The sequence below is a fragment of the Microcebus murinus genome, chromosome 10 (assembly GCF_040939455.1).
Source record: "Microcebus murinus isolate Inina chromosome 10, M.murinus_Inina_mat1.0, whole genome shotgun sequence".
In the NCBI taxonomy this organism is placed as follows: Eukaryota; Metazoa; Chordata; class Mammalia; order Primates; family Cheirogaleidae; genus Microcebus; species Microcebus murinus.
In genome coordinates this window covers 23,344,887-23,809,174 of record NC_134113.1, presented here as the reverse complement: position 1 = coordinate 23,809,174, position 464,288 = coordinate 23,344,887, and the positions used below count along the sequence as shown (strand labels likewise).

Here is a 464,288-nt window from a genome sequence, read left to right as displayed (position 1 = left end):
GCCACCATGCCCGGCTAATTTTTTCTATATATTTTTAGTGTCCAGCTGGGACTGGTCTCAAACTCCCGACCTTGAGCGATCCTCCTGGTTCAGCCTCCCAGAGTACTAGGATTACATGCATGAGCCACCACGCCCGTCCCTCCCTTCACATCTTTAGATTCGAATTACTCCATGAGAAATAAAAAGATTAAACTGACTCATCCAAAGCACTCTCTCCTCTTCTTAACTATAATTTAGATTTCATAATTAGAACATAGATGATTATTTTATTGATCTATTTGTTCTTTCAATAAAAAAAATTACTGCATATTCCTCACACTGTGCTAGATGTTGAAGATATAGAAGTGGACAGACTAGGTGTTGCCTTTGTAGAAATGTATTCTAGTAGTAGAAACAGTCAATTAACATGGACATCACTTAAGGAATTCTAAGATAATTTATAATCATGAGAGTGTTATGAAGAAAACAAAACAGTAATGGAAAAGAAATTGGGGAGGGCTGGCAGGGGCATTTTAGGCGGTAAGGTCAAGAAAGGCTTGATGATCAACAAAGGCTAGAATCTGTGGGTTCTTTCTTCATAGCACTCAGTAAATTATTTGATCAAGAAAAGGTCACATGATAATCAAAACAATGGATGAATGCCCTTATTTAATTACTTTTCTAAGTTGATTTAAAATCCACACATAATGTTTAGAGCATATTAGTTTGTCTTTTTTCTAGGTTGTAATAGTTCCTAGATTGTAAATTTTTTTTGCCTTGTAAACTAATTATAAAACTATTTTCCATCAAATTTCCGATTAAAAAATTACAAAATTATTTACTTAGAGTATTTCCCAAACTGTGCTTAACAGATATTCCCTAGTGCTTGGTTGTGGAGAGGGATCAAGGAAGAATTCCAAGATCAAATCCGCTTGAGAAATGTCACATATTTTGTCTCCCTTTTGGAAATTCACAATGTACATTTACATATTTCAAGCTCTGAAAAGTTCTCAGATTAGAAATAATTTCCTTTCCAGTGAAACCAGTGTATCCCAAAATGCTTTAACTATAGAATAGCTGTGTCACAGGACATATATGAATACATTGAGGGGAGAATTTGAAGGTCATTGAACTTTGGACAGAGAGAGCAAAAAGGGGTAAAGCCAGAAAATCTTTGCTATGATTCATATCCTGAGAATGACATCATCTGGGAAACAAATGTGAAACATATTCACCACATAAGATATGGAAAAGAAATGAGCTAGTTTTCAATTGCTCTGTATCACTGGTTCTCGAACTGAGGTACCTGAACTAGCAACAGCAGTGCTACCTGGAAATTTCTTAGAAATGCAAATTCTCAAGCCCTACTCCAGTCCAACTAAAATCAGAAACTCTGGGGTAGGGCCTAGCAAACTGTGTTTTCCCAAATCCTCTAAGATTCTGCTGTACAATAAAGTTTGAGAACCACTGCTCTATATGCCATCAATATACAACTTTATTTACAAAATAATTTTCCACATGTCTGAGTTTCTGGACCATATCCAATTATTAATTAATGTCTGTTAAAAAAAATTCTCAAAGAAATTAGATAATTGACTAAATTGGGAAAACACTTTTCCATTCCCTGTTTTGCTAGGCTGAACCATTCAGGAAGTCTATTCTTTTGCAACAAGAGTGAAGCAAATCAAGCTAAAGGCAGCAATCAACTGTCTTCCCCCCCTAACACTTGAGCAAAACAATTTTATATTTGGTAAAAATGAAACTGTAGGTGAGAAGAGTATATTCAAAGGCTTTTTGAACCTGCTTCAAAAACAAAACATCTAGACTCACCCTAACATTTATTTTTTTATAAATATTTTGCACAATCTCAACACCTGCAAAATAGTTCTATATCATTACATAATGATACAGTCGTAGACTGTCACTTAAAGGTTACCTGTAGGGATTTTATAGAGCCAGATCTACTTAAAATCATCATCAGAATATCTGTAGACCTACAAGTTACAAATTGGGAGGGGGAAATTTCTTCCTTGTTTACATGTGAAATTTCAAATCTGGAGTACTAGATTTAACTCTAGAGGATTAATAACATCTGAGACATTTGGTCCAGTCCAGGGAACATTATAAAAAGCTTTCAGGAGAGTGATGTCATGTGTCCTTACAAGGATCCAGGAACCAAACTCAGTCTTGGCAGTTAAGGTGGGCATAATTTTCAAATATTTTGTCTTAAAATGAAAATTTTCTCTAGTTAGTGATAAAATGTTTGGGGAGTGTTATCTCCAGGCTTCCAGTAAGGCTGCATACAAAGCTCTATTAAGACACCAAAAAGGCATTAAACAGTTTTTTTCTTTTTAGAAAGTAATATTAACTGCTCTTAACTAGATCAATGTTCTGTCTCTGAGAAAAAGCAGAGGTGGCCTCTTAATCAATCAAATACATTTAAAGCTGATTTGAGATTTCTGAAAAATAAAGCACAACATGAAGCTATCTTTAAACTTTAACAACATCCTTCCTTTTTTAAAAAACAAAAGAAGAAAACATTGTTGGAAAGTGGGAGCTGGGGCAATATGGGTTTTTCTGTATTAAGTAGGTTAAGAAGGAGGACGTGGCAATTGGGTATTTTCCCTGTGGGCTGTGGGAATGATCATTATCTTTTTCCTAAGAGAAGAGAGGGAATAGCGGTGGCCTTAGGGTTTATCATCTTTGAAATCTGGCCCAGTGATTGACCTTCAGGAAAATTGACAGGATTGATTTGTAGTCTTCTGGTCTTCAGCTAGTTCAGAAGTGCAAGTTTTCAGCCAGCTAACTTTGCCTTCCCCAACTCAACATTGACCCCTTCTCCACCAGGACTATTTTAGAATTGATATGACCTGTGAAGATAGAGCATATAGAACAAATAGTTTGCATTTAACTAGAGCAAATAGTTTGCATTTAACATTGGAAAAATGGAAAAATAAAATTGAGGAAGAAGGGAAAGAGGACAAGAAAGATAAGAAGCAGGGGAAAAGGCAGAGGAGAAGAATTAAGGCTTATAAATATCATTTTATTTCAGCAATAAGAAAGCTGCAAATGTTAGTTGTGTTACACTGCATGTAATAGAAAGAAAGAACAGAAAACCATAAAGCTAAGCAGGTCAGGGTTCCAGCCCTGAAGCAATATTGCACAGTAACTGAGCTTTGCTATCAGTTGAATTGGATGGGAGCCCTAGCTTTGCCACTGTGAGATTTTGGTAGGTTACTTCACTAAAACTTTCCCCATATGCCAAATTGGGATAATAATATAACTGCCAGGTTGTAAGGATTAAATGGTTAATTAATGTAATGCACTGTATCACAAATTTTTCTGTTGTGACATGAACAACAACTCAAATAAATCATACAAAAAAGGGATTTTGTTGTTTATGTAACTGAAAAGACTAGGGATAGTGAAAGCTTTAAGGACATCTAAGCCAATATCTCACAGATGTCATTAGGACCCAGTTTCTCTCCCTTTGGTTCTGTCTTTGGTGGCTGTGGCTCATCTGCCCATTAGGTCAAAAGTTGGCTGCAATATTTATTTGTAGCTCTATATGTCCAGGTTCAAGTCCCACAGAAAAAAAGGGAGTAACATCCTCAGTAGCACAGACATTAGCTCTAATTAGCTCAGCTTGAATCACTGACTGTCACTGTGGCCAAGGCAGTTGAGCGATTGGCTAGGGCATGGACAAATGTCACCCTTAAAGCCAGGGTGGAGTCTGCTTTACCCAAATCACAGGTGCTGAAAGTATGGAAAGAGAGGTCCTCCCGAAACAAGAAAAAGGTACTCTTACCATAAGTAGGGTCGTAGATGCAGGACACCCACTCAACTAAAATGCAGAAAGCCAGGGAGGGGTAGGCTTTACTGTCAGCTAGATCCAGGGAGATCGTCTCAGAACCTGATTGCTCCATCTCTCACCTGAGCTTCAGTCTATGTGCCAATCTCATTCTTTACAAGTTCACTGACAGGGCTCTGGGATCATGCCCTCACAGCTCCTAAGGCAAGGGGAAGGAGGTTCATTCAGATAATTCCAAGGAAAGACTTTGCTAGGCCCAGCCTGGGTCATCTGTGTCCACGCTCTAATCAGAAGGATGCCACCCAACCACATGGAATGGGGACCATGCAGTTGTCCAACAGATAGGAGGGTGCTGTTAGCAGAGGAGGGAAGTCCAAAACCACAGATGTCCACTATGCCTGCGTAAATGCCAAGGGTAAAATCAGAACTCACAAATCAGAGAAGGTAATTTTGATAAAGAGAGCAGGGGTAGTGAACAGAAAAGAGGGACAAGTGAAGGGATGAATGCAAAAAACAAATAGTATGGGGTACTAAGCAATAAAGAGGAACAAATTATTGATACATGCGGCAACCTGAATGAATTCCCAAATAATTATGTTGTGTGAAATAAGTCAGACCGAAAAAGACTACACACTTTACAGTTACATTTTTATAAAATTATAAAAAATTCAAACTGTAGTGACAAAAAGCAGAACAGTGGTTGCCTGGGTGTGGAGGAAGGAAGGATTACAAAGGAGCATGAGGACAGTTGTGGGGATGATAAATGTGGTTTTTTTTTATTGTTGTATTGATCACTTTTCTAGGTGTACATTTATCAAATTGGACACTTTAAATATGTACAGTTTATTGTATGTTAATCATACCTAAATAATACTGTTAAAAAAGAGAGAGAATGTGATCCAAAACACAGTGCCATTTAATGGCATTTGAAACTACTGTATTATCTGACCTGTCTGTAAAAGCCTGAATTTTCCAACAGTGTTAAAAATGCATTGTAATAAAAGCTACAAATAAGATTATGTTTTTCTCGACAGATTTTTCTGTCAAGTGTGTAGCAGTGGGTAATAGTGAGTGAGCCATGTCTGAAAGCCACTTGACCCTATATAAAATACTGACCTGATAAATCCAGGACATCCTGTTATAGCAGGTTATAGTATCCAATAAATGTCAGCTCCCTTCTCCCTCTACTTCCTCAACATGGGAATAATCTGAAAAGTTTCAAATATTGTTCATCTCGTGAGTTTATTTAATATAAAATTTTGTTCTATATATACTCCTGATCTGTAATGTAGATCATCTGTGCAGTTAAAGGTTCTTTCCCTCTAGGAATGGAGAAGATCACTGTTGGGTAGATCATCCTGCTTCTTTGGGCACCCTGATACCTAAAGCCCTTGGGTACATCACAATTAAAATTATGCACTAGAGCTCATAACACTTACTTAGCCTTCAATTCTGGTTTGATTGGAAAGCACCAAATTGCTAAATATTTCAGTATTAACCTCTCATATACCTAGAAATGCAAAGACATTTTACAGAGACTGCTTTTGTTGTTTAAAAGATAATTTTCTTTTAGTGATAAAAAATTTTAGTAATGCAGTCTATTAAAAAGATATTTTACATGTTTGGATAGTTCACATCATTTTAAGCAAACCGATTGTTAGGGTAGGGGTGCCTCTCTGCTCGTCACACTTCATTCCTCTCTGCTCGTCACACTTCATTGCTAGGCATGATGGAGTAAAATATTCCTTTTTTAATTTTGCATAAATATTCTAAAATATTTTAGCATGGTGCAGGAGAAAGACTGTAGGATTCAAAGTGAAATGAACCTGGGCTTGAATCTTGGCTTTATTATTTGTTATAAGACATTGAGAAAGAGAGTTAATTTTCCTGAGCTTCAGTTTTTTCATATGTAAAATGATCGTATCTCATAGAGCCTTTCATGAGGATTCAACAAGACACCAAATATAAAAGTGCTTAACACAATATTTGGCGCATAACAGGCAATGAATAAATGTTAGTGTTCTTCCTTCCACTCCTGCACACCATGACTATAAAAGTCATGGAAAAATACTTTGATGAAAATGCATCTAGGAAGGCAGAGATCTAAGTTTATAATGCTCGAGAGACATGATCTATCTTCAATGGAGAGGCACTACAATATTTAGAAAAAAGGAATAGAGAAAAATAAACATTTTTTTTTTTTTTGCTAGAAGACTAGCAGCCTCATTTAGACAAAAAAAACAGATGTTTATATCTTAGTGTATTTTTCATCGTAAGTATTCCCCATTATCTGGAATGCAAAGGGACGGTAATAGCCATTAGGGATAAAACATGTGGTTTGTGATCTGTAAAGATTTTCCTATAAAGGGAACAAAGCACGTGAACACTGATTCTTATTTATCTGCCTTCTATACTGTGTATTTACAAGTACAGCTATAAATCTCAATTTATTTTATCAAAGATAAGCAATTTTAGGGTTGGGAACTAGATGAAGTCATCCAATTCTCATATTTCCTTTTCAACTATTTCCTTCAAGTACCCCTTCAATCAATTTGTATTTAGTGTCTGCAATGTGCCAGGCACTGTAAAGAATGGGAACATCACACAGGCAGTGTCTCTGTCCTCAAAGGGTTTAGGGCCCATCGGGAAGAAGAAGGCCTGGCCATAACTCAGAAAGAGCTAAGAGCATAAGACAAAAATTCAACTATGCTTGCTGCTCCGGGGAAGAGGAAGAGTTCTAGCTGGGAGAAGTGGGAGGAGTAGGAAATCAAGGCAGGTTGTTACACTGCCTACATAAGACACATAAGACAAGTCAACACATACTTATTGGTGACTAATTAGGAATCTAGCATTGAGTGCCACAGAGAATGCAGAAGTACTGTAAGTGGTAATTCCTGGCCTCATGGAATGCATAACATGTAGTTTAACCAAATATCCTAGCACTAGGCAAAATTTGCAAGGCAGGCAACCTATTTCCTTCTATAGCTTTTAATGTATTTCTTTCAAATGTTTATTAGTAGTAATTCAGTTATTAATGGCAATGCAGTTTTAGAAAACAGTGAATCTACTATATGTAGAGACAAAAGGCAGGTGCCTCTCTTTTTATAAGTGGTTTGATAAACAGATAAAGCAAACAAAATTAGGACATCTTGCAATAGCCTCTAGTCCTTTGCCAACTTGTATGTAGGGCATGCCATTCTTCAAGATTCTTGGCTGCATGGCAATATTTTGAAAGCTAAAATTTTAAATTAGTTATTTGGTTACTTCCTAGGCTTTTGTTTATGCATAACAAGATTAAGACAAGCATTAAACTTGTATTAGAGAGGTTAAGTATTTTATTTCACAATAGAGACATCCTGTAAATCCTTAACAACTTTATTTTAAAATAATCTTCAGAAGTCAGTTTAGTTTTATTTATATTATAAACCCATTAATATGAAGTATTCTATTTCTCTCCCTAGCATCGAGTTTCCAATTTCTAGCTAAAACAGCCAAGTTTGGCATACAAGTTTTTTGATTTGTTCACCTGAGAATCTACCTTTCCTTTTGTATCTGATACACGCCTTATGCTGTTTTACAAACTGGGAATCAGCGTTTTTCTGCAAGTCACATACTTCCAACTCAGATTTAGACAAGTCTGTATGGCTCACACAGGTGACATCAAGCCAGCAAAATACAACAGCCTTAAACTATATCATAATTGAGTCTGCAGGGGAGTGATCAGTTTTATTCAAAACAGGGAATGAGAAGCAAACAGGGAATTTCAAGCAACTTGAAAGTCGACTTTGAAAAGATGGCAAAGGAAAATGGAAGAAAAAAATTATTAGATTTGTAAGAACTTTTTATTTTCCTTACAGAATATAAAATGTTGGTTAATTTATCTCTTCTCCCTCAACCTTTGACTATTGACTTCCTAGAGAGGACTTTTTTAGTTTATCCTCCCAAATCACTTGCCTTGATTTCACCCACTGCTGCTCCAACCTAACAGATCCTGCTTGCAGGGAGGGGAAATTAAGGTAGAGTTGGGGTAGGGAAACTTTTCATGTTGGAAGGTCAAATTAATATAGCTGTAAACAAATAAGGCCACATTCGAGAAACTTCAATTAGATATACTTACTTAAAAATGTACCTTATTCTGAAAAAATCTATCTACTATGTACTTAATAATTTCCAAAAATGAAAACTATTTGCTAATTTTAAAGTTAACTAACCTTTTAATAATTTTGTTGTGTCTGCTTTTTGTTGGAAAACATTTGAATATTTGGCTGTAGCATGGAGGTACCCAGTTTCAGTTGATCCTCTACTTGGGTATCAGTCATTTGTGACCTTAAGAGCATCTTGATTTGGGTCAGGTAGAAGAATATAGGTTTGTAGCAGTAAGTGGTTGAAAAGCAAGAAAGCATTTTTGGGGGGCATGTTGTTGAAGGTGTGGATATTCTACTGCATTTTCCCATATTTCTATTGGATCTTTCTTAGCATCAAACAATGACTTTGAAATGTCATCTACTGAGAGCTCAATCAATTCCATCTGTAGTTCTTTAAGTGACTTGGTGATATTAGCTAGGTTAGGCTGAATTGCTAATTTGAGTGTGATGTCGTGATTCTCAAAGTCAATGAACCTTTCATTATATTCTCCAATTAATAGGTCTGTAACAAAAACAGCTGTGCATTCTTCAGATGATTCACATATATCATCCTGCTCATCAATGACCTTTGCTAACTGAGGAAAATGTTCATTGGGAATTTCCTTTTGAAGAAGTGCTTTGAAAAAAAATAGCTTTTTTCAAAATGCTTGGATTCTTTGTCACATGTCATATATAGACTTAGTTTTATCTTGTAAAGAAATTTCAAGTCGTTTTGATTTGATATATCACACAGAAATGCTGCATTCTTATAGAAATTGCCTTTCAATAAAACATTGCTGATGCTGTTCTTCATAAAATGTATCTGTTCTCGCAGAGATAAAATTTTGGCTAACACCTGTCCCTGCCATAGCCAATGTACTTTAGAATGATATGGCAAATCTGCACTGAATACCTCATCATTCAACCTTAGCATGTTATGAAACTGATGATGCCATGTTGCATTTGCATGAATATAGTTAACAATACTTACAACTTGTTGCAAAGTGTCACTTAAAATAGTAGCTTTAGCATGGAGATTTTGTTGAATTTTTTCATACAGTGAAAAGAAATGAGAGCATCTGGATCTGTTAATATGTTTTTTATGCATGCAATGAAACTTTCATGTTTTTATGTCATGGAAGGTGCACTATTTGTACATACACTCACTAAATTTATCAAATTCAGTCCAACTTCAGGACATTTATCTTGAAAGTTGTTGAAGGTATCTATTCCCTGTGTTCTCTTTGCAAGAGTGCCCAAAGTAATTTTGTAGCAAAGAAAATCTTCTGCTGTGACCCAAATGATGTGTAAAACCTGCTCTAAGTCAGTAGTATCAATTGATTCATTCAAAGAGATTAAATAATTTATATTTTCCTTTTGAAGTAGTGCATTAAGTTGTTCTGTTAAGTTGAAGGCTAATTCATGCTGCCAATCAGTTATGGTTTTCCTTGAAAGAGGCAGTTGTTTGTACTTTGAAATGTTATCGAGGTCTAAGCATCCTACAATTTCAACAATGCATTCTTTCACAATTTCTACATCACTGAGTGGCTTCCCTTTTTTCCTGAGTATATAAACTACTTTGTAAGTTGCTTCAGTGGCATTAATTCCAGGTCTTATTGCTGCTGGAAAGAATTGTATTTGTTTTTGCTTTTCACCTTTTAATTTCTGCATTACAACCTTTCATGCCTCTCCCTCTAATTTAAAATATTTATAGCCCTTATGAGTGTTATAATGCTCATGAATATTGAATTTCTTTAACGTTAATATTGCAGTATCACAAAGCAAGTAAATCATCTTATCTTTAGCAGAAACAAGATAATATTGCAATTCCCAATCCTCATTAAAAAAATCTGTTTTATTCCTTAAGCATTTACTTGGTCTTCTTTGACACAATGAGCTGTTAAGCAGACAGAATTTCAAAATTCTGTCGAGCTGTGCAACTATACACAGATTCCACTTTAAACAGAAACACAGTGCACCATTGTCAAAAGCTGATGACTGGCGAACTTGATCCCCATAAACTCTCACCAACCAGCCTAGAGCAGTAGTAGCACCAGTCATGAGTATAGCAGACATCAATTTAGCCCTCATGGCTTACTAATGTACTCATTGTGTCAGTCAATCAGGGAGGATTATTTTGTTGAAATATATTTTAGTCTTTGGTATTTTAAACAAATTCATTGTAAAAATATAAAAGATGAACAAAAATATATTAATAAAAATGAAAGGATTTGTTCTGTACAATTTGAATTCAGTCAAAAAAGGCTGCACTTAAGGACCTTTGTGAAGGCCACATGTGGTCTTAAAGCCACAGGTTTCCCAATCCTGGGCTAGGTGCTAACAAAGGCCTTCTGGATTCCCAGAAGTAGGTACTTGGGTTTCCTAAACTACCTCTAAATTACCTTACACTTATTCATGATAAGAAAGGTTTTGTCCATTTGCTGGGCTTCCTATGGGTTTTTAAAAAATATTTACTCCTGCGTTCCATATCTGGTTGTGTCATATATAACAGTGTATGCTTAGCACGTCACTTAACTTCTTTGACCTCAATTTTCTTATCCACAAATTGGGATAACACTTTCTACTTCCCAGAGTGGTTATAAGGACCAGAAGCATGCTTATGCAACTCCCAGCACCCCAGCACCACAGTGATGTTGATATTGCTAGCTGATGTTGTTGGTATTTGTTCTTCACATACTAACAGCAGATTTAATTCAAATGGCCTACCCCATCTTCAAAATGACAGACAGAAACTACTAAGAGACAAAAATCTCAACTGTTTTGCTGTTTTGATCAGCAATTTAAGAAAAAGTCTGGAACTAAAAAAACCAAAAAATTTAGGTTATAAAAAAGATACTTTATTGAATTAAATTTAAAAAATATATGACTTTTACATACATGAGAATAAAAAAAGCTTTAATTAGCTTGCTCATTTTTTTTCTTTTTAAAGCAAAGGGTTTATTTTAGCATATGGCCACAATAACTTTTAAACTCTGGTACCATACACAGAGTTCAGACAATAGCAAAATGACACAGCAGGAAAAGCAGACGTTTGGGTTTAGAGACACACCCAGGTTAAGGCTAGTGTTGGTTACTTAAGTTGCTTAAATCTGCTAGTGGATTTTAAACTGGGGACATCTGTCATTAAAGAAGAAAAACAAGCAGGAACAAGGTGGGGTAGGTGGCAGGTGGATTTTCCAAGCAGCTGGCAATCATCAGCACAGGTCTAGACAGGTAGGAAGTCAAAGTTAAAATCTGGTATGTCACACATTTAGAACAAAAGAACATAAGCAAGTTCTTTGGAACCAAACCAAAACAAAACAAAATGAAATAAAAAAAGCAACAAATCAACCAAAAAAAATCCGTGAAAATAATTGGGATATCCCATTGAAGAAATGGAATGGCTACATGTATAGTGGTCTAAGATGCAAGAGAACTTGGTTCAAACTCCAGTTCTTACACTGTGTGACCTTAGGCAAATATTTCATGTTCCAGGGGTTCCACTTATTTACTATAAAATAAAGTGGTTGTTTAAGATGAGTTGTCCTTAACCCTTTTTATTCAGTGAGGAGTCATTCACCTCTTTTGATATAATGGAAGATAAAGATAATTTTCTCACAAAAATACACATAAACATCCCCCCAAATTTTGACACACACTTTATTTTAATGCATTAGACATTGATTTTGTTCACATAAAAAAACTTAGAAAAATTTTCTTCTTTCATTCTTGTTTATTCACATAAATGAAATAATTCGAAATAAATCCAAAGTGTGTAAATACAAAAGAAAAAAACAGGCCGGGCGCGGTGGCTCACGCCTGTAATCCTAGCTCTTGGGAGGCCGAGGCGGGCGGATTGCTCAAGGTCAGGAGTTCAAAACCAGCCTGAGCAAGAGCGAGACCCTGTCTCTACTATAAATAGAAAGAAATTAATTGGCCAACTGATATATATATAAAAAATTAGCCGGGCATGGTGGCGCATGCCTGTAGTCCCAGCTACTCGGGAGGCTGAGGCAGGAGGATTGCTCGAGCCCAGGAGTTTGAGGTTGCTGTGAGCTAGGCTGACGCCACGGCACTCACTCTAGCCTGGACAACAAAGCGAGACTCTGCCTCAAAAAAAAAAAAAAAAAAAGAAAAGAAAAAAACAAAATTAAGATTCTTCTCCTGAAGCAAATTTCAATATGAAGGCTGCCATTGTTTGAGTTGAAGAGAAGATATCATGGCATAGTCTCACATGATAATATGTTTGTCATTTGTGATAGTCTATCAATTTTGATAGCAACAAGTGAAAGAAATCCCCAAATAACAAAATTATGTTGTCACAGATAGGCTTATGTCCAGACATACTACCTTTTTCTAGGTCTCTTCAAGCTGATACAGTTGCATCATTTCCTCTGTTCTCACATTTACAAATTTTGTCAGCTTTTCAAAGTCTACAGCATCATCAATGCTGTATATGTCAGTGAGAAAATGGTTAAAATCCACATCCAAGTTCACATTCATCACTCTTGAATAGAACCAGGAGAATCTATTTCAGTGTGAGAAAGGTTGTTCATATTTGCGTGTTCCCATCTTCTTCTCCCACAGTGGCAACTTAGCCAAAGGCAAAAAGGCTTATGGCTTTTTTTTTTTTTTGGTCAGTTTCCAACCTCAATCGCAACCTTAAGATCTCATACTGAACAAAAGACTTGCCCTATTCATGTGATCAAATAAATGAAACCACAAATGAATTTTTCCCTATGTAATTATTTTAGGAGTGAATTCCTATGAATATCTTTATATTCTGCTTTTATTTCTTGACAAAAATATCTCTTTAAAGCCAATAAGTTAAAGCCCAATGTCTGAAGAAATTGATGGCTTCTGTAGCTATAGGCAAAACTTCTTTCAGGACTATTGGCAGGGACTTTAATATCTACGCAAGGTGATGTAGAAAGCCATGACTCATAGTGACATGTTGAGCTGCTTTCTTCATCAAAGCAGAAAAACCAGATGCATTGCCAAACATTGCATGAGCACCATAGTCTCAGTTTTGTTTGCAATTACAGTTTTTACTTGAAGAAGTAATTCTTTACCATTTTAAGTAGTTAAGAGCCTTATGAGGTTCCCCAAAGGGGATCATGAAATAAAATTCTTTTAAAAATTTTCAACTCTTATATGACAGATACACATAAAAAAATGACTGAACTGAGACATGACACTTTCTTGCCAAAGAAAAATGGCATAATTGCAAATTACTCCATGTTATAATTCAAAATAATAGATGAAATGTCAGTAGATTCAGAGTAGAGTATTACATTTGGCAAAAGCACTAATTCCTTATTATTCCTTTATTCCAAGCCAAAATCCAACTTGACCATTTAAAAAGCACAAGGCTTATATGTGGCTTCTTTTGCCTAGCAATGTAATTCAAAGCCTTGTAAGATCCTTCAGACAGGAAATGTTGGGGCAAATGCAAGCTTTTGGAAAATTCCAGCCTTTCCAAATTGAGTCTTCACAGAGCAATAAACAAACAACAACAAAAACAAAACCGCCACACTGCCTTGCAAATTTTCATGATAACATGACCTAAAGGTGTTTTTTTCAGCTCTTTATCTGCTAGCTGCCATGAACTAGAATTATGGTGCCCAGCAAGTCAACTGGCTTTCACAACTATTATCTTCCAGCAATGTATATCAAACTGAAGGATTCCTAGGCTTAGAAGCACAATTTTTTTTCTTTCAATTTTAGTTAGAGGCAATATAAGTAGACATCTGTAAACAAAATGTCACAAATAATCTTAGTTCTTACCAACAAAGCACTATTTGAGCAATTATAATATATAGTTATTTATTGTGTATAGCAGCAATCCATACCATCCTTCATTTGTAAATATATCTTATTAAATTAACTTGTTGCATAAAAATATTTTCTTTACATAAGCAATTTTCAAAGGTATAGGAAGGCAATGTATTGATTCATTCAGGCAAATATTTATTAAACACTTACCATGTGCTATCTAGGCACCCTAGCAGTGAAGGAACATGGAAACATGCTGATGACATGAAGTTAAAGATATAAACATATATACAACCATGTAAAAAAGAATTGTTTGTAACAAAAATTTAGAAAGAAATATACCAAGATGCTTTTAATGGTTTGTTAGGATGGCAAAATTAAGAGTTATTGTTTCTTTCTAATTTCCAAATTTTCTATAATGCTGTTATATTATTTTTAGAATAAAAATTAATTATATATTAGAATAAAACAGTATTAGAAAAAAATGAGACAAGCAGAAGTCAAAAAGATTGTATGCCACTTAAATATGAGAGCAGATACTATTAGGATGTAATGGTTACATTAGCTATAACTAGTTGGGCTAGCTATTTTGCATGTATTATCTCATTTAATCTTCATAACAACTCTGTCAGATAGTTACTATTATTGCTTTCATTTTACAGATGAGGAATTTGAAGCTCAGAAAGGATGAGTAACTTACCCAATGTCACATAGCTAGTGGCTGAGTCAAAATTTGAACTCAGGTCTCCTTAACTGCAAAGCATATGCTCTAATTTCTATACTAGTGTGAAGGAATCAGAGATGTAGGTGAGAAATAAGCATCAGCTGAGAAAGCAGAATTCTTAGCTGAAGGGTAAATATGTGATATTGAGGGTGGGGGAATTAAAGATAAATGAATAAAAAGATCATTGGAGAAGGTATTGTGTTTCAAACAAATCTAGCTCCATTTGCTCTAAATCTGTATTCCAAGAGTCATGTGATCTTGTGCCTTAAGCTCCATCTAGGGTGTTATCAGGAATGCAGTCCCAATTCACATTCCAAGTCCTTAACATTTTCCATTATAAACTAATGAATCTTTTTCATGTCAAACAGTCTCTTGGGGGTTTGAACAGTATGAGACAATTTTTCTGAGACCCGATTACATCACTCCCTTTTCTAAATTTCTTGTTTTATCCACCTCTCTATCTCCCCAACCTGGCACAGTGTCTGGCAGTGAGTGGCACCCAGGAAAAGTCAATTGAATGATAAAATAATCAATGAGGTCCTGAAAGAATAAACACCCAGCAACTTGTGGAAATTGGCCTGCAGAAGTATTTAGACAAATACTATCTGTTACTCCCCCCCCACCCCCCCCCCCCCCCGTTCCCATCAACAGCATGGCATTCAACAATGCGTGGAACCATCTTGCAATTCACGCGTGGCAAACTTTTGTTTAGACAAGCAGATGCCTGAATTGTGCAGTCCTCAATGGTGCTGACTCATGCACATCTTTCAGTCCCCTATGCCTCTTTGGTCTTTCTGCAACCATCTTATGCCATCATTTTCTTATCTTTAGAAAGTATTTTCCCCCCACTGCTATTGACTATACTAAATTTTGTTCACTTGATTTCTGACCACTTTGATAATATACTGCAGTCAAATTATGCCTTTTCTATTAATCCCTTCCAAAATGAAAGAGAGAAGAGCTACATTTTCTTATCAGTTGTAAACAATTCCTCTCCCCCAGCCCCGAGTCCCCAATAATATTATCAGGTAATCTTAGGGACAGATAAGCAAAACACACTATGCTGTATTCTACCTTCCTTCAGAATTGTGCTTCAGTAATTCAGCTTTTGCCAGTTTTCCAATTGTGTGTTGGCTCTGTGAGGTGACTCTGCAGGGTTTTTTTCTGGGGGAACACCTGTTCTTCCTGCAAATCAAAAGCTATTGCTCTCACTAAATGAGTCTGAATACCCTGGGAGGATTTCCTTCTGTGGCTTTGTTTGTTCCTGAAACAGGATGTCTTACTGAGCTTTCTCACCTCTGTAGCTTTGGTGAAGGAAAATAAATATTGCTGGAAATTTTTTTGGTTCTCAATATATCAATGGCTCTATTTTCTAACAAGTGCTGTTGTAATCTCTTGCCATAAGTGAAAAAAGTTAGCCTTGAATACCACCCTAAAAGATAGAATTTGCCTTGGGAATAAACTCGAATAACTCCCTTCTCTCTGCAAATTGTCTCTATAAAAATATAAAACCAATCTTGGCTGAGAGGGAATGCAGAGTTATTTATGTGTTAAAAAGTATAAAAAACTGCCGATGAGCTCAACTCGAGTGTCTGAAAGAGCCAGGAACCCATGATCCAATTCCCAGTTGGGAGCCAATCTTATATTAAAACATGGCAAATATTATCTAAGGAATTTTACTGCAATGCAGCTGGGAACTCTCTCTTTGAAATTTACTGCAGTGTGCTGGGCCCAATTTGAACTTGAGAATTTGAGAGACTCTTTATCCACTTACATTCTGATGAAAATGTAACATAGAATTGCTTACCTCTTAGATTTAATTGTGTATTAAAACTGCATTTGAAATTACTCCATCAATTAGGTCCTACTTGTTTATATCAAATAATCAAAGTTTTAGTAGACTAGGTATATTTCATAATGACCACCAAATATTAACAGTATAGGAGATAGGCCATCATCACCTATGGTATCTTGTTTTTAATTCAATCCAAATAATTTTATGTAAATGTACATATGTACATATAAACATACAGATATATATTTGCATATATACACAAATTTGCATATATATACAAATCCTCTTATTTCCTGAAATTATTTTGAGACAATACCACATATGTTGAGATATTAAGATATAGTATAATAGGGAAGTCAGACTGCCTGGGTTCAATCTAGGAAGGCTCTAGTACTTAATATCTGTTTGATATTTCTCTAAGCCTCAGTTTTTTTTTTCATCAGTAAAACTCAGATTATCGTGAAGATTACATGAGATAACTCATGTAAAACACTTGGCACAGAGCCTGGCAAACTGTGATATTAATCATTATAAGGAGAAAAGTCAGAATCTGGGAGAAAGATATAGCCATATGGATAAACATGTGGCTTTAATTGTTCAAATTAAATAGTTGAATTGATGTTGAGCCTTGTTACTCCATAACAGTGAGATAAAGCACAGCCCACTATATAAATCTTGGGTTCAGAAGGGAAGAAGCAAACCAGTTCAGAAGTACAATTTTTGCTGGTGCTGAATTGCAAAAGGCACTTGTAATAGTAGGTATTCAATATATATTTGTCAAATAAACCAATGAACAAACAAAAGTTGACATTTGGTTGGTAGAATCAGGACAGGTTTCATGAGATGAAGGACTCCTTCAAAACTAGATAGGTTGTTGGTAAGGGTAGGGAGAAGGGAGATGTTCCAAATGGAAAGAAAAGCAACTTCTGAGAGCAACAAACACTGCATATCTTTCAACTTAAGATGCACACTTCACCTTCTTGCTGCCCACTTCCATTTTAACATTTCCAAGTTGCTATAATTGGTACGTGTCTTATAATCACTATCCAAATGTACTATGGTTGTTCCTTTTTCTCCCTGAAATGTTCTTTAATTGATGCTGTGTCTTATAATCATCAGTTACATTTTAGAAATAATAAAATAAAGTAATTCAGTCTTACTGGAACATAGAATACATGTAGGGGAGCTGAGGAAACTAGTGCTGGAAAGTTCTGTTGTAAAAGGTATACTGTAGACACATAACAAGGCCAAAGTGGTAATTTTATACTAAATTTATCTGCAATGAGGAGTTCCTACTGAAACTGTAAGGCTATATTGTCTCCCAAAATAGTTGTAAATCTTTCTGTAGAGAGATATTTTTTCCTTTGCCATTTGCATTTTTAAATTTAAACTGAAGACAAAAACTCTGTATAAAGCACAGAAAATAAATTCTTCCCCACTGGACTATGGGCTTTTTGAAGGCAGGAACTGTAGTTCCAGCAACTGTCACAATGACCTGGTCTATAGTAGAGGCTCTATTAATGTTTATGGAATGTTACTTTTTTTTTTGAGACAGAGTCTTGCTCTGTTGCCCTGGCTAGAGTACAGTGGCCTCATCATAACTCACTGTAACCTCAAACTCCTGGCCTCAAGTGATCCTCCTCAAGTGATCCTCAAGTGATCCTCAGGTTCCCGTGTAGCTGGGACTACAGGCACACGCCCCCACACCCAGCTAATATTTTCCATTTTTTGTAGACATGGGGTCTTGCTCTTGCTTAGGCTGGTCTTGAATTGCCGACCTCAAGTGATCCTCCTGTCTTGGCCTCCCGGAGTGCTAGGATTTATAGGCATGAGCCACCACACCCTGCCAGAATGTTACATTTTTAAAGTAATGGTTGAATGAATGATAAATGACATTTTACTGTTTTTAACATGAAAAAATTATTAGTGAATAATAGAGATGAAGATAATGGTAAGAATTTTTTAGGACAAATTGAGTTCATCTAGATTCATTTGGAGGAGGGAAGTGTTTAGAGACTGCTTGGAAGCAGGGGAGAGATACAGGTTGGCAGAGAGGAGGGATGAGTACCCTACCTGGGGAAATAGGACATTTAAGTCCTGTTAAGCTTTATGTAGAAAATGGTGAAGTATGTATGGGAGCCAGAGAGTACTCCAGGGAGAATGAAATGCACCAAATGAGGGCAGGGACAGGAGGAAGAGGTTAGCCATGGAACCAAAGATGGCCCGAATCTGTCATGACTCACTTTTACTGAAGTCAGTTAAATATGAATGGATCTTTACATGTGAATATTGGAGTCACCAAGAATGTAGACAGGATCCCTCTCATACTTTTCACCAGCAGTCTCTAAACACTAAACACAAGGGACATTTTCAATCCTCTCTATACCTGATCTTTCAGCAGCCTCTGACTCTGTTGACCTCTCTTTACTGTTTTAAAAACGTTGTGGTAAAATACATATAACATAAAACATCTCTACCACTTTTAAGAGTATAGTTCAGTAACATTAAGTGCGTTCACATTGCTGCGCTACTATTGCTGTGCTATCGTCACCACCTTTTCATCATCCACAGAACTCTTTCCATCTTGCAAAATGAAAACTCTTTACCCATTAAACAATAACTCCCCATTCCCCCTTATTCCCAGCCCCTGGCGACCACCATTCTACTTTCTATCTCTGTGAGTTTGACTAAATGCTTTATATAAGTGGAATGATACAATATTTGTCCTGACTTATTTCACTTAGCATAACATCTTCAAGGTTCATTCATGTTGTAGCATGTGACAGAATTCCCTTCCTTTTTAAGGCCCAATAATATTCCATTGTATTACATGCCACGTTTTGTTTATGTCTCTTTACTTGAGACCCTCTCTTCTCTCAGCTTCCACAACACCACATTTTTCTGGTTTTCCTCCTAACTCCCTGACATCTACTTCTCTGCTTCCTTTCAGGCATACCCTTCACGACTTGGCCATTCAATGTCAGAGTTTCCTAATACTTAGTCCCTGGCCCACCCCTCCTCTTAGACTCTAATCTTTCCTTCGACAGTTTTGCCCAAGACCACGGCTTCCCTTCCTGTTTGTTTACCAGCAATTCCATGTGTGCAGCTTCGTGGGGGATGGGGTGCACACGGAGCGTGAGGAAGGAAGGGGACATCTGCCTTCCCAGTTGGATCAGTAAAGTCAGCACTGACGAACAAAGGGGTGGCAGATGTCTCAGCCAGATTGCTCTCACATCTGGATCAGGAGCTTAAGTGTGATTTGAAAGGCGTGAGGCCAAAATAATGCTGAAGGAAGCTGACTCGTGCTGTGATTCCACGGAAAAGAATGGAATGAGAATATGCTCTTGGGAGGCAGGCTTGTGATCCCGGTCTGGTATCCAGGCTGTCTTTGTTGATAGGAATGACTGTGAAGGAAAAATATGTTTATAAAAAAATGGATGCAAATTGGTGGCTGAAAATATGGGGATAAAAGAAGCAATGAACAGGGAAGTTAAGGCTTTCTCTAAGGTTTTTGGCTATAGATGCAACATGGAATGTTCTTTTTGACCAGGCTTGAGGTCAAAAGAACACCCCTTCTGAAGATTAAACCAAAAGACCCATTTAGACCATTGAGATGCTTTCCTATCAATTCTCCCTATCTCTTTTTACTTGGTTCTCTGGGATAAAAATCTGTGCCAAACTGAGAGATGAATGGAGAAGACAGACTGACAGCCATGTCCTCAATTATCTTTGCTTTCTTTCACTGTTTTGCTTTTATATATATATGTATAATATATTAGATATATTTTTATATTATATATTTATATTCTATATTTGTAAATATAATCTATTACATAATATATTTATATTAAATATTATATATTATATTTGTATCTATTTATATAGTATATAATATATATATTAGATTTATTAAATATAAAAAATAACTGTTATTAATTATTAAACATAAATTATATATAATATCAAACATATGTTAATATATAATAAATATAAATATATTACTATATGTATTTATAAATAAAAATGTATATATTATATATTTTATATGTATTATATATATATTTTGTTTAGGTTGGCCACCATACCTTTACTCTGTTCCTCCCATCTTCCAGAAACAGTCTTGTTACATCTTTTCGTAATTATCATTGACAGACTTCCTGAGCTTAAAAAGTACCCAAGAGAGGAACATATGTTTTCTTTTGGATTAACCTTTGAAAATACAAATGATCCATGTTACAAATAAACTTGTATAAGAAAAACCAACTAACACACCTGAGTATTGACAATACTTGAATTAGAATGTTAGGCAATGTAGTAGATAAGACATGATCCTTGTCCTATAAATATAACAAATGTAGTGTAACCAATGTAGGTAGGTTGTTTCTCACTTTACTCCTTCTTCTGGTGACAGTAATTCAAGTTTGCTTTGAGGCACCATTGGAAACATTCTGGCTGCACCACTAACCAAGGTACTTTGTTAGCCAAATAAGATGTGCAAACATGACCAACCCAGGCCAATCAGATGTTTGCTCCTAAGAATTTGAATCTTGAGCAGAAATACAAAAGACTGAAAAATATTACTTCCTTCTTGCTATTTGGATTCCCAAGGAAGCCCTGGTCCTTGTGTTTTCTGAGCCTGGTTATTGAGCGAGGCTTTCTATTTTATGAGCTACTAACACAGAAAATGGAAAGCTCCCTTTCTGCCTACCTTAGCTAGTTTCTTTTACTTCCAACCAATATTTTTTTCTTGAATGCTTATAAGTGCCAAGCATTTTTCTAAAGTCTTTGAGTAGATGATGTCATTTAATCTTCACAATTTTTCGATTATTATTCCCATTTGACAGATGAAAATGAGCCGTAAAAAAATTAAGTGACTTGTCAAAGTTTACACAGCTAGCAAGACATGGAGCTGAGATTCAGACTCAGGCGGTATGAGTCCTGGTCTTTAGCATCTAATAATCTCTGGGAAAGAATTATTCTTGAGAACTCATTGAGTATTTCGGTAATGAAGTGGTGGGGAGGGGACCCTAGAGGCTAGATGAGAGAAGTTGAGATAAAAGGGAATAATTCTTCACAGTAAATTGATAGAATTTTGGGAGTTGTTCTCTGACATTTAGAGAAAGTAGATTTAGAAAGTCTGAGACTCAAGGAAGGCTAGAGATATTGGGAGAGTGAGTCTGAGTCCTTCCAACGGCAGCAGGTTAAAGTCTTAGGAGAGAGAAACCAAAGTGTCCATTAGGATATTTTTTGTTGTAAATACTAGAAAACTGAGCTCAAAATGAGCATAAATAATAATATTATTATTCCTCGAAGTCCAGAGGTAGGAATGTTGAAGATTAAATATACTAGTGGGCCAACAGTAAGATCAGGTTTTTTCCAACTTTCCTTTTTTTTTTTTTTGAGACAGTCTCACTCTGTTACCAGGGCTAGAGTGCTGTGGCATCAGCATAGCTCACAGCAACCTCACACTACTGGGCTCAAGCAATCCTTCTACCTCAGCCTCACAAATAGCTGGGACTACAGGCGCACACCACAACACCTGGCTAATTTTTATATTTTTGTAGAGACAGGGTCATACTCTTACTCCGGCTGGTCTTGAACTCCTGAGCTCAAGCAATCCTCCCACCTCAGCCTCCCAGAGTGCTAGGACTATAGGCATGAGCCACCATGCCTGCCCCCCGCCCCAACTTTCCTTTTTGCTCTCTTTCTTGTATTGTCTTTGTTCTTAAGGAAACCTCCTTATAGTTTTAAGAAGGCTACAGCAATTCTGTGTATCACCTTTGGACAGGACAACATTTGGAGGAAGAGACTATCTTTTTCCATTTATCTATCTTGGGAGGAGGGAACCTTTCTTAGAAGCAGTCCAGAAGATTTCCTTTCACACCGTGTTGGCCAGAATGCATCATATGTCCATGCCTAAAGCAATCACTGCCAAATGTAATTGCTAAGAACAATCAGAGTGCAGCTCTCAGGAATGGGGCTAGAAGAGGTTGGATTTCTAAACAAATCAAAGTTCTATAAGAAGAAAAGAGAAATAGAGTGAACATTAAATAGACAACCAAGTTTGTTGCATATATGCAGTAAGAGACTCAAAGGCCATGAACTTCAGGAACTGTATTGATTAGTGTGGACTATAGGGCAAGAAAGACTTGAATCATGGCCCCTAATTTACCAGCTGTGTGATAGTGGGTGTAAGGATACTATGAATATTAAGTGAAATAATGCATGTAAAATGCTTGCTAACCTAAAATATATATATATATATATATATATATATATATATATATATATATATATAGAGAGAGAGAGAGAGAGAGAGAGAGAGAGAGAGAGAGAGAGAGAATGTTTGGCACAGTATCTGGCAACATATTAAGTACTCAATAATAGGCAATTATTTTGATTATAATACAGAAATTTTAATCATTTTCTGTTTTAAGTTCAATTATCCTCTGTCATTCTCAAATGTTTAAAAAAAAATGTCTGTTACATGAAACAGCCTTGTGTTAAAGGTGCTGTGAGGAAGGGAGGAGAAGAGGTTGTGTCCCTTCTTGGGAAAAGCAGTGTTAAGAGCAGTTAGCAAATGCCATAGGTAAGATGGTGAAAGATCATCAAGAATTGAGCTGGGAGTAGAGGTTTGAAGCAAGAGGTGACAGTGTCAGTAAATTTAAGAGCAAAGGTATGTACAATAGAAGCTTCCTTTATTGCATTAAATACTAAAGGAAAAGGTGGATGTCTTGAAAACATTTGGGTTGCATATACATCTAAAATGAAGACTGTGAAGGGCATGATGAGTGGTACAGATCATACGTGCAATGGGAACTCAAAAGAAAGGGAAACCACAGTGGATTACAGGGGTCAGGAAAGTCCTCCCGTGACTTATGAGACTTACACTGAGCCTTGAAGAATGTTTAAGAATTAGTTAAGGGAAGACAAGAGCTCATACTAAATAGAGAGTGACAAGAACAAAGTTGTGGAATCAAGAACATGCAAGAGATACAAGGATGCTATCTGTGACTAATACAATTTTCAAGGCGTAAAATGATAATGCTATAAACCAGGAATGTTGGTTCTGTTTCTGCGATTTAAAAAAAAATCTGGTTGTGAAATTATAAAAGTAAAGCGAGTTATAAATTATTGTTTAAATAATTATAGCAGAGATTTAAATCCAAAATATCATAGCACCCAAATTTGTTAATTTACAAATCTATAGCACAAATGATCATTTCTATTATGACCCTTTTTAATTGTCAATTTTGTAACCATTAATATCACCACAAAGTCATAAGATTACACAAACAATAGTTGACTAGCATGAAAAATTGGTAACCTAGACATAATTTATAAGAATAATGGCTGTTTATTGCATGTTCAAAATGATCCATTTATATAACCAATAGATATTGTCATATCATCTCATCAATAGGCAATACTGTGTCTTCTAAAATATATAAGATACAAGGTAAAGGGCAAGGTAAAAATATCAATATGTCTACAGATAAAGGGTTATTGAAAATTATTGCATATAAGATATTCTAAGAACTAGGTGAGATAATAAGTTATGACACGAAACTGTCCTTAAGGAACTACAATCTAGTTAGAGAGGTCTGTGCATGGCAAGAAGGTAAATCGCTTTAAATATAAGTCTAGGGAAGGTGGACTTTTAAAATAGGGAGCCATGGAAGGTTTCAGAGTATGGAAGTGGTGTGACTGGTGATTAATCTGGCTACCATGCCCAGGGTGAATTAGAGAGTGGAGAGACCAAAGATAGGAGGCCAGTCAGGAAACGTGCAGGATTCCAAGCATGAGGCAGCGAGGATTTGGGCTAAAGTGTGCTATATGAGAAAAGAAAGGAAGGGGTGAGTTTTGGAGATGTCTAGTCCTACACTGACTCTTTAAACTGTCAGTACCACCCTTGTCTCACACGGCCAGAAGCACATGGAGGGAGGGCTCCAGGAACTCAGCAGACACACTCCCAGACATAATTTTTTTATGATTTTTCCAGCCTGTTTCCCACACTCTTATTGCTCTATTCCTCCTTTGGACTCCATCCTTCCACCCCATCCCTGCTTGGCAGTTTGGTTTTTATCAAGTATAGGATGTTTTTTCAGCTATATGAAACAAAAACCCAACAAATAGTGGCCAAAGATCATAATAATATTTGTTGTTTATTTAACAAGAAGACTGTCTTGAGGCTGGGTTGGTAATTCAACCATGTTATCCAGAAGGCAGATGCCACCCTGCCTGATCGGTGAGTGAGCAACATCTTCTCTGTGAATGCTTGTCTTGAGAGCCCCTCCTACAAAGGCATTCAAGCTGGACTCAAGGGAAGGGAGGCAAAAAGGGTTTTTCCTCCCTTGTCTTTCTTTTATCAGGGAGTGAAATCTTTCCTGCAAACCCTTGATCACGGTCTCCTGACAATGCACTGATCAGGTCTGGGCCATGTGCCTGCTCCTCTCCCAACCATGGGCAAAGGAGAATGAATCCACCACGATTGGCTTAGCCTTAGAGCAGTCATTACTCATCCCATGTACTGGGCATTTTTTCCTGAATAAAATTGAAGCTTGGTTAGCAGGCAAGAAGGTGAATGGCAGTTGAGTAGGCAACTCCAGTGTCTGCCATGGACTCATCCTGCCCTGTGTAATCACTTCTCAACTAGCCCTTGGAACCTCAACCTCCATACATCAATCCCCCACCTTCCCTGCTACTCCGTTGGGAAGTTCTTGGCCTGATTTGTCCCGAGTCCTTAAGCGAGCAAGATGTAGACAGCAGTCATTACACAGGAAGAATTGACTAGACGTGACTCTTGCGTGGATCCACAGGGCAAGACTGGCCAGTGCTGTAAGATATCAGTGAGATCTTTTCAACCTCTATTACTGGTTTAACCTTTTATGTAAAGATTTGTGAATTTAGCTCTTGTTTTTAATCCTGGAGTCTGTCAAGTGTTAGATTTTAAGTGGGTGGATAATATAAACATCAAAGATTAGGGAGAACAGTTTGAGGAGGAGCTGAAAGAAAAATAGAGAATGCCAATGTGTCTGCAGATGACAGGGCCTTTGTAAACCTCTCTCATTATCATCTTTTCTGTGGTTCATTTCACATTAAAATTTCCTTCAGCATTCTGGCATGGATAAACCTTGGCAATGTCGTGTTGAAAAAATAATTATCATGTATTTTTTTTCTTGTTAAAGCCAAGCAGATTTTTAAAAATGGTTATAGTTCTGGAGTATTCATTAGTAAAAATCTACTGGGCGTTTAGGAAGTGGGTATCATTAGTGTTTTGTAATGTAGCTAATTTCACTCATTGACCTCTCTTTGTGTCTATCCTTTTATTGTTCTTTATTCTAATAGTTTTAATTACCATAAATATAAAAGGGGTATACATGTCCTTATTTTTTTTTAGATATTTTTGCTTTATTCCACCACTGGTGCTGTGCTGCTCTGTCCTTGCAAACACAACCATTAGCCCCCATGCCCTGGGATTATTTTTGATTTCAGAGGAACAAGAGGGCTCGTGACTAATGAGGAGCCAACTGTCTCTGACCTGGTGGGCTTTCCCCTCGATTTTCCCTAAAAAAAACCTTGTTTATATATCATCCCAAGTTATGTTTATCCCAGGGCTTTTCATATATGCCAAATCAAATTTATAAGAAAATTTGAGTTCAGTTGAGAACCCCTAAAGAAGGAAAGCATTTAATCAAAGGACAACCTCATCTCTCACTCTGCCCATCTTTCATACCCCTTGTCTGTGTACACACACACACACACACACACACACACACATACACACACACACACATACATGACTTCCCTGTTCTCTGGCCACCCTGGATCAGTCATCATTCAGAGAAAAAATATCTCAGACCTCCATACCTCTGCTTATTATATTCCCTTTGCATTTAAAGGCTATCTCTGTTTCTCTGCCTGTTGTTCCATGTTATTCTTCAAAGCTCTATTCAAAAGTCATCTCAGTGTGAGACCTTTCTAGATCTCACTTCCATCCTGTCTCCTAGGGATATTTAAACCCTTCCTATTCTCTGTATTTGTATAATGGTATGTAAATAGCTTTATCCTAAAGCTTGTAATGTGTTGCTCCTTGCCTGGTCTTGGCCCTGCCTACTGCTGGCTGGAGTTGGCCCTCACCCTAGAGAGTTCTTCTTAGAACCAGGGCACTGCCTTTCATCTCTCTGTTAGCCCTGATACTGCTTAGAGATGCCAGCTGCAGTGCACCTGGCCTCAGATTGAGACTTTGGGTACCAGCATCAGCCCTCATCATCCAAGTGTGTCATGCGTCTTTGGGCATTATAATTGGGACAGTTGGCTCCTCTTTAGCCTGATTTGCTCCCTCTCCCCACTGTCTTTATTGCCAGACTGCGAACTCACTGAGTGTGGGAACTAGACTTTGCAACTTGGAAAGGGTATAAATTGCAGAATCTCAAGCAGTGATAGTGAGAGTTGTGTTAAAGTCCTCAATTTAATTTTCCTTGAGTCACGGTGTACAGGGTTTTAAAAATAGAGGCTCCTGGCCGGGTGTGGTGGCTCATGCCTATAATCCTAGCACTGTGGGAGGCCGAGGTGGGTGGATTGCTCAAGGTCAGGAGTTCGAAACCAGCATGAGCAAGAGCCATCTCTACTAAAAATAGAAATAAATTAATTGGCCAACTAAAAATATATAGAAAAAATTAGCTGGGCATGGTGGTACATGCATGTAGTCCCAGCTACTCGGGAGGCTGAGGCAGAAGGATCTCTTGAGCCCAGGAGTTTGAGGTTGCTGTGAGCTAGGCTGATGCCACGACACTCTAGCCCAGGCAACAAAGTGAGACTATGTCTCAAAAAAAAAAAAAAAAAAAAAAAAATAGAGGCTCCAATGATTGTACCCTTGGTGAAGATTTCTTCAAAAACAAGTTCATAGAGAAGGAAAAAAAAATGACTCCTTAACATTTAAAGTTAAATTACATTTAACTTCACTCATAATAAGAGAAGTCCAATTTAAGTATATGCTGAGATACCAATTTTTCACCAACCAAATAGGCAATAAGCAAAAACTTTATTCACACACTGTGTTGTGGAGGATATGTAATAACAGACACTCTTCTGCAGATCTATACTCTTTCACCCAGCAATATAATTTCTAAGAATTTGTCCTATGCAGGCATTTGTGAAAATCAATGTAACATATGATATTATTCATTTCTGAATTATTTATAATAGAATCAGAGTAAAACAACCTAAAGTTTCATCAAGAATGGAATGAGCAAATAAATTATGGCACATTCACATGTTGGAATACCATGCAGCCAAAAATATTGTTGAGGGTTTCGATATACTGATATGAAACATTTTCCAATATATATTACTTGGAAGGGAACAAGATGCAGGAGGCATGTGTATTAGTGGTACATGTGTGAGAGGAAGTTTTCCACTGTTTACCTATTTGTGACTTTACTTTTTTGACCTTTTGAATACGTTACCTATTGAAGAAAACAAAATATTTGTACCTACAGAACATTATGTTTTTTTCCCCAACACTAAGCACAGGGTTTGGCATTTGATAGATGTTCAGATTTTCTAGAAAATAGAGCCTAAAGTTACATATGCATCATTTTAGAGAGGGGTGCAATGCCTGGGAACTAAGAATGAAGAGAAAAAGTGAGTGAGTCAGGGAGGGAAGGAGAGCAAATACAAGGTAGTGTATTATTTTGCTGGCCACAAATTCACAACAAAACAGTTGACTGGTGTCCAGAGAGGTTATAAGAAACCAGAATGTCTCGGAATACTCCATGATGAGACGAAGGACAATTTATCTGTTGCGTCTTCCCTGTTTCCCATCTCTCACTGGTTAAAGTCCTACTCCTTTGCCCTGTGATTCATAGCCACTCCAGGCAATTACTGGTGAAGGCAGAGCCTCCAGGGGTCTATCCCAGACAATGTGCATATACAGTCTCTCCTTGTTGGGCAATGCTATACACAGGAACTTCTCTTTCTATCATAACAATGGTGAAACATGTCAAGTGGCTAATGTGTGCGAGTGGAGACCAGATATTGCTGAGTACTCTGCTGTGGTACATAAATGGGTTCATTACAGTAGGTACTCAGAAGGTTTTAATAGACTTTGTTTTTCAGAGCAGTTTTAAGTTCACAGCAATATTGAGCAGAAGGTACAGAGATTTCTCATATATCCCCTACCCCTATACAGGTCCAGCTTCCTCCACCAACAACATACTGCGCTAGAGGAGTATTTTTGTCACATACCATGAACCTACATCATTGTCAGCCAAACTCAGAAGAGTTTTTTGTTTGCTTTTGTTTGTTTGATAGGTTGGTTGATTGGCTGGTTAAAATAGTCAAGGTACTTTCTATAAAATTATAAATCTAAGAGTCTGTAATAACCTAACCTATTTAAATCCTCCTAGCTAATGATTATTTTATTGTAGTGCTAGATTATTGTATTCCACTTAAGTTTATACATGGTTGTGTTTGTTCCTGTTTCATACCATGCATTTAAAATAAATTAATCTATTAATAAATTAATAATTGATAAAATAATAAATATGTATTTAATTGAAGGTGTATTCTAGATGGTGTGAGGCATATAAAGGGGAAGACTATATAACCTTCCTCCTGAAATTATTACAAAAACATACAAACTTAAATGGGAAAGCAAGAATTAAGAATTAGTACCATATAACAAAAAGCACAAGGTGCTCTCATCAGTAAAGTGATTTACAGCTAACTGAGGGGGAATACAGTGGAGGCAAGATGGCTGACCAAAGACATCAGCTGCCAGAGCATCTCTGTAAGGAGAAGTTTTAGATGAAAGAGAAAAAATGAACAAACAAACATAGACCTGGTATGGGTCTGAGGGAAGGGTGCCAGAACCTTCAGGAGACTCCATGGGAAGTTTCAGAGCAGAACAGGAAGGAGCAAGGTATTAACAAAGTTCAACCCCTGAGAGCCTTGGAGTCTAGTGAGCAGGGTAGGTGGAGCAGTTTGTTTCTCCCTTTCTCGCATCTCTGATAGTCAGCAGGTTCCTGAGCTGCTGGAGGGATATTCTGCCCACATGAACTCAGAGACTGCTGCTGCCAGTGATCTGGGGGCTTCTTGTGGACAGGGCACCAGGCTCCCAGTTCCCTAGGGCACCTCCTGTCTCCACAGACCTGAGTTGGGGCGATAGGAGCCATATTGCTTCTCTACCCACCATTCGTTTTTGTCCTCCCCAGGAGGCTTCAACTCCTCAGGTTTCGTCTTGCTTGTTCCCACACAGACATTTCCCAACTCCGACACAGACTGCAGGAGCCACAGTGGTCCAGTGGGACCTGGGTGATCTGCATGACTCCAGTGCCTGGACATGCTGAGTGGGCGGCCTCCTGGAGAGAGGGACAGACACAATCAGAGTGCTAGCTTTGCTCCATTCAGACTGTTTTTCTCTCCTTCCCCTCCTTCACCCATAGCTGCTGAGAGACAATTTGGCCACCACACCGAAGCTTCCACAGAGAGTGTAGATTAGCGCTTTACTATTGGGGTCATTGCAGCAGACTGAAGGGTGCTGGGACTGTGAGCTCCCTGTAGCACTGGCCCTCCCTGGTGCTGTTTTCCCAGCAACTCCATCAGAGTGGAGCATGCCCTAAGGCAGAAGGACATTGAACCTCGTTGAGCACTGCATGGGCAACTCAGGACCAGGAGTGCTTTTCCCTGGCGTGGTCAGGGGTTGATCTTCTGGGATCCAGGTATGGGCCCCACAGGCCAGATCTCATACCTCCAGGTCTCAATCGTGTTGCTCAGGGACATGGAGGGGAGATCTGTGAATTAGTCTTGGGAGGTGAGGGAACCCACATGGGCAGATCAGGGGGGAGAGTGCAGTGTGGGTCCTAGCTGCAGCATCCTCATGGGCCACCCCTTCCCTTACAGGAGGGTTGTGCTCTCAGCTCAGGTTGGGATTCTTGGCAAGGAAACCTCTGGTCTGCATGGCAGTTGCTGGGGAGCTTGGCTGGCGTGAGCTCCTGCCTGCCAGCAGATGTGGAAGAAAACCATGAAGTAGTGGAGAGTGGAGAGGAGTAAGGCCCACCCAGATTGACAGATTGTGAACCTCATATGGCCCCTCCCCCACAAGCAGACTTTCTGGATATATGGGGCCACTTCAGCCCCTCCCTGGCAGCTTTACCCAGAAGCTGGGAGCAGACCTTTGACCCCTGCTGAAACAGATACCTTGCTAGCTTCTGTGGAGCCTGAGGGCAGGCTCACCCAACCCATCCCTGGCCAGCCCTACTCTTCCACCTACCTCTACTGTGGCAGAGATTAAAGACCTGGAAGTCCTAGGGCCCCACCAACCACCTGGGGCATTTGGGTGCTTCTCCTGAGGAGCTAGAGCCAGTCACAGGATCCAAAAATAATAGTGCAGCTTGTTCCTTTTAGCAAGTGCCACCTACAGACAGAGAGGTCAATTTGCATGCCCTTTACAGCATTTACTGACTCAATCATACAGGGTGTGGTTAATTCTCACCCACAAGCACCACCTACTGTCTCAGAGATTAAACTGGACATGCCATTATCTAAACAAAAGAAAATCCAACAATGAAAACCAATAGCTGCTCCAGATGAGAAGGAATTCAGCAGAAGAACTCCAAAAGTATGAAGAATCTGAGTGAAAGGACACCCCCAAAAGGGAACACCAGCTCTCTAGCATGAATACCAACCAAAATCAGAATATTGAAATGACAGACAAAGAATTCCAAGTATGAATTATAAGTAAGCTCATGAAATACAAGAGAAAATGGAAAACCAACAAAGAAACCACAAAAAAATTCAGGAAAGGAATAAAAACTCCTCTAAAGAAATCAAATTATTAAAAAAAATCAAATAGAACTTCTGGAAATGAAAAACTCATTCAAGGAAATACAAAACACAGTGGAAAGTCTTAAGAATAGACTAGAAAGAACCTCAGAGATTGAAGACAACACCTTTGAATTAAATAAGTCAGTCAAAAATAAAGAACAGAGAATTAAGAGGAATGAACAAAGCCTTCAAGAAATATGGGATCATGTAAAGAGGCCAAACATAATAATTATATGTATCCCTGAGGGCAAAGAAGAGAAAACACAAGGGTTGGAAAACCTATTTGAGGGCATAACTGAGGAAAACTTCCCTAGTCTTGCTAGAAATTTAGATATCCAGATTCAAGAAGCTCAATGAACATCTGGGAGATTCATGGCAAAGAAGCAATCACCATGACACATAGTCAACAGACTAGACAAAGTTAACATGAAGAAGGAACTCCTGCGAGATAGGTGAAAACATCAGGTAACTTACAAAGGAAAACTACTGGACTAACTGCAGGTTTCTCAATGGAGACTTTACAAGCCAGAAGGGACTGGGGCCCCATCTTCAGTCTTCTTAAACAGAATACTGGCTAGCCTAGAATTTTGTATCCTGCAAAACTAAGTTTCTTTTATGAAAGAGAAATAAAGACTTTTTCAGATAAGCAAACACTGAGGGAATTTTTCAAGACCAGACATTCTCACTAAGTACTGGAACAAGACAAGGATGCCCACTGTCACCACTTTTATTCAACATAGTGATGGAAGTCCTAGCCAGAGCAATCAGGCAAGAGAAGGAAATTAAGGGTATCCAAATATGGAAAGAGGAGGTCAAACTATTGCTCTTTGCTGATAACATGATCTTATATCTAGAAAATCCCAAAGATTCCACCAAGAGACTCCTGGAATTGATAAATTCAGCAAAGTGTCAGGTTACAAAATCAATGTGCACAAATCAGTAGCATTCCTATATACCAGCAACCATCAAGCTGAGAACCAAATCAAAGACTCAATACCTTTCATAATAGCTTCAAAGAAAATAAAATACCTAAGAATATATTTAACCAAGAAGGTGAAAGATCTCTAGAAAGTGAACTACAAATCACTGAGGAAGGAAATTGCAGAGGATGTAAACAAATGAAAAAAACACATCAACTCATGGATTGGCAGAATCAACATTGTTAAAATATCCATACTACCCAAAGTGATTTACAGATTCAATTCAGTCCCCATCAAAGTACCAACATCATTTTATTCAAATCTAGAAAAAGTAATTTTATGCTTTGTTTGGAACCAGAAAAGAATAGCCAAAGCAACCTTAAGCAAAATGAACAAACCTGGAGGCATCACTTTACCATACTTTAAACTATACTGCAAAGGTATAGTAACCAAAACAGCATGATACTGGGGAAAAAAATAGAGACATAGATCAATGGAATAGAACAGAGAACCCAGATCTAAAGCCATCCACATATTGCCATCTGATCTTTGACAAAGTAGACAGCATATACACTGGGGAAAAGAATCCCTATTCAATAAATTGTGCTGGGGAAATTGGATAGTCACATGTAGAAGATTGAAACAGGATCCTTATCTCACTACTCACTAAAATTAATTCAAGATGGATAATGGATTTAAATTTAAAACTTGAAACCATAAGAATTCTAGAAGAAAATGTTGGTAAAACTCTTCTAGATATTGGCTTAGGCAAAGAATTTATGAAGAAGACCCCAAGGCAATCACAGCAACAAAAAAATAAATAAATGGGATTTGATTAAATTAAAAAGCTTCTGACAGCCTAGGAAACAATCAACAGAGCAAATAGACAACCTATAGAATGGGTGAAAATATTTCCATGCTATACATCAAATAAAGGGCTAATAACCAGAATCTATAAATATACAAACAAATCAGCAAAAAATAAAATAAAAATCAAATAACTCCATTAAAAAGTGGACAAAAGACATAAACAAAAGCTTTTTGAAAGAGGACAGACTAATGGCCAATAAACATATAAAAAAATACTCAACATCACTAATCATCAGGGAAATGCAAATCAAAACCACAATGAGTTATCATCCAACACGAGTGAAAAGGTCTTTTATCAAAAAGCCCCAAAACAACAAATGCTGGTGTGGATACAGAGAGAAAGGAGCACTTATACACTGTTGGTGGGACTACAAATTAGTGTAGCCTCTATGAAAAACAGTATGGAAATTCCTCAAAGAACTAAAAGTAGACCTACTGTTTGATCCAGCAATCCCACTACTGGATATTTACCCAAAGGAAAAAAAAGTCATTTTATCAAAAAGACACTTGTACTAGAATATTTTTTGCAGCACAATTCATAATTGTAAACATGTAGAATCAACCCAAGTACTCATCAATATATGAGTAGATTAATAAAATGTGCTATATGTATACCATGGAGTACTTACTACTCAGCCATAAAAATGAATTAATACATTTTGAAACAAAATGGATGGAACTGGAGACCATTCTCCTTAGTGAAGTGTTGCAAGAATGGAGAAACATGTACTCACTCTTAAATTGGAACCAATCAATCAGCACCCATGTGTATGAATGGAAGTAAAACTCAATGGAAATCAAGTAGGTGGGAGGGGGGAAAAGGGATGGGTAAAGTCAAACCTGACGGTACATTGGACACTATCTGGGTGATGGGCACACTTATAAACTTTGACTCAAGCAGTACAAAAGCAATCCATGTAGCCAAAACATTCATACTCCCATAATAATCTGAAATAAAAAAGAAAACATCCTCTGGGTTGGCTCTCTGGGCTTGCTTTGGAAAAAAAAAAAAAAGCGCCAAATGAGAAGTAGAGACATAAATACTTCAAGGTTTGTACAATTTCTTTGTACCTGGAATACTCAGGGAGGACATGATAGAGAAGCAGGAACTTGAACTAGAATTATGGACAAGACTTGGATAGAAAAATAGGAATACTGAGAACATTTAGAATGATAGCTTGGCTAAGCCCAAGCTCTGAAAGCTTAAGACACCATGTGTAGACTCTCTTTTTTTTCAAAAGAATAATTATAGTGGGGTGGTTTGAGACAGATTTGGAATGGTATTAATAGTTAGGGACTATATTGTGCAAGTCTCTCCAGTTCATCGTAAGAAAACCAGAATTTTATACTGTAATCAAGGGGAAGTCATTATATTTTTTGAGCAGAGCTGTCACAAGCCCTATTAGGAATATTTGGGAAAAAGATTCTAACAAAATGTCTCCAACACACCCCTACCCCCTAACTAAATCAGAAGACATTCCCCCCCATGGAAATGTTGGTGGTGTGCTGATCAAAGTCTAACGGAGCTCATTTCCCTGGAAACAGATCTTGTGTATTTCTGTGGGCTGTTTATAAAGAATATATTTTAACTCTTGGCTCTCTATGTCAGCATAAGCATTTTAAAGGTCTGAGTAGTTAAGGGATTCTTAAACAGCATCCTCTGAAGTCTGAACCTCGATTAGGTCAGTAGAAAACTGTGAATCACTAGCAGCTGAATGGAAGGTGGAGGCCTTTATCAGCAGCATCTCAGAATCAAGTCCCAGCACCATAACATCACATCCTCTTTTTTCTGCTATCAGTCAGATGTGACAGGAAACTGACGAAGGTGCTAGGCGTTTCCTTTCTGCTCCAACCTGCCTAGTTTCCTCTGCAGCTTGCTCCCGGCTTATTGTAAAGGAAAATAATGAAATGCCAGTCAATTTCCTCCAGTTGGATCAAGCCTAGGACAAGGAAGGAAAAACAAATTTCTAAGATTAGTCAATTTCCCTTTGCAGCTATAAAGTTGGTTCAGGGCCTCCTGCTGACCCTTCTCTCAATGTTTCTCTCTTACAAATCAGCTTTACATCAGCAGCAGGATAAGGACTTGAAAAGTAAGCAACACATATTATGTAATTCTTATAGGAAATCTTGGGTTCATTCATGGGAAAACTGCCCATATAGAATAGCTTATTTGATACGCATTTAATTCTCCTTTGACTTGCATCAAACTCATTAGTTGAAGGGAATGTAAAAAAAAAAAACCTACTGATAATTCTAATTGATATACCCAGCAGCCAAGTTATTTTGCTCCTTTCTCAGTATGACTAACAAGGAGCTGTTGCCATGGAGAGCATTTATGCAAAATTAATCGAGTCAGTTTAGTGAAAGAGACAGGGTTAGACTACTTCAAAGAGCAAGAAGATAGGTCTGGTGTCCTAGCTGGTAACCTGAATTTTGCTGGGTAAGAGAGAGAGATGCTATGGCCTGCTGCAAAGTCTGAGAGTTTGGCATCTGAGGAATATGACTGGCTTACTTTGTAAAAACAATTCGACTTGAAAATAGGAGCCGCCAGTTAAAATATCTTCCCAGTGAACTTAACAATGTGGAGTAACAATACAGCATTGGAATCTGCATTGAATGAGAGTATATTAATTTAGCAGGTGAACAATTCTTCCTCATCACATTCTATTTCCTGTTATTTTAACTTACCTGCTTTTAATTTCCCTTTGAAAGTTTCCCTAATTTCTGTACTTCATGCTTATTATTAAAATAATATTCCCATCAATTTTCCTTTATACATTTGTATGATTTCCAATATTTATACTGTAGAAACTCTGTTAGCTAAGTCATAAATTGTGATTACTGAAACTGATAATGTAATAAAAACAAGAACACAAGTCTATGAAGCATTAGAATATGAACAGTTGATAAATAGACTGTAAAATAAATAAGGTAAGAATTCAAGGTTTCATTTTAATAGCATTTGGAGCAGCCACTTTAATAGGCATCTGACAAGTAACAGATTTGCGGGGGCTGTGACATTCTCCTTTTTTTCCGCTAGGGACTAATTATCTATTACTTTACAGACATGCTAATATACTGTGGAGCTCTAAAACAACTTGGTTGATCAACCAGCAGCATCATTATTAAACTAACAAACAAACAGACAGAACTTGCACGCAAATAAGGGACCTAATAATCTTTATTAGGGTATCTGTAGATGTTTTCATAACACTTGTAAGAACAGTGTACCTTTTCAAACAGTGTACCTTTCAAAACAGTGTACCTATTTTCAAAGATAAATCATATCTCTGAGGTTAATATACCTTCAATTTTTAAAACATTTAATTAGCCTGAATCAGTAAAATAGTTTCCATTATCATCATCATAAATACCATTATGCCCCATTTTAATAATGGGTTCTGGGTAACTTTGCTTTGATGAAATTTGAGACAAAAATGGAAAATATGATTAATGGAGGCAAAATTTCATCTGATCTTATTTATATATCCAGTCAATTGAAAATATTTTACATTTCAGAGTAGCATATTAATATCTTATGACATATACTTCAATAGGCCTATAAAAATTGTGGCAATGTCTTGGCTCTGCTTTGACCCCTCCCCTGCCCAGGATGTTGACACCGAGGGTGCTCCTTAATAAACATCCTGTTGCTATAAACTCCGTCTCAGTGCCTGTTTTCCAATTAACTCAATCTGCTGCAGTAACTCTGCTTAAAACTGGCATTGACCAAATGGGATGTGAGCCAGAGGAAAAGGTGAAAGGATGGAGAGTCATGTCATACGAGGAGCAGCTGAAGGGCAAGTGAGAAATAGGGAAGAAAAGTTGGTGTAACACAGTGATTGAGTGAATAGACTCAATTCCTAGCTTAAATATCCACTTACTGTGAGAGCAGGGCAAGTTTATTAACCTCTCTATGCCTCAATTTTCTCATCTGTAAAATGGGACTAATGATAATAGTATTATCTTTAGCGTTGTTGCGAGAGTTAAATGAATTCACATAAGTAAAGCAATTTAAATAGCATCTGGCTCTTGGTCAGGACTATATGTAAGTGTTTGCTGTTATTATTACACTCATCAGGTAAGTGAAAGATTATTCTTTAGAAGAGAGAGTGACCTGTTTGGAGTGGCTCCAGGAGGCTCTGAGGTTGAGAACCACAGCATGCCTGCTTTTGGCTCAAAGATGGAATTTTTCCAAGGAGGTGGTGGATTCCTTGTCACTAGACCTTTGGATTTTTTTTTTTTTTTTGAGACAGAGTCTTACTCTGTTGCCTGGGCTACAGTGCCATGGTGTCTGCCTAGCTCACAGCAACCTCAAACTCCTGGGCTCAAGAGATCCTACTGCCTCAGCCTCCCAAGTAGCTGGGACTATAGGCATGTGCCACCATGCCTGGCTAATTTTTTCTATATATTTTTAGTTGGCCAATTAATTTCTTTCTATTTTTAGTAGAGATGGGGTCTCGCTCTTGCTCAGGCTGATTTTGAACTCCTGACCTTGAGCAATCCTCCCACCTTGGCCTTCCAGAGTGCTAGGATTACAGGCTTGAGCCACTGTGCCCGGCTGTCCTTTGGATTTTTCTTTGTCAGGATTTTAGGGAGTGAGGGGTAGAGTAGGCTGGAAATTAGATAAGATAAATCCTCTGGGTCTATTTGGCAGCTTCTCCTCCCATTATCAAAGCTGCCCCTTTCCTCCTCAGATCAGCTGTGGGCTCCAATGAAGGAGGAAGCCGAAATCAGACTCTAGCTCTCTCAGTGATTTGCACAGACTTCTTCCAGAGCAGAGGCAGAATGCTCCCGGCACCCCGCCCACCCAGCCATCTCCATACTTCCCCTGTCTTTCCCTTCCTGCCATCCAAAACCAGATAAAGACAGTTGGGGGATGTGTGGGCTTGGGTTGATTAAAATTATAAATTGAGCCACATTTTTCTTTCTTGCTGTTATCATTATCTTCTCCTTTTTGGCATTTTTTCCCTCCCTAACTTTTAACAGAGAAGTGACCTTGGATCTGAAAGGCTTATGATTTAGTCTTAGAACAGTTAAAATCTCCTTATGTGACTGAGGACAAATGGAGGATTCTCTCTGAGGCTAAGCTTCCTTTTTCGTAAAGGGTGTACTTGGTGGGTGTGATGATGAGGGGGATTGGGATTTGTATCTTCAAAGCTTCCTCATATTTGAACATTCCATTTTAGGTTGAGCTGACCAAATCCACTGGGCACGCAGCCCTGTTATGGTATCACTGCACTGTCCAGATTTCCTGTTACAGCTTTTCCTCTTAAGAGGGCTTGACTCTCAAAAGACTTGTACGTTTCCTCCTGAAGTATATGTGACCAGTATCTCATTATTTTGGGAAACTAGTTTTAATACCTTGTTATTAAATTGTGATTTAATTGGTTAAAGTAGTCTACAAATTAATGTATTATATCTCATAGGGGACAAAGTTTACTGATATTATGGAGAAAATGACTTAACTCAAAAAGTGATATACATGTTAACGGTATTACAGAATGTGGGGAAGATGTTTGGGAACAGGTAAACCCTTCAATGGCCTTTAACTGAACAATGTAATCAACCATTTAGTTTACTTGTACGTGGGACTAGCCCGTGAAGGTCGACATTGTTAAAAGTGGTAATTGGTCTAGTACAATATTGAAGAATATAGACTTTGGATTCAGATAGCTCTTTAAATAGAATCCTGGTTCTACCCCTTTATACCTATGTGGCCACTAGCTAATCCTCAGTTTTAAAATTTATAGCATAGGGTTGTTGTGAAAATTATTTTACATAAGTGAATATAAGTAACATGTCCAGCACCTTAGGTAAAAGTTCAACAAATGAGGATTGTTATTTTCACCACAATTAGAAACTTGAAACCTGCTAACTGGCTGAGTTGTGCCTCTTTCATCTCAAGCTCAGATTTCCTCCACATACAAAAAATAATGTAGCCAGCTCTTGTTTCACTGACTTTAATTTACAGCATTAATACTCCTAACCTCAACTCAGAACATACTAAGGAAAGAGTTGGTGAATGGAGGACTATGAATAAATTGGGGTTAATCCACAGCGGCCACTTAACCAAGGCTACTTCTTCTGCTTTCTCCTCCTATTGAAGCTTGTCAAGATATTCTCCTTAGCTTAATTTTCACAAAGTCATGTCCCAGAAACAGCTTATCTCACCTCTTGTTATTCAGAAGTGACTCAGATACTGCAGAACAGGGATTTATTTCAGTGGCAGTGCTTTATACGGGGGATTGGAGGGGTAGGCAGATCAGCTTTGAAAGCTCTTGACATTGACAGACAAACTGAGTGGCTCTTCATTGGTTTAGCTTTGACCATCCCGGCTGATAAGATAATCAGTAATGTAGATGGTTAATCATTATAGAATCAGAAAAGGTCCTGCTCTAAAGATACCATTATCTTGAAGTTATAATGTTCATATGTTTTTATATTTTTATGTAAATGTGTATACATCCATAAACAATAGATAATTTTGCATTTTAAATTTCAAATAAATGGTATAGGCCAGGTGCAGTGTCTCATGCCTGTAAACCCAGTGCTCTGGGAAATAGAGGCAGGAGGATTGCTTGAGGCTTGGAATTTGAGACCAGCCTGGGTAACATGGCAAGACCCCATCTCTACAAAGAATAAAAAAATTAGCCATTGTGGCATGCACCTGTAGTCCTAACTACTTGGGAGCCTGAGGCGAGAGGATTGCTTGAACCCAGGAGTCTGAGGTTGCAGTGAGTTGTGATCACACCATAGCACTCCAGCCTGGGTAACAGAGTGAGATCGTATCTCTTAAAAAATATAAAAATAATAAATAAATGGTATAATTTTGTACATGTTATTCTACAATATTATGTTTCTGAGATTTAACCATGTTGAAAGGTCTCCTGTGTTTGTTTTTTGTTCTGGAGTCCTCTTTGTGAAAACATTGTTTTGAGCGTTAAGATTGAGTTTGGCTAAAGGTGACCAACAAAAACCAAAATAACAGGGTCATAAAAAAGAGAAGTAAATTTTCTCTCTCTCTTGTGTATATGTCCAAAGATAGTTTTCTAGGGATGATATGGAGTGTCCCAGCTTCAGTGACCTAGGCCCCCTCCATCTTGTTACTCCACTACGCATGGACCTTTATGTACAAAGACATCTCACAATTCAAGGTGGCTACTCCACCTCTAGTGAACACGTCTGCATTACTACAGTGCAAGAGAAAAAGGAAAGAAGTTTCATTTCCTCACTTTGCTTACATCCATGGGCTAAAACTTAATCACATGATCATAGCTATAAAGGAGAGTGGGAAAAGGAATTCTAAGTGACCATGTGCCTAAAATTTGGTTGTTCTATTACTGATGAAGAAGGAAAAGGTGAATTTTCAGGAATAAGAACTAGTCTCTACCACAGTGAATTTATAGGTGATGTCCAGATTTCTGCTATTATAATCAATGCTGTCATAAACATTCACAGATATGTCTTCTTATACTTGTGTGGGACAGTTTCTTAACAGAATATGTTGTTGGAAATTCATATTTTCAACTTTACCTGATTTCACTAATTGCTCTCCAAAGTGGTTGTGCCAATTTTGACTTTAGTTGTATAAAGGTTCCTGTTTTTCCACATGTTCCAGTACTTGGTATTAGATTTAAATTTTTTTTTAACAATATAATGTGACTGTGGGGCAGTGACCTTGGCAAAGGCAGTTTTGGTAGAGTGTTGGGAACAGAAGCCAGAATGCCTGGGTTGAGAGAGAGTTTGAAATGGTGAAATTAAGCTGATGGCCAAGCTTAGCTATAGAGAGAAGTAAGAGGTAAATCAATAGATAGAATTGGTGAAGCACTTCTGTTTCTATTGAAGAATCCTGAACTGTTGGGAATAAGGTAGCAGAAAATGCACCAGAGAAAGGGAGAAAAAGGAGATAACAACTGGAGCAAAATGTCTATGGGGTTTAAAATTTTAGGGTGGGGACATTTCCAGGTGATGATGATGTGGGCAAGGTATGAGAGTTGATAGCTGATGTGGAAGAGCTTGATATTCCAGAGCCCAGGAGGCTCTGAAACTTCAAGGGGGCCAAATAAAATTATTCATCCAACAAATATTTTCAAGCACCTCTTAGGTGTCAGGCATTGTCCTAGAAACTGGAGTCGCATGTTGAGTAGAACAGATTAAACACAATCTTCTCTAATGAGAGCTGACAGACAGCAAATGTGTAAACAAATGAGGTGACTTTTTAAAGCAAAAAGAGCTATTAAGAAAATAATACAGGCCAGGAGCAGTGGCTCACCTCTGTTACCCTAGCACTCTGGAAGGCAGAGGCGGGAGGATCGTTCAAGGTCAGGAGTTCAAGACCAGCCTGCACAAGAGCAAGACCATCTCTACTAAAAATAGAAAGAAATTAGCCAGACAACTAAAAATCTATATAGAAAAAAAAATTAAGGCCGGGCACAGTGGCTCACGCCTATAATCCCAGCACTCTGGGAGGCTGAGGCAGGTGGATTGCTCGAGGTCAGGGGTTTGAAATCAGCCTAAGCAAGAGTGAGACCCCATCTCTACTATAAATAGAGAGAAATTAATTGGCCAACTAAAATATATATAGAAAAAATTAGCCGGGCATGGTGGTGCACGCCTGTAGTCCCAGCTACTTGGGAGACTGAGGCAGCAGGATTGCTTGAGCCCAGGAGTTGGAGGTTGCTGTGAGCTAGGCTGATGCCATGGCACTCACTCTAGCCTGGGCAACAAAGCGAGACTCTGTCTCAAAAGAAAAAAAAGAAAAAAAATTAGCTAGGCATGGTAGCACATGCCTGTAGTCCCAGTTACTTGGGAGGCTGAGGCAGAAGGATCGCTTGAGCCCAGGAGTTTGAAGTTGCTGTGAGCTGGGCTGACGCCATGGCACTTTAGCCTGGGTAACGGAGCAAGACTCTGTAAGAAAGAAAGAGAGAAAGAGAGAAAGAGAGGAAGAGAGGAAGAGAGAGAGAGAGAGAGAGAGAGAGAGAGAGAGAGAGAGAGAGAGAGAGAGAGAGAGAGAGAGAGAGAAAGGAAGGAAAGGAAAGGAAAGGAAAGGAAAGGAAAGGAAAGGAAAGGAAAGGAAAGGAAAGGAAAGGAAAGGAAAGGAAAGGAAAGGAAAGGAAAGGAAAGGAAAGGAAAGGAAAGGAAAGGAAAGAATACAGGGAAAAGGTGTTTTAGCTAAAATTAACAGGAGTATTGGTTGGATGATACCCGGTGCCCTTGAAGAGGAAGAACTAGAGACTTCACTAGCAAGAGGCAAATGGTTGGCCAGCTGATTAAGAATGCTGTGTTATGGGGGCTTTCCACTTCCATTCCAAGGAAGGGCATCTGCTGAGAGAACCAGGGGAGACCTGGTGTCCTGGAGGCCTGTTAGAGCTGGAGATAGTAGTAGTGGATTTTCTAGCTCTGATAATTTCTTAGCTGGTGACAGTTAAAGAGAGGTATAGGTATTAATCAAAAAGAATTATTGCTTTTATCTTGAACTTAGAGCTCTGAGCAACAAACTTTTTTAGAATTTAATTTCTAATGAGCTTCTAAATAGAAAGCATTTTGCATCAATAGCTATCTCTTCCTTATAACAAGTGATTAAAACTTATTAGCTTATTTAAATGTTTTTCCTTCTTTGTTCACATCTCCTTTTGGTCTTGGACAAGAAGGCCATTTTTCTTTCTTTAGAATGTGAAATATTCATCTCTCGACAAATTGTGAAATATCTCTTATTTCTCCCTCTTTCTCTTTACTTCAACACCACAATTTTTTAAACCTTTTGAATACTGCAACTTTTAGAACGTATTCATGACACGGAAAGCAAATTGCTGTCATGAAAAGCCAGAAAAAGGAAAAAAAATGCATTCACTTTTCAAAGTTCATTAGCTTTGCAGTAGAATAATATTCTTTGTTTTATCCAGCAGAGGGGTGATGAGGATTACCCAAGGCAGTGGCCTAAAAACCTGTTGCTCTTGGCAAGTGAGTCAGCTAAGATGAAAATGTTAATACCTTTGAACAGATAAGAGTTAATGCTAGGTGGGGTGAAAAGTGTGGTTTGCTGTACCGCATGTATATCACAGAAAATTCTGAGAAATAATGTAGAAAGCCATGACAGATAAGGTAATCAATTTTTAAAGGTTTCCTTTAAATTTTAGGTAGCAATTTTTAAAGAAAGTATGGGTTCAGAATATTTAGCTCAAACCTACATAAAACAATCCTTTTTAGATATACAATAACATGATTTTTGTGATTTACCTTTTCAGTTTGGTTCCCAAAGCAACCAAGTAGAGAGGCAGTGAGATAGAAAGAATTGAACACTGGGTTAGTTAGAACACTAGGTGGTAATTCTGGCCTTGTCACTAATTACACTAATTAGCTGTGAGATAATGAGTAAGTCATTTGATATCTTTGGAACTTCTTTTCTTATTTTCAAGATGATGGGATTGTCCTCCGTTGTTACTGCCCCTTTCTGATTTAAAATAATATGATTTTGGGTTACATACTATAAAGGGATGCTCTATTATGACTCTGAAGTGGTTCATAATGTACCTACAGTGGAGTATACAGGGGTCTCTAGAGGTTTCCATGGCACACTTCCTGCTTTCATGACAGATCTTCTTACAGCTTTCTAGATTTATAAAGCAGTGGGAATTAGTGTGTGAATGTTTGTGCATATGAGCAAGGGTTGGCTAATAGGTCAATACTGACTGCATAATAACAAATAATCATTTAGAGCAGAACCCTTTTTCAATTCAATATGGTAAAACACTCAACTTTGGAAAGAAATGCTTGATAAGCTTCTGATTCATGATCATTAACTGAGCTTATGTGTTAACCTCTCCTTCCTCCCCCAAATCCCACAGAAAGGACAATAATTAGAAATGCTAAACCCCAAGCAGCTCTAGAAAGCCAAGAAGAGTGTTGTTTGCCATGGGGGATTTAGGTGGTAGTTAACTATATGGACCCAGTTGCAGGGTTCTTGGTAAATTCCTTACTCTCTTTGGCTATTCTAGCCCTTGGATAAGTTACCTACTCTCTCTATGCCTCCATTTCCATATCTGGAAAATGGGGATAATAGTAATTACCTCATAGTGTTGCTGTGAGGGTTAACACAAGAGCTTTGAATGGTGCCTGACATATAATGTTTTTCACATCTCTCCTATAATTATTGTTATTATGGGTAATATAGGTTATAGATTAAATATATAGATTATAGATTCAATATGGAATATTAAAGCCTATGGGGCTAGACATGGATAACAATACTGTACCAGGGATAAAAAAAAAATCTACAGTCCTATTTAGGTGAAAGATAATAGTTCTGATGATCCCTGATAGAGAAACCTAAGATCATAAGTAACAGGGGCAGAGGCAGGCGGCCAGTAAGATAATGAATTACAGAGCTGTATCAGTCTTTTATTCTCCAGGTGCCTGCTGTAACATTTGCCTGCAGGTTAAAGCTATGAGTTCTGCTCTCTAAATTAACTGGGCTATTTGCAACCAGACAGTCCCAAAATGGGTGCTAGGTCCAGAGAGAGAAATAGGACAATATCCCAGCTAACTTCCATCTGTTGTACAAAAGCTGAAAATGTAAGCTATTGCCTAAACTGGGACACTTTTGAGTGAAAGAAAGCACTATTAATAATTATGCCAGAACAAGATGTGTAAGCTGTGACTGTCGCTGGAAAACCAGGATATTATTTCCCTTGGCAGCGATCCCCAACCTTTATGACACCAGGGACTTGTTTCATGGAAGACAAGTTTTCCACAGACAGGGGTGGGGGTACACAAGGGGTGGAGGCAGAGCTCAGACAGTGATACATGGTGGCCAAGTTCCTAACAGGCCATGGACTGGTACTAGACTGCTGCCTGGAGTTTGGGGATCACAGGAAGGGATGGAGAGCATCTGTATCCAGAAAGCAAGCTACCTATACCCTCTAATGAAAAGCCCACTCAATCTCTCTCCCCTACTTAGGAGTTGCAGCAACTGCCAAGAAAAGAAGGAATCCCACAAGCTGAAACACTCCAGCCACCTAAATAGGTCAATCTAAGCATGACATAGTAAGTGTAAATAGATAACCAAGAAGTCACAAACATTTGAGGAAAACCAACACATGAAAGCATGATATCACATCATAGAAACAAAAGAAACTTCCTGTGAGGAAACGAAATTAGTACAGGAAACAGAGAGATCCATATGGATTTATTAGATTCATAAAACATAAAGAGGCTGCTATTTTTATCTAAGTTCTGGGAAATTAAGAAAATAACTGCCCCTCTCTTTGGGTTGCCAGATTGAGCAAATAAAAATAAAGGGCACCCAGTTAAATTTTAATGATTTCTAATTGCCTATGCATTTGTACATTGAGCTAAAAAAATATTGAATAGGACATATTTATGCTACAACTTATTTGTTTATCTGAAATATATAATAAGTATCCAAATTACATACCTCTTCCTTAATTATGTTTCCCTCTGCTCTCCTTAATAATTCTTTGTTTTGCAGAATTTGCTTATGAAATTTCTTGCAGTAATAGTCTATGTTCCACTTACAGAACAGAGCTTTTATAGTGGTCACATCCAACTTATTTCATTCTTTTCTCCATTGAACATTCATAAATGAAAAAATATACTCAGCATTAGTATTATGAGCCAGTATACTGATCATGTACTGGCATCAAGTTGAGAAGTTTGAGACTTGGTCTTTAAATTTGATTTGTTGAAGCACACAGTACCAGTATTTCACAGCAAAACTTACTTTTCCAGTTTTCAAGATTATGCTGTGATCAACATCTTTATAAAACATCCACTGACAAAAAAGGGCATTTCATCCATTTTTATTATTCCCCTCTTCAACACTACACAGGATGATTCCACTTGTTGTCATGTTGGAAGAATATTTAGTCACATCCATGTCAAAGAATAGAATTCTTCAAGGGTTGAAATTCATTTTGAAAGATACTCATGGCAAGTGCCATAATAATTAACTGTTTCAAATTGAAATTTATTTTCTTGTCCATAAGTAATGTTGCTCCTTTTATGAATAGCTGTGACATTATTGTTATTATTATTTTCAAACAAATTCAATAAGTTCTTTTACTCATGGGGTACTTCAACTAGAATATTTGAACCGAAAGACTGATGCTAATACATGGTATGGAAGGTCATTACAACTTCTGCTTCAATTATTTTATTTATTTGAATTTATCTTAGCCAAAATTGTTATTTTATCGCTTTCTTTGGTACTAGTTGAGGAAATGATACATCATCTACTGGTTTATATTTGACTTTCCACCACTTTTGACATTGAGTGAACAATTGCATACTGAGAACATCAAAATGCCTCTTTCCTTGCTTAATAAAATCCACTGTTCAGACAATTCATCGCAAAATTTACATTTGGGTTTGGCATTTGGAGTTCAAATGTATTCAATTAAAAAGTAGGTAATAGCAACCACTGCAAGGTTTGAAAAGATTGAATTTGATTATCTCACGGCAGCGTCACTGTGTCTGTCACTCCAAGTTTAACTCATACAAACAGGAGTTGAACTGCTTAATGTGTTGAGAATTCATGAACTAATAATAAACTGAACTAGATATATAATGGAAAAAAGTGAACTTCCGGTTTGCCTGCATGGAAGAACTGTGCTCATAAGGCACAGTCTCCCCAACTAGAGCCAAAACTGGTCTTATGATTTTGGGAAGACTGGCACTCAAATATTTGTGGGCTTTTAGTGTCTACCTTGGACTAATTCACTGGCAAGTGTTAGGGTTACATTTTAACATGCTGTACCCAATGCAAAAAGTATCCACAAAACAGAAAAAAATTAGGCTGATAAAAATAACATTCATTAAAAAGATATTATCATCAAGGAACAATATCATTTCAACAATATAGCATTAGCCTCTATAAAACAAAAACGGTCAGAAAGATAAAGAGAATTAGAAGAAACTATTATCAGCCTGGAAAATTTTAAAACACACTTTTCCAAGAAACTGGCAGATAAAACAGACCAAAAATAAGTAAGCACTTGGAAGATTAGAATAAAACAATCCACAAAGTTGAACATACAGAATGCCCACTTAGGCATACAGGATAAACTTATGCAGATGGGTAAACATTACTAATGTGTCTGATATGTTTTTCTTCAACCTGCAGACATCTTTTTGGGTAAAGCAACTCTAAATACAAAGCAATGTGTCAAAAATTTAACTTGAAAGAAAAAATAAATATATGATTTCACCCGTATTTCCACACTTTTTTTGACTTTTGGAATAAATCTGATTTTTTTTGAAATGACCAGCTGAAGTAAACAAACCTTTGTTTATCCAATTAGCAAAAGAGAGAAAAGATTTGGATAAGCAATATTAAAAATATGAAAGACCACAAAGGTACAGATGTGGAAGGAATTTTTAAAAATTGAAGAAGAATATTAAGTACAAGCTTAAAAAGAAAGCTTTGGTAAAATAAATGAGATTCATACTTTTCTAGGAGATTAAAAAATGATTTTAAAAGTTCAAAAAGAGTTAGAAACTTGAATAATTCAGTAACTATGGAAGAACTATGGAAGTGGAAAATAAGATCTTTCTCCACCAAGACACTTTTTTACTTGATTGTACAAGTGAGTTTTTCAAATATTCATGGAAGAAGTATCATATTTAACTTTATAGAGCATAGAAAAACATGGAATTTTTGAACTTTGTTATACAGGCTGGAATATTTCTGCTAAGAATATTAGACAAATGTGTACACATGCATGCATGTACACACCTATTAACCAATCTCTGATATGAAAATAGGCACAGAGATAGTAAATATAAAATAACTGCATAATGTTATACATTAAGGATATATATCATGACCAAGAAGAGGTTACATAAAATGCAAATGTGTTTTAATATTTAGAAAATATATTAATATGATATACTATATTAAAGAAAGAAAATCATAAATTATCTAAACAGAGAAAGGCATTTTGATAAAATTCAAGCTCTACCTTGATTTAACAACAACAACAACAAAAATACATCTTCTATAAAAGTAGTAATAGAATGAGATTTCCCTAACTCAATAAAAGGCATTTATTAGAAATCATTGTGAAATATTATATGTAATGATAACTACTTAAGAGATTTTATTTAAAAGGAAGAACAGGAAAAGGACGCTATTGCTGATATTTTTCAATATTATTTTCAAGATCCTAGCAAATGATAGAAAAGAAAAGAACTAAGAGTTATCAACATAGGGAAGGAAGATGTAAAACTGTCATTATTTGCTGTAAAAAAAGAAACCAATGAGCCAATGGCACTAACAAGATCCTGTAAGATGATAGAAGACAAACTTACAAAAACAAATATTCAAGCAATCATAATAAATATACAAACAATAATCAAATAGAAAATGTAACCGAAAAAAGCTCACAGCCACAATGGAACAAGAGCATAAAACATATAGAAATAAACTTAAGAAATGTTTAGAATCTCTATAAAGAAAATAGCAAAACTTTATTTTCCAGAATAAACGGGAAGATGTGATTTTTCTCAGATGTGAAAACTCAATATTGGTTAAGATCAGTTCTCCTTAACCTAATCTATACATACAATCTGATCCCAATTAAAATCCTAACTGCATTTTTTTTAAAATGTCATTTGACAATACAACCTCTTGCTTATTAACTAAGGTAATAGATAAGTCCCCAAACCTTATGACTATCCTTCATAATAGAGGGTTCATTTCTCACTAACCTTACATGTCAGTGCAAGACTTCCTGGTCAGGCTGACTTCCATAAGATCATTCTGAAAGCCAGGCATCTTCCATTCTGAGGCTCTGGCATCTTCTTAGGTCTTTAGATAGGGACAATGACTATGAAGAAGACAAACCTGCTTTTGCATCACTTTGACCCAAAAGTGACATATATTGTGTTTGCTCACATACCGTTGGCAAGAACTAGTCAGGTGGCTCTAGCTGGATGTAAGCGGCACTGAGAAATATAGTCCCCAGCTAGGCAGCTGCTTTCTGGCGACAATACTACATCTGATAAGAGAAGCATTAATTTTGGGTGGTCAGCTGACTATTTCTGCCAGAATCTGCGACAGGCATAAATTTTTAATTGAACACAAAGTTAACAGATATTCAAATATAGTACAGTGGAATAATTAAAGCATGTTGTATCATCAGAGAAAAATGAGTGTATCAATAGAAAAAAATAGTAGACTAAGCTATTTATATTTGGTAATCTAATAACAATGACATTTCAAATAAGTTGGGAATGAATACATTGCTCAGTAAATGGCAATGAAACAATTGGCTACACATCTGGACAAAAATAAAGTTAGATTTATGCTTTATTTCATACCCCAAAATTTGTTATTAAACACCCAAACATGAAACACAAAATAGTACCATAATATAGTAGAATATTTTCATAAGCATTTTCAACCTGCCCAACACACACACACAGGCACACAAATACACACACACACACACACACACACACAAAACACTAGGGATAGGTCACTGATATATATTATGATGGGACTATAAATTGGTACATTTTAGAAGGAAAATTCAGAAGTATCTGAAATGTACTTTAAAATATTTATCCCTTTTGATTCAGCCATTTTTTTTTCCTGGGCATTTACTCTTCAGAAATATGTAAGTTAAGGCACAAAGATTGGATTTTTTTTCTATTTGGATATATTCATGAGCGATGCAATTCAGTGCAAATTCACTACAATGGTATATTGCATTGTGGTGAAGTCAGGGCCTTCAGTGCATCTATCACTGGAACAATGCACGTTGTACCCATCAAGCAACTTCCTACCATCCAACCCCCCTCTAACTCCCCTCCCCTCTGAGTCTCCATTGCCTATCATTCCACACTCTGCTTCCATGTGTGCACATTATTTAGCTCCCACTTATAAGTGATAACTTGCTGTATTTGTCTTTCTTTGAGTTGTTTGACTTAAGATAATGGCCTCTAGTTTCATCAGTGTTGCTGCAAAAGTCATGATTTCATTCTTTTTGTGGTTGAATAGTATTCCACTGTGTATATATACCACATTGCTTTATCCAATCCTCCACTGATGGACACTTAGGTTTATTTCATATCTTTGCTATTGTGAGTAGTACTGCAATAAACATATGAGTGCAGGTATCTTTGTAATATTAATATATTGATTTCTTTTCCTTTGGATAGATACCTAGTAGTGGGATTGCTGGATTGTACAGTAGTTGTATTTTTAGTTCTTTGGAAAATTTCCATATTGTTTTCCATATAGGTTGCACTAATTTACATTCCCACCGACAGTAAGAGTTCCTTTTTCTTCACATCCTTGCTAACATCTGTTATTTTTTTGTTCTTTTAGTGATATAATAGCCATTCTGATTGATATAAGATGATAGCTCATTGTGGTTTTAATTTGCATTTCTCTGATGATCAGTGATGTTGAACATTTGTTCATATACTTATTGGCCATTTGTTTGCCTTCTTTTGAAAAATGTCTATTTACGTCCTTAGACCACTTTTTAATGGGGTTATTTGCATCTTTTTGTTGGGTGGTTTGAGTTCCTTGTAAATTTTGGGTATTAGTCCCCTGTCAGATGTATAGTTTGCAAATACTTTCTTCCATTCTGTAGGATATCTGTTTACTCTGTTGATTATTTCTTTTGCTGTGCAGAAGCTTTGCACTTTAATTATATCCCATTTTTCTATTTTTGGTTGTGCTGCCTGTGCTTTTGAGTTCTTTGTCTAGACAAATATCCAGAAGAGTTTTTGTTAGGTTTTCTTCTAGTATTTTTATAGTTTTATGTCTTACATTCAATTCTTTAATTCCTCTTGAGTTGATTTTTGTACATGATGACAGATAGATGTCCCGTTTCATTCTTCTGCATATGGCATTCCAATTTTCCCAGCATCATTTATTGAAAAGAGTATCCTTTCCTCAGTGCAAGTTCTCATTGACTTTGTGAAATATCAGTTGGCTGTAAGTATGTGGTTTTATTTCTGGGTTCTTTATTCTGTTCCATTGATCTCCATGTCTATTTTCATGCCAGTACCATGCTGTTTTGGTTACTATAGCCTCATAGTATAATTCTAAGTCAGGCAATGTGATGCCTCCACCTTTGTTCTTTTGCTCAAGATTGCTTTGGATATTTGGCCTCTTTTTTAGTTCCATATGAACTTTGGACTTATTTTATCTAATTGTGTGAAAAATGACATTGGTATTTTGATAGGGGTTATGCTGAACCTGTAGATTGCTTTGGGCAGAATGGTCATTTTTGCAATATTCATTCTTCTGATCCATGAGTATGGGATGTTTTTCCATTTGTTTGTGTCATCTACAACATCTTTCATCAGCATTTTGTAGTTTTCCTTGCAGAGATCTTCCATCTCCTTGGTTAACTATATTCCTAGGTATTTAATTTTTCAGGTAGCTATTGTAAATGAGATTGTCTTCTTGATGTGGGTCTTAGCTAGATCATCATTGATGTATAGAAATGCTACTGATTTCCATACACTGTTTTTTTAATCCTGAAACTTTATTGAATTTATTTATCATATCTAAGAGGTTTTTATGCAGTTTTTACAGTTTTCTATATGTACGATCATATCATCAGTGAACAGAGATAATTTGACTTCCTCTTTTCCAGTTTGGATGCTTTTGTTCCTTGCCTGATTACCCTGGCAAGTACTTCCAGTACTGTATCAAATATGAGTGATAACAGTGGGCGTTTTTGTTTGTTCTTCTTCTTAGGAGGAATGCTTTCAAATTTTCCCTGTTAAGTATGATGTTGGCTGTGTGTTTGTCATATATGGCCTTTATTATTTTGAGGTATATTACTACTATGCCTAATTTGTTGAGGATTTTTATCATGAAGGGATGCTGAGTTTTATCAAATGTTTTTTCTGCATCTATTGAGATGATCATATGGTTTTTTCCTTAATTCTATTGTGTGATGAATCACATTTATTGATTTGCATGTGTCAAAATATCCTTGCATCCCTGGTATAAAACCTATTTGATCATGGTATATTATCTTTTTGGTGTGCTGTGCTGATTTGCTAGTATTTTGTTGAGAATTTTGGGGTCTATGTTTATTAGGTAAGTTGGTCTGTAGTTTTATTTTTTGTGTTGTGCCCCTGTCTTATTTTGGTATAGGGTGATACTGGCCTTATAGAATGAGTTAGGGACAATTTCCTCCTTCTGATTTTTTTGGAATAGTTTTAGGAGAATTGGTATTCATTCTTCTTTGTATATTTGGTAGATATGGTTGTGAATCCATCTGGCCCTGGGGTTTTTCTTTGGTTGAGATTTTTTTTTATTCCTGATTCAATCTTGCTACTTATTATTGATCTGTTCAGGAGTTCTATTTCTTCCTGGTTCAATCTTGGGGAGGTTGTATGTTTCTGGGAATTTATCCATTTTCTCTAGGTTTTCTATTTTGTTAGTGTATAGTTGCTCATAATAGTCTCTGATGAGCTTTTGTATTTCTGTGGTATCAGTTATAATGTCTTTTTCTTTTCTGATTTTGTTTATTTGTATCTTCTGTCTTATTTTCTTGCTTAGTCTGGCTAGTGGTTTATCAATTTGGTTTGTCTTTTTGAAGAAGCAACTTTTTGTCTTGTTGATCTATTGTATGGGGGGGTCTCTATTTTATTTAGTTCTGCTCTGATCTTTGTTTTCTTTTATTGTGCTAATTTTGGGTTTCATTTGTTCTTATATTTCTAGTTCCTTGAGGTGCAATGTTAGGTGGCTAAGTTGTGATCTTTCTACTTTTTTGATGTAGGCATTTAATGCTATAAAATTTCCTGTTAACAGTGCTTTTTCTGTATTACACAGGACTTGGTATGTTGTGTTTTCATTTTCATCCATTTCAAAATTTTTTAATTTACTTCTTAATTTCTATGATGATCCAGTGATCATTCAGGAGCATGTTGTTTGATTTCCATGTATTTGAATAGTTTCCAAAGTTCCTCTTCTTATTGACTTCTAGCTTTATTCCTCTATAGTCTGAGAAGGTACTTGATAAGATTTTAATTTTTAAAATTTTGTTAAGTCTTGTTTTGTGGCCTAAAATGTGGTCTATCTTATAGAACATTCCATGTGCTGATGAAAAGAATGTATATTCTGTAGTTGTTGGGTAAAAGATTCTGAAAATGTCTCCTGAGTTCATTTGGTCTAAAGCTTAATTTGTTTCTTTGTTGATTTTCTGCCTCAATGATCTGTCCAGTGCTGTGAGGGGTGTTAAAGTCCCCCATTATTATTGTATTGCTGTCTATCTCTTTTTTTAGGTCTAGTAATATTTGTGAATCTAGGTCAGGGGTCCTCAAACTTTTTTAACAGTGGGCCAGTTCACTGTCCCTCAGACCATTGGAGAGTGCACACTGTGGGCCCAGGATGAGTCGGCTGCTAAGCAGGACAGGCAGCGATGGCAAAAACACCTGGAGGGCTGGATAAATGTACTAGGCAGCCTGCACGTGGCCTGCGGGCCATAGTTTGAGGACGCCTGATCTAGGTGCTCCAAAGTTGGGTGCATATATATTTAGGATTGTTGTAGTCTCTTGCTAAGTTGATCCATTTCTTATTATATAATGACCTCCTTTGTCTATTTTTTACTGGTTTGATTTAAAGTCTGTTTTTTTTTTTTTTTTTTCAGAGTCTCACTTTATTACCCAGGCTAGAGTGAGTGCCATGATGTCAGCCTAGCTCACAGCAACCTCAAACTCCTGGGCTCAAGCAATCCTCCTGCCTAAGCCTCCCGAGTAGCTGAGACTACAGGCATGCACCACTATGCCCGGCTAATTTTTTCTATATATATTAGTTGGTCAATTAATTTCTTTCTATTTATAGTAGAGGCGTAGTCTCACTCTTGTTCAGGCTGGTTTTGAACTCCTGACCTTGAGCAATCCGCCCACCTCAGCCTCCCAGAGTGCTAGGGTTACAGGCGTGAGCCACCATGCCTGGCCTAAAGTCTGGTTTATTTGAGATAAGTACAGCTAATCCTGCTTGTTTTCCTTTATGTTTGTGTGGAATATCTTTTTTCACTCCTTTACTTTTAGTCTATGTGTGTCCTTAAGAGTAAAGCGAGTTTCTTGTAAGCAGCATATTTGATAATTGGATCATTTTAAAAAAATCCATTTGCTGATCTGTATCTTTTGAGTGGTACATTTAACTCACTTGTGTTCAAGGTTAATATTGATATGTGAAGTTTGTTTTTGTCATATTGTTGTTTTTGAGTTGTTTTAGGAATTCTTTATTTCTTCCTTTTCCTCTTTTTGGTTTGATGAAATTTTGTCATGATGCTATTTGATTCCACTCTCTTCCTCCTTTGTATGATTGTTTTATAAGACATATGAATTCTGCATTTTCATGTGTTTTCATGATGGTGACTTTTTGTTTCCACATTTAAGTCCCTTTGGAGCATTTACTGTAGGACTGGTCTAGTGGTGATGAATTCCCTCAGTGTTTGCTTGCCTGATAAATACTTTATTTCCCCTTCATTTATGAAGCTTATTCTGGAAGGATATAAAAGTCTTGGCTGACAGTTTTTTTCTTTCAGCACCTTGAAAATGTCATCCCATTCTCTTCTGGCCTGTAAGGTTTCCGCTGAGAAGTTAGCTGTTAGTATAATGGTGTTTCCTTTATAGGCGACTAGAAGCCTTTCTCTTACTAATTTTAAAATTCTTTCTTTCACTTTCACTTTAGACATTCTGAATACAATATGCATGGTGAAGTACTTTTTGCAATATATTTGCCTGGGGATTGCTGGGCCTCCAGTATCTTGATGTCTCTTACTAGACTTGGGAAATTTTCATCAATAATTCCTCTCTTACTAGACTTGGGAAATTTTCATCAATAATTCCTTTAATAGATTTTCTAAACATTTTGATCTCCCTTTCCCCTTGGGAATACTGATAGTTTATAAGTTCAGTCACTTTATATAGTCCCAGATGCCTCTTCATTCTTTTTATTCTTTTTTTTTCTTTCTTATTTTAGTCTGACTAGATTATTTCAAAAGACATGTGTTTGAGTTTAGAGATTCTTCTGCTTGGTCTAGTCTATTCTAGAAGCTTTCAAATGTATTTTGTATTTCCTTCAGTGAATTTTTCAATTCCAGAATTTCTGCTTTTTTTTTTTTTTTTTTTTTTTAAATATCAATCTCCTGGTAAATTTCTCATTCATATCCTGAATTAATTTTCTGATTTCTTTGTATTGGTTTTCAGATTTCTCTTGCATTTCATTGAGATTCTTTAAAATCAATATTTTGAATTCTTTATCTGGCATTTCAAGGATTTCTTTTTGATTGGGATCTCTTGCTGGGTAATTGTTGTGGTCCTTTGGTGGTGCCACATTTCCTTGCTTTTTCATGTTTCCTATGTCCTTCTGTTCATGTCTGCATAGCTGGTGTAGCAGTAACATTTTCCAATTTTTTGAAATTGCTTCCATTGGGAGAATTTTTTCCTGAAGATGTATATATGTTGTTGATTGAATAGGACATTTTTGCTTTGATTTTGGGTGCCTGTGGTAGTGTGATGTTTTTATTATTTCTTTGGAAGTACACAGAGTCAGTGGTATTTGTGATTTCCTCAGTGGCTTAGGTCACAGTTATTACTTGAGGCTGTGGCAAAATTTTGCTGGGGACTTGTATGCCAACTGAGCCAGTCTTCAAGCCCTGGTGGTGGCATAAGTGGGGTAAATGTGAGGTTTTTTTTTTTTATGTACAAAAGAAGTTTATTTGGTTCACAACTATGGTGCAAAGTTCAAGACTGGGCAGCTGTATCTGGGGAGGGTCTCATACTGCTTCAATTTATGGCAGAAAGTGGAAGGGGAGTATGCAGGGATGGTGAGAGAGGAAGTGAAAGAGAGAAACCAAGGAAGCCAGACTCTTCAACCCAATTTTGGGGGAACTCACTCTTTCCACAGGGCATTAATCTATTAATGAGGGACCCACCCACATTACCCAAACTCCTCCTACTAGGCACTGCCTCCCAACACTGCACATTGGGGATCAAATTTCAACATGAGTTTTGGCAAAAATAAACCACATCCTAACCATGGCATGGAGTTAAGGGTGGGACAGGCTGACAGAGAGCTGTACTATAGCATCTCTGGTTGAAGCACCAGTAGTGCTGGTCACTAACCCATCCCTGCAGGCCTGGGCTGCTGCCTACACAGCACCCACGGTCTCTTGGTCCCTTCCAGATTCTGGGGATCTAGCTCTGGGCATGGGCCCTGCTGTAAATATGGATGATATAGAATACACACACAAGCTGCTGGCTCTCCAGAGCTTGTTGGCCTAGGTAAGTGACGTGGCAAAGGCCCCCATAAAGAGTCTGCACCCTTGGCTAGCTCCAGCTATGCTGCCCACCCATATGTGTCACCTGGGCAAACCAGCTGCACAGTACCCAAAACAGAGAAAAACTTGCTTCTTGCTCCTCCAAGACCCTAGGTGCAGCAGAGCCCAGGGCCTTCCTGACTACTTTCAGCTATGGTGCAGGTGCCAGCCTGCCAAAGAGTGAGAAACAATTTTTGGAAGAGTCAGCAGTAAGTGGTTGCTGAATAGCATGAAGCATCCCAAAGACGTGGTGGGTATGTGGTTACTTCCTTTTCTAGAACTACAACTAGTACCCTGGCCCCCAATTAAGGGGCTGGGGCCTGGTGGAATCAAAATAACACAGTGTCACACCACCTGAACAGTTCCTACTAATACAGGCCCTGTCTGGCCTCTCAGAGGGAGGAGCTGCAGCTGTTACAGGAACCTGGAGCTTCCAAACCAGATTAAGTTTCTCTTGCAGCAATAGGGACTTTTCGTACCTGACTGCAGAAATACAGCTTCGTTCTAACCATTCTTCATATCCTGAGGTCTAGTAAAGTGGCTAGAAGAGGCAAAAGTCCTAATACGTAGTGAACAGCCCTTCACAAGAAGGGCTGGCTTCCCCTTCTTTGCTGTCTGACCCTCTGTACAGTCTCTAGTCTTAGGGAAGCAGGCTTGAAGGGGCAGGCCTCTGGCTAGCCACCCTCCGTTCTGCGAATGGAGGACAGATTCTTGAAGCAAAGGTGAATCTTGGAGCAAGTCCTGAAATCACTGTCCTCACCTCCCTGTGGCAATGAGAGGCCATGAGCTGTGACTGTGAGTCCAGGAGGTCACTGCCCCAGCCGCCAGGACCACATGTCCGGCCATCTGGGGACAGAATAGTTAGCAGGATGCTCCAGTCTTACCCCTTGTCCTGCTTAAGATAAAAGCATTGGATCTGAAATTGCCTCGGGACAAAACTCTGGAAGGCCCAAACCCGGGGAAACCGCTCCCTCAGGTCTCCTCCAAACACAACCACAGGAACGGCGGGCACCGTATCTGTCCTTGACGGCTCGCAATTTGCTTCCCAAGCCAATTTCTCGTTAGTTTCTCCCCACAAACCGCAGCCACGAGCTCCACAGCCCGAGGCACCTACAGGTGCTGGGAGAAGACCCGCATTCTGGGAGGCGAGGCGCATTCTGGGAAGGCGAGGTGCATTCTGGGAACGAGGCGCATTCTGGGAACGAGGCGCATTCTGGGAAGGTGAGACGCATTCTTGGAGCGGTGCTGCATGTTGGGACCTGTAGTCTGCGGTGCGACCTAGGCTGAGGCACTCTGCCACATTCTGGTAGCTCCAAGAACCTGCAAGTTCAAGTGAGCCAGACTCCCCGGCCTGAGCCAAACTATCCTGAGAACAAAATGCCTTCTGGCCCTCCAGGTAGGAGCGGTGGCTGGTCCTGCTGGCTCCGGATGGAGAAAAAACTCTGAATGTGACTATTTTTAGGCTCCAGAGCAGCTTATGTTTGCATCAGTGTTAGTGGGTCCTAGAGTACCAATTCTTGGGCCTCCAGGTGGCTTGCTCAGAAGCAAGTGATGGAAGCCATGGGTTGGGCATGTGGGCAGGTTCTCAGGCCCCTGGGCAGCTAGTGTAATGTGGATAATGGCAGTAGTGGTGGTGGAGCAACCCACTGAGTCCCAAACGGTCCATTTTGGTGTTGCTGGTAGCTGCCATGGGTGGGGCGGACTAGTCTCCGGTCCCATAGCTGCCCGTAGTAGGGTAGTGGGAATGGTCCTAAGTGTACTTAGGAGAGCTTGGATTGCTCTGTCCCACCCCGACTGTGTGGTGCCTACAGCCATGTTGCCTTGAGCCCTTCAGCCCAAGGGCAGGGCATTGCCCAGCATTAAACTCTCAGAATGGCTGTGGGCCCAGCCCAGGTATGCACGGGCAAGAAGCCTTGGGGAGTGTAGTCCACTCATGTCTCAGTTTCACTGCAGCCCCTGGCACGGTAGTGGATATTGTCCTAGCTATGCATGAGGGAGCCTGGTTTCCCAGTCTCTCCTTGTACAGGTGGTGGCTGTGGCCACATTAGCCTGAATTCAGCACGATCGTGGGGTATAGCCCAACATTAAACTCTCAAAATGTCCTCGGCTGGGCAAGTTGCCCTGAACCCTCTCCTTACTTACTTTTGGTTCAGTTCTCTGGTGAACCCTAGCATTCTCTCCTATATACTCTGTTCAAAACATTACTTACTTACTATTCTGGTTTCTCTCCACGGAGGAGGCACATACGACCTGCGTCTAGTTTACCATCTTAATCCTAGATGTTTTTCAAGATTGGAATTTTGTGGCACTGAAATGTACAGTAACTTGCAGAAGGTAACATAGCTAGTAGTGGCAGAGCTGGGATATGAATCAAGGTGGTATTGCTTAAAGCTCATGCTCTCAAGCTTTGTGCTATACTTACTTTGTGTATAATATGATAAGATTTTTGGTTTTTAAAAATGTATTTGTGTAAATTTGTAATGCTTATTTTAAGAAGTGTGAAAAGATACCCTAAAATATAGTGGTGACCCCACCTAGTGGTAGTAGGTAGTAGTAGTCTTTCACTTTTTGTTTCTGTATGATTTGAACTTTTTCAAAAAACATATATGGCTTGCAATATAATAAAATATTAAAGTATAACAAAATTTATAAATTTGATGACATATGTTAAAGTGTTCCAATGCTACAGTACAACCATTAAGATTTAGTACACGGCAAAGCATCTTATTTATGGCAAATATTTGATAAAAACTTATATTAATGAATGGCTGATCTCTTCAAATCTCTTCAGACTCTGGTCTATGGATTGCAATCTATGTCTAATTGGTCCCCAGGCTGTTTTAGTGCTCTCATTTAACAAATATTAGTTAAATTTATGTGTATGTATACCCATTAAAACTAAACATTCTTGTTATTTCTTGCCATAGTGTTTCCTCCTTTCTTTTTGTCATAATCCTAAACTTTTGCCTGAAAATTTCTTTATGGCATTGCCTTAGAAAACTCAAAGTCTCTTAAAATCCATCTCATCAATAGAAGTTATCAGTTCATGTTAGGAATAAATATTTTTAGTGGCATATTATGATTTTCATTCTAATGAAGTGAACCTAATAATACAAAACTAATCTACATATCATCTTTGAGATCCAAGTTGTAAGATATTATTACTGAATTTTAGAGCTTATATGTTTTCCCTTGCTTTGGGAAATTGGTTTCAACTGGTTGAAATCCAATGGATACTGTTTCTTTGTGTTTGGAGAAAATCGTATTTGAAAGACAAGAACTTTGCTTCCCAAGTTCATCTTTCCCATTTGAGAGAAATCTGGAGCCTCTGGAACATACTGTGACAATCCAGTGCACTTAGCAACTGAAGGAGCGTGGGTTGTGAGTGTGCGGAGACTGGTGACATCAAGAAATCAATTTGCAAAGAGGTGGTTTGAAATTTGCAGGCTTTCTTTTCAAGGTGTTATGAAGAGGTGTTGAAGCCATGAAGTGATGAGAAAATGACATGCATTTCACTGCTCGTATAATATTCTGTAATTCAAATTTCCTTGCTCTCTGCATATGGCTTCTGTTCTATTTTTTCTTATATTTCAAGAGTAACATCATGCTGATAGACATTAGTACAAGAGAGAAACCCTCTGTCTACAGTGTTTGTGATAATCATAACCCTTTTGAAAGCTCTTCCTTCTTTCAGGACTATTCACTATAAAGGGATGGACATCATAAGATTCTCAGAGATTTGAAAGAAAGATACTTTCTCTTCAGAGGTTAAGGTAGAAAAAATACACCTATGTTGTAATATTAGATGTCTCCAGAGGATAGAAGAAAAAAATCTGGAAATTTATTCTAGACCATAATGAAGAGTGTACAAATGAGATACCAATATTTCTGAAGAAGGAAAGGAAATAAGAGTTAACATGTCCAAAAATGAATCAGCTGGGCACAGTGGCTCCCACCTGTAATCCCAGTGCCTTGGGTGGTTAAGGAGGGAGGATCTCTTGAGGCCAGGAGTTCAAGACCAACCTGAGCAACATAGTGAGAACTCATCTCCAAAAAGAAATGAAAAAATAAAAAAGAGAAAAAGTATTAATAGTACATGTCAGACATTGTTTTAAGCATTTGGGATACAGCAGTTAACACACATTCACACACACACACACATACACGTACACAATCCCTGGCCTCACTATCAAGTTCTATCAGTTCCTCACTGTTTCCGACTTCACATCCAGAGAGTTGAAAGAAATTTATATGTGGTGAGGAACTAGAATAAAAGAATCAGGTACTTATGTTGACAGGGAACCTGGTGATTTTAGCATGGCACTCATGATTCTGTGAAGAGGATTTGTTATTGAGATGAGAATTAAAAATGTGCTAAAGTGGATAAATAGAAATGGAAGATTTCTCTGTGAGTTTACAAAGTCCCCCAAACAAATCTTTTGAAAGAGTGAAATTGTCACCTTAACAATTGATTTTTTATATTTTTATTTTTTAAAAAAACAATAACTTTCACTGTGTAACAATAACAATCACTGCTGTGATTGTTCTTACTCAAATATTTTGTAAACAAATAATAAAAACTAACATGTATTGAACATGTACTTTGGGTTAGGCACTGTTGTAAGCATTTTGCATATATCATTCACTTAATTCTCACAACAAATATATGTACTATGTTTAAATTTATGTCCATGTACCAGTCAGGTCTTATTTACACTTCATTGATTCCTGCTCTTGTATTTATTATTTCTTTGCTTCTGCTTGCTTTGGGTCTATTTTGCTCTTCTTTTTCTAGTTTTTTGAGATGGTAATTTGTATTATTGATTTGAGACTGTTCTTCTTTTCTATTAGAAGCACTTAATGCTATAAATTTAAGTATCAACACTACTTGCCTGGGTCCCACAGTTTTGATATGTTGTATTTTTACTTCCAATGCATATTTCATTTCATTTGCCACCAAATATTTTATTTCATTTGCTATTTCAGCTTTGACTGAGGCATTATTTAGCAGTGTGTTGTGTGGTTTCTAAGTGTGTGGAGATTTTTCTGTTATTTTTCTGCTATTTATTTCTAGTCCATTTTGGTCAGAGGACACACTCAGAATGAATTTAATTTTTCAAAATTTGTTGATATTTGTCTTATGGCTCAATATAAAATATATTTTGGTATATGTGTGTGACTACTTGAAAAGAATGCTGTATTTTATAAATATAAATTAGAATTTTTTGCTTCATGGTGTTGAGTTCTATAACTTGATGACTTTTCTCTCCAGTTGGTTTACCAGTTGTTGAGAGAGGGGTGTTGAAGTGTCCAGCTATAATTGTGGATTTGTCTATTTTTCTTTCTAGTTCTATCAGTTTTTCCATCATATCTTTTACAGTTCTGTTGTTTTGTGCCAATACCTTTAGAATTATTATTTTTTCCTGGTGGATTTTATCATTATGTAATGTCCTTCTCTTCCCTCTCTGTCCCTGCTAATTTTCTTTGCTCTGATGTCTATCTTACATTAATATAGCCACTTGTGCTTTCTTTTGATTAAATATTGCATGACATGGTTTTCATCCTTTTATTTTCAATCTGCCAATATCATTATATTTGAAGTGAATTTCTTATAGATAACATGAAATTAGGTCCTGGTTTTGGTTTTTTGTTTTAAGCCACTCTGCAAGTCTTAAGTCTATTATTTTTATTTTTTGCTTTTGGCTTGTTTTCTTTGTTATTTTATATCTGTTTCCCTACCTGCTTTTCTGTGGGTTATGTGAACATTTTTTAGAATTCCACTTTGATTTAACTAGAATGTTTTAGTGTATCTCATTGTATAGATTTTTTAGTGGTTGCTCTAGGTATTATATATGCATAACTTATCATAGTCTACTTGTGTCAATGTTTTACAAGTTCAAGTAAAATGTAGAAACCTTACCTTTATTTGTCTTTACCTTTTCCATTTATAATATAATTGCCTTAAATATTTCCTCTCTCTATATAAAGACCTCATCAGACAGTGTTACCATTTTTGCTTCACCTATCAAACATAATTTAGAAAACTCAAGAGAAGGAACATATATTGTATGTACCAATATTTTTGATCTTTTTATTACTTTTTCTTCCTTATAGTCTAAGATTTCTTCTTTTATCATTATCTTTCTGCTTAGAGAACTTCTTTTAGCCATTATTTTAGCACATGTTTCCTGTTGACCAATTCTTAGTTTTTCTTCATCTGAGAATGTCTTAATTTCTTCTTTATTCCTGAAGGATATTTTCACTGGATATAGAATTTCAGGTTGGCAGTTATTTTTCTTTTCCAGAGCTTGGAAAATGTGCTACTTCCTTATGGCATTCACACTCTTCAAATTGTTTTTCTCATATTGATAAGGTGTTATTTCACTCTGGCTACTTTCAAGATTTTTTTCCTTTGTTTTCAGTTTTTAGAAGTTTGATTACGATGTGTCTTGGTGTAGATTTCTTTGGTTTTATCCTGTTTGGATAAACCAGATTCATCAGCTTTCTGAATACGTAGGTTTGTATCTTTTGCCAAATTTGGAAAATTTTCAGCCAATATTGCCTCAAGTACTTTTTAGCACTCTCTCTTTCTCATCTCCTTTTGGTACTTGGAGGACACAAATGGTAGATCTTCTGTTATAGTTCTGCATGTTTCAAAGACTTTGTTGATTTGTTTTTTCAGTCTACTTTCTCTCTGATGTTCCAATTGGGTAATTTCTTTTGTTTTGTCTTCAAGTTCATTAGTTCTTTCCTCTTTCTTCTCCATTTTACTGTTAAAACCATCCAATGAGTTTTTAAATTTCATTTATTGCATTTTTCAGTTCTAAAATTTCTATCTTCTTTATATCTTCTATTTCTTTGATGAGACTTCCTATATTTTGATTTAAGTGTGAATATAATTGCTCTTTCCTCTCTCCTCTTTTCTCCCCATTTTACTGTTAAACCCATCCAGTAAATTTTAAAATTTCACTTAATTGCATTTTTTAGTTCTAAAATTTCCATTCTTCTTTATATCTTCTATTTCTTTGATGAGACTTCCTATCTTTTGATTTGTTTTAAGTGTGAATATAATTGCTCATTGAACCATTTTTACGATGGCTGATGTAAAATTCTTCTCTGAGAACTTTAACATTTTTGTCATATTGGTGTCCATTAATTTTTTAAAAATTCAGGTTGAGATATTTTTGGTTCTTAGTATGATAAATGATTTTTTGATAAAACTTGGACATTTGGGCAAATATGCTGTGGGACTCTGGATATTATTTAAATCTCCTGTTCTAGCAGCTTCTTCTGCTCTGGAAGGAAAAGTGGGTGCTGCCTCATTGCTGCCAGGTAGGGGTGAAAGTCGGGTTCCCCAATTAGCCTCTATTGACACCCAGTAGGGGGAAGGGCTCTTCCTTACTGCTGGTTGGTCATGGGAGGTCAAGGTCCCCACCGGGCCTCTGTGGATACCACCATAACTGAGAGGAGCAGGAGTATAACTCATTACTGCTCCCACACACTGAGACCTGGGAGGGTGGCTTTGTTATTACCAGGTGGCGAGGAAAGTCCTGACCCTCTGCTAGGCCTCTGCTGATACCACCCTAGCCAGGAGGGGGAAGGTGCCTTATTACTCTCAAATGAGAATGAATGTCCTGATTTATAACTAGGCCTCTCTGCAGATGGGTGAGGAATCTTGTTACATCCTGGTGGGGGTGCAAAGTCTAGACTCCCCACTTAAACTTTACTGAAGCGGTTGAGAGTGGGGGTTCCAGTGTCTTCTGTGGTGTTTGGCTACAGTAGAATGATTCCTGCCTACAAGCTTATTGTTTTGCCAGGCTGCCCCTTTCCTGGTCCTTTGTCTAGAGAGAGAAGGCTTTCCTTGATTTATTTTTTTTCTTCTTCCTGCTCCCGTTGGAGTTTCTGGGTTGCCAGCTTCTCCAGCATCCCATCTGAAATATACAAGGCAAAACGAAAACTCACTGCCGTGTTGTTTTTTGGGTCCCACACTTACTTCCACCTTTCAGAGTCTTCTTGTGTTTGCTTAATAGATAATGTCCTAGATATTTAGCTGTTCTTAGTGGGAACAGCAGGGAAAAGTATGTCTACTCTAGCTTTCTGGGAGCAAAATCCTGCAATAAGTTATTTTAAATAGCAAAATAGGAATTTAATGCAGGTAATTTAGTTAAATGGGAGGGCTGTAAAGCCAAATAGGGGGAAAGTGAGGCAACTTAGACATTACTAACAGCAGGGAATCATGCTAGAGTGAAAAAGGGAACCTAAGAGCTGCTTATCCAAAGCTGGGGGGGGGGAAATATATATATATATATATATATATATATTTTTGGGGGGTGGGTAGAGACAGGGTCTTACTCAGGCTGGTCTTAAAGTCCTGGCCTCAAGTGATCCTCCCACCTCAGCCTCCCAAAATGCTAGGATTATAGGCATGAGCCACTGCGGGGCCTCCCCAGCTAGATGTAGTGGGACGGGAGCTGTAGAGCAGACCAGGCTGTTGGAGCTGCTACCTGAGGTGCTCTGGGGCAAGAGACAAGCACCCTAGATTCTCTCTTCCTTTCACTATCAAATTTCTTACTAGTGTATCTTATTGATCAAATAAAATTAGAAGCCAATTGGGAAGGAAAATATGAAATGAAGTTCCCTGGGACACAGAGCAGAGAAGGGGTAGGGAGGGAATAGATTTGAAAGCAAACGGACAAATGTCTAGCACTTCCTATTTCACTGATGAGTAAACTGAAGCACAGAGAGTTCAGCAACTCAGAGTCCCCAGGGCACAAGTGATGGTGATAGATTTGAACTCAGTCCATTCGTTCAGGGCCCATAAACCACATGCCTGCATTTCAGGCCACAGTGAGTCCCTGAGGAGATAAAAGTATTAGAACTTCTGGGTTTGGAGAATTTAGTGTCAATATTTATTTACCCTTTAAAAATGCAAGACACATGAATTAGGGATTAAAAACCAGAAGTTTGATATGATAGCTTGAAAATATTCAGGATAAAGAGGGAAAGTCTGAAGTCATGATGGTTGCATCAAACATGATATTGTCTCTGACACTTTTTGCTTTATTATTTGTTTGGTGCATATTCTGCTGCAGAATATGCACCAAAACAACCATTTCAGGTACTTCAATAGTCTTATTAATTTAATTCTTACAACACCCTGTGAGACAATTACGATTCTTATTATCTCCACTTTACAAATGAATAAACTGATGCACAAAGCAGTTAAGTGGATTTTCTGAGGTCACACAACTAATAAACAGGTGACTCAGTCAGGAACTGTGGCTTTAGAGGCCACATCCCTAACCACTCTTCTCTTCACCCTATGACTGTTTCCACAGTGACCTTGACAGTCAATTTGGTGACAGCATATGACAACAACGATGAGGGAATCAATGAACAGTAGCTGTCAGTCTTAACAGCACAAGATATGCATATATGTTTACTTATTATATCAGTTTAATGATTAAATTTAGGTGTCTCTTGTTTAAAAAAAGCCTGAGTAATCACTACTTGAAACTACTCCATAACACTTTAAAATAATCAGGCAAATTTAGGACAAAAAACAACTTTTTTGACGACTGAAAGGAGTGAAGTCTTGGCAAAGGGTACTACAATGATAATGAAAGCTGAACAGATAAAAGTTACTTGCATCTTTCTTCAAGGTCATTTCGCAAAGTGCAATGAAAGTCAAAGCTCACATAATAGAGAAAATTCGAAGAAGTCCTTGCACAGTAAAACTGAAAAGTAACTTTTTTTTTGATAATGCCATCAAATAAGCAGGAACTAGAGGAAATGACTAGCTGGGGGAAGAGAGTGGGAGAGAATGTTCTGAGGCTACTAAGGCTGAGATCACCTGAAAAAACTAACCCTTGAATACAGCTGTAGCTTGGAAGGCGTTAGTGTTGTGGGAGTGGTGGTGCTGGTGGTGGTAGGCAAAGTTGTCATGGGATATGAGCTAGATAGTGGCCTTCAAACTTTCTTGTTTACTTTGCCCCTAAAAAATTTCCAAAAATTCTGTATTTTATTGCATATTTCAAAATTAATATATACTAATAGCATGTTATGAATAGTGCGTTGACGATACATCTTACAATGGATAGGAAGGCTGCAATGTGACTTGATTAAAGAAATTATTCAATTGTTCCATCAGTGCCTCCTGGTAAGATTCAAGGTGCCTTTGTTTTGTTAAGAGTTAAGAGCAATGGTGAAAAGGAAGGAGAGAAGAGCACTTTGACTTCAGGGACCTTCGAAGTTAGATAACTACGTGGAAACTATAAAAACAGAGGCTCTGGAAATTGACTCTCTTAAAACCAGACATGCCCATACTTTTAGAAAGCCTTGGTGTATTTCCAGGGCTAGGAGGACCCCAAGTTGAAAACCAGGGGTCTAGGTCATTAGGGAGGGCTTTATATGTGGAACTATAGAATTTTAAAGGCAGTGGAGACCTATGGAACGTATCAAGTTGGCTGAGTTAACACGATTTGATTTGCATTTTAAAAGATCATTCTGGTCACTTTGAAGAATAGGTAGAAAAAGGCCAAACTGGAGGCAGAAAGAGTAGTTATAAGGCTTTTGCAGAATCCTTATTGAAAGACGAAGGCTCGAGTTAAGAGTGGGAGGATAGAGATGAAGAGGAAAACACAGCTTAGGGAAGTGTTGTCTAATAGAAATGTAATGCAAGGCAAAAATGTAAGCCACATGTGTAATTTTAAATCGTCTAGTAGCCACCTAAAAAAGGTAAAAAGAAATGAGTGAAATTCATTTTAATAATATATTTATTTAATCCAATATACCCCAAATATTGTCATTTCAAAATGTCATCGTTGTAAAAATATTTATTACAGACATATTTTGTATTTCTATAAAATCTGTTCTGCATTTTACACTTATAGCACATCTAAATTTGTACTAGCCACATTTTAAATTCTTAATATCCACATGTAGCTGTAGCTATATCAGGCGATGAAGGTCTAAAGACTATGAATGGAATTGGGAGAAGAGGACTCAAAGATATCACTGTTTCTTGTGTGGGTAACTGCAATGGTGATATTGAGTGGAAGGGGCAAGAGGGTGAGTTGAGGGCACTTTAGCCACTTCATAATTTCAGTCAGCTCCATCAAGCCAATTTAAATGACCATACAATTTAAATAAAAACTGTGTGCTTGCTTAGAAGGTGCAGCTTCAAATCTAGTATCTTAGCTCTCTTCCTTCTACCCTACTGCCACACCAGTCCTCTTCTAGTATGAAAATTCTGGAGCTTCCACTAATGTTATTTACTGAGAGAGAGAAAATGGAGAGGTGGAGAGAAAGACATGTGTTTAGTTTATATTTCGTCAAATTTGAGGTACTCTGGTAGATCGTACTGTTGTTCAAAATACTACCTGCTCCTCCCTGATGGGGAATTATACTTCCCATCCCTACTGAGAACAACTTTGGAAAATGAAACAGGAGTGCAAGGGAGGGGTGCCACTTTGGAGCTGAAGCTTTAAGATCCATAGTATTGGCCTGGCGCGGTGGCTCACGCCTGTAATCCTAGCACTCTGAGAGGCCGAGGCGGGAAGATTGCTCAAGGTCAGGAGTTCGAAACCAGCCTGAGCAAGAGCTAGACCCCGTCTCTACTAAAAATAGAAAGAAATTAATCGGACAACTAAAAATATATAGAAAAAAAAGTTAGTTGGGCAGGGTAGCGCATGCCTGGTGGGCGTGGGCGCAGGGTGGCGCAGTCCCAGCTACTTGGGAGGTTGAGGTAGAAGGATCGCTTGAGCCCAGGAGTTTGAGGTTGCTATGAGCTAGGCTGACGCCATGGCACTCTAGCCCAGGCAACAGAGTGAGACTCTGACGACAAAAAAAAAATCTATCGTATGGTTCCTTCACCATTTTCCCTTCTCTGCTTGAGACTGGCGATGTCCTAGATATGGTTGCTCCTTTGTCTTGGGCCCCAACATGAAGATAATGCATGGAGTAATCTCACTAATTCACGAATGTGAGAAAGGGATAAAACTTTGTTCTTTGTTAACCACTGCTAACAATTTATTGAGTATTCTTTTAGAACTTCTTAACACATTGATTCCCACTCTCATTTTTGATCTCTCTCTCTTCTTCCCTCTCATAAGATACACAAATATGTGTATAAATACAAATATTATAGTGTCATTTTGTGGTATTTTCTTTTAGATAAATGTTAGCATACTGTTTATATCATTTTGTAATTTTTTAATTAAAATGTCTTTAAAAATCTTTTCATGTCAAAACATAAAGATCTACTAAATTCTTTTAGGAGGAAGACTAGTATTGAATATTATAGATATAACCATAGTTTATACATTATTCTATTGACACATTTAGATCATTTTTAATGCTTTACAATTATAAGTATTTAATGTTAGCAATGAACATCTGCTCTATGTTCTGTATACATCTGTATATGTATATTTATGTATATGTGTGATTTCTAATACTGATTTCAAGAAATAAAATTCTGAGTCATAAGGTATATTAGAATATAGGTTTGGCTACTCCTACAAAGACTTCCAATATCAGTACTTTAAACAAGATGCAAGTTATTTTTCTCTCACATAATAATTTGGGTGTGAGTGGTCTGGGACTAGTATTGTGGCTTCATGGTATAAGGAATTCAGGCTCCTTCTATCTTGCTGCTCTGCCTGCCTTAGCATGTTGCCATCATTAGCATTCAAGAGGACTTTTGTATTGGACACACTTCATGCAATGCCTTAAGTTTCCTGTCTTCACTATCTGCTGGGCCCTCAACCACTCGTCACATTCCAGCAGCACTGTGGTGACTGCTTGCATGCTGGCCCGCTTGGTTACACCACCTGAGGCTACCGTCTACAGTTTCTGGCTCTTTTTACCACTTTCGAACTAGCATAAAATACTATATCGCAAGATTTGGCATCCCCAATAGCTGCCTAAGGGGCCGGGTGATCCAACCTGGAAGTACAGAGGTGAATCTTGATCAGGAGGAAGACAGCAGGTACATTTTCTCTCTACCCCTCCCTCTCATGGACAACTCTAAGATATGGTATATAGAAATCTGTATACCCTGTTGGGAGACATCTCATATGATGGAGCAACTGGCTGTGTTTCTTCTTGATGCATTGTATTCCCTTTCCATTTGTCCCTGTCCCACTTCCCTTTCCCATCATTCTCGCTTCATGGAAATTACACTACCAAATAAAGAATTAGTCTCTGCCTCAGACTCTATTTTATTAGGAAACCAGGTTAACATAATGAAAGTGAGGTATAAAAAGTGGACCCTCAGGATGGGATTTTAGAGTTGAACTGGCCATCTATCGGAAGGCAATAGGGACCCAATTGTCTTAGGGTAGTTAATTGACAATTTAGGGCATGCTCTGAGAGAGTGCCTCTGTTACAGCTCAGGACAACTGCAGGGTAGACTTTGCTGAAAACCAGGCCCCAGGATCTGATTATCCCAGCAATTCCAAGAGAAGACTAGAGGTGGGGGGATGCAGAGACCTGAAATGGAGACATTTAGGTAGACAATCTTAAGAACTTTGAGCTCCTAGATTTCTCAAGCCCTGCAGGCTGGCAGAAATAGCCCCAAACCACTTGCTAAAGGAAAATAGTTTCTACTTGCCTGGGGGAACAGGCAAAGACCTAATCTGAAGCAGGTGCCTTTCAAGATGTGGCTTGTTTTCCTCAAGATATGCCCCTAACACACTTCATTGCCTTCTGGCTGAAAAGCAAAGTCAGGTTTCAGCACAGCCTGAGCAGGAAATTAGAAGCTCTACTCTGAGAAGAAATAGCCCACATGCCAAGGGAATTGTAGGATCTGGCTAATAGGTAGTAGCTGAAACTAAGGGAACATGTGTAGGAGTGTATCTTGAATATGTTAGATTAGGGGGACAGAATACAAAGGTGGATAGAGTAGAATTCATTAATTTAGGAATACTCATCCATGGTTCAGGACTCCTAATAACTTAACAAGATGATTTCTTGAAGCATGGATCTGATAATGTTCTATATCAAATGAAGTGGAGATGGGAGAACTTCCTTGGTGTCATATTAATACCTTCTGAAGGATTTGCAAATATCTGTGCAAGCATCACAGACGTGAAAGATGCAGGGATGTTACCAGCCACAACTATGCACCACTAGTGAGGATTTTAGGTTTTAGAAACTTATATGTCCTGAATAGTGTTGCTGACCTCTTTCTTGTGTATGAAGACTACACTGACTTCCACTGGTATCCTGTAATATGTAAACCTGTTTAATTTGCCCAAGCAGTATTTTTATCTGGTCATTCCATCTATCTGAGCTGGCAATTGATATTTATCAATACAGAGCTTACATAGTCTGTTATGCATTACAAATATCTTTTCCCAGTATGTGGGTTGTTTTTCCATTTTTGTTTTGGTGTCTTTCATTCTATAAAAGTTTATCTTAATATATTCAAGTTGATCAGTATTTCCCTTTTTATCTTTTACTTTTTCAGCCATTAGAAAAGCCTTCACTTCAAGACCATAAAAACATTCTGTTAGAATTTCTTCTATAAATTTTGCATATTATATATAATCATACATATTTTATTATTTTATAATTATATATGACATGATTATTATATAAATTACTCTCTGACACTCCTTTAGTTTTATTGGTTAGAATTTGGCTTCCTACTGATTCTGCTTCAGTGTCTATCTGTAGTTTTAGTTTGGCTACTTCTGTCTTGTTGACTGTATATAATCATTATGATGATCTGTGCAGCTGAGATCAGATATAACCTTATTCACTCTAATCCTTCTTTCATTCTGCCATAATACATTCCTTTCTAAAATACATAAAATACAGACTATACTGTGTCCTTTTCTGCCTAGGAACTTTTGATGGTTCCCAACTGAATAATTATATTATCAAACATTTGTGTAGCACTTACTATGTGCCAATAACTGTTTTAGGAGGTTTTACATATATTAAATCATTTAATTACAAGCAAAACAAAACTATGAGGTAGACAGTATTATTATTTCACTCCCATTTTATAGATGAAGAAAGAAAGGCACAATGAGGTTAAACAACTTGGAAGAACTGGGAATTTAAAACATGCACGTTGGCCTCAGAATTTGGACTTTTGATGTCTATGTTACACTGTTTTTCTAACCCAGGCTTTCTACTGAATATAGAACCAAGTCACAAATTCTTAGCACACCTTCCACCTACACACTATGTTTGATCACACTTTCCTTTCTGCCTCTGGATCTACTGCAGCCTGTGGCTCACCACACTAAACAGCTTGTTTATTTGAACTTCCTATGTGTGTTTATGGCTTTGTACCTTACTCAGGCTTTTTTCTCCATCAGGGATATCTTTCTAAATGTTCATCTTTTTTTTTTTTTTTTTTACATTTATTCATTCTAACAAAGATTTAGTGAGTCGTACTGTGTGCCAGGCACCAGGCTTGGGTGCTAGGTTACCAGAGTAAGAAGGCAAATCCCTGTTGCAAGGGTCTTTTTACGACTGAGGGGCAGTCACAGTCCTGGGCTAACCACATTGTTTGTAGAATCCTCTGTTCTCTCTACAGTGCCAAAATTCATCTTGAAACTCCCATAACATTTCTGAAACCTTTATCCCAGTGCGTTCCACAGTATGTCTTTTTTTTTTTTTTTTTTATCATGATTAGTTGTGTGTATGTCCTCTGCTTCTTGTAGGAAATGTGTGGATTTATCTGTGCACTGTGTGGACTCTACAGAAATGGTTGCCTGTATCAGAATGAATAGATGAAGAAGTTAAAAAGATGACTAAGTGTTAGGTGGTGAGATGGGAAGGGTAGATTTTGTGCTTTTTAATTTTATTTTTAAAGACTATATATATGTATCTACTTGAGACAGTTCAAGAGGTTAACTACTAAATTAGGAATAGAAAGAGCAGTAACCTTATTCTTTTTCTAACAGTACTTTAGATAAAAAAGAAGACTTTTGAATGGGCAAAAAGGATCCCTGTAGCCTGCAAAGATGTTAATTATAAGGAAACAGCAATTTACATTATTTATAAGGAAGCTATTTACATTACTTAGCCCTGTCAGACACAATAGTTGCACAGCTCTGTTCTTTTCATAACAGTGAAAAGAATAAAGCGAAGTGACAAGGACATAGAAAAGATATTATAATGGTTGCATCTCATTACAAGGAAGATAACACCTCTAAAATGTTAAAAATGCCTCGAATTTAATTTCAACTGAACAAAATGGAAACTTCCATTTTACCACAATGATGATTCAGAATATAACACCCATTTAAATATTCAGACAAGCTTCCAAAAACTACTGCAAGTTAAGCATTGTTAGCTTTAGTGTGTGCGAGGAGGAAAATGACTAAGATGCAATGTTTCATAATTCAAGTATTTGAATTTAATTAGTCATATTTTCTTTTACCAGCGACTTTGAAATGTAAGTGTCTGCACTATGAGAAAGCTCATTTGTGAGAGCAACCAGATTAGAAGAAACAACATCACTTTTATTTTTATTTTCTTTCCTCCTTCCTGACCACTTTAATTTAATTTTACCCTGCTGTTTCACTTTCATCAATATAATAGATAGCACTCAGTGGCAAATGACACCAGCTTTTGATCTGAAGTGGACAAGTGAGAACAAGGAAAAGATCAGAAGAGACAAAATTGACCAAGCTAATTTTTTAAAAAAGCCTATTAATATATGTTTTTAAAAAATGTCCAACGATGAATTATTTCTCTAGGCCTACATTCTTTAAAGTCTTAAAATTTTTACTGCTCACTTGGAGTCAAGATAAAAATCTTTGTCAATCAGAGGCTGATATCTATATCCTGATTAGAGTATTGGATTCCTAGAATGAGACGTCATTGCATCTCCCTGTTTGCCAGAAAGGTTCTCTGGCCATAATTACCTGCTTCAATGAGTAAAATTATCTTCTTTCAAAAAATATTAGGGTATAGTACACATGACATATTAGGCCAGCCTCACAAATTAGCACAGGCCCAAAGAGCCTGCAAGAAATTAGGTCAGACCTGAAAGAAATCAGGCTGTGGTCCTATAAGCCTCTTAATCTTAAATGGTAAATCGGGTTCACAGGGTGTTATGGTCACTACCTTTATTTATTTTTAAGTGTGACAGAACTGGTAACAACTTTGAGTGTTAAAAACCTATTTTTCTAAGCTATCAAATATTTCTGGTCCTTCTCTTAGATAATTTTTGGCACTGCATAATTTATAAGGAAAGCAGGTTCTCTATTATTCAGAAACTTGTACTTTAAATTAATAAATTCAACTCTTACTTTTGCCCATAATATTCAGGGAAAGAAGAATTTCCTTTGCTTCTAAGTATTTCCCTGGAGGCCTATAGTTTCCCCATCAGAAGTAAAGTCTCCTAAAACCCCTGTTTAAAATGCAAAAGTATTTTGAGAGTTGACACTTCAAACCATTAGTATGTATTAATGTCTAATAGTTAAGATTGAGTAAAACACACATTTAGAATATAGCAATAATTAGAATAAGGCTGTAATGCTAATAAATAAATATAATCATAATTGTTAGAGGCACAGACACAATCTCCACAGTTACAAACCTCAAGATACAAATAGAGGAAAGACACTGGATCAGTTGCATGTACAGTCCTCCCCATTTCATGGAAATTGGTTCCAGGATTCCTGGAGGATACCAAGATTTGTGTATGCTCAAGTCCCATATATAAAATGGTGTAGTATTTGCATATAACCGACACATCCCCCAGTATACTTTAAATCATCTCTAGATTACTAATAACACCTAATATAATGTAAATGCTATGTAAACAGTTGTATTGTTTTAAAATTTTTATTATTTTTTTGTTGTATTATTTTTTTCCCCCGGAAAATTTTTGATTTGCGATTGCTTGAAAGCTTCAGTTTCTTAAACTGCGAAATGGATATACTAATAGTATACTAAGCTGTAAAGTTGTTATGGTGATTAAATGAGATAAATAACATTATATGTTTCAAATGCTTAGAACAGTGCCTGACACACGTTAATGCCCATCCTCATCATCATTGTTATTAAGTGGCCAAAGTGGGAAAAGAGTATCGTCTGAATTTGTGATCGTATATTTTCGGCTCTAATATTCGCTGTCTTTCTGTTCAGAACCCTCTCTCTATTCGTGTCTCATACAGCGGTGTCAGGGGGCCACAGGGCAAAAAACCTTAAGACCATCGCTCCTTTACGGGCTCGCGCTTTTCTTCCTCTGCCCTGCAGGGGCCGCTGTGTTTCCCGGAAAGCGCGCCGGATGCTTGGTTGCCCCGAGACCGTCGCTAGGCAACCCCGTGTAAACACGCTCCAGGCCGACCCAGGTCGTGCCAACATGGCGGCGCAGTGCGCCACCTCGAGTTCTCTGTCAGAGGAGTCTCCGGCATCTGAGTCGCAGACAGAACTGCCGCCCACCCCACCCCCGACCGCGACCGCCGTTTCGAAGTCGCCCCTGGAGTGGCAGGATAGCTCCCTGAGCTTCCAGCGTTTCTGGACCTGCCCCGAGGACTCGTTGCCCCTAGCCGTGTTTTATGGGCCTCTGGACGCTAAAAACCCACTCCTGGCCTCTTTCGAGAAAGAGATTCGCGAGTTGTTAGGTTTTATGAAGAAAAAGAAGGCTTTAGAGACATCGGAGGAAGAGCAGTATGAATTCCACCGGCGTTGGTAAGCGGAGGCAGGGCGCTGGGGAGGGCGCCGGCGGAGGAGGGGCCAGAGGAGATGCCCTTCAGGATGCAGGTGGTGGTCCCACAGCTGGGTTGGCGCCGCGGACCCGCCTGGCTGAAGGGCTCCGGACACATAAACAAAGTTTAACAAGTGGAGGTTCGTCTCTGTCACACTCCTTCACTCCTGGGGAATGTTATATCTTGGCTTCCAGCTCAGGTCAAAATAAAAACCAATACAGAAATGTCTTATAGCACGCCATTTGTTCTGTTTCTGAGTGTCTCTTACTTGCTACTCTACACTAATACATTTTTGACTCACTCAGGGTTTTCATAACTTTTCATGTTGTGTGTATGCAATGTTGTATACGGAGAAAAAGGAATAGCTTTGGGGTAGCTTAGATTCTTCAAAAAGTTCTTGATACAGTGAAATATGTCATCCTGTGAACATGTGCACTTTAATTCCCTTTTATATTGTTATTAGGATTACAGTGACTTTTTCTTAATTTTGTGACTCATTCTGCACATCTGTTTTCCTTTTTTGGGGTTCTGTCACCATGTTATTACCACAAACTGCAAACCACTGTTTACTGTTTATGTTAGCATCTTTCTTTTCTGTTCAAATACATTGCAAACTAAACAATTACAAATGCAGACAAGTGGCAAAGAATACCAGAATAGTGAATAGTTTTAACTTACATTTTTTTTTTTTTTTTTGAGACAGAGTTTCACTTTGTCGCCCAGGCTAGAGTCAGTGCCATGGCATCAGCTTTGCTCACAGCAACCCCAAGCTCCTGGCCTCAAGCAATCCTACTGCCTCAGCCTCCCAAGTAGCTGGGACTACAGGCATGCGCCACCATGCCCGGCTAATTTTTTCTATATAATTAGTTGGCCAATTAATTTCTTTCTATTTATAGTAGAGATGGGGTCTCACTCTTGCTCAGGCTGGTTTCGAACTCCTGACCTCGAGCAATCCGCCCACCTCGGCCACCCAGAGTGCTAGGATTACAGGCGTGAGCCACCGCACCTGGCCTTTAACTTACATTTTTGTTCATGAATTTAACATGAAGAAATGGGTTTGACTTGTATTTGTTATTTATTCAGTCAACAACTATTTGTTGAGCACCTACTGTATATCAGGTATAATCCTAGGAACTGGGAAAATGTCAAGTTAAAAAAAGATGTAAAAATCCCTATCCTCATGGAGTATATATTTTTTGAGTACAGACAGCCACTAAACAAATATGTAACAAGTAATTTTACAAAGATGAATGTTAGGTAGAAAAATAGAACAGGGAATGGGGATGGAGGATATGGGATGAGTGCTGGAATTTTAAACAGGCAGAGGGGAACATGGTCAAGGAAGATCAGGAAAAATGGCTTTGAGAAAGATGAGAAAGGGATATGGGAGTAATTGATGAGGATTTCTGTGGAAAGTATAGGTCACACAGGGAGAAAGACAAATGGGAAGGATATGGGACGAGCAGGAGGGAGGGAGATTGAGTTCGATTTTGGATAGATTGAGATGTAATTCAACACCTAGGCAGAGCTATTATGTAGGTAGTTGGACATTTGAATCTGGAAGTTGGAGGAGATAGACATTTGGGATTTATCATCTATTAATGATATTTAAATCATGACACTTGATGGAATAGCTAAGGAAGTGAATTAGATGCAAAAAAAGAGAGTCCAAGGACTGAACCCTAGGATGCTCCAATATTGACAAGTAGGGATAATATGAAGATATCAACAGAGGATAAGAAGGAGTGGCCAAGGAGGTGGAAGGAAAACCAGTAAATGCCTAGTGTACTGGAATCAGGTAGAGAAAGTGTTTTAAGGAGGAAGGAGTGATCAATTATGACAAATCCTCTTGACCAAGTATGATGAGAACCAAGAATTGCTTAAGGAGAGCACATTTCATACCTAACCTGTATGTATTTATGTTTAAACAATTTATAGTGTTGTGTTTTATCTTCCCATCTCTACTACCAGCATTCCTATCCAAACCACTACCATTTCATATTTTCCTTGCAGGTACTCTGTCTCAAATTTATCCTTTACATAGCATTCAGGGTGATCTTTATAAGTAAATTACCTACTCCTATCTAAAGCCTTTCTATTGCTTACCACTGTTTTTGGAATAAAATTAAGACTCCTTTTGGTACCCTCCATGGTCTAAAGATCTGGCCTTGCCTTCTCTCTCTTGACAGCTTATCCCTCACTTCTTCCTCAAGACTTTCCAAAATAACAGGTCCAACTGTTTCTTACCCCAGACCTTTGTATTTGCCGTCTCCTTATGTGACTGTTCTTCTCCTAGCTTTTAAAAAATATGGCTCCCTCTCTTCTTTCAGGCTGAAGCTGAGTGGTCACCTCCTAAAGTGGCCTTTCCTATCTCATGTGGGTTCAGCCATCAATTCGTATTTTAACTATTTGTTTTCTTGTATATTATCTGGCTCTCCATTAGAATATAAGTGCCCTGGTGACTTCAGATTACGTGTCTCTTTTTCATTGCTCTATTTTGGGCACTTAGCCCAGGAGTTGGGACATAGTAAACATTCAGTAAATATTTAGTAATGAAACGATTCAAGGATTGTGATCCTTGTGTTCTCAGTAATTGTGAACATTATATTAACATATAGCAAGGTAGACTTGGGCCAATTTCTAAGTACAGTATCTGTCCCGTCTTTAAATAGACTATAACAATCACAAACATTAAGGATTGACATGGACCTTAAAAATCAAACCTCTCACACAATTTAGGTCTTTATTTATGTAGCAATTTTTGCTGCATGTCTGCTCTGTGTGAGGCACTGTGCTGGTGGTCACTGGTAACAGTGGTGAATAAAATAAATATGGCAGTCTATGCTCATGGTGCTTAGTAGTCCAGAGAGGGAGCTAGACCTTCAGCGAGTCATTAAGTCAACATGCAAATGCTATGAAAGAAGTGGCTGTCAAACATTTATATGTGCCAGGCATTGTACTAGGCACCAGGGATATAGCAGTGAATCAGACAAAAATTTCTGCATTCTTAGAGTTTATATTCTAGAAGGGGAACTAGACAATAAACATATCAAATAAGTACATTTTATGGTAACCTAGAACGTGACAAATACTAGGGAGAAAAAGAGAAGAAGAAGTTATGCAGCGAGAATTGGGAAGCTTCAATTTTCAATAAGATGGTCAGAACAGAGGACACGAACAGAGCCTTGAAAAGAATATAGTGGGACCTGCTTTCAAGTAGGAATGACAAGCTGAGATTAGAAGGACAATGTGAGATTGACCAGGCAAATGGAGAAAATAAACAGAAAAAACAAGTATGAAGGAAGATCCTGGGCAGAACAGAGCTAAGTATTTTGGAGGAATAGACAGAATCTCATTTAGCAGAAGCATAGTGAATGTGGGTACAATGGTGTGAGATGAGATTTATAGGAATAGGTAGGGCTTTGGAAGGTTTTAGAGGCCATTTTAAAGAGTTTCCATTTATTCCTAATGGAATGAGAAACTGTTGGGTAGTTTTTGGTACCTTATGTGATTCTTGTTTTGAAATATGATTTTGGTAATCATATCCAAAGGGAGCAAGAAGGGCAGTGGGGAGACCAGTTAGGGGTCCAGGAGGTAAGAGTTGCTTTTATATCATATTTGACAGATGGTTATTTTTTAAAATCAAAGTTTGTTTCTTATAGGAACTTTCATAAGCATAAAATTCATAGTATATGAATATGAAAATATAAATTTTCATCATACCAGTAGTATCATTAAATGAGTGATACATTTTTTAAAAATATGCTTTTGCTGTATGTAAGATTTAGATATCCTGCTTATACAGTTATGATTTTCTATGTTAGAACATTCTAAATATCTAGCAGCAACTATAATCAAACAGCAATCCTGAGTACATTAACATGTCTTCTTAAGTGATGTATGTCTCTTCTTATTGTGTATTATATATTTTTGTTTGTTATGTAAGCTATTTTCAATGAGCAGTTTGTTAACCTGAACTTAGGGTTCACTAAAAAAAAGAAAAGAAATTTTCTCTTTCTTATTATGTAACCTTGATTGATTTAACAAAGCTGGTATTTTTCTTTTATGAGTAATAAACCTAGTCTTCATTATCTCATCTGTAAAGTTTAGAAGAATTAAGTATTTCATCCATATAATTGAAGAATTCTAGCAAGATTGGTGAATTTCTTGAATTCATTATATTTATTCTAATACTACTAATAATATTCTAATACATTTCACGAAGCAGCAAATGAAAGTGGAAAAGGTAAAAACCAAACAAACAAAACACCTCTCCCTTTTAAACTTCAGTGGTTTGTATTTGCCACATTTATTTGGTGTTGTTTTTATTACTTGATACATGTATATGTTTTCCTACCCCCAAATATTATTAATCAGTCTATGAAGGCAGGAATGCTTTGTCCCCCTGACTCAATCAATGGTCCAGTTAATATCATATAATTACCCTAATGAATTAATTGACATGTTTCTTTTGAGGTTGTTTCATTATTATTCTAACATGTACCTCATAAGTATTAGACCCATCTTCAGTCCTTAAGTTTAGATCCTGTATTCGTCTCAGGCTGCCATAACAAAATATCATAGACTGGGTGGCTTAAACAACAGAAATTTATTTTCTCACAGTACTGGAAGCTGGAATTCTCAGATTAAGGTCCAACAGGGTTGGTTTCTGCAAAGGACTTTTCTTCCTGGCTTGTAGAAGCCTGGTTTTTCTTCATATAGCCTTTCCTGTTAGTGAGCATGGACAGAGAGAGCAAGCTCTCTGGTGTCTCTTCTCATAAGGGCTCTAATCCCAGCAGACCAGGGAGCTACCTCATTTAACATCATGGCTTCCTTAGAGGCCCTGCCTCCTAATATAACCACACTGGGGATTGGAGCTTCAACATATGAATTTGGGGGTGGGGGGCAAGCACTCAGTCCATATACTGCCATTATTTAGAAATTTATGAGATGGGATTGGACAACTCTCAGGGAAAACTGGGGTTTTTCCTAGAGGCATTTATAATTTCCAAAAGAGAGGAAAGGAGTAAATGTTAACTAAACGAATGAATAAAATAAACAACGATCTGCTACCCTTTGAAACTCTGATTAGAGACCATTTTGAAAATATTGTATGCTTTGTTTTTGTTTTACTTGGTGGAAGGAAGCATAACTTTAAATGGATTGACTAGATATTTGAGCCCTTCATAGAAAAGTATAAAATATAGGCTGGGCGTGGTGACTCATGCCTGTAATCCTAGCACTCTGGGAGGCCAAGGCAGGAGGATCTCTTGAAGTCAGGAGTCCCAGACCAGCCTGAGCAAGAATGAGGCCCCGCCTCTATTAAAAATAGAAAAGATTAGTTGGCTGTGATGGCTCCTGCCTGTAGTCCCAGCTCAGGAGGCTGAGGCAGGACAATTGCTTGAGCCCAGGAGTTTGAAGTTGCTGTGTGCTAGGCTGACACCATGGGACTCACCAGGGTAACAGAGTGAGACTGTCTGAAAAGAAAAGAGAAGAGAAGAGGAGAGGAGAGGAGAGGAGAGGAGAGGAGAGGAGAGGAGAGGAGAAGAGAAGAGAAGAGAAGAGAAGAGAAGAGAAGAGAAGAGAAGAGAAGAGAAACATAAAATAAAAACAAGGAATGATTTTTTTCCTAGTCATTCATTCAGTTTTTAAACAAATATTTATTGAGTACCTACATGTACTAGATACTCACTACTCTTGGGGCTGGGCAATGGATAATATAATTGAATTTGAATGTCTTTGCCCTCAGGGAGCTGGAAAGCACAGTGGTACAGTAGTTAAGCACATAGATGCACTGAGCCTCAGACTCATTAACTGTATATTTGGAATATTGATATCACGCATCTTGAGGGTGTGAAAATGAAATGAAAAAAAAATGCATGTATGTAAAGAGACCCAGAATAGCCAACGCAATATTGAAGAACAACAAAATTGAAGGACTGATACTACCCAATTTCAAGACTTATTATTATTAAAAGAAAAACCTTAGACAAATTAAATTTTACAAAGTTTGATCAAAGAACAATTCATGAATTGGGCAGCCCTTGAACCAGAATAGGTTCAGACTCTGGCGCTACCATATGGTTGAAGAAAATTTATAGACAGAGAAAGGAAAGTGACGTACAGAAAATGGAAGTGAGGACAGAAACAGCAAGATTGGTTACAGCTCATCATTTGCCTTACTTGAACACATTTTGAATATCTGGCCACTTTTACTTGGCCAAAACTTGGTGATTGGCATAAGAGCAGGTTGCTGCAGCCTGTTTACACATCCATTTATGTTTCAGGTCACTATGTACAGAGAAACCTTTAGGCCAAACTTAAAATATGTAAGAAGGCAGCTTTTAGGCTAAGCTTAATTAAACACTATAAAGTTACAATATTCAAGATAGTGTCATATTGTTGAAAGAATAGACAACTAGATCAATGGAACAGTATGCATAACATAGTCTAGAAGTAGACTCATAAATATAGTCAACTGGTCTTTGACTAAGGAGCAAAAGCAATAAAATGGAAAAAAACTTTTGCAATAAATGGTCCTGAAACAACCAAATATCTCCATGTAAAAAAAGAAATGAATCTAGACACATACCTTATGACTTTCACAAAAATTAACTCAAAATGGATCACATACAAATGTAAAATGCAATACTATAAAACTCCTAGAAGATAACACAGAAACAAATCCAGAAGACCTTGGGGTTGGCAGTGATTATTTTATATGCAACATTAAAGGCATGATCCATGAAAGAAAGTATTGATAAGTTGGACTTTATTACAGTTAAAAATTTTTGCAGTGTGAAAGACACTATCAAAAGAATGGAAAGATAAGCTATAAACTGGGAGAACATATTTGCAAAAACCATATCTGATGAAGGACTGTTATCCAAAGTAGCCAAAGAGCTTTTGAAATTTGGCAATAAGAAAACAACCTGATTTTAGAAAAAGCGGGCCAAAGACCTTAACAGATGCCTCACCAAAGAATATAAACAGATGGCAAATAAACATATGAAAAGATGTCCCATAGCATATGTCATCAGGGAAATGCAAATTAAAACAACAATGAGATACCCTACATACTTATTAGAAAGACTAAAATGCAGAATACTGACAGCACCAAATGCTGGCAAGGATGTGGAGCATCAGGAACTCTCATTCATTAGTGGTGGGAATGCAAAATAGTATAGTCACTTTGCTTTGGAAGACATATTCTTACTAAAGACATGGAGGAAACTTAGATATTAAGTGAAAGAAGCCAATCTAAAAAGGCTACCTACTATGTGATTCCAACTATTTATATGACATTCTGGAAAAGGCAAAACTATGGAGACAATACAAAGATCACTGGTTGCCAGGGAGTAAGGGATGAATAGGTGGCGCACACAGGATTTTTTAGGGTTATGAAACTATTCTATATTTTAATGGTGTATACACGTCATACATTTGTCCACATCCATAGAATGTTCAACACCAAGAGTGAACCCTAATGTAAAGTGTGGGCTTTGGGTGATAATGATGTGTCAATGTAGGTTCATCGTTTGTAACACATGTGCCACTCAGGTGGAGCATGGTGATAATGGGGGAGGCCAATGCATGTGTGGCGGTAGGGGGTTGAGGTGGGGAATTTCTGTACCTTCTGCTCCATTTTGCCATGAACTTAAAACTTCTCTAAAAAATAAAGTATATCTAAGTAAATCATGTAAAGTGCTTGGCACATAGGAAGCAATGATTTTAACTATAATTACATTTATTATTAACAATTAGACATTAACGATAAGGCACATGGGAAAGGCTTAGCACAAGGTAAGTTTTAAAAGGTTGCTTGCTAATTAATTGAGGTTTCCTGCCAACTTTAAAGATGCCATTTTATTTTATGATTTTTTACAGTGCCACGTCTCTGTTTAATATCTGGTCTAAATACGCCCCCAGGCTGCCAGCTGACTATTACAACGAAAAGCTCTTGAAGGTTGGAGATAGCCTTTGTCAAATGAAAGTAAGTGCCCCTCCAACAAAGAGAGTCAAAATGAAACTCATTTGGCTAATTATTATTATTATTCTTACAGTATTTATTTTGATACCATTCCTATTTTACATGTTTTGATTTTTTTTCTTAGAAAAAAATTAATGAATACGTAACAATTTTAATGAGGTACTGTAACCAAAAAAGGGTTTGCTTTTTAATTTTGTAGTTGAGGTTCTCCAGCAGTGAGAGATTCCTGAAAGGACAGGACGCTGACTGGGGATGAGCAGGAGCACAGGCTGGGTTAACAGAGGGTGTGGTAGGCGCACAACAGGAAATGCTGAGTCATCATGTTCCTACCTTATACAAAGGAGCCCAGACACCACTTCCTGTTGTTTTTCACATGGCTGGCCTTGCCCAGCCAATAACCCTCATGGCTTCTGGCCTTGGAGCTCTGTTACCTGGTTCCCAGTGCCCTGTTTTAATGACTTTCAACTCCTTAATGGTTTGCAATATGTAATTATAGCAGTCATTCCCTACATACGCTGTTTCTTGCTCAGTATTGCATGTCAAGCTGAGTTTGTGTCCTATCTTTAGTTCCATGTGAATATCTAGGTCTTAAAACGCTGCAACTCATGGACTTGGCTTGATAAGACCACACCACGACTGGGTTTTCAGTTAATGATTATGTAAATTTTCCCCTTAAGCTCTGGCAGAGATCCAAATTATTATAGGTCCAAGTTATATGAATGTTGGGCAAAATGATTATGGGCCAGACATGGGCAGTATTCAGTATTTTCTCAATCCTCAGTTTCTCAGCTTTATTTTTTATTTCCATTTCTATTTTCTGGACTTTAATCCTTTTGTTCTGGTAGGCAAATTTGCCAAGTAAGATGGTAAGATATGGAAGAAATTTCATAGTGAACAACTAAGACCTATTTTCCTCTGCTGAAATTAGAGAATTAGCTTAGCCACGACGTAAACGGACCATCATTCTTAGAAACTTGAAAATATAGGTTTGGAAAACTACAACAAAAAGTTAGGTGAGATCTACCTTATAAGCTTCATTTATGAGAAGTGGAATAACAGTTTTGACAGGAATTAGAAGAGAGTCTTCCTCCATCCTTAAAATTCTCAGCATAAGAAGCTGGAAATACAAAACACAGTTTGGGGTTGCTTGAAGAGTAGCCATATGGGTGGAGTAGGTATTGGTGGAGGGAGGAGGAAGGTGCATGTTAGAAGCTGATAAAGCAAGTTGATGGTGGATAAGGATTCAGAATGTTCCCGAGAGAAAGGCCTAGATAGGATATTTTAAAACTTTAAGGACCAAAGAAAAAATTGTATCTACTTTTCACTGATGGTGAAGTTGGCCACTGAAGGTATTTATAATCCTGAAAATGAACTTAAGTTGTTACTTTGGTTCCTAGACTCTATTTTTATTTCAGTTATAGTAAAGATCATCTTGTGAAATACTCTTGTTTTGAACCTGGATTTGAATATATTATATAAATCAAGTTAGAATGGGAAAGACCAAGGTTTAATTAGTGAGCAAATAACAAAAGTCAATAGAAATGTAAACAAAACAGTGTTTGACTGTGAATGCCACCCCAGGGCTGGGTAACTGGACAGGCAGTTCATACCCAGCTGCTTTTCTAGGAGACACAGTAGCAGGAGAGGAAGCTGAGGAAAGGTTGCAACTGACTTCTATTCAGAGCACTGCTCACATGCCCTACTGCCAAAATGCTCCAGATCAACTGTCTTCTGTGGGTTACAGAAATGTGGCTTCTGACTCTGTAATGGAAACCAAAGCATGAATTTGAATTAATAAGAAACCCAACGCTCAGATTTTCAAAATTTGTCCTGTTGCAGCTTCAGAGACTGTTGACAGATGAAAGATTACTCATGGCATTCTGCATTTTTCCCTCCTCTCTTGTTCTCTCTCTCTTGTTCTCTCTCTCTCTCTCTCTCTCTCTCTCTCTCTCTCTCTCTCTCTTTGAGCCTAGGCCATAGCAGAGAAGCAAGACTACTCATCTGCATCTCAGACTGAGCATGTTGGTTATCATGATCTGATGATGGTGAATTTTTGGGCTTGAATTTTAAGTACATGTCAGTATTACCACACACAGTGTCATAGTGAATATTCTCTTCTTTGTGATCATGATTGCCCCATCTCACAATAGGCTTGTGAGGAGAATTGAATGAAATAATGCACAAAAATTGTGTAACTCAGTGTCTGTCACACACTAAGTGCTTAGAAAATGGTGGGGGTAGTAACAGTAGTAATTGTAACAATCAACATTAATACTATTAAGAATAATATGAATATGAATATTACTCAGGCTTAATAATCAGCAAAATTAAATTTTGAAACTTTAATCAAGTCTTTAATCAAATCCTTTTATTTCAGGAATACAAACTGGCCCTTTTACAGTGCTATGGACGATACCTTCAGCAGTTCAGTACCAATTTTGATGAGCATAAAGCAGATGTGAATACATTCAAAACTGTCTTTTTCCCAAAAGGCTTCAAAGATAAGACTGCTGAACTTACAGTAAGATGAAAGATTTATGATTAGCTATGCAATATATCCTTTATGTGACTGCTTCTAAACGTCTTTTATTTACACATAGCATCTAGCCATGTGCTATAAGTTGCTTACTAAATACTTTAGTGCTAGATAAGAAAGTGAACTTACTAAGCTTTGTAAAGCTGCTTTGGAGATTGGGCACTATAATCATTCATTCATCTGGTGGACAGTTATTGTTAGTATAGTAACTAATATGTATAGAATGCTTTTAGTTTGCAAAGTGCTTTGGAAGACATATTTGATCCTTACAATAACTTTATGAGTTAGAGACTATTATTATCCCTATTTTACAGAAGAGAAATATAAAGCTGATCACACAGTGTAAAAAAATGGCTCGTGAGATTAAACATGGATGTGTTGATATAAAAATTTTATACTTTATTTCAACTTTACCAGTATTATTATGTCAATTGCTCCCAGTGATTTCACTGGTTGAGTAGTTACTGTGTGCTCAGTACTCTTAAATGCATTATATGAATTATCATCTTGTGGCCTCATTCAAGTCCTAAGAGGTGCCTCTTTTACTGATTAGAAAATTGGAACTTATTACAGTTTAAAAAACCAGCCCATTTAAAGCAATGGGCAGGGGTGATGTTTGAACCCTGGTAAGACTAACTCCAAATCTATGTTATTCCAAACTTGATGAATATTCAAGGCCTTGGAAACAGTATGTGGTTAATAAGCAGGCATGTTTGGGGGACCACTAGATAGTTCAATTTGACTGTACCATAATGAGTGCATGGATGAGAATACTGGGCAATGTAGGCTAGCACCCTATTGAAGAAAAAGTCTCTCCTAGCCTCCCTGTGTGTAGCTTTTGACCTCCACACTCTGCTTTTTATTTTCCACACTTTGCCAGAATTAATTTCTAAAGTGTAAATCAATCATTTTATTCTACTGCCCTTTGACTTTGCCTTTTGGCTAAAGTCCCAATTCCTTGGAATAACATGTAACGCTCTCCATGTTCTGCCCCTTGGCCACCCAATAGCCTAATTCTTTTATCTTAAACCTTCTTATCTAAACTTACAAAAGACATTTAATTTAGTCACCACAAAATCTACTTTAAAGCATTGCGAATGCTGCATATGCCTGGAACTCTTTTCCTTCCACAAAGACCAGGGGCCATTTCTTCCTCATCCAAGAGTCCCTCCTGCCCAGTAGACCATGGCAAATAGAGGGGCTCAATAAACATTTGCTGAATGAATTGTGTACATGGCAATAATTACATCTTAATTAATAAACAGGTTAAAATGCCACTAGGTGAGCTTACAAAAATAGATTCAGTTTTGTGTTTTTGGTAATAGGATTTTTGTACTATTTTGCTTTTGAATTTCTTTTGACTAAGGAAAGCCTATATTAACTAAATGGATGTTTCAAAGAAACCTGTCTTATCATTTTTTTTTCTATACTAATCTATTAAATTAAGCATAATTGTTTCTATTTTAGTTTTTTACATTTTGAGAAATGCTTTCCTAAATTGCACAAACCTTATTTATATTCCTATTTATATTTTCCCATGTGTTTCAGTTTCATGCTTTAAGTGTTGAAAGTATGTGCAACTACCAGCTGGTCTGTGATAGTGATGAAAACTTGCATAATAAAGAATCTGTGATCCAGTGTCTGCATATCTTGTCCTCCTTAAGGCTCATCATGCAGGTGGCTCTGCCACAGGAGCACCTTTGCTGGATTATCTTCAATGGTATACACCAATGTATTTTATATTCCATTGTGTCTTTCAGGAAGTTATTTAAATGCCAAGTTTGATGATAACTTGATTACCTTGTGATTTAAAACATATGCATTTCATAATAGGATGATTATGGGTTTTTTTTACATTTGTGTTACATTTTAGTTTTTCCCCATAAATAGGGACTTATAAAACATGTCTTTGAGTTTTCACTGAAGGAAAGGTCAGAGTCTGTGGGAATAATCACTTTTGGGCATATGCAATGCAGGGGCCACAGGTAATGAGTAAATAAAAGTGAAGAAGGATCAAAAGACCACTGCAGGTTACCTTGGTTCTAAGCATCACCCATTTACTGGTCCTCTCCTCAAACAACTTGGCCAGTGGCTTTGGCTTTCTACATGGTGACCTTCCCCTTGTTTTTGAGTGAGTAGCTCTGAGGAACACACATACACATATGTATATGTATACACACATAAATGTATATTACATATATGTCTAAAGAAATGAATCTTAGCCATAAAAATATAATATTTGCTTTTCTCTATTTTAAAGTTACAATAAGTCATTTACTGTATTATTCTTTGGATAATATAGTCTTAAAAGGAAAATAATAATGACAGTGTGTTTGTTTTGATCTGCATAAGACCAGGGCCAAATAACTTCAAAAGGTATGTTTTCTAGCCTTTCCCTTTTTCACCTACCTGAAATCATGTGTTGCTATTTTGATTGAAATTAGAGTTTATATTTGCTGCCAGAGATGAGGCCAACTTTGATGAGTTTTTCAGTCCAGTGATTGGTAAGCTTTTGTGCCTGATCGTCCTCAAGAGACTCTGCAGTTCCAAGCCACTACTGCCATCTCTCCACCCAAATTGCTTCACCACCTTTGCAGGGACAGACAGAGAAGGTGAAGTGGTTCTGTGCTCAAGAGGCAGTGACAGGCCCAAGGGCTGGGCCCTGTGGTCAGGCCTTGCTTGAGAGGTGGAAATGATGCAGCGTGATTCCTTGCCTTTAGTCCTTTTAAGATCACAAAATTGTCCCCCTAATAGTTTGTGGTTTTTTTTTTTTTTTAAGAGATGGGATCCTACATTGTTGCCCAAGCTGGAGTGCGGTGCTGTGATCACAGTTCACTGAAACCTCAAATTCCTGGGCTAAAGCAATCCTCCAGCCTCAGCCTACTGAGTAGCTGGGACTATAGGTGTGTACCACCATACCTGGCTAATTTTTAATTTTTTGTAAAGATGGGGCCTTTCTGTGATGCCCAGGCTGGTCTTGAACTTTTGGCTTTGAGCAAGTGATCCTCCTGCCTCAACCTCCCAAAGTGCTGGGATTATAGGTGTGAGCCACTTGATGCCTGGCCCCATAATATTCTTAAAAAAATTATACTATTTTTGTATTCTTTATATCCTTTTCTTGCTGTGTGCTTTTTATAAAAAGATTCACATGGCATTGTGCTCTAGATTTTATTGTTTCCTAATTTTTTTCCCCCACCAAATACTGTGGTTTTAGAATCTAGCCAAGTTCCTTTATATAAATGTAATTTGTTGACTCTGCCTGCTGAATTGTATTCCAGAAGATATCCACCTGGTTTGCCCTACCTCATTAATTGCACAAATAATTACGCAATGAATATCCTTGCACATGTCCTTTTATAGATAGACCTGTGGGAGAGTTTTCTGGGATCTATGCCCAAGAGTAGAATTGCTGGGTTGTGGGAGGTACATATACTTAGTTTCACTAACTACTCTCCCTGTTTTAATTTATTTGTCTGAAACTTACTGAATGCCTACCATGTGCCAGGCATTATTCTAGGTGCCAGGGACACAGAAGTGGACAACAGATAAAAACCCGTTACCATGCTTACTTCTACAGCAGGGAGATGATAAACAAATAGTGTCAGATGCTGATGAGTGCTATGGAGAAAAATAAAGGCAAAAAGTGGGTAGGGAGAACAGGGGCTAGGTAGGGGGTGGGCTGCAATTTTAAATAGATAGAATGGTCAGGAAAAGCCTAGCTGAGATGACACTTAACAAAAACCTGAAGGAATTTGGTGAGTGAACCATCTGGATATTTGGGGGAAGGGCATTTTAACTGGGGGATTAGCAAGTGCAAAGACCCTGAAGTTTTGACAATTTGGAATTTAAGTAGTCCAAAATATATTTGACTGAAAAGGTCAAATGTATTTTGACAACTTATCAAAATACATTTGACCTATTCAGTTAGACAACTTACTGTATTTACTTTCAGTTGACTGTTATACATATATACCCTGGGTTTCTTAAGATATTTACCCAATCTTGGTTCTTTTATAAAAGCTAAGTGGGTGTATGGATATGGATAATAACTTACTTCTCAACTAACTGGAGCCCAACTAATTTAATTTAGACTCTCAAATAGATTATTTTGATAGTGTCATCTTTGATGAAAAGGGGTCACATGACCAGGCAATAAATTCATATTAGGGATTTGGTTAAAAATAAAACAAAACAAACTTCTAGAAATATCCTGAGATCATAAGGATTCAGTCTATGCTCCATCTTTTACCATTTACTCTCTTGTTCTGGCTTCTGCAGTGGGAATTTGAGAGCCTTGCCAAGATCCTGCACTATCAAAGAAGGATTCAGTTATAGTCAGAACATATTAGGATTGGAAAGGTTAAAGGCACATTTTTGAAATACAGAGGGCCCTTGTCATTCTTGAGGGCAGTCTCCTAAGGCCTTCTTAAGTTCTCCAGTTCCCTGTTACTGATGTGTTTGTACAGGCTCCTGGCTTACACCTGCACCACATGTTTTGTGGAGAAGCATGTGTTTCCTGTGCATATCCTGACTCAGTGACTATTTTTTTTTCCTACAAAGAAGCAGTTATACATTTTTTATTTTTATAGATTAATAGTAGAGGTCAACAAAACCAACTTGAGATAAGTATGCTGGGCTTGAGCTGCTACTAGTTGAATAGTTTCTTCTCCCATGGATCTTAAGTGAAATAAGTATGTATCAGGCAAGCAGTCAGACAAAGAATGTTAAGTCTTTGAATGTTAAGAACCAATTGCATTCTCTATGAAGTTTATGGTGCCATATGTATTTAAGTTTAAATTTTATTCAATTTTTTTTGTCACTGATTTGTGCAATTAATGTTTATTAGGTGTGTTTTAATCAAGTGATAGGTGTTTTGGTGCAGATTCTGCTTTCTCAGAAGCTTTTAAAGTTTAAATGTGAACATAAGATTAATAATTGTTGAATTCTGATGGTAATGAATATTAGATACTTTGTAGAAAATATTTCCCTACTTGTCATTACAATTACATGCCTTTTTAAAGCATGTTACCATCTTTTGGGTATGTTTATAGCTTGATCAAGTCCTTTGTATACAAAGAGATGTTTGGTGATATTGTTCCCTACTCTTCCTCCAACCCTGCATTTTATCTTCATTTAATTAATGGTTTGACATGAAAGCATATCTGAATGATCTTGCTTAAGTGTTGGAAATGCTGTTTTCTCATTAGAGTATTATATGACATACATGAGTCTGTGAATGAATATGATACAAACTGTTATGCATTATGATTTTTAAATTATGAGTTTCCTTATTGAGTATTGTACCATACTGATTTAATATGCATTCTAATCTTATTTGGAAATAAATCTTTAGCTTTTCCAACTGTAGGGAAACCATGGGACTCAATACCATTTTATATGAATTAATAAAACCACAGGGTACATAAATTATTCCACTAAAAATATTCTTTTGTTCAATATATTTCAAAACTTAAATTGGCTTTAAAATGAGACTAAAAGATTTAAAATATGGCTATATTAGTTATTTTAATGATTTTGTCTATAAGTTATAAGAAAAATTATGGTGATTATAACTATTATTATCAGACTTTCTCATGAGATCACTTGTTTTGGGAACTATAGACTTAAACCACAGAAACTGGAATATAAAATTTCCATCATTAGACCGTGCAACATGTTAACAATCTTTTTCTCCATCTAGGTACCATTTACATTTACACCATTTGCAGAAAACTGATGGCCATAGGTCAGTCTTCCAAGGTATGAAATATACTGACAAAATATTTTTGCCTATATTTCCTGATTTTCTTAAGGCTTTCATTACATAGTACATTGAATGTTAAAGAATATTTAATGAATTTTACAATATAAAATTTAGTGAATATATATTATATAGTTTTTCTGTTCTTAGTTTTACTTCAGTAGTGATCACATGTAAAAATGTGGACAATAAAGTGTTAACGAAAAGAAAGGGAATTCCTAAAATTGATAGATATTCTCCAGTGTCTCTCTGTCTCTCAGGTCACAACTTGTCACCCATGATACTAGACATCCATGTGGTTATTATAGCTCTAGGTAGGGTGACCATCCCTCCCGGCTTGCCCAGGGTAGTCCCACTTTATGTCTGTTGTCCTGGAATCATTATTAATAGTGCCCTCTTTCAACTCTTAAAAGTGTTCTGGTTTGGATAATAAACTATGATGACTCTATTTATGTCATGCTGTAGAGCTTGGATTTCATCCTGCTTGAAGTGCTTGTACTTTACTTAATGCCTACATGCTAATAGGGTGAATGAACACTTAAACTCTGACCTAGTCACAAGACAAGGGCAAGGAGATTTTATTTTATAATAAGATTCTCACTTCCCAGTACTCAATGCTCAGTTTTGGCTTGAGAAAGTTGCTGACACTTCTACTGACTTCCCTACAATGTTGTTAGCACTTTTGCTCTAGGAGACATATTTATTCCCTATATTCACTTTCCAGTTATTGGAATGCAGTCCAAGGAGGGTAAACATACTCCAGGTGAGACCCTGCTTGAGTTGTTGCTGGCATCTGCAACACGACTACTTTATTTTTCTTTATTCCATGCAAAACCTTACCCTGAATATTCAGGAGAGATACTTTTTTTCTTATTTCTTCAAAGCATAGCCAATTATCTTAAAAGTTGACAATATTTAAAAAATAAAAATGGAAGTAAAGATATTTGCATGCTCAATGCATAACATTGTGTGTTCTCTTTCTGTTTTGTTCCTCAAATTAAAAACATTCTGTTACTATCAATGACTTGAGCTAGCTAGTTTTTGAGTGTGAATTAAATTGAGGGGACACTGTCTCATGTATAATGTAAATTTGGCCTACAGACTATTCTAATGACTCTACATTCAGTTCCAAATGATTTCCTAAAAAGAATTTGCATACTCCTGTTGCACTTGGTGTAACAACAAATACAGCTTCACAGGACCATCATAGTTTGGTCTGCTACAGTGTTTGCCTGCCAAAGCTTTGAAGGGCAGAGATGTCTGTGCCAACATTTCACTGTTAGTGTTTGTTCTTGTTAATGCTGAGAGAATTTTAATTTAAAGTGATAAGTCATCTTAAAATAATTTCTTATTTATAACCTATGCAAGACATCTCCTCATATAACTTGAGTTTGTCTCTGACAAAATAAGGGGTGAGGGAGGATAGTTCTATGGTTGCAGTCTCTTGGGATGGGAGTGAGGGGAGTGAGGGATGCAAGGACAGTGGGGTGGTATGTGGTTGTACAGTGGCCACCTGAAGATCAGGATGAAATTCTTTCAGTTTCTTTAATATAACAAATTTCAAGGAAATTAATAATTTTCACCCAGAAATTCCCTCCTTACTAGCTGGTAAGTTGATTCCTGAGCTGAGGCTAAAAAGGGAGTTGGAGGGTCTATTTAATGGAGACAAGCCCTTGGAGGTCCCACTATGTCTGAGTTCTCCTGGGTCTGAGGGACCTGGATACTATAGTGACTTTAGAGTTGAAGTCTGTTATAACATAGACAGGAGTAGAAATAGACCTAGGATCCTCAGGCTGTTCTTGGTGTCACTCTAGAGCAATCTAAACTCCCATTTTTGTAGGATCTAGGCATTATGGCTTCCCTTTGTTATTATTATTGAATCAGTACTATGTGCTAGGTACCATGCAAAAGGCAGTACCATCACCATCATCATTAACATTTGTTGATTGGATGCCTACCATCCATCAGCTATGCTTCTAAAAACTTTCGTGTATTATTTCATTTAATCCTTACACCAACACTTTGAGAAAGATGCTATTATTACCTTCATTTTATAGATAAGGAAGCTGAGGCTGGGAAAAGTTAATTTGCTCATCTAGTCACAGGTATACTGAGGCCAGAGCCAATCTAACCCTATAGTGTCTCTTCATATCCTTGTAATACCGCATGTCTATTGACTAAATCAAATCCTGTTATGACCCATCCTATTTTGGTTTGCCTACTCAAATGGAGGAGCTGTATGGAAGAGGTTGATATTTTTTGATATGACTCTGTATTCCTAAAGAGATCCTCAAGATCAAGACTAACCAGGGGCTCTTCCCTAGATGGGAAACACTAAATTTAGTGCTGAGGCAAGTCACCAGCATAAATTTAGTGATTAGAGGGAGATCAGATATCTGAAATCTCTTTCATTAAAGACATATGACAATTTTTCTTTTGTTTGTGGAATAATCTGTAGTTTCTTCTGTGGCATTTAAAACTGTGTAGTATTGATGCTGGGTGTGGTAGCTCACACCTGTAATCCTAGAACTCTGGGAGGCTGAGATGGCAGGATCACTTGAGGTCAGGAGTTCAAGACCAGCCTGAGCAAGAGAGAGATCTGTCTGTACAAAAAATAGAAAAATTAACCTGGCATGGTGACAGGTGGCTGTAGCCCCAGCTACTTGAGAGGATGAGGCAGGAAGATTGCTTGAGCCCAGAAGTAGAAGGCTGCAGTGAGCTTTGATGACACCACTGCACTCTAGCCCTGGGGAATAGAATGATACCTGTCTCAAAAACAAAAACAACCTCCTCCCCTAAACAACAACTGTATAGTATTTAGCAAACATTAAAAAATACAATAGAATCCAGTCTAAGAAACTATTGGTTTCTGTGTCATTTTACTATAAAACTGAAATAGTTTGGTAAAGCATGTGGCTTGAATAGCTACTGTCAAATTATTTCACACACCATTACATAAGCTTTGAATCTCAACTTTGAAATTGCTTCTGTCATTGTCTGTAAATGACATAGCTGATATCAGTGAAGCTGCAGTGCCATCCAGTGGCTGAGCTGATTGTATATGTTTTTCCTACTCATGCCTGAAACATGCTCTTGCTGGGCCCATATTTTAAATATGAAAATCATTTGATTTTTTGAAGTTTTTTTTTTTTTTTGCTATGAAGAGAACAGTCCTGCTGTATCCCATCAATTTTTTAATAGAAATAATTATATCTAGCTTTTACAGGTAAGAAAAAAAATGCTACAAATTGAGTCATTTTTAGAATATAGCATTTCATGTTTACACTTGAAAGACCGTTTTTCAGAACCCTAAGCAGTTTATGGTGAGCTTCTCCCTTTTGTCAAGGCTGCTCTGTGAAGTGGAATGATCTCCATATTTGGGAGGTGAGAGACTTGAATCACTGCCCCAGCTCTATGGCTTAGAGTCAGTTAAGCCTCTTGGAGTCAAATTAGGCTACATTTAAGGTCCTTTCTGGGACAAAAATGTGTGATTTACTTTAATTCTAATTCTAAATCCAAACCCAAATATAATATAACTGAAGCTATTTTTATTTGGAAATGTGGGATTTCTAATGCCAGAAGTCCTGAGAGATCTTGGAAAGAGGTGAATTTAAAGGTAAATTTAAATGACTCAATCACTTACCACGCAAACAACAGTCCAAATGCAAAAATCCAAAATAGAGGTTGTTAGGGAGCGGTGGATATGAGAAAAGTGCAAGAATTTTTGGTGATTGTTAATTTCATATCAGTTCACAGTGTGGCAAGGCAAGGTTAGCAGACAACAAGGACAGCAACAACAAAACAGCAATAAAGCAATCTCAGGCTGACTTAGTAGAGGTATAGTGTCCAGAGCCAGGGACTGAGAGTGTTCACTGTACTGAGGTCTAGTCATACACACTAAAGCGACATCAGCAACGGGGGGTGGGAGGGGTGGGGGGGTGAAGCCACAGAAGACTAAGCCTGGTGAAGAAGGGCAGTGCAGTTCTGTGAGGCATGAAAGTGCTTGGGGATATTTATCTTGGAGAGAGGCCTAAAGGGGAAGCAGGCTGCATTAGATGGTTTCAGATTCTTGGAAGGATATAATTTAAAAGTGAGTTTTGGATTGTTTTGTGTTGTTCCAAAAGGCCTGACTAGGACCAATGTACTAGAGGTTTATCAGGATGGATTGTATTTTAGATTATGGAGTATTTTTCATGTTTAAAATAGCCTTCTGTTGCCATGTGGTGTGTTCCTTTTTACTGGCTGTAGGAACTCTTGGAGAGAGAAGTTGTGGGGTGTCTGGTGGTAGTGGTTGTGATGGATATGGTGGTGGAGATGGAATTTAGATTCAGCCTTTTAAATCTATGATTCTTTGAAATATTTTCATATTTAGCATCATGAACTAAAACTTTTATATGAAGGTCAGTCAGCACATATTAATTGCATGTCTTACTACACGCCAGATAAAGTTCTAGGTGCTTGGGATACAGTTATGAACAAGACAAAGTCTCTTTCCTAAGTGAACTACATTCTAGTGAGATGAGCTTACACTCCAGTGGATAGCAAAGAATATTACAATTCTGTGTCAAACCCTGATATACTTTCAATAGTTTCTTTCCTCTGGAATCAAAACTGACTAGATAGTAGAAAATTTGGCCTTTTAGTCTTGTCTTTCTCTTAGATTTCCACTGAGCTGCTTGCACACATCTTATATATACTGTCTTTGAGGGCTCCAAAGATGGTAATAGGATCTGAATGTTATCACTGTTTTTCCTATTAAATATTGTGTCAGTCTGGTGGGTTTGCTTTACTTATACGAATCTCCTGGACCTTTTTGATTTGCCTTTTCAAGGTGGGGTCTGACTATTGTTTTGCCTTAATGATTTCCTCAATTTTTGAAGGCCTTATTCATTATTGAAACAGGGACTTTATTCTGCTGTCTAAATTTATTATCATTATTTGAGAATCTAAAATAATACTTGTTAGCTTTCCTGTGGCTTGTTCTGCTGACTTTGGCTTCTCTACTGAATTCATTTAATAATGTTTCTGAATATCTGTTACGTACCTGATACTATTCTAGGTACTGGTGATGCAAGAATGAATAAGGCTCTGTTCCTATTTTCAAAGAGATAACAGTCTAATTTTGGAATCACACATGTGAGCATATTAATGCAATTGGATGTGACATATGATATATATTTTGTATATAAAATATATGTGGATAATGTATATGCAAACATAACACAGTAGAGATTGAAATTGAGGCATGGTCATTTCTCTCTAGGGACAACTAGTTCTCTTCCTTCTCCTCCTCCTGCTTCTCTTTCATCCTTCTTTTTCTTCATTGTCTTTACCAAAGCTGACACTATGTGTCAGTCACTGTTGTAAGCATTTAACATGTATTAACTCATTTAATCCTGAAATATTCCTATAAGATATTTACTGTTACCCCTATTTTGCAAATGAAGAACCTGAGACACACAGAGTTTAAGTAAATTGTCCAAGGTAACACTGCCAGTAGTGGAGGTAGTATTTCAGCATAGTCTTATGGCACAGGTAGAAAAAAACATTCAGGGTAGAGATAGCAGAGTGAGCAAAGACACACATGTTTGGACTAGTGAGATGTGTGGAATGGAAAGCGTCTTGGAATAGCTTTAAGTGTGTGGTGGAAGGGTAAGAGTAATGGTTGTCATATAGGCAATAAGAAGCCATGGGAATATTTTAAGGACAAAAGTGACACCACCTACTTTACATTTTAGGAGAGAACTCTGGTAGAGGTGAGGAGGCTATATAAGGAGGTGTATAAGAAGAAGGGAGGTGGTGAGACAGTAAAACAAGTGAGGAAGTACCCTAATGGTCCAGGGAGACATGTGGAGCCCTACTTGGTTAAGACTGGTGTTTGCATGGATAGAATTTAGAATTTGAGATTCTGAGATATTTTGCTCACAGATTCTTATTTTCACCCTGGTAATATTTCTTATATTAATATGTGTTGAATAGACCAAATTTCCTCTTTGTTATATTAAATCAAGTAAAAGGCAATATAATCCAATTATACTTTGAGCTTTTAGAATATTTTTGAAGCAAGACTAAAGATTGAAACAGTTAACTGTAGAGTATATATAGTCAAATAGTGTTTCCCAGTATAGGGTTTGTGGGAAGAATATGCCAAAAAAGAATTATCCATGGATTTGTATGGAAAAGGCATTCCGCTAGAATGGCACAAGAGGTTGTTACGGATGTTCCTATAGGCAGGCCAGTAACAATGGTGATCCTTTTATGCCATTTTGTTTCAAATTGTACCTTGGGAATAATTATACTGGTAATAGGCACCATTTATGAAATGCTTCTAATGTGCCAAATACCATCCTAGCTCGTAATGAACGTTGTCTCTTTCTTCACAAAGCACCCACTGTGATGTGATAAAATACCCATTTTACATATAAGGAAATTGAGGTCTATAGTGATAAAATAATATAGCCACTAGGTGGTAAAATTGGGACTGAAACTCAGGTTTATTTGATTCTGATTTTGAACTTTTTCTATTAAACATCACCAGTTCCAGGCTGTGAACTTTTTCATTTCCCCTACCTCCTATACCAGCTAATTTTCAGAATAATACACTGGTTCCAGGCCAACTAATAACAATTGTATTGTTGGAGTTAGCTCCTAGATTACCACTGACATTGATAAATATTAATAAAAATGAGCTGAGACGCTTAAGGGGCCAAGAAGGAAGACATTGTAAAATGGCTAATTTGAGATTTTGAGTTCTCTAAATTATTCTTTTACTTTTTAGATGGTTGTTTTTTCTTGACTCATTGTTTATGGTATTTTTGGTTAAAGTAGTCAGCAACTTGTGCTTATAACTTATAATTTGATTATATTAAATAAAGTTATCATTATTATCTTAAAATGAAAATAGATCCAGTCGTACCCTTTGTTTGGCAGGCCTTGGAATATCTCCTGTGGGCCAGTATATGTATGGAGTCTTCGGTCCCGCTCCTGGCGCTCAGGTACCTGACATGGAGAGCCACCCTCTACGTGGCTGTCTGCCAGTGCTACTACGACTGCCAAGCCGGTGTTCATGGAGAGGTATGCTACTTTTTGATTCAGAGCATTCCAATATTTAAAAATACAGCTTATCCAGCATTTTCTACTTCAGATGCCCTCAAGAACAAAAAAACCCAAAGAATTGAAATGAAGCAAAGGCAAAAAGTTCAAGGGTATATTTGTAGAAATTTGCTTGGTTTTTCCATTCTGTTGATCTCTTGCTTTCCTTTTTGCTCTCTATTAACTTCCACCTTCTTTGCTCCATTTCTGAATAGGATTTCTGATATTTTTTTAATTAAAATGTTTATTTTTAATTGGCAGATAATTGTATATACTTATGGGGTACAAAGTGATATTTTAACAAATATATACATTGTGGAATGATTGTATCAAGCTAATTAACATATCTATTGCTGCACATATTTATCACTTTTTTATAGTGAGAACACATAAAATCTATTCTTTAGCAATTTTGAAATATATAGTACTTTGTTATTAACTGTGTCACCTTGTCAAAAACTTCTACCTCCTTTCTTTCCATCCTCATTTTGCTCTTGTATACAAGCCACCTTCCTTCCCTGTTTAGTTTTGTATTCCCTGTCACTGACTATATTCTTGTCTTACTTTTCTCTGCTAACCACCATTTAATGCACTCTGTTTCTTTTCTTTCTTCTTTTCCTGTGTATCTTTTAGATTGCATACTTGAAATATAACTTAATCGGTCAGGGCTTCTATTGGTCTGTACAGGACGTCTGTGTAAATTAAAAAAAGGTGCCCTCTCTATAGTACGTGGCACCTAGCTTGGTCAGTGGGTAGGACCTTGGTGAGAATTAGAATTAGACACTCTTCCTTTAGGCCAACACATCCCTGTACCAGGGCACACATCTTGGTAAGTGGAGTGCAGGCTGGATTTCAGCTTTTACTCAACCCACTTGGCTGGAAGTCTTGTGTAGGGCAGCCTTCACAGCTGTGCAAATGCCTTTTCATATCCTGTTCACAACCATAAATAAATCATCTGGTCAGTTAATGTTCCTTTAAGCTTAGTTTTTCCTGCCTAAACTAATTCTGAAGAGTTGGATGGTAGTGGCCCATAGGCAGAGAAATAGTCTAATTCAACCCTTGTAGCAGACTTTTGTTGCCCAGGATACATCATATATGTATGAAACTACTAGAAACTACTCACCACATATGAATAGTTAACTTTAGAGTATTAGCATAGTATTGGCATATTTTGTCCTATAGCTATTAAAACTAACAGGGAATGGAAAATTTGTGTAGATTTTTAAATATCAAAATATTAAGGGAGTACAAATGTTTTTGTTATGTGCATAGCTTTTGTAATGCTTGAGTCAGGGCTATAAGTAAGTGAGCCCATTACCCAAATAGTGGTCATTGTACCGGTTAGGGAGGTTTTTGCCCCTCCTTTTCTGCCCCTTCCCCCCCTGCTTGATTTCCAATGAGTTTTACTTCCCTCTGTGTACATGTGTGCTCATTGGTTGGTTCCAGTTTATTAGAGAGTACATGTGGTGTTTGTTTTTCCATTTTTTAGATATTTCACTTAGGAGAATGGGCTCCAGTTCCATTCAAATTGTTGCAAAAGGCATAAACTCATCCTTTTTATGGCTGAGTAGTACTCCATGGTATACATGTACCACATTTTATTAATCCACTCATGAATTGATGGACACTTGGGTTGATTCCACATCTTTGCAATTATGAATTTTTTTTTTTTTTTTTTTGAGACAGAGTCTCGCTTTGTTGTCCAGGCCAGAGTGAGTGCCGTGGCGTCAGGCTAGCTCACAGCAACCTCAAACTCCTGGGCTCGAGCGATCCTTCTGCCTCAGCCTCCCGAGTAGCTGGGACTACAGGCATGCGCCACCATGCCCGGCTAATTTTTTATATACATATCAGTTGGCCAATTAATTTCTTTCTATTTATAGTAGAGACGGGGTCTCGCTCTTGCTCAGGCTGGTTTTGAACTCCTGACCTTGAGCAATCCGCCCGCCTCGGCCTCCCAGAGAGCTAGGATTACAGGTGTGAGCCACCACGCCCGGCCTGCAATTATGAATTTTGCTTCAGTAAACATTCAAGTGCAGGTGTCTTTTTGATAAAAGACTTCTTTTCCATTGGGTAGATATCCAATAGTGGGACTGTTGGATAAAATGGTAGGTCTATTTTTAGTTCCTTAAGGAATCTCCATACTCTTTTCCATAGAGGTTGTACTAATGTGCAGTTCCACCAACAGTGTATAAGCATTCTTTTCTCTCTGCATCCATGCCAGCATCTCTTGTTTTTGTACTTTTTAATAAAAGCCATTCTAACTGGGGTAAGGTGATATATCATTATGGTTTTAATTTGCATTTCCCTGTTGATTAGTGATATTAAGCATTTTTTCATGTGTTTACTGGCCATTTGTCTATATTTTTGAAAATATTCTGTTCATGTCTTTTTCTACATTTATAGTTTGGACCATTTGATTCCTATTGGAATTCTTCCTTATTGGAAATTTTATTTTATTTTTTGTAGAGACAGGGTTTAGCTATGTTGACCAAGCTGATCTTGAACTCGTGGCCTCAAGCAATCCTCCCACCTTGGCCTGCCACAGTGCTGGGATTACAGGCAGGAGCTACTGTGCCCAGCCCCATTATTGGAAATTTTAATGTTTCATTTATGTTAATATTGTGATTGGTCTAGAAGCATCTTCAATAAAAATTATATATTATGAATGAAATATTTCAAAGAAATGGTGAAATAAATGACATGAACTCTTGTTATTGAATTCTTAATAACTCTCTTAAACTCTTTTGTTACCTCTAGAGAATTATAATAATGGTGATATGATTAAATAATTAAGCTTGCCTTTTCCCTTCCTCCCTTTCCCCAGATATTTACTAAATACTTTCTGTACGCTGGGTATCAGGGATACAAAAATGAGTAAGATCCTTTAAGGAACTCAAAACATAGTGGATGACATGAACAGCTAAATAGATAACACAGCATGTTATGGTAGGAAGGTTAGATTTGAGAAGTGCACCTAAGGCTGGTTGTATGTGTGTGTGTGTGTGTGTGTTTGTGTGTGTGTGTGTGCATGCACATGCCAGAGAAGTAATAATCTGTATGGAGCTACTGTTTAACCCGTATTTTGGCTTTCCTTACTTGTTTTGAATTTCATAATTCATAAAATTAGTGTATCTGACAGTTTATTAACTCTAGATTTATAGATTTTAGTGATGCTTGTAGCAAATGACTGACTGGATAAATATTTATTAATAGCTACCATGTCATAAGAAGACACCATCAGCCAGAGCTTAATTCACAGATTAAATCAAATGTCTAGGAGAATAAAACACATTGTCTTTATCTATTTTTAATCACTATATTCTAACTCATTATTAATTAAATTTATTTTAATTACATATAGGCATTTGCTCGTCGTGCTTTAGCTAAAATTGATGAGTTAAGGCAACTGGAATCAATGAGTTCCTCACAGGAAGAATCCATAAGATTGTATAGAGAGGCCACACTGAAGGTATAAAACTTTCATGAAATCAAAGAAATTTACTGCATTCTATAGTTAAGTACTTAATATTAGTAGTTGAGAGGTGCATCCCATTGTTACTTCACATGTAATTCTTCTTTTTGAGACAGATGGCAGTGATGATCTTCAAAAGAGGAGTCTTTGAATCTAGAAGAAAAAACAAATCTTTCTTTAGACCAAAATTAAGAGTTAACCTAAGGGAAGCACAAAATGTAAGTCTAAAAACATCTTCTCAATTTAAGACTCTTTTTGCATATTTGTGTTATAACTCAGTGTCTTTTAAACCTAGCCACTCATTATTAGGTTTTGCTCCTAATTCTCTGCACCAACGGGCAAATAGTGAGAAGAACGATCTCCCAATTTGGACATGGCCTCACTTCATCTCTGTCTCAAAGCTTTTGTGCCTTAGCACAATCTCAGTTTTGCAATTTTAAAGGACAAGAGGCTGAAGAGGGGCCTGTAAAAGGTTTGATTGAACGGGGCTCTGAGTAGTTCTGTTCACACCTTTGACTAATTTGTGTTAGCTTAGCAGGCTCAGAGGTTGCACAGAAGGCGGAGGCACATTTTCTCATCAGCCTTAGGCTTCTTCACCTTTGGGAGTGTTCAGGAACTAGGTTATCCTGTAGCAACAAACAACCCCCATACCTCAGGTGACTTAAAACAACAATTTATTTCCCACTGGAGTCATATGTTATTATAGTTATCGGAGGCTCTGCTTTTATGAAAGCCGCTCAGGGCCAAGCTGAGGAGCAGCCCTCATTTTGAAAATTGCTGGTAGTTCTGCCGGAGGGGATAAAAGAGAGCTCTGGAAGATCTTGCGCAGGCAATGGTACTCAGTATGAAAGTGACATGAGCCTCTTCTCACATGTCGTTAACTAGTCACACAGCTCCTCCCAACTGCAGGCATATTTGGCAAACAGCACTAAGGACCATCCCAGCGAAGGAAGTGGGACAAAGTTCTGCTTGTGGGGTCCTCTGCCCCTTTCTCCTTCTTGCCTTTTTTTCTTCTTCCACAGTCTTCCCCTCTGCCTTTCTCAGTCTCAATATCCCTCAGGGGCCATTTTTATATCCTTGAAGCTTTCCCCAACTGTTCTATTAATAGATGGCCATACACTCTCTGTTAGCTCCTATGTAGGGACTAAAAATGAAAGTGAGGGAGAAGAGGACCAGCAGCTTCTGTAGAAGAGTTGTAGAATCTCAGAACCTGAAAGGGGTTATGGAAACCATCTGGTTCAGCCCTTTTCCATATGGTTGGGGAAAATAAAGCTCAGAGTATTTTAATGATGGCTCGGAGTCACAAAGGTAGCTGTGGTGGAACTTATATCTCTAAGTCCACTGCTTTTTCACTACTCCAATGACTGCTGCTCTCTGCCCTCATTTCTTCTTACAACATTTAGGAGTAATTTTTTTCCTTTTAAATAAATCATGATATTTAAATACAAATATTATTTGGACATGGTACCTTATCATTGTCAGTGTGATAATATCAACTACTGAGCCCAGAAGTATATTTTATATACTGTGTTTCCCCAAAAATAAGACAGGGTCTTATATTTATTTTTCCTTAAGAAGATACCCTAGGGCTTATTTTCAGGGGATGTGTTATTTTTTTTTAACTATGGTACAACAATCTACATTTATTCAAATATAGTTAAGTCATCTTCTTCTGGAACATCATCATAACTCTCCAAACTCCAAATTCCATCCTGAATTTCTTGCGACTCTATTTCCTTTAGAACCATTGGCACCAATCTCTCATGTCAAGCAGTAGAGCTCTCATGGGGCAGATGAGAAGGGCTGTTCGTCTTCTTTACCACTCGGCAATGAAGTGCATGGGTTGTGCAGATACGCTGCGTAGCCATGCCCATCACTAGGTCTTATTTTCCAGGTAGGGCTTATATTGTACAAATGCTTAGAAATCCTGCTAGGGCTTATTTTATGGGTAGGTCTTATTTTTGGGGAAACATGGTATATCCCTTTTAAGTCAGATCCCTTACAGACCTGAAACTATAAAAATTCTAGAAGGAAATCTAGGAAAAACTCTGTTGGACATTGGCTTCAGCAAAGAATTTGTGACTAAGATCCCAAAATCAAATGCAATAAAAACAAAGATAAATAAATGGGACCTAATTAAACTAAAAAGCTTCTGCACAGCAAAAGAAATAATCAGCACAGTAAATAGGCAAACTGCAGAATGGAAGAAAAGTATTCGCAAACTATGTATCCAACAAAGGACTAATAACCAGACTCTACAAGGAACTCAAACAACTGAATGAGAAAAAACCAAATAACCCCATCATGGGCAAAGGACATGAACAGACATTTTTCAAAAGAAGACATACAGATGGCCAAGAAACATATGAAAAAATGCTCAATATCACTAATCATCAGAGAAATGCAAATTAAAACCACAATGAGATGTCATTTTACTATAGTTAGAATTGCCATTATTAAAAACTCAAAAAATTATAGATGTTGGTGAGGCTGCAAAGAAAAGGGAACTCTTATACACTCTTGGTGGGAATGTAAATTAGTACAACCTTTATGGAAAACAGTATAGACATTCCTCAAAGAACTAAAAATAGATCTACCATTTGATCCAGCAATCCCACTACCCCCCTAAAAGAGAAATTATTATATAAAAAATATACCTATACTTACCTGCCAGGGGAGATACCATGATCATGAAGGTGGTTTTCCCAGGGCAAGGCTTATCCATTGCACTCCAGATGTGCTCTCCTCCCCCAGTCAAGTGGGAAACTTGACTGCATAATTTGTGGTAGTGAGGGACTGCGTTCATGCTCTCTCCAGATACTTGGTAAGAAAAAAAAAATGAAATAAAAAGAAAAAAAAGAATCCTGCACTCAAATGTTTATCACAGCGCTATTCACAATAGCAAAGATATGGAACCAACCTAAGTGTTTATTAGTTGATGATTGGATAAAGAAAATGCAACACATACACACACACACACACATACACACCATGGAATACTACTCAGCCACAAAAAAGGATGAAATTGTGGCTTTTGCAAAAACATGGATGGAACTGGAGGCCATTATCTTAAGTGAAATAACTCAGAAACAGAAAGTCAAACACCACATGTTCTCACTTGTAAGTGGGAGCTAAATAATGAGTAAACCTGGACACAGAGAGTGAAATAATAGACATTGGACTCTCATGAGAGTGGGAGAGTAGGAGAGATATGTGGGATAAGCAATTACCTAATGGGTACTATGTTTACTAACTGGGTGAGGGTTACACAAAAACCCCAGACTTCATTACTATGCAATGTCTCCATGTAACAAATCTGCACGTGTACCCCATAAATCAATTTAAAAAAATAAAATAAATCAGATCCCTTACTGACCAATGGTATATATTGGTGGGTGGGGTAACTTGCCAAGTTATAGGTAATTTCTTGGATGAGTTGTTGAACTACTCACATCTAGTATTGTTAAATAGTAATGCTAGAGTCTTTGTAAAAGAGCAGAGGACACTATTTTTCACTATCAGCATTTTTTTCTCTGAGCAAAATTTAAATATCCAAAGCTGCAAGATTGACATTGCTGAGTTTATTATTAGGACTTACAGTCATCCTAGCAAAATTAAATATATTTTCCAAGAAAATTTTTAAAATTCCAGATAAAAGTACATTAAAAACCTCATTTATTTCAGTTTTCCTTTAAGATAATTGTTGTATGAAAAATTCCAGTGGTATGTTTTTTAGAAAAGAATTATAACTGTTTAGTGGGTAGTTTTTACAGACTTCTAATAATCAACAATTTAGTGATTCATTCAACAAATATTTTTTAAGGATGTGCTATATGAACAATATAGTTTAAGATTAAATTCTAGTGAAGAAATTACATTATAAATAAACAAAATAATTATAGCTTGTGATAAATATTAAGAAGGAAATAATGGTGGTGGTGTGGTGGGGATTAAATGAGTTACATATAAAGCCCTTAGAATGTTCCTGGCATATGGTAGGTTCTCAGTAAATATTAGCTATTATTAGTGTTTATTTACTATTCATTCATTCAACAACTATATATTGAATGCCTACTGTGGTTTCAAGTGTAGTGAAATATAGAAATACTAAGTCACAGTCTTTGCTTTTTAAATGGCCTTGAAATAATGAACAGGATTTGGCTAGATAGGGAAGAGAGAGGAAAACATTCTAAGTGAAGGATTAGCAGAGCATGATCATAGCTTAGAAGACAGAATAGGCAAAATTTGTTGGGGGACCGTGAGAAATAGAGCTTGATTAGGGTAGGTGAATAATGCTGAGGAATTAACATAGAACAATACATCTCACAGAGTAGATATCATGGAGACCATAGTATTTAAAGGTGGAACGAACTGTATGGGTTGTGTAATCTAGATTCTTATCCATCCTGACATTTTAAACAATGGTATTATATATCCTATGTAATACGTATACCATGCTGTACCATAATTTGTCTAATATTTTTATTACTGTTAATTTGGTTTCCAAATTTTTTGCTATTACAGATATTGATGTCATCCACATCTTCAGGAATAATATGCTTTTCTTTCTTTATTTCCTGTGGATAAAATTCAAGGTGTAGGATTTCTGAATCAAAGGATACAAACACTTTTATTTCTGTTAATATATATTGCTAAATTGATTTCTAAAATGTATACTCCTATTTTCAAGGTGACAACCTGCATGTACCAATTTTATCACAAGTTATTATTATTTTGATATTATTTGTTTAAATATTTTTTGCAAATTCAGTTTTCATAAAATGGCTTGTCATTTTAACTTTATTTCTTTGATCCAACTTTTCCTTATATTAGTATTTGTGTTTACTCTTTATATTTACTCTTTATATTTACTTTATATTATCTTTCATAGTCTTTAACCATTTATTTACTAGATATTTTAACTTTTAAAATATATTTGAATGAGCTCATTGTTTTTATAAGACACTAATATGTTGCTTGTCATACTTGACAAACCACTTTTTTATTGCTTTAGCTTTCTTTTTTATAGATATTCTAAATATCTTATAAATACTTAAAAATCTTTTACTTAGTATTCGTCCACAGCTCTAATAAATATTCTTTTTTCTAGGTTTTCTATGATATTTTAATAAGCGATTTCACTCTTTTTTACATCTGGGTTTTACTATTCTGTTTGGAATACTTCTAATTATTAGAAGAAAGTTCATTTTGCTGTTTAAATATATATTTTTAAAGCTCTGTTTTAATCTACAATAAAAATTTTAGAAGAAACTCTTACATCTGTAAGGAAAGAGAAGGCACTGAATGAAGTTCAAGTTTTATAGAGGTTTTTAAACATATCAGTTGACCTATAGATTGAAAAGGCACAGAAGCTAATGAGTAGGGAAGGTGGTATTTGGGGAAAAAGAGTCTAAAGCAGCTTTATCTCTGCTTTGTTTTTGTCTTTCTGACTTTGTCCTAAGAAGAAAAAGAAAAGCAGGAGAATTGTGGGGAATATGGTGGGTATCAGATGCTAGAAAAGCCAACTAGAATACAGTTCTTATTTACTGGCAATCTAAATTCAGAGAACAGGTTATTTATCAGAGAGAAGAATAAAGTATGGAGGCAAGCCATTTGCAGAAGATGCAGTCACTCTGGGCTAGGACAAAGCAGAGTGATTTGGAAATCACACTGGGTTGTAACCATCACTAGCTTATTAGTGTACAGATGATCAGCTCTTCCTTAGAGTTCACAACCACAAGCCTAGTTATTTGTACTATGAAATATTGTTTCAAATTTGAGTTTGAAGACCTTCAAGCACTAGAATTTCCTGCAGTACTTATTCAGAATGTCTTACCCAGATGCGTGGACTCTTTGGAGATTTGGTCTTGAATGGAAAAAGCGGCCTTGAGTGATTCTTAGGCAACCAAAGTTTGAGTATCAGTTCCTTTAGGCTGTAATTAAGTACTATAAAGCATGTGGAGATTGATGCTGGCTTAATAAAAAGACCATAACAAACAGTCTTTTGATACCACCTTATATAAAGAAATAGCAAAGTCTTTGATGCAATGGAATGACAACTTTAATGGAGTCTGGAAGTGACATCTCAAAAAATGAAAACTATCTCATTATTAGACCAAGAACTCTATTATTTTTATTAATTGCATTAATTAGTTTTACTATTAGTTTTACTATTTACTAATAGTTTTACTATTTACTATTTTACTATTCACTAATAGTTTTACTATTAGTTTTACTATTTACTAATAGTTTTACTATTAGTTTTATTAATTGCATTAATTAAGCATGCCTTACTTTGCTTTGCCCTATACCAATCGATATCTTTAAAACATCGACTGCGTACTTTTTTATTCCAGTCGTCATGGCCACGGACTGTCACAGAACGGCTGTTGGACGAGATGTTTGATAGCACTGCAGCCCGGTTTCTGGCTATCGTGGAAGCTCTTTCCGATTCAAATAGGCGAGTACTGCAAACTGGATCTCTTCTTACAGAAGAAGTGGAGCTTCGCGATGTTGTCTCAGAACTGTTTATGGCAGGAAAAGAACTTTTAATAAGTAAGTAAGATGTTAAGGTAATATTTTATGATAGACATAAATAACAAAAAATTTTATGATGACAGTCCATATGTAAGAAACTGATACAATTTATATTGATCTTGAATTCAGCAACTTTGCTAAAGTTAATTGATATTTCAAATAATTATTAGTAGATTTTTTTGGGGATTTTTTTGTGCATACTATCATTTGTGCATAATGACAAGTCTATTTTATTTTCAATTCTTAATCTTTTAATTTATTTTTTCTTGAATTTCTTGACTTATTGTACTGGCTAGGATCTCTAATGACACATGGAAATAATTGGTGATGATAGCAGACATCCTTGTCTCATTTTTGATCTCCAATGAAAAGCTTTTAACATTTTTCCATTTACTTAAGATATTTACGGAAGGATCTTTACAGATACCCTTTTTCAGATTAAGGAAATTTCTTTTAATCTTGGTTTGCTAAGAGTTTTTTATTTGTTTTTTTGTTCTTTATCCTGAATAACTGTTGAGTTTTATCAAAACCTTTTGTGGATTTATTGAGTTGATCAAATGATCCTCCTGCCTCAGCCTCCCAAGTAGCTGGGACTACAGGTGTGTGTGCTACCATGACTGGCTAATTTAAAAAATTTTTTTGTAGAGACAGGGTATTGTTATGTTGCCCAGGCTGGTCTTGAACTCCTGGCCTCAAGTGATCCTCCTGCCTTGATCTCTCAAAGTGCTGACATTACAGGAGTGTGTCACCACACCTAGCTCAGTGATATACTTTATAATTTGTATCCTCTTGCTTCTTTTCCACAGCACTTGTTCTTGCCTCATGTTTCTAATATCCACTCTTACTTCTGTGAGAGAACACTTGCGCACACAGTTCTTGTTCACTCTGTCCAATTTTCCTATTTTCTGTGTTGCTTCATTTGTGGTTTTTCTTTGGAGGTGCTTGAGCTTTTGATATTCTTTCCTCATGAGTTTTCATTCTGTTGCTGTGGAATGCCTGACTTGGTTACAATGTCTACTTGGGAGATGGGGCAAAAGCCTAGACATTTGCTTGTGTACCTCTCTCTAGGTGAGTTTAGTGAGTGTGTGTGTGTGTATGCATGTGTGCCCATCAGAAGGCAGGGAACCTGTGGAGCCACAGTTTGGGCTCATCTCTTCACAAGAAAAATAACAAGTTCCCAGATGAGAATTTCCTTGACTTTCTTCACCCAAACCCCAAAACTTACCCTCATCTGCATCCGTCCTTTTCCACTGTGTCTCATTAAAATGGATTACTCCTCTACCTCCTCTTTATCTCATTAAGACTAATTCCTCCAAGTAGTCCCTTTATCCTATGTCTTCTTGGTATAGACAGATTTATTGAAGGAATTGCCTATTTTCACTGTTTCCAATTCTTCCTATGTATTCAGCAGGCAGCCTTCTGTCCTGAGCACTCTACTGAGAATGTCATAGACAGCCTTATTGCTTAATCCAAGGATCACTTTTTTCAGTCTTTTTCTTCCTTCTTTTTTGTCTTAGAGATGAAGTCTTGCTATGTTGCCTAGGTGGGACTTGAACTCCTGAGCTCAAGTGATCCTCCTGCCTCAGCCTCTCAAGCTGGGACTATAGGCCTGCAGCACTGTGCCCAGCTAGTCCTTTTCTTCCTTTACTTTTGTGGTATTTGTTATTGTTGACTAGTTCTTTCTCTCTAAACACTTTACTTTCCAGTCTTTTCTGTCTGCCCTTCTTTTAAATGTTGGTGTTCCTTATTATACTATCCTAGGCAGCTATACCTTGCCCATGGCTGAACCTATTATATGGATATATAATGATAACTCTAAAAGGTATAGCCCTGTTTTAGATTGCTTTCCTTAGTTTCCAATCTATACCCAGCTGCCTATTTGGCTGAACTCTCACTAATTCTCTATGTTTGAGATTTCCTGCTACTCTTTTGGGTAGCCTTCCCTGACTGCCCTCCTGCCCCATACCTGTGTTGGATGTTCTGCCTGTTTGTCCCTACAGCACCCTGTATTTGCCCACTCAGGTTTCTTCTTTCCCCTGCTAGTGTAAATTCTATGAAGGTAGAGATTGTGCCTGTTTTTTTTTTTTTTCATTTTCCCCTAGTGTTTGGCAGTGTCTGATAGCTAATATTTAGTAAATATACATTTCTTTGCATAAATGATATTCAAACTCTCTCTTTCATTTTCTAGGTTCAAGTACTGGTGCAGATGGAATACTTGCTTTTCCAAAAACATCTCTTCTGGAACTTATGGTAGAAAGGAAAAATATTATTTCTCTGGATATTGCTGTGAAATTTATAAAATTAGCTTTTACTTATGAGGAATGGAGTTTATTTGAATCTTCAGCAGGGCGTCTTATTTGTTTTCTTCAGGTAATATGTGCAAAACCATTCAGTTGTTTCTGTTTTGTTGAAATGATATTTAATTAACTTGTACGATGTACTTCTCTAAGGGTCAGGATGATCCAGAGTCAAAGAAAGCAGAGAAGGATTTAACTCTTCTGTTCGCAGTTGGACCACTAATCAATGTAAAGAAAAACAAGGGTTCGGTCTTTCCTTTGGAAAACTATAAAGAAGGACAGCCAGCTCACATTTATTTTAAAAAAAATATTTTTCCTCGTGAGTATTTATTTGCTTTTTAGAAAAATTAAGATAGTGTTATCTGATAAAAAACATGCTCTTTATAGGTGAGGTAAGAGGAAGAACATTCAAGTCTGAGGGAGCAGGAGATGCCAAAGCCCTGATGCAAGAGTGTGTTTGGTTATTGAAAGAATGACATGGGCTGCAGTGCACTGGTGATAGTGGTGAAGTTTTGGAGTGTGGTAGGTGACAAGCTCAAGAAATAGCTGGACCCCAGATAATGTGGTTACTAGGCTTTGTAGGGATGCTGGATTTTATTCTGAGGGACAGTTTTGAGTAGAGGAATGAGGCTCTATTTAGCTGCTAGCTTATTGGTATGAATGAGAGGGCAGCAGGGCAGGGAATCAAAGGGCACTGTTACAAGGTCACTTTAGGAAGGGAAGAGTTGCCGTGTTTTCTGTCTTTCCAGTATGCCATGTTTTCCATTCTGGGACTTTTCAAGTCTTGAAAGTTACTGTGTATGTAATTGAAAGTCTGCAGCCTCTACTACCTAGACCATTGAGAAGTATTTAATTCCATGCTTTTTATGTTCTGCTATGTTTTTAAGACATTGCATGGCCTCTCTGTTGCAGTAACTAATTTGTGCCAAGTAATGATATAACTTATTTTTCTAGTGATTTCTGAATAGATACTTTGTTTATTTTTCTTTCAACCATTGTATTTTATGTGTATTTTAATATTATAAACCTCTTCAATGTCTTTTTGGACATAGTTGGCATATATATTGTGCATTAATGATAATAATAGTCTATTTTAGTTGGCTTAGGGCCACTTACCTTAATTTTCATATAAAAGCATTTAGTTTATCTTATTGACATGATATTTGCCCACATATCATTTGTGTCATTTTTGTAGAGTTTCTGTTTGAAATTTTGTAATTGACTTTTTTGTTTCATTTTCCTCTACTTTATGAATTTAGATGCTGCTTTGAAGACTTTTGGATTTTCAGATGATATTTTCCATTTGGCAGCGACCTTGCATTTCTGTGTCTGCACCTATTTTAAGGTGAGATGCTATTCTGTATAATTTTTAATAGTGTAGAAGGAGGTTATTAGGAGGTTATTATGCTTAATTTAAGGCTAGATTTAAAATATCACAGGAATTGCTCCTTGCTATAATTCTATATTATTTAATTATTAGAATATAGGATTCAGTTAGATTTTGATTATAATTTAAAGTTTCTTTCTTTTATTATTGTTATTTTGGGTGTCTGTTCATTTTTGGGAAATTCCCAGTCTAGCTATATTTCTAATAATGAAAAAAATGAGGCAGTGGTTTAAATGAAGGGTTAATATGTTTAGTGAGATACTGCTTTTTGGATAGGTACAGTGGCTCATGCCTGTAATCCTAGCACTTTGGGAGCCTGAGGGAAGAGGATCACTTGAGGCCAGGAGTTTAAGATCAGGTTGGGCAATATAGCAAGACCCCATCTCTACAAAAAGTAAAAAGTTAGCCCGGCATGGTGGTAGGTGCCTGTAGTCCTAGCTACTCTGGAGGCAGGAAGATCACTTGAGCCTAGGCGTTTGAGGGTTTGGTGAGCTATAACTGCACCATTGCATGCCAGCTTGGGTGACAGAGTGAGACCTGTCTCAAAAAGAAAAAAAAATTATTGCTTTTCAGTCCATGAGAACAAAGCCTGGTTATTATTGGAATTCGCTTAACACATAATGGCCAGTATTTAGAAATGGCCTAGATGTGGTTATGAATGTTTAGGTAAAACTAGTACAGCAATAGTTATCAAACACAATTCCCAGGGATTCCCGGAGGTTCTTTGGAAGCCCAACTTTAAGTAGTAGCACCTTAACCTGTTTTTATTAGTTTTTTATATGATCTTGGGATTCTGATGGAATTTCATTTGAGAATTTGGTTTTATTGTTACAAAGAAAGTTTGTGAACCACAGTTATAGAGCATGATGTTAGCTTTTGCTCAGGTAAGTGAAACACAATAAAAGACTTGAGAGGTTCCACCATTCTAACATTTTTCATTGCTTCTGGGTTTATTGGAATATGTTATAACCTGTGACAGGTATTTAATTTTCAAGAGAAAAGTGATTAGCAGCAAATGGAATTATTCTAGTGGGAGAGTTAAACCAAAAAATAATAATCAAGGCTTAAAAGGGTAAGGAGCCTTCATTTATTTATCTGTTTTTTTTTAAAAGTCATATATGTCTTAGTTCAATTCAATCAAGTACTAACCTCTATGATGTTCCCAGCCATTGTCCTAAGGTGTTATATATGCAAATTAAGTCATAGAGCTGCCACAAAAGAGCTTAAAGTTTGGCATATTTAATCATAAACTTATTATATTTCTAGTTCAGTTATAATGAGTAACTTTTGTTTTCCTTTGAAAAGAGCCAAGTAACTTTGATGTGAGAGAACACATACTCATTTTGGTCATTCATCGATATTGACACCCAATGTGAAGTTCTGTTTAGTTTCTCTCCTTGTCTCTACCCTTTCCCAGCTCCCTGTTCCCTCTCTAGTTACTAGTCTGTCTCCCTCCTGCCCTAATTCTTTATTATTTTGATGCAAGAATTTTAGAAAGAGAAAAGTATATATAAATTTCAAAGTTGAGTGGAAGTAACTGTGTTATATACATGCCTAAAATGTGCTTGGGACTTCTATTTTTAGAGGCCGAAGAGCATAGAGCATTCCTAAGAGTTGAGGACTCTGGAGCTAGACTACTTGGGTTTGAATCCCTCTAATCTGCTACTTTCTAGTCATTTCATCTTGGGAAAAATCACTTGTTCTTTAGTCTGCTCATCTGTAAAATGGGGATGATTGTAGTAGTACTTACCTCTTAGGGTCCATTATAAGGATTAAATGAGTTAGTATATATACAGCTCTTAGAGTGTCGCCTGGCATACAGTAAATGTTATATACACATATCTGATTATTCTTATTTACTTTTCACTTTTGTTTTCAGGATGTCCAGCCTGACAAAGAAATTGTCGTGGACATAATCATGTTCCTATGGCAGAAGTGCAAGTCAGGAATTCAGCGGATCAGTATGTCTAGAAATGACTTTGCAAAATTCATCCAGAAAATCAGTACTAACAAAGTATTCCTTTTTTGTTTCCTTTCACATGTTTTTTTTTTTGTAATTGCTAATTCAAGTTGCCATAAATGTTTCAAATCCAAATTTTTCCAGTTTATTCACGTACACGACAACCATCATTTATTTATGTATGTGTTAAGAAGATACTCTTTGTAGTCAAATGAGCCTTTCTTTTAATGTGTGTTTCCTACATCCCTGTCCTAATTTTGGTTTGGGGAATGGAGAGGTGTTTCAGGCTTTTAAGGGAAGGAATAAATATAGTATGACTCCCATCCAAGTACTAACCAGGCGCGACCCTGCTTAGCTTCCGAGATCAGATGAGATTGGGTGCGAAATGACAAAGGAGACACAAGTTATCAAAACCTGTGGGACACAGCTAAAGCAGTCCTGAGAGGAAAGTTTATTTCCATAAATGCCTATATCCAAAAGTCTAAAAGATGACAAATAAACAACCTAATGAATCATCTCAAAGAGCTAGAAAAAGTAGAACAGACCAACCCCAAACCCAGCAGAAGAAGTGAAATCATTAAGATCAAATCAGATCTAAATGAAATTGACAACAGGGAATCCATACAGAAGATTAACAAAAAAAAAGTTGGTTCTTTGAAAAACTAAACAAAATTGACACACCTTTGGCTAGGCTAACGAAAAGCAGAAAAGAAAAATCTCTAATTCGCTCCATCAGGAACAATAAAGGATAAATTACAACTGATGCCACAGAGATATACAAGATATAATTCATGAATACTATAAAAACCTCTATGCACACAAACTGGAAAATGTGGAGGAAATGGACAATTTCTTAGAAACACACAGCCTCAAGCAGGAAGAAATAGAATTTCTGAACACACAGGCTCAAACAGGAAGAAATAGAATTCCTGAACAGACCAATATCAAGTACTGAAGTTGAAACAGCAATAAAAACCTTTCCTAAAAAGAAAAGTCCTGGACTTACACCTGAATTTTACCACACCTACAAGGAAGAACTGGTGCTTATCCTGCAGAAATTATTCCACAACATCAAGAAGGATGGAATTCTCCCCAACACATTTTATGAAGCAAACATAACCTTGATACCAAAACCAGGAAAGGATGCAACAAAAAAAGAAAACTATAGACCAATATCCCTTATGAATATAGTTGCAATTCTCAACAAAATCCTAGCCAATCGAATCCAGATGCTTGTCAAGAAAATAATCCATCACAACCAAGTGGGCTTCATCCTAGGGATGGTTCAACATACGCAAATCTATAAATGTAATTCATCATATAAACAGAAGCAAAAACAAAGACCATATGATCCTCTCAACAGACGCAGAAAAAGCATTCAACAAAATTCAACATTTTTTTATGATAAGAATGCTTAACAAAATAGGCATAGTTGAGGCTTACCTAAAAATGATACAAGCCATATATGACAAACCCACAGCTAATATCATACTGAATGGGGAAAAATTGAAAACATTCCTACTTAGAACTGGAACAAGACAAGGTTGCCCACTATCTCCACTTCTATTCAACATAGTGCTGGAAGTCCTTGTTACAGCAGTCAGACAAGAGAGCGGAATTAAGGGTGTCCAAATGGGACCAGAAGAGATCAAACTCTTACTCTTTGCTGATGACATGATATTATACCTAGAAAACCCCAAAGATTTAACCAAGAGACTCCTTGAATTGATAAATGAATTTGGTAAAGTCTCAGGATACAAAATCAATACACAGAAATCAGAGGCATTCATATATGCCAACAACAGTACAAGAGAGAACCAAATCAAAGTCTCAATGCCCTTCAAAATAGCAACAAAGAAAATAAAGTACCTTGGAATATATTTAGCTAAGGAGGTAAAAGACCTCTACAGGGAGAACTATGAAACACTGAAGAAGGAAATAGCAGAGGACGTAAACAGATGGAAGAATATACCATGCTCATGGGTTGGCAGAATCAACATTGTTAAAATGTCTATACTACCCAAAGTGACCTACAGAGTCAATGCAATCCCTATCAAAATACCATCATCATTTTTCACAGATATAGAAAAAATAATTTTACGCTTCGTATGGAACCAGAGAAGACCCTGTATATCAAAATCAATCCTAGGCAATAAAAACAAAATAGGAGGTATCAATCTACCAGACTTCAAACTATACTACAAAGCTATAGTCATTAAAACAGCTTGGGACTGGCACAAGAAGAGGGACATTGACCAGTGGAACAGAACCGAGAACCCAGATATAAAACCATGTTCATATAACCAACTAATCTTCGACAAAGCAGGCAAAAACATACACTGGGGAAAAGAATCCTTATTCAATAAATGGTGCTGGGAAAACTGGATAGCCACATGTAGAAGACTGAAACAAGACCTACACCTTTCACCTCTCACAGAAATCAACTCATGCTGGGTAACAGACTTGAACCTTAGGTGTGAAACTATTAGAATACTAGAGGAAAATGTTGGAAATACTCTTCTAGACATCGGCCTAGGCAAAGAATTTATGAAGAAGACCCCAAAGGCAATCACAGCAGCAACAAAAAAAAACAAATGAGACCTGATAAAATTAAAAAGCTTCTGCACAGCCAAAGAAACTGGCAAGAGAGCAAACAGAAAACCCACAGAATGGGAGAAAATTTGCAAGCTACACATCCAATAAAGGGCTGATAACTAGAATCTATTTAGAACTCAGGAAAATCATCCAGAAAAAATCAAACAACCCCATCAAAAAATGGGCAAAGGACATGAACAGAAACTTTTGAAAAGAAGACAGAATAATGGCCAACAAGCATATGAAAAAATGCTCAACATCTCTAATCATCAGAGAAATGCAAATCAAAACCACAATGAGGTATCACTTAACTCCAGTGAGAATGGCCTTTATCACTAAGTCCCCAAACAATAAATGCTGGTGTGGATGCAGAGAGGTAGGAACACTCCTACACTGCTGGTGGGACTGCAAACTAGTTCAACCTCTGTGGAAAGCAATATGGAGATACCTTAAAGTGATACAAGTAGATCTACCATTGATCCAGCAATCCCACTACTGGGCATCTACCCAAAAGATCAAAAGTCACTTTATAAAAAAGACACCTGCACTTGAATGTTTATAGCAGCACAATTTACAATTGCAAAGCTGTGGAAACAACCAAAGTGCCCATCAATACATGAGTGGATTAATAAAATGTATATGTATACCATGGAGTACTATTCAGCTTTAAGAAACAATGGTGATATAGCACCTCTTTATTATCCTGGATAGAGCTGGAACCCATTCTACTAAGTGAAGTATCCCAAGAATAGAAAAACAAGCACCACATGTACTCACCAGCAAATTGGTATTAACTGATCAACACCTCAGTGGACATATAGGAATAACATTTATCGGGTGTTAGGCAGGTGGGAAGGGGGAGGTGGGGATGGGTATATACAAACACAACGAGTAAGATGTGCAACGTTTGGGGGATGGACATGCTTGAAGCTCTGACTCGAGGGGGGATGGGGGCCATGGGCAATATAGGTAACCTTAACACTTGTACCCCCATAATATACTAAAATAAAATAAAAAAATACTTCAGTTGAGGCACACAAAAATTCAAGTGAAAAAAATAAATATAATATGTCTAAAGTCACATGAGCTTGGATAAATTCAGTAAGAGAAATAATAAGAGAGAATACCAATAGATAAGTAGTTCCATTTTTCCCCCTGCAATAGTATATTTAGACTATTTAAAAGAGCTATTTCATGAGCAGGAGAAAGTTGAGCATTTGAATGTTATAACATGGAAACTTAGGAGCAAATATTTTAGTAAAAACAAATATTTCATCTCTGGTGATTCTGAAGCCTCCTAAGATTAGCTACACTGGGATGCATAGGTGTGATTTTTATCATGTACTCGGTTAAGTGAAAATGTGCATAAATATTGTTTATCATCTTAAGTTTCAAAGTGTTATGGTTGGTTTTATCTTCTAAGCTTTGGGGATATACACATAAAAGATAATTTCTAAGGTACCTAATGTGGAGTCTGAAAACCTGCTTTCCCCTCTCTAATTTGGAGGATGTTGATAGTGATAATAAAAGCTACTTTGAAGAGAGAGTGAGAACTTTGAGGATACAGATAATATTTACTGATGCATAAAAGTAACATGATAAATTTGTCATTATGACTATGAATATGCAGACTATAAACGTAAGTGAATTTACTTCATGAATTTATATAAACAGATTATTTATATCATCTTTTTAAGGACTGCTGAGTTTTATATTATTTGCAATTAAAGCATTAATAAGGAGCGGGTACCTGTATAACATTTCTGTATGATTAGAAGATGATGATTTCAAGGAAGTACAAAGTTTTGAAAAATGTGACTCTTTCTACAATGTAATATGCTTTTAATTGATTTTGTTATGTATTTTCTCTTTTTAGTGGTTTTATCTTCTGTGGCAGATAAATGAAGTAATTCACTGCTGTAAAATGGAAGACATTGACATTGCGGTGGTGGCAGAGGTCACATTACGATTAAGTGAAATATTGGAGTGTTTGGGAAGCCCAGGAAGAAAATTTAAAAAATCTATAGGTAAAATGTTAGATGAAAAAGTATGAGATTATTAATATACATATATACCAATATAAATATATAAGTATAATTTAGAATACAGGATAACTTTGTTAATGGAAACTAGGCATTTCAGGATTATGCTTCATTGATGTCTTATAATCAGAGATAGATAATATAGGTTTCATCAAGTGAATGTTAAGAAAAGAAGGTTATATGCTCTGTGACTCAGTGGCAGACAAGATTCCTTTTGCCTTCTCCTCACTCATATATTCCCCATCTTCATTCCTAATTACCACCTATTCCTCTCTTTCTCCCCTCTCTCATTTCTCTTTATTTCCTTTTTTTTCTCTTCTTTTGTTTTTCCTCCTCTTCCACTTTCCACAAGAGTGAATGCTGCTGGGCGCGGTGGCTCACGCCTGTAATCCTAGCTCTCTGGGAGGCCGAGGCGGGCGGATTGCTCGAGGTCGGGAGTTCGAAACCAGCCTGAGCAAGAGTGAGACCCCGTCTCTACTATAAATAGAAAGAAACTAATTGGCCAACTAATATATATAGAAAAAATTAGCCGGGCATTGTGGCACATGCCTGTAGTCCCAGCTACTTGGGAGGCTGAGACAGAAGGATCGCTTGAGCCCAGGAGTTTGAGGTTGCTGTGAGCTAGCCTGACGCCACGGCACTCACTCTAGCCTAGGCAACAAAGCAAGACTCTGTCTCAAAAAAAAAAAAAAAAAAAAAAAAAAAAAAAGAGTGAATGCTTGAAGGAAGAGAGCTTATGTGGTCACCCTTATATCCTTTTCACCCACCTTATTGCCCAACACAGAGTAGCAGCTCAAATAAATATTTGTTGAATGGATCAATGTCCTTCTACCTTTTATCTGCTTTTTCATCCTCTTCTCTCTTCTAATATCCTCCTCTGAAAGTTCGTCTTTATTTGTTCTGTTTCTCCTCTTCTTTTCCCTTTTTTCTTATCCTCTTCCTCTTTTTGCCCTCTTTCCCCACACGTTCCCCCTCTCTTCCTGTCCCGGCCCCTCTCTAGTCTCTATCTTTCTCTTCTCATTCCACAAGATGTCTTCTCTCAAAGGATGGCCTTATGCTCTGACCTCCTTGTTTGTTGTTCTTCCTGTGATTGAAGCCCTGACCTATCTGTTTCACTGGGTAACCCATATGTAGAGTGTCCATGGTGGATGTCCATGGTGTCCATGGTGGATATTTACTTGGGTGTTTCACCCCACTTATAGAGTATATCTGAAAAGTGAGGGCTTGTAATAAAGTAATTGTTTTCCCAGAGATTCACTAATCTGGCTCTACCTGTCCTTGGTTGTTGAGTGTGGCTTTGCAGATAGAGTTTCAGAGCCATGGTTCTGAAACTTTGGTCAGTATTAGTATGACCTGGGAACTTGTTAAAAAAGCAAGGCCCAGCCTCTGTCCTACTTTAGCAAGCCTGGACCTTTTTAGTCTTTTTTAGCTTCCCCAGAGAATTTGATACATCAAAGTTTGAGCACCATAGGTTAGAGGTCTCTGGCCATCTAACACATCTAGTGGCCTGAAGTCATATTTTAAAAATATCCTGTCTTAAAATACTTTTTTCCTTTTAAAATTTTATTAGGCAGAATTTCAAATATATAGAGATGAAATAAGTCACCTTGTATACATAATCCAGCACTAATAATTATTGACATCTTACTCATCCTATTTCATCTCTTCTTGTAATATACATTTCCCTCACCCCTGCCCTGGAGTGTTTTTAAGTGAACATCATGTCATTTTACCAGTACATATCCCCAGCCACCCACCTGTGTGTGTGTGTGTGTGTATTTATCTATCTAACAGGTAAGGATTTTTTTTAATGGAAAACCACAATGCCATTATTATAATACCTTATAAAATGAGTAATAATTCCCATGTCCACAGTTATATTAAAAAATGTCTTTTAAAGTTGGTTTGTTCCAATCAGAATTCAAACAAGGCTCATGTATTGTATTTTCATAACATGTCTCTTAAACCCCCTAATCTGTAAAAGTTCCTTTCTTTCTAACTTCCTTTTCAAGCTATTTATTTCAAGCATGTACACACACACACACACACACACACACACACACACACACTTGATCTTTGAACAATGTGGGGGTTAGGAGTACTGACACTAAATCCACAAGTAACTTTTGACTCCCTAAAAACTTTACTAACAACCTACTATTGACCAGAAGCCTTACTGATAACAGAAACAGTTGACTAACACATATTTTGTATGTCATATGTATTATGTACTGTATTCTTATGATAAAGTATGCTAGAGAAAATAAAATATTATTAAGAAAATCATAAAGAAGAGAAAATATAATATACTTATTATTTATTAAGTGGCAGTGGATCATCATAAAGGTCTATATCCTCATTGTCTTCATATTGAGAAGGCTGAGGAGGAGGAGGAAGAAGAGGGAGATTGGTCTTGCTGTCTCAAGGGTGACATAGGGGGAAGAAAATGTTCATATAAGTAGAACCACGCAGTTCAAATTCCATGTTGTTTGTATATAAATACACAGTTCTTGCCTTATAACTCCCATAGTCCTTGCCATTTCCTAGGTGACTAAAACAACAAGCATATCCTTTGTTAAAGTATTTGGCCTTTTGTCCTTGGTTTCTGAAAAAGCTTCAGAACAGCTTCAGAATAATAAAGGTGAAAGACAGTTTTGTTATGATGTTGGGGTGCTTTAAGCCTCAGAAGAAGCAGACCTTAGAAAACAGAATCTTCTTTCTTTGAATTTCTTCTTTGTTTCATTTCACCTGTTCCTTTTTCTCTCCATCGCTGGCCATAGAAACTAAAAATATACTGTAATCTTCCCCTTCCTTTCTGTTTTGGAGCTGGCCATAGAGAAATTCTCTGATCTACCTTGTCTGATTGTAGGTCTTGAGACCAACCCCATTTCAGAAAGGGTCCTGCCCTGTATCTGGAAGGAAGAATGCTGCACACACAGAGAGGCCAAAAAGACAGACAGGCCTTGCTGAGTGTCTTAGTCTGTTTTCTGTTGTTTATAACAGTATACCTGAAACTGGTTAGTTTATTTAGAAAAGGAGTTTAGTTCTTATAGTTGTGGAAGCTGAGAAGTTTAATGTTGAGGGGCTGAATCTTATGAGGGCCTTCTTGCTGGTGGGGACTTTCTGCAGAGTCCTGAGGCTGTGCAGGGCATCATGTGGCAAGGGGACTGAGCCACCAGTCCCACTCCGATTATAACCCATTAATTCATAAATCTACCACGATTAATGGATTAGTACATTCATGAGGACAGACCTTTATGAGCCAATCACCTCTTAAAGGCCCCATCTCTCAGTATTGCCATGTTGGGGATTAAATTTCAACATAAGTTTTGGAGGGGAAAAATATTCAAACTACAGCAACGGATTTCTCTACTCAGTCTATTAATTAGTATTAGATCATACATTTTTTTGCATATGTCTATCTGGTGAAGTCTCCATGAAAGCCCCAAGAGGACAGGGTACAGAGAACTTCCAGATACATCAACAAGGGGAGGTTCCTGGAGGGTAGCATGCCCAGGGAGGACATGGAAGCTCTGTACCCCTTCCTCCATACCTTGCCCTATGTATCTCTTTATCTGTATCCTTTGTAATATGCTTTATGATAAAATGTGTTTCTGAGTTCTGTGAGCTGCTCTAACAAATAAATTCAACCCAAGGAGGGGGTCAGGGGAACCTCAATTTATAGCCAGTGGTCAGAAGCACAGGTAAAACAATCTGGGGCTGCAGTTGGCATTGGAAATGGGAGGCAGTCTTGGGAACTGAGTCTTCAACTTGTGAGATCTGATACTATCTCTCCAGGTAGATAGTGTTGGAATTGAGCAGGTATCCAGTTCTGCAGAATTGATTGCTTGCATGCAGAAAATGGAACCTCCCTGCTACACGTTTGGTCACAGAAATCTGTGTTGATTGTTGTGGTGAGGGAGCAGAAGAAAAACAGTTTGTGTTTATTCCGCACATATCCCCTTCCCAAGATCCTGGCACTGTATTTATTTTTTCACTATCTTCTTAGCTTGTAAATGTAAAGAATGTATTTTCCAGCTTTTCTGCAGCCAGGAGAACTTTTCCAGATTATCCATCACTGGAAGCAAAAGGCCCAATGATTAGTTTATTAAAATGTTTATTTCCGGCCGGGCGTGGTGGCTCACGCCTGTAATCCTAGCTCTCTGGGAGGCCGAGGCGGGTGGATCGTTGGAGCTCAGAAGTTCAAGACCAGCCCGAGCAAGAGCGAGACCCCGTCTCTACTAAAAATTAAAAAAAAAAAAAAAAAAAAAAAAAGTTAGGCCGGGCGCAGTGGCTCAAGCCTGTAATCCTAGCACTCTGGGAGGCCGAGGTGGGCGGATTGCTCAAGGTTGGGAGTTCGAAACCAGCCTGAGCGAGACCCCATCTCTACTAAAAATAGAAAGAAATTAATTGACCAACTAAAAATATATATACAAAAAATTAGCCGGGCATGGTGGTGCATGCCTGTAGTCCCAGCTACTTGGGAGGCTGAGGCAGGAGGATCGCTTGAGCCCAGGAGATTGAGGTTGCTGTGAGCTAGGCTGACGCCACGGCACTCACTCTAGCCTGGGCAACAAAGTGAGACCTTGTCTCAAAAAAAGAAAAAAAAAAAAAAAAGTTGATTGGCCAACTGAAAATGGAAAAAAAGAATAAAGGAATTAAAAAAAAATAAAATGTTTATTTCTTATTCAATTTTATTGTTTTATTTACTAGTTACTATTGGGAAACTACTGTTTTATACTATTTGATTATAAATGGAATAAATATAATTTGAGGTATTGATTCTTTATTAAAATGTTTTATTTCTAAAGAACCAATCAATTTTGGAGCTTACTCCATTTATAAACTTGAAAACTTCTATATTTATGTAATGAGGTGTTGTTCCTATTTAGATATAGGAATTCTTATAACTAAGAATGTCATTCCCATCACCTTATTGGCACATAAAACATAAAGTAAAAGTCATTCTTCTATATTATTAATAGTTACAACAATCTATCTCAAGATATTTATTGACTGTTAGGTAATACATTAGTTTGGATTATTAAACAGATTTTAAAATAGGAAACTAGCATTGCCATATAAATATTTATAATTTATATTCCTCTAATTCAAACTAGTCTCTGATATTGGTTCAAATTCATAAAGCTTCTATGCTGTTAGTTTTTGAATGCTTTTAAATGGAATTTACAGAATATATAGGAAGAACAATCTCTTCACCATGATATTACCTTGTTGATCAATAAGATTATTGTTATATTGAAATATGTTTTTAAATTGCCTTATATAAAGAAAAACTCTAATTAAATGGAAGAAACAATTTGGTATTTAGTCAAATTCTAAAATGTTGAATCATTTCTAAGATCATGGGTAATTAAAAAGATAACAAACTTGGCATAATGTTTTTTATGATTATGACTCACTGCTATATTTCCATTTTTTTCTTTCCTCCTTTCTTTCTTATGGTCCTTCCTTTTTTTCCCTTGGTTTCTTCCTCTTTATTGCTCTCTCCTCTTCCTTTTCCTTCTGTTTCTTTTTTCTCTTCCTCCTCTTCCTTCTCCTTCTTCCCTTTCTCCTCCTTTCAATTCTTTCTTTTTCAGACATATCTTTAAGAAAAGGGACTGATTCATTGCTTGAAAAAGGGATCCCGGAAATTCTTCCAATATTAAAGGTATTACAACATGTTTTCAAAAATACACTTAAAACTTGAATTTTTGCTTTCCAATAACATCAAATTTGTAAATGTATAATTGTTCATTGTAGAAATAATTTTGAATATTTAAAATTTGAGAATTTATGGTTTCTGCATAGATTGAAAACTACAGGGACATTTTCTACCTTTTATAGAGAGTATTATAATGAAGCCCATAATAATTTACCATTTTCTTGTCTGCTAGCTTAAGAAACACAATATTACATCAGATGAAATTTACAGTTTAATGAAGTATTTGTAATATTGTGGAAACCAGTACCTGGCACATGGTAGCCATTCAGTTGTTTTCTCTTATGTTTTATGTAGAGTACTGAATCTTAACTTAAGGTTTTTAGATTGCCTTAGAGGGGAAGGAAGTGGGAAAAAAGAGTAAGAGATTATTTTAAGGAGAGTCCAAAATTCATATGTTCACCTAGCAGAGTCTGTAGGTAGGATAAATTATATATCTTGTATGTATACATGCTGTTTAAAAAATATATGAGGTGCTATTGTGATTACATGAAAGAAAACTTATTTTAAAGTTTTACTGATTATATAGCATTTATTTCTTCAACAAATAGATCATTAAATTATGATAACTAGTATGTATCTACTTTATAGGACTCTGGCAATTAAAAGCATTTAGCCCAGTACCTGGAACATGTTTAATTAAATGTTAGCTGTGATAATGAAGATTATAAAGATGATGATGGTGGTAGTAGTGATGATGATGATGATGATGATGATGATGATGATGATTATAGAATGTAAATGTGTGAGGGGTCTTTGAAATTTTTGGATGATAAAAAGGTCTTCATAGAGACTTCTGTTTCTGGAAAAATGACAAACTTGATGAGCTGAAAAGATGGGGGTTGGAACTGAGACTTCCACACAAAGTTAGAACCTACAAAAGACTACAAAAGTGGATTAGAAAAATATCTGCCTATTTACATAGGGAGCTATCTCCACTTGGGTACTAAGAAGGGGAGTGGATGGGAGAAACACTCCCCTAATGATTTATAACCTTGGGCCTTCCCTCAAGTAGTTTTGTTATTTGAATTTATGCTACTTGGGTTGTTTGGGATCCTCCCTGAACATTGATTCTTGAATGGAGGGTTTTATGCTATTGAGATATATATATATATATATATATATATATATATATATATATATATATATATAGTGTATATTATACAGCATATATATTATATAATGTAGTGTATATTCCAGGAATGCAGGGATGCCTTAACATTAGAAATCTATAATGCAATATATCATATTAGCAGATGAAAAGAAAAAAAACATAGACAAAAAGATGCCACAAAAGCATTTGACAAAATTCAACAACCATCATCCTTTTGAAAACAATCACTCTTTTAAAAAATAACTTTTAGTAGTTAGGAATGGGATAGAACTTCCAATAAAGAGTATCATCTGAAGACCTTCAATGAATGTTATACCTATGGTAAAAGATTAAAAGCAGTCCCTTTATATGGATATGACTACATAAAAATATCTATCATTCTTTTGTTCATCTGTTCATGTGTCTAAGACCCCTTGACTTAGAAGAACCTGGAGGCCTTAGACAGATGAATAAAAAAAGGAAGCAGAAATAAGATATAATGACTGTAAAGGAAGTATCAACGTTGTGTTTATTCACAGACAAGTACAATATGTTGCAGCATATTTAGTAATAGTAATTAAATATCCATCAGCAGAAGAATGGACAAATAAATTGTGACATATTCCTCAGAGTAACACCATTTATCGTAGCTGTGAGGACCAGTGAACTAGAGCAGGTGTGCACTAGAATCAGCGTGGCATAATTGAGATCCCCTTCAGTAGTCACCTATTGAAGTCAACCATTTAAATGTAGTTCCAGCATCTCTTTTCCATATTTCCATATAGTTTTAGGTTAGTCTTCCACTGAGGGTAATTTGCATAAATCTATAATGTGTAAGAGAAGAAAGAGTTCTTACTCTGCAGTGGCAGATGGAAGATGTATATTTATCAGCCATGCTGAGCAAGCTCTTGTAGTTCACCTGCTTCAGTGTAGTAGGTGCTTGAGGTTGTTGTCAGCTGCCTCCTAGATTCTTAGATTCACAGAGGCTTCTGAGCAAACTCTTGAGAATAGTTTGAAGAAAAACTGTCACTTGCAGCTTGATCTTTGTTTTCCCATGCTTTCCAATAGTGATGGACACCTCTAATTCTGTGTATTAAATCCCTTTCTGCTTGGTATATGTAGAGTAGTTCTGTGCTCATAACCAAACCTTCATTGACTCATTGAGTTACATACACCAGCACTAAGTTTCAACAACATATGGTTGAGTGAAAGAAGCAGTCTGCAGAATTTTACAAGAGAGATTTAAAACATATGCAAAGCAATATTGCACATGGTTGGCCAGGTGCAGTGGTTCATGCCTATAATCTTAGCATTTTGGGAGGCTGAGGTGGGAGGATCACTTGAGCCCAGGAATTTGAGGTTGCAGTGAGCTATAATAACACCACTGCACTTCAGCCTGGGTGACAGAGACCTTGTCTCAAAAAAAAATTGCATATGGTTAAGAACACATACACATGTAGTTAAAGTTTAAAAACATGCAAAAGATTGGTAAAGCCAAATTCAAGGACAGTTGCTACCTCTCGGGACAGAGAATAGGAATGGCACTGTGGAGAGTTATATAGGGGATTTCAAGTATATGTATGTGTGTGTATGCTTTGCTTCCTAAAAAAAATTCTGGAAAAAATATGGAAATTTGAAAGTTTGAACAAAGCTTGTTGCTCTTTATATTATTTTCTATATTTGTCTCTCTGTGAGAATAATTACATTAAAAAATGTTTAGATTTTGAAAATCATGATGTAAACCACTGGGTTTGATGGGCTCTAAGTTTAAATTTCCAGCTCTGAGATTCTAAACATTTTTTAAAAAAGATTAACTTTTCAAATTAAGTTTGTAAAAATGGCAAATGTTATGAACTCTATCTGTACATTTGGTATAGTCAGAATTTTTACAGAACATTTGAAAGTTATATAAATGTTTGAAAAGTTTAATTTATATTTGTAAAAATGGTGAAACTGATTTATTATTTTCACCCTTATTGATAGTATTCCACATGTAGTCAAAGAGAAATACATTTAGTGAGAAAACAACATTATTGATGTTGGAGAGACTATTTAAATTTCTGTTATTTGGATTTGAATTATTGTTAAAAAGGGTTTGGAAATGTTGTTCCCCTTAAATTTTCTTTTTCTTTTTTGTTTATAAAACTATTTTAGAAAAAATCTGAGGAACAATTGTTTCTTGCTTATGAACTTCTTGACAAAACAATTGGTAGAATGAATTTAAATTGCATGTTAACTACTTTGCCAAATGGATTATCAGTAATTGACCACTGCTTTGTCAAGGTAAGAATGGGGAAAGTCTTGCATTAGATTGAAATTTTACTTAACTAGGAATAGGGCTGGCCTTGAAGGTAGGGAAGTAAAGTATGATTTGTGATGGCTTTTCCCTTGTAGGCCAGAAATATATTTCTCTCTTCCCATAAGGAATCAAGGAAAATGAGGAGTCTTTGAATTTGTCAAAGAAGAGGACACTGATGAATTATCTATTAGCATGTAACCAATTAAAAAGGGCTAAGTGAGCAGAATTTAATGGTTACCAATAAAATGATGATAACTTGAGCGATAATAGGATGCAGCTATTTTTAGTGTGTTTTGATAACTGTATTTCTTTTTACTTTTACTTCAATTCTATTGGAACAAAGCGCACCAATGATGAAGATGGAGGCACTTACAAACAACTCACAGCAAGTAGTCTAATGATGGACTGGCATCTTGAACTAATTCAGGCTCAGCACCGAATAGCTGTTACGCTTCTTGGCAAATTGCAAGGTAGTGGTCATCAAAGCAGATGTCTGTTCTGAATCAATTTTAAGCCAAGTTCTAGTATAGAGTCAATTTATTAATAATTTGTAAATTGATTTCTTATAGACTGTTTTTCAGATAAATTTCATTATTTTATTTTTTTTACTTCCCTGATTAATATCAGTATAGATAACTTTTATTATTGCTTTACATCTTGCATATCAAATCAGTTAGCAAACTTCTAAAAGAAGTTTAATTAATTGTTTGAGTTATAGCAAATTAATGATATTTTGTTAAGGCAATTCAGCACACATTTATTGAGTGCCTACCAAGATCCAGGCACTATATTAGGCTTGGTACAAATAAGACAGCTTCTACTTTTGAGCTTCTAGATAAGTAAGCCAGCTGTAACAGTTGAGGTTAATAAGTGTTGTAATAGAGGTAGGCTTGGAGTGTCATGGGCACTAAGAAATATCTGTATCAGACAAGAAAGTCAGGGATGACTTCCTGGGAGAGATGACAGTTGACCAGAAAGCTAGTAAGAATTATTTTTATGAAGAAGGGAGAAAAAGAGGCAGTCATTTCAGATAGAGAAAATAGCATTTAGCAAGGTGGAAGGAGGCAACTACGGTGCAGCTTAGGAACTCCTGGAATTATCTTATGGCTGGAACAAAGAGTACATGTGGAGAAATGATAGTGGGTGAGCCCAGAGAGGTAGATCACAGTGACTGAAGGGCTAAGGGGTTTATACGTAATACTGGAAGCTATTGAAAAATTGAGAAAGGTGTCTCTGACAGCAGCGTCACAGGACAAATGAATTGGATCTAAGTTATAGGTTGTGATTGCCTCATTATGAGGTAAAGAGGTCAAAACATTTTTAAAAAGATGCCAATAATAACACTAGTGTGCATACAAATAACACACCTGAGTTTCAAAATAAGATTTAACATTATTATGTCTATTTGAGGTTAAATTTTGACAAAGCCAAGTTACTCCTGGCAGTTTGAAAATTGGCTGTATAATACTGCATTTTCTGACCTGTATGTGGGAGCAAAAAATGTTGATCTCATGGAGGTAGAGACTACAGTGATGGTTACCAGGATTGGAGAAGAAGAAACAAAACTGTTTCTTCCAGACGATATGATTTGCCACCTTGAAAATGCAAAGGAATCTACAAAGTATATACACATATAATAGTGTATAATACATGCATATACAGACACATGCATATATACTGAGAAGTTGCAGGCATGATGATATTTCATCCCTAAAAACTTTTAGCATTTATTGCCTTATAACAGGGATGTTCTCTAATATAACCATTATCACTCTCAAGAAATGTAACCTTGATACAATAATATTGCTGATTATATAGCCAATATTTTAAGCATCCAATTTATCATTTATTCACTTTTCCATATTGTGCTTTTGGTGTCATTCCTAAGAACTCCTTGCCTAAGCCCAGATCATGAAGATTTTCTCCTATGTTTTCTTCTAAATGTTTTATAGTTTTATATTTTTTATTGATATATAATAGTTGTATATATTTATGGGATACATGGGATATTTGAACACATATTATAATGTATAATAATTAAGCCAGGATAATTAGGATATCCATCACCTCAAACATTTATCATTTCTTTGTGTTGGGAAAATTTCAAATCTTCTCTTGTAGCTATTTTAAAATATACAATAAATTATTATTAACTATAGTCACCCTACTGTGCTGTCAAACAATAAAACTTATTTCTTCTATCTAACTATATGTTTGTACTGATTAATCAGCCTCCCTTTTCCCACCCCACCATGCCCTTCCCAGCCTCTGGTAACCACCAGTGTACTCTCTACCTCCATGAGATCAATTGTTTTAGGTCCCACATATGAGTGAGAACATATGATATTATACAGTCCATTTAAAAATTGCTATAATTGTTCCCAAATATCCTTTTTGGGGAAAATAGATTCTATTTTAAATGACCAAGGATCTAACCAAGGATCATTTATTGCATTTGGTTGCCATGTTCTTCTTTAATCTAGAATAATTCCTCCAACTTTTTTTTTCATGACATTGATACTTTTGAAGACATGTTCCATAATCTTAATTTTCCTGGTAGTTTTTTCATGATTATGTCGGTGATTCTGTAGATACCATTGTATCACATTAGACGGTACATACTGTCGATTTGTTCTATCATTGATGAAGCAAAATGCTATTATTTTGCTAAGCTGATATCTGCCAGATCTCTCCTTGTAAAGGTCCTTCACCCCTTTTGCAGTGAAAAAATAACTGGTGTTGTTGGTTGCTGTTGTTGGAATGAATATCCTGTTCCCCAACAGATTTTCGCCCAGTAGTTTTGGCCTGCACTGGTGATTCTTCCTGGATCAATTATTACAATGGTTGTACATGATGACTTTCTTTTTTTAATTTTCTTTTTCTTTTTTATTTTTTTATTTCAGCATATTATGGGGGTACAAATGTTAAGGTTATGTATATTGCCCATGCCTCCCTTCCCTCACTGAGTCAGAGCTTCAAGCGTGACCATCCCCTAGATGGTGCACATCTCACGCATTATTAACACCATTCCCTCCTCCCCCTCCCACCTGCCCGACACCTGATAAATGTTATTCCTGTATGTCCACTGAGGTGTTGATCAGTTAATACCAATTTGCTGGTGAGTGCATGTGGTGCTTGTTTTTCCATTCTTAGGATACTTCACTTAGTAGAATGGTCTCCAACTCTATCCATGAAAATACAAGAGGTGCTATATCACCATTGTTTCTTAAAGCTGAATAGTACTCTATGGTATACATATACCACTTTTATTAATCTACTCATGTATTGATGGGCACTTGGGTTGTTCCCACAACTTTGTGATTGTGAATTGTGCTGCTAAAAACATTCGAATGCAGGTGTCTTTATTATAGAGTGTCATTTGATTTTTTTGGGTAGATGCCCAGTAGTGGGATTGCTGGATCAATGGTAGATCTACTTGTATCGCTTTAAGGTATCTCCATATTGCTTTCCACGAAGGTTGAACTAGTTTGCAGTCCCACCAGCAGTGTAGGCGTACCATGATGATTTTCTAATTGAGTTATTCCTGCTACATTTATTAGCTAATATTATTTTGTGAAGAAGAGCTGCCTCTTTGTCCCTTTTAATTTTTTGAGTAATGCTATGGATCAGATCACTTTTTAAATAAATCTTTTAAAACCAGTTACCATAATTGTTCTTTCTAATGTTCAAAGTCATAAATTTTGCTAGTGGGAAGAAGGCATTTTGAACAAGATCCTATGTTCTTTTGGTGTGTTTGTTGGCCATTTTTTGTGTGTTTGTTGGCCTATTATAATTTCAGAAATTTCTTGCTTTCTGCACAGCAAAATGTTCTAGACTTATCTTAGACTTTCTGTACCCCAGACCTGGAATCAGCTATTTTCCCAAAGATTCCTGGTTCCTTTTAGTAGGGAATGGTATTTAGAAACCAAGATCTGTGAGCTAGGAATGCTTCTTGCTATTAGGAAGTCAACTAGTTCCTTTTAGTATATAGAGCTAAAACACACACACACACACACACACACACACACACACACACGTGCATTTAAATCACAAGTTCATTTTGATATCTCCAAGTCCAACACTAAAGGATTCTTCCTCATCTTCTTCATTTCATTTTTGTAGTGTCCTTCTCCCATATTGAGAATTCTGGTTCCCAACAATATCAATATAATTACTCATTTGTTTTGTCCTAGCATGTTAACAAAGTATTTTCAGAATTATTAAACCAATACTACTCTTAGTAGCAAGCGTACTAAGTAAATTAAGGATTTCTTTGTAATTCATTTAGTCTTTAGAAAATACCACACATCAGAGAACTGAGTCCAAATTTACTTGAATTAATTCTATTTTCTTATGGTTATGTTTTCAATTTGATATATATTTAGGACCACTTATTTGTATTTGCATCCTGTTTATGTAAAATTTCATTTTTTATCCTTTTATCCTTTTACAATTTTTATCCTTTTACATTTTATTTTAAACATTTACATAGTTTCAAAAATTGTTTCTCTTATAATCTGCTGGGTATGAAGGGAAGCATATAATAAATAAAATATTTCTATGTCATCATGTTATAAGTTGAAATCTTGGTAAAGTTTTATAACATATAAATGAGGTTGCTTAGAACAATAACCTCGACTATTCTTTGGGCTGAAAAGATTGGCTTAGATTGGCTCATGTAATTCAAAATATCAATAGATAAGTGCCAATTTAATGGTGAGTACATGTGGTGTTTGTTTTTCCATTCTTGTGGTACTTTACTTAGAAGAATGGGCTCCAACTCCATCCAGGATGATACAATAGGTAGTTCACCATTTTTTGGTGAACTATACCACATTTTATTAATCCACTCATGTATTGATGGACACTTGGGTTGTTTCCACAGCTTTACAATTATGAATGGTGCTGCTATAAACATTTGAGTGCAGATGTCTTTTTAATAGAATATCTGTTTTTCCTATGGGTAGATACCCAGTAGTGGGATTGCTGGATCAAATGGTAGTTCTACTTTTAGTTCTTTGAGGTATCTCCATGTTCCTTTCCATAGTTTGCAGTCTCACAAGCATGGTATGAATGTTCCTCTCTCTCTGCATCCACACCAACGTTTGTTGTTTTGGGACTTTTTGATAAAGCTGTTCTCACTGGCATTAAGTGATATCTCATTGTGGTTTTGGTTTGATGATTAGAAATATTGAGCATTTTTTTGTGTGTTTGTTGGCCACAAGTCTATCTTCTTTTGAAAAGTTTCTGTTCATGTCCTTTGCCCACTTTTTAATGGAGTTGTTTGATTTTTTCTTGCTGATTTTTCTAAGTAATATATAGATTCTAGTTATCAGCTCTCTATTGAATGTATAGCATGCAAATATTTTCTCTCATTCTGTAGGTTGTCTGTTCACTGTAATGATAGTTTTCTTGGCTGTGTAAAAGCTTTTTAATTTGATCAGGTCCCATTTCTGTATTTCTGTTTTTGCTGTGGTTGCTTTTGGTGTCTTCTTCATGAATTCTTTGCCTAGGCTGATGTCTATAAGAGTTTTTCCAACATTTTATTTTAGAATCTTATGTTTTTTTTTACCTTAGGTTTAAGTCTGTTATCTATCGTGAGTGGATTTTTGTTGAGGGGTGAGAAGTGCGTATCTGTTTCAGTCTTCTACATGTGGCTATCCAATTTTCCCAGTACCATTTATTGAATAGGGATTCTTTTCCCAAGTGTATGTTTGTGCCTGCTTTATCAACACTAATGTGCACATATAGGAAGTAACATTCATAGGGTGTTGGGCAGGTGGAGGAACAGCAGGAGGGGGTAGGTACATTCACCCTTAACATATGCATTGTATGCTGTCTGGGGGATGGACACACTTGTAGCTCAGACTCAGGCAGTGCAAAGCCAATTTATGTAACCAAAGCATTTGTACCTTCATAATACTCTGAAATAAAAAAAAATTTAAATATCTGGTGAATTTTGCTATGACATATAATTCTAAATCCTGCTTTGGGTTACACTGATTTATGTGATATATGAACAAAATAGAAAACAAAATAACATTGATGTTCATATTATCAGTAAAGACAAGTATGTATAATGAGCAAAAAAATAAAAACATAATAATTACTTTTACGATAATAAATTTAAACATGTAAAGATTTGAAAAAATATAGAAATAGAATTTTGGGGTCAGGTTTTCTTTAAGAAGCTAGCCCATTATTCTCACTTGGTAGCTGTATTATCTTCTTTAATAGAGGAGTAGGGTCTTATTTACTCATGGAGTTACTAAATAGCTCATTCTCTATTGCCATCCATGAATCTTTGAAGATCAAATGAGTTTTGATTATAGAGCACTTAAAGATATTGATGTTAGACTTGAGTTCAGATTTAAATGGAATTAGTTATTCTTATTTTGCAGTGTCCCTGGATCTCCTTGAATTTTTTCCCTCTGCTTTATTAAACTGCCACCCTAAAGCAGATTATCACTTTGTTCCCCCCATTTTTCTTTACTATTGTATGTTGCTGCTAGACTATTGTTCTCTACAAACTGCTTTTGGCATTCTTATTCAAGAACCCTTGTAAGACTGCTTGTTGATGATCAAGACATCAACTATGACTCATCTGTATCTGGCATTCAGAGATTTCTTGCAGTCTCATCCTTCTTATCTCCAATGATTAGAATCAGGAGAGTTTAAGTAGCATTTACAAAGTGCTAGGTACTGAACAAATGATGCATTATTTTCTGCTTTGCCTTGCTATCTCCATGCAGATAAGTTTCCTTACCCTTTGCCATTAAAGTACCCTCACATCTTTTAATGATGTCTGCTGGCATCTTTTTCTCAATTGCCATCCTATGGTGACTCACATGCATTAGCATAAATAATTAAAACTTGGTAAAAGGGATATATTGTAATGTTTCTATAGTCACCTTCACATACCCCCAAGGACAGAAACAAAATATTACCAGGCCTCTTTGTTACCAAAATCATTACTTGTCCCCGTGGCCAGCCAAACAAATGAAGACAAGCAGTTTGAAGAAAAGGAAAGAGAAGTTTATTAATTTTCCGCAAATGAGGAGGATAGTAGACTCTCATTTTAAACAATCATCATCCTTCATTTTAGCAGAAATACAGAGCTTTTAAAAGGGGGTTTCGGCTTCAGCCTGTTGCTGTTCGACTATAGCATCTCCAGTGAAGATGATCTCTGTGACCTCTGTTCCCTTGAGCCATCTCCTATGGTTTAAGATGCTAGAAACAAAGAACAAAGAACATTCCTCTGCCCTTATGATTACTGACCTCGGATAGGGCTGAAGGTTTTAATTCCCAAGAAGAGTGGAGGGGAGCGGGTTTAAAGAGACATTTTGTAAAACATTTTACTCTTTTTCAGGCCTTTACCTCTGTTACATCTTGAGGACCACACCTGAAAATCAAGAATCAGTACTACAGTTTTCATCTCCCTATGCTATCATAGCTTTACTTTTTGTCCTTTATCCTGGTTTCTCTCTTTAGTGGACCACCATGATGATCAGTCCCAACTGTATACCAGTCCCAACTGTATACCAGTATCAACAACTGGAATAGTTCATGTTTTAGTTGAAAATCTTGAGATTTCATTTCACTGGCCACACATAGGGGAGAGTGGTAGCCATGTGGTAGCCAGAGCTCTTGCAAAGACTATGGATGAAATAGCTTCTCTAGAAAGGGCTGAGGGCAGAGTCTTGACAGCTTATTGGTATTAGGACTTGCCATCTATATTATATCAGCTAAAGTGAAAAAAAGTAGGTTGGACCCTATTTATCAATCTTCAAGATGATTTTATTTAAGATGAAATAGAAAAGCAAATATTTTATAATTTGGAAATTCTTATATCCTAAGATATACTATAACAAACAAAAGAGGATTTGATAATAAAACTGCATCATAGTAGATTTATGTTTGAAATTTTATTTATTAATGAAAAAGATATATGATAGAGTATCGAAACTTTTACAAATAGTTGCTCTTTAATGTTTAAAAAATACTTCCTGTGTCAGACACAAACCTAATTGTGATGATTGTCTTCTTCTTTTTCAGTTTTGCAGACTCCAGCTGTTAGTAAAAACATTCCAACCAAAGGTCAAGAAAAATTAAAACGATCTGGAAGCATTAATTGTTTTACAGGTAATTAAAATTGAGATAACCAGTATTTCCAAAAAATTTGAAAGATAGTTTTTATCTTGCCCTTGTGGTAAAATATTTATTTGCTTTTGCAGAATTGAGTGTAATGAATAAAATAAAGAAGAATAAATTATCCAAAGCTATTTACTTAATGGAGAAAGCTCTTTTAATATTTGAAAAGGATGCACAGTCTACATCTTCATGGAAGTTTTTGATGGTAACAATATTTTATTTCTTCTTTTAGTGCCAAAATACAACTTCTGTTAAAATGGATGATTTATTTCCCTTTGTTAAAAATGTTTTGCTCTAAACATCAATTATGAACTTGTGTAGTCCGGCCTGAGCAGGGGAATTAATCTGTACCTCTAGTCCTGAATGCTCCTGAAATGAAATAGTATCTGTGGGGACCCCATGCAACCTACCTTGGAAACTAAATAAAATCAGAAAGACTCAAAATAAGGAAAATTATAGAATTGGAGTGGCACTGTCCCATCCTAATGCATTCCTTAATATGGAATTAAAATGCTTAAAGCCCAATTGGCTAAGGTACCTGCTCCTTCAGATGGATACTGCTAATTTATGGACCAATCCTCTTGTTGATATCAGGTCTTACCCAGGCCTGGTAATTGTTTTGTTTTCTTGCTGGTTCATTTTATGTTGATTTTAGAGTTAACTATCCAACAACAATCATGTTTCAAATTATGGGATCTTTCTTTTTGCCCGTACATATGACCTACAAAAGTTGATTGCATTGGCTAAGTGAATAGCATATGAAGATGTAGAGAATAATGCTACAAGTGGCTTGGCTAATCAAAGAAGGAAAAAAGTAGGTCAAAGCTAGGTGGTATACAAAGTTAAGAGGTGTTTAAGAGAGAAAATTTAGCAGATTAGTATGCTAAAAATGAAGAGTCAGAACAAAGAGAGAAATTGCAAATCTTACGTAAGAGGGAGAGGCTAATACATAATGCCAGGTCCTATAGAAGAGGGAAGAGGATGAGACTAAAAGGATTCATCTTCAATAGAATGTGGAAGCACATCTCATGCTTTAATATAGAAATGAGGGAGGACAGATGTAGATATAAAAAGTTTGTTGGTGTGGAGGCAGAGAGTTGAGTTGATGCCTTCTTATTTCAATAATCTGATAAAATAGGAGACAAAAATATCTGCTATCAATAGAGGGTGAGGGTGGATGGTTGGACTGGGGAGAAGCCCCAATAAAGGGCTAATATCCAGAATCTACAAAGAACTCAAGCAAATCAGCAAGAAAAAAAAACAAAAACAAATGACCTCATTAAAAAGTAGGCACAACACACGAACAGAAGTTTTTTAAGAGAACATAAGACAAATGGCCAATAAACATGAAAATGCTGAGTGTCACTAATCATCAGGGAAATACAAATTAAAACCACAATGAGATATCACCTTACTCCAATTAGAATGGCTTTTATTAATAAGTCCACAAACAATAGATGCTGGCATGAATGCAGAGAGAAAGGAATGCTTATACACTGTTGGTGGGACTGCACATTATTACAATGTTTATGGAAAACAGTATGGAGAGTCCTCAAGGAACTAAAAGTAGAACTACCATTTGATCCAGCAATCTCACTACTGGGTAATTACTCAAAGGAAAAGAAGTCATTTTTATCAAAAAGATACCTGCACTAGAATGTTTATTGCAGCACAATTCACAACTGCAAAGCTGTGGTATTAACCCAAATGTCCATCAATTTACAAGTGGATTAACAAAGTGTGTATATGTATACCATAGACTGCTACTCAGCTTGAAGAAGGATAAATTAATGCCTTTTGCAATAATTTGGATGGAACTAGAGATCATTATCGTAAGTGAAGTATCTAAAAAATAGAAAAACAAGCACCACATGTACTCACTATTAAATTGGAACTAACCGATGAGCACACATGTGCACAGAGGGAAGTAAAAGTCAGTGGAAATCAAGTAGGAGGGAAGGGGGAGGAGGGGAGGGGCAGAAACCTCCCTAACCGGTACAATGAACACTATTTGGGTGATGGCCACACCTATAGCGATGACTCAAGCATTATAAAAGTGATCCATGTAACCAAAAATATTTGTACTCCCTTAATATTTTGGAATAAAAAAGTATATGAATCACCAGACATAAAAAAGATATTGCTCTCAGGACTAATCTCGGGTCCTCTCAAAGCCCGAAGAGAGTAAAACCCCTGAAGTTTTCTCATTGTTTTATTATGACTGAATCTTGTCTTTATTCTACCATAGCATGTCCATCCGCTTGTATGTCTCTACCTCTCTACCACCGAGACTGGGGGCATTCTGGAGACGTGGGAAGTCTCGTGTTTCCATTGCATATCTTTTTCTTCTATTTTTTAAAAAGTGAAACTATTTTGACTTCAAAAAAATTATGAGTATAATGTCCTGTTAGGGTAGACTCATGAGATACATTTAGAAGTTCTACTTTTTATGGGTATCCTCTACTAGGATTTTCACCAGCTAGGACTATGTTGAATATTTATTTTCCTGAAATCTTCTGTAGCCACCTCTGCTCCTCAGTGGTTGTTTGTATCCAAGTGTTAAGGCTTAATGATCAGTCCTCAGGGTACTCTCCTAAACAGTGATATTATAGCTCAAATAATTGCCAAACTTTCTTTCTTTAAAGAAGACAAATAAATTTCTTTCCCTTGGCAGTCATTTTCAACTGGGGTGTATTACAGAATGTTTTACAATATCATGATCTGGTAATAAAATTATCCCCAAATCAGTAATTGATGTGTCACCTGATATCATAAAAAGGTTTGAAAAGCCTGGATCTTTTCAGAACTCTTAAGTAATTCATACTCTGTTCAAGTTTTTAAAAATTTCCCGACTCTGTGGATTCAAATAATCTAATCAAATGTCTATTTATTTCTAATAAACTAAAATGAACCAACTTGCTGCTATGAATGAGGAACAAACCTTTGATAATAGCTTGCTAGCTTTCCAAACGAGGTGACTGGCTTTTTTTTTTTTGATTATGCTGTTTAGTTTTTCCATTTTCCTGTCTTGATTATTTGACCTCTGGAAGTCCATTTAGACTCTTTACACATTATACCATAGGTTTGCTTTAAATGGATTGCACCTAGAACCAATACTAGATGGCTTTGATCTTCTGAAGATCAAAGTCGTCATAGTAGTCATCATAACGTTGCTCTTAGTCCACTTATGAGTCCATGGGCTGAATATTCAGCAACTTTGCAGATGAAGTTTCTTATTGGAAAGAGGCAGAAATGCTCCTCAATACAAGTACCTAGAGTTTCAAGAGCAGCATTGATTACTGTTGTTTATGTACAACATCCATTTTCCCTTCCAAGCGACACCTTTTGAGGAATTTTTCCTTCCCCATTAAATATAATCAGGTGATACTAGTCCTCAGGAGGAAGACTAGTGATGCCCACTAGGCCGGTTGTCTGTTCCCTCCTTGGAATCTGTATCTTCAGTAGAGGGATAAACAGACTATGACAGTTTTATACATCCCAGTGTAGAAAATGACTGACAAGGAAAAGAAATTTGTTTGTCTTCTTTAGGGAAAGAAAATTTGGTAATTCATTCATTCAATGCACGTGTCCTGATCAGATGCAGACTCTTCTACCTCTCTGGGGTTACTTTGGTTCAAGCCTGATGTTCTAGTTGTTTCTGTTGCAAAGAAACCTAATGGTTGCACCTAGGTTTGTTGGAACCTAAGGAAATCTGTAGTTGAGATGATTTTAGCATTTCCAAATTCCACTAACAGTGCCTCAAGTCTAAGCAAAGGAGCATTAGAGTTTAGCAGATTATTTTTTTGTAATCGATGCAGAATCTAATTGTATGGTCCCATTTTGGAACCAGTACTAATAAAGAAGCCCAGGGCTACTAGAAGTTCTAATAACTTCTGGCTTTAATATTTCCTGAATTTACATCTTGATGTCCCCTAAACCAGTCTATTAACTACGTCAGCAATAATTAGATTTAATTATTTTTCCTGGTTTGTAGCATTTCAGTCAAATTAATTCTATTTGCTTTTTTTGTGGAGGGGGAAGAATATATATGAACTATTTTTTTTTTTTTTTGCAGAGATCTTCTCAGCTCTTTTTAATTGTTCTGTGCTTAATTTTTCCATATAAAAGAGCAAACTCTTTCTAATTCTGATCCCTTCCTGTGAGGTCATGTTTTCATCCCCAGGCTTCAAACTGCAGGCAGAAGATTTTAGCATGTTTACATTTCAGTTGGTAAAGGCAGGAATATATATATATATAATTTCAATATATTTAGGCAGTACAAGTGAAGTTTTGTTACATAGATATATATATATTTTTACCTTTTACATATTTTAAGGGTATTACATAGGAAATTTCATCCAGGTTGCCTTTTCATGCTTCTTTTAACTTAGCTTTGTATTGAGACAAAATAGCACAGTGGTTAGGACTATAAGGGTCTTGGATTAAGGTTCTGTGTCTGCCACTGATTAGCTGTATGACCTAAGTCATTTATGTTCTCTTAAATTTTAATTTCTTCATCTTTAAAATGGGGGTTCTTAGGAAGAGTTAATGCAATGATGTGTATAAAATGCTTAGTATTTGGAACAGAGTAAGCAGTCAATAAATGTTAGCCATTATTATTATTATTCTTTCACTTTTAGCACTCTGGAACATTCTGTTGTGTCATACCCAAACTACTCTTTCACTTTTAGTGCTCTGGAACATTCTATTTCAACTTTTTTGGTGCTTTATATATATATTTTCTCTATCAGACTCTGCATTTCTTTCTGTTTTCTCTTAAATTTGTCCTATATTGTATATTTGTTTAAAATATATTTTGAAAACAAAATTGTATATTTTGTTTTCAACAATATTCCTTCCCAGTATTCTTAGATATGAGTTAATCTACTTTTTATCTTCTTCTGCTATGTATATTATAATGTTGAGAACCCAGAATGTATACCTCAGGGAGGTCTATTAGATAAGTAGTAAGTACGGCACTTTATCATTCCAGTCTTGTGATAGTTGTTTATGTATGCCTTAATCATGCCTCAAGATTACATTAATCTTTCCATTAGTCTTTCACTGCATTGTGGGTGTCAAGCCTGTGTCAAATGTATTTAACATCAATCTGTCCTCATAAGCATTGTGTAACTTCTGAAGAAAGGCAGATCTTATTTTCTCTAATGGAAACTATAGGCAGAGAAATTTACATTCAGACAAAAATACTTTGGATTTCAGTACTGTTGTTAGTGGCACATTGCAGCACAAATCACCATTAAAAGAATATTCAGAACTTATTTCTATTGTGAATTGGGATAGAATTCCCTTTCCATTGAGTTTTCTTGATCTTTTCCTGAGATAGGTAAAGGCTTATTCTTCTTTCAACTTCAATTCTTATTCTATTTTGCCAGGCACTGTGCTAGACAGTGGAGGGTGTGAGTATATATTTTCCATTATCTGATACGTCATGTAAAACCTGCTTCTTCTTGATCTTCTATTAGATAATGGTTGTCTGGATTTTGCAATTGTAATAATACCTTGGTATTCTAGAGCATTGCTGTTAATAGACAACACTCAAGTGCATATTGATAACACTTTTCACAATTGAGTTGAGTTGGTTTAATGAGAATTCTTCCTTTCTGATTTTTGGGGGCTTCTTTTTGATATTATTTCCTCCTTTCTAGTTGAGGAACCCTCTTAAAAAATGGAATCTCATTAGCAGCTCAATGACTTGGCTCACTAAGTTAGGATTCTAATTAGCCTTAGGATTTGCCTTGAGTTCTGTTATAGAATTTATCTGATTTACTTAAACCAAGGACTTTGTTATAGACTTTTCTTTTGTTACCTTTCACTGAAAACTTTAATACTTCTGTCAGCCTATTTTAAATTGGACCATGGGATCTGAATTAGGGGTCTAAAGTTAAAATTGATCAATACCTAATAACATTTTAAACATGTTCTCTTAAAATGCATTAAAGATCACTGCTGTCATAATTTTATTTCTTTCATTGAAAACACATTGGTTGAACCTAAAGAGATAAATAAAGCACTGTTCTTGCCACCAAAACACTCATTGTTTAGAGGATGTGGAAAGTCATGTACATAGGTAATGCATCATATAAATTATATGTATATAAATTAGCTTTTGGGATAAATACCTAAGGTCTTTGGAATGCAGGCTCTAGAAACGTGGTTGCTACATAAGATATCCCTTCCCACATTGCAGATGGCTAAGATTCTCAACCTGCATATGCAGAAACATTTCCCAAAGTCTAGCACAGAACAACTGGAATTAAAAAAAAAACATTTATCACCACAGATAAATGATTTTAGAACTTAATGTCAACCATTTCCAATAATAAATAAAAATGAGATATTCTCAATTTAGGCCAAGCTTCATTATTTTAGGGAAAAATGTATTACACTATAGTTTTATAATCTCCACTCCCCCAGAGAGTGTGTGCAGGTGTGTATTCACTCAGCTTTAAACATCGCTTTCATGCATACCCAGATTCTATCTCCATCCACTCTTACCTTCCCTTTTGAGCTCAAGGTCCAGATTTCCAAATGGAAACTTCAGACTCTCAACATGTCTCCTGTAGGGGATACAGCCCAGATTTTTGTATCAGAGTGAAATGTGTTTAAATTTGGAAGACAGACATGTTGTCTTATTTCCAGAATTTCTTCTCTTATATTTTTAAATTGACTAGAACTTCCAGAATAAAATGGAATAGAGGCATTCTGTCTCTTTCAGGATTTTATTGATAATTCTATTAGTGCTTCACTATTAGCACTGAGTGACATTTCTGTTCTATTAGTAACATTGTGGCTATTCACTAAAATTAATATTTTTTAATGCTGAAAAAGTGCTTTGCTAGTTTATTGAGTTTTTAAAAAAAATCAGTAATGAATGTTAAAAAATGTTCAAATATCTTTTTGGCCGTTGAACACTGTGATCATATTTTTTCTCACTTGATTTATGGATATATTAAATTATACTCATATACTTCCTAATATTAAATTATCCTTGCATTCCTGGGAGAAAGACAATATGATCACAGCCCATTATTTCTTCAATATATCTTTAGAGTCAATGTATTATTAGTATTTTATTTAGGATGTTTGCATTTATATTAGTAAGATGATTGCTCTATGTCAATTTTTAGATTTTATTAAAGTTATAATAGTTTTATAAAATTATTTGAGAAGACATAATTTCTTTCTGTAGTTGGAAATGTTTAAATGGCATAGGAGTTATCAGTGCTTTGAGATTTAAAACATTTTGTTTATGAAATCATTTCAGCCTAACATTTTTGTGTGAAATAATTTTTGGATACTTTTTCCAGTTTCTTCCATCATTATTCCTGTGTTCAAATGTCTTGCTTCTTGATGGCCACACTTATTAACATGACTCAAGCATTACAAAAGTGATCTGTGTAACCAAAAAAATTTGTGCCCATGTAACATTTTGAAATGGAAAAATGGTTTTTATCTATATTTACAATAATAATAAACTTACAAAAAAACCCCTAAAAAAACCCTCACCTGTCTGTCCTTAAAGTTCATAGAATGTGTTTTTAATCTATTTATTTGTTCTTGCTGATAGTAAGAAATTCTCAATTATATTCATTTCATAAAACACATATACCAAGTCTCATTAGTTGAGAGTCACACCTCAAGCTGAATTAAGGGTAGGTATATAGTTCATCAGTATAAAAGCAGTTGATTATGTTAGGAACTTTTTAAGAACAATGAAATATGATGGTAGATATTCAGAGGGTTTGATTTAAAAATGAAATGCCCCATATTAATATATGGTATTAATAATAATGATAAACATATTAGACATATAAATGTGATGCCATTGGTGATCATGCTTAGCTTTATTTAGTAGCCATCTTTTACTTCTGCAAAATCATTCAATAACTGGTACACACAAACACGCACACACACACACCTCTGAGCCTCAAGAAACTGCATATAGTAAGAATGTTGCTTAACACCATCAGATGTCTGCAAATATAAACAAGTTCAAGCTCTTGAAATGTATTTTTCTATTTTCACATCTCATTACAGGAAGCACATTCTTTAATTGAGAAGAGCGAAGCAGAACAAAATGCCCTGTATTCATATCAGAAATATTTGGAAAGTTCAAAAAGAAAGAAAAGCAGAATACCTCCTCCACCCATCCTGCTATCCCGAACTCATTGTTCTGTGACACTCAAACCTGCTCCATTTATTTCGGATGTCATGGTACAGTCTCCATTATGATTTTAGCCTCATGCAAAGCAACATAAGTACTTTTATGACTATAGTGATTGATAATTTTATTGCTTTTAGGATGTGAATAGTATTATTTATAAGCGCCGAACACTGGATTAGTATTCTATTGTCTGACCTATACTTAGTTTCTTCATGACATTTTGCCCTTTATGCTATTTATGGTATGCTGTGTATAGCATTGCTATACCCAAATATATAGTCAGGAGGAACAATAGAGAAGTATTTCCCTCTAAGTATCTGTCACCATGACACAGTCATATGCTAAAGTCCTAGTGTGCTCGAGATGGCCTCCCTTGAAGTGGATCGGACATTTGAAGAGGATAGAAGTTATTCTCAGGGCCACAACAAAGATGAGGCAGCAGAGTGTGGAAATTTGGAGGTGATGAATCTAGAGGTTCCACCCAAAATTCTTCCATGTAGCTATGGATTCTTTTCATTCAAACAAAGGGCAATTCCAACCATATTATAAATCATAAATCTTTGTGTATTTATTAAAGGATAAGGTTTTCTCCCATTCCTGATGCCTTAGAACTTGGCTTCAATGTGACTATAACTTGAGATTTCATTTCCTCACAATAATTTGGTTCCATCTAAGTTATATTTTAAATATTACATTTTCTTCTTTTAGGTTATCAACACCATGCCCTTTGATGTTATATAAAAATGAAGTTTCATCTTTGATTCTCTTTAGGATCTTATGCTTGAATTTACATGAACTTAGTATAGTGGAAGGAACACAGGCTTTGAAGTCAGACAGATTGAGGCCTAAAATTCTAGCTCGACCTTTTACTAGCAGTATGACCTTAGGGAGGCTAAATACATTTTCTGAGAGATTTTTTTTCCCTTTTCATTTGTAAACTCTGTTTACTATGAAAATTAAATGAGATGATGTGTATAATATTTTTGGCATATGAACTGATGTCTCTCCACTCCTTGTATGAAACATATGTAGTAAAGTTTATTCAACACAGGTAATCAAGTTATATACTGTGAATATGTTATAAAGGTAAAACGTGGTTCCATTCTTTGAGGGGCTTCAGAAAATTGGAAGATGAGCATCAGTGAGAAATAATACCATCTTCATGATGCTTTATCATTGGGAAAATAGAAGTGACATTCATCTTACCTCTGTGTTATAATAAATGTGTTATTACTATTGCTGGCAATTTTAGAGTACAACTTTGAATTTTTTGAATTCGTTTAAGAAAAGAGCTTCACTTATTTTGGAAAATTAGTACAAAACTAAGATCGAATGATTTACTAAGAGTTTTTGTTTGTTTTTATTCAAACATTTTGGTTTATTTAACCAAAATCTTATTTATGTATTTCAATTTATGTATTTCAATTTGGTGACTATTTTATTTCATAATTATTGGAAATTGGAATATGTAAGTGTTCTATATTTGACCTGTAGTTTTAGGACTTATTAAGTAGCACATTATATTAAGTTTTATTATGCATTAATTAGTTATGTTATACATTAGGAGAGTGCCAGATCATCATCTTCTGTTACCTATTTATCAGCACTAGATGGTGCTATGGGATTGAAGAAGTTTTCTTGTTTAACGCTTCAGCCATCTTTTGTCTTATCAAAAGCTCTTATTAAGACATTCCTTTCATTAAAATCTGTTTTTATAGTTTGAAAGTGCTGATGTTATTTACATTTTATATAAACTCTTCTAAAGTTAATAGTGATTTGTTCATGGTATTTCTACTCTTATATGCAGATTCTAATTACACATTGCTTCTTAGAGTCATCCAAACTGAGACATTTTCATCTATAGAACAAAATCAGAATTTAAAGTCTGCTTACAAAAATGCTTTTAGAGATAATTTTACCTTTACAATTCTGGGTTTATATATTAGAACTTGGAGCAATAATGATCTGAGTCATAGAACACGTTCTATTTGCCTTTTTTTCACCCTATGAAAAATTTTTGCCTTTTGTCCTTTTTGCCTTTGACTAGTGTTCTTTGGTCAGTTGTGTATATCACAATCACCTGTGACATTTTCTTTGGCACTACAAAGGTTCAGATACTTGGACCAGAAATTCTAATTCACCGAAGCTAGGCAGGCTTGGGATCTGTAACTTAAGAAAATGGTTGATTCTGTACAAACCGTATTTTAATAAAGAAGTAATTCTGGAGCAAAGGCAGGGTTGAGAGCCACTCATGTAAGTTAGACACCCTTAGGATTTTTCTGTTGACCTGGAGGGACATGGAGGGAAGAGGAGTAGGCAGAAGCTGTAAGAGGCATTTGCTTTTTAGAGACAATTATATTTTCCCTTCTTTCCAGCTTCCCTTGTAGTTTAGGGGTTGCCTCTGGGAAAAAGGAAATGCCACAGTGATGACCACCCACAACCCCAACAGTGTGGCTGGTTGATAAAGCTGCTTCCTTGGGGATCAACTCTCTCCCTTTTCCCTTATAGTGAGAACAGATCATTCTCATGAATCTCCATTATTTTGACATCTTGGTGGAAGGACCATTGTCTAACTATTTAATCAACTTTAAGTTTGGTTGTTTCTATGGGATTTGCATTTTATGTTTGGTTTATATTTAAAAATTGTCAAAGTATTATGTTTCAGAAAATTTATAAACTGGAGAAAAAAATTACATATCATCTACTCATCATCATTTTACTATCTGAACCCCACCAGTATTCTTATTTAGGGGCATTTTCTTCCAGGCTTTTTCATATATATTTTTACATTTTATTTAAAATACTACAAGTTAGTATCTTGCTTCTTTTCCCACATGCTATTTGGCATATTACAAAAATATGAAACTCATTTCAGTGTTGATCTTTTTCCATCAAGATTGAGTCAACTCCTGCCACTATCTGTCTGATCTTGGGTAAAGTTCTTTACTATCTCTGCATCTCCATTTCCTGTGAAGCAAAATGTCAACAGTAATCCTATCTCATAGGGATGTTGTGAATACTAGAAAGTATCTGTAAATATTCTAATAATACTTAGCACACAGGAACTGCTTAGTTAATAGTAGTTACAATAATTAATAATAAATAATATTTTAGTATGAAATAAATAATATTTTAGATTAAACTACAGTATTTTTGTATACTTGGATTTCATGATTTAAACTTGAATTTTTACAGTTATATTTAGAAAAGTATTCTTTTTTTTAAATTAAAAAAGGGTCTTGGGGTCTTACAATGTGGCCCAAGGTCTCAAACTCCTGGGCTCAAACAATTGTCCCATCTCAGCTTCCCAAAGTACTGGGATTACAGGTGTGAGTCATTGTGCCTAGCCTAGAAAAGTATTCCTTTTGCTACATTGAGGTAAAAAGAATAGAATGCCTTTTAAACAGACTATAGGTGATGGGCTTATCTCTCTCCTTGGCAGGTCTCCTGGTACTGTATTTTGGGTTGTAAAGCAGAACGTAGTTATGGAAAAGTACGACTAAACGATAATCATCTCCCAAATTCAGGAGAAGCGGTATGTTGCCTTAAATGTCAGGAAATTTTAGCAAAGCCTCGGTAATGACAATTAAATGTTTTTTTTTTTTTTCTCATAGGAAGTCATTATTTTAGTTAATTTCTCTAATTCAACTTGAGTCACAATAGTGAAAAAAAAGATTTTACATATAAAGTTTGCTTAATTATATTTAAGTCACATTGTTTTAAGTTTCCAAGTCTAACTTGAAATATATTTTGTTAATAGATACCAGCTGATGGTAAAAGCATTTTTGAAGTGAAAGGTTTAGAAACCAATGAAAAATACATATTTGCAGTTGCTGCTTATTCTTCTAATGGAAAACTTGTTGGTGGTGCTATTGGGGAAACAACTAAACCAATTCTGATTTACCCACCTCTTTCTGCTGTTACTGCTCGGATGTTCCTGACACAGGTAGAAGAGATTTCTGCTAATTTTTTCCACTGTGTTGTTTTCTGTTAAGCAGTTACTAGGTAATTTCTGATGGTGAAAAAAATCACAGCAGACATTCTAAAGCTCCTGTAATACATATTTTCTGTTATTACAATTTAGTCTCAAAATATGAATCATTCATTCTCTTATTAGTGAAGTTTTTTACAATGATATTTTTCCTGGGTTACAAATGTAACACATTAATTTTAGAAATTTTGGAAAATATTGAAATGCATAATGAAGAAAATAAACGTTATCTGTTTTTCTATCATCCACCATAGTAGTTTTTACCCTGGGAAATTTTGTCAATAGCTGGAGAAATTTTTTGTTGTCATAACCTAATAGGGTTAGTGAGTAGAGGCCAGGGATGCTAATGCACACCCTACAATGTACCAGCTAACCCCCCATAACAAAGATTTATCCAGCATAAAATGTCAATAGTGCCAAGGTTGAGAAACCCTGATCTAAATGTATCCTTTTACTTTTGATGTGTCTATCTGCTTATCCAGCTGTCTAGATATATACACTTATGTGCATGTATATATACTTATATATACATGCACATATATGTATATGAATTTATGTATAATATATAACTTTAAACATAGTATACATATTATTTTACAGCCTAATATTTTTATTTAATATATAATTGACATTTTTCCATTCCATTAAGTATTCTTCCAAAATATAATATTTAATGGCATTGACTCTTATGGATATATCATAGTTTATTTCTCCATAATTCTCCATTGTTAGACATTTAGATGCTTTCTAGTCTTTGCTAATATAAACAAAGCCACTGTGCACACCTTAATATTTAAATCTTTTCCTGACCCATGATTACTTTCTGAGGATAAATTCATAGAAGGGAAATTTCTGGGTAAATAGGGACAGACAAACCTAAGTTCAAATGCTAGCTCCTCACACTAGCCATGTGATATTGGACAAGTAATTTTCATCCATGAAGTGGGAATAATAATAGTAACTACCTCCCAAAAGTTTCATGAGTATTAAATGGAATTAGGCATGTCAGATATTTCACTGTAGCACTTATCACACAGTAGGCACTGAATAAATAGTATTATTATTTTTAGTTACGCATATATGCATGAATTAACATTTTTGCTGAAATAGCTGTTGCCTGACTTTGAAAAATGTCACCTGTGAAGCAGACATTAGAAAGAGTGACTCATGGACCTAGGTCTTAAGCATCTAGTTTTAAGCCTATTGTTGGCTGTAGAGCTGATGGCTAGTCTCCATTTTTATCATATTTCTATTATGCTAATTTTCTCTTAATAGTTGATTAGTATTATAAGCTAGAATCTTAGTGGCATTTTATATTATCATATTTTTCAAAGAAAATTAAATTGAGAGAATTGCTAGGATTTGTCTACCATTGGTTTAGCATGTCATATTGGCTCATGGTTTCCTGATATTTTGATGTCTTTGGAATCTAATATATTCCCTAATTTGCAGTGATAGAGTTATTGTGAGAAACTGAATATTTCATTCAGACCTAATTTTTCTCCAGGGAGTGGTTTGACTCTTGGGCTCCATTTGGCAGAACTTTCATTGAAAGTTAATAAAACTAAGTCCAAGCTATACTGCTGGGATAATGAGAAGTGTCATGAAGTAATGACCCGTGTTTCTTTATTGATACTATATTTGCAGTTCTGTAGTTCATTTATAAGCTTTCTCTCACATAATGTTAAGTGGCTAAAACAAAACTTCCTCACTTATTTAAACTTCCTTAATTTACAACTTAAGTTTAAGCTTTTAAGTTTTAGCAAGTTAATATACCTTTATTTTGTAACTGCAATCTAATTTTCATGAGAATGGTTAGTTTTCAGTTTCAGGACAATTCTGTTCTTTGAAACATATTATTATAAATATGTTATAGTAAAGTATGGAGATATTTCCCTAAGTACCTATGATTAACTTGGCTTTGGAATTTTAGGTTATACTCAGCATTATCCTATGAACATTTATAAAATCAAGTGTGTCTTTACTATGTTTCCCTAAATGTAGGATATTAATTTGGTCTATCTGGAAATTTTTTTGAGCAACTTTTCTGAATTATATATCTTCTATAGCTATTTTTATTTTCTTTTTTGGTCTCATTTATTTTTCTTCTTCCTTTTAAGTAGAAAATGGCTAGGTAATATGAAGTGAATGTAGAAAACTAGAACTCTGTGAACAGGATTCTAATCTTGACCTTAGAGGTTATGATTTCAGTCAAATTGATTGGTCTCAATTTCCCTAGCTGTAAAATGGATATAAGACCAAATGCCATATTCTATTTTATTATTGAACCACCAAATCAAATAGTTAGTGGGTACAATGGCTTGTTGAGATAAGGAAATGGGGAATATCATTTATTAAAAAACCCACCATGTACCAGGCATTTAAAATTCATTATTCCATTTATTACAATAATTCTATGAGGTGGTATGATTACTTTCATTTTATAGTTGAAGAAACTGAAATTAATTTAATCCTTCCTCTGCCAATCCCATCATATCCCAGCAAGGCTATCTCAGGGAGAGTAAGTAATGCACCCAAGGTTACTTGGATAGCAGATGGTAAGCCTGACACTTGGACCAGCCCATGCCTTTCTACTGCTCTGTGCAGGTTCCAGGAAGTCATATGGTGTACACTTAACATGTGCCAATCCTTTTAGAGCCTTCATCTCTCTTATTTATTTTTAACCGGCGCTTTGCTCCCTGTCTTTTCTTTAGCTCTTTTCTCTTCCCCTTAACTGTTTTCATCTCTCTCTATCATTTTTTTTTTTTTTAATTCTCTCCTGGGTTGGTGTTGATCAGCCAGTCTTTGTGAGTATTGGCAAGTCAGCAATCACAGTGGTGGCGGACGAAAGGGAAGTGAAGTTCATACATTTTTCCCATTTCATATATGAAGTCAATAAATCTCTTTGATTAATAAAGGTTTACCTTTTGTCTATGATAATTCACATTATAAAATATTAATAATTATAGGTAAAAGATAATCATTCCCTTTTCTTAAGCTCTTTCTTCTTCTCCCTCTTGTCTTCTAACTGAATATTATCACTCTCTCCACTCATCTAGTTATAGATGAATAATTTACTCAATGTCTATTTTGTGCCAGATTGTATGCTAGATGTGATCTCTTCTAACTTTGAAATGTCTTTTTTATCAATCTTATTACCACAACAGTAAACTAGTTTAGATAATTTTGACTTATGGTTTTGGTTAAGACCCTGATTGCAAGTAGCGGGACCAGTGTGGCTTGGAGTAATGCAGCTAGGCCCTGGGAGGGCTGCAGAGTCCAGGCAGCTTGAGGTCTCATACCCTTGGTTCTCTCTGTATGTTTGCTTTGTTGCATTCTCTCTAACAATAGGTTTTCTTTACTTCTCCATTTTTGGAGAAAAAATGGCAGTTCCTAAATTTTTATATATCTTTCAATTTTAGCTATAAACACACTGTGGTGATTTCTACTCTTGGACCTCTTTCAGATTCTGTTTAAACTTGTGCAGACCTTACTCTTAGAGCTCAACTTAAGCCCTGCCTTTTCCTTAAAGTTTTCATTTCTCCTTTCCCAAAGCCTCCACAATTATGATATTATTATTTGCAGTTTTTCTGGGATTTTATGTGTTTTATGCTTTAACTCGATTCCAGTTTCATGGAGTATGAGACCACCTGTAAGCTTGGAAGAATCTTTCCCTACCGTGCTTAGCACAGAGGAGAAACTTCATAAAGCTTACTGGTTGGTTGATCTTAAGTACCCATTTTGCAGATTTGAAAAGTTTTGGCCCCGTAAGTTATTCCCTTGAGGAAAAACTATTCTAGTAATGTGTCATTTACATGCTTAATTCAATGAATTTGTTTATAATTTATACCCTATCTGCTTCCATAAAGAATTTGAAGCAGCACATAACTCATTTGGTGAGATTTTGTATTGTCATATACATAGTTAAATAGAATGAATTTTAGGAACCTCTTTAAAGAAATGTACTCTACCAAAAGAAATAGGTAAACTGATGGTTTTTTTCTCCTGAGCTTTACTAGTGAAATCATTTATTTTGCATTATGTTAAAATTTGTTAAACTTAAAATGTATCATGGCTTCTTGGAAAGCTTCTCTGTTTTATTCTTTACTCTTTCCAGCTGTGAACTTTTTATTGCACAAAAGCTCTGAAAGTGTCAGTCAGAACCAGAAAAGAATAAGGTATATTTCATATGTTGGGTTTGGGAAATCTGATTGTTTCTCTTGGAACAGATTGTTCATTATAACAGTATCTATAATAAATGGAGTGCACTGCTGAGATAGATGGAAATGAAATTAATTTGGCTTAGATGTGATCTTTGTTTTGCTTATGAGGATTTGAAACATCCTTACAGAGTTTCAAATTTCCATGCAATTTAGAAATAAAAGAGATTTTAAAAATGTGTCTGTCTCCCTTGCCAGTGGCCAGTGTTGCATTACTATGGAACCGTGGAACAGAAAAGCAAATGTGAACAACTGTATGTGAAATTAGTGTGTGATAGGAACTTATAAGAATTCGTGCTTAAAATATGCATTGCATAAACAAAAATATTGCTTAACATGCTTTTTTTTTGTAGGTTGCCTATCAGCTTGGTAACTATGAATTGGCTAAGAAAGTTTTCTCACCAGTTTGGGATTATTTTGTTGCTTCACCAATTCAGGATGAACAATCTGTTATTAGTTTAAGCAATACAATGACTATTACACAGAGAAGGTAATTAGAAATATTCTTTTAAAATATTAATTTGCTTACTGAAAATATAGATGCTGGGTGTGAAGCTTAGAATTAATTCATTTTCAATTTCATGTTAAGATAGTTCATATAAAACTGTTTCTAACAAGAATTATAATAAGAACATACATTCTAAGTTCTCATGTCCTAGTTAGAAACTTTCTTGCTAGAGTCAGAAGAAAATATCAGAGGCATAAGGATGAAAGTTTAAAATAAAAATACCAAATACTAACCAAAGTAATATCAGTTATACCAGAAAACACGAATATGCACTGGGGATTTTTGTACCTGTTGGGGTTAAGGTTTGAGTCTGAGAGAGGGACTGTGAGGGGAAGAAGGCTTTCCTTTGCTTGAAGAGGCTTCCGGGGTTAGATCACTGGCAACTGCAAGTAGGCCAGTAGAAGCCATATAAAACTACAGGCCATCCCATCTTTACTGCCATTTTCTTTAAAAGAACAAAGTTTAAGAGCAGCCTCAGAAATGAGCATTAGGGTGATTTCAAGCTGCCTTAACAAGTTAAAAAGCAACAAGAATCTCCCTCACCTGCTTGTTAACGCTTGAAAGATTTTACATACAAAGACAAAACCAGCCAGGCACAGTGGCTCACACCTATAAATCCCAGCAACTTGGGAGGCTCAGGTAGGAGGATCACTTGAGCCCAGGAGTTCCAGGCTGCAGTGAGCTATGCTCACACCACTGCACTGCAGCCAGGGCAACAGAGCAAGACTCCCTTCATTCCTCAATCAGAGATAATGAGCTCAAAAATGCAAATATTGGTTGAGGCAAAGCACTGATAATGTTTATTTACATTAAAAGTATAATTCCATTCAATTAAACAAATATAGACTTAGCATTTACTATGTACAAGGATGCTAGGTACAAGCTAGTTTGAGAGACATTTTGGAGGAGGAAGAGATAGGTCTTGGATTTTATGTGACTTGTGGGGATAAGAGAGAGAAAGGAGTGAAAAGTGACTGGGATTTCTAATGTTAACTGACTTGGAAGCCTATGACATTTACTAAGGATACAGGAGAGGTGGAACAAGTTTTTGGAGAAAGGAAATCAGTTTTATTGGGGATATCTTGAGTTGGTTTTCCAGCAGGATGCCTTTGTGGATATCAGCTGGCAGTAGGTTTATTTATTTAGTGCTGACTCTCAAGAAAGAGTCAAGGGTAAACATAGGGATTTAGAAATTGTTCATTGAGGTCATCATTAAAATATTGAAAATGAGTGATATTTCCCATGGAACGAGTGTTTAGTAGAAAAGATAGAAGGCTGAAAATGAACTCTGGATTTTGTTTACACGTAAGGGGCAGAAACGAGATAGAACCAAGGAAAGGGATTGAAAGGGAGCTATCCAGGAACTGAGAGTCCAGGGAAGTGCATTGCCAAGGGAAGCAAAGGTATCACCAAAGAGGGACTGGTCAGTGATATTAAATGCTAGTGCACAGCCAGGAAGAGCAGTTGCTCAAAAATGCTACAGGGAGGTTGAGTAGAGTGAAAACGAAGTAGAGATTTTAGAGTTGGCGATTAGGAGGCCATTGGTGAATTCAAGAGAACCACTTTTGTGGCATGATAGCCCAGGAACCATTTTGTAATTGGCTAAAGAAAAAATGAAAATGAAAAATCCTAAGAAGCAAAGACCACTCTTGAAGTTTGGTGGTAAAGAGAAATGGAAAGCAGGGATAAACTTGAAGGAAAGACTTAAGGAAAAAATTTTGGAGGGTGGAAGGAATGGAGCCAATAGGGAGGGAGAGACTGAAAATAAGAGAAAATGCAGGTGATGATGACACTATGGTGGCAGAGCCAGGAGGTTATAAGAGTGCATGGGGTGGAGAGTGGAGGATTTATAACATTTGCGGTGGGCAGTGTGAACAAGAAGATGTTAGTGATAAATGAAAGTGTTGCTGAAAGCAGTAATGACTCAGTTGATGTCATCTAACATGTATTCATAGTAAAGCCCAGCTCCTTGCGGCTGAGGCTGCATTTGATTCATCTTTATATCCTAGGGTCTAGAACAGTGTCTGTCTTATACGTAGTAGACATTCAGCAAATGCTGGTTTGAATGAACGAAAGAATGAATGAGTAAAATAAATAAGAGATTGGTCATTCTGGCAGGGATAGAGAAAGGTTGGACAGTGACATTTACGCAAGGTCAGACAAATTGATTATTGCTTAAAATAAAGAGATGATATTAACGGATCAACACCTAAGTGGACATATAGGAGTAACATTTATTGGGTGTCGGGAGGGTGGGAGGGGGGAGGAGGGGATGAGTATATACAACCAAATGAATAAGATGTGCAATGTTTGGGGGATGGACACGCTTGAAGCTCTTACTCGAGGGGGGAGGGAGGCATGGGCAATATATGTCAATTTAACACTTGTACCCCCATAATACGCTAAAAAAAATAAAAAAAAACCACAATGACAAACAGAATGGCATCTTAAAAAACCTTCAGTTTAGACTGGGTATGGTGGCTCATGCCTGTAATCCCAGCACTTCAGGAGTCCAAGGCAAGAGACTCACTTGAGGCCAAGAGTTCAATCAAGCTCAGCCTAGGCAACATAGCAGGACCCCATCTCTACAAAAAAATTAAAGAATTACCCAGGTGTGGCGGCATGCACCTTCCAACTACTTGGGAGGCTGAGTTGGGAGGATCATTTGAGCCCAGAACTTCAAGGTTACAGTGAGCCATGATCATGCCACTGCACTCCAACCTGGATGACATGTCAAGACCCTGTCTTGAAAAAAAACAAAACAAAAAATCCCTTCAGTTTAGTTTTTATTATATCTGATTTATAATAAATATGTTTATTTAATGATAAAAAAATAAAGAGATGACAGAACCTAATGTGCTAGAAGGGTCACCGTTGAAAAGACTGACCACAGTCTGAGGTAGGTGGGGAAGGAAATGGAGCCAGGAGGTGACAGCCTGGGCTAGTTGCATTTGTCAAGGTGCTGAAGATCATCATGATTTACAAAGAGAAAGTTTGGTATGAGTTGCAGGAGTGGGAGAATAAAATTGTCTTGGTAAAGATAACCTCAAAGTTGAACATGGTGGTGAAAAGGATTGTCTTCAAGTGTGAATTACTTTCCTATTTTATAGGGATGGAGGTTATGGAGAATAGATGGACCTGAAACTTAAAAGGGAGGGAGGGTTTGTCATCTAGTAAGGCAAAGGGCGAAGGAGTGCCGTACACAAAGAAGGACGACTACAGATTCCACAGCTTTGCCAATGGTTGGCACTGTTGACTGCAATTTAGAAAAAACAATTAGAAACAATACAAGAGTTAAGACTCTCTTTCTCTATTTTTAAACGTGGCTGAGTTTGCTATAAATGACCCACATTTCCAGAAAGTTCATTAATTGAAATATTAGGCCTATTTTTCAAACTTCTGAAAATGTATGATTTCCTTATATTGATAGAAAAGGACTGTATATATTAGAACCAGAAAACTTTGCCACTAGTTAATTTTATGTATCTGTGACATAATATTTTATCACTTTGATTTTATTAGTTGTGAACTTGTTAAGGATAGTCTTTAATTTTATCATAAACAGCTAGGCAAGAATAGCTATTCTACACATTTTTGTTGCTTTCTTGGGATCGTTGTGTAGATATTGAGAGCAAATCACTCTAAAAAGGTGAGTTCACATGCTAAATCATTTTATATTTATACCTGTAATATCATTTACTTCCTTTTTCAGATTACATTCAGATGTTCTGGCAGAGACTTCTCCAATCCTTTTATACCTTTTTCTTAGGAATATTTTTGTAACAAGTGACATTAAAATTAAAGAAGAAAATCTTTTCTGTGATAATATTAAAGGCAATGAGATTTTCCCCTCTCAACAAGTAAGTGAATTAAAGTGACTAAAAACATGTCAGATTCATCATATTTGTTTCTTGATGTTTCAAGGTCATGTTCTTTTGGGATTGCGTATTGTCTTGTGAATGGACTGAGAGGCCATTGTATAAATGTGCTTCTTTATTGGATATTGCATATAGATTTCACATGCCTGAGTTCATGTTTGTTTTTTCTCTTCTTTTCAATTTATCTGTTTTCCCCTGTGTACAAAAGTAGTATGTATTCCAGACTTTCAAAAATGTATCATGTATGAAGTGAAACCCATTGTCATCCTGTTACCTCTAAGAATACCACATATTGTTTTCATATGATTTCTCTAATTTTAAAAAATATGCATAGACTAAGTTGTTGTTATTTATAAAAATGGGATCACAATCTTGTGTTTCTGCAACTTGCCTTTTTAACATTTTTATTATATCTTGGACATATTTTTATGGTGGTATATATCAATCTGCCACCTCCTTTTTTATTATAATATTGTATTCATGTATAGAGATAGGTTTTCAACCTATCTTTTATCGATAGAGTCTCAGATTGCTTATAAACATCTGCAACCCTATCATGCTCTTGCTTTGGGTAATAATTCTACATTATTTTTTTATTCTTGTTTGAGGTTCACTTTTCTTTCTGTCTTTCTTTCTTTACTTGTCTCAAATATGGAGAATTTAGTCTTCTGTTTTCTTTTTTCTTTAAGATGCTTTTTCATCCCCATCCATTTATTTATTAATTAGTTAACCAGTAAGTTGTTACATGAGACTGTGCCAGTTTCAGGGGATATGAAAATGAAAATAACATTACTCTGTCCAAGACAAGTTTACTGTTCTCTACAGCTCAAGCACTTACAACCTTCAGCCTGTTCCTATTACATTGCATTCAGTTTCTTCTTTCAGCATAGTTTATGTGAAAATAAAGATAATTTTAAGGTACTTCAGTGAATTCCAGAATGCTAGACTGCCATTCTAGTAAAAACTGGCTGAAATTTCTTGGGGTTGCTGCTCAGTTTTCTTTGTATATAATCTTGAATATATATATATATATATATATATACATATATATATATATATATATATATATATATATATATATAACAAAATCTTTCCCCAGGAATGGGGAAGAAGGAGTAAGAATGTTTTCTTATTCTTTCAAAGTGGCATTTAATCTTAAAACCCTAACTTTATATTTTACTATCATTTTTATTTAAATAGCAAAAGTATAAGTATAGTAGAAGATTAGTTTCCTTTACTTAAAACTTACCATTTTCTCATAAATCAAAAGGGAAATGGGAATCTGTTAATCAAGTGAGGGCAATATTATAATATTAATATTATAATGTGATATATAATATTAATATTTATTAAAAATAAAATGTTATATTTTAATTATTAATAATTGTTCAAATTTATTTTTGGTTAAAATATAGCAAATATTTTATCTTAAAAATAAAAAGGTACTTTTTTATTTGTGGTACTTGCATTGTTTTACTAAAAAATTCTGAAGTTTAATTCTAAGATTATGCTATCTGTATTTAATAATATCTGTATGTATTGGGGAGTTAGAGTTGTTTCTGAATTTAGATTTTCTTCTAACAAACATTCACATTTTTGTTAAGTCAAAAGGATCATACTTTCTATCTTTTATTCTTCTTAGAGACACTTAAGCACCTGTTGTTCAATTTGAGTAATAATGCCTGTTTCTTTACAGATTGCTAGACTGGTTGAATGTGAGAGAGTATTAGTGGCATTGGAACTTAGCAACTTTCTAAATGATTCCAGTTATGCCCTTCAAGCTGTGACTCAATGTTATGGTCTCCTTGCTCCTATAATCTATCACAATATTGTTTTGGTACCTGTTGTACAGGTAAGGATATTTCTCCTACCCCCCAAAATAAGGGTATTTTCATAAAGGCAACTCAACAATTCATTTTACAAAAGCATTTATATCTCTTATAAAGTACAGATAGGTCAAGAACAAGTGGTGTGAAGTTTCATGAGTTAACTGAAAGATATTTTAATAATTTATACATCTGGGAAAACATAAATAAGGGCAATAAAATGTGTTTCTTTGAAAACATTCAGCCCCATGCTGTCTATATTTAAATATTGGCAATTTGCTTTTTAATTTTTTAAAGTTATTTCAATTTTTATGTTCTTGTACCATTCAAAACAGCATTTATTTAAAGCATATTTATTTATGCTTTATTTATTTAAAGTATACTGTTAAATCCATCATCTGGTGAAATGACCATACGGCCCAAGAAAAAAAAATACTTGGTGTCTTAGTAATATAGGAATTAGGATTTATGGAAAAAGAGTAGGTGAGACCTAGCTGAAGGAATTGTATCAGTTATCCATGCTTCTTAACAAATCACCATAAACTTTGTGGCTTAAAAGGACACCCATTTATTATCTCATATCTCTTTACAGGTCAGGAGGATATGGGTTAGCTGGGTATTCTGTTTAGGGTCTTATCAGGTTGAAATCAAGGTGTTGGCCAGGCCTGTGATTTCATGTGGGTCTCAAGGTCTTTTTCCAAGTTCACCTGTAGTTGAGAGAATTCATTTCCTTGAGGCTATCCAGTAGGAGGTCATTAGCTCCTAAAGGCCAACTCCCAGTTCTCTGACACATGGCCTTTCCTACAACATGGCAGATTACTTCTTCAAGACCAGCAGGACAGTCTCCTGCAATATACTGTGAGGAATCTAACCATGAACTCATCGCATTCACAGACCACACCCATACTCAAGGGGAAGGGATTATACAGGGCTTGTACACCAGGGGAGGAACCTTGGGAACTATCTTAGAATTCCACCTGCCACAAGGAAGTAGTAAGAGAAAGAAGATTTTGCTGCTGAGACTTGCAGAAAGTTATCATCATTACAATTATTATTATTATTATTTTTATTTCAGGGTATTATAAAGGTACAAACTTTTTGGTTACATTTTATGTCTTTGCCTCACCCAAGCAAGGGTTAGAGACATGCCCTTCCCCTCTACGATGCTCATCGTGTCCTTTAGTTATCACCATCATTATTGTCATTGTCATCATCATCACCATGGGCACAGTTGTTGAGAACCAAGAAGATGTGAGTGAACTTGTGAAAAGTCTAAAGATTTTCATTTCACTATTAATAAAACTAACCAGACAGCTTAAGTAACTTAACAAGCATTCACCTTGAAGGGGCTCTACTGGAGCATAGATGCTTTTCCTTCTCCCACAATCCCCACATCTAGTAGTTCATCTCCCTCCAGAGTCCAAAATCTAGACTCATAGTTGACAGCCTTCCTTGTTGATTGTAAATAGATTGGAGCAGTATTCCCAAGTGTGGCATATGCTTCCTCCAGAACCCAAAGGCATCTACCTGGCATGGTCTTTTCTTCTTAGAGGTGAGAGAGGCCAGATGTCAGACTTATTTTGGAGGGGGTATCCCAGCATCCCCCAGATATTTCATTAATGTGACAGGCCCCTTAATCTTCATAGTGTTTATTTCTATCCTTTGGAGGGCATGTATCTTACCAAGGTCTTCAATGTGCTTGCCATTTCTTGCTCCTTAGGTCTGCTTAACATGGTATCATTGCCATGGTGGGCTACTGTTTTGTTTTGAGACATGTCTGGAAAGTTCATGTTCTTTCACAGAATATTACATCAGAGGGTATGAAAGTTATTGCCTTGGAGCAGTATTCAAAATATACACTCTTATTTGTCCAGTGTTAATGGGAACTTTTTTGACACTTCTTTCTGATAGGGTAAAGAAGAAAAGGTATCCATATAAATGCATATCTTTTAATGTGCTTTAGCAAGGATACCACAGTGGGAACAGCAGGTCCAATTGGTGTGCAGTTAGTTGAGTTTATAGTAATCCACTGTCACTCTCTAAGATCCCAGTGATTCAGGATGCCTTGGGCTACAGCTCAGAGAATGGATTATAGCTATGAGAAAAAGCCTTAAGAAAGAAGTCTCTAATTAAAATTGTATTGTTTGGAATAAGAAAAGATCAGTGGAAAATGGGAGATTCCAGAAATAGGTCTCAATATGTATGAGAATGTATGTATGACAGAGTTGGCACTCCCATTCAGTGGAAAGAGAATGAACATTTTTAATAAATGGTGGTAGAACACCTGGATATTCATCTGAAAGAAAATAGAATTTTATCCCTATATGTACTATATACAAAAAGTTCACATGTATTAAAGACTTAAATATAAAATAAAGCAAAAAACTTTAGGAAAAAATATCTCAGGAGATGATATATGCAGTTTGGGGGAAACCTTTCAAACCAAGATTGAACTCTTAGAAACAAGATATCTATGTGTAACAAAAGAGATCATAACAAAGATAGTAAAAAATGTACAGATTTGGAAACAAATATCTCCAAATGTTAAGAAGGGTAAATAAATATACCAAAGAGTTGCAAATTGACAATAACCTGATAGAAAAATGGACAGACGATATGAATAAACAGTTCACAAGAAAGCAAATCCAAATGTCTGAGAAACATATGCAAAGATGCTTGAATTCTGAATATTCATAGAAATGCATATTAAATTAACAATGTAATATCACTGGCACAATCGAAAAGATCTATAACTCCTATTGCTGGTGAAGACAGGGGACAAAGGCATTCTCATTCATTGATTTGGGAAATGTGAATTGTTACAAGCATTTGTATTTTTGTAAAGCAATTTTAATTTAAATTAAATTAAATCTAATTTTATACAATATTAAAAACAAATATACCTGATATGCACAAGAACAGAGACATAGACCAGTGGAATAGAACTGAGAACCCAGATATAAAACCATCCTCATATAGCCATGTAATCTTTGACACAGTAGACAAAAACATACAATGGGGAAAAGAATCCTTATTCATAAATGGTGCTGGGAAAATTGGGATAGCCACATGTAGAAGACTGAATGAAACAGACTGAATGAAACTATCATGGGAGCAAACAGACAACCTACAGAATGGGAGAAAATATTTGCATAGTACATATCCAATAAAGGGCTGATAACTAGAATCTATATAGAACTCAGGAAAATTAGCAAGAAAAAAATCAAACAACCCCATTAAAAAGTGGACAAAGGACATGAGTAGAAACTTTTCAAAAGAAGACAAGTGGTCAAGAAACATATGAAAAAATGCTCAACATCTCTAATCAGGGAAATGCAAATCAAAATCACAATGAGATATCACTTAACTCCAGTGAGAATGTGTTTTTTTTTTTTTTTTATTTTGGCATATTATGGGGGTACAGATTTTAAGATTTCAATAAATGCCCATTTTCCCCCATTGTTTTTTTTTTATCAAAAAATCCCCAAACAACAAATATTGGCGTGGATTAGGAGAGATAGGAACACTACTACACTGCTGGTGGACTGCAAACTAGTGCAACTTCTGTGGAAAGTAATATGGAGATACCACAAAGAGCTAGAAGTAGAACTACAATTTGACCCAGCAATCCCATTACTGGGCATCTGCCCAAAGGAAAAAAAGACATTCTGTAAAAAAGGCATCTGCACTCAAATGTTTATAGCAGCACAATTCACAATTGCAAAGATGTGGAAACAACCCAAGTGCCCACCAATACATGAGTGGATTAATAAAATGTGGTATATGTATACCACATGGAGTTCTACTCAGCCACAAGAAACAGTGGTGATCTAGTACCTCTTGTATTATCCTGGATAGAGCTGGAGCCCATTCTACTAAGTGAAGTATCCATACCAAATAATATTATCCAGCCATTAGAAATAATGAATTAGAACTATATTTGTAGACTTGGGGGATTTCTCACAAGGCATGGTTGAAGGAGAAATGTATAGTTCAGAAAAGTGTATATAAATCCCACTTTGTAAGATGACAACAGCCTTTCTTCTATGTACATTTGTGTATTTATACATATACATATGTATGATTATATGACCCTCAAGAAAACTACAAAATTACTAGGGTGTTAACATGATTGGGGTTATGATGTGGGAGGGTGGGAGAGGGTGATCATAGAGGGAAAGGAGTTAAAAAAGTATTAAAAATAAGTGTCCAGTAATGATACTAACAGTGTTGTTAGAATGGGAGCTTGAAGCACTTAATGTGCCCCCCAAAAACCAACATTTGGATGTTAATTTGCCCTTGTGGATACTCTCAATGATGAATAGATTGCTGAAATCTCAGTACTTTTCCGACAGTGATGTTGCCCAGAACTGTGCAACAGTATCGAAAGCTGAACTTAGCCATCTAGCTCTTGATCAAATTCAGAATAATAAAATATGAAACAAGGAGAATATGAAGTGAACACCAATACTAATTGATTTCCTGAGATGTGAATATTTGGTCTTAATTTTAAAGGGAGGTATTTTTTCAAGTACCTGGAATCACTATATGATATTTAATATACCACATAATTCTCCATATGGTTTTTCAAGGTCCTCTTATGTCTGGATATGATCTTTAGTTTTTTGTATACATGTAACATAATGCCTGTATCTTTTATGATCCTTGTCAAAGTATGTTTTTTTAATAGTTATTTGTGTATTTTATTCTTTTCACTAGTTTTCAAGTTACTTTAGATGAAGGGCTTGTCTCAGGATTGAACATATCAATTTTATCTCAGTGTACATTCCTTTCTACCTAATAAACAATTTATCAATAATTATTTTTAACAGTAAAATTTTATGTCTTAAAACTCACATGGTTTGAAAAGAGCATTTTGTAATTAGTAAGGATGATATTTTAAAACTAAAATCATTTTCTAATTTTTAGATCTTGATAAAGTGTGTAGTGGTTTTGCAAGGACTACCAAGTATCGTCTACTCAAAGAAAAATACTGCGAATTTTGAAAGTATACAGCACATGATAGCTTGTTGTGTTTTCTACTTAACAAAGGTATTTATCTTATTCTTTATCTGGTGTCATAAAATTTAGGAGCAGTAATGCTTTAGAAAATCAAACTACTTTGAATCTCAGTAAGTAGAAAAGCATTTTTAGATCAAAAGCAAATGTAAAGTCTAAACATTACAGAATAGTTCAATGTGGTGTTGAACTTTTTCGATGAAACTAATGGGTCTTCATAAACTAAAACTTGATGTTCTTGAAATAGCATTTATTTTATAGGCATTCTATATGGTCACAAAGAATAGCTTTGTTTCACAACCCTAAAACATTAATTATGTATTCCTTATATCGCAGTAAACCTGCGTATCATCTTGTCCGATCATGATCTCAGTGGCACCTGCAGGTAGAGCTGAAGTATCTTAACCCAGGAGTTGAGTGTGGGTAGTGGGGCTTCGAAGATGTCCAGAGCTCAAGCAGCAGGGTTATGATCGAAGGGCAGTAAGTAAAGGAAGAATGTGATAATCTCATGAAATTGGAATGTAAAAATTGATGTTAGACTTGAAGGAAAGGACACAGTAGGTAGGATCTAAGGATGATTCTGAGATTGGTGTTCAGGACCCTGAACTAAACAGAGGACTAACCATAAAGATGAACTCAGACTGTACCAAGCAAGAGTGATATATCTGGAGATCTAAGCCAGGGAGTAGACATAGGCAAAAAGTGTGGTCAGAATATAAACAGGTTTTTCATTTTTGTTTCACTCCTCCATTTAACAAATATTGACTGATTACCTGTCTGTGACAGATGCTGTTTTAGGCACTTGACATATGCACAGAGAATTAGAGAGAACCTCATAGTAGCTGCAGGACGAAGAATAACTCATGGATGACATGAGCAGTTATTTACAACAGAAAGAGAATCAATTAGCTTCAAACTTTTTATCAGCAACACTAGAAGTTAAAACACTGGAACAACATTTGTAGAACCCTTAGGGAAAAAAGACTGAAGTCCAAAAATTAATAACCAGGAAAGATATCATTTATTTGTCAGGGCAAAACAAACATTTTCAGAAGTGCGGGCATTTGAAAAGTATTCTGCCCATGTACTTATCTGAGAAAAACACTTGAGGAAATACTCTATCAAATGACAATTGATTCAGAACAGAAATCCCAAGCTAGGGAAAGACAAAAAGGAGAAGAATAATGGGAGCAATGAATCTTGCAACATATGAGTTATTAAAATTAAGTAGATAATAATGACGTGACTAGGACTTTGCAATATAAATGCTAAGTAGGGATTCTTGAAAGAGAAGAGTCATCTTTGAAAAAGAAACTTACTAGTAACCTAGAACTAAAACTTCCATCCTGTTTGGGTTGGGGGAAGATGTGAGCAGGTAAAGATTCTTAGTGCATGGTTGGTGTTTTATGTATGTACACACACACACATATAAAATACATGTAGTATAAAATTATTATGTTCTTTGAAAGAATGCATATATTTCAAGATGATTCAGAGGAATATGTAATCATGACCAGAACTTTAAAGTATAGTAAGCCTTCTAAATTGACAGGGAGAAAAAATGAATAGGGGGGAAATGAGAGAGAGGAAATAGGAACAGGAAAAAAGGAGGAAAAATGGCTAATTCAGCAAAAATAAGAAGGAAAAAGGTATTCTTTAAAATGGAAGGAATAAAAAATTAAGTATATTAAGTATAAATAAAATTAAGTATATTAATCACTTTACTAAATGTGAAGGAATTCAGAAGACAGAGACTGCCAGATAGGATAAAAAGTCAGATTCAAATATATACTATTTCAAGAAATACTCCTAAAACAAGGTGATAAAACAATGGTTGAAAAATGATTGGATAGACTCATGTACTGGAAAAATACAAATAAAAATAAAGGAATGGCAATTTTCATATCAGAAAAAGCAGAGTACAGGGTCCAAAGCATTAATCAGGACAGAGATTCTGTTCTGACATATCACCCTTCTCTGCTCCTGGATGGCAACTGGTCATTCTCCAGTCTTGGGACAGGCTCATTGTCAAGTATTAAAGATCAAGTCTGAATTAAAACAAAACCTGAATTTCTTTTACAACAGCAAATTAAAGGAAAAACCAGTAAAATTATATAAAAAATGCTTTGAAGGCATTTGAGCACTTTTCTCACTCAGCAACCTTTCCTAATAAAATTTCTAGTAAGTTAGGAATGGAAGGAAGGTATTGAATAATGCTAAAGACATTTGCCAAAATTTTACAGCAAAAATACTAAATGGCAAATTTCTGAAGCTCTTTCCTTAAAAATCGGGAACAGGAAAAAGCTGCTGACTCTTAACAGCAAGATTCAGTCTTTTTAGAGGTTCTTTCTTATGCAATAGATAAGTATGTGAAACAATTTAATATTATCAGAAAGGAATGTGCAGGCAGTCCCTGGGTTATAGACCACCTGTCTTATGGCATTCTGTACTTCTAAATGGGCTCCCAAGGCTCCCCATAAGGATAATTTATAATTAAAAAATTAATATGAATCATTTTGGAACTAGTTTCTTCTGCTCATGTAAACAAACCCACATGGCATAACAGGTTCGTTGATGTATCTTCACACTAGTGGTGGGTCTCATTGTTCATGTGGTTGCTTACACACTTTCATCTTAACTTTTTTATTTCATTTTGTGAGTCTGTGTCTCCCTCTATGACCATGCCTCCAAAGCAAAAGTCCACTGCAAGTCCAGGTGAGCCTGCAGCGAAGAGAAAGGTGATTACGGTGGAAACAAAAGTAGAAATAATTAAGCTTTGAGAGAAAGACCAGACACCATCATTCACCGGGAAAGCATTAGGCTTCAGTTGCTTGACTATCGGAGCAATTATAATATAGAGGATAAAGTGAGAATGTTGGAACATAGGAAAGGTAGTGCTCCAGTGAAAGCATCAATTATTGCTAAGCAGTGTAGTGGATTAATGACTGAAATGGAAAGGTTATTATTGATTTAGTTAGAAGATCAAAAGAAGTGTAACATTCTATTAGCCTAGTGTTGATGCAACATTGAGTATTAATGTTTAATATTATTTTTAAAAATTTCTCCTATATAAAGTTTTTGTATGAGTTTGTTTTTATGTTGTGTTTGTTTGAACTAAAAGAAAGAGCACAATAGTATCTGTAACTTATTATTTAAATATTACACAATAATACATAGTATTCTTACTCTTATTACAGTATTATACAGTATTATTATTATCACATGAGCCATTATAGTATTGTTATTATTACTATATATATGCTGTTCATCAGGGATCTGAGTTACGTACAAATCCTACCTAAAGATATTCTCAGGAACATACACCTCTTCTGTAACCTGGCGACTGCCTGGATAATTTATCTGTAATTGTAGAGGTCTCAAAAACCCATGAGAATCTAGGAAAAAATTACTAGAATTATAAAGAGAATATATAAAGTGACTGTGTATTTGATACCTATAAACTGATCGTTATTTTTATTATACTTGTAGTAGTCAGTTAGATATGGAGAGGTTAAAATATACCACTTATAAAATAAAATATTTTAAACTTAACAAAATGTTAAAGAAGCGAAATAAAAGAACTGCGAAATCTTACTGAGGGACAGAAAATAAGATCTGAACATGTGGCAGGCCACACTAAGTCCTGAATAGGGAGACTTACTGTCATAGGAATGTAAATCCTTCCCAAAGTAATATTTAAATTTAATGCAGTTCTAATCAGAATTTCAATAGTGTATCTCTGGAACTGATTAGAATAACTTAAGAGTTTTCAATAGATATTAAAATTTGCCATAAGACCACTTCAATAAAAAATGATGTTAACAGATTAAGGGGGACATAGTTCAGTGGAGTGGAATGAGGGTCTAGGTATAGCCCCAAGTCTGCAGAAGAAATCACTGTATGACAAAGATAGTTATTTGATTCATTGAGAAAATTATAGTGTATTATAATAGTTTATTTAATGAAAGTTACTGGTATAACTAACTATATTCATCTGGAAGTGAACAAAGCCAGAGCCCTATCTCATACCTTAAACAGAATGAAGTCCAGATGGTTTTAAGGATATTTGTATGGCCTTGGAATTAGGGGACACCTTCCTCAGTAAGGCACAAAATTCAAAGATAGATAATTAGATTATATAATAAAACATTTTTATGGCAAGGCACTATAAACAAAGCTTAAAGGCAAATACTAGTTTGGGAAAAATATATGACAGATACTGGATAATTAACATTGATTACTTCAGGGAGTAATCAATGAGAAAATATGAAATAATTTTACAGTTTTGGGAAAGAAGAATCAAATTTATCTTTAATTACAGAGGATATAATTAAATATTCAGTTACCTTAAAAAGTGGAGCAATGAACAGGTACCCTATGACACATGGCCATCTTCTAAGGTTAGAGAAGAACTATTGAAGGCTTTCAAACGTAGAAATGACATAATGAGATTTGTAGTTTAGGGCAAAAATTATTCTGGTTGCACAACAGCTAAAAATTAGAGGGGGATAAGACCTGAGGCAGGGGATGTGTTAGAAGGTGATGGATGATAAACTAAACTAGTGTGGAAAAAGTGGGAGGTAGAGAGAATTGAAAGAATTGAAGAGTAATTTATGAGATAAAATTAAGAACCTGGCAATCTTCTGCATAAAGGGGATAAAAGAGGAATAGGGAAGAATCAACAGTAATATCCAGCTATCGGGCCTGGGCAGTTGGATGAGTATATCACTGTTCTTTGAACCCTGGATGAGGAGTAATTTTGTGTGGTAAAAGGGGAGAAGATAAGTTTTGAACAGATTGAACATTGGGATCTATGCAAAGAAATGGCCATTATGTAATTGGACCTCTAGGCCTGGAGCTCAGAAGAGGCTACATATGTATAAAGACAAAGGAGTCATTAGCATATGAACTACAACTGAAGCAAAATAGGTGATATCATCCGGGAACAGTGTGTTGAGTGAGAAGGGTAGATTTGTCTTAGTATTATCTAAGAATCTAAAGGGTGTACTTAGTCCAAGGGGCTGATCTTGCTTCTGAACGCTAGCAAGAGGAAGAGCTAAAGAGTCAGATTAATCCAAAAATCCTCTGTCATTTCTAACCCCTCCCCAACCTCTAGAATCTTCCTGTGACTATTAGTTCTGTCACCATCACTGAAAGCAGGGGTCCCACACAGTACAAAGCACCCCTTCCCTTTTCCAGTGCTACAGTCACACACACATTAATTAGTGTCATGCTGAGCCAAAAGTGCACCTTCCAAGGATACTTTTCTTTAGAATATATTTGTCTGGTTGGCCTTTCCTCCCCAAACTCTTCCATCAATGTGTATTTCCAGGGGAAGGGTGTCCTTTTCAAATAAAGGAAGACCAAGTACACTTTCCTTCCAGGGCACTGAACACAACTACTTAGTTTACATTTAAATAACTAAGAGGGACTATTGCAGCATTCCTTCCAGAACTAAGAAAGAAAGTCTATCCCAAGGCAGCTTGTTGTTGGCAACTGGCCAATAGCAACTTCTGCTAAAAACAAACCAACCAATAAAAAAACCCCAAACCTGCTTAGTCGGGAGAGGGGAAGAAGGGCGATTTGGGAGGGGAGAGGTGAGGAGCAGAGCAAGGTCCCTGGAGGCAGAAGGCAGTGGGATCCCAGCACTTGTGGGAGGGGTGAGTCTGGATGGGAGATTCACTTCTCCCCTCTCAAGGAGGGCAGGGCGGTTGTAGTTACAGGTGTGTGGTGATAGGTTCATGAATGGGAGATAAGCTAGTTCCCCTGCATTTCTTCTGTGGAAAGGAAGCAAGGTCCTTTGCTGACAGTGAGGGGGTGAAGGATAAGGGGTGGGTTTCAAATATTTGAGAAGAATGGGAGGGTTTGGGCCAGTCAATGTAGAAGGTGGGAGGGGATGCTGACCTAGAATAAACAGAGTGTCCAGCCAGCCTTTGGGGCCCAGTGGAGGTTGAAGTCCTTGAATTGACATGCTGCCTCTCTCAGCTGTGGATGAATGAATGTTTTACCTTAGTACACAGCGGCTTTGGCTCTGGCTCTGTGCATTTCCTGGCTTGCCAGCCATGACCCCACTCCCCTTTCCCTCCCTGCAGGAATCATTGAAATCCCAGTGATGGTACTGTAGAAGTGGCCTAAATGTGTTCTGAACTTTTTTAAAAAAACTAATTTTTGATATTTGGATTTGATTTGATATTTGGATGTTGGGATTTGATATTTGGGTTGGTTTTATCCAAAATTCATTGTTGAGAATTGCCATTCTAGAAGTCTCCTCCAGCCTGGCCTATAGTCTCAGAATCCTGGACTAACCCTGAATCCCAGATTTCAGGTGTTCATTTGATATAAACAATATTGAATTTTCTCTTAGGACATGTAAAGCCCAATTAGTCAAATGGCTCTGTTTCTTTGTTCTGTTTAAAAAAACTGGTGATCTTTTCAGGTGGTTGAATCTTCCTTCTTTAAGCAGCAGTATTTTTTTTTTTCTTCTAAAGTGCCACTTCTGAGATCCCTCATCTTAAATCTGTCATTACTTTTGCATAGTTTTAAAATCATTATGCTAAACATCTGGCATACTCTTTTTATTTCTGTTCATCATTTGGTATGTTAAATAGAATTGGTCCTCTATTTTTCTTTTGATTGGAAAAAATTCTTTATCATTTATTATTTTGTATTAACATATTAAAATGAGGGGAAATGATTGCACAGTTCTCTGTAAGTTCTCTAAATATGCCAGAAAGCAAAATTAAGTATAGTGGAGAGCAATCATTAGCTCATTTCTGTTTTGTAATAAAATTTTCCCCTCTCATATAAATTTTATAATGAGATTGGACTGTTTTGCTGGGCATTCAAAGCCCTGCATGACCTAACTGTATCTACTAACTCAAAATTTATTTCACCATTTTCTTTCCCACGCTCTGTTCCATAGTCGGCATTAGTTTAGCACCATTTCTCTTGTCCCTTAGAAACATTTCTTGTTCTTAGCATTAGGTAAAGCTTATCAGGTCTAAGTAACCACTCTATTTTCAGCCACTTTATGTATCACTTCCCTGCATAAGAAGTAACAGTCGTTATTTACCTTAAATACTAACCTACTCAACAGAATATATCTACATATAACAAATTCATACAAACTTATTTATACTCTTAGTTGCCCTAAGGGGCTAACAGTGAATGTGTCCCATTACTTTGACCCTTGCCTTCAGTAGGGTGTAAGTGAATCAGATTGCTGGCTTTCCTGGAGTTGATGCTAGAGCCAAGGTTGTAACCACATGGTGAAGCTGTGTAAATAAGGTGGAGAGAGCTGTTCTGGGAAATGGCTCAGCTGTAGGAAGACATGAAGTCCTGAAACACAATGGTTTAGATGGAAAAATCCAAACTATAAAATAATTTAAAGAGGTTTATTCTAAGCCAAATATGTGTGACCTAGGCCTAGGAGACAAGTTCTCAAGAGGTGTTGAGAAAATGTACCCGATGTGACCAGATTACAGTTTGGTTTTATATTAATACATTCATGGGAACAGGAATTACAGGTTAAAATCGTAAATCAATACGTTGGTTTGGCCCAAAAAGGCAGGACATCTCAAAGTGGGAGCTTATAAGTCATAGGTGGGTTTTAGGGATTCTTTAGTTGATAATTGGTTGAAAGAATTAAGCTTTATCTAAAGACCTAGAATCAGTGGAAGGGATGCTTGAGTTAAGATAGGGGCCCACTTGGATGACTGAGTTAAAATAAGGGGGTCTTCTGTCTCTCAGGTGATGCTATACCAGAACCAGGTTGGAAGGTAAACCATATTATATTGGGTTAATAAAACCCGCTTTGTGAGATTTTACTGTTTGTAGGTGTGACTCACCAGTCCTCTTAGAAAGGAATTTGGATAAAAGAAAAAGGTCAGAGTTCAGTCCTTAATGGTGATTGTCAGATTTTACACTTGGCTCAATATTTTATGAGATTAAAGTGTAAGGAGATGAGTGGTGGAAGATTACTCTAGAAAGGTAGGTAAGGGCCAGTCTAAAGAAGGCCAGAGAATTGGTGATAGGAAATATAAAAGAGGGAGCCCCTTCCCTCCTTTTGACTACAGTGTATGCCTACTCCAGGGCTCATGGAGAATCTACCAAAAACACCTTATTCCTATGAGAATGTCTTGTATATCATTTACTGATATAAATGCCCCTCTAAGACATCATGAGGTTAATAATCGTGCCATTTCTCATAGAAAGTAACTCAAGATAAGAGGTAATGTTTATGTGGTCTTCCTTCAAGAATTACTTTGTTTTAATGTAGATTTTTAAAATAGAAACATTTTCTTAATAGTCAACTTACTATACCAAGTTATCCAGCTGTATGGCCTGGAGATGTGAAGAAGTCATTATTGGTGTTAAAGTAAGTTTAGCCTAAAGCTGCCTCCTTACATATTTTAAGTCTGGCCTAAAGGTTTCTCTGTACAGAGTGAACTGTAACCTAACTGGAGGTATTATATATATATATATATATTATATATATATATTTTATATATATATTATAATTATATAAACAGATTGTAACCTACTCTTGTACCAAATCACTAAGTTTCAGCCAATCAAAGGCAGTCAACTGGTCAAACCATATTCAAATAAGACACATGTCGACCTATAACCAATCTGGCTATTTCTCTACCTCACTTCTGTTTTCTGTATGTCACTTCCCTTTTTGTTCATAAATCCTCCAACAGAGTCTCTCTGAATCTATTCTGGTTTGGGGTAGGGGACGCTGCCTGATTTGTGAATCATTTTTTGTTCAATTAAACTCTGTTACATTAAATTTGTCTAAAGTTTTTCTTTTAACATTGGTGAGATCCTGTTACTAGTTGTTACCTAGTAGAATCGTGCATTTTTAATGACATTAAATGCATTAAATATGATCTGGAGGTAAATTTCCAGCTTTCTTAACAAAAACGGGAGTTCTTAGACCCAAAACATTATGAAGCTTTGAAATTTATTAAAAATGATACATTATACTTGAAAAATAGACAAAAGTGTGCAATAGAGTTAATTAATAAATTTTTAAAATTAGATTCTGCGTTCATGGAAAGAGTATGACCTGGCAGTAATGATTATAAATTATGGGAAAAAAATGTTGGATGTCACACCAGCGTGCAAATCTCTATTTAGTAGTAATGAACAAGACGAAATGCCAGAGGAGGTAATTGCTTTTTGTTTCTCAATTTTAAACATAGAAAAATATATGTTAGATCTTTTAGGAATCATACAGTGTTATTAAACATATATGAAAATTAATCAGTTTTCAATTTGTCATAGAAGTAAAGTATAATATAGTGAATTTTTCTTTTTTGAGTTTTGGTCAAGAAAATGAAAAGGAATCTGTCTCAGTTAGAGTAGCTCCATTTCTATCTCTATTACAGGTTGAATTTCCAAGTAAGCACTTGTTTGCCAGACAAAACAAAACAAAACACTTCCAAAAAACATCACCCCTGTCTTATCAGATGATTTTTTTTTGCCATAATCCTTTCTTGGGTGGGGGTGGACGTTGTCTGTCTAGAGCAGGGGTCCTCAAACTTTTTAAACAGGGGGCCAGTTCACTGTCCCTCAGACCGCTGAAGGGCTGTTAGAGAGTGTGGTGCACATTACACATGAGCACTGTGGGCCCGGGCAAGTTGGCTCCTAAGCAGGACAGGCAGCTGCGGCAAAACCACCAGGCAGGTTGGATAAATGTCCTCGGTGGGCCGCATGTGGCCTGTGGGCCGTAGTTTGAGAGTTTTGATTAAGCTGGAGGCAATTTGAGGGTTTTTCCCACCAAGTGTTTACTCTCAGGTCTACCAGCCAGCCCCTTCATGTTACCCAGGCCCTGGCCTGGGACCCTGTCTCTACACATTGTCGTAGGATAGTGCCTCACGCCTTTCTCCTTGAAGCTGCTAGTTCAGCAGAAGGCTGTGATACTTAATTCTGACTAATATTGTAGCCATTGTTTATTTATAGGAGTCAGAAGTCATTAGAGCCACTCAAGGTCCTTTAAAGCCTAAATGGGCGTGGAAGGTTTTTTTGTGGGGGTGGGTAGAACAAGAGACATTGATGGGCTGCTTCTCAGGCTCAGACAGAGAAAACACCCTGGGAAGCCTGAGTGCAGACAGGCCAATTCCTAATCCACTAATTACTGACCCTGTTATGTTTCAATGAAAGGCAAAGTAGCAAAGGCAATTAGCTCAGTTGTAAAGAAGCTCCTTCTGGGAAAAGAAAGGAAAAATAGAATAAAGGCATACATTTCTGAGGGCAGGCTGGGAATTTTCTTCTGAAGATTTTTAGAGCCATCTCCTCAGCTGCTTTAAGAATACAGCTGTTGGTCGGAGGGGGCTGGTTAGAGGGCGGAAATTACTGGGAGAAAGGGAGAGGGAAAAGCAGCAGTATTTTGGTCAATCTCCATGAAATACTTAATAATGTGTCTGGCATTTTGTTAGAAGACAATAACTGTTACTATTAGTTATTAATTAGTATTGTTTAGCCATGTAGATCATAGTTTTATCTACAAGTATGAAAGTATGAAAACATAATTTAAAGAATGTTGTTTGAAAATGACAGTTGTTGCAATGTGTTGAAGTACATTCTGACATTTAACCAATGTTTTTAGGGTTCTTTTAAGAAGTCTTCAAAGACTAAGAAGCCACAGCAGATACTGTTGCCTGAAAAAATAAATGAACAGCTGGCCTTGTTGGAAACACACCTACTCAAACTGACAAAGCAATGTGATCATTTTTTTCCCTGTATACTTTTTTCTGTTTAGCATTATGTTTTTAAAATTGAGAAGATATTTTGTTCAAAGGATTAAGATAAGATTAGCATTTGGTAAACCCTTTAGGTTTGCACAGTGCTTTTACATTGTGTCATTAATCCTAACAATAGCCTGTTAATAAGGGATTGCTAACTGCTTTTTACAGATGTGGCTCATAAAGATTAAGTGATTTACTCAGGATTACATAGCTGCCTTGGACTTGAGCCTGCATCTTCTGACTCTGAAGCAGGTTTTCTCAGCCTCCACACTACTGTCATTTTGAGCCAGATAGTTTTTTGTTGTGGGGACTGTCCTTAGCATTGTAGGATGTTAAGCAGCATCCCTAGCTTCTATCCATAGAAGCATAGCATGCCACCTTCCCAGTTGTGGCAATCAACTGGGAGGCAAATGTTATCAAATAGATCTTTGGTGGGGTTTAGGGGTAGCACAAAATTGAGAATCACTGCTCTAAAGGCAGTAACTGAGAAATAAAGGGGTAGTGTAAAGGGTGTTAATGTGTAAGTTGTTGGCCTTCTAGAGTAGAAAGTACAGTGAAAGATTAGGTTTAGGTCATTGTACTGTAGCAGTTTCATAATGGAACAATGTGTTAATACAATGATTGGTATTTTGGAGTTTGCAGCTTGGCAAGCTCCTTGGGAAATTGATTTAGTTTCTGATGATGATTAGTATTGTCACATTTTTTAAAAAGCAGATACTTCAGATCTTCTTGAAGAACGAGAGAATACCTAAATTTGAGCCACAAACCATGTCTGAAACTCTGCTTTTGGCCCCCTGGTCTTTTGGAACCAGACTACACTTATAGAATTCCTGTCCCCACTTTACCTCTTTTACTGTATGCCTCAGTTGTCTTGGTGGTCAAACTGTTTGAGGATTTCCTGACTTGGATCTCTTCTCTTTTTCAATGCATTCCATGTCTGTTTCAAGCTGAATTTATGAATGGAACCCAATATTCTATTATTCCCATAATCAGTAAACTTAGTTTTGGGAAAGTAGTAATTGTCTTTTTACATATAAAAATATAATTCCTTAAAACATAAAGTATTCTAGAAATATGAATTACTTATTTTTATAGTATCAGTAAAAACATTACTAAGAAGCATAATGCAATATTACTGGCTAAATAGTAAATTCAGCAACAACAATAATAAAAATAGTTTTGTACAGTGTTTTCTGTATGCCAGGCACTATTTTAAGTGTTTTATACACATTAAAACTCATACAACATATTTATAACAACCGTATGAGGAAGGTATTGTTATTATCCCCATTTTAAAGATAAGGAAATTGAGGCAAGGAGAAGCTAAGTAACTTGCCAAAGTCTCATAACTAAAACATGCCAAAGTTAGAATTTGAACATAGAAAGTCTGGCTCTGGTGACTGTGCTATACTTTATTGCCTTTTAAAGATTATTTTATTAAAATGGAGTTAATATAATTGGTAGGTTTCTGAGTCTTGGGTGTGCTGATATATGACAGCTTTTGAATGAGAGAGAATCATGCCTTGGAAACTCTTCACCTATTTGGTGATAAATCCCTTAGCTTTTAGGGGGAAAAATAAAAGGAAATAATTTAAATGATTGGATTATTTTTATCTGCAAAATATAATTTTATAATTGATATTTAAGGTACACAATTTAGAATGAGTACTTTGAGTACTTTACTATTTTTTATCCTTTCCAAGAATTTTTATTGCTGGTTATTCATGTTAAACAGAACATTAACTTCTTAATTTTTTAAAATTTAGATGTTACATCTGAACTCTTAGGAACAGAAGACCCTATATTTCTTTACCCTGTGGTTTTAAATTGGACAGTAAAAAATGCCATGAAAGAAGGTAGGTGACATGAATGTGTACATGATTCTGTGGATTTTGTTTCTGTTGTCTACTTGAAGATTTTACCTATTCTAGGCAGAATATTTTGGGTTCTTATCCATTCAAAATAAAGCAGAATCTTGATTGCCAAGTAACGAAAGAGAACTACACCTGTACCTGGTTTAAAGTCTGGAAAGACAGAACCTTGATGGTGGCTTGCTTTGGTAGTGAATGATGTTACTATGAAGCTTACAAAAAATAGAGAAAAAAGCAGTAGTGACTTTCAAGTGTAGCTGTGAAGAAACAGCAACATTATTGCCTAACTCAGAGTGAAATATAATAAAAATTAAGATTGCTAGTTATAATTATCAGAACTTTTCCCCAATTAATCATACATTAGAAGCAACTTTAATGAAATGTTTCATAACACTGAGATATTTAGAAAATAAATGAAATATAGACTACAAAGGATTAGTTGATCTTAGAAAAACAATAGTTCATACCACATTTACTTCTATATATTTTTTAAAAGCAAGATATCTAAAAAGAAGATTAATAGACTTGCCTATTAGAACAAAATGACTATTAATACTAGTAATCTTTCAATGCCAATAACTAAGTATATTGGTAACTACACATGAACTTGTTTTTACAGTTATGAAATTTAAGAACAGACCTAGATTCCTGGAATTCTTTACACAAGTTATGCTAAAATGCATGAATGATGAAAAATTTCACCTTGTTGTGGAGATAACAATTCCTGTCTATGAATTCTTGAAAAGGTACTTGTAATATAAGTTTTATATTTGTTAACAACTTTAAAAGATGAGTGGCATTGTCACTTTAAGAAATGTAAGGTAGACAAAAAAGAGGGTGGGATATATGCAGTTAAAAGAACTACCAGGAGATAGTGAAGATTTATGTCTCTGTGTGCAAATAAATAACTACATGTAAAAATGTTTATACAAATGAATTAAGAAATGAGAATAAAGCATGTTCAGATTTCCAGCAGAAAATACATTAGGAGGTCTTTTGCTATTGGGTCAGGATAGATAATAAATATCTCTAAGCCATTAGCTCTCTCTCACATGGGGTTTTGGATCCAGTTTTGGTCATTTACTATGTGTTTCTGATTCTTTTATAGTAAGGAACAGAGCCATTTCTTGGGGTTTCTATTTGTATATGTGAAGGGGGAATTCCTCAGATAGAAGTAGTAAAACTTAGAGCTGTCTCTCTCATTCTTGAAGCCCAAATCATTCTCTTGGCTCCCAAAGAAAATGATAGTGTCCCATGCCAGTTATGAGAGATGTCAAATGAATCCATCTTTTTCCCTAACAACTGACAAGTGGGCTTTCCTTTACTGGGAATATATTTATCCTTTCCATTTTAATAAAAGTAAATATCAGTAACATAAGATCTATTTTAAAAATGGCAACAAAAGAGCAGCATCCCCTTAAAAACATACAGGATATATTCTTCCTAAAATAGGCACTTCATTTATTAGAACAAAAAAAGCTTGGAATATATGTGCTTCATTTTTTCAAAGGATAAAAGAGAAAATTCTTTCCATTAAATGGAACAGGCCATGGTAATAAGAGAATTGGTCAGAATTAGAGCATTCCATTACATTAAACAAATGAATAAATGACAAACTACAGCCAAAATTGGATGTTTAGAAGCTTTAATAATATTCTTGATAACAAAGAAAAGCAGAAGACACTTTCAGTGTGCAGGAAGGACTGACTGTGGAAGTCCATTCTAAGAATAGGTATTTTGGAAAAGAAAGAAGGAGTAGCTTAGAAGCATTGAGCAGTGGTCTGATAAAAGACTTGAAGTTGAGGATTAAACAGTATAACTGAGTTCAAAAGAAAGGTGATAATTTTAATTTCAAGGCTGAGCAGATGTTTTGGGTGCTCTTTACCAAGTCAGGAAATATAGGAAAAGGTATAGATATAATATCTTGATTTTTACTTTGATAGTAATATCTATTTTATATTTATGTTTATATGCCTAGTATGTTTTTACAATTTTTTTCTCATATTGCAGGAGACAAATATATATCTATATTTTTTTCCAATTTCATGATTTACATTTAATGTTTTAATCCATATAGAATTTATTCTCATATGGGGACTTGAATTAAACTTTAGTTTTCCCCCAGTTTATCAATTGTCCTGGTATATTTAAAGAATAATCTCATTTATCACTTATTTTTAATGGCATCTCTTCATATTCAAAATGGTTAAGTCCATCAATAATGCTTATAAATCACAATGAAGATATTTCATAAACTTTTCATGTTCTACTTAACAAAGAGTGAAAATATATGGAAATGGCTGCTGAAAAGAATGCTAATTTGACAGAAACATAATAATATTGATAGAGTTGAATATGCCACTTCAAAAAAGACCAAATTTTTTCATACCTTAGGTTTAAGAAAAACAAAACAAAACAAAACAAAAAAAACAAAAAAGACCAAATTAAAAGGACATAGATATATAACATATACTTAATAAGATTAGTTTAATATATATATATAATAGAGACTAAATACTCTTTAAAGTACTCATGAATTAAAAAATTAAGCATATTTGAGTTGTAAAATAAAGTTCAATAGTTTACCCAGACTGAAATTTGTAAAGACCACCTTCTCTTACAGTGCAATAAAACTGAAATTTTATAACAAAATAAATTACTTGTATGGATCAGGAGATAAACCTAACTGAAAGTGTAGACCCTTTTGAAAATAATGAAAATGAGAAACCCTACACATCATATGCATCCAAAGCAGCAGTTAAGGACAAATTCTTAGCTTTAGGAGCTTCTTTACTAACAAGGAAAAATAAAATTAAATGAGCTTTCATCAAACTCAAAAAATTAGAAAAATAACGAAACAAATATAAGAAAGCAGGGAAAAAATAATTAAAATTAATATGTTTTAAAATAGTCCAATTGGTAATGGCTAGAGCTGGTTCTTTGAAAATATAAATAAATTAGGAAATTTCTCAACAGTGTGATAAGAAAAAGAAATACAAGTAATCCAAAGAGATAATAATCATAATTTTGGAAGTGATTAAACAAACACTAGACAATAGCATGTAGAATATAATATTAACAAGTTAAAAAATATAATTGAAAGGGATTATTATTTGGGTTAATTTAAATTATAAGAATTGATCAAAGCAGTAAAAATATTTGAATATTTCAGATTTTTTTCGTATAGTTCTTTCATATTTTAAAGAAACAAATTTTTGTTTTATATAAAGCTATTTCAGAACATGAGTATAATGTTTTCTAATAAATGTAGGACAGCAGTTTCTGATAACAAAGTCATATAAAAAGAGAATAAAAAAGTGAAAATTATGGATCATTTTACTTAGCAGTATACAGTAGCAAAAATCTAAAATAAAATAGCATGTAAATTCAGCAGTGAAAATGTAGATTTTTATTCTCAATGCAAATATAGTAGGAAATCTGTAAATATCAAACTCTCAAAAATGCTTGAGTGGATTCCACAATTAAGTACTCTGAAAATGGAGATAAAATAATTGATATTTGCAAATAATTATTTTTTAACATAATAAGCTAAAGATAATTAACTGATAACATTAGAACTAATAATAGAATTCAATAGGATGGTTAGATGCAAAATCAATATCTTTCCTATACCAAAAAGAAAGTATAATGGAAAAATGAGCTCATTTCTATGGAGTGCTGTGTTCAATTTATCAGGAATTGTGAGGGGATTTAGGCTAATATGAAGAAGACCAAACATCTTTACTAAGAGATATTTTTTAAAAGCCTTGAATAAATGAAGAGACTTTGTACATTACTTGGTGGGCAGATAGAATATTGTAAAGATCTCTATTATCTTCAGATTGTTTGGTTTAATGCAATTCCAATAAAAATTCCAATCAGATTTGTTTATGTAGAGTGGACTAAAATAATGAAAATGATTTGAAAAGTGAAAAAGAGAAAGAAAGAGGGATTTGTACTGTCAGATAAAGTATAACAGTTGTGCTTGTAAAATGATTGGTAGATAGCTACTGGGACTCAATTGCACGAGAAACAGGCACTAATGCAGTCATACACCCTGTGATGACATTTCAGTTAATGATGGACTGTATATGGTGGTAGGGTCTTATATATATATTATAATCTTATGTTCTTGTTAGATTATAATACCATATTTTTACTGTACCTTTTCTATGTTTGGGCATGTTTAGATACACAAATACTTATCATTGTGTTACAGTTGCCTAGAGTATTCAGTACAGTAACCTGCTGTACAGGTTTGTAGCCTAGGAGGAATAGGCTATATACCATATAGCCTAGGTGGGTAGTAGGCTGTACCATCTCAGTTTGCGTAAGTATACTTTGTGATGTTCGTACAATGACAAAATCACCTAACACTGCATTTCTCAGAGCGTAACCCTATTGTTAAGTGACACATGGCTATGTAAATAACCAAAACAATGAATAAGCCATGTAATAAAAGCTAAATAACATTGACTATATAAACATTTAAAAGTACTGTTTATTAATACATACCATAAACAAAATGAAAAGCTATAAAGAAGTCAAAGAGAGGAGGAGTTTAAGCTAGTCTACTCAATGGATAAAGGTCCTACAGCACATGGAAGAAAATGTTGAAATAGTTGGAAAGACTGTAGCCAAAGTGTGTATCCATAAATTCCTCTCCTTCTCATCTCTTTCTGGGAAAACACAGCAACCAGGTCAAGCATTCTGGTGGAGGGAGAGGGTGGACATAAAAAAGAGAACTAGCTGCTTGGAAAATGTAAGGCAATCAATCTCAGGATCCAAGTTGTAGAGGATGGATCTCCAAGTACCCAGTGGTGGTCATGGGTCAAAGCCTTCTAGTTTGGGGAACAAAACATTTGCCAAAATGGATGTCAGTTAATGGGTAGATTCTTGGAATTGCTGCAGCTAAGTCAGGGTCGCAACCAACCACAAGATCCAAGATCATCATCAAAATTGAAGTGAGAGGCCAACAACCACTGGGAACCAAGATGGATTGGATCATGTACGCCCACCCCTGAGACTAGCTAACCAGACTCACCCAGTCATACCAGTCATTTTAGTAGCCTTGTGTTGATGTGACCCTACATTTTATTCAATTAAATTTTTCAGATCCCATTTACTATGTGATAGCAGGGTTTTACTATAACTGGCAGGTACTTACCAAAAGAAATATATATTCTAGAAGATATATAAATTTCAGAAAAAGCAGGTGGTTAAGTATCAATAGAGGGATAATGAGAGACTTAGTATTTGGAAAAGAGGCCAGATTATCACAATAGTCCATTGAAGTCAGAGATTAAGAAAATAGGGTTAGGAACCCCTGCAGATGATTGGGGGATGGGGAAGAATTTAGCAGGAATCTTAAGTGCTCAGCTCCTGTTGGTATCTGGAAGGCAGTAGTGGCTGGGAGCTTGCACAGGATGGAACCAAAGAGACTGAAATATCTTAGAAGCAAGGCAACTTGTCTAGAATCACTCTTATGTAGTTTTTTTCTGAATTGTAAAGAGAAGTGTTCATGTTACTTTATTTTCAGTACAGTTCTGTTCCACCTACATCATGCCTTCAGCTCCTCTCTTTGCTCATCATATTTTATGGTGTGATTTCACATTTTGCTTTTTTGAGAAGCCAGCTATTTCTTGATGACCAGAGATATCACAGTCTAATTTATGTGTGTGACACAGGCAGGTTTGAATATTGTTGCATAATTTCAGTGACAACATTCATTAAAGATTCATTACCGTGGGCATAGTTTTGCAAAATTTTGCAGATCCTTTATCTGTTTATATTAGGAGGAATGAATCTCTATTTGGACTAAAAAAACCAAAATATAAAGACAATGCTTCAGGTAAAAAGGCAAACAAACCTTCGAAGAAGTTCAAAGTTGCAGTAATGGAGTTTGGAAAAGTAAGTTTTCTGAATTTTGAATTTTCGGTAATGAAATTACATGGGATTCATATATCCAGAGATGATTTACTATATTTTAATTCATTATAATATGAAACAGAAGGAAATATCAATAAATATAGTTTTATAATTATACAATACAATGTAATTCTTAAATTATCATAGATATTTTCATAATCAGATATTTTTTGTCTATGGGATACTTCTGTTGCTTTTGATAGTAATTTTAATTGAAAATTATAAAGAAACCATTGTATTTCCATGTCAAAAGGTAAATATTAGAATATAAGTAAATTATACTATTATGACCAAAGTTTAAGTCTAATTTGTAATGTTTTTATCTCCTCTATTAAGGGTATAGATATGTCACAAAAAAGAAGAAGTAAAAAAAAGGAAACGCTAAGAGACTTTTTTGCCAAAAATCAATCTGTTTATGAAATGCCAGAACAAGAAAGGTATCAGCTAATTAATTAATTCAATGGAAGTTTACTTGAGGATTACTATGTGTTGGGCATTATTTTGTATACTAGGGTACATTGGTGGACCAGACATGTAAAATCACTACTTTCAAGCAGTGAAAGGAGCATGGTCAACAAGTAAACACACAAATAAACAAGATAGTTTAAAATTTCGGTAAATTTTGTTAAGTAAATGAAAAGAATGATATGCTATAGTGTAACTGGCAGTGGTGGCGACAGCAATTTAGATAGGATGGTCAGGAGAACAAATGGGTAAATTACTTTTAATTATCAGTGGACCTAATTTTCTTGATCATAAAGCTTATCATGGTAAAATGTTTAGCTTCTGTTTTTATAAGTACACATTTTTAATTCTTATACCTTCTTCATATATCTTACCTTTATCACATATGTCTTTCTTTACCTATTTAGTGAGTAGTAAAGGTATTCTCTTTCTGAATTTAAGTTTTTGATTTTCACATTTAGGAATTTTATTACATTTTACTTTTAGGAATTTCAGTAATTTATTTTTGGGAATGGTGAGAGGAAGAGTCCCTCTCCCCATCTTTTTTATTTTCATTATAGGTACCCAATTGGATGGTACCATTTAGTGAGTAGTCTATATTCTATTGTGACTATTACCATTGTCATTTAGCAAGTTCTCATATATGTAGTTTGGAACTTTTTTTCTGTTTCATAGGTCTATTTTTCTATTCCTGAGTCAATATCACACCATCATAATTACTCTGGGTTTAAATTAAGTCCTGGTATCTGATAGAACAATTCCTCGAGTATGTTTTTTTCCTTCATGCAAGTCTTGGGTATTTTTCCACAAAATAGTTTGGAATGACTATGTTGAGTAATACAAAAAACTCTATTGTGATTTTGATAGAGGTAGAATTGAATATATATATTCTCTATATGTAGGTTCAGGAGGGTTTTTTGGTTTCTGTTTTGAAATACTGAGTTTTTTCTATTTGTAGACAGACCACATTCTTAGGTCTTTTAATAAATTTCTGTGATTTTCTTCATAAAGGGATTATACATCTTTTGTTAGATATATCAAGGAACTGTTCTTTGGCACTAGTGTAAATGGCATTTTAAAATTACTTTTTTGAATTCTTCTATTCTTTGTATAAGAATATAATTTATATTTTTTGTACACTGATCTTTACAACTTGATAATTTATTTGCAGATACAGGTTTTTTTTGTGTTGACAGCCATACCATGAAGAGATAATGAAAGTTTTGCTTATTATTTTTTAGTGCTCAAACCGCTTATTTACTTTTCTTGTTGATAGCCTAAGGTTGAATAGAGTTTATGATTGTGGACATCCTTGTAACATACATATTAAAAAACTTTTTACTTTCAGGTAATTATTCATATGTAGTTATAAGAAATAATACAGAGAGACTCCATACACCCTTTATCCAGTTTCTAATGCTAATTATGTAACTATAGTTCAATGTCACAACCAGGAAATTGATGTTGATACAAGTCACTGACCTTATTCAGATTACAGCAATTTTACACGCATGCGCACCTGTGTGTGTGTGCGTGTGTATGTGTGTGTATTCTATGCAGTCTGTAGAACTCATATGACCATCAACACAGTCAAGATACAGAACAGTTCTGTTATAGGATCTGCCCCCTCCCTCTCACCTCCCATGCTACCTTTTTATAGCCATAACCACCTCCTTTCCTCTCTCCCTCTTAACCTCTGGCAACGACAAATCTGTTTTCCATCTCTAAGTTTTATCATTTCAAGAATGTTACGTAAATGGAATCATGTAGTATGTAACCTCTTGAGGTTGGCTTTTTTCCCCCCACTTAGCATAACTCCCTTGAGATTCACCCAAATTGTGTATATCATTAGTTTGCTATTTGTTATTGTTTAGTAGTATTCTGTGGCATGAATGTACCATAGTTTGTTTTAACCATGCACCTATTTAAGAATACTTGAGTTGTTTCCTTGTTTGATTATTAGGAATAATGCTGCTATGAACATTTATGTACAAGTTTTTATATGAATATAAATCTTAATTTCTCTGGAATAAATGCCCAAGAGTGCAATTGCTAGGTTGCATGGTGTGTTTAATTTTGTAAGAAAACCTCTACTCTTTTTTTTTTAGAGTAATTAAAAAAATTTTTATTATTATTATTTTTTTATTTTAGTGTATTATGGGGGTACAAGTATTAAGGTTACCTATATTGCCCATGCCCCCTCCCCCCTCGAGTAAGAGCTTCAAGCATGTCCATCCCCCAAACGTTGCACATCTTACTCGTTGTGGTTGTATACACCCATCCCCTTCTCCCCCCTCCCACCGTCCCGACACTCGATAAATGTTACTCCTATATGTCCACTTAGGTGTTGATCCATTAATACCAATTTGCTGGTGAGTACATGTGGTGCAGATTTTTCCATTCTTGAGATACTTCACTTAGTAGAATGGGTTCCAGCTGTATCCAGGAATATACAAGAGGTGCTATATCACTGTTGTTTCTTAAAGCTGAGTAGTATTCCATGGTATACATATACCACATTTTATTAATCCACTCATGAATTGATGGGCACTTGGGTTGTTTCCATAGCTTTGCAATTGTGAATTGTGCTGCTATAAACATTGGAGTGCCGGTGTCTTTTTCATAAAGTGACTTTTGATCTTTTGGGTAGGTGCCCAGTAGTGGAATTGCTAGATCAAATGGGAGATCTACTCACTCTTTTTTAGAGCTGCTGTACATTTTTACATTCCCACCTGCGGTATATGAGTGATACAGTTTCTCCTCATGCTTGCCAGCATTTAATGTTTTTATTTTGACTATTCAAATAAGTATGTAGTGATATCTCATGGTTCTAATTTGCATTTCTCTAATGGCTATTCTTATTGAACATGTTTTTATGTGCTTACTTGGCATCCTTATATTCTCTTTAGTGAAATATCTGTTTTTATCTTTTGCTTATTTTCCAATTGGTTGTTTTAATTCTTCTGGTGAATTTTGCATTCTTCTAACAAATTTTATTCTAGATCCAAGGGCTTTGCTGAATATGGGGCTTGCAAATGCTTTTTCCCAGTATGTAGCTTGTCTTCTCATCCTCTTCACAGGGTCTTTTGCAGAACAAAAGTCTTTAATTTTGATGAGGTCTAACATAATCAATTTTTTCTTTAATGGTTTGTGCTTTTGGTGGCAAGTCTAAAACCTTTTTGCCTAACCCTGGGTCTTGTGCTTCTCTCTGACCATGTTTTATAGTTTTACATGTTCCATTTAAGTTATGATCCATTTTGAGTTAACTTTTGATTTTTATGTAAAGTATGAGGTTTGGATTAAGGTTTATGGCTTTACCTATGGGTGCCCAATTGCTCCAGTATCATTTTTTGAAAAGACTATCCTTTCTCCATTGAATTGCCTTTGCACCTTTGTCAAAAATCAATTGGAGGCCGGGCGCTGTGGCTCACGCCTGTAATCCTAGCTCTTGGGAGGCCGAGGCGGGCGGATTGCTCAAGGTCAGGAGTTCAAAACCAGCCTGAGCAAGAGCGAGACCCCGTCTCTACTATAAATAGAAAGAAATTAATTGGCCAACTGATATATATAGAAAAAATTAGCCGGGCATGGTGGCGCATGCCTGTAGTCCCAGCTACCCGGGAGGCTGAGGCAGAAGGATCACTCGAGCCCAGGAGTTTGAGGTTGCTGTGAGCTAGGCTGACGCCACGGCACTCACTCTAGCCTGGGCAACAAAGTGAGACTCTGTCTCAAAAAAAAAAAAAAAAAAAAAAAAAAAAATCAATTGGACATATTAGTGTGGGTCTATTTCTGGGTTCTCTGTTCTGTTCCATTGATCTATGTATCTATCCCTTTGCCAATCTCATACTTTCTTTCTTGAGTACTGCAGTTGTAGAGTAATCCTTAACATCAGGTAGAGAAATTCTTTCCACTTTATTCTCTTATAAAATTGTTTTAGGTACTCTACATCCTGTGCCATTGCATATAAATTTTGTTTGCTTGTCTGCAATATGAATTTAAGAAATATATTTATTATTTCCCTTCTAAGCATCATATTTGTTATGGGATTTGGGAAGAAACCCTTTATCAAATTTAGAAATTGTCTTCCACTCCTCATTTTCTAAGAGTTTTGTTATGAATTATATTCAATTATGTTGAATATTTCTTTTACATTGATTGAGATTTTTCTCTTTTAATCTGATTATGCAGTGAATTACATTAACACATAAGTATTAAATCATGTGCAGTATCTTTTTGCTGACACCAATTTTGACATTAACTGTTCGGTGTTTTCCAGCACCAACCCATTCTCCATTTCTCCAATTCTCTGACACCAACCGAGAGACCCCATATACACTTCAGTTTCTCCCAGTGGCAACATCTTACATAACTATAGTACAAAAATGAAATTAATTCTGACACTGTTTACCTAGAATTAGCATCAGATCCCACAAGTTAAAGGGCCCAGTCCCACATACTGCCTCCACTTCCGATGCCAGCCACAAATGGAATGCCTAGGGTACTCACACTTCAGCCTAGCTGAGAACAAATTCGAGGATTCCTTCCTCAGGTTCAAAAATTTGTTTAAAAAGCTCACAGAAGTCAGGAATACACTTTGCATGTTTATTGGTTTAATATAAAAGATACAAATGAACAGCCAGATCAAGAGGTACATAGGGCAAAGTCCAGAAGGGTCCCCCATGTAGGAACTTCTGTTTCTGTAGAGTTGAGATACATGACCCTCTTGGCTTGTAGTTGGATTCACCTGCTGGAAGACCCCTGAACCTCGTTTGTTCAAGAGTTTTCATGACCCAATTTGCAGCCACATCTCCATCAGGAGGTTGGAGGGATGGGGCTGAGAGCTCCCAGCCTCTAATTATGTGTTTGATCTTTCTGGTGACCAGCCCCCATCCTGAGGCTACCTACTCACCCCAAGTCACCACATTAGTATAGACTCAGGTATCTTCCAAAATGACTTATTATGAGTAACAAAAAAATTTCTACCACTCAGAAAATTCCAAGGGTTTTAGGACCTCTGTGCCAGAAACCAGGGAGAAAGATCAAATATGTATTTTTATTTCATTACATACACCATGCTTGTATACACACATAGAAATTTTACCTATTGATTCAATTTCTTTAAGATTAATAGGCCTTTTTGGGGCTGTGATCTTTTTTTTGAATCCCTTTCAATTAATTATATTTTTTCTAAGAAATCGTCCATTTAATCTAAGTTTTCAGATTTATTCATACAAAGTTATATTATCTTTTGATCTCTGCTGTAACTATAGGCTTATGTTGTGCTTTTCATCCCAAAATTTATTAATTTTTGTCTTCTCTCATGTTTTTGTGATTTGTCTTTCCAGAGGTTAGTCTATTTTTTTAATCTTTTCACGGGACCAAATTTTGGCCTTTTCATTCTGTGGATATAGCACATTTTATATATTCATTAGTCACTTGGTAGACATTTGGATTGCTTCCACTTTTTGGTTATTATGAATAATAGTGCTTATGAAGATCCATGTCCAAGTTTTGGTTTAAACATGTTTCCATTTCTCTTGGATATCTACCTTGTTTCTTTTGGTTCATTGAGTTGTTCTTTTTCTAACTTATGAAGTAGCATGCTTACCTCATAATTTTGGGATTTTCTTTTAGTGGAAATTGACAAGCTGATTATCAACTTATGAGAAAAAAGTGCCACAAATAGCTAACAACAGGAGAATGCCTATTGTTTGTAAGCGTACATAAAATATTTATACCATTGGCTGTGAAGTGAGCCCTCTGCGGGCTGGCTGTGAACTCCCTTCCAAGCTACTTGGAGCCTGTCACATTACCTTGCTAAGATACCTGGAGGAAGCCTAGCCTCTTGCTGATCTCCCTAACTATCTCACTGTCAGTGGCAGGGAAGGTGCAGCTGATCCTGTCGACTCTTCTTGGCCTTTTGAGGAGAATTGATCTCCTCACACAAGGACAAGGCTGATTTTTATTTTGAAAGTTATATTTTGAACTCTTAAGATACAGTCTTTATAAAGATTCACATTTGTTGGGAAACCAAATGATATATCACTAAAAACAACCAAACAACAACAAGAAGCCCCAAAAAACCTCAGATTAAAAGGAAATCAATACCATATAAAATATTTGGAAGTGAATGATGAACACTACATGTGAAGAGGAAGCTTCCTTCCTTCTTTCCTCAAATGTCTGCTCTTCTCTTGTAACAACATCTGTCTGTCTGTCTTCCCTATTTCCTTTCATTCTTTTTTCTTTTGTGTGTGTGTTGATTCAGATTCAGATTGATAGTTTTATATAAGTGAACAGTATAAATCAGGTAAAATGGTATTGACCAGTGGGGCAGCAACATTGCCAATAGTATTGAAGAAATTGATAAAGTGTTTTAAAGACATGAAGTCATGCTCTATAAATAACCTTGTAACTCTAAAACTAGTTGGACTGCTTTGAGTTTTGATAGGAATGATTTTTTAAAAATTGAATATGTTATACTTGAAATTTGAGCTATTAGCTAAAATTTGCATATTTTTTCTGGAGCACATTGAATATGCATTTATGAAGTTATATCATCTATCTTTGACTGATGTTTTATTTCCTCTAGAGTCCAACTAATGTTAGAGAAAATTTTGCTGAATTGTTTTTTTCCTTAAGGACCAATACAGAGAAATGCTTTACTTGTTTAATATTGAAGTTTGTTGATGAATGTGAACATTGTATCATAATTTAATTGTCTAATCTCAGTGGCCTTTTGGTTATGGAAAGGAAAAGCTCTGTTTGATTTGATTTGATTTGGGACACAGACATAAGAGAGAGTTGAAGGCAACATGTGTCTCTGTCCCTGGTGCTTATCCTTGTGCCCTCTTTACTGCTCTATTTCACATTTTTAGCACCGAGGAAATGATAAATAAGCCAGAAACATTTGCACAAGGGCAGTCAAGTGACTTCTTGATGTATTTTGTACAAATTGGAATGATTCGTCTTTATTAAATATCTGAACGTTTTTGTGTAATTTCAAAACTTCTTTCTTCCTTGGCAGAAATAAGAGACCTGATGTTAGAAAAATAGCATATCGATCGCTGATAGAGTTCTTGAGTCCTTTAGTATCAAATTATGCTAAAAAAAGGAGGTTCCATCAGATATTTCTTGAAGAGATGCCCTGGAGAGCGCAAATGAACCTGTATCTGGCAAGCGCACACTTTAACCTGCTTTTACAAAAGCTAGGGGAGCGCATGAAAATGAAATTTGGCACTTCCCACATGATGGTCAGGTATAGTATATTATCAATCAATGATATTATTTTAGCCACATGAACCGGATTGTATTTGATTATTCAGCGCTATAATGCTAATAACAACTTAAAGAGGCTTACAGAGTACCTCTATCTTTATATTGGCCACTGGTGTATTTCTTAATTTTCTATCTCAGAATTTTCCCTAACAAGTTCTGAATATAAGTGCTCATGAAGTGCTAATTTGCATAAATCGTGAATATATTTATCAATCTAGCTTTAAGTACAAGAATAAAGTGTAACTCCAAAAAAATTTAAGGTGAATTATTTAGTAACTATAGATATTAGTATTAGTCAAATCTCTATTTCATTTAGAAGTATAGTGTGTCTATAAACAGATCATATTTTCTCATACAATATAAGCTTTTTATCATTAATTCAATGGAAATTTTTAAGCTCCTACTGAGTTTCTTTAGCTAAGTACTGCGGGTGATTAAAATAGGATATATATATATATATATATGTATATATATATATAATATGGAATACTATGTAACCATTAAAAAGATGCTGTAGAGTCATTCATTAAAAAAATACTTGTTGAGTACCTATTAGATACAAAGCACTAGGCTAAGTGCTAGGGATATACAAAGATGAACAGGATATACAAGTTAGAGTCTGGAAGGATGAGTCACAAATACTTATGAATAACTCTAGTTAATGATAGAAGGTGAAAAGCACATTAGGTCTTCTTTGTTCCTGGAAGGAGGCTTTCTTTTGGCTGGGGCTCACAGGAAAGGTTTCATGGGGAGATGACACTAGGCCTGGGTCTTGATAGGTAGACAAGGTTTAGAAATGTGCAGATAGGGAAATAGGTATTCTACTTAGTTGAAAGAATATGTGCCAAGCCCAGGTAGTAAACACAGGATGAAAACCACAAATAGTCTGGCCAGAATCTAGGGTATATGAAAGGGAGTGGTGTGAAATAATTTGAAAAGTTGGTTGGTACTGGATCATAATGTTTTAAATGTCTGTTAAATCTGAGCTTTATTTTATATATAGTGAAAGATTATTGAGGGTTTTTGAGCAGGGCCATGATAAAAAATGTCTCTGGCAGCGACATATCAAGTGGATTAGAAAGAGGAAAGACTGTAGAAAGAGGAAAGACTGAAGACAGGAAGTAAGAAGATATTTTACTTCTTACTAAAGTAAATATATGAAGTAAGAAGATATGAAGTAAGAAGATATTTATTTCAATAATGCAGTGAAGAAAAAAATGCAGGTTGAAATCCACAATAAACTTGGTCCCAATTTCTCTTTCTCCAGAATTCAGTTCTGCCAGACAAAACCTTTGCAAAGACTTTCACAGATATTTAATAGCCCCCTTTTCTTTGTGGGCTAAACAAGGAAGCATTTGGCTTGCCTTAGCAACAGGGAAGGCCTTTGGCAAAGTGACCTATTCATGGAGCCATGACAGGGAAAACAGTTCAGGCTGGAGGGGCTTCCTCTCTGTTCCCTGAAGACCGCAGAGTCTCTAAACTTCCAATCATAAATGACGATTGATGCACAGTCACTTGGCAGTACCATAAGACAATGACCAAATTCGTGTCAGGCTAACTTGGTGCTAACTTTGATTTTATTAAAACTGTTAATATATGCTCAGTAGTTGTTAATTTTTGGTGGAAGATTATTTACTGCTCATGTCTTATTTTAAAAAAGAAATAGCACTGCCTGTAGACACATTGCTCTATATAGTAGCATCTTCATTGAGCTATGTTTAAATCAGGTGGTTTTAAATTGACATAAATTATTGTTTCAGAGCTCATGGAGTGAGTAACAGATTTTTAATTCCCATTTTCAAGGGCCATTTCAGGGAAATGGATATTGATGTTAAAATTCCTAAGAGCAAAGTTACATTGTATAATTTTAAAAGTTAAAAGGGAAAATGTTATGCTTTGATTAAGTGCCAAAATACTTTATGATCCAAAATTTGGAAGTACTCACTCACAAATGTTTTAAAAAATAAAAATAGATGGTATTTGACCGATTAATTTTATTTTGCTTTTATTGTTTTTTAATGTGATTTTTCTCTCTTGCAGTTTCCGATCATTTGATCCTAATACATTCTCACTATATAATTCAGGAACAGTATTACCAACAGCAAAATTGACTGTAGAAAATTATAAATCAATGCTTGATTTCCTTACAACTAAAAGACGAAAGACCAACTTACCAGCAGGTAAAATAAATATGTTAATTTACTATCAAATTTTCTCTAGATTTTTATTCATTAACACAACACACATACATACACACACATCATAGACACAAAGAGGTACACAAACCATTTTCCAAAGTCCCAGTAATTTCGTTGAGTTTTGATAATTTTTTTTATTACAGAATATTGTGGGGGTGTAAACATTTTGGTTAATACTGCCTTGGCCTCACCCAAGCCAGGGTTACATGCATGCCCTTCCCCCACGCAGTGTGTGCTCCACCTGTGTTAGATGTGAGTTTACTCCTTCCTCCCACTCCCGCCATCTGACTAGCACCCAGTGAGTATTACTACCATATGAGCACCTTAGTGTTGATCAGTTAGTACCAATTTGATGGCGAGTACATGTGGTGCTTGCTTTTCCATTCTTGTGATACTTCACTTTGAAGGATGGGCTCAAGCTCTATCCAGGATAATATAAGAGGTGCCAGTTCACTATTGCTTTTTGTAGTTGAGTAGTACTCCATGGTATACATATGCATTTTATTAATCCACTCATGTATTGATGGGCACTTGGGTTGTTTCCACATCTTTGCAATTGTGAATTGTGCTGCCATAAAAATTTGAGTGCAGATGTTTTTGTAGAAGATTCTTGTTTGCTCTATTTTTAAAAAATTTTCTACATTTTTATGGTATCATCATATATATTTGGAAGTATCTATTTTATTGTTCCAACCTAAACCAATTTGGCTGTTCAACAAATATAATGCTCTTTTGTTAAATATTAGTAGCCTCCAGTGGTTCAAGATAGGTGAAGATTTGCTTCCAGGTGTTATATTTTAGTGGAAGTAAGTTTCAAAATAAATTCAATCAAACATACTGATACAAGTGGATATGAAAACCATCACAATAGCTGATTTTATATTTAGGGCAATCCACTCCTGCCTTAGGATTGCCAACTAGCACATTCCATGAAAGCTCATTCCAAGATGAATGCAATAATAATTTGATGGCAGGATCAAGACCTGTTGTTATCTGGTCAGGTGATGGGGGCTCCAGAAGGTGGAGACATGCAGGTGAACAGTGTTCTTAATCTCAGTGCTGCACTGATGACTGTAGTCAGCTAGCCTTGACTAATTTTTATACCCTTTTCCTGCAAAGGTGATGAAGCCTGGATACTGTTCCTAACCAATAATCAATCTTAAACACCACTCACTTCACAAACAAAAACTTATTTCTAATATCTTTATGCTATTACAAACCCACTTATATAGATTTTTAATAGTGGCATTTTAAATGCTATGTACCTTACTGTTGATCAGGGTTCTTGGTATGCTAGTTAACTTCTCCAAGAGTGTTGATTCATGTTTGAGGTACTTGGCATGCTTCCTGATTTCTTCTAGAAATTAGATTAGTTTTAACTGGTACCTTCACATCATACTATGTATTATAGAAGCATTTAGAAGTAAATTCCATAGACATAGAAAGAGTCTGGTTTTTGTATATAGATTATAATATATGGGTTCCTGAGTGTTTTTTTTTGTTTTTTTAGAAATTGGCATTAGAATATTCTGTTATTGAGACTTATTATCTAATGTAGAGTTCTAAGAGAAAGTTTGTGGCAAGAGCAATCAGCCTGCTTTTATATGCCACCCCAACAGGGGGTATGAGTGGCCAAAGTTGCTGCACTGCATAACTACAGGGGCTTCTACTCACTTTCTAATGTATGTGTCCCAGGAATGGCTTGTTTGGGAGGAAATTAAGGAACAATGCGATCTTGTCATTGTTCCCTTAAAATAATGTACATTTCTACTTCTATGTTGTTCCCTTTGCCATTACCTTTGTCTCAAATAGTCCCTGTATTTTCTCATACAGCTAAATAATGCCCATCCTTTTAGACCTAAGGCTACCTTTTCTATAAACTTTTATTAGTTCATTGTGTCTGTGATAATCTTATCCTTTCTCCAGATTTACGTAGCATTTGTTATCTGAATTACTCATTTTATGCTTATCACATACTATGTTTTCTGGAACTTAATTCTGTGTTTTTAATCATGTTATACCTTATTTTTGTACTATAGATGCTGATGAATTTTCTGCATTTATTAGTTCCAAAATGAGTGATGAAACTATGTTCAAGACACGAACTGTTTACAAGTCAGACTCTCAATTAGGTCTTGGTACTAAAGAAAAGGATCGAGGAAATTTTGGTGTATTGGATCATTTTATGAAAATCTTTTCATGTTGCAGGAGAGCAATGGTAAATGCAATCCTTATTTGCTAATGTAGTAAACATAAATCTCAGCTCATAAACTTGGGCATGTATGATATATTGTATTTATTTACTTACTATACATAGTTTTAGTTTTGACTTTGAGACCTCATCTTGCTGGATTTAGCCTCTGTCACTTTTGATGTGTGCCTGCTGTGATACTGAGGCATGCACTGTCAAGTTGTCAGGGAGAGAGGATGAACTCCTTCAGTCATCTGCCATCCATCCTCCACCCACCAAAAGCCTAGGGAATCTTTGTCCCTGTCTACGCAATTCCTGTGAATATGCATACACTTTTCTGCAGGGATGTGGGTTTTCTTTGGATGCCAGACTTTCCTCTCTGGGGTCTTGATCTCTCTTGGGGGTACCACAGAGCTCTTGCTTCCCTCTAGCACAGGGAAAGATCTTTTCAGGCTACAGGAAAGCCTGGCTCCCAGCCCCACCCTCCTGCTTCTTCCTGTCACTTGTGTCTTCTCTTAAATGCTTTTCTCTCTCTTTCTTTTAAAATATTATGTGACAGATTATTAAAACCAGAATTGGAATCATTAGCTACAAATAAATCAATTTCGTTTTCTCTCATGGGAGGAAGAGCATATACACTGAATCTCTCAAGAGATAAGGGGAAACCGATCCTTTCTAGATAAGAAAGGAACACTGAAGTCCCCATTTTCTCCATGTAGTGGACAGAATGATTTCACAAAATATAAAGTAAACCCAAATCATTCCCTCTGATCATGAGCATCCAGTTCTATCCTCCTTGCCACCAGCTTCAGGGCCTGAGAAAAGCTGGTCCTACATGCCTTGCAGAACTCAGCTCCTCCAACTCTTGCCCTTGTTCAGCCCACTCCCTGCTCTGCGGTCCTAAAAGCACTAAGTTTGTTCTCTCCTAGGCCCTCAGTTTTTCCCTCCCTTCTGAGTGTTCCCCGAGGCTCAAATGCTCTTCTCCACCCAACACCCTGACGGCCACCTTCACATGACTTGTTCAGTTCACCAGGTCTCTGCTCACATGTCACATCCTCTTCTTTCCTGACCACTCTGCCTGAAATAACATGTCCTCTCAGGGCATGCCCCTCAGATTCCAACCCATTTCTGCTTTATTTTTCTTTATAAAACTTATTATTTTCTGAAATTATATTTTTATTTTATTTTTTATTTTTATTTTTTGAGACAGAGTCTCACTCTGTTGCCCGGGCTAGAGTGCCATGGCATCAGCCTAGCTCACTGCAACCTCAAATTCCTGGGCTGAAGCTATCAAACTCCTGGGGTCAGGGATAGCTCAAGCTATCCTTCTGCCTCAGCCTCCTGAGTAGCTGGGACTGCAGGCATGTACCACCATGCCTGGCTAATTTTTTCTATATATTTTTAGTTGTCCATCTAATTTTTTCTATTTTTAGTAGAGATGGAGTCATGCCCTTGCTCAGGCTGGTCTTGAACTCCTGAGCTCAAATGATCCTCTGCTTTGGCCTTCTGGAGTGTTAGGATTACAGGTGTGAGCCACTGTGCCCAGCCCAGAAATTATTATTTTTTTTTTTGGTTTACTTTTTTAGCATTGGTCTTCTCAAATAAACTTAAGTAGCGCGAGGACAGACTCAGTTTCCTTTGCTCACTGCTGTCTTCTCAGCACTTAGAACAATGGGATTTTTGGAGTCAGACCACTGGTATGCAAATTTGAGCTCATGACTTAGTAGATTCATGACCTTGGGCAAGTTAGCTCCATGCCTGCATTTCCTCCTCTACCAATTGGGTAGAATACTAGCACATACTTACTTTATAGGAGTTATTGTTAGAATTAAATGAGATAATGCATATAAATGTCTTAACAAAGTGTGTAGCACATGTAAGTGGCACAGAACAAATAGTGTTAGTTATTTTTAATTATTGACTTATAATATTTGCATAAAGATGAAGTTCTTCAGATATCTGTAACTTTTGGAACTTAATGGTTTTTCGAATGTGTTTTAGGTTCTTGCTCATCGTGGTGGTTATTGGACTCTGCTTCAGAACTGCTGTCGGGCCTTTTGGAACTATACTCAGGAGCTACAGATACTTCTTAAACAGGCAATGGATCTTTATAAAACATTTCCTATTAGCCAGGATGTTTTTTTCTGTACCTCTGTTATACCATTTTATATGGGAGCAGAATTACTTATTGACATGCTAATACAGCTACAAGATACCAATTCTATTAAGGTAAGAACATTTTGGTAATTATTTTTATTATATTCAATTAAAAATATCTTTGTACTGTGCAGCTTGGGATAAGTAGAAATTGATATTTTTCTTGAGTTCTCATTTATTTTGTCTATATTTCATTTGCTTCTCATTATTATTTTCTTTATAATATATAACTTGCATTGGTGTTAATTAAAAATGTCTTACCCTGAAAATTTAGTTTGTTAAAGGGAAGGAAAATTAACATTTACAGAGCTTCAGCTTCTACATAAATTAACATTAATGCATTTAATCCTCATAACAATCTTTTTTGCAGATAAAGAAATAGATCCCAAGAGAGATCACATACATAGCTTGTCAGTTGATCTTTATTTTGCTGCTTTATCTGTCCCTGTTCTATTACTTCATGTCTGCTAAAATTTATAAACATTTCTGGAGGAAAATATTTAATAACAGTACAAAAAAGAGGGTAAATAAAATTAAACTATTATAAGTTTTTTATACTTTATATAAAGTAGTACAATATTAACTCTAAGTGGAATGTGGTAAGTTAAGGATGCATTTACTAATCTCTAGAGTAGTTACCAAAAGAGAGATTTAGCTTAAAAACCAATGAAATAAAATAAATAGTCAATTAACTCAAGTAAAGGCAGGAAAGAAAGAACAGAGGAGCAAAAAACATATGGGGCAAATAGAAAACAAATAGTAAATATTAAATCTGACTTAATCATATAAATAACCATATTAAATATAAGTGGGCTAAACACCCCAATTAAAAGGCAGAGATTGACTGGATAAAAAAGACAAGTATACCTATCTACAAGTGAAACACTCTGAATGTAAAGAAATCGATAGATTGAAAATAAAAATATGAGAAGAGATATGTCATGAAAACAGTAAACATAATAAAGGTGGTGAGCCTATATTAATATTAGATAAAATAATCTTCAAATTAAGGAGCATTATGAGAAGTAAAGAAGGACATTTCATACTAAGAGGAGGCTCAATTCATCAGGAAGACATATAAATCATAAATGTGTATGCATCTAATAACATAAATTTAAAATATACTATGGACACCCAAAGCTTGAAGAGCTTCCTTGTTGATGACCACACAGATGTGTCAAGAGTGTAACGTGCCCTGATTCCACTGGGAGAAGGTCTGGAAGTTCTTTGCCTAGCACCCTCTCAGACCATGCCCCATGTGCCTCTTTATTTGGCTGTTCCTCTGTTATTTCCTTTATAATAAAACTGTATTTATAAGTATAGTGAGTTCTGTGAGTAATTCTAGTAAATTATCAAAGCTGATGATGTTATGGGAAACCATAAGTTTATAGCTAATCAGTCAGAAGAGTGGGTGACCTTGACATTTGTGTCTGGCAATCTAAAGTGAGAGCAGTTTTTTGCAGGATGCACCCTTTAACCTGTGGTGTCTGAGCTAACTCTGGGTAATTAATGTCCGAATTGAAGTGCAGTAAACCCAGGTGGATGGAAAGGGAGCGTAAGTGCAAATGGTGTGTGTTCACCAAGATGGATCATATGCAGAGTCAAAAAATATAATAAGTCTTAATAGAATTTATAAGACTAAGATTTTAAAAAGTATGTGCTTTGACTACTACATAATTAAATTTTAAACAGATTACCACAATATAGGAAGAAAAATCTCCAAATATCTGGAAATTAAACAACACAATTCTAAATGACCCATGGGTCAAAGAAAAAAACAAGAGAAATTAGAAAGTATTTAAAGCTAATGATAACGTATCAAAATTTGTGGGATACAAATAAAACAGTGCATAGAGGGAAATTTATAGCTTTTAATGCTTAGTAGAAAAGAAAAAGATATAGCATCAGTTATCTAAGCGTCTACTTATAGGAGCTAGGAAGAGAAAATTAAATCCACAATAAGTAAAAAGAAGGAAGGAAAGAAGAAAAAGAAATAAAGGAAGTGATAAAAGCAGAAAAGCAGAAATCAGTTAATATAACATAAAAACAAAATCAATAAAGTAAATTAATATTTTGAAAAGATTATTAAAACTGGTATACTCCTAAGAATACTGATGCACAAGTACAACAGCAAGAGAAGCACAAATGACTGACATATTAGTAATGAAAGAGGGATGTAATTACAGATCCTATCACTATCAAAAGATAACTAAGGAAATACTGTGATCAATTTTTACAACTTAGGTGAAATGGTCACATTTATTGGAAAGCGCACCTTAGCAAATCTGACACAAGAAGAAATAGAAAATATGAATTACCCTAAATATATTAACAAAACTGAATTCATAATCAGAAACCTTTACATAAATAAAACTCCAGACCCAGAATACTTACTTGGGAAATTACAGCAAACATACATGGAATGAATAATAAATCTTACACTTTTTTTTTTAGAAATGAGGCCAGCTTAATTCTGACTGAGATATCAACCAAGAAAGTGTGAACCAATATTCCTCATGAACATAGACACAAAACTGCTTAATAAAATGCCAGCAAATCAATCCCAGAGATGTATAAAATATGTAAATGATGATATAATATATAAAATGTACAAATATGCAAATGACAGTCAAGTAGGGTTTATCCCAGAAATGTAAGGTTAACATTTAAAAATCAATCAATGGAATTCACCATATTAACAGGTTAAAAAAGAGAAATTATATGGCCATTGAGATGGGTGCAGCAAAAATATTTATAAAATTTAGTGTCCATTGATGTTAACAACTCCCAGCAAGCTAGGAATAGAAAACAACCACAGATAACATCATGCTTAATGGTGAAGATTGGGAACATAGCAAGGTCAGACATCCTGGACAGTACAATAAGGCAAGATAAAGAAATAAAAGGCACATGGATTAGAAAGGAATACTACTGTTTTTATTTGTGAACAAAATGATTTCTTACAGAGAATCTTGACTCTATAGGACTCTACAAAGCAACCACTAGAACTAATAAACAAAGTAGCAGGATTTAAGATCAATATACTAAAATAAATTTTATTTATATATACTAGCAGTAAATAGTTAGAAAATGAAAACTTAAAAACAATATCATTTAAAATATCATCCAAAATATCAAATATCTAGGAATATATATAATGAAACTTGCACAAGATTTCTACACGGAAAACTATAAAACATTACAGAAAAAATAAAAGAAGGCCTAAATAAATGAAGAAATATATCATGTTCATGAACTGAAGACTTAATATTAAGAAATGAGTTATTCATAACTTGATCTATTGGTACAATGACATCTCAATGAAAGTCCCAATACGTATTATTTTTGGTATAAATGAACAGTTCATTTAAAAATTTCTTAGCAAATGCAAAAAAAAAGTGAATGACTAAAATTTTTTTTAAAAAAGAACAAATTTGGAGGACTCACTACCTGATATCATGACGTACTAAAGCTACTCTTAATGGTATTATTGAGATAGGAGGGGCTGGACTTGAGTTACTCAACTGTTTGGGGCTGTAGATTGGCCATTAAGTGAATCGACAGGGCTTTTCTTTGCCTTAAGAATTTCTAGAGGTATACACAAATGTATTAGGGACTCATGGGAAATGAACACAATAATTCCATAGTAACTCATTAATTTAGGCAAAAAGAGGATCATCTATAAGATTTTCTCATCTATAGTCTTGACCTTTGCATCAAGGAATTTGGCATATTGTTCCATAAGTTAACAAATGTAACCAGTGTAATAGGGAACTTCGTTATTTGTTTATACTAAATTTTATTTTTCCTAAAAACTTTATTGTTTTAATATCCTTAAAGGGATTGTGATTGTACATCAAGAACTATAGATCTTAGTTAGTGCTTTCCAATATAGTAGACATTAGCTATGCATGGCTATTTAAATTTAAGTTTGAATTAATTAAAATTAAATAAAATTAAAAATTATGATGCTGGCTGCGGGTTTGTCATATATAGCTTGTATAATTTTGAGATATGTTCCTTCTATGCCTAGTTTGTTGAGGGTTTTTTTTTTTATCATGAAAAGGTGCTGAATTTTGTCAAATGCTTTTTCTGCAGCTATTGAGATGATCATATGATCTTTATTTTTGCTTCTATTTATGTGGTGAATGATATTTGTTGATTTACCCATGTTGAACCATCCTTGTATCCCTGGGATGAAGCCCACTTGGTCGTGGTGGATTATTTTTTTGATATGCTGTTGAATTTGGTTTGCTAGTATTTTATTGAGGATTTTTGCATCTGTATTCATAAGAAGTACTGGTCTGTAGTTTTCTTTTTTTATTGTGTCTTTTCCTGGCTTTTGTATCAATGTGATACTGGCTTTGTAGAATGAGTTGGGAAGGATTCCCTCCCTTTCGATGTTATGGAATAATTTCTGCAGTATGGTATCAACTCTTCTTTGTAGGTCTGGTAAAATTTGGCTGTGAATCCATCTAGTCTGGGGCTTGTTTTTTATTGGAAGATTTTTTATTGCTGCTTCAATCTTGCTGCTCCTTATTGGTCTGTTCAGGAGTCCTGTTTCCTACTGAGTCTTGAGAGGTTACCTGTTTCCAGAAATTTGTTCATTTCTTCTATGTTTTTGAGTTTATGTGCATAGAGATTTTTATAGTATTCACAGATGATGGTTTGCATTTCTGTGGTATCAGTTGTAATATCTCCTTTTTCATTTATGATTAAGCTTATTTGAGTTTTTCTCTTCTATTCCTGGTTAATCTAGCAAAATGTTTATCAATCTTGTTTATCTTTTCAAAGAACCAACTTTTTGTTTCATTGATTTTTTGTATAATTTTCTTGTTTTTGATTTTACTTAGTTCTTCTCTGACATTAGTTATTTATTCTGCTAGCTTTGGGTTTGGTTTGGTCTTCCTTTTCTTTCTTTTTTCCCTTTAAAAAGTTATTTTTTTTATTTTCATTTTTGAATATATTTCAAAGATGAAGAGTGACATATTCCACATGGTCAGACTGTATCCTAACATCAAGGTTTAAATAAAATATAGAATGGATTTTTACGAAATTGAAAAATATATATGCTATATTTTAAAACTCTAGCTGTGATGAGCAACTCTTTGAAAATATGTTTAAAAATTCAGAGTCTTGTCTGAAGACTAACCTGTAAGAGAGGATCAACTAACTTACTCAGTCCTGGACATTGCTAAGTGCCCTGAAAGTGGTGGTTAATAATTTCCTTTTGAAGTGAAAAATAGTAAGCATGTTTCTGAGCTCTGCTATCAATCTTTAATAATTTCAGATTAAGGCATTGTCTTTTGATACAAATGAATATCATCTTTAAAATGTGGCCTTAAATAAAATTTTTTTTAAATTTTTTTATTTTTTCATATTATGGGGGTACAAATATTGTTAGGGTTACATATATTGCCCCTGCCATTCCTCCCCATGCCCAGGTCTTCCTTTTCTAGTTCCTTAAGATGTGTCATTAGAGTGTTAATTTGTGGGCTTTCTGCCTTTTTGATGAAACAATGTTCAATGTCACTAATCATCAGAGAAATGCAAATCAAAACCACAGTGAGATATCACCTTATCCTAGTCAGAATGGTCTTGATTTAAAAAGTCCAAAAACAACAGATGCTAGTATGGATACAGAGAAAAACGAATGTTTATACACTATTGATGGGACTGCAAATCAGTACAACCTCTATGGAAAACAGTATGGAGATTCCTCAAGGAACTAAAAGTAGACATACCATTTGATCCAGCAATCCCACTACTGGGTAATTACTCAAAGAAAAAGAAGTCATTTTATCAAAAAGATACCTGCACTCAAATGTTTATTGCAGCACAATTTACAACTACAAAGCTGTGGTATTAACCCAAATGCCCATCAATTCTCAAGTGTATTAACAGAGTGTGTATATGTATATCACAGACTGCTACTCAGCTCAAATAAGGATAAATTAATGCCTTTTGCAATAATTTGGATGGAACTAGAGACCATTATCCTAAGTGAAGTATCTAAAAAATGGAAAAAAACAAGCACCACATGTATTCACTATTAAATTTGGAACTAACTGATGAGCACACATGTGCATAGAGGGAAGTAAAACTCAGTGGAAATCAAGCAGTGGGTAAGGAGGAAAAGGGGATGGGCAAAAACTTGCCTAATGGGTACAGTGAACACTATCTGAGTGATGGGCACACTTATAACCCTGACTCAAGCATTATAGCAGTGATCCATGTAATCAAAACTATTTGTACCCCCATAATACTTTGAAGTAAAAAAGGGAAGCCATGTTTTCCTGAAATCTTTGATTGATAAGCACCTTAACATTTAAAAAAATTCAGTGGCACTAATCACATTTCAAAAGCTCAGTAGCTACAGGGGTTGAGTGACTATATTGAACTATATTGAGCAGCACAAATGTAGTACATTTCCATCATCTCAGAAATTTGTATTGGATAGTACTGCCTCAAATTATCAATCTTTGATTTGCATAATCAAAACATATTTTAATTTTTTTTGGTTCAGTTCTTTTCCATGTTGCATTTTTATCACATTCAGTTTTCAGAAAAAATATGTAGTAAAATCTGAAATTACATAATTCTTTTTCAATGTGCTACTTGCAGTCTGTTGAAGACAAAGGAGAGTTCAGTGTTCCAAGCTGTTACGGGAATATTAAAAATGATAATGGTGGTTCTAGCCTTACTTTTGAGCATCCTTTGGATGATGTAAATTTGGTTGATTTGAAATGGATCCATGACTTTGTGTTAAAATCTCTAGAAGTTTTATATCAAGTGGAAAAATGGGAAACACTAGTATCGCTTGCCATTCAGTTCAATTCAATTTCACAGTAAGTACTGCTATAAGGGCAATTGAAAGTAACAGACTTAATTGGGAAAAAAAGTCTTTTGACTAATGTTTACTTTTTAATGTATTCTTTACTTCTGTCTAGTGAGAGATATACAGAACAAGTGACACCACTCTTGGTATATGCACAGCGCCAGCTTCTTCTGAGAATACAGCAGTTCCAGGGCCCAGATATTACCCAACAACCTTGTGCAATGTACGAGGCCGAATATGGAGAGAAGGTAAGTTCAATTCTATTATTCATGCAGTTGTGATTCCTTATGAGTGCACATATAATATACAAAGACTTAGAAATCAGATGAATATTATTATTTTCACTTAGGCATTTATCATTCAAATCAACAAACATTATTGAGAGCCTACTGTGTGCCAGTAAATACACAGAGTAAACAGAAATTAAGTACTTGTGCACAAGAAGCTTCTATTCACGTCAGGGCTGACTTATCCATTAGGTACAGTGGAGACAGTGTCTAGAGCCCACAGTACTTTCAACGGCCTACTAAGTGTTTTAATTTCTTTTAAAATAAGAAAAAAATAACTTTTAGGTCAAATAAAATGTTTTTATTTTTATTATTCATATTTTTGTATTTCTACCAATACAATCGTAAAGTATAGTTTTTAATTTATTTTTAATGGAAAAATGGCCCATGAAGGCAAAAGTGCCTAGGGCCCATGGAAGTCATGGTATAGCTTGAAACAGGTGGAGAGAAGAGTTAAGTAAATTCTCTCATTTACTAATTTAACAAATATGTATTGACTCCCTAATTAGAGCCATTGCATACGGTTGTATAGTCGGCTTCCCAAAGGCCCCTGGCATATGCAGGGGCTTAAATCCAGCCCCTTCTCTCCACACCAGCCTGTGTGCTGTGGTGTTGCACTCACTCAGCAAGGACTGCATTTTCTCTTCTCATGTAGGTTCCTTATGGTGATAGCCTTGCCTCTTACATATTCTATTTTGGTGATGATACAGTTTGAATTCCTGCTTCATGGAGTTTAATAGGACCATATAATAAACATGCAAACAGATAAATAGATTTATGAACATAAGTTCTCTGAAGAAAATAAAATAGATCAGTGAATAGAGATAGGCTGAGTGGGGGGTAGAAATGTTAGTAGGGGTGATCAAGAGGACCTCTGGGAGATGGTGATATTTGATGAGAAGCGGCCAGCCATACAATGACCTGGAGAAAGAGCATTGTAGCCTAAGGGAAGAACAGGGGCAAAGGCCCTGAGATGGGGCAGAAAGAAAGCCTACGTGGCTGAAATGTGGCAGATACACTTCTGAGTCTTCTTTGTCGCTTGTTCTTCTTCCTCTTCTCTCTGAAGTCTTCATGTTAATGTGCCCCAAGACTCTGTTCTTGAACCTCCTGTCCTCTCTATCCACATCCTGTCCTTTAGTGAGTTAATTCAGTCTGTGGCTTTAGGTACCATCTCTATGATGATGACTATTGACAATACATCCCCATTGTAGACCTTTCTCCTGAATTTTGTGTTGCTATATCTAACTGCCTGTATTGGTCAGGGTTCAACCAGAGCAGCAGAACTAGTAAGATAGATCTATCTTATCTATTGAGTGGAAAAAACAAAGTCTGTTTCTCCCCTTGCGCTCTTACAACATGATTCTGACACCAGATGTGTGGGAATTTCTCCCCACCAGCAAGCAAGAAATCAGTTCTGTAGTGGATACCACCATCTGTATATCCTCCAATTTAATTCTGATACAATCTACTTGGAGATAGCAACAGATCCCACAGTTTGAGGGCTCAGTTCCACAAGACTGGGGTTCAAGGAGGGCTCTATTTTAAGTGATAAGTTAGTTCAAAGGGTAGGGGCAGAGAAATGGAGAAAAGAGGGTCCTTAGACTCTTTAAAAATTTTTCTTCTGTCTAAAAATATTCTGTTTTCAGATGTTTTATAATTTTGAGACTCAGATTTCTGCTAGAAAATAAATTGTCAAAATACTACAGAGGAAGTTAGTTCTGCAACACTTCACAAGGGAAGTTAAAATTGAATTAATTATGAATAGGGTGGAAAATTTGTCGTTAGAAAAGCAACCAATATTTTAAATACATTTCAACTCACATAATGGAAGATATATTTGTACTAGAGAATATATAGAATAATAGGAAATCATATTCTAATTGCTTTATGTAATTTGCCTTAAGCTCTTCCAGCTGTGCTATACAAAAGAAATATGAAAAATTATGTAGCTGCTTTTTTTCCCTCATGATTAAATGCTATTCTAGCCAGCTTTTATTTGTAGCATTGTTTTGTATCTCTTTATTTTGATAAATAAAAAATGAGAGAAACATTTCAAGTAAGCCAACTTTTTAACTGTAAATACATAAGTAATATTTGTTTTCATCTTTCCAAGATAACCTGCCGAAATTTCATTGGGAAGCAGCTTAGCATTAATGTTTCAACTGTTGAAGAAATAGATATAGGAAACTACACGGATTTACTAAAAATGCTTACCTATTCAGGTCAGAACCAATTTTATTAATAACTTAAAACTTAATTTTGTTTAAAACAAAGTTTGCCATTGTGTTCTACATGTCAAATCTTCCATAATTAAAATGTTTGTAAAATCTCTTTTGTAAGTTTCTTTGCCTGAAAATAGTACATTTGATATTTACCACTTTATGTTGCTATAAATATCACTTAAGGGGGATTAAGACACTTTTTTTTAGTTTAATCTGTAAGTTAAAAAGGGTAATAACAAAAAAGGAAAAGGGAAATTGATGGGAAAAATAAAGATGAAAAAAGGTTGTTTTGTACATTTTTCCCTGTTTTTATCTTACTTGGGAATCTTTTGCTATTTGACCTTTTGCTATTTTCTTTGTTCTCTTGGGCTTACGTAATAACTTCCTTTTCCATATTCAATATGGATTATTATATTGTCTTTACCATGCTTAAGTTATAGGTCTTTTAACTATTAATAGAACACAGGAGAAGATTTGTGAACGTTGTGACTTCTTTGCTTTTAGCTGATAAGCCCTTTTGGAATGTTCTTGGCAGTGCACCTTGTAGGAATGAGGCAATAGAATAAGATGAAAATGGAAATAATCTACTCTAGACTTCACTTTCCGTTTGTCTGTTTCTGCTATAGGAAAGAAATGTAAGTCTTCTCTTTGAAGTGTTAGGATCCATTCACTTATTTATCTCTCGGTTTTAAGTATGTATGTGTGTATAAATGTAATCATTCATTCATTCATTTATTGAGTCAGTCAGCCAGCCATTCAGTTATTCAGAAAACATTTGCTGAGTATCTGCTATGTGTTAAGTGCTGCATTAGGTACTGAGAATACAAAAATGAAGCAAACTAAAGGCTTATTTATCTGGGAGTTTGCAGTCCATTGAAGAAGATCCATAAATAAACCAGAGATTATGGTATAGAGGGATAAGATATGTAACATTATTACTACTGCTGCTGTTATAAACACTAATAGTTAACAGCATCTGCTTTTGAGAGACTGCAGTCTCTCAAATGGGGCCAATGTAAAAGGAAAAGGCAAAAGCTCAGGTTAGAAAGATTGACAGGAATTAGATAATAAAGTGTCTTAGAGGGCAGGATAACGAGATCCAGTTTTATCTGGATAGCTGAGGGAAGCTAGTTAAAAGGATTTAAAGAAGGAAAGTGAAATGATCATATTTGCATCTTGAAAGAACCTTTGGCAGCAGCATGGGAGATCGATTGCAAGGAGACCAAATGGAATCAGAGAGTGGCGACTCCTGACTTGTATTAATATTAAAGTTTCACGTGATGAAAGCCTGGACTTGGGCAGTGAGAATAGGGAAGAGGACAGATGTGAAAGAAAGGCAGAGCAAGCCCACAGGACTGAGTTCTGTGCTGGTTAGATGTGGGGGATGGATGAGGGAGGGTGAAGTTCAAGTTGCCTTGATTTTTGGCTTGGGTGGCCAGATGCATGACAGCGCCTTCACCTAGACAGGAAAACTAAAAGGAGGAGCAAGGTAGAGCAAAAGGTTACTTTGGAATTACTTGCTTGGATGTGATTCATCTAAACTTGGATAATAACTGAATAGAGCTATCCAGTATGTGGTTGGATGTATTAATGAGGCATTCAGGAGAGAGATGTGTGGAGATATGTATTTTGGTCATCAATATATTGGTAGTGGCTGAAGTTAGGGGTTTGGATGAGGTTATCCAGGGAGAGTTATGTGGGGTGTAGGCCTGAGGATGTCCTCCTGGGTAGCACCAACAACTCCCAAGTCTCACTGCCTTAAGACAAGGGGGAGAACAAAGTCTATTTTCTACACACGCTACTCTGTTCAGTGAGGTGGAGATCTGGGCTGCTGCTACTCGTAATGGAATCTCCATCCTGACACACGCTCCCATGATTCTTTCCAAGTCAGAAAACAGGATTCTAATGTTCCCCGCTAGGAGAGCTGTTCGTAGTGAAACCATGTAGGGGCATGGGTTATGAGCACATCCTTTGCTAGACCACATGTGCGTATACTAAGTGCTTTATGCTAAGGGCTTTCCATGGATTATCATATTTAATTATTATAACAACCCCAATAAAAAAGTTATAATTATGCATTTCACATCAGGCACTCTTACAAATGCTTTATGAATATTAGCTTACAGTCACCTAATGAGATAGGTTGGTTGTTATCTCCATTTTTCAGGCAGAACAAAGAGGATGTGGTAAATCACATGCTGGCTTTTAAAGCTGCTACTTGAAAGTGACACGTGTCATATCTGTGACAAGTCACATGGCCACACCTAACTTCAAAAAGGGGAAGAGAAGTGTGATCTTACTTTGTACTCAGGATAAAGGGGCACAGAACATGCGAAGAGTCCTAACTAGTATCATGAAGCAAATAGAGGAGGAGCAGTATCTGAAAGAGATTGGGACCTGGCCTAAAAGTTGGGAAGTGAAACAGATGACAGTGGTATAGACAAAGCCAAGGAAAGAGTGAGTTTTAAGGATGAGGAAGCAGTCAACAGTCAGAGAGAGAGGTCACATAGGTGAGGACAGATTGTCTGTTGTATTTGGCAGTAGAAGTGGTCATTGTCACTGGCCTCATTGTCATGACACCCCCAATTTAAGGCCTTGCTTTAGTTGTTTCTCCTTCCTGAAATGCTCTTTCCATATGGATGTCTGACCAATAAGCCTCTCACCTCCCTTAAGTTGTTGTGTACATTTTATCTTTTCAATGGGGCTTACCCTGACCATTCAATTTAAAGCTGCACCCTGCCTGCTTCCTCCAAACTTCCTTTACTCTGTTATATGCTCTCTTTTTCCTAAAGCATTTCTCGCCATCTGTCATATTGTATAATTTAGGTTTTTGTTGAGTTTATTGATTACTAGTCTGTTTCCCCTGGTGAAATGTAAGCTCAATGAGAGCAGGGTTTATTGTTTTGTTCACTGATATAATCCAAATCTCTTCATCTATGTCTGATGCACAGTAGAAACTCAGTATCTATTTGCTGAGTGAATGACTTTGTAACCTTGGAAAAGATCGGGAGGGGAGTGGGAGTGTTTTGAGTGATGGGAATAATAGCGGTGAGCTATACCTGCAGAGAGTCACTGAATAGAGAATTGCTTTTCAGGAAGTTTAGCAGTGATAAGCTAGAAAGTGCCACAGAAGCTGGAAGGAAATAGAGAGCTCGGGGAGGGAGGTCAGAAGAGCTTTGTTTTATTTGCGTGTCTTTTTAATAAGAGAAAAGGAGCATATTTATATAGTAAATGGGAAGAGCCAATAGAAGGAGAGGGAGCTTAGAGATAGGAGAGAAAGATATTGGATAGAGCAAGGACGTTGAGGAGACACAAGGCAGAATGGGATACAAGGGGATTAGCCTTAGACAAGAGGGTGAGACACTGCTTCTGCTAGGGCAGAAAGGAAGGAGGAGAGAATAGGCCCAAATGCAGGAGAGTTTGCAGGTGGTAAGCATAGAGGTAAGCGTAGGAGGACCACTTTCTTGTGGTCAATCTTGTGTGACTAGTTTCAGTCAAAAAGGTGTGAATCTTCCTGGGCATGATGTCCTTTTCTTTATCTTGTCTGTGAAAGCTTGGAGTTGCCCTCTTTTGGAAATCCATAACTCAAAAAAGAAAATGTGTCAAAAATGGTTATCAAAATGATGGCTAGCATCAAGGGGATAAGGAAAACATACCTAACCAAATTCTAGACCTGTGTAACAATAGGTGTTCATTGATGATGGATGCAATGTCAGAAAAGCACTTTACTTGCCTCCTGTTAAAGTTATCTTTGGAAAGGTGAGGCGGTGGTGGTGAGGCAGAGGGAACGTAGGTGCAGTTGAGCCACAGTGATCCTTTGGATTGATTCTCAATCATGGTAGAAGCACAGCAGTTTGAACAATGAATAGAGAAGAAATATTAAAATAGATTAAATTTAAAAATTTTTGTTATGGCAGTAATAATTTATTGAGCCAGAACTATCTTTAGCTTTTTAAATTTTTACAGTCTTAGGAGGTAGATATTATTATGTTCATATTACAGATGAAAAAAAAACAGATGAGAAAATGAAATGTTACTAGTAAGTAGTGGGATTGTGATTCAAACCCTGGTCAGTCGAATTGCTCAATTCCTCAGGGCTTCATTGAGCTACCAGGCCTATTCTCCATTGCTCCCGTTTAGGTTAGAATCTCCTCTAAACTCACAGCACTCAAGAAAAAAATTGCTATATTTTATATATATATATATCATATATATGATTATGGGAGACAGACACTTTATTCTGACTTACTGTGGTAGTATGGTAATTTTTAGATGATCCTATACACTAATTATAGGTTTTACATCGAATATATTTTATATTGAATTATTATCATTAAAAACTTTGCATCAAAACTATGGCTCTTTATAAGATTCTAGAATTCTAGAGTCTTTATAAGATTCAAGGTGTGACTAGGAACACCTTGTGGCCTATGCTTTTGGGTTAATTTGGCAAATTTTTAGTATGCTAAATTTTTTCAGTGCATTAGATTCAGATCATTAACATGTTTATAAGCATGTTGGGTCTTATGTATGTCACCATGACATGTTTACAATTCTTTTATAAGACCAAGTATACTCATGATGGTTTCCACTCCATATCGCTGCTTTAGAACATCATAGATTTTCTTTTGGCACAATAGCATTTTGTGGTAATGCTTGATACATTTAATTCTTTAGAACAGATATTGCAATGCTCCAGTGCCTAGGAACATTTGGTGTACTCATTATTTAACAGCATCCTATTCTCCCTTCAACTATTTAATAATGTATATGTAATTTTGTGTAGTCTCTGTAGGATTTGGAGAAGTGAGAATACCTCACTTTATAGATTATTCTGGTATGGATGAGTAACTTGCCTGCTTGTTAAGCTCCATAGGGGAGATGACTCTATGGATATGCCTTTTTTATTGTAGTTGTTTTTGCATTCTGTCTGGAATCTCTTTCTAGAGTTTTGACCTTATTGGTGTTTAAGTTCTCTGATAGGGTCATTCAGTCCTCAGGTGTGTTGGAATTTGCAACCCTTTGGCAGGTGTGTTTTATTAGTGCCTCTGGGCATTTGAATGGATGTGACCAAATGTGTAGAAAGGAGCCCAGATTTCAAATCACTGCCTAGGATCCTTCCTTGGTGAACCCATCTCTCAGGACTCATTGGCATCTCAGCTTTCATTTCTACCTTGGTACAATGAAAGACATCATCTTGTTTTTAATTTTTTGTTCCTCCTTCTCCTTTTTCTTACCTATTTCAAACTGTTGAAGCTATTAGTGCCTTTGCAATAGCTTCTTAAATTATCCATGGAAGGTTTTGGAGAGAAACCCCCTTGAGTCAGAGCTGTGAGGATAACGCTTCCAAAGCAAATGATATTTCCTCATTGCTTTGTGTTATTTTGCTCATGTAGACAGCCACACCACCCCACAGAACACTAGTTACACAACAAGTGAAAAGGCATGCTAGGGCTTTAAAAAAAAGAAATAAAGTAAAATTTAGGAAAAACACAAAGAGGAATTATTTATAAGCAGATATTTGATAAAAAGTAGCAGGATGGTTTTATTCAGACTTTATTTTTATTCTAAACAAGATTTTTCAGATGTTATTTTAAAATGTAAGCTTTGTGGGGGCAGGGACTGATGTCTGTTTTGTTCACTTGTATTTCCTCAGTGCCCGGCATGGTGCCTAGTACTTGTGAGTGCTCAATAGATATTTTAAAGTATATTACTAGCAGTCATAATGTGACCCTTCATCTACTGAATGCTTACTCCATGGCAGGCACTATGCTAGACACTTCCACACACAGGTTAAAACAATAACCCTCTGAGTCATCCCAGTTTGGGGTACAGGGATGCTCTGAGATTAGGATGGGAATGAGCCTGAGAAATGTTGAGGGAAAAAAAACCTGGAGTCCTTGTGAACCCAGGGAGCAGGGAGGTCCCAATTATCATCCCAGTTTTAAAAGATATTTAAAACTAAGGTCTAGAGAAAGTGTCTCATATTATTAATATGCGGGGGCTTCCCACTTTCCACTTTTTCTTTTGTTTGCTGTTATAGGCTGAATATTTGTGGCCCCCAAAATACATATGTTGAAATCCTAACCCCCAGTGTGATAGTATTAGGAGGTGGGGGATTTAGGAGATAATGTAGGTTATGAAAGTGGACCTCATGAATGGGATTAGTGTCTTTATAAAAGAGACTCCAGGGAGTTCTCTAGCTCTCTTTCTGCTATGGGAGGGAGGCCCCAATGAGAAGGAAACCATCTGCAAGCCAGGAGGAGAGCCCTCACCAGAACTCTACCATGCTGGTCCCTGATGTGAGACTTCCAGCCCCCACAGGTGTGAGAAATAAACTTCTGTTGCTTACAAACCACTCAGCCTGTGGTAGCTTGTTATAGCAGCCCAAACGGATGAAGACACTTGCCCTGGCTGTCCCTGATCTCACTCTCTAAGGAGAAAAAGATAAAAGCCAAATTTATGAGTTATTGCAAGAAAAATAGAAAAACTGAGCAGAAATCAGGGTGTTGTGCATAAGGGTGCAGGAGTGAGGAGGGGGGGCATGCCTTGTCTGGGGTCATGCATGATTGGGTATGGCTTAGAGGAGAGGGACATTGTGGGGGCAAGATGGTGGGGATAGGATGGAGTAGACAGGAGAGTGAAATTGGTAAGGTAGAGGAGTGAGAGCTCCCATGGAGTTATTAGGAGCTACTTTGGTCTACGTGTTTGATTCTCTTAAATGTGTGGTAGGTTATTGTGTCAGGACTGAACTTTCAGGAGAACAAGTATTTCTGTCAATGCAGCCATGTTCCTGGTTCAGCTAGAGTTTGGTTTGACATTGGGGTATATTGAGAGATGTCGTCTCTGTGGCCACAGCATGTAACCCCTGTCTTACTCCATCAGGGCCTTCTTGCTCCCTAAGCTCACAAGGGAAACCTCATTAACTTTTCTCAGACTTATTCCTGTCCTATTCACAAAACATCTCTGTGCCCAAATCAGGAGACCTTAGATCTGAGTCATTGCCTGTTACCTGAGATTTGTTGCCCTTGGTGAGTCATCTAGAAAAGGCACTGGCCTTGAACATTCTCCCTCTTATCTATTCTGAGGGCTGAAAACAAGTAATATTCATCAACTTAACTTTTCCTCCTTTGTGAAGTGTGAGTGATATCTACTACCCCTTACAGTTTTTAAGGTGCTGTGAGGATCAATTGAAATTATTATTAATAAAGTTTATCCCAGCCATTTAGCTCTGAAAACTTATAGCCAATCATTTATTTAACAAATACTTATTAAGCACATACCATGTAACAGGTACCGTTAATGGTGCTGGGTATATAACAGTGGACAAAATGGACAAAAGTCCCTGCCCTCATGGCATCTGCATTCTAGTGGAGGGAGACACCTGTAAACAAGTCAGCCACACAGTATAGCAGAAGGTGCTGAGTGCTTTAGAGAAACCAGAGCCCAAAAGGAGGATGGGGTGCTATCATATTGAGTAGGGTGATCAAGGAAGAAGGAAGGCCTCACTGAGAAGTTAATAGTTCAGCAATAACCTCAGAAGCTAATGAAGCAAGGCCTGGAGATATCTGAGGGAAGACTGCCCTGGGCCCAAAGTGAACCACTGGCACCAAGACCCTGAGGTGAAGCCTGCAGGGTGTGGGAGGAGAGATCAGGAAGGGGAGCAGCAGAGCAGGCAGGAGGAGCCAGCTCATGTGGGGCCCAGTCGTCTACTCTGAGAGCTTTGATGTCTGCTCTAGGTGATGAGGGAGCTGTTGGGGGCTTTGGATAGAGGAGTGATAGGGGATGACTTACATTTTAAAAGGAGCCCTTTGGCTGCTGTGCTGAGAGCACATAGTGGGAGTGGCCTGGGTGGAAACAGGGAGGCCATTTAGGAGGGCAATTGCCATACCTCAGAAGGCGATGAAGAGATCTTGCAACATCATGCGAGTGGCAGTGGAGAGTAAGGCTGGTGAGAGGGGGTGAGGTCCTGACCATCTTCTGAAGGGAGGACCAACAGGATTTGATATGCTGGTTCGATTTGGGGTATGAGAGAAGAAGAGGAGTTGAAGGTGATTCTAGCTTCTGGCCAGAGCAGCTGGAAAAATGGAGCCATCCTTTAATAAGATGGAAAAAGACTATGAGAGAAGCAGGTTTAGGGTAAGATTTGGAAATCAGTTTGGGATATGTTAGGTTTGGAGCTGTCTGTTGGACACACAGCAGAGTAGGTCGTTGGATAGATGGGTCTGAATTTCAAGAGATTTGGGGCCAGAGATATAAATTTGGGAGCCACCAGGACATGGATAACATTTAAAAGCATGAGGGTAAGATGGTTAATGCAGTGAGTGTAAATTAAGAAGAAAAGAGAGTCAGCCTAAGGACTGATCCCTGGGGCTCCAATGCTAAGAGTTTGAGTCCATGGGGTGAATTATTAAAGGGGAGGAAGGAGTGATTATTAAAGGGTTGGAGAAGGACACCTTTAAGGAAGAGAGGGACAAAGCCTGATTTACATGAGTTCCAGAGAGAATAGGAAAAAATGCATATAGACAACTTTTTGAGGCATTTTCATGCAAAGTGGAGCAGAGAAATAGGGTGGTAGCTTGGGGAGAGAGTAGGGTTAAGAGAGAGGTTTTGTTTGTATGTTTTTTTGTATGTTAGTTTTTTAAGGATAGGAGAGATAACAGCAAATTGTGTTGCTGGGAATGATTCAGCAGAGGGGACAATTGGTGATTTGGAGATGGAAGAGAATTGCTAGAGTGAGAGCCTGGAGGTGTAGTCGGGCACAGGTGCTGGAGGTATGGGGTTGGGGGTCTTGAGGGAATCTTCTTGGATTGCTTCTTTTTTTTTTTTTCAGTGAGATGGGAAGCGAATCATTGGCCCTGAAAAGACAGGAGAAGAGGTGATTCTCCCCCTTGTCTTTTTTACCACATAGCCAATTAACCATTCCTGTTGCTTCTAACATGGGAATGTTCCCTGTGGTCCCTCCTCGTTTCCATGGCTACCAACATTAGTCTCATTGAATCGCAGAGTATCTGTGTTGTTGTGGTCCAACAGTCCCAGCCACCAGCTTCTTTCCATAGCAGTCTGTTATGAAGACAACTGTTGGCTAACTCTTTCTAAAATATCTTTCTGTCAGAGCCCTGCCTCTTTTTGAAGGAGTCTTTCTGTCAAAACCCTTCCTGGGCTTCCCGTTAAAGAGGATGAAGCCCAGTTACTCGGTGAGGCTCAGCACTCTGGCAAACTCTCTTTGTTCTCCAGGACTGGCCACCTCATCTCCCTGTGCCTTGAACTCACCACCTTCACTACTGCTTCTGTACCTCTGCTTGCACAAACTAGTTCTGGATCCTAAGGGAAGCCTTATTTTCCTCATCTGTGAAATGAGGAACAGGATAATAATGGTGCATACCTCTTATGGTTGTTTTTAGGTTTCAATGAAAAATCACAGTGAGCTATTTAGAATAGTTCCTCACATAGTGAAACTCATAAATAATTTTTAGTTACTCCTATTCTTATTCTACTTATCTAAAGCCCCTTGCCTCTTCTTCCTAATCAATTTTCCCTATCCTCTAAGACATAGCTGGTTTATCTTCTCTGTCACAAAGTCTTTCTTATTCACATTTTCCTGCCTATGCTGATCTCTGTCTTCCATTTTCCCCTCATTTCAGCTTGTAACCAGGCACTCCCTGCAAAAGTGACTCCAGTATTCCAGTGTTGGAGTATCCCATTTCTTAAGCAGGATTGTGAACTTTTTGAGGACAAGGGTCATGCCTCTTAACCTCTTACAGCTTCATTACCTTGTAAATTACTATATTCAGGAGGCCTTAGATTTTAAAGAGGACATTCCACTGGTTCAACTTGTTGAAGAAATCAATTCTTTTGTTTTTCAATCCTGCAAGCTTTGATTCTTCTCTTTCTTGGGCCCATTTTTCATAGGGTATGCAGCAAATCTGCAGCCTTCTTCCTGGGACCACCACTCACTCTCCAGAGACCTCACAGCAACTCTCTCCCACCATCTCCCCTTTCTAGGAACTTTTCAGGACAGCCGGTCAGTTCCATACCCACTCCTAGGCCCCCCCTTCCTTTCCTCTTTGCCCTCCAATGTTTGGAACCTGTCTTTTCCTTCCCTGCAGAGAGCAGTTGCCTATCTTCAATTTTCTTTGTTTCCTCCTTTCTTCTCTTTCCCAAGATACCTTTGCTTTGAAGAGGCTGCAGAAAAGGAGTAGATTATTTCATTTTTTATGATCAGCAAAAGAAAAAGTAGGAGGCTTCATAAGGAAAATTGGCAAGATCTAAAGTTATTTGCATTTCATAAGAATCAAAAGTTTTCTAAGGTTTTTTTTTTGAAAGGAACTTTCAAATATACCAAAAGTTAAAAAAAAAAAAAAAATTGATCCGAATGTTGAAACACCAGCTGCAGATCTAGGGGCTTTGAATTTAGCAGCTTTAGATTGGGACCAAGAAATTCTCTGAATTAGAAACTCGCCTGCTACTAGCTTGGCTCGATGCAGCATTTCATCCCCAACGTTCCTTCTCCCTTTCCTTTCAGAGTGCATTCGAGCCAAACAGCTCGTCTGTGTGCCCGTGGATGTGTCAGACACCTTGAGATGTTTTAGGGAAACCCTGGAAAAATCCAAATATCATAACAGATCGGCGCGGCACAGCAGAAAGTTGCTTTTGTTATTTCTCGCACAGACACAAGGTAAAATGCTGGTTCTGTACCCGAGTCTTTATTCATGTGGGGTTTTCACCTCGCATGACGGTCCACATTCTGCCCTCACGATCTTCCCTCTTCTCTCTTACACTTTACTCCAACCAAGGCACTGTCTCACTCACCTACTTTTATGCTTTCTGTAAAACTAGCAAAATCTCTTAAGTGCAATAGATATGAAAACAAAATCCCTTGAGTACAGTAGATATGAAAATAATATTCATTAATTTTTTGATTCTGTACATTCATAGTCATACAGTTTTCTTTGCAGATATGGTACTTTTTTTTTTTTTTTTTTTTTTACTTTCATAAATAGGTGGATTGAATCATACTGGATTAACTAGAACCTTTTACCAAAATACTCCTTTATCAGTGTCAAAGAAATGGAAACATTTACAAATAAGAACCAACAAGATGTGTTATTAATACCATAGATTTTGATCTTAGAGATCTCGTTGCATTACATTTATTTGTTTTCTCCCTTCTCCACATTATCAGTTTGTGAACTCAACCAAAGCAGGGCTTTGAATGGTTCACAGAAAGAGGGTACATTCAAATTTAGGCTAGAAAAAATCCTGAAATATCTGTACTTAGGTTATTTAAAATTTTTTTAAATCCTAATTTGTATTTATGATCCTTGCTGGTCAAATTTATCAGAATAATAAGAATTACCTTAGATAATAGACTTAAATAAACTTAAAATAATTATATTCTAAAGTTATTAAAATAGATTTCAACTTATACCTAATTAAGATACTAATTTCCACTGAACTGATCTTTTAGAAATTTGACCATTTTTAAAAAAATAACCACTGGCAGAGTTTTATTCATTTATTTATTTATTTGTTATTGTTGTTGCCATCTCTTACCCTCTCCCCCCCAAAAAAACACTTTCTCTGATATGTATCCATACTTTTGGGTTGTATTGTCTGTAGACTCACATTATATAAAATTATCTCTCCACATCATGTTCACCTTTTTCAGTTACTCCATACATTAACAATGGATAAGGGCATGAATAAAAAAAAAAAAATCAAATACAGTTCCTAAGAATGGTTTGCAACAACTCACTCTGAATCTCAGCTGGTACCAAAATATTTTCAGTATTCTCAATATCCCTAGTCCTCTGGCCATAGACTTCAAAATCCATATTAGTTCTCTCTCTGCTTCTTTTGACTATGTACTTCCTCTAAGATATTTTTTCTTTTGTTCCCTGTGTGTTCTCTGATCTTATAAAGAGACAGGCTCTTTCCCATTTTTTTCTGTCTCAGGCCAGAACTACCTCTGTATTGTTTCTATCCCAGAGGTTTCTGCCCCAGAGGCAAACTAGCATCCTACTCTTGGAAGCTATTTTAAAAAGACAAACTCACCAGTCCCAGAGAAGCAAAGCATAATCTCAGCGTTCGCTTTCTGGCTGACTGCCCCTCCATAGTGTTCTATGAAATAGCGTGGATATCTACACCACCTGGGATCTTCAGAAACAATCCCAGATGTTAAGTTTAAGGAAATCGTGTCCCTCAAACTACAAATAAGTTGCAGCTATATACAGACTCTTTCCATTTCCTTTTCTTTTTCCACTTCCATTTCCTTTCTTTTACAGTTCCCTTTCCATTTCCTGTACCTTTTTCCTCCCACCAAATTCCCATCTTTCTTCATTTTACATTTCTTTTTTATTATTTTTTCCATGAATTTAGGAGAGAAAGGAGTAACCAATTCCAAATTCACTTCTGGAAAGGTGGAATTTTGCCTGGGGACGGAAGAGATGCATATGTCCATACCCCCTGACCTTTCTCAGGAGCACTTCAGAGTTTTTAGCTCAGTGGAGAAGACCAAACTTCCCTATTCACAACTTGGACTCGTGATTTCTTCTTTTTATCAAACTATTGGTAAGATTTGTCCATTATGTTTTCAATATGACCTTCCTCATTAATGCTGAGATTGCATCTGGTCCTGAAATGTTACCTTTAAAGGTAGGATACAAGAGCTTGAACCACAGTCTATTCATCACACACTTGTAGGCAGTGACAGAATAGTTGGAAACAGAAGATGCTACCAGCCCCTTTGATACCCTCTCTCCTATCCTGGCTGTCACCATTGTGAGAGTCTAGGTCACCCTTTGTCTATCCCTCTTTAACTGGAACTGTGAACCCCTGTGGGGGTGGGGATGATGCCTGTTTGCTCTGGTCCCAGCTGATTCCATTCTCTTTGTCTTTTTTTTGAGTTGGCTTTTCTACAAATTCTGCAGTGTATTTTCAACCCATCTTATAGATCCAAGGTCCTATTTTATAATTTCCTCTTTACTTCCTGAAATAAAATTTATACTTCATATATTCTTCTTATACATGTTATTTTGAAAAAAGTCATTATGAAGCCAAAATATAAAATGGAGGAAAAATGAAACAAAATCACTTTATAATAAAAGAATCTGTGTGTTAGTGTGTAAAGGCTCAAGCATTAGAAGGTATAAAGAAGTAGTCAGATGCTTATATTTAGGATGTAGAATCACCATGAATGTGACAGCTACAAATACAGACCGCTATGGGTGTGTTGTATTGGTGCCCCAAGTGCTATCAGCATTGTTAAGTTTCATGACATGATTTTTTAAAATGGCAAATAATTCTTGGTAAAATTCTGAACAAAACAAAGTACTGCATTGGTTGCATTTCTGGAAAATTCAGGGTATTTAGAAATCATGCAAAAATGCCCTTTTTATGTGCAAAATGAAGTTAGATGTTAGACTCAGTTAGTTATAAACAGGTTTCTCAGCTTTTCTTTCACTGTAGAGGAAGTTTCTGTGCCTTGCAGGTCATCTAGTATCTTTGGTCTTGTCTTATGAATTACCAAGAGATGCCCCACTTGACAACTAATGAAACCCTTCCTCAGATTTCTAAAATACCCTCTAGGAGACAGTACTGCCCTCATTAGAAACCACTGCTATGTCAATTGGATTTTTTTGCTGTACATTCCTGAACCCATGCATTTATTAGAAAAACAACAAAAAAAAATTCATGTGATATTAAAGGTATGTTTTCTGCATTCAGGTAAATTCAGGTATATTCTGTGATCTTGTCACATCTCTGCTAAAAAACAAATCCGTTGAGCCTCCCTATCTGCTATGGGATAATGCCCAAGTTTCTTCATGCGGCATTCAGAGGACTCCAGCATCTGACCGCTTCCTCCCTCTTCATACTCCTGATTCACCCTCTCCAGAAAAGCATGCTGCAGTCATACTGAGCATTCATGTATACCCATCCTTTTTCTCCCCTCACATGCCTTTTCTGAGCTTCTCTTCTCCACTATCTCTCCTTGCCTGACTTTTATCCCACTTTCTCCATGAAGCCTCCTTGTTACCACTTGTTAGATCCAATCTCTCACAGCTCTGTGTTCAAACAGAGCACCGTTTGCTTTCTCTCTGCGTGTATACATTGCATGACATTTGAAGGCACTATTAGCTTGAATTTGGCTTATTACAATCTACACAGTTAAGGAGTTATGCAGTTTAAAATATTCTTGCAAATATAAGGAAAATATTTTTCCAGGAACTGACATTTGTTCTTTTACTTGACTACAAATATAGATGTTCTTCAAGCCAGCAATCAAAGAAGTCTTAAAGTTCAGGCACTGCATACTCTTGGAAGTCTTCTTGTCTTCGCAGAAAAGAAAAGGTAGATTTTTAAGAGTCAATAGAACAAGGGCAAACTTGTTTGTTTGTTTGAAAAAATTTTTAATTATTGTGAAACAAAGTTGTGCTTCATAAATTTTAGTTCTTCAGTAATACTACATTGCTCCATTTTATTCATCAGATACTACCTGAGAGAAACCGTATGAACAATGAATGGATAGATTTATTCTCTGATATGTCAGTCGACATGTTTCTGCAGTGTATTTGCTTCCCCTTCTGGAAAATAGATTTACTAAAAGGACTCAGAAAACACACTGCCTGGTGCTCTGTTTCTGTTTTAGGGCTGCTTTTAAGTGTTGGTGTCAAGCTCTTGATGACATATTCAGAAAACCAGATGTGCTACAGACATGGAAAGAGTTTGGCACGTCACTCACCAATGCCACCAACAGCTCTTCACCTCCAGGTGTCAAAGACTACAGTGAGGAGTTTCTGTCCAAAGTTGGCATTTGGGGGTGTTTGCAAGGAGCGGTCATATCAGCAAAGATAGCACAGTGAGTATGAGGACAGAATGATCTGCATCAAAGCTAATAGCTTCCTTTGTGGGTGCTCACCTGTGCCCTGGAGAGTGTCATGCCTCTCACACACTGGATTCTTGTGCAGTCATGTTCATATCATACAGGGTTATTTGTGATGTTTATTGTTTATTACCATCTTCACGTAACACCTCCCACCCACCAAAATAGGAGCACCACATGGGCACAGGTGTTTGCTTTATTCTCTGATGGGAGACAAGTGCCTGACCTGGAATTGGAGTTCAATAACTACTTGTTGAATGAACAAATGAGTGAAGGAACAGTTAGTATGGGAGCAAGAATAATAGTGTGGAGGTAGCTGACTTGGGCCTAGTTCAAGAGCATCCTAGTAACCCATGCCTCCCAGCAAGGTCTGCGTTATCTCTGAGCCTCAGTGTCCTCATCTGTAAGCCAGAGTGGTAAGAATTATATGACATATTGTATCAGTTTGCTGGTGCGGCTATAACAACGTACCACAGACTGGCTGGCCTAAACAATAGAAATTTGTTATCTCATGATTCTGGAGGCCAGAAGTCCAAGATCAAGGGGTTTGATTGATTTTTTCTGAGGCCTCTCACCTTGACCTGTTGATGGCTGTCTTCTCACTGTTCCCTCACTTGGTCTTCCCTTTGAGCATGTCCATGTCCTTATCTCCTCTTCTCATAAGAACATCAATCATATAGGATTAGGGTCCACCCCACGACCTCATTTTAACTTAATTACCTCTTGAAAGAACTTATCTCCAAGTACAGTCACATTCTGAGGTTACTGGGGGTTAAGAATTCAACATATGAATTTTGAGGGGATACATTTGGTCTGCAACACATACTGTATTTGTGTCCTATTGCTACTGTAAAAAATCACCACAAATTTGGTGGCTTAAACAGCATAAATTTATTATCTCAGAAAGCCTAAAATCAGTGCCAGCATGGCTGTGTTTCCTCTGGAGGCCCTAGGGAAGAATCTATTTCCTTGTCTTTTCCAGCTTCCAGAGGCCTCCTGCAGGCCTTGGCTCTCATAGCCCCATCTTTTTTTAAGTTTTATTTCAGCATATTATGGGGGTACAAATGTCTAGGTTACATGTGTTACCTTCCCCCTGGAGTCTGAGCTTCAAGCATGTCCATCCCCCAGATGGCATGCATCACATTCATTATGTATATGCCCATCCCCTCCTCCCCCCTCCCATCTGCTTGATGCTCGATAAATGTTATTCCTATATGTCCTATTAGGTGTTGATCAGTGAAACCAATTTTTGTAGCCCCATCTTCTAGGCTTCTAGGCTTCAAGACCAACAGCCTAGTGTGTTTCTTTCTCACTCTCATTCTCCCCTATGCTTCCATCCTCACATCTCCTTCTCTGACTCTCACCCTCCTGCCTTTCTCTTATAAGGACCATTTTCATAATCCAGGATAATCTTCCCCATCTCAAGTTCTTTAATTTAATCACACCTGCAAAGTCCTTTTTGCCTTGTAAGGTCATATATACATAGGTGCTGGGGATTAGAACATGAATATCTTTGGGGGCATTATTGAGCCTATCACACATAACTTATATGAACGTCTATAACAGTGGCTTATACACAGCTAGCACTCACAAATACCTTAAATATTTAATTAACATGAGAAATTATAAGGTATGGCAGGTATAGAGGCACAGGTTTCCTTCACCTCTCCAGTTATTTCTTTAACTTATCTATAGGGAGTGGTGGGGGAAAACCTGGGTAGCATTTTGAGCTGTAGAGCAAAGTAAAAAAAAAGAGTTAATTCTTCCTGGCTAGTAATCACCTTGTTTTTAGAATATTAGCATCTTTGGTCAGGGGAATTAAGAAAGTACCAGTTTGAAAGGATTAAACATCACATATTTAAACCTCTGTCAAGTTTGATAGTTTGCACTCCTGAGATGGAACTCATCCTTAGATGCACACACTCTCCCTAAACAAGTCTGGGCTTATGACTTAGTAGAGGTTGGTGGCCAAGGAAGGTTCACAGCTGGGAAAGGAACAACTATCACATTCCTGCTAAAGGGCACCTCAGCTTTTCCGAGCCTCTGGAATTATTACCTATCAATTTTCAATGAACAGAAAAATCATTTCCTGGTTATCCAGCTGGAAGTCTGACTTCAACAGGAGATGTGATTCTACAAGGGCTTTGGCTGTTTTCCTGGACTCCATGAGTAGAGGAAACTTCTCCCCACTGAAATATACCACACTTGAATATCTACCCAGAGAGGCTGAACTCAGATAGGCATTGCTATTAATACAGTGAAGCCGACTGGCTTTATCTAAGTAAGACTTAGGGGGAGGTAATGTGGCTTATAGTTGCAAATGTGAATTTTAAGACCCATATAAAGAAAACTCAAACTCTTCTAAGGGACATAAAATGAGACAGTAGTAAATGGAGAGACATTAATCTTTGGTGGAGATACTTAATGTTGTGAATAGCTCCATAATATACAGCTGTAGAGAACATACATTGCTTCAGTCTTTTGGGGAAATTATTTAACCACATTCATCAAATGCTTTAATTTTACACTTACTTTTACCAAAAAATTACGCTTTTAGGGACTTATCCAGCTGATAAAAGTGCTCAAAAATGTAGGTATAACAATGTTTACCTCAGCATTGGAAAAAACTAAAATGGAGATTAATATTTTTATATTATGATACATTCATATGATGAAATACTAAAGTTCTTTAAAATTATGATATAGTTCATTATGTCCATGAATGACAAATTTGTTTATAAAATAGTATGTATTGTATAATCATAGTTTTAATATGTATGTATATATGTGTTTCTATGTGTGTATAACTACACATAGAAAAAATATAGAAGGAATTGTTGCTATATTAGTAATCATGTTTAGGTAGAAGGATTATAGATAGATTTTTTTATCTTATATATTTTTTCTTATATTTTAAAAATTCTAGACATGTGTCTAAAGATACATTTATATCAAAATATTTTTGGAAAATTGTCTGCTAATCAGTTTGTTTTTCTTATACTTATTTAGATTTATTCAGACATCGAATGTTAAAAAAAGAACCAACTGTTGCATTTTGTCTGCATTGCTCTTTCAGGTAACTTTATACATCTTTTTCTAGAGTAGACATTCAATCAGTAAAAAAAAAAGTACAGTAGTTTGTCATATTAATAAAACTCACATGTAAGAAAATAGCATGAACCTTGATTAAATATCACAAACCCATCTTTCTTGGCTGCCTGAACCCCTCTGTGGCACCTTTACCTTTAATATTCAGCAGAGTTAGTTTTCTCCTGTAGACTACAGAAGAGGGAGTTTTACAGATAGAGAAACTGAGTCTCCTGTCTTTAGTAAGATCATGGTACTAGTAACCAATGTGAAGGCAGTCTGTTTGACTCCAAATGGTTGCCTTAGGTTACCTTGGCTCTAAATTAAATTTTTCTTGGTTACATCATATAAAATATATCTTATAATGAAGGTGAAAATACATTGAAGACTACAGAAAAGGCATGTTTACAGTTTTCAGAATTTTGGTTTGACTTCACTGAAGAAGAAAAGAGCTTTTTATCTGAGATATAAGACATTTTGAGATTCTGAGATATAGCCAGGGGCCTTTGCAGTCTGCTTAAAGTTTTACTTACTTTGAAGGATGGACACCCTTGTTCTGTATATCAGAGGAGTCTGATAGCTTATGAAATATAAATAGTTAAGTTCTTTGGGAAAGAATTCTTTTCATTTAAGGCTAGACTTTTCAATTTACTTATGTTCTATATACCTCTTGCCTGTGCTTTAAAGGGAAGAGGTGGAAGAGACAACTGAACTCTGCCTCCTTACATTGCATTCTTTACTTTCTGATTCTCCTTGTTCTTTAAAATAATGCTGTTGATGTTTTATAAAAGATGTGATTTTAAACAATATTTAGAGGGGAGAGAGGCAAGATGGCTGACCAGAGACACCAGCTACCACAGTCTCTCAGTAAGAAGAAGTTTTAGATGAAAGAGAAAAAACAAGCAAACAAACATAGATCTGGTATGGGTCTGAGGGAAGGGTGCCAGAACCTTCAGGAGACTCCAGGGAAAGAAGTTGCAGAGCAGAACACGAAGGAATAAGGTATTGGCAGAGATCAATCCCCAAGAGGCTTGGAGTCCAGTGAGAAGAGTAGGTGGAGCCGTTAGTTTCTCCCTACCTCATGTCTCTAATAGTCAGCAGGTTCTGAAGCTGCTGGAGACACTTTCTGCCCACATGAGCTCAAAGGCTCTTGCCACCAGTGAGCTGGGGGCTTCTTGTGGACAGGGCACCAGGATCCCAGTCCCCCTGGGGTGCCTCCCATCTCCACAGACCTGAGCTGGGATGGCTAGAGCCATATTGCTTCTCTACCCATTATGTGCCTTTGTCCTCCCCAGGGGGCTTAAGCTCCTCGGGTTTTGTCTTGCCCATTCCCACACATACACTTCCCAACTCCAGCCCAGACCGCAGGAGGCACGGGTCCAGTGGGTCCTTTGTGATCTGCATGACTCCAGTGTATGGACATTCTGGGAGGCTTGGTGGGCAGCCTCCTGGAGAAAGGGATGAACATGACCAAAGTGCTAACTTTCCTCCATCCAGGCTCTTTTACCCTCCTTTCCCTCCCCCACCCACAGCTGCCAAGAGACAATTGAGCCACCACACCAAGGCTTCCACTCAGACCTTTCCTCTTGGGGTCCTACAATGGACTGAGGGGTGCTCAAGACTGTGAGCTCCCTGCCCACTGGCCCTCTGTGCTGCTGCTTGTGGGGTGACTCCATCAGAATGGGGCATGCCTCTGAGGCAGAAGGACATTGAATCTGCTTGGGCACCCTGTGGGCAACTTGAGATAGCAAATAGCACACTTCTCCCTGACATAGTCAGGGATTGATCTTCCAAAACCCAGGGACAGGCCCACTGGGCATATCCTGTAAACCCAGGTCTTGATCATGTTGCTTGGGGGTGCAGAGGGGAGATTTGTGTTTACTCAGGGGACATGGGAAGATTGAAGAGGAGAGTGCAGTGTGGATCCTAGCTGCAGTGTTCTCATGGGTCACCCCTCACCCCAACAGGATGGCTGCACTTTCAGTTCAGGCTGAGATGTGGGGCAGGACCTCCTGGCCTGCATCACAGTTGTAGGGGAGTTTGGCTGCCTTGAGCTCCTGTCTGCTGGGAGATGCTGGGGGAAGCTATGGAGTAGGGGAGGATGGAGAGGAGCAAGCCACACTCCACAATGGCAGATTGTGAATCTCTAGATGGACCCACATCGACAAGTAGACCTTTGGTTGGGTGTGGCCACTACTTTGCCCAGAAGCTGGGAGCAGACCTTTGACCCCTATTGAAACAGATACCTTGCCAGCTGTTGTGGAGTCTGAGGGTGTGCTCACCCAACCCAGCCCCACCCTGCTGCACTTCCATATTTGCCTCTGCTGTGGCAGAGAATAGTACTCACCTGAATTTCCAGGGCTCCCCCTACTACCTGGGGCATTCGGGTGCTTCTCCTGAGGGGACTAGAGCCAGTCATAGGCCCCCAAAACAATATTGCTGCTTGTTCCTTCTGGCAAGCAGCACCTACTGACAGGGAGGTCAATTTACATACCCTTTACAGCATTTACAGACTCAATCATACAGGATGTGGTTGACTCTTACCCACAAGCACCACCTACAATCTTAGAGATTAAACTGGATGTGCCATTATCTAAGCAAAAGAAAATCCAAAAATAAGAAGCAATAGCTGCTCCAGATAGAAGGCATCAGTGAAAGAACTTTGGAAGTATGAAGAATAAGAGCAAAGGGACACCCCTAAAAGGGAACACCACTCTCTAGCAATGGATACCAACCAAAATCAGAATATCGAAATTATAGATAAAGAATTCCAAATATGGATTGTAAGTAAGCTCAATGAAATACAAAAGAAAATGGAAAACCAACACACACACACACACACACACACACACACACACACACACACACTCACAATGAAAAATTCACTAAAGAAATCTAATTATTAAAAAAAATCAAATAGAACTGCTGGAAATGAAAAATTCATTCAAGGAAATACAAAACATGATGGAAAGTATTAAGAATAGACTAGACCAGGCAGAAGAAAGAATCTCAGAGCTTGAAGACAACACCTTTGGATTAAACAAGTCAATCAAAGAGAACACAGAATTAAGAGGAATGAACAAAGCCTACAAGAAACGTGAGATTAGGTAAAGAGCCCAAACATAAGAATTATAGACATTCCTGAGGGTGAAGAAAAAAACACACAAGGGTTGGAAAACCTAGTTGAGGGAATAATTGAGAAAAACTTCCCTAGTCTTCCTAGAAATTTAGATATCCAGGTACAAGAAGCTCAACAAACATCTGGGAGATTCATTGCAAAGAGGCTATCACCATGACATATAGTCATCAGACTTGCCAAAGTTAATGTGAAGGAGGAACTCCTTTGAGCCATTAGGTGAAAACATCAGGTAATGTACCAGGGAAAACCATCAGGCTAACTGCAGTTACCATCAGGCTAACTGCAGACTTCTCAGCTGAGACCTTACAAGTCAGAAGGGATTGGGATCTTCAGTGGTATATGTATACCATGGAGTACTATTCAGCTATAAAATAATGAATTTTTATACTTTGTAACAATCTGGATGGAATTGGAGACTATTCTTCTTAATTAATTATTGCAAGAATGGAAAAACAGACACCACATATACTCACTATTGAATTGGAATTAACTGATCAGCACTTATGTGTACAGATGGAAGTAAAACTCAATGGAAATCAAGCAGGTGGGAGTGGGCAGGAGAGGATGAGTGAAATCATCCTTAACGGGTACAATGTACACTATCAGGGTGATGGGAACACTTATAACTTTGACTCAAGTGGTACAAAATCAATCCATGTAACCAAAACATTTGTACCCCCATGATATTCTGAAATGCAAAATAAAAAAAATAATAAAAATTAAAATTATTTAACTTTTTGTATAATGTGGACAGAATTTCTTTGTCATACCATACCTAAAATCGAAGTTAGCTGGTGGAATTTATTTTAATAGCCTATTAATTCTTTCTATGATTTTAAAGCAAATCTGTGAAATTAAAAATTTCAATAACTACATAGTATTTTAGAGTAGGATGCTTCATAATCTCAATAAGAAATCTGATTAAAATTCTTTCCTGATATATACATTAGAATAACTTTATAATATATTTGTCATCAGAAAATGTTAATTACTAAGAGAACAAAAGAAGCACTCCTGAATGTAAAATTTGGTTTTGTCTATTCGTCTTGTTTCCCCATTATCTAGTACACATTGGTCATATAAATTACCCAAGAAATATTAGTCAACTTATACAAGTCATGTTTTCATTTAATGCAGTTGTAAATTTAGAATTACCTCTGTCTGATTTAGACTTATAAGTTATCATTTCCTCTACTTATGGCTTAGTATAGTGGAAAGAACATAGATTTTTGAGTTAAATAGATGTGTCTTTGAATCTTCTTTCTGCCATTGTTAGCTGTTGTGACTGTTGTGACTGCAGATAAGTTAGTTGTTTAAGCCTCAATTGTATCAATTGTGAGATAATAATCCTTCCTTGTAATGGTGGGTTAAATGAACATTAAATGAGATAATGTTTATAAAGTATTTACTAGCAGTGCTCAACATAAAATTGACTCTCAACAAGTGATAATTTAATATAATGATAATTCCTTTGAAAATAGTAAGTATCTAACTACCATGGAATTTAAAAAGCCCATCTTGAGTGATAAAAGCACTTGGAACCTATAATGATCATAATATAAATCAGGGGTCCTCAAACTTTTTAAACAGGGGGCCAATTCACTGTCCCTCAGACCGTTGGAGGGCTGTTGGAGAGTGCAGCGCACATTCCACACATGCACACTGTGGGTCCGGGACAAGTCGGCTGCTAAGCAGGACAGGCAGCTGCGGCAAAAACACCAAGCGGGCTGGATAAATGTCCTCGGTGGGCCCCATGTGGCCTGTGGGCCGTAGTTTGAGGATGCCTGATATAAATGATAAGTACCATTTATTACAGAGTGCATGTGCTAGGTATGCACTAAACACTTTAGAAAGTAATACATGTACTTTTTTTTGTTTCATTGTTGAAAATGAAATTCATAGCTCTTTATTTCACCTTTTTCTCATTTTCAGGGTTTGCTTAGAACTACGCTTCCGCATCCCAAAGCTGAACGATCCTATGCTCAGTATGAAATCACTCAGCTTCTCCCAGGCATCCACCTTTTCTCGGATAGACACAGGGCTGACATCTGCTCTGTAGTTGCAAGTCTGTATTACGTTATACGTGAACTACATTTTGTTAAGCAAAATCTATTAGTAAGTAATTTATAAAATCAGCAAGTCTTAATTACTGTGGTATTTTTACCACACTAAACTCATACTTTTCAAATATTGTTAATGTTCTTTTGGTCAGTTCTTGTTTAACTTTTAAACTCTCTCTATTTAAGATTCTTATCTAGGCTTCAAAATAAAATGTATTGATTAATATTCTTTCTTTGCATTTGGATACAAAAGCAATGTCTATTTGATTTGTTCTCTTTCTACTCTATTATTTATATACATATATATGTATATATATATGTATTTGAGATATGTGGTGAAATTGATCAGTGTGTCACTGATATCAAATGTGGGAATCTAGTGCACTTGTAACTCACTGCCTTAAGTTGTTCCATTTCATGTCAATACCAAAACTATGAGAGCATTTCTTTATTGCAATAGATTTATCTTTGTGTCTCTTGTCTTTTTCTCTATCATGGGTGTATCTCAGAGAACAACAGATTCTAACTGTTGAGACAAAAAGACAGACATTTCTTACTGTTCTAGGAAATCCAAAAATCCAAATATAGCTTTCCTTTCCTTTGAGGAAAGAAATCACAGTATATATCATAAATTTGAAGTTGGTTGCATTTTAAAAATAAATTAGTTTATTCTAACTTTTGGTGGGTTTTGTGTCTTCTTCTTTTACTTTATTTTGTCTATTTTCTTCATTTATGCTCTTTTCCCTATCTTTTGGCTTGGCATCTCTCTCTCTCTCTCTCTCTCTCTCTCTCTCTCTCTCTCTCTCTCTCTCTCTCTCTCTCTCTTTTTTTTGCTGTTTTTGCTTCTGAATATTTATTCTTTCTCCTTTTCTGCTTCTTTCCCCTTCCTCCATAATTTTAATACTACTTTCTTTTATTTTCCATATTTTTAAATTCTCTTGGCATGTTTGTTCTTATAAATTCAACTTTCTATTCATACTGGAAATATTTATTGCCCCCTGATGTGATTGGTTAAATTATAAAACCATATGTTAAAGTGAATAAGTTGATAAATGTTTTTAATACTTGGCAGATTTTGCAAGAAATTGTTTATTAATAAAATAGCAAAATGGTGCTTTTCTTACTGTTAAAGGGATTCATTTCTGGATTGAGAAAATGGGTCTATCCTCTGGGTAACCTTTAGCTGCCTAGTCATATTCATATATAATACATATCACTGCATTGGAAAAGAAGTAAAACTTTTTTTCTCTAAAGCTTAAAAAACTGAGATTGTTTTTCTGAATAATTGAGTAATTGGCAGCAATAAAATGATATGTTTCCATTTCTCACTAAAGAAACAATCGCAAAGGTAATTGCCAACTCTTAATTTTGTGCTGCATTAATTGTAGAAAAATGTATTGTGTTATGTTTGCAGGGAATAATTGTATAAAAATGTATGGCATTATGTTTGACATCATTTAAGACCAGTTCTAATCCTTTTAAAAAGCAGTTGCTATTAGCAGCTGCCAGTGACTGACAACTAGAGATTCCCCAGCTGAATTTGCAAGAAGTAAACAGTTTCCACTTTGTATTACATTAACCTTCTCTAGAAGAAGCCCAATGGCTAAGGAGATTTGGGTAAAATGTAAAATTTGCTATGGGACCCAAAGCTATGGAACTGTGGGAAATAGATTGCTAAATAATCTATTGGGGATCCCAATACTCCATCTCCCTTTGGCAGGGTAGGATACAGTTGCAGGAACTGAGTTTCAGATTTGAGTTGAGATCAGGAGCTGTTCCAATGTCTGGGAAAACTGTGCCCTCAACATTTTTTGGGGATGGATAGTGGCTAGGTCAATTGAAATATATCAATATTCTCTAAGCCTTCACATATATTCATAAGACTTCAAGAACAATTGAGTTTTGGGTTATTAATAATTCTAGAAAAGTAAAAATATTATGTAGAGACTAAGCTTGGATTTTAATCAGTAGAATATGTGCTATGAAAAGACAAGAACTTAGATTTTGTTCTCATTCATCAGTGCCTAACACACAATAGGCATGTTACAATTATTTTTTTGCTGGCAGTAAAATCCTAATTGAAGACACATAGCAGCAGACATCGAAATTAATAAGTAGGAGCTAGTTAGGGAACATGGATTGAGTTACTTTGCTTTAAATTTTACATTAATTTGATTGCTCATTTGCTATAATTTTTCCATAGGCCACAGTGATTCATGTGTTTACGTTGAGTTAATTTTTTTAAAGGAAGATAATCAATTGGGTTTTAACTTTTTCATGCTTAAAGGGATGTGAAACCTAGATTTGGGGTACCAAATGGCATCTGCTTGGAACTATAAGTATCTGATAGCATCTTAAAATTCTGATAAAATTATAAAGCATATGCTAGGCAGATCATTTCACTTATACCAAACAGTATAGTCTCCTAGTCTGGAAAATCAATCAATATTTTATATAATATTTCCTAGATTTAATGTCTGGCTAAATTTGATTATTAAGTTATTAACTTCATAAAATATATTTTAAAACAAAGTGTTTTTCTCCTGGTAGGTTCTGCCACTCCTTGCATTATACCAATATTTTGTTTCTGTAATTTGCCAAGACCTAGTGAGAAATATAGAAGCAAGAATCCTCAAGGTATGTTGCTTTTAAGACATTTGATATTCTTGAACTATTAAGGATATTGTCACACATTAATTTGATTCCAATACTCATAATAAGATGATAATAATGTGGTGTTATACTGGTATAAAAATAACTTACTCATCAGTATAATAAAGAGAAAGAACCAGTTAGAAAGGTTTAGATCAGGCGTCTTCAAAGTACGACCCACGGGTCACATGCAGGTGTTTTTGCCCATTTGTTTTTTTACTTCAAAATAAAATATGTGCAGTGTACATAGGAATTTGTTCATAGTTTTTTTTAAACTATAGTCCAGCCCTCCAATGGTTTGAGGGGCAGTGAACTGGCCCCCTGTTTAAAAAGTTTGAGGACCCCTGATTTAGATCATTTTGTGCTTCGGCCACAGGAAAGTAGGGAACAGCTGCACATGGAAACAAGGTTTACCCAACACCAGGCACCATGGAAATCACCACTTCTGAGAGATTGGCTTCCTGGTGGAGCCCAAATGAGCCAGTTTTCTGAAGTTATATGAATTTATTCCTAAGGACCTTTATGGATATCATGATACAGAAGTATTTTTTTAATGTGTAGGCAATTGAATTAATAAGACCAGATAGACACTAAATTACAGTAAATTCTGTAACCTAGAAGTCAGTTAAGTTTCTTTCATTCATGTGAAATGGGCTTGAACACCATGTGGTGTGGGAACCTCAAGTACCTCATTCTCTCTGCCCACTTTCCTGGTCACCCATGTTGTATGTTCCCACTTTTGTTGAACTTGTTTTGTACATGATTCACCTCAACATTCAGAAAATTTGCTCGCTGTTCTGCATCTCCTAAACTTTAATATAAAATTCAACCCTATTCTGTATTTTACAAACACACGGGTACCCACACATTTACTCACACGTAAACACACACAGCATGTGTTTGCCCGAGGCCTTTCTTTCTATAGTGGACCTTACTAAAGATTGGGAAGATAGGGACATTTAGGTTGAGGGAAAACAAACAGTTTAAAATAGAATATTAGGCATTCTGGAACTTAAAATATTTCTTGGCCTCCCCTCTAATGATGTAGTGAGCTATGTGATAGTAAATGTTTCACAATTGCCTCTAACCCCCTCCCCCCCAAAAAAAACTTGGATTTGTAGCATTTGCAATTTCCATCCATGGTGTAAATACTCCCACAATGGTTGACTTCGAGCTACCAACTAGGTGTCACTGAAGATGGAATTGGGACAAGATGTGCATAGTCAGCTCTTGCCGTTGGGAGTGAGTGGGCTCCAGCACACCACTGGCTTAATCCTTTCTTCCCTTTTTTGGAAATACCCTCTATCTTTCTTCCCCAGATCCCTCCCATTTTATAATGAGGGAAAATTAGACTTCTCTTTGAATTGTTCTTCCCATCTAGACCCTGTCCTTGGGCCCATGTTTTCAGACCCAAATAGTCCATTAAATTCTATTTCTGAATGAAGAAATTCCTAAGAGGAATTCTGGTGATGACTATTAATATATTTTAAACTGAGAATAAATAATTTGTTATTGATCATGAAAATTTCTGGATCACCCTCTCTGAGTTACTGAACTCTCCTTATGAGTTCTCTTGATTTTGAATTCCAAATAACACTTGGAAAAAAACCCTGCATATAACATCTCTCTCTCGCTCTCTCTGTCTCACTCTTGCACTCTCTCTCTGTGTTTAAACTATGCTCTCTTCAATATTGAAAAATTCTTGAGGGTAGGACCTGTATCTTATTCATCTTTTAATTCCCTATAGTGTCTGGAGGATAAGTTCACATCCTTGATACTCAGCACTTCATAATTGAATTGAATTTTAAATCTACAGACATTTACCAAGAGCCTGTTGTCCATACTCTCTTTAGTGTTTAGTGGAAACTTACCTAAAAAATACTTGGTAGATATTTATTGATTTAACTCTAAAACAATATTTATTGAGTACCTCCTATTTAAAAGCACCATGTTAGTAACTCAAATAAAAGATATGTAACCCATGGTCCTTGCTTATAATGAAGTGAAAACTGGGAAGAGAGACAGGACCTACACCCAAGACAATGTGCATGCACCTGCTGTTTGATTATTTCCACATGAGTGTGATGACTACTAAGACTCTAGGAGTTTGAAAGAGGGAAAAATGGCTTTACGTCTTTAGGTTTCACCAAGTAGGTAAGATTTAGATTTCAAAAGAGTGTAACTAACTGAGCAAGAGAGAGGAGGAAGGGGACATTCCTGGGAGACAGAAGTGTGAAAGATACAGAGGTGAGGAAGTAGTGACTTGTTTAGGTGCAGGGTTGGTCCAGTTATGCTGGAGTGGAAGTTTTGAGTGGGATATTGTAGAAGGTAGCAGGAGAATGCCAGAGAGCCATGACATGGGGAATACCAGGGACTCAGTCTTAAATTCCAAATGTGGAGGTTGAGCCATGGGAGAAAGGAGGAGATTGAGGAGTCAGAACTGGGAAACAGGTGCATTCTGGGCTGTCATTAAGAGGCAAGGAGCATGAGAGGGTCACAATGACCATTAACAACTTGTCAGAAGGAGACCCAGAGGGACACCAAAAGGCATAATCTGGAACAAAATTTTTGTTTAGATGACTATTTTCTATTGTATTGTTAGCAGTTGGTAACTGTTTTTGTCCTAGAGTAGTGCAAAAGCCAGTGAAGAACTATGGACTCTTTCTGGAGCCTTAGGTTGGTGAGTGGATTTGTTATAGAATTTTTTTTTTGAGTCAGAGTCTCGCTCTATCGTCCATGCTGACGTGCAGTGGCATCATCATATCTCATTGCAACCTCAAATTTCTGGGCTCAAGCAATCTTCCCGCCTCGGCCTCCCAGAGTGCTAGGATTACAGGCGTGAGCCACCTCTCCTGGCCTAGTTATACCATGTTTCCCTAAAAATAAGACCTACCCATAAAATAAGCCCTAGCAGAATTTCTAAGCATTTGCAGAATATAGGCCCTACCCAGAAAATAAGACCTAGTGATGGACATGACTACGCAGCGTATCTGCACAACCCATGCGTTTCATCACGGAGCGGTAAAGAAGATGAGCAGCCCTTCTCATCTGCTCCATGAGAGCTCTATTGCTCGCCATGAGAGATTGGGGCCAATGGTTCTAAAGGAAATAGAGTTGCAAGAAATTCAGGATGGTATTCGGGATTTGGAGAGTTATGATGATGTTCCAGAAGAAGATGACTTAACTATATTTGAATAAATGTAGATTGTTGTACCGTACTTAAAAAAATAACACATCTTCTGAAAATAAGCCCTAGGGGGTCTTCTTGGGGATAAATAAATATAAGACCCTGTCTTATTTTTGGGGAAACACGGTAGAATTTTGATCAAGAGAGTGACATGATCACATTTGTTATATAGTAACAGTGTCGGGAGCAGAGTGAGATAGCAGTGGGATCTTACTGGCATAGCAGGATTGAAAAACCAGACTAGCGTTCTGACAGAAGCAATGAAAAAGGGCAACAGATGGATTGTACAGAGGAAGGAATGGCAGCCTGTGTGAGCTGAGTTTGCCTGACCCTTCTGAAATAAACAGGGACCAGTGTGTGGGAAGACAGAAGAGTCAGTCAGGAAACAGCAGACAGTGATGTTTTTTGACAAACAGCAAGAGATTACACTGTTAAGTTTCTAAAGTGCCCCAGTGATTTCCTTTTTTATGTTATATAGCTATATCTTAATCCAGTTTTATATTTTATTCCCTGCTTCCACATTTACCCTTCTCTATTCTCAACAAAGTCACTAGATGCTTTCAAAACATAAGTCAGGTTAGGGCCCTGTTTTGTTCGAAACCCTCCAAGAATTTCTTACCACACAGAGAATAAAATGTAAAATCCTTACTCTGGTCTTCAGGCTCCACTTGACAGCCTCCCTGGCCACCATTTATACTCACCTCCTTACCTTCCTCCCCTCCTCTCTGAGCTCCTGAGCTCCTGCCCCATGACCTTTGTATGCAGGTTCCCTCAGCAGAATGTTCATGTCCCTTAATGTCATTCCCAAATCATCTCTGTAAGGTCTCCTCCACTGAGAATTCCTTCCCAACCAAAATCTTGAAAATAGCTTTTGTTAGCATCCTCTAAGCCTTTTCATGCCATTTATGTCTTTATGTGTCACTTACATTTAGCTAAATATACATCCCAATGGAATGTACCCTCCAAGAGAGTTTGGTGCATAGGACATGCTCAGTAAACATGTAGAATGAATGAATGAATTGAAATGGGAACTTTTCTTTTCTTCCTATAATTTCCTGATTGATACTCCTACTGAATTGTATTAAAAATAAACCACATGAAATGTATAGTGATCAATCAAATATTGTTAAATGTATGTCTTTAAAATTGACAGTGTCTAATAGTTATGGATAAGAAAATTGATAGTTGTCTCTATGTTGATACATTGTGAAATTGTCTCTTGGTTTGACTTTTCTCAGAGTGTTGGAAAACATCTGGAGTGTTTTTGTTTTTCTTGTAAGCCATAATTCATAATGGGAACAAAATAATAATTTTTTAAAACTTTTCAACTGCTATATTTTTATCTGTTTGACTCTGATGAAGTAAGCAACATCTGATAAATGTCCATGGTTTTGAGCAGCCGCCTGCTGCTGTTTGTTAGCTCCGTGGTCCATTGCACATGTAAATGAGCATACGCACAAACTCATGCATCTCCATCCACTCGTATCTAGTAAACATTAATTCGTAATGCATTACCAACATTTAGCAGAAATTCTGGATCTCAGGAATTTGATGATTTTCTCTAAAAGTTTTTATTTTATAAGTGAAACAAATGGTTTAATTAAAAATCTCATATTTTCCTTTATAGATAGAAGTCCTTGTAGATTTGGGATTATTTGCTGAAGCCTTTAATGAGATAATCCATATTTTTTATGGAAAAAATATGCCTTGCTCAGTACCTGCTGGCTATAAAGCTACCACAAAAATGAAGGTAACCTGCAATTTGATTAAAGTCATTTTTTTATCTTTGAAGGTTACATTCCTAAAGTGTAGGAATATACTCCCACGGAATTATATTTACAAGTCTCCGGTATTCCAGACCTCTTTGGTAAGCCTGGTTACAACTAACATCAGGTTTTTACTAGGCTACGTTTAACTGGGAGGGAAGTATGTCCTAGGGGAAGAGATGTGGCTTTGGAGTAGATCTTTGCAGTTGAATTTTGGCTCAGAGATGCTGCCATAGTTACCATGGACAGTCTCATTAGACACATTTTGTCAGCCACTACCTCTTAGACTTTGGGATCTGATCTTATCATTTCTGGTTAATGTTCTTAATCAAAATTGTCTTTCCTCATATCTTATTTGGGTCTTTTTGATAAGAGTTAAGAATGTGCTGTTCAAATTTCTTCTGATTTCTGTGAGGAAAGAACATCCCTCTATTTCGTCTCATTGTTTTTGATTTTAGGAGATAGTTTTAGCTGGCTTGCTTAATTTTTATTTGTAAACTGGATAATTGAAGAATCCTTGAAAATGAATACCGGAGTTGACATTTAATGCGTAAATTAAATCAGAATGAGCTGTTATTTTCCTCTGCTTTGGTTTTCACGGTGATCTGGGAATCACTGGGTGATCTTGCTTCAGGCAGATGCTCGGACCCTCCTAGGCCAACTAAAAGGGAACAAGGAGGCAGTGAGTCAGTTTGCCTGGGGAGATGGTGTGTGAGGAGTGAGGCTGACAGATGTAACCCATGCTGGTTGGGTTCAAATTTGGAGGACTTGAAAGAAACTGGGGAATGAGCTATTTGTCTTGAAAATCACTTGCATAAGTTGGCATTATATTTACATATAATATATGTTCATTATTTCACCGTGACTATTACAGCATTATAATTTATTGTAATAGGGTAAGTGTGAGGCTATCCACAAAACATCCTAAGAGGAACGTTCCTTAGGCAATAGGATACATGTGTATGTATATACATCCCTGTGTATGTGTATATGTGGGGGAGTATACACACACACACACACACACACACACACGCACGCACACAGAAGAGGCTATTTGTTTTAGTTTCTGTGGCATGAACTAATTCATCTTCTTACCTGGGTTAAATTAGCAGTATTTTCTTACTTCTGAGTCAACAGCTTTTCTCTATTCTAAATGGTTTGCATTTTGTTATTAAAATTATACTTTAATTTGTTGAAAACTATTTTTAAAGTGCTTACTGAATACAGGTGCCTCTTCAGGCATGAGGATAGAATGGTAAAAAGACAAATAGAGTTATTGCTTTCCTGGAGCTTACAGTTCAGTGAGAGAGTTCAGGAGGATGAGAAGGAAGGAGAAACCAGTTGGGTGGAGTGAGAAACAACAAAGTTTTCAATGGCCACTGTTTTCACCAAATCAAAAAGACAAAAGGTCTGAAACTATTTTTTTCATGTAAATTCCAAACTTCATTTTTATTGACTAGTTTTCATAAGATAAATGTGTAGGTGAATTATCTCCCAGTGGGTTCTGATTTCAGATTTTATATTCTCGAAGTTAATTTGCAACTTTCCAGCTTCAATTGGGAATTTAAAAAGTGTAATTAAAAGAGGAAATGCATTCAGGGTTTATAATTAAAATAGGTGCCAATGTTATTAGGCTGCAGGCTAGTTATTTAAAGAAGGGATTAATGAATTAAGTTTCACTTCCAAAAGAAGTAACTGAAAAAGTCTTAACAGATTACTATTGGACTTTTCATATGCCTTTAACTCTATACTCATATTGGGATTCTGCTGTTATCACCAACTCTAGAGTCCCATTATCAACTCTCTTTAATTTATACCATTAAAGATGTCCTCCTAGATTTAGTTACTCACTTTTCAATGTATTATGGGCAATAAAGAATATATTCAAAGAAGAAAAAATATTTAAATGCTTACTTAAAAAATTTAAATACTTTTTTTTTGAATAAAATCTATATGTGATATATTGGTTTAGGAGTCAAAAGCAGATCCTGAAACTAGGATCTGAGAACAAATAGTACATTTGCAAAGTGATTCCAGGAATTATGGGGAGCAAGTGGGAAAGTTGGGGAAGGGAGGAAAACCAATCCAGAGATCATTAATGAAAAGGTCACTGCTGTGGGCAACTGTGGCCCTCAGAGAGACTGGATAGACCATTTCTCTTGTCCTTCATTGGTAAGGTTTGTTACCTGCACTTGTAGTCTCTTCTGAACATTCTGATGGCCACAGAATGCCCTCAGGCACAGGGTTACAGGTGCTTGAGGTGGGATATCATCCCAGTGTGAGCAACCTGTCCAAGAAAGCTGTTGGGGACTTCCTGGTGATGGAGGGCATAGAGGAGGAGTCAGTATTGGCTTCTACGAACAGGCATCTTTTTAAAACGGCCTTCTGTACCAAGAGGGATGCATCCTACTTGATGATATAACAACTTCCTGTGACAAATGAACTAAATGTTTCCTAATGCAGCATTACATTTAGAGCCAAACATATTAACAGAAAATGTGGAAAAGAACCACAAAAGTAGTCATTACAAATAGTAATACAATTTTACCTCAAACTGGCAAAGATTAAAGTGATAATACTGAGTGTTGTTAAAAGTGCAATAATCCTGGCATTTTCAAACACTGTGGGTGGGAGTGTAAATTGAGCCAGCCCCTTCCAGTTTTCTCAATATATTTTTATCTTGTGACCCAGAAATTCTGCTTCTAGGAATCCATCCAAAGGCAATAATCAGAAATGCAGACAAAAATAGTCATCAGTGTTATTTAAACCAGGGCTGAATGGTGAAGTGGTAGTGGGAGGTGGCCCCCTTAGATGCCTAACAACAGTCAGAAAGAAGTTATTATGCTACATTCATAGGGTAGAATATTACCTGCCTATTAGATTAATGATATGGGGAGAAAATTATGATGTAATTTTTAGTGAAAATGGAATACAAATCTCTACACAATTTTTAAAAATACATCAAAAAGAAATTGGTAGGAAACACATAGAAATAATAGCATTGATCACCTGGAGGAAATTGACTGATGTATGATTTTTACTTTCTTCTTTATTCTATACTAATCTTTTCTGACTATAACAAATGTTGCTTTTACAATAAATTGGTACTTAATTTTAGAAGAATACATTAACAGTTTCATTTAAAAGAATACTCAAATAATATTGTTCCTACTGTTAATATTTTATATTTTGACAGCCATTTCAGCCATTTGACCCAGGAAAAGCTCTTAGCACTAGAGAAAATATACAGGTAAGGAAAACAATATTTTGTAAACATTGGATATTTAGTGTGGATAATTTTTGAGTCATTTCAATCTATTTGGTAGATATAATCTTTGATTTTGAAAATCTGCTATGCAATATGCTTTTCTATTTCTAATAATAGGGTTTTGTCTCAAAATTCTTAGAAAAGAGGTAAGGTTGGATCAAACTGACCTGGTTTTCTGGTTGAGCAAATAGCAGTTACTGCTTCTATTTCTCAATTACAGATGTGTATTCAGTTTGCTCATATAGCCATGTCAAGTATCTCTAATCTTAATATTTATCTTGATTACCTAGAAGGTAATGGCTGACTGTGATTGTAAGAAAAGGATTTTGTACATTTTATAATAGCCCACACAGGGGCGGAGAACCTGTGGCCTCAAGGCCACGTGTGGGCCTCCCAATCCCCAAGTGTGGCCCCTTGACTGAATCAGAACTTCACAGAACAAATCCCTTTATCAAAAGACTGCACTCAAGGCTCAACAAGGTCTCATCTAAGCCATGTCAAGTATCTCTAATCTTAATATTTATCTTAATTACCTAGAAGGTAATGGCTGACTTTGATTGTAAGAAAAGGATTTTGTGCATTTTGCAATAGCCCACATGTTCAATACTGCTTTTGCTTATATTATTTCTTCCCAATTCTCAGATTGTCAGTCATCTCTGCTCACTTCCTCAATAGTTTTCACAAAAAGAGGATTAGACTGCCCGTCTAAATGTATTTGTTACTGTCACTGAATGATTGGGATTTAAGGCTTTGATGACCTAGTAGCATTTAAATATCTTTATCTTTAAATAATCATTTCGAACAATCTTAGGAGTATGGGTACTCTGTCACCGAGAAGTGTTAGAGCAGAAGAGTTGTAGCACAACCATTATTAAAGGCAGTTATTTTTGGGGAAGGAGTTTGTAGAACGAGGTGACAGTTAATGCAGAGAGATACAGCATAATTTTTATTTTTTGAAATGATAGGAAACAGCATTCTGTCTTTTTTTTTTTTTTTTTTTTGAGACAGAGTCTCACTTTGTTGCCCAGGCTAGAGTGAGTGCCGTGGCGTCAGCCTAGCTCACAGCAACCTCAAACTCCTGGGCTCAAGCAATCCTGCTGCCTCAGCCTCCCAAGTAGCTGGGACTACAGGCATGCACCACCATGCCAGGCTAATTTTTTGTGTATATATATATTAGTTGGCCAATTAATTTCTTTCTATTTATAGTAGAGACAGGGGTCTCGTTCTTGCTCAGGCTGGTTTCGAACTCCTGACCTCAAGCAATCCGCCCACCTCGGCCTCCCAGAGTGCCAGGATTACAGGTGTGAGTCACCGCGCCTGGCCAGCATTCTGTTTTACTAAGTATTTTTAATGAAATAATTTTGAGAGAAATTTCCTCAAAATTGCTTTATTTTTGTCTTCCATAATTTTGATAGGAATATAGCCACCTTTTATTAAATGTAATCTTATTATGTTTCTATTATTGTGCATTTTATTCCACAAAGTTCACTTTTAATTATTCTTGAGATGATTCATTGTTTTTTCCTAAAAATTTGTTTTAATTTATAAACAAATTGCCTGAAATGAAAGAACTGGAAAATTAGGGAGATAACAATACATATTCATATTTCATTTTAGTGTTACAAGACCTTGGGGTGTTTTAGAATATTTATTTCTTTCCAGTAATAAATGCCAGGGCATCCTAAAAACACTTCCTTAAAGAGTGATTTTCAATATAAAAAGAATGTCTGTCTGATCATTTTTTTTATGCAAAAAGAGACTAACAGTATCATGGAAAGCTGATTTCTATTAGCCAATTAATTAAAACAGTACTGTTGGTCTGCATAAGACTCTTCAGATTACACTCTATAGTTTTTTTTTTGCATAAAGGGAGAGAAAGAAGTGTTAAATAGCATTACTAATTAATCTTCTTTTGATCCTTAAGTGTTTGTATGTAATTGTCAAGGCTCATTAAATCACTGTTTGCTGTGGAGAGAAAAGAAAAGAGAAATCTTCTCCTCTCCTCTGAGCCCCCAACCAATCTGAAGTTTCTTCTCTAGATAGGCAGGGACAGCCATTTTCCTAGTGCAACAGTTTGGTGGCTCAGGGGCCACTCCGTGTCTGGCTCTTCTGCACGTTCCGAATCCCACCTCCTAGAAGCTGCTAGCAAAAAAAGAATGAACAACAGCAACACTCCCCACTGTTACATTGCTTCAAGATCTTCCCAATATTGGAATTTTTTTTTGTTTATATGAGGCAAATAGTTTCCCTCTTTTCTAGAATAGATAGCCCCAACATCTGCCTTTTATATTAATTCAACAAATATTTAATAAGAGCCTATTCTGGACAAGGTGCTATTCTGATACTGTCAGTCAAATACATCAGTCAATCAACAATACAAACTCCAAGTCCTCATGGAACTTATATTTTAATGGGCAAGACTAGTAATAAACATGATATACAAGAAAACATATCATACATACATAAATTATATAGTATGTTAGAAGGAGAACCATGCTATGGGAGAAAATAAATGCAGCAGTGCATAAAGGGGATTAGGGGCACAGGGCTAGATTAAATGGGATGATCAGATTAGTTGTCACTGAAGTGACTTTATGAACATACCTGAAACAGGTAAAGGTGCAAGCTGTATGAAATCTGGAGAAAGAACCATCTGGCAAGAGGGAGCAGCAAGTGCAAAGGCCCTGAGACAGAATTGCTTAGCTCGGTGAGGGATGTCTTAGCTAGTGTGATTAGAGCTGTGTGAATTACAGGGTAGCAGCAGGAGATAAGGTCAGAGAAGTCAAATTGAAAATGTTTCTGCAGGGCCATTGTAATTTAGGCTCTCATCTGAGCAAAATGAGGAACAACTGGAATTTTGAATGGGAGTGAGGCCTGATCTACTTGTTTTAAAGGGATCACTTTATCTCTGTGAGCCCCAACCCCATTGGGCCATGGCCCAGTACAGGTCTGTGGCCTGTTAGGAAACGGGGTACGTTTCACCACATGAACACAGCACCACCTCTCCCACACCCCCACCCTCGGTCCGTGGAAGATTGTCTTCCATGAAACCAGTCCCTGGTGCCAAAAAGTTTGGGGACTGCTGCTTTAGCTAGTCTGTTGAGCCCACTGTGTGCTTGGTACTGTGGCAGAGCTGGTGCTGTCCATTAAATACTTCACAGTCAACCAATAGTACAGACAAATTCCCAGCCCTCACAGAGCTTACATTTGTGTGTGTGTGCACACGTGTGTGCATGAGTGTGTGTGTATGTGTGTGTGTGTGTGTGTGTGTGGTGGTGATGGAGGGTGCTAGGGGCAAGGAATACGGCTTTGTTGAGTTTGAGATGTCTGTTAGACATCCAAGTAGAGGAGTTGAGTCAGAAGTTGATTCTGTGAGTCTTGAGTTCAGAAGAGAGGTTGGGACTAAGGAGAAAAACTTGTGATTTCATCAGTCTTTAAATGAAATTAAAACCCCGAGCCTGATTAAGATCACGTAAGGGGAGGGAATGGAGAAGGAAGAGGAGTGAGTCCCAGGACACTCCAGTACCACGAGGTGCAGGAGAAGAAGAGGACTCAGCAAAGAAGACTGAAAAGGAGTGACCAGTAGGATGGGAAGGAAACCGAGGGAATATGGTGGCCTGAAAGCCAAGAGAAGAAAGCATTTTTAGAAGGAGTCAGTAATCAATAGGATCACATGTTGCTGATGAATCAAGTACCACAATTCACTGAGTCTTAAACATGAACTTTGTTCACATTTAACATCTCTAAAATCAGAAGGCATTTTATAGTTGGTGGCATGTGACCGTTTAATCCACGTATGAGATATTGGTGTCTTAGATTAGAAGTAATATGGTATATGGGGACTGAGACTTGATCATTGGATTTAGCCAAGTAGAGGCTATTGGCGACCGCCACCAAAGGGTTTGGGTATAAAGGAGTGGGTTTAAAAGCAAATGAAAGGAGAGAGATTGGAATATTGTCAACTCTGGAGTGTTGCTGTAAAGGAGAGCAGAGAATTGGGGTGGAGAGGGAACTTGGGGTATGGAGACATTTTGATTTTTTAAGATGGAGGAGGTGACAGCATGGCTGTGTGCTGATAGAAGTATTTCTGTAGAGAGGGAAACATTTATGATGTTACAGAGAATGGCTGAGTAGGCCATCGGGGGCAAAGTTGATGTCCTAAGTGTTGGTGCCAGCTTTAGGTAGCAAGAAGGAAGGCAGAGCTGTGGGGGTGGATATTCAGGTGTGTGACATGGATGACCAGTGCACTGTACCCTGACTGCTTCACTTTTCTCAGTAAAGTGGAAGAAGTAGGGTTGTTAGCTGGGGGTGCAGGGGGTAGGATAGGGAAGGAAAGTTAGAATTTTGAGGAGGGAAGAGCGTGAAATGGTTGTCTAGGAGAGAGGGAAAGTGACTGTACTGGCAAAATGTAGGAATATTGCCAGGCAGTGCTGAGGTTTGGTCAGGTACTTAAAGTGGGGCCACTCGCATGGTTGTATGACTTTCTCCAGCCCACCCCAACTGCAGGGGTGCAGGCCCTAAGAAGGTTCAGAGTTGGGTTTCAGAGTAGGGGCTATGATTTTGCCAAGGAAGTGGGTGTATGCACAGGAGAGGAGCCAGGGAGTTGAGAGTGTATACAAGTAGGGGTTCTAATAACTGACCATAGACTCTAAGCTGAGTAGGGAGACGGCTTACCATTCTTCCTTTCCTGTCACTAACCAACTAGCTCTGATTTACTCATACTAAAGTGGAGTGGATGAGGTGGGTGATTGGCGAATGTTTGCGGTTTCTCTATTTTGATAAGGTGTCCAGGTTCACCCTGCCACATGTGGCAGGGCTGGCCTCCTGAGGCGCAGGTCAGAAACCAGTGGGAAATGATGGCCACATTGCTGAACTGCTGGGATGACTTGGACATCACATGTCTTTCTCCATGGACCTGCCATTTATGGTACCCCTGTCTATTCCTGTATCCCTTCATCCAACAACCAATGGGGACTGCAAAGGGGAATGAGGCTAATAATATCTAAAAAAAAGTATTTTACTAATTTGCTTTTGTCCCTTTGTTTTTTTTTTCCTTTTTTAGGCACTTGATGAATTAATGAATAAAGGCTTTCCTGTAATTCTGGTTACAATTGGCCAACAGCATCTCTTAAATAAATTTTGTTTTGTTAAAGCATACTTTTTCGTAGGTGTGGCTGCAACAATAAATTGTATTCCAGAAAATATATGTAAAACAGTCAGTTTTGGACTTGTTACTGAAAGGAGCAAATCGAACCCTCCAAACTTGAAAGGTAATTGTTTTATGTTTTGCTTATTTCCTTTTCTTCTCCCTTTCCCCAACTACTCCCAATTCTACCCTCACTAATCCATATGAATGATCTAGTAGATATTTTCCTATACTTTTCTCTAAGCTCATATAATGACACACATATGTACTTATGTGTAAGTATATACATATATATACCCAGCCATATATATCCATATTCATGAACTTTATATACACACACACACTAGACTTTGTCATTTATTTACACAATGGTATACCAGATTTTTCTGGACCTTGCAATTACTATGCAGAGAAACTTCACTGAAACTATTTCAAGTCAACTGCTTTGCTTTGGTCCACTATATTGGCTGTATAGTATTCTATGCTATGAATAGCCGATGGTTTATTCAACAGTTGCTCTATTGGTACACATTCACTTTGTTTCTAAGGGAACAGTGATTCAGTGCTACATATCCATATGACATAGTATATCTTTATATGGGATATATACCCATGTGTGGGATTTGTGGACCCATTTTTAAGTTCAGTGGCATTAAGTACATTCATATTGTTGTACAACCATCACCAGCATTCATCTTCAGAACATTTTGTCTTCCTAAACTGAAACTCTGTACACATTAAAAAATAACTTCCCATTCTCCTTTCCCCCACTGTTCCTGGCAACAAGTATTTTACTTTCTGTCTATATGAATTTGACTACTCTAGGTACATCATGAAGTGAAATCATACAGTATTTGTCCTTTTATGACTGGCTCATTTTGCTTAGCTTAATGTCTTCAAGGTTCATCACATATTGTAGCATGTGTCTGAATTTCTGTCCTTTTAAAGGATACATACTATTCCATCATGTATATACACACACACACATACACACACACACACACACACACACACACACACACACACACATATATATATATACAACACATTTTTTCAATTTAAAATTTTTTTCATTAAGGTATAGTTGACAAATAAAAATTGTGTATATTTACGGTGAACATGATATTTCAAATATTTTATTTATTGTGAAATAGTTAAGTCAAGTCAATTAGCATATTTATCACCTTACATTACTTATTATTTTTGTTGTGATAATATCTTAGGTCTACCCTCTTAGCAAATTTTCAAGTATACAATACATTGTTATTGATAATAGTCACCATGCTGTACATAGATCTCTGGAACTTTTTCATTCTGTTTAACTGAAACTTTGTAACCCTTTGACCAACATCTCCCTATCCACCCAACTCCACCCCCAGGTCCTGGCAACCACCATTCCACTGTCTGCTTCTGTGAGTTTGACTTTTTTAGATTCCACATATAAGTAAGATTGTGTGGTACTAATATTTGTCTTTCTGGTCCTGGCTTATTTTACTTAGCATAATGTTCTCTGGGTTCATCCATGTTGCAAATGACAGGATTTCCTTCTTTTGTAAGACTGAATAGTATCTTACTATGTATGTATGCCATGTTTTCTTTATCTACTCATCTGTTGATGGACATGTATGTTGATCCATATCTTGAATGTTATGCATAATGTGCAATGAACATGGGAATTCAGATATCTCTTCAACATACTGATTTTATTTCCTTTGGATATATACCCCATAGTGGATTGATGGATCATATGGTCGTTCTATTTTTTGTGTGTGAACCTCTGTAGTGTTTTCTATAATGATTGTACTAATTTACATTTCCACCAACAGTATAAAAGGATTCCCTTTTCTCCACATCTTCAACCAACACTTATTATCTTTCATCTTTTTGATCTAACAGGTTGTGAGGTGATATCTCATTGTGGTTTTAATTTGCCCTAATGATTAGTGATGGTGAGCATTTTTTCATATACCTGTTGGTCATTTGTATGTCTTCTTTCAAGAAATATCTATCCTGGTCCTTTGCTCATTTTTTAAATTGGGTTATTTGTTTTCTTGCCATTGAGTTGTTAGAATTCCTTAGGTATTTTGGACATTAACCCCTAATTAGATATATGGTTTGCAAATATTTCCTCTCATTCCATAGGTTGTCTCTTCACTCTGTTGATTGTTTCCTTTGCTACACAGAACCTTTTTAGTTTGATGTAATCCTGTCTATTTTTGCTTTTTTTTGCCTATGATTTTGGAATCATATCTAAAAAATCATTGCCCTGTTTTCTTCTAGAAGTTATACAGTTTCAGGTATTATGTTTAAGTCTTTAATCCATTTTGGTTTGATTTTTGTGTATATGGTGAGATAAAGGTCCAATTTCATTCTTCTGCATGTGGATATCCCATTTTCCCACCGTTTTTCAAGAGATGGGTTCTTACTCTGTTGTCCAGGCTGCAGTGCAGTAGTGTGATCATAGCTGACTGTACCTTCAAACTCCTGGGCTCAAGCAATCCTACTAACTCAGCCTACTGGCAACACTATTTATTGAAGACACTGTCCTTTCCCCATGTGTGTTCTTGGGGCCTTTGTAAAAAATTATTTGACCATAAATGTGTGGATTTCTTTTTGACTGTGTAGTTTTCATTTAGTTTTTTTCTTAATAATTTCTCTTTATTGATATTTTCTATTTGACGCAACATTGTCATCATGCTGTCCTTTAGTTTTTCAATCATGGTTTCCTTTAGTTCTTTGAACATGTTTATAATGGATACTTTGAAGTCTCTGTCTATTAAATCTAATATGTGGTGGCTCTCATTTAAGTTTCTGTTGCCTGCTTTTTTGGGTGTACGGATTATACTTTCCTTTTTCTTTGCTTGTCTCACATGTTTTTGTTAAAAACTGGACATTTTAGATAATATATTATAGCAATTTTAGATATTGTTTCTGTCTTCCCAGGAGAGTTTGTTATTTTTATTTGCTTGTTTATTTGCTTAGAGACTGGCTGGATTATTTTACTTAAGTGTATTTCTTCCTGCACTATTGAGATTTGATCTTGCTCCCCAGGGGGCAAAGCCTTAGACCTGCACACAATCACCCTGGGATGACAGTGATTTTGGCTTGTCTCTTTGACTATCTCTTTCACAGAGCTACCCAGCTGTTAAGTTCCACTAATTATTGGCTGATTACACTGTTCTTTTCTTTTCTTTTCTTTCTTTCTTTTTTTTTTTTTTTAGGCAGAGGCTCACTCTGTTGCCTCGGCTACAGTGCTGTGGCGTCAGCCTCGCTCACAACAACCTCAAACTCCTGGGCTCAAGCAATCCTCCTGCCTCAGCCTCCCAAGTAGCTGGGACTACAGGCATGCGCCACCATGCCAGGCTAATTTTTTCTATATATTTTTAGTTGTCCAATTAATTTCTTTCTATTTTAGTAGAGACGGGGTCTTGGTCTTGCTGAGGCTGGTCTCGAACTCCTGACCTCGAGCAATCCACCCGCCTCAGCCTCCCTGAGTGCTAGGATTACAGGCGTGTGCCACTGTGCCCGGCCTGTTATTTTCAATAATGTCCTGGGGCATAAATTTCTCTACAAACTAATGCAATTAAGGTATAGTTCTGAAGTTAACATTGGAAATTTGACCCCAGGAAGACTCCTCCCAGCTTTCTCTCCTGTTCTCTACTGCAAACTAGTCAACCTACAGGTTAGCCCATATATCTAGTGAATCTACCAATCTCCTTCCAAAGTCTTTTACCATAAACTCTATTGTCTTTGAGAGCACTGTTAGACTTGAACTCCAAGCAAATGAAATCAGTCCCTTTGGGAAGAGATTAGGAGTTTTCTGTATTAAGCCATGCTTCTTTCCTCAGGCAAAATCTCTGAGCCACATCTCTGCAGCTGGGAATGAGAACAATGGTGCATTTCTCTTTGAGTGGCACCCCCATTTGAGCTGAGTGCTTGATGGAGAGGAGTAGCAGCCTCACATCATCTTGGCTTGTCTGTCTTGGTGTAGAACCACTAACCTTATGAGTTCAGGCAAGGACTAGAAGGGCCCCCATGTTTTTGGTGTTACTGTGCCCAAGGTAGAGCCTCTGTCCCATAAGTGAAGTCTCCCAGAAGGGTCCCCCAGTTCTGAGTTGCACTTGCCAGGAACTTAAACAGTTCTTGAGGGCAGGATGAGAAATCTTGGCATCCTGCCCCTCCTAGGAAGATAGCTCTCCAACTGGGAGCTTGGGGGAGAGGGAACCCTATCTTCTTAGTGTAGCATCAATTTGGTGTGGAGTTTCCATCTCACTGAACTGGCAGAGGGAAGAGAAGCCATGGTATTTCTCCAAATACCAGATTTGCACTGTTCTTACCAAATTTTAGTAGGTTTTCTTGACTAGATGTTTGATCATTCACTGTATGCCCTTAGAATAATTTCCAGAGACTTTATAAGCATTAAAAAAATATTTTTCCTAATTTCACTGTGGAATGGGTTCTTAGAATTTTTCACCTTGTCATGCCAGAGAGTGACTATCTGAGCAATATTTTTGAGATTTGTTTATATTGATGTTTGTAGCTATAGTTCCTTTATTTTCACTGCTGTAGAATATTCTATTCCATAATTTATTTATTCACTGTACTGATAATAAACATTTAGGTTGTTTTCTGGTACTTTGTTTAATTAAGAAAAATACTGGTGTAAATATTCTTGTACATGTCTCTGAGTGCTTATGTGTAAGAACTTCTACATCTAGGAATAAAGTTTAAAATTAATTAGTGTCTCTACCTTCTTCTTAGATTATTTTACCTGGATCACCTCTTCTTACTTATATGATTTGATTGATTTAGGTTTTAATTGTATCTTTTTTGTTTACTTGATATTTAGACATTGTTAATACTTTTTTTTATATATCCAATCATTGTTTAGATTTACCTACATATTTACTGTTTTCTTTGCTATACTGTTACTTATTGCATTTCAGGCCTACTTTGGCTATCTATTTTCTTTTGCCGGAGATGATACATACTCTGAAAATTTAGATGAATAACTAGTTGTATCATTACCATTTATTCTGAAAAATCAATTCTTTCCCTGCTGAAATAAGAAATTTGTTATATAATAAATTCTTATATATACTAGGATATGATTCTTTTTTTCATTTTACAATTCTTTTTTTATTGATACATAATAGTTTTACATATTTATGGGTACAGGTAGTTTTTTCTGATACACGCATATATTGTGTAATGATCAAATTAGGGTAATTGGGATATCCATTGCCTCAAACATTTGACCATTTCTTTGTGTTGGGAACTTCCCAAATTTTCTCTTTTAGCTGTTTTGAAATATACTGTAAATTTTTGTTAGCTATTGTCACCTTACTATGTTGTTGAACACTAGAACTTATTCCTTCTATATAAATGTATATTTATAACCGTTAACCAACTTTTCTTCATCCTTCCCTCCCTCTTCCCCTTTCCAGCCTCTTATAACCACCATTCTACTCTCTACCCTCATGAAATCAAGTTTTTTTTTTTTTTTTTTGTTAGCTCCCACATATGAGTAAGAACATGTGATATTTGTCTTTTTGTGCTTGGCTTATTTCACTTAACATATAAGGAACTCAAAACCTGAATAGCACAAAACTAAATAATTTGATTTAAAAATGAGCAAAAGATCTGAATAGACATTTCTCAAAATATACATACATTTGGCCAACATACAATTGGCCAACAGACATATGAAACAATGCTCAATATCACTAATTATCATGGAAATGCAAGTAAAAACCACAGTAAGATACTATCTCACCCCAGTTAGAATGTCTAATGACTATTATTTTTTTAAAAACACAAGAAATAACAGATATTGGTGAGGATGCAAATAAAGGGTACTGGTTATACACTGCTAGTGGGAGTAAATAATAAATTAGCACAGTCATTATAGAAAACAGCATGAATTTCCTAAAAAACTAAAATTAGAATCCAGCATTCCCACTGGCAGGTATATATCCAAAAGAAAGGAAATCATTATATCAAAGAGATATCAGCACTCCCATGTTTATTGTAACACTGTTCACAATAGCCAAGATATGGAATCAACCTGTGTCCATCAACAGATGACTGGATAAAGAAAGTGCCATATACATATACAATGGACTATTATTCAGCCATAAAAAAGGAATGAAATCCTGTCATTTGCAGCAACATGGATGGAATCAGAGGACATTCTGTTAAGTGAAATAGGGGTTCAATTTCCTTTTTTTTTTTTTTTTTTCTGAGACAGAGTCTCACTCTGTCACCCTGGGTAGAGTGCAGTGGCATCATCATAAATCTTTTGCAGTCTCAAACTCCTGGGCTCAAGCGATCCTCCTCCCTCAGCCTCCCAAGTAGCTGAGACTACAGCTGTGCACTGATGCCTGGCTAATTTTTCTATTTTTAGTAGAGACAGAGTCTCACTATGTTGCACATGCTGGTCTTGAAGTCCTGAGCTCAAGCTATCCTCCCACATCGGGCTTCCAGAGTGCTGGGATTACAGGCATGTGTCACTGTGCCCAGCCTATGTTAAGGGAAATAGGATGATTCTTAATTCTCTATCTGGGCCCCTGATTTTTCTGCCTTCCTATATAAATATAGTAGTAAATTTGATTTAATATTTAATAATAAAATATTTATTATCTCAATGTTATTTGGAAATTGAGAATGTGGCAGTGAAAATAAACACAAAGTACTCTCTTAAAACTTACATTATTATTGTAGAAAAAGGCAATAAATCAAGTGAAAACATGGACTGTGGGTTACATGGTACCACGTGCTTTATAATCATTAAGCAACCTCTCTTCATGCTCCCTCCTCCTACCCCTTCCCAGCCTCTAGTAACCGGCATTCTACTCTCTACTTCATGAAATCAGTTTTTTTTAAAGCTCCCACATATGAGTGGGGCTAGGGAGTATGGGAGTGGGATGCCATTTAAATTAGGGTTGTCAGGAAGAGTCTTACTAAGAAGGAGGTATTTGAACATGTTGAACACAGAGGGGATGACACATGAGTTTCTGAGAAAGAGCATTCTATGTAAAGGAAACAAGAGTTATCAAAGACCCTGACATGCTTGAGGAACAGCAAGAGCCCAGTGTGGCTGGAACAAAATGAACAAAGGTGAAAGTGTTAGGAGATGAAGTCAGAGAGATAATGGAGTGATTATGGAAGGCTTACAAGGTCATAATAAAGAATTTAGCTTTAATTCTGAGTGAATTGGGAAGCCAGTGAAAACTTTTGAGAGGAAGAATTGCAAGTTGGAAGAATTGCTAACTCTGGTTTCTGTATTGAAACTAGGCTGGGCCATGAGGTTAGGGGAAGTAAAAGGGAAAACAATTTTAATAGCATAATCCTATTTCCTTTTAGAAGGCTATTGAATAATTCAGGTTGAGCTTATGATGCTTCAACAAGAGTAGTAGCAGTGGAGGTGGTGAGTAGTGTCCAGATTCTGGATACATCTTGAAAGTAGAGTCAAAAAGATATGGAAGGGAAGATCAAAAGTTCATTTTGGGACATGTTAAGTTTGGGATGCCTATTAGACACCTGCATGGAACTAAAGAGTAGGTAGTTTGATACATACTTCTGGAGTTCAGGAAAGAAGTCTATAATGGAGAAACATTTCAGAATCCTTAGCGTACAGGTGGTACTTAAAGGACCAAGACCACATGTGATCTCCAAGGAGGTGAATGTAGATGGAGAAGAGACAAAGTGAAGGAGTGGGTGTTTGGGATCACCAACATAAACAGGTCCAAAACTGAGGAAGAATTCACAAAGGAGACTGAGAAGGGATGAGGGAACAGGGTGTTTTCAGGAGGATGGAGTGATCGATCAAATCAACAGGTCAAGTAAGTTGGAGGTTGGGCTGAAGAAAAATGGTATCATTGGAGAATCTGGAAGATAAATCTAGTTGGACCAACTCTTACTGGAATGGGTTCCAAACAGAGTGAGTGGAGAGGAATTGGAGTGAATGGATATCAGTTAATTCCCAAGGCTTTTTGCTGTGAAGGGAGGAGATAAATTGGGAGGCTGGTAAAGGGGGAAAAAAGAGGTTCTTTTTTTAAAAAAATGAAGAAATAGGAGTCTGTTTTTGTGTTGATAGAAATGATTCAGTAGAAAGAGAGGAAAAATTATGATGCAAGTTGTTGGGTAGGTGGATATCTAACATGATATCCTTAGGTGGCAAGATGGGATTGAAACTAGTGCACAAGTAGAGGGTTTGGCCCTGCGTGGAGGCATGAAGCTCACCCATAATGATAAGTTGAAGCTTATCATATAAGCTGTATAGGTTTTATATGCAGTGTATAGGTTTACACACAGGCCACTGGATAGATGTATTGTGGGAATGTGTACAAGTTATTTGCTAATTTCTTCTGTCTCTTTTTTGGAATAGGAAACAAAAGTGTCAACTGAGAGTAAGAAAAGGGGAGGAAGTATTGGAGATTAAGGAGAGAGGCGAAGGGATAAAGTAGTTGCCTTAGAGGACAGGAGGGCAGATGGACTTGGGAAATGGAGCAGGTCTTCTGGGCAGCTCTGAGAAAAGTCATTGTGCTTTTTCTCCAGCCACATCAAAATTCAGGGGTGCAGATGTAGGGTAGGCAGAGAGTTGGATTTGATGGGCCTTGAGGTTGGACCAGGTGAGTGCTCTAAAGGAGAGACAGCCAAAGAAACTGAAGCTGTTTGCAAGAGAGTGATTGAAATGGTGGACTAATGAAATAAAGCTGGTTAAGTAGGGATAAAAAGATGGCAAGGAGAGGTGGGGTCAAGGGAACAGTGAAAACCTGGTAATGCCAATGGGTTGTGGATTCCAGAAGGGTTGAAATATTGCTGGATTCATGAACCCAGTGATAATGATCTGGAAAGCCATTAATACCTGTGTTAAGATCATTACCATTTACCCTTCACTTGTTCCTTTTTCCTTTCAAATATTCTTAGGAACATTAGACCTCTGTACTTCAAGATAATTTAATCTGATTTTGAACAAGAAAACTACATTAACAAAAGACAAAAGATACTTTTGGCTTTTTAATTGGAATTCATTAAAATGCATATATTAATTCTAATGCAATTTACATTTTTTATAAAGTCTTCCCTTCCATGAACATCATATATTTTCCCATTTGTTCAGATTTTATGCCCTTAATTTTTATCTTCCCTTCCCGAAGCTTACAATTAGGCCTGCATTCGCTACTATGGTGTTTCCCCGAAAATAAGACCTACCCATAAAATAAGCCCTAGCAGGATTGCTAAACATTTGCGCAATATAAGCCCTACCCTGAAAATAAGACCTAGTGATGGGTGTGGCTATGCAGCGTATCTGCATGACCCATGCATTTTGTCGTCGCAGAGCGGTAAAGAAGACAAGCAGCCCTTCTCATCTGCCCCATTGTGACAGCTACTATCCCAGAGGTGACTGGAAAGGTGTGGGCAGCCCCACCAATAAGGTCAGCTCCCCCGTCAGGTCCCGGCCATCCTGTGCCTGCTCCAAGCTGAGGCTTTGAGGGGAAAGTCTCCTCAGTGAAGTGAGGAGCGGGACGCTGCGCTTTAGCTATTGTGTGTCCCCAGGGGGAAGAAGGAAAGCTGTGGCTGCCATTTTACTCAGCACTGTGAGCCTCTCTCACCCACCATGGACACCAGAAGATAGAAGAAAAGCTTCAGCAAGCAGTCTCCTACTGAGCCCAGAGAGATCATTTCTGCTCCACTGTGCAGATTGGACCCAGTGCTCACTGGATCTCTGATACATAAGACACCCCTGCTCATTTAATGAGAGCTCTATTGCTCGACATGAGAGATTGGGGCCAATGGTTCTAAAGGAAATAGAGTCGCAAGAAATTCGGGATGGAATTCAGGGTTTGGAGAGTTATGATGATGTTCCAGAAGAAGACGACTTAACTATATTTGAATAAATGTGGATTGTTGTACCATACTTAAAAAAAATAACACATCCTCTGAAAATAAGCCCTAGAGTGTCTTCTTGAGGAAAAATAAATATAAGACCCTGTCCTTATTTTCAGGGAAACACGGTATCATTTGCAAATAACTTAGCAACTAGTTTACTTAGCAAGCTACTCTGCCCAAATAACAGACCTTGAAACACTTTCAACTTCCTTCTTTTCCCTTCCTTTTCCCTCCAGCATATTAGACCACCTCACTCAACCCCCAACTCCTGATTTTTTGTTCTAGACTCTTATTAGAATTTTCCTTCAGTATGCCCATTCTATTTCAATAACTTTATTTAGCACTAACTTCTACATGTATCATTACCTGTTAAGAATTAAATGTTTAGATTTTCTGTCCTTTCAAGCCTCAGTATTTCTAGATGTTAATCCTAGTCCTCTGGCTCAAGGGATGCAAATAAGAGATCTATTTCTTTTTCTTTTCTTTTTTAAATTTTTTTTATAATTTGATTTTTTGAGTGGAGGCTTGTGAGATTTTTCTCTTGATTTTTTAGATCGGGGATTTTACTGGAAACATACCTGCCTTAATGTTGAAAGAATCTGCAGTTGACAAAGCATTTAGTTCCAGAGAGCATTTTTTGTGCTCTTCCATAAGTGTTCTTATTATTTCAGGCTCTAATTGTCATGATTGCTCCTAGCAGTTCTGTTTCCCATTTGAATTTCCTCTGCCTGGCTACTGAGCCCCTGTATAAGTCAGGCTAGGCTTATATAGTCAAATCAGCCTTTAAATTTCATGGCTTAACCCAGCAAAGGTTTAGTTCTTGCTGGGATTGACAAGGGGCTGTACTTTATAAAGCCTCTCATGTGCCCGAGTGCCACTATGTTGTAGGTACATCATCTGAAAAATGAGATGGCGATTGCCTAGAAAAACCAAGAGCTAGAGTATGGAGAGTGTGGAGTGGCACATGAGCTCTTAAATTCCTCAGTCTGGAGCTCTTATTTAGTTGGAAAAAGACCATATCTAAATACAAAGAAGCTAAGAAGTGTAGCCTTGCCAGGTGCTCAGGAAGGAGAGGAGAATGCATACAAGTGAACATGAGTGGTCTGAACCACAAATCTTCTTAGAGGTGCTATTCATTCTTCCTGGTCATCTCATTGGAGTTCCTGTCTTGTTGGCCATCAGCTACATAGTGATAGAAGGTGAGGTCAGCAAGGTGTGGAGTAGCAGGCAGATAACCAATCTCTGTTAAGGCATTAGTTCTCCTGGATCTCTTAGCCTCTGGATGGCTCATCTGTCTAGCTCTTCTTTATCTTCTAGGGGTCCCAGGACACTTATGTCGGACCCAAGTTTATTTTATTACAAATGGGTTCATGAATATTTGTGGATCAAACTTTTTGTACGATCTCTTATATTTTGATACTCATTTCAGGGTTTTTCTATACCAGCTTCCAGGCATTTGTTTTCTTTGTCTTTTTCTTTCTCCCTCTCACTTTCTCCCTAGGCAAGGAAGTGCAGTCCCAGATCTTCCTGTTAAGCCTTTCCCAAAGTCCAAGCCCGCTCCATACTCTGCTGACCCCTAGATCCAGAGCCTCCTAATTTGGGGAAATAGCCAGGTAACTTGGGGTTGGAAGAAGAAAGGAAGTCAGGTGTGTTAAGTTCCATTTTATTTTAGGATTCTTCCCATTTGTCAAACATAATCTCTTTAGGTAGACAATTTTTGCGGTAATTTCTAGTCAAATGATTTGTGATTTCTTTCTTTCTTCCATAGTCTAGAAACCAGGTTGACTGAAGGAGGCAAAGACTGTGATCTAAATCCTCTCACTTCTCCCTGATTCAGAATATGGACAGGCTTAGGATTGTGGGTGGGAACTTTGAAAGAGATATTTGCTATGGATTGTGCTGTTCCAAATGCCCTCACTCTCTGCTCTTAAAGTGAGAGGCTTGTGCATATCAGCAGAACCAATGCATCCAAGGAGATCTTATTGAAATGTGAGAAATATCTGGAAGACTCAAAATACTTTGAGGGTCTTACTTGAATAACATCATGAAGTATCCAAAAGATCCTTTAAGAATTGTCTGATTTTATTGTAGGAATCAGCCTAAGCCTTCAAATGTATGAAATTTAGGGACTATTTGACATAGGAATATGTTTCAAATGATCATTGTGGCTGTTTTTTAATATTAAACTTATGCATAGTTTCCCTGTAAATGATGAGTTTTAAAAACTAAAATTAATATTTAAATTAACCACAAATATCCCTTGTCCTCCAAAATTTTGTGTCTTTATAGACTTACTGTTAAGGGATAATGGAGGCCTACCTGGTAACCTTTGGAAAGATGAGTTTACTCTTTCCACATTAAAGGTAAGTTTGAAATTTTTTTCAAACCATAGTAAATCAGTTACCAAAATGCAATCTTAGGCCCTGGACAGGCCCACTCCCAGGGTTATGGTTGTTCTTAGCAGACCAGCTCTCTTTTCTTGCATAAATAATGGGTTGAGGCCAGGAATGGAGTTTACTCCCATGAGAAAAGTATATCCAGAGGTATCAGCCTTTGATTTTACAACCTGATTAAGGTGCTTCAGAAAATATGATTCATTATTTGATGGAATATGAGTATTCCATGCTGTGTTCCTCATTTCCTAATAATAATTATGACAACAGCAATGGCAGCTACCATTTATTAGTGCTTACTGCATGACAGGCATTTTGCATGATTATTTAATTTTCACAACTGTATGATGTAGGTATTAATCATTTTTGAACCATGCTGTGCTGAACCATGAGAAAACAGAGGCTTAGACAGTATAAGAAATTGACTAACATTATGCAACTAATAAAATATAGATCTGGGAGTAGAACATACATCTTTTTGATTCAAAAGTTCATGTTCTTAACCATTATCCTAAATTTCCCTAGTATGTATGTAATATTCCTGCTCTGTACAATTAAGTTTTTAGAGACCCGTTGCTTAAATAATTAGTTAGTCCGTTTATAATCTGCCCTGTCAGGTTGCTGTTTACTTCTGACTGTCTAATGCAAAATCTCATTATCTTCATATTACCAATTAGGTGACCATAGTTTAACTTGAAATACAGCTGATCCTCATTATTCACAAATTCTTTGTTTGCTAATTTGTCTATCCACTAAAGTTTAGTTGTAACCTCAGTATAGTACTTGACACTTTTCTTGTTATTTGTGGATACCCCCAGAGCATAGAAAAATTTGACTTGCTCAATATGCACATTCCCAGGTAGGTTGAAAAGATGACACTCTGACTTTTATTTCAGCTCTCACTGTGTAAACAACTCTTCATGGTCTATTTTGTACCACAGTTTTTGCATTTTTTTGTTGTTGTTGGTGGTGGTGATTACACAATTTAAAATTACCCTTAAGCATAGTGCTGAAGTGCTGTCTAGTGTTTCTAAGTGCGAGAACACTTAATGCTGATGTGCCTTACAGAGAATATATGTGTGTTAGATAAGCTTTGTGTGGACATTAGTTACAGTGCCAATGGCTGTGATTTCAAGGTTAATCAATCAACTATATATTAAATAATGTATCCTTAAATATAAACACATATTAAATATGTGTGAATATGAATAAGAATATATAGTGACCAGAAGCTTGCAGGAATCTATCTCTGTATCTCCCCTAGAAGCAATGGTTCAGTATCCACTAACCAGCATTTGTGACAACTTCACAGAATGAGTATCGCTGTGCATACAATGAAGGGTCACTGCTGTACATGCTTACGCTTGCCAGCACTCTGCATGTTCTGTTGCCTTTTTTCTGTTCACTGTGCTCTTCTCTGATGATTAGGTACAGATTTCTTTTTTGGTCTTCCTTTCATTGTTATTTTTCAGTACATGAAAAATATTTGATAACTAAGAATGAGACACTATTTGTATTATTTCTGAACTTACATGAATCTGTGGTGTCCTTTCTTTAGTCAGTTTTACTGCTGGAAGCTGAAGACAGACTAAACTTCCTTGTGTCAGAGATAGAGCATCAAGGCCACCAGAACCTCTCCCAGTGCTCTGCTGGCGAGTTGGAGATTGTGGTAGAGGCCAGAATTCAGCTGGCTGCAATCGCCCTGCAGAGACACGTGGCGGCATACAGGTGAGTCTTTCCATGCTCAGAAGAGGTGTACGTTGGAAGAGCATTTCTTCCTCACCCTACCTCATTTGCTAAATATGCTTAAGTTTTATGCAAGCTTTACACATTCCTAGATCCATAACACATTTGCTTTTTATTATTCAGAGGACTTTTTGTCTAAAACTAAAGTTCTAAAACTATAGCTTATAAAACTATAGTCCTCAACAAAGCAATTGCTTTATTAAAGCATATAGCTAAGATGTTTAATGCCATATATAGAATGAACAAATTAACAGTGCTTTGATTTTTTTATATATTTAATTTATTTTTTAAAAAGACCAAACCTAAATTCCTTATAGCTTTTTACAAATAAAACCTATGAAATATTTTTTTCTTAAGCACTGAATAAAAATATTAAAAACAAGCTGTATTTTGAAAAAGTAACATCTTCCGAATTATGTTGTGCTAAAACTATTTAAGACACTATTGCAGGTGGCTGATTATTTAAATGTACTGCAATTGTTAGTGTCAGATCTTTCATTTAGCTTGTTCATTGATTCATTAGTTTACTCAGCCAGTATCTGTTAACTATCTCATTGCTAGGCTCTGATCTAGCAGTATCCATATGCTCACAGACATATAAACAAGTAGAATAGTAAAAAATAATACTATTACAGTGATTTTTTTTCATATTTAATAATATAGAAATATACTTTCAAGAATTTCCTTATACCATCTGTAATAAATGCTTCTATCATAGGTCTTATAATATGATTTAATAATGATTCACTTAGTAATGCACAAATTTCTTATTAATTCATTCAAAAAATAATTTTGAGCACCTGCGATATGCTAGGCACTGTTCTAAGCTCTTGGCATATATCAGTATTCTAATGTTTATATATGCAATGTAGATAGGTATGTAAAAATACTGACAAAAGTCTTGCCCTCATGGATTTTACATTCTAATCATAAACAGGCTGACAATAAACTACAAACATCATAAGTGAGTAAACTATATAGTGTGGCCAGAAATAAGTGCCATGGATAATATCAGGAGTGGAGGTTGGAGGAGGAGGAAGAGTTATTTTAAAGTTGTGTGATTGTATGTTAATGAAAAGTATGATACCATTTTGATGTTCAATGGCTGACAGCTTTCAAGCCCACCACTCCCCTTCTCCTTCTGCCCCATACCTGGGCAAGCAGATAAGAAAGCCCAGTCGCTCTCTATTTTTGGTGTTGAGATGGGAGAGATGATATATTGAATGCTAGTGAAAAGGACCCAACAGAGAGGAAAAATTTGATGTTCTGATGTAATGTGTAATGTAATCCACACCATGGAGCAGGAGTCCAGTATTCTCTTTTTCTCTAGTAGAGAAAAAGGTATTCTCTACCTTGGGAATCCAGAATAATCTCTGGGGGCTAGCAAGGAAACTGGCTGCCCACCCAAAGCATAGATGGAAAAAGAGTCACCCAAGAGAAATCAGTTCCCAAGGCTGATGCCGTTAGCAATTGTCGGGTCCAAATTGACACCACGCATAAAATGCAGAAACCCTGATAAATTGACTTTAAAACTGGTCCAGACATCATAGGGCTGGAGCAGAGGCAAAACCAGAACTGTCTTATAGGGATTAACCCAGGAAATGCAAGACTCCCACGGAAAACAACTCCCACTAAAGATAGCACAAAGGCAAATATTAGAAACCAAATGAGGAACCAGCCATAAATGAGAGTTAGCAGATACAATACATGACAGATGTCACAGCACAAGAAATAAACTGTTCAAAGTTATGCAGGATGGAAGAGAATCTATAACGCAAGAATAAAGCAACATAAAAAATGGGAACAGATAAATGTGGAGAAGAGTCAAATAGAAATTTTGGAAATGAAAAAGTATAGTTACAGAAAGAAAATAAGAAACTATCAAATTAGATGAAAAATATTGTTTGGGTTTTTTTCTCTTTTTAATTTTCTTCATTTATAATAAAATTCCATGTATTAAACTCTGTTAGATTCAGAATTGAAGGTGGAGTTAAATTAAATATTTTTACATTGTCATTCTCTGTGCACAGGAGAAGCCTACTTGCTTGTTTTCCAAAGAGGAAATCAATTCAGCAGAAATCAATTCTTTGCTTTGATTAGAAACATACAATCATCTTATCAGTGTGAACCTTGACTGAAGGCTGTTCCATGATGAACCACATCTAAATCTAGATGACAGTGTAGATTTGGGGGGATTTATAATTGTAGTTTCTGAGCAATGGTGAAAATCCATAAAGTATGTTTGGAGTGGTGATTCTTAAATGTGATCTGTAGATCTCTGGAGGTGTCTCCCAGACCCCTTGGGCATGGGACATTTGTGAGGTCAGAACTATTTTAATAATGAAACTAAGACATCATTAGCCTTCTTCACTGTGTTCTTTGCATTGATGTTGCAAAGTAACAGTGGTAAGATTCCTGGTGCCTCACCATGAATCATAGCAGTGGCACTACCAAACTGTACTAGCAGTAATTATAGTCCTCACTTCCACACACTTGCAATTAAAAAAAAAGCCAATTTTACTTAAGAATTTCCTTGGTGAAGCAGTAAAATTGGTTACATTTATTAACCCCTATCATTGGATATATATTTTTATTATTCTGTGGGAATATTAAATAGGAAATATTCTTAGGCATGTCTATTGCATGTCAAAGTGGATGGTTGTCTTGAGGAAGAACACGTGTGATTGAACTGACAGTTGGACAAGCTACTTTCTTCATGGCACACCATTTTTATTTGAAGAAACTGATAAACTATGGTTATTCTAACTTGGGTATTTGGAAGACATTTTATTAAAAATGAGAAAATTGAGTGTGCCACTTCTAGAAAAAGAATTGATCGAATTTGTTGCCAATGATAAAATCTGAACTTTGGTGAGAAAATCAGAATTTTGGGAAACTTGTATATGTCACCATGAGTGCCCCATGAGCTTTACAGTTTTCTAATGCTTAGATTTTTTTCCTGACATTGATGGTAATACTAATAAACATGACTTTTAAAAAATATTTTATAATGAAATGTTTCAACATTTGAGCAATCTGGGTAACTCAGGGAGAAAAAATTTTCTAAATGACTTGTTCATGATGTTACAAAATCCCAGTCAACTACATAGACCAATAGATTTTAATGTAATAGTAGGAAAAGATCATCAATATGTTGTATTAGATTCTATGTTGCAACAAACTTTCCAGAAACTATCACTTGTCACATGATAGTTGTCACTTTGATATCACTTTGGTGTAGTATCAAAGAAGACTATTAAAACAATTATTTGAAGCAGCTGTTAAAATACTCTTCCCCTGTGTGTATGAGACCTAATCTTCATATACTTCAATCAAAACAATATTTTACAAAAGACTGAGTATAGAAGCAGATATGACAGTCTTCTATGAATTAGATTATTTCTTATTAAGCCAGACATTAAGGAGAACCATGACATTCTGCTCATTAATTTTTTAAAAAAAATATAGTTGTTTTGTATAAAATGTCCTATTTATATTAACATGTAATAGGTTTATTATTTTTATTTTCAAATGAATTAAGGAAGCTAACATATTTTCAGTTTTATATTTAATATGGTAAGTGTTGATAGACCTCTTTGGGGTTCTAAATAATTTTTAGGGGTGTACAGGGGTGCTGAGATCAAAAGGCTTGAGAACCGCTGGTTTAGAGTATTGTCAGATTTAAAGCTATATTTAGGAATACAATCATAGTTGATGGTAAAATAGGCTTAGCATAATAATATACCATTTTCCCCATTGGATTTTGAAAAGAGAAGGAACTTTTACCGTATAATTTTCTATAGAACTCTTTTTCTCCAAACTATGTCTCAGAGAGCAACAGCAGCCCTAGAAAATATTTGTCATTTATCTTCATTCTTTCCTCAGCTCTCTAAGTGCCTTATATACTCCTTTGATAGGGAGAATATGAGTGATTGTTTTTTTTCTTTAGGCAGGAAGAAAGAAATGAGAAAGTAAAAATTACAAAATGGTCACAGAAGGGACTGTCATAATAGAACTTTAATTTGAAGCTGTGATAGACATATGCAAATAATGTGCAAGTGTATCAGAATCGCTCTTATTTTAAATATGTGAACCTGGCCCTTGGGACAAAACCTGCAGAAACTTTGATGTTATTGCCTTTTTGGAGCAGAGTTGTCATTTAGAGGAAGCCTATTGTCAAGATGAATGAGTTTTTCTTTTTTTTTTTTTTTTTTTTTTTTTTTTTTTTTTAATTATTTTTTTTATTTTGGTATATTATGGGGGTACAGATTTTAAGGTTTCAATAAATGCCCATTTCCCCCCCTCCCCCCAAAAGTCTGAGTCTCCATCATGACCATCCCCCAGATGGTGCACATCTCACTCACTATGTATGTATATTCCCGCCCCCCTCCCCCCTCCCACCTGCCCAATACCCTATTACTGTAGCACCTATGTGTCTACTTAGGTGCTACTCAGTTAATACCAGTTTGCTGGAGAATATATCTGGTGCTTGTTTTTCCATTCTTGGGATACTTCACTTAGTAGTATGGGTTCCAGCTCTAACCAGGAAAATATAAGGTGTGCTATATCACCATTGTTTCTTAGAGCTGAATAGTACTCCATGGTATACATATACCACATTTTATTAATCCATTCTTTGATTGATGGGCACTTGGGCTGTTTCCACAGCCTTGCAATTATGAATTGTGCTGCTATAAACATTCGAGTGCAGGTGTCTTTTTTGTAGAGTGTCACTGGATCATTTGGGTAGATGCCCAGCAATGGGATTGCTGGATCAAACGGTAGATTCACTTGTATCGCTTTAAGGTATCTCCATATTGCTTTCCACAGAGGTTGAACTAGTTTGCAGTCCCACCAGCAGTGTAGGAGTGTTCCTCTCTCTCCGCAACCACGCCAGCATTTATTGTTTGGAGATTTTTTGATAAAGGCCATTCTCACTGGGGTTAAGTGATATCTCATTGTGGTTTTGATTTGCATTTCCCTGATGATTAGAGATGTTGAGCATTTCTTCATATGTTTGTTGGCCATTCTTCTGTCTTCTTTAGAAAAATTTCTGTTCAAGTCCTTTGCCCACTTTTTAATGGGGTTATTTGATTTTTTCTTCCTAATTTTCGTGAGTTCTAAGTATATTCTAGTTATCAGTCCCTTATCGGATGCATAGGATGCAAAAATTTTCTCCCATTCTGTAGGTTGTCTGTTTACTTTCATGACTATTTCTTTGGCTGTGCAGAAGCTTTGTAGTTTGATCATGTCCCATTTATTTATTTTTGTTGCTGCTGTGATTGCCTTTGGGGTCTTCTTCATAAACTCTTTGCCCAGGCCGATGTCTAGGAGAGTGTTTCCAACTTTTTCCTCTAGAGTTCTAATAGTTTCATATCTTAGGTTTAAGTCTGTTATCCAGCGTGAGTTGGTTTTTGTGAGAGGTGAAAGGTGTGGGTCCTGTTTTAGCCTTCTACAGGTGGCTATCCAGTTTTCCCAGCACCATTTATTGAAGAGGGATTCTTTTCCCCAGCGTATGTTTTTGTCTGCTTTGTCAAAGATGAGATGGCTATATGAGGATGGTTTTATATCAGGATTCTCACATCTGTTCCACTGGTCAATATTCCTGTTTTTGTGCCAATACCATATTGTTTTAATTACTACAGCTTTGTAGTATAGTTTGATATCTGGCATATTAATGCCTCCCATTTTGTTTTTGTTGCCTAGAATTGCTCTTGATATTCGGGGTCTTCTTTGGTTCCATACGAAGCGTAAAAGTATTTTTTCTATATCTGTGAAGAATGCTGATGGGATTTTAATAGGTATTGCATTGAATCTGTAGATCAGTTTGGGTAGTATAGACATTTTGACGATATTGAGTCTGCCGATCCACGAGCATGGTATGGATTTCCATCTGTTTACATCCTCTGCTATTTCCTTCCTCAGTGTTTCATAGTTCTCCCTGTAGAGGTCTTTTACCTCTTTGGTTAAATATATTCCTAGGTACTTTAATTTCTTTGTTGCTATTGTGAAGGGAATTGAGTCTTTGATTTGGTTCTCAATTAGATTGTTGTTGGCGTATATGAATGCCTCTGATTTCTGTGTATTAATTTTGTATCCTGAGACTTTACTAAATTCATTGATCAGTTCCAGGAGTTTCTTGGTTGAATCCTTGGGGTTTTCTAGATACAATATCATATCATCAGCAAACAGTGAAAGTTTGATCTCTTCTGCCCCTATTTGGATACCTTTGATTCCATTTTCTTGTCTGATTGCTGTAGCCAAGACTTCCAGCACTATGTTGAACAGAAGTGGAGATAGTGGGCAGCCTTGTCTGGTTCCAGTTCTAAGTGGGAATGATTTCAATCTTTCCCCATTCAGTATGATGTTGGCTATGGGTCTGTCATATATGGCTTGTATCATTTTTAGGTATGTCCCTTCTATGCCTATTTTCTTAAGTGTTCGTATCATGAAAGGGTGTTGAATTTTGTCAAAAGCTTTTTCTGCATCTATTGAAAGAATCATGTGGTTGAGTTTTTCTTACGTGAACTTTACCCCCCACAAGCTTCTGTTTGGGTACTGCTGAGAGTGTTGGACAGTCCCTTTTCCAGATGATGGTTAGCTTGACATTTCATGATACTTCTAATAAAATTACGTGTCAAGGAAATTGAAAGGCACATCCCCTAAGGTGACAAGTAGAGTGAGCTGCATGGGTTTTATGAGAACAAACTGACCATTTTTGTTATGAATGTTAATAAGAAATAGATGGGATCAAAGTTATTCAAACTGCATTTCTGCTTCTAGGGCTGCCTCTCTCTTTCAAAATCCTATCCTTTTTTTTTTTTTTAAATACGTGTTCTTTTATATTTAATTTATTGTCTAAATGGGAAAACATTTGAACCTTTTAATTTTGTGTCAGAATGAAACTTCCTTCCTTTGGGATTTTATAATGGCCTGTTGGCAGTAAGTAATTCTTCCTATACTGTCCATCTATCTAGTGTACTAGAGAAACTAGAAAATTTCCTTTGTACAACTAAGCATTACTAGGTGGATTAAACACATACTGGTATGTCCTATATTTTATTCACTAAATTTTTGAATCAGCAAGATGCCAAACCTCATAGCTCATTTCCCTTGAAACCAGAATTTGGGCTTCAGGATCAGAACAATGAATGAGCACCATTGTCTTCTTCCAGAGTCTTCTAGTATCTGTGCTGTGCTGGCCTCTGAAGCTGCCGAATAGACAAGGCACCTTAGGAAGCGTAGAGCCTTGAGGGAGGAAGGGTGGGCAGACAGGAAATTTCTTACCTCTATGCACACTGACCCCATGGTATGTTTGTTGTTATTTTCTTGCTTGTTTTGTTTTATTTTGAATAAAAACCTGGTTAGATGATCCCAAACAATACTTTAGAAAATATTCTACAAATATCTAAACTATTTTACTAGCTCAGCAAAATCTTGGGAGTTTAAAATTCAATAATTGCTGAAAGGTTGGGATGCTGATTAACAACTTTAAAAAAATCAATTTAGTCCCCACCCATCTCCTCTGGCCAACTCAATATAATAATAATGATAATAGCTAGCATGCATTATGTGCCCTCTATTTGCTAAGCACACACCCCATTCTCACTAGAATGGCAGCCCCACTAGGGCAAGAGTACTTGTTTACTGCCATATCCATAGCCCCTAGATTTCTTCCTGGCCCACAGTAGCTGCCCAATATGTATTTTTAAACAAATGAAAGAAAAAAGATTGCATTTATTCCTTACGATAATCCCATTTCATGAAGTCTGCCCTGTTATTTCATCATTCCTATTTTATAGATGAAGAGACTGATAATCAGCCTTCCCAAGATCACACAGCTCATACATGGCAAAGGTGGGATTTGAACTCTCTACCTCCAGCGTACAAATTCTTAAAAATTAAATTATCGCAGATGAATTAAAAAGTAGTTTTTAAAAAAAAAAAGCAGAAGGAAATACAATTAAATAATGGAATCTCTACACAGAGTCATGTTTCTAAAATTAGAACTGACTACAAAGAAAAATGTCAGCTGATTTTTTTTTTTTTTTTTTGAGACAGAGTCCCGCTTTGTTGCCCAGGCTAGAATGAGTGCCGTGGCATCAGCCTAGCTCACAGCAACCTCAAACTCCTGGGCTCAAGTGATCCTCCTGCCTCAGCCTCCCCACTAGCTGGGACTACAGGCATGCGCCACCATGCCTGGCTAATTTTTTCTATATATATTAGTTGGCCAATTGATTTCTTTCTATTTATAGTAGAGACAGGGTCTCGCTCTTGCTCAGGCTGGTTTCGAACTCCTGACCTTGAGCTATCCGCCCGCCTCGGCCTCCCAGAGTGCTGGGATTACAGCGTGAGCCACTGTGCCCGGCCAGTGTCAGCTGATTTAATTTGTAAAAAAGTTTATTTTTTGTAACAATAACCAAAAAACCCGTTACGACTACAATACTAAGGAAAACAAGATTGTACTTGCATTAAATATGACAAATAGTTCATATCAATTTTACATAAAGTTGCTGACAAAATTGAGAAAAAGGCACTGTTGATAAATGGTCAAATACCATAAACCCTTCATCCAAAAGAGGAAGTTGTAACTCGTATATAAACACATGGAAAAACATCATCCTGTTACTTGAAGCAATGAATGAAGTACCAAATTTCAACCTGAAAATATTAACAATATAGTATTTCCTGATAGTTGTTCTTCCAACTTCCCATTGAAATACATGAGGACCTACAAAGACAGAAAAATGCACATGTTTTAGTAGTACTGAAAACTAGGGATAATAACGAAACTTTTGCAAGAGGTGGGGAATTTTTTTTAAATAGTACTCATAGATAAAGATGGGCTAATAACTACAAGATATAATCTATACCCACTTTATCCTCTGAAAGGAGCAATAATCCTGGCCAGGAAAGAAGGAAGAAGACTTGGCCCCCTATGTTCACTCAGCACAGAACTCACAAGGGATTCATTATCCCAAAACCTGGGCAGGTGCCTCAACACTGTATGGGAACTTGAAGAACTACTCCAGCCAACACAAGAAATAAATCTCATGATTAAGAACTCATGCATGGGGAAGTTATTCTATAAAAATGACTAGTTTGGGGCATCAGAGCTGGTTTGTGTTCAGTCTAAATAATGATAAGTTTGCAAATGTGAAAACGTATTTCTGAAGAAGCTGATAGACCATAAATATAATTAATAATTACCTAGAGATGATATATTATAATAATCAGGTAGATATGGGAGAGAGAAAGCAACGAAAGAGTACTAAATTCCTTATCTGGTATTTGGGAAACCAAAATACATTGTTTCATTTCATACTTTGAGAAATAGAGAAAAATTATGTTTTTAAGATGAGTTAATGGGGAAGTATGTTTTGGAAAGTATTAAAAATAACCAAAACCAATATATATACATAAAAACACACACCAGAATATGTGTTTTTCAAATCAATGTGGAAAATAAAAGAAAAACAGTTCTATAGCAAAAGACACAAAGAAACAAAGAAAAAATAATAAACCTAGAAAGCATAAAATAATGGAAGAAAACAAGGCATGTTTATAATGGCAATAAATGTAAAATTGTCAAAGTTTCCTGGATTTGATAGGGTATTTTTAATTGCAAGTGACATATACTAACTTGAACCAACACAGGCCAAAGGGGAAATTTTCTGATTCATATGACTATAAGGCAGGGGAAGATAGAAATAAGGATGGGTGAGAGTTTACTGAGATCAAAGTTTCAGGTGTTCTTGGGATTCTCTCTTTCTGTCTTATCTCTTTCAGACTATGTGTTGGCTTTATTTGATCTCATTGGCTACCTCTACAGGGCTGGACACATGTCTGCCACTAGATCAAGGCTCCTAATGCCACCAGCTGACACAGAGAGAGATTGAGACTGTCTCTTACCCCAGGTTCAGATATCGAAGAAGTACTCTGGTTGTCTCAGCTTGATTCACGTACCCATCCCTGGACCCAAGCTCCATGGCCAAGGAGGCAGAGTCATGAAAGAACACGGAAGCCCCACTAAGAACTATGGGGAGGAGGGGTTGGGGCAGAGAAGGAAAATAGTGTCCTACAAGGTTGGGGATATTTGATGCTTTTCTCAGGAGAACAGAAGAGAAATGCTACTCAAAGTAATAAATATAAAATTGCATCATGAATTACTGTCAAAATGTTCTAGACATTTTTAAAAATAAGACAATGATCAAAGATACTAATAAAAGGTAAAGAAATAAAGTAAGGGTGACAATATTACTATCATTCTGAGTAGAATGCAAGGCAAAGGGCATTGAACCGGACACAAAGGACTTTTTATATTGATAAAAGGTACAGTCAACAGTGACTATATAGTAATTGTGAATATGGTGCTAACACCATATGGTGCTAACAATATCAATAAAACCAAACTTGTTAGAAGTGTGAAAAAACAGAGATGGCATCATAGCATAATGGTTGAGAGCACAAGCTTGGGGCTGATGGCCTGGGTTCTGTTCCTGGCTCCTCTTTCTAGCTGTGTGACTTTGGGCAAGTTATTTAACATTTCTGTGTCTCCATTTTCATATCCGGAAAATAGGGATGACAATAGTACAGGTTGAATATCCCTTATTGAAATGCTTGTGACCAGAAATATTTCAGATTTGGATATTTTCAGATTTTGGAATATTTGTATTATTCAAGTTGAGCATCCCAAATCCCCAAATTCAAAACCCAAAACACTCCAATGAGCATTTCTTTTGAAAGTCATGTAGGTGCCCAGAAAGTTTCAGATACTGGAACATTTTTGACTTTTGGATAGGGGATGCTCAACTTGTATCTACCTTGCAGATTTATGTTGGGGAATAAATGAATTAATCCACAGAGAGCACTTAATGTAGCATATGTCAGGTGGTAAATACTCAGTAAATACCAGCTATCATCATTTTTTTTAAAAAGGATTGTTGGGGAAAAAAAGAGAAAATGTCTATGACTAATGTTAGCATAATACTTTCAGTTTTTAATTTTAATATAACACGTTGACCAAAAAAAAGGGGGGTGGTTTAAAAACAGAATTTAAACGTTGAGCATATATAGACACTCTGGGAGCCTGCAAAAATAGATGAGACCTTCAAGCATCCATGGACACTGATGAAGCTGATCATATACTAGGCCAGAAACCTCAGTAACTGACCCAGAGCAGGTGGTTCACTGACCATCGTCCAGGGACGTGGGAGGCCTCTGAAACCTGTAAATCTCAGTTACATCTTGAAAAGGTCACTGTCGCTGCTGTGTGGAGACCAGGACTGCAGGGGCAAGAGCCATGGCAGGAGACTGGGTAGGCAGCTACTGCTGTTGTCCAGCCTGGAGGTGGTGGTGGCTTAGATTAAGGTGCAGTGGAAGGGGTCAGGAGCCATATTTTGAAAGTGAAACTGATGGATTGAACACGCAATGTGAGTCAGAGAGAGGAAACAATGGTTACCACTGAGTTCTGTGTCTGGGATGGAGGACATGGACGAGGAGCAGGTTTGGGTGGAGGTGGTGAAAGCAAGGGTCTGCTTTTAACCTGTTGTTACTTGTCTCCTAGGGCTGCCGTAGCAAACTACCAAAAACTGGGTGCCTAAGAGCAACAGTTTGGTCACTATGCTAGATGCTGGATTTCTTTCTTTCTTTCTTTCTTTCTTTCTTTCTTTCTTTCTTTCTTTCTTTCTTTCTTTCTTTCTTCCTTCCTTCCTTCCTTCCTTCCTTCCTTCCTTCCTTCCTTCCTTCCTTCCTTCCTTCCTTCCTTCCTTCCTTCCTTCCTTCCTTCCTTCCTTCCTTCCTTCCTTCCTTCCTTCCTTCCTTCTCTCTCTCTCTCTCTCTCTCTCTCTCTCTCTCTCTCTCTCTCTCTCTTTCTTTCTCTCTTTCTTTCTCTTGTTTTTGAGACTGAATCTCACTCTGTTGCCCCAGCTAGAGTGCAGTGGTGTCATCCTAGCTCACTGCAACCTCAAACTCCTGGGCTCAAGTAATCCTCCTGTCTCAGCCTCCCAGGTAGCTGGGACTATAGGCATGAGTCACCACGCCTGGCTAATTTTTTCTATTTTTAGTAGAGATGGGGTCTTGCTCTTGCTCAGGCTGGTCTCTAACTCCTGAGCTCAGCCTCCCAGAGTGCTAGGATTACAAGTGTGAGCCACCTCGCCCAGCCTAGGTTCTGGGTTTCAGTAGGAAATAAGACAAATTAGCTATAAAGTAATATACAGACAGATAAATAGTGTGATAAGTACAAGTGGATAGTTAAGACCAGGGTGCTACTGGGGCCTGCACAAAGGGTACCTAATTGGTTTGGAGGTGGTTGGGGGTATGGAAAAGTTTTTTGGAGAAAGAGATTTAGGAAATAACATACAAATGCCACAAGTATAATACTAATAACATTTAAAATCTACTCTCTATTTCAGTGTGGCAATAATAGTTTCCACACTTCAACTTCTCCAGGATTCAAAACTTTTTAAAAAGAAGGTAGTACAGGATGACGCAGAGACTCCCATCTCTCCAGTAACATCTGTATGTATGAATTTAACATTTATCTTTACAATACTTGTTGTGTAATAACTATTGGCATACTAGGACATTGTTTGATTAATTATTTGTATGAAGCAAAGGGGTCAAGTAGAAAAAACATTGAATTCAGAGTGAAAAGATCTGTTTTTAAGTCCTATTTATTAACTGGCAAAACTTGGACAGGTCCCTTAAATTTTCTTTTAAAAATTTTATAATCTTATTTGTGAACTGATGGAATTGGATGTAATAATCACTAAAGTCCTAGCCGGATGTGTCAGTATAGTAGTCTCTGTGTAGCTGTATAGTAGTAGCTGTGATCTACATGGCAAATAAAGTTGTTTCACAAGACTTGTTCTTCACTCCACTTTTGAATTTATTGCCTCAGCATATCCAGTAAGACACCTGTGCTGTTTCCTGCTTTAGTTAGATTCTTCCATTTAAGCTCCCAGATCTATTGACAACTGGTGTCATGGGTTCTTTGATTGGACTTTGATAAGATCAGGTAATTTAACAACACACGGTTGTTTGGGATTAAAATAAAAATTCATTACATAGAACCCTTGCTCATTATTTCATGCATTGCTAATAAAATTGTTAATATCTAGCATCATTACAAATTAGTAAAACTAATTGTCCTAAATAGAGATTCATTCATTTTTATATTAAAAGCAATAAAAGTGTTAAAAAGCACTCTAATTCTAAAAACTGACTTTAGAGCAATTGGTTGTCAACCAGGGCTGATTTTGCCTCCTAGGGGCTATTTGGCAGTCTCAGGAGATATTTTCATTATCACAACTAGAGGGAGCGCTACTGGATTCTTCTAGGTAGAGGCCAGGGATGTTGCTAAACATCCTATAATATATAGGACAGCCCCCCACAACAATTATCTGGCCCAAAATATCAGTCAGTAGTGCCGAGGTTGAGAAACCCTGATTTTGATTGTGACTTGACTTTTTATTAGTAACAAGAAATGTAAGCATTGAAAGATTAAGTTATATTGATGGGCATTTTTTTCTCTATTGCTAATCTAAATACTAGACTCCTTGAGTTCTTGATGTGCCCATTCTAATCACCATCCTGCCTGTGGGCCTCTGCGCACTGCTTACTTTTGTTTCCAGGAACAGCTCAACCATCTCTTCCTGAACTTCCCACCTGTCTGTTCACACTCTAGCCCCTTCAAGTCCTGTTAGGTGCTCCTGGATAGCAGGTGGTGCCAACTGGTTGGTCATGATGAGCTGTCAGAGATGCACAAAAGGAAATTCCTAGAACAAGCAGGGGTTGTTCTAAATGATTTTAAAGTTCCCAAGTATCTACAGTTGACTCCTCCCTGGAAAAGGCTCTTTTGGCACCTCCCTCTCAGTAGCTTTGGACAATCACTACCCCTTCGTAAAGTGCAATAACGAGGATGGTAAATCAATTAATGTACATGTTCGGAATGTGAGCAGCACACAGCAATGCCACACTGTGGATAAAGACCCTGGACTCTAAATTCCGAAAGACAGAAGGTTGAATCCTGCTTCTGCCAAATTACCTTGGAGTGTAGCAAGATAGTTAAACTTTCTAGGTCTTAGTAAAATGGAAATAATAAGGACTCCCCTTGGTTGTTAGGATGATTGAATAAGATAATGTATATAAAGGACGTAGCACAGTGTCTGATGCATGGTAAGCACTAAATAAATATTAGTGAATATTATTCATTACTTTTAGCCCTTAAAATGATGTTTATAGAAACTTTTGATGATATAGAGACAGCTGATAATATAATTAGCAATGAAAAATTTAGACTAATAAACTATTTTTCAACAATGGGTATAGAAAGAAAAGAAAAGCTGAAAACAGTATGCCAAAATGTTAAGAGAAGATTGTGGGATTTTGGATGATTTTATTTATTTGTTTTTTTTTTATGTTTTATAGAATGTGCAAGAATAATTTCTAAATTTAAAATTTTAATACTGTGAAATGATACCAGATGCTTTTCTTAACTTATATTAGTCTTAGCCTAGAACTTTGACATTACTAAATGGAAAAGATAACCATCATTTTAATATTGTTTAGAACACTGAAAATAAAGATGATAATGAGTTTTTAGACCCTATTTCCCTAAACGCCCGAGAATATTTCAACATTCATCTGTGGTTGAAGTGCCGCTTAGCATTGGTGACTGCGTTTGTTGCACAGATTCATGGCATTGGAATCGTGAAAGGTACAAATATTCTATTTTTTTAGTCAATGTGCTCATAAAAATTAATTTTACATAGATAAAGGGGGTTTTATTGGGATATATCTTATAATGTTAACATTTTATCACTTTCTAGCTTGATCTGTTTCTAAAATTAAAAATTCAAGTTATTAAATAAAAATAAGCATTTTTAATAGTCCTTTGTACCATTGAAAGTGGCATATTATGTTACCAGCATATGCAGAACAGTCAAGAAGATTTAAAAGTACTAATGCCAGGTCTTCTTGTCTTCTGGGACAGTGGCTAAAAGTAGGGGTGAAGAGCACAGATTCTGGAGCCTACCCGCTTGAGTGCGAATGCTGCATCCGCCACTTACTGGCCAAGTCTTTCTTGGCCAAGTCTCTTAGTCCCCCTCTGTCTCAGTTTCCTGCTCTGTAAAACGGAGGTAATTGTACTTACTTCACAGGATTATTGTCTGGGTTAAATTCGTAGAGTCCTTAGATCACAACTTGACACATAACAAATGTTCTTACAGTGACTCATAATCACCTATTTGCATACCTTTCTATTCACCCATCTCTATCCATCTCCCAAATTAAATTATTTCATGTAATTTTGTTATTAGTTTTATAGCACTGGAATATCCTAAAGTATTAATACTTTCCCCCAAAGTACAACAAATTTCTTTGCCATGTTTTGTGTAGAGTCTATTTGTTAATAGACTCTATCCTTACATTCTTGATATTATACAATATTTTTGTGATGAACATTGGGGATATTACACATATATACCTTATCACTTTGTTGATGCATTTTAAACAACCACATTTGTTTATTTTAGAGAACGATATGACAGATTGTGTGAGCCTCATCCGTGAAGTATGTATGGAGGCAAAAAGTGCAGATGACACGGAGCTACAGGCTGAATTCTTGATGCAAGCTGTAGTCCTTGGCCTACAAGAAAAGCATTTAAAGGCAGACATCATAACAAACCTTGAGGTAGGAAGGAAACCTTGTTCACATTTGTATTTAGGGAGGCATTCCAGTTAGAAAAAAAGGAGAAAAAAGATTTAAATTCCATTAGATACTGAATGCATAACAACCAACATGGCCAGCTCTTGTTTCAGTGAATTGGAAACGGAACTATAAAAAGGAATACTTTTGTTTTAATAGGATATAATACATTTGCTTGAAGGAAATGAATTGATTTCTCCTCGATCTTGGTTAACCCTGGCAAGAAGTCTAGTTTTGCTGGATGACTTAACCAAAGCTGAGAAATTCAAGGACCCTCACTTTTTAAAAACAGAAAAACCCAGTTTGTTGACTCAAGCTCACAACATTGTGATTGAACAGGTAAGAATGCTTTTGTGTCCACAAGACTTAAAAACGTACCTTTTGTCTTTTTTCTTGCTCCAAACCACGTTAACCAATTGCTCATTGCAATGTTTCTTTTATAGATGCTAAATTTGGGAGAAACAATTGAATTTCCTTTATCACATACTGAATATGCAAATCCATTACAACCTTTGAAAAATATCTATCTTCCTCATGTCCTGCTATTGGCCAAAATAAAAATGAGAATTGGTAAGAACATTTAAGCATATATTGCACTGATGAAAACTTTTAAGTTTTTTTTTAGGCAGGTTCACTTATGAGGGCATTGAAAAGGTGCAATATTTATGAATACTCAGGCTCCATTTATTTATTTAACAGATCAATAAGAAGTGATCACTTACTATGTGCCAAACTCTGTGTGATGTATGGATGGTCTTTATGTATGTGTAAAGCATGAAGTTGATTATAGTAATTATAACATGTGTAACCATTACTTGCTCTGAACTGTTATTGCACTTTATCCAGATAATCACTTAGATTGAAATTATACCCACATAATCTACTTTAAAATTGCTCTATAATTCAGCAACTTTACAAGAAAAAATCCTATAAACACAAAATGCAAGTACATTTCTTAAGTAAAACTCTTTCTTTGTTTACTAAATTGCTATCTAGCTTCTTTAAATTTATGACAAACTGGCAAGGAAGGTTTTAGAGAGGAATTTGTAAAAATGCATTATGTGTTTTAGGTTATAATTGATACTTATTAAGCACTTATATCTTTAAAAATGCTTAATGTACTTATTGTCCATGAACAAAAAACAGCTGACCTCACTCCTGTCTCAGGAGAGCAGCCTTCCCCTTGCTAAAGCCTCCAGCCTTTCCTGCCTTTCTCTGCGGCTCTAGCTCCGTTCCTTCCACCCTTCTCAGGGAACTCACTCAGCACTTTTCCTCCTCTCTCACATATATTCTTCCCTCCTTACTCAATATGTCCTTTTCCTTTGTTTCCTCAGTTTGTAAATATTTCCAAATATGCACCAAAGAAAGTAAACCCACCCTAACCCTCTCTCACCCGAACAACACCCTATTCCAGTTCCAGCAGGACTCCTAGGGGTGGGGGTGGGGGTTCTGCCCCACCTTCTTTCTCCTCTTCTCTTTCCTTCTTATCTCACTTCAGCCTGGATTTGGACCATAGAAACCACTCTTGAGGAGGTCACCACAGAATTAATTTATAATTGCACCATATAATTTTCTGACCATCAGCAGCATTTGCTGTTGCAAATCAGTCACAATTTCCTGAGACTCTTCTCTTTTTAACTTTCGGATTCTCAGGCACTGCAGTCTCTTGGTTTTCCTTCTCCCTCTCTCTCTGGTTTCCTATCTTCATGGCCTTTGTGTACTCTATTTCCCTAGTCTGTCCCTGAAATAAATGCTCTCCAGTTAATTTTGCTTAAAAGGCTTCCTACGATATATGGTCCAGGCCTATCTGTCCCCCTTCCCACCCAGCCCTCCAGTCACCCCGAATCCCTGTAGGAACTTTGAACATGTTACTTTCTCAGTTTGGAGCAACCCACCTCAGAAACCCCATTCCTCCCACATCCTTCTTTTACCTCTCCCAGCCTCCATACAAATACACTTCCTCTAACTCTGCTCATCCTTCGGATCTCAGTTAAACATCATATCTGCTGAGAAGCTTTTCCAGACTGCCAAGGCTGGGTGAGGTACCCTGCCCCCTTCTAATTGTATTCGTTTTTTTTTTTTTTTTTTTTGAGACAGAGTCTCACTTTATTGCCCAGGCTAGAGTGAGTGCTGTGGTGTCAGCCTAGCTCACAGCAGCCTCAAACTCCTGGGCTCAAGCAATCCTCCTGCCTCAGCCTCCCAAGTAGCTGGGACTACAGGCATGCACCACCATGCCCAGCTAATTTTTTCTATATATATGAGTTGGCCAATTAATTTCTTTCTATTTATAGTAGAGACAGGGTCTCACTCTTGCTCAGGCTGGTCTCGAACTCCTGACCTGCAACAATCCGCCTGCCTCAGCCTCCCAGAGAGCTAGGATTACAGGCGTGAGCCACCTCGCCCAGCTCTAATTGTATTCTTATTGTAACTCATCACATTGGTTGTTAAGGACAGTATACTTTTTGAAAACTGCTTTAGAATATAAACCTTTTAAGGCATCAATTTTGTTTTGTCCACCTCATATCCCAGGCACCCAGCACAGTGTTTAAAATCAATCAATCATGGTGCTTTCAGACTTCATTCATCCAGTAGACTACTATGCAATCACTGATAATGATGTTGCAAAATAATTTTTATACAATGGGAAGATGTTCACACTACATTGGAAAATGTATAAAACAAAAAATTATAAAATACTCATACTATGCATCATGATACCACTGGATAATAAAGACAAGAAGGATTTATACCAAACTCACAGAGACTCTCCTTGGCTAGTTGACTATGGATGATGTTTATGTTTATTTTCTTCTTTTTGTTTATCTCTTTCCTTTAACTCTTCCACGGTGAACACACAAAGAATATTCTTTAGTCAAAGTACAAATCTAATGAAAATAAAGCACTTAGCACCTAGGACCACTGGTGCATATAATATGCGCTTAGTAAACGTTAGATCCCTTTCAAATATTTGAAGAAAAATAAACTAGTGGACAGTGCTATGGAAATAAGACTAATACACAGGTAGCAGAAACAGGAAAGCTGGGTGGAGACTGCAAAACAAAATGCTTAGATGGAGGCTGAGGTTCTGAAGGGCCTAGTCTTGAATCTTGGCATTACTACTTCTTAGTTGTCCGATCTTGGGAGTTATTTAAGATCTTAGAGTCTAATGCCTTATCATCAAAGGGGATGGGGCTATTCACCCTGTATATTTGGAATAATTAAATGAGATAAAGTATATGTCGTATTTCACCATGCTTGGCACATAGGGGCCATGCAATAAATGGTAGTACCATTGCTGTTATTACTTCTTACATTTTACTTTGTCTTTACTACTTATTTTACTTTAGTTTCTTTATCTTTGTCAGTTTGATCAAGTTGTTTTTATCATCTTTTTCCTATTAATATTTTGGACATTTATTGTACCTTTCCTTCCCCGGTCCTCAGACTCAGAAATGTGGCCCCTCCTCTCATACCCAGATCCAACCATCTGCTCTCACCAAGAGGTTCTTACCTGCTTCCCTTACAGGCTGCCCCAATCAGAAGAGACATTTATTTAGATGAATTTTGTTTTTTACTTTAATCTCACTGTATAGAGATCTCCAGGTTTTTCCTCCTCCTCTACTACACTCTCCAGCTCCTAGATTTTACTGAGATCATTTAGTACTTTTTGATGCAAAATATCTTTAGGTTTTTCCTTTGAACCATTTTTTTCCTTTTTAAAGAAACTCCATTTATAATTTATAACACCAGGTCCTAGTCATTCCACCACTGGGCAAGTGCTGCTGCTGCCCCTGCCTCCTCCTTTTCATCCATCTTCAAAGTCTTCAGTCTTTCAGTCTCTGTTCTGCTTTACAGGTTGTTGATTAAATTTTTTTATTTTCCTTTTTGAGTGTTTCCCTCAGACGATCTTCTCTCAGATTCCGTGTTCTCCGCAAATACTTTTTTTGCGCTTTGATAGGCAAATGCTGTGCTGTCTCAACTCAGTGTCAGAGTCTTGGGGTATGGCCTTTTCTCTCAGGATTTGATAGAGGTTATTCCATCATTTCTAGCTTTGAATGTTGCAAATGAGAACTATAGTGTCAGTTTAATTTTTCTTTTCTTTTTATAAGAAATTTGTTCTATCTGAAAACTTGCAAGATTTCTTCTTTTGTCCCTGTAGTTCAGCAATTTTACTAGCATATGTCTGGGTATAACACTTTTCTTTCCTTGCCTAGAACCTAAGGAGTCTTTTCAATCTGCAGACAAATCTTTTTCTAGCTCTGAGAAAAATTCTTTTTGCTTAATGATTGCCTAGTCACTCTCTGTTCTTTCTTCTTCAGCTACTAACTAGTACAGCTAGAGCCAGCCCACCTAGTTTCAAATCTTGAGCGTGTGACTTAACTACTTTGTGCCTTAGTTTCCTCATCTTAAAAATGAGGATGTATGAGTCTGTTTGGGCCGATATAACAAAATACCCTAGACTGGGTAATTTATAAACAATAGAAATTTATTGTTCACAGTTCTGGAGGCCGAGAAGCTCACAAACAAGGTACCAGTAGATTTAGTGTCTGCTTCGAGCTTGCTGTGCTTCATAGATGGTATCTTCTATGTGTCCTCACATGGCAAAGGGGGCAAACAGGCATTCCCAAGCCTCTTTTATAAGGATGTTCACCAATTCCATTCGGGAGGGCAGAGCACTCATAACCTAAGCAACTTCCAAAGTCCCCACCTCTTAATACCATCAATGTGGATGTTAGGTTTTAACATATGAATTTTGAAGGGACACAAACATTAAGGGGATAATAATGCCACTTACCTCATAGGATTGTTGAGAAGATTAAATGAGTTAAATGGCTATACTAGTGCCTGGACCATGGTAAGCACTGTTAAGTGTTGAATACTATTACTTGTATGTCAAGTGTTGGTCTGCCTTCCAAGTCTATTATGTTTTCCCTGATAATTTCCATTTATTCTTATCACCTCTGATTTGAACTACTTCTGTTTGATCTTTCTGATCATTAATTCAAATTGCAGCCTGATCATCTTCCCAAAATTATCTGAAAACTTTATATTTCTATATATGCTCTTATTTTTTTAATTCAAGTTGTCATTTGACCCTCAATCAGTTTTATTTTACTACTGTCACCTTTTCTGGGGGTTACATTTGTTCTTCCTCTTGCTGGCTGCTGGATCTTCTTTGCTGGGCTATTTTACTTTGTGTACTTATTGTGCTTTAGGTCCAGCTGTTGGATTAATTTCAGCAGTGGCAATGCTATAGTGGTGGTGAAGAGTAACCAATTTTCCCTCTGTGTGTTGGTGTTGTACAAGCCTTCAAGAATTCAGTTCCCTGTTGAGGCACCAGGAGAAGCAGCAAAGGCCAGCCTTGTTCAGCTTCAGGAGTAGAGAGCCCTCAGCCCATTTTCAGGCCCCTCACACCTCCTCAGAAACCAAAGAGCCAGGCAGCCAGAGCTGTCTTTCTTCTGAGCTCATGGACATTGTTTTGAGCTCTCTCTAGGATACTGTCTCTCATCTTTGACCCAAGGCTTCCTGACTCTGGTTCCAGGCTCTTGTCCAGTCCAGAGTACAGAAAATCCTGTACCAGCTGTTTTTATTCTTACCATCATCTTCTAGGATCTGCACAGAAGGTGAGCTCAGTTCAGGAGAGGCTGATGGTTGGATTGGATTGAGGAAGGGGAGGCAATAAGGACACACTCAAGTTGTCACCCATCCAGGTTCTTCTCTTATCTGCCTTCTGCTCCTCCCTCTCATTATTACTGATCATTGTTATTATATGATTATGAGCATCATCAAATATGAATTTCATTACTTTATGTAAATTACTTCCCCTCTATATTGGTAAATTTCCTTATTTAATGAGTTAGGCTGGCTTAGTTGGCTTCTCGAATTCCTTCCAGCTTGCTAATCTCAACGGGAGCTATTTTTCCTGTAATTTTAGTCCATAATTTCTTATATTATCAGGACATTTGATTTCTACAGGAACTGAAAATACAGATTGTGTTAAATCATACAGATTGTGCTAAACCAAATGTATTCTCTGCTTTTCTGACTTACTAATCTTGAAGATGTGTCACCACTCAATGACAATACTGTTGCTGTGTTTTAGACCCGCTTGAAGCTGAACAGCTTGCTTTTTGGTATATTATATTAAATACAAACTTAAAAAAACAAAACCAAAAGCAGGTTTCCTGTCAAAACAACGTCAGTTTCACGGCGTCTTTTTCACAGAGTTGATATTTACTGGAAAAAGAAGCACTTCAATATTATAAAGCACAAAATCATCTGTGACTTGATGCATTCTCGACAGTTTTTCTTTATAGTATAGATTTAATCACAAGAATAGAGCCATTTACATTTTTTCTTTGTGAAAGTCTCTGATAGAAAAAAGCATTTTGAGATTATTTTTATAAAACCAAAATAAACATCGTAACTGTTTAACATTTTTTCCATTAATGACTGAACCTTGGGCTTCCTTATTAGATGAAAAAGTGGATTCCTAATTGTGTAATAGGAGTGAATGAAAGTCACTTAAATTTTTGACATTTATTCAATCAATAAACATTTATTGAGGACTACTTATGTACAAGAATAACAGGAAGTGAGGTTATGATAGGGAGCCAGACATCACTTCTGCCCTCAAAGGGCCTACTATTTAGTTAGGGAGAGAGAGTAAATAATCAATAATTTCTGAACAATTCTAATTTTAACAAAAATCTAGAAGATAATTCAAGTACTATTATTATATATTACTACCTTATTACATAGTATATATATAGTACATATAGTATATATCATAATATATGTAGTATATATTATAATAGCACTAATAATATATAATACTGCTGATATATATTTATATATACATGCATGTGCCATAACCACATGAAGATATTTGATATTTTTGTCTTATATTAATTAACAGCTGCAGTATAATTTGAAACAAGTGAAATATATAAAAATGGGAGATATATTGACATATGAGAGTGTATTGGACAAATGATATGAGCATATGTTTTCATCCTCTTCTTGCCTGGGACCTAATCACAATTGGTAACTGTTGGGGTGGAAAGTGTGGACTCTGGAGAAAGTATTCTTTTCAATTCCCTTGATGTATTGATAATTAATTTTATCAATCGCTGTGCACAGACTTTTTTCTAATTTAAGCTCAATCTGCAGGACACACCACCACAAGCCACACCAGTTTTACTTACATTTATTAAGGGAGAAGAGAAAAAGAGAGAAAGTAAGAGAAAAGTACCACAGGGGAAGAACACAAAAGAGTAATCATACCACTAGGATCCCATTATCAGCACTGGAGGCTTATCTTCACCGGTCATCTCAACACAGGGGCTAATTCTCACGGGCAGTCTCTCAGGCAGCGGTGAAGGCAACACGCTGGTATATCAAGCAGGTAGGCAGCAGCATGGAGATGTTAGAGAAGCAGCAGCAAAGAAGTAGTAGTACTGTTTATATAGTAGTTTGAACAAAGGAAGAAGGCTTTGGCGCCAAAAAGGCATATGCTCTGGTCACTGAGGTCCCGGATCTGACTAGGAACTGGGGCCTGTAGTGACTGGTCTCACATATCAGTTCCGGGCATGAGCCTAGGGTAAACATTCCTGGACAGCCCAGGATAAACAATCCTAGGCAGTCCAGTAAGTCAGGATAAACATCCCCAGGCACATAGTTCAGAGCTGTCAATTCCCATTTCCTCAAGAAGTGGCCAACTTCTCCAGGAAATGGGTGCATACCTCAAGCCTTATAAATTTATATGACCCCAAGCAGGCCTTAATATTCTGTACCTCAGTACACTTGAACAAGTCATTTAACTACCCTGTGTTTCTGTTTCCTCCCCCATGAAATTGGATAACTACCAATACCAATGGCTTCTTGGGGGCTTAAGAGAACAGGATATGTAATGGGTTTCAAAGGGTGCCCTGCTTGTGGGGAGAGCTTTGTAGGTGTGAGCTAATCTTACTGTTCCAAGCCTGGCCTCCTCACTGTTTTGGGAGGCTCCTGGAAGCAAGGACTTGGTGTCTTCATCTCCATATTCTTGGCAGTGTGCCACCATCCTGCCTAGTCCAGAGAAAGGGCTCAGTAACTTTTCCCCGGATACGAAAGAGAGAGAGAGAGAGAGAGAGAGAGAGAGAGAGAGAGAGAGAGAGAGAGAGAGAGAGAGAGAGAGAGAGAGAGAGAGACTGAGATGTTCTCCCCTATCTTGCCTTTCCTATAACACATTCCCAACCTGAAAATTTGCAAAAAGTTCTAGGTCTTTAAAAAATCCTTTATAGGGTATAGCATCGTGGAATTGGAAAATTTCAGAGCCCAAAGAGACTTTGCTATTATCTAGTTCTGTTGCCTTGATTTTTCAGAGGAAGACACTCAAGGCCCAGAGGTGTGTAGGAACTTGTTCCGAGCCTCAGATGATGTGGCAGCACCTGTGACTAGATCTCGCACTTCTGCTAGAACCCAGCGTGTGTATTTAGCAATCCTACACCCCCTTTCTATTTATATCTTTATCATGTGTGTTCAACTATCCTATCAATGTAGTATTTCCCCTTGTTACCTTCTACTCTTTAGGCCAATGTTTTTCTTCTTTATAATTCCCAAAGAGAAGGTAGTTGTCAACTGTCAGCCTAAACAGCCATGTTCTCTGTGAAGGTTTCCCTGACCTTTCCCGGATCTGGGCCGGGCTCCTTTAATCTGCTATCACAGTACCTTGTGCTTTCCTTGCTACACGATCAGCCACATAGTGTTTTGATTGCCTGTCTGGCTGTTCATATTCTCCATTAAACACTAAGCTCTGTGATCTGCCTCTTAAACGTTGGTGCAGTATTGTTGCATAGGGTATAGGCCCTGGAGCCAGACTGCCTAGGTTCAAGTTATATGCTTGCTATTTACTAGCCATGTGACCTTGGGCAAGTTACTTAAAGCTCACTGAGCCATTGCTGTGTCCCCTGTCAAATAGGCATAATCGTGGACTGTACTCAGTTGTGAATGTGGATCATGTGAATAATGCATGTTAAATACTTGAGCTGGTGTCTGGCACGTAGGAAGCATTCAACAAATCTTAGCTCTTATTATTCTCTTTTCTCATTTTTATCCAATATTTAAGCACTCGGAAAATATTTATTAAATAAATATCTGTCTTTAAGGCCACACAGGTAAAGTCTAATGCCTCTTCCATACAATAGTCCTTCATTATGTTAAGTGATGCTGGGACCATATAAGGAGCATAGCATGTGGCCCCGTCCTTATGGGTTTGCTATGTAATTGGGATGACAAGAAAAATGCATAGTAAGCAACTGCTATGGTGCTTAATGTTAGGGTGGAGAGGTTTAGTAGGTGCTCATAGCACAGGTGGAGAAAGATTTCTCACTCAGGGATTAAGCAAGGCCACCCCTTTTACTTAATAGGAAGAAAATTACTGCCTATTAATTTATGCAAATTTCATTGGGAACTACATAAAACTTCCAGGTGTTTCTTTACTAACAACCTCATCTTAGGAGCATGGAAGTTGTTTTGCGGAGCATTGAGAAATTTTAGAACTGAAAGAGACTTGAGAGACTATCCTTTACTTTAAAAACAAGAAAACATTGGAAATTAAATTGGAACTAGCCAATGGGCACACAAGTACACAGAAGAAAGTAAAAGTCGCAGGAAATCAAGCAGTGGGGAGGGGAGAGAAAGGAAAGGGCAAAAACCCACTTAATGGGTGTAATGAACACTGTTCGGGTGATGGGCACATTTATAGCCCCAACTTAAGCCATGTATCAAAAATATCTGTACCCCATTAATATTTTGAAATTTTAAAAAAGATACAGTTTTGAAAGGTTATTGTTGTAGTTCACTGTGCCTCTTTAAAACATGCCTTGGATGCTAAAAACTATGCAGACCACCAGCATTCTTAATAGATGTCATTACTGTGAGAGCAATCTGGAACTCATAGGCTTGTTATGAACACTGCATATTTTATGGTTTTCTTTTAGGACATACAGTGGCCAAGCAAGTACATCATAACCATAAAAGGAAGGACCCCTCAAAGTGGTTACCTGCTCTCCATCTGTTTGACATGGCAGAGAAGCTCTGCAAGATAACAGTAATACAGGAACATGAGGTGGAAGCTGAAATCCTTTTTCAGAAAGGTAAGATGCATTTGGGGTCAGAGCTATGATAAAATTAGTAGAATGTTTTTCCTATTGAGAATAGGCTGCTGGAAAATGTGGTTACTGACTATAAAAATTACTGATTTTGCAATGGGCTTGGTGATAACTAAACATATTTGTATTTCTGCCAAACTCAGTTTTAGAAAGAACGCTGCTTATTTTAAGTTTATATATAGAAAGAAAAAAAGTGCTACTACTTCATTTCTTTTATAATTATAATTGACCCTTCTCTTATATAAAATTTCATGTTTAACCAAAAAAGGTCAGCATCAGCCACTTAGCTATAAATAATATTACTTAAAGAATGCTTGGAAGATATTTTTTCTACATCATTTTATTACTTAGCTAAACATTTTGGTTCATTTCTATAACCAAGAGATTCATACCATTGAAATTAAATAGCTATAGCATACTTTTATAACTTATATACAGTACCTATTTGTATAATATCCTCATATAATATTATTGTGCCCATTTTAGCCATGAGAGAAAGATAATGATGAGTGCTCTCATTTACTGAGCATCTATTACACACTAGGCACTGTAGTCAATGTTTTATATCCCATATTGCTAATTTTTACAACATCTCTTCAAGGTAGGCATGACTAATCCCTGGTGACAGATTAGGAAAATGAGGTGTAGTCTGGTTAAGTCACTTTCCAAAAATCAGCAGCTATGAAATGATAATGCCCAGATGTGAATTTGACACTGGTCAGCCCTGTGCCCTTTCCACAGGCCACAAGAACACTGAGATCCTTTTTACAGTGATTATAAGATTGCCCTTTTCTGCCCTTTTTGCTACCCAGGTGCTCTGCTATAGCCTACAGTTGAAGGCTGCAGCTCACCCTAAGGGCTGGGAGCTGTGTGGGGGCTGGACCATTTGCACCACCATGGAGAGTTTTCAAGCATTGGCTGATGTTTTAGCATCCCCCCCCTTAAGTTTGTGCTTTTTTTTAATTTAAAAATTTTTTTAAATTTATTTTTAATTGACATAAAATTATATATATTTATGGGGTATAATGTGTTGTTTTGGTATGTGTATACAATGTGGAATGATTAAATCAAGCTAATTAATGTATTTGTCACCTCACATGTTATTACTTTTTTGTAGAGAGGGCATTTAAAAACTACACTCTTGGCCGGGCACGGTGGCTCACACCTGTAATCCTAGCACTCTGGGAGGCCGAGGTGGGCGGATTGCGAGACACCGTCTCTATTATAAATAGAAAGAAATTAATTGGCCAACTAATATATATAGAAAAAATTATCCCGGCATGGTGGTGCATGCCTGTGGTCCCAGCTACTTGGGAGGCTGAGGCAGCAGGATTGCTTGAGCCCAGGAGTTTGAGGTTGCTGTGAGCTAGGCTGACACCATGGCACTCACTCTAGCTGGGCAACAAAGTGAGACTGTCTCAAAAAAAACAAAAACAAAACTACACTCTTAGCAATTTTCAAGTGCACACTATATGATTATTAATTATCATCACCATGCTGTACGATAGATCTCCAGAACTTATTCCTCCTGTCTAAGTGAAACTTTATACTCTTTGACCAATATCTCTACTTCCCAATCCTCTCACCCTCCACTTTCTGGCAACCACCATGCTACTCTGTCTCTACTTCTGTGAGTTTGACTTTTTAAATGTTCTACAATTAAGTAACATCATAGAGTATTTTTCTTTCTGTGCCTGGCTTATTTCACCTCGTAAATGTCCTAATGTCCTCCAGGTTCATCTATGTTGTTGCAAATGACAAGATTTTCTTGTTTTTTAAGGCTCAATAATATTCCCATATACATATGCCACATTTTCTTTATCCATTCATCCTTCAGAGGGCACTTAGGTTGACTGCATATCTTGGCCATTGTGGATAGTGCTGTAATAAACAGGGGAGTACAGATGTTTTCCATGATATCTGTAAAGGAGACAGGGAAAAGAGGAAAATGGATATAGGAAAAAGGAATGAGATGCAGGAGGAGGTGGAAGCACAAAGTAAGGAAATGGAGAAAAAAATAAGATGGTAAGACCAGTTGTGTCAGGAAAGTCAAAGGAGTCTTGACTCTGTGGCCAGCTGAAGGCAGGGCAATCCTGAGATTCCTGGAGAAGGAAGCAATAGATCTTTCCCCACTAGCTTACCTTCCTGCAAGAAATAACAGACAGACAAAAGGACAGTACATCAGATTTCCTGAATTTCCAGCATGAAATGCTTGTTCTTAAGTTCTAAATGATAGAAAAGGGAAAAACTGTCTTTACATATCTTTTTCTTTTTCCAGGCAAAATAGAACGTCAAATACTGATGGAAGAGAAATCTCCAATTTTACTATCTGGGAGTTTATATGAAGCTGTACAACTAAGCTTGAGAAATGATCAAAACTCAGAGTAAAAAATATATCTTTCCATTGTTGAAGCTGCATGTGTTTGGTTTGGGCCCTGTGTTCTTTAGTACTTTGACTGTGCAAGGCTGGAAGGATTGGGAGGCCTGTTCATGGCAGGGGTAGTCCATGGGGTCCCTCTCAAGCTGGTTGCTCTTGGTCCTGAACCAAGACCTCCTTCACAGTAACCGTAGATGATGGCCGTCATCCCAGTGGTGCCCTGGACTGTGAGTCATTTCTGGCCTGTATCTAGATCTCCTGTCAGTCCCAGGATTGCTGGGGCTTCCTCTGGATTACTGATTTGTAAACCAGAAGTTCCTCCCCTAGATGTGGAATTGTATCTAGAAGGGATTTGTGTGGATATTCACTCTGGTCCTTGGCACCAGGATTGGCCAACTTAATTCTGTACAAAAATCACTTCAATATTAAGAGTAAGCCACCTTTGTTACAACTACACTGACCCCCCAGTCAACAGGTTTGGTATGAATACATAGACCTAGCCCATACCAAATCACTGCTTTTTGCATTGCATAACTCTATGTGATCCTTTCCATTTTAATTAATATAGGAGGGTAGAGAGAGAGGCCTATTTTTCAGGATAGGTTCCTCCAGTCCTGGCCTTCACTTCTTTAGTGCCTTGTGTGCTAGAATATTCTAGAATAGTCTTGCTATTGGGCTTCATAGCAGTCATGGCATGGAGTATTACCAATAGAGGACAAGGTAAAATGTTCAGCTCTCTTCAAGAGCTTCCAATTTTAGTAGGGAGGAAGGTGCTAGTATCTGTGCCAATAAATGCTATGAAAAGTGGGTGTGAGTTTGGAACAGATGCTGGTTTTGCCAGTTTTTACCTTTCATCGGCTCAGAAATTGTTGGCAAATGATGCAAATGATTATGAGTGGTGAAGCTATTTTTAATAAGTACAATGTTATATCATTATAGGTTGATAAGAGACTCCTACTTAGAAATGGCCCTATTATATTTTCATCTGATGAAGCCAAGGAAAAAAACTTCAACAACACTATTAACAGTTAAGGTAATAGCCTATTTTATTAGAAATTATAAGTTAATTGCCTTTGAGCTTGCTATTTTGGTAACACTGTGCTACTGAAATAATGAAGCTCATTTTCCTGTGTGGCTTGGAGAAATTAATTCATTATGGATACATTTATATTTAGATACTTCTTTGGCTATCAAAGCTCTGGAAATTGATTTCATGTAGACATTTTTTGCCTGTTAAAATGTTATCTATGAACTGTAGGTATATGTAAATATTCTATGGCAATGAGTCATCAGTATTGATCAGGACATTGCAGGAAATGACATATTGGTTAAACAGATGGACAAATAAGGTTTTCAACACTGATATGGCCTATAAACAGATCATTTTTTTTTTTTTTTGAGACAGTCTCACTCTGTTGCCTGGGCTAGAGTGCCATGGCGTCAGCCTAGCTCACAGCAACCTCAAACTCCTGGGCTCAAGCAATCCTTCTGCCTCAGCCTCCCAACTAGCTGGGACTACAGGCACATGCTACCATGCCCGGATAATTTTTTCTATATATGTTTTTAGTTGGCCAATTAATTTCTTTCTATTTTTAGTTGAGACAGGGTCTCATTCTTGCTCAGGCTGGTCTTGAACTCCTGACCTTGAGATATCTGCCTGCCTCGGCCTCTCAGAGGGCTAGGATTACAGACGTGAGCCACTGTGCCTGGCCAACAGATTGCTTTTTGATTCCTTCATCACACATCTGTTGTGCACCTACTATGATCCAGGCACTGTCCAGAGGAAGGTGTTATAGCAGTGTCTACAGCAAACTCAGCCCCTCTTCTTGCCTTTCAGTCAAGGGCAACAGACAATAAGCCAGGAAAGGATGAAACCCAGAGGGGGCCAGATGGGAGGGAATGGGGGAGAAAGAGGGAAAGGGGGAATGACTTTTAGGATTAGGAAGTAACTTGAGTTGATAGAATGGTGAATGGATATACTGGAAAGAGATGGTGTTCAAGGTGGGATTTGCTGGATGAGGAGGAAGCCTTGTGAGGTTACAGAGGGATACAGTGATTCCAAATTAAGGTACAGAAACATCTCTGAAAAGCTTGTGAAATTATGGATTCTGATTCAGCAAGTTGGGGATGGGGTCTGAGTTTGGCACTTCCGATGAGCTCCCAGGTAATGCTGAGCCTGCTGGTCTGTGCACCACACTTGAGTACCAAAGGTCTGGACTGAGGGAGATCCTAGAGGCAGGAATAATCCCTTGGGTTTAAGGTATATGAGCCAAGTAATTTTATTTTTTATTTTAAAAATTTAGTAGGTTTTCCTATTTTATCCTCATTGAATAATCATTTGACCCACCAAGAGATCTTTTCAAAAAATGTTGGTGTCAAATCTTTAATTTCTCAGACAGCATAAACATAATTTAAAACCTTTAGGCAAATAGACTCTCAGTCAATTGCATTATTTATATGGTATCTGCCTTAGGTGGATAGCACCTATTTTATTAAATAAAAATAATTACAAACTAGGAAAAGTTACTTTTTGTGATGTGATAAACATGTTTATTTCTAGTAAGAGAAAAAAAAATCTTTGTTTTCATAGCAGGTGGCAATACAAATTAATAGGATGCTGGGAAGATAATGTGTCACCTTTTTGGCCTTTACTAGAGACGTGTTTATAATTAAGAGCATGAAGAAGTTAAGATTTGAATGAAAAGAGTAGTGTAATTCGGTGTAATATGATCATTATTTTCTGTATGTCTTGACACAATATAAATATTTTAGCAAGTCATAGAATTACTGGAAGTATAGAAAACAGCCAAAAATAAATTTTAAAAACTGTCATCCAGACATATTTGGACTGTTGGAATATAATAAAACATTTGAAATATGTTCTAATAAATACAATACATTATAAACACTTAAAAGAAAGCATTTTTGTTTTACTTTTATGTATTGTCCAAATAGCACTGGTTTGGGTTTGAGTCTTAGCTTTATGATATACTAGCTAGCCATGTGACTCAGGCCTTTGTAAGTCTAGTTTCCTCATCTGTGAATTGGAGGTGATGATATTAATACTTACCTCTAGAGCGGCTAGGAGAATTAGACAAGATAATGGGCTTGGATATAAGTACTTTAAAAATGGAACTATTATCTATCATTATGTAACTTCAGTTAAACATCTATATTCTTTCTGAAGCATTTTGTACATAGTAGATATTTAACAATTATTTGTTAGTTAAGCTGAATTAACTATTTCTTGAACATTCCTTTATTCACTCATTAATGAAACATTTATTGAGGGCTTAGTATATGTCTGGCACTTTGCTCTCTTTCCCCAAGAAGCACAGAGTCTAGCAAGGGAGAAAAATAACTGTACTGCAATGGAAAGTTAAAAAAAATATAATAAAATTTAATTATCCTTAAAACTTGAGATAACCACTATCAATAATTTTCTCTGCTTTTATGTAAAGGGAATATATGTGTGTGCATATCTTTGAGGAGTGGGATCATGCTTTGCATTCAGTTTTCTGTCCCCAATATATTTTGTGTATCTTTCCATGTCAATAGATACATTATTATTATTAATGACTATATAGTATTCCACTAAAATGTCATCTTCAGAAGATGAGAAAATTTATCATGAATCTTTATGGTATCTTTATCATAAAACATTTGTTGTATTTTTAGCCTCCTCCCAGAAGAAGCAGTTCTATTAAAGAATCAACAGTAAGCAAATTTGAAATGTACAGTGCATTGGCTTGGATTGCGATAAGAGCTGCTGCACAGGTTGGTGTGATTTTTGTCTGATCTTTCTTTGTACTGCTGTGTCTGTATTCTCTGCCTATCAGCCATTAAGACCACACAATGTATCTATAAAAGAGAAAGGAAAATTTCACATTCTTTGGGATTTGTGTCAATTATGTTTCTCTGGAAAGATTAGAAATACTCGTTATGTGTGTAATGTTTTTAATCTCTATTAGCCAGAACTGGCTCTGTTTGTTTCACTTTTCTTTAATGAAAATATTATGAAAATATTGGCAGATACACATATGTATGTAGTTGACATTTTGGAAAGTATCTGTCATTGCTAGGTGAGGTAGGTTATTTAAAGTGACTTATGCATTAATTAAATTGTCAATGCTAAATGATTTGTTTGACTATGATATATTCTACATGTCAGGGATCACATATTATTTTTTCAGGTTGTCTTTATTCTTTTCTTCCAATGTATGTGGAATATTATTTTATGAATTCACTTTTTCATATTATTACCTCATGGAAAGGTTACCTTTATGAATTCTGACTTATGCATTATTTATAGGTCAGTGAAACTGTGCTGGCAATTAACCTGCTTATTGGCAAGAAGACTATTAGAACTGACAAAGTTAACCAGGTAGTATTACCAAATATCCCAGAATTTGCTACTGTGGATCTTTTGTCTTCCTATACGGATTATTTGCTTGGTACGTTTGGATGTCTACATATTTTACAAAAACCTGGTATATGTAATATGTAATCAAGTTTCAAAGATTTAATTTTTGTAATTAGCTGGCTTTTAGCTTACAAGGGGTAATGGTTTAGGAAGCTTCCTGGGGAAAATAGGGGTCATAAGGCCTAGCTGAAAAAAATGGAAGGTCCTGAGCTCACTGTACCTGCACCTATGTTAATCAGATGGTGCATTTCAAGTGCAGGGTTCTGTGAAAAATGATATTTCTTTATGCCTGTTTATTTTCCAGTTCATACATGTCGAGTGGGACCTTTGGGGAATGTTTCCGTGAGGGACTTTCTCTGATCCTTTAATGTAAAATGTGTATGTCTTCTCACACTCTAAAATGGTTCCCTGTTCTTTTTCTTATTAATTTTACATTTTCATGTATGTTTGATTGCGTGCTTAAGCTCTTTCTCTCATTAAATTATCATCAGCTTCCTGAGGGCAGGGGCTTCATCTATTTGATTTCCATCTGCAGCCAATTGCAGAGTGTTTGTACATAGTGGGCATTGAATATTAGTATTTGTTAAATGAATGAATGAGAGGTTAGCAGATTTTAAACTTGACCTCAATACTCTTTATGTTTTTGCTTAGTTATGACTCCTTTTTTAGTAAACTATAATATAAACCTCTATGTCAGATCAGTGGTAACATAAGTATTTAACATTCATTTACGTGTTTGTCCATTCATCCATTCAAAAAAATATTTATTGAGTGCGTCTTGTGTGCTGTGCACTTGAATAGGTGCTAGGAAGCAAGGTGCCAGTCTTACTTCCAGACTAATTTTGCTTGGTACTGGGTGAGCATTGAGCCAAAGGAAAAGAGGAATTTCACTTTAATCCGGCAAGGGTGGGCATGGTCTTCCTAAAGCCTCTGGAATCACATCCATAGGCAGCAGCTTACTCTGCTGAAGTGTTGGATCAACCTTAGCTGAAGTGTTAATATCTGAAATCATCCCTTTCCTTGGCTCTTTTCTGAAAAAATAGGTGACCCAGACTATTTTCCAACCTAAAAGTGGCTGCAAACCATTTGATGGACTTTTTATGCTGAGGCTTTGTTTTCTCATTTTTATTTCCACCCTGCCTGGCAGAATTTTGCTCCATCAGGTTTCTGGGCCATGGCCTGAACCTCAGGGTGTTTGCTGTTCCTCAGAGCTCCCAGAGATGGGTTCTCTAGGGACAAAGCCAGTGACCCTGCACAGGGCAATCCATGGCCCAGCAGCCAGCAAGGGCTGGCCCCGCCACTTCTTTTGCTTGAGACTGCTTGGCAGCTCAATTCTCTCTGGTTCAGAATGGCAGGAATGCATCCCTCTTCAAAGTATACATTGTTGTTTTGTTACAAAAAGAGTACGTTAGTAATAATCAAGAGACTTTTATTGATATCTTGGTTCTTATGTCAAACTCTTTTTTTTTTTTTTTTGTAATTTTTTTTAGAGAAGGGATCTTGCTCTGTCACCTGGGCTGGAATGCAGTGGTACAGTCATAACTCACTGCAGCCTCCAACTTCTAGGCTCAAGTGATGCTTCTGCCTCAGCAGTAAACTGGGACTACAGGAGCATGTCACCACACTAGGCTAACTTTTAAAGTTTTTGTAGAGACAGGTTCTCGCTATGTTGCTCAGGCTGGTCTCAAATTCTTGGGCTCAAACAATCCTCCTGCCTCAGCCTCCCAAAGTGCTGGGATTATGGGTGTGAGCCACCATGCCTGGCCTGTCAAACCATTTAATTTCTCTCAAGCTCATTGTTCTCATCTCTAGACTGAGAGATTAGTAAAAAGTCTAAAAAATCTAAAAAAGACTATGATTCAAACTTCCAACATGTCTATTTCTTCTTTATATTGGCTCCTTATTACTTCTGAAAGATGTGTCTACTTTATTCTAGTCATTTCATTGTGCTCTACCAATTTTAGGGCAGAAATTATCAATAAATTATGTGTAAGATGGACCCTAAAACTCAGTGGCTTACAACAACAAAAATTCATTCATGTGTTCTGCTTCAGGCTGCAGGTTGGGATTCAAGTGTATTCCATGTATATTTGTTGTGAGTCGTAGGCTAAAGAGCCAGTGGCTACCTGGGATATTTTTTTTTCATGGTAGACACCAGAGCAAAAGAGCCTAAAACCAAATCACACAAGCACATATAAGGCCTCTCTTCCCATCACATCCCATTGGTCATAGAAAGTCACAGGGCCAAGTCCAATATCAGTGAGGTAGGGCAATATACCCTGCCTATACAGGGAGGGAGAGGGGCATGAATGTTTGCTGAATGACTATCACATATAACAAATCCAATCCATGGCTAGCAGCTACCTGAAAAGAATTCTGAACCTCTGTATGGAAAGACAGGAAAAAAAGATCCTGCTGTGATTAATTAATGATGTCACACAGTAGAGAATGGCATCCCCTAAACTGAATAATGTTAAATGATCCAGTTGAGCAGGTAACCTTCATCTCAATTTAATACTAGAACTACACTTTCTTGTTCCATTTCAGTGGCTTTCATAGCAGATTCCAATTTTTCAGTTTCCATTTTATACCATTAGTACTACTTTACTATTTTAACTATGAAATTACCAAATTTTAAAGTCCAATCTGTTTTGCATTTTGCCTTGCCTCAAGAATAATAATTTTGCCCTGCAGTCTTTTCCTGGCAGGCTGATAATTAATTCAGGTTGATGACTTCCCTCACTTCACTGTTTGGGTTGGAAAGAGGTTCTGAATTCCCACCTGATTGCCACAAATACCCAGATGGCGATGAGGTTCACATTATAATGAACTGCTAAAGGGAAAAATTCCTTAACAACAACAAATAAAACTTGTTTGATTTTCCTTGCATGAGCATAAATTAGCATCTAGCATAACCTCCTCAGTCATCTTAGCTTTAAGCAATACTATCCTTGATCTATACACGAGGTGGTGAACAATATTCCTTGCTATTGTGTATACAGCTCTGTACCAGATATTTCTGTCCAAAGAGAAGGAGGAGTCAGAGAACACGTCAAAGAGGCAGGTCTTGTCTTCCATGAGCTCTGGTCAAGGACAATCAGAACAGGCAAACACACTGACATTATAGAAAGTTGTCTTTTAGGAGGAACATGATAATGAAAGCAGATTAATGTGCCAGAAGCTAAATGTATGCCTTCTGAGGGGAGCTCAGGCAGGATGGCATATGAGTTAATTAGGGGCATTTTTTTCTGGGATAAGTGTATTGTGGGGAAGATGCAGATTGGCTAGAGACATGGGCACCAAAGGAGAGGGGAAACAAATGTTCACAATGGAGCAATTAATGACCAGAAGCAGGGTGACAGAATGGACTAGTCATGTGTGGAAGGTGGAATATAGATCATCTTGCCAGTACCAGAGAGGAATTGCATGACATGTGCAGAACAATAAGAATTGAGTGATGCACCAGGTTCAATTTATTGAGATATTCTCTACATTGTCTTGCAGAAAGAGACTCTGAAATGGTGGTGCTAGCCATGTGGGACCACATTTATTAATAGGTTCAATGCAAAAAGACATTTATTAGGCACTTACTTTGGGTCCAGTTATGTTCAAGTATGCTCAATCTTTTTGTCTTGATTTTCTTGTTGCCTTAATACACATTTTATTTTTTATTTTTTATTTTTTTATTTTTTTTTTTTTGAGACAGAGTCTCGCTTTCTTGCCCAGGCTAGAGTGAGTGCCATGGCGTCAGCCTCGCTCACAGCAACCTCAGACTCCTGGGCTCAAGCAATCCTCCTGCCTCAGCCTCCCGAGTAGCTGGGACTACAGGCACGAGCCACCATGCCCGGCTGATTTTATATTATATATATTAGTTGGCCAATTAATTTCTTTCTATTTTTATGGTAGAGACGGGGTCTCGCTCAGGCTGGTTTTGAACTCCTGACCTTGAGCAATCCGCCCGCCTCGGCCTCCCAGAGTGCTAGGATTACAGGCGTGAGCCAACGCGCCGGCTTTAATACACATTTTAGCTGGGATAAAAATTATTAAATTCTGTAAGACATTTTGAATTAAAATTAACATTTGGGGTTAGTGGCCCCAGATACACTCTCTCACAACTAAATACACATGATATGCAGGAAAATACTAATGCACGTCACTGTAAAAACTAATGTTAGTGAACTGATTGTCAAAATACAAATAGAGATGTGTGGAGCAGAACTGAGAATCACAACTGACCATAAATATATGTTTTGCCTCTTGAAATATACAAAATCTTCCAGCCTGAACAAATACAATTGATCTCTTCCCCTCTTACCATCTTGCCCCTCATTTAGAGATGTGGGGAGCTCAATACCCAAACTAGGGTGCTATTTCTCTACTACTACTTTCCATTCTCCTATTCCTCCAACACACAATTCCCCTCAGTAGTAGGGAACTAGTGGGACACATTACTACTCAAATCTCAAATAATTATACCATATGTAGGTGGGAATGGAGAGGAAATCATCTGTGCTAGCAACGGTGTATGTGTGTGTGTGTGTGTGTGTGTGTGCATGTGTGCTGTATTGGTTCAAAGTATTAGAGATGAGACAATTTGGGTATGATGAGAACCAATCTCATGAAACAGAGCTGTCCTGGTCTTGTATCTGCAAGAGTCCAGAAATTCTACTCAGAGATATGCATATTGAGCATTTCAGTCTGAGAAGAGGCAGTGCCATGGCCAAGAGCAGAGCACCCACTCTACCAGTTGTCAGGCACTAGGTATAAAGAGACCCTCTCTATTCTAGACAGAGTCAGCAATGGAAAATAAGAAACGACACATGGCACTCTCAATGAGTACACAATGGAATAGTCCTGAAGACTGATATTTACCCGTCAGGGAATCAAAGGGAACTTAACAAGATTGTTTGGTACCCTTAGCAGCGCCTGAGACGTCAACACTGACACAGCAGCAGAAAGCCATAATGCAGAAAGTGCCAGATAATGAGATGAGTGGCACCTGACGCTGTGCACTAGGATTTCATTTATTCTTAGGAAAATCCTGTGAGAGTGTCATTATGCACATTTATAAATGAAGCAAGATGCTCATTCAGAGAGATTATGTAACTTGAGTAATATTCCACTGCTAATTCAAATCCTGCTTTATCCCGTTCTAAAGTCTGTGTCGTTAATCATTATGTTGGGTGTGATAAGAAAGTATTACCAGGAACTCACCATGTAGAATTGATACTTCTGGTCGACCTGCTGCACTGATAGGACTGAGCTGGCATGAGAGAGGCCTCCGCCCTTCCTAATCCAAACACATAACAATGCTGAATAAAGCAGAACAAAAACTGTTTTAATTTGTAGCTGAGCTTGAAGCCAAGAAACGGAAATCCAGGATTTGTAAGCAGGGGCTGAATCTGAGGACCTTACTGGAGAGGGATTAGAATTGGGCCTTAACAGGTGGGGCTGGTACATGTATGCCTGTTAATGGAGGGGTCTGGAAAGAGGGCCCTTGAAGGAAATCAGAGTATTTTACTCTCAAATATATTTCTTTGACTTATTTTGAGTTGGCTGCCACAAGTCCAGCAGACAGAAGTAATGCTGCAAAGCTCTCTTTTATGGGGGGAAATTTCCATCTGTAGAGAATCTCCATTAATAGCCAGGTCTTCCTTTATCCAATCTAGGGTAGATTAACTGACAGTCTGACCCTTTAACAGTCTGAAAAGAAACATTTACCATCTGTTCTCTCTGAGGGCTGCTACCTGTTGTAAGGTTTCGTTTATATAACAAGACCCCTTTGCTAGCCAAGCCTCTTCCTTTCTCCCTCCCATAACCTGTCTTGCCACTTAAAAACCTGTTTTGTCACAATCTAAGCCCCCATTCTTTATAAACTTATGTATCTGATTAGGAGGTTGTATCTTCATTCTGAAGGCTCCTATGTATGTATACACGTTAAGTAAATTTGTATGTCTTTTCTCCTATTAATCAATCTGCCTTATGTCAGTGATTTTTTCAGCAAACCTTTAGGGGGCCACGAGCCTTGGTCCCTACACCCTGCAGGTAGGGAAGGTCAGAACCTAACTAACTGCATATATTCGGATTCATAATAAGCTGGTCCACAAACTGGGAGCTAGAAATACATTGCCCAGTGGTTTGAGTAGATGCAGGGAAACGTGCCCACTGCCTGTACTCAGGGCTGAAGAGCAGCCACGTGGGAGACATTAGCAACTCTCTTTACACTGTGTTAAAAAGTTTCAACAAATTTAAGTTTAACCTAGTTAATTGAGCAAAGAACGATTCACAAATTGGGCAGCCTCCAAACCAGAACAGGTTCAGAGAGACTCCAGTACTGCTGTGTGGTCAAAGAAAATTTATGGACAAAAAAATGGAAAGTGACATACAGGAAACGGAAGTGAGGTACGGAAACAGCCGAACTGATTACAGCTCTGCGTTTGTCTTATTTGAACGCCGGTTGTACAGTTGGCCACCTTTGATTGCCTGAAACTCGGTGACCGGTGCTAGAATAGATTATAGCCTGTTTACACATCCAGTTATGCTACTATTCATTATGTACAGAGAAACCTACAGGCAGAACTGAAAATATGTAAGGAGGCAGCTTTACGCTAAATTTAATTTAACAATTGTAAGATTGGAATTCATAGCACCTGAATGAGGCAGGCAAATTAGCATAAATGCTGGCCCAGAACCAGTGAAACCCAGTGTTCCCTGGCTGGTGCTGGTGGGAAGTTATCGCAAAGGGCAGTTCACAGATGCAGGGCATAAGGGACTGTTCCTCTGCCCTCCCTGTTTCTGCTGAAGGTGAGTATAGTACAAATTATATGCAGACAAATTCTGGTGACACCTTTGGATTATAAAGAGAAAATAATTATTAAATATTCAGTCAGAAAAAGCAGAATTTTCCACAAAGAACAAAAGTTGAACTGGTCTTAGTTTTTCTTTGTGGGATTGAAGATGAGACAACATTAGTCAAATATGCAGAGGTTTTTATTTTTACTTTTAATTTAATTCAATTTTTTGAATAGATAATTTATTCCCAAGAATCAAGGTATGAAAAGATATGAAAAGAAAGTTTCCTTTCTGTCTTCTCTGCAAGTGATGCAGTTCTCAGTTCTCCCCAGAAGCAATCAGTGTGACGACTGTATTTGTGTCCTATTCCTGCTGTAACAAATGACCACAGATTTACTAACTTAAAACAATAGAAATTTATCATCTTATTGTTCTGGGGGTCAGAAGTCCAAAATGGGTCTCGCAGAGCTAATTAAGGTGTCACCAAGCAGATATCTCCTTTGGCGGTTCTAGGGAACGATCTGTTTCCTTGCCTTTTCCAGCTTCTAGAGGCCACCTGAGTCCCTTGGCTAGTGGCCCCTCCATCATCTTCCAAGCCAGCAGCATAGCATCTCCAAATCCCTCAGACACACTCTTCTGCCTTCTTCTTCCACATGTAAGGACCCTGTGATTACACTGGACCCACCTGGGTAACCCAAGATAATGTCTATTTATGTGAACGATTGGCAGTAATTTAAGTGAAGTACACAAAGTGTTGAATAACTTATTCTGAATCTAATGGTCTATCCTAGAACAACTGTGTTCACATTTGCACCCATGGCATAAAGGCAATGGTAAGTAAAACTGCTGGTGCCTTAGCAGGAATCCAGGAGGGCAGTGGCACCAAACTATTCTAGTAGTCTTTGCATTCTTCATTGCCATGCCCTCAGAGTGAAATGAATAAATTAATCAAAATGTCAGTTTCACTTAAGAATATCCTTGATGCAGCAGTAAAAGTTGTTAATGTTATTAACTATTGACCCTTGAGTACATATCTTTTTCATATTCTCTGTGATAAAATGATAAGCACATACAAAGACTTCTGCTGCATACTGAAGTACAATGTCTGTCTCAAGGAAAAGCCCTTATGTAATTGTTTGAGTTGCAAGGTGCTACCTTTTTTTTTTTTTTTTTTTCTCATGGGACACCATTTTTACTTGAAAGAAAAACTGACAAGACAAACTGAATGTTTTCAGATTTAGGTAGATGGCAACATTTTATCAAAAATGGAAGAAATAATCGTGACTTCATGGAAAATATCTGACAGTATTTGCTGCCACAGATAAAATTCAAGTTTTCAAGTGAAAATTTAGAATTTTGGACAACTTATATCTACCACCATGAGACTTTTTTGATAAGAATAGTGATGATATTTTAACATTTTGATTTTTTATATTTTCCAATGAAATGTACCAATGATTAGAAGACCTGCATAACTCAAAGAACCAATTAATATTTTCCAAATGCCTAATACATGATGTTACAAATTCATGGATGAGTAAAAGAGCCATTCAAACTACAAGGTAGACTAATGTATTTTGATGTAACAGTACAAAAAGTTCCATGATATGGTTTCAGATTCTACACTGAAACTGTTAAGAAAACACCTCTTATCCAGTTCTGGTTGAGTATCAAAGAAGAATATCCATAATTATCTGAAAAGGCCCTTAAAATACTTCCCAATTTTCCAACTACATAGCTGTGTGAGGCTGAATTTTTACTTATTTCAATCGAACATTGTATTATAACAGATTGTAAAAGTAGGTATGAGAGTCTATCTTTTGTTGAGTCAGACATTAAAAGGATTTGAAATGTGTTAATGGGTTTATTACTATTACTATTCCAGTCTGGAATGCAGTGCACAATCATAGTTCACTGCAACCTCCAACTACTGGGCTCAAGTGATCCTTCTGCCTCAGCCTCCTAAGAGTAGCTAGGACTACAAGTGCACACCACCACATCCAGCTAATTTTTTTTAATTATTATTTTTTGTAGAGACTGGGTCTTACTATGTTGCCCAGGCTGTTCTAGAACTCCTAGGCTCAAGTGATTCTTCTGCCTCCCAAAGTGCTAGGATTATAGGCATTGAACACAAATCACGAGGATAGCTTAATTATGAAAAAGGAAACACCCATATAACCATCACTGGGTCAAGAAACAGAATAAGACCAGTACCCAGAAGTCTGTACCATGATCCCTTCCAGTCCCTACCAACCCCTCTTCCTTCTGATTTCTAGCATGTTAGTTTGGCCAGCTTTTGAATTTTGTGTAAATGAAATAATATAATCCATATTCTTTTGTATCTTCTTCTGTTCAACATTATGTTTATGTGATTCATCTTTCTGGTGGGTATAATATCACAATTTATTATTCATTATACTGTAGACAAACATTTGGGTTATCATGAATAATGCTGCTATGAATACAATTGCACATGACATTTTTGTGCACAGATATATGCATTTTTATGTTATACCAAGGAGTGGAATGGCTGGATCATAAGACATCCATGTTTTCAGCTTTAGTGGACACTGCCAAGAAGTTTTCCAAAGTAGTCTTAATTTAAAATTTATTTTGATGACTAAAGAGATTGAAGACTATATAGTATGTTTGTTTTTGCATGATTTTTTAGGGGCAACTCCTTATTCAAGAACTCTGCTGATTTTTCTTGGAAGTTTCTATCTTTGGCTTAGAGATATAAGCCAAAGACATATATATCCTTTTGTAGATTATATGTATTGCAAATATCTTTTCCTACTCCATTTTGCCTTTTTATTCAGTTAATGATATCTTTTGATTATCCAAAGTTTATAATTTTAATGTTGTCCAATTATAAATATTTTTTATGGTGTGTGCTTTTTGTGTTCAGTTTTAGAAATTTTTTCCTACATAAAAATCATAAAAATACCCTCCTATGTTCCTATTTTTGTTTTACCTTTCGTATTTAGATCTGCAATTCATCTGGAATTCATTCTTGTGTATGGTGTGAGGCTGAAGTTAAGATTAATTTTTTCCTATATGGATATACAATTAACACAGAACCACTTATTGAGAAGATCACCCTTCTTCACAACATTGCAGTGTTTTATCTGTCATAAATCAAGTGCCCATTTATGTGGAGTAAGGGGGGTGGCGAGAAAGAGAAAGAGACTAAATAAAGAAGTTTCACATTCAACTAATACACATTCAAGATATATACAAAGGAGAAAGTAAGCAGGAGACAATTGTCACAGAAAAAAATACAAGAAGAATTTGCAAAGCTAAAGGGAGAGAAGAATCTTCAAGTCAGAAAGGCCTACCATGTTCTGAACAGCATACATGAAAAAATACCTAGACCTAGACCAACAATGAAATTTTAAATCACCATAGATAAAATTGATAAAAAACAAGAAAAAGTATTTCAGAGGTGGGAAATGCAGGTCAACTATTAGAAAGGAGTGAGAGTTTGACCAGCATCAGGCTTCTCAACAGCAATAATCAATGCTAGAAAGCAGTAGAGCAAGGCCTTTGAAGTTTTAAGGAAAAATGAATTTCAACTAAAATCATATCTTTTACTAAATGACCAGTCAAGTGTGAGGGCCTTGTAAGGACTCAAATGGTTTACTTTGGTAAACTCTTCTTTTTTAAGAAAGTTCTTTGAGAATGCACCCCACCACGCAACATTGCAAATGAAGAAAGAAGTAAATATAAGATAGAAGAAAGAAAGGAAGGAAGGAGGGAGGGGGGAGGGAAGAAGTGGCCCTCAATGTTGCCAGCTATGTAGTAGCCTAGAAATACATCAGTATAAATTGGAGTGCCAAGTTTGTGATCTAAAGAATGTCTTCAAGAGCGTGAATGAGTTTTTATTATTATTGGTCATTAGTAAAATGACAAAAAGGTATTAGGAATATAGTAAAGAACACAAATATTACTTCTCTGAACAAGAGGAAAAAAAAGACGTCCAGAAATTTTAGGGGAAAATATTCTTTAAGAAGTCATGGTCCAAATATGAAGTGAATTAGAATATGACATGATTTAGAGACTGGTGTGAGTAAAAACAATCTGCTTGATCTTTGTGCTGAGAACTTTATCCTTTGTGGGTCACAAGGTTGTGACATTTAGTGAAAGAAATTTGGTCATATCAGAGTGAATGATTATTATATAGTACAATTATAATAATTTAAGTATTTATTGATTTTCAACAAAACAATGAAGGATTTATTATAAATACAGAACAGACTATAAATGTTTTCAATTTTGAAATTAGAAAACATGGCAGGGAGGTAGTGAAGGGGTGTAGATGCTATTAGATTACAAGGGAAGATGCATGGGGGGATGTTGCCTATATTGGGTAGAACTAGAAAGAGCTTTTAGAACATTGTTGATTTATAAAAATAGTAAAAATAGTGACATAGGTATACAAATTTTGAAGTAAAGACGAGTGGTTGTGTAAGCTAATATCTCATCTGTCACAGAAGAAAGTCAATAGATGCATTTTCTAGAACTAATAATTCAGGAAAATGCTATAAGGAAATTATTTTAAGAGCTGGAACTAACCACTAGAAGAACTAAAGCACAAATGTTAAAAATGCTTGCCTCTGGGGAGAGGGAATTTTATTTTTGATTATGTAAATGTATGACTTTGATCAAAACAAGCAGCATATCAAAAGATACATCATGTCAAATTGGATTATTTCCAGAAATGCAAATGTAGTTCAACATTAGAAAATCTATTAAATGAAATCACTACTTTAACAGATTAAAAGGGAAAAATAATAATCATCTCAAATAAGTGTGGAAAAATTCTACAAAATTCAACAACCATTCATGATTCTAAAACTAGGAATCAAAGAAAATTTTCTTAATTTGAAAAAGTTAAAAGTGGGGTGAAAAACCCTATGGCATTTATACTCAATATTCAAATGTTAAAGCTATTCCCTTTAAAATCAGGAGTGATAAAATGCTTTGATTCAAAATTGTTCTGGAAGTCCTACCCTGCACAATAATATAAGGAAAAGAAGTAAGAACTAAGGGGTAGAAAGAATTAGAAATAAGAGAAAATCTGTTATTAGCTACAGATTCACATAGAAAATTCCTAAAAACCATAGACAATAAAAATGTTGAGCAAAATGTTAGATGTAAGATTTTATTTCTGTATATTTTAACAGATAATGTATTTTAAAAGATAGTAGCTACAAAAATATGTAAGGCATCTAGGGATTAATCTGATAAAAGTTATAAAACAAAAAAATTATAAAATTTTATTGAAAGCTGTCAGAAAACATACCATGTATAGTTAGAAAGGCTCAATATTGGTAAGATGCTAATTCTTCTAAAAATCACCTATAGCTTTAATATAGTTTCAGTAACAGTTTTAGCAGGTGTTTTTGTGGAATCTGACAAACTTATGCTAAAATTTATGTGGAAGAAAGAGCAAAAGACAAGATTGGTCAAACGATACCTCAAAAAGAATAACCTAGCAATTCTACTTGCAGGTAATTTCTGCATTATATGTACCAGACAATATGTACTTAAATATTTATAACTTTGTGCATAATAGCAAAGACCAAAACAAAACAAAATAAAATTAGAAAGAACCCACATGCCCATTAACATAGATAATATGTTATCTATGTTATCTATGTATCAGTAGCATAGATAAATTGTGGTATATTCATATAATAGAGTACTATACAGCAATGAAAAATCAATGAATTACAGTTACATGTACCAACCTGGATAAATTTTAAAGACATGATATTTAATGAAAAAGAAAATCATAGATAAACACATGGGATCTGATTCTCTCCCTGTAAAATTCCAAAAAGGTAAAATTAATAATACATTATTTATTATATGATATATATGTTTAAAGGATAAATGACAGATATGGGATTATTAACATATAGTTTTAGATAGTTGTTATTTCTAGGAGATGGGCTCTGGAAGAGAGAATGAAATGGGATTAGAGAGGTTTACAAGGTACTCCAAAAGTATTGGGAATATTTTGGTTTCTAGGCTAGGTGGTGAGTACATGGAGATTCATCATATGTGTAGATCATTAACCATAGAAGATCTCATTCGTCTCTTCCCCAGAGACAACCACTATTCTAATAAAATATTTTACGTATATATATACATGTTGTGTGTATATATACATAAATGATACAAATAATTATATAGAGTAAATGCTTTCAAATTTATATCAATGAGTCATACTCCATATATATGGAACCTACTTGTTAGCTCATTATATGTTTTCAATATCTTTCTATAACCACTCTTATCATGCTTAAAGAGACAACTAAGACCCAGAAAATCAAAAACCCAAAGAGTCTCAAAGGCACAGAGAGATTCAAGGTCACACACTAGTGAGCTGTACCACTGGAATTTGGACTGAGACTCTACACTAGATTTAATTTATTCCCTCTAAACGATAACAAATGAATAGACTTCTGTTTATTTTTTAAAGTTTACCTTTTTTTATTTTTTGCCAAACAGTCTGAGCCTTTGCAAAAGTTTACCTTTTAAAATATAAATAATACTGCCATGAATGTCTTTGTGCCAGACACTGGTACACATCTATGAGTATCTGCATTTTTAGTTTTCTTAGATCTTACCAAATTACTTTCTAAGAAGTTGCTCTTGCAAATAGTATATGAAAATTCCAGTTTCTTCAAGTTACCAATATTTATTACTTTCAGATTTTTGTGTCTGTCAGTTCTTAAGAATGTAAAATGGTATTTCATTTTAATTTGCATTTTCCTGATTTTTAGTGATGCTGAAAATTTTGGTCATTTGAGTTTACTTTTATATGAATTGCCTGTTGAAATTGGATTGCTTGATTACTTCTTATTGAGTCATACAAGATGTTTATACACGTTAGAGAAAAACAATCCACATATGTTCTAAATATTTTTTCTCAGTCTGTAGTTTGTCTTTTAACTTTGTGTTTGGTGTCTTTGTGATACAGAAACTTTTAAAATTGAATATAGTCTCGTGTCAGTTTTTCCTTTGAGTTGTGCTTTTTTTCTGTACATGGCTGTTTTTCAGGGAAATTGTAACACTGTGTTATAAAACATATTTTTGACTTTCAGATGACTACCAAGTTGCCTTCCAGTCTTGCTATACATTTTTGTTCCAAAATGATGACACGTGTGACAACACAGATGCTAAAAAAAAGACTCAGACCAAAGTGGATATTACGTGGATCCTTCTACTCCGTTACTATATTCACCTTCAAAGGATTAATAATATGAGTAAACTGCTTGGTAGGTTTTTGATGTGTTAAGAGAGAACATACTTCTTTCCAGCTCCAGTTTAAGCTATGTTTCTTATTTAGAATTATAAGATGCTTTTGACATCTTTCTGAGTGAGCTGTCATCAGAAGATGAAAATTTCAGGAGTTCTTAACCTGGTGTACTTGGACCCTTGGATAGAATAGTATTTCAGTGTAATTGGTTTCTTTAGAAATTCCATATATTTAATATGTTATTTCACATATTTAAAAGCATGATAAGGAGGCACCCAGAGGCTTCCCAGACTGCCAAAGAGGTCCGTGGCTCAAAACAGCTAAGAACTAGTGATCACAATGTGACAGCTTATAAAATGAATAAAATGAACAAGATGAAATTTTGGCTTCAGGGAGAGAGGAGGAAGAAATGCATGACTTCAGATAGGATATTTAACTCCATGGAGGTCTTTTTTTTTTTTTTTTCTTAAATCATTGTTGCTATCTAAAGAATATCCAGAAAAACTGGTAAAATCTGCTTCACATCAGCCCCTTTAGTGATTTTGACAATGTGTATTGTTATGTTTTGTCTGTGCCCATGAGGTTGGTGACCCAATGTTGCTCATTAGTGCAAACAGAAGAGACAGCTTGACCCATGCTGAGGCTAGTGATGGAGAAGCCAGCAGGGAAAACAGGCTGAGTCAAGTAGCTAAGCGTAGTTGTCAGGAGTTAGCAATGGGAAAAACAAGCACTCTACAAGGTGTCAGGGCTAAAAAGTTCATCAGGAAGGGAGCCAGGACAAGGGAAGTTCTGAGAGGAAGGATGTGGTGGACATGAGCCAGTGCAGCCCACCCTGGTGATGTGTCGTCCGCCCCCCCCCTCCCCCCCGAATTCACCGCTGGCACTTCTCACGTCAAGCACCCACATTTTGCCACTGCTGTTCTGCCTGGGCTTTCCCTGAAGCCAGCAGGGCTTGCCCAGCCTGCAAGCAGGACAGCCTACAAGTGCCAGGGATTCCTCACACACGAGTAACCTTCTACTGATGAGGTGCGGAGCTCGTAGGTAAACAGTCCAGCTTCTCAGTCTCTCAAAGGGAACAATGGTACATGTTTTTTTAAAAGGTTCTCAGTGGGACTGAGCCCTTACTGTCCATTCATCGACTCAGCCTTATTGGCTTTTTTTGTTTTCCTGGTTACACTTTTCTCGTCCCCTCTCCTGTGTTTGAGATCACTTTTCAAATGAACTTCCTGCATCTAAATTCTTGCCTTAGAATCTGTTTTTGGTGGGGGGTACCCAAAATAAGACAGGGAGATAGAATATATGGTACCCTTGTCAATACTTACAACCTGAAGCAATATCCTCATGTGCCTCTGAAATTTCTTTCCTTCCTGTGTGCAAGAAGCAATTCTGTTAGTGTATAACCTCTGAAAATGGCAGATTGTTGGCAGCTACCAGCTGGGGATAGTGGTTAGTGAGCAAATACTAACAATATTGAGATCATCCTGTTATTGAACATGAACCTAAACTAAGATTTTTTTTTTTCCTTAAGCATCTGCAATGCCGGTATCTGGAATTTCTTTACCAGATGATACACTTTTCACATCCCTTTACAATTCTGAGTTGGTTTTGCGCCAGAAAGAAATGCATTTTTTCCTTAAAAAATTCTTACACCTGTATTCTTCTTCTTGTATTGATGAATTTCCAAAAGAACTTCTTCAAGGGTTGGAAAATCCACCTCTTTCAGAAAAAGGCTTATATGAATCATCGGCCAAGGTAATCTTTTAAAAATATTACATATTTATGTAAAACCTCTTAGAATATTCCTTATATTTCTGAAGGAAGCACGTTAACTTCTATTCTGGCACAAAGATGTCTAGTTCCCTCAGAGATCTAAGGAAGGCTCATGTCTGTGTTACCCTGTGGATAGGCCAACCAAATATCCTGGATTTTTAAGACAGTTCACATTTCAAATGTTCTATCTTATTCTCATAAATCTTTAAAATGTCTCAAAATATTCTATATTTCTACATAAAATATCTCTCAGGCAGCCATTTTGCCAATAAGTTATACAAATTTCAATATCATCACCCTATAAGAAAACTACACTGAAAGTTCCTAAATCTATGCCTAATTTTTGTAACCTAAATTAGTAATTAAAATCATTCATTGTGTATACTTTTTGCAATTATCAGTATAAATAACTAATAGAGGTAATTTTCAAATAAAAGTTTGAAGACTTTTTATTTGGGGAAGTGTTATTAAATTGGATAGACTTTTCCAAAATATATGTTATAGAAACTTCTTTTAAGGTTCCTATTGTAGAGACATAAAAATATATAAATGGAGATTTTTTTAAATTAAAGCTACTAGGGTCTTGAATAACAGTAATGTTTGAATCAACTACCAAAATGGATAAGTTGGAAGATACTGAAAAAGTAAGGAATTTTATTAAGAAATAAGAATATGTATTTGATATTCAACAAATGTATGTTGAATACGTACAATATGCCAGAGACACGCTTAGTTAATGGAGAAGGAAAGAATGGATAAGGCTTAGTCCCTGTACATATAGTCTTGGTGTGGTCAGGTTACAACAAAAGACAGTTATTTTACTTAGAGAAGTTTTTTAAGAGAAAATGGCAGGGTTAATAATAGCAGAAAGAATGTGAAAATTAAAATATTTACTATATTAGTTTTACTGTCCACGGGGCTGATAGGCAAAGGATAGATGAAAGGGAGAGAGACCTGAGAGAGACAATGGAGTTAATGACCACAAGAATGGGAAGGAAGAGATGGCTGTAAAAGATATTGCTTAAGGAAAATTGAAAACAACAACAAGACAATTTGATGACTCTTCAGAGATGGCAAGTGAAGAGAAAATGACCTCTTCCACCATTTGGAACCTCTATCTGTGATCATTAGGTCATGGTGACTCCACCAGCAGATACAGTGGAGACTCAAGGACAAGCACATTTGTGGAGGAAGCTGAGACATTCTGCTTTGTAGATACAGAGTTCAAGAGTCTAGTACAAAACTCAAGTGGACACAGCATGTTGTAAGCTTCCAATACATATTTGTGAAATGGATAAATTGATTTATTTGCACAGAATTTTTTCAAAATGGGAAAAGTCATTTATTTTGAATTTTCTCTACTTTGGACTTTGCCATCTAGCTCTTTAATGTTTATAGCTATAGGCTGGCCTGTACCAGACATGTCCATGTTTCTGTTTCCAGAGAACTGAAAATGTGGCTGTTCTAGAATAGGAACCTTTATTCATTTTGTCCTACTAGAATATAGCAACCTTGTAGTTTAGGTAGATAATAATAAATTTTTACAAGGTCACTCTTTTGAACATTCTGCTCTACTCAAGAGAGTCATGTGACTGTTAATAAATTGTGAGTTTTTAAAAAGTAGTGGAAAGACCCATTAAGTAATTTTTAAGAATTCAATTAAAGAAATGATTCTCAACTGGGGTTATGAAGTTGCCCCTAGGGCAAGGTATTTACAAGCACACAGCAAGATTTTTGGCATGCCTGACACTTCACCCCATTCCTTGCCCAGATTCTAAATCATTTGCAAAATAAAAGAGTAAAACAGATTGAAATTTAAAAATGCCTGCCTTTATAAGTCATAAAGTTGACATTGTAGGATGTAGCTTATAACTACCAGTGAATGGCCTCCCTAGTAATGAATTTCAAAGTAGGCAGATTTACCAATCCAGCCTCATAGTATTGGGTCATTACTGGCCTCTTCAAAGGGGACAGGCCTCTTAAAATCTGTTGCATGGAACAGATAATTGCCACTTCCTGCAAACAGTTTACTCCCAAGAAGAAAGACCAGAACTATACATGCCCCAAATTCTTCTTCCCAAATTCACCAATCAAACCATGCTCTTCAAGGAAGAGGTGTGGGTGAGGAGGTGGAAAAGCCAGGAGTGTAATGTTAATGTCTGGACCTCCACACTGAAGGGAACAGTGGCAGTGAGATGAAGTCATTTCCATCTAACACCAGATTCTGATTCACCAGGGGAACTGAGACTGTCTTTGAGAATTACCGTTACAGGTATCTAGACACTTCCGGTGTTTTGGAGTCGGGGATGGGGGATGGGAAGGCTGAGAACAGTAGTTTTGATGGATCTATTCTTGTGAATACATATCAGTATTTGGAAATTAGTCTGTGTGACTTCTTAGATACTGTTCTAAAAGGAGCTCTGCTTGAGTATTTTAGTATTAAGGGGAGCCTATCAGTACTAGTTCCTAAGGATGATGATCAAAACATACAACCTTGAATACATTGTAAGTACGTGTGACATTTCTAATGGCAGCCGTGTTATCAAAGAGTTGTTTCACCCTGTTTGCTCTTTTTTGATATATTTAGTGTAACAGTCTCCCAGGATAATCAGCTCTGGAGATCACTGTCTCCCCCTGACAGGTGCAAGCCACCTAATCATGTGTTCGTTTCACTGAGGTAGACAGCTAATGAACATAAAGGCTTTTGGATTTTTTTTTATATACAAACTTCAAGCTTGGCTGACTTTTATAATAACATTTTTGAACCTTTAATCACTCAGGAGGCTATTAGGCTATTTCAATCAAACTCTTTCCATAATTTGATACTTAAACCTACTTTCCCCCACAAAAAAGTAGATTTGCCTTTCCAGAAGGATCATCGCTCTGTGTTGTATTGATCAGTTGTGTGATTCTGCATGTTGTCAAATCCATTGGAGCTTTGTGATGGAAAAACAAAGGCACCAAACAAATTACACTAAAAAGTCCCCCAAAAGAATATGATTAAAATTGTGTGGAATGCTGAGTTATTCATGCTTAGACTGTGTGCCTGTGATGGTCTAGATAAGGTCAAATATCTGACTAATGCGGGCTGCTTTGTTTATAGAACTGTGGCGATCTAGGGTTCCCCTGATAGGCCTGTTTTATTTCTTTCTAAGAATAAAGAAAATATATTAAAAGTAGTCAGTGTATACCTTATCAATTATCATACATAATGAATCCCATTAGCAACTAGATATTATAATATTTTAAAGATAATGGAACATTAAATACCTATTTTGATACTGACTTCTGTTGCAATTTATCATTTTTAGACTACCATGCTAATAAACAATATATATATTGAAATAAAAGATATTTGCTTTTTATATTTCAATACTTGGCTAATTATTAAATATGAATTACTTCCTAAAATAGTTGTCAGACCTCTGAAAGTCACTTGCATATGAAGAAATATGAGAAATTTTGTTTGAATCAATTATTTGCTTGATTTTTTAAATGAACTGCCTGACGTAGAGTTACTCTTAATTAATAATCTTGCTTACTGTGCATTTTGATCATGCTTTCAGAAGTGAGGATTCTGGCTTATAATATCTTTCTATGATAGTGTCTAGACATTTTTTTAAAGTTTTCTCTTTTAATATTACCCTTCAGTCAAAAATTTTTTCTTTTATCAATTGGCAACTTGAAAGGTCAGTGTTTTTATTTCTCTTTTTATTTTATTTTGAATACTTGCATTCAAAGTCTTATATCTTGAATAGGCTCAGAAATAATGGGAGGCACAAAGCCTTATAGAAACTACCAGGCACTTCTTTCTGGCCACTAACATATTCTCTTTGGTCATGAAACCTTAAGAGTTCTTAGATGTCAAAAAGAGTATAATAGAGGAACTGCTTCCCACCTACCATGCTATAGTCTTGGGAATAACAAGAAGTTAATTTTGAAATTAGTTTGCACTCCTTTGAGGAAGGTCCTTTTTAGACTTTGAGATATTGTTTTCACTATTAATATCTCTATGGATAGCCTGCTATTTTAATGATAATTAGCAACTGTGCTTTGCTTTCTTAGCTACCTTAAACAATTAATTAAATAATTTATGAAATTGATAATTGCATTCTGTTCATTAATGTTTCTTAAAGACTTCTAATTCAGTGGCCACGTTCCATAAAGAAGCTGGGCCCAAATTTGCCAAAGTTTGAACTTTCAAATTGAACTTGCCACATTCATTTAAGGACAGAATGATTCTAACCTTTTAGAGTTAATGGATTTTAGAACAATGAATTTTAGCCTTTAGAACAAAAATGATGTCCTATTTTTCATATGGCACTGCAAAAAAAAGCTATTGGAAAATAGATAATAAATTATAACCATGCCCTTAGTGTAATCACCAATGAATAAACCAGAAATAAAATAGGTGTTCTTAGAAACAATGGGGACCTTGACACTGAAATGGTTGTGTGAGCATTTTCTCCATTAGATCTTCATCCAGAAGATTTATCAAAGTGGAAGACATTTGTTGAGTCCCCTTGGTTCTGAGGCATATTTTCACTGTAGAAGAATCTTCTCTGTGGTAACTCAGGGACAGTTTTAAGATCGACTTCCATAAAACAAGCTGAGACAATTCCCAGAGTTTTTCAGTATTGCCAATTAATTTTATGTATTGAATGAATTTATTACCAGTGACTAAACCAATGTTTTTTGTTGTTGTTGTTTTGTTTTTTGTCCCCTAGTTAAGTCGTGACAGTTCTATACACTCAGTTTTATCTTTAAAGCTCCCTGCCAGCTCATCTGGCATGGACCTGACATCATCAGAAATGGCAATACACGCTTTAAACAAAGAACTGTGCTTTCAATGGTACGTTCCTCCTCTGGACAAGCCTCCAAAGGAAACAGAACCTATGGTATGTAATATGATCATAGAACTGAATCTTTTATTTAGAAAGTTTAGCGGGGCCATCACAACTTGAAGAGTAGAGGACATCCTCTTATCGTGTAGATAAGAATAGATAGCGTTTTAGAATCCATATTGTCTAATAGAATAAATTTGAAAATGACTAAGAAAATCATGAGAAAGTCTGATTCGAGTTGATCGTTTTCTTTTTTCTGATCTCAAGGGGAAAATTTTCAGTGTGTCGCTATTATAGATGACATTTAACTTTTTTTGTAATTATTGCTTATCATGTTAAGGAAGTTTCTACTGCAACTTTGCTAAACATTTTTATCATGAATCTCTTACTGTATCTATTCAAGGTAACTTTATGATCTTCTCTTTTAATATTGAGTTTTTATAATGTTGAATCAACTTTGTGTTCCTGAGATAAATTCAAATTGGTCACAATGTATTAATTTTGCTGGATTCAGTTTGCCATTGTTTTGTATTATATTTTTGCCTCGTCAAGAATAAAATTGGGCTATAAATATTTTTATAATTTTTTTATTTTTATATTTTTTATTTTTGTCAGATATTTTTTGTATCAAGCTTTTTCTAGAGTCATAAAATGAGCTGATAAATATATTGTGTTTTTCTATTTTCTGGCGTAAGTTTGAAGTAAGTTTTTTTATTTGACTATTTGGTAGAATTCATCAGTAAAGCCATCTGGGTCTAGCATTTTCTTTGTGAGAAATAGTGGTAATAATTCTTAAAAGTTTGAGGCAGTCTTTAAGCATTATTAGCATTGGTGTTCTGGTTTTCAGAGTTGGTGTCAGTTCTGATTAGGTCAACTTGGTCTTTGTCAAACCAAGTTTTAAATATTCTGACTATCACCCTTTTTTATACAGGACATTTGGGGGTTTCTGTTTCTTCTGTGTCAGTTTTGTTTAAGTTGCTATTTCTAGGAATTTGCTCATTTTATTTAAAAATTTTGCCATATTTTTAATCTATCTGATATATCTATAATGATGTGCCCCTTTTGTTTCTTATATTGGTTATTTGTGTATTCTCTTCTTTTTCTTTAGCATTGTCACTAGACATTTGTCATTAGTTTTGTTTCATTAATCTATATATCTTTCTTCTACTTTTTTTAGTGTTCTTTTCCTAACTTCTGACTTATTGAGATAGATGTTTAGCTCAATATGCAGCTTTTTCTTACCTAAGATATGAATTTTAAAGGTCTGAATTTCTTCCTAAACATTGCTTTGGCTGTATCCCTCAAGCAAGCTGTATCCCTCAAACTGAATGATGATACATTCAGTTAAAATTAGTTTTGTAATTTCCACTATGATTTCTTCTTTGACTCATGGGCCATTTGACTTGTGTTTCTAAAATTCCAAACTATATAAAGCTTTTCTAGTTATCTTTTGTTGTCCTTTTCTAGATTATGTTGTTTTGTGGTAATACAAATGCTCTATATGATTGGTATTTGTTGAAACTTGATTTTTTTTTCTCCAGGAAAGGGTTAATTGTTTAAATAATTTATTGCTCTTAAAAAGAATGTGTACTCTTGGATTGTTGAGGCAGTGCTTGTAATATATGTCTAGTAGGTCAATTTGGCTAATCTTGTTCAAATAATCTACATTCTTGCTTATTTTTCTACTTTGGTCTACCTTTTTTTAAAGTCAATTACTAAGAGAAGTATGTTTAAATCTCTCACTGTGATTGTCATTTTTAGTTTTTTCTTGGTTCTTTCAAATTCTGTTCTACATAATTTGAGGCTGTGATCTTAGGTGAAATTATATGGATAACTGCAATTTTTTTGTTGAATTGAACATTTTATCATTTTGATAATAGTGCTTTTTTGTAATCATGCTTTTTTTTTACATGACCTTTTTATAATAATATTTTCCCATAAAGTCTGCTTTGTTTGATGGTAATATAGAAAAATGATTTCTTTTGCTTATTATTTTCTCAATGAATATTTTTCTAGCTTTTTGCTTTTAACCTTTCTGTGTACTTGTGTTTTAATGGTGTTTCTTATAAAAGGCATGTACTTGGACATTTTAAAATACTGTCTGACAATATTATCTTCTGACTGGATAATTTAATCCATCAGTGTAAATACGGATATATTTGGTTTTAAATCTACCACGTTATTTTGTGTGTTTACTTCTCTTGGCTTTTATTTTCCTCTTCTTTAATACCTTCTTTTGTTTTCATTTACCTTTCCTGAGTTTTGAGATTATGCACTCTTTTTCTGTGCTTTTAGTGGTATCCTCAGGACAACATACACACTTACCTTATTAAAGTCTACATCTAATGACTATTTTTGTGCCCCTAATGACTTATGTCATATTACTGTATGTTTTCTTTTATACAAGGGATATTTTCCTTTAGAATTTCCTACATTTTTACCAATTGCTTTGTTTTTTACTCCATCTTGCATTTTAGACATTACTTCCAGGATCAATTCTTTCGGTTAAAGTACATGTTTTAGAATTTCCTTTGGTGAAGATCTTTTGGAGGCAAACACTCTCAACTTTATTTGCCTGATAAATGTCATTGTTTTACATTTATTTGTGAAATACATTTTCATGGGATAGAGAATTCAAGATGGAAAATTATGTTATTTCAGCACATTCAAGATGTCATCTACTCACTTCCACTCTTGCTATTGAGGGTCAAGCTGTCACTGCTTTGAAAGTATTCTGACTTCTTCCACTAGCTGCTTTTGAGATTTTTCTCTTGGTCTTTGTACAATTTTACTCAGAATGATTTTTTTAAATTTATTTTCCTTATATTAGTATATTGCTTAAAAACACAGACTCTGTAACCAAACTGCCTATATTTGAATCTCAGCTCTGCCACTTAATAGTTTTGTGATCATGAATAGATTAATTTTTCGGTATCATGGTTACTCTCATCTGTAATTAGAGATAACTGTGTAAACTCCTAACCTTAATAAATAGTAGTTGTCATTATTATGTAAAATTAGTTTGAAATTATTATGCTATTTTTAAAGCTTAATAACTTCAAGTATACATGTAATATACTTGGTAAATATTTGAAAACACCTTTTAACCCTTTGCACTCGCTTGCTTTTTTCTCATTATCCACTCGACATTATCCACACTTGACATCCGAGTGCAAAGTGTTAAAGTTTAGCAACAATATCTCCTCTTAGATATTTTGGCTTCTAACATTCTGCAGAAAATAGAGTAAACTGTGCCTAACCTGCAAAATTAAAGTGCGTACCTAATAAGAGAAAAAAAACCTTAGTTTGCCTCTAAATATAGTTTATAAATTTATATCATACATGTAACTTATTTTAATGTTTCTTATCTTTATCTTTATATCCATATCTTTATCTTTATTCATATCTATGTCCATATGTATGGATAGACATTTACAATAGGGCTAATTGAGGGGCAGAAGGAAGGAGGGGGACAAGTATTTAGGAGAAGTTCAGTATCAATCCCTGACCTATTGAAGACTGAACAGTAATTCAGATTTTAGGATAGACTTGAAAATGAGTCAAGCTTTTAAAAATGGAACAGTTGGTCAATATAGTCTTTCACAGAGGAAGCTTCCACTATAGAATTCCTTTGATTGCTGTTTTCTCTAAGAACAGCCTCAGGCTTTTTGCCATAAAACATTTGCTATATAGTTTTGCCCTGTTCAGCATTTTTATTTGCATTTCATCTCCTGCATTGGTCTGTTCTTGCACTTCCCAGCTCTTGAGTGCTGTCCCCTCCAGCTTGCCTCTGGTAGCTTCTGCAACTCCTTGACTGGTGTGTGACCTGTGTCAAATCATGAAACCTCCTGGGCCTGTCTCTCTTTGTTCTCCAGCACCACTTCCCACATTGGCCCCTGCATTCTGCTACTTTAGGCTGGAAACCTGCTACTAATTCTTGGTCAATTATAATTCTCTTCCTATTCAGACAAAAAGAGAAACTTTAACATATCACTCTCCAGATACATTTAATGCTATTTCGTACATTTTTAAAGTACTCTCCTTCCTACCCTTTGCCAGTCAAATCCTTCCCAGATATTCCATCTACATTTTAAAATAATGAATCTGTAATCTATTTAAGGGGAATTAAGTTCAGTAGTTTTCAAGTTCCAAGAATACTAATGGGTCAGGGAGTCAATTTTTTAAAAAGAAATGAAACATACAAAAAATCAGAATGCATAGCACATAGTAAGTGAAATATTGTTTTCTGAAACTTTTGTTTCCCAATATATGTTGTTGAAAACAAAATCTCTTAGGTTGATGTTTAGGATATGTCAGTATTGGTTTACTAGCTAGCAAGGAACTAATAAAAAATATCTATTCAGAGAGAGTTGGGAAATGGGAGGATTATTCAGTTAGGAAACACAATATTTACCTAAGCAGCTAGTTTTAAAAAATGAGGAAGAAATTATAAAGTTAATTTCACAAGGTCACGTAAACATCACATCCATATCAGTTATTACAAAGGCAGTCTGGGACAGGATGATCTGAGATGTCCGTGTGCTGCTGTTGGAAAAAGAAAACAAAACATCTAAGAAGCAAATGCTAAGACTACATCTGTGGCTGAGAGTTAGAATAACAAGGTTTTTTCCATCAATAGTTGTGTCTGACAATTAACATGGAAGCATGAACAGGTGTCAGACAGAGGTTAGAAGCAGAGCACCAACTAAAAAATTCTGATTTAAGCAGGTTGCTTGAACAACTTTCTCAAGCCCCAAGAAAAGATGCATAACACACAGTCTTCCCATTTCTTAATCTGGGGACATTTTCTCCTCTTTTACAGTAATTATGTATGTTTTGGGTCATGATAGAAGATGTAGTTGTGGCCATAAAACTCAGTAAAAATAAAAAACGACTAGGAAACACTGACTTAGATTAATTAAATCTTCCCAGATTCAGAGTCTATCCTTTTGGATGATAATGCTGAAATGTGTTTGATAATTTAAATATTTGTATATTTGAGGATTTGTCTACTCATCGTGTTAGGACTTCAATGTACAGTCTAGTGTTGAATAATTGGCTGACAATCATGAAACCTGCAAGATAATAACAACAGCGGAAACTTATGTAGAGCTTACTATGTTCCAGGCACTTTACTTACATTAATTTCACAACAACTCTATGAGATACGTGCTTTCATTATTGGCCCCATTTTTATAGAAGGGGAAACTGAGGCACAAGATGAGAAATACTCGTAGGCAAGAGGTCAGGACTGAAGCAGTCTGACTCCAGAGTCTGTACTTCTCAGCATGTTGCTGTATTGAATCCTCAGATGATGGTCCTGGCTACAGGTGCTTCTAGCTTCCTGGGCAGGATGGTAATGAAAATTAATATTTGGCTGAGAGCTTTGAAGTTTCCAGGGACAAAAAAGATCATTATGACAATGCAAGTTAACATCACTCGATCCACCCACTTGGCCCATTTCAGTTTATTCATTGCACTGGAGCAGAAATGCCAGTAGGAACTAGGAATGCTGGTGGCAGCAGAGCTGAAATCCCAGCATTAGGGATTTTGATGTGAAATTGTTTATATAATTCAGAGGGCTAAAGATCTTTAGACCATGATACTTTGGAGTCAAGTTCATAACTTGGAAAAGGTTAACTTCTTAATTATAGGAGGTAGAAATTATTCTATCCTAGTTGATAAAATTGTCTTTAGTAGGCTATAGTAGAACCACATTACAAGCTATTCATTGGAACCTTGTTACAAAGTAAGTGGCTTTTGAACTATTTCAAAATCTTGTAGGGACAAACACTAAAGAGGCTGCTGGGAGAGTATCATTTTAATGAATCTTCCAGACATTGGCTTTAAAAATAGCTGTGAAGAATGGCTGCATTAAGGCAGAGAGATACACTACTACAGCTGAGCCCTAAAAAGACGTAACCACAGACTATGGCCTAATGTTTGATGGCCAAAATTTGTCTCGAGATTACATCTTAGGACTTTTAGCTTTATCCTGCCTCATCTTCCTGTTCTTTTTAGTATCCAGGGTTCCCAGTAGGTTGCTCTGGGTCACAAGCCAGCCCATCTGAGGATCATAATGAAATCTGAATTTTGTTTATAACTTGATAAGGCTCAAGGAATACAACTCAGAGTGAGCAGGGACCATAAAGAATTGGTGTCTGGTCCTTCCTTTTGGCATCTGAGATATAACTTGGAGGGAATCAACACTTCTACGAAGGCTGTTGTGTTGAATGCAGCTGGCATTCAGAGGCCACAGAAGACTCAGGCAGGCAGTGATGGTCAAGTGCAGTAAGTCTGATCAAGCAAAGCACTTGAAATGTAAGACTCCATCTGGCAAGTGAAAATACAAACTTGGATAGAAATGAAATAGTTCCTGGAGATATGTTTATTCAATGCAGGAATCCAGCCAGGATAGGAAGAGGAGATGTGGACCCAGTGCTCTTTCTCTGGAGAACTCTATGCCCCGAAGAAGAGCTAGACTCCATTTCAGGCTCCCAAATAAGCAGGCTGTGCATTCAAGACAAGCTCAGTCATAGCAGGATAGTGAAGGAAGAGTTAGGGTTCATGGGAAAACTATCAGGTCATGATAAAAGCAGAAGCCCAATGTTACCAATTTAGATTTTGGAAGGGCTGTAACTTGGCCATCTTGAAGATGCCTGGGCCTTCCCTCTGAGGTGCTCTGGATTCTGAGTCTGGTTGACCAAATGAGTAGCTAGAGCATATGGGGCCCAAAATTACATCCAGCTTCTGGGAGCTGGGGAAGACAAAGGCTGTGTAAATGAAATAGAACTGACATCTGATGGTCCCTGGACCTTGCTACTCAAAGCATGGCTGAGAACCAGTTGCACTGGCATCCCCTGGAAGCTCATTAGAAATGTAGACTCTCAGGTCCCAACCCAGACCCACTGAATCAGAGTAGGCATCTTGGTAATACAACATCTCCCAAGTAGTGTATATACAGTCAAGTCTGAGAAGCACTGGTCTAGGCTATTGCTACCAATGCACCTTGCAGCTGTAAGAGTTATTCTCCCATTGCTGTCTGATATAGGAGGCTCCGCTAGAAACCTCCTCTAGTTCTCTTGGTACCACTCATGTCAAACTGCAGAACTGAAAAGAAACTAAGAGAACATCCACTCAATGCTTACATTTTGTAGATGAGGAAGCAAAGTCCCATGTGGGTGAAGTGACTTGACCAATGCCACATCTCATTAGTGACAAAAATAGGAATGAGAACCTGACTCTTCTGATTCATAATATCGGTTTCTTTGCAGCACACATATAACTTAGATGTTTACTAATTAATAAAACATTTATTGAGTGCATACTATATGCTAGGCATTTTGTTAGATGATTAAGATATTAAAGATCAGGAAGCCAAGAATCAATTCCATTTTTCAGATTACAGGCTCTTCTTTCACCTATTCCTGGGCTATAAGGGATTCTACATGTAAGACAAAATTTAAATACAGTAGTCCTCAGTGTTTGTTGAGAATGTATCACTTCTTTGCCATTGAAAAACAAGTCTTTGCAGAAGTGAGTCAGGGAGCATTGAAAATTCCATCATGAATGTATTGACTCCTCCAGAATCCAACACTGAGTGTGCAGGGTGATATAGGGAGAAACTTGTCCCTAAAGAGTGAGAACAAGTTGGGAATGGAAGTAAGAACTGGTGGATTCGATAAGGACTGGCTGGGAGATGGGAAGTCAGATCTGCTTGGGATTAGCAGCAGGTCTAAGAGAATATGAAGAATGAGGTATGAACATGGGAGAGGAGCCAGCAGTGATTGTGGGCCAAAAACAACCACCGTGATGCTCTAAGGACTGCTCTGAGCACTTTACATTGACTCAATGAATCAATCCATGGAATGGGGGTTAACACATCTCCATTTTACAAATGAGGAAGCAGGCGTGTGAACATTGAAGTGGCTTGCCCAAGATCACACAGCTAGCGAGTAGAGGAGGCAAACCCAGGCGCTCTGGATCCAGAGCCCACACTCACTACTACACAAGTGAGTTTAGCTTTTTGTTCAAGTCTATTCTGATCTCACACTGTTATTCTTTGAATTCACTTGTCTATGCCATGCTCAGTTATAAAAGCTTTAACCTTGTAATGCAAATTAATTGACAAGGACCAGTTTGAAAGGAGGCGGAAGTTATTTTCATTATGGGGGTTAAACATGAAGCATGCTATCTATTTAAATTTTTCCACTGACATACTTTAGGGAACTTCATTAGCCCCTAACAGATGTAATGAAAAGTTCAGAGATATGAATTGACACATACCAGGTTCTGTGAGCATGACTTAAAAAATACAAGACGCCACTCCCATTGTCAGGAATTTTATATTCCACCCTGGAAGTCAAGGTTAACAAACACAAAACAAGAGCAAACACCTTAAGGCAGTGTGTGGTCTTGGCCTAATTTCTCTAGGACCCAATCTATTTTCCTTTAAAAATATATAATTTGAAAAATCAAATTTTGAAAGATTTTTAATGAGTGAAAAAAACAGTCCTCTGCCTCGCCACCTTCATCCTTAAATCCCCTTCCTTGGATGAAGCTACTTTCAACCCTTTCAGCCATTTTTGTTTTTTTCTGGTATTTTTTCCCATGTGTCTACTCTCACATGACAATTTCCTGAGTGATGAACCTCACACATTACTATGGAAGATGACGACTAACGTCAACCTCTTTCCCCCGCTCACACACTCTTCCCCTCTGCACTTTCTCCTAATCTAGTTCTATCACAGTTCTTGCTTAAACTGCAGTCGGTGTTTGTGTTGTGACAATGTAAATATTACTCATGGCTGAGCCAAATATTGGGTATTTTTTCTTTTCTTTCTGCTTTCTTATTTCCTGAAGAAAAAAGTTGCCTTATATTTGTTTGGCTTAGTTTTCTGTGTATTTCAGAATCTCTAATTTTTCCCAAACTTTCCAAGAATTATACAGTCCTTCCCATGTGGTCAAATTCATTGACTTATCTCTCAGTCCCATTGTTGTATCTTCTTCAGAGCCGTGCTCCACATTGGCTGATTGCTCTCATAGCTCAGCTGTCATCTGAAGAGTCCCATTTGCCATCCTCTTGAGAGTTCCTTCATCTCTCTCTGAGTTGGGTTCTCTGGGTCTCATGTTTCTGTCTTGATTTACTCTCTTATGAGTAAAGATAAACACATCTTCGAGCTTCCTGAGAAAGGGTATATTAAAAGTTCTGATTTTTCAAAAGATTCACCAGTCTTCACAAAGTATATTCATGAAAGACTCTAGTAAAGGATGAGGCATGGCAGGATAAAGAAAGCAGAGGGAATCATTAGGGAGACCTGAGAGATCCAGAAGCAGCTTCCAGGATCCTTTATCAGGTGCACAGGATACAGTTCATCTATGAATTATGAACCACCAAAATATGACATGACATGGTCTCAAGCTGCTGTCTTATATCTGAGGAGGAGTCTTTTATATCTCTCTGTTCATGTAGTCAGAACTACATGTGGCACCAGACTCATTAATAGAAGTAAAGATAACAGTAGAATCCAGATGCCAATTATCAATATACACGTTTTCTATGAAAAATGCAGGCAAGATGTTACAGGCTGCTCCCTGGTGTGTTTCAGACCCTAGGATAGGACTCCATTAATCACTAGTTAATACATTTTATTCAGATTTGGCCAAGGGCCAATACCATGGCTATATTCCTCTGAGATGGTAACAGGTTTGCAACAGACTGACATAACCCCGGGGGTAAAAAGACCTTGGATACCTGATACAAGGTCTTTACTTTAATGCTCAATTCATTGTTTTCTAGGCATAAAATTCTAGGCTGAAAATTATTTTTCCTCAAATTAGAAAGGAATTATTCCTTTGTCTCTGGCTATCCTGCATTGCTGTTGAGAAGTCTGTTCCCATGCTGATGCTTGGTTCTTTATTTGTGACTCTGGATGCTTTGGGAATCTTCCCTTTGTCCCCTTGTTGCTGAAAGCTTGGCCACTTGCCACAAGGCCAAATCAGAAGAACTAGGAGTGGTTTGAAGAGGAAGGAAAGAGAGAGTTTACTTTGCAAAGGAGGAAATGTGGTAGACCTCGTCTCAAAATCCCAAATTTCCCAAACATGGCAGACATACAGAGCTTTTAAAGGGAGGGTTTTCAGCTTCAGGCAATTACTGTGGTTCACTATTCTAAATGTCCCATCTCTGCCAAAGACAAAGCCACCTGGGAATTTTAACAAAAGACTTAACCTGCCTCAGGGATGCAGGCCAGAATGCAGTTCCCAAAAAGAGTGGGGGAAGTTTTCCAGGCTTTTCCTCTGTTACATATTCCCCACTCTCAATATTTCCCTTCCATATCTGTGGGAGGAGGAGCGACTACTCTGTTATACCCTGTGTACTGAAATTCCATGATGTGCCTTGGTATGGGGTCTTCATCCATTGTTCTGGACACTTAGACTAGCCCTTTCAAAATGAAAAGTAATATTCTTCAGTTCACGAGATTTTAAAAATAATTTCCTCCCTCTGATTATCTTGGTGCCTTCTGTATTTCTATTAATCAGATATTGAACCTATTGGGTTAAGTATTTACTTTTCTTGTTTTCTTTCCTATTATCTAAGCTTTTAAATTTAGGTTATACTTTTGGAGACATGGATTTGACTTTATATTTCAAGTATTTTATTTATTATTTCATTGTTGTGATCATATTTTTAATTTTTAAGAGATCTTTCTTTTCTAATTGTTCCATTTTAATAGCACTGTGTTCTTGTTTCACAGATGCAATACTGTCTTTCTTCTCTCTCAGAATATTAATTATGGTTTCATTAAGGTTTTCTTCTGTTCTGTCTTGTATCTGATTCTCCAAGTTCTATTCTTCTGTTATGTTTAGTTTTTGCCTTTCCTTTCCCGTCTAGTGACTCTTAGCTGTCTGTTCATGTTGGGAGTGAGGCACTGCAAAGCATATTGGCTTAGACTTATTGATATCTAGGCCTCATTGTAAGGTGATTGTAGAAGGAGACAGGAGTTTCATTGGAGGATGCTGAAATGTCAGAATGTGTTGGTCTTTTCTCTTTGGTCAGTTTCTCTAATGAGGATTCTCTTAGATTCCTGCCTGTTTTCCTATATTCTGGGAGAGGGTTATTATGGGGTAGGAGAATGTTTCTTGTTCAGAATACAGACTTTCACTTAATTCCAATATTTTCAATACACCTCAGCCCTGTACCTAATGGCCTTCAGCATAGATCCTCTCTGATTTAACATCGGCAGAGAGTAAAATGGATGAAGTTCGGCAGGGAGAGAGGAGGGAAGGGGGCGGGGGGCTCCTGGCTGTATGTGGGCTCATAGAAGGGATGAGAGGAAGGTTGTCTAGCACTCTTGTTTTTAGTCCCACCCACTCCTGCTAAAGTACTTGAGCCTCTAGTCCCCGAGCCATTTCAGGGGTCTCAGACATACTTGTTGGCAACTCCTTCCATACGCATAGCCCTTCCCCTCTGCTGAGTCAGCTGTGCTCCTCCAAGTGCTTTCTGTCCTTCAAAGTGTTGCAAACCTCTCCTGTCTGCTTCACTTCCTCTCTTGTTCTTTCTGTCCTTGTGGATTTATGCCTTTCTAAAAAAACAAAATCCCTTTTACTCTTATTTTAGTTTACTTTGTGAGGAAGCAGAGATAAATGCATGTAGCTGTAGGGGTGAAGAGAGTTTTTTCCTCCCGGTCTGAAGATTTGGGTGTTAAGCCTGCCAAAATAATACTGATGACAGGCACATTAACAGGTGGAAAAGCATACAGATTTATTAATGTGCATAAACACAGGAAAATCACAGGAAAATAATTACTCAGTTACCCAATGGGATTCAGAAATTTATACCCCTTTCTTCATAGGAGAGAGGGAAGTGGAGGTATAGGCAGTTTCAAGGAGTAGTAAATGATTTTTAGGGGAACCGAATAGACCCAAAGGATAATAGTTTGTAAATGATTCTGTTTGAAAACGGGATGGGACCAAGAACAGACAATAGCTTGTGGACATGGGAAGGTGAGAGGTGGGGCAGCCCTTTGAATAACTGTTGTTTTATCACACATTTAAAGTCTCCCAGGCAATCTCTCTGAGCTGCTCTCAAAAGAATAGATGGAAAGTCTATCTGGGCAAAGTGACTAGTTTTAGTCTTTTCTCTTCTATGGTAATCTTTCCTGGTTGTTTGATGAGATTTCTATTGTCTTGAATGGCGATTTCAAGATAATTGCACTTCTTTTGGAAGAAGTTTTGTCCATCAGAGAAGGGAACTTACTGAGAGAACCCCTACCTGTGCTGTGGGAGTGACTGGACAGGAGAAGGTTAGAAAGTCCTTGGTTCTGAGGCATCTTCTGAAGCCTTCTGATTTCCTTTCATTGAAAAGTGCTCAGCATGCCAAAGAGCCATACTTTGGGGTGCTGTTCTCTGAGCCCCTACATTCCTAGTTAGTCAGTTTTGACCAGCAGCTCTAGGCCTTACCTTTCTCATATCTAAACTGAGGGGATTAGACTAGATTATCTTTAAGGTTCGATGAATCTCAAATTCCATAAATTGATGACTATATAGGTGTTATATCATATGGGACTGATGTTAATTTCCTGTTTGGAATTATTAGAATCCAAACAGGGAAATTACTAGAGCATGAATCATCAAGAGAAGTTTTATCATAGAGGTGGGGGCTAGAAGGTTGTGTTAAGTGGAGAAAGGAAGAAGGGAATGGCATAAGTGAATTCACAGAAGTAGCCATGCCCCTTGATGGAAAAGGTACACATTGAGAAGTAACAAGAAAAGAAGTTGGATAGTCCCCAGGTATATGGTTAGTGTTTAGTGTTTGCTGTAGATGGTCTTCAAAGACTGAAATTTAAACCTAATTGCAGTATAAAAAGTCACTCTTCAAAAATGATATAATATTGTCACCAGATAGTATTTATTTTCATCTTCTAACCTTTGCACAATTCTTGTGCACATCATTTCTTTTTAAAGTGAATTGGAAAAAAAAAAACCTTTAATATTTCTCTTCTAAGGAAAAACTTTAAAGTGCAATGATATGATTTTGAGAACTAATATATCTTTTGAGGCAAACTGTAATTTTGATGTCACATTTTATATTTAAAATGTCTTTAATTTTTCTTATAGGTTTTATTGCTGTATGCATATAATATAAAGCCTGTGAAGGTGGTAGATGTTAGACTTTCCAGTTACCACAATATATCTGTTGGTTCCTTATGGTTTCCACTGAACAGGCAAGTAAAAGTGGATTATCCACAACTCTCTGTCTTTGCCACTATTTCTCATAAGAACAGCCTGTTTGGGGAAGGTACAAGGTAAAGCACAAGAGGCCTTTTATAAGGCATCTTTGGAAGAAACTTCCTTTTGTTTCGAGCAGTGATCCCCAACCTTTTTGGCATCGGGGACTGGTTTCATGGAAGACAATTTTTCTATGGACCAAGAGATGGGAGCAGGTGGTGGGTATGGTGTGATAGAAAGTGGCTGTAAATATAGATGAAGCTTCACCTGCTTACCTGCCGCTCACCTCCTGCTGTGCAGCCCAGTTCCTAACAGGCCACAGACTGGTACCAGTCTATGGCCCAGGGGCTGGGGACCACAGGTTTAGAGAAATATTACATTGCAGTGGTTAAAAGCATGAACTCTGAATCCAGCCTGCTGTGGTTCAAATACCAATTTGTCCCCCTTACTACCTTTGTAAACTTGGGTAGTTTATTTAACCTCTCTGTGCTTCAGTTTCCTGATTTGTAAGATGGGAATAATATTTAGGTTATTAAGTATGAAATGTCCGATTTCCTTAAGTACTAAGTTTGACAATTGATGTCTCTGGCATTTCATTTTGACACTTCTTGTTTTATTTTTACCGTGAAGGCACATTCTCAGTCTTTCAAACATATATTTTGGCTTGTGATTTTTTTAGAGTAATTTTGTAAAATCATAGATAAGTCAAAAATTCCTGTTATTTTCTAATATGAATTCCATCGTGGAATCAATGCAGCACAGACAGCTTGGAATAGCATCGAAGTGTTTGGGAAGGATGTGACTAATGAACACACAATATGTTGATGGTTTGAGAGGTTCCATTCTGGTGATTTTAATCTTGAAGATGAGCCATGTGGGTGACCTGGGACCAAGGTGGATAATGCTGAGCTGAGCTGAAAGCTGTAGTGGAAGCGAGTCCATCTCAACCTATGCATAAATCAGCAGCAAGGTTTGACGTTACTATTCCATCAATATTGGACCACTTGAAACAAATGGGCAAGGTAAAGAAGCTGGGTAGATGGATACTGCATGAATTAAACAAGCATCAGAAGAGAAATCATCTAAAAGCTTGCCTTTCTTTGCTGTCACAACATAAAGGCAGTATTGTTACTTGTGATGAAAAATGAATTCTTTTTGATAATTGCAAATATTCGACACAATGATTGGATAAGGTGAAATGCCAAAACACAGTCCAAAACCGAATAGTCATCAGAAAAAGCTAATGGTATCTGTTTGGTGGTCCAGCGCTGATATCCATTATAGCTTCATGAAACCTGGTCAGTCGATTACAGCAGATGTCTACTACATTCAACTGGACAAAATGATGAGGATGCTTACAATTAAGCAGCTGAGATTGGTCCATAGAGATAGGCTAATCCTCTTGCAAGACAATGTTCAACCATGTATCACATGAACAACACTGTTCAAACTACAGAAGCTAGACTTGGAAACTCTCTGTCATCCATTGTATTCACCAGACCTTGCATCAACTGACTTGCACTTCTTCCAGGCTTTGGACCACTTCTTGCAAAGAAAAATATTCAATTCTCAACAAGCTGTGGAAAATGCCTTTTGTGATTTCATCACCACTGGCTCTCCGGGCTTCTTTGTTGCTGGCATAAACAAGCTACTGTTAAGATGGCAAAACTGTGTCCATAGTTTCGTTTCATACTTTGATTAACTGTACTGCTTTTTATTTGAGATATTATAAACTATACTTTGGATTCAAAGTCAGACAGTTAAAATTTAATGATCCAATACTAATAATAGTACCTAGGCTGGTTGAAGGAACGTTCATGACACTTCATAGAGATTTCAGAGGGTACAAAGATGTTGTCTGTACCATGTTTTGCTGTGGTTAAAAAATACTGAAATGTGGTTCTGTACAGGGTTCCAAAATTAAGCCCAAACTCCACCACCTTCCATGCTCCTTTCCTTCTGTACCAAGTCCTATTTTATTTTGCTCCAAAGTCAAAAATCTCTGCTTTGGCCAGGTTGTTTTCCTCTCTTTCCATCACACAGGGCATATCTCTAGCTTTTTGCTCATGCTTTGTTTTTCTCTTTTCCTATTTCACTTTACCAAATTCCTCATTTGTTTGTATTTTCATTGCTTAGTTAGTTATTTTTTGATTTCATTGTTCATTGCCTATCTGACCTTAGCCTCTATTTCCTCCATTGTAAGATGGAATTATAATACCTGCTCTGCCTACCTTTGGGGCTTATTGTTTGGATCAAGCCAGACAATGTATGAACATGCTTTGAATGATTGAAAACACTAACACCTATCAGTGTCTATCAGTGCCAGCTCTTTCCCCTGCTTAGTGAATGGAGAATTGGTGCTTCTCTGTCCTCCTTTCAAGAGTCTTGTTCGTGCTCCATGATTTTCACTTTGGATGACTTCTTGGCCTTGCTGTGAAAGAAAATAAAACATGGGCTGTTACAAGAGCTAGCATGCTTTCAATTACTCAGTCAATATCCATCCTCCCTTCCTTCCTTCCTTCCTTCCTCGCTTTGATTCCCTTCCTTTTCTCTTTTTAAGTGAAATAGCAGAAAACCTAGGTATATACCAGCGCAGCTTAGCACCATAGTCAGAAAATTATGCACTAACCTTGTAAATCCAGAAACATTGCAGTTTTTTTTTCTTCAGAACCACATGAAGAAAATGATTACAATTTCTACAGAGTAGAAAGTGAGTTCTCTACACTACAGTTCTGGATACTCATTAGCAATCTATAAGCCAAATGTCATAGAATAGTTTATCCTTCCTAGAATTCTAAGTATTATAAAGGAAAGATATACTATTTTTTTGGAAGAAAAATAAGAATTCTTTCTCTATATTAGAATGGAGAATGAAGTTTTAGAATACCATATTTCCTTTATGAGGACTCTTACAGCTAAGAATCTTACACAGTCATGCCCTTTCATCCTTTCAAAAGCCTTGTGATTTGGATGAAGTGGATTTTATTATTCCAGTCTTGTCATAGAAGAAAACCCAGGGTCAGAGAGGTTGAGTGACTGGTCTGAGGTCCCTTGGCCAGTGTGTGAAGGAGTCAGGCATGAATCTTTTGAGTCCAAACCCTGTGCAGTCTCAGGGCCTCAGGAAGCTTTTCCAGCATTATTGATGCTCCACTTTTTAATGGGTACATTTTCCAAATAAACTTTTAACAATAAATCTTTACATTTCAACTCTTGCATATTTTATAGAAAAGTTTCTAAAACACACTACATGCATTCAAATCATCTTACATAGAGTTAAAAGTGTTTTTTTACTTTTTATAGCTGAGAACCATCATTAGGATGATCACGTATCGTACCATGCTGCAGCTGAGGATGCTGTGGAGAATTGGAGAATTAACATTCTTGCATATGTTCCTGACACCAGTCTGCTTTTTGGATTATTTACTTCTTTTTCATAATAATTTTCCTCTTTCCTTGAATGGAGAAATGTATGGATGCATACACATGCCTGTACATGCTGCTATGCCTACAGAGTAGAGTCCCTGAGGGCCACAGGGGTGACCGTTGGGCTCCTTCTGCCTTTGAAGCCTTCCACCTTCTGTCCCCCTCCCCCACTGGTCCACCTCTTCCTTCAGAGCATCAGCCTGTGGCCCTTGAAGCTTTCTGTCTTTTGCATCATTGCTGCTGTGTCCTCTGCCTTCCTCCTTGACTTTTGCTTTTCCTTTTTTCTTGATTCTTCTCCCTCCCTCCCTGCCTCCCTTCCTTCCTCCCTCCTTCCATCTCCCAACAACCTCCCTAATACACTGAATTGCTGTGCGCTACTCCTTGATCAGCCTTTTAGAATCATTGCTAACCTGTCATGATTCTTACCTTCAAGTCAGCCAGAGCATCATAGCATGGCATTAAGATTTACATAGGAGTAAATCTTTTGTTATTGCCTAGAGTTTGTTTGCCCACGTAGATACTTATTTTCTTTATTTTCACCTTCAGCAGTATTTTGGATGTGTACCTTTTTTTCACTGCATCTTTGCCAATTTGTAATTATATGTTTGTCTAAGTGTATAATAGAACCATACAAATTGTGAAAGTTAAGATTGTATCTCTTTGCTCATGGGTCTTGGTTGAAGGAATGATTGAATGATGTTTGGCAGTGTCAGAAGTCTAATGGTTAACTAACTGAGGGCTTACTTTACATATCCTATAGATTCTGCAATAAATGCCTTTCTTAACTTTTTCAATAAAATACATGTATATCTGTTATTTTTTAGAGTTATTGCAATTCACGAGAAGCTATCTAATCTTGTGCAAATAGCTGAAATATTATTGCCAGCAGTTCCTGAAATTACTATGAATGAAGATGAAGTAGAAGAAGAAGAAGAAGAAGAAGAAGAAGCAGAAGAAGCAGCAGAAGAAGAAACAGAAGAGAAATCAGTAGACAAAGAAATGGAAGTAAGTTATTAAATATGGAAAATGGCATTGCTATTGGAGGATGGATATCATCATACACAATTGTTTAAATTGTTTTTTATTTCATCAAAGCAGAACTATATAACTAAACTTGAACTTTGTGGTTCTTCTGCCCTCTATATTCTCTACTCAGAGTACCAGACATGACCCAAATTTTTGGCACATATATAGTGTCCCCTCCAAAGCTCTTCTCAGAATACAGATTATAAGAATCTGACAGTGAATGAAAATAAACTCAATCCAGAGAAATCATTCAGCTATAACTGTGAATCCCAAGAAACAATTCTTTGTGACTTATATTAATATTACTTTTTCACTTAAGCTCTATTATTTAAACATTTTTATTACCCAAGTGATATGTGAAGAAAAACTAGAAAATATAGATAGTCATGTATTCTTTTCAGACTTTTTCTACACATATGTATTTTTCTAACCAAAGAAAGGGCTGTTTTCTGTAGAGTATGCTGTAAATCTGATCACACAGCTGAGTTTTTTATGATGTGTATTTTGGGGAAGAGGGTGGTTTTCCTTCCCCTAAACTCACCAATCAGGTAAGTGACTCCACTCTCATGGGGATAAATTAGTGATGAGTCCAAAAGAAGCTGGAAGTGTCTCTTCTTCTGTAGAAGAATAGTGGAAATTCCTTACCCTCTCTGGACACAAGAAGAGCAGGGAATACATGTTCTCTCCTAATTACCTGCTCTTCAAATTTTTATTTATACATTAATCCAATTTCTCGAGATATATATTCTGCATTTATTCTGGCTATTAAAAAATAGATCGAAAAGGCTTAAAGTAAAAAGGGGCAACCTCCTGCCCAATCTCTCCTTACTCCACATTCATGCCCTGCAGAGGCAGCCACCTTCAACTCTTTTCTTTTGTTATTTGCTTCCACATCTAGAAATAATATGCAGTATCAGTCATGAAAGGTGGGGTAACAACCAACCTCCAAATCCGAGAGGGTCAGCTGGGGGCCTACTCCATGTCGCCTGCTCCAGAAGCCAGCATCTAAGCTAGCGGCTCACCCATCACATGGAACAGTGGCAGTCACTGTGGCAGGAGGGGAAGAAGGGGGAAATCACACACTGGCCCATAAAACTTCCATCATATGCCTTCCACTAATGTTTTATTGGCCAAATAAGCTGTCTGCTGCGCCAACAGTTCTGCTCCCAGCTTGAAAAAAGGGAAGTCAGAAATGCTGATATGCTGATGAATAGTGCTAATGACAGCCATAAATCATTATTTTTTCTGGAGGTATTTTAGATAATATCTATTGATTTTCAGTTATGGTATAGAAGGATTTAGCTCACTTATACTTCTCTCTAACTTCTCCTTTTTCCTTCTCTTCTAAATATTATTATATCACAAAATTTAGTTAAATCAATATTCAGTGTTTACCTTACTATGACCCTGTAAATGATGTTCACAGCCAAATCAAGTAGTATACTATGTTTATGTTCCTTTTTTATATGTTTGGTTTTTCTTGACTTGTCTTTTATTCTGAACTTTTTCTCAGTCATTATAGCAGATCTTTCATATGTTCATCCATAGATTTTTACTCAAGTGTTCATACTTATCAAATAATGTCTCAATCTCATTTTGGTCCTGGAACCTTCTACTCTCCTGCTCCAGTTGAAGACTGGTTGTTCTTAATTCCTGCTGCATAGCTCTGCTCTGGACCCTTTCTGCACTGCTTTTCTGGTTGAATTCCCAGCTACTGGAGTCCCATGCCTGCTTTTCTTCTCTGAAAGCTTTTAAGATCTTCTTTTTATTTTTGGTCTAGTATATCTTTTTTTCTTAAATCATTTTCTGCTAGGTTAATATTTAATTGGTTATTCATAACAAAATATCTTTAATTCTTAAAGAATATTGTTGGTATGCTCTTATGTTTTCTCGTTTACCTCATCTATGCACTTTTATTATGTGAACATGTAAAAGTTAGCAAATTTTCTAATTTCAGAGTATATACTTGTTGGCATTTTTGGTCTGAGTTGACTAGTAGAGTGAATGAATGCGTTTTTCATTGTTATAACAGCAGCAAGCCCAACTGTGAGAGAATCTATCAGGAAAGTATAGTTAGCCTCTGCAAAATGCCACTTTCCAGCATTTATGTCTTCTGTGCCCTGTGCCTGGATTTATCATAGAGCAGATGTCTTCAAATTTTAGTCCCATATCTTTTTCAGTATCCTCAGATGTTACAACATGAATTATGATGCTTAATGATGTGCTGAGAGTGCTTATAATAAATCCCCCAATAGATCAGATTGCTCAAACTATCTCAAACACAGTAGATTTTATAGCTATAACTGTAGATATATATTTCTTTTATAAAGTGCATGGTTGTTCTTTCTTGTCTATTTTCAAGAAGAATTCAGCTCACTTTTCATTTTTATACTTCTTTTGTGCAATGCTTATGATCAATTTTTTAAGCACAGACCAGACTTACCAGATTGCTGCCTTTGAGCCATGGTCTAGAATATTCTTTGCAGAAATTGTCCCTAAATCCACTACTATATAGTTCATATATGGCAAACCATTATTTTCTCCTGAACTCGTCTGTCTTTTCAGCTTAGATTGTCTAAAGCAAGAGAGTGAGGGTCCACCAGAATAAGGATTCTAAGAGTATGCTCTGCCACTTAGCTCTACTACCAAGAGTCATTCTCTTACCCTTTCCTGGGGCTGATCTTTCTCTCATTTTTAAAATAAATGAACTGTTCACTGAAATACTGCTCTGAGATGTAGAAATGGGCTCTTTGGATGGAAAGAGAGTCACCGGAACTTCCTAGTGGGGGTATTGAATTCATCACAATGAGCCCAGCATCTGAGCCAAGAGGTTGACTGTGAATATAAACAAATCAGAAATAAATGGGGATGAGGGTGGATTAAACAGTGGTGATTGAAAGTAAGCAGAAGAGGGAATCTGGAGGACCCACCTTGCTTTAGGAAGGTTTGTGGCTTGCTTTCATGTCTTAGAATGTTATGTGTGTGTGTGTGGGGGGGGGGTCAACCCTCGAGTAGAACAAACTCCTTCCAATTTTGGTGTTTTTCTTTGTGTTTTTGAATTTGTTTTATTCAATTTAAAAAGTGTTTCTTCAGCTTTAGAGTGGGGCATTTTAGATATGTTCCAGCTCTGTTGGTTCCATATGTGAATGAACATATTATAGGAGAGCAATAGGAGAGGTCCCAGGCAGAAGGAACACTAATATTCATTTAGATGAATTGGCTAGAAAATGAGCTCACAGCATTTTCAAGTTGAGAAATGAAGTACAATATAAATTTTTTATTTTTTTTCCACAATAATAACCAGCACTTAAAAAAAAAAAAAAAAAAGCTGGATTCCAGGTTGTATCAGAAAAATCCCATTGACTAGATCTGCTAGTTTGTTGTCATGACAACCTTCACTTGGAGCTAATTAGAAGTTAACTAGGACAGTCAACGAGATCAATTCTGGTCTGGAATTGGACAGAATTTCATAACTTCTATAATATAATGTATTTATTTTTGTAACGGCATACATTGTTTGTGGGTTATTAAATGTAATGGTCTAAAAAATGTGTGCCTTTTGGTTGATATGGGAGGTAGTGAATCTTGTTCTCTTTCTCACTCCCTTCCTTTTTTCCCCCTCAAAATCCCTAGGGCCCAGAATAAGTCAAGAACTTCAGATATTAATTTAAGATGTACTGGAACGGTTATAGAACAGGTGTTCCAATCACTTTTGGCTTGAAAACCTTCTATGCCTTCTTCTACAGTGAACAACACTGGCTCAGAATGACTGAGATATTTTATTCTGTCATTCACAGTTAAGGGGAATGTTCAGAGCCTACCAGGTGCTTTAAAGCATATGATAGATGCAAACTCTCCTGATTTTAAGATGCAAACACCTTGTTGGGAATGAAAGTTTACCTATATGAAAAGCTTAAAATATGTTTGCCAAATCACCTAAGATTAGTTCAGCAAACATTTGTGGAATGCCTGGATTGTACAAGGCAATTAAAATTAGTATATAGTCAGCATATCCCAAATATCAAAGTACTATGAAAATATCAAGCAAAATACAATTAGAAATTAACATCAAATTCTTTCAAGAAACTATTATGTGCAAACATTTTTTAGGTGGGAGGTGGGGAACATAACCAATACAACCAGGTCCCTGTCATGGAGAAACTTAGTCATTGTAAGTGTGTGGCCATAGGTACCCAGGTGTCATCCATAATGAGCCAAGTCACTCCATAGCTCTGTCTTAGCAAAGTGTGGCAGTCAAAGAAACATCAATCTGATGGTCAAAAACATTGAAAATAATCCAGATCTTTATAGAGTCTCTCATAGGAACATCCCAGGGGAAATCCTTTCATAATACACAAAAAAATTTTTTTAAACTCTCTTTTCCCCAGCTATTCTATTCTCATATCTCCCTGGCATCCACAGCAGCTCTCCAACATCTGTCTCATTTGGCTCAGACTCCTACAACGATCCCTCCAGCTCAGTCTGCACAGACTGTTTTGTTTCTTCTTTCCTTCCCACACTGCCTCAGCTCTTTATTATGCAGTTCTACTTAAAGTATCTCTGACTTCTCCCAGTTTTTCTATTTCCCATTACCTGGATTCTGTACTGCACAGAAAGGTAAAGTTGCTGGAAGCCTTCCTTCTCAACAATGGGGCTGTTGACGCAAACTATTCCAATTTACTATTTTTAAAATCTCATTTACACATATTGCATGCGTGCGTGTGTTGAGAGAGAAAGTTGAGCTAGACTTTGTAATTGCTTAAATAGTTCAGAGAGCATTTTATAGCCCCTGTAGACAGAAATATAGGCTATTTTTCTTTGTACCCCCAAATATCCCAGGCCTTACTGTATTGTTTTGGTAATTAGCTGTTTATATGTCTCTTCCTTTCTCTTGACTGTGAATTCCTTTCTTGGGGGTCTTATTTATCTTTATATCTCTAATATCTGGCCCCATAACTGAAACATATTGCCTCTTTAATAGTTGTTTGTAAAACTTCTAGCTGGAGACCTATGGAGAAAAAACTTATTCCAGACTGAGGATATGGCGAGAGATGAGATAAGAAGTCATGGAACTGACTCTCCTGTTTGGGGAACAATCAGACATCTGTTGTGGCAGAAGCACAGGGTGACTGTAGCAGGAGGTGGCACTAAGGAGATCAGGGTGACTGTAGCAGGAGGTGGCACTAAGGAGATGGGTGGAATTAAGTGCTTCCTCCTCTCTGATCTCCCCACAGGGCGCTGTAAGTGTCTGTCTCTCCTACTGCTCTCACTGGACCAAGCGCTGCTTGAGGGTTCTGTCTGTGTCTTGTTCATCTCTTATTCCCACCCCATGGCATACAGGAGGCATTTGGTAGATGTTGAATGAATAAATGGCAAATGAACTTAGTTCTGTAGGCAAGGGCTGTGGGATAGTGGGGCTGGGTTATGGGGGAAGGTGGGGGTAGGCAGCACCTCACCTGGGAGGGTGTCTCATGATCCACCCTACAATTTGCCAAGACAAGCCTATGAAGGAGAGATGAAGGAATCAAGCGTCTGGAGGCTAGAAAACAATTTAGGATGTTTTCTCCGTATTATAGATGAAAGATGATGAGGATTTCGACTCCACCCAGGAACTGGTTTTAATATCTTGAAGGTACCCAGAGGGCCATCCCTCAGTGAACCAACGGAGGCCCCTTTTAAGGGAGAAGGCGCAAACTGAGCAAGGGTCACTCCTCGCTCTCCCCTGCCCCTCCCCAGTCCCAGCATCCAACCACTTCCTGACAGGAAGGATGAACTCCAAGCCTCTCCTCCCTGCATTTCTGCAGTAGCAAGGTCAGGTGAGGTACTCGCAGCCCGTTTCAGAACGCGAATATGTGGTTTACCTCAAATAATGCCAGAGTAATCGAATATTGTCGAGGCGAAATTTCTGTTTGATAGATGTTGAGACAAGGCAGTGGAAGGCATTTATCAGGTAACGTCGTGCCCTTCATCTGTTATGTGAAGTGATGAATGACATAGACAGTGTCATTTTGCTTGATAGCTCTAGATGAAATCATGACGGTAACCCATCATGGCTGTTATTGAAACCTTTAATATACAGAGAAAACATAATTTAATCAGTCCTAAGAACTGAACCAGAAATATAGACAAATAAAGGGAGTACAGGAGTGGACATGTGTTCCCCTCTGTCTAGTAAAGTGGAGCGGGGTTCTGGAAAGCTCAGCACAGGGCATGGGTACACCCTGATCGGTGCTGGGTGTACTGCCTGCCCTTCGTCCTTTCTAAGCCCAATGAAGCTGGACGAGTTCTAGCCATGACCGCTTCTTGCCCAAACAGTTCGAGTAGCCTCCTAGCTGATTTCTCTTTCTCTTGTCTCTTTCCTGTCCAGTTCACCTTTAAATTGTGGTCAGGTTCATCTTTTTAAAACAATCTCATTGTTCCCTTAGGGCAGTCCTACTTAGTTTTCTAGACAATAAAATCCAAATTCCTTACTTTTACGTGCTCAAAATTTACCTCTTTATTCTCATTTCTGACAGCTCTCACTTCCATGCTTCCTATACATACCTGTGGTAAAGACCATATAAAATTCCATATGTTCCTTGGATATCCACCGCTGCCCGTTGCTTACATAGAGCTCTCTCCCGTGCAAATGCCCTGGTCTCTGTTCTCTGCCAGTTGAAATTCTATTCTTTCAAGGCTCAGTTCATGTAACTCTTCTTCCAGGAGGTCTTCTCTCTTCATATTACGAAGAACTACTCTCTCCTACCTCTAGGATCCTATGACATGTCATAAGTACCTGTGTTCTGACCATATTCTACTTGGTATTTCATTTAGTTGTGTACAAATCTATTTTTCTCAGTAATTGTAAATTTTGTAAGGAGAGGGTCTGTTTCTTCATCTGTGTGTGGCATAGCGCCTAATATAATGTCTTAAATATATTTGTTAAATCAAACTGAAGTATCTATAGGTTTGGAACTCTAAAATTTAATCTTTTTCATGTTTATGCAGTTATTAAAACTTAGAACAAGGTTTTGGGCTGGGGGTCAATTGTTGTTTGCTCCTTTATTGTAAAGTTTTAACCAGCATTACTCAGTTATAATTTTAAAATTACGGTACTTTTATCACTCTACTCTGAATGCTAGTACATCATATAGTAATACTATCATAAAAATGAATTGTTGCTTCATCAGGCTGGACATTGGCAGCAGGCATAGTTTATCTCTGACGGTTTTATAGTAACAACTCCTTTAGTTGCAAGTGACGAAAAAACTACTTACCCTAGCTCTGGTCAATTAGGCTTGGTGGGAAGGCGGTATTCGTCAGGGTGTGGTAGGTATGCTCAGCCCTAGACAAGGCCTGGAAAGGAAACACAATGGGCCTCCCAGAAAACTGAACTGGTGGGCGGAAACCAAGGCTGCACTCAGTGCCCTCAGGGTCAGTGAGTTCCGCTCGCTCCCCCAAGCCTCACATCCGGCCCAGTAGTTGCCCTCTCCAACCCAGCACCCGGACCTCATGTCATACAGCCAGAACTGCCTGCGGTTCTCCTCTGTTGTCCTTCCTTACATGAAATCATAATGACAGGGAATCTGGAGGATTCAATCCTGCCTATGCGTAAGTCCCTTATGGGTCTGAGGTCTGCGCATGAACATGGCTGTTTTCACATAATACACAAATGTGTACATGCTGTTAACCTGCTCTCTTCCTTTCCATCCACTCTTCCCATTTCTTTCCCAATCCCCAGTCATTCTTCCCTGCTGAAGTCCCTTTCAGGGATCTGAAACTCTTTATTCCAGGGCTCTCTTCTCAGAAGAAAAGTGATTTTTCAAAATACTATTTTGGTGTGAATTACTTTACTTGTTATACCTCTGTAACATATTAACAGAGAATGTGCAGGGAAAGAATCCTAGAATAATATATTATTAGTGATTAATTGCAGATCTTATATTTTGTGGCCATCCTGTAATTACAATTAAGTACAATTCAAATAAGCCTAATTACTTAAGGTATTGTGACTTCTAAGTCCCTCTGTCTTTTCCTGGGAAAAAGGGTTAGGTGATGATCAAGAAAAGACAAATGAAATAAAATAGTTTAAAATTAAATATGCAATATTTATCAACCTTACTGTATTATCCTCTTCTTATTTCTAGAGCATGATTATTCAATGTTGCTCTGAAATACTATCTCTGTTTTTGAATGATAGAGATTTAACACCACTATGCGAGGTATGTACTTCTCTTTTAAAACTATATCTGATTGACCCAAAAGTATTATTATTGCTATGGAAATGGAAATACAGAAATCATCTAATTGTAAGTATCAAGGCCCTAACCCACCTTAATTAATGTGAAAAAGTGATAAACATGAGTTTACAATAGCATGTTATTTTGGTTACAATATTCTTTGTAATTTAAAAATCATCTCAAATCTACCATTCAGAGAATAACCTCTATTAACCTTTGGAGGATATCTAGAATTTTCTCCATGTATAAATAAACTTTAGAATTTTTACATCAATGGGATCATATTTTACATGCATTCTGTAACTTATTTTTTTATTGAACAATAATTTCATGGAGGTGTTTTTATATGAAAAGTCTACCTTGTCATATTTAATGCCTACATAATAGTCTCTGTTATGTATTTGATGTGCCAGGTGCAACAAATTTATATAGCTATGTAAAAAAGATTTACGTAGCTAGATCTTTATTGATGGTTCTTAAAGTTAATGCATTCTGGTACTTATATATTTCACCCTTCTGCATTATCTCCTCAGAGTTAATTCTTAGGAATGTGATTTTGGAGTTAAAAAAAAGCATACATACATTTTTCATTGTAAAACATACATAATATATAATTTATAATTTTAACCATTTTTCAGTATACAGTTCAGTGGCCTTAAGTGTATTCACAATGTTGTGTAACCATTATTACCATCTATCTACAGAATTTTTTCACTGTCCCAAATAGAAACTTCCTCCCCATTAAACAATAACTCTCCAATCCCTCCTCCCCCCAACTCCTGGTAACCTCCATTCTACTTCCTATCTTTATGAATTTGCCTAGTCTAGATACCTCATGTTAATGGAATCATACATTATTTGTCCTTTTGTGTCTGGCTTGTTTCATTTAGCATAATGTTTTCAAAGTTGTCCATGTTGTATTGTATATTGGTATTTTATTTTTTTAAGACGGAACAATATTCCATTGTATGTATATACCACATTTGTTTATCAACTTGTCTGTTAATGGACATTGGGTTTGTTTCCACCTTTTGGCTATTGTAAATAATATTTACAATATTAAATGAATGCTATGAACATAGGTGCACAAGTATTTGCCTTCTATTCTTTGGGGTATATGCCTAGGAATGGAATTGCTGGATCATATGGTAACAGAATGATAATTCTGTTTAACTTTTTGAGGAACTCCCAAACTGTTTTCCTCAGCAGCTGAACAAGTTATACTCCCACCAGCACTCCACAAGGCTTCCAATTTTTGCATATTCTCTCCAACACTTATTATTTTCCATTTTTTATTTTTTATAATAGCCATCCTAATGGGTATGAAGTAGTATCTCATTGTGATTTTGATTTGCATTTCCTTAATGTCTTATGATGTTGAGCATCTTTACATGGGCTTATTGGCTATTTGTACATCTTTAGAAAAATGTCTATTTAATCTTTTGCCCATTTTTGAATTGGTACCTACATTTTATTATATAATAGCAAATGACCCTCCAGAAATGTTGCAGCAATTTTCTCTGCTATCACTAGTAGATAAGAGGACCACTTTACCCTCCTATGCATCTATACTAATTTTCCTCCTCCTCCTCCTCCTCCTTCTCCTGTTTTTCCTCTTCTAACAATTATAAATCTGACAAGTGAAAAATACTGTGTCATTAACTTATTACTATTAAGGCCAAATAGAGTTCACATGTTTATTGGTGATTTGTGTTTCTCTTTTTATAAAATGGTATTCATTCATTTAGCCAGTCAATGAGTGTTTAAAGTGAACATTCCTGACTCTGCGTCTGTGTCAGGAAGTCCTTTCTAAGCACCTTTCTAAGTCCTTTCTGTGAACAAGCAGCAAGGATTTTACTCTCCTGGAGCTGCCATTTTAGCAGCCGGAAATAAACAGTAGACAAATCAATAAGCAAGATAATTTCAGATTTTGTTAAGTGTTATGAAGGTAAAAATCAGAGAGAGATGTTAAAGTAGCAGTCAGTAAACTATAGCCTGTGAACTATATCTGGCCACGGCCTGTTTTGTAAATAAAGTTTTATTGGAACGCAGCCTTCCTTGTTCATTCATTTACTTATAGACTAAGGCAGCTTTCACACTACAACAGCAGATTTGGTAGTTTTGGCAGAGAATCCACAAAGTCTAAATTATTTATTGTCTCGTTCTTCACAGAAAACGTTTGTTGGACCCTATGATAGACAAGTGACAGGGCATGGGGTCACAGTTTAGATAGGGTGGTCAGGGAAGACTTCTCTGAAGAGATGACATGTAAAGTAAGACCTGAAATATTATACTGTGTGCTTCCCATTAGATCATTAGCTTCTCAGGGGCAGGGGTGATACTGTATTATTCATCTTTGAGTTCTTACAGTGACTTGTACACCATGTCACTTGGTCACGTTCCTTGAATTGAATTTCCTTTAGTTTTGAACACCTGAAATTTGATCTTTGCTTTGTTTATTCATTTGGCTATTTATGTCTTTTCCCTCACTCTTTAAATGGGGAACTTAATTTTTTTATTATGGAAATGTGAAGATTTACTGTGTTAGACCATTGACAATAAAATCAAGCTTAAATATAATTTTGGGCAAAATGTGGTTAAAAATAGTTTACAAAAAAAGACTTTGTTATCATAAGATACACGATTTATGATGTCAATGGGCTTTGGCTTCTGATAGATCTAGAATGGAATCCCAGCTTTGAGTCTTCTTAGATTTGTGAACTTAGGCAAGTTATTTAGCTTCTCTAAACTTTAGTTTTCTCATATGTAAGGTGGAGTAATAACTCTAACCTCTCACAGTTGTTGTGAGGATTAAAGCCAATAATATATTTTAAGTATTTGCCACAGGCCTAGTATAAATAATTGTTCAGTAAATATTAGCTGTGTAATCATCATCATCATTATCATCCTCACCATGGTTTTAGCCCCCTTGCCTAAATTCTTCATCCTTTAGTCAACTAATTTCAATCAGATTTTTAGGATACAAATTTGTTTTGAAATATTTATAGAAAAGAAGAAGAAAGGATGAATGTGGTGGCTTCTGCCTGTAATCGTAGCACTTTGGGAGGCTGAGGCAGGAGGATTGCTTGAGGCCAGAAATTCAAGACCAGCCTGGGCAACATAGAAAGATCCCTATCTCTGCAAAAAAAAAATTTTTTTTTAATTAGCTGGGCATGGTGTGGGTACCTATAGTCTCAGCTACTCAGGAGGCTGACATGGAAGGATCACTTGAACCTAGGAGTTTGAGACTACAGTGAGCTACAGAGTAAGGCCCTGTCTCAGAAAAAAGAAAAGAAAAAGAAGATAAAGAGAAAAGGAGAGGAAAAGTATTAAAGGTAGAGAAAAATAGGAATTATTTTCTTTGCCTGTAATGTAGTTTACTGTTGAATCCTATAGGAATTAGGTCAGTCAGTGTTCAGGATCCCAACATGAGATCCTAGTGGTGAAGGAGTCACCCATCCAAAAGAAGGTGGCTCCCAGTCTAATCCCATGCTTTACTTCCAACTGAAAGTAAGACTAACCTAACAGTGCTGAGATGGGATGTAGACATTTATGAGCTGTCCCAAAAAGTAAATTGTTAGATAAACAAAATTGCATGCCTTAGTGAAGCTATTTGTCACTGACATGAGATCTTGCTGTGCAATTTGGTTTCTTACTGAACCTACCTATTACAAATTATCTTTTCCTATATTAACTCTTCCTAATTAAAGTAAATATTGACGCACACAGCTTGTGACACAAAGAAACTGAGAATAGCAAGGAGATGAAGGAGGAGAATGAGTGCCCCATGCTAACCTTCTTAGTAATTAATCACAGAATATCGATAACCATTAGGTATGATTGCTGGTGAGGCAGCAATAAAAAGCATTTTTAATTGCCTGTGTAGGTTCAAAGTATTGCAGTTCACAAGTTGTCAGGTAGGATTCAGACATGATGTTAAAAATATTTTTTCTGTTCTTGCTGTGACTGACCATGGAATGGACTGAGTCCTTTTATACAAATTCTGTTCATCAGCAATTATTGACTACCAGCTGCATAGAGAACACCTGTGTAAAACACTTTTCTTGCTGCAAAGGCAGCATAGATTAAAGTTCCTGCAGACAGCTAAATTAAATATTTTCTTACTGATCCACATGATACAAATAAATTTGCGTGTGCATGTATGTGTGTGTATGAACTGAAATAACTAGAATCATACAGAATCACTATGGAGAGGAGGTTTCTAGGAGCAGATCTTGGTTGAAAGTGGAAAAGATTATCCTGGGCCACAATATCAGAAACATTATGTGAGGACATTGCAAAGTAGTTTTTCTTGGCTGCATGAATTTACTAGAATTTGTTTTTTAATTCAAGATTTTAAACCAGAGCAAGCATAGTACCTGACAAACAATAATGATAGTAGTCATGAAATGCAAATACTACTACTGCTAGTGATAATTATAATAGTTAATATTTATTGAGAACATGGCATGTGCAGACATAGTCAAGTATTTTAAATATTTAGCATTATAACAGCCTAACCTGTGTTAGAGATGAGGAAACTGATGCACAGGACAATGAAGCAGAATCCTCAAAGTCTCACAGCTTGATAAGAGGAGGAGGCAGGAGTCAAATATAGGTCTGCTTAAATCCAGGATCTGCATTTTTAACTAACCTATACCCAGTGAATGTTTTACTAGAATAGTGGGAGCAGATGCTACAGGGAGTCAAGGAGTGAGAGGTGAGAAAGTGAGAATGAGAATGTGAAGGTTGCAAATGTAGATTAACCTTTAAGAAGGTTTGAGAGGGTAGAAAAACAGTTAGAAGGAGACACAGAGTTAAGGGAGAGTATTAGGATAGGAGCAATCATAAAGGAAAAGAAGTAGGAGAGGTAGAGCTTGCCTTTCTAGGAGACAGAAGGACAAATGATTAAGCAAGATCCTATGAGAGATGGTAGGGAACACAAGATAGTTGACTGGAAAGAGAAGAAAAACACCTCTCTCTAGGCCTCTGGATAGCAGATCAAGGTAGGGAAGGATGTGAATAAGTTTGTAAGAAAAGGGCAACAGAAGCTGGGCAGTTCACCCCGTGGTTTTAATTTTCCCAATGAAGTAATAACACGTTTATCTACTATTGGAGTAGAGCAGAGGGTTGAGAGATGATCTTCTAAGACAGATGAAGACCTACCTGAGTTTACTTGGAATAAGACCCTTGCAAGTAGATTTGTTTCCCTAAGGAGTGGCTGTAGCAGAAGAACAATATAATGCTTAGGATGAAGCCTCTGAGTACGCTCAGAAAAGAGAGGCTGGAATAATGCAAGTGCTAGGAATGGCTGCATGCATCACTTTGAACCACATATATTCCCATTCTCATCTGTTCCTTTCATTATGTAACAAAGCACTCCAAACTTAATGCATAAAACAACTACCATTTATCAGGCTCAAGGATTCTGTGAGTCACATATTAGGAAGGGATATAGTGGGGCAAGTGGTCTCTGCTCCAGGGTATCTGCGGCATTGGCTGGGAAGACTAGAAGATTGAGGATGACTCAACTGCTGGGGGTTAGAATCACCAAAGGATCATTTTGGTTTCATGTTGGCTGTCAGCTGTGGGCTGGGAACACGGCTTGGGCTATGGTCTGGAACATGCCACATGACCTCTTTCTGTGACTGGCGGGCCTCTTCACAGCATGGTGGCTAGATTTCAAGAGTGAGCCTCCCAAAAAAACCAGGCAGAAGCTCTATCACTGTCTATGCCCTAGCCTTGAAATTACATAATGATTCTTTCCACCAGTCCAAAATCCACCCAGATTTAAGATTGGACATAGACTCCACCCCTTCATCAGAGGACTCAAAGTCAAATTTTAAGAAGGCCATGTGGATTGGGAGCTATTTTTGCAGCCATTTGGGGAAAATACAATCTGCCACAAGATCCAAAAAGACTTCCAATTTCTAGGCCTATTCCTCCTCTGAGCAGAGGCTCTTCCTAGCAACCTGCTTAGGCAATTTTTAAAATTAGTTAGTAACCCTCTCCAAATATGCTAGGTAACTGTAATGGGGTTGCTGAGTGTGTTTATGGCAACAGGGTACAGGATAAACTAGGTGGATTCTCAGAGCACCCTTTGAAATAACCTGTGCAATCTTGGTATTGGGTGGGGTTTGCATGTGCCCCTATTTATGTGGGACAGCTTCCACTTAACTTTTTTTAGGATATTAAATCTTAGCGAGTGGTGCTATTTAATTTCAATTGGCTGATTTTATTATGCTACCATATGCCCCTTGGTTTCTTTTTAACAAAATCTTCCCAATGGTAGTTATGACAGTACTCTCTAAACTGTCCTTTACAGCATTGAACACAATGTTCCACATATTCTGTAGTAGATATTTAGTAAGTATTTAAAAAATTAATTATATTAATATAACTTCTTTTGGTTAAGTTAAGAGTTGCAGTTTTTCTCTTCTTCTTCTTCTTCTTCTTCTTCTTCTCTCTTTCTCTCTCTCTTTCCTTCTACCAAGCAAGAGATGTCTGAATAGATTTTATGGCATCTATAATTACATCTTTCTTTTGTGAGACATTACCATTCTGTCCTCAAGTGAAAAGTATCCTTTGTATGTAAGTTCATGAGACATCCACTTAATATTCTCATATTCTTTTGAAGACAATGCCAGATGACATCAGTTCCACACTGCTTTTAAAACACAGCGCTGACTTTGATTCCATCCACTCGCTATTCACTTCTAACTGTCAAATTTGGCTAAGGGAAAAAGAAAGCCCTTAAGAAAAGGCCAGGCTATTAATGTGCTCTTCAAAATGCTAAGAAAAGGCTAAGCTGTTTATAGCATTTCCAAAATGCTCATCTTAGAGATTTGCGAGCAACAGTGTCAAGGTGAAATATGCTCTCCTTCATCAAGGCACCCAGAGCTTTTGTGTTATCTGTACTCAAAGTACCAGTCTCTCTTCTGTTAGACGTGCAATTTGGGGATGCAATACTTGGATACAATTTAAACTGAGATATTATCATGAACCTTATATTATGCATTTATTAATAATATAAAAGTGATGAGAAGTGTGTGCATTCTCTAATAAACCAAGCCTGGCCTCATTCTGGATACAGCTGCACTTCAACCTCAAAGGGACAATTTCCTGAGATTTAGTCACTTTGTATACCTTCAAAGGAGGTGAGAGACAGGGGTATCATTAGCAGGTCTGTTCATTCCTTCCTGTTTTGCTGAAAACCAAGTTAAATGGTCAGTTTCATTTCCTTCATTCATTTTACTAAATAGTTTTGCCTTGATTAAAAAACTGACCCTTTGAATGATGTTTTCATTTTAGGAGGATATTTGAGGTTTGCCTCATAGATCTTAATCAATTGACCAACCTTTGGAAATTCTCTTGACAAATGTTCTTTACATTTAAATAAATAAAGAAGGTACAGGTATAAATTTATCTATTTTCCTTGGACATTAGCCATTTGCGATTTTTGCACTTGTCCCACCTATATCTCAGGTGCCAATGCCATTATGTTCTTTTCTCAGCCACCTGTATAGTAGGATAGTATGGTGGCAAGAGCACTCAGCACAAGTTCTAGTTTCAGTTTTGCCCTTGTGGACAAAGTCATTACCCTGAAAGACCTCATGTCACTTAGATTCTGTTGAAGGTCTCAGAAGTAGTGTATCTTAGCAGATAAAAATGTTATTTGATTCTTGGTTCCACTACCTATTGGTTGTGTGATGATGAGCTGGTTACTTAACTTTTGTAGTCTTCACTTCCTTACCTGCAAATTGGTGAAAGCTATTCCTCATGTGGGATTACATGGAAGGAATATTTAACACATTTGGTAGAGTACCAGGACAATGCCAGTGGGAATCATTCAACACATTGTGATCATCTTTATTTTTCCAAGCCTTAAAGTAATGTGAAATGAATCATTTGTTCATTTGACCATTAGTAACTTTCCTTATTAGTGACTCTTAGCCTATCTATATGTTGGCTAATTTTCAAAAAGTAAATGACCATTAATATATTTATATGTATCCTTGATGTTCTTTTTCAATCATCCTTTTAAATTAAACTATTTATTTTGAGGTAATTGCAGTTATAGGAAATAACACAGAGATCCTGTGTATCCTTCACTCAATTTTCCTCAGTGGTAATATCTTGAAAAACTATGGTACAACATCAAACCCAGAATATTGACATTGATACAGTTCAGATAGAGAACATTTCTATCACCGCAAGGATCCCTCTTGTTGCCCTTTCATAGCCACAACCTCCTCCCCTGCCCCACCTCCTCCCTAACCACTGGCAACCATCATTCTGTTCTCCATTTCCATAGTTTGGTCATTTCAAGAATGTTACATAAAAGGAACAATACAGTATGTAAGCATTTGAGATTGGCCTTCTTCCATTCAGCATGATTTCATGGAGAGCCATTAAGCTATCCTTCTGATGAACAAGAAAATCCTTATGAATATTAGTACTTTTTATGTTGGCAACAGAATTATTAGTTCAAAGTGCTCGATGCAGTACCTGGCACATAGTTGATAGCACTCGGTGAAGGTATTCCTCCATCACCTACCCTCACCCTTTTTCTTCTTCCTATTCTTTCCTTCCTACACCTGTTTTCTTGCCCTTTTCTTCTCCACTTCCCCTTACTAAATATTAACTGACAAAGATTAGTTGTTCAAGTTAGGAATACTAAAAAGAGTTAAATGAAATAATATATGCGAAATTTCTTTGTAAATTGCAGATTCTATTAGACTTGCTATAAGAAATTGCCAGTCAGTACTGGCAGCCTAGCAAGAACCGTTTGCAGCCGCTGGTGGGGTATTCTGATGTGAATAAAGAAGTCAGTGTGAGCAGGATTTCTTTCCACACTGTGCACTTAAGGTCTGCCCTCCGGTTTGCTACTGCAGTGGGAGCTGCTAACTAACAAAGCCTGTCATGCTTTGATTCCAGGCAACAAAGTCCCAGGAACAAAATGTAAACTTCACTTCATGTTCTTTATAGAGCCTTTGCTCTAAAAAAGAGCCTTCTTATCCTAGTGGCTAGAAGTTAAGCCCAGTGAGCTCCTTCATAAAAAGCATCAAGAAATGCCAAGTATTGTTAGAACTCTGGAGCTTTCATTTCTGTATTCCAGGTCAAAAGCCTACAGACAGACCCCACAGAGACCTTCAGGGGGGAACCCAGTTTCAGAGTTCCCAGTTACAGGTTTTCTTCCTATACTTTGCTGCTGAGATTCAAATCTCTGAAATGTAAGTGTAGTTAAACCCTTACTCTGATAGAAGTTCAGAAATACAATGAAGGAAAAACAAATTTTCCAGAGCACGAGAGTATTAGTCAGGATAGAGTGGGCTATGCTATGCTAACAAATAAGCTCCCAATGTCAGTGGCAATAAAGATTTGTCTCTTTCTCATGCAAAGTCCAGTGAGGGTTGGACAACTCTCCTTCAACATGTAACTATGCTGTCTGCACTGCATGGCCTCCAAGGAAACCACTGCAGGAGAAGAGAGGGGTAGGAGTTTTCACAGGATATTTTCACAGAGTGTGACCATACCTCCTGGTTTGCCTGACACAGTCACAAAATTTATACCTGTTGAGTTGGAGTTATGGTTCATAAGTATATGAATTCCTTTTACCTTGAAAAGTGTTGTAATTTGGCCACTAGATTAGGGGGACCATTTCTAAGAGCCAGCCTGGAGTGGCTACTATGGTCATTTCTGCTTATAGCCTGTTGGTCTCAACCCCACATGCAAGGATGAGATACAGAGCATTGTAGAGGAGCAAGTATATAGTTTAGTAAAAGCTGATAATTTCTGGCACAAATAGGCATTTGTAGGAATGCCATTAATTTTTAAATAGATATATCCAATAACTTCGATGGTCAAAACTCTGTTGAGCAGATGTGATATAAATGATATTTTTATTGACTAAACCATATGATTCATGAAATATTGTAGTAGGCTAAACCAGTGGCCTTCCAGAGAAGACCACAACTTAATCCTGGAAACCTGTTACCTAATATGACAAATGGGACTTTGCAGGTGTGATTAAGTTAAGGCTATTGAGATGGGGAGAGTATCCTGGATTGTCCCGGTGATGCCTAAATGTAATCACAGGTGTCCTTACAAGAGGGAGCCAGAGGGAAACTTAACAACAGAAGAGGAGAAGGCCATGTGATACTGGGGACAGAGACTGGAGTGAGGAGCTTTGAAGATGACAAAAGGGGCCACCAGTCAAGAAATACAGGCAACTTCTAGAAGCTAAAAAAGGCTAGGAAAGAGATTCTGCCTTTAGAGTGCCCAGAAGGAACCAGCCCTGCTGATACCTTGATGCTAGCCCGGTGAAACTGATTTCAGATTTCTGAGCTCTGGGGCTAGAAGAGAATAAATGTATATATTGTTGTAAGCCATTAAGTGTGTGGTAAATTTGCTACAGCAGGAATAGGAAACTAATACACAAGTACATTCTGAAGTTAAGCATGTGACTTTAGATTCCTGTTTCTAGTTAAGGTAGACACTGTTATAATACTACATATTATAATTTTGTACATGTGAGAAACTGAGACCTGGAGACTTTAAGGGACTTTCCCAAGGTCCCTCAGCTGGTTAGTGTCAGAGTGAGGGTCTATGCCCAGGCATCTGGCTGCTCAGAACTCATCTCCAGCCACTGTGTGGCACTGCCTCTCCCTAGCACCCGACTGTGCTCTGAGCTCCTTCCCACCCTGTCACCACTGGCAAGTTGGAGGCTCTCCATGAAATGCCCTGCTCTGTGCAGCCGCCCCACTCCCACCTGACTCAGTCTCTTGCTCCTCCCGTGGGCTCAGCTCCCATACAAAATTTCTCAAGTAAAGCTAGGATTCTGGTGAAATTATTGAATTTCTTCATATTTAAGTTTGTAGGAAGGTATTATTTTTGAATCTAATTTCTACTCTTCTTTAATCTCTAGTTCTCCTCACACTCTAGAGCAGAGAATATTCCTATGGGTAATCAAATCAAGCAAGTCCTAGAAGTGTTGCTGGAAATGTATTAGGCTTGTTCAACCATGACCCAGAAAAGAAACCTCTGGAAATTTGGTATAGGAATTATTAGTTATTGCTTTAAATCTCCCTCAGCTTGTATTGGTTATATACTATTATGCATTTTGCCATATTGCCATTTATTTAATGTAACTATAATTAAGCACTGAATTAAATATTCATGTCTGCCATGGCTTCTGACTTGAGCTACCCAACTCTCCCTCAGGACTAAAAAATTCATCTTCCCAGCTCTGGAAATGTGCTGATAGTCCTCAGCTCTCAACATTCTCTAGGAATTGTTTTTGGCTAAAGGACATGTACTCTTCCTGGGGGGAGGCCTGCATCCAATTACCGGTTGATTTGGGGGCACAAAGACCCAACCCCTCTAGCCCCAACCCCAATTTCAGGATAACTCTGAAGGACCACTCCAGCCTCACTCCAGCTCCCCACGGGGTTGGCCAAACCCTTTGTTGTGACTATATTGCAGCGTACCTTCTCCCTCTTTCCAATCCTGCTTCCTTCTCTTTCCCCAGGGATGTTGATCCCAAGGGTATTCCCTAATACTAATAAACGTCCTGAAAACTAAGTTCTATGTGATAGTCTGCTTCCCAGGAACCTGAGCTGCATCAGTGACTTAAAAAATGAAAAGTGAAGATCTTTGACCAGTGATAAATACATAAGAATGTTCAACTAATCCTTATATATTGAAATTAGAAGACTGTAAAGGAACTAGAAAACATAATTCCTGGCTTAAAGCTTATTTTACAATGTAGAAGTAAGAGGAAAGCTTCAAACACATGTCACCCACTCATGATTATAAATACGTTACACAATGTGAACCCATAGTTCAATCACATTTTCTTTTGACCTCCATTATAACAGTTCATTTACAAATGGAACAAAACTCTGTAAAACAAAGATTCTAGCATATATCTAGTCAATAAATTCAGGCTTCCTTTCTCAAAGAAACCATTTTCCCAGGGTATAAAAATGAGATCTTAGCAAAGCTTTAAAACCAACCTCTGAGAATAAAAGTAATGATGTAATTAATCACATATAAATACTACATCAGAACTTGTATTCTCACATCTCCACAGAGAATAAGGAATAGACATTCAGTTTTTTTTTTTTTTTTTTTTTGAGACAGAGTCTCGCTTTGTTGTCCAGGCTAGAGTGAGTGCCGTGGCGTCAGCCTAGCTCACAGCAACCTCAAACTCCTGGGCTCCAGTGATCCTTCTGCCTCAGCCTCCCGAGTAGCTGGGACTACAGGCATGCGCCACTATGCCTGGCTAATTTTTTATATATATATATCAGTTGGCCAATTAATTTCTTTCTATTTATAGTAGAGACGGGGTCTCGCTCTTGCTCAGGCTGGTTTCGAACTCCTGACCTTGAGCAATCCGCCCGCCTCGGCCTCCCAAGAGCTAGGATTACAGGCGTGAGCCACAGCGCCCGGCCAGACATTCAGTTTTATAACACGTTGAATATAAACATTTCTGTTAAATTTCTGTCCAAGGAAAGCTTTTCTCTTAAATTTTCCTTTGAACCCCTGATTATAACCCCTGAACCACTGGCCCTGGATTTGCATTAAGCCTCTACACCCTATATACTTTATTGTGGGGTTGTTGGTTATATAATATAGACCTCCTGTTCTAATTAGAGCTTTTGACATTTTAAAGATAATTTTCCGTGTTTGGGACCCTTTATTATTTCTTTCTGTGTTGAAAAATGCTTTCCTGGGGAAAGAGAGAAGCTGTTCTTTCTGTACCCAGAGTTAGCATAGGCCCCACACTCCCACAAGACTGCCCTCCCTTCGGATGCCAGCTCCACGTGAGGTGCCCAGACTACCCACACTTCTGCCTGGCCAACTACAAAATCGAGAGTTTTCACAACCCTCTGCTCAGATTCAATAATTCAATAGAACAACTCCCAGAACTTGGGAAAGTGCTTTATGATGACCAGTTCATTATAAAAAATATAGCATGAGAACACCAGATAGAAGAGATGCATAGGGCAAGGCATGGGGGAAAGGGTGTGGAGCTTCCATGCTTTCTCCTGTTGCCCCACCCTCCCAGCACCTTCCACTCTGGAAGCTCCCCAAAACCTGACCTTAGGAATTTCTATGGAGGTTTCTTTACATAGGCACGATTAATTAAATCATTAGTTGTTGGTGAGGATGATTGAATTTAATCATTCCCCCATTCCTCAGCATAAGACATTAAATTCTAACTGTTTTAGGAGCCCTGTCCCAGGAACCCAGGACAAAGACTAAGTATTTATTTTTTATTATGCCACAACTCTAAACAATAAACATGACATAAAGTTTATTTCTTCCTAAGTTGGGAAATGCTCTGCTAAAAAAAAAAAAAAAAAAAAAAAAAAAAAAAAGATAAAATATTTCTTTTGTGGAGGCTCTCTTCTTGTATTCCAATAAAGAGGCCATGGTTCAAAACATCCACTTAGATGTGAGAAGGGGGACAGAGCCCCTACATTGTTGAAATGTTCTTGGTTTTCTGTGCCTGACCAAGAATAATCATTTATTAAAAGGTGAACTACTCAACAGCTCAAGGACACACCATGCACAGCTGGGGCTTAGTCCTTGTAAAGTGATGATGGCAAGGGTGGTGATGGTGATGATGATTTAAGAAGAATCTATTCTTCTATTCTTAGACAATGTAACATTTGAACCAATTCCCTGCACACATGCTTTCTCTACTACTTCTTGTCTTTAATTTCTAATTTTCTTGTGCTCTGAAAAATGCCTTTTATAATAATATTATTTCTTTAAAATTTAATATTAAAAGATTTCTGCCATCTCATCAATATGACCATTTTATCTTATATTATGTAAAAAAAAAACCTTTCCTATCATATTTAAAGTTTTATCAATACAAAAATTAGAATGATGAAAAGATAATCTTGTTCTCTGCAAAGTGCGAAATTTTCTGTGGTTTGGTGGAGCTGTATAAAAGCCTTTCTCACCTTCCTAAGAGTTGGGTGCTGTTTCTGTTAGTTTGAGGAAAATGCTCTCTATTATTGCTGGCATTAGGATTTTCTTAATCATATAAAATGCAGTAAAACCAAATATGTCTAGTTCCTTCTCATCTGGAACTTTTTTTTAGATGGGCCGCCAGTCATTTGTGATATCGGTTCTGAATTAAGCTAGTGTTAGTATCATATTATCCTTTCTACTTTGGAATACATGTTTTTCCCTGGTCTAGAAAAAAATTCAATAAATCATTAATCTCAGAGAAAAGGTGATGTATTAAGAAGAGATAGAAAACACAGTAGAGAAACTTATGTGTGAGAATGCTGGATGAAAACACTATTTGCTTTCTTTCAAGCTATTAAATTTTATTTTTCATGGCTCTTGCTCTCTGTGCCGTAAGGTTTTGGGAAGGAAGCAAAGTTAAATCCATCCATATCACAAAGCTTGCACTTGTTCAGTATCCCACTAAACAATGACAAGAACAGGCCAACCAAATTGATTAGGGAAAACTCAGCACCCTCTTTCTTTTTCTTTGGTCGTTGAACACTTAGAATTGATGAAAAGGCACTGACACTGTGCCAAGAGAGGGAAGAAAAAGTCCCAGAGTAGGTGCTCAGTAAAAACTCATTGGATTGAGAAAAATCAGAGATACTTCAAAGATGATATGATTTTCCTTTTGATGGAGGAAAATTGTTGAAACAAAAGAACACAAGTAATAAAAATTTTTATGATAGAATCTAGTTTTCATGTAGAAATTCACATAAAATATAACATTGTCAAAAATTGACAACTTGTAACTCTCTAATGGCTTTCAAAACTTTCCAAAACAAGTTCAAGTCCAGGCCAGATTTTAATGAACCCCTTCAGTATGTCCCCACTTGATGAACTTCCTTTCCTCTTTTCTTGCTATTTCAGCCTTTTGTCCTCTCTAGGCAGGCAAGATTATCACCATTTCTTTAATATTGCTCCTTATAACATATTCACAGTCTGCTACCTGCCAACCTGCTTTCTTTCTTTCTCTCCACAAAGCCCTTCCTGACTTAGGAGAAGGAACCAGGATTTCTTAGTACTTTATCCTAGACAATTTGTACTCAAAGCTATTTACAAAAACAAAAGCAAAAAGAAACATAAAAAAACTTCTCATTCCTTATGGAATCCCTAGAACCACCCATAAAATTTCCAAAAGCTGGAACCAGAAAAGCATAGGTGTGCAGAGAGCCACTGAGTCCATGAGAGGAGCAGGAGTCTTGGTCAGGTGGGAGCACGGCAGGCTGCAGGGAGCAGGGCTATTGCATGGAGAGCCTTGGACTTGCCAGTGGTTGACACACGTGGTGGGAGGGAGTTCAGAGCGTAGTTGGGTGCTGGGGACAGGCAGTGCAGCAGGTGGTTAAGAACGTGTTCTGAACAGCCAGCTCATCTGGGCATGGATCCTGACCCTGACACAAACTAGCTAAGGAACCTTGGGCAAGTCCCTTAAAATATGTCTATGTCTCGTGGGTGTGTTTACTTTGTGAAAAATCATATAGGTTCACTTTACCCGTCCAGGTAAATTAAGATTATACAGATATAGGCCAAGAAATACTGCTAAAGAAATACTTTCCTTTTTAATGCTATCATTTTATTTGAAATCTTGTAAATTTTATTTTTTTAAATCTTGAACTCTCTGGGGATATTACCTCTGACTTCCTAAAACACATTTAGGTTCTCTTACTCTTAACTATTTATGACATTGATGTCCTTTGGCTGTGAGATAAATTGAGCATTTTCATCTAACTTAACATTTTAAAACCTGGCCTTCATGATTTTGATGTAGTGGCTTTTTTATTTTAATATTTAAAAATATATTTGTCTCATAAATTACCCTGACCATGTTTAGGCAGCTTCCTAATTATAATTATATTCATAATATAAGTAGAGGTTTAGGACTAGTAATACTTAGTATCTCTTCCATGAATCAACATTATTTTGAAAGTTTTAGTTATTGCAATAAGGCAGAAGAACAAATTAGTAAATATAAATATTAAGAAATAACAGACAAACATATTTATTTGTAAATGATATAATTATAAAACCAAAACTCAAGAGTTTTTAGAAATGATTAGAACTAGGAGAATGTGACAAAGTGGCTGGATATAAAAATCAAGAATGTCTTTCTTCTAGGAATAATAATGTAAGGTGGAAATTTTTAAAACTCCATTCACAATAGTGACAAAATTAGAAAATGCCTAGGAATAAATTTAACAAAAATAGCAAAGGATGTAAGTAAAAATATGAACACAATTTTGGTAGCAGGTAATTTCACACTGCCATTCATTAATTAAAACTTCCCTTTTTCCCTGAATTGAAAAGCCAATTAGTCATATGTTAAGTATACCCTATGAGAGTTCTTAGCCAATGAAATAAAGGAAGAATCCCAAAATATGTATATGTGTGGGAAAGGAAAAAATAAAACTCTCATTATTCATAGACATAAAAAATTCAAAATAGTTTTCAGAAAAACTCCTAGAACGAATAAGTGAATTTAGCAAAGTTACTATCTATCAGTGTAAATATACTATACTAGTATAGTTACTATACTATCAATGCAAATATAAATTTTATTTCTATATAGCAGAAGCAGCAATTAGAAATAAAAATTTTTGAAAAACTATCATTTATAAGTATCAGAAAATGTACATGGATGTACAAAGGACTGAGAATAACTAAGACCATTCAGAAAAAGAACAACTCTGATGGGTTTAAACTTCTAGCTATTAAATCTTATTAAAGAGCTACAATAACACAGCATGAAATTGAAGTAAGTATAGGTAAATAGAGGTAGAGAACTGAGAGTGAGAAAGAGAGAAACTGTATTCTATAAATATATAAATAGAATAGAGAGTCCAGGAAGAGAGCCATACATCTGCAGTCCCATGATTTATGTTAGAAGTGACTGCTCAGTACAATGAGGAAGGAATAGTCTTTTCAATAAGTGAGTTGGGTCAATTGGGAATCTAAAAATAATGCACTTCAATCCTTACCTTACAGAATATACAAAATCAATTCCAAATTGATTGTAGAAACAAATGTAGAAGATAAAACAATAAAGCTTCTAGAGGAAATCATAAGAGAATGTCTTCATGACCTTGGAGGTGGCAAAGGTTTCATAAATAGGATCCACTTAAAAGGGTACCAGTCACAAAGGAAAGGCTGATAAATTGGACTATACTTCAGGATACCATTAAGTGGGTAAAATGGTAAGTCACAGCATGGGAGAAAATACTTATACATACCCCAAGAAAGACTGGTTTCTACAACATATTAAGAATTCTTGTATATGTCAACGAGAAAAAGACAACTCAGTATAAATTGGACAAAAGACTTGCACTTCAAAAAAGGGACCTATACATAAATCCGGAGTTATTAGTTGTCAAGAACATGACATTAAAAACATAAAATGATATTCGACACATGTAAAACACACCAAAATGGCCAAAATTTTAAACTGAAATTATCAAAGCTTGTGAAGATATGGAATAATTGGAACCCATACACATTGCTAGTAGGGAGTGTAAATTAGAAAACTGGTAAAATCAGCATAAATATGAATATACGCATACCCCATGGCCTAGCAAATTCCACTTTTATGTATATGCCTGACACAAATGTGTACCTATGTGCACCAAAAATGTGCTTATTCATAGAACCAAAATTTGAACTAACTCAAATGATTATCAACTGGAAAAATGAATAAATTGTGATACATTTGTACAGTGAAAACTATGCATCAATAAGAATGAACAAACCGTTGCTACACTCAGAAACATGGATGAATGTTAAGAACATAATGACCAAAAAAGCCAGACACAAAAGAGTACATGTTGTACATTGTATGATTCTATTTATATACATTAAAAACAAAAAATATATGTAATATATGTGTATGTGTGTGTGTGTGTGTGTGTGTGTGTGTGTGTGTGTGTGTGTGTATACACACCTGATCAGTGACTGAGATGGAGCACTGGGGAGAGTCCTCAAGTACTGATTATGTTCTGTTTCTTGATCTGGGTGTTAGTTACATGAGTGTGCTCATTTTGAAAGTATATATATATGTATATATTCAAGTTGCATATGCATATTTATGATTTATCCACCTTTTCTGTCTATATGTTATAATTCAATCCGAAGTTTACATTTAAAAATGTGTTCAGCAATAGGAAAATATAGACTCTTATGTTTCAGCATATAGCAATAGCTGGAATTTGAAGTACTTGACTTGTCTATCAAAGGTCTTTAAATGCCCAGGGTGTCTAGAAAGGAAGGAGTAATAATACAAGGTTAGGTTCATGACATTTTAGGGTAATTTGTGTTCTCCTGAGGACCAACAAGGATTAATAATTCCTGGGTGACAACTGCTTTTATTTCATCTTTCTGATCTGCAGCTTTCACTCGTGGCCTCTATAAATAAACTAAGCAATTAATCTTCATCCTTTGACAACTGGCCACTTGTTTCTGGAGGTTCAATGACAAGGGTCAGAGGCCCAAATGCTCTATTTGTATCTAGTATATAAATTATGTCATGAAGATAACTCTAATGTTAAGTAAAAATTAACTTGGCCACTCTGGTTTTTTAAAAAGCCATTCCTGTCTTTAGCATGGGAAGAATTCCACAATAGAAGAGATGTAGCACAAAAGAAAATACAAATATTTTAATGCTAATTATTATTTCTTTCTATACTACTTTGAAAATAAACTGCTAGAGGGTATTAAATTGGACATGAGTTAATTCATCACTATAAAATAGGTGGAATGTTTAGTGCAGTTAAATAACAATGAGATACAACCAAAATAATCATGGTAAATGCATATATTTTCAACCTATTAATAAACCTGTTACTGTTAGCTTTCCAAAATGTTTCCATTTGTTTTCTTAATAAACAATAATAGTTAAATAACAAAATAGCAATAACAATTTGTAACCTTCCATAATATGTTACCTTGGATGTAGGGAAACCTTCATATATTGCTGGTTGAAATATAATTGCCACAACCTATTTGGAAAATAATTCTGGCAATAAATGTTAAAATGTCAAAGGTAAACACCTTTTGACTAAATAAAACAACTTTAGTGAATCAGTAGTACAGAAATTAAAAGCACTTGTAACCAAGGATATATATAAATAGTCAAGCAAGTGCAAAATACAAGAAGCAACCCGTATGGAGAATAATTCAATAACTCACAATACAGCCAGCCCATGAATTGTTATGTGGCCATTAAATAGGATGTGTTCAATAATGGTAATAATATGTAGCCTTTATGGAGTGATCATTGTGTGCTAGGCACTACTTTAAGTGTTTTATATATGTATATAAACTCATTTAATCCTTGTAACAACAAGAAGATATAGGAACTATTATTGTTTGTATTTTATGGATGAAGAAATTAAAGTTCAAACAGATCTAATATTTTACCTGGCCTCACATAGCTGGTATGTGGTGAGGACTGAATTTAAACCAGACAGTCTCATCTTACTGCAGAATGCACACTCTTAACCTCCATGTAGTTATTCTGCCTCCCTGAATTGATTAAGGTGGGATTTCTCTTATGTTAATATATAGTTAATTTAAAAAGCAAATAATGGAAACAATTATTCCATTTTTTACAAAAGAAAAAAAGCCATTATAGAAGGTTACTTCCCAATTTGGAAACATTGATTGCATTAGGATTGATCAAAGAAGGGAAATAGTATTAATTTTTTATTTATTCACCTCTCTATTGTTTGAAGTTACAGAAGGCACTGGAATGCTTTGCCATTTTTTTAATCCAGTAAAGTGAAGAAAAAGTTAACAAAAACCAGACTCCAAATGTGATATTCACATTTAGGTTCGTTATGCTTTCTTGAGAATAAAAGGAATGAATGGTTCATTTAACAAACAGACAAGAAATTAATAAAAACTCGTCCTCTAATTTCTTACCAGGATTCAGACCCACAAGGCTCTAATTCGCTGTGGTCATTCTATATGGCATTTGCTCATTCATCTTCAAAAGCATTTATCTTGATCAGCATGAAGTGGGTCCCCAGTAAACATTTGTTTTCTTTCCTTCATTTTTTTCCTCTCTCCCCCTGCCCTCCTTCAATCAAATAACCAATGCTGTGACCACAAAAGCAATCTTTATTTTCCATTTTTCAGCCTGCATAGAATGAGTCTGGCTGCACTAGCTCTCGGTGGTGGTAACCTGGTGCCTCTTTCAGATGGAGTGATTTCCAAGCATGATTTGTTGTTCCTTCCCTGGTCACTGTGGCAAGACTGTGACACAGGGGGATGTTTTTTCAACAGGTCAATCTGTTATAAAGGAAAGCATTTCTTAGAGCTGGGCCACAAGTCCTACATTTGGAACCATGTGCAATGACTATATAAATATAAATAGTCCATATTTTTAGAAGTATTTGCTATTTTATAGGCTAATCTGTGAATCTTGAGAGGATATAGAATGATTTATGTGACATTTCAGCAATGTAGAGATACGGAACTTTGTGCCTCACTAAAGCACAAAAGTTAACTATCTTTCACATGAAATTGGTATTTGAGTATTTCGAGAATTGTACTTAGTCAACAGTTTGAAACAATGCATTTCATGAACTCTTTTATGCTTTTTCTCAGATCCCATTTGATATCTCACTTCCATCTATAATCGACCTTGAGAGACTTTTTGATCTTGCTAATGGTTGTATTGTATCAGGAGGAAGCCTTTTCAACTGGATGGTGTCGATTATTCCTGAGTATTCTTTCTAAGGTAACCTTATAAAGGATTTAATAGTTATTGTTTCTCTTGGTTTGAAATAAGTTTCTGGAACCATACTCTTATAACAACCAAAATGAAATTGTTTTCTGATACAAGCTATATTTCTTTAAAAACTATAATTCCAAGGAGTGTTTTCCAAGGTATTTGAATTAAATGCTGTTGCTTATTAAAACTATCTTACAGAGCTATTCATAGAAAATGAGTTTGCACACCATGCAGCTATTCCCATGATTGTAGTAGTTTATATTTAGGTTGTCTTTAGACAGGTCCATACAGCAAGATTGGATTAAACCAGTGACTCTTATCTGGGAGCGATTTTGCCCTTAGGTGACATCTGACAATGTCTGGAGACATTTTGGGTTGTTATAACTGGTGGAGAGTACTAGTGGCATCTAGTGGGTAGAGGCCAAGGATGTTGCTAAACATTTTACAATGCACAAGGCAGCCCCCCACAACAAGGGACAGTCCAGCTCAAAATGTCAGTAGTGCTAGTGTTGAGATACCCTGGATTAAACCTTAACATGTGGCAAGTTCAACTTTGGACGTTTTTCCACAGGGCTTGGGAAGAAATCTGTAGCAAATTAGACCTTCCATATTTTATACTTCCTAGAGACAATGTTGCATAGAATTTTAGAGCACCAGCTTTGGAATTATATAGATCTGCCTGGGTTTGGATAGTAACTTCATCACTTGCAAGCTTTGCTACTTTAGGGAATTAAATTTTTAAGCTTTCATTTCCTCATCTGTAGAATGGGGATATTAATATTTATCTCACAGGATTACTGTGTGTGTTAAATTAAGTGAGATGGAATAATAAGGTGCTTAGCACAATGGCTGATATAGTAATAGAGTGCTAAGAGTATCATTTCCCAGCCAAACTGGAAGAGGACCATGAGTCTCTGACTCATTTTGTCTAGCATCTAACAATGCCACACATGAATGCTTCCCAGCTGTTCGTCCATGAATGGATGGATGGATATTCATGCTATATATATATATATATATATATAAATAAAACATAAATGTGTTTTTCTAAAGCTAAATTGGTTTAATATATTACCCTTTATTCTGAGATTATGAATTTCCCACTTTATACTGGTGTTAAAAAGGCCCTTCTTTTATGAAGCAATGGTAATAGTAGCTGGTAACTGGCATTTTAAAATAGTCTTACTTACTTGATCCTTGAGATACTTTACTTAAAAAAAAAGAAAGAAAGAAAATGAAAATAGTCTCACTAGATAATAAAAGAAAAAAATAGCAGCCTTATGTTGGTTCCTAATTTTTTAAACATAGACATTCATGAAGTTCCAAAGTCTGAGAAAAACCAAGCTATTATAGAATTATCCTAGAATACTACAGAGAGAAAATGAGTCTTTAACAAAGCATTTATGGATAAAAATGATTTTAGTGTTTGAAAATTTGCTAAAAAAATTTGCTAGAAGTGGAGACACTATAGAAGAACAGAGGCATAAAAATGAAAATATATAGGATACATGGACTTGCCTACTACTTATCTGGAGTATGCACAGTTATGGAGAATAAGCTCTAAGAATGAACTAGAATGAAGACTTTGGAATTGAATCAGTAGATGATAGGGTACAGTTACAGGTGACTGAGGAGAAGAGTGACAAGTAGACATTTAATAAATGTTGGGTGAGTGAAAGCAATGAGTAGAATGAATGATGCCATGGCCTCCAGGGAAGATAAGAATGCAAAGTGTAATGGAAGGTAAAAAAACAAAAGGCAAGAAGACCAAAAGGAAGCCATGTTGTAATGAAAAAGAAAGAGAAAAGAAAATATTTCCTGGCCAATTCAGAGGAAAAAATGCCTTGCCTGATGACTATACCCTCATATGAAATAAAGTTTGATTCAAACAGAAAAGCCATTTGGATGGTGATGGCTTTTATGTGGCAAAGGCTTCCAAGTCCTTTGGCCTGGGGCTGAGGTTTAAAATGTTTTCTGCTGGGTTAGAGAACACTTTGAAGGATTTGAGTTTTTCGATATTGGAAGTTTAACTTATTGTGCAAAGTTTGGCTATCAAGGGCAAGAAAGGCACACAGATTACCTATTTAATACAGGTGTGATTCACCCTAATGTTAATTTCCCATGAATGTGTATGCCCATCTTCTGTTCTTTGTCACTCTTAAGCTTTTACTAGTTGAATGCTTGCACACACTCCATGGCTCTGGGAAATTGAGAAGTCAAGGGAGAGGACATAGCTGAGCCTTAAGGTAAAATTGGACCACCTGTCATCTGCCCCAGGAGCAGATTTTCAAAAATAAATTGCAGAATGAATAGATGCCCCAAGAAAGCATGGGGGATGGGTCCCCAGTGTTGTCTGTGCCAATATATTGGTTTCCCATGGGGAGGGCAGGTCTCTTCCAACTATAGCAGATAATATAACATTTCAGAACATTTTTAACTTTTTCTCCAGTTTCAGTTACTTACAGATGCTGTTATTCTTGGGTGTTGTTTTGCCTGAGAGAAACACTGTCTAAAACTGCACCAGACCACACAGTCACAGTTTCCCCATTTTAAGCTATCATTCCAGAAATTTCTCATCTCTTCTAAAATGGGAGCAACACTCACTAGTTAAAGCTGTAACTTTCTGTGCAAGGCAGTGAGGAAATGATGATGAACTGGGCTTACGTACAAACAAAAAGAAAATTCAAAATCTACCAGGATGAAAGATGTGTTTAGTTCCAGAAATGTCTTTCAGGTTTTATTTTTTAAAAGACCAAACTACACAATTTGCAGCTGCTTTTTTTTTTTTTTAATGAAATATACAGTATCTGCAAATGGTTTATAGCAGACACCTGTGATGTTTTCTATTTGTTTTAATTATAACAGGGAATGACAGGAGGCAAACTGAAATGGAGAGAGGAAGGGAAACAGACAAAAAGGGAGGGAAACTTGGGAAGGGAGAGAAAAAGCACCAGTGCCAGCAGCTAAGTGATAGGTAATAAAACCTCATCGCTTCCCGTATCTTTCTCCATACCAATCTCCAAAAGATTGCTGTAGAAATTGACCACCTGCCAGCTGTTCAGAGGCTCAAATGCAGTGGCATTCACTTAATATGTAGGCACTTTACACATTCCCCAGCCCAGCTGACTTGTTCTCCTTCACTGAATTGCAGGCAAAAAATATATATATTTCTGGAAAGTACTAGAAATTTGGTTTCTGCCTCTGGTCTACATTGCCCTTCCTTCCCCTTCTGGACATTATGCAAATCCCTCCATGCCAGTTTGAAAGACTATGATGCACAAGGGTGTCTGCCTCTCAGGACTCCTAGGACATTTCCAGGTGCCCTTCTCATTTGGCTCTGTTAACAGTGCCCTTTGGCACATGGTTTTATGCTGTTATCTTTTCATGGCCTTATTATAACCTTAGCTCAAAGACGTCATGAGCATGTGAGCTTGTCCCACATTCCTTTGGGTTTCATTCAGTTTGAGTCTGAGTACATCGTTTCTCCTAATGTATCTTGGAATTTACAGGCTGTCCATAAAGCCTGGAATGTTAAGTGAACTATACATAATGTCACCAAGGAGATCTTCAATCCATAAAACAATTAGATATTATTATTTATTTATTTTTTATGAACCATGTGGGCATAAGATTGAATAAGCCCCTACCTGTGGGTTAGGAGAGAAAACAGTGGACCCAGAAGTCCATTGCTTAACTACTCTTTTCTCTCATTTGAACTGCTTGTGGTATCCCACAAGAGGAGCTCCTACCCGTGTGTCCAAGAAGGCTTGTGCAAAATGTTCATTGACACGTTGACTATGATGGCAAAAAAAAAAAAAAGAAAACCTACTAAATAACCCTCAGGTGGAGAATGGATAAATAATAATGGTGTGCTCACATAAGAGGATATTATATAGAAGTTATAAATGAATAAATAATAGAATTCTAAACAATATTCATAAATGAATTAATAATACAGACATATCAATCTGAATTCACATCAAAAGCAAGCTAAGCAAAAGAAAAAAGTGTTGCAGGAGGGTATATGTAGGAGGTTATTATTTTTATATATAAAGTTTTAAAATGGGTGAAATGAGATAATATAGTGTTTATGGTTATATACATATATACTAAAAAAAAATTTTCAACCCAAGTTAACGATTGACACCAAATTCAAGCTTATGGCCCCTCTTAGATGAAGGAGGGAGAATGAGCTCTAAGAAGAATGCTAAAGAGGTTTCATTTGTATTTGCAAAATTTTCTTCCTTAAGCTGAATGCTTTTTATATCAGTCTCTACTTTTTTTTGTGCACGTAATATTTTTCATAAACTAAAAATAACACATCGTTCACCTTTCTCATCTTTTTGGCTGCCAAGCTTTGCATGGTTTTTGGCTTACCTATCAAGAAATAACTATTAAATATGAGCTAGGATTCTGCTCATTGTATAACTGTAATTGAGTAGTTCACATCTGGTTCTATTATTTTGGGTTTAATGACAACTAAAACTCATTTTGAAACTAATGTTAAACTATATACATATGCCCAATTTTAGAAAACTCAATCTATGAAAATATTAATTTTTAATATAAGATAGTAGAGCCTTAATACATGTTTAATTAAATTGAGGCAGATTCCCTGTGCAATTTCTATCAATTGTTAAGTTCCCTCGTTATATTTTAAACCATTTGATTTTCTAAAATTAGATATATGCAGAACTTTTTACATGACTGCCTATTATGCAAAATGAGGTTCACTTGTAAAATCCATCTACCATCCATAATTTCAATGTTTTAAAAACTATATTAAGAAAGAAGTTTCTCTTTACCAAAGATTCATTTCCTATTTTCGCTTTCCGCTTCAGTAGAGCCATATAAATTGCAACTTTGACTCTAAAATTTCCATGGCAACAGACATTTTTTTGTCATAAACACAGGCATGATTAAGAAGAATGCTTTGGTGACAGCAGTTTTCTTCATAATTAAATTCATTAGTTAAAAAGCTGGGTTAAGAGAGGCATAGGAATTTTTATTACAACAAGCATGTTTTCAACTGGAACTTTGGAGACAGTTCAAAATTAATTGCAAATGAATTGCCCTTGCTCATGTTTGATATTTAAGATAACATTTACACATTTTGCATTTAACAGTTTAGAATGGAACAGGTCTAAAACTAGGTTCTGCCCAAGTACAAATCACCCTGAACACTCCCTTTATGTTGTCCATGATATGAAAACTCAGTAGATTTCTAAGAAATTCAAAGATTTCTAAGTGGTTTCACAACTTTCCTAATTTAATTCTCCCCCACAAGATTCACAAGAATTTCTTGAACTTATTTCTTTACTCAGCATAAAAGCAATTCCGAACTAATGTAAGAAATTTGCAAAATATTGAAAGGTTCAAAGTAGAAAGTAAGTTATCAAGAGGAGAGGTAGACCACTGTAAAATAACCCAATGTTCATATTTAAATATATTTTCTACAGCTCATCTAATTATCTTCCCTAATAGCCAGGAAAAAAAGAATTCAGACTGAAAAGTATGGAGATTTGAGGCAACTGTTTATATTCCCTAGATGTAGCATAGACTGGCCTTTTCAGAGCTTATTGGCTAGAAAAATGCTCAAGTTGGGAGTGTTTAGACCTGGTGGTTTGGATGAAATGCTGTTAGAATTATCAGGATGTAATTAGATCCAAAGGAATTGTCCAGAGTTCTTTTGCTTATAAAGTGTATGTTAATGATCCATAGAAGGAAAAAAATTAAATCTTCATTTTGTCATTTGGAGGCTGGTCATTTAATCTCTTTTTCATAGATACATTAATATTTCCCTGACAAACTTGGCTTATTCATTCAAGTATACATTTGTCCATTTGATAGATTTGATTCATTAGTTTGCCCCTGTTTCCTGGCAAAAATGTCCTTTCTTACTCTTTTTATCTAAAAATAATAATAATAATAATCAAGTGCCACTGTAGGCCAAGGACTGCGCATACAAGGATGACACTTAGGCAATCCCTTCCTTCAAAAATCCCACATCTGATCCAGCAATCCCACTACTGGATCTATATCCAAAGGAAATGGAATCAGTATGTCAAAGAGATACCTGCACTTCTGTGTTCATTACAGCATTATTCACAATAGTCAACATATGGAATCAACCTAAGTGTCCATCAATGGATGAATGAAGAAAGTACACACACACACACACACAGAGGAATGTCATTTAGTGTTTAAAAAGAAGGAAATCCTGTCATTTGCCACAACATAGATGAACTTGGAAGACATTATGCTAAGTGAAATAAGCCAGGCACAAAAGAAAAATACTGCATGATCTCACTTCTATGTAGAATCTAAAAAAGTTGAACCCATAGAAGCACAGAGCAGAATGGTGGGTACCAGGGCCTGGAGGAGGGAGTGTTGGGGAGATGTTGGCCAAAGGATACAAAATTTCCATTAGACAGAAGAAATAAGTCCAAGAGATCTTTTACACAACATGGTGACTATAGTTAACAATGTATTACACTCTGGAAAACTGCTAAAAGAGTAGATCTTAAGTATTCTAACCACAAAAAAAGTAAGTATGCGAGAAAATGCATATGTTTTTAATTAGCTTAATTCAGCTATTCCATAAGTGTAGTGTTTGTACATGATAAATAAATTCTCATTTTTCAATTAAAAAAAAACAACTCACATCTAATGGCCCCAGCTCTTCATTCCAGACTGAGCCCAGACATCTCCTCTACTATGGAGCCTGCCCTAACCACCTCCTCACTGGCTCCTCCCCGTAGCACACACATGTTCTTATCATACTCACTGTATTTTGCACATGCTTATTTGGATATCTGTGTCCCCTCCTTGAGGTCAGGGACCAAGGTATGTAGATTTCAGGGAAACGAACTTATGTTCCCATTGTGTAGAGAAGTTTCTCATTAAATTTAGATTTTTTTTTCTTTACTACCAAGGCTGAATATTATGCACATTGTTTATTGGTCCATTACATTTTTTTTTCTATTTTCATGCCTCTTCAGGATCTTTGCTCAATTTTTTAAACTTATATATTCATTTTTTCTTGATATTTCCAAGATCCTTGAATATCAAGGATATAAACTCTCTTTGTATATTTCGTGAATTTTTTTCAGATTCTCATTTGCCTCTCAATTGTAATTTATGGTTCAATGATTCTTACTTTTAAAATTGTGGTAGTCAAATCTAGACCATTTCGTTATTTTTATTCAGACTTGCTCAAAAGAAATTTAAGGTAGTTTATAAGTATGCATTCAATACAAGGTAAGGTTAATTAAACAAGACAGTAAAAATTAGGCAAAGCAAACAACGATGGAAAACTAAGATGGAACTAAGAGTTGAGTCCGTTTTTTTTTTTTTAAGATGCCATTACATCCTTCCCATTCACTATGGGTCAGCCAGAGACTTGGTTGCATGCTTTCCTGCAGCACTTTTGACAAGTAAATACAGTGCTTTACAAGATCAACAGTGTTGTAAGGAAATACAGACCTCATACTTAGGAAGTGCACCGGTATTCCTAATCCTGGAATTAATTTCAGAAAATAGTTTTCCCTGTGAGTTCTCATGATAACACATTATAGATAAACGTACTTCAATAGCAGCCTACAGTAAAATGCAACACATTTTACAGGTCACTTCAAGGATTGTAGGCTTTTCTTTCAAGAATTTGTCATTTATTTTATTTTTGCAAAACAATATTTATTTCTGATTAATTTAGTTTAAAACAATTTAGGGAGCATGTAGCAAGCCTGGGATATCAAGGAAAGGAATGTTTTTCTTGATCTTAAAAATGCTTTAATTTTTGTATGAGGAAAAACACTTCATTGTGGATTTTTTTCTTAGAACAACTTCACTAGTTAAAAATACTTTTTCAAACATATTTGAGGTGGTGTAGAAAAACACACCAAAATGGTTATTTTTCAAGACTTCAAAGGCTGCTGCTTTGAGCTGCTTGGAGTAAGCTAGTTTATGAATCTCGACACTGCATTCAGAATGAGCACAACATACGAGTGCTTCAGCAATCCAGGCAACAAATATATAGTTCTGCTTGGGGTGCTAAAAATCAAATTCTAAAGTAGAAAAAAAGAGAAATGATTCTGCAGAAGCTGAGTGCAAATGGAAATACTATTCTATGTGTACATTTTCTAGATTTCTGATTGAGGACAAATAATTTTTCTGACATAAGTATTAATATGTTTAGCTGATTTTGGATTATAATTTTATAAGATAATAGATTCGTAAATTTAAAGGAACCATAAATGCTAATCAATTTGGTTCTCCACTACAAGCTTAAATCCCTTCTAAACTGTCTCCACCAAGGTACAACCAGGCTGTGCTTAAATAGCAGCATAGCATAGTGGTTCAGAGAGCCAGCTATGACATCAGACAGTCTGTGTTGGGGTCCCGGCTTTCCTATTTACCACCTACATGAACTTGGGCAAGTCTCTCAACTTCCCTGCACTTCCATTTTCTAATATATAAATTTGGGGTAGGTAAAGCACCTAGAACTGTGTCGGGCATGTCCCGGATACTCAATAACTAAGTTAGCTCTTACCATTATTACATTCTCATGCTATTATATATGCCTTCCAGGGAAGTTCATTTCTGTCTAGAAGAAGCAGAGGTTGTTTTCTTTTGTTTTGTTTGTTTTTTTTTTTTTTTTTGCATATTAGCCATTTATTTATTTTCTTTATCTTTGTGATTATTTTGTTGCATCTTTTTTTTTTTTGTTACATTTTTTTTTTTTATTTTGGCATATTATGGGGGTACAGATTTTAAGGTTTCAATAAATGCCCATTCCCCCCCTCCCCCCAAAAGTCTGAGTCTCCATCATGACCATCCCCCAGATGGTGCACATCTCACTCACTATGTATGTATATACCCGCCCCCCTCCCCCCTCCCACCTGCCCATTACCCTATTACTGTAGCACCTATGTGTCTACTTAGGTGCTACTCAGTTAATACCAGTTTGCTGGAGAATATATCTGGTGCTTGTTTTTCCATTCTTGGGATACTTCACTTAGTAGTATGGGTTCCAGCTCTAACCAGGAAAATATAAGGTGTGCTATATCACCATTGTTTCTTAGAGCTGAATAGTACTCCATGGTGTACATATACCACATTTTATTAATCCATTCTTTGATTGATGGGCACTTGGGCTGTTTCCACAGCCTTGCAATTATGAATTGTGCTGCTATAAACATTCGAGTGCAGGTGTCTTTTTTGTAGAGTGTCACTGGATCATTTGGGTAGATGCCCAGCAATGGGATTGCTGGATCAAACGGTAGATTCACTTGGATCGCTTTAAGGTATCTCCATATTGCTTTCCACAGAGGTTGAACTAGTGTGCAGTCCCACCAGCAGTGTAGGAGTGTTCCTCTCTCTCCGCAACCACGCCAGCATTTATTGTTTGGAGATTTTTTGATAAAGGCCATTCTCACTGGGGTTAAGTGATATCTCATTGTGGTTTTGATTTGCATTTCCCTGATGATTAGAGATGTTGAGCATTTCTTCATATGTTTGTTGGCCATTCTTCTGTCTTCTTTAGAAAAATTTCTGTTCAAGTCCTTTGCCCACTTTTTAATGGGGTTATTTGATTTTTTCTTCCTAATTTTCGTGAGTTCTAAGTATATTCTAGTTATCAGTCCCTTATCGGATGCATAGGATGCAAAAATTTTCTCCCATTCTGTAGGCTGTCTGTTTACTTTCATGACTATTTCTTTGGCTGTGCAGAAGCTTTGTAGTTTGATCATGTCCCATTTATTTATTTTTGTTGCTGCTGTGATTGCCTTTGGGGACTTCTTCATAAACTCTTTGCCCAGGCCAATGTCTAGGAGAGTGTTTCCAACTTTTTCCTCTAGAGTTCTAATAGTTTCATATCTTAGGTTTAAGTCTGTTATCCAGCGTGAGTTGGTTTTTGTGAGAGGTGAAAGGTGTGGGTCCTGTTTTAGCCTTCTACAGGTGGCTATCCAGTTTTCCCAGCACCATTTATTGAAGAGGGATTCTTTTCCCCAGCGTATGTTTTTGTCTGCTTTGTCAAAGATGAGATGGCTATATGAGGATGGTTTTATATCAGGATTCTCACATCTGTTCCACTGGTCAATATTCCTGTTTTTGTGCCAATACCATATTGTTTTAATTACTACAGCTTTGTAGTATAGTTTGATATCTGGCATATTAATGCCTCCCATTTTGTTTTTGTTGCCTAGAATTGCTCTTGATATTCGGGGTCTTCTTTGGTTCCATACGAAGCGTAAAATTATTTTTTCTATATCTGTGAAGAATGCTGATGGGATTTTAATAGGTATTGCATTGAATCTGTAGATCAGTTTGGGTAGTATAGACATTTTGATGATATTGAGTCTGCCGATCCACGAGCATGGTATGGATTTCCATCTGTTTACATCCTCTGCTATTTCCTCTCAGTGTTTCATAGTTCTCCCTGTAGAGGTCTTTTACCTCTTTGGTTAAATATATTCCTAGGTACTTTAATTTCTTTGTTGCTATTGTGAAGGGAATTGAGTCTTTGATTTGGTTCTCAATTAGATTGTTGTTGGCGTATATGAATGCCTCTGATTTCTGTGTATTAATTTTGTATCCTGAGACTTTACTAAATTCATTGATCAGTTCCAGGAGTTTCTTGGTTGAATCCTTGGGGTTTTCTAGATACAATATCATATCATCAGCAAACAGTGAAAGTTTGATCTCTTCTGCCCCTATTTGGATACCTTTGATTCCATTTTCTTGTCTGATTGCTGTAGCCAAGACTTCCAGCACTATGTTGAACAGAAGTGGAGATAGTGGGCAGCCTTGTCTGGTTCCAGTTCTAAGTGGGAATGATTTCAATCTTTCCCCATTCAGTATGATGTTGGCTATGGGTCTGTCATATATGGCTTGTATCATTTTTAGGTATGTCCCTTCTATGCCTATTTTCTTAAGTGTTCGTATCATGAAAGGGTGTTGAATTTTGTCAAAAGCTTTTTCTGCATCTATTGAAAGGATCATGTGGTCTTTGTTTTTGCTTCTGTTTATGTGGTGAATTGCATTTATAGATTTACGTATGTTGAACCATCCCTGCTTCCCTGGGATGAAGCCCACTTGGTCGTGGTGGATTATTTTTTTGATAAGTGTCTGTATTCGGTTAGCTAAGATTTTGTTGAAAATTTTTGCATCTATATTCATTAGGGATATTGGTCTGTAGTTTTCTTTTTTTGTTGCATCCTTTCCTGGTTTTGGTATCAGAGTAATATTCGCTTCATAAAAGGTGTCGGGGAGGTTTCCGTTCTTCTCGATGTTGTGGAATAGTTTCTGCAAGATAGGTACTAGTTCTTCTTTGTAAGTATGGTAAAATTCAGGTGTGAAGCCATCTGGACCGGGACTTTTCTTTTTAGGGAGATTTTTAATTGCTATTTCTATTTCAGCTGTTGAGATTGGTCTGTTCAGGGAATCTATTTCTTCCTGGTTGAGCCTAGGGAGGCTGTGTGTTTCTAGAAATTTGTCCATTTCCTCCACATTTTCCAGTTTGTGTGCATAAAGATTTTTGTAGTATTCATAAATTGTATCTTGTATCTCTTTGGGATCAGTTGTGATATCTCCTTTTTTATTCCTGATGGAGCTTATTAGAGATTTCTCTTTTCTGCTTTTCGTTAGCTTAGCCAACGGCGTGTCAATCTTGTTTATTTTTTCAAAGAACCAACTTTTTGTTTTATTAATCTCCTGAATAGCTTTCCTGTTTTCAATTTCGTTTAGTTCTGATTTGATCTTGTTGATTTCACTTCTTCTGCTGGGTTTGGGGTTGGTCTGTTCTTCTTTTTCCAGCTCTTTGAGTCGTTTCATTAGATTGTCTATTTGTGATCTTCTTGCCTTTTGGTTATAGGCATTTATGGAGATAAACTTTCCTCTCAGAACTGCTTTAGCTGTGTCCCAGAGGAGTTGATAACTTGTCTCTCCATTGTCGTTTTCTTCATAGAAGTTTTTTTATTTCCGTCTTGATTTCTTCATTTACGAAGTAATCATTTAGTAGGAGGTTGTTTAATTTCCACGTTTTTGTGTAGAAATGTGAGTTTCTGTTAGGGTTGATTTCTAGTTTTATTCCATTGTGATCTGAGAAGGTACATGGTATGATTTCTATTTTTTTAAATTTCTTGAGATTTTCTTTGTGTCCTAGGATATGGTCAATCTTAGAGAATGTCCCGTGAGCTGATGAGAAGAACGTATATTCAGTGGATTTTGGGTAGAATGTTCTGTAGATGTCTGTCAGACCCAATTGTTCTAGAGTTTTGTTTAAGTCCATTATTTCTTTATTAATTTTCTGTTTGGAGGATCTGTCTCGTGCCGTCAGTGGGGTGTTGAAATCCCCGGCGATTACGGAGTTGCTATTAATCCATTTGCTTAGCTCCAGTAAGGTTTGCTTTATGAATCTGGGTGCACCTAAGTTAGGTGCATATATATTTAAAATTGTTATCTCTTCTTGTTGGACTGTGCCCTTCACCATTATATAATGACCCTCTTTGTCTTTTACTACTTTTGTTGGTTTAAAAACTAAATCGTCTGAAATTAGAACTGCCACACCAGCCTTCTTTTGGCTTCTATTTGCTTGGAATATTGATCTCCACCCTTTTATTTTTAGTCTATGTGCATCCTTGCAGGTTAAATGTGTTTCCTGAAGACAGCATATACTTGGCCTGTATTTTCTTATCCATTCAGCCAGCCTATGTCTCTTGAGTGGAGAGTTTAAGCCATTCACATTTATTGAGAGAACTGATAGGTAAGGTAGATTACTGATCATTCTGTTGGGTTGGATGTTGTTGCTATGCTTTCTGTCTTGAGCCATTGTAATATCTGGCCTTTAATATCTTTGGGTTTTGGTTGTTTTTATATCCGTGGATTATTATTGTGATGTTCCGTGCATAACGCTGTTTTAAGTACTTCTTGTAGGGCTGGTCTTGTCTTGGTGAATTCTCTGAGCCTTTGCTTGTCTGCGAATGTTTTTATTTCTCCTTCATATACGAAGCTTAGTTTTGCAGGGAATAATATTCTAGGCTGGGCATTGTTTTGTTTCAAAAGAGTGAGAATGGGGCCCCAGTCTCTCCTTGCTTGTAAAGTCTCATTAGAGAAGTCTGATGTTATTCGAATTGGCTTTCCCTTGTATGTCACTTGCTTCTTTTGTCTTACAGCTCTTAGAAGGGCCTCTTTAGTTGATACTTTGGTCAGTCTGATGACTGCATGACGTGACGTCTTCCTGTTTGCATTGAATCTCCCAGGGGTCCTCTGGGCTTCTTGAACTTGTATATCGAGATTTTGAACAAGGCCTGGGAAATTTTCCTCTATTATATCTTCAAAAAGCTTGTCCAGCCCTTGAGTGTTGTCTTCCTCCCCTTCGGCTAAACCTATGACCCTCACGTTGGGTTTTTTCACATAATCCCACAGCTCTTGTAGACTTTGGTCTTTTCTCTTGTTTCTCTGCTGTATTTCTGTGACTGATTTATTTAATTGGAAGGTGTTATCTTCAAGCTCTGAGATTCTTTCTTCTGCTTGATCTACCCTGTTCTTGAGACTTTCCACAGTATTTTGTAGTTCTCTGAGTTGATTCTTCATCTCCAGGACTTCGGTTAAAGTTTTCTTCACTGTGTCAATCTCTTTGTTGAACCTTTGTTCCATTTCTTGGAGGTTTTTTGTGTTTTCTTGGTGTTGGTTATTGAGTTGTTGTTGCAGCTGGGTGAGTGTTCTTATGATCCACATATGAAATTCCTTTTCTGTCATATTGGTTGCCTGATTTTGGTCGGTGTCCGTTTCTAGGGGGCTGGTGCTCCTCCTTGGGGGTGTGTTTTCCGTTTGGTTCTTCATATTTCCTGAGTTCTTTTGCTGATTTCTTCCCATGTCGATCAGTTGTTGTTTCTTTCCTTAGGTTATTGTTTGGGTATTCACACACCTTGTTTAGTTTCTGAGGCGTTAGGTGGTGCCTGTGGGTGAAATTGGACCACTCCCTGTATATTGAGTCAGTGGGTGCCGTGGAAAGGCTGTGCAAGATGCCGTCCCTGTCAGTAGGTGGCGTTTGCTTGGAGGAACAGGCTATGGTGTTGATTTTGAGTCCTGTTATCAGCTCTCGTTCTGGGCGGAGCTGGGTTGGGTAAGCCTGCCCTCAGGCCGTTAGCAGGGGTCAAAGTTCTGTTCTCTGCTGTCAGGGCGGGGCTGGAATGGTCCCGCTCAGCCAGAAAGTCTGGGTGTGGGGGTGGGGCTGTCTGAGACCCACAGTCTGCAGCAGGTCTCGCTTCTTTCCACCCTCCCCAACTCCGCAGCTACTCCTGAGCCTCTGCCAGCAGGCCAGACCACAAGCCACCAGGCCTCCCCGGACTGTGATGCCGGCGGGGAGGTTCCCTGCACAGGAACGCCACCTGGGTTGGGCACACGGCCTCCTCCAGGGACGCCGTTCCGCCCGATCCGCCCCTGGAGGCACACAGACCTCTAGGACGCCGATCCGCCCCTGGAGGCACACAGACCTCAGTAGGCTGTTCACATATAATCCTTCTGTGCCCCGGGCAACACTAGCCCTCGGTGCAGGGGATGTGGTCTGCAGGTCCGACCTCTGGGTCCCAGAGTTCAAACTGTATTCCCACCAGGGAGAGGGTTTCCGGTCCTAATTCACCCACAGGGAGCCCAAGCTGGGTCTATGTCTCTCAGCCTCTGAGTCGGCACCGTTTTCCTGGGAACACGGTGCCAGCAGCACCTGGGAGGGCGGGCGGGGTCCCAAACGGGAAGGTCCCGTTCCCTGGAGGTGCCTCCAGCTGGTGGCTGTATTGTCTCTCTGGGCAGCCGCGGGTAGGGTCGGCGGAGGGGAGGAGGAGGCAATATGGCGCCTGCCGCGAGGCTCTCCGTGCACACGGAGGTGCCCGGAGGAAGTTGGGAACCTGGTGCCACGTCTGCTACAGGCTCACCGTTGGCAGGCGGCGGCAGTCTCTGGGCTGATGTCCGCAGGTCTCTCCACCCGCTGGGGAGCCCACCAGCAGTCCCGAATGCAGGGGAGGGGAAACAGCAGATCCACCTACCCTTGCCGCTGGTCTCCGGGCTGCTCCGGTGGTCTCAGCCTCCAGTTCTCCTCTGCAGCCTCCTCCCGTGGAGTCTCCCAGGGTCTCAGGTACCCCTCCTTCCGGCCCTTGTCCGCTGTATGCTCGTCTTCTTGCTTCTTTCCTCTAGTTTCTGCTAGAATCGGTCTTTTCTGCAGAGACCCTCTGTCTGGCGGTGTTATTCGTCCGCCATCTTGCTCCGCCCCTTCTTGTTTTGTTTTTTAATAGTAATGATAAGAGTTCACTTCTGGTGATAGCAGAGCACCTTTTATTGAACTACCATTTGTCAATAGCAATTTTGAACTCTGGACCAAGAAAACACTGCAAACAATTATAAACTCAGAATTAAAATAATCGTTGGAAGTCCCTTGGGCATTAGTAAAAATAGGCAGAAACTCGAGGAAACATGATCCTTGAAATATGGAAACAAACTTGGTGAGATCCACACATAAACAGCTTTTTCTCTGAGGGCACTCCTTATCTTGCAAAGTACATAGGGATAGAGTTCAATCAGGAAGAGACAATCGGGCCTGAGATTCAGAGGTCAGAGTGTGGTTCTGTCAGAGTAGCTAGAAATTAAGGAGGGATATTCCAGAAAAGAGGGAGACGGCATGGGGAGCCTGAAACTCTGTGTACAAATTCTCCTCAAATTGTTGGCTGGCTCTTAAACTGCACGCATGCGTGGTGAGACTCCAGAGAATCCAGTGGAAGGCCACAGCTGGAAGGCTAAGAGAACTAAGCAGAGCTGTAAGCAGATGCTTGGTGCTACGAAGAGACATTTGGGAATTCAAATCCAATTAAGTAAAAAAGGGACTAAGTTCTTTGTGCTTTTCATTAAAACCCTGGGAGGGTAATATCTTATGAATAAGGATTTCAGGACCAAGGACTAGAGATTAGGCCTTAAGGCAAAATAAAAATAAGCCCACCCTATCAAACCTCCATTAGATGAAAGTGATTTGTCAGTAACTTAACTGTATGCTAGAACAAAACTCAATGCTCTGCAAAGGAAGATCGCATATCTCTCACAACATATTGCCTACAACATACAGTACATAATTAAAAATGACTATATGTAGAGAGAGAGAGCAGGAAAATGGGATTCACAATCCAGAGAAGAAACAAACAGATCCCCCAAAGTCCCAGATGTTAGAATTAGCAGATGAAGACTTCAAAATAACTATGTATTCATGTAAAATAATCTGTTGGAAAGGATTGATAGAATGGGAAAAGATATGGAGAATATCAGGAGGGATATGGAAATAGGAAAAGAACCAAATGGAAATCCTAGAACTGAAAGATATATCTGAAATTAAAAATTCATTAAATAAACTTAACAGCAAATTAGGTACCACAGAAGGAAAACAAAAATCTGTAAACTTGTGGACAGATCAGTCGAAATTATCCAACTGAACACTGAAAGAAAATTTTTTAAAAATTGCAGAGCTATGATGACCTATGTGATAATATCAGGTGTCCTAAAAAACATGAAATTGAAGTTTCAGATAGGAAGGAGAGAGACAATGGGGCAATTTTATTTTGAAAAAATTACGGGATAATTTTTTTCAAATTTTATTTAAAGCATTAACCATCCTCAGATTTAGGAAGTTCAATGAACTCCAAGCAAAATTAAATAAAAATAAAACCACACCCAAGAAAATCATAGTCAAACTTCTAAAAATCAAAGATAGAAAAAACATTGTTTTTAATCATCCAGAAGTAAAAGACACATTGCAAAGTACTAAGGAAAAGGACAATAAGATTAAGGCTCACTTCTCATCAGAAACACTGGAGACCAAATGATAATGGATTGCCTTCTTAAAAGTGTGAAAGAAGAGAACAGTCAGCTTATTAGTGTAGATGACTTACACTAGACTTACATTTAACCATATCATTAGTTATATTAAATGTAAATGGACTAAAACTTCCAAGTAAAAGAGATTTATGCATTTTAAATGAAAGACACCAACAAGTAGAAAATAAAAAGATGGAGAAATGGATATCATAGAAACACTGAATATAGGAAAGTTGGTATGGCTATGTTAGTATCAAGGTTGATTTCAAAACATGGATACTTCCAGCAGTAAAATAAAACTTAACGATAAAAGCATCAATTCATTAAGATAACATAATCCTAAGTGTGTTTACATGTAGTGATAAGAAATGTTTATTTTATAAATATCTGGTACAATAATTTCCTTTTAAGAGAGTTGCCTTAATTAGGAAGATGTTTTGTTAAGTCTGCTGAAGCAAGTGGTCTCTATGAGCCATAGATGTGGGCTAGCTTCCTTGCTTCAGAGAAGCAGGTAAAATTACTTGAGATGGGGAGACAGGGTCATAACTGAAAAGGCCAGAGGTAAGGTGGGCTTCAGACTTGATTCAGTCCAGAGGTTCACAATCACATATGGGCTCTGATCCATTTCTCAGCAAGTTTCTCAGCAGCCCTCTTCCCTATGCTATTATATCTTCAGGATGGTTTCCCTCGTGGAAGCAGCAATGGCCATTGCAGTTCCAGGACTCACATTCTCACACAACACCATGAGTCAGCAAACTGTTCCCATAAAGGACTAAACATTTTAATCCTTGTGTCTCTGTTGCAACTAGTCAACTCTGCCATTACAGTGCAAAAGCAGCCATAGACAGTGTACAAACAAAAAATCATGGTCATGATTCCAATAGAATATTTTATCAATTTGAATTTCATGTAATTTTCATGTATCGTGAAATGTTATTCTTCTTTGAATTTTCCCCCAACCATTTATTAATAAAAATAGAAAACCATTCTCAGCTCAAGAACTGAACAAAAACAGGTGGTGGACCAGATTTAACCTGCGGGCCATGGTTTGCTGACCCCTGACTTAAAAGATTATCTGACTAGAGTTCTAAGGAAAAAAAAAAATCTTTCCTGGCATATGTTCCCTTTTCTCCATACATACACTCACTCAAGATAACCTCATCCAATAACCATTTATGTGCCAAAATCTTCCAAATTTTTAGTTTCAACCAAAACTGCTCCCCTATTTCCAGATTCCTATAGCCACCTGCCTTCTTGACATCTCCATTTAGAGGTTTAATAGCATTTTAAACTTAACGTTATCAAAACCTGTGAGGAACTGCGCTTCCTTAGAATGGGTCCAGCTCCAAGCAGCAGGCCGGGGCACATTGGCACTCCTATGGAATTGATGCCAGTGCCACAGGGTGGTGCGTCAGCATTCCTTACATTTCTAGCATGCATATGGTATGTCAAAAGACAAAACTGCAACAAATTTGGTTATAAATCTATTTGGCTTTTATTTGCAATTCATAAATTAGGGACAGCCTGCATTCTACAAAGTAGAATGAGAGCTCTCAATAGACAATAGCAGAATAGTAGGTTTTGTAATGTGGTAACAAAGAAACACAACAATAGGAAAGAAACCTTGATTGATTAGTGTCAGGTTAGTTTTGGTTACTTTTAATATCAGATTAGCTCAGGTTACAACAGAGGGGATTTCCTCTTTACACTGACTCAGGTAGACTGGAATCTCCTGTTTTCAGGAAAAACTAGTCTGTTTTGGGATCTAATTTTTTAGTTTCTGTCTGATTATGTGGCATTCTGTGTGAGTGACTCTGTTCTGGTTGGGTCTCGTCTTTTGGGACCTAGTGCGGGGACATCGTTTTTGTTTAACAGGTGAAATGAAGTAGTGTTCTGATCACTCTTTTTTCCTCCTCCAGGGATGAATAAAATTGAGAAATAAATCAAGAGTATGATATCAGACTGAGGAATTTTTCAGCAATGTCCATCAGCCTTTGAAAATTTGGTGAAAAGAAATAGTTATGGTTCGATGTCTTGCTCGCACAGAAGCTCCAGTTCAAAGCTGGATCTGCCCCGTCTGGTTATCCTGATACTCCAGATATCACTTTGAGTTCTTGCTGTTGCCCAGCTGGCCTCCTGCAGCTTCAGAGGTTTTTTAGCTCTCAGTTGGGCAGTTTAACTACTTTTTTCCCTGTTATTTCCAGATCTCTCTCTATATATATATATCTTTAGCTTCCTTTCAGCTTATCCAGCTGATCTACTTCCTTGTCACGTTGCTTTGGCTTCCCCACTCTCTCTTGTGTTTTGGAAAGAATACATTTTCAAATAAATTGAAACTACATTCCAAGAAAAATGAGTATGCATGTGTATTTAATCCTTCATTTATTCAATAGACATTTTTAAGCATTGCTGTGTACTTGACACAGGTCTCAGCTCTGAAAACAGAACAAAGATCCATAGATTGTGGCCCAGCCCTTAAGATGCTCATAGTATATTGAATGCAACAGAAAGGTAAACTTACAATTTATAATACAACAATGTAGATAATGTTAGAATAAAGCCTAACCAAAATATTTTAGGAAGAAAGGGAAGTAATAAGGGTTTATAGAGGGGATGATGTAGTGACAACATTCAGAAAAGACAAAAGAAGGAAGAAAGGAAGGAAGGAAAACAAAAAGGAGAACCCCCCAGTCCAAGATATTGGTAGTTGAGCCACAAGATGATTACTTCCGGAAAGAAGTATTGAGAAGATGTATTGGGTAGATGAAATGCCTAATGAGACCATAAATGAGGAGTATTGCTGCTTATAGCATATGAGAAGATAATTTTTATCAGATAATGAAATTGTTTTCAGTCTTCAGAATGAAAATGAATCCCTTGCTAATGCAGATCATGCTAATAAAGGAAGTAAGAGAGAATGTCGGAATTACACTTGGCTGGCGGTAGGCAGACACCAACCTAAATAGCCCAGAAAAAAAAGAAAGATAATGAAGTAATCAAAATAATTGCTTAATAGGGACTGTGAAAAATCTGCAATGTTAAATTATAAATGTACATTTTCAAGAAAAATGAGGTGACCTTAAGAAACAGAAACCCAAACTGACACCGGGTAGAAGCGATGCTTTTCAGTAGCAAAGCTGAGGATTAATTAAATCTGGGGAAACTCTTTGAAATCCACAAGTACAAGTTACATTTGAATACAATACAACTGGTATATTGGAATCATAATTAATGATTAGGATAGATTTATCTATAAATGTGTTCTGGAGTCATTCATGTGACTGATCTGAAATGAAGAGGACAAAAATGCTTTAGGAGGTATGTGTGTGGGGGGAGGAGGGAGAGTTTATCTAGTGGGAAAATAAATATATTACTCCCTTCCCCCTTTCAGATTGCCTAGAGACCCATCCCAAGCATGACGGAGGGCACCGTGCCCTCACCAGCCGCTCTGGGGAGTTAGGGAGGGGGCAGATTGGAGCGGCTTGTAGGTTATTTTGCTGTTATCTCTGAATCTTTTGCTTTGGCTGAATGATTTCAGAGACTGGTAGCAGAGAGAGAGAGGTTGAAATTGCAAAGCCTCTGACAGTTCTTAGTGCTGCTCAAGGGTGCAGCTTTGGATAAAATGGTCATGTTGACACAGCACATTAAGTATAGGTAAATGGAAGACTTGAGCAAGTAGGAGGTGGTGGTCGGAATTGTGTTACAGGACAAAGTCAAGGGAAATTAATTTCTTAAGGAAACTAATGGAGAGGGCAAATGGGAAAAGGAAGAGCCTGGAGGGAAGCAGATGAGAAGTAACAGGGAGACATAAAGCTCCTCCTCTGATGCCTTCAGAGAGAGACAGATGTAGTGAGGAAACCAGGAAAGATGGCTGGTTCACGTCTAGGGTGAGTCAGGGAAGGGCCTGAGTGAAGGAGGATGAGCTATAAATTTAACTGATTGAGAGCCACAGGGGCTCTGGATCAAAGGTGGTATAAAAATGCTAAACCACATTTCAATCCCAGGCTGTCAGAATTACACAGCCCGTGCGGTAGGCAGAAATCAACCTGCATAGTCTGGAGGAGGGCAGGCGACGGGGATTCAGTGTTCAGATGGAATTACAACCAAGTTTACTCTTTAATGGTGGCGTAACTCTCCTAACATTGCATAATGATATGGTTTTTAGTTTTAGCTTCACTGTTACTGTGAGTGTGACGTACAGATTTTGAATATGAGTTTGGTTGTGCTACACACACAAAGACCACTGAGAGATGCTGTTCTTTGGTTGTGTTTAATAGATAACTGTACATTCTGCAGAGCAAATACTTTGTGCTACCTCACCAAAATGCTCAGCCTCAAAAGACTCTTTTCTGAAAATCCTTGCAGAAAACAGGAATAGCAGCATATATAATTTTTAATTTGTTTTTTAAAATGCAATTGGAAGTTATTTTCTGACAACTAGAATGAAAATTTGCATAGTGATTTCATTTGTTTAAATATTTGATTTTTCTCACAATTCCCTGTCCCTTAAATCCTCCAAAAGGCACAGTTTATAACTGTTATTTTCCTCCAACCGCTGCCTTTCTCTGTTGAATCTCCCCTCCACACTGTAGGTATTTTCTTGCCAGGATCCTCATATTGTTTTCCAGTCACTTTCAACATATGATAAGTCCCATTTTGGGAGTCGAGATTCACTTCCCAGTGTTATGAGGTACAGTCCAGTATAAATCAAATTTTCCATCTTGCATCCAGTTCCAAGGTGTTACTCTCCTTCCCCTCCAAACAGGCCTGCACCCTGCAGGGAGGAGGAAGGAAGGTCTGTTTTCTCTCTTCTTCTCCTCATTTCATCCTGCTTCTTCTAGATGTTTCTTCCTTTTAGCATTTGTTAGGCCCAGGGGGATAAAAGTCTCCTGTGACTTATGCCCTTATAACATGCTTGTGTCCTCAGAGTGTCAGTTTTTAGTCCTGAAAGCAGGTGACAGGAAGCTCCTTTTCTGCATTCTTTAGAATGTGAATGGAATAGAATGCTGAGAGCCACTGCTCTCATCTTTGGGGCTTTGTAAAAGTACCGAGAGTACAAAAGTTCCATTGCACATCTTTTCACAAGCTTATACCTCATAACCTCCAGAAGTGACTCATTTTAAAGACAGAGAATGTAAGGTATAAAAAAGTCCATGGATCATTGCACAGTCTTTAAAGTGTCAGTGGCAGAGACCAGAGTTTCTGCTTCTCGTCTGTTTCATTCTCTTTGTTGTACTTCTGAGGCCCACAAACAAGACAGATATGGTCCCTGCCTCCTTAGAGCTTACAATGCCGGGAAATATTATGAATGAATGCACAATTACAATGAAGAATAATAGTGTTTTGACAGAAAAATCACAGCACAAACTATTAATAGGAGCCCCTAAGTTAGGATGGAAGACTAGCATGCTCGAGGGCAGGCTTCCTGTGTCAAACACAGATCCCACGTGCCCCTTTGGATTCTCTCAACCCTTCACCCTGCACTGTGCTGCCAACGCCAGGGACCCACCACCCAATGGCCCCGAGCATGCCAGGCCCCCTCTTGGCTTCTGCCACTCAGCAAGAGTTAACAGCTCTTTGTGGTGGCCTGAGGGGTGAGGGGAACAAATTGATGGACCACCCCAGCTTCTGCACCCTGCAACCCCCACTGTGTTGGTGCCAACGCTGTGCTTCCCCGGGACACACTCAGCCAGTGACCAAGTGCCACAGGGAGAGAAAAGCAGGCCCATCCCTGTGAGATGTGGGATGCTTCTGAGGGGTGTCTTGGGCATCGGGACTCCCCGTCAGCCTGACTGAAAATTTCTTAGAACTTCCTTCCCTGTCTCCATCATGGTTTGATATCACTCCCTGCTTTCTCAACTTCCCTACCCCTTTTCCCTGATAGTTGTTTCACCTCGGACATCTCCTGGACATCTGATCCAGTCTTGATGTCTGCCCAAACCAGCACTCACTCTGGAAACACCTGTAGGGGAGGGAAGAAACCTTTTTCTTTTATCCTCCTAGACTCTCCAGGGGCTGGGGCTCTGCAAATTAGACTGACAAAAGACAGACTAGCAAGAGGAAAACGAAGTATATTAACACGTGCAGTGTGCACACACATACGGGAAACTCAGGGGTGAGTCACCAACGGGGTGGCTAGAACGTGGGTGTACAGAGCATCTTAATGGAGAACAAGAAATTTGTAGAGAGGTGACAACACAAAGGAAAAGGCTTTAGGCTTCTAAGGGCAGCAAACTGTGGGAAGGTCAATATATTGGGAATAATAAGTACGTGGAGTAATATCTGTTTGTGCAGGTCCATCTCTCAGCACTGATTTTCCATCTTCTTCGTGGACAAAAAGCTTCCCCGGGAGAGGAGATTTACAGCAGTTCCTCATTTCTCGAAAGTTTCTGCTTTTAGTCAAGAAAGGGAAGAAAGGATCGGATGACACGATGGTCTAAGGGAGTGAGAGAGTTAACCCCACGTGCATGCATTCTGTCCAGTGGGAAACAAGGGACAGGCGGGATGGAGGCAAATACATTTCACTTCTCCATTTGTCCCGTTCTGAGGTGTGGTTTCTCTGTACAGTCACCGTGAACAGTCCTCACTCCCCAACATCTGCTGAAAAAACTTATGTGTCTCTTCAGGGCTCATCTTGAAGCAGTGGCCGATGTGTTGACATGTTTCACATCCTTTCTTGCTTGACTGAATTTTTTTCTCACCTTGCTCACCCTCGGATCACACACGCCTGGCCCCTCCATACAGCATCAGCACAGATTTCTTGCCTTAGGCTCTGTTGTCTTGGAAACCAGGACTACAACAACTTTTAAACTAATACCAAATATGAAAGTCAGAAATAGCCTGGTAAAGATGGAGGAAAATATTCTAGACTTTGCGAATAGTATATTTAGAGACCTAAAAGCAAATTGGAGTGTGGCTTTTTATATTAGGGCTGTTTTAACAAAGTACCATAAACTGGATGGCTGACAAACAACAGAAATTTATTTCTCACAGTTCTGAAGGCTGGGAAGTACAAGATCAAGGCACCAGCAGATTCGATGTCTGGTAAGGGCCTGCTTCCTGGTTTATAGACGGCCGTCAGTTAGCTGTGTCTTCACATGGTGGAAGGGACTAACTAGCTCTCAGGGGTCTCTTTTTTAGGAGCACTAATTCCAATCACATGGGCTCTAACCACATGACCTAATCATCTCCCAAGAGCCCCACCTCCTAGCACCATCTCCTTGGGGGTTAAGATTTCAATATGTGAATTTTGGAGGAGCATAAGCATTCATTTCATTGCATTAGACTTTTTTTTTTTTTTGAGACAGAATCTCACTTTGTTGCCCAGGCTAGAGTGAGTGCCGTGGCGTCAGCCAAGCTCACAGCAACCTCAAACTCCTGGGCTCAAGCAATCTTTCTGCCTCAGCCTCCCCAGTAGCTGGGACTACAGGCATGCACCACCATGCCCAGCTAATTTTTTCTCTATATATTAGTTGGCCAATTAATTTATTTCTATTTATAGTAGAGACGGGGTCTCACTCTTGTTCAGGCTGGTTTCAAACTCCTGACCTTGAGCAATCTGCCCGCCTCAGCCTCCCAGAGTGCTAGGATTGCAGGCATGAGCCACCGCGCCCGGCCGCATTAGACTTTTTAAGAAATGGAAGGTTCACTTTGGCTAGAGGACAAGCCTGGGATGGTGGTGGTGTAGAGATTATGAGAGAAGCGGGTGGATAGGTACATCTGCTCAAAAAGTACTGAATGGGACATGTTAAGGAGACCTGGCAACTACAGAGGGATTTGAAGCCAAGGAGTGACAAAGTCAGATTTGCATTTTCAGATCACTCTGGCTGCAATAGGGAAGCTGGATGAAAAGTGAGCAGGGGAGATGGAGTAATCCTTGCAAATGCGCACTAAGGTTATGATATTGGTGTTCATTGTCATGACAGAATGCAAGTGGCCTATTATACATTAACTATACCAATTTTAGTTAGGTAGTCTGATCATATTATTTCTTACTACCAATTCTAATATAATTCTAGTTACCATGAAAAAGACTCAAGAAGCACAATAAAGGACTAATTGTGGTGTTAATAAATATTTAAATAGAATTTATTGAGAATTTTTCTAACTTTATGGAGGTGTTAAAAAGAGTTATCTAAAACTTTGAAATAGGCAAAATGGATTACTGGATATCCATTTAGTTTAGTGCTGGGCATTGTTTAACTTACTGAGTGGAGAGTGTATTAGTGCTCTCCAGAGAAACAGAATCAATAGGACGTGTATGTGTGTGTTTATATAGTCATGCATTGCTTAATACATTCTGAGAAATGCATCATTAGCTGATTTAGTCATTGTGGGAACATTACAGAGTATAACTTACACAATCCTGTATGGTATAGCTTACTACACACTTAGGCTCTATGATATAAACTATTATTCTTAGGCTGCAAACCTATATAGCATGTTACTGTACTGAATACTGCAGGCAATTTTGGCACAAGGCTATTTGCATATCTAAACATATCCAAACATAGAAAAGGTACAGTAAAAATACAGTATAAAAGATAAAAACATAGTACACCTGTATAGTGCACTTATCATGAATGGAGCTTGCAGGACTGGAAGTTGCTCACTCTTGGTAAGTTGGTGAGTGGTGGTGAGTGAATGTGAAGGCCTAGAACATTACTGTGGACTTTATAAACACTGTACACATAAGCTACATTTAATTTATAAAAATTACCTTTTTTCTTTAATAATAAGAAGCTGAATAATGTTTTTAACTTTATAAACTTTTTAATTTCTTTTAGCTTTTTGTCTCTTTTCTAATAATACTTACCTTAAAACACAAACACATTGTACAGCTGTACATTTTCTTTTCAATATCCTTATCTTATAATCTTTTTAATTTTTTAATTTTTATGATTTTTTTTACTTTTTAAACTTTTTGTATCAAAAACTAAGACACACACATGCACATTAGCTTAGGCCTACATGGAGTCAGGATCATCAATATCACTGTCTTCTACCTTCACATCATCCCACTGGAAGGTCTTCAGGTGCAATAATATGCGTGGAGCTGTCTTCTCCTGTAACAATGCCTTCTTCTGGAATACCTCCTGAAGGACCTGCCTGAGGCTGTTTCACAGTTAGCTCTTATTTTTTAAAAGTGGCAGGAGTACACTCCAAAATAATGATACAAGTATAGTGTAGTAAACACAGAAACTGGTAACATAATCATTTATTATCATCATCAAGTAGAATGCACTATACATAATAGTATATGCTATGCTTTTACACAACTGGCAGTGCAGTAAGTTTGTTTACACCAGCATCACCACAAACACACGAGTAATTCATTTCCCTACAACCTTGTGATGGCTACAACATCACTAGGCAATAGAAAATTTTCAGCTCCATTATAATCTCATAGGACCACCATTGTATATTAGTTTCACTGTTGACCAAAACGTTATATGGTTCATAACTCTGTGTGTGTGCGTGTGTATATACACATATACATAGACAGAAAGGGCAGAAGGAGGAGGAAGAAGAGGAAGAGGAGGATAAATAGCTCATTCAATTGTGGGCACTGACAAGTCTGAAATCTGCATAGAAGGTTGGCAGTCTGGAGACCCAGGGAAGAGTTGAGATTGCAGCTGAAACCCAAAAGCAGCCCAGGGGCAAAATTTCCTCTTCCTTGGGCAACCTCAGTCTTTTCTCTTTAGGCTTTCAACTGATTAGGTAAGGTCCACCCATATTATGGAGGATAATCTGCTTTACTCAAAGTCTACTGATTTAATTGTTAATCTCATCTAAAAATTATTAATACCTTCTAGACTAGTGTTTGACCAAATATTTTTGTACTGTAGCCTAACCAAGTTGACACATAAAGTTAACCGTTACAGGTGTTGTCTGATTCTCTAGGAATTTTTGCTTGACATTTTATTCATTATTGATTAGGAAATCTTACATCCTTAAAGGACAGAGGTCAGCTTGTAAAAAAAAAAAATGATAGCAGTGGACATGATTCTTTTTCAATAACAATATGAACAAATATTGTTCCCAAAAGATGCAATGATGCACATATAACACAAAGGTTATCATTTATTGCCCTGTAGGTCAACAACCAGTTGTGTATAATCTACTAAACTTATTCTAACACTTTAAAATTGCTCATTCAATAAATCTAACCATCCTTCAGGTTCCCTCATTACTTAATGAGTTGAATAAATATTTTACCCACATTTATTTTATATTTTTAAAAGTCTCATGTTCTTAACTTTTGCAAATTATTCTTTGACGGGGAGTAAACACATAGTGTATAAAATAGAAAAGAATGACAATAATTATTCAGTGTGTGGTGTTTAGTTTAATCCTGCTATAATGGAAGTCAAGAGATTGTTACCATCTCACTTTCTTCCTTGGTCCCTGATTAATGTGTCTGTTGGGTTAAGACATAAAATAAGCTTCCCACATATTGCTTCTCTCCCATTCACTATTTTCTCCTCTGGGGACTCTTACTACATGGTTTGAACTTTCTCATTGTATTCTCTGTTTCTTAATCTTTCTTATATTTTCCATCCTTTCTTTTCCCCCTGATAGGCTGAAATCTAGAGATAGTGTCTTCTGGTTTATTTTCAAGTTCGATAATTTTCTTTTTAACTCTATCAAATCTGCCATTTAACCTATCCACAAAATTTTTAATTTCAAAGGCTTCATTTTTCGTTGATGGAATTTCTATTTGCTTCTTTATTAAATCTGCTTGTTCTTTTCTCCCAGTGCCCTGTTTTATAATTCCGACTGTTTCTTTTATATCACCAATCATTTTAAACATACTTATTTCCTTTATCATATTTTCCTTTTACATGGTACTCTTGGGGTATTGATCCTGCTCTGTATTGTGTCTGCTTAATCTGGTTTATGCCAGATTATTTTCTTTCTTTTCTCTCTCCTTCTCTGTTTATTTTAATTTGGATTGTCACTTTGAGCAGGGTTTTACGGGAATTTTATCTGTGCAAATCTTGAGTGGCCTGGGCTAAGGTTAGGTCTTTGCAGAGGGGATTTTGCATTTGCCAAGAGCCTTCTTTCCCTGGGAGCAATTATTTGGATGATTTCTCAGTTTGGGAGTACTAAACCCTGCAAGTCGTCAAGAGCAGGGCCATGGTAACAAATTCCCAAGGAAAACTGTTTACTTTGAGCCCTAGAACAATTAGATAAGATTCCTTGTTCATTACCTGTGCTAATGAACAGTTTCTTTCTAGTCCAACATTTTATGAAGGATGGAGTCTTTATTAGTTCCCTACTGCTGCTGCTGTAAAAATTACCACTCTTTGGCTTAAAACAATACAATTATTTTATCTCATAGTTCTATAGATTAGAAGTCCAAAATGTGTCTAATTGGGCTAAAGTCAGGTGTCTGCAGGGAAGGTTTCTTCTGTAGGCTCTAGGGGAGAATTCATTTATTTTCCCTTTCTAGCTTCTAGAGGCTGCCCACATTCCTTGGCTAGTGACCCGTTCCAACTTCAAAGCCAGCAATGGTGACTTAAGTCCTTCTCACATCACCTGACTCTGACCTCTTTTGTCTTTCTTTTCCACTTTTGAGAACCCTCGTGGTGACATTGAGACCACCACAATAACTCAGGATAATCTCATTACTTGGTCAGCTGATTAGCAACCTTAATTCCATTTGTAACCTAATTCCCTTTGTCAAGTGCCATAACAATCCTAGGGATTAGGGTGTGGATGTCTTTGAGGAGTCATGATTCTTGCTATCACAGTCTTCTGAGGGTCTCAGTGTTAGGCAAAGATCTCAGTTCTCACTTGCAACCTTCTGCATTCCTGGGCCCCAAGTCTTCAAAACCTATGCCCTTAGGCTAACAAAACTAAAAGCTTCATCTAGAGAATCTGCTATAAGCTCATATGCTCTTTACCTCAGATTTCATTTCTTTCTTTCTTTCAGTGGGGACTTCTTATTCTTTCTTACAAACTCAGCTGTACGTTAAAGAAATATTGGTTATATTGATTTGGCATTTCTAGGAATTCATAGTGCGAGAATTTGGGAATTATCTAGACAACAATATGGCCAGAAAAATAAATCTCCAATACAGTCATATGTGATCAAGCAGGGTACAGATAAAGGCATATAAAGTATTTATCCAAATATCTAAAAGTTATAAATCAAGCTATAATTATTTTAGCTAAAATATATTCTGTTCTCTTAACTTGACAAATGCACTTTCATAATGACCTGGAAGGCCAGATAATAACATAAGATTCTTGAATTCCTTGCACAGGAACTGTGTGAGGACAGATAGCTCCTAGCTATGACCTGTCTCCTTCCTCTTTTTACTGCTGGCTCTTTCCAGCACAGTGAGAAGCCTCAGACACATGCACGTGGACCTGTGGTCAAGTTCTGGCCAAACCCTTGGCAAACAGCCACCCTTGACCAATTCTTAGGCCTAAGAGTTGTGTATACAAATAACAAGTCTGGCCTTGGTGAGAAGAACCTAGGAAAGAATCCTATGTAGTCCTGGATGTGGGCTAAGGGCAATCTGGGCAGGGAATTCTAGGATTCTGTGTATCTGAGTTCAAAAAGGGAAGAGTGTACACTCCAGGCAGGCCAGTCCCCTTAGATCTGTGGACCTTGTTCCATGGGGAGGGCAGAGGCCAGAAAACAGCCTTCTAAAGCACCATGCCTTCTAAAGCACCTGTCTCCTAGGACAGGAGACCCTCTTTCCTGGCTCTTAGGGTGGTCCCACAATCACCTGCCAAAATATTTTGCTGCTTCTACCTGTGCTATAAGTCGCAACTGTCCCAAGGTACTTCTCACTTGAGCTATTGCTATAGCTCCCTGACTGGTATCCTGGCCACCTGTGTCATCCCTGGCCATTAGGAGTCAGAGAACTTGGTTCCAAATCCTAGCCCTACTACTTAGTAGCTATATAACTTTTGGAAAGTTACTTAACCTTTTTGGAACCTCAATTTGCTCAGTAAATTTGTTCCCAAATATCCTGACTCACAGAAATGAGAATAAATGTTTATTGTTGTTTTGAGCCATTACATTTTGGAATAACTTGTTATACACAAATGTATAACTAATAGATTACCATCTGCTTTTGAAGTCATGGCATAATATCCATTATTCCAGAGGGACATTCTAAAACTTAATAGAATATAAAACAATATTAAAGGTCATTAACTAGAAACATTTTAAAGCATTCTACTTGTTCTGTTCTATTGGCTCCTTAATAGTCCAAGCATGGAATCTTTTTTTCAAGACAAAGATTAAAACAACAAGCAAAACTAACTAAGCTGTACGTGTCATATCAGGTCACTCTAATAGCAATGACTCTTCTCATGACATAAGTGAAGATTCTATAGCATGGAGGACAGTGGTGTGCTCTTTCATTTATAAATCTTCCATTCCAGCACTAAGCCTCTCTAACCCTACAGTAGCGTAGTTATAACAGTCTTCATGTTCATCACTAACAGAGACCTTATTCTTCATGATATTTGGTAATATTGAGGGATGGCTGGTTTGTTTAATACTTACCAATGCTTAATACTTAACCAGGATTATGAGATTCAAACTGCCTGTAGAACCTGACCAGTGGCTAAGATAGTCACAAACATAATTGTCTTTTACAGCGTAGAGAATATTAATTTACTATATTCCTGTTCTGAGTCATTAAAATCCATTCCCTTTTTTTAAGTTTTGTCATTTATTTGTTCTTTTGCTCACTCATTCAGGATATATTTATGAAACATCTTCTATGTGCTAGCTCCAATAGGGAATACAAACTAAACAAGACATTTGCCCTACCACCAAGGAATTTAGAGTCTAATGAAAAAGAAAGAATTTATAGCCTAATAGAAAAGAAAAAAAAATGCTTTTAGAAAAATAACCCCTTTGCATGAAGGAGAAGCACATGTGTGTGTGTATACATATATGTCTATTTATCCTCCAAGTGGGGAGGGAATGTTGCAGCTTTTTAAAATTTTTGTATTAAAGTATAAAACACATGCACAAAACTACACAAATCCTAGGTGTGCAGCCCAGTGAATTTATTAAAATCAAACCCACCTAGTAACCAGCACCCAAATAAAGAAACAGATTTTTTACTAGCACCCAAGAAACCCTTTTCTTATCTATACTTTGGCAAGGGGAAAGAAATCTATCAAACAAACTATTTTTTATTTCAACAATCTGCTTAATGTGTACCTTCCTGTGTTGTGAGTCACCCTCAGACCATTATTAGTCAGCCTTCAAAAATAGTTTTCGTGGGATGACTCCTCTGTCCTCATCCATTGAAATCAGTGATGAAAGTCCAGGTGAACCTGAGCAAAAATTTCCAGCTGTCACATGAACAGCCAGAAAGCATTTTTTTTTTTCTTCACAAAAGATGTGTTGAGACTCATGGAGATTAGAAGGAAAAAAATTCATTAGGTCATCAGGTGAAAGATTATTCCCTCTAACATAATTCCTAGATTTTCCTTAGTTTAAAAGGAGTTCAGCTGTTCTTATTCAAAGTTAAAACATATACATCAAGCAAACCTAACACACTCTTTAGTATAGGAGTAGACAGGAAGCATGCATGGAATCAGTCAGATACTATACCCCACAGTGTTGCATCAAAGCTGTGGCATGCTATTAGAGACCAAGTGATATAGAGCATCTTTTATTTTGTGTTTAGAGAGCACAGGGCAGCGATCTGCCCCCAAGGTGAACGTATGTGGCTACAGGCAGGCAGAGCATTCTCCATTGAGGTATAGAAACACAGGCAATGGTGTTTAAGTCTCCTTGAATACTCTCATATCAATTGGTACCTACAAGAAATGCAGAAAGTTGCCCTTTGGGCCTGAATTCTCCTTTAATCTTTTAAAGAAGAGCCTCATCATAGTTCAGACAAAATGAATAATAAAAGTAAGAGCAGGTCTTCAGTAGGCAAAGAACTCAGGTTAGGACCTCTTGGATCATCTATTCAATGTTTTTCCATAGAAGTAGATAGGGTGAAGAAAGCCTGACTTTGCATTGCAAATTTCAATAAAGTCTCTATTGTTTCATGACTTTCTCCAAAGAATTTGAAATCTATTTCTACATAAGCAAAACTGGTAGCTCTTTTTAGGCAGAAAACATGTGGGTTTTGTTTTCTCCCACTATAGCATTTACCATGGCACTTGGGACAGGGTGAGTGTTTAACAGATATTTGGTGACTAAATAAATGACCATGAGGAACTTTGTCCTAAAAATGATGAGGAGGCATTGAAGAATGTTCAGGAAAGAAATGACATGATCAGATTCGCTCTGTAGGAAGATCTTTCTGGCAATAATATGGAACACATATTAGAAAGAGACAGGGAGGCGAGATGACTCACTGGGAGGTAACACTAATACCCTAGACTAGGATAAATGATCATCTGAACTAAGGTAGAGCACATCAAGGTGAAAAGTAGGAACTTATTTGAAGGATACCTAGTAAAATCTATAGATCCACTGACTGATGGAATTTGGGAGGGAGAGAGAAGATACAAGGAGGACCCTGACATAATCCTTCGGATCCTGGTTTGGTCTTTTGGAGGACTGATAGGTCAACTGGTTGAGATGAAGAATATAGTAGGGGAAGGAGCACATTTAGTGTCAAAAACAGTAATTTTACATTTATAGTAGCCCCTTTCAGCTTGAGGTGCCTGAGGAATGTCTGATTTAGAATTAATAGAATGGAAACATTTATAAAAGCCATGGATTTTGATGTTTTTTTCACAGGAGAAAAGACATAGCATGAAAATTCAGAGGGGTGAGACAGAACCACAGGAAATATAGATATTTAGAGTCAAGCAGAGGACAAGATACCTGTGACACAAGGAGGAAGATTGTCCTCCAAATGACCATGGGTATTTATTCTAGGATACCTGAACACCAAGCAGCTGCACCCCTGCTCCCAGAAGGGGAACTGAACCCAGGCTTTTCTTTGCTTGACAAGAGGAGCTACAGCATTCATGGACCCCCAACACTCCAGACACTAAGGTGCTGGTGAACCCCTATTAACTAAACGTGTGGATTAAGACGTGTATATTCCCTAAAAGCCACATATAAGAAAGGCAGACTTTCTTTTCCCTTATAGTAAGTTAACTATGTTTTTGGTGTGTGATAAGATTATAAGGCAACTGTTTTTTCTTTTAATAAAAGAAAATAACAACAGGAGAACGTTTTTCAAGATATCCACTTTGGGAGGCCGTACATGCATCCCAGCAGTGATGTTACTGCGTAAGACATTTTTGAAACTTCTCATTTGAACTTGCCTCAGAGTTTGAAAGGATAAAAATTCATGCCTTTTAAGGGCCAATGTAAGTTTTGAAAACAACCCAAGTTGTCATTTGGAGTGAAGTTTGGTGAAAAAGGTGAGTGATAACAACACACACGATCATGTAATACAATGATGAGATGGATTGATTTTCTTCTCCGGGACCCAACAATCTGCTGCTTTCTCTTCTCTCTCTTTCTCTCCCTCTTTCTCTTTCCAGTGACTCTTACACAGTCCAGCTAGATTAATCTTCCTGAAACATAATTTCAATCATGTCACTACCTTTTTCAAAACTTGTCAATAACATCTGGCTACTCACATAAAAATGTCCAAATGCTTTGGTCCAGAAATCAAGGATCTTTCCGGTTGTACTGAAACTTGTTCCCTGTTCTCTCTTCAGCCCAATACACTGAACTCCGTTCATTCTAGTTTTTTTGTCTTTTGTTTTCTCCCCATGTCTAATTTCTAGACTTCTTTTAGGACACTGGCTGAACGTCACAATCCCCATGAGTTAGCTTTACTGATCGCTGATGGCCAGTTGAATATCCAGTTTCTCCCACCCAGCACAGACCCATCACTCCTGTACCATGGGAATGCCCAGACTGCCAATTGTTATTATCTGGAATTCTGTAGGAACATGGTGTAAGGATTAATGCAGTGTTTCAGTTATTAATATTTAATAACAATGATATATTTAATATACAAGGATTTTAAAGAAGTGGGCAATAATCGAGACACTTACCACAAATGATATTGTTTATTATAGTGGAGTCCAAGGAGCACACATAATTCTTGAGTTTGACAAACTGAATTTGAATCCTAGCTCTGCCAATTATTAGCTAGGTCCCTTTAAGCAATTTATCTATACCTCCAAGAAACTACTCTATTATTCGTAAAAGGGGAAATAATGATACCAGTTTCATAACTTCCTTGTGAGGATTAGAAGAGGTCATGATAGAAAAGACTTTTTCATGACCCTAGATAGAGGAAGACCTCTATCAACATGACAACATCCAAAAGCCATAAAATATTGATATTTTGACTGCATAAAATGTAAACATTTTGGCATGACAAAATAATGCCATAACCAAAGCCAAAGAGGATGAAAGAAAAAAAAATTTTTTTACAACAGATAAATAATTTTCATTCTCCCATATATCAATGAAGAAAATGACAAATCCATTTTTAAAAAATGGACAAAGGGCCGGGCGCTGTGGCTCACGCCTGTAATCCTAGCTCTTGGGAGGCCGAGGCGGGCGGATTGCTCAAGGTCAGGAGTTCAAAACCAGCCTGAGCAAGAGCGAGACCCCGTCTCTACTATAAATAGAAAGAAATTAATTGGACAACTGATATATATATAAAAAATTAGCCGGGCATGGTGGCGCATGCCTGTAGTCCCAGCTACCCGGGAGGCTGAGGCAGAAGGATCACTCGAGCCCAGGAGTTTGAGGTTGCTGTGAGCTAGGCTGACGCCACGGCACTCACTCTAGCCTGGGCAACAAAGTGAGACTCTGTCTCAAAAAAAAAAAAAAAAAAAAAAATGGACAAAGGGGCTGGATGCGGTGGCTTACCCTTATAATCCTAGCACTCTGGGCGGCTGAGGTGGGAAGATTGCTTGAGCTCAGGCGTTTGAGACCAGCCTGAGCAAGAGCGAGACCCCATCTCTACTAAAAATAGAAAAAATTAGCCGGGCGTGGTGGCATGCACTTGTAGTCCCAGCTACTGGGGAGGCTGAGGCAGGAAGATCGCTTGAGCCCAAAAGTTTGAGGTTGCTGTGAGCTACACTGACACCATGGTACTCTAGCCTGGGTGATAGAGTGAGACTTGGTCTAAAAAAAAAAATGGACAAAGGACATAAAAATATTCCATAGAAAAAGGAATACAAATGGCTTGTAAACATACAAAAAGATGCTCAACCCCACTTGTAATGGCATAAATGCAAACTAAAACTCAGTAATATACTATTTTTCATCTAACTGATAAATGATGGGAGAAGTAAGCACTCTGCACATTGCTAAAGGGAACATAAATTGGTACAACTTTTTCTAAAAGGCAAGTTGGCATTAAAATTTAAGCACATACTCTTCTGAGCAATTTCATTTCTAGGAACGTATGTACATATGGTAGCCAATGACCACATCTGGTTACCGAACGCTTGAAATGTGGCTCATCTGAATTGAGATGTAATATTAAGAGTAAAATACACATTGAATTGCAAATGCTTAGTATACGTAAAAAAATGTAAAATATTTCATTATTCATTTTTTACATTCATTACATGTTTTGGACATAATAGGTTAAATATAATGTGAAAATTAATTTCAATTATTTCTTTTACTTTTTTAAGATGGCTGCTAGAACATTTAAAATTGCATATGTTCTTCACATTACATTACTATTGAACAGTGCTGGCAAATACAGTTCTACTTGCACGTATAAGAAACTATGTATGTATAAAGAATATCTAGAAAACATCTTCAATATTCACAAATAGAGGCTTTGCTAAATAAAACATGATACATTCACACAATAGAATATTATGTGGACAGAAAAAAGAATGAGGCCAATATGCCCTAAGATGGGGAGCTTTCCACTAGACATGGTTAAATAAAAAATAAATAAAGCACAGAACAGATGTATAGTAAGCTAATGTTTGTGTTCAGCATCTATGGAATGGATTTTGAATAAATTATATAAAACTGCACTTGCGCATAGAACATTCCTGCAAGATGCACAAAGAAATTATTCTTAGTTATTGTCCTAGAGAGAGGAAATTGTGGCTCACTCTCGGGGGTGGGGAAAGATTAACTTTTAACTCCACCTTTTGCTATCGATTAAATGTTTTACAACATGTATTCATTACTTTTTCAGAAAAAAAAAGCGTTCACAGGTTTTCATTGTCTTTGAAGGGAATGATGCTTATAAAGAATTTCCTGAAATCAATTATGGCAGCATAATAATTCATGTTTATTTTTTAGAATTGGGGATGGGAGGCCAGATGTATGTAAACTATGGTGTCCTACACAAAGTAGACTCCTAGGAAATAACTATTCCTTTCCCTTCCCTGTACTTGTCATAATAGAATCTTTCCACGTTTCAGGGTTGCCTTAAGCATCACTCTCATGTGACGGCTCTAGAGATGCCAAATGAAAATGGGTTGAGGCTGCACTGATCCTGTGACATAACCTGGAAGTTAGTTATTTCCCCCCAATAAATCCCAGAAACTTCCGTGCTTACTTTTACATATCTCTCATCAAAATGGAAGGTAGCTTGTATAACGTATAACTTCTGAGTCAGTATAATATTGTAGGCTGTCTGCAAATTTTATTACTGTATTAAGGGCTGAAGCAAACTTTTCTGGTTATTACATCCTCTGCCTTGAAATCTTCACTCTCCTTGTCAGCCTCTTGATGCCTTGGCAGTTAAAACACTCTCTTTTATTTCTGTATCAGAAACTCTATGTGCCTCCCTAACCTCTTTGTCTACTTCAATCACCTCTTCTTACTTTTGTGAAGTTTGTTGATTGATTGCTTCTCCTGGGTACATCTGGCTTTCCGGCCCTTTGTCTAAATTTAAAACACTGGAGCCATCCTTCAGAAAATACACAGTGCTCAATCAATTGCATTTGCTCATAAAATATCTTTTGTTTTTATGAACAAAAGTCTCTTCATTCTGACTCCTTATTTCCATTCCTATCTGCTCTGCCTGAGTCCAGGCCCTCTTCATCTTGTCTGGAATATGTCAATTAGCTCTTAACTAGTCCACATGCTTTCAGGCTCCCCACTGGCAATCCATTTTCCACTTTACTGCTAAATTCTAAAAACAGATTACTAAAAAACAGTTTCATGTGTCCATTTATTCATTCATCAAACATCCATTAAGTATCTCCTTTGTGTCAGACATCATGCTAGGATCTGGGGACAAAGGGCAAGCACTACGTATCTGGAGTTTGGAGTCCAGTGTGGGAGGCCAATGAGTAGATATATGATTTAGTCTGTGGGGGTGGGTGCAGAGCACTGTGACAGCACCCATCAGGGAGGGAATTTTCCCCAGAGTCTCTGCCATCTGGTCAAACTGGACAGAGTTGGGTGGACAGCAGCAGGTGATGTTCTAAGCATAAGCAGCAGCAAGGTCAAAGGCTAGACTGGGTGGTGCATGACATACCTGGTCAGTGTGACTGGCCCGGTGGCCAGATAAGATCTAGGGACGTCAGCATGAGTCAATGGTGAAGGGCCTTAGAGGGCCAGGCAAAAGAGTTTGGACTTTATTCTGAGGACATAGGTTTTAAGAGGAGCAGTCCTGTCATTAGATTTGCATTTTATGAAGAGTGTTATGGTAGGTGTTTGGAAGACAGTGGGAGGGATGAAAGACTGGAGCCTGGACAGCAAATTAGGAGGAGGCTGTTGCAACCATCCAGGCAAGAGGCGAGGATGATCCAAAGCAAGATACAGCAGTGGGGGTGGGGAGAAGGGGCCAAATGGGAGGGACACTCACTCAGCAGTAAGATTGACTAGGTTTGGTGATTGCCTATTTGGATGTTTGTGGAAAGGAGGGGAGGAAGAGAGAAAAGTCAGAATTATCTGGAAAATGTCTTGTTTGAGCCTTTGGGAGGCAATGAGGAGTTAGGGAAGAGGGAATGTTCTGGAAGAGAGAAAATGATAGCGCTTGAGCACATGGGTCTTCACTCAGGAGACAGATTTGGACTGGAGACTTTAATGCTTCATCCATTCACTTGTTTAACAAATAGGTATTGAGTGCTTCATGCCAGGCACTGTCATGGCAAACAGGAAAAACTTCCTGTTCTCACGGTACTTTTGTTTCAGTGAAGAGACTAAACAAACCAAACAACAAATACATAAATGTATAATGTCCTACAGGTATGTGCTTTGAAGGCAAATAAATTAGAGAACGGTGGGAAGACAGTGTGATGGGGTATGGGGGGTATTTTAGATAAGGTAGTCTGGGGAAAGCATCTTTGAAGAGGTGATATGTGAGCACAAACCTGAATGAAACACTGGAGGAAACCATGGGAAAGTTCAGGGAAGAGTGTGCAAGGAAGAGCCACGTGGAGTGGCGGGCTCCCTGAGCAGGGGGGAGCAGAGGCTGTGGGCAGGAGGGGAGGGGGAAATGGGTACAAATGTTCACACAACAGGACCTCTAATAGTGCCTGAAAACCTCCATTTGTGAGTCTATGTCATCTTGCTTCCTTTTGAAACCACGGCCAGCTCCCTAGGCAGTGCTAATTCCTTCCTGCACCCCGACTCCCAGCATCCGATAAATACCATAGCAATTATGACTTTGTATCCCTGCTATTTGTTACCTTGTTATAATCTGAGCTTCCCCATGGTGGGGATACTGTTCATCTTGGTCATCTCCATGCCCAGCATAGTCTGCCCGGAACTTGGCAGGCCCACAGGTGTGTGTTGATGCAACAATAACAGACAAGACCCAGCAAAGGTAAACCTGCTGCCTCTGGGGGAGGGGTAAGGGATGGTAGGGCCAAGGGACTGCTTTCTTTTTTTTAGATCATATTTTAAAACCTACAGTTTTATGTACTTCTCTTTAACCTCCTGTGGCATTCATCTCCATCTTGCTGAATAAAAACAACCTAATTTGTGACTTTTTTTTTCATTTTTAGGCATGACCTATTGTCTTTCCACCATAGAAGATGAGGAAGCAGCTTTCTCAGCACCCTCCTCCACCCCGACTATGCTTCCCACATCCCTACCAACCCAATATAGCTGTGTCATAATTTTGGTTAAATTAACATTCCATGTCCACATTTTTATGACTTTGTAAATATTATTCATAGCAGGTATATTATGGTTTCTATTACCATTTTTTTTTCTTTCTTGCACAACTTTTTGTTTCCATAGTGTTGGTTTTTTTTTTTTTTTTTTTTTTTTTTGAGACAGAGTCTCACTTTGTTGTCCAGGCTAGAGTGAGTGCCGTGGCGTCAGCCTAGCTCACAGCAACCTCAAACTCCTGGGCTCAAGCAATCCTCCTGCCTCAGCCTCCCGGGTAGCTGGGACTACAGGCATGCGCCACCATGCCCGGCTAATTTTTTTTATATATATATCAGTTGGCCAATTAATTTCTTTCTATTTTATAGTAGAGACGGGGTCTCGCTCTTGCTCAGGCTGGTTTTGAACTCCTGACCTTGAGCAATCCGCCCGCCTCGGCCTCCCAAGAGCTAGGATTACAGGCGTGAGCCACAGCGCCCGGCCCATAGTGTTGGTTTTGTTTTGTTGTTGTTTGGTTCGTTGATTGGTTTTCTAGTTTTCTGTCTATTCAGTCATGAATGAAGCCCTTATTTCGCCCCCAGTAGAGTAAATCTCTTCTCAATACAATTAAACATGTGAGGGGGTGCGTGTGTGAGTGTGTGTGAATCTTGACAATAGCACTTGTGGCATCTTTTGACCTGCTACCTAGACCAGTTGCCCTTCAGGCCCAGCGCTCACGTGTCATCCTGGAATTTTCTTTTACTAGCATCTGGGGGATTCCTTTCACTTTTCTCAGCCAGGATCCCTTGTCTTCCTGTCTTTTGGTTTATTCCTTCGTTTGGGTGTATCACCTCCTCGAGCAGCTTCTTGATACGGTGAATGGGAGGTAAATTTGTTGAGACTTTACATGTCTGAAAATGTTTTTATTGCTCCCTGACGCTTGAATGATAATATGGCTAGATAATTTTGGGGTAGTAATCATTTTTTTGCTCAGAAATATGAAGCTATTGTTCCATTGTCTTGTAAATTCTAGTGTCACTGTGAAGAACATGGAAGCCACTGTGATTATTGAAACTTGTTTGGTAACATCCTTTTTCTTTTACATTTTTGAGAATTATAACATTTTCTCTTTTAAGCCAGTGTTCTGAAATTTGACAATTATGTGCTTTGGTGTGTCTTTCTTTTTAAGAAATAACTTTTTCTCTTATAAGTGAAGGACATCATTTTATTTCTTAGTAATCAGGAACTCTTAGTTCCTGAGATCTTTTTTTAATAAAATGTATTGACACATATGAACAATGAACTGCATCATCTAAAATATACTCTTCTATGAATTTGGACAGATGTATTGAAACCACTTTGAAACCTACACAACAATTGAGAATATTTCCATCACCAGCGATTCTTTCCTTGATTCCTTTATAGTGCATTCCTCCTTCCACTGGGCAAGTTCTACCCTGTTTTCTGTCACTGTGAGTTAGTTTGCATTAAATATAGATCGATATCAGGTAGAGGCCCCTTGACTTTGATTTTTTATTAAAAATTATTTTGATTGGGTCATTCTCATTCCAAGATACATTTTTTAATTAGTCTGTCAATTTGTACAAAAAGAAGGCCTTTTGGAATTTTGTGGAAATTGGGTTGAATATACAGATTAATCTCGGAAAAAATTGACTTTTAACAATATTGAGTCTGCTAACTCATGAATATGATATAGCTTTCCATTTATTTAGATCTTTAACTTTTCTCAGTAATGTCTTATAGTTTTTAATGAACAATTATTGCACATGTTTTATCAAATTTATGTGTGAATATTTTACACTTTTAGATGTTATTAGAAATGGAATTGTAATTTTTATTTCATTTTCCAATTGTTCATTGCTAGTATAAAGAAATATTGACCTTGCATAGACCTTGCTAAATCCACTTATTAGTTCTAGGAGTTTTTTTCTGGATTCCTTATGATTTTCCAATATACAACCATATTGTCTGTAACAAAGAGAGTTTTACTTCATCCTTTCCATTCTGTACGCTTTCTATTTTTTTCTGCTCTTTGTCCTCCTCCTATTTCACCTTCTCCTTCTTTTCTTTCTTCTTGTCTAATTGTGCTGCGTAGGCCTTCCAGAAAACTGTTGAATAGTAGTGGTAAGACAGGACTTCCTCGTACTGTTTTCAATCTTAGGAGAAAAACTTCAGTCTACACCATCAACGAAGGTACCATCATGGGCTTCCCTGAGAGGCCCTTGAACCATTTGAGGATGTTTCCTCCCTTTTTTCTTAGTTTTCTCAGCATTTTTATTCATGGATGGACGTTGAACTTTTTCAAATGCTTTTGCTTCATCTAGTAATTTAATTACATGGGTTTTCTCCCTTATTATGTTAATATGGTGAATTATGTTAATTGATTTTTTAATGTTAAACCAATGCTGCATTTTTGGAACAAATCTGATTTGGTCATGATGTATAGACCTTTTAAATATGTTACTGGATTTAATTTGCATTCATGTACATATATTATATATAATTTTTTTCTTTCTGCATGAGGGATATGAGTTTATGCTTATTTCTTATAATGTCTTTGTATGGTTTTAGTATCAAAATAACACTGCCCTAAAGTTTGTAATGGATTGGTATTATTTCTTCCTTATGTGTTTGATAGAATTCAACAGTAAAGCCATCTGATCCTGGGGTTTTCTTTGTGAGATAGTTTTCTTAATTTTGAATTCAATTTCTATAGTACCTATAGGGCCACTAATATGATCCATTTCTTCTTGTGTCACTTTTAATATTTGTGTCTTTCAAGATATTTGCCCAATTTATTTAAGTTACCAAGTTTATTGGCATAGGGTTGTTCATGCTATTATTCTCTACTCTTTTTATTTTATTTATTTTTATTTATTTATTTATTTTTTGAGACAGAATCTCACTCTGTTGCTCGGGCTAGAGTGCTGTGGCATCAGCCTAGCTCACAGTAACCTCCAACTCCTGGGCTCAAGCAATCCTTCTGCCACAGCCTCTTGAGTAGCTGGGACTACAGGCATGTAGTCCACCATGCCCAGCTAATTTTTTCTATATATTTTTAGTTGTCCAATTAACTTCTTTCTATTTTTAGTAGAGACAGGGTCTCATTCTTGCTCAGGCTGGTTTCAAACTCCTGACCTTGAGCGATTGCCTGCCTTGGCCTCCCAGAGGGCTAGGATTATAGGCGTGAGCCACCACGCCCAGCCTCTCTTATCTTTTTAAATATCCTTTAGATCTCTATTGATGGTCTTGCTTTCAATCTTGATATTGGTAATTTGTATTTTCTCTTCCTCTTCTTAAGTCTACCTAGAGATTTATCAATTTTATTGATAATTTCAAAGAATCAGCTTTGGTTTTAATGATTTTTCTCTATTGTTCATCTGTTTTAATTTCATTGTTCTGTACTCTAATCTTTGTATTTAATTTGTTCTTTTTCTAGGTTCCTTAAGAAAGAGCACAGGTAATTGATTTTGGACCTTTCTTTTTTTCATAATATAAACATTTAAACCTAATATTTGTCTCTAAACACTGCTTTAGCTTTTTCCATAAATTTGTATATGTTGCATTTATGACTCAGTACAAATATTTTCTAATTTTTTTGTGTGTGATTTGATATTTTTCTTTGACCTCTGGGTTGTTTAGAAGTAAAGCTGTTTAATTTTCAAATGTTTGGGGGCTTTTCTAGATGTGTTATTGTTTTCTACTTATTTTTAGTACTATTGTGATCAGAGAACATGCTCTGTAAGATTTATTCTGTTAAATCTATTGAGACTTGTTTTATGGCTCATTGTATAGTCTGTCTTTGTAAATGTTCCACGTATATTTGAAAAAAATGTTTAGCCTGCAGTAGTTAGGTATAGTGTTCTATAAATGTCAGTTATAATAGTTGATAATATTCATATCTGCCACATCTTTACTGTTTTTTTTCCCTTATCTGGGTGTTCTATTAATTTCTAAGAGAATTCTGTTAAAGTCTCCAACAATAATTATGTATATGCCTTTTCTGCCCTTTAGTTTTGATAGTTATTTTCACATATTAATATTTAAAAATTCTGTTATTGTCCACACCTAAATTTATAATTGACACAGTTTGTGATTTTATTTACCCTTTTATTGTTATGAAATATTTCTTTTTGTGTCTATAAATATTGCTCACCTTGATGTCTACTTTTAAAAAGCTGTATATATTTATATAGTTCATATATTAATAAGGCTTCCAACATTTGGCTTCTATTGCATATAGACTATCTTACACAGAACTAAGGAAACAGTATTCACATAGGCACAGACATAGGAACAAGAATGAGAGGACTGTTACAGGACCAGTATAAGATTTGATGAGGCTGTAGCACCAGTGAGGAGGGAGGAGTAGAGGTTTTCATTTGGCTTTTTATGCTGTTTTGGCTCTTGACTTTATAGCATTAATGATTTGGAGCACAGTCTTTGTAGTTACATGGTCTTGGGTTCAATTACTGTCTCTATTATTTATTAATGGTGTGACCTTGGGCAAGTTACTTAACTTCAGTTTCTTCATAAAGTGGAGACACATTAACAGTACATACTTTATATGTTTTTAGAAGGATGAAATTATATATATTGCATACATATACACATTGTATCTATGCACACAAATATAGTGCTTAGCAAAGTGTAAGTGTTCAATAAGTATTTTTATATGCAATATCTATTATATATTATGATATGTATTTTATGTTATATACATATTTGCATATAGTCTAGTCTCAATTTTCCTGCTGGCTTGAATTTTCAGAGATTTAATTAATTGTCCTTTCTGTTTTAAGGTTTCTTTTCCCCACTTGCCCCAATTCTCTCCCTGCCCCCTTTCCCTTACTCCACTTTCTCAGTTCCCTACTTTTTGCACCTCTTCCCTGTCAAAATTAAGATTTCATAACCTCAAGAACTGATGCCTGTGCAATTAAGGTAGTTGCTGCTTCCCATCAACCTTTGAACTTGACTAGGACTTCAATTTCTGTTCCGAAAAAAATATACTTCTTATGTAACTAACTAGTTCAGAAACACACACCATGTGTACTTGTGATAAAAGTATAATAACATTGTTTGCAGAAGAGCTGTCCTATATTTATTATAAGTATTCTCAGCAAAATTTGCCAGTAGAGCTATGACAGGCCTCGTTAGAAAGTGCAATTGAAAACTCACTCAGCTCAGCAACTCCCTTTTCCAACTTGAAACGCATCCCCTTCAAAAGAATTCCCAAGTAGTTGATGTTTGATGTTCCTGACCCCCCGCAGCATGATGCGAAAGAAAGATCATGGGTTTTGAAGTCAGTTAGCTCAGACGCTTACTCTTTGGGTTACTTCTTAGATTGCATGTGGCATTACCTGCTTTCCATGGCTTCCTCTTCAGGAAATCCTTTCCTAAATCCACATGTACGTTTATTTCCCTTGTTATGGGTTTTTGTCCTTCTTATAAACCTTTCCTTTGTAGCAACTGTCAGTTTCCCTTTTCATTTAAGTATCCAATTATTTAACGTCAGCCTCATATAGTGGACTGTAAGCTCCACGAGGCTAGGGACCACAAGTGTTAAGGGTTCACTGTACCCCTGTATCCCCAGGCTAAACCCACCACTGTACACCCAGAGTCTAGCAAAGTGCCTGGCACACAGTAGGCAGTCAGCAAACAAATAAATAACAAAGGATCAGCTGCCAGTGGCCGGAGCTCCGGGGCTAGGGCGTGGAGGGAGCCGCCCTGGCGCTGGGATGATTTCCCCCGCGGAGACCCAGCACCGCCCTAGCCGGAGCCACTGCCCCTGATTCTGTCCCGCGGACAAGAGCCCGGGCTACGGGCCGCGCCTCTCCTGGTGTCGTCATCAGGGGCGGGACTTCCGGCCGCCGAAGTTTAACAGTCCAGGCGGGAGCCGGAAGCCCAGCGCGGAGCGGGCCGCGCCGTGGCCCCCTGTTGTGCTGCCGCGGAGAGGTGAGGTTCCGGAGGGCGCGGGGTCACCGTGTCGCCGCCCGCCGCTCCGTACTCTCTCCTGACCCCCGGCCGCCCTCCGGCCACCTCGGGGCGGGGCGGAGGTCCCTGGGCTCCGCGCGCCCCGCCGGCCCGGTGCTCCGGGCGGTTGCCGGGCAGGGGCGCGGCGGCGCGTGTGGCGCGGAAGTGCCCCGGGAGCCGCGGCCGGGTCAGCTGGGGTAGGTTGGGGCGGCGTTACCGGGGTGTGCTGCCTCTGCAAAGTTTGCCTCCTCTCCACAAAGTCTGTCTCCCTTTTTGTAATCCTCAAATACGACTCTTGTCAGGCACTCGAAAGCATATTACAAGGTAACCCCAGTGGAACAGTTCTTCTGCAAGTCAAATGCAGTTTCGGTCAATGAAACTTGGAGAACTTTTATTTCAGCTGAGCGTTGTGTTTGAATTGTTTCATGCAGCCGCTGTCCTAAACCGGGGCCAGCAGTCCATTATCGCCGTGTATTCTGACTGCTCGCTTTCTGGGGGACCTCTTTGAGGACCTGTTGTAATAATGCCCTCACTAAAATGTGCTCAGTTCTCAGAAGACTGAGGTAGGTGGACAGATGGTCCTCTTCCTCGCTCCGCTTTTAGAGAAGAAAACAGACATTAAGTGACTCAGTTATGTCACCTAAGTTGGGACAGATCATTTGGACCTAGTTTTTCTGAACCCTAGCTTCAGTGATCTGCCCATTACACCATACTGCTCTACAGACATGGTGTAATATTGTGGTAGACACATTTTGTGCTTGTGTTTACTGAACTTAAGAGATCACTTTTCGGGACGTCATTGTTCTTTGAGTTGGGGACCAAGAGGGCACTTGTTACACATGTTTGAGGCACCAAATCTAAACACTGTGTCTTTGTTTAATGGCTTTTAGTAGCACTGCATTTATCTGATGAATGGAGCACAATGAAGCACATGAGTGACTAGTTAACAAAAGTTTTAGCCTTTTTATAAACATTAAATTTTTTTTCGTCTTTTGAGAATGAAGCGTTTCTATAATTCATTATGTCTTTAACTTGTCCTCCAAAATGGGGCATACTAGACATAAGTGTGATGTTTTGTTGATGATTTGGGGACCTGTCTGTGACATCACTAATGTGCAGTACTCTTGCATTGTCCATGCTAGGAAGGTGTGGTGGGGTATATTGCTATACCCTTTTCCCCCTCCCCTTTCTCCTATGTATTTTTGGGAATTTTTTTTCTCCTGTCATCCATTACTACTTGCTGCCATTAAAGTGTCTGCCTAGAGCAGCTTCCTTGACATTAGTCTTCTAGACTGCCTTGGTTTGTGAAATCACCTTGTTAGAATTATGTGTGTGAACTATTTGTTAAATACCATGAATATGAGCGAGAGCATTATAGACCAAGTATTGATATAGGGACTTGGTGGCTTGGTGGCATCTCCTTTGGCTGTATTGCTAGTTTTAGATTTTGAAGAACTGGGATGACTGGATTCTGACCTGCAGGAATGCTAGTTTATCATACATTTTTTTAAAGTTTGGGAAGTTACTTATTAACAGTTACTTGTTGAGTACCTACTGTGTACCAGTAATGTTTCAAGACTTTGGTATGGGGAAGCAGACATTATTATGAGAACAGATAAGAATTTTGGATAGTAGGAAGTGCCATGACAAAAGGTAGTCAGGTATTGGTATATAGGGTAACTGGTGAGGGGCTGCTTTAGCCAGGGTGGTCAGGGAAGGCCTTTTGGAGGAGGAGACATTTGAGCTGAGACCTGAAAGATGAGAAGGAGATGACCATGGGAAATCTGGGGGAGCATTCCAGGCAGAAGGGGGAGCAAATGAAAAGACACTGAGGTGAGAATGCCCTTTTTTGTTCTATGAGACAGAAAGAAGGCCAATATGTCCAGAGTCTGGTGGCCCTCTGAGAAAAGAGGGAGGAGGGTTACATAGGGGCCAGGGCATGTGAGGAAGGGTAAGGAGGTTGGATTTCATTATATTATAATTGTGGGGAGCTATTGGTAGGGTCAACTAAGAGACTGTGATCTGATTTATGTTTTAGGATCATCACTTCAACTACTTTGTGGTGAGGGCTCTGTTTGCAACAAAAGTGGATGAATGGAGTCACTTGTTTTAGATTAGATAATTATATATATACTGTGTTTTCCCCAAAATAAGACAGCGTCTTATATTTAGTTTTCTTCAAGAAGACACCCTAGGGCTTATTTTCAGGGGATGTGTTATTTTTTTTAAGTACTGTACCACAATATATATTTATTCAAATGTGGTTAAGTTGTCTTCTTCTGGAACGTCATCATAGTAAAATGGCAGCCACAGCTTTCCTTCTTCCCCCTGGGGACACACAATACCTAAAGCGGAGTGTCCCACTTCTCACTTCACTGAGGAGACTTTCCCCTCAAAGCCTCAGCTTGCAGCAGGCACAGGATGGCCGGGACCTGACAGGGGGAGCCGTCCTTTTTGGTGGGGCTGCCAGCACCTTTCCAGTCACCTCTGGGATAGAAGCTGTCACGATGGGGCAGATAGGAAGGGCTGCTCGTCTTTACCGGTCCGTTATGAAATGCATGGGTTGTGCAGATGTGCTACGTAGCCACACCCATCACTAGGTCTTACTTTCAGGGTAGGGCTTATGTTGCGCAAATGCTTAGAAATCCTGCTAGGGCTTATTTTATGGGTAGGTCTTATTTTCGGGGAAACACGGTACATATATACATATGCATATATATGTATATATATATATATGTATTTTTTGCCTATCCTTGTTTTTTAAATATATTGTTTGAAACTATTTGTAGGTGCAGTCATGCAGGAAAACCTCAGATTTGCTTCATCGGGAGATGATATTAAAATATGGGATGCTTCATCTTTGACATTGGTGGATAAATTCAACCCACACACATCACCACATGGAATCAGCTCAATATGTTGGAGCAGCAATAGTATCCTTTTTATTTTTTTAAATGACCACTTTTTATTAGATTAAACAACCAGTGTCTGTGAAACTTTTGTACGTGATCCATAATGAGAAATATATTTTGCATTGTTACCAAAGATAAAGTGAAATAGTAGTTTAAAACAATATATCATATGAATGCACTCTGATTTTCTCTATTGGTTTCATTTAATAAAAAATCTAGTTGCAACCCACTTCATTCAGAAATACTGCTATTCTTAAAAAAATATATGCTAGATTCACACCATAGAATTAGTTGTGTTATCAAAAGTTTGTTATTGAACCGTATGAAATATGGTAGGTCATAAGGTGAATGGAAATGATCCTGAAAGGTTTTAGAATGAGTTTTTGCATCTACATTTCTGCATTTGTGAATCTGATTGGGAAATTAAAGAACTTAAAGGCAGGAATGAGATGGGGAAGAGAGAAAAAACTGCCCATCATCCCTATCTTGCTGAGTATTCTCTGTATTTCTCTTCCTTTCTGTGTGTGATGAAAATACCGTTTCCTAAACATACATAGTAACATTGTTGAGATTGATTTTTTTCCTAAGTTTTTTATGTTTCTAATTAACATCTTCCCTGTCTTGATGAGCTCCTAAACGTGGATAAAATAAATGAGAGAGTGAAGCCTGTAAACTAGAGTTTCTGAACCCCTGTTGACATTTTAGGGCAAGTAATTTGTTGTGCGGCTTTCCTATGCATTGTAGGGTGTTCAGAACCTTTCTTGGCCTCTGCCCATTAGTGACCAGTAGCCTCTAGCTGTCATAGCCAAAAATGTCTCCAGAATTGCCAAAATTACCCCCAGTTGAGAACCACTGCTATAAACAAAGTACTCTTATCACCTTTTGTATGAAAATGTTCTATATGATTGGATGTTAGAAATTATTCTTTTGTGAAACTCATACATTATTTTTGATACAAATGAAGTTTTAATATTTATCTGATTTTCATTAATACCGAAGTATTGATATTCTACTTCCTGATAAAAGTTAAAATATGAAAGCTTTAAAATATGACTGATCTGTAAACAGAAATAGAAGTTTTCATGCCAGCCTAATTATTCTTGCAAGTACATAACAAAAATGAATTTTCTTAATTAAATTTACCTCTTTATCATTCCTTGCTTCTGTATTAAAGTAATAAATTACTATGGTGCTATATTAATCAAACTCATGATGAAGTGACTACATATTTGAAGGACACTCCAACGTATGTAGGGAAAATGTAGTAAAGAGTGACAAATATATGAAGTTTCTGCTGTTTTTAGACTTTCATTGTGTTTAGAGCTTAATTTTTCCTGTTACTATATAAAAGTAGCAATTCTTAATAAAATTTAATTATTTTTTGGTTTATTTTTGTTACAAGGAGTTTTACTAGGAGTTGGTATTTACTGATGTACTGCTTAATAGTCTTATCAACAAAACTAATGTGGCTATGAGATAGTGTTGTATGGCTTTTGGAAACTGTATTCTTCCTTCAATATAGTTTTGTTGTAAAAGTAGATGTGCACTGAAAGCCCTAAGTTCCCAGACTCAGCAGCTTGGGGTCTATATAGCATAGATTTCAAGGATGGCATTAATGTGAAATGCCAGTGAAGTTAGTTTTCTTTCTTCCTTTTCTTTTTTGGTCCTTTAGGTTATGTTCCTCACTTTCACAGGTTCCTGACTTTCTCATCCCTTCTAAAACTACAAAAGAAATTTTAAAAATAACTAGATAACTCTCATAATATCTTCCTTTAGTCCTTCTTTTTCTGTATTCTAAGTGGTACATGGAGGAAGAGGTCAAGGAGAGGGAAATGATTTATTTTTCTCAATGTTGTTGTATCTAGGCAGAAGTGATTTTGTTGAATCATGTATCATAATAAAATTACAATTCATTTCTGTTCACAAAATATCTGAATGTTATGTAAACCATCCAAAAGTAATGCAGTTAGGATTGTGAGTGTCTCATTTACCTATCTCCATTGCATTTATTCATAGACTGCTTGCTAAAAGGCATAGATTTAAACTTCTGATATTTTAATTTGTTATGACTCAAAATCAGACTCATATTCTTCATTATATTGTATTTAATCACTTTAGTTTTGAAATACATTGTTTTGTGTTTATAAGTTATATAAAATAAGGAAAATATAATTTTTAATTAATTTAAAATAAAGTTAAAACTTCTATAACATAAACAGTTGCTACTTAACCACACTTATTTATATTTGCTACAGTTACTGTAATATTCATTCTTAATACATTTAAGATTGAAACATTCTGTCACAAAAACTCCAGTCCTGAAAAAAAATCAGGCTTTTTTTTTATTATTTTAGTGGAAAGATAGAAGACTAGTGTGGATGTTTGCTTTCTATCTTAAATTGGAACCAAGCACTGGGTTAACAAATATCTATCTTGAACATTTTTTTGTAGATGAAAAAGCTGACTGATACTTGCTGATGGTTCTTTTATCATGCTCTCATTCTTGAAGGATAAAATTAGACTTTCTGGCCTACTCTTTGAAAACGGAGTAGTATTTCACATGGATTAAATAGCTTTTAAGTGATAGCACAGCCAGAAAGGATAGTTCTTCCCTGTAGTAGTAGCAAAGAGAATTAGTCTTTGTAATTAGTAACCTGAGCCATTTTTAAAACCTAAGGTGTATGTTATACCTATTTGTTTGTCTTCTTAGTGTGTTTGCTTTTATAATTGCAGTTCTTACAATAATAATTTAGTGCTGTAGATGCTCATGGATATAGTTTGATGCTCCATAACTCTTCATTCAGATAACTTTCTAGTGACAGCATCTTCCAGTGGCGACAAAATAGTTGTTTCAAGTTGCAAATGTAAACCTGTTCCACTTTTGGAGCTTGCTGCAGGGGTAAGTGATTTTTTTTAAAAAAACCTTTTAAAATCTTAGTTTTGCTTGAGTGGTAATTGCTTGTTTATTATGATGCTTGCAACTAAATATAAAGGTGTTCAAAAGTGTCATTCTTAACCTAGGCTTAAAGTAATACAGTAACACTTAAAGGTAAGGTATGTGTGTGTTTACTGAAGCATCTTCAGGCAAGATAATGTTGGATTCTAGGGGAACAGTTAAGGACTTGGATTTTGGTCACTAGGTGCTTACTTTCGCCATTTCTCCCTTTTGGGAAGATCTCTGTTGCTACCTGTTTTAGGACTATGTCCCACCAAGGTTACTTGGTTGACCTGACCATATGAACCCTAATGACACAGCACTACTTTACTGACCTTAGGCTTAGAATCATGGGTAAATGACCCATATCTGATGTAGCCCTCTGCTTCAGGTTGTCCACGTCATCCTGAGGGGCCTGCCTGAGCCTCCCCGTACCCTCCTTGAACAGGATGGCTCCGTCAAATGAGCTTTGGCCCTGGGGCATTTCAATGAAGCTCTCATTGCCTATTGTTTCCTTATCTTTTTATTTGTATAAATTAATCCCTCTGAGGATGATGCTTACTTCTTCAGTTCCATTCACACATTCTCCTTTAAAGTTATTGCTTTTTAAAATAGGATAAGGTCTAAATAAAAAGATGTAAGTAGTTTGTAGTTATTTTTTTTAGTTTCAAAGTTTTCATCACAAATCCTAAATTATTATGAATTGTCATAATTTTACAATCTGGGATAGGTAAGGTACCCAGTTAGAAAACAGGACAATAGACTATAAACTCTGGTAATTTAAAGAGGGCTTACAATTTTTTTTTTTTTTTTTTTTTGAGACAAAGTCTCGCTTTGTTGCCCAGGCTAGAGTGAGTGCCGTGGCATTAGCCTAGCTCACAGCAACCTCAAACTCCTGGGCTCAAGCAATCCTTCTGCCTCAGCCTCCCAACTAGCTGGGACTACAGGCATACGCCACCATGCCCAGCTAATTTTTTCTATATATATATTAGTTGGCCAATTAATTTCTTTCTATTTATGGTAGAGACGGGGTCTTGCTCTTGCTCAGGCTGGTTTCGAACTCCTGACCTTGAGCAATCCGCCCGCCTCGGCCTCCCAGAGTGCTAGGATTACAGGCGTGAGCCACCGCGCCCAGCCAGGGCTTACAATTTTTATCAATCCTTTCCTAAAGGTATTCGGTGGGATTGCCTTGAACCCATTTCCAAACCAGAGATATTGGAGGCATGGGACAGTGAGAACGTCTGCTAAGGATAGAAATGGAATTTGAGGCACCCTGTCTATTCAAACTGAGTTCAGTAAAATTGAAACAGAGGACATCCCTGGTCAGTGAAAGGCAGATTGAACTCTTGAAGAGCAGGCAAAACATCTTAGTCATCTTTGGATCTTTAGATCCCATCATAGGTGGTCAACAAACATTTGTTGAATTTAATGTCAACAGCAAAACAGTTTTGATTTCCATCTCCACCACTATTGTGTGTGTGCTACTTTTATGCATTATGCCTTGAAATCAGTGAAACTGTCTTTGGGCCTTTTTTAAAAAAAGAAATTAAAAAAAAAACCATGATATTTACAAGTATGACACAATTCTAAGGGTTTTGTAAATGTTCCAAATTAGTTGCTATAATTCTTAGTCCTCTTTCTTTTAATAGTTAAGTAATCATCATAATGCACATGGCTAAAAGTGAGATCATTTTAGTTCTAATTTTGAATTTACATTAATTCATTTATAAAAATATTCTGCAAACATTGGTTCTTTAGCTTTTATTAATAAATTTTTGTGACATTAATGTTTTGATAACCTCTTTTATAGTCCTTCCAAATCCTGTTACTCCTGTACTCTTTGAGCTATTAGATCTTTTCTATTGGGAAAATAAAATTTGATCCTACTTCTTTTAAAATCATTTTTAGAGTGGAACTTTAGGTTAATGCTTATTTTCTTTGTATTTTACCTCTTTAATGTGGACAGATTGGTATTAAGAGTATTATTATGGATATAATAGGCTACTAAATATCCTAGAAATTTGATCAGCTGTTGTTTTTAGATTTAAGAAATTGTATCTCTAATGTTTTATCTTGGGGGTACAGAGTTCCTATAATAACTGCATAATTTCCATTAATTATTTAAGTTCATTAGCTACATTAATAATATATTAACATAAGAAAAGGTCTTCTATCAACAGCTATAAATATAGGTTTTGTTCTGATCCCATAAGAATGATTATAGCCATTGTGATAATTGGAATCCCAATAAGGTTATCTTTGATGGACACCATGTTTGTCTGTTTTATTTAAAGTTTATATTGATAGTTCTTAGTAAACTGCCCTGATTTGCAGTGACAACTAGAATCTAAATCTTAGTAGTCTCTTTAGACCAAAGTCAATTCCTAGGATGGTACCTGCAAGAGAATTATAGCAACTATATTAAAAGATTGATGTAATGTGCAGCCTGCTCATTTTATACATGTTAGGTGATACACTTGGTTCAAATTTCAGAACTAGAAGAAACCTTGGGTAGTCCATTTTGGGGCTGAAGAGGAAGGGACCAGCCACAGCCTTTTAAGCATTTTTCTCTTGAGCACAGGATGTTTTTGAGATGTGTCGACTAGTCCTTAGAACAGATCTAGTCCTTACCTTTCATTTCTCAGATGAAGAAACATAAGCTCAGAATGGTGAGATGACTTGCCTTAGCCTAAACCTACATAGCTTGCCTTTTAACTAAGTCATAAAATGTCCTTTTTGGACTTCATTTCACTGATTTTTTTCCCCATAGCATTCAACTAGAGATAAGAACAATCATTGTAGTTTTGTCCTGCATCTATAGGTTAAATAGGAAAAAACATGCAACATGTTCTGTGTAGCATAGTTACTGGTGGCACCACCGCATAAGTGACATTCATAGATACTCATTGTGAGTAGAACTTGATAACCTCTGTATTTTTAGTCATTTATTTTATAGATATTTATTGAGCATGGATATGGTCTTTGCTATAATGAAACTGACATTGTGATGGAAACAGGCAATAAACTAGTAAACGAATATTCAGATTGATAAGTTGTTATGCAGAGAAATAAATTAGATAAATTCAATCGCAAGTTAGGTGGCCAAGGGAATCTCCTGAAGAGAGGGCATTAAGGTTGATATCTGTTGACCAGGAAAAAGCCATCCAGCCAAGGTTCAGGGAATTTTGCTTTCTAGGGAAGGAGAATAGCTTTGTAGAAGCCTTGAGGCAAATACATGGTTGTATGTTTAACAATTTAATTGCCATGTGAGTTGTATTTAACTCACACTAGTTTTGAGCCTGGGGCCTTGTGAAGCAAAACCTGGGTAAAACCCTTCAATTGGTTCATGAAAATCTTCTTGACGTTCTTATTGTTACAATTAATATTGATAAATTCTAAAAATGTGAATTAGTTAAAGTTAATAAATTTCGTTTTCATTCATTAAATTAGAAAGGATCATTTTGTTTTTGAAGTTTTTATTCTGTTTTTGTAATAAAATACTGTGGCCCCAAGTAAAAAATTTTTTTTCTAGTGTGGCAGTCAATGTGTTAAGAGAAGGTTAGTATGGCTGGAGAATTAGTGGATGAGAAGGAACATGGTAAGAGATGAGCTGGACAGAGCCCAGATTAAATAGGGCTTGGAAAGCCAGGTTAATGGGTTTGGAGTTTATTCTAGGCTGAAAGCCATTGAAGATTTTTAAACGGGAGAGACATGATCTGATTTACATTTTTTAAGTTCACCCTTCTTATGAAGAATGGAATGTGGGAAAGCAGGAGTAGAAATAGGGAAATGAGGTAGGAGGCTGCTGTCATAGTTTGGCAAGGTTTAGGTTAGTGCTAATAGTAGCTATAGATAAAGAGGGGCCTATGTGGGATTTATTTTATGATTGGCATTTATAGAACTTACTGGAGGAGGGAGAGGACAAGGAATCAACAGTTATCTGGATTTTCATCTTGAGAACTGGATGGATGGTGTCTTTACAGAGATGGGGAAGAATGTGAGGTCAGGTTTTGATAATGGTGTTTGAGACTTGAGCTTCTTGTGGGGAGATTTGCTGGGAAACTCAGGGTAAGTGTCTTGACCTCTTTGAAAAGCCTTCCCCATCTGTAAAATGAGGGGTCTAAACTATTAATACAAATCCTTTGAAGCACCCTTTTTCTTTAGCATATTCTGAGTTTGAGATTGATTTTAGTTTAAGATATTCTGTGGAAAGACAAGAGGAGGTTTTATCAAGGGGAGATATTAAGGGCTAGCAAGGGCTAATGGGAGACAAAGACTTGCAGGTATTTTGTAAGCTTCCTCTGTTATCACCATTCTATGCAAGAGAACATGAACGTGTTTAATGACCTTGCAGCCATTTTGATCCCCATTATAAACTGTTGGATCCATGTGAAAGATGACGAGAGTTGACTCTTTATTACAAATATTAATATTAGCATGCTTATAGTATTTAATTCAACAAATAACTTTTCACATGCTTACTAAGTGTTGGATGAGACCTGAAATTCAGCTCTGGGCTGGCTCTGTTAAATTAAGGTAACTCTTTCTTTTTTATTTTTTTTAAATAGCAAAAGCAGACATGTGTCAGTTTAAATTCTACATCCATGTTTTTGGTAAGCGGAGGCCTTAATAACACTGTTAATATTTGGGATTTAAAATCAAAAAGAGTTCATCGATCTCTTAAGGTAAGCAATTCATTTTTTTTTTTTAATCTTTACAAAAAATAGGAATGTCACAATGTGTTTAGGGTAGTTACCAAACTTTTCTTTTAATTTTGAGCTTTTATGATAAAAACAAGCCACTTCAGAATGGAAGAAAGATTTATTAGGGAAAATAAAGGTGCTGTTTAACCAAAAACTTCTTTTTGTCTTTTTTCCTCCATGTATAATATTAATGCATATTATCAGTGTTTAAAACTTTTTCTTTTTTATCTAGTTCCACTATTGCTTGAGTGAACCATTTCCTTCATTTTTTTCCTGCAGCATGGTTTGTCATCATTAAGGATCTTCTTTAAAGACACTTTGGGAAAAAGAATACTGGTTTAGGATGATAGTATTCAGTACGTGAATCAGAGTTGGGGATTTTGCTTCTTAGTTTTGTAGTATATTTGGCTGCTGTTATTTCTGTGTATGTATTTTTAGCTTGGTAATGTAATGTTTTCTAAAATTTTACTATTATAATTAGTGTTTCTTTAAATAGCTTTTTGCGTTTTTAGAAAATTATTCATTACAAGAAAGTCTCTGGTTATGATTTTTTTTTATCTCTACTTTTCATTTTTATGTCCTTTTACTATTTAGAAGTTAATCTTTAAAGTTATTTTTAATTTTTGTCTTTTAAAGTTATAATAATGAAAAATTTAAACACATACACATATCTATCTCATACATGTACATACACAGAGAAAGACCTTCCTTTAACCCATTACCCATGTAGTCATCATCTGACATCAGTGATGATCAACTCATGGCCAATATTGTTTTATCTATGTGCTAACCTACTAACCCTCTCACCTCCAGAGTATTTTGTAGCAAATACCAGACAGCATTATCGTTTTGTTATATGTCTTAATGTCATTGAATTAATTCTTACTAGAGAAATGGTATATAGAAGAATTGTTTTCTCTTAGCTAAACTGAAATATAGTCCTATAATTGCTGTTTAACTATTAACTTTGGAAGTTCATTATTTTATATGTTTAGCTAAATTTTCAAGAATCTTGACTCTATAATCTTTGCTATGGAAAAGATGGGTAATTGAAAAGTTGCCAGTAATGAGAGTAGTTAACTTTTATTGAGTTCTTTGATGCGCCAGCTACTGTGCTTATAAATACTTAATCCTGCTTATCTAAACAACTCTGCAAAGCAGGTAGTATTCCTCCTGTGTATAAATAGAGAAACTGAGTCAGATGTTAACTTGTTCTATGTCAAACCACTAGTAACGGCAAAGATGAAATGCAAACTCAGATATTATTCGTTGCTTAGTTTTTTAAATTATGAAATATTTTAATTAAAGGTATTTAGAGGGATATACCTGCTATAAATAGGGAGTGTCTTACAGAGTTGAGAAGAGATTAGAGTCTATGGCCAGTTTTGTTACACATTGTCACACATTTTAGGAGCTTCACTTACCCCATACCCGCATGGCAAAATTCTACTCATTTTTCCATCCTCAGCTTTCCCAATCACTCCTGATAGTTTTTTCTCTTTGTGTTGTTTGAAATTCTTAGAGTGCTTTGTTCCCTCATTCATTCCATTAATGAGTATTTGCCTGACTAATTGTGATAGTGGGAAATCTTACCTTTCCCCTTTGGGTCCCTCCTTTACAACTCTCTTCCTGGTGATGTAACACAATTTCTGGCACTTGGTAGATGCTTAGTAAATGTTTACTGAATGACGTATTTTCCATAGTTGAAATTAGGAAGACACCTGCCCCTTCACAAAGTCATAGAATTGTATTGGACCCCATGTTCTTAATTTCCCAAATGGGAATGATGCACAAGATGTCTGTTACTCCCTTTATCTTCTTATCAAACATTTATTGATGCTATCTCAAGATAGCAATTGTTTCTTTGATTTAGAAAAGGAATAAAATGTAGGGAAATCTCTGAAAGTGCCTGAAGGACCATTTGAAAAAGTTATAGCATAGAATATGGAATAGCATAGCTATCATTCTTGCTATTACATAAATCTAATTATTAAATACAGGGGTTAGTTTGTTTATATTACTGAGATATGGCACCAAAGTGTTAAAAAACTATCCTCCTAACCCTAATCACTTTTCTATGCTTCTGCTAGACAGACATTTCTCTGGTTTGATGTTAGAAAATATAGCCCTTTTGAACTCAGTTTGTTTAAAACTCAACAATTTTATTTCCTCAAAGTGGATTCCCATTCGGATTTGAGAGGCAGCTTGGTATAGTGGGAGGACATAAGCTTTGGAGTTTGATGTGGAATTGCATCCTGGCTCTATTGCTTAGCAGTTATGTGAGCTCACATTAAACTTTTGGTGCCTCATGTGCCTCATTTATAAAATGGGCAAAATGATCTTGCCTCTTAGGATTTTCCAAAGATTCAATGATATGTGAAGCTCCTAGCACTAATAGGTACTTAGCAAATGGAAGTAGCTGCTTTTATCTCTCAAACATGCCTTGCTCATTGGTTTTTCCCACTGTTCCATTTTGCAATGTCTGGTTTCTTTCGCCTTCCCATGACTTTTATCCTTTAGGTTGAACTCAAGCTTTATGTCTTTCATAAAGCTTCCTCTGTCAACTCAGTTCACAGTGATGTCTTTCTCTTTCCTCTAACACTTTGTCTCCACTGCTCATTTAGCATTCACTCTACCATTTTCACATTAATTGAATTCTTTAAGGTAGACATAATGCTATCTAGAAAGTTACATTTTCATGATGTCTCTTTTTTTCAGAGTGCCTGGACCATTATTATGATTATGAAAAGTAAATCTATTTCATGAGAAGACTTGGTATTGATTAGATATTACTCATTTGAGTAATTTTTAAAAGTTATTCAAGGAAAATGTTAGAGTAAATATTAGATGACAAATACATAATTTTTGTTATTTACAAAAACACGAAAATGGGCTGTTTTAAAGTTATGGGACAGTGTGTTAATACTTTCATTTCTCTCTTTCAGGATCATAAACATGAAGTTACTTGTGTAACATACAATTGGAATGATTGCTACATTGCTTCTGGATCTCTTAGTGGTGAAATTATTTTGCACAGTGTAACCACTAATTTGTCTAGTACTCCTTTTGGCCATGGTAGCAATCAGGTATAGTATGGGTTTATTCAAAATAAAGTTGATAAGATAGATTTTGAATTGTCTTATATAAGACAATGAATTTAAGTTTTAAGAATCTTTAAATGGGCCGGGCATGGTGGCTCACGCCTGTAATCCTAGCACTCTGGGAGGCTGAGGCCGGCAGATTGCTCGAGGTCAGTTCGAAACCAGCCTTGCTCGAGGTCAGTTCAAAACCAGCCTGAGCGAGATCCTGTCTGTACTAGAAAAAAATAGAAAGAAATTGACCAACTAAAAATATATATACAAAAAATTAGCCGGGCCTGGTGACGCATGCCTATAGTCCCAGCTACTTGGGAGGCTGAGGCAGTTGGATTGCTTGAGCCCAGGAGTTTGAGGTTGCTGTGAGCTAGGCTGATGCCATGGCACTCAGTATAGCCTGGGCAACAAAGTGAGACTGTCTCAAAAAAAAAAAAAAAAAAAGTTTAAATGTTTTAAATTTGCATTTGGCTTGTTTGAAAAACTTAACCACTAGCTATTTTTAATGGCAGCATTTAAAAATGTTCAAATAAGCTAATTCATACTAGATTATGGTGCTTACATAAATTCCATTATGCAGTTGAATTCCTTTTTTATGTTGGATTTTTTTTGTTGTTTTTTGTTTTTAATTTCAGAATATTACAGGGCTACAAATGTTTTGGTCACATGAATTGCTTTTGTACAGTTTCAGTCAAAGTTGTAACTCTGTCCGTCACCCAGATAGTGTGCATTGAACCCATTAGGTGTGAATTTACTCATTCCCTCCTCCTCCCTCCCACTTGCTTGATTTCCATTGCATTTTACTACCATATGTGCATATGAGTGTTGATCGATTAGTTCCCATTTAATAGTAAGTACATGTGGTGTTTGTTTTTCCATTCTTGCGATACCTCACTCAGAAGAATGGTTTCCAGTTCCATCCAGTTGTTACAAAGATATTAGTTTACCATTTTCTTATGGCTGAGTAGTACTCTATGGTATACATAACACCATATTGTATTAATCTACTCATATATTAGTGGGCACTTGGGTTGATTTCACATCTTTGTGATTGTGAATTGTGCTGCAGTAAACATATGAGTGCAAATGTCTTTTTTATAAAATGACTTTTTTCCTTTGGGTAAATACCCAATAATCGGATTAATGGATCAAATGGTAGGTCTACTTTTCATTTTTTGAGGTATCTCCATACTACTTTCCGTAGAGGTTGTACTAGTTTGCAGTGCCACCAACAGTGTGTAAGTGTTCCTTTCTCTCTACATCCATGCCAGCATCTGTGGTTTTGGGACTTTTGATTAAAGCCATTCTCGCTGGAGTTTGATGATATCTCATTGTGGTTTTGATTTACATTTGTCTGATAATTAGAGAACAAAAACAGGGAAAAAGTGCATGGGCTTTGTATTGGGCCAGTATAAGAAAAGATTGTAAAAGACTTGCTTATTAGAATGTATTAATATTGTCATAAAAGCAGGCACCTATGTTTTGTTTTTGTGATTTCATTTTTTATTTGAATGTTGATAATGGAGATGTAGAGGCTAAGGTTGTGAAAAAAATCATATCTAGTGTTCAAAGGTCATGCTTGTTTAAGGAAATAGAGTTATTTTCCTTCTTTTTTTTATATATCAGAAGCATGAAAAATTTATAAATTTTGTACTGACTTTAGAGTAAAATAAAAATTAGACCAGATACTACTATGTATATTCCTATGCTTCAGGCTTTTTTGTATCTTGCTAGAGAGTTTTCTTATTAAAATCAAACATGAAGGAATATTCCTGAAAACATTAGATTTGATTATGGCTTTTGTCCTAATTATGTGTAAAAGATTTGAATTATTTTAAAAATTGAGATATAACTTAACATAAAGAATACATATCTTAAGTGTACAACATGATGAATTTTTATATATATGTATATATATCTGTGTAACTAATAACAAAATCAAGATACAGAATATGTCCAGCACACCAGAGTACTCATTCTTACCCTTTCCAGTCACTACCTCATATTTCGTAAAAGGACTCATATGTGTCTGGTTTCTTTAGTCATCATTACATTTGCTTTGTTGCATGGAATAGTAGTGCATAGTGTTTTAATATTGGTAGTGTTTCATCATATGAATGGGCCACCATTTATTTATCCATTTTATTGTTGGTGAGTATGTGAGTTGTTTCTAGTTTTAGCAATTATGATAAAGCTACTGTGAATATTCTTGTATGAGTCTTTTTTTGAATATGTGTTTTTTTGGTTTTTTTGCAAATACCCAGGAGTGGAATTGCTGGGTCAAAGGGTAGGCATAAAGCTTTACTTTATGAAAAATTACCAAAGATTTTCTGAAATTCTCATGCGATTTTACACTTTTGCCAGCAGTGTATGTAAGATCCAGTTGCTCCACATTTTTTATTATATTGGGTCTTATTAATTTTTGCCACTTTGATGGTTGTGTAGTGAGTGGTATCTCATTGTGGTTTTAATTTCCATTTTTCTATGTTGAATGATGTTGAGTGCATTTTTTCATAATGCCTTCTTTTGTGAAATGACTGTCAAGTCTGTTGGCCATTTTTATATTGGATTATTTGTTTTTTTAAGTTATAGTTTCTTATGTATTTCAGATAGAGCCATTTTGGGTATATGCATGTTGTGTATATCTTCTTTCAGCCATGACTTATTGTTTTACTCTCTTACTATCTTTTTTTTTTTTACTGAACAGAAATTCTTAAATTTAATGACATCAAGTGTAGTATGTCAGTCTTTTCTTTGATGATTGCAGCTTTTTCTGTTCTCTTAGAGAATTATGCTTGCCCCAGCGTTTTAAAGATACTATCCTATGTTTTCTTTTAGAAGCTTTATTGTTTTATCTTTCTCATTTATGTCTATTATGATCCATTTCAAATTAAATTTTGTGTACGATAGGGTTGTAGTTTTCATACTGATTCTATTAATAATTATGCTAGCATTATTTATTGCAAAGATTAACCTATCTCCACTGAGATAGGTTACACTACTTAAAGTAGTGCCTTCTTTGCAAAACTGGTAATTGTATGTGTTAGTTTCCAAACATTCTGTTTTGTTCTGTTAATCTAGTTGACTATGTTAATATGAGATCACACTGTTTTTATTATTATAGCTTTGTGGTAAGTCTTGGTATTTCCAAGTATTTCTTGATTTGCCTTGACTATTCAAGGTCCTTTGCATTTCTATCTGAATTTTACAGTCAGCTTACCTATTTCTACCAAAAAAATCTGCTTGGATTTTAGTTGGTATTATATTAGATCTATGGACCAATTTAGGAAGAACTCTCTTAACAATATTGATTCTTCCATGAACATGATGTAAACGTTTCATTTATATATGCCTTCTTTAATTTTTCTCAGTGGTGTTTTGTTGTTTTTCCTTTAGAAATCTTATATATCTTTTGGTATATTTGTTAACTATGTATTTTATTTTTTCATCATATATTATAAATTACATTTTTTGTTAAATTTTATTTTCCAATTCTTTGTGGCTTATATAGAGAAATGTAGTTGATATTTGTATATTGTTTCTTTATCCAGGAATCCTGCTAAATTCATTTGATAGTTTTCACAGATTTTTGATTCTTTTGAAAGAATTTGTAGATTTTTTTGCATTTGAAATTTATATGTACTCTATCATGTCATCTGTGAATAATAGTTTTCTTATTTTCTCAATAAACTTTTTATACATTTTATTTCTTTTTCTTTATTGCGTTGACTAACATCTGCAATCCAGTGTTGAATAGAAGTGGTAATAGTGAATATCATAATTTTGTTCCCAAATTCAGGAAGAGGCATTCACACTTTACTAACAAGTATGATAGTAGTGACTGTAAGTTTTTTTTTAGATACCCTTTATTTAATTAGGGTATTATATCGTAGACAAAATTTACATGTTGGAAATTTTAAATCATTTAGCTCCTATAATTCATAATTATTTCTGTAGCTTGTGTATCCTAGATCTCATTTTTTTTTACTCCTTTCCTGCTTTCATTCTGCTTATTCTCACCTTTAAGAGTGTATCAAGAAAAACATTTTAAGTGTTATTTCTTGTTAGTCTTTATTACCTTTTAAATATTTAAATGAAATGATTGAATTTTTAAAATTATATACAGATCACTTATTTTTTTCTTTATTCATATAATTTCATACCTTTTGTTGAGTGATTGTTATGTTGGAAGCACTGGTTAAGTGCTGGCAATATGACTTTAAATAAGACACAGTTTACATTTAGTAGTAGCAATAAGCAAGTAAGTGGACAATTAACCAAATAATATGTTGAATACTGGAAAAGCAAAAAATTGTAGGGTTCCCAGGGAACATAAAGGAGGAGTACCTGACCCATTTGGGAGGAAGTCAGGAAAAGCATTTTAAAGGTAATGATGTCTCAATGGCAGCCTGAGGAAAAGTTCTAATTATTCAGACCTGGAGGGAACAGGGCATGTGTTGAGAGGATTTTTTTTTTTTTTTTTTTTTTTGCAATCACACAAGAGGAGGTTTATTCTGGCTAGCCAGGGTCCAAGCCCTAGAGCACCAACGCAGTGGCCACTCTTGCAGGCAAGGACCTGTTGAGAGGATTTGTATAGAGCATTCTAGACAGAAGTTATCCCCTGCATAGAATACTTAACTACCATTTATTGTATTTCAACACTGTGATCATTGCTTTGTATTAAGTTCTCTTATTTAGTCTTTGCTACTGGCTTCTGAGGTATGTGTTATTCTCATTTTAAAATGAGAAAACTGAGATTCCAGGATCACACAGCTCTTAATTGAATGTTTTAAATATCAACTCTTCAAGAGTGGTAGCATTATTTTCTTTCTGATCTCTTTCTAGCTCAGAAGCAGATGAATGTGTGAGGATCCAAAGCCTCTGGAAATTTTGCACTGTTCCCTTGTCACCTTGTGCAGGAGTCCACCATTTTCTTGTATTTCATCCTTACATTAAAAGAAATCTCTTTTAAAATTCTAGGTGACTGGTTGCTGTATTGTTGATTTTTCAAAGGATTTTCACTGATTACTTTGCATAGGGAAACTGAATTAAATTTATCTTCTAGTTTAGGACAACAGTATTGCTCAAATTTTATCTCTTGTCTAAAGTTAGAATAAACCAGAACTTGAGATTTTCATATGCCTGCTGCCTCTTGCTTGGGCAGTCTGCATCTCTGTAGGATCTTTTGGTATAGCTTTACATGGTAAGTCCCGTGTTTATTTGAAGAGCACTAGGAGTAAAGCACCATAGCTACCTCAGTGATCTTGAACAAGTCACCTAACTCTTAAGCCTCCTTCTCCTTATCTGTCAAGTGAGAATGATAATATACTTTAAACAGGATTTTTTTAAATGGCTAAATTAGATGGTGAGTGTGTTTATCACAGTGCCTAACATTTGGTAAGAGATCAATGAATTTTAGCTGCTATTGTGAGCTTTTAATGAATAATCATACCAACCCATTGAAGTATGATAGCTTTTGTGATTTACTTCTCCAAACTGGTTTGAACATCCTCAGGATTAATGCATTTCCTTCGAACCCAGATGTAACTTGACCTTAGTAATAGTATTTTGTGTTTTAGAGCGATTAAAATAAGGAGAGCGTTACAGTAGGTGAAGTTACTGAAGTGTTTTTTTATTTTCTTTATCCTTGGAACAAATAGTTATATATATTTTGTATAGTATATTATTTCATTTTTCTCTGATAAGCTATTCCATTAAAATAGAATACATGGGGGGAATATGGGAATATGAGTTGGCTTCTGTGTATGTAAGGATGCAGTCCCAGTTTTCTTAGAAAAGTCACAGTTTTCATGGTTCCACATACTTATGTTTCCCTTTTATAGTCAGCATCATTGAAATCTTTGAAGTTTTCTTTTTAATTAGTTTTTCCCCCTGTAAACAATTTAGTTATTGACAAAAAGCATGGAATTGCTACTTGAGCATTCATTTTTAAAAATTTCTAAGATTTCTTAAAATTTAAGTTTTTAAATATATTAAATATTTGTTTCTTATGTTTAAAGAATGTCTATAAAAGTTTCAAGTCTGTCAAAAAGTTGACATACTTGAATTCAAACACAGTTACTCAGCCCAGTTTCTATGTTGATCAGTTTTACTATAGATAGGGGTCTGAGTTATTGAGAAAAATAGTAGGTAGGGCACATCTATAAATGAATAAATTTTTTTCTGTTTTTGTTTCCATGAACAATCAAGGATTTGAAATCTTTAAAAATTATTAAATTGCTTTCTTAGTAAAAGTGACAAAACCATGGAATCTCACAGAATCTGTTATCATACCAAATTTTATATCAGAAATAAGATTTCCTGAATATGTTTGGAATCTTACTTTGAAATGTCTGAGCTAAATAGAAGCTATTATTAATAGTTTTATGTGGATCACAGAGTCTTTCTACAGGGGAAAAAGAGCCTTGCTGCTTCTGCAGAACTGCTGGGCCTGACAGACTTTTTAGATTATATTAAATAATTGCATGTCACTGTTTGACAAGTTCAACAGCTTAGGCTCACAAATAGGTTAACTGGTATTACCTTTCTCAAACTGTAGCCCTTTTCAAAGTAGTTAAAAATGTCAATCTGTTTTATTGATTCCTTAGGTTAAAAAAATGATCTTTAAATTTAGCCGGTTTTCTGAGAGATTTTAAATACAATGTAGTTCAATATATGTTAAATCTACTTTCTTAAGTTTCACTTAAGTTTCACGTATGAATTATCTTACCATAGGTGCCTGGTAACTAATATTCCTTTTATTTTCTTAGTCTGAATTCGTTTTATGTTATTCCTAAACATTTGTTATTGGGGGCTAATACATTTTATTTTGAAACACCTTAGAAGTAAAATATGATTTTGCAGAGGAAATTAGCTTAAATGTAAAGTACTTAATTCTCAGCACAGTAAACAATAACACAAGTTTGAAAGCAACAGTTTAGTAAAAGTAGATAACATTCAACCAGTTTTCATCTAAGAGCTGTGTATTCAAACTGGATCTTTGCTTATTTTGGTCTGTAGAAACTAGAAGAGAGACTATTTCCACTGCCCCCAGGGGTTAGGGTTTAGAGAAAGGCCAACATGGCCCTCAGGCTAGTGCTTTTGAAAGAATGGATATATATGATCCATGCCTAGTCTAGAGTGTTGCCAGTTTGTCCTTTGTGGTTTAGTTAATTTTTTATTATACTTCATGTTCAATTGTCAGTGCCATCAGATGCTCGGATTCAACAAATATATCCAAATGTCTAAAAATATATATAGAAAACAAATAAGAAATATTGTTGCTTAGTCTCTCCCAGTATTCCCTTTTACTTGTTTGTGACTTTACTGTGACTGGGCCTTTTATTTATGGCGGATGTTCTAACCCTGTTGGATTAATGTAAGTGATCTCAACGTGCACTGTATCTTTTCCTCTGAAAGAGGGAGATTGAGGTAGCCATAATCCAAGATAATAAAATTATGACAAATATTTAATTAATAGAATACTACTGTGTTTCAGGGTCATCTTATAGTCAGTCCACTAAAGGATATTGTGGGTGTCATGATTGAAATTTGTCACTCTATACATCAGAGAAATCCCAAGCTTCATGTGAATAGTTTGGTTGGCCATTATTTATATAGGTTGTATAAAATGTCTTTATGAATGCTTACAATTACATAAAATTTATTCTTTTATTTTTATAGTCTGTACGACACTTGAAGTACTCCTTGTTTAAGAAATCACTACTGGGCAGTGTTTCAGATAATGGAGTAGTAACTCTCTGGGATGTGAATAGTCAGAGTCCATACCATAATTTTGACAGTACACATAAAGCTCCAGCTTCCGGCATCTGTTTTTCTCCCGTCAATGAATTGCTATTTGTAACCACAGGCTTGGATAAAAGAGTCATTCTCTATGACACTTCAAGTAAGAAGTAAGTAGTGTGACATGCTCATTTCTTAATTTAGTAACAAATAGTTATTATTTCATTAACAGACATATACAATTTGTATAGACTTCTGATTAATGTCCAGGGGCTCTAAAGTTTATGTATCAATACTTGTCGTATCTAGTAAGACAGAATTTTCTTTTTTTCTTCTCATGCAGGAAAAAAATAGATGTGGCATGGGTATTATTCAGGATACTTCTGGAACATGAATGTTAAGGCATAGCATATTAATGATTTCACATCTGTATTTTAGCGTACATATTATTCTCTTTCACAACACAACTAAATGCATAAATTTTTAAAGCAATTTGATTAATTTGCTTTAAAATTGATTTGTTATCTAGAGCATGATTTCTAAACTATTGACCTTTTAGAACTGGATAATTTTTTGTTGTGGGGAGCCGTCCTGGGCATTATAGGATATTCAGCAGCATCCCTGGCTTCTACCCACTGAATGCCAGTAGTGACACCTAAGTTGCCAACTATTCTCTGCATACAAAATTGCCCCTAGTTGAAAAAAAACTGATCTAGAGCCAGGAGTACATAATCTTCTTAGCATTTGGGCCCATTGGGCCACCTTCTTCAGTTGTAGGTGTGCTTGATTAGCACACCTACAACAATAACAACCAACAAAAACCCAAAACAAAAAACTAAACCAAAACGGAACAGCTACAAGAGTGCTGCAGTTGACACCTAACACTATCTAAAGATCATGGGGAGTACTAATACTACTACTAGGGCACGTCCCACTGTCAGCCCTTGTGGTGATGCTAGAATTTTTACTGTTACTTATTTGCTCTCTTCTTTTTTGGAATAATTTACTGAGAGCCCCAAGAGTCAATGAGCCATTCTTCTCTTCCAGCAGACACACCAGCATAGAGCTCAGCTTCAGCAGATCCGTATCCATATTTCTGTACTAGCTTTTGAGGATCAAGCCACATGAACTCTGGTCCTCCTAGCTTTTTGGTCAAGAAATGCACAACTAACAGTAAAATAGCAGCTGCTCCCTGTGAAAGGTCATAGTCCTCCAGAGGCCTAGGCAGGTCAATAAATGGGAAGTGGATACTTACAGCTGCCTCAGCCCCGAGGCAAGAGCTCCTGTTTGTGTAGTAACTAACATACAAGAATTCTGTCACATTCATTGCCAAAGTAATAATTACTTAAAGAAATAGGTGCTGCTTCTAGAAGATATAGAATGTACCTCTTAGAAGTGAATAGAAAAATAGGATGGAATGTCTAGCAGTTTTTCATATACCATTTTGTTAGAAATGTCTGTAAGTAAATTCTCAAATTCTGCTTTAAACAAATATGTGGGGTCTGTATGCTATTTGCCTAATTCTAAGTAACTTTGGTTTTGATATACAGTGATTTATATGTCAGATAGGCTTTTATGCCTGTATATACTAACGTATCTGCATACACTTTGTTCTCCTTTCTAAAGGGTAGTGAAGACTTTAGTGGCTGACGCTCCTCTAACTGCAGTAGATTTCATGCCTGATGGAGCCACTTTGGCTATTGGATCTTCCCGTGGGAAAATATATCAGTATGATTTAAGGATGTTGAAATCACCAGTTAAAACCATCAGTGCTCACAAGACATCTGTGCAATGTATAGCATTTCAGTACTCCACTGCTCTTACTAAGGTGAAATATTTTCTTTTTAGCATTTTTTATTTTATTAAATAAATCTACCTCAGAATATGGAAATTATAAGCTGTCAAACAGTGTAGTTTTGCTTCATAATTATTTTTATATGATAGCATTTTAGATAATTTTAGTGCAAAGCTATTTCATACTTAGTTTTAAAACTCTTTTTGTACTTAATGTTTCTCTCTCTTCAAAAGTATTTTAAGGGGCTTTTTGGCTCAAAGAGGAACTCATATCCCCTAGTAAGCTTAAAATTTGTAAGGGAAAAAATTTATATTTTAATCTAACAGGGAATTTATAAAATATTAATGTATAGTATGAAACATTAGTAACCTGAGCTTTTAAATATTCCATTACATTTCAGTCAAGTTTAAATAAAGGCTGTTCAAATAAGCCCGCAGCAGCGAACAAGCGAACTGTGAATGTGAGCACTGCTAGTGGAGGAGTTCAGAATTCTGGAATTGTCAGAGAAGCAACTGCCACTTCTGTTGCCACAGTTCTGCCACAACCCATGACAACAGTTGTGGGGAAAGGAATAGTTGCTGTTCAAGACAAAGCAGGTAAATGTTCCTTATGTATCATATTTGACGGATTCTTTCCCTCCACAAATGTATATAATTAATACTTTCTTTAAGAACCTGGAACTCAAATTCATGTGAGTATTTAGGTAAAATTATTAGTACATATCATTGAAGAAGTGAAAATTTTAACTTTAGCTATAAATTTCAAAAAAGCTAACAAAAAGGCACTTATTCTATTTAGCTGATCTGTTATGAAAAATATTGATTATCTTAAAAACAGAATGAGGCTAACTCAGAAATTATTCATCCTTACTACTACTACAAACCGGTCCTTAATACTACTACAGACTGGATATGACTTTTCATTATGTCTTCAGATTAATCAGTAGAGGTACAAAACTTTGATGCTGTCATTATGATTTGATCTCTTAGTTTAAAGAAAAGAAAAGCTATTAATGGCTCCTTTTATTTCATATTTAATGAAAAGTAAGTCAAGTAATGAATATTTTTAAGTGCTGCATAGTGCCTGGCATTTATTAAGCAGTATATTTGTAGTTTGTTAAATAAAAATAAATGAAAATATTCAATTTTTAAATGATTTCTTCTACTCTGATAATCAGATTGATGAGATAGTTGTGAAACAGGAATTCATTTAGACTTTATGAAGGTGAGAAATGATGATAAGCTTCCAATACCTATTGTAGAGAATATTCTTGGCCCACCATAAAGATATTGTGTAAACTAGTGAAAACTTTTTTTGTTTTTAAGAAGTTGTGTATACCGTCAACAGACATTTTAAAAAGTCTACGTGGTATACCAGTGTGTTTTCAAAATATTGTGCTCACTAGAAATATATGTATCCATTTCTTTTTAAATTTTCATAACAAGTACTTGGGCAAAAATATTTGTATAACAGGTACTTGGGCAAAAATATTTGTTGGTGTCTTCTCAGTATGAGTTTTACTATTTCTAAGTAGAAACAAAACTTTAATTTGTTGCCCTTGATATGTGGAATAGTTTTTTAAAAGTAATAAGTATATTCACTATCAATTTCCTGTGATATCTGTATAATCAGGTCCTTATTTAAGAACTCCTAGAGAAAAAGACCATTGATGTCTACTTAAAGAAGAAATTCTTTTTGAAATGTTAACTTTGAATGATGTCTGCCCCAAATGTTGAATTAACTATATTATGAAAGTTGCTATTATTTTCAAAAATTACTAATTTTATTCATAACCTTCAGAAGTTAAACAAAATATTCTCTCACTTATTGTAAACTCTCTGAAGTTTCTCCATTATTCACTAGCTTTTAATAAGGACACTCTTATTAAAGTGACAGCATTAATAGGAAATGAAAGACTTGGATCTGCTGGGTCACTGATTAATGATAACTCTTGGCAGAGTCTTAAAATTTCTGGCAAAATCAGTGTTTGTTCTACCCCCCACAAATGGAGATTTTTGTTAATTTCATTTTGAAGTAATTACCAACTTAGCAAAAAGTTTTAAGAATAGTAGAAAGAAGTCCTGAGCGTTACCCTTTAGCAGAATCACTGCTTTATAAATTTTGCCACATTTGCTTCATCATTTTCTTTCAACTAAATGAACACATATATTTTTCTTTCCCTCTGAAATACTGAGAATAGTTACACTTAGTTTCAGGTCTGTCACGTCCTACTGGTATGGCTTTAAGCAGTTTTCTTACCCAGAGTCTCACTTTTTTCCTCCATACACTGAGACATATTTCATTTTTACGGTCATTGTGAATATAGGAGAAAATGTATCAGAAGTGCCTGGCACATGGTAGGCAGTCAGTAAGTTAGTGTTGCTCATATCATTGTTGTCATCATGATCATCATCACTATTACTGTAATTATTTTAAACTTTGTGTAAAATTCATCTAAAGTTTGAAAAAATTTGTGTTGCATCTACTTAAAGGTGTCCCGATTTAGTTCAAAAGAATTTCTGCAGACTTGTTGCTGGTGCTCATTTTTAATAGGAAGCAGCCATGAAAAAGTAAAAAATAAGGCCTTAGCACTATTTGCAAATGATACCAAACTTCTGTTTCCTAAAATTTCAGAGACTGGAGTTATATATTCAAAATAGAAAAAAAGGAGGGGAAATTTCTTCATTATAACAGCTTAACCCTTCTTGTAAACACTCTTCAACAATGGTACAAATTATTTGGTTATATTTTAACTTTCTAGCAGGTGTTATTAGTAAAGGTTTTTTCATTAGCCAGTCTTGGGCATTTTTGGATATACAAGGTATTCTTTATTTTGAGCTTAAGCTTTTCAGTTTTTATTTGGGACTGAGATGCCAAATAAAACACTTTTGAAAATGTAACACAATAACGTGCTACCAGTCCAGATGCCACACTTTCATCAAAATTTTTGAATCTCTAGAATTCATTTCTTATTCCAGTAATGAGCAAGAAGCCACTGAGCCTGCAGGGCTTTTAGAAAAGTCCCTGCCCATTATATACTGCCAGAAAATATAACTGCTGCTGCCTCTTTATTGTTGTCCACCATACTATTATTCTTTTTGAGTTAGTTATTTGGGTTTCCTTCCTCTTAGTAAACTACACGGGTTAGTGAAGTCATTTGAGATCAGTAATGCTGAGGGCAATGTTAAGTTCCCCCTGTTAGTGAAAGGAAAGACAGAAAAGGGAAACAAATAGACACATTCATCCTACTTTGGGGAAGAGAACTAATGTTAGTTGAATCCTGCTGTATGTTGGGCATTGTGTTACATGCCTTATAGACATTTTTTTAAATCACTTGTGGATGATCATAAAAGTCAGTAGCAAAAGTAAGTTGTGTTCAATATACTTAAGAGAGCAGTAAAGTATTTAAATTATTTTAGAAAAATTTCAACAAAATGACTTAAATAAGATGCTGCTATGTGAACAAATAAGCTATTTGCTTTTGAGAAATCTTTCATTCCATGAAAATCCTGGTTACTTAGCTGTTATTGTTTTCTTTTTTCTTTTGCTCATGCTCACAGTTATAATATGACCAGGGTATTGGAGGGTAATATGGATAATGCATTGATTTTTACAACCTAGCTTCTGATTATAAAATTTATTTAGATGGAATAACACTGATTTTTATATCTAATTCTTGTAAGGTTTGCCTCGAAACATAAATACAGATATTATATCTAAGGAAACAGACAGTGGAAAAAATCAGGATTTCTCCAGCCTTGATGACACTGGGAAAAGTAGTTTAGGTGACATGTTCTCACCTATCAGAGATGGTAAGTTCACTCAGATAAAAGGATCATGTTCTCTTGCTGGTACCTTTTTATTCTGGCTAAAAGATGTGGGTAATAGCTTCAGTCAAACTCTGTTCATAGCAATTTGCTAATGTTCTCAGTCTCTGGGGTGGTATCTTTTTCTTTGCCCTGATATTTCAGATGTCATTCTAAAATATATGCTGGTAATTTTCACATGGGAATTATGCAGATAGCTCTCAAGTTGGTATTTTAATTTCCACAAAAGTTTCTTGAAGGAAGTTTTACCTTCATAGGCAATCTTTTCCTTGTATCTATTTCTAAATGAATCTTCCTAAAATTTTGGATGTTTGATATGCAAAAAAATCTTCCTAATATAAAAGTGTTTATCTTTTATTATTGCTGTTTAATTAGTATTTATTAAATGTTTTCATGGAGCAATATGGCTAGGTGATAGATTGCCCCATCTTTCATACTATGTGTGGACAGTACTCTGTGTGTGTGTGCATGTGTGTGTACCACCACCCTTCACCCTATAAGTGTTGCTGTAAAACAAAACAAACCTTTAGTACTTGGATAAATGGAAACATATTCATAGTATATGGACTAGATACATTGTTTAGTTGTGCTTATTTTCAACTTAATGTTCATGTTTTCTTAATGGAATAGTCTCACTGCTAATTGCAATATTATTAATAATATGGGTAAATTTCTAGAGGGTAATTTGGCAAAGTTAAAATATTCATACTTTTTGGCCTTACTCCATTTCTACAAATTTATCTCAGAAAATGTTTGAGGAAGCCCACAAAGATTTGTGTATTTACTATTCTATTTATAATAGTGAAAAACTAGAGAGAATTTAAGTTTTATCAGTAGCAGGATATTAAAATTGTTATATCCACTCATGATCTTATACAGTTTCATTTTTCATTTTTTAAAATTATCTCTTTTCCAAATTTTCTATAATTAATTTAATAATCAGAAGGAATAATAACATAATTCTGTACCATATGTGATGGTACAGAATTATTAAGTGTCTTTTGTGTTGCCCTGGCCTGAAAATAACTATTTAAATTACTAGGGCAAACTCCCCTATCTTCCACCTAATAAAAGAGGAAGTATTCTTTTTATTTCATGATGAGGAGAAGTCAGACTACATAGTGAAAGAGTAGAGAGAGGTTAGATGTGAAGGAGGGAAAGGTGGCTAGGGCTGGAGTTGAGAAAGGTTTCTGGAGTTAGCACTAAATTGGGGGGTTTTGGCCTGAGATTCCCCTGGAGCAACTTTTGCACTAAAGAATGTAGGAATGAGCTTTTGGAAGTGTTTGAGTTATAAATTAAAATCTCTTCAGTAGTTTTTAAGCTAAATAAGTAAATTACTTTTTTCTTTAATTACTTTTGTGTTCTTTAATATGTGATTAAAATATGTCATATGCCCTCTGTTGATTAGGATTTCATATTATTAATTATTAATAAGAAAAAACATGGTCAGATTATGGTGCTGGTTTCTGTTGTGAAGAATGCAACTCTACTTAAGTAAAAGGCTTAATCTGTGCCTGAATTTCTTCATCTTATAAGCAAAACTACTTCTCTTATTAAGAGAAAACTAATAATACAATAATCATATTGTGTTTATTGGCCATTTGAATTTGTTAATGTCTTTTGCCCATTTTTCTATTAATCTGTTAAAATTGAGTTAAACAATTTTGGTTGTGAATTGGTAAATGGATATTATAGTATTAATAGTCTTACACATATTCTACCATTGAAATAAATATTAATAAAAGCTTATGTTTTTAATAACATTGTACTGCTTGTAAAATATTTTTACATTATTTCAGTTGATACTCAAAACAATCTTGTGAGATTATCAGGGAATTATCACCCACTCCCAATTTTATAGATGCAAAAACTGAAACTTGATTACATTAGAAGCTTATCCATAGTCAAAAAGCTATTAAGTGGTATAGGCAGAACTGTATTACAGATCTTCAGAACCTACTCCAAGGCTTGTTTACTATACCTTGCTACCTCATTTAATGACTGTATACCATAGAATTATCTTTTCATATTTGCTGTTATGTGTGTAGTTAAAAGAATGAAAGGGGAAATTTAAATCAGTTAGCTACTAGTCACTGCTAGCTTTAACCTTTAACCTCACTCACATTTTGTTTCTTAAGATTGTTAGTCCCTGAACTCTTTGGGAAATGAATAGGAAGCCTAAATTGATATGGCTTCTTTTTAACTATTTTTTAAATTGAATTTTCTAATTCTGTTATAGATGCTGTAGTTAACAAGGGAGCTGAAGAGTCAGTAGGCAAAGGAGATGGTAAGATCTACTTAGAAGTATTTTCATGAAAATTAAAAGTGATATTATTATATTTATTGCTGTATAACAAATTACTCCAATACTTTAAGGCTTGAAAAAGCAAACATTTATCATCTCATAATTTCTGTGGGTTAAGAACTTGAGCATAGCTTGGCGGGATACCTTTGGCTTTAAGTCGCTTGATGCTTCAATCAGGGTGTCATCCAGAGCTGCATTCAGCTCAAGGCTCAACTTGGGCAAGGATCTGCTTCTGAGCCCATTAATGTGGCTGCTGGTTAGAGATATCAGTTCCTTGCCAATTGAGCCTCTCAGTAGGGCAGCTGACAACATGGCAGCCGGTTTCCCCAGGGCAGGTGAGTAAGAGAGAGAGAGAGAGGGTATCCAAGATGGAAGCCACAGTATGTTAGTAACCTAGTCTTGGAAGTGACATCCCACCACTTTTGCCATATTTCTTCTGAAGCAAGTTATGAGGTCCAAGCCTCATTCAAAAGGAGGGGACAAGGGCATGGACACCAGAGGCAAGGAAGGGATTACCCAAGGGCATGGACACCAGAGGTAGGGATCATTAGGAGCCATCTGAGAGGCTGCCTTCCAAGATATATACCATGGATGTATTCTAAATTAACAATTTTCAGTTATCAAAAACTAATACTGACTAAAACATTCATTGTGTTTTGCCATTTTCAAGGTACTTTTACATATATTTTAAGCCTTGCCACTCTTAGCGATTGCTATCATTATGTACATTTACAGATCAGAAAACAGCCACACAGAGTTTTAAGATTTTTGCCCGAGAATACATATCAAAGAAGGTGTATAGCTGACAAACAAACCAGTCTTCTGAATCCAAATCCCATGTCTTCTACCATATTTATCTGCCTATCATGTTAAGTACTTTTCTTAAATATCCAGGATTGTGGTCCATCATGTGCAAATGCAGTTATTTTCCTATTCTTTTTCAGGTCTTGACTTTCTGCCACAATTGAACTCAGTGTTTCCTCCAAGAAAAAATCCAGTAACTTCAAGCAGTTCAGCATTGCATTCTAGTCCTCTTAATGTCTTTATGGGATCTCCAGGGAAAGAAGAAAATGAAAATCATGATCTGACAGCTGAGTCTAAGAAAATATATCTGGGAAAACAGGAACCTATAGACTCCTTCAAACAGGTATCTGGCCTGAAAATGATTCACTGTATTTATCGCTAGAATGCAGACAGCTGCCAGTGGATGTGTCCTAATTAATGACAGTGCTGTGTACTTACTAGGTAGAGAAATACTCATATATCTTGATGTCATTTTTTAATAACTAAAAAATACTTTTGAAATATGGCTTTGGATATGTTGAAGGTAACAGCAGATATAAACTTATTTTATTTTTTTCTAAGATGAAATACTTTATCTGCCTGTACAAGAACACTTCATCCCTGAATTCTTTTAAATTATATTTCTGTTGTAGCATAATACATCAAGTTGGTGGTCAAGTCATTTACTCTTAAGTCTTAGAGCAAATTGGTGGTTCTAAGAATGGAATTTATAATGATTTTTGCTAAAATACAATATACAGTGTAAAATTTAATTTCTTATGTAAGGGTTAAAAATGATCAAATATTAGTCTTTGAGGTGTATAATATGTCTGTTTTTGTTTTCATATTTATTGTTTGGAATGATATTGATATCATGCAAGTATAAAACATCTTTTACCACATAAAAGTTTAAGGTTTTTAAAAAAGTTTTTGCTAGCAATTTCCATTTTAAATGATTCTCAACAGCAGATGCTCAGTAAATGAACTTTTCCTCATCATCGAGATGGTTGATTAGTAAATGTTAATTTATTTTGCCATGAGTCCTCATATTTTTTTCCTCCTTCTATGTCCTTTCCTATTCTTCCTTCATTTCCATTTACCTACTTAAAAAAAAGAGAAAGGTAGGTAAAAACTCTTGTTTATCAGTTAAACAATAAATTATATGTTAATTTTTTTTTTAAATTTTAAATGTAAAGTTTGCAAAGTTGATCACCTCTGGTGCTGAAACTGGAAGTTTAAATATCTCTCCATCATCTAACCAAACAAGAAATTCTGAGAAATTTGAAAAGCCAGAGAAAGAAATCGAAGCCCAGTTGATATATGAACCCCCAGCCAATGGATCCTCAACTCCAAGTAAGTACATGAAACTTTCTGATGTTTGAAAATGTTGAGTTAAAAAATCCTCCCAATTATTTAAGTTGTGAAAGAGAAAGAGAGTGATCGTAGACTAAAAATGTTCACAGAGTTTAAAGTTTATAGATATTTCTCTAGTTTGCCTCTCTTACTAGGAAACAGTGAAAGTCTTATGAATGGTTAAATTCAGCTACATTGATTTGATCTCTTGGTATGAATTTATTTATTTATTTTTGAGACAGAATCTCACTTTGTTGCCAGGTTAGAGTGAGTGCCGTGGCGTCAGCCTAGCTCACAGCAACCTCAAACTCCTGGGCTCAAGCAATCTTCCTGCCTCAGCCTCCCCAGTAGCTGGGACTACAGGCATGCGCCACCATGCCTGACTAATTTTTTCTATATATATTAGTTGGCCAATTAATTTCTTTCTATTTTTTTATAGTAGAGACGGGATCTTGCTCAGGCTGGTTTTGAACTCCTGATCTTGAGCAGTCCGCCCGCCTCGGCCTCCCAGAGTGCTAGGATTACAGGCGTGAGCCACCGCGCCCGGCCAAGTGTCTTGATTTAATATGGTATAGATAGAATTATTATGTAGGGGTGGTTAACTACCTGAAACTGTAAGTCTTCTCTTCTTCTGCATATTAAAGTCTTATCCTTAGAGTTTATGCCATAGACCCATAAAAACTTGATCATATTTAAAGAAACAATAGGTTCAGCTATAAGAGTTATCTATTCAAAGATAGAAAGCAGCTCTTTGTATAGAAGCAACTCTATTATATAAGTATCTATATTTCACTTTAAGGTTTCTGTGGGTATATTGTGTTAGCCTAAACTCTAGGGCTTTTCTTGTAGCAGTACTTTACTCCTGTATTCCTTCTGTTTGTTTTTAATGGTCTTGGTTTATCTAGTTTGTGGTACAGCTTGTCACATTCATCTTTTATAAGAGGAAATGGTTCAGAGATTCTTCAAGATTAATCCCTCTGTCATATGTTATTACATTAGACAGTTGGCAGTTTATATATATAGATAAATGACTATTAGAAATAATGTCATAGAAAGTTTCTAAGATTTGTATTCTAGACAGTGAATTTTTCTAAATGTCACAGGAACACTATTTTTTGCCAGTTTTTCAAGTTTTCTCATGCCAAATCTTATTTAGAAATGTTTGATGTCTCTTAGTCCAAGTTGACTATTAATATTTTCTCCATTCTTTATTTTAGATCCAAAGATAGCATCCTCTGTCACTGCTGGAGTTGCCAGTTCACTCTCAGAAAAAATAGCTGATACCATTGGGAATAACCGGCCCAACGCACCATTGACATCCATTCAAATCCGTTTTATTCAGAACATGATACAGGAAACACTGGATGACTTCAGGTAGTAATTGAGAAATTATTCATTCTATCTAGAACTTAAATATGTTTTTACTAGAGGTAACACCAGTGATGTTGGTGGTTACTGCTTTTGTCTGGTTTCTGGTGACCATAAAACCATAGGAAAACATGATGAGTTTTGTTGATCTTGTCATACTGAATTTATTGATTATTAGCCAGGAAAAGGCACACTTGATTTAGTGTAATTATTAATTTGGCAAGGCAGTCTAGCAGACAGGCTACCATTGTGGATTTTTATATCATCATCAAAATGTAGAAAGATCTGATAAGCTCAAATGGGGTTCTTACATATATTTATAGATGACTGTTAAGTAGTATAGTAGTAGATACAAGTATCGATAATGTTGTAAAGTATTTTAAAGAATAGTTCTGAATATTTTCAAATAGAATACATCAGAATGTAATACTTAGTCTAAAAAAAAATTCTTTCATGGACCTATCCCGTCTTTCTCATTGGTTGTAAGAATATGTTCTAGAATGCTGCTTTCACTTATCATCTCAATATTTTGGAAGCTATCTTCAATTATTAGAATCTTTTGTGTTTCTTTTTCCTTTCCAACCTATAGTTACTGAATGTTCTAGCTCAGATTTGGATTATCATGAGCAAGAATGTTGGAGAAGATGTGCAGTTGTTGATGCATGTTTCTTTATAATGTTTAAAAATATTTTAAGAAAAATTATCAGTTTGGCATTTACTATGCCTAGGGTGTGTACCAGATACTAAGGATACAAAAATGAATGATCTGCCCGCAGACCTTATAGTTTAGTTGGGATAGGTACAGTGTGTACTGCTATGATGTATGTTTCTTTAATGTGAATTAATTCATTTGTGATTGGTAAATAGGGCAGTGTTGACAATATGAGATTTTATTTGTTCATGGAACAGCAGCCAAAATGAAGTACACCTAAACACAGCTCAATGCACCAAACTCCATCAGTGTCCATCTCTTCTATTGGCTTTGCTGTATGCTCTGTGTGAGAAGCACTTACTTTGTGATTATTCCCCGTCTTTGAGCATTTTTCCCTTTACAACTCCCTAACTTGATAGCCCTAATCCATCCTTCTACTATCCCCTTCCATTAAGTGACTGTCACCTTTTCAAGGTAAAGTTTATTATTCAATATTTATCTATTAGACTTTTACTATGTCTTTATTGTGCTAGTATTTTTATTAGGATTTAATTATCTTTGTTAGTGCTTTGGTTATGAAGTTGCACAGGTTTAAAGTGGTGTGCCCTAATCCTTTTTCCCTAAGTTCTGTTATTTTAGTATACAGTTTTAAAGAACATGAGGTTTATTAGGAATACATAAATATCTGTGGCATAAAAGAATTATCTGGATATAGCTGACTATAATGTGAACAAAGTGCTGGAACAAAATGCTGGAAACACAGAAAGAAGCAACTCTGTTCCTGGGGTAGATTTAAAAGGTATCACTGAGGAAATTTTATTTTGTACTGAGTGTAGGAACAGCATGAACAGAAACATGATTGAACATTCTAGGATTGCTTGCAGAAAGGAGGTGCTGTGGTAAGAGACAAGGCCGGAAAGGGACTTATGAGGGCCTTAGCACACAGGTAATGGAAAGCCATCCATGTTTTCAAGCACAGGAATAATGTAATGTATCCGTTTGTTATCCATTTATTCAACTAGCATTGAGTGTCAGGTCACCACTGGCTTCAGATGGTTCGAGGGCATTGAGCTCAGGACCTTTCCTTTGGTAGGCCTGGGCTGACTCTAAAACCTCTGTGCTTTACAGCCCGGCTGCCAGCTTTTGAAGTTGCTAGAGGTTGATTCTTTCACTCTCTAGTCTACTCTGGCTTTCTCAGGAGAGGTGTGTCTGCCTCCTGGCCCTGGAGGGTTGCCACAGTATGTATGGTGAAGGCTTACAGGGCCTGCGAGTTTCTCTTGGTTCTACTGCCCTGGCATGGGAGTGGAGGCCTCTCAGCTCTCCTGCCCCTCCCTCTTCTATAGACAGCCTCGGCCCGAGACTCCGTGAGGACCCAGAGCAGCTCAGGGGATTTCTGCAAATTCACTTGCTGTGCCGTCAGCCTTCAGTAAGTCATATACAGCTACATCGATCATTGGAGGGGACAGAGGAAGGTGTCGAGGGGCTCTCTCAGCCTTTCTCGTCAGTTATAGGGGGTGGCTGCCATCTTCTCCAGGAGGGCCTGGAGTGCTTCAGAGGGGTTACTCCTTTCTCCTCTGCTGTTGTCATTCTTCGCAGGGCTCTGGGCATCTGTGCCTTAGGGGTCACTCTCAGCCCTCCTGCTCTGCCTGTCCCTCATTTTCTATATAAGTACTCAGTGAAGGCCTGTGGGGAAAAGTTGGTGAGTAAATGCAGACTTTCTTTGTGGCTGGGGCTCCTTGGGATTCTAAATTGTCAAGCCAGCCTTTAAAAATCTTACAAAAATTTCAGCTAGTTGTCTTTACCTTATCAAGGGCAGCTTTCTCCTGCCACTGCTCTGTTGAGAATGAAAACAATCATGGGCCTCTTTTCTCCTAGGAAGGATTCAACATTTTCTGAAATTTTAGTTCATTTAGATTTCTTTATATTCTTGGCTTTCTGGTTAAATTCAAAAACGTATGATTTTATAGGTTATCAGGCTCGTTCTCATTATTAGGTTTGGCAGATTACATCCTAAGCGGAAGTCTGTGCATCTGTTTCTGTTCGCTTTCAAGAAGATTTAAGTTTCTTTTGGCAAGCAGATCTTATAGTTGCTAGGTTTCAGGACTAGTTTATTTTCAGTTTGCCTTTATTCCTAGGGTTTAGTCTTTGCCTTTCTAAGACATCAGCTGAATGTCTGGAGTATTCACCATCTTTTAACCTTGATGGGTCTTGAACTTTAAGTTCTGTTTTGCCAGCATCACTAGGTTGCCCGAATACTTTATCTGCTCTGTAGCTGCTATTTTATGTTTGGTTTCCTGCCATCTAGTCTAGCACAAGCATGGCTTTTAGGCGTTAACAGAGGTCTTGAGGGGAAGTTGCACCGTTTCAGGCTTACTTTCCCATAGCCCTCGCCTCTTCAGGATCCACCTTCCAGATTTGGTTGCCTTGGGACTATTCTTAATACTCCCCCACCCAGGGGGACTGTGTCAAGCTCTAGGCCACTGTTTCAGCTCAGCCTCTTTTCTCCATACTGTGGAATCAGCACACAACCCCAGAGGGAACAGCACGGGTAAATGTGGGACTTCACCTAGTAGACTTCTTGTCTTTGCAAGACCATGCAAGTCCTGGTTACCTTGGTAGATCTTGGATTCCCCTTCAGTTTGTTTCTTCATTTTTAATACAGCTTTTATTATAACTGAAACCAGAAGAGAAAATTTATTTAAATACCGTGTAGTTAACAACAAAAAGAGGTACTTAGGAATAAATCTAACCAAAGGTGAAGATTTTTATAAGAAAAACATTTTTAAAAATTTTATTAGAAGGAATTAACACTTAAATGAAAAGATATTGTGAAGTTATCAGTTCATCTAAGTGGATCTATAGATTGAATGCAGTTCCATTCAGAATCCCAACTGGGATTTAGAAAGTGATTTCCAAAATATATATGGAAGAAAGAAGATCTAGCAATAAACAAGCCATTCCTGAGAAGAATAAGGTTGAAGGGGACTTATTTGTCAGATAAGTAAGCTTAATTATTAAAGTATAATTAAGATTACATAGCATTGGCACAGAGTGGACATATTGGCTAAAGGAATAAAATAGTCTAGAAAGAAACATATACACGTAGATTTGATATAAGAGAGGTAGCATTGCTGATCTGTGTGTAAAATAAGGAATAATCAAATTGTGTCGTAGCATTTGGCTATTCATATAGAGAATAAGTATAGATCCCTAATTCATACTATTGAAAAAAATCAATTCCATATAGAATAAAAGTAAATGGTAAAGGGCAAAATCTTAGATACTATAAGAATATTTATAACTTCAGTGTAGGGAAGTTATCATACATAAGGGAATGTACTACCTGTAAAAATTGATAAATTTGCATTATTAGGTTAATAAATTTGAGCCTGTTGATAAGAACTGTTCATCACAAGATACCATTAACAAAGTGAAGGAATAAGAAAATACTCATATAACCAACAAAGCCTCATATTATATAAAAAAAACTCTTAAAAATGAATAAGAAAGAGACACGAACAGTCATTTCAAGGAAGAGGAATGGTGTGTAAACATAGGAAAGGTGTTCAACCCCATAATCAGAGAACAGAAAATGCAATAAGATACCATTTCATACCTATTAAATGGCAATACATTATAGATACTTCCATTTTTGAAAACAGTTTGCATGATGTATAAAACTGAACAAGCATACACCTGGGTTATACCTGGATATGTCGTCTAAGGACATTGGCTCATGAGGATTGGGAGATGATATATACATGATTATAACGATGTTGTAATAATAAAAACTTGAAACAATCAAAATATCAAAAGGAAAATAGACCATTATAAACCGATAGACCAGTATAAACCAATGAATTACAAGTACATAGAATGTGAATCTTAGAAACATAATATTGAATTATTTCTTAAATATAAACTATTCAAGACCGCATGGGGTATGGTACCCTTTTTGTAATGCTCAAAAGCAAGCACAATGTAAACAATGACTACAGATTATGTGTTACACAAATGTTTGTTTTTTTAAAATTTTTTGTTCAACAAACTTCAGGAGAGTAGTGACTCTTTTTGGGGGCTTTTCTCCAAGATTTACGCAATAGAATCAGATAGGAGCACGAAGGAAGTTTCTATGATTTCTATGTTCTAGCTTGTCAATTTTCTGGTAGGTGCCTGCATGTTCCTTGTATTATTATGTTTCATAATTTTAGTATAATTCTTTTGGAGACATGAATTGCATTATATTGAATAATCCATCCCACCCAAATAGCCACTTTCTACTGAAAGTATTTTTTTCAGGCTAAAAATGTTGATAATCAGATGATTTTCATAACCTAATGAATTTTCTGTATTTCATTGTCATATAATTTTGTATCTTTTCTTAATGGTAATTTCTATATAAAGGAATATAGTAGGAGTTCCATAGGTACATCCTAGCTCCACCATTTACTAGTTGTGTCACTTTAGACAAGTTATAACTGCTTGGTAGCTCAGTTACTTTGTTGATAAACTGGAGGTAATAATTGCACCTAATTGTGAAGATTAAATGAGTTCTTACATTTAAAGGATAAGAAACAGTATCTATACCACATAGTAAATAAATGCTTTGTTCATTGATATTTTTATCATAATTATTATCTAATAATTTCAAACAATGAAAAAGCTTAGCCAGTTTCTCAAATAATCTGGAATTGGTTAAACTCTTATAATTATAACAAGTATTTTATGTTCTTTCCTAGAGAAGCATGCCATAGGGACATTGTGAATTTGCAAGTGGAAATGATTAAACAATTTCATATGCAACTGGTATGTATATCAAATTTTAAATAAATGTAGAGTTGTGTGGATCTAAAAAAAATCCACTAAAGGGCAGTATATTTTCATTTAGTTATTGTATCTAGTTGCTAAGATAAAAATTGGAAGTTTTAGAAATTTAGTGAGTAAAATAGATCACCTTTTTTACCTGTAGTAGTTAATACTACCTTTATACTACCTTTTCATGGCTTTTTTTTTTTTTCAATAAGCAAAAAGCCTCCCAAATGTGCAAATATAAATCTTCCCAATATATTACTTTTACCAGTGATTTCATTTATATTAACAAAGCAGTAAGTGTGGTCATGTACAAGAAACATCATTCAGCTAGTTAATTGCACATGAAAGAAATAGCTGAGAGTATATAAAACATGACAAATAAATGTGAAATACTGGTAATTTAAATAGCATTTCCACCTTTTTCTAGAATGAAATGCACTCTTTGCTGGAAAGATACTCGGTGAATGAAGGTTTAGTGGCTGAAATTGAAAGACTGCGAGAAGAAAACAAAAGACTCCGGGCCCACTTTTGAAATTTCAGTGAAAACTGTAATGTTTTGTGACTTGGAAGGGTTTCTGTCACCACAGGACTACACAGAATCAGTCTTGTTTTCATGGCCTGTAGGGAAAAAAAAATTTTTTTCAAGTAAAAGGGTGATGGGATTTTACACCAACCACTATTTCATCTTCTTTGTCAAAAATATTTATATTTTTGTATTAAAAACTATAATGTCATCTGCCTAATAAGAGAGTCAACAGGATCTTTATTTTATGAAAGCCTTAGGTATACACCAAGTGCCCTTTTTCTTAAGAAAATTGTGCATAAAAATGTATATTTTTGATTAACACATTGTCTTCCAAACTTATTTGGGTAGTTGAGATTTAAAGAATTTGATATGCCTTCTATTTTTATGGAGAAAGTAATTTTAAAATGGCAATTGGTGTTTCTAAGCCATTGAGTAATAAAGTACAGCGTTAGCCAGCAACTATTTTGTTAACTTGATGAAGTATGACTATTATTTATTACTTGTACATTTGATAAGGCAATTTTTGGATTTTGGATTGCATAAATTACATTATATTTTTTGCATTTATGTCACTATATTGTACTTCTGACAAGTCGTTACACCTGAGTATTTTTTTTAGCTAACTTTACCTATAAAAAACAAGCATTTGCAAGAAGACTCAGTAAGAGCTATATCTGCTGAGTTAACATGCAAAATTATACTGTCAGGTTTCAATCAATATGACTCAACTTATGATCAGTGAAAACTTCATATTAGACACTAAATATATTATAGTATTATTGTTATTTTGTTCTCCTAAGTGAGAAGTGTGGATTAATTTGTTTTATGGTTTGTATCATTAACTTTCTCTAATTCTTTTGTACATAATATTTTTATATTACTGGCCTTACCATAAAATTATTTAGAAATGAGTAACTGTAAAAAGAATTTACAAACTCTTTGGCAACAGGCAGATATATGCATCTACCTGCTGTTCGTCTGCAGTTTTAGTGGTATAAGATTAGGAGACCTGATCTGATGACTTATTTACCTTCTTATTGTCTCTTGTCCCAAAGATTTAAACTCTGTACCTTGTATATAGCTCTCCAGCCCAATTTTGATTCCTGAGATGAAAATATTTAGTAAAATAAAAAAAATTAAAAAAATCTAGCTTAGGTTACTAACTATGGTTTTCCAAAGTAATGGAAAATTTTAAGGGTATATTTAATAAGTGTAAACATACTAATAATTACTTCTAAAAATAAAAGCAGGAATCTTACTTTTCCCAGTGTAGCTCATAGAATACATTTATATTGAAGCATAAAGGGATATTAATGTGATCTTTTCCTGACAGATTATGAAAGCATTATGACTTGTAACAAGTTTCCTTATATATCAGTATCAAACAGATTTAGAAGACATAAATATTAGTGTGTTTTGCCTACATGCTGTATTTAACTCTATTAATATTTTCCTATTGCCTTTTTAAAAAATAAATGCACATGTGTATCAAAATAGGTGGGATAAATAAAACACTTTTAGTAATTTCATGTGTATAGAAGAAACACTTTTGTCATGAAATTTTAAAGCTGAGTGCAAAAAATAAAATTTTATATGCAAAAAATAGGAAACTTGAAATTGAAACTTTGTCTCTGACCGAATGGTATAATAGGGATTGGGCTTACCTTCCCACCTGAAATAAAAAAAGAAAAATATGTGAAACAGTTGTTAGTGGACATTAGACAACACAGACAGTACCCCTGAAAAGAGGGAAACAAATAAGACCTAAAAAACTTCTTGAACCCCAAATGCAAGAAATAAGAAACCTATGCCAAGGCACATCATCATAATCAAATTCCTTAAAACCAGCACTAATAGAATTTTTTGAAACAGAAAAAAGACACAGATAAAGATAAGGATTTCAGACAGTGGTGGCACAACATTTTTAAAATTGTGAAATAAAAAACTCGATTAAGAATTCTATACCCAGCAAAAATGTTTTTCAAAAACAAAAATGGAATAACTCTTTCAGACCTAAAAAAGCTGCAAGAGTTCATCACAAGTAGACTTGCATGACAGGAAATGTTTAAAAATGCCTTTTGTCAGAAGGAAAATAATACCAAATAGAAATCTGCAACTACATAGATGAATGAAGAACACCAAAAGTAGTAAATAATGTGAGCAAATGTAGAAGACATTTTTTCTTAATTTTACTTTAAAAGATCATTTAAAGCAAAAAATAAAGTATTATTTGGTTAACATGAAAGTGAAATGTATGCCAGTATTATCAAGGTTGGGAGAATGGAAAGGAAGGTATATTGCTGTGAAGTAATATACTATTTGAAAGTAAACTAATGAGAATGTATACAATAAACCCTAAAGCAACCACAGACACACAAAATGTTAATAAGCCAATAAAGGCAATAAAATGTAACCATAAAAAAAGTCTTAAAGAAGGCAGAGAAAAAGGTAAATAGAATGGATGGGACAAATTGAAAATAAACACTATGATGGTAGATTTAAACGGCCATGTCAATAATTGCATTAAAAGTAAGTTGTCAAAGTTACCCATATTTATTATCAGATTGAGTCTTGCTTTTTGAAATCCAACTAAGTATGAACAAGTCACTTTAAATATAAAGGCACACAAATAGTTTAGCTATGAAAAGAAGTAACAGTAGTATATTGAATAGAATGCAAATGCACACAGAAGATATCAAAATTTGTGGGAATCAGCTATAGCAGCACTTACAGGAGAATTTATAGCGTTAAATGTGTATGTTAGAAAAGGAAAGATCTCAAAACCAATGACCTCAGCTTCCATCTTAGGAAGTTGGCAAAAGAACCACAAAATAAGAAAAAAGGGGGAAAGAGGAATCAATGTAATTGAAAACAAAAGCAATTGAGGAAATCAGTGAAATCAGAAGCTAGTTCTTTGATTTAAACAATAAAATTGATAAACCTTTCTTTAGCCAGAGTGATGAGAAAAAGAGACATAAATTACCAAGATCAGGAATGAGAGAAGTGACATCACTACAGATTCTACAGATATTTCTGACAAAGAAAATGCCAAACCCAAATGGCTACACTGGTGAACTCGTCACATATTTAGGGAATAAAATATCTCAATTTTCAACAAACGCTTCTGGAAAAGAGAAGAGGAGGGGATAATTTCCAAGTCATTGTTTGAGGCCAGTATTACCCTGATACCACATTAGGCATTATCATGACAAGAAAGCTGCAAACCAATATTTATCATGAACACAGATGCAAAATTTCTAAACAAAATTTTAGCAGTTTGATCCACTGATGGATAAAAAAAGATAATAAATATGACCAAGTGAAGTTTATCTCATGTATTAGTCCATTTGGCTTGCTCTAAAGAAAATACCTGAGGCTGGGTAATTTATAAAGAGATTTATTTGGCTCACGGTTGCACAGACTATACAAGAATGATGCCAGCATCTGCTTCTGGTGCAAGCTCCAGGGAGTTTCCAATCAAGGTAGAAGGCAAAGGGGGAGCACGTGTGTCGCATGGCAAGAGTGGGAGCAAGAGAGGGAGGAGGTGGTGCCAGCTCTTTGAAACAACCAGCTCTCATGTGAACTAATATGATGAGAACCCACTTGTGGGGAGGGCACCAGGCCTTTCATAAGAGCTCTGCTCCCATGACCCAAGCACCTCCCACCAGGCCCCACAGTCAACAGTGAGGATCAAATTTCAACATGAAATTTGGAGAGGTCAAACATCCAAACCGTATCATCTCAATGCAAATTTGGGCTAACATTAAAAAATTAATTGTAATTCACTGTATTAACAGACTAAATATAGGAAAACCATATGATCATTTCAATAGATGGAGAAAACATTTGACAAAAGCCCAAATTTCTGACAAAAAATTCAACAAAGTAGGAATAAAAGAGAACTTCCTTAACCTGATAAAGGGCATCCAGAAAAACCTCAGCAGCTAACATCATACTTTATGGTGAAAAACTGAATGCTTTTCACCTAAGATCAGAGACAAAGATATCTGAAGTCCCCTTCTATTCATTATAATCTTGAAGTTTCTAATTCAGGGAAATTAGGCAAGAAAAAGAAAAGGCATCCAGATTGCAAAAGAATAAGTGAAAAAACCTCTACTCATAGATGAGATCTTTGACTCTAGAAAATATTCTAGTTGGAATATATAAAAAAATTTAAAACTAGTGAGTTTAATAAGGTTACAGGATAGAATGTTAATACACAAAAATCAATTACATTTTCATGTACTAGCAACAATCAGGAAATGAGATTAAAAATATTTACAATAGCATTAGTGAGATAATTAAGTGTAAATTTGATAAAAGATGCAATATCTGTATATTGAATCCTACAAAACAGTGCTGAAAATAAACAAATGGAGTGACTATGTTCATGGGTTGAAAAGCTCAATATTTTAAATGTCAATTCTTTCCACCTTTCTTATAGATTCAGCAAAATCCTGATAAGAGTTTTAGCAGGAATTTTTTGTAGAATTTGTTAAGCTGTACTCTAAAATTTTGAAATTATATATAAAGGATCTAGAATAACCAAAACAACCTTGGAAAAATAAAACAGGAAATTAGGATCAAGATATCTCACCAGGAAAGAAACTGAAAGCACCAAAAACGGGTATAGAGAGGGTTCAGGGTAACTTGCCTGGCCAGGGACTGGCTAACAACCAGAAGATGACCCTGGACATGGGAAAACAGTAAGAGAGAAGTCCCCAGGTCTCCATTCTCCAAGGTGAACCTTTACGGTTTGGGCTACAAGAGAACTCCCCAACCCACACAGGTCTTGGTCCTGCCACAGGGAGCTACTTAGGGATTACACAGAAGCATTGCTCCGGAAAGAACCCACACAGAATCCCACAGGCACCCAAAACTAGAGCAGCTTGAGCCTGGCACCATTCTGAGAGCCTAGATACTGGGAACCATGGGCACACCTGCAAACACTGCATGGATCCAAGAAAGGATAAAGGAAGCCCAGCTGTTCCCATGCACCCTTGGGAAGGTTCCCAGCACACGGCTGCAGGCTGCAGTTGAGACTGCGATGTGAGTGGACACCATTTTCTAGTTTCACACCATGCTGCTTGCATGGGTAGGGCCCCAGCCTTTCCAGTCCAGATCCAAGGTGCCATTTTAAGAGTGTGGCATGGCTGCACCCTACCCTCAGGCCAAGTTTGGGTTGACACACCTGTAGCCCCACCTGACTGGGGAGGGGCAAGGAAACCAAGCTTTCAAGCACGCATCTGGACAGTGCCCACTGTGCTGGCTGCCGTGGGACTGAGTTTTGAGCAAACTGCACTCCCGAGAGTTTCCTGCCAGTGCAGCCTGCCTGAGAAGGGCGCCTCCCTCACTGGTCACAGGCACAGGTGCCAGTTTGAGAGTTTAAAGCTGGGCAGTGCCCTGCCCTTTAGCTGAGTTCTGGCTGATGTAGCCAAAGAGCAAGGGAGCCCAAACTCTCCCACATACAACTAGGAAAATCCCCACCATCCTGCTTCAGGCTTCTGTGAAATTGAGATACAAGTAACTTGCACTCCCCACAGTTTCTTGCCCATGCCACTTGCCTGAAAAGGGCCCTGCTCTCCTGAATGCAAGCCCATAGCTGGCCATTATGAGAGTTGAACTCGGCTATGCCTGGCCCTCAGGCCAAGTTCAAGGTGACAAGGTTGCAGCTGCCTCCCAGCTGGAGACAAGATCAAGGAGAGATCAAGCTCTCCTAAGCACACTTAGAAAACTCCCCGCCAACCTGACACAGGCAGCTCTGGGACTGAGGACTAGCCTGCCCAATCCATAGCAGCTAAAAGTGACTTTAAAATGGACCACTTGGATCCTCGTGATTGGCTCCACTTCTGCTACTGCCACCTCCCACATCATACCAACTGCTCAGTGGCCTGAGGACTGACCCCCACACTCAGCCCTCTGTTCCAAATGCTAGCTAATGAGCAAGCCAAGAATTGGGCCCCAGGACACCCTAACACCACTGCCAGCATAAGCTGCTCTGGGGTCTAAAATTAGGCATACTTAGCTCACTGCTTCCACCACTGGGGCCCAAAGATTGGCTCAGGTGGTGCTCAAGTCCCCAGCAAAACATCACTATAGCCTCCACTGTTCCCCAAGCCATCAAGAAAATCACAGAAAACACTAATTCTATACTGCCAAAGAAGTCATGAAAGCATCACACTACCATTGTTGCAGCTACTTTTCGCTCCTCAACTTGGTAGCGAGGGAATGAATCATTACTTGAAACGTGTTGTTTAGAGAGAAGGGGAGAGAACAAAATCTAAAGGAGAAAATGGCTTCCTCAGCTAAGTTCCTCCCCATATTTATTTCCAAGGACACGTGCAAAAGGTTAGGGCTGTTAATTTAACAACTTCCATACAGGTCAGCTGTTTTCAGTTGACCTTTACACACAGCAAACAAGCAGCTTTGGGCAGGCATTTTCACCTGACCGTTCACCTTGCTCACGTTCCATCCATCCATCCATCCATCCATCCACCCACCCACCCACCCACCCACCCACCCACCCACCCATCCATCCATCCATCCACCCACCCACCCACCCACCCACCCATCCTTTCTTCTAGGTCCAGACCCAACATGCCCCCCTTTTTGTTTATTTAAAATTAGAGACAGAGTGTGAGTAGGAGAAAGAAAGATGTAAGCTTCAGCCAGTTTCTCTTCATAATGACGTTGGGAGGTCATCAATTGGCAGATCTGTGCTGGAAAGTAAAAGAGACAGAAAGTGACAAGAAAAAGCATAACTGGTTGATAGATTTTTTGGGTGGTCACGGGAATGCATCATGTTGTATGTAATTTGGTAACACCCACAGGAGGATTAGAGGAATGATGAACTACTGACTCTGTGATATTAAGCCAGTCTGTTCCATTTCTCTGCCAGGAACATGGAGGCAACCATATTCCTCCACTCCATATCAGTCATTGGTAGACAAAGGGATCTCCAAGTCCCTGTTAGGTTCATGTTAGGGGTTTAAAGTTTAAATACATGTTAGGGGTTTAAATACAGGTGGGTTAAATAATACAGGTCAATGCATAATACAGGTCCAGGTCTTTAAATACAGGTCCATGTTAGGGGTTTAAATACAGGTGGGCTTAAGACCTTAGCCCAGTGGCTCATACTGGCTATATGTGGCTATACTGGCTGGGAGAAATAAAAGGAGGAAAAGGCTGCAAAGCAGCCCTCAGGCTACCTGACTACTATTATGGGCAACAATAGCCAAATACACCAAAAAAGTGTTCCCCAGGGCAGGAGGAGCCCCCAATTGTGTGATAGCTGAGACTTGTGTCTCTAGTTATTTCAACCAGGTGATCCTGAGCACTGTCATGGTGTTACTTGCCTGTCGCAGTGGGACCCCTGTCAGCAGCTGCTAGAGGGAGAGACGTTTCATTTGTGAAATCCAGCTCATGATACAGATGAACTCATCTGGAAGGGAACCACTGGGGACCTGTAGAAGTTTGCACACAAACATATCCTCTTCCCCATATTAACACACCAAAAGGGCTGCCCCAGGTTCCTGTGGAGTCCCATCACCACACCCACACTTTCTGTCGGGGCTTGCGTTGGGATCTGGAAAGGAAGGTATAATGACAAAGGACCATGGTGGAGGGCAGCTGGAGACTGAACAGAGTCAAAAAATTAAAAGAGTATAATGCTTTTGCTACTCTTTGTTGTGGAGGGGCAGGGTGCTCTCCTTTTGTTTTTCCAAATAGTTTTTTAATGTGTGGTTGGTCCGCTCAACAACTGCCTGTCTGGTAGAGTTATGTGGAGCGCCAGTGATGTGGCGAATGTTCTAGTCCTGTAAAGTAGTCTGAAAGGCAACTGTGGTGTAACAGGGTCCATTATCAGTCTTTACAGTATGAGGAAGCCCTAGATAAGCAATGGAGTTTAACAAATGAGTGACAGCACAGGGAGACAAGCTCACCCAATAATGGAGTGGCATGAATCTTCCCAAGTGTCAACAGGTACATGTAGATATCCAAGGCGCCCGAAAGCAGGAAATGAGTAACGTCCATTTGCCAGAGTGAGTTAGGCCAGGAGGGTTAACCCCAGGTGATAAAGGCACACCTTGACAGGCTGACAAGCTGAGCAGGCACGTATTATGGGACGAGCTTGTTTCTGGGTAATAGGAAACTGTTTAATAAGCATTCCAGTGTTTTGGTGAAACAACTGATGGGACATTACGGCACTTTTAAAGGCATTAGTGGAATATACATGGCAGGAAATGAGACAATCAACAGCATTATTTCCTTGTGTCAGAGGGCCAGGCAAAGGGGTATGAGCATGAATGTAAGAAATAAAGACGGGGTGTCGCTAGATATCTTAAGTGCTGCAGCACAAGGAATTGTTGAAATAAAGTTTGATTAGGTATATCCTTAATGATAGCATTTTCGATATGGAGAATGGAATACAATACATAATGGGAGTCAGTGATGATGTTTAGGGGTTCTAATGGAAATGTTTTTAAAGCATACGCCTAGCGCCTAGAATCTTGTACCCGACAAAACTAAGTTTTGTATATGAAGGAGAAATAAAGACCTTCTCAGACAAGCAAAGACTGAGGGAATTCATCAACACAAGACCTGCCCTCCAGGAAGTACTCAAAACAGTATTACACATGGATCAGGACAATAAACACTAATGCAAAATCATCCAAAAGCTAAAGGTCAAAGGCCAGATAACACAATGGCTCAAGAGAGAAAACAAAGCAACAAAGTTCAACTCAATAGGATGAACAGAAATCTATCTCACTTATCAACTGTCTCAATAAATGTGAATGGCTTAAACTGTCCACTAAAGAGACATAGGTTGGGCAAATGGATAAATACACACAAGCCAAGTGTCTACTGTCTTCAGGAAACACATCTAACCCACAAAGATGCATTCAGACTCAAGGTGAAGGGATGGAAAACAGTATTTCAAGCAAATGGAAGCCAAAAGAAAGCTGGTGTGGTGGTTCTGATTTCAGATAACTTAGTCTTCAAATCAACAAAAGTGATGAAAGACAAAGAGGGTCACTATATAATGGTGAAGGGTACAATTCAACAAGAAGACATAACAGTTCTAAATATTTATGTACCTAACTCAGGTGCACCCAAATTCATAAAGTAAACCCTACTTGATCTAAACAAAATGATAAACAGCAACACCATAATAGCCAGAGACTTCAGCACTTCTCTGACAGAACAGGATAGATCCTCCGAACATAAAATAAACAAACAAACAATGGACTTAAACAGCACTCTAGAACAAATGGGCCTGACTGACATTTACAGAATATTCTACCCAAAAACCACTGTATATGTTTTTTTTTTCATCAGCTCATGGGACATTCTCTAAAATTGACCATATGCTAGGCCACAAAGCATGTCTCAAAAAATTTTTTAAAATACAAATTATACCATGAATCTTCTTAGACCATAGTGGAATAAAATTAGAAATCAACTCCAACAGAAAATGTCATCTCTATACAAAGTCATGGAAACTAAACAACTTTCTGCTGAATGATGATTGTATTCAGGAGGAAATCAAGATAGAAATCAAAACATTCTTTGAACTAAATGATAAAGGAGACACAAGTTATCAAAATCTGTGGGACACAGCTAAAGCAGTCCTGAGAGGAAATTTGTATCCATAAATACCTACATCCAAAAGACAGAAAGATCACAAATAAACAATCTAATGAATCCTTTCAAAGAACTGGAAAAGGATGAGAAAACCGACCCAAAAACCAGCAGAAGAAAAGAAATAAAGATCAGAGCAGAACTGAATGAAATTGTTAACAAAAAACTATAAAGAAGATTAATAAAATAAAAAAATTTGTTCTTGGAAAAAAAACAAAATTAACACACTAGATTAATATCAGGCTGGATTAATGGGAAACAGAAAAGAAAGAACTCTAATAAGCTCCATCAGGAATGAAAAATGAAAAATTACAACTGATGTCACAGAAATACAAAAATATCTATGAATACTATAAAAACCTATATGCAGATAAACTAGAAAATGTTGAGGAAATGGACAAATTCTTAGAAACACTCAGCCTCTCTAGGCTCAATCAAGAAGAAATAGAATTCCTGAACAGACCAATATCAAGTACCAAAATTGAAACAGCAATAAAAAACCTTCCTACAAAGAAAAGTCCCAGACCACATGGTTTCACACCTAAATTTTACCAGACCTACAAAGAAGAACTGGTGCCTATCCTGCAGAAATTATTCCACATTGAGAGGGAAGGAATCCTCCCTAAGCCAATATCACCCTGATACCAAAACCTGGAAAGGACATAACAAAAAAAACCAAAAAACTACAGACCAGTATCTGTTTATGAATATGATGTAAAAATTCTCAACAAAATCCTAGCAAACTGAATTCAGGTGCTTATCAAAAAAATAATCCATCACGACCAAGTGGGCTTCATCCCAGAGATGCAGGGATGGTTCAACATCTGCAAATCTATAAATGTAATTCATGACATAAATAGAAGCAAAAACAAAAACCATATGATCCTCTCAATAGACACAGAAAAATCAATTGACAAAATTCAACACCCTTTTATGATAAGAACACTTAACAAAATAGGCATAGAAGGGACTTACCTAAAAATGACACATGCCACATATGAAAAATGCACAGCCAACATCATAGTGAATGGGGAAAAATTGAAAGCATTCTCACTCAGAACTGGAACCAGACAAGGTTGCCCTTTATCACCAATTCTATTCAACATAGTGCTGGAAGTCCTAGTCAGAGCAATCAAACAAGAGAAAGAAATCAAGGGCATCAAAATGGAGGCAGAAGAGGTCCAATTATCACTCTTTGCTGATGATATGATCTTATATCTAGAAAACCCCAAAGATTCTGCCATGGAATCTGCATGAGACTGCTGGAATTCTGCAAAGAGACTGCTGGAATTGATAAACAAATTCAGCAAAGTCTCAGGTTACAAAATCAATGTACAGAAATCAGTAGCATTCCTATATGCCAACAACAGTCAAACTAGGAACCAAATAAAAGACTCGATATCCTTCACAATAGCAACAAAGAAAATAAAATACCTAGTAATATGTTTAACTAAGGAGGTAAAAGACCTCTACAGTGAGAACTAGGAAATACTGAGGAAGGAAATAGCAGAGGACATAAACAGGTGGAAAACCATACCAAGCTCATGGGTTGGCAGAATCAACATTGTTAAAATGTCTATACTACCCAAAGTGATCTACAGATTCAATGCAATCCCTATTAAAATACCAATATTTTTCACATATCTACAAAAAAATAATTCTATGCTTCGTATGAAACCAGAGAAGATTCTGCATAGCGAAAGTAATCTTAAGCAAAAAGAACAAATTGGGAGGCATCAATTTACCAGACTTCAAGCTATTCTGCAAGTCTATGGCAACAAACAGCATGGTACTGGCACAAGAACAGAGACATAAACCAATGGAACAGAATTGAGAACCCAGATATAAAAGCATCCTCATATAGCCATCTAATCTTTGACAAAGCAGATAAAAACAAACACTGGGGAAAAGAATCCTTATTTAATAAACAGTGCTGGGAAAACTGGATAATCACATGTAGAAGACTGAAGTAGGATCCACACCTTTCACCTCTCACAAAAATCAACTCACTGTGGATAACAGACTTAAGCCTAAGGCATGAAACTATAAGAATGCTAGAAGAAAATGCTGGAAAAGCTCTAATGACAGGGGCCTAAGCAAAGAATTTATGAAGAAGACCCCAAAGACAATCACAGCAACAACAAAAATCAATGGGATTCAATCAGATTAAAAAGCTTCTGCACAGCCAAGGAAACTATCATGAGAGCAAACAGACAACCTACAGAATGGGAGAAAATATTTGCATGCTACACATCGGATAAAGGGCTGATAACTATAATCTATATAGACCTCAGGAAAATCAGCAAGCAAAAAAACAGCTATCAAAAAGTGGGCAAAGGACATGAACATACTTTTTAATAGAAGATAGAGTAATGGCTAACAAACATGAAAAAATGCTCAACATCTCTCATTATCAAGGAAATGCAAATCAAAACCACAATGAGATATCACTTATCTCCAGTGAGAATGGCCTTTATCAAAAAGTCCCAAAACAATAAATATTGGCTTGGATACAGAGAAATAAGGACACTCATACACTGCTGGTGGGACTGCAAACTAGTAGAAAATAATGTGGAAATACCTCAAAGAGATACAAGTACAACTACCATTTGATCCAGCAATCCCATTGCTGGGCATCTACCCAGAAGAACAAAAGACACTCTATAAAAAAGACATCTGCACTCAAATGTTTATAACAGCACAATTCACAATTGCAAAGATGTGGAAACAACCCAAATGCCCATTAAGACATGAGTGCATTCATAAAATGTGATATATGTATATCATGGAGTTCTACTCAGCCACAAAAAATAGTGACATAGCACTTTGTGTATTATACTGGATAGAGCTAGAACACCTTCTACTAAGTGAAGTATCCCAATAATGGAAAAACAAGCACCACATGTACTCACCATCAAATTGGTTTCACTGATTAACACCTAAGTGTGCATATAGGAATAACATTTATCTGGCATCAGGCAGATGGGAGGGGTGAGGAGGGTAACAGTATATACATATGTAATGAGTGTGATGTACATCATCTGGGGGATGGACACACTTGAAGCTCTGACTCAAGGGGGAAGGTAGGGAAAAGGCAATATACATAACCTTAACATTTGTATCCCCATGATATGCTGAAATAATAATAAAAAAGATGCAACACCTTTCACAATAGCATCGAAGAAATTTAAATATTTAGGAATATATTTAATGGAGGTGAGAGATATTTATAGGGAGATCTATGAAACACTGAGAAAAGAAATTGTAGACTATGTGCACAGATGGAAATCCTACTATGCTCATGGATTGGTAGAATCAATATTGTTAAAATGTCCATTCTACCTAAAGTGATCTACAGAATTAATGTAATCCCTATCAAAATTCCACCATATTCTTTACACATTTAGAAAAACTAATTCTACACTTCATCTGAAACCAGAGAAGATCTTGTATAGCCAAAGCAATCTTAAGCAAAAAGAAAAAATTGGGAGACAACAGTCTGCCAGATTTCAGTCTTTACTATAAGGCTATAGTAACCAAACACTATGGTACTGGCACAAGAACAGAGATATAGACCTTTTTCAAATAGGATGGAGATCCCAGATATAAAACCATCCTCATATTGTCATCTAATCTTTGACAAAGCAGACAAAAGTATACATTCGGGAAAAGAATCTCTATTCAATAAGTGGTACTGGGAAAACTGGATATCCACATGCAGAAGATTGAAACTGGATCCCCACCTCTCACCAATATCAGCTCACATTGGATAATAGACTTAAACCTAAGGTGTGAAACCTTAAGAATTCTGGAAGAAAATGTGGGGAAGACTCTTTGAGACACTAGCCTAGGTAAAGAATTTATGAAGACCCTAAAGCAATCACAGCAGCAACAAAAATAAACAAATGGGACCTGATCAAATTAAAACCCTTCTGTACAGCCAAGTAAACTGTCCTTAGAATGAACAGACAACCTACAGAATGGGAGAAAATATTTGCTTTCTACATATCCCATAAAGGGCTGATAACAAGAATCTATCTAGAACTTAAGAAAATCAACAAGAAAAAAATCAACCCCATCAATAAATGGGCAAAGGACATGAACAGAAACTTTTCAAAAGACAACAAAATGGCCAGCAAACATATAAAAAAGTGCTCAACCTCTCTAATCATTAGGGAAATGCAAATCAAAACTGCAATGAAATATCACCTAACTCCAGTGAGAAAGGTTTTTATCAAAAATTCCCAAAATAATAAATGCTGGTGTGGATGTGGAGAGATTGGAACACTCCTACACTTTTGGTGGGACTGCCAATTAGTACAACCCCTGTGGAAAGTAATTTGTAGATACCTCAAAGAGCTAAAAGTAGAAATACCATTTGATCCAGAAATCCCATTCCTGGGCATCTTCCCAAAGGAAAAAAAGACATTCTATAATAAAGACATCTGCACTGGAACGTTTAGAGCAGCACAATTTACAATTGCAGAGACGTGGAAACAACCCAAATGCCCGTCAATACATGAGTGCATTAATAAAACATGGTATATACATACACACACACACACACCATGGAATACTACTCAACTGCAAAAAAATGATAATCTAGCACCTGTTATATTATCCTGGATAGAGACTGAGCCCATCCTTGTAAGTGAGGTAGGACAAGGATGGAAAATCATCCACCACACGTACTTGCCATCGAACTGGTACTAATTGATCAACACTAAGGTGCTCACAAGGTAGTAATACTCACTGGGTACCGGTCAGCTGGGGTGGGTAAACCCACAGCTAATGTAGACGGGGCACACTGTATGGGGAAGGACACACGTGTCCTAGCTTGAGAAAGCTAAATGCATTTCATGTCACCAAAATGTTTGTACCCCCATAATATCCTGAATTAAAACAAACAAACAAAAAGAATCCACAGGAATATGCAAGGGACTCAGAGCTGTTCACACCAGACTCCACGTAGTTAACACAGCAAGGGGCACTGGAACCCCGTGCCTAAGATTCTTTTTAAAATCCTCCCTACTCACTCCCAGAGTTCTAGATCTAAGGTGCCCTCATCTGGGAACTTGGGGCAATGTTGTCGTACCACGCGCATAAGAGATGCTGTAAAGCTTTTGGTTCCACAGAACACTGGGCAGCCTTTCAGAGTTGTTGCAAAGTGCACAGATAAATGCGCTGTTCTTTGGTCAGGTGCTGCCCCTTATTAGAAATCCCCTTCTGAAACTACAGGCGTCAGACCCTTTCCCAAAGCAGCGAGCGGGACTGTCGCTTACTGGGATGATTCCCTTGTAGTCGCCAGGACGAAAATGCTCCCTAGACACAAGGATTCCTCAATCACGTCGGGGTCACCACTTCTTGCAGGTGCTTTTTGTTCCTGAGCTCGGTAGCGAATAAATGAATAATTACTTGACCCACACAGCGTTTGGAGAGAAGGGAAGACACCAAAATCTAAAGGAGAAAATGGTTTCTTCAGCTAAGGCCTTCTCCGTATTTATTTCCAAGGACACGTGCAAAGGGGCAGGGCAGTTTGCTAATTTCTTTAACAATTTTCATACGGGTCAGCTGTTTTCAGCTGATTGCCCACAGCAAACAAGCAGCTTCAGGCAGGCATTTTCACCTGACCCTTCACTCACCTTGCTCACACTGCATCTATCCATCCATCCATCCATCCATCCATCCATCCATCCATCCATCCATCCAGCCAGCCAGCCAGCCAGCCTTTTTTCTAGGCCCAGCCACTACATACCATAGGCACCCAAAATCAAAGCCAAAGTGACTTAATCAACTATATATATATATATATATATATATATATATATATATATATAATCTTCAGAAACAGATTCTCTTCTTTAAAAGCAATTTCAAAAAAATTGGAACAAGTGACAACTATATCAGATGCACAGATATCAACAGAAGGAAACGGGAAACACGAAAAGCAAGATGTGATGCCACTAAAGGGCCACAATTGTTCAGTAATGGATCCCAAACAAAAAGAATTCCTCATAATGCCAGATGAAGGATTTCAAATGTTGATTCTAAAGAAGCTCAATGAGTTACAAGAAACAATCTGAAAACCAGTAGAAAGAAATCAGAAAATCAATTCAGGATATGAAAGAGAAATTTACCAAGGAGAAAGATAATTTTAAAATCAAAAAATTCCGGAGCCAAAAATTCATTGAAGGAAATACAAAACACATTCAAAAGCTTCAAAAACAGACTAGAACAAGCAGAAGAAAGAATCTAAGAACTTGAAGACAGGTCTTTTGAAATAATCTGGTCAAAAATAATAATAATAAAAAAAGAACAAAAACGAATGTTCAAAGCCATTGTGGGCTGGGTGCCATGGCTCACACCTGTAATCCTAGCTTCTGGGAGGCTGAGGAAGGCAGATCCTTTGAGCTCAGGAGGTGGAGACCAGCCTGAGCAAAAGCGAGACCCTGTCTCTATTAAAAAAATAGAAATAAATTAGCTGGATAACTAAAAAATATATATATATATAAAATTAGCCGGGCATGGTGGCACATGCCTGTAGTCCTAGCTACTCGGGAGGCTGAGGCAGTAGGATTGCTTGAGTCCAGGAGTTGGAGGTTGCTGTGAGTTAGGCTGATGCCATGGCACTCTAGCCTGGGCAACAGAGTCAGACTCTATCTTGGAAAAATAAAAAAAAGCACTGCGACATATAAGACAAGGTCATTATATAATGATAAGAATCCATCAATCCAGCAAAAGGATATAGTGATCCTAAATATATAAGCAACCCAACATTGGAGTACCCAAATTCACAAAACAAATATTACTAGACCTAAAGAGAGAGAGAGATAGCAACACAATATTGGTGGGAGACTTCAACACCCAACTTACAGAACTAGACAGATCATCAAGACAGAAAACCAACAAATAAAAATTGGATTTCAATTGGACTTTCGACCAAATGGACTTAAGACATTTGCAGAACATTCTACTCAACAACTACATAGTATACATATTTTTGATCAGTACATGGAACATTCTCTAAGATAGGCCGCAAAACAAATCTTAACACATTTCTAAAAATCAAAAAATTGTATCAAGTAACTTCTTAGGCCACAGTAGAATAAAGCTAGAAATCAATACGAAGAGGAACTTCAGAAACTATACAAATACATGGAAATTGAACAACATGCTTTTGAATGATCACTGGGTCAACAAAGAAATAAAGATGAAAATTAAAAACGTTTATGAAATGAATGTAAATGAAAGCAACATACCAAAACCTGTGGATACAGCAAAAGCAGTGCTAACAGGGAAGTTCACAGCATTAAATGTCTACATCAAAAAAAGTAGAAAGATCGCAAATTAATAATCTAACATCATACCTCAAGGAACTAGAAAAACAAGAACAAACCAAACTCAAAGTTAGCAGAAGAAAAGTAATAATTAAACATCAGAGAGCAACTAAATGAAATAGAGACCAAAACACCAACACAAAGCATCAACAAAATGAAAATTGCTTCTTTAAAAAGATAAACAAAATGGAGAGACCACTGGCAAGACTAACCATGAAAAGAAGAGAGAAGATTCAAATAAACACAACCAGAAATAAAAAAGGAGATGTTACAACTGATACCACAAAAGTACAAAAAGATCATCAGTGACTATTATAAAAAGCAACTATAGCTCACAACTCCAGGAGCTGGGGGGATGGGGAAGGAAAATTAGCGTTTAGTGGATATAGATTTCAGAGTTACAAGATGAAAAGTTTCTAAAGATCTGTTGCACAACAATGTAAATATACTCAACACTACTGAACTGTACACTTTAAAAAGGTGGTAAATTTAATGTTATATTTTTTAGACACAATAAAAATTAAATTAAAAAAAAGCAAGAATTTGTGTCAGATTTTGTATTATCATGAAACGTAGTATTAGGTGTCTCAATAAGGTTTTTCTAGAAGGCAGGAGGAATAGGGCAGGGCTAGTGTTGTAACTGGTAAAGAAGCTATAAACCATTTATGTTATCATGGCCTAAAGAACAGACTGTGGTATATTGCATTATAATTTCCAATTCTTCATCCCTAGTGTGTTCCTGTCCTTTGCCATTTGACTTTACAGTTTCTACTACTAAGAAGTAGAGTATATTTCTCCATCCCATGACTTTGAGTTTGGCCCTGTGACTTGCTTTGGCCAATAAATCAGAATGAGGGTGTGTAAGTTCCATGCCTAGGATTGAAAAGGTCTTGTATGTTTTACCTGTTCTTATCCTTCTGACATGGACATTAAAAGAACACATGTGCACACACACACAGAGCACCCTGGGCTAGCTGCTGGTCCCAAGAGGAAGAAGAGAAACATGCGAAGCAGAGACGTCTCAGCCAAGGTGCTCAGCCAAATCTGGCCAGTACAACCCAACTACGAATAAATGCTTATTTACCATTATATGCTCCTGAGATTTGTTTGGTTATTTATTATGCAGCACTAGGTAAACTTCTTGACAGCGCTTGATCCCAGCTGCTGTGGTTTAGAGCAGGGGTTCCTCAAACTTTTTAAACAGGGGGCCAGTTCACTGTCCCTCAGACCGTTGGAGGGCCGGACTATAGTTTAAAAAAAAACTATGAACAAATTCCTATGCACACTGCACATATCTTATTTTGAAGTAAAAAAACAAACGGGCAAAAACACCGCATGTGGCCCGAGGGCCATAGTTTGAGGACACCTGGACTTTAGAGCTTCATCATACCTTATTGAGATTTTTGCAAGAGCCTCTAATTAGATTTTCTGTTTTTCTCTATTCCTTCTTGTGTATTGGGTACGCCTCCACTAGCATTGTCTTCTCCAAAATGCAAATCTAATTATCTGCGAGGAAAGGGCCATGGTCCTTGGTGTGGCATCCTGGGCCTTCCTTGCAGACTAATCCGTTGCTACACCGCATATCCTACACTTGATATTCCAGTCTCAGGTTCCAGAGAGTGATACTCCCTTTCCTGGCTCTGGGCCATCACTTTCACAGCTTCCTCTGCCTGGGAAGCTCTACAAATCTTTCAGTACACTTCTCATATATCACTTCTTTTGTGATATTTTTCCTTGACCTAAAGGCCATCATTGTTTCTTGAGTGCATTCAAAAATTTATTTTCTACCATTATTATAGTTCTTATAGAATTGGGATGATTTTTCTCCAGGTCTGTCTCTTCACTGGGCAGGGACTGTCTTTGAATTCTCTCAATATACACAATGTCTAATATGATGCTTTGACCTCTGTGGAGGTTCAATATCCTCTCTTACATAGATCTAATTTTATCAAATGTTGGGTAATGTTGAGCATGTAAAGATTGTTACAAATTATTAATTTCTGTGTGGTGTATATAATATTCACAATAAACTTGAAATTTGATTAACCATAATCCTTTCTTCTTTATACACGTCAAATAATAGCATTTATAGTAGTAGGATATATTTATAAACACAGAAAAATGACAATAATGTTTGAAGATAGTTGACATGTCCTTGATGTAGATATTGTGGGTCCTATTCAAGTGAAATCTGACAACCAGCTCACTTAAAATTAAAATGTCAAAAATCAATTATGCTTCATTTTCCATTCAGACAAATTGAACTTTTCAAAATTTATATGAAGCACTTCTTATGTCAAAAGACGACTACCCTATTATTTGAATACTAGTGAAATGAGAAAACATTTTATTTCTCATTTTAAAAATGATCATCACATGGAATCTTTCTTTATCTGCCAAAATGAGAACAAAGAATATCTGGATGTCTAAATATTGCTGTAGTTATTGAACTCTCTTTAATGAAGTTAATGACTCTGACAAAGAATGGAGTTGTCTACATTTAATAGTAGGGAACTGCTGGAACACAGGCCAAGTGGAGGAGCCTGTGCAGAGGGAAGAGTGGGGAGGTAGGTGTGGGAAGATCAGAAGGGGCTTTGTATGACATGTTTAGAGATGAGTGGAGATAAGCCTGGTGAAAGAGGCAGAGGTAGGTAGGCAGAGGTATTTCTGCCCAGGCTAGAAATAGCATGTGAACAAAAAGCAAGAGCAAGGTAGGGAGGGAAGAATGTAGGTTGCAGGGATGAACCAGTCAGATCACCAACAGCTGTAGGTAGGCGCATGCAAGGCACTAGGATTTTCTTTTGAGGACAAAGAGGAACCAATTAAGAGTTTTAAGCAGCATGTGACACGATCAGATTTAGAAAGATGATTCTGACCACAGTGAGAAAAACAGATTTGAAACGAATTAAACCCAGGGCTGCAACATCATTTAGGATGTGGTCTATGTAAGAAATGCTGAGGGCCTGAATCATTGAAAGATCAAAGTAAATGTTTGGAAGGCAAAATAAGCAGATCTTGCTCAAATATAGTAGATTTAGACTGGAATGCAGTTAGGAACTACATGTTAGACTTAATCTATTGGCTTGAGAAGTCTCTTTTATGCTTGATAATTATCCCACTAGCTCTAGTTTTTGAAGGGTTCTAAGCAGGAATAACTGATAGTTTCCAACATCTATTGAGGTTTCCACCCTTTATTAACCAATAGATGTGAATTATTATTTCTTTATTTTTGAGTACTGACCCATCTTTTAATTTGGGGATTGGATTCTAATATGACTGGAGAGAATTAGCTATTGCATCTTTTCCCTTAGTATCGTATCTCAGAGTTTCAATTCTATTCTTCATAAGTGATATAGGTTTCTAATTATCTTTGCTAGGTTTTTGTTTAGGGGTATTCTTAACAAAATTATCTTAAATGATATATGTTTATCAGATCCAATGTATTAGTTAGATAAAAAGAATGTTATAATTTTATAAAGTTATGTAAAAAGAATGTTATAAAGTTATAAATGTTACAAAGTTATAGTGTTAAAATAAACACACATAAACACATGTATTTATATGCTACTTGTGAATTTATTTTGTAATCAAGATGAATGGTATAACTTGAAGCATAATGTTTTCATTTTAAAGTATCATAGAGGCTCTGAATCCCTTCTTTGATTTATTATATATAAATTGACCATATCAGTCATAGGAATGAGTTATTTGATGCTGGATCATCAACTCCTTATTATAAAATTATTCATATGAGAAGATACTCAAATAGCAAAGGCGAGGGACACACTGCAGCAAGAGCAGGCTGTTGACTATTTTATGTGCAATTGTGTGTTGTACGGTAAATGTGCTTTCCATTTGTTTCTTTATGGCTTTGTTTTGATCCTCCAAGCTGCTATGTTTCTTCATCTATTTTTCTTCCTTCATCTAAGAAACATTGGTTCATTAAAAGCCAAAAAAATTTGCTAAGAATAACAGTCTCAATGACTAAAAAATAAAAAAGGCTATATATCCTACTGTAAAGCAGAGGATGTCAAGGTGAAACATTGGTGTTTTTTTTTTTTTTTTTGAGACAGAGTCTCGCTTTGTTGCCCAGGCTAGAGTGAGTGCTGTGGCATCAGCCTAGCTCACAGCAACCTCAATCTCCTGAGCTCAAGCGATCCTACTGCCTCAGCCTCCCAAGTAGCTAGGATTACAGGTATGAGCCATCATGCCTGGCTAATTTTTTGTATATATATTTTAGTTGGTCAATTAATTTATTTCTATTTATAGTAGAGATGGGGTCTTGCTCTTGCTCAGGCTGATTTCGAACTCCTGACCTTGACCAATCCTCCTGCCTCGGCCTCCCAGAGTGCTAGGATTACAAGTGTGAGCCACCACGCCCGGCAAGGTGAAATATTGTATCATCACTTTACATTTGTGAGGAGTTGGCTAGAAACACATTTAAATTTTGTTCTGCTTGTGTATTCTGTCAGTTAAGTATCTAAAGGGTTAGACATTTAAGCCATTTTGGCAAAAATGTAAAATCACATGACAGCAACAATAAAAACATCTTATTTAGCCTAAAGGCTATATGAGGTTTTTGTTGTTGTTGTTTTTTGTTTTTTGTGCATAACATATCACCCAAAGCTTAGCAGCTTCAAAGAACTCACATTTTCTCTAGGTCAAGAGTCTGGGATGGGTCAATCAGTTTCTCTGCTCAGGGTCTCACAGGGCTGCAATCAAGGTGTTGGCCAGGGCTTCATTCTCATCTGGAGGCTTGACTGGGGAAGAATTAATTTCCAAGGTCATTCAGGTTGTTGGCAGAATTCATTTCCTTGTGGCTGCATGGCTGAGGGTCCTGGCTTTTTGCAGGCTATCAGCTGGAAG

At 36.7% G+C, this 464,288-nt stretch overlaps 2 protein-coding genes and 1 non-coding gene across 6 annotated transcripts; all 3 read left to right on the top strand.

Annotated features, from left to right (window-relative positions):
* The first annotated feature begins 74,476 nt into the window (after nt 1–74,476).
* Nucleotides 74,477–377,985, top strand: CFAP54 (cilia and flagella associated protein 54). Of its 3 annotated transcripts, XM_012775331.3 has the most exons (69): nt 74,477–74,817; nt 82,722–82,827; nt 85,202–85,345; nt 86,909–87,080; nt 91,062–91,120; nt 98,052–98,195; nt 101,575–101,682; nt 101,802–101,903; nt 108,042–108,240; nt 110,411–110,592; nt 110,673–110,838; nt 111,779–111,864; nt 113,786–113,920; nt 118,338–118,488; nt 124,104–124,174; nt 127,473–127,601; nt 127,961–128,087; nt 135,673–135,759; nt 135,852–135,973; nt 143,827–144,003; nt 147,396–147,488; nt 147,714–147,899; nt 152,518–152,654; nt 156,385–156,532; nt 158,247–158,402; nt 163,306–163,428; nt 172,442–172,570; nt 174,011–174,125; nt 175,916–176,005; nt 176,640–176,766; nt 181,816–181,930; nt 182,285–182,385; nt 189,438–189,668; nt 191,729–191,868; nt 193,926–194,104; nt 196,079–196,306; nt 202,859–203,082; nt 203,185–203,320; nt 205,473–205,581; nt 216,107–216,259; nt 217,963–218,154; nt 219,846–219,933; nt 220,232–220,441; nt 223,475–223,541; nt 228,624–228,806; nt 231,302–231,388; nt 236,218–236,340; nt 239,553–239,606; nt 244,687–244,894; nt 256,954–257,027; nt 258,616–258,785; nt 271,217–271,322; nt 273,375–273,522; nt 274,340–274,497; nt 274,672–274,851; nt 274,956–275,082; nt 284,496–284,651; nt 286,945–287,050; nt 287,983–288,076; nt 290,722–290,820; nt 291,356–291,497; nt 305,374–305,547; nt 307,057–307,280; nt 312,026–312,196; nt 325,259–325,365; nt 329,617–329,797; nt 337,945–338,019; nt 358,666–358,798; nt 377,563–377,985. In XM_012775331.3, exons 1-68 carry the CDS (start codon nt 74,489–74,491, stop codon nt 358,795–358,797), a joined length of 9,552 nt encoding a protein of 3,183 aa, XP_012630785.3. In that variant the 5' UTR covers nt 74,477–74,488; the 3' UTR covers nt 358,798; nt 377,563–377,985. The 3 variants fall into 3 exon arrangements, with proteins under 3 accessions (XP_012630785.3, XP_020143496.2, XP_075863205.1); XM_020287907.2 differs by lacking the exon at nt 127,473–127,601; XM_076007090.1 differs by lacking the exon at nt 337,945–338,019.
* On the top strand, nt 104,345–104,502 carry LOC142873462 (U1 spliceosomal RNA). Its single transcript, XR_012921503.1, has one exon. It is a non-coding gene; the product is annotated as a U1 spliceosomal RNA (small nuclear RNA).
* Nucleotides 377,986–403,529: 25,544 nt separating the features above from the next.
* On the top strand, nt 403,530–442,666 carry NEDD1 (NEDD1 gamma-tubulin ring complex targeting factor). 2 transcript variants are annotated; one of them, XM_012775332.3, is made up of 15 exons: nt 403,530–403,622; nt 406,430–406,573; nt 409,357–409,451; nt 414,056–414,172; nt 417,136–417,276; nt 424,966–425,195; nt 426,652–426,853; nt 427,221–427,416; nt 430,504–430,632; nt 432,887–432,934; nt 433,897–434,099; nt 434,932–435,088; nt 436,306–436,462; nt 441,848–441,914; nt 442,348–442,666. In XM_012775332.3, the coding sequence occupies exons 2-15, from the start codon at nt 406,438–406,440 to the stop codon at nt 442,450–442,452; spliced, it is 1,983 nt and encodes a 660-aa protein (XP_012630786.1). In that variant the 5' UTR covers nt 403,530–403,622; nt 406,430–406,437; the 3' UTR covers nt 442,453–442,666. The 2 variants fall into 2 exon arrangements, with proteins under 2 accessions (XP_012630786.1, XP_012630789.1); XM_012775335.3 differs by lacking the exon at nt 403,530–403,622 and adding an exon at nt 403,661–403,837.
* The last annotated feature ends 21,622 nt before the right edge of the window (nt 442,667–464,288 follow it).

What these genes read in the sequence shown, in the direction of transcription:
- CFAP54 (XM_012775331.3), top strand. Translation starts at nt 74,489, where the DNA reads ATGGCGGCGCAGTGCGCCACCTCGAGTTCTCTGTCAGAGGAGTCTCCG. An exon ending in AAGCATTAATTGTTTTACAG is followed by an intron (nt 135,760 to 135,851) that starts GTAATTAAAATT and finishes TTGCTTTTGCAG; the next exon opens with AATTGAGTGTAATGAATAAA. An exon ending in GAAATGCCAGAACAAGAAAG is followed by an intron (nt 182,386 to 189,437) that starts GTATCAGCTAAT and finishes CTTCCTTGGCAG; the next exon opens with AAATAAGAGACCTGATGTTA.
- NEDD1 (XM_012775332.3), top strand. Translation starts at nt 406,438, where the DNA reads ATGCAGGAAAACCTCAGATTTGCTTCATCGGGAGATGATATTAAAATA. An exon ending in GTCAGTAGGCAAAGGAGATG is followed by an intron (nt 432,935 to 433,896) that starts GTAAGATCTACT and finishes ATTCTTTTTCAG; the next exon opens with GTCTTGACTTTCTGCCACAA. An exon ending in GAAACACTGGATGACTTCAG is followed by an intron (nt 436,463 to 441,847) that starts GTAGTAATTGAG and finishes GTTCTTTCCTAG; the next exon opens with AGAAGCATGCCATAGGGACA.